Source organism: Pleurodeles waltl, chromosome 6, assembly GCF_031143425.1.
Source record: "Pleurodeles waltl isolate 20211129_DDA chromosome 6, aPleWal1.hap1.20221129, whole genome shotgun sequence".
Taxonomy (NCBI): Eukaryota; Metazoa; Chordata; class Amphibia; order Caudata; family Salamandridae; genus Pleurodeles; species Pleurodeles waltl.
Window position 1 is genome coordinate 203,576,234 of NC_090445.1, and position 532,294 is coordinate 204,108,527.

General features: G+C 44.4%; 1 protein-coding gene and 2 long non-coding RNA genes across 3 annotated transcripts; 1 reads left to right on the plus strand and 2 right to left on the minus strand.

Moving 5' to 3' along the window:
• Positions 1-41,617: 41,617 nt before the first annotated feature.
• PPP1R9B (protein phosphatase 1 regulatory subunit 9B) lies at positions 41,618-270,269 on the minus strand. Its single transcript, XM_069237821.1, has 10 exons — positions 268,266-270,269; positions 155,765-155,897; positions 149,991-150,111; positions 129,006-129,110; positions 128,634-128,769; positions 97,824-97,976; positions 97,649-97,702; positions 96,541-96,770; positions 52,404-52,500; positions 41,618-51,252 (listed from the first exon to the last, which is right to left on the minus strand). The coding sequence occupies exons 1-10, from the start codon at positions 269,808-269,810 to the stop codon at positions 51,199-51,201; spliced, it is 2,628 nt and encodes an 875-aa protein (XP_069093922.1). The 5' UTR covers positions 269,811-270,269; the 3' UTR covers positions 41,618-51,198.
• LOC138299529 (uncharacterized) lies at positions 265,228-342,928 on the plus strand. The gene is made up of 4 exons (XR_011204767.1): positions 265,228-265,343; positions 290,178-290,351; positions 303,705-303,842; positions 342,611-342,928. It is a non-coding gene; the product is annotated as an uncharacterized lncRNA (long non-coding RNA).
• Positions 342,929-356,961: 14,033 nt separating this feature from the next.
• On the minus strand, positions 356,962-404,326 carry LOC138301901 (uncharacterized). The gene is made up of 4 exons (XR_011205149.1): positions 404,201-404,326; positions 374,658-374,906; positions 372,063-372,321; positions 356,962-357,954 (listed from the first exon to the last, which is right to left on the minus strand). It is a non-coding gene; the product is annotated as an uncharacterized lncRNA (long non-coding RNA).
• Positions 404,327-532,294: the final 127,968 nt, after the last annotated feature.

Below are 532,294 nucleotides of genomic sequence, written 5' to 3' on the forward strand. Positions count from 1 at the left end.
GTGTCCTTTTATGTTTCCCTTGAAATTAATGCAGCATCTCCCAGCTAGTGTAAGGTGCAGCCTATTAATCTGTCTCAGGTCTTTGCTGACTTTCCCTATTAGTGGATTGAGATTTATCTCAAATATAGACCATACCTTGGGCGAGACCTTAATCCCAAAGTAAGTACCATTCTCTACTCTGCAATTACCTACCAAGACGATATCCCCAGTGCACGTAATCTATTTTCTCTTTGTTGAGGCGATAGCCAGACACTGTCCTGAACTTTTCAGCTGTTTCCTCAGCTTCAACCGATGCACTACGGGGGTCTGATGGTAACAGGATAATGTCGCCAGCATATGCTAATACTTTAGTTTCATAGCCATTTACCCTCACCGGTTGGATAGTCTTGCTCCTTAATAACTGATAAACCAACAGGTCAGGATGGGGGAGCAAGGACACCCTGCCTTGTCCTCCTAGTTATCTCAATCCTACCTGTCTGTTGGCCCATCATTTGCAGATGAGCAAATGGGTTGTGATACAGTGCCCTTACAACCATGATCAAGCCTGCTCCAAACCCCTTACGCCTAAGTACTCCCCGCAGATAGCCTCATGACACTCTATCAAATGCTTTCTCCGCATCGAGGAAAATCATAGTCACAGGGTTCCAGACACCTCAGCAACATCGAATAATGTATTAGCACGTCTAACGTGTTTTGTAGTCACTCTCCCCAGTATGAGTCCGTGCTGCCAGGGCGAAACCACCCTGGCTATGACCCTCCCCAAACGCATCGCTAATACCTTTCAATAAAGTTTGTCCTCAGAGTTAATCAAAGATATAGGCCTATAAGACCCAAGATTGATTTGTAGCTTCCCCTTTTTGCTAAAGATCACTGTATTAGTGCCCCCAGGACGCTGGTGTTGTCCCCACCTACTGAATGAACCCTAACAAACACTTCTAGCAGATCCTTTGCCAGTTCCGCAAATAATACTTTATAGCACTCTATTAGCAATTTATCAGGACCTGCAGCTTTACTAGAAGCCAGTTTCAAAGCCCTTACAACTTACTCCATCATAATGTTAGAATCTATTGCCTTAACATCATCTGTATCAATCTGTATCATCTGTTTTTGACTTCCTCTAGGAGGCCCTCTGTCTGGACAGGTGAGGGAAAGCTATCTTCTTGATAAAGTTCCCGATAGTAGTCTTCAAACACCTTGACTATAATAGCCAATCTGTATTCAAGCTGCCTTCACTCTTTCTATACTGTTGATGCCCCCGTCAACCTCTCGTTGTCATGTAAGGAGGGCCAGTAATCTGCACAGTCTTCCCGGACTCATAGCCTTCTGTTTTATATGTCTGAAGCTTTTCAGCCAACTTCTTAACATCATAACAATTAATCCTAGCCTAGGATACTGCTATCTTTTGTTGCCCTTCTAAGCCATCCAACCCTGCCATAATGATACCCATGTGTTGTACTTCCAGCCCTGCCAACACCGCATATAACTTTCAAATCTCCTTATGAGGCAAAGCTGATAGTTTCCCCTCTTTTTGCACCTTTTCGTGCATCCCAAAACATCCCTTCCGAGTGCACTATTTCTGTCAATTTCAAGTAAGTCGGTTATCCTTTTTCTCATGCGGGTGATATAGTTAGCATTCAAGAGCAGTTTCCTGTCAAATTTCCACGTATCCCAGCTCCTACCAACCCCCTAGTTCCAATAACTCTAAGACTAGTGGGTTATGATCAGAGAAGATTTGAGGTGTAATAATTGCCTTCCCCACAAGCCCAGAGGAAATAAAAAAATAGTCCAACCTGACATGTTTTTGATGGGGACCCAAATAATACGTATAGTCAGGCTTCCGGAGCATTGTTTCTATCTCATTTGTCTGCCAACCCATGCCTACTCAAGAGGTGTGCTGCATTGCTCTGTAGACCTGCGGTTTCCTGCCCTGACAGTTAGAGCCTTGATTTTTCCCAATGTCCAGGTGCAAGTTAAAATCCTCACACAACATCAGCAGAGTAGGCCAAGTGGTCAATTCCACCATTAGCTCCTCCACAACAGCTGCTTTATCTAGATCGGACCCGTAAATGGAGCAGGTGGTGAACCCTACCCATGTAGCCCGATAGCCAACAGTCACCCATCTACCACAATTGTCCACCAATTTACACTTCCCTGGCTCTATGCTTCTTTTTGCCAAGCGTGCCATTACCCTGGATATGTCTCTCCTGTTGGCAGGACAAAATCTGACCCCCAGGTTCTGGGTATCTCAGCCACATGTAACCTCTTAGCTTTATTGTTGAGACTACAAACATTCACAGATGATATGCTAATTCTACCAGCCAGCGTCATATCTCATCCAATTTTGACTTTACCACGAGGAATAACCACCCCCAGAACATCTTGAACCAGCACATAATATGCTGTCTTTTCGCCCTTCTGAAAATAAAATAAACCGCCCATAATGACAGAACTCACCCAGGCCTCAAATTGGTTCCCCTTGCCTTTGCTCACTTTTTGTTTATTTATGCTAACCCACCCTCTCTGCTCCCTCCCACACCATGCTCCCCCACTTAACCTTCTTACCCCCTTATCCCCCCACCAGTGTGAAGCATGCAGACCTCACATAGGTCTGTTAAAGATGAGCATGCGCTGTCTGTCCCACCACCAAACCCGACTCCTCTTTAAAACATTCAGCCATAGTATAAAGAAACAGAAAGTAAAATACACAATCAAAATCAAGCACTAATATTAACCCCCTAATTATCCCATACACCTAACCCAGATTTTGACCAAGTTTATTCCACTCATCTCGCCACATATGCCTATATGCCCAGGGTCTCGGTCCTTAACCTTCTGGACTCTTGCCCTCCAATTACTCTCTGGCCTTAATTTCAGAAGTAAAAAACCCATGTTTTATTATTCCAGATGACCTTAAGCTTTTCTGGGTTCATTAACAATGCCTAGGCCTCCTTATCCTGATACGGTCGGACAATTTGTCCAAGTTTCCAGTGCCTTTTAACAGTTATATGGCAGAAGTACGGGTTCATAAAGAAGGAACAGTCATCCACGGTATGTGTGGCGTCTGGTCGTGTTTTCTCAAAGATAACTTGCCTTAAGAGGAAATTGACAATGTATACCAAAATTGTCCTGGGTTTCCTCCATCCTGATTTATCCACTGCATCATCAAAGGAATCCTATGTGATCGTTGAATTTCTTGACCCCAATTCCAGCCCTCTATCTCAGGAAAAGCCTTCTGAAACAAGTCAATCAAAAAAAGTTTCACAAGGTTACTCTTTGCCTTCCGCCACCCGTAAAACCTGGAAGTTATTTCATCGTTGTAGATGTTCATGTTCTTCCAGTTTCCACAGGATATCAATCAACTGAGTTTGTCCATTTCGATCAGCCCTCGGGTAGCGGCAGCATCCGTTTCAAGGTCCGCAGTCCTGGTTTCCAGATCTGACAATAGCTCTGCTATAGCAGTACATGTTTTGGCTACTTTGTGGACTGCCACTTGTATCTTGCGCATCGGGGCTTGCGCTCTCCGGCGATCAATACGGGTTTCCTTCCTGTGTGTCATAGTACGCTGGAAGATCATCTCTAAGGTGGGCGGATTCATGTTATTAGGATCCTGGAGACCCGCTGCTGCTCCTCCTACTAAGTGGGCTACTGCTGGGGAAAAGTCCCATTTCAGATCTTTCACAGCATCTACTTGTCTCCCACCCCACCTTGCAGCCTTACAGGCTGTTAGCAGAGCACCTCCATCCAAGGTGTCACTGAGCTCACTGGGTGCACTACCCCTGAATTCATCTGTTGAGCCTGAAACCTTTTCCAACCACTCTGCCATCAGATAATGAAAGGAAACATTCATTCACGTCAGGATCTGGGCAAGGTTTCTTAACTACGATAAGTGAACTTTCATCTTGCTCCTGAGACTTGTGTGGCTTATGAGGCTCACACGTTTTAGAGGGTTCTGCATTGTTAGATACCTGTCTGGCCCCTGACCCTCAAAGACCACTTTTTCATGAAGCCAGCTAGCTGTGGGCCCCTCACTTCCCCTGCTTACACCTCTCTCACGCTCCCTTCTGTGTCTCTGCAAGTCAAAGTATCTGCCCCAGGCTGATGACCAATGCCAGGCCCTGGTGCTCTCCCCACACATAACATACTCTACCCCACACAGTACAGACCCAGACCTCCAGTGCTCCTGCAGGATGTCCTAGAGGGTAATCCTCTGCCTTATCAAGTCCACTTTGGTCTTCACTGATGTCTGCTTGCTCTCCTTGCCGCATCAACACTGACCCCACCGTCAGGGCCACACTGATTTCCTCTGGCTTAGCTTCCAAGGGCTGGCTGGTCTCCCCCATTGGTTTTCGGAGCAAATCTTCTCTTGTAGTCCCAGGGGACTGAACAAGGGAGTCCACCAGGTCTCCTTTACTTTTCTTCTCCATCTAGTCCACTTTTCCACCTGGGGGGGCCTGTCGGCCAGCACTACTGCCAGCATTTTTGCCCATTCTTCCTCCGCCTGAACTGACCTGAATCGATGCTGCTTGCCCTTTGAGTTACCAGCACCACCTCCAAAGGCCTTCAGCACCACTACACTTGCGGCCATGCTCCACCCCCAACAGCAAATCACCCCCAAGCAAGCAGGAATCTTCTCAGAGCAGTAGCATGATCATATTTACCACTGCTGTGTGCACTGTGCACACCCAGTTGAACCAGAACTGGACACATGCCAAAGGGAGCCTCAGGGAGCATACCCTCTCTGCGGTGCGTGCCGCACATACCATGGCGCTGGCGGAAGCTAGACAGAGAGCAGCTTTCGGCCGTCTCGCACGCCCGCCATCTTTCTTCTACCAAGAATGTTTGGTAGGTTGTTATTGTTTTTGCAGGCACATATTGCTTTTTCAGTGTTACCCATCAGCTCACATGCATAAGAAATACCTTTCAGATGCTCCTGTTTCCATTTCACTTATAGGTCTCTTGATACTTTTTCATTTGATGCCTATGTTTCTTTTCAGAATTGGCCTGAGCACCCTGGCCTTGCTGTGCCAGGCAGACTGGGACCCTGTACCTGCTGTCTCCAACCTGGCAACACAGCTCGGGTTACAGAGAGCTCAGTGCGCATATGAGTTTGGCCGACCTGAAATGGCCAGCCAAACACACATGTGCACTCCCCCTCCCTGTCTGTCATCCCCTCATGGCCCGGCCCCTTTAAAAATATTACTATAATAAACATGGTTCTATTTTTTCAGTTTTGAAGCTGCAAGCAGTGGGGAGGGGCACTCCTTCGCCATAGTGGAGGAGCCGCCACGGATAATAAAATAATCCCTACACCCTGGAAGTTTATTTTTGTAAAACAAAAATCTATGACACTGACAACTTCCAGGGTGTCAGTGTCATTGTTTTTTGTTTTACAAAAATAAACTCCCTCTTTGGCAGTTTATTTTTCTGAAACAAAAGGTTTGCCTTTTGGCCTCATGAATCATGGTAGGGTAAGCAAACTTGCAGTGCCTTCTGGGGAGAAATAATAGCTGGCTCCTCTGAAGGCACAGAAATCTCCGACAGGCAGGTGGAGCTCTCCAAATATGGCAGGTGGTAGGCCACAAGGACACAAGGACAGCAAGGGTTATTATCTCCGCTCCCCTGGCAGACGGTGCCCCACCTGCCAAACTCTAAAGGAGCTCCTAAGTCCCTTGTCTGAGCTAACAACCAATCACTGTCCTCCATATCACACAGACACCCGTCTACCTTTAGATAATGGGCTTTATGGCTGTTCTGAAAGTCCCAAACCTTAGATGTACACAAGCGTAGCCAGCCCATTTTGTGGGAAATCACTGCAGTTAATCAAATATGGCAGTGCCCCTTGAATGTTTTGCCTGACTTATGTTTTCATTATCATTGCTGTCCCTGGCTGGTGTACTCGACTTCCAAGACAGATAAATGGCGTGCCATCCTTCCAGGCGAGACACACAGAAGAAATAGCCAACAACCCTGAAGCATTTCATTCCTTGTCTAGCTCTTTATATTTTAGCATCAGCCCTTGGGAGCTGTGCAGAAAACACATATTTTTGCAAGCGAGAGGCAGCATTTCTCAGCAAATTCAGTTTTCAAAGTGATGGACTCTTTCTATTGTCTGGGTATGCACTCATTCTGTTTTGTACATGCCCCGTTTTTTGGTCTGGTGATAGTCACAAGCACTGGCAAAGCCAGGAGGCCTGGCTTTAATATGATAACGAATTCAAATGTCATTCATGCCTTTGTTCGAGCATGTTCAAGCCAGACCTATTAGTTTTGCCAGTGCTAATTTGATTTTGATGACACAGATAATTCTCTTGACACACTTATCTATTGCACCAGGTTTTTTTCTCTCTCCAATGACGGAAAGTACCAGCCTTGTTGGGATTATATTTTCATTCATTTTCGTATCAAGTCCAATCACCGATCAACACACCCACAAGTCCAAATGTATTTGTGATTGTTGAAGATATTTGAGAGATATCCGTCTTTGACTGTGAAGCAACATGTAAGACGCTCTTCTTTCTATTACATCATGTTAAGGATTTACATGGAATTCGTCATCAGAATTACGTGACTGCATTCTGGTGAAGATGTATATACTCGTACCTTACACTTGCACCTTGTTCTAGATCGCTAAACCCACCTCTAAACAGCAGCCAATTTGTACTGGGTGGTTTGCAGCCATTAATGGGAAACGCACGTTTTCCACTGCACGTTGCCTTTAATGTTTTATTATCAAATAATTCAAGTTTAAAGTCAGTAACAAGGACACATTAAAGCGCTTTGAAAATGGACATATGGGCTCTGGTGTTTCACTTAGTAGGTGTGTATAGCACTACATTCATCCTTTAATAGCTTTACGTCCCTGGCGTGGCAATCGTTGGTGGGTCTGATTGGTGGAGGCTACAGTTCTTTTACACAAAGTGTGCAAGCAGAGACCTCCATTAGGAGATGGCCAGGTTGTGCACCTAAGTTGCTTTGTTAGTTGCTCGCCGAGGGTACCACCTGTTCCTGTCAGTGTTGAAATCAGGAAAAATCATGTAGAGGGAAGTTTGGCTGGTCTGGTGACTGACTGGTAACTACCATATCATAGACAAGAAAGAGGTCTTTCAGTCTGTTGAGACATAACAAACAAGGATGATCCTTAATGTAGTTACTAAAAGTTTTATGGTTCTTTATTTTTGTTTTTCAGTATGTTCATCACTTGGGAAATCAGTCTGGAGTGCATGCTTCAGGAGGGGCTACAGTGGCTTATAAGATTTCAAATGTACTTCAGGTCCCGGCAATAAATTATTTCAGTAAGGTGGATCTGGAACTGCAAGCAGTTTTTATCGTATGAGGTAAGATAGAGGAAATATATGTACATAATAAATAGCAGAGGTGACAAGGTAAACTTCACCATGACCCCATAGGAAAGCATACTTGAGGCCGTAAGAGAACAAATTCAGACATGACAGATGCCGTTTGGCGGGAACCAATTGATCCATTCCAATGAAATTTCACTTATATCTGCCCTTTCCCGAGTGATAAGAGGAATATGGTAAACCATATTGTATTACATGTATCACATTTTCCCACTGCTTCCAAAAGAGATCTACATTTTTTGACTGCTATGATATTTGGAGAGCATTCTACCAGGAGTTGAAAACTGCTACTGGATTATTTCATCGCAGAGTGACAGGCCTCATAGAAAGACAGTCATGAACAAGGAGGTGAAAGAGCAGTTTCAGGTAAGTACCGTAGTGTCCAATTCTGTCCTTCTCAGGCTATGGAAACAGTTGAGACATTTCAGCAAACATTGGAGGGAGGTAACTCCAGACGCCTCAGGAGTTCTTGAAAGATTGCAGTTCAGTAAGGTCACTCAAGAAAATATCTTTCTCATGCCAGGAAAGGGATTTGGTGTCAGAAGAAGTGGAAATAGAAAAGAAAGATCCAATAGAGCTAGTGGTTCTTTAGGAACCAGGGTTTTATGCAATATTTTTCGAGTGGGGGGTAGAACAAGTCGATCACCTAACATCATTTGAAGATTCACGGGATCAATTTGTTCAAAGACAAGTTAAATTGGATGGTCCATCTAGATTTGAAGGATGCATGCTTTACAAAGGTGATTCACCAGGAGCGTCATATGTTTCTTCAGTTTTGATGGGAGTGCAAGATTTGGCAGTTTGCAAACCATTCATTAGGATTGACATCCAGATTTAGGTGCTTTACTAATCCTTTAAGGGTAGTTGTAAGTTTTCTGAAGGAGATATGTGGTTGAAAATGTATTTGTGCAATCTATTGATAACACAAGGCCACAAAAGGTAAGGAAGGTGAAAAGAGAACTAAGGTTGATACTGAAGCAGAGCTTGCCTTTGAAGGAGGTGAGGTAAGCTGCATCAATGGCGGCATTAAGTCCTTATCTTCTGCACTATATGGCTTTGCAAAGATTGTAGGGAAGGTGTCTCAGGGAAGGTTTGTGATTTTGTATTTGGAGGAAAAGGAGGCAATTAAGTGGTGCTGACAGAATATGAGGCATGCAATTGCTGTGCCATAGTTCTTTCTTCAATACATTTTTGTTCTTGGAAGAGTACGAGGATGATACAGACAAAATATACACAGAATAGTCACAATACAATCAATTGGAGTAAAAGGACGGGGGTTAAAAAAATAATTATAGAAACATGCAGTTGTGTCCAACATCAAGTCAAAGTTTACCCCTAGCCTACGAATTTAAAGATCCATCCAATTAATGATTTCGAGCCAAAACTGTTTGAGTTGCTTCTGCTCTGGGTTACATTTGATAATAGCTAGTGCCACCAAGAAACAACCAAATGGGATTTAGGGTCTAACTATATATGTGCCATACATAGTCTGGGAGAGATTATTATGAAGAATAAAATTACAGCAAATTTAGGCCGAACTATCTCAGAACAAGCTAGTGTTAATATATTTAGAGTTGGGTGTATGTGCATCTGAGCCCCTCATCAAAGTCCTGTTCCCAGGATTGACATATAAAGTGAAAAATTAAAAAAGGCATGAGTCTTATCAGACCTCGATTCACCACACAGAAAACATACAGTTATGCTGGCGGCTCTATTTAAATAATATGTTGGAGATGTAATACATGTCCTGTATGACCTTATAGTGATGTAGTGTCAGTCTGTAAACATTTACACGCCAATTGGAAAGTCAAAAAGATTCAGTAATATGAGACATGTCAACCTGCATATCTGTTGTGCTGGACCAATTTTAAACTTTTGCAATTACATTACCATGCTAGCTTTGAGTCTCTATAATTTGCCAATCTTTGTCTTCTATTGATTATTGTACAATAGTTCAATGCATGGTACTTTAGTCAAAGACTTAGGACCTATAAATTTTGTAGAAAAAAGTTAAAATTCTATATATGTGAAATAGCCTATTTCAGGAACAGCGTAGAGAGATACCAGATCACAAAAGGAGAGGGACTACTCACCCTTGAATAGTTCATCTACATTATTAATGTTAGATTTTATCCAATCAGCAGTGAGAGAATCGTGAAAAGAAAGGGAAGTCTGGATTATTCCAAAGAGTTATGTATCTTGTAATATGAGATATAGTAGCCATTTTGTCCCTAATATTTTTCCAAATTGAAACATAAACAGAAAAAGTTTTGAAGAAGGTATTCTTAAAGTTAGAAGGATCCATGTAACCTACTTTGAAGCACGTCTCAAGATAAAGTGATGGCGAATTCTATGTATCATGGAGATTATAAATTTCAGTCTGCAAAATGACCCAAAAATATATTCTAGGATTTGGAAGAGACAAGATGGCCCTATCAGTCGGAAGTTGAAGTAGTCTTAGTGAACGTCAAGTGCGCTTATATTGCCAAGTAAAAGTACTCCCAGAACGCTTTAACTTTTGAAAAATTTTGTAGTTAAATATAGCAGTATAGCTCTAAAAATGTAAAGAAATTTGGGGTGGAGTAACATTTTTATGAGGTTGCACCTGCCGATAAGACTCAGGGTTAGTCTATTCCACTGCTTGAACATTTATTTAATCTTAGAGATTACCAGGTTGTAATACAATGGTATTATATAGGGGCTGGAAGGAGATATCTAAACACCCAAATAACTGGCAGAATCAACAAAATGGATGTTCACAGGAGGTCTAGGAAAGTTGTAAATAATTTGAGTCTTGGATGGATTAATCTTATTCCGTGATAAATTGGTAGCCACTTTTTCAAACTCAGGATTAGCCTTTCGCAGATTACATGTCAACATCAGGGCAGTGCACGCTCTACGGGCGACCAGAATGCAAAAACCTAATGATTTCCAGCCAACATAATTTATGCATTGTGCTGAGATAATGTTGTTTAACCTTTTGCATTTCAGAATTTCATCCTGAAGACTTATGTTCAGCATGCATATAAATATTGTCCACATGTAATGTACTGCTGCAGGCTTTCAGACTGTGTCAGGGTGTGGTCCCTTTCCAGGGCCTTCTAGAAGCTTCCCTGCAGCATGCCTAGGTGTGGTTGGTGGGCTGGGCTAAAACTCTATAAAAGGGAGCCAGCCCAGCTCCACGTGCTCACTATTCAGAGGTCCCGGCGCAGAGCAGCAGCAACGTCCTGAGCTCCTGTTCCAGAGGCCTACTTGGATCTTCCAGACCCCGCCCATTCACTGCGCTTGGTGATTCTTGATCAGGGCGGTAAGACGGAGGTCGGGCTGGGCCAGATCCCGTTCTCGAAGGAGTTCGAGTTCTTGAGCCTAATTATCATGATAAAATCTTTTGACTCTCGTGCGTGTGAAAGTGTGCTTGATGTTTATTGGGCATTTACATGCTGACATTCGAATCGGCAAGACGCGCGATTCCTTACTCGTGTTTTAATTCATGTTATTCAATGTACGTTACCATTTCCAGGCATTCATATGGTGACAGTCGAATCGGCAAGACGCGCGATTCTTTCCTTGTGCTTTAACCCTTGATATTCATTGTGCGCTACCATTTCCTGGCATTTACATGGTGGAATTTAAATCGGCGAAACGCGCGATTTAATTCTCGTGTGTAATTCATGTTATTCATTGTGCGCTACCTTTTTCTGGCATTTTCATGGTGACATCTGAATCGGCAGGAAGCGCGATTCTTTTATTGTGTTTAATATCACGGTGTTCATAATGTGCTACCTCTTCATGGCATTTACGAGGTGGTTTTCTAGCCAGCAAGACACGTGATTTATTTCTTGAGCCTAGTTTATGTTATTCATGGTACACAATCATTCTATGGTATTTACAACCTTTGTGAAAGTATAAAATGGGCACAATTCATTTTCATACAGTTTTTTGAGAAAACAAAATGCTAGAGTTCTAGATGTGATGTAGTGTGTATATAATAATGTTTTTTTTTCTTGATCCTCATGCAAAAGATAATGTTTGAATCTAAACATTGCATTTAACCATTTCTTGATTTCCTCTCAGGTGTTCAGTAATCTTGAAGCCTAGTTGTTTACGTCCATTCATAGGTTAGCTATGATTTCAGAACGACAATGCTTAGAGTTATAATCTAGTACTGATTCATATGATTATAATCCTGATATTGTGTGTTTTAACCTTTTGCTTCCTACAGGTCTCCTTCCAAGCTGTTCCCTTCCTAATCCCCTTTTCCCCACTTGGACTCTCTTAGACTCTGTGATCATTCTAATCAGAGTATTGGAGCCGTCTTGTGGTGGAAGTGCTGGGAGCGTGCACAGACCCCAAGGATCTGGTAACTCTGACAGAATAGTGAGCCCACAAATTATTATCCTCCTGGTTTGTGTATGTTCTCAGCACACATCCAGCCACACTGGACGAGCTAGTCAAGGCTATCACTCAGCTCCAAGCCGAGGTGGTATCATCAAAAGATTTGGCATCTAGCCTAGCTGAGAGAGTGAGTCAGTTACAGTATAAAGTAGAGAAGAAGGAACAACAACCCACAAGTGTGTCTTGGCCAGGTCCTTCTTCTCAAAGTTCTGGAGGTAATCCGACAAACATTTCCCTCAATGTCCCTTTAGCTATTCCTTTAGCTCCCCCCGAACGTTTCTCAGGCGACCCCTTGAAAGCGCAATCTTTCCTGGTTCAAGTGGAACTAAATTTTACCTGCAGACCACAGACTTTCCCTGATGCCCAGTCCAAAGTAGCTTTCTTGTTATCATATCTGACTGGAGATGCAGCTACCTGGGCTATTCCTCTTGTGCGTAAAGATAGTCCTCTGTTGTACAACTGTATATATTTTGTTCGAGAGTTTGAGCGAGTTTTTGATCGTAGAACTGTAACACTGTCAGCAGATCATGAATTATTAGACTTACGCCAAGGGAATCAGGACTTAGTGTCATATTTAGCCAACTTTAATCGGCTGGTCGCTGAGACATCCTGGCCTGAAGAAAAACAAGCGGCCTTGTTCTATAAGGGACTCAAAGAGGAGTTGAAAGATATCCTAGCTCAAATAGACCCACAACCTACAGACTGTCAAGAATTGATAAACCTTGTCTTGAGACTTGATCATAGTTTATCAGAATGAAAAGGAACATGCAAAAAGACTGAAAAATATTTCTGGCGTGTTCACGATAATAGAGACTGAAGAACTCCGAAAGAAAGAATGCCGGAACCAATGGAAATTGGAACCATCAGGAGACCGTTGACCAAAGATGAAAAAGACTTACGTAGGAAGAATGGACAATGTCTCTATTGTGGACACAAGGGTCATTTTGCCAAAGATTGTCCAATCAAACCAAAGAGCAAACGGGGCCCAGTTCAGAAGGTAGCAGCCAATGCACAAGTCGAGTCGGAAAAACTAAAGCAGAGAAGGGTTGATCTTGGGTGTCACTTTGGACCCTTCACAATCTAGACATCTGAAACTGGGAGTAAGAGTTCAGGTTAAGAAAAAGACCTATTTCAAGAAGGCTATAGTCGATTCTGGGGGTACCGGGAACTTTGTTGATGCCCAATTGGTTCGTGCATGGGGGATCCCATGTATTGAAAAGAAGGCCCCAGAAATCATCCAGGCAGTCGATGGAAGACTCTTGACTGGAGGTCTAGTAGCTCTTCAGACTGTACCCTTGTTGGTGATTTGTGAGGATAAGAATCAGAGAAAGAAACATAAAGAGAAACGTATCCTTGACTTTATCCATGCTCCTCAATATGGAATAATCCTTGGCTTACCATGGTTAACTCATCACATCACAATCCAGAAATTAATTGGGCAGAACGAAAGATCATGTTCTCATCTGCGCTATGTAAAAAACAATGCTTCCGAAAGATTCCAGTATCAAAAGTTTGCAACTCTTACATAGCTACTGCCGCGGAGAAAGAAATTAAACTGCCCAAACAGTATTCATCTTACGAGGATGTATTTGATGAAAAAGAAGCAGAGAACCTACCTGCTCATAGATCGTATGACTGTCAAATTGATCTAGTCCCAGGTGCGATACTTCCCAATTGTCGTGTATATGCCCTGTCAGAACATGAAAATCAACATTTAAGAAAAGATCTAGATCAATTCTTGGAGAATGGTTTCATTCACCCCTCTAAGTCTCCTGCAGCTTCTCGTTTGTTTTTTGTTCCGAAGGCGAATGGAGAACTTCGAGCTTGTATCGACTATAGAGGACTGAACAAAGTCACCATCAAGAATAAATATCCTTTGCCTCTGATCCCGGTCTTATTGGAGCAAGTAAAGAAAGCAAAAATCTACACGAAGCTTGATCTCCGAGGTGCTTATCATTTGGTCAGAATGAGAGAGGGTGACGAATGGAAGACAGCGTTCAAGACATGATATGGCCTTTTTGAATACACCGTCATGACTTTTGGCCTGTGTAATGCTCCAGCAGCATTTCAATTTTTCTTGAATGACGTTCTTAGAGAGTACCTTGACATATTTTCCATAGTCTACATCAGAGGTCTTCAAACTTTTGGATGCCGGGACCCCCTTGTCAAAGTTTTCAGGTGTGAGGACCCCTTCCTGTCAAAAGTTTTTCTAGAACTTGATTCTCCTCATCAGCGACAAGTATAAACGCCCCCAATATCCATGGCAAATCATTTTTATGGTAAGGGAATATTAGTAGACAGTATTTAGCAAATCAAAGGTTTGTGGGTGACTGTGGTTTGGAGTCAGAGACTTACTACACAGTTCAAACAAAAAATCTACCAAAAGAAGTGCCCAAAAATATGCAATGGTACTTTATTTTTCTCAATCAAAACATAATTTAACAAAACTTATTTGGATGATAACACATTTCTGAACTAGTGTGATGGGTGTGGCTGTTTTTCTCCAGAGAGACGGTCAATTTGTGGATGTATTCTTGCTACTGCCATCCTCAGGTTGTGCTCCACCTCTAGTCTTGAACGGTACTTCGTCTTTAATACTGCCAATGATGAGAACCCAATCTCACATAAATATGATGAGCTAAAAGGCAGAAGAACCTTGACTACAATTTGTGACAAACCTGAATGTTCTTCAGATATTGCCAGCCAAAATTCTCCCAATGAGATTTTGTTGAACTGCATCTGGAGAATACGGTCACTCTGGACCTCAATTAGGTCTTCCTGAAGGTGCACTGGAAGACGAGTACCTGCACCCACTAGGAAAGGTTGAACGACCCAGTCATTGACATGATCAGTTTCCTCAGGAAAGTACTTTTCTAAACTGTCCCTGAGAGAAGTCAAGTGATTTATTATGACCTCAGCAGCACTTTCAAGTTCATATCCTGTGTCCTCAAGAGCTTCTGCTAAACAGGGGAATGCCTCAAGCAGGCCATCTTGAATTAGTCTTCTCCACAACTCCAGTTTCTTCTTGAAGGCAGATGTTTTTTTGTACATGGTGAAAGACGTACTTTCAGCTCCTTGCAAAGACAAATTCAAGGAATTTAATTTATCAAAGATGTCTGCAAGGTATGCTAAAAGCACAAGCCAACGGGGATTACATAGCTGTTCTGCTTTGTAGGGGTCCACATCGAGAAGGAACTGACGTACTTCGTTTCTTAATTCAAAAATACGATTCAGAACCTTCCCTCTGGATAACCATCGGACTTCTGTATGGAAAAGCAAACCATCATTTCGGCACATACAATTGCAAACAGACGAGCTCTAGTTGGGTGTGCCTTTATGAAATTAACAATTTTCACAGCAGAATTCAACACTTCCCCAAGTTCTCTATCCATGTTTCGGACTGCAAGGGCTTCCCGGTGTATCATACAGTGGGTCCATAGAATATGAGGAGCCACTTTCAGCACTTTAGCTTTTAGGCCTGCCCTAGCCCCACACATGGAGGGAGCACCATCGGTACAGATCCCAACACAGCTCTCCCAATTTAAGTCACTGGAGCACAGGAAGTCATTGAGAATATCAAACAGGGCTGCTGATGTTGCATGTCCCTTGATTGGTTTACAGAATATAAAATCTTCCAATATTACAGTTTTGTGGCAGTATCGGACATAAGCAATTAAATGAGCTTCCTTGGATAAGTCAGTTGCTTCATCCAATTGCAAAGCAAACCAGCTGGATTTTAAGCGTGCTATGAGTTGTCTGTGGATGTCCTCTGACATGTCAGAGATGCGACGGCAAACTGTTTTGTCTGAGATGGGTACCATTTTAAACTTCTCCACTGCTTTATCACCAAGCATTGTCCTGGCCATGTCAAGAATTGCTGGAAGAATCACTTTTTCCCCATCTGTAAAAGGCTTTTTGTTTTTGGCAATGTGGTATGCCACTTGTTAAGATGCTTTCAAGGCATTTGTTGGCGTGGAAACCAGATTTTTCACAGTGTCTTTTTGGTGGATGATGTCTTCCAGCTTTCTGGCAAAAAAATCTGTATTTTTTCCTACCAGTAACCCATGTGCAGTTTCCAAGTGACGCTTTAATTTGTTTGATTTCAGACTTTCGTTAGCCAAGGTCATGCCACAAACCACACACTGTGGCCTGATTTCGCCATTTATGGTGATGCAGGTGAATCCAAAATTCAGGTAGGAGGTATCATAAGACCTAATTTTTCCAGGTCTTTTCTCACCGTCTGTTTCAGCCTTTCGTTTGAATGCCCTACCATCTTTTTGCAGCAGGAAACGATCCATGGCAAATGTATGTTTGACCTACGGTACAAAATTCCAAAGTTCAATATTACTGAATAGCTCAGACTTGCTACTACATGCGGAATAGCTGTCTTTTTTCAAAAAACTCTTTGCAGTTCTCAGAATGTCTCATAAAATCTTCTTATTTTCTTTAAAAACACAAATAACACAGTCAGTTCCTTCCAAGTGATTAAATCAGAAATTGCAGCAGCCGCATGTTGAAGAGGTGGGCTTTGGGCACCGACACGTTTTTATTTACAAATTAAGCACTGCATAAGCAGGTTATCTGGAGCAGAGGTGGATGGGTAGCTGCATGCAGGTGATGTCCAGGGGCAAGAGGTCTAGATTTTGAATGTAAAGAGCCAACCCAAAAGAAAACTACCAATCTATGCTGGTACTCTGTGTCCTCCATAGGCAGGGCACTGGAATTAGGCAATTTTCTTTTTCTACTTTTCCACATAATTAAGAATTTTACACATTTGCAAGACAAATAATTATCTGCTGCATAATCTGCAAATGTTAACAAAAAATGCTTCCTCTTGCCCCTGGACAAGCTGTTCAAAAGTTACTAAAAAATACAGCCAGAGTCTTGCCTTGCAGTGAACCCATTACTCCAGACGGTTTACTACATGTGCGTACGGATGTTTTCACATTATACATCATAATATGGCACCAAACAATGCAAGGGTCTGCACCTAGTGACCTGAAAAACCATCACCTATGAACTCTGCAAAAAATAATTAGCACATTCAATAAAGAAGAATGCGGTTGGCAGCATCAGTACACATAAAGCAGCAAATATCAATGCAACAACCAACACATATACAACAAAATATCAACCAGCACCTAACACCCTGGTATTCACAATCTGTAACCAAAACCCAACACCTGCACATAACAACCCAAAGTTTTGCTCCTATCTAAAGGCCAGCATCCTACAATCCTAAAAATAGCAAATATACCTTGCCACAAACATCCAAAGAACCAACAATCTGCTACTGTTTTTTTTTTCCTGATTGAAAATATACTGCCCACAAATTGAGAAGCAGCACATATCAGATCGAACCTAGGCCCACATTTATACTTTTTTAGCGCCGCATTTGCGTCATTTTTTGACGCAAAAACAGCGCAAACTTACAAAATACAATTGTATTTTGTAAGTTTGCGCCGATTTTGCATCAAAAAACTACGTAAATGTGGCGCTAAAAAAGTATAAATGTGGGCCCTAATCTTTTTATTAAAGGGAAATACATTACTAATATTTACATTGTTATGAAAGTGCCATCCATACAACTGAACTGATTAATACTGTTTTGTAAATACCGGTCTCTGTAAAGTTTTTAAAAGTGTGTCCATGCTGAAAGAATCGAAGGAGGGCTTTCACACCTCCTCTGCTTTGAATTATGAAATCTCATAGAAGAATGCCGATTTGGTTTTCAGCCGATCGTGAAGGAGAGATGTGCTACTTACCAGTTCTGCAGGGATGAAGTCCAGGAAAGGCAGCAGGACGGAGTGCGAGGCAGCGGGGAAAAAAAATGTCTCCTCTACAAAGCATTGCACAGCTTCGTATTTATGGCCCCAGTTCCTGGAATTTCCTTGTTTTCATTCTGCATTCTCTCTGATTGGAGGACAGTTGTCAATGACGTTTCATTATTTCCAACGTCCTCCAATCAGAGAGAATGCAGAATGAAATGCCACTCTCTGGAATCCAAAACGAAGAGCAAACGTTTTGGATTCCAGTTCAAGGCAGATCCAGGCAGCCGAAGTGCGGGATGCGCGACCCCCTTTTATTGACTTCACGACCCCCGTGGGGGTCGCGACCCACACTTTGAAGACCACTGGTCTACATCAATGACATTTTGATCTACTCAGACAATGAAAATGAACATGTCCAACATGTCAAGAAAATCCTTGCAGCCCTTCGAAAGCACCATTTATATTGCAAACTAACCAAGTGTGAGTTTCATGTTACCACAGTTGAGTTTTTGGGGGTTATCCTTACCCCTCAAGGTATGGTGATGGCAGAAAAGAAAGTAAAGGCTGTATCCGATTGGCCCACCCCTAAGACTGTTCGTGATGTACAATGTTTCCTGGGGTTTGCAAACTTTTACCAGAGGTTCATAAATCATTTCTCCCAGACAGTGGCTCCAATCTCTAAGTTATTAAGAAAGAAGGAGAAATTTGTGTGGTTCCCAGAAGCTGACCAAGCCTTTTCAACTATGAAAGAAGCTTTCTCCACTGCCCCAGTCTTGACTCATCCTGACGCGGATCAACCCTTCATAGTAGAAGCTGATGCTTCAGATGTGGTAATAGGGGCAGTCTTGTCGCAACGAAACAAGGACGTTGGTCAACTTCATCCTGTAGCTTACATGTCTCAGAAGTTGAATGATAGCCGAACAGAACTATGTCATTGCTGAAAAGGAGCTTCTGGCAATTCGTGACGCCTTTAAAGAATGGAGACATCATTTGTTGGGTGCCAAATACACAGTCACACTATATACTGATCATCGCAATCTTCAGTTCATGAGTTCCGCCAGACTTTTGACTCCTCGGCAATTATGCTGGATGCTGTTTTTTGCCTAATTTGATTTTGTGGTAACTTTCCGGCCTGGTAAAGACAATCGCAAAGCTGACACCTTGTCCCGCCAAGAATCTACCACGTTGCCTACCGTTCAAACCTCCAGAGCTATCATTGCTCCAGACAAAGTCCTATGTATCATAAGAACTGAAGATTTCTTTGAAGACATCTGCAATTCTTTCACTGTTGAGAAATGGCAAACATGGGCCCAAGCAAATCCCAAAAGGTCAATCAAGCAAGGATTACCTTTTCATGACGCTCGTTTGTTTGTGCCCACTTCCAAACTTCGCAAGATAGTGTTTCATTGGCTGCATGTTATACCTACGGCAGGTCATCCAGGTACTCCAAAAACTCTTGAATTAATCCAACGCTATTTTTGGTGGCCTACCTTAACAAAAGATGTAAAAACGATGGTAAACAACTGCAAAGTCTGCGCTCACACGAAAACAAGTCATTCAAAACCGAAAGGGTTGTTGCATCCACTCCGAACTCCAAGTCGTCCTTGGCAGCACATTTCCTTCGACTTTATTACAGGTCTACCTGTGGTTCAACAGCATTCAGTAATCCTGGTAGTAGTAGATAGTCTCACAAAATATGGACATTTTATTGCCTGTAAGAAATTGCCCACGTCCAGTGAACTGGCAACTATTTTATTGAATAGGATGGTTCGTTATCATGGACTGCCTAAAATGATCCTCTCCGATCGAGGTTCGCAATTTGCCTCCATTTTCTGGAAGACATGGTGTAAAACACTTCAAGTGACATCCACACCATCTACTAGCCACCATCCTGAAACAGATGGTCAAACCGAGAGATTAAATCAGACTTTGAAGCAGTACCTGCGTGCATACGCTGAAAAAGCACTTCATTCTTGGACATCAATGCTATGGTTAGCTGAACTAGCCTACAATAACTCTTTCCACACTTCTACTGGGTCACACCTTTTTTTGGTTTTTTTGGCTATCATCCTGACACCTTGCCCTTCACTATCCCTCAAGAAAGTTCCTTTACTCCAGCTGTGTCAGAAACCATTCAACATCTGCATCAAACCCAGAAATTGATTCAACAGCATTTAGAAAAAGCCAAACAAAAATACAAAAAGCATTATGACAAGAAACATTGTGAGGGACCGCAGTATCAACCAGGTGATAAAGTGTGGCTTTCCACAAAACATATAGGCCCTCATTATGACCTTGGCGGGCGGCTGAAGCCGCCCGCAAGATCGGACCACGGGCGGCTGCCTATGTGGGCGCACCCCTGCCGCCGCCATTTGGAGATCCCCGCCGGGCCAGCGGGGATCTCGGCCGCAACATGGGAGCCGGCTCCAAATGGAAGTTTCCAAAAGTTGCACCCGTCGCGCTTTTCACTGTCTGCATAGCAGACAGTGAAAAGCTGCACGGGTCCCATGCCAGTGGCATGGGCAGTGCAGGGGCCCCCAGGGGCCCCGCGACTCCCCATACCGCCAGCCTTTTCCTGGCGGTTCAAACCACCAGGAAAAGGCTGGCGGTAGGGGGACTCATAATCCCCTGGGCAGCGCTGCTAGCAGTGCTGCCCTGTCGGCTTACAGCCGCCGGGCCATTGTGGCGGGAAACTGCCGGCCCCGGCACTGCGACCGCGGCGCTTCCGCCGCAGTCGTAATGACCTGGGAAGCACCGCCCGCCTGTTGGCGGTGCTTCCGTCATAACAGCCCTGGCGGTCTTGGACTGCCAGGGTTGTAATGACCCCCATAGACTTCAAAAGGAAGCACATGTTCAACCCCAAATACATAGGTCCTTACACTGTTCTTCAACAAATTAATCCTGTGACCTATAAACTGCAATTGCCAAGGTCATTACGGATTCATCCAGTGTTCCACACTTCCCTCTTGAAAAAAGCAGTCCAGAAGGTCCGTCCTCATCCAGCTCCAGTTCTAGTACAAGGGGAAGCAGAATACGAAGTCAAGAAAGTGTTGGATTCTAAATTGAGAGGGCGTAACCTCTGGTACTTAATCTCATGGAAAGGTTATGGCCCTGACAGTAACTCATGGGTCTCTGCATCTGATATTCATGCTCCAGTACTTGTGAGGCGTTTCCATCGTCTCAATCCAGACAAACCAGGCCCTAGAGCGCGTCTGGGAGAGGGGAGTACTGTCAACATCAGGGCAGTGCGCGGTCTACGGGCGACCAGAATGCAAAAACCTAATGATTTCCATCTAACATAATTTATGCATTGTGCTGAGATAATGTTGTTTAACGTTTTGCATTGCAGAGTTTCATCCTGAAGTCTTATGTTCAGCATGCATATAAATATTGTCCACATGTAATGTACTGCTGCAGGCTTTCAGACTGTGTCAGGGTGTGGTCCCTTTCCAGGGCCTTCTAGAAGCTTCCCTGCAGCATGCCTAGTTGTGGTTGGTGGGATGGGCTAAAACTCTATAAAAGGGAGCCAGCCCACCTCCACGTGCTCACTATTCAGAGGTCCCGGTGCAGAGCAGCAGCAACGTCCTGAGCTCTTGTTCCGGAGGCCTACTTGGATCTTCCAGACCTCGCCCATTCACTGCACTTGGTGATTCTTGATCAGGGCGGTAAGACGAAGGTCGGCCCCCGATCCCGTTCTCGAAGGAGTTCGAGTTCTTGAGCCTAATTATCATGATAAAATCTTTTGACTCTCGTGCGTGTGAAAGTGTGCTTGATGTTTATTGGGCATTTACATGCTGACATTCGAATCAGCAAGACGCACGATTCCTTACTCATGTTGTAATTCATGTTATTCAATGTACGTTACCATTTCCAGGCATTCATATGGTGACATTCGAATCAGCAAGACGCGTGATTCTTTCCTCATGCTTTAACCCTTGATATTCAATGTGCGTTACCATTTCCAGGCATTCGTATGGTGATATTCGAATCGGCAAGACGCACAATTCTTTCCTCATGCTTTAACCCTTGATATTCAATGTGCGTTACCATTTCCAGGCATTCATATGGTGACATTCGAATCGGCAAGACGCACAATTCTTTCCTTGTGCTCTGACCCTTGATATTCATTGTGCGCTACCATTTCCTGGCATTTACATGGTGGCATTCGAATCGGCGAGACGCGCGATTCATTTTTCGTGTGTAACTCATGCAGTTCATTGTGCGCTACTATTTCCTGGCATTTACATGGTGGCATTCGAATCGGCGAGACGCGCAATTCATTTCTCGTGTGTAACTCATGCAGTTCATTGTGCGCTACCATTTCCTGGCATTTACATGGTGGAATTTAAATCGGCGAAACGCGCGATTTCATTCTCGTGTGTAATTCATGTTATTCATTGTGCGCTACCTTTTTCTGGCATTTTCATGGTGACATCTGAATCGGCAGGAAGCGCGATTCTTTTATTGTGTTTAATATCACGGTGTTCATAATGTGCTACCTCTTCATGGCATTTACGAGGTGGTTTTCTTGCCAGCAAGACACGTGATTTATTTCTTGAGCCTAGTTTATGTTATTCATGGTACACAATCATTCTATGGTATTTACAACCTTTGTGAAAGTATAAAATGGGCACAATTCATGTTTCATACAGTTTTTTGAGAAAACAAAATGCTAGAGTTCTAGATGTGATGTAGTGTGTATATAATAATGTTTTTTTTTCTTGATCCTCATGCAAAAGATAATGTTTGAATCTGAACATTGCATTTAACCATTTCTTGATTTCCTCTCAGGTGTTCAGTAATCTTGAAGCCTAGTTGTTTAAGTCCATTCATAGGTTATCTATGATTTCAGAATGACAATGCTTAGAGTTATAATCTAGTACTGATTCATATGATATAATCTTGATATTGTGTGTTTTAACCTTTTGCTTCCTACAGGTCTCCTTCCCAGCTGTTCCCTTCCTAATCCCCTTTTCCCCACTTGGACTCTCTTAGACTCTGTGATAATTCTAATCAGAGTATTGGAGCCGTCTTGTGGTGGAAGTGCTGGGAGCGTGCACAGACCCGAGGATCTGCTGACTCTGACATTACAGGAATAAATTGCTATTTCATCTGCTTAAGGAGCCAGGATAAAATCAGCTGAGCTAATGTTAAGCAGACGCAAATGACTAGAATGTCACAAGAATGGTTTCAGATAGAGTGCAAACATAAACAGGGAGAAGTGACATCCCTGATGGGTCCCTCTCCTTATCAACCAGATCAGATATTGATCCCATACTAATTATCCAGGCAGATAGATTTTAATAAAGTAAATATTTCTTCAACAACATTTGTATACCCAAGCCCATGGCTGATAGGTTCCCAGCAGAAGACCCTGTGAAAAGCCATTTCTGCATCCATCAAAAATATTCTCTGTGGGAATTTTAAGAGTGCTTGAGGCATCAAAAATAGAAATAGACAAATTTGCACAGCTGTGGTATTCAATGAGGAACAAACCCATGCTGCATACAATCCACCCAGCCTGCCGTTCTTGGTTCACTGCAATTTGCTAATACATTGGAGTAAATTTTGGCATTGCAGTTAATAAAAGATATCAGTTAATAAAAGGGGCATTACTTAGGGTCCTTTCCATTTGCAGGAACTAATGTAAGATATTTTGCTTACAAAATAAGCAGTGATATCTCCCCAACTTTTTCTCAATAGTCAAGTACCACCAGAAAGCAAGTGTGAAAAATATATTTAAACATTTTAGAAAATTCAGATGGGATTACTTTTGGCCCAGTGGCCTTCCCTGTTAGTACTTTTGGATGGCTTTAATAATTTAATGGGCTGAAAATGTGTAGTAAAAAATGTTATGTTCCATATCAGTGATCATATTTGGAGTCATAAAAATATATGATGCCAGCACTCTATTGAAGAAGCTGTAGTATCTTCCACATGTAATTTACCAAATTATTCTTGAAAAACCTGTGTAATTATTTTCTGTTCCTACTTGCAGTATGTCACTAAAATCCTTGATGGATTTAATAGAATTTCTATTAGCTTTTCTTGATCTATAGGGATAATAGGAAACCCATATCTTCACTTTTTTCAGAGAACTGTAATGTGACCCTTGCATCACCTTATCCAAGATGGATTGCTAGAGTTTACTTTTTTATTTAATTTAGATTTCCACACAGTGAAAAGTTCTCAGTTTTTGGCATCTATTGATGTAAGGAACTACTAGCATCTTTAATTTCTAATTTCATCAATTCCTGAGTAATTTATCATTCTGTTCATGCAAAACCTTATCTATTCATATTAAAAAGACTAATGATGCCCCTCATGGTTTTGCTTTAAAAGTATCCAAAACCATGAAGTGCAAAGTAGTCTCTTGATTCTCTGCAAAAAAAACTATCTAAAGTAGTGGCCATATCTTGACAGTACACTGTATCTAATAAAAAAAGGACCTGACTTCGACATGGTTCAATTGGATTGTTAAGGCCTTTATTGGAGATATGTATATGGCCCAGGGGTTATGTTCGGAAAGGAGGCATCGTGGGAATAGCTTAGTTGAGATATGGATAGTGCTAATCTTGTGAGATGAATATCATATCTAGTCCGGAGTATTGCTATGTTACAAAGTAAAATGTACAGCCAGGAGTATTAGGTCTTGAAGTGCGCAAAGCAATAATTAAACCGCATGAGTGTAAAAAATGCTACAATGCAGCCGAATTTTGATTTTAATGGGGACTACCAGCAGAATTAGTTGAATCAGTGTGGGTACAAAAGGTGACATTAAAGTCTCCTTGTACCATCAAATGATTACCCCAGAATGCTAGCTCAACAAGAAGCTGTTTTATTGGAGAGGCGTTCTCTTCATTGGCTCAATACAACGTACATAATGTAAGGGAGGATCTCCTAAATTGGCAATAGCCTTCCTCCGAGTCATAGCCTTCTTAAATTTCAAACACACCCAAGCATTTTTACATGTTAGAATGGCCACCCACCCCACTTGTTGAACTGTTGTAGCCAGAAGCTCAAACTACATCATATACTAGAGTTGGCAATTTTCTGGTCTCTGCTTCAGTCAGATGAGTTTCCTGAAGACAGATAATATCAGCAGTGTGAGACGACAAACACACAAAAGGTGATAAAAGAAAGGCTTGCAATAAGTCTAACCACTCGCAATCACTCAAGGCTGCATTCCAACCCATCAATCTGTTGCCCACTGTGCCACCTTAGTTTAGACACAGTCGTATGCAGATCAGTCTGGACTCTGCACCAACGAGAACAGTCCTGAACTGGAACAAAGTCAACTCAAGACTGGTTTTGTCCTGATAGGGGCTGGTCAGTCGTGTAGCTTGGATGGACTGGAATACAGCCCAATTAATTAACAGTGGCTCAGATTAATTCAAGCATCCCACCCATCACCTTATTCTTTACATCATATTTTAAGACAAGTTTGAGTTTGTGGTGAAGTTGGACAAGGGCTGAGTGGTCTGGGGAGCATGCAGTGATGGATGCAAAAATAGTCTCTTAGATGAATGGAAGTAGTCCAGACAACAGAAGGAGACACATATTACATGTATTGTGTTTCTATTGGGAACATTGAAAAAGTTGTTGCAGTCTTTGCCTGTAACATCAGGTTACAATGAGGGCAGAGTTTCTCCTGGGATACTGAATGCCATGGCAGTTTGAAACTCCTGGTTTCTTCAGGATCTAAGTAAGTGGACATTGAACAGTAGAATCTTTAAGGAGATCATTCACTTGCAGAGATCTGTGGATGTGTTTTGAATGCCACGTCTAGCAAGAGAGCTTTAGAGATTTTTCAGTTGAAAGCCAGATCTGGGTGCTACTATGTCTGAAGCTTTTCTTCTGTATTATTCCAGATTGACATATTATGCATTTCTGCCTTTAGCACTGATTCAGAGGGTGCTAATGCAGGTCAGGTTGGACAAAGTTGAATTGATCTTTATTACTCTGATATTACCAATGCAGTCTTGGTTCCCAACAGTCTTCAAGGGAGAGGAGGGGATGAGGAGAGTATGTGTGTGTTCTGTGTTATGGGATGCAAATATAGTTTTACAATTGTTTCGATTGAGTGGATAATATATCATTTACCAAGAACCAGAGTTCTGTGAAACTGGCAATGTTTTTGCCTGGTATCCTTTAGAAGGGTCTATGATGTAAGAGAGTGAGATATTTCATATAGGATGCTTTCTGATTTCTCCAGAGGGAACTTATCTTGAAATGGCCAGAATGGCAAAATTTTACTCTAAAATGCTATATTATCGGGATCTTAGGGATCATCAAAATTAATGTGTTGAAAGGAGCTCTAAATGTACACACACACACACAAATATGTGTGTGTGTGTGTATATATATATATATATATATATTATATTAACATTGTTGGACCTGGCTTTTTGACAGGGACATCCCCAAACTTTTTGCCTCCTTCCTCCTATTTTTTCTGACCTGTTGTTGTTGGCTTTTGACCTCTGAGCACTTTACCACTGCTAACCAGTGCTAAAGTGCATATGCTCTCTGTGTAAATTGTACTATTGATTGGTTTATCCATGATTGACTATTTAATTTACCTGTAAGTCCCTATTAGAGTGCACTACATATGCCTAGGGCATGTAGATTAAATGCTACTAGTGGGCCTGCAGCACTGGTTGTGCCACCCACCTCAGTAGCCCCTTAACCTTGTCTCAGGCCTGCCATTGCAAGGCCTGTGTGTGCAGTTTCACTGCCACTTCGACTTGGCATTTAAAAGTACTTGCCAAGCCTAGAACTCCCCTTTTTCTACATATAAGTCATCCCTAATGTGTGCCCTAGGTAACCCCTAGAGCAGGGTGCTGTGTAGGTAAAAGGCAGGACATGTACCTGTGTAGTTATATGTCCTGGTAGTGTAAAACTCCTAAATTCGTTTTTACACTACTGTGAGGCCTGCTCCCTTCATAGGCTAACATTGGGGCTGCCCTCATACACTGTTGAAGTGGCAGCTGCTGATCTGAAAGGAGCAGGAAGGTCATATTTAGTATGGCCAGAATGGTAATCTAAAATCCTGCTGACTGGTGAAGTCGGATTTAATATTACTATTCTAGAAATGCCACTTTTAGAAAGTGAGCATTTCTTTGCACTAAAAACTTGTTGTGCCCTTCAATCCACGTCTGGCTAGGTTTAGTTGACAGCTCCTTGTGCATTCACTCAGACACACCCCAAACACAGGGTACTCAGCCTCACTTGCATACATCTGCATTTTGAATGGGTCTTCCTGGGCTGGGAGGGTGGAGGGCCTGCCCTCACACAAAGGACTGCCACACCCCCTACTGGGACTCTGGCAGACAGGATTGAGCTGAAAGGGAACTTGGTGCATTTCTTAGAGACTCTTTGAAATCACCCCCACTTCAAAGGCACAACTTAGTATAAAACAGGGCCTCTGCCCTACCTCATCAGACACTTGCTGGAGAAGAAACCTGAACCAGAAACTACATCCTGCCAAGAAGAACTGCCTGGCTGCTCAAAGGACTCACCTGTCTGCTTTCTCCAAAGGACTGCTGTCTTGCTGTTGCCCTGCTGCCTTGCTGAACTCTTGTCTGGCTGTGAAAGTGCTCTCCAAGGGCTTGGATAGAGCTTGCCTCCTGTTCCTTGAAGTCTCAGGACCAAAAAGACTTCTTCCTTTCACGTGGACGCTCCGTGCGCCGAAAATTTCGACGCACAGCTTGTTTCGCGGCGAGAAAAACGCCGCACACCGACGCTGATCAACGCGACGCCCTCGGGACGATCGAGACTTCGACGCACAACCTCGCAAGGACAAAGCCGCCCGACTTCCAAGGAGAAATCGACGCGACGCCTACCGTGAGTGCGAAACTTTGACGCACGGCCTCGCAAGGACAACGCCGCCCGACTTCCAAGGAGAAATCGACGCGACGCCTGCCGTGAGACCAAAATTTCGACGCACGGCCTCGCAAGGTCAACGCCGCCCGACTTCCAAGGAGAAATCGACGCGACGCCTACCGTGAGATCGAAACTTCGACGCGCAGCCCCGCAGAACGACGCGCAGCCGGAAAATAAGCAGGAGAATCCACGCACAGACCCGGGACATCTGGTAATCCCCGCGATCCACAAAAAGAGACTGTCTGCGCGCCGGAAAACGACGCCCGACTTCCCCGCGTGGAAAAGAACGACGCAAGTCTGTGTGTGCTGAGCGGAAAACGACGCACACACCCCTTTTTCCACGCATCTCTTCTCCTGTGGCCCTCTGAGGAGATTTCCCACCAGAAACCAGGTACTCTGTGCTTGAAAGACACTTTATTGCTTTTTAAAGACTTAAAGACTCTTAATATCACTTTTCAGTGATATCTTTACAAATTCGTATTGCAACTTTGATCGTTTTGACCTACAATTATCCAGATAAATATTCTATATTTTTCTAAACACTGTGTGGTGTATTTTTGTGGTGTTATACTATGGTGTTGTATGATTTATTGCACAAATGCTTTACACATTGCCTTCTAAGTTAAGCCTGACTGCTCGTGCCAAGCTACCGGAGGGTGAGCACAGGCTGATTTTGGATTGTGTGTGACTTACCCTGACTAGAGTGAGGGTTCTTGCTTGGACAGAGGACAACCTATCTGCCAACCAAAAACCCCATTTCTAACATTGGTGATCAGCGGTGAGGATAGGACTTGTGTTTGTGCAGTGACATACAGTAGCTAAGTATTTCACTACCTACCCACAGTTGAAGGTCAACTTGATTTTTTATCTCTTTTTTGACTTTTGGTCTCTGATGTCCTCCTGGATATACTATTGATATTTTGGACTTTGGATTTTGGTTTTTGCTGGTAAGATCCTATCAGAATGGGATCGCTTACCTACTTATTCTTTTTGCCTACTGACCACCTCACTAAGGCTGACCTAAGGAAGCTTTGCAGAGAATGTGGCCTTCCTGTAGCAAAGAGATCTACTAAAGCAGAGATGCTACGTGCCTACATAGTCTGGGAGGAAGACAGATGGGCAGAGAGAGAGGCAGCAAGAAACCAAATGACTAAGTACCCCTCAGAGGAGGAGGAGGACGACTCAGATGAGGAAAGAGACCCAGTGAAAAAAGAATGGCTCATGGCTCAAGCACGGTGGATGGAAGAGCTAGATGAGTTTATTGAAAGGGCTGAGGCAGCAAGTCTCTTAGCCCTGGAAGAAGAAAAGATTGCAACTCAAGAGCTGAGCTGTAAAGAGCTGAAACTGGAGGCCGGAAGGGCTGAGTCCAGTTCAGATGGTGGCAGCAAAAATCTTGCATCTAGTACTGCTGAAGAAGGGCACAAGCCCAGAGATGTGGTACCCAACTTGAAGAAGAGAGTTGACACACCCCAGGCGGTTCAAGGGTATGAGGTAGTTCCCGTTATGCACAGGGTCCCTGAGAAGGATTGGGGAACTGGCACAGGGAGTCATATTCCTACTGGGGGGAGGGACACTTTACTGACTCTAGCAGAGAGTGACAGAGAAAAGGGTTCCCCCCTGGTGGACGTCCTGGATATAGAGTGTAGAGACATCCCAGAAGAGTTTGGGTTGAGTGTCAGGGACAGTCAGATACTGTCTCACCAGTCTCAGGAGGGTGAAGTAGAGTGCTTTTCCAAGGTTGAGTTACTAGGTGGTTGGGTGAAGGGTACTGTGGTTAATACATGTGAAGGGCAGAGTGATGTAATTGCTGGAGAGCATATGTCTGGTCCTTATTTTCCAGAGCTACGCCAACACCAGGTGGAGTGTGAGTTCTCTGACCCCAGGGAACTTACAGTGGAGGCAGACTTTTGGGTGAGTACCAGAGAGTCTGAAGAGGCATTTGGGGGTGCTCCTGAAGGGAGTGGTCTAGGTGGTTCCCGACCAAGGGAGGTGGGAAAGGATTGTAGTATCCCAGGTAGGTCTCAGAGCCTAACCTGTACCGTAGGGCCACCTTTTGAGGGAAGCCCCGCAGTGGCAGAAGAACTTGGGGGGATGACTGTAGACAGCATCCCAACAGTTCTGGTGTCTGGCAGTACCCCTCCTAGTGAGGGGGTGCAGAAGTCCAGACATAGGGTTGAGAGGGGGTGGCAGACCCCAGTGGAGGATCTTGAAAGTCAGGGGTCAGCTCTGAGAGCAGAGCCCCCCAAGAATGACCCAGGTGAGACCGTTTCTGGTTTGGGGGAAACCCAGACTCTGCCGGATGGGCAGAGGTCGGGAGACCTGTGCCAACCAGACTCTTGTGTGGCCCTTGGGGACGGCGTGTCCCTTGTGGGGGGTGAGAGTGCCCCCCAGGAAGTCCTGGCATGCCAGGCAAGGATTCAACCTCAGGGTGGTGACTCTGGGTTGGATAACCGGGTTCAGAGGTTAAACTTTGACCTGGTGGGGGGTAGATGTGCCCCCCAGAAAGTCCTGGAATGCCAGGCAATGGCTCAACCTCAGGGTGGTGACTCTGGGTTGGCTTACCAGGTGAAGAGGTCAAACTCTGACCTGGTGGGGGGTAGGTGTGCCCCCCAGAAAGTCCTGGCGTGCCAGGCAGTTGTCCAACCTCAGGGTGTCGACTCTGGGTTGGATGGCCAGGTTCAGAGGTTAAACTCTGACCTGGTGGGAGGTAGGTGTGCCTCCCAGAAAGTCCTGGGGTGCCAGGCAATTGCCCAACCTCAGGGTGGTGACTCTGGGTTGGCTAACCCGGTTCAGAGGTCAAACCCTGACCTGGTGGGGGGTAGGTGTGCCCCCCAGAAAGTCCTGGTATACCAGGCAATGGTTCAACCTCAGGGTGGTGACCCTGGGTTGGAGAACCAGGCTCAGAGGTTAAACTCTGACCTGGTGGGAGGTAGGTGTGCCTCCCTGAAAGTCCTGGCCTGCCAGGCAATGGTTCAACCTCAGGGTGGTGACTCTGGGTTGGATATCCAGGTTCAGAGGTTAACCTCTGACCTGGTGGGGGGTAGGTGTGCCCCCCAGAAAGCCCTGGTGTACCAGGCAGTTGTCCAACCTCAGGATGGTGACCCTAGGTTGGAGAACCAGGTTCAGAGGTTAAACTCTGACCTGGTGGAGGGTCAGTGTGCCCTCCAGGAAGTCCTGGCGTGCCAGGCGATTGTTCTACTTCAGGGTGGTAACTCTGAGTTGAATGGCCCAGTTCAGAGGTTAAACTCTGACCTGGTGGAGGGTCAGTGTGCCCTCCAGAAAGTCCTGGCGTGCCAGGCAATTGTTCAACCTCAGAGTGCTGACTCTGGGTTGGATACCCAGGTTCAGAGGTTAAACTCTGACCTGGTGGGAGGTAGGTGTGCCTCCCAAGAAGCCCTGCTGTGCCAGGCAATTGTCCAACCTCAGGGTGTTGACTCTGGGTTGGATGACCAGGTTCAGAGGTTAAACTCTGACCTGGTGGGGGGTAGGTGTGCCCCCCAGAAAGTCCTGGCGTGCCAGGCAATTGCCCAACCTCAGGGTGGTGACCCTGGGTTGGGGAACCAGGCTCAGAGGTTAAACTCTGACCTGGTGGGAGGTAGGTGTGCCTCCCAGAAAGTCCTGGTGCGCCAGGCAACGGTTCAACTTCAGGGTGGTGACTCTGAGTTGAATGGTCAGGTGCAGAGGTTAAACTCTGACCTGGTGGAGGGTCAGTGTTCCCTCCAGGAAGTCCTGGGGTGCCAGGCAATTGTTCAACTTCAGGGTGGTGACTCTGAGTTGAATGGTCAGGTGCAGAGGTTAAACTCTGACCTGGTGGAGGGTCAGTGTGCCCTCCAGGAAGTCCTGGCGTGCCAGGCAATTGTTCAACTTCAGGGTGGTGACTCTGAGTTGAATGGGCAGGTGCAGAGGTTAAACTCTGACCTGGTGGGGGTAGGCGTGCCCCCCAGGAAGTCCTGGTTTGCCAGGCGGTGATCCAGTCTGAGGGTACAGACCCTGGGCTGGAAGACCAGGTTCAGGGTGTCCCCCTGGACCTGGAGGGAGGGGCTACTGATAACAGTGCCCCTACCATGTTGTCTTCTGAGGAGGCCACTCCTAGTTGGAGGGTGCTGGACCCCAGAAGGGAGGGCAGGGGGAGGGAAGCCTCACCCCGGGCCCTAGTCCCACCTGAAGGTACAGACCCCAGGTTGGAGGGCCAGTGGCAGGTTAACAGCCCTGCACTGGTGGAGGAATGGTACAGGGCGACTTCTGTAAGCCCCCTGGCCATGTTGGACTCTGGGGGTACCGCTCCAGGAAGGAGGGTACAAAGCCCCAGAGGGGAGGACCAGGTTCAGGCTGTCATCCCTGACCTGGTGGAAGGGAGAGTGGTTAAAGGGTGCCCAGCACCTGGGGCTACCGCCCCCCACTCTCCACAGCCACAGTGGTTGGAGAGCTTTGAGAGGCCTGGGGCCTGGCTCTCATCCCTGGCAGCTGTCAGTAATCACTGTGGCTTGCTGTCCGGGTGGACAGAGTTATCCCTGGGGAGGGGACAAGTGTCACACCCCAGGGGTCGAGTGGGCAACACCACTATGTTGGTCATGGGGGTACTATCCTGCTCCTGGGATACATCTGTGAGCAAAGTAAGGTTAGGTGCTGCACAGATGGGATCCGCAGGAAAGGAGAAAGGCTCCCCATGGATGGGCTTAGTGGGCCCTGAGAGTATGGACAGAGGGATCCAATTGGAGTCAGGAAGGCGAAGAACTGGAGCATGCCCCTGCTGTTGTGGGCCTGGGTCCTTGTTCTGTCGCCTCAAACAGGGAAGTACATCAGGATAGTGATTGTTCTCCCCTGGCTTTAGGCTGGTGGGGGGTCATGTTGGACCTGGCTTTTTGACAGGGACATCCCCAAACTTTTTGCCTCCTTCCTCCTATTTTTTCTGACCTGTTGTTGTTGGCTTTTGACCTCTGAGCACTTTACCACTGCTAACCAGTGCTAAAGTGCATATGCTCTCTGTGTAAATTGTACTATTGATTGGTTTATCCATGATTGACTATTTAATTTACCTGTAAGTCCCTATTAGAGTGCACTACATATGCCTAGGGCATGTAGATTAAATGCTACTAGTGGGCCTGCAGCACTGGTTGTGCCACCCACCTCAGTAGCCCCTTAACCTTGTCTCAGGCCTGCCATTGCAAGGCCTGTGTGTGCAGTTTCACTGCCACTTCGACTTGGCATTTAAAAGTACTTGCCAAGCCTAGAACTCCCCTTTTTCTACATATAAGTCATCCCTAATGTGTGCCCTAGGTAACCCCTAGAGCAGGGTGCTGTGTAGGTAAAAGGCAGGACATGTACCTGTGTAGTTATATGTCCTGGTAGTGTAAAACTCCTAAATTCGTTTTTACACTACTGTGAGGCCTGCTCCCTTCATAGGCTAACATTGGGGCTGCCCTCATACACTGTTGAAGTGGCAGCTGCTGATCTGAAAGGAGCAGGAAGGTCATATTTAGTATGGCCAGAATGGTAATCTAAAATCCTGCTGACTGGTGAAGTCGGATTTAATATTACTATTCTAGAAATGCCACTTTTAGAAAGTGAGCATTTCTTTGCACTAAAAACTTGTTGTGCCCTTCAATCCACGTCTGGCTAGGTTTAGTTGACAGCTCCTTGTGCATTCACTCAGACACACCCCAAACACAGGGTACTCAGCCTCACTTGCATACATCTGCATTTTGAATGGGTCTTCCTGGGCTGGGAGGGTGGAGGGCCTGCCCTCACACAAAGGACTGCCACACCCCCTACTGGGACTCTGGCAGACAGGATTGAGCTGAAAGGGAACTTGGTGCATTTCTTAGAGACTCTTTGAAATCACCCCCACTTCAAAGGCACAACTTAGTATAAAACAGGGCCTCTGCCCTACCTCATCAGACACTTGCTGGAGAAGAAACCTGAACCAGAAACTACATCCTGCCAAGAAGAACTGCCTGGCTGCTCAAAGGACTCACCTGTCTGCTTTCTCCAAAGGACTGCTGTCTTGCTGTTGCCCTGCTGCCTTGCTGAACTCTTGTCTGGCTGTGAAAGTGCTCTCCAAGGGCTTGGATAGAGCTTGCCTCCTGTTCCTTGAAGTCTCAGGACCAAAAAGACTTCTTCCTTTCACGTGGACGCTCCGTGCGCCGAAAATTTCGACGCACAGCTTGTTTCGCGGCGAGAAAAACGCCGCACACCGACGCTGATCAACGCGACGCCCTCGGGACGATCGAGACTTCGACGCACAACCTCGCAAGGACAAAGCCGCCCGACTTCCAAGGAGAAATCGACGCGACGCCTACCGTGAGTGCGAAACTTTGACGCACGGCCTCGCAAGGACAACGCCGCCCGACTTCCAAGGAGAAATCGACGCGACGCCTGCCGTGAGACCAAAATTTCGACGCACGGCCTCGCAAGGTCAACGCCGCCCGACTTCCAAGGAGAAATCGATGCGACGCCTACCGTGAGATCGAAACTTCGACGCGCAGCCCCGCAGAACGACGCGCAGCCGGAAAATAAGCAGGAGAATCCACGCACAGACCCGGGACATCTGGTAATCCCCGCGATCCACAAAAAGAGACTGTCTGCGCGCCGGAAAACGACGCCCGACTTCCCCGCGTGGAAAAGAACGACGCAAGTCTGTGTGTGCTGAGCGGAAAACGACGCACACACCCCTTTTTCCACGCATCTCTTCTCCTGTGGCCCTCTGAGGAGATTTCCCACCAGAAACCAGGTACTCTGTGCTTGAAAGACACTTTATTGCTTTTTAAAGACTTAAAGACTCTTAATATCACTTTTCAGTGATATCTTTACAAATTCGTATTGCAACTTTGATCGTTTTGACCTACAATTATCCAGATAAATATTCTATATTTTTCTAAACACTGTGTGGTGTATTTTTGTGGTGTTATACTATGGTGTTGTATGATTTATTGCACAAATGCTTTACACATTGCCTTCTAAGTTAAGCCTGACTGCTCGTGCCAAGCTACCGGAGGGTGAGCACAGGCTGATTTTGGATTGTGTGTGACTTACCCTGACTAGAGTGAGGGTTCTTGCTTGGACAGAGGACAACCTATCTGCCAACCAAAAACCCCATTTCTAACAAACATATAAATATATATATATATATACACACACACACATATATATATTTTATCACCTGCTGATGGTCGGCAGTAGGTAGTTATAGCTAGTAGCATGTTTCCATAGAAAAAACGTTTTTTGACTTGCCTATATCTTTGGCACCATTTGACGAATCTTCATGAAATGTTTCCTAAAAAGTGTAACGGTGATTCTTGTTTCGCATGGAAAGTTTCAAGGTGATCAGTCATGCAGGTGCTAAGAAAAAGGGTAAGTTATAAAACATGAATTTCCCATGTTAATTCCGATAGGAGTTTTGAACACGACTACAGGCCGAACCACAGGACGGAATTACACTAAATTTGGCTGAAAGGTAGGTTTTGTACGCAGATTGTTTTTTGTTATTTGGTGTAAATCCATTCAGTAGTTTTTAAGATATTAAAAGGGAAATACATTTGTATATCTAGTACCTCGGATACATTTTCACGATTATCACGGCAAATTTGTGAATGCATGTGCCAACAGGAATGCTGTGATTGGCTGGCCGCAACCTGACCAGAAAGTTGTGGCCACCGTTTTAGGGAATGGGAAACGGACCCCAGCGCTGAAAAATAAAACAAAAAGTGGCATCAGGGGTCAGGGTGAAGGTACCCTGGCCCCAGGGCTGTGATATAGGGGTCTTTGAGGGTAAAAGTATGTCCTTAAAAGTATTTTTTTCGTGCTGTGCGATTTACGCGAATACATCGCCGCACTCAGCGCAGCCCCCGTGTAATGTCACGACAAATTCACGAATATCAGCAAAATATATTTTTTTAATTCACAGATTCATTCATACACTAAATCATTCACTCATAGAAACACTCAGAAACTCATGCACCCACTCACAGACCCACTCAGACACTTCCACACCCACTCACAGACCCACTCATGCACTCACAGACCCACTCAAACACTAATGCACCCACTCACATAGCCACTGAGACAGACAGACCCACTCAGAGACTCATGCATCCACTCACATACCCACTCAGAGCCTCATGCACCCACTCACAGACCCACTCAGACCCTGATGAACCCACTCACAGAATCACTCAGACCCTCACACCCCCAATCACAGACCCATTCAGAGACTTACGCAGCCACACACAGATCTACTCAAACACTGATGCACCCACTCAGACCCTCATATACCCAATCAGAGAACTACTCAGACCCTCATGTACCCACTCACAGACCCACTCAGACCCTCACTCACCCACTAACAGTCCCACTCAAACACTGATGCACTCACTCTCAGATCCACTCAGACCCTTATGCACCCACTCACAGAATCACTCTGACCCTCATGCACCCACTCACAGACCCACTCAGACCCTCATGCACCCACTCACAGACCCACTCAAACACTGACGCACCCACTCACAAAGCCACTGAGACACTGACACACTAACTCACAGACCCACTCAGAGTCTGAGTACAGTGGAGTGGGGCAGAGTGGAATGACATATAGTGGAGTGGCATACAGGCAAATTGCATACAGTGTAATAGCGTAGAGTCGAGTGGCATATAGTGAAGTGGTGCAGAGTGCCGTGGTAGTGCAGAGCGTAGAGGCGTACAGTGGGATGCCATAGAGTGCTGATGGAATGGCATGTACTGGAGTGGCATACAGTGGATTGGCATTCACTGGAGTGGGGTAGAGAGGAATCCCATACAGTCGAGGTGCATAGGGTGGAGGTGTATACAGTTGAATTGCAAACAGTGTAGAGGAGTGGAGTGGCATAGAGTGCAGTGGTGTATATTATAGAGTCATAGAGTGGTACAGCGTACAGTGTAGTGTGTACAGTGGGCTGGTGTAGAGTGTAGTGTTGTGGTTTGTTGTGCAGTGGACTGGTATACAGTAGAAAAGCATAGTGTGGAGTGGTATGGAATGGAGTCGTGTACGGCTATAGATGAAATTGGGAAGGAATGTAGAATATGGTGTGAAAAGTTATGCAAGACAGCAATTTGTGCTACCTTGAGTTTATCCAGGTTTGTCAACCAACACAGGGCCATGCACAGTGGCATTGCATTGTTTTGTAAAACTCTCTTAAGTATTGAGCTGGACATACAACACTATGCATGGTGCAAGGGTATTCAAATCCAGTAATAAATCTAAGTGTTAGCGATATACTGTGCCACAGTATACCGCAGAACTTTTGTGGTATACCATGATACATGGTGATGGGAAGGCATCAGATAATTATTCCCACTCCCTGGCTGCATTTTGGATTACGGCCTTATGCATAGGTAACTAGTAGGTTTTCTTCTTTTTTCCTACCTATTATCACTTCATTAACGTGTTAATGGGTTTAGATTTCTCTAGTTATTGTTAAAAAGTTTATGGTGTAGCACACTAGTAGTTAGTAAAATACCTGTTTTTCAACCAATTTACCTTTTTTCCTTAATTGTTTTAACTTGTGTGGTATTTTAGCTCAATTTGCGCAGTACACCACGATTTTGTAGACTTTTAAAAAAAAAATGAAAATACAATGCAATACTAGTAAAATTTAATGTACCCTACTGTCTTTTTGAAAACAAAATTAAACATATTTCTTTTTTTATAAGTACTGTGGTACATCCAAGGGCAGTATAACATTATAATTTTTTTCCCTACTCCACTTTACTTAAGGCAGCAGCGTATCTACAAATTGTCATCAAACAATTGTTTTTGTGCATGTATGTGTGTGTGTCGTATATATATATATATATATATATATATATATATATATATATATATATATATATACAGCAGCACCACTTCAATTACAAAGAGGCAACATGAATTTGTGAGCAGTAGTCCAGATATGGCACCAGTACAAAATTGGCGCACTAAAAGCAGAGGTTTCAGAAAGTGCATTAAATGTAAGGCCTGTCACCATGAGGTAGATACAACTGAGGTGACGATGCCAATCATACAAACTAAGTGGTGCCTATCACCACTGTAAACGTGATTTTGTGGTATATGTCTTGAAATGCTCTTGTCCTAAATTGTATGTGGGCAGCATAATGTTGCAGATCCACAAGAAGATTTCCAACATGTCAGAGCCATTAGAAATCGAGACATAGCTACCCAGCAGCACGCCATTTTGAAGAACACAATAGTGAGGAATCGAGTTAACATACTTTGTAATTGATTCAGTGCCCAAGAACATCAGAGGTGGCAAAAGAGAACAATAGTTAAGGAGACTTGAGTCTCGCTACATGCTCAGTTTGAAAGGCAAGTTACCAGCAGGGCTGAACACAGAAGTGGAGCTATATGTTTATCTTTAGGTCCTCTATCCCTTCCGTCTCTAGAGTAATTATGGTGACATATTTTATATTTTGGTGAAGTAGGGGAACCTGTCACAATAGGCGTTGTACCTCTCTTTTTATAATATGTAAATAATTGATGCATTGCATTTACTATTTTGATTTATTATTTGATTTGATGTTCTGAAATGTAAGCCCACTTGGGCTGAATCTCATTTGGCACTTACTTCAACAAGAAATTGTATAGGTGAAAGAAATTATGATACAACTGGATAGATTATGTGATAATATGGAGAATGATGCCTAAACAAGCATTTTTCCAAATGCACATTAAATTATGTCACAATTTTATTCAGTGTTCACATTAATTCCTTTTTTTAAATAACGCATGATTGCGGTAAGTTGAAAATCAAAGTTTAACAATTATGAGGTCGATTAGTGCTGATAGGACAAGCAATGCTATAAGCATAGTATTTTGAAGGCTGAAACACCATAAAAACAACATCCAGGATGGCATATGTGATCAAGACTGGGCAATCAACCGAAATGCATTATGAGGTGGTGAGAAACAATAAAGGATGTTATCGCACAAAGATCCCTGTTGTGTCGTAGCCTCTTTCAAATTGAAGTGGTGCTGCAGGATTTGTGGCGGGACCACTGGCGCCGCACGCCGACACACATCCTTACTTAGGAGCACCGTGCATGGCGACAAATCTGTTGATGTATATATTGTGTGTAGTATATGTGCATATATACAATATGTAATTTAGATGTTTACTTTTATATTTTGATATTTGTTAAAACTATCTCAAATATTTTGATTATATATTTTGACCAGGTCTTTAGTGTTCATGTTTTTCTTTTTCAGACCAGTAAAACTGTTTTTATATCTGGATTATGGAGTTCACACTCTGGGAATATTTGAGCAGGAATAATTCTGAGCGATGGAATCTGTTTTGCGCTCGGTTCCTATTGTTTTTAAAGGGATTTTTAAGATGTTTTTGTATTGTTGATGAGCTATCTGTTTTGATGAGTCAAATCAAAGTTCTGGATGCCTTTCTTACGATCATGTATTTAAAGTTCAATATTTATATCTATCCAATATATTCTTGTTTGGGGAGGTAGAAATAAGAGATTTGCTTCATAGGACCCTCCCTGTCTTTAATACAATTCAGATTTTCCGAATATTTAAGTTTTGAAAATCTACATTTCTTCTACATACAATGTTCCATTATATAATGGGACATTGTCACATCAGCTGTTTGTCAGATCTGAGCTGGACTCACAGGCGCCAAAGTGGAGGTGGGGTTGGGGAGTATGTTGGCACTGAAGGGAAAGTGGGAGTTTGTAGGTTGTGATTATATTTTTAGAGATTGTTTCATTTTCTGATGTGAAGGCCAAGAGGTCTTCACAGAGTTTCCAGTGAAGTGAAAGAATATAATAAATGCTTCGGCATTTTGTTTATTGCTACAGATTTCAACAGGTAGCTCGTTTGATTTAGCACCTCTAAGAATCTGTTGGTATAGTAGGCTTTCTTTGCATATTTGACCACATGATGGAAACCACAGCATGTCTCAGATTCAATTTTGTTTCTCTCTCTTTCCTTCAAGCTCGTTTTCTCAGCAGGGACTTTCTTTTGTCTCCATTCTAGGTCCTTCCTTATATGAGTTCAATCATTAAATAATACCGTCTCCAATATGTGGCTGTATCATTTAAGATAAAAAGGCCAGGAGATGCGTTATCATTGCATAATGTGCTGATTAGGATCAAACTTTGTGTAAGATGTTGTAATCTGTGTGAGTTGTTTCTTTGTGCCCCATACACCAACCAATGTAGCAGCACCCCTAATCTTTGGACAGACAGATTTAGTCCATCAAATTTGTGTTGTGGTAAGGTGAGGATTCAACCAGGAGAAGAAATTGGTTTTCAGGTTGTGTGTGTCAATGTTTTGGGAGAGAACCGGGTCCAACGTATTGTATACTGTTTGTGTGGACGTTTTCACATGTTGCTTGAATCATAATTGGTCCATATGCTTAACAAAGTAAGTTACTTGTTTGTTCTTGCCACCAACACAGAAGTTATTTTCTTCCATTATTTGAATTCCTTATTTCGGTATTTGCTTGAACTCTTTTAGCGAGCAATCACCATACTCCATCCTTTGATAGACTGTGGTTATAGAAAGTGAATTGTTCAAGCAACTAATTATTTTGTGGTTAAACTGTCCAAGGTGGTGCTGGAGTCTCCGCTGGCTTAGTGCTCTTAGGCAAGAGTTTTTGGGGGATAGTCACCGTCTGCCTCCTGGATTCTCCTTCCTGTTTTTTTGAGGGATTTCATGGTTCACCGTTAATAGCCCATTAAATATAATGAAGAACAAGTCTGAGAACCAATTGTATGTGAGGTCTATCACAGTATACATGATTAATTTATTAGAGTGTTTCGCTGCTAAGAAAATTAGCCATATTAAAGTGTTTGGCTGACTTTGCTCTGCCCTGAAGGAATGTGGTAGTTCGATATTTCTCTGCCACAGGACTGCAGATTGAGATGCCTGTCGTTTGGCCGTACAGTGGTCTCCTGGGGTGGCTTTGTTCCAATGTGAAGACAGGATATCCTTGTGCTGTCAAAGAAGACATGAGAAGGGATAGGACATAGCGCAGAGTGCTGGGATTCTTCCCACAGACCTTGGCAGACAATGGTAAATGACACAAAGACAGAAGAAAGAAGATCCATTAACAAGAATCCTATGATGTGCATGAAGGCAGAGGTGAACACATAAAAACAATCAGCAGAAGACACTGAGGAAAGGTGAGGAAGGACCATAAATCTGTAGAAAGAAAAGAATTAGATCAAAAGTGAAGAGTAAACAAAACTCTATAGAAGAACAAGAGATCAGAGATGAATGGAAGTGATGGAGGGGGAGTGAGGAATAAAAAGAATCCATGTTAGTGACTGATGTCAAAAGTGGAGAGTACCCAAAAACCCAAGAATCCATGGAATAATAAGAGGATAACAAGGTGATCAGTGACCAAGATTTAATGAAGAAAACAAAACAGGGACGCAGAGTTGAACGACAGCAAGGACCCATATTGGTACATGAGGACATAGAGACGAGAAATAACCACACATCCATATGAGAGTATGAGGACAGAAATGAGGAATTACCAACAATCAAGGAGTCAATGGAATAGGAGAACAGAGAGGTGAGGAGTGAACAAGAGTCAATGAAACACCACAGGGACAGAGAGGTGAAGGATGAACAAGGACTCATATAGGTACATGAGGACAGAGAGGTGAGGATTGAGCACAGATCTATGTAAGAGTATGATCACAGAGATAAAGGGTGACCCAAAACTCAACAAACCACAGAAGAACAGGAGGACAGAGAGGTGAGGAATGACCACAACAGAGATGATCTCTCGTCATTGAATAGCACGAGGTCCGAGATGAGAAGTGAATGATAATCTATGAAAGACCAACAGAAAAGAGAAATGGCAAAGTGCTGAATGAGACTAAAAATGTAGATGTGAGGAAGGACCAATGTGTACGGAAGAGCATGAGGGCAAAGTGGAGAAATGCAATTTCTATGACCATGAAGACTGCAAGAGGAATTAAAATGAAGCCATGGATGTGGAAAGATGTGGAAAAGAAAAAACATTGAGAAATTCTTAGAAATCTTTGGACGAGTACAACGACTGTGTTAAGACCATGGAAGAGATTTGGGGTGTGACCCTGGTTATGGGGAAGGCATGAAAATAAGCATGAAAGAATGTATGTGAAGTAAAATATCTGAAGAGAAGAAAACTGGGTAATGCAATAAATAATAACAGGAGGTCCATACACTGGTCACCATAAATGGACTTTTTATTAGGCCTTCTGTACAACAAACATGTTTCTTATTGACTGAAAATGACAATTTAATGAAGATTATCCCATTCACCCCATGGCTATACATCCTGCAGATGTGAACCTCATCTTTAGTTGTGAGGCAGCGGGGTAGTACTCCAAAAGGATTAAAGGTGGCATTACCAGTCTCTTCTACCACACACTCAAACCAGGGTCTGCATCACAAACACCACCCCACCCCACCCCACCCCCACACCCAATGTTTTTCTCTCCAACAAACATGTTCAGATGCCTTCACACCCAGCTCTTTCATACAAGAATAAATAACAAGACACAAAGGAAATTGAAATACTGAAGAAATCAACAACCAAGTTTGGCACAATGTGGGGAATCAAATCAGAACATGGCACAACTAATGCCAAGAGGGACTGGTGTCTGCAGTGGACTGTACTTTCATCAGTCAGGGAGAATCCTCAGAGAGGCAAGGTTTGTGCAACTATTTCTACCATTTGCACAGTCACTGCATAGAGAAGCTCGGCATATGCAACCATTTTGCCATCCAAATATGATGACTGCCCAGGGAGGCAAGGTGTATTCAACTGTTTCGACAATCTGGACAGCCTGTGCCCAAAGAAGATGGAAATGTGCAAGCTTTGCTTCACAGAGAGTCAAGATGTGTGCAACTATTTCTACCTTCTGCACCAGTTGATTGTACAGAGAAACTACATGTGTGCAACACTTTTAATGACTGAGTAGGATGACTATCCAGCGAGGCAAGGTAAGAACAACTGGTTCTAGCTTCTAAACATAAAAAGTACACTGAGGGCAAGATGCGTGTGCGCCTAGGTCTACTATCCGAACATCTCCACTACCCACACTGCGTGCAACCATTTCTGTCAAATTCCCAGACAGTCAAGGTCAAAGAAACCATTTCTACCCTCTGCTCAGACGAGCTACGTTTGTGCAACTGTTTCTACCATCTACAAGGGGCAACTTCCCTGCGAGGCTGGGTTTGAGGCCTTTTCCTTCACCTACAGAGGACGAACGTACAGATGTGTGCAAATGTTTCCATCCACTGTGAAGGCCAAAAACACAAATCAGTCTTGGTGAAATCATTTGTGCTACACGGTAAAATACCCAGAAAGGCAAGATGAGTACAACTGTTTGTACCATTTGTATTCACTGGGCAAAAGCTCAGAGAGTCAAGACATGTGCAGCCAGACAATATGTGCAGCCCGTCTTTTTGATTTCACAGGGGGTTGGTAAAGATACCAAACCAGGTCCTTAGCAACTCTGTATCCCAAGGAGTCTTCCCAAAATCAAGGAAGTCGGCAGTACCAAATCCACCTCTCAAGGTTTTCTTTCATTATGATGATCTTAATATTTTCTGTCTGATTGACTTTCTACCATTCCTGGGTAAACTACTGGAGAAACTGACCTTCGGCCAGCTGCAAAACTTTGCAGTAGAAAGCTGCATTTTTTTACATGTAGGCTTTCAGACCATGCATGTAGGCTTTTTGTTGACGGTGGTGTTGGGGTTTGGATTCTGTTAGGTCTGTCAGCAGCCTTCAACATAATGACATGACATCGTACTTGAAACCCTCACAAAACTGAGTTTTCCGATATTAACTTTATATGGATCAACTACTTTGTGTTTGCTTGAGCTCAGGATGTAGCATTATCTCCTTTCTCATCCAAAGACAAAATTATGAGCTGTGGTTACTGCAGGGATCTATTCTGCCCCCGTTCTTGTTCAATTGCTGTATGTGGTACCTCGCATCTCCACTCCATTAGGCAGGGGTTGCTTCTACATTGATACAGATACCACCCAGCTCATTTTAGGATTCTCCAATTTAGCTCCTACTAGATCTCTACACCAAATTAAATTCATCATGGCAAGCTGCTGATCTACATTTCACTTATTGATGTCAATAAACTTCTTAAACTTAGAGCAGCCATGACAGGCAACCTAATCACCTTCATCCGATAGGAAGTGGTTTGCAGCCTTATTAACTCCAAAATGACCTTAGAATCCCAGGTTGCAAGAGCAGCCACCACCTGCTTTGCTGAACTTCACACCCTGAAAAGAATTATACACATCTTGGCAGAATCGTACACACACTCCTACTGTGTACTCAGTTATTCAGTCAAGATTAGACTATGTAAATTCGATTTACCTGGCTGCTCTACAGAAACATCTCCACCAGCTCCAATTTTTCCTGAATGCAGTGGCCCTTGTGGTCTCAGCCACGCCTAGATGGGTTTACATAACTCCTTTCTTGAGGTCTGTTCTAGTGGCTGCCCATCAGTTTCAGAATCATAATCGAAGGACTGGCTATTGTCTACACTGTGATAAAAAGCTATTCGCTTGATGTACTAAGGAGTAAAGTTTCTCCTCAGTACACTCCTCATTCATAGCGCTCCTCTAGCTCACTTTTGCTGGCAGTTCCAAAGGCAAGAAAGTGTCTCTAATGTAAATTGGTCATTCTCGTTAGCTGCCGCCAAGCTGCGTTGCTACCTTATAATCAGGAACACTGGAATGATACGATTGTGCAGCACTGGCGTTTACTGACAAATTATCGATTTGCAGCATCTGCCACATAATCCATCATCTGCTACATGAGCTGCAGATTTAAACACAAAAGTTTGTTTCTAGCAGAAATAGGTCAAAAGTTACTAAAAATGAAGCTAAAGGCAATGGAAGGCCTTTCGCAAAGGTTGACTGGTCACCTTTCTGTTGGCTACAGCTGTATTTGGTTATCAGACTGGTACTACTGTGGTGAAACGTTTGCCCAGGTGGTGTGACCATGTGGAATGGCAAAGTAGTGTGGTAATGCTATCACAAAATGTGCCACGTCATGATGTATAAGTTGTCTTTTCCTGCTGTGTAACTTAGTAAACCTTCTGCATAATGTCGTCCTCTCCTGCTGCATGAATCCAGTGGCCGTGATTATAATCTACAAACTGTAACAAGTCATCCTAAAAACGTGGCTGTTTAATATTCAGTCCACCCACTGAAGATGTTGACATTGGTCTTAGTTTGGTCTGTGTTATTGCTTGGCTCAGATTCTCTGAGTGCAGGAGCTCAATAATTTATATAATCCAACAAAGACAGTAGGGGTGTGCCACCAATCATAGAGTCTGCACAGATCAATTTCCCAGATTCGTACAATACTCCATCTGTACAGGGCGTACTCAATAAGGCCACTGGCAGAGAACGCAGGACTGGAGAGTGAAGATGGCTGCCACCGTGTCTACAAGGTTGCTGTGTGCGGAAGGCCAGAGCAGACAAGCTGGTTTGTCCCATTCTGTCACCAGCAGAGTGAGGTGCATAAGTGCAAACATGTATATGCAAATGCCCATCATGCCAAGTTCCCAGGCCCACGTTATTGGATTGCACTTCAGTCCTGTTGCTCAACGTCCATTTCATTAGTGTGTGGTTGCAGACTGGCTTCACTGAAAGAATAAGAGGCGTTTGTACTCTCAAAGTTCCTCAGAGGGAACTGAAGGTGTGGCTGAGAGCGGTCAAACCCTTCACATCATCTGCCCTTTCCATTGTCTTTTCCAGTAGCACAGACACAAGCAACACGATGCCAGGCTTAACCCAGCTCTCTCACCAATGTTACACAGCTATGCATTTCCCAGGTCATTATAAGCCAGTGTTGTGTGGACGATGGTAGTCACAGGCTAGTTTAGGCAGTAAAAAAGTGCTACTCAAAGAAATGTCTTGAGGTTAAGATTAATTTCCATCCATAACTCATTGGCCCATATTTATACTTTTTGACGCTAAACTGCGCTAACGCAGTTTAGCGTCAAAAAATTTAGCGCCGTCTAACGCCATTCCGAAGCGCCATGCGGGCGCCATATTTATGGAATGGCGTTAGCCGGCGCAAGCAGACCGGCGCTGCCTGGTGTGCGTGGAAAAAAAACACGTAGACCAGGCAGCGCCGGCGTAGGGGGAAAATGGCGCTAGGGCGTCTTAAAATGGCGCAAGTCGGGTTGACGCTAAAAAATCGTCTTAACCCGATTTGCGCCATTTTTTCGACGCCCAGACGCCATTTAAATGACTCCTGTCTTAGTAAAGACAGGAGTCATGCCCCCTTGCCCAATGGCCATGCCCAGGGGACTTATGTCCCCTGGGCATGGTCATTGGGCATAGTGGCATGTAGGGGGGCACAAATAAGGCCCCCCTATGCCACCCAAAAAAAATTGAAAAATATAAAAAATTATACTTACGTGAACTTACCTGAATGTCCCTGGGGTGGGTCCCTCCATCCTTGGGTGTCCTCCTGGGGTGGGCAGGGGTGGTCCCTGGGGGCAGGGGAGGGCACCTGTGGGCTCATTTTGAGCCCACAGGCCCCTTAACGCCTACCCTGACCCAGGCGTTAAAAAGTGGCGCAAATGCGGGGTTTTTTGACCCGCCACCTCCCGGGCGTGATTTTTGCCCGGGAGTATAAATACGACGCATTTGCGTCGCCGTCATTTTTTTAGACGGGAACGCCTTCCTTGCATCTCATTAACGCAAGGAAGGCGTTCACGCTAAAAAATTACGCTCTTTGCCCATACTTTGGCGCTAGACGCGTCTAACGCCAAAGTATAAATATGGCGTTAGTTTTGCGCCGAATTTGCGTCGAAAAAAACGACGCTAATTCGGCGCAAACGGAGTATAAATACGGGCCATTGTGCGTTCACATGGGCCTTGATTAAGTGGCCAGGATAGGCTCAGTCGAGGGTTCTTTGCTGAGACACAAGCAACAAGCGTCACCTCACCGCTGAGGCCGGGCATGCGTAAAAAATAAGCGAATGGAATGCCACCCAGAGAAATTTTCTGTTGTTACTGGAAATTTATTCAAGCATTTCGTCCCATCTATCTTTTGCTGTCTAAACTGGTTTGTACTGAATTGTACGCATGTCGCCTGCATGTGTATAACACTGCATTCTGGGAGTAGTAGTTTCAGTTCACTCGCTGGACAAACTGGGAAGCAGAAGATTCCTAACCCCAGTTCATAAGTGGGACTAGAGTGGAGGGCGCCCAGCTCTCTTCCCGGCCCACATTACATTCCAGCTTAGATTCCTCTAGCCCAGACTTGGGTCTGGCCTGCAGTGATGCAAAAAGCATTGTGGTGAACGAGGCCGGCTGATCTGACTGTACATAGAGTTCACAGAAGAAAGCCACATCATATCAAAAGATTGAGACTCCTGCAGCTAAGAGAGCATGCCATCCGCATCACCACCAACACGGGTTTACCATTCTACAGAGCCCGTTGGCAGGGAAACGGGTGCACTCTTACTGCAGAGAAATGGAACCCGTAAATTTAAAACTCAAAGTACAGCAGGTGAGACTCAATCCTCAATCTTCCAAGGTTGGGCAATAAATGGACTTGCTCTTTTGTCACGTGCTTTATCAAGGCCTGATATTTCCAACTTCATGTGAATAAAGGATAGGGGTGAAGACTGCAGAGGCATTTCAGACTCTGATCTCTTAGCCAATGCCAAGAACAGGAGAACTGACTAGAGAGTATGAGAGATGGAGGACCATTCAGTACGGGTGCCTGAGGCTGACAGATGGAAACAGTTTCTGATCGGGGGATATTCTGTGTGCCTCTTGTGCATGTGTCTGGTGCACTTACAGCCAACAAACTACTCGCCAGGTCACCCGGAACTGAACATGCACTGGTAAGAAAAGAGCTACCCTTGGATCTTTCGCCGGCATCAGCATCGTCAGCGCAGAGATCATCAAAACAGATCTTCCGCCTTTGAGACAACTCTCAGAGCAAAACATCAAGACGTGTGCGAGATGAAGCAAACAGATATGCAAATGAAAATACTTCTAATACTGTGAGGTGTACCAGGCAAAGCTGTCATCAACAAGATGGCCGCTTGCCCTTGGGCACGTGCAGGTTCATAGAATGCATTCCTATCATAGTCGTCTTCATGGTCATTTGTGAGGAACGCCTAGGGTATGTGGAAAGTTAAAACTTGGAGTAGTGAGCAACTGGCGTTGGTCCCTCCCCAGTGAAAAACAAAAAGGAATATGCTTATTGGCTCCCTCGGATACATATATCTGACCTGCCGTCCTGCATTCTGTCACAGAACTGACTTTAACCATTCTACATCCATTTATATTGAGGTCTACAGACATGAACACTTCCAAAAAACTCATAACCTAAGGAGTGCACTAAAACCCCATTTATAAAACTTAGACCTTTTAAACATACTACCAAGTCTGCTTCTCACAATACGGAGACTGATAGTGTAGTTTTTGCTAGGATGACTCTCTTCCTAAGCGCCCCTGATTTTGTCAGTTAAGCAAAAATAAGGGCAATGAGATAAAATGCTTTTGCCAAGATCATGCAACATGGTGAGGTAAAGAAAGGAAGTTTAGCTCTACTGTTTCCAGAGTAAATATCATGGAGGGTGGACCACGTTGCGTCATCCTTCACAAGTGAACAGCACAGGGGACAAATTATGGCTGGCAGTCTAAAAAATGTTCTCAAGGAAATCAGAGTATATGCTGTCCCTCAGCAGAAGGTGGCTACTTTTGAACCAGAGCTCAAGCCTACGAGTCTGAACGGACATGGGCACTTCAATGTGCTGAACTGTGTCCTCACTTCATCTAATGCATAATTATTTTATGGAGCAAATGCCGATGTAATACTGCCATACCTTTGAGAAACTGATGTAACACTGCCATACCTTTGAGAAACTGATGTAATACTGCCATACCTTTGAGAAACTGATGTAACAATGCCATACATTTGAGAAACTATAATACTGCTATACCTTCGAGAAACTGCCAAGGCAAAAACACTTCCTCAAAAGGGGCATTTTGTATGGAATATTCAGACATACTAGGAGGAGGGAGACAGACATATTCAAGGTTTTCTCATACTCCTGGATGTAATTTATAAATATCATCACTGATGATAAAACAGACTCTACAGCTGTCCTCAGTCAGGGAAGAGAGCAGGATGGGTGGAAGGGGCGAAGAAGGGCAGAAGGAAATGGAGGCTCACGAGAGTCCTTGATAAAGGAGGCAATGGGCCGATGGAGGAAGAGAAAGAAGTAAGGAGCTACCCGATGAAGGCAGATACAATAAAAAACAAAGAAGTTCTCATGGCTCAACTGAGGGAGGGCAGAAGGAGTGATGGAGAGATTTTTGTTGCCTTCAAATGTTTTTAATACAGTGCTTAATTTTCAGGATATTCGCTAGCCCTGAGAAAACCCTGCAGAATGCGAAACAAAACATATTGATCTGAGGTGAGCACCATACTGCGCTAGGGGGTGGCGCATACCTAGCCAAAAAAGTACATTTGTAAAACATAACATTCAGAAGTAAGACTTGGTAAAGTACTAGTTGGCCTGTTTCAAAACAGTCCAATATTTGTATACGATGAAATGGAGGCAAGTTAATTAACCCAGGATAACACCGTGGGAGCAAGCGAGGGGAGTCGCGATTAGAGCTTCGGCCACCTGACCCACACCGTGCAACTTGACCAATAGTCCATACGCAAGTACGCTGCTAGAAGCTAGAGGCAAATAAGACCACTGCGAAATGCAGAAAAGACAACACCACGCAGGAGATAAACCCCTAAAAACACCTAAGAGTTTGAAAATGGTTAAGAATATGAATATATTATGCCTTTATTCTAGACCTTTTGCACATATGTTTTGCTCTCATGTGATTTGTCCCTAAGTTGATGTATGTGGCAGAGCCGGGGGTGGTAAGGTACACGGAATTCAAAGAAAAAACGCGAAGCGCCACTTATGTTTTGAGATACTATCAATGGAGAAAGTGCACAATTCGGTTTCCCAAGAATAAAGGCTTTTAAATAAGTCCATAAGGGCAGATGTGCCAGCAAAGGCTCTAAAATGGCCACACTTACTTCAAGGAAGATATAGTCACAATACAAACGGGCTGTGTCGATTTACTCTAACACAGTTGTTTCCCTTTTTACCCTGTGCGATACTGCTGCTTCAAAAATACCTTGAATTTAAATAGACCAGTCTTCCCACCTCCTCTCCTTCAATACTCACTCCATCCATTCTCTGCCCGCAACAAGCGCTGGGTGCTGTGCCTTTCTCAGACATGCACCATCCAAAGACGGTTTTGCATCTTTTGCGAATATTGGTCCCAACACATGCATCACCTGGAAGCACACATCTAGAGCTCACAGGAAGCACACCTCCAGACTACACTGCATGAAGGGTGTGAGGCTGGAGTATCAATGGGTCACATTATTGTGACCAGAACATTGAGGACCAAAATACTGACAGGTACGTATGTACAGATTTTATACAACTAACTTCACATCTATGTACCTTCATGACATCTATCTTCCAAGGTGCGCAGATGAGGAGTTACGAGTAATACATCTATACCTTCCTCTATGCACCTACCGCCCTAGTATTTTGCTAATTATTATTTTGAACATGAGATTGTAGCCACTCGATATTCCTTCCGTGACATTCCAGACTCCAACCCACAAGAAGCACATCTGGAGGAAACCAGTGGCCCAGCTATGCTTGCCCCATTCACCAGAAAGTCACCTGAACAAAAACTCATACCACCACCTTCTTTTAAAGTGCATCCTTGCCCCTCTGACCACTCCTTACTGTCCATGTCCTCTCGCAGCAGTCCTTGTCTCCTCTTGGCACTCGTTTACTCTTCGCATCTGCCTTGTCACAACTCATTTGTCCTTGTCCCATCTCGGCTGCCACTGTCCCCCGTCAGCATTAAACCCCCAAACGTTCTTGATGCCACGAGTCAAACACAACCCTTCCCCACACAGGTCATTGTAAAGAGGCTGGTTCTGCAGTGCATGGAAGCTAGTCAGCACTCCCTCTCGCCGGGCGCTCTGGCACCCCAACGGAAAAACACAGCCTGGTTCTAAGAGGCGCTTCGTTCACAGCTGAGACTTAGAACCCTATCCAATACTGGTCCATCCTGGGCTAACAACGGACATTGTCCACCATCACGGACATCAAAAAAACACTGAAAGATACAATCGTATGGGCCAAAGAATATATAAAAAAGGAATACCCCCCTCCCAAGTCTATCGCGCACCTGCCTCTCCAGCCCTGCAAACTCAAAACAACATGTTTGTGATGCCAGCTGCAAGAAGGCATGGTTGAGGCTTCACCTGCCCGCCTCAAGAAGGTGCCTGCGCTCACAGTCCCAAGGAGGGAAAAGCCCACAACAATCCCCATCTCTGCACGGGCCTCACGAGGCCCTGGTCAAAGTCCATGTGGGAGTGAAGGAGGTTGATTACCAGAAGATCACTGCCTCATCCGACCCCCCCAAACTACTCAGGAAAAGTAAGAATTGTGTAAGACCCCCCCATCCCCACCCAAGTCCCGCATCAACGGAACAACTGTAGTCCATGGAGCTTCCACGTGACCACTGTCCGTCACCATTAATCCTTCAAAGATACGCGAAACCCTCCACTCCTGCCAGTCCTTGCTCCACCCGCAGTCTGGGAGGGAAGACTTGTCGAACAATGCAATTCTGTTATGAGTTGTTAGTTGTGTTTCTCGGGGGTGAAAGTGAAGTTCATTTCGCCTCCAGCATTCCCACCCCACTAGGTTGGCGTGGAAGTCTTCAAGGTGCACAGCTTGCCCTCAAGCTCAGCTATCTGAAAGAGAGGCAAAGAGGGGTGGGTGAAGAAAGATTTAGGTAGCATACGAGGAAATGACATCCCCAAGCACTTGTGTGCTGCCCCCTTGACTGGCTGGATCAATAAAATGTTCTCTAACGTGGTGCTTGGACATAGAAGACAATTTATAGCTTGACGGGGCAGAGCAAAGACATTATGAACTGACTAAATATCCAACAGAACATGAGTAGGAAATGAGAAAACGAACACACTGTAAGCTGGACTTTACCCAGTATCCATAAACAGAAAATATATTTACAGAAATTCTTTATTATTCACATGCAGGAAATGCGGATAGTCAATAAAGCTGAACTACATTCATAGGCGAACTATCAGTTGCATCTGTCAGGCTAAAGAATGGTACACCTTCAGGTTGAGTGGCAGCAGCAAGTCGCGTGGCTGGGGCTGGACGGCGCAGAATTTTAAAAAAGTAATAATAATAAATAAAAAAACACATCCGCTTTGCTGCTGCAGGCACAGTCTCCCAGCCTGCTCTGCGCCAATCCTGATGCTGCTCAAAGCAGCTGGGGCGCTCCCAGGCAGACTGGGAGCCAGCGCAGGCTCTCTCCAGCCCAGCAACCGTGTTGCTGGGCTGGAGAGAGCCCTGTGCGCATGTGTGTTTGGCCAGCCCGAGACGGCCGGCCAAACACACATGCGCTCTGAGGGGAGTGCACAGTGCACTCCCCTCAGCTCGTCACCCCCAATGCTCGCCCCTTTTACATGGAAAAGATAATAAACAGAGTTCATTATCCTTTCCATGTAAAAGGATTTGCAGCGGTTGCTGCTGGCTGGGGCGTCGCTCCTCCGTCCATACGGAGGAGCCGGACCTTATGAGTGGCCAGTCTCATTTCTCCTTTGTAGGGATAGCTGTGACTGAGTGTCAAGAAACGTCACATATATAAAGGCTTTCAGATTTGATTATTCACAGCCTTCCTTAGTATCGTTATTGTCAGTTATGGTTTATCTTCAACCAAAAACTGGTATTGGGGATTCTCAGACTGAAAAGGAGAACATGACCATGCATGTCACTACTGAGACCTGTCTGGAGAATACTCTGTTCCGACACACAAGTCATATCTCCTTCCACGCCCCCACAATCATTCAAAATGGAAGGAATTGCCATGGCTCACCTTCTCCTGGAGTTTATCAATTTCCTCCTTGTGGGCTGCTTCAGCTTCTTCTAGGACACGCCGCTGGGATGTTTCCTTCTTCAGGAACTCAATCTCCCTATAAAGTAAAGCAGCAATCAAGATGCAGCAAGTGGTCAGCAGCTTCCCCCTTCCCCCGGGAGCACAGTATAGGACACAGTTTCCACTCGTTGTCGCTAAAAAGTCCTCTGTTAGATTAGTCACATATGAGGATGCCAATATTAATTATCTTTTTTTTGTGGATGTGTTACACTCTTCTAAAACAAGACAGGTTCTGACAGGACAAGACGCGACACAATTCAGAATGCACCAATAAGATTAATATGGCATTCAGAGGGTCACTGGAGTCCACTCCTCTTTAAATAAAAGGTAGCGCTTGGTGGTCCACAGAGTTCAGTACTAAGTCCTAAATGCAACACATGCATGGTACTCCGAATATCTCCACAGCCGATTCCCCAGTCTACAGATGGGCGGAATGACTTCCATTACACTGGAGCAGTGGAATGGGTCAATGTTTCACCATCCCTGGAGCTCCAGAATGGGTTGATGTTTATCCATCAATCAGGATTCAGCCTCCATGGCCACTCCAGATTCCCTACACAAAGCACAATTCGCGCAAGCTCTTTTGTTACGGGCTATGTGGTTTGTCAACAGCGACTGACCAAAATATTTCAGGATTGTTTATGACTCACCCATAGAGATTGGTTGGAGGCCTGAAACAGTTAAATATTTTTACAAGTGATTGCCTTACATCAAGAAGGATAAAAGCAGAATGTATTGCATGCTGCTCAGAAGGAAGAATTGCATCCCTGCGGGGATTTTGCCTCTTCCACTTAACGGGGAAACATTTTGCCCACTCTAAACCAGCTTTATGCTTTCTTTTCTCTCTCTGCCCTTGACATACAAGCCCAGACCTTTGTAATTTTGACTTGATTAAGATTTCTTACTCTTATTGAAGGAAATATAAAAGTTAAAGCACCTTCTTGGCAGAATGTGAGCTTTTTTACATCTTTGCCAATTCATGCATATGATCAGAAAAGCCACCTTTGCGTCGAGGCTCCCTTTTTGGCCAAAGTTAAAATAACCTGATTGACTCATAGATAATAGATTTTGAATGGAAACTGTGTTTAAGCTCAGAAGAAAAATTGTTTCGCTGCAACAGTGCCACCAAAGGTGAAAGAGCAAGAACACCAGAGAGTAGGTATTATGGATGACTGGACTATGTAATTTTCCTAAACTAGTGATTATATTGTAAAATGATTTGACAGAAACACAAGAACACATACATATTACATCTTGAAATCCCTTAGCAACTTTTTTGATGGCTTGACTATTCCTCTTTCTCCACGTTGTTCCTGGGTAGCTCGATTATACATTGGAAAGAGCGCAGGTATGCTTCGGCAAAAGGAGGATGACTATCTCTGATAAAATTTGATCAACGCTATTTCTAATTAAATGTGCCAAGATGTGGTTCTTAAATGTACAGTGCCAAAGTACTCAAGCTGCACCTCACAGATGCAGATGGTACCAGACAAGGCTGAAATATGTTCGGGGTTTTCTGTATTCCTTGGCAGACTGGACCTGGCCTAGCAGTACTGCATTGTTTTGGAGCAGGCGGCAGAGCAATTCCCACCTGGTATGTCCTGTTCTGTAGTATCACAGATGAGAAAGGACACAAGGGAATACATTGTTATCCAGAAGACTTTCCAGTGGTGATGAAGCGTTGGGTCATGTATTTGTATCCAACAGCAAGACTTCAGGTGGAACACAACAATAACACCAGCAGTTTGGAAATAACAAAAAAGGAGGGAGGAAAAGATGAGGTGCTAAGGTTTCTCTGGCTATTCACTCAGGTTACAGAATACCATTCATTTGAAAAAGAAAGGCTACATTACCTACATTCCCCAAAGAGCAGAAAACTATTTTTTTTCAAGAAACACTTTGTCAGAGCATAACCTCCACTATTGAACTGTTGAGGGACTCCTCACTTCCCCCAGAATCTTCACACATGCTCCAAACCCCTGCTTTCCCTTGTTTGCCAACCCCATTTTATCCCCTGTGCCTCTCTTCCAGGTCTACTAGGCACTCCACTACTCTCAGCCTCTTTCATCTTGCTCCACTGTGACCTGCACCCCCTGCCCACCTGTATGGTATGCTTCTCCTCTGCTACTAGGTTTGTACAATGTAAGTCTCCTGCATACATACACCCATCTCTTTGTTGTATCACTAGTTCTTATAACAGCAGTATTCAATTGGCTGCATTTATTAACAAATTTGTTCAACGTTATAGGAAAGCCAAGATGGCTGCACCTTAATGGAGCTCCAGAGGCCACCAGTGGTCCCCGTCAAACACCAGAGCCTGGGGACCATCTACACTTCCTCAGAGGCAGGCCCAGTCCCAAGGAGATCGGTGGCCACGGCACAGAGGCGAATCATGCAGCAATACACATCACGGCCCACAGGCTCTCCTTCAGCCGCAGAGTGGCATTCATAATGGCAGCCAGTAGGCCTTGGCACTCTTAGTGGGCCCAGCTGCACCATACCCTCACCATCTCCCACAGCTCAGAACCACTCTGCACTTCCTCAACATCAGGCCAGATCCTGGCAGAGACGAGTGGCGGCAACTGAGCAACGGGTAGCGAAGTGAAGACCAGCACAATCTGACCAGTGGGCTATTCGGAAGGCAATGGAATGGCACTTGCAATGGAGCCGGAGATCGGATCGGATGTGCAGGGTGGACCCAGCTGCCTCTGCCAGCCCGGTCCCATGCCACCAGGTGGCACAGTCACTGTGGGGTTGCTGGGATCCAGTGGGTGCTGTAACAGATGGGGCCCATGAAGGGACAGCACCCTGACCTGGGAAGGCGAGCAGAGGTGCCGATGTGTGAGGCCTGCTCTATGCTGCAGGAATGGTGAGCGCACACACTCCCCTTGTTACGGGAACTATATCAACTGAAGGTGTGCCTAGGAGCCAGCTGGCATGTCGGTGAAAAAAAAAGGGGGCATTGCAAACCCAGATGGTGGTTATGCACCTGTTCCGCTGCACTGTGGGGTCCCAGAGCGGACCTGAAGAGGCACAGAACTGCGATCTGCCAACTGGGAAGGACCAATCAAGGGGTGAAGCTGCTGATTTTCAAGCACAGGTCCACATATTCACAAGGCAAGGGATATGAGCAGGCTCCGCCACCTCTTCCTCCCCTCCGTATCCCTCACCTTGTCACCATTCTTTGCACTGGAGAAGGTGCACAGGAGGCTGCCGCCACATGGGACACACACTCGTCTAGTGGTGGCACGTTTACTGAACAACAGAGATAGAGACTTGATACTAAAAAAAAAAAACAGAGAGGCTCGAAGTTTCACATTGAGAATACCATGATGGCCATTTTCCAAGACTATATACTATGACAGTCCAGCTACCTTGCTGTTAATAAAGAACAGAGAGCAGCTGGCATCCGGTATATGCTCTTGTTCCCTGCACACCTCAAGGTCATAGTCGATGAAAGTGCTATGCTCTTCAACAAACCACCTGCGGCTTCGAACTGGTTGGAGGCCTACAAAGTTGGCACACACAGACGACAGGGCCTCAAACCACCAATGCTGAATGCCACCACTGAGGGCGCCGAGAGGACACCAGCAGCATGTGATCAACAAAGGGGCAGACAGAGATAGAGCGAGCAACAGTGATCAACACAGCATTCTCCCCGAGGATATTGTCATGGTGTCCCCCTGAAGAACACCTCTCTGCATCTTCTTCTGAAAGCCTGGACTCTGACATTTTACTTGAGGACCACACCTCTTGGTCCCAGATAACTCCTAGAATGGCTGACGAGTTCTAACATTGGGTGGATACTCTTCCCCGTTTTTATTACCTCTTCTGCTTACAGAGGGGGAGGTCCTCTTTGTGGGGGGCCCCTCCATGGGCCAACGGCAGTCTGAAGATCATATGGGACTGCCCATGAATTGGGGCGGGTGGTCCAGACATGCTGCCTTTCTATGTCAGGGCAGACCGGATCCAGTAGGGTGTGATCCTCCAATACCGTACTACAGGGGGTACGGGAAGGGAGGCCTCCTCTGTGGATGTATGCTGCAGTCACCCATCGCGAGAAACACCTCATATGGCACTGTGGTATTGGGAGATGGGTTCCTACAGCTACCTTTTTGTTTTCTGTTTTGGGCAGAAGGCCATTGTTACTTAGACCTGGAGTGACAAAGTTGGGAACTGTTACAATGTTTATGTCCAGTTTTTGTGAGTAATTGCTCTAATGGATGCTTGATTGGGTGGCTGGGTTGGATGCGGCCAAGGGGGAGCGATGGGATAGTTTGGCCAATGGAATGGCTGTAACAGAGAGAATAAACAAATACTGATTCGTGATGACTGATGCACACTATCTGACCATTACCTTTTTCTGTTAGAACTCCACTGGGGGGGGAGAGGGGGTCGCACTGCACCCATCCCTAACTTGTGACTATCCCCCGGCTATCTACACAAAGCACCCTTCAGGGATCTTGTGAATGACTTGATTACAGACTATCTTACCACAAATGCACACATTGCTTCCTATACTAACATTGAATGGAATGGCTTTAAGGTTGTAATTCAGGGACATTGCCTCAGTCAATCAGTGGGTGTGGAACACTCGCTTAGGGCTGAATTGTCCACTTTGGAAAATGCCATTCGGGCACCTGGAAACCAAGGCGGTGGACCACCCTGAAACTCTACTGGCCCTCAGGGAGGAGCAGGAGAAGCTACCCTTGGTACTGTGAAAACTTCAGTCCCTAAACGTGCGTGACTACCTGACCAACGTGCATGCGAGGGTAGGGCAAGCGGGCAGGTTGTTGGCGTGGCCCATTTGGCCAGGAAACAGGGGGAACCCTATTACACAAATAGTCGGACCGAAGGAGAGATTCTCTATTCTCAAGCAGGTATTCATGACGTGTTCACAGATAGGGACTTATTTGGACCCCATATTGAGGAGCCTTTGGGTGCATTTCTGAAGATGGTGCCCATGCCGCAAGTACTTAGGGAGGACCAAGATGTACTTGGCTTACCCAGTTCAGAGCCTAAATTCAAAGAAGCCATTAATGGTCTGGATTGAGGTAAAACGCCCGGACAGATGGCCTGCGGGCGAATACTATAAGACCTATGCTGCCAATCTAGTCCTGAGTCTGGCGAAATGTACACCAATGCCTTAGACTGTGGGTACCTCTCAAGCACGACCAGAGGCTCTCATAGCTTCCATCGCTAAGCCTTTGAGTGACACCACAGACGCGACAGCTTACCGCCCCTTATCTCTGCTAAACCTAGACAATATAATAATTAGCAAAATCCTGGAAAATCAGCTCCAGCCATATATTCCCACACTGGTGCACGGAGACCAAAAAGATTTTATCCCCAAACGTAACACATCTCATAACATACATCGGATCTATGCATTCTAGATGGGGCACAGTTCCCACAGAGAGGGAGCATTTCTGGCCATGATGCTGGGGGGCAAGCTTACACAGATCAGCAAGCTGAGGTTTCTCTGCATTGTCCTCCGTAGATGGGGATGGGATTGCCATATGTGTGGTTTCGATCCTTCTCTATGCCTCCGTGACACCACTGGTTAGTTTTACAAATTGCCAGAAAAGTTTATTTCACAGGCCGGCGACTAATATATTTGACAGAAGGAGGCATGGAGACATCTGGGAACTGCTATTCTGAGGGCTGGCCCAGAACACTGGAGGAGTTGATGTCCAAAGACAATTTGCCTGGCACCCACTTCCGAACCTATGGGGCACTGATCCTGGCACTATGACATTTCCTTAGTACTCCGGACCAGAGCGCTTGTCCATTGTCTTTTACAAGCACTACTGATGATGAGCGGGGGTAGCCACCTGATCTCCTGGCTATATAAAGCCGGCCTGACCATGAGGGGGGATAGCGCACCAATTTTGAAGGCCAAGTAGGAGGCTGGTATTCACCGTTTTTTGTCCGGAAGGAATGAGACTAGACCCTAGAGCTCTACAACACTTTCACACACAACACAAGGTTTAGGTATACTTAATTAAATTACTTACATTGTGCATATTTCATGCCTCATAGATTGAACTTCATGTTACATACCACTGACTAAGGCTGCCCCAAATGTGACTTTCTCCACATGATGGGAGGCTGCCAGATCATAGCGTGTTTCGGGTTGTGGATCACAGTGGATTTGGAATGCACACTGGGTTGCTGCCACTTACACACAACATAGATATGTCTCCTTGGCCTATATAGCAGGCAGGCGGAGCGAAAAGCTGGTCATAGCTTCATGGACCTGGCCTAAGGGATAACCCATAGAGATATCACACACAACTGGAAGTTTTGCATTCCTCCCCCCCCCCCAGCAGATGGCGTACAGAGGTGGAGAACTTGGCCATGGCTGAGGGTGCAGCGCTGCATGCTGAAGAATATAGTGGGCTTTGTAGACAACCCCTTGCTGACTAGCGGATGGAGGTGGTTACTAGCTTCTTGGCGTATGAGTCCTAAACAATGACCATGCAGAGTGGAGGTCCCCTGTCCTCCCTGAACCGAAAGACTTGACGCCTGCGGACTGGGAACTGACTTGGCAACATGTGGGGGGGATGGGCACACGTGTTTCCTAGCTGGGACCCCACTGGAGATCCTCCGTCCCCACTTTTTCCTTGCTGCCTGAAAGAACCCTCCTCACTGGGGATAGGGGAATTCACCAACTACAATAGCAACTGACACTGGGTAGTTTTATGTTCAAGGTTATGCTCTTAGATCACTTTTACTTGGTAGGGATGGGACTGGATCTGCGCCTCTGATTATTGTGCAATATGTTGATAAGTTACAATGTTGAAAATTGTGTGCAGATGCCACATAACAGAACTGAAGATACATGCTATCACAGATGTATAAGCAGGGCATACCGTGAAAAATGTGCACTATTACTGAACACAACTGTAATTCGTGCACACCGTCAAATTTACTACATGTGACTGAGTGTATATCCTTCTCTTTGAAAACCAATAAAGCAAGTTTTAAAAAAATGTTCAACGTGATAGACAGAAGGTTGCCGAGAAAAGTTGTACCTAAACAAATATTTAAAATAATAGCTGAGCAGTATAACTAACTATAACATACTGACTGTGCTTTGTGGGTTATCTGCTCACTCCTGCCTGAGATTCAGCAAGCGCTTTTAACCTTTAAAAGCGCATAGGCCCAACCCAGCTGTACAGACCTTTGGCCTTATTCTGCACGTGCCAATTATGTAAAGTAAAGATAGGCATTGTGTGCTCCCTCTGTGACTGCATCGTCCTTGTGGAACTGGCAGCCATTTCAATCATAGCCGTCTGCCTTCTGAGTCCGAAGTACCTGTCTCACGCAGCACAGGCAGTGCAATAAACAAAAAGAGCCACCAGCATCGTATACCCCAATGGGGATGACAGACTCGCTACGACACACATTCTGGGTGGGAGGCTTGATTAGACCTCAAGTCTTTCTGCTTTTCTGGTGGGTAGACCAGGTGCCATTCTGAAGTGAAGAGAGGCATTATTGGCTCCCTCCCTGACTGCACTGTCCACGTGAAGCAGCTGATGGCATCACCGCCTAATGCCACTCACTCAGAGTCCCTATTCCTAATGGAGAAGGGACTAAAGTGCAGTAAACAAAAAGCACCCTCCATATGCACAGACACAAAGGGTGAAATACCATTCCACTGCACCACACCCCCATGTAGTGGGCTTGTTTACGCCACGAGCCTTTCTGCTTCTCTGGTGCTGAGATACACTGTTTGCTCCCTGGTTGGGTCCAGATCTAGGCTTGCCAAGGAAGGGGGTTTTCAATGGTCCGACCGCAGTCGCTGAGCGTGTGAATCAGCCTTGAACAGATAATAAATTCAGAGTTGTTCAGAACAGGGGGACCCCAAATTATGTTTGGCTGGGGGCCAACAAAGTCCTTAAGATGTCCCTGAGGCACAAGTGGCTTTGGACAAGGGATTGAAATGTTACTTTCTGTAACAATCACAGTGCAGCGTCTTGCTGTTGTAAATTTGCATACTGTGCATTATCCTGCCATCTAGTGTTCGAATTGGAATATTACACATTTTAGCCACAAAATTTGATACTCGTTGATGGAAGTGATGAGTTATCAAATGTAAAATAAAAATCACGGGATAGCATCATTCCTGAATTCAATACCAGTACTAATGGACACACATATGCGTCAAAAATCAACAAGGACCCTTCGATGGCGCAGTACTTACCTTGAAAAGAACTGTGCCTAGCAATAAATAAATAAAAGCGGAAACGGGGAAGCTAGCAATTGTAATACAAATCAAAGTAACGTTGGCAGCTCTCTGAGAAAGGCATCAGTAATTATTATACGACTATTCAGGGTTAGGGTTCAACAATAGTGAAAACAACAGTAATTATAATAAATATAAAGCACACGTATGGTGCTCAATCACCCAGCCTTGTCATACTAAGGGCTCCTGTAACCCACTCAATAGTTCTTATTTTATCAAACTGAAGAGATTAAGACCTGCCAGATTCAAACTGGTCTTCTTCGTGTAACTAAAAGTAATCTTTGAAGCGTATACATTAGACTACTAAGTTAACTAGTAAGTTATCTTCTTGCCATTTGGCTACTTTACACACAGGGATCTTATTTTCAAGATGCACATACTGCAGCTATGCCCTTTACAGTTTGCACACAGAGAACGTGCAAGGCCCAATTTTGAATCTGATCACAGCATTAAAGAAAAAAGAAGGCAGTGAATCCTAAAGGGATTCCTCCCAGGCGGCCATTGTTTGGTCCACAATGGCGAGCACCACTTTACGCCTGCCTTTAGGGGTCCATTCAACTAAGTTACACATTCCTAATTCAACGAAAGACTCAGTTATGGACAGATCCATATGTTAAACAGCATGAAGACGTTAACTCAATAGCACGTTTTTTTACAAAGTAATATTTTCAAAATCTTCACAAGATTGGCTGTAGTAAGGTGATCTGCTAACAGTATATCGGACCAAACAGAGCTACAAGTTGACCAATTTAGCACACATCACAAATTGTTTTGCCGCTGTGCTATTATTATCCTACTCAAGGGTATTCATTGCATCAGCCTTGCAAGAATGAACAGGTTGAGTCTATCCTGGTATGCCTCTGGCAGGATACAGTAGATCCCTGAAAAAGGAGGTAGGCCAGCTGAGCTAAGCAACTTTCTCTTCCATTCCTGTTACTTTGTTTATTTGGTACATTTAAAAAAAACACACCCGCACCCTGAAGCGGTGCATGGTGCGATCAAATTAATGAAAACACAAGATGGCATGACCGTCAGGCAAAAAAAAACAGAAACATCAGAGTCCTGAATTTAAAAAGACACAGGGAAAACAATTTTAACAAAAATGTTTTTTCTACATACTGTGTATCTATGAAATAAAGAGTTTAATATGTGATGAGCCAGTGCAGTGAGGTGAGACAGTATTACTCCACTGAGTGGAGTCAAAGCCTACTTTATGCCTATTTTGAAGAATTGATAGCAATGCGTCATGCGGACTGCTGTGCTGGTAAACCAGACTTAAAGAGAGGATAACCAAACAGTCAGACCAGGTGACAGGTACATGATGGGAAGGCAATTACCACACCAGTGTGTTACCAAAAGCGCGAGAGGCTTCGATGGCCACCACTGACAAACTCAATGAGGATAATATTTCACCTGAAACAAATTACATGGACATTTACTGCAAGCGTGAGACTAGATCAGAAATAACGCACAGCGGGTCCACTTGGAAAGGGGAAGTATCAAGTGAATAAAGTAAGCAGCGGAAGTCTGTAATACTTATAGAGATGGTAACAATGAGAAAGCATGAAAAGTAACCCTCCCTACTGCACAAACAAGCTGCACGCCACCACCTGATCTCAAGTTATTACAGCTCTCTGGAATTACCGGGGATGGATATGGTTACAAAATATAAATCTAATTTATCCGAAAGGATGAGCTCACTCACTTCAAGTGCATTTATAGCTCCTGCTCGCCAGTTAATGGGAGTACACTGGAAGGGAGCACCAGGAAGGAGAGCCCATCAGCTTCACTCTGTGATGAATCCATTAGAGCATCAGCCCTCCCTGTGGAGTTCAGTGACTGAGCGCTGCTGTTTGTTACAATAACAGAAATGAGGCAAGCTAAAAAGAACATGATGATCAACACATACAACGAACAGCTATATCTGCCACGATTTTATAGGTCACTAGGACCTACAGCTGGCTCATAGTAGGCAAATCCATATTGTCCTTAACGATGACCTTGAAATGGTTGCCTGGACGAAGACGCTCTGGGAAATATTCTTAAATAGAACGACCTTGCGCCACCTCCAGAAGGAATGTCTCAGGATGGAGAAATGCACAGACCTTTAGACGGAATGTGCAGTGCCGATCACCAGCATCAGCGAGGTGAGATGTTGAGCCCCCAGGTAAAGCTGACGTGAAATGAAATTGAGGTTTCAAGCCTAGGGCGGAAACACCAGTAGTTATGTGACTTCTCAAATAACAGGGCTGCAGTTAGTCATGCCTAAAAATGGATTATATTGAATTTACATTAATATATACACAAAAATGTCATTAACTCTGTTTTATTCATGTTTAGACTGACCATTTCGAATATAGGCCTACATTTTAAAATGGCTAACGCTGGTAGCCATCTGAACTTTTATTTCTATGCAAGCTGAAGTTTCATGCTGTCAAACACAGTGTTATGTTTCTTATTTTCTCATGAGAAGAAATAAGTATTGTGCAGTATTATAATAATTATAATTGAATCAGGGAAGACACGTGGAGGGTGCAGGCTGGTCCATGTATTCATTTTGTTGCAGATAATGTAAGCCTGAAGGATGCAGAGAGAAGATGCATTGTAGATCCTGAGGAGCTAATGAGTCGCAACTGTATAATTTCACTCTAACCTGATTTATTATTTCAGGAGAACTGTAAGTGTATAAAATGTGGGAATTGTGTGATTTAAGATATGCAGAGTGGATAACAGATTAGAAATGATTTGTCCACTTCCGAGACGGTTTAGAGTACAGCAGATTTTAGGTTACTCTCTTTATAGGACAACTGACTTTCTAAACCTTACTTTGAGGTGACTCCAAGCTAGTTCGCCCTACGCCTTTATAACTTTGATTTGAACTATATATTAATTGGTACATTCATAGATACATTATTGATTGATACTAACTTGATGATTTTGTCTTCTGTAAACTTTTAACCCTTAATAAACCCTGGTGGTTTGAAAACTTCAACATTATCTGTCTTCATTGTGTAGCCTAATGAGCATCACATTTTTTAAATGTATTGCTTTGTTGAACACCCTCAGTTTTTAACTTTGATTCATCATATAGTTCTTGATGGGCCTCTAAATTAGTACAAATAAAGCGCTAACAAATCTGGTAGCAGAGGATAGTTTCAAACTGAGGCTTGGAGAATTTAACACTTCCCCTTGATTACAAATTTTCCCGGATTCAATCTGTGTGCCGATCTTACATGGTCTCAGCAGGGTAGATTACTAACGGTGTTTGAGTACTCTTGAAAGCAGATGCAACATCCTAGGAGTGTAAGTATAAATAAGGTTATGCAGTTTTGATTGTGAGTTGTCGAGAGTTGTGGTGTTTTCTGTTTTGGATAATTTGTCATTCTTTGAGCTGTGGTGTCAAAGGGGGCCCAAGAGGGCTTTGTATTTAAGTTGAGAAGTGAAGTGATTTTTCATGTATATCGCTAATGCTTATGGAGATTAATGTGTGATATTGCTCAGAGTTGAAGTTTAGTCATCTGATATGTTGTAATTCAAGATCCCAGTTATTTAAGTTGTCTGTTAAGGCTGAGGTGTTGGATTGTGTGGTTTCACAGCTTCACCAAGACAGGAACCCATTAAACTTTGATTGTGAGATTGTACTAAGATTGGTGTTTGGTTGATCCTTCGCACACAATAGTAGACTACACTAGTCTAAGTGAGGTCCTGATGACGTCCTGCTGGTTGAGGACTCGCTTTGTGTGTTTGGTAGTGCCAGGAGGGTATTGTTTCCTATTCCCTTAGAGCAGTGATACTCAAAGTACGGCCTGGGGGCCGCATGCGGCCCTCGTGACCTTTACATGCGGCCCCTGGTCAGGAGCACTGGGCTGCTGCTTTCTTATCTCAGCACTAACACTGAGAAGGAAGTTAACTACAAAGACAAGCCTTTATTTAAAGGTTAATTGAAGTTAAAGAAAGGAAGCAACTAAGTCATCCCACACCAGCTAACTTTAAAAATAAATGTGTTCCTAATGGCATCCTGCAGCAAAAATGTAATAAGGTATTTAAAATTCCAAAGAGTATTTCATTAACATGCAGAACTGTGTCACCTTAGTACGTCAAATTATTATATTATATCAGTGCATCCTATGTACAGCCACCTAGCTGGCATCAATGTGGCCCTCGGTCACATCGCAGACAATATCTTTTGGCCCCTGGAGTAATGTTTGTGAGTACCCATGCCTTAGAGTGAATGGCAATTCTATATTTCTTTAGGTAAACAGACAAGAGTTGTTTTATTTTTGTTTATACAAAGCTCATTGGAGTGAAGCGAGAGCCACTGTGTAGTACTTCAACATACGTCATTAGGTCTCAGGCTGGGATTGGTTGTTCAGCTTGTGACCCACGCTGGGGTTGACCATTACGCCATTTGATGACACACTGCGATTGGTCAATACTCTAGTGTGGTGCTACAATTGGGTGTTTTTGGGTCACTAAGTAATGCATTGCAATTCGCAAGGAAACGCCAGTGATTTCTATTTGGGATTTACAATTTTAGTGTATTTTGCATATGAAGCAAAGATGAAATTCTTTAAGAAAAAAAGAGATATGTTGCGAAATATTGTGAACATATCTGTCTGTGAAGGTAAGGAGGCTCCTCCAGAGAGCACACCCGCATTTGATATGACTACTAAGGTCAGAATACACACTTATGTATGGATCAAACAATGGAATCGGATCACAGAAAAACGTGGGTGCTTGTAGTTTCCCCCTTAGAACACATTCAGTGTGAAAAAAGCGATTCTAAGATGAGTGATCTATTAGATGAACCCTCAACCAAGACCTGCACAATTCAAAGCATTGAATGTACGGGGACATGCTGTGAATAAAAATGAGAAATATAAAACTCAAATGAGAAATGAAGCCTGTAGTTGAATGGAGGCATGACGAACTGTGAAACAGCAAGGTTGGAGACAGAATGTAAATGAGGGCATCGGAATGTATCCTGTGATAGTAAAGAAAGGAAAGAAGTCACAAGAGGAAGGTGGGGATAACCAGTGGGAAAATGAGAATGGCAGTGAAACGGATATCAATTTTTATTTGGATGATTATATTAAATTGACAACTACCTCCATACAATTGTGTCTATTATCCTGCAGTGAACCACCAGCGCCAGTTGGGGGCCGTGGGAACAGTAACAAACCTGGGAGCAGGTGCACCCACTGACCAGGACCGACCAGAGGGAGGTTTACACCTTGCGGCTCCAGACCCATAATATGTGTCATCAGTACACCTAGTGTCATTACTGCCCCTGGTGTGTCTATTGTCACATCCTGTAGTTAATCTGCTGTTGCCACTACTTTAGGTTTGGAAGTACACCCCTGTACAGACAGAGATACTTCTGAGAAATACATCCGTTGTGGCCAGTGTTGTAGTTTCACAATCACAATCTCAGGTAGAAAAGACCCATTCTGAAGACTTGAATGTCTTACAATTGAAAGGAGAAGTTGAGGAGCTTGTATATGAACTGTTGAGTTTAATTACGTAAATACATACAACGAGGCTGAATTGGTGAAATATATTCAAGAGTGAGGGATATAACAGAAAAAGATTAATAGATTGGAAAAATGAGATGAAAGGAAAAAGAACAAAAAAAAAGTGGACACAGGAAGGGCGGTAGGCACAACTAGCTCTTGCTGCTTCCAGAGAGGGACTCTGATGATGATGGGTTAACAATGATTGTCTTGATGTTACTGAGCTGTGCACCAAGCCAAGAACTGACATTTGATATGTCCCTTTGGAAGATCCTGATCTTACTTTGTTTCTGGATGGCTTTTGCTTGAGTGATTGACAAGGAATTCTGAGAGAAGAATATGCAGTGGGCACCCTAGATTGTGTTGTAGGAGCCTCCAATTTGTGCAGTGTAACTGCCACACAGGAGGCTGAATTGAACACCCTAACTAGAGCATGTTGCATTTTCAACGTCTGACTGAGTGTTATCATTTATACTGACAGTCAATATGGTTTTGCCGTGGTCCATGATTTCAGACGGTTGTGGTCACAGGTTTCTTGACCACCTCTGGTTCTCCAATAAGAAACAAGAAATATGTCATCAATTTGCTAAAAGCATTGCAACTGCCTACAGGGATACCAGACATAAAATGCGCAGCACACAGGAGAGGGTGGGATTTTGATACTGCTTGAAAACCACTACCCGGATGAAATGGCAAGGTATTGCGCTCTTGAGTCCTGTACATTCAATCAAGTGGAACCTTGTGCCTCTGGCAATGACTCTATTTTAAGCATGTTGCTGAGTACAATAAACACTTAGGAAGAATGAAAAGACTTTTGTGAGGTCTGGATATGTAAAGAATCAAGAGTGATGGTTGGGTTTCGAGGGATGGGAGACCCGATGCTGATAGTATGTTTTCACCTATGACTAGACATCTCCATAGTTCCACAGATATATGAGGAAAGATTCAATGATCCACACCGTCAAAAATTACTTGCATAATCCCCATTCCCATGTCATTGCTGAGAATTTGTTTCCTAGGTGCATTACTTGCCAGCAGTTAAAAGCATGCTGGAGGACATTAGTGACCATAAGTCATATAGGGAGGTCCAACGGTCCCCTTTAACCATATGCAGTTGGACTTTGCTGAGATGCCCATCTGGAATAGACTCCGCTATACCCTGATGGCCTCTTTATTCTCTTGTTGAGTTGAAGCATACCCGACCAGGAGGTCTAACAGCCTTAAGGTGACCAAATTATTGTTGAGGGAATTGATTCCTCAGTTCAATAAACTTCAAAAAATATTGAGAGGGAAGAAGATGTTATTCAAGGGTCTCAAGTTCAAGTCATGACAATTGCACATTCTGTGGTGAATGAGTCAAGAGTAACCACAAGAGACTAAGAAGCTGAAAACCAAAGTGTACACCACAAACAGGAAGAAAGTGAACCACTCCAGCAGGTACAGTACAGAAGAAAGAAAAGTGGCCAAGAAGCAGTGTGAGACTGAGAGCCATTGAATCAGAAGTACACATCCCAGAAACAATCAGTGGGGAAGTTGAATCAATTGAACAGAGTGCTTGTGACAGTGAACAACCATACATCAGAACAAAAAGAGAATCAGTGCCAACTCGAAGGTATTCAGATTCTGAGTGAACCTAATTTGCTGAAAATGACTCTGCTCTGAGAGCTCATGAAACCGTGGATCATCAAAGTGTTTTTGGAAAAACCCAATGAACAGTGTGCCGCAATTAAAGACTGAATGATATTTTATTTTTGATTGATGAAACTCAAGTGACATACATCCAGATGCTGAAATTTCACATTTTTGTACCTTAGGTACCCAGTCGAAGATACGAGAAGCTCGTAGGCTCCAGTAGAAGATTAAATATATGTCCCTTTAGATATCAAGTGAGGATAATAAGTTCCTGATCCTAAAAGCTAGCTAATAGTTTGCTGTGAAAATAAAGGAACGTTTTGCTGATTTACACAGTAGACTCAAGGAATAGATTTTTTGATTTTTCTTTTTCTTTTGATCGGACTTGAGAGAAACCAAGGAGTCAAGTCCACCAAAAAGTTGTTGAATCCTAATAATAGTTGTGTTATTTGCCGTAGTCAAACTGATTGGCTTACAAGTGAGCCTTAACTCGTCTGTCGAGAATGCTTTAACCAAATCTAAACCTGAACTGAAATATTAAGAGGAGTCATATAGATGTAATATAAAGATATTACACAAAGTTGGTTATGAAGGGAATTTATCTCATAACGCTTACTTTAGATTGTTACATGAGTATTCCAAACAGGGAGGGCTTTATGGCGATATGATCGGTGCGGCCGCCATTGGCGCTGACCTGTATGGGGGGCACTGACCTGGGGTGGGGGGAGTGTGGGAGCTGTCTTTAGCAATAACTTAAAATTTAAAAACGCCTGCTGTAAAGTTCCATATGCGTCCAGCTGTCAGGCAGCAATATAAATGTCAAGGTAACTCGTGTGATTAATTTTCTTGCTAGGGAGAGATCTGAGTTTTGTCTAGTGGTAGTTTTGACTTACCACAAAGTATAGTAGTGGGTTAATATGCTGTGCAAACAATAGATCTCTATTTTATGTGGATAGCTGTGTGCATTAAAAAATCCAGCCTTTACCAGTGCTTTAAAAATAAATGAAATGCATGTGCATGAGAGATTATGGTGCGCTAAAGGGGCACTTTTGCAGGTGGTAGTGAGGGAATCTCAGTAGGAGGTCATGGGGGGGTGCCCAAAAAATGTCACAGCAGCCACCACCAGGGCTAAAGCAGTTCCTGAATCCAAAGCTATGAACGCAAAAAATGGTTACGTTTGTACATATTTACTCACTTCTGCTGCTGGAGTAACTTGTCACCCTTTACCCCTCACATACACTTAAACCTGCAGTGTAGTTATGAGTCTGCTATATCATCAAAATCACTTTGAGTATTATTTGTCTAATTTGATTTGCTTTTAGATGATGTACCTATATTTAAAACTCTAAATCTGAAAGCTGGAGCAAAGTCAGTGGCGATCGGTCATATTTAAGGCTTATTCCACTGATCACTGTAACTAACCTACTTAATTGTAAAGCTTCAGGTAAACTGAACAGGGCTGGAAATGACTGTATAGAAGAATATAATGAAGGAAAGGTAAAGACTGAGGAGGTGAAGGAAAGGCAGTGGTGGCTGCCTCTGTTAGAGGACGGTTCTGACCATCAGGACTGCCCTGATTTTTCGATTTTTGACCACCTGGTTTTTGACTGTTTACTGTGAGGAAGCCTCCTATGAGGTGACTCCTGCACAATAAACACATGGTAAAATGGACTACACATGTTTACCGCTGGTGTCGCCGTGCTAAGGAAAGGCTGCTGTGGCGCAGCAAGCAGGAGGCCCCAGGCAGGTTACATGTGATCATGTGTGCGCATGGATGTGCACCCATGTGAGGGCTGTGGGAGGAGGATTCCTGGTGTGCGCAGCCCTAGAACTGCGCCTAGATAGTCCTGGCGCAGGAGGAACTATGCAGAGTGGGTGGTGACCTGGAGTAGGTCTCATGAGAGGGGTGTATACATGTGAGGGAGAGTCAGTGTGCTTACGGTCTTTTCACTGTAGAGACACCCAGTTTAATGCCAATGCCAGGGTACTTAAGATCTTTGCATTGGAGGGATACTCCATTGAATGTCAATGGGAAAGGAGGGCCTGGGGTGCAACTCCAGTTCGCTGGGGTCCACCGAGACCAGAGTCACACCAAAGTACACTGTAACCTGTAAGAAAAGAATGATGCAGTAGGTTACAGGAGCATAGTTGTACCACTTATGGGTCATCCAGGGATGTCATATTTTTCTGCCTCAGCTCAGGATTATGGCCAATTACTGCTCTGTCCAGTTGCTGGAGCAGGGCCTAGCATCAATCAGCCAGCTGTCATTCAGTGCCAGGAGCAGGCTGGAGAAGCCCTGCGAGGAATGTCAGGAAGGAGGGGCTGAGACTTTCTGAGCACATGTGGCAACTAACTCCTGGAGGATGCCACCTTGAGCTATCCCAGAGGACTGTGCAAGAAGGAGGGGATGGGAGCAAGGAAGTGATGTGGCACATCTGGATAGGCCAGAGGTGCAGACCTGCTGGACACTTCCGCCCCCACTTAAAAGGTCCTGCACAGGGGAGAGCTCTCTCTCTTGGCTGTGTTTCACTGCTGGACACTGGGACTGCAGACGGGCGTCATGGACAACTGGAAGGAAGAACCTCCTGACTGCCCATGGGGCAGGGACTCTGCCTCTGAAGGATCCCAGGCCAGCGAGGCGAATGCCAGGGCCAGGCAAGCTGACCCCCTTATCCCCCCAGAGGACTAGTTGGGGGAAGGACTGGGCTAGCGCAAGGAGAGCGCGCAGCCCAGAAGGAAAAGAGGAAACTCAGAGGAAAGATTGGCGCAGGAGTCAGTGGAACTGGCTCCCTGAAGATCTGGGACCCTTCCAGGCCAGGAGGCCTAAGGAGAGTACTCCTGGTGGCAAGGGCTTGTCACCAGGAGCGGAAGGACGCAAGAATGAAGAAAATCGGCCCTTGGGGGCCCGAGATATCACAGGACAAAGAATGGCGACCTTTGACCTTTGTGAAAGCAGCTACGAAGCGCGTGGAGCTCCGCAGCTGCTTGAGACTGTGCCCCCAGGGTGGGCCAGGGCCTGGGGGCTGCCCAGGAAGAAGAGGAGCAAGGGGGGTGCCGTCGCACTCCCCCTCGCACAAGAGAAAGGGACCCCGGACCCCATCCCGTGGCCCCGTGAAGCCTGGTCCTTCGGAGGTTTAAGAAGGGGGGGCGCCGTCGGGCACCCCCCTGCCGCTGTGGAGAGGGGACCCCGGGGCCCCCGGCGGCGAAGACAAGCCGGGGAGCGCCGTCGCGCTCCCCGTGAAGAAAGGGTGAATGGGGGGGGGCGCCGTCGCGCACCCCCCAGCAGAAGGGAAGTCGGGGAGCGCCGTCGCGCTCCCCGTGAAAATGGTCCCCTGGGGCCCCGGACCCCATCCTGGGGCCCCGAGAAGAGGCTGGAGTGGGGGTGCGCCGTCGCGCACCCCCAGCCGAAGAAAAGTCGGGGAGCGCCATCGCGCTCCCCGTGAATATGGCCGGAGGGGGCCCCGGACCCCATCCCGGGGCCCCGTGCAGAAGAGGGCCTGGGGGAGCGCCGTCGCGCTCCCCCCTACGAAGGAGAGGGGCCCCGGACCCCATCCCGGGGCCCCGAGAACAAGAGGACTCCGGGGATCGCCGTCGCGCTCCCCGTCGTGAGGAGGAGGGGCCCTGGACCCCATCCCGGGGCCCCGAAGACGCCGGGAGGAAGGGGGAGTGCTGCTGCACTCCCCCGCGCGGCCCCAGCGGCCGCCGCCAGCATCCCGAGTCTGCCCGCTGGAGCGGGCAGACTCCAAGTCAGCTGGCCGGCTCCCGCGGCAGCACCCGGAGGTGCTGGCCGTGCGGGGAGCCGGCGGGGGCGGCCAGGGGTGGGCTCCCCCCGAGGGATCCTTGTTTTGGAGTGGGGGGTGTCCGGGTGGGACCGGCACCCCCAGAAAAGAAAGAATAAAACCTAAAGGACAAAGGAAAAGGAATCGCGGCTCTCCCCTCGCAGCGGGAGAGCCGCTCATCATTTATGCAGCCGCCCCAGCATGCTTTGCGGGGCAGGGGCTGCTTTTTGAGCCCTTAAAACGCCTGTGGTGGTCCCATTGAGATGGGGGCCACCACCAACGGAGAACTGGGAGACAGGGGGAGCTGCAGGAGCAGCGCAGCCTCCCCCCAACATCTGTTGGTGTCCCCACCCTAGGTAGGGTGGGACACCTGAGAGATAACCCCTCCAGGGTTGGATGGATATTTGAAGCACAAGCTTCAGTGAACTTTTGTTCCTGTTTGTGAAAGGGTGCCTACCATAGGTGTAGGTTGGTATGGCCCCATGTATTCTACAGTTATTTTATGTTTAAATAAGAGCAATCCAATAGTAATCTAAAAGTAATCCTGATGGTTAGAATGCTAGAATTTGGTTTCTTATGTTCCCTGATTATGCTAATTTGAATAATGATACTGACAGTCACATCTTGGCAGGATGAAAGTATTTATTCACAAACGTAGGTGTCATCATTGCACTGTACTGTTGAATACTGTCAGAATGTTCAAATGTCGCAAAGGGGGGCACTGGGACTGTTTTGCCATGTGGGTTGTTGGATTATATTCTCCCTTAAGGAGACCTGAACAGATTACATACTGTTGGTCCAGAGTGATTTCATCACTTTGTAGATATTTGTAGATTGTTGCATAGTATTGAGTAGTGTGTGTGAATAATAAATGTACTTTTACTTTATCAAAAGAAAAAGCACAGACTGGACATTCATTTATTAAGAGTCATGCTTGCGTGCTTGTGAATGGGGATTACTAGCCCACACCATCTCCCTTGAGTAAGCCTTGGACTGCTCTGCAACGCTACCCTATGAGAGTCAAGCGCTACAATGGGGTGTTTGGTTCCCAGTGGCGGTCGTGTGCGGACTCGTTACTTGTGCAGGCCACACAACTAATGACCCACCTTCCAACAGCCTCCAATACAAAGTGGTGGAGCAGGGGAACAGGATGATAATAATAATAATAAAAACATCTTTTTTAAACTTACCTATCACTCCTGGTCCCGCTGCCAGACGCCTTGGTGCTCCTCTCCTCCCGACAGTCACTCGGGCATAAAGCACAGGGTCCCAATCCAGATGCTGCTCTCATGCTGTACCAAGCATGAGAGAAGCACCGGGATTGGCCTGAGTCATCTGGTCTGACGCTCGCTCAGGCACAGGGAGCCTGGGCCATTTCTTCACCTGGCTGTGTAACTCAGCTGGTTTAGAGAAATGTAAGTGCGCATATCTGTCAGTTCAGCCGTCCTAAGACTACTGGCCCAACTGACAGGCACACTTACTGTGCCCAACACTCCTCCTCTCTGCCATGCATGGCCCAGACCAGCCCCACCCCAGATTCCATGGCTCTGTCAGACAGTGATACATAAAATGATAATAAAATCGTTTTATTATCATTTTATTTTTCACCGACTGACTCTGAGCAGGGGGGTAATGCTCCTTGGCTATTATGGAGGAGCCACCCCTGAGGAAAGGAGTAAAGATAGGTTGGGAAAAGGAGTTAAAAACAATGAAAGAGTCAGGAATACATCTGAAACTTAGTCTGGATTTACAGAAAAAAATGAAAATTGTGTTTTGCAAGGTAGAAAGAGCTGGTTTAAAGAACACACGTGGTTGGTTGGAGTATTTGTGCGCAAAGTTTCAAGGTTGCAGGTGATCAAATTCTTTCCCGGAAACAACCAGTTATTACAGTAGTTTATTATGCCTGTGCGAAAAATACTTTATTTCAGCTTCCAAAAAACTGGAATGGGAGTTGATACTTAGCTTTAGTTTTTCCTAAAGTGTATCACATAGATGGCATAGATGATAAGGGAATAGTGACTCATGAAAGGGCAAAGTGCAGTGCTTCACAAGTAGTAGGTGATATATTTGGCACTATAATACCTTCTGTAGGGATAGTTTCAAATAGTTTGAAGATCAGGAAACCATCTACCCTGTTAAATTGTTTGGCTATTAACACAACTGGTGCTTTAACTGCAATAAATGCAGAGTTTATGGCTATAAAGACACTGGGTGTATGGAACAGGCTAGGTTTAGATATCTTACTGGCGAAAGAGGGCAGAGTTTGCTGCATGGTTCATGTCCAGCAGTGCTGCACTTATATCCCTGATAGAAGAAATGAGATTAACATGTTTGTAAGTAACATGACTGACACTTGTCGTGACATGAAGGAGATGGAGGAGACAGGTTCCTAGGAAGCAACCGGGAAAGCATTTTCCAAGATTGGTGAGTAGTTTAGGGGTATTAGTGGTGAAATATTAAAGACAATACTAATCATTAATATTTGTGTGATATGCTCATTTCTGTTTATAAGAGGGATAGAAATGATTTCAGCAAAGAGTGGGTCAAATCACAAAGGAGAGAAGCAGACATCTGAATCAAGAGGAAGAAAAAGGAAGTGAAAAGAATTGGAGCTCGAGGACATTCAAAATAAGGTTTATTGTGAATTAAAAGAACTGGAAGAGTCTAGACCAGAGGTCTCCAAACTTTTTAATGCCGCGCCCCCCCAGTTGAAAAATACAAATCATTGGGCCCCCCCTCAGAATTTTTCAGAAACATTTTATAAAGATGGCAATGTTTAATTAAGTCTAGACGTATTTAAACATTGCAGTTAAGTACTGTTTCCTTTTTTTAAACGCAATAGCATGTTTCTACTTAAAGCAAAACACTGTCATCTGTGTAATGCTTCTTTTGGCCAGAGTCTGGCGCCCCCCCTGGGATCACTAGAGGCCCCCCTAGCAGGGCCCGCCCCACAGTTTGAAGACCACTGGTCTAGACGTAAGCTGGGAAAGTCAACAACTAGAATGTAATCGAAGATTTCAGTTACTGAATGTGTAATTTTTGGTGAATCCCAGAGTCACCAGAGTGAGGGTTTTGAAGGGGTTTTATATAAAATGTTTTTCCATTAAATTGACATTGACATGTACACGTGCAAATGTTATTAACTATATTTTGTTCACGTTTAGATTGACCATAGGTAAAACAGGCCTGCATTTTAAAATGGCTAACACTGGTTAATGACATGTGAACTTGTATTTATAGGCAAGCTGAAGTTTAGTGCTGTCGAACACAGTGTTCGGCTTCTTACATGAGATGAAATGTTTTATTTTCATTGCAAGCATTATAGAATGTTATAAGTGGTATTACATCTGAGCAGATACCTGCAGAATACAGCCTCGTCCATGTATCCCATTTTGTTGCAAGACGAGAAACATGGACCAGCCTGTAATTTAACTTTGAAAGACGCAAAGAGAAGATATATTGTGGAGGATCCTGAGAAGCTAATGGACCTGTGACTGTATAATTTCACTTTAACTTGATTGGTTTATTTCACAAGACCTATGTGTAGCTGTAGCAAATATTATAATTGTGTGATTTAGGCTAAAGCAGAGTAGATTACAGAACATAAATGCTTTGACCACTCCGGAGACAGTTTAGAGCAGACTGGATGATTTTAGGGCACTCTCCCTCGACTTGAGAACTGACTTTCTAAACCTTCCTTTGAACTAACCCCATGCTACTCCTCTTCTTTTATAACTTTCATTTGAACTACATATTAATCGACATATTCACATATTGATTATGTATTGAGACAAACTCGACGATTGTGTCTTGTATAAACATTGATCCTTTAATAAGCCATTATGGTTTGAAACTTTATTCTCTGTCTTCATTGTGGAGCCTAATGAACGTCTCACTATGTAAATGTATTTTTTGTTGAACAACCCCAGTTTTGAATTTCAGTTCACCAGATTGCACTTTAAGGTAACGTGCTAACCCTTTGGTTGTTGTCTAGTTTCATCTACACATATCTGGAAATTGATTCATGTGCTGTAGACCAGGTAAGATTTAAATTAGCCTTCTCGCCCTTAACAAAGTCTCATTAAACACTGGTTTCCTGAATGCTGTACTGTGTTGCTGGGTCACTGTGTTTAAAGCTGTCAACCATAATTGGAGACATTTTTCCCACTAAGTGGTTTCCAGAGGTATTATATTACAGCATATTCAGAAAGCCAGCATAATGACCCTACTCGAAATTATGTTATTTCTAAAATTAACATAAATTGTTATTGAGGGAGGCAAATTCCAGGATAACTGGTGTTCACCATGTGATGTTTTTGTGTTTGGAGACACCATGGTTTACTTGGTGGTCGTTAACAGGGAGGATGCCACTGGAAGTGAATATCAGATGCCAGGTCAGCCAAGAGGATGGTTTGTTATAGCAGAACAGGTGACAGCTCCGCCATTAGCAACACTGCGGGGGAAGGCAGGGGTGGATGGTTAGGCATCTGCGTTTTATTGCCACATGTTCATTCACCTCCTATTTCTAAGTGAGGCCAAAGGCCCTGAACATCTCATCCAGAATATGCAAGTTTCAGGCAGGTCTCAGAGCAGACTCACACTCAAGAGATGAGAGACTTAAATTACCTCAGTAGGAGAACACATTATTTTTTTACTGCTGCCATTTTTAAAATCTTATTTTACTATTTGTGTATGGCTTACCTTAAAGTGAAATTTTACCTACTGATGTGTTTCACACTTAGAAATATTTAAAACAAACAACTGCACGAGAATTCACAACACGTCTTCTGGAGATTTATGCGCTAAGGCCTGTTTCTGCAGGAACACGTATAGGACTGAGGTATGGAAACACAGGCCTAACTTTAACACTAGGCCCTACAGAATCTACCAGCAAGCATTGAAACAGCTCCATATTATATTGGTAAAGAAGTTGTGGCAAGGATTGTTTGTAAATGTTGAATAATAAACGGGACGGGGGGACATAAGCAGATAAGTTGGAAGTGAAATATTTAGTTGTTTTAATTCTGACTGATTACCCACTAGTCCTGCCCGGGAGAATTCTATGGTTGACAGGATTGGCAGAATTAGGGGGCTGTCTACTTTGCTTTGTCCATTGCGGGGTGGATTTCGACCCTGATGGCGGCATTGGCTGTCTCAGTGCCCTAGTGGGTCTGAACCCACACTGGTGTTTGTGGTTTACTTGTGAATGCTCATGGAGCTGGATTGTCCCCTCAATTTCAAGTATCTTTCTATGGAAAGGGAGGTGAGAAATGGGCCTGTAGTTAACTTAGATCTTAGCGTCTGCATGAGACTTTTTGAGAAGTTGGATAATATTGGCATGCTTTATAGTGCTGGGCGTGACTTGATCAGAGAGATGCATTTATCATGAATGTAATAATATGGGCAGGGGCAAGAAAGAAGTGTTTAATGCAGACGGATCCATGTGTGAGATGGAGGCTTATTTTGGCATCCAAGGAAAGCATATTGTCAGGCTTTAGTGGTATGATGGATCAGAATGTATGCAGAAAGAAAGGTGAAGAGGTTGGGAAGTGAATGGATGTATCTGGTCAGAGGAATTTCGGCTTGCCTTTATTTAGAGATGTTAGATTCCAAGAACTCAAGTAGGTGTTCTGAAGAACCTGGGATGGCTTTCAGAGCATCGGATTGGCCTGTTCTTGGGAACTACTGAAGCTCCCCTTCGATCTGTTCAGGGCCCCTGTAATTCAGTTTAAGAAGTGAGCCTTGTCTGGTTGCCTTTCAAGTGTAACCTGCAAGGACGGATGTCCTTTTCAGGCTTGGGTATGCACTATTGGTGTTTGAGAAAAAGTTCTACTACCCACTCAGAGTGATCACAGACATTAACTGATCAGATCACTTGCACTGTTGGAGCATAGCGGAATACTGACCCTTCGCTTACCAAAGCAACTAAAATGGAAACAAAACAAAGGCACTAGATGGTTTCTCAACTGGAAGAAACACACCTACCAGTGATCAAAGCACTCCACTAGTTGCCTCTCTCACTCCCCTGAGGGCCCGAAGGAGTGGAGAAGGAAACGGAACAGAGCATACAGGGAGTGCGTTGGGGTCTCCCCCACCACTGAACATCAGAGAGTAGAAAGTGGGGTAGGTGTGCAGAAAAGAGGGAAAACTGGAAGGCAGCACAAAAAACTTGTGATGTTCAGGTGAAAAATGGTAAGGGGACACATGAGGCGCCCTGATAAAAAACAATAACATTTTAAGACAGCTAAAACAATGGAAATTCACTATGTTGACAGCAAACAGAATGAAAAGCAAAGAATTCAATAAATAAAAGAACGATCAGAAACAAAAGTATTATAAACAATGTAATCGAGCCAAAAGTAATGTGAAAAGTACATAATAAAAGCTAAAACAACACATGGGTCTGTAGTAAGAGTCGTGGCTTCTTGGAAGGAAGCAGGCAATGCAAGAGCAAGAAAGCACATTGTTACAAGTCAGCAGGCTAAGCAGGGCCAATATTGATCCGGGGAGAAATCCGAACTTCACTTAGTGATGTCAGGATGCTATTTTATCCTCCGTGATATCACCACAGAATGGATCGTGGCTTGCTATTGAAGGAGACCAGCCATGGTGAATGTGCAGTCTCTCTTCCACACTGAAAACCTATGGAGGGGAAGAGGGTCCCTTCATCTGCATGGCGGAAGGATGGTGTAGCAGAGAGAAGCCCCATTTCTCCTGGCCACATCCATTTGCAAGTGATCACAGAGCCTTAGGCATGATTTTCCTACACTGGAGCCAGATTATTGTTCTGAATACCTTCTTCGCTGTGGGTTAAGAGACTGATGGTGTTTATTCAGTTTGTGCAAATTTCTTCTGATTCCATTAAAGCGCTGGTGTTCAATTAAATTGAGGAGGCTCGAATCAGGGAAAGACTCTTGAATGACAGACTGGCAGGCTGACTTAGGGTAACCTATGCAGTACTGACCGTGACAATACCAGCCTGCATCCTCCAGACTGTGCAGCAGGTCACTCTGTAGAGCAACTAAACTGTAAACGAGCTTGCTTCCTTTTTACTAAGCCTCCTTTAAACACTGGTTGCCTGGCTGCTGTATTGTTACTGGGCCACCATGTCAATCACTCCGCACAGCGGGTTCAACGAGCCATGCCAGCACAGCGAACCTAGTGCCACTCACCTAACTTCTAGAACTAAAACCCCAAAAGGGAGCAGATTCCAGAATAACAAAACTAAATTCTTCCATGTGCTGTGTTTTTGTGTCTGAAGCCATTATTGTTCACGGGGCCTGGGCAGCCTGGGCAGAGAGGACGCCATTGGAAGTGGCATTCCTGTTACCCGTGTCCCGATACCTCCTACTTCTAAATGGGGCCCAAAGTGCCCAAGCTCATCTTGTGCACAATCTGTTCATTTCTACGAGGTTTTGACAAAAAACAAATTACTCCACTTTAAGTGAGAGACTTAAATAAATCACCTCAATAGGAGACCTCCTTATTTGCTACTGCTGCCAATTTCTTTTGATCTTGCTTTACAGTTTTATTTTGCCGTTTGTGTGCGCCGTGCATTATAGTGAAATGTCACCTACTGACACGCTTCACACTTAAAAGCTTTCAAATAAATGATAACATTCTTCTTCGAATTAAACACTTGCTGGGAACTTTACTTCAGGTAAATTCACAGCAGCTCTTCTGGAAATGTGTGCGCTGAAGCCTGTTAAACAGGACGGAGGTATGAGAATGCAGACCTAACTCAAACACAAAAATATGTTTTGATAGTGATGAAGCTGAAATGAAGGTTTTACATTTATTAGTGCATAAACGTAGTGCTGCAATAATCAAGTGTGACTTTAATCGAACTAAATAAGATTGTATGGGGACAAATGTGCCCTCAGAGTAGTTTGCCAACATTTATAAGCGTGCTTCATATAACGTGATGTATTAGAATTGTACTAGTTTGATATAATCGTAAACGTGTGCCATGATTTGCTTGGTAGAAATGCTTTAGCTTAGCATAACTTTAGTGGAGGCTTTGGCCTAGCTGCCGTGTCTCACGGTTTAGATGCTCGTATTTTTCCAATGTGCTAATAAACGTGTATTCTTGCTTGAAGCTGTACTTTTCCAGTGAGACCGTTCACATGCTTATCTTTAAGGTTTCGTGCCAGCCTGGCATCTTCTTTTCCACTCCAAGGTCAATCGGCAGGTGCAGACAATGGACGCTCTGAAAGTGAGTTAATTGGTAAAATATGTTGCAACTTACGTTCCCGACTCCAAGGATAATCTATGCTTAGGTAAAAGCTTGAGAACTGTTGTTTTTGATTGGACAATTTGAAGCTAACCTATGAACCCTCCAATGGAAGACCCTACTGGATTTGAACTGTTGTCTATAAAAACCAGGTGCACGAGGAAGAAAGCGGCCATTTACCTATCGGACATTATTGCCTATCTTCTACGATGCCAATTGATGTTCGACGCCATTTTGAGAGACTTTGATGCTTTCTCTAATCGAGAGAAAGAGACTTTAAGTAATTCTCGCCCTAGAGACTTTAACTTTAATTTGTCCCTTTGCATGAAGTAGTAGTTTTATCTTGCCGCTGTGAGGCAATTGCCCTGTCCACCCTGCCCCTTTGCCCCCGTCCCATGCTGATCGGAACCGGTACCCATGCTGATCGAAATCGGTACCTGTGAGACGAAGACTTCCTTGAATGCTGATTGAATTTGGTAAATATGAAAGGAAAATTGTACAATTGCATTGTGTTTCTTTTTAGGTAACCAACTGCTGATTTTGATAAGAGCCTTAGTTAGGAGTTTTCCAAATTAATGTTGCTAAATTGTTTTTGCATGAAGTCCCAGATGCTGATGCTAATTTGAGGTTAGATGAGGATTCATTTGATGCACGATGCAATTTGAGACCTTGTTATGCTGACTAAATGTATGCAATTAGCTCATTACAGATTATAGTTTTAGTGGTTTGTGTTGCTATTATCGAAGGCATTATTATTCAAATACTGCATAGATTGCATCTGTTTCGTCGTTATGGACAGCTATTAATGTTCATTTACATATATCATTTGGTGTTGAGACACATCTACATTGTGCTAGCTTTGTAAATATAGGGAAATAAATTCATTAACTTTGCATAAACTGGTGTGATTATTCATGACCGAAAGGTCATGGTTTCGCCGAAATGTATTCTGGATTAATTGTGAAGTGTTATGTTGATCGGGGAATTGCTTATGTTCGTTATTGATTATTGATTGTTGATTTTGATTGATTACTCCCGAGTAAGGAGAGTCCCACTTGGTCAAAAGATTCATCGACCCAAGAGCGTCCAACTACAGGTAAATTGTTAGGCTGGAAACGCTCTATCAGTAGATGGTAGCAGAGGACGGTTACGCCCTTTGGGACCCCGTACTTTTAAAGTACATGGTGTTGAATTAACGGTTTCGCCCTTTGGGACCCCATTCGAGAAGTTGAATTAGATTTTTCTTGGGTAAAACAGATTGAGAAAATTATGATGGGCTAAGTCCCCCGCGACTTTCCCGGGATCTCGGAGCTTGCGAATGGAGAGAATGGAGGTGTGGAATCGGCGTTGGTGGTACTAGTGACGGTAAGAGTGAAGTTAGGGTTTTGCGCTTGCACAGCTTATTGCCGCAGATTGTGTGAAAAGGTTGCGAGGATCTTAGAGAATAGCGGAGGTGCGACTCCGAGTGTAGGAGTAGAGAAGTCGTCGAACTTCATAGAAATAGCGGAGGTGCGACTCCGAGTGTGAGAGTAGGGAAGTCGTCGAACTTCACGTGTATGTGGCGCTTTGTGCAGAAAAAGGTCCACGTGGTTGTTGTTGTTGAGACGGGCCCTGCGAGGTCAAGAGACTCCGGAGTATGTTGAAAAGTGTATGAGACACTTGTTTTATGTTGTGGTCTGGTCGGTTTAGTAGGTTGATCGGGCGTGGTCAACGAGTCGGTACGTGTGTTAAGGGAGTGAAAGAAACTTCGACTTCGGGCTTTGACAAAATTCTAAGTGCACTAGAATAGATCATTGACAAGTTGAGAGTAGGTCTGCGGGTCAGATTTGCTTGCGAAAGTGGGGACCGAGAAAGATGGAATAACTGCCGAGGCTAGTGAAAAATCCCTAAGGTCCTGAAGCGATTGTGTTACCTTTCCTGTAGTAAACCGACAGATCTGTTTTATATATATATATTTTTTTTTTTGGTTGCTCGCGATACATGCTAGAAGTTGTTACGAGAGGAGCTGAGTGAAGGAGGACGAGCCGCGAGGCTTTGTCAGCCGCAGTGTGTGTGAGTGTGACGTCACTAGGAGCCGCGCTGGGATAGGCTGGTTGCAGAGAAGGGTCGCGCACGGATTGGACGCAGTCCGTGGGACTCGATTGGAAGGGGAAAGGCAAGCGAAGAGTATTCCGGGAATTAAAGTCACCTATTGATTACAAACTTTGTGAAATAAAAGATGAGAAAATGAAATTTTTTAAAGCATTAAAGAGTGCGATGAAGGGAGAGTCTTACATTAAAGCGAGCGTAGGAGAGGAGACGCCACCCGAAGGTACACCAGCTTACATTGTAATGGAGGAAAAAGGGGTAGCTCCGTGCCTTTGGCTAAAGCAATGGCACAAGCTGACAGAGAAACATGGGAGCGTAGCGTTCCCAATCCATGGGACATTCAATATAAGGATCCTAGAGAATTTGAGATTCGCGATGTACGACATGAAGGTACCTCCAAGGCCAGCACAGTTTGAGGCTCTAGCGATTTGGGAACTAATGGCTAGACAGCAACAGCAAAAGAAGTTCGAGACCAGGATGAGAAAGGTAGAAAAGACACTAGCGGACGCTAGGTGGGACAATGCACAGAAGGTGTGGAGGACAGATGTATTGCAGGGGATAAAATTGTTCCCCGCAATTGCTAAGGAAGAAGAGGCGACAGGCAAGAAAGCTACCTGTAAGACAAACAGGAGGTGTTCCAAAGATAGAGAAGATGAGTCAGATGATGAGGAGTTCATCATGCAATTGCTGAACGACCGTCCACCGCCTTATGCAGAGAGTGGACAAGGTCCAAGTACCAGTTCTGCCACTCCGGCACCGGTACAGAATAATGAAAATCCGAATTCAGAAACGCCATCGGGATCTAAGGACCCGAGTTTACTGTTCACCCCGCAGATACCGCAGGTTAGGAGAATATATCCAGATGTGCCTATATTGAAACCAGCAGAAAATTATCAGCCGCAGGTCCCAAGGTACTACAGCAGTGATAACGGTACGGGAATGATTCTAGATCCAAACGTGATGGGAGTACAGAATGGTTGCAACCCAACATTGGCACAAGCTGAATCAACTCAGTTTTTGATGCCTCAAAAGCAGATGCAGGGGGGAACAACACATGCTCAGATGACGGGGAGTCAGATGGGCATGCCGGCAATGATGACCCATGGTGTGGGAATGAACATGCCTCAGAACCTGGGGAATGGACAGAACCCAGATGCGATAACCCTACCCATTACTGTAGGTCCTCCGGTACCTTTGTACGTTCAGCCTAACGCAGGTATGAGCAGTCAAGGATCAATGCTGAAGAATGGGACGGAAAGGAGGTGCATAGAAAACACTCCAGAGACAACTCCGATAGCGGCTCAGCCAACTGGATCTGGGTCCTTGATGGAGTTTAGTCCCATATGTGCTCAGTCGACAGTGGTGAGGTTGAGTCCCCCACTGATAATACCGCTATCATCGAGCACTGAGAAGTTGCCGCAACCATCAATGGCAGTCGATGTGAATGCTACACTAATGGGGTTGAATGCGCAACAGCTAACACAGTGGTTCAACAGTCTGAATTCCACACAAAGCTCAACAAGTGGGAAAGGGGAAGACTACCTGAATAGGGTAAGGTTGAGCATGGAAGCAGAAGAGTTGGTGGAAGGGACTATGGGTGTGAATAGGCTAGAGTCCTACTCGGAAGAAGAGCTGAGGTATCTATGTCCCAGGATTACGAGAGAAGTGAACAAGGTACACAGAAGGTTGCAAGAAATAGCTGACAAAAACGGGATTGAGATAGACAAGACAAAACACTTGAGCAGGAGCTATAGATTGGATTTCGGGATCACAGACTTTGAACACATGAGGTCAGCAGGCATGAAGACGCACCTTAGAGAATTGCTGCAGAGTGCACAAGTGTGGAGGTGCTTAGATAAATGGGAAAGCAGGTGGGCAAAGAAAAAGGAAAAGAAGAAAGACAGTGTCCCAGAGCACAAGGAGAAAAGACAACAGAGTAGTGATGCAGTAACCATGTTACCAATGAGGGAGACAGCAGTGGGAAAATTGATACATGTACCGTGGCACAGAAGCGACATTCAATCCTTTACGGATGATTTTCCCAAACTGAGAGAGAAACCGATTGAATGGTATCAACAGACTGATAGGTTTGTGAAGCTTGCAAAATGTCTTTGGGAAGACCTGAACACCCTCTTTGAGATTGTGGTTCCGGCAGATTTGTGGGAGGAATGCAAAAGAGCTGTAGGTTGGCCGACAAGTGAACCAGAGAGAGACAGGGATACGGGTGCACCATCACCTATGGTGATGAGCTTGTACTATAAGGTGATTGAGCATTTGAAGACGAAGGTTGCCGCGAAAAATGTGGATTGGCAGAAGATTGATCGAACTGCCCAAGAGGCTAAAGAGTCGATTCATGGTTACTATGAGAGGTTGTTGAAGGCGTTCAAGAACTACAGTGGCACGGAAACAATAGAGGCGAAGGACATGCTTCATTTTGTGTTTAGATTTGTGGAAGGGCTGAGACCAGAGATAAGTCAGATGATAAAGACGCATTTGATTTGTTGGCAGTCGAAACCTATTGATGAGGTGTTGAATTATGCGAAATACTGTAGTGACGAGATTGAGGTGAAACAGAAAAGGTTGAAAGAGAAAGTGATGATGATGCAGCTTAAAGCAGCTCAGACAGGTTTGCAAGGGTTGCAAGGGTTCCAACAGCAGATACCGCAGCCGCAGCCGCAGCTGCAGGGAAATATGGTGTTTCAGCCACAGGTGAGAGGCAGAGGCAGAGGAGGTTTTGCAAATAATGGTCCGGATTTGAACACTGTTGTGACTCCGAATGGTATGCAGGCAATGAAAAGGGTGATGCCGTGTCACGTGTGCGGAATCGTCGGACATTGGAAACGCGAGTGCCCAATGGTGGTGCAGGAAGGTGCAGGTGTTGGTCAGCAAAACAATGATGTCAATGCATTTCAGACAATGAGGGGACCGAAAATGAGAGGTCCAAACACAAATTTTCAGACCATAAATCAGCTGCAAGGATTACAGCCTATGCAGCCGCAGCAGATGCAGATGCCCCGTATGCAGATGACGCAAATGCAGCCAATGCAACAGCAGTTACCCATGGTACCTAATCAGCAAATGCAAATACCTTTGGCACCAATGGGTCAGCAGCAAGTGATGCTTCCTCCACAGGTCTCGAGTCAGGTGATGAGTACAAACGGCACAGTACAACAGTTCCCATTACACAGTGAGAGTGGAATAAACAATGTATGGGAGAGTGAAAGTTCAGATGAGGAGGGAAATTGTGTGCTTGCAGCCTCCTTGGAAGTTGATCAAAAGGGTCCATATGTGGAGGGAAAAGTTATGGGTCATCGTGTTTCATTCTTGGTGGACACAGGAGCCACACGTTCAACTGTTAGGAGCATTGAAGTACCAAATTTGCCCCTCTCAGGGAGAACAGTTCAAGTGGTGGGGGTAGCAAACAGGTACCTGACGAACCCAATCACAGATCCAGTACCAATCAGCATTGGTAACTACCAAGGGTTACATAATTTTGTGGTCTGTGACTCAAGCCCGATAGCACTGTTAGGGAGAGACCTATTGTGAAAATTGGGATGTTCGATTATGTGTTCGTACGATGGAATCAGAATTCAGACGAGCAGTGATGGGGAAGAGGAGGACAGTGTAGAAGGGGACGAGATGGAAGTTGTCGATGAAAAATATCCTCTGATTAACCTTCTTCCGATGTTAACTGAAGAAGATATTCCAGCTGAATTACGGGAAACAGTCGGAAAAGAAGTATGGGATATGACAGGAAAGGAGGTGGGATTGGTGAAAGGAGTGGAACCAGTGAAAGTGACAGTAAAACCCAATGCAACCTTTCCCCAGACCCCACAATACCACATGGCACAAGATACCCTCATAAAAGTCGCCCAACTAATTGACGAGTTCGTAAAACAGGGAGTACTGAAAGAAGTGTTGAGCAGTCCATGTAATTCACCAATCATGGGACTAATAAAGCCGAGTGGAAAGGTCCGAATAGTGCAGGACTTGAGGAAAATAAATGACATCATAGTCAAATGCTGCCCTGTAGTACCGAATCCAGCTGTGATAATGTTCCAAGTCCCTTGCGATGCCGAGTGGTTCTCAGTCATCGACTTGTCACAAGCATTCTTTTCAGTGCCTCTTCATGAGGACAGCCAATTTCTCTTTTGTTTCAAATTCTTAGACAGAGTTTACAGTTGGTGTCGAATTCCTCAAGGGTTTTCTGAGTCACCGTCAATTTTCAATCAGATACTAAAGAAAGACTTGGAAGCGTTAGAATTGCCATTCGAGTCAGTCCTAGTACAGTACATTGATGACTTACTGATTGCAGCTAAGACAGAAAATGGCTGCACGGCCGATACCATTGCTCTACTGAACCACTTGGGAAGGAATGGACACAAGGTGTCTCCTTCAAAGTTGCAGTTCTGTCAGAAGAAAGTGAAATACTTGGGTCACCAAATAGAGAAAGGGTCACGGAGAATAATGAAGGAAAGAATAACAAGTGTACTTCAAATGAGTCCACCAAAGACAAGGAGGGAGGTGAGGAAGTTTTGGGGGATGGTGAGCTACTGTCGCCAGTGGATTCCCAACTTCTCGACTCTAGCAAAGCCTTTACTGAAATTGACCCAGAAGGATGCCTTGGATGAAATTGAGCTGAAAGGAGATGAGATGGATGCTTTTGTTGAATTGAAAGAATGCATGTGCAGGGCTCCAGCTTTAGGTATGCCTGATTACACAAAGCCTTTCACATTGTTTTGTCATGAACGTGATGCATGTTCTCTGTCTGTCTTGACTCAAGCCCATGGTGGCGTAAACAGACCAGTAGCGTATTTTTCAGCTACTTTGGATCCGGTCGCAGCAGCACTTCCAGGGTGTTTGCGCGCCGTAGCAGCAGTTGGTATCAGCCTCACTCAGAGTGAAGGAATAGTGATGGGACACCCATTAACAGTCATGGTCCCTCACTCAGTTGAGATACTTTTGACCCGCTCCCGAACTCAACACATGACTGGAGCAAGACTCACAAGGTATGAAACAATAATTCTGGGCTCACCGAATGTGCAGCTGAAAAGGTGCACTACGTTGAATCCAGCAACCTTGCTTCCCGGTGAAAATGCTGAAGTTGAGAACGCTGAGGACGTCGAGCATGACTGCCTTCAGGTGACTGAATTTTGCACAAAACCCCGACCTGACATCAAAGATACTAAGCTTGATGAAAATGACCAAATTATTTTTGTTGATGGGTCATGTTTAAGAGATGCAATGGGAATCTTGAAAGCAGGATATGCTGTATGTACTGTAACAGGTGTCTTGGAAGCGTCCTGGCTTCAAGGAGTCTATTCCACACAAGTAGCAGAGCTTGTAGCCCTTACAAGAGCATGTCAACTGTCTGCATTGATGAAGGTTACCATTTACACTGATAGTCAGTATGGGTTTGGAATTGTGCACGACTTTGGGCAACTATGGTCACAGAGAGGTTTTCTGACTTCTTCAGGGTCCCCAGTGAAAAACGGGGAAAGAACAAGGGAATTGTTACATGCCATTCAAATGCCAGCCGAAATTGCAGTGGTAAAGTGCAGTGCTCATACAAAAGGACAGGACTATGTTTCCTTGGGAAACGCATATGCGGATCAAGTCGCAAGATTTTGTGCCTTGAACTGTATATTGCTCAGGGATGAATGGAATTCAATAAGCGAGCCAGAGCTTGAACCAGCTGAAGCATTTGCTTTAAAGGTCGTGGATACAATGGAAGAACTAAAAGCATTACAGAATAGTGTCAGGGAGGATGAAAAGGCTTCCTGGATTAAATCACAATGTACACAGAGACCAGATGAGTTATGGGTTTCCAATGAGGGAAAATATGTTTTACCAAATTGTCTCTTATCGCAGCTAGCGCGGTTCTATCATGGGCAAGCTCACCTAGGGAGAGATGCCATGATAAGATTGTTCAAAACTGATTGGTTTAACCCCAGATTTCGTCAAGCTGCAGAAGCAGTTTGCCATCGTTGTGTCATTTGTCAGCAGATGAACCCAGGAAAAGGAACAGTTGTGAACGCGAGCCACATTGGCAGGGCAAGTGGCCCGTTCAGTAGAATGCAGATGGACTTTATTGAGATGCCTGTGCATGGAGGTCTGAAGTATGTGTTGGTGATTGTGTGCATTTTTAGTCACTGGATTGAAGCATACCCCACACGTAGAAATGACAGCCTTACACTTGCAAAACTATTGTTGAGGGAGTTGATACCACGTTTCGGATTCCCGATCTCTTTAGAATCAGATAGGGGAAGTCACTTCAATAACGAGGTGATAAAGTTACTTTGCGCAGCGCTGAACATTGAGCAAAAACTGCATTGTAGTTATCGCCCAGAAGCCTCAGGACTGGTGGAGCAAATGAATGGTACACTGAAATCAAGAATGGCGAAAATATGTGCATCAACAAATTTGAAATGGCCTGACGCATTGCCTTTGGTGTTAATGTCAATGAGAAACACCCCTGACAGAAAGACTGGACTGTCCCCGCACGAAATTCTCATGGGCAGGGCCATGAGACTTCCTGCAGTTCCCGCAAACGCGCTTTTGAATATTACAGATGATATGGTGTTAGACTACTGCAAAGGTCTGGCTGACGTGGTTCGCTCTTTCTCTCACCAGGTGGAAGCAACCACCTTGCCACCGATCCAAGGTCCAGGACACACACTGAAAGCAGGTGACTGGGTCGTGATAAAGAAACACGTGAGGAAGTCGTGTCTGGAACCCCTTTGGAAAGGCCCTTTCCAAGTGATCCTGACAACCACTACCGCTGTGAAGTGTGCGGGGGTTCCCAACTGGATTCACGCCAGTCACACAAAGAAAGTGTTGTGCCCCACAGATGAGGAAGTTGAAGCGCTGAAACTGCCAGTACCTGATAACAAAGTGCAAAGCGCTGAGACAGAGCAAAACAGAACTAGAAGCGAACAGGCAGAAATAGTCGAGAGAGAAATATTCTCTGAAGACGAAGAAACAGATTCACTTGGGGAAGACCAAGGAGAAACCTCAGACAGCGACGAAGCAGCTGAGGGTGACAAAGAGCCTGAAGCAGCTGAGGGTGACAAAGAGCCTGAAGCAGCTGAAGGTAACAAAGAACCTGAAGCAGCTGAAGGTAACAAAGAGCCTGAAGCAGCTGAAAGTGACACAGAGCCTGAAGAAAGTAACGGTGGCAAAGGGCTCGAAAGAAGTGAAAAAGCAGGAGAGCCTGATCAGAGGAGGGCTTTCCCAGAAGCAGACGGTACAGAAAAAGAAAAGGAAAACGTGATTGTCTCCCCAGAACAAGGGGACAAGGCAGAACAGAACCAAACTATTCAAACTTCTTCAGAAGAGATCGCAGGTCCATCAAATGGACACGGTGCAAAGAAAAGACCGAGTATATCACCAGTAAAAGTAAAGACTGGAGAAAAGTTGAAAGACAGTGAAGGGCCAAAAGTGAAAGAGAAAAGAAAGGAAGTGTCTGTCGTGTTACCGACAACAAGTGAAGAAAAAGACTTTGCCAAAGAGGAAAGTACCAGTGAGGCAGAGTCAAAGAGACATGCAAAATTGAAGAGGAAAAGGATACCGAACAGGAGATATTCCGGTCCAGAATGGGCATACGTAGTCCATGACGATTGGACTGACGAATTTGTATCTCTCAGCCTCGAGAACGAAGAAGAAGAGATACCAATAGAAAAGAAAAGTTTTATGGACACTGTTGATTGAAAAGCTGGTAAATGACATTGCTTGCTATAATAATAACGTGATACAACCAGCTGAGACATTGCTAAACCGGATGAGACATTTGCTAACTCGATAAGACTTTGAAAACCTGATTGACTCTTAAACACGATTTGAGACAACGTGCCAACTGAGAAAAAAAAAAAAAAGAGAGAGTGAGTTATTGAACTTTGAAGAAAAAAAAAAAGAAAAAAAAAGACTGAGTTATTGCCGAATTGAGACCGAATTGAGACAAATGCTGCTAACCGATAAGTGACTTGGCTCCTGAAGAAGACTGTGTGAACATTGCGCTCGTTCAGCTTTGTAACTGAATTGCTAAATCGTTTCTTTTATAGGTGCTTCTAGCTCTCTGATTCTATACAGATCATGACGCAAAACAGTAGAAAGAAATATTGTAAATATGCGTGTATAGGCTTGGTAATTGCATGTGTACTAATAATAATGGCAATAGTGCTTGGAATGCATGGTAAGGGTGAGAATGAGAAAATTGATGCTTCTACTTTTGCTCCTGTTACTGTCACTGAACTAACCGCACTAAAAAGACTAGAATTAGATGAGAGACACTTGCATGATAAAAAGGAGCTTTCGTATAATGTTTTCTATCGCTTGCTAACAGAATATGTTGAGACTATGGATGCAAAAGATTGTTATGTGTGTACACAGATACCGACATCGGTAACGGAAGGGGTGACTTATCATCACATGCCTCTTACATATGGGATTACATGTAGTATAGTAACTTCTAGATTTTATGGTCAAACAAACATACAGTATTTTTACTCAAATTATGATGTTACCTTTGCATATGTTCCTATAATCACGCAGCTTAGCCAGATTGCTAAAGATTGGGATGCTAAAATAATGAGGGAATTTTTCGAGCCAATGCAACCTTTTGAAACAGCTCACGCTCATAGGGAGAATCTTACCTGCTCGCTATCTGCAGTAGAAATAAGCTTTTTAGATCGCACAGATGATAGAAGGGCACACATGAATGCGAAATTAGAAAAGGAACTACATAAGAGGACTTCAGTAGATAATTATGCTTTTGCTGCAATAAAGACACAAGGGAGAATAGCTTTAGATGCTTGGCATGTAGGGAAATTTTGTATATATCGAGGTGAATCTTATTATGACAAAAATTTTGTAGGAGCGAGTGAGTGTAAACATACGTTTATCTTTAAAGCCAAATGGACATTCATGTTGAACGGACTTGACCCTGTCATACCAGGTGTGTATTACATTTGTGGGCATAATGCCTATTATCGTCTTCCAAAAGGATGGTGGGGGAGATGTTATTTGGGTATAGTGTTCCCAAAGGTTTATCAACTGGATGACCTATCGATGATTCCAAAGACATCTGGATCCCATCGTATCCAGAAAAGAGAGACCGCAGCTGCTGTGGTAGGAGATATATTTGGAGCCATGATTCCTTCATTGGGAGTTGTGTTGAATTCCATCAAAATAAGAAAGTTGTCTACTATAGTGGATAACATGTTGACAAAGTTTTCAGGTGCTATAATCCTGATGGACGCTGAACTTGCAGCGGAAAGAGCTATGACTCTTCAGCAAAGGATGGCGGCGTTTGCAAAATGCTTGGTTCACGACACTGTTGCACGTATATTCCAGATAACAGTGCAAAGATTAAAACAATGCTTGCTAACCTAACAAAAGAGAGTGCAGATTTGAAGGAATTGAAAGAACCAGGAGTGTGGGAGAAAGTTGGAAAGGGACTTGCTTCAGTGGGAAATTGGCTTGGTGGCATTTGGAATGGAATCTTGCTAAAAATAATACAGGGAATTCTAATAGTTCTAATTTGCATCTTTGGAATTTGGGGAATAAAAAGGGGAATAATAGTGATCATGGCAAGAATTAAAAGAAGGAAGGAAGAGAAAATGATGAAAAGAATGGCAGAAGAATACAAAGCAAGAACAAGGGGAACTAAAAGGCAGAGAGAACTGACAGAATTTTAATGGAATAAAATTTGTGGGAATGGTTTTGTGTGATGACAAGTAGTCATCAGAGGAGGGATTGATGAAGCTGAAATGAAGGTTTTACATTTATTAGTGCATAAACGTAGTGCTGCAATAATCAAGTGTGACTTTAATCGAACTAAATAAGATTGTACGGGGACAAATGTGCCCTCAGAGTAGTTTGCCAACATTTATAAGCGTGCTTCATATAACGTGATGTATTAGAATTGTACTAGTTTGATATAATCGTAAACGTGGGCCATGATTTGCTTGGTAGAAATGCTTTAGCTTAGCATAACTTTAGTGGAGGCTTTGGCCTAGCTGCCGTGTCTCACGGTTTAGATGCTCGTATTTTTCCAATGTGCTAATAAACGTGTATTCTTGCTTGAAGCTGTACTTTTCCAGTGAGACCGTTCACATGCTTATCTTTAAGGTTTCGTGCCAGCCTGGCATCTTCTTTTCCACTCCAAGGTCAATCTGCAGGTGCAGACAATGGACGCTCTGAAAGTGAGTTAATTGGTAAAATATGTTGCAACTTACGTTCCCGACTCCAAGGATAATGTATGCTTAGGTAAAAGCTTGAGAACTGTTGTTTTTGATTGGACAATTTGAAGCTAACCTATGAACCCTCCAATGGAAGACCCTACTGGATTTGAACTGTTGTCTATAAAAACCAGGTGCACGAGGAAGAAAGCGGCCATTTACCTATCGGACATTATTGCCTATCTTCTACGATGCCAATTGATGTTCGACGCCATTTTGAGAGACTTTGATGCTTTCTCTAATCGAGAGAAAGAGACTTTAAGTAATTCTCGCCCTAGAGACTTTAACTTTAATTTGTCCCTTTGCATGAAGTAGTAGTTTTATCTTGCCGCTGTGAGGCAATTGCCCTGTCCACCCTGCCCCTTTGCCCCCGTCCCATGCTGATCGGAACCGGTACCCATGCTGATCGAAATCGGTACCTGTGAGACGAAGACTTCCTTGAATGCTGATTGAATTTGGTAAATATGAAAGGAAAATTGTACAATTGCATTGTGTTTCTTTTTAGGTAACCAACTGCTGATTTTGATAAGAGCCTTAGTTAGGAGTTTTCCAAATTAATGTTGCTAAATTGTTTTTGCATGAAGTCCCACATGCTGATGCTAATTTGAGGTTAGATGAGGATTCATTTGATGCACGATGCAATTTGAGACCTTGTTATGCTGACTAAATGTATGCAATTAGCTCATTACAGATTATAGTTTTAGTGGTTTGTGTTGCTATTATCGAAGGCATTATTATTCAAATGCTGCATAGATTGCATCTGTTTCGTCGTTATGGACAGCTATTAATGTTCATTTACATATATCATTTGGTGTTGAGACACATCTACATTGTGCTAGCTTTGTTAATATAGGGAAATAAATTCATTAACTTTGCATAAACTGGTGTGATTATTCATGACCGAAAGGTCATGGTTTCGCCGAAATGTATTCTGGATTAATTGTGAAGTGTTATGTTGATCGGGGAATTGCTTATGTTCGTTATTGATTATTGATTGTTGATTTTGATTGATTACTCCCGAGTAAGGAGAGTCCCACTTGGTCAAAAGATTCATCGACCCAAGAGCGTCCAACTACAGGTAAATTGTTAGGCTGGAAACGCTCTATCAATAGTCACTGAAATTGAATTGTTTCTTATTTTTGCAAGTTTTAGAAACTGCTCGGGGCACACATTTTGTTGCACCGTAGCAAGGACACGCTCCTCAAACGTTAGTAGTTACAAAGTGGCATCTTGTCAACAGGGCTGTCTGGGCAGTGCCCTGCAAATCTGACCTGCCACATAATTCTCCCTTTTCTAAAACGCTTGTGTTTTCATAAGCTCTGTCCGTGCGCTGGCCCATGGATGAAGGGGAATGAGGAAGAGGGCTTTGGGGGCTAAGCCATGATCCACTTGAATAGTGGTGTTTTAAAAGCCAGCGTTCAGTATGTGGAGGCCTAGATGGGACATGTGTGACCTCACGCAGGCACAGCCACATTATTCAGCAGGCCCACTGTGCTGCGCTTCAGACAATGCGGCATAAATGCGGATACTAGTCGGTGCATCACTGATCCCAACAAAAATTCACAAAGCGCAGCAGGGATGAGATTGCAGGCACTGTCCCAGCTCTGATAGGGCTGTACTTCATTCCTCATCAGGATTAGGTCAGGATTTCCTGCTGATCGCCCTGCCTCTGCTGTGGTTTCTGGCTCCTCAGGAATCCCTCCTGCCTTGCTGGTTCCTATGTTCAGCATGGAATTCTGCCCTGCCGTTGCCATGGAGGAGCCGCCAGCACAGCAAAGTACGTAAAGGAAACAAGCGTTTTCAACGCAACGGGTCTCGCATTAGCTCGAATTAGAGCTATGGGCGTTGTAAAGAAAAAAAAACGCAGCGTGATCGCACTATGTAAAATGCAACGGGATGGTGCTGAAATTGAAAACGGAAAAACCGAGCACGATCGCGCTTTGTAAACACCAGCGCGATCGCGCGGCGTGGAAAATAAACAGATAAAGTAGTCCAGACACCATGCTGAAAACATCGAGCCTCGTATGTTTTTAGTAGTTTACCGGTGCTGTGTAGGTGGGCTAAACATCGGAAAAGGCATGACATATGTACGCCTTTCACAAATGAAAGCAAGCGGATTTTAAAAAGCAAGCCCACGAACCAATGTAAGTGACTGATGTGACATGGGAGTGGTTTGAAGCACAAAGAGAGATTACAGACTGGGACGGAGCGCTTTGTGCTCGCCCATAAAAAACACTGTACCTGCTCTGTGTATATGTGAATGACAAGGATTATTTATGTGTGACAGTGAGTGAGAATCAGTGAGAAAGTGAGCAAGTGAATAGGAGTGAGAGCAAGTTAATGAGCGGGAATGAGAGAATGAGGGAGGTGAGTGTGAGTAAGAGAGGTGGAGTGAGTGTGAAAGAGAGAGTGTGATTGTGTTTCTGAGTGACTGTGTATCAATGAGAGTTTGTGAGTATGGTTGTGTGACTGAGTATAAAAGAAAATGAGTGCATGAAAGTGAGGGAGTGTGAATGTTAGAATGAGTGATGGGTGAGTGAAGGAGCGTGAGGAGTGTCGCACCATGGAAAACTGAGTGGTATATCAGTTAGGTCATTCTTGTCTTAAGGGGGCACCATTATCAACATGCTGGAATCGGATACTGGAGGTGATTCCTGGCACAAGGGGCAACCATGGCAAAATGCTGGTGCTGCAAACTAGATATAATTCTTGGCATATAGGATACTGTGTCAAAATGCTGGTACTGGCCTGGCGGTAATAAGGGACAACCGCTGCAAACTACTGGCAATGGCATATGAGACAACATTATGGGAATAAGGAGAAGGGGAAAAATTGTGTAGGAAAAAACTGGTTATCTTTTGGTAAATTGATAATTGCTTACATTTTGGCTACATTTATGCAATGTATTTAGAAGACTCAATAACTTATGTGTTTGGTACAGTAGAAGGGTGGTCTCAGGTTTTGTTGCATGCGAGCTTAATGTATTATTAGTCTCATGGCACGTAAACCCGGCAAATGACAGGACCACAATATGTATAAATGTGTCAACTCTCAACGATTGTGTTGGTTATGCCTACTGATAAACATATGTCACTTTCTTCCTTGTTTGAAAACTAATAAAGAACAATTAAAAAACATGTTTTTGTCTGTAGGTGTGTGGCTTCTACTTCCAGCAAGATTCTGTGTTTCGTGAGCCAGTCTGAAAGCCCATCGCCCGAGGATGTCCTAGCACACATCGACTTTAGACACTGGTAATGTAAGCAAGGGTCTTAGTTCCAGGAGAACAGAGACTATGTAGCATGAGAGCCATGTTCCTAGCAGGTAGCTGCATACCCTTCATTCGATAAAGATGGACACTAAAGATGATGAAATTAACAAACCAACCCTAATGGGCAATTGCATGTTGGACAAACTCAGGGGTGAATTAGAAGTGCCCAAAAGTGGTAGTCAGAATTGATCTCACCTGATAAAATGTGATAACCCTGTGTTTGGAATTTATTAGGTGTGATAAATTCCACCTATTCCGAGTTTGGAGTTTGGAGCTTACCAAAGCAAAATCTGCATGTTCTGGTAAATCGTGGGCCTTGTTCCCCAGATACATTCACGCAGGCTTCATCACCTGCGATTTAATGGGGAATATGGACTTTATTGCACATGGTAAATGCCAGGAGCAAGAAACTCAGCACAACTCAGAGCTTGGCGCAGAGTTAAAAAAAAAATCAGCAGAGTCGTAACGAGGCCCTTTGTCACATAACTGTTATATGTCCAACCAAATTAGTAATGGTTGCTGCATGGAAAGCACCTATATTCAATCTCTTCTGTTGTGCTTAGGTAAAATTGGACGGATTTCTTGATTTCTTCAAAGCAGGGAATGACAGACTCCAGAGGTTAAGCAGTTGATACAACTGAGTGGGGTGAGGGAATAAATAAAGGGAAAACAGACAATGGATGAGAGCCAATATGTTTCCTAAATAGGGAACGTTGAGAAGTCTTCAATGGGAAGGGATTATATACATTGGTTGTGGAAAGGTTTTAGAAGTTGCAATAAAAATGCACAATTTCCTCACATCAGGAAACGACTGGAGAGAGAGAGTCCTTAGGGTATGGAACAGACATCTTGAAGGAGAAAGAGACAGGATCACTGGAGGAGAAACATGACATTGTCCGGTCATCTACGACTCTGTACTATAAATACAACTCAAGCATCTCCCTTCTGGAACAAGAGAGTGAAAATCATTTATATATCTTCTTGAACACACAGCAGGGTTATGTACATGTGCTCCCCCTGTTTGGGAATCAAGAGTCCTCTCCCTACCCACCCAGGCCTTTCCCCCAATCCTACTTTTGCTGATATTCCTTGATGAGCCGCTTGGCCTTGCTGTACTTCCGCTCCAGAGTCTGGTACTGGGACTGGGTCTCCTTCAGGTGTTCATCCACTGCCTGGCACAGGTTCTGCGCTTCCATCCAGTAGCCCTCCAGCTTCTCCATTCGCTCCTTGTTGTCTTCCACGCTTTGCTCCAGCTGAGCCTTCTCCATCCGCCATCGAGCCTTCTCCTGCTCGATAGAGTGCAGCTGCAGGAGGAGACACAAAGGAAAGAGATAGAGACCAAGAAGCAAAAGAGTTAGTAGAAAACAGTTAAAGCGAACAAAATGAACAATAATAAGGGTAGTCCTATACAGAGATGTAGATAGGAGAGGGAATAGTTCTCAGTTACCAGAAGACGAGAGAGCGAGAGAGAGAGTGGGAGAGAGAGAGAAGCGAGAATGAAAAAGAGTGAGCTAGTGTGCATGTATGAGTGGGTACTGTTCACATGTGTATGTGTAAGAAAAAAGACAGAAAAGAGAAATATTGTGAAAAAGATAAGGAAGGAGCAAGAATGAACCTTATGCACCTCACACTCATAATGCACCTCATGCACATGGTCCACCTCTCCACCTCCATAAGCCTCATGCAATCAGTGCACCTCACACACCCAGGGCACCACGTGTGCCCAGTGCACTTCATGTACTCAATACAACTCACGCAAACAATGCACATCATACACTCACTATCCTTCATGCACTCAGTATATCCCACACATGGACAATACACTTCACACTGAAAATGTGCCTCATACATATCACATTTGTAATGCACCTCACTTACCCAATGCACCTCACATACTAGATTCAATGCACTTCATACACCCAAAGCACTTCATGCCCTCAATACACTTTGCACACACAATGTATATCATGCACTCAATTCACCTCACCCAGTGAACAGACCTCACACGCACCCAATGCACCTCCCACTCGTAATACACCTCAGCATCTAACGCCTCTCATACATCCAGTGCACCTCATGCACTGGATCCACCTTTCTACCTCATGCATCTCACAAACAATGCACCTCATACATTCAATACAACATTACACCAATTTCACCTGTGTTCATTGTTCCCACTTACCTTCCTCTTCAGCTGCTGGATCTCAGCCTCAGTCACGGCGTGCTTGATCTGGAGCTGGTACAAAATGGCAGAGTGTTATGATGTGATAAAGAGCAGCACAAGGGAAGCACTGCATGTCACAGCTCACTCTGATCAGGCAGACGCTCTCTGCTGCCAGGCCACAAATGGTTCTTACCTCTTTGAACTTGTGCACCAGCTTCTCGGGGTCCATCTCCACTGGAGACAGCGTGTCTTCATTCTCGGCTAACTCAAAGACCTCGATGGCCATATCTCCTCCAGGAAACATGGGGCTCATCTCCTCATCCTCGTCTGTGGCATACTCTCCAGTCTGTGGAGAAAAGAAGGGAAGGAGTCATGCTTTGCAAGCACATGAGGCGCATGGATGGTGCACTGATCTATGTCAGCGCATAAGCTTCAAAATACCTCTTTAGTCTTTGTTTTGTAAACAGTAGACAGTGAATACTATTGGAGCAGGTTCCAGGCCCAGCTCTCCCCATGCTGCTGCATCACTCTTGCTCCTGCCTTCTCCTTGCTTTTTTACCCCCCATTTTTTGAGTGCCTTCTTCTTGCTTTTCCCTTTTTCTTACTGCTTTCTCCATTTCCCCCCTGTTTTTTCTGTGCCCTCTCCTTGCTTTTCCCTGGTTTTCATTGTTTTCTCCTTGCTTTCTTCTGCCATTTTTTCTGTGCCTTCTCCTTGCTTTTCTGTCATTTTCACTGCTTTTCCCTTGCTTTCCCCCCATTTTTGTGTCTTCTCCTTGCTTTTCCCTAGATTTCACTGCTTTCTCCTTGCTTTTTCCCTCATTGCCACTCCTACCTGCTGCCCATTATTTTCCACCTCCCACCTCGCCTCACCCACTGCCTTGTAGAGCCCCCCACTCCTCCCAGGACCTACTTAATGGAGGCTGCAGAGCGGCCCCATTGAGCGGCCAGTTCTCTCCATGCTGCTACATCGCTCTTGCTCCTGTCTTCTTGCTTTTTCCCCCATTTTGTGTATGTCATCTCCTTGTTTTTCCTAATTTTCACTGCTTTCTCCTTGCTTTTTCCCCTGTTTTTTGTGTGCCGGCTCCTTGCCTTTCCCTCATGTTCACTGTTTTCTACTTGCTTTTCCCCCCGTTTTTTGTGTACCTCTCCTTCCTCCCTGATTCTCACTGCTCTTTTCTTGCTTTTCTCACTTTTTTAGTACCTTCTCCTTGCTTTCCCCTCATTTTCACTGCTCTCTCCTTGCTTTTTTCTATGCTTTTGTGTGCCGTCTCCTTGATTTTCCCTCGTTCACACTGCTTTCCCCGGGACCTAAAAGTGCCTGGATACCCTGTCAGGTGATTAGCCATGCTTTACAAATCCTGATTGACTGACTGACATACAGATGTTGTCCAGCCGTATAAGTATGTTAACATAGTGTTGCAATTCAGGTATGCTGTCTTCTACAGTGGCGGCAAATGGATTAACAGCAAGCTGAACTAAGCACTGGGCAGTGTCGGTTCCAAATAATACATCATTATTGATAGTTGTGGTAATATCAAAGCTCCTCATGTTATATCTGGAGCAGCACGCAGTACCAAGTAGGCGGGAAACAGATACAGTGTTGTGGCAAGAATAGCACCCAAGATCCCAGTAAGTAATAAGATGGAGAAAGCTAATTCGGCTGAGTAGTGTAACAGTTAGGCATTCAGGGGAATCTGTCATCATCTTTACTGTGTTCCTGAAAGACAAGTGTCAGTTCGTCCCAATGTGATGCAATGGGCTGTTTTTGGAGTCTCCTGGCCTCCTCTCGGTGCAAGGCGCCATCCAACCTCTGTGTCACTCTGTGCCAGTTGAGCACCAATGCACTCTAACAAGAGATGTGCACTGGGGAAGGAGATTAACACTTCATGGCAACAGAACCCCTGGCTAATAAGAAGAAAATGGGGGTTATTACAACTTTGGAGGAGGTGTTAATCCGTCCCAAAAGTGACAGTAAAGTGACGGATATACCACCAGCCGTATTATGAGTCCATTATATCCTATGGAACTCGTAATACGGCTGGTGTTATATCCGTCACTTTACCGTCACTTTTGGGACGGATTAACACCTCCTCCAAAGTTGTAATAACCCCCAATGTCTATAAAACTGCTAGTTACTCTTCCCACCTTTGGGTGCCAATATAGGCCTAACAGGCAGCTCTCTATGGGAAAAAGTGTGGCTAAGATGGTGCATATCTCACTCCAGCAGGAGGATATCACAGGGCAGAAGCGGAACATATGTGCCATGTCTGCAATAGGGGCGAAATAGCGAGGGTAGTCTGCATTAGCTGTATCATATATTTCATGGAAGCAAGCTGGAGTTAAGTATACTCTATGGAGTATGTTGAGCTGAATGTAATGGAATATAGCATCCTGTGAAACTTAATGTAGGAGCAAGATGATTGTGTCCCATTCTTTCTGTGTGAGAGGGTGCCCAATATACTAGTCCCATCTGAAACAGAGATGAGGTAAAGGGATTGCTCTGCAATGCTGAATCGCCCTGACTAGCCAGGTGATTAGCTTACTACCAGTTCCTGTTGTGTACAGTGTTTGGGAGAGATGATGAGGGGGTGGTTCAGTGTCAGTGATGCTCTAATTGGAGGTCAGTGCCACCAGGATACGTTGCTGTGTCAAGAATTAGTCTACAGGCAGATCGTGTTTGGTCAATGTGTCAAAGGGAATCAGGGCTATGTCTTGAACGAAGTCTTCCAGGCATCTTATCCCAGCAGTTTCTCACTGCATCACTGGTCCAGGTTGCCCCCTCCCCAAAGCAGATGAGACCCTGCAAGGTTATCACCAGTGCAAATGGCACCACTTCAGCTATGATTGCAAGTGCTCTACATTAACGGATGAGCGCCCTGTGAACCAGCCTATTAATGGGTGAAGATTCAACCGTTCCAGGTACTAGAGATCTCTGTATGATATCTAGGACTAGTCAGTTATTACAGACCTCAATTTCTTGCAGATTACTGCCCGCTAGCCAGCGGGCCAGCCACTGTACTTGTTCTGCAAAACAATAAGATTCAAAGTCTGGGATCCCTAAGCCTTCCTCATCTGAGGAAAGTTTGAGTTTAGATAATGCCACTCTGTGCCAGCCATTTTTCATATCAAGTTGCTTATCATGTTGTATAAGGTATGGAAGAGGGATTTGTGTGTGCTCAGAATGGTAGGTTGGAGAAGTAATAGACTAACGGCCTTATTATGTCTTCGGCGGACGGAAAAGCCCGTACGCCGAAGTCCCGACAGGTAGGTTGCCGCTGGTGTAGCAGGATCACCGCCGGGCCCATTATGAGTTTCCAGCTGGCCCAGCGGGAAACGGCCTACAGCATTGTCTTCATCTCATAATAGAGCAGGCGGGAATGTTGTAGTGTGTAGGGTGCACCAGCACCAGTCGCAATGTTCACTGTCTGCTTTGCCGACAGTCAGCACAGTGATGGGTCTGGTCAGGGGGGCCGCTGCACCCCTTCTCCGCCAACCTTTTCATGACGGTGTCACCACCATGAAACTGCTTGCAGAGAAGGAGGTCGTAATCCCCAAGGCAGCACTGCTTGCAGCGCTGCCCTGGCGGATTAGGACCACCAGCACCGCCAGGCCGACGCAAAGTCGTAATCTGGCAGTGCTGGCTCTGTCGTCCGCATTGGCGGCGGTCCGACTGCCACTGCGACCATGGCGGCTCGTAATGAGGCCCTAAATGTGGCAGCAGCATAATTTTTATAAGGACAACTCTTCCAAGTACTGCTATGGGCAATGACTTCCAGAAGGTGGTCTGGGCCTTCAAGGAGGAAACTGCCCTCATTAGGCTTCCATCTAGTAGGTATGCACTGGAGTGGTATATGTTAATTCCGAGTCAGTGGAATATCATAGGTTCCCAGCATACTTGGTGTGCATTGGCCTCAATGGTTTGGGTAGGACATGTGGGGCAGAGAGGGAAAAGGAAGGATTTGGATCAATTAACCCTGAGGTCAGGATGTCTTCAAGAAAGAGAGAGTCTCCGCCACTTCTGCCACTCCCTTCCGTATGTGCTCTAGGTAAATGAGAATGTCATTTGCATATAGAGAGACCACATGCATCTCAAGTCCCAACAGGATCACCCAGTTCTGTCCCACATGGAAGAGCCATAAGGCCAGGGGTTCCACTGCTAACCAAGGAAGAGGGACGATAGAAGGCAGCAGTGTTTGGTGCCCCGTTCAACAGGCATGGAGTCTGAGATCAGCTGCCCGTTTCAAGCCTGATCGTTGGCTTTGTGTAAAATAACTGGATCAACCTGACTAGGACCCATTCCCAATTTTTGCAACATCGCAAACATGTAGTGCCAACTAAGCGTATCAAACCCTTTTTCAAAAGTCTTCTCCTGGGGCCATGTTATAAATTTCAGAGAGTTTTGGGATCAGGAAGGATGTGTATGTGCTGTAGAATTTCATGGGTAGGCCATCCAGGGCAGGGGATTTAGGGTTAGCAAAGTTTCTGATGGCGCCCCTTATTTGTTGTTATGTGATCAGACAATCTATAGACTGAACACGCTCGGCTGGGACCTGTACAAAGGCCAGGTTCTCAAGGAGCCCGCTAATGTGAGTCTCTGTCAGAGTTGGGTCCGAACTGTACAGTGTGTAATATTGAGAGCAGAAGGAAAGCGTATTGCAGATTGTGAATATACTGTATCGTCTGGGGAGAGCCCAGAGTGCTGCGATAGGAGCTCTATTAATGTCTTGTTTGATTAGCCAGGCTATCAGCCTTCCTGATTTGTTGTCTTTGAGTGTGTTTTGGTTCTGTGAGTTTTGTAATCTATGCACCTCAGTGACTCAATCAGTTGGGCGTGGCGTTCTCTAATGGTAAGCAGTCCATCTTTGGCAATGACATCAAACTGTGCCGCTCTTTCCAAAGCCATAAGAGAGGCTTTCATCTTCTCTAGGTCTGCTAGTATGGTATTACGGGCCCCTAGCATCTTACGTATGCAGTGACCACCAAGTACTATTTTGAAAGCTTCCCTTTCAGCGAGATGGGATGAAGTGGAATCATGTTTCTAAGTAAAGTAATAACATGTCATTTGAAATCTGTTCCCTAAAGGCATGGTCTTCCAATGCAACAGGCTGGAGTCAGCAGGCAGGAACCAGTGAAGTGTAGCCACTCTACTGGATCTGCAGGGGTACACAGTTGTGGTCCAAAAGGGTTTTTTTCCCCAGATATTCTATGTTCTATATTGTGGGACAGGAAAAAACTCCTAATCCCGAGAACATACCCATTAATGGTATGTAACACAGCAAAAGGCAATGATTACAAGTATCTTCTAAAGGGAATAGGGATGAATCTTTCCCAAGGGGAAAACAAAGAAATGTATCTTCCAAAAGGAACAGGGATGAATGATCTAAGAGTGTAAGAAAATGTACAAAAGTGTAGGATTTATTAAAGCCTGTGACCTCTCCCATATTAAGCAGAGCCAGAGAAGCTGAGAGTCAGGAAAAAAATCATATTCGCTAAGAACATACACAGTTAATTGTGCCTGAGCCTCCAAAGTGGAGAGAGAGGATGAGCTTCTGGGGATGTCGGTCACTATGCTGGGCCGCAGGAGTAGGATGCGACATTCACACATCCAGATTTTTCAAACTGGAAAAACAATCATGCTGTACAAAAGTGCTTCCGTACTCCCTGTACGACAAGTGTCTTTCGCGAGAAAGGCTGGTGACAGGGGATGTAGCGTGGGCGTAAATGTGTTACCAGTTCCAAAAATAGGAGACTACTAATTAAGATCTGCTTCATCATCTGCTTATGCCTTCATGGTGTGCTTCGTAGCTGGGAAACTATTCCGAGCATGCATCCTGTTAACACGCCTGCGCATTTAGAACAGGTAGAGGCACTGTCTTCTCTTTCGCTCAGCCAAAACCTCTCGATAGATCATGTGTGATTTGTATGCACCAGGATCAAAAGACCTGCTCTTGTTGAGTCAATAAGAGCAACAATAATATTACCAATAAAATGATGATGAAGAGAATATAAATAACAACAACAACGATAATAATAATAACAAGCATTTCCAATGCAACGGGTCTCGCGTTTGCTCATGTTAGAGCTGATCGCGTTGTAAACTCCTAACCCGACTTTTCATCTATCGGCAAAAGTGCTTTAATGTACGTAACCGAGAAAGGGAAATTAACTGTGTAGAGCGCTCGACTTCTGCCAAGCGAAATCGCGCTAGGAAAATAGAGAAAAAGTAGTCCACGATCAGACAGAAAACAGCGAGCCTCGCATGTTTTCTGTACTTGGTCGCTGCGCTCGAGGAGGGCTAACCACCGGAAAAGGCATGACGTGGGCATGCCTTCGACTAATGAAAGCAAGCAGATTTTACTAGGCAAGCCCACCAACCAATCAAACACACTGACGTGAGGTCGGCAGGGCTCCGAGCCCTTTTCTAATAACTAAAGCGTCTTGCTGCGATACGCATGCGCGAGCGCATGCAACGCAGGCTCGACCCTAATAATAACAACAACCCAGGGGTAGTGAAAGACTCTTCTTGGACTTGGGTGTCACCCAGTGGGCTGAGCTGTAGGGGTGTGGGTCTCCAGAGAAGGCTCTTCCCCTCGAGTTCCAAGCAGACCTCAGCTCAGCTGCACCTTGCTCTTAGCCTCAAGGTAATAACCGCTCTGTTCCGCTCCAAGGCAGGTCAACTTGCCTTTATCCAAGCAGGGCAAAGCAGTCAGTCACCTCGAGATCTTAGGCTATCTCCCTGTACTCATGGGGAACAGCAACACACAGCCCTGCAGAGATGTCACCTCTCAGCTGATGCTGGAGGGGGTTCTTCGGAGATCAAGACAAATACACAATTGCCTCTGGAGGACACGCATATGGGCAAACTGATGAATGACTGGACAAGCAAAGCCAGTCACTATGTGTAATATACTGAAAATCTATAGTTACAGCCACTCAGTGCATGATGCATCTCCCTCACTGAAGGGGGGAGGGAGGCACTGAATGGTTAAACAATAACAAAGATTGATGAGATGCAGGGTAGACTTTCTCAGAGGGACTCTCCGGTATCCAGACAGCTCCACGCAGAGCACAAAAAGTGATCGAGGAGGGAAAGATGGCCATGCGGATGATTATAAAAAGGGTATGCAGCTTATAGATGTACTTATGTATTTATTTATGTATTTATTTATTGTTGACTTGTAAGGTGATTTATGCCTTTAAAAGCTGCTCCGCCAGATATGGAATGGAAGGGGAGGGGGAGGGAAGAGCAGGGCCAGGAACATTTACAATGCTCAAAGTTTGCTTTCCAGTTCCTGGAAAGAGAAAGACAGAGGGTTGGTATGTTAGACAGAAAGAGATTGAAACAATTCCACAGAGTCCATAGTGAGCAGGAGGATGAGTCCGGCCAGGGTGGAGTAGACACGTTGAGGTGGCTGAGAATCACATCATTGTTGACTGTAATGCCTGGCGATAGGGAAGGCCTGGCGGAACAGGGCCATTTTCAGGTCTACTCTGAACATGAGGTGGTCCTGTTGTTACTTAAATGCCGGCATCAGACTGTTCCAGGATTCTAGTCCCCAATTAATTCAGCTCTTAACACCGGCACCCTTTTTGTTAGAATATGCTGGGGTGATCCTGTTGTCACACATTGATCTCACATGATGGGGTAGTTTACAGATGTTGAATACTTTGGATAGTTATTTTTCACTGCAGCACTAGAAACCTCTGTTGTAATACATAGCATCTTGAAAGTGTGAGCAGAAACCAGTGTAAGCTTCACAGAGTACCGGGGTGATGTGATCCAGCTTCGTTAGGCCTAGTCTTGGTGCCCAGATTTGCACTAGCTGAAGTTGCTGCAAGTATTTCATCCAGAGAGTGGTGTGCAGGCTGTTACAATAATGTAGGAGGGAAATAAGCAACGAGCAAGCGAGGTCTGCTGAGTGGTCGAAGCACAGCACAAGTGTAACTTTACTAGTCATTTTAAGGTGGTATGTGTGCTTTGTGTCGCTGCGTTGAGATGTGAACAATAGTACAGGATCAAAGAAGTCTCTGAGGCTTCTAGCTTTGAGACGCTCCCGCCTTCAAAGGTGTGGGGCGGGCATTGGAGATGACGAGCATCTCGGGTTGGCCAAACACACATGTGCACTGTGCTCCCTCCAGCTCAGCACTGTGTTTCTGGGCTGGAGAGAGCAGGCACAGGCTCCCAATCTGCCTGGGAGTGCTCTGAGCAGCATCAGGATTGGCTGGGAGCCTGTGCCTGCAGCAGAGGAGCGGCACGGTGCTGGCGGCAGTGGTGGTGGCGGCGACGTTGCAGGTAAGCGTATTCTTTTTAATTAATCTCCCCACCCCTACAAAGCACCGTGAGCCACTCCTGATTACACTAAATTAAATGGTCGTTGTAGGCACGAATATAGTGATTTTATCCGACATGATCAGACAATTTGAGTTACTCATATTACTTAGTTAGGCCCAGATACTGAGCAGCAGTTGGTACTGTCTTTCAACACTCACTGGGCAGGGTACTTTTTGTTGTATGGCCTGAGTATCCCTACATTGGTGTGGCTCTTCCATTAATGTTGCAAGTGCTACATGTGCAACACTGCAGCGCTAACCGCGTCCATTTGCGTGCTGACAGGGCAAGTCAAAGGGTACAATGTTACAAAAGTTGGATTTTTCCATTAATGGTGCTCGACTTGCATTGTCCTCTCATATTTAACTAGTCTTGCAAGACTAGCTGAAAAAGTGGAATAAAATGCAAATTGGGTCAGTGTATATAAGCTACTAGAACGTGCACATCACTCTTGTAGATGGATACCCAGCGGATTCTCAGTTTTCTGATATTTCTCTCAGATGTGTTGGGGGCTGGCAGTATGGGCTGCGACTGTTCTTGGTGCTTTGATGCGCTAGACCTCTACAGGCCAGTGACCGTCAAAGCTGGGTTACTAGAAGTGCAGAGCTGAGTCAGCATAGTGAGTAACTGGGTTTTCTGTGGGGGTACCAATGTGATCTACCCCAACCCTGCGGGCCTTTCAAGAGATTCTGCTAGAAAGTGAAATGCCCAGGGTTTGGTAGAAATTTGTAGACAATATCTCCTACATCTACTTGATAATTAGGTCCACAATGAAATAAGCTGAATAGTATGTTGATCAGTATGTCACTGCCACTCATGCAAAGGACTATGGGAGGAAGTCAAAGATGGAAGTCTGCACCATCTGCTAGCGAGATCCCAATGCAGATTTTGCGGCTCCCTTGGAGAAAGTATATTAGGTGACAAGTATATTGTTCTAGACTCTTTCAGCCTCAACACGTATATATGGTCAGACTACATTTAAATATTTGTCAAACTAACAAAGCGTTGTCACCCGGCAGTGTATAACATCCAAATAATACATGGCCAGAAAGGTATTATATTCAGGTACATTCCTGACATTCACCTTTTGTCCCTAGCCCTGTGTGTGTGTGTGACATCACTGTATTTTGCATTTTACTTCTTGCTCTGCACTCATCACTCATGGAGCACCGCAGTGTTCTCAGCCCTTTTGCTGGAGCCCTCATGGACGGCAGTTTGCGGTTGTGGCTGCTACCTCTGGCTTGCCTCTGGTGCACATGGGCCTTGCACTTCCCTTGGTACCTCTGGTCTTAGTGGCCAGGCAGGCAGTATCAGGGAGCTGAAACAAACAAAGCAATACGAGCCTAGTTAACTATCATTTCTACCTCTTAGCTCCCCCATAGCTTCACAGTAACAAATAGGACGCTCCTTAGAGGAAAAAAGGTGGGACAAGGGTTTAACACCCGATGAGGTAATCGGTAGGGGTTAAAGGTGAGTGATCCATACATGCCAACAAACCCGATTCAGGCGAAAGACTCCTGATTTTTTAAAGCTAAAAAATGATTTATTTAAGCTGCCGCGCTAGTCGATGGGGGAAAAAGAAATCCCTCGATTTGTGTTCACTGTCTCCAAAATGTTGCCATGTTTGGTGATCTCATTTCCGCTACACTTTACAATCTGGTGAACTGGGAGTGCAAAAATGTGTTCCACTTTGATCAATGGGCGATGGGAGCAGGGGTGCACGGCGCCCCCAAATTAAACATCCGAGGTCCAGAAGGTGAATGAGCAATAAAGATGAGTTTTTAACCTTGTCTCATTTTCACTGCATTCAAAGCCAGTGGCCAAACGTCAGGATATGTCTTCTGACATAATTATTCTTTTAACATGGAAAATGCCATTCACTTGTCTTCCTCTGATTGCGAATTAAGAGGTTTTTTACTAAACAGAACTATGTGACAATCTTGTTGGGGCACAGGGTGTTTAAAATGATAGGGTATATGATGTAATTTTTTAACACAACACAAATTAAAATATCTGTAAATTAACTGTACAAATATGTCAGAAAATAGCAGTTAGGAAAGTAAACATAAACAACTTTTTTTGTGATTCTGAAGTATGAGAGAAGCAAAGGTTTTATTAGGCACTTAACTTGTTGATGTGACATTATCTTTTTTGTGCACTATACAATTTTATCGGTACAACTGCATGTCGGTGCAAATTTGGTGGCCATTTCAATGGAAAATGTGTTGCAATATATTTGTGTCAGTGTGGTCCAAAATGTGCAAACAGCTCAATACTACACTCTTACCACTCTCCGGCTGAATCGGTGTGCCTCATTTGATACATCTGTTCTTTGTATGACGTTTGGATTTTCCACAACTCCTGTGCTGCAGTATTGTAACAATTAATAGCAGTACCCAAGTCTGATGTGTTGCAGCACCACTGCCCAATCTAAATTTTTCACCGAACTTTAACGTTTTTCCCGATTAATGCAGTGTCCCGAAAAAATGAAAAATATTGATAACGGAGTAAGGTGTCACTAGTCTTCTTTATTTACCGCACTGGACAGCTGCTCTCGAGGACGGAAACGTTGGGGTCTGGTTTGGAGATGTTGACTTCCAAATCTGTCCACTAGGTGACAGCAACGAGCTAGAAGTGGATTCTGCTGAGACAAAAGACCTTGTTCCATCTAAGCTGCCAGTGGTCTCGGTTGCTGGTTACAGCTCACCGGCCGCACACGTAAATATTTCCTAATATTTATTTTGTGTTATATGACATAACCTGTGCCACCCTGAATAACCGGACTGGTTCCCTTGTACCACAATTATATTACTCACATATGCTCCATGTTGTGAAACCACCAATGCATTGCCCTCGAAGGGCAGTCAACGTCGAGGGTTCGGCGCCGTAACATCCATGACTTGCCGACCCATCAGGTCGATTGTGGGTTACCGGCTAGCGGCTTGTGGGAAACGAGTCCGTAGGCGGGGGAGGGGAGGAGGGGGCTTGTAATGCTTGGTTTTGTTGGGAGCGGCCTACCTGATAGGAGTTGTTTTTGCTCGTCTGGAAGGCCCACATGGCTGAAAAGAGCCCTTCAACACGGGTGAGATGCGACCACAAGAACAGGTGGTATGTAGGCCACTCCTTGAAAAAGTTCCCGTAGAATGTCCCGGTTGGACGGTAGCAGGTTGACTGGTTAAGCTAATGAACAACTGAGTTGCAGTTCACATTCTCGGGGTGTCTTAATGGCCACAGAATGTCTGTACTATATGATTTCTGTATGTAGATGAAACCACTGAGTGCCAGATGTCTCTGAAAATGATAAACAACTATCATGCAGATTGAACTGAAAGCCTTGAGACTTCCGGGATGAAAGACTGAGATCCGCGTTCCAGTAAAGCCACGATTGTTAAAGCTTTGGTGGTTCCATCATAGCCCACCCAGCAGAAGAAAGAGAGCGCATTGGCTGGAGCGAGACGTGCTAGAGGGACAGTCTGAATCCAGCCCCCTCAGTAATCTATACATCCAGGATGGACTCCAAATCCACCAGACGAGACTGATTTTTCTAATTCTAAAAGAGACTGCAGGTGGTAAACTATCAACCGCCCCCTTGTATGGCCCGTTGGTGAAAGTACTACTTAAAGAGAACATCCTGGAAGTTTGTTTGCACCACTGAAGGAACTGACAGCGTAGAAATTGGCCATAAAAGAAAGTAACCTCACAAGGGATTGCTTGTCTTTGGTAGCATTGAGCGTTGGGTGAAGACTGCTGACTTCCAACAGGGAATAGCTCACCTTCACCTCAACTGCACAAGGGTTGGGGCTTATGACACAAGAAGAGTTTCTTACAACTCAAGAGAAGGAAATCGAGGGTCTGTCTATTCAGAAGAGAATGTAACCGCAGGCCAACTGATTACAGATACCGCTAACTAGAATTCGTGAAAATTAGACTGATAAAAAGTTTACTTATTCCAATGTCAAGAGGATAGGGGCAATGGCAAAAGGTCTTATTCCTTATCACAAGTTCTCATGTGGCATATCACAATGTCTGCTGTTATTCTGCAGCTGGCATAGAATGCTGCATGCCGACTTCTCTGTGGTACCATGGTAAACGCAGAAGTGCCCAACATGGGCCCACGAGGGCCAGATTCATGTCAGAATTTAATGTAAACACATGGATTCTGTTTACAAACTGTGGGCCTGATTCATAAAGGGAATAACTGTCTGCAGTACATAAAAAACTACTAATAACTAAATGAGTAAATAAATCAAATCAACAAATAAATCTGATGTCAGCTTTGTGATTGATGCCTAAAACTCCAGTATAGTCAGTACAAAAATCTTCCCTGATATTTCTATGTAGTGCATTCAGTCCACCTCTCACTTGTTCGGGCCCATCATAGTGCGCTCCATAACTTCCATTCAGTTATTGATGGTTCAAACATGATCTGTTTGTATTAGTGTGTACACCATGATGTCTTTTGGGGCATCGAACTATAGCTCTTTAACATGGTCATGACATTGAAAAGATCTGAGTCAAAAGAAGGCATTTTGCGAACATCAAGTAAATCCTCTCAGATTTCTGAGCAAGATCCCCTAGGTCAGTCGTTCCCAACCTTTTGACTTCTGTGCAACCCCACTTTATCATTACTGGAACCCGGGGACCCCCACTAAATTACTTTTGGAATCTGGAGACCCCCCCCCCCCCACTGAGTCATTACTGAAAGATGGGGACCTAACCTGTTAATATTATTTAATTTTCTAAGCAGTCGTGGACCCCGAGGGGTCCCCAGACCACAAGTTGGGAACCACTGTCCTAGGTGACAGCACCGGAGGACATAGACGCTTAGAAGCAGCAGTAGCATGTGGTACCAGTCAATCGTCAGAATCTGAGATTTTTTTTCTCTGGCATAAAGGGGGGTATGAAAATCCAAGCTAAAAAGTAACTTAGGGCCTCATTTAGAGTTTGACCATTAACCACGGAGACGGTAACAGAACCCCTGCTACAGAGTGAAAAAGATCGCCCGTCCGAACACTGATCAAAATATATTGATCAAGTGATGCTTCCCAGCATAAGACGTAGCACAAATTGTGAACACACACACAATACTATTTTGTCAAAAAGTGCCTCGAGGTTTAGAGGAGGTGAGTTCAGGAGTTAAATAGTACTAGGTCTGTGTTACAGAAGTGGCCTAGGGCACGAGGAGAATTTGCGCCCATTGTTTCCACCCTCCATCCTGATTAAAATAAATATCATCAAACATACAGGTTAGGTGTGTGCTTATCAGACACTAGAAAAAAAAACAAGAAGAAAAAAGGAGGTCATCTTTTCTTTAGTAAATCTGCTGAAAGGACGTATAAGTATTCATACTTATCTCCCAAATATACAAGTGTCACAAAATGAATTGATAAGAACGTTTATGTTTTGCATACATCCCAACGTTTTACAACAGAAAAGTGGAGGTTTTCGAAAAAGAAATTGGGGGAATATATTTTTCCCATTGATTTCTGTTGAAGGAGATGCAATTTCAGGTGTGAGACCGATAAAATGAAGCCATTTTTGGCTTCCAACATCGTAAGTCTCCTGTCTGAATTGGACCTGTCGGTATGTGTACACAGGCAGCCCTCACCGCTTTGTAAAGGTGCAGCACCAGGCCAAATGACACTTAAAAAAAATAGTTTCTACCAGCGATAACTAAAGTTGAATTTAGAGATACTGCATCTAAACGGGAATGCAGGCTGAGCTAAGAGTTGTTCCCCTGAAGCTCTGTGGCAATGCTTTTCCAGACAGGATGTAACAGAGGCTGGACTGCGGAGGATTATGGGACGCAGCCGTCACTGCATCACTACCTGTTGGTGCTGGTAGCAAGGCAGGAGATGCTTGGGTGTCGGTCCTAAGACCTATGCTCTTCCACTGTATTGGAACAGTCAACTGTGACTGTTGTGTGGCAGCATCGGATTGGCATGTTTCATAGTGCAGAGTAGGATTACAGGGACTTGCCCTGTAAAACCTGCCACACACACTGACAGCCTCAACAATAATGCACTGCAGGGTCCTTCTAGGAGTTTTGCTTGTGGAAATTTGCTTCACCTGCCCTCTTTGTGACACTGCTGAATATGCCCGATAAAACAGGAACTGTCACTCAGTATTTCATGTGAGGCACCTGTAGTGCTGAGGAAGACACCTGACCCCATAGGGGCGATATTTGAGAGCTAAATATGTCAATGCAAAAAAAGAAGCAGGTTCTGTTGCCTGACCCTCCTGGTTTTCATTTTGTTGTGGGGTTTAGCTCACCGACATTCCATATTAATATTAACAAAGGGAGAACATAAATGTCAATATAAGGGACCCAAGCCAGGGAGTCCATAACTATGAGACTGTAAATCGAGTGAATATCAGTACTCTGAAATGCTTCCCAGCGCTAGATTTAGAAGGCGCTGATGAAGCACACCACACTAGGAACCTGAATGTTAATCATCCTACATGAGTACACAAATCTATGGTTCCATGGAGGTTTGGCTGTTTCTACCTGGAGTGTTACACTTTTGAATGTTTATGTGCGTTTATGAAGAGCGTACAACAGTCCTTTAAGTTCTCCCACTCGCTCTTTGGTGTGTTGTGAAGCTCAGTATACGCTTTCTACTACACAAAATGTACACGTGAATCAAACAGTTTTTAAATGGACTAGACCATTTTATACCATTTCAAAACATAGCTGGCAATCAGTGCCATATAATGTATTACACCTTCAGCTAATTCTGGCACTTTAGCCAATAGCACTTTGCATACTTGGAGTTTGAGCTCATAAAGTGTTTAAAACATTTCTAAAGGCCCTACATTGCAATGTGCTGCTCGTTGAAAAGCCAGGAGTGGCTGATGGTATCATAGTTCATACTGACACTTGGCACACTTGTGAAATGCGAAATAAGATTTCGTTCTTGACTTTCTGCTTTTTTCTTCTATGCAGTCACAGGTTAAACAGCCTAGTGGATGAGAAGGTGCAGATAGCCTTTCAAATGAAAATATGAGCAGATTGCTGCTATTGGAGTTGAAAAGTCGCAGCACAGTCGCAGTCAGTGATACATCATAGAGATTAAAGAGTTTCATGGACTTGCCATAGAAATGGAATGCTCTGACAGGCCCTCCATGGAGTTCATGTGGTTTGATGGATTTACTATAGTGATGCAAAGCTACAGTAGACCGATCAGAGAGAGGCGGGATATAAGGTTAGATTTACCAGAGATACACAACATTCTGACCGTTCCACTGGGTGTGTTCATGGATTTATTACATTGTATCAGCGCTCTAGTAGACCAACAATAGGTATGGGATTTTTGCAGGATATACTTACGAGACAGAATGTTGTGACAATTAAAGGATATTGTTGTTTTAATGGATTAACTGTACAGACAGAATGGTTTGATAGCTGCTCCCTAGTGCTGGCAATTTCCTGACAGATTTACCTCACTAATCCAGCAGAACAATAGATCGACCAGAGGGAGATGAAATGTGAAGACGGATTTGTCACAAAGATGCAGTCTTCTGTTGGCCCACCCCAAGGATGGGTTCAGCGGTTGCTCAGGTATAATTCCACTACAGTGCTTGGATGGTTTGGTGGATAAACCCTAGAGCAGGCTTCTCAAACGAGCAGCTTGTGCGGGACTAGTAGCTCCCCAGCTAGACTGAAAGTAGCTCTCCTGTGTGCAGGTCAGCCTACTAAATTAGAGCTTATACTTGGTTGAATTAATAAATGTATTCCAAAATTGAAGAGGGTGTGTTTGAGAATGCAAATGTGTTTATTTTCAGAACTCATGAGCTGATAGTTGGAGAAAAACATGTACATTTCCAAAGTATATTTACAGCTCATAGTTGAGAGATAAATCGTGTGACTTTGAGGAGACTTACTACTCATATAGTCACCTTAGTGCTAGTGGCATTGCAGCTATGGCTGTCATGTATTACCCATATAAAGGCATTCAACACTCATATGGCCTTTTTACATTACAGCTGGCAACCCTGCCTGATGAACGGAGGTGATCGCTGGTGCTGATCCTGTATGGGGTGGCCACTAATGCAATCTTGTTTGTATTGGCCACTATGGAACCATTAATAATATTAGTAGCTTGGGATGATTTTTTGTGAACATAAGTAGCTCTTTTTTAAACAAAAGGTTGGAGAATCCTGCCCTAGAGATCTAGAGATTCAGCTTGTGCAACCATAGGGCTAGGAGTGATTTGAAGGATTTACAATAACCATGCAGGACTATGATCGATCCACCAAATAGAACATGGTATAGTCCATATATTACAGAGCTGGAATGTTCAGATAAACTCACCTTAGAGTAGACATGGCTGGATAGAGTCATCATAGAGAAGCAGTGTTCGGAAAGGTCCACCATATATTACCCACAGAAAATGGATTAAAACCCTGGGTTGAGTCTTATTTTCTCATATAAGCTGTTGTGAGAGGGCTTCTGGCTGCCATGCAGCAGCCTTTGCAGTCACTTGCGGGGATGCTTGCGCTAGACTCGTTAGGTGTGCAGTGGGGGACGATGAATCGGTTCATTTTAACTTAAGCAAAAATAAACTATCATTGCTGAGAATGCTTGACATTAAAATAGACTGTGATTTTTATTATAATTAGCCACATTCCTCCCACTCTCATCCTGTGCATTAGCTGGAGCCCCGCTGGAATTCTCTCCAAAGCATAGCCAGCTGTGCAAGAGCGGTGAGTCCTGAAAATGAAAGCACAGAACAGCAGGAAATAATCTGGAAGTGCAATGGAAAACAAGGCCTCACTGAGGAGGCGTCCTATTCAAGCTAAAACAAAAGGGGCTTTGCCCTGTAAGCCATTTACTGTTAATGTATTTAAAGGCATGGGACATGAAACTCATTTGCAAATGGACTACAATATTGAAATGGCTGGCCCTTGTTGGGGTGCTGCCCCCTTGTGCTGTCTCAGTGTATCAGTTTCATGACTGGGGCTACTTCTGATTCTGATCTGCTTTTTAGCTCAGATACCCAAGTTTGGAGAACTTTATCTTAACTCTACAATATACATTTTACATCCAATACAGATGATAAGTCTTGCTGAAATATATGAAAAAGAATCTATTTGTATTGACTGCCTTCATCAAAAGCTATTTACATTCCTCAAGGTGTCCTGCCCACTGAAACACTCAACGATCACACCTCTTCTCAAAATATTTAATCTCAACCAAACTGACCACCAACAACTATGCCCAAGCATGGTTTGATCATCCTAGAAAAAGCTGTCATCACACAACTCCAAGCTCACATTGAATATTACGACATCTTAAGCATTTACCCATCTGGTTTCTGCTCTAAACATGCCATAGGAATGACCCCTGTCAATGTCTTACCAAGGGTATCTAATTATACTGATTCTCATTGACCCCCTCAGCCATATTCAACCACAGATTGCTACTCTATCATCTTCCGTCAATTGCAAACATTGTCAACCAATCTCAAAATGATTCAACTACCTCCTCAATGATTGGTCCCAAAATATCAGTGTGAATGACCAGTTATATGGGTCAGAACAGCCGGAAACTAAGTGGACCCCAGAAATACTGGTGCTGGAACCACCTACCACATGGAAAAATATACACATTACCCACCCATGAAATTTCTTGGGGGACAATAATCATATTAGCTCAGCAGTCAGCTGCATAGGCATTATTTGGCATTATCTGGGATGTTGGTCTCAACTCCCAGATTGAAGCAGTGGTCAAAGCTACAATTTTACAAAATAATCTACTTAAAAAAACACGAGCTCCTCATGCTAAAGGAACAACAATTCTTGGTGATAGTGTCATTATTAAACTCACACCTTGGCTAAAGAAATATCTTGTACATCACCCTAGCCTCTTGCCAGTTAAGAAACTACAGAACACTCCTAACATGGCTATTCACTTCATTCTGACCTAGAAAATCAAGAACCTTTCATATCTCAATGAAAAAGGGCCCACTAGCTCCGAATAACTACATCTATGGCCCAATAAAGTCAACATTTCATCCATTCCCAACAAATATAAAAGCAGATTTGACAACGGAGAAGCCAGAGAGTCATCACCCAAGATTGCCACTTGAACGAGCAACTTACACAGTGCAAATCCTGCTTTAAAAGTGGCCATTATCAACATTACAGGCCTTGGAACTCACAGATGGTAAACCGCAGGCTGCTGGCGGGTTGTGATTTGGCCAACAGGCACGGGAAATGGAAGCTTTTTGGGCTGTCATATGCAGCCTATACATGATTCAGACCTGTGGTTGCGGGCTGAAGAGGAGTTTTGACTGATGCAATGGCAACTGATGGAGTCTGACAGTAGCGGGAGAAGAGGAGAGTTGGCATAGGATTATAATGCTAGCCCAAATAACGCAACAGAGTGGCGCAACACATGGTGGGAGACTTGGCGTTGCCTGTTTTCTGAAGTCAAAGTTCAGAATGGCAAAGTATAGCCTGGTGATGGGTCCATCTCACCATACTCTTTTGGGACACTACTTGCACTCTTTAGCTTCCAAAAGCCACTTGATCTGTTTGGAGGTATGTGATGCGTGCAAGTGCATGATTAAACCTGCAAGCCGCATTATGGGGAGAAGGCCTCAGAGAGTGACTGAGTATTGCAGAAGGAGAAGTGTGTCTGCGTATGGTAGTAACATATCCCAGACACATAAAAGACAGACATTGTGGAAATGGGTAAATTACGGAGTAGCAAGCCAAGCTCTCATTTGAGGCGAGAAAGTCACTAAAGCCTACTTTGACAGCTAAAGGGAAGGGAATGGCAGAGCCTCTTATGGGCAACATTGATAATAGGGACACAGGCTTCAAAAGCTTATAAGATGAAACTGAGTCTACAAACTAAAGGCATGAAAATAGACACTCTCATTCATTACCTGGATAAAATGAATGAAAGGATGGCAGGAAGACATATTTCAGAACTAGAGGACAAACCCAAAGAAAATCGAAGAAAGATAAGTCAGCGGGAGAAGGACTTTGCCACTATTCATTCTGAGAATGAGAACGTAAGAGTTGTGCTCTAGCCACAGTAACTTGCATGTACAAGGAGTCCCAGAGACTGCCAACACTGGTCATTGACATGATTCATAGAAAATATACTGTAATCTCCGTTTGGAGAACTTGTTTTCCCCGCTGTTCATAGTTGAGATGGTGCATCCTTCACTGGCGACAAGACCAGCAACAGGGTCATCTCTGAGACCTATTATAGAAAGAATTTTTAATAACCGGGATCGTGATGTGGCCATGAGGCTAGCAAGGGAAAAAAAGAAAACATCTACATTATGTGGAAGCAGCTATTTCATGCATCCAGAATTTAGAGCTGTGGTGCAGGAGGAGTGGAAAGCCTTCATTCCAGTCAAAAGAAAAATGTAGCAGCGGGCCATGGAGTACGCAGTGCTATATCCCACAAAATTAAAGGTCAAGCATAAAGACAGATCTCTTTGTTTCACTGATCCTAAGTCAGTGATGGCCTTTCTTCAAACAGAGGTAAAGAAATCTCCAACCCAGCCAGACCCATTTCTGTCATCATCTCGAACCCTCAATGACCAAGATTAAGGAACATTATGGGGGTGATTCTAAGTTCCCCCACCAAAATGCCGCTCCGCGGTCGAAAGACCGCTGAGGGTATTTTGGGATTTGCCCTGGGCTGGCGGGCGGCCGCCAAAAGGCCGCCCGCCAGCCCAGGGCAAATCAACCTTCCCACTAAGATGCCGGCTCAGAATTGAGCCGGCGGAGTGGGAAGGTGCGACGGGTGCAGTTGCACCCGTCGCGTATTTCAGTGTCTGCTAGGCAGACACTGAAATACTTTGTGGGGCCCTCTTACGGGGGCCCCTGCCGTGCCCATGCCACTGGCATGGGCACGGCAGGGGCCCCCAGGGGCCCCGCGGCACCCCCTACCGCCATCCTGTTCCTGGCGGGCGAACCGCCAGGAACAGGATGGCGGTAGGGGGTGTCAGAATCCCCCATGGCGGCGCAGCAAGCTGCGCCGCCATGGGGGATTCTAAGGGCAGCGGTAAACCGGCGGGAGACCGCCGGTTTACCCTTTCTGACCGCGGCTAAACCGCCGCGGTCAGAATGCCCTGCGGGGCACCGCCGGTCTGTCGGCGGTGCTCCCGCCGACCCTGGCCCCGGCGGTCTGAGACCGCCGGGGTTAGAATGAGGGCCTATGTGTTTAAAAGTATGTATTTCAATTGAAAGATATAGGTTGGGAAATGGAGGCTCTGCAAAATTCACTTGAGTTTTTTCCTGAGATCTGGGCAAATGTTCATGAAGTGTTCATGATATGCACAGTAGATGCTGTACAGTTTTATTAGGCCTGATTAAAGTATAAAGTGGGCATGAGATTTGACAAGTTACAAACTGCTGCACATGACAGTAAGGAATTAACTATTAACCAAGCTGCTGTGGAGGAGCGGTGGGAACTAATATCCCATCTTAGTGGAGGACTGGTAAGCTCCCGACATAATGCATAATTTGGTTATTGTGCATGACAGTTATTGTTAGGGATTTAAGGGCGGGCGGGACATAATCGAACAAGGCATTGACAATTGGGGTTTTCGTTGTGGGAGCGTATGGGATACAATGAGTGTTGTCTTTTTTTGACAATGGAAGTATCCTACAGCACAGGGGACCAGAGGCAGAATTGGGAGGCCAGAATAGAGTCGGTTTTCCAAAATCATCTTGATTATGAAATATTAACTATGCCATTGGGCTGCTCAGTGGTAGCACAAGCATTCATGTTCATGAATAGATTAATGGATAATGATCAGAGATGTGTGTACAAGGTCCCTGAAATTACTATATATCCACGTTCACTGTTAAGCCACTCCCCAGTGGCTATGTCCTTGGACTTGTCATCGCTTGCCCATGTAAGCAGACCATGGATATTCCCATCCAAACCAGTACTAGACTCAGGCCATTATTACGAGTGTGGTGGTCGGACCACCGCCAAAGTGGCAGTCCCACCTCCACATTACGACCGTGGCAAAAACGCCACGGTCGGACCATCGGCACTGCCACTGTTAGGCCGGCCAACGACCTGGCAGTGCCAGCGGTCTTAATCCGCCAAGGGAAGCGCTGCAAGCAGCGCTGCCGTCTGGATTACAACTCCTGTGTCCGCCAGCTTTTGCATGGCAGTTCCACTGCCAAACTCATAATGAGGCCCTCAGTGTTCAAGATTGAGATTAGGTGAGGTACTGAACAGAACTTTGAAAGAAATTTGGGTTCAATTTCAAGGTATTAGGTTGGTTGGGAGGCATTCGAGCTACATTAGGGGATTATGCACGTCTAAACAGTATGTGATACTGAGATTGATATGACGCACACTGAAACAAATAGAAAATGACCTTAAGCAGCTGGAAGAAGAATATGCTGCAGCACCTAACCTACTGACTGGGAAAACATTGTGTGGCAAGCGTTTTCAATTTCGAGAGCAGGCAGGTACGGAAATTAAACATTAAGGAGAGCATGCAATGGCCTGTCAGTACCATAAAGAAGACCTATCTCAATGCTAAGGGTATTGACTATTCCGAGCTACTTTTAAGGGGATACTTTTCAGAAGCTATATTGGCATGGCTTGAGGCACATAAAAGGGAACCTCTGAATGAGCCATTGACACCTAAGGAGAATAGGACGATCATTAAGAACCTGCCAAATGGTAAGACTCTGGAGTTGGACAGATTGACATCTGAATTTGGTAAACAGTATTCCAAACTATTAGGCTCACAAGAGGCATGGGAGAGTGTAATGTTGCCTCCAACTTTGGGAGAGGCAGTCATCATGGTACTGCTGAAGCCAGAACAGCCACCATTTGACCGTGCCTCTTGAAGCCCACTGTCTCTCCTAAATCTGGATACTAAAATACTGCCTAAAATCGTATCCAAATGCTTGGAGCCTTATATTGGGGGATGAGTATCACCTGAGCAGTCTAGTTTCATTCTGGTGGACAATCTTAGAACTTAGAAGGCAGGGATGTCCATTGTCTCCATTACTTTTGTATCAACTGCAACAGAGTCTCTGATCAGTTTGAATAAGGAAAAACACCACCCAGAGGGGAGTGAGAATTATACGGAAGCAATATGCTATCTCGCTATATGCAGATGATATTGTGCTAAATATTAAATACCCTTCCCAAAAGGCTTCTCCAATAACTCATGAATATACATGATTTGTGCATTTCTCTGGATTACAGATACATGCTATTACAATAACAATGCCCAAAATCCCCTTTGAGTATCCTCTACCGTGGTGTGATGAATTAATGAGATACTTAAGGATCAAAATTCATAGAGATATTAAGAAGGCAGTGAGGAAGAATTATGGCCCAGTGATACAGAAAATGTTAGTACACGTTATGCCACTTCATGTTGGTAAAATCGTATCGAACCACCTGGAGCATAACAGCCTCCTAAGTGAGGACCAATTTGGCTTTCGGCCAGGTCACAGTGCTGAGTCAGCTCTCTTTAAGGCCATGAATGAGCTCCATATGTTGATCGATAGCAGCAAATCAGTTATCCTGTTCTTATTAGATCTTTCTGCCACTTTCAACATGGTTGACTACAGTATTCTTTCAGAAAGCCTCTCTAGAGCAGGAACCAAGGGTGGTGGCTACTGTCTTACCTGTCGGAATGCAGCCAAGCTGTTGTTCTTCCACCTTACCAGGCTGCCCACAGGGAGGTGAAGCAGGGGGACTTGTTTCTCACTGTTAGGGGGCATCTGTTAAATCGTTGGTCATACATAGTGTGATTTTAAGTAGGCTAGACTACTGCAGTGCGCTTCTTTTCGGAGTGCCTGACTACTTGCTGTATAGATTACATCGCGTTCAGGCAGTAGCTGCCAAACTGGCCTTAGATAGGCCTAGAAGATCTTCTACCTCAGAGGCCTTAAGTGAGCTTCACTGGTTCCAGATTAGGCAGAGGATTGCATTTAAAGCCCTTTGCATAGCGTTTAAGGCCCTCCAGGGCTATGGCCCCAGATTTTTCCAGAATAGCTCCCAGAAGTATATACACGGGAGATGTCTCTGCTCTTGATCAGCTCATTTTGCTAGTGTCACCAAGTTCAAGAAGCGTCATCAGGGAGGACGTACTTTCCCTGAAAAGACTGCCCAACTCTTGAATCAGCTGCCTGCCTCTATTAGACATATGTCTGACTTGCTATGCTTCAGAAGGGCAGTGAAAACTTGGATCTTCCCCTAATAATCTTCGGCAGGTTCTTAAGCTGCTATAGGGTGTCTGGTTTAGGGTTTCAGCAACCAGGATACCTTTCAGGTGACAGAGTCCCTGTATAAATGTTTAAATAAATAAAATCCACGACAGGGTAACAACGTATCACTCTTATCATCATCGATATCAATGGTTTCCTTGCCTCAACTACTTTACCTGTTCACTAACATACCAATACCATTGATTAGGGTATTTTTAAACAACTCTGAAATTCTGATGGGCAAACAAAGACAGAGGCTGTCCTGGGATACACTCACTTTTCATTGGTAGAGGGGATTTGCAGTCCAAGACACAGTGCAATAATATTGGGTTGCTCAGTTAAACATACTTTCAGTTGGTACCATCAGCAACATAGATTTTCGACTTCGACATGCGGCAAAGGCTTGCTTCCCCCTATTTTCTTTAGAACCGCCTACATTAAAACCACTGGACACATTGATCACAACTATCTCTCCCAGGGACCTAATAACACGACAGCAGGAGCAGTAAGTAAAGCAAGACTGTCTCTAGAGAGTGTGACTCAGAGGAAATGGGGGACAGACATAGCAGAAGAGCAGAACGACAAGGTGAGCCACTATTCTTGCACATAAATGAGTAAGACATTAAATTTATACATAGGATACAAAATATTCCAGCAGGCCTTCCTTCAATGGGGATTTTAGGTAGAACTGATCTGTATTCAATGCAGGGATGCATGTGCTGATTTCTTACATCTGCCTTGGAGATGCCCATTAATAGAATTATATTAGTCTCCTATTTTTAGTGATCGCTCCAAGATGGCGGACAGCGACATTCGTCTCTCACCGTTGATGACTCTGTTGGGATATGTTAAGGGCATGTCGAAGATGGTGAGGAAGTTTGTGACCTTCGCTTGTCTACTAGAGAAAAGAAGAGTGGCACTCCATTGTGGAAGAGGGCTAGTTCCACTAACAAAACACTGGATAAAGGACATGATATTCTGTAATGAGAATAGTGAAACATATGCTGAGCCTCCACTCTCAACATCCCGACTGACAGATATATGAGCCCCCCTGCGTGAACATTTGGTAAGTGGGACGGTATTCAGATGATCAGATGGTGGGAGGCACATAGAGACTAACAATGGATCTGAGGAGGCATGTTAGGGGTGGACATGTTACACCTAAGCTTGTGCTCGGGGGCGGGGGAGAGTTGATGTTCAACTCGGGTACAAAATGCTTGGTAAAATGATGCTAAATGTATAGATAGATCGATCAGTATGGACTGAATAAAGTGGTGATATGCTCTGAAGAACTACAAGACTATATAAATTACATTGCATGGTGTTTGAAGCTTTAATACTCTGGCACAATGAACTATTATGAGAACTCGAATTATGGAACAAATGTATCATTGATTTCCAGCTCTTGGTTCTGTGCAGTATGTTTCATTGCTATTATGTTTGTTAAATAAAAAAGGCAGATTTGACAGTCACTGTCTCTGGCCTCTGGAATAATCTGCTCTCACACCTCCGTAATGCCCCTAAATCAGTGACCTTGTGGGCTCAACCTCAAATTCAGATCAGTGCCTGCCTGTACAACATAGCATTATATCAGACAACAATACGGTAATACAGCAATTACTTAGGCATCCATAAGAAAAACAAGTAATAACACCTGGCCGACATGATGTTTGACCTTCCCAGGAGCACACATAATCAAATAAGGTATGCAGTGAACATAATAATAAACAAACTAAAATAAACATTCACGTTCCTTCTTGGTGTAATTAAGATTTTAAAAACATGTAGATAAAATTTAGCCTTTACAAACAATTATGTTAAAACCTTTTATCTGAAGAAGATAACAGCAACTGAAATCGTCAGCTGATACCTATAAAAAGCATGAAAGCAACTGATGACAGTTATATCCAGCAACAGACGAACGTGGCTACTAATAGAATGAAAAGGATGTAAATCCTGAAGGGATTTATTTTCACTGAAATAGCTCAAACTTTTGCATGCAATTTCATAGAAAAATGATTTAATGGAATACCTTTACTGAGAAACCATCTCACCTGAACGGTTTAATGGACATTTTCAGGATGAATGGCAGCTACCATTTCATAGAAACTAATTCATGGAATGTCTTTTTTTCTAAATTAGCATCTGTATACTTATTTCATAAGGTGTAAATGAAATGGTTACAGGTCTTACTTTTAGAAACATTTTTGTTGAAGGTATTTATTTCAATCCGTTACATAAATGGGCATTACTTCAGATTTATATTTTTTACATTGTCAAACAAACACTTTTGATGCTTTTAATTTGCTTATTCATCACCACTGGTAAACACCATCCACCTCTGTTGCCTAAAAATACCTCCACACCCTTAACTCACATTCATCCCTGACCCCTAAGCTCCACCGACCCCTGAACCCTAAAAGCTCCTCGCCACATGTAAACTCCACCCATCTCTGACCCTTAAACTGGACCCACCCCTAAACCCTTAAAACATTTCTACTCCTATACACTCTACCCATCTTTTAACCTAAAACCCCCTCACTAATCCTAAACTAAACCCAATCCTGATCCCTTAAAATCTAGCACCAATCCTAAACTCGACTTATCCTCACCAACCTGTAAACTACCCATTCATGACCCCTAAAGCCCTTCACCACCCCTATCCTATCCATCCCTGAACCTTAAAAACCCATCCCTATATTTAAAACCCACCTATCCCTTAATCTTTAAAAACCCAAATCACCCTAAACTCTACTCGTTCCAGAACACTAAAAACCCTTCACCACCGCAAACCTCTACCCATCACTGAACCCTGAAAACTTTTACCAGTCCTACACTCCACCTGTCTGTAAAACCTATAAAACCTCAACACCCCTATATACAACCCTTCCCTGAATCCTAAAAACCCGTCACCACTCCTAAACTCCACTCATTCGTGACCCTAAAACCCCCCACCACCCTAAACTCCACCCATGCCTGATCCCTAAAAAGCCCTTACCATCCCTAAACCCTAAAAACCTTTAAAAAAACTCATTGCCCTTAATCATCACCCATACCCTAAAGCAAAATACCCTCACTACCCCTGATTTTCACTTAAGTGTGTGATTTTGGATGATTCTGTAAAAATAGCTTTCCTTTAAAGTGTTTCCTTTAATTTTCGATTTACTTGTTTTGCTTTAAAATTGTCCTTCCTCAAAACTGACATTTCATGATTTGTTTTCCTCCAATGTGGCTTCTTAGGATTTGTCTTATTTATTTGATTGATTCACATTTTTAATATCACAATCCACTTTTACCCAGCTAAGAAGTTCTCCTCAATTGGCGTAGCACTATGCTTTATGGCTGACTTATTTGCTGCATCTAGGGTGAAGGTCTACTTTATAGGTTTGCAACTGACAATGTTTTAAGTCCAATATATATTTGTGTTTCTCCTGAAGGGAGAACAGATAAGTATTTCCATAGACACAATATGACAACAAGATATAGATCAACCATGGGTCTTCACTTGTTGGAGAAAGTGGCTGAAGGGTACAAAAACATACAGCAATAATATGTGTGTGTGCCAATAAATATATATACGTTAGACCTGGCATCCTCGGTGTGGTCTCCCCTGTCTTTTTGCCTCTACTTCCCATGTTTTGACTGTGTGCTGGACTTTGTATTTGCCGTTTTTGGTAATCTGGGCTCTTTATCACTGCTGACCAGTGTTAAAGTGCAAGTGCTGGCTGTGTAAATGGTATGTGTAATTGGCTTTTCCATGATTGGCATATTTGATTTACTAGTATGTCCCTAGTAAAGTGCACTCGAGGTGCCCAGGGCCTGTAAATCAAATTCTACTAGTGGGCCTGCAGCACTGGTTGTGCAACCTACATGGGTAGCCCTGTAAACATGACTCAGACCTGCCAATGCAGTGTCTGTGTGTGCAGTTTTAACCTGCAAATTCGACCTGGCAAGTGTACCTACTTGCCAGGCCCAACCCTTCCCTTTTTATACATGTAAGGTGCTCCTAAGGTAGGCCCTAGGTAGCCACATGGGCAGGATGCAGTGTATGTTAAAGGTGGGACATGTACTGATGTGTTTCACATGTCCTAACAGTGAAATACTGTCACATTCGGTTTTCACTGTTGCAAGGCCTATCTCTCTCATAGGCTAACATGGGGACTGCCTTTTAATATTCTTAAAGTGCAGTTTTGCTTTGAGAGCAGATAGCGATATGGTGTTTGGGGGTCTCTGAACTCACACTTTAAAAAAATACATCTTTTGGTAAAGTTGGTTTTTAAATTGTTTGTTTGAAAATGCTACTTTTAGAAAGTGGGAATTTTCTTGCTTAAACTATTCTGTGACTCTGTCTGCTTGTGTATTCCTTGTCTCGGTCAGACTGACAGTTGGGCTGTTTGTCATTCCCCTCTAGACAGTGACACAAAGGGAGCTGGGGTGTAGCCGGCGTATCCTGATGGGCCATCTGAGCTAGAGTGGAAGGAGGAGTGGTCACATACACCTGAATGAGCTGTGCCTGCCCTCACACAATGGAGTCTCCAATCCCCTGGTGTGAGTCTGGAGCCAGGCTTGGGCACCGCAGGATCTTGTGATCAACAGAGACTTTTCTTTGAAGTTTGCCTAATTCAAAGGCAGAAAGGGGTATAAGTAGTGTACCCAAAACCCCAGTCCTTAGGTTACTTCTGGAACCAAGAGGAACCAAGGAGAACAGGCGAAGAGCTGGATGAGGAGTACTGTCCCTTTGCCTGTGACTGTCCTTTGCTGGGTTGGCCTGCAGTTGCTGCTTCTTCCTGAAAGAGGACAAATATTGGACTGTGTGGTACATTCCTGCTTGTGAAGAATCTCCAAGGGCTTTGATTGACCTTGCCTCCTGTTTTGAAGTCTCAGGGCCATCAAAGACTTCCTCTGCCAGTACTTGGAATCTCTGCTGAGACTCCTGCCCTGCCAAGTGGTGCCCTATCCAGTCCCTGGTGAAGCTGGTAGAACAAGGACTGAAATCCACGCACAGGGAGCCGCGCGGGGAAAATTTAAACGTACCACCTGCAACACGGCTGAAAAACGCTTGCCACCTGCCTCGCGGCTGATTTCAACGCATCACCTGCATCGCGGCTGGAGAAATGAAGCAACACCCACTTGCAGCTGCTTAAAACGACGCAAACCCCACTCCGTATGGTTTTCCAACACCATGCGACTGGATTTCTCAAGCATGGTCGCTGGGCGTCAGAATCATGCTGAAACTGCGTGGATCCGAGGTGCCCTGTCTGAAAATCGACACATCACTCTCTTGCGGGGTAGAAGAAACGACACATGGTATCACTTGCGAGTAAGAAATTGACGCATCGCTGACTTTTCCGATGCACACTCGCCCGTGCAGGTTTATTTTTGACGCAAACCAGGTACTTTGTGTAAAAACAACATTTCCATTGTTTTCTATGAAGTAAGACTCATTTTATTTTTAAAACAAATCATATCTTTACTTGTGTAGGTTGGAGTTTTGTCATTTTGGTCTTGTTTGATTTAGATAAATATTGCCTCTTTTTCTAAACTGGTATGGTGTTCATTTTGTAGTGTTTTCACTGTATTACGGGTGGTGTTAGTACAAATACTTTACACATTGCCTTTGAGATAAGCTTGACTGCTTGTGCCAAGCTACCAACGGGGTGAGCAGGGGTTATCTTCAATGCCCTGACTAGAAGGTCCCTGCTTGGACAGATTGCAAACTGACTGCCAACCAGAGACCCCATTTCTAGCAATATAAGTATATGTGTATATATATATATATTTTTTATTTTTTATTTTTATTTATTTATTTATTTTTTCACAAAAAAACCTCAGGTTACAGGGACATTATAGCTTGGTGCACTTTTTACACACACAAAAACATAGACATTCTGCAGTTATAGTTACAGATATCTCAAGTAACTGTAACTAGGGCTCTATATTAACTATAACTTGCACCCCCCCATGCACAGTTTTCTCATCAATAATTTCACAGCAAATGATATCAAGATATTATCAGTGGTGTCATATAAGATGTTATGAGTGTTGAAATTTGTGGGGTAATTAGCAGTGCATGGCGAGGGCGTGAGTTATAGTTACCTTAGGGCACAAGGTATGGTTCCGTGAGATAACTGTAACTATAACTGCTGAATTTCTATGGTTTTGTGCATGTAAAATGTGAACCTAACTATTTTGTCTCCGTAACCTATGGTTTTTTAGTGAATTTCTAGGGCCTTTTACATTGGTTTTTCTAATTATAATGGTCCTGTAACCTTTGTTTTTTGTGTGAATTTCAATAGTTTTTTTAAAGTAAAGTAATATTTAATTAACATACGTTAATTCAACGTCTGCTGCGCACAGCCTTTGGCAGTGTGCGGTTGGGAATTGGCTGCAGGGCCTGGCCTGCTGCCAGGCCCAGCAAGCAACATCCCTAGATATAGAAATCAATTTTTCCTTTAATATCTCCAAAACTATTGAACAGACTCACCCCAAATCACAAAAAGAGATCTTTCTGGACCAAGATCTAGCTTTCTGACAAATGTTGGTGTCATACCGTTTAGGAATTCAGGCTTTAGTTGTGTCTAAAATCCGTAAGGGAAATTACATGGGAAAAATGTGTTTTGGCCCCCTCCCCCTTTTTCCTCAGCCCAGCTTTTCGGATCAACCCAAAACGTCCGAGCCTGCAGCTGAATTGACAAGGGCACTAGTTTTGAAAATGTTGTGAAGATTTATCAAATGGTGCCAAAGTTATTAGCAAACAAAAAAAGCTTTCCCTAGAGAAACTAGGTACTAACTACAACTACCTACTGTAGACTGCCAGTAGGTAATATATTATATATATATATATATATACATATATATATACATATATATATATATATATATTGAAGCAGAAAATCCATGGTAATTTCTAGTCAGGTTTCATACTATACAAAGGTGGACAATCTTTTTGATGTTGCTAGTCTGTTCAGCATTACCAGTCGAAGAGGTATGGAGCTGAACGTTCTTCTTGATCATGGGTATTGGGCACAGTAAGCCATAAGACCCTTATTAAGATTGTTCAACTGTATACAGGGGTTGCTAAGTCTGTTGAGACTTATTTAAGTAATGCACAACAGACCAGATCCATTTTACATGTCTTGCTTCAGGCAGGTACCACCCTTCCCCCATGCCCCCTATCTGTGGAGTGCCCACGACTCTGCCGTGGTACCCTTGTCATGATACCTAAACAGTAAATTAGTGCAAGCATTTCAGAACTAAATAACGTCTGGTGTGTGCACCTACTTCACAGCAAGACTCAACAGCTATCTTGAAAACAAATTCAGTCCAAAAAAACGTGCTGATATGTAAACGGATTGAGGCTTTATGTAACTGTACCCAAGCATTACGTGTGTTCAAGTGGGGGTGGGTCATGGCATGTAAATGGTAGCGTGGATCATGTGACATGTACGTTCTAACCTCTTCATCCTCTTCAGTGTACTGGGCGTAGCGTTGCTCCATCATCTCCCTCTGCCATCGCTCTTGGTCCAATGTCTGCTGGATAAGCTGAGCCACCTCGCTTTGCTCCCCAGGCTTCTCCCGCCCAATCAAGAACCTACAACAAAGAGCAACATTGACAAGCATCTCAAAAGCCTGTGCACAGGTGGAGCTGGAAGAATAAAAGGAAAGAGAAAGACAGTAGACAGAGAAAAAGTGCAAGGATCGAAGAGAGCTGGAAGAGCAAGGAGCAACCTTAAAAGAGAGTACAGGAAGTGGACAAGGGGAGATCTCACATCAAGAGCTATTGTCATTCTATCACCAGCTGGCAAACACTACTTTATGCGCACTTACCGGACACAACCCTTGGTGTTCCTGAGCACGGAAGCGGCAAAGCTCTGTGTCACCCCCACCAGACTGGTGCCATCCACCTCCACTATGAGGTCGTTCACTTGGATCCTGGAAGGAAGACAGAAGGCAATGTCTCACTTGGGTGTAAGATCTTCTCCAAAATGATTGCAGTGAGAAGTGCCTCGCTCAGTCACATAAGAGTTTCAGAGGCAGTGCTGTGCGCAGCCACAATCGGTTGCTTCCGCCATCTTCAATGTTGATGCATTTAAGATGGATGATGTATGTAAGAGCCTTACTTTGAAATAATAATAAAAGATGAGGCCATTTCTGGCAATTTTTCCTAGTCCCTTATTTTTAAAGGATGTTCATTGTGTAGACAGTCTCCTAGTGAACATAAATAACACAGCAGCTGTGGTGTTGGCTGTGAACTGTACCATATGTGCCTCAATATACTGCCAAACTCCACGAGTGCATGCACATGTTGATGCTCTGTTCAGTTGTGAAAAGTAGTTTGAACTCAAGGCTTGCACTAAGCCCACACATTTAAGTAATTTGATTTAATCTTCAAGTATAAAGAAACAATATTCTTGTAATGCACTGAATCAGTCTTCAAGTAAAGAAATGATAGTGTGTTCTATTAAATCAATCTACAAGAACATAAATTATTCCTGTGTTCTGTTCCATGAATCTACAAGTATAGAAATGAGTCTTGTGTTCTGGTGGCTCAATCTTTAAGTATATAAATTATTCTTGTATTCTATTGAATCAACATTCAAGTACAGAAATTATGTTTGTGGTCTATTGCATGAATCTACAAGTATAGAAATTATAAATGTGTTCTATTAAATCCGTCTTGAAGTATATACATTATTTTTTAGTTCTATTGCATCAACATACAAGTACAGAAATTATTCTTGTATTCTGCTGCATGAGTCTTCGAGTATAGAAATTATTCTAGTATTCTGTCTTCTACAGAATCATCCCAGCTAAAAAGGCAATCCTAAGTCATTTTGAAAAATTCAGTTAAAATATGGAACACGTGTTGGTTGATGATGTTTTAAGACAGTGTGTGAAGTAAAGGAATAATCAGTATAAACAGTGCTTAATTTGTCATATTGTGTATGCCGGAGCCCAAAGCTCTTCCCAGAAACCTGTGGCCTGTGCTTTTAAACATCCTCTACGGAATACCAAGGCTACATAGTCCTCAGCCTACCTTCCATCAACTATCAGGCACTCCCTATCCCTTTATCTCACTCCTTCAGGTGCCAGCTTTTTCCCTTTGCAACAGTTTTCTGTCTTTCTCTTCCTACTTTTTTTTCCTTTGTATGTTTATCCCTCTCTTGTTTCTACATGCACTCATGGAGTTTGACAGTTTATTAAGTGCGAAGCACCACTTTGTCAGGATAGATGGTAAGGTAGGGCAGCTTAGATGACAATGCCTGCAGCCCACCCTACGGGCAGAGGTAATGGCCACAAGAAAGGTTGTTTTCAAAGTGAGAAGTCATAGAGGACAATTGTGGAGAGGCTTGAAAGGAGTGCCCATCAGAAATGTCAAAAACAAATTCAAATCCTATTTACAATTGAAGACCTAAACAAAGAAAGTTGATCAGGCAACCTCCAAAAAGCAGACATTGCAGACAAATAACCTTTGGGAGTCCCTTAGCAGAGCCCTGCTGGCACAAATACAGTATAAACAGAACCTCAGAGAGAGGGGCAGAAAAGGTGTCAACAGACTTCTCTGTGCACCATGCCACAAATTTCTTCCAAAGACAGGTGTATACCATTTTGCGACACAAAGAATACACAATTCCACTGAGGGATAGAGAAATAAATCCCTGAATAGAAAGCGAGAGTGGAGGGGAGGTTCCCTGAGAGTCCAAATAAGACAGAACAAGAGCCCTCACTCACCAGATGGTGACATGCTTCATCATCGGGCTTTGCTACTCGTCAGGCCGGCACTGCAATGCCTGACGAGCCCCACGAGGGGGCTCTTTGCCGGAGATCTTTTAATATAGATAGTTGCCGGTTCATGTATGATGAAATGTGGGATTGGTATGAAAGGGGTGCTGTTAAAAATGACTAGAGGAAAAAACAAAAATGTATTAGAGGTTAAACCTCTGTCATGATAAAAATAACAATAGGGGAGAAAATAAGATAAGGTCTAGTCTCCCCTAATCAAGTAAGATGTCTGATAAACACTATCCCTATAGTCTGGGAGTGTAGTGAGTGCAAGTACGGGAATCCCTATACTGCTTCTAAATAAAGGTCAACATGTTTCTCGCTTCTTTAGTCAACAAGGATCTAATGCGATTCGTCAGGACCAATAAACCAGCACCAATAAACCTACCTAATCCTTATTCTTCACAAAACCTACAATAGGTTGTTTCACAGGAACCCTCCTCATATTAAGGGATGGGCCCCATCGGGTTAGCAAAAAGCTTCAGTGGTCCAAATTGGTTTGTTTTGCTGCCACTAAGTCCAGCGTCACCTACCCTAGCTTGGTGCTCCCGGAAGTGAGGATACCATTTTGGTCAGTGCTAAATTTGTAAATAAAAACGTGCCGGTGCCCAAAGCCCTCATCTTAAACATGCAGCTGCTGCAATTAAATGTGCGAACACGGAATAATGAGGCAACATAAACCTGAAGCCATCTCGGGCCTCTTCAATCCATTTAAAGTCACTCCCTGCCCCTTCAGCTAAGTCTTTAAGCTTTCTACTTTCTCCCATTGTGACGCTTTTTCATTTTTCTCTTCCTCCATCTTTCCCATATGTGTCTTTTACTCGCAGTAAGTGATTGAGGCAGAAATATAAGTGCTGGTGCTCCGCACCGGAAACAGCAAGCACAAATTAAGCACTGAATTTGGTGGAGGGACGTCTGGCTGCCAAGATTACATTACAGACTTTGGGAGGAAGATCGAAGGCTGTAAACTGTTATCGCTCAAACGCCACGTAAGAAGGCAGAGATTAAACAGATTTGGGCTTAGAGCTCTCTACTGCTGCTGCAACAGTAGATCCACCCAAAGGGACAGTCTGATCGGAGGATTGATGGCCATGCTAAGTAGGTTGGGGTATCAGAATCTCTGTGCCGGGTCCAGAGCCAAAGGAATGACTTGAGCCCGGTCATTCTTGACCTTCTTGAAAACTCTGTGCAGAAGTGGTATGGGTAGAAAGGCATACAGGAGGCCTGAGTTCCATTCGAGACCCAAAGTGACGCTGAGCGATTGCCGCCTTGGAAACTTTAATGCGCAATGCTGTTGACATTGCACGTTCTCTGTGGAGGCAAACAGATCTAACCAAGGCTCTCACCACTACTAAAACAGACTTTGCGCAACCTCCGGATGGAGACTTAATTTGTGATCGACTAAGCATTGTCGACTGAGTTTGTCTGCTCTGGCGTTCAGAGAGCCTGCCAGATGTTGAACCATCAGGGAAATGCCCTGTTGTTCCAGCCAGGTCCAGAGGCACCAAGCCTCTCCAGAAAGGGTCCATGATCCCACCCCACCTTGCTTGTTGCAATACCACGTGGTGGTGGTGTTTTCCGGGAACGCCTGCACTACCTGTCCCTTAATAGAGGGAAGAAATGCTTTCAATGCTAGTCTGATCGCACGGAGCTCCAACAGGTTGATGTGGAGTCTGGACTCCGACGGTGACCAGATGCCTCTAATCCCAGCATCTCCCAGATGGCCACCCTTGCCCAGGAGTGATGCATCTGTCACTACAGTCAGGTCTGGTTGGGGAAGGGAGAGGGATCTGCGTCTGACCCAACTGTAGTTCGTTAACCACCACAGTTCCCTCCTAGATCTGGACCGTGTGGAGAGATTCCCCTGATGCTGCGACCACTGGAAATTCAGGTCCCACTGCAGAGCCCACATATACCATCTGGCAGGATGCAGGAGACCATGAGACCCAGCAGCCTCAGAGTCATTCTCATCAAAATCCAGGATAGAGGCTGAAACTTCAGTATCATAGCCTGTATATCCTGGACTCGCCGCTCAGGAGGATAAGCCTGAAACTGCACTGTGTCCGGAACAGCTCCAATGAAAGGAAGCATCTGAGAGGGAGTCAGGTGTGACTTTGGCATGTATATAGTGAACCCCAGTGAATGAGGAGGTCCGCCGTATTCTGGAGGTGGGAGACGACCGCCGAGGGCAAGCCCATCTTCAGTATCCAGTCGTCGAGATAGGGGAAGACTGAAACTCCTGATCTGCACAGATGAGCTGCGACCACCGCCATCACCTTAGTAAACACCAGAGGGGCACTGGTAAGGCCAAATGGGAGCACAATGAACTGAAAGTGCTTGTGACCTACTGCGAACCACAAATAACATCTGTGGGCAGGCAGGACGGGAATATGGAAATAAGCATTCTGCAAGTCCAACGCTACCATCCAGTCTCCTGGGTCGAGGGCAGAAAGAACCTGAGCGAGAGTGAGCATTTTGAACTTCTCCTTCTTGAAGAACAGATTGAGGGACCGAAGGTCTAGAATAGGGCAGAGGCTCTTCTCCTTTTCAGGTACAAGTAAGTAGCGGGAATAGCAACCACAACCTAATTCTAGCACAAGAACCATCTCTATGGCTTCCTTGGGAAAGAGAGGCGTAACTTCCTCTTGGAGAAGTGCCAAGTGATCCTCCAGCACCTGATCGTAGGATGGTGGCATGGATGGAGGGGTAATCTCGAAGTGGGGTGAGTAGCCTCTATGGACTCTCTGAAAAACCCACCTGTCTGAAGTGATGGATTGCCAATAAAGCAGGTGATGGCAGATCCTGACTCCAACTAGTGCCTCGTGGGGAACAGTCAGACTAGGAAGGTTTAGAGGCTGCTGCAAGGGGTGGGGCGTTGGACTGGCCAGACTGGTGGCTTCTTGATCCACAAGGTTGGTGGATACCACATCCCGGCCACACAGAGGTTGGGCAGCATGCATGGCATGATGGCTGGACGGGAACAGATGCATTTGGGCACCCCTTCCATGGCCACACAAGGGGTGAAAAGCAGACTAAGGGGGGCAAGGGTCCCCTGCGAGGTCCAAGGACCTGGTCTTAGCATGAGAATCCTTGAAGCGCTTGAGCGCTGAGTCTGTTTTTTCCCCAGAGACACAGGTGCCATCAGAGGGCATGTCCATACGATTGGCTTGGACATCACCAGAAAAGCCAGATGTCCTCAACCAGACATGGCTCCTCAGGGCCACTGTCAATGAAACCACTGAATTGGTTGTGTACAGTCCATATCGGATCATGAACTTTGCTGCATCTCTCCCATCAACAACTGCTTGAGAAATTCCAGCCCGGACCTCCTCTGGGACCTGTAGCAGCACTTGTGCAACCGTATCCCACAACGTGTGAGAGTTACGGCCCAAAAGGCATGCGGTGTTCATGGACCACAATACCAGGCTACCGAAGGAAAAAATCTTCTTCCCAAGCGTGTCCAGCCTCTTGAATTCCCTATCTGGGGGTGCAGAAGGGAATGCACCATGGGAGGTAGAGGTTGGATAACCAAGCTCTTGGGGTGGGGTGTTGCGTAAGGAAATTTGGGTCACCTGGAGCAGGGCGATGGTGGCGGGCAACTGTCTTGTTCACAGGAGATCCTGTGCTGGGTTTGGCCAGGTACCCAACAGGACATCTGTAATGGTTTTGTAAAAGGGGAACAGGTGTTCAGGGGATAAAGCTCCAGGAAGAAGCACCTCTATCAGGAGGTTAGTCCTGATTGCCACCGAAGGCATCTCAAGGTCCAGGACATCAGCTGCTCTTCGAATCACCATAGAATATGAACCTCCCTCCTCTGTAGCCATGGTAGGGGGCGAAAGCATACCAGTGTCTGGGGAGGTATCCAGTCAACTGGCTTCACCGAAGTGCGCAAGCCAGTCCATCGGGCCTTGGAGCTGGTATTCTAAAGGGTCCAGCGACCCCTCCCATTCCTCAAAATGACCAAGCCCATAAAAAAAGGGACTCAGGTTTTCACACAGAAGGCAAGGCTCCTGCCAGCATCAGAATCAGTGTTGTATGTTGCCCATCCGGCTCTGTGTCAGAGTCAGCAATGAGAATGGGGATGGTGCCACCCGGGGGAACAGGTGGTGCTGGGGCATCAGCATCAGAACTGGCGTCAGGGAAGTTCAAGATGGTATGACCGACGCAGTCCTGGACCGAAGTATGGATCCATGTGTGCTCCTCAGAACCCACTGGCGCTGAACCCAAAGGGGCCCCTTCTGACTCCAAGGGGCCCAAATGTGTGCCAGCGGTGTCAGACTACCCAAAAATTAGGCACATGGCCTCATAGAACTTTTTCAATTGGTCAGGGGTTGCTCCAGCTCCCGGAAACTCAGGGAGGTGCAGAGTCGGCCCAGGTGCAGGCTACGCAGAGGGAGGCCTAGAACGATGATGTCCCGCTTCCTCGTCTCATTGGTCGATGGACGACGGAAAGTCAGAGAAAATTTTGACTTCTCCTTATGTCTCATTGTCCTGAGGAGTTGGGAAGATGACGAGAGGGTACTCCGCCACCGATCCCGAGACCTTCCTCTCGACCAAGACCGTGACTTGCACGGAGTAGCTTCGGGCTGCCAAAAGCTTTAGGGACCACTCCCTCATAGCCTTCGGATGCATGGCCAAACACTCGGAGCATGACTTTGCTTCATGGTCGCTTTCCAGGCACCAAAGACACATGAGGTGCAGATCCGTCATGGACTTTGCCCAGTGACAGGACTAGCAGGGCTTGAACCCAGTCTTCCTTGATGAAATCCTTCAGCGCATGAGGAGTTAACAACTCAATAAAACTTCCACAAAAAATCTCAAAAAGGCCGCAACGTCAAAGGAACCGCAATGTCATATCAGGCGCAGATGACACCAATGATGGACGTGGATCCGATCGAACCCACCTTACGGTGCACAGGGGTACTGCTCGAGAAAAATCTCTGGGTCCAGACTGATGCTATGTCAATCACGGTCATCTTTTGAAGGGCTTAGCATCCTCCAAAATATATTATATCTCCATGTTTAAGTTAAAAGTGACCCTAACGAACCTATGCTACACAGAAGCCGCTGGCTATTGTGTTCAATAAGGGACTGTGTGATCTTGGATTCTTGCACTTGTCTCGATTAAACTATTCTAAACAATGCTGCAACTAGGCTAGTAACTCTGAATAAACGCTATTTTTACATTCACCCACTTCTTCTTACAGTTAAATGAAGCTCTACTGAAAGAAGAGGAGAATATTACATTGAGGGGTACTGAATACTAAGCCATTCCCTTTAACACCCTGAGCTAACTTGCTGAAAAATGACTATCTCGAGAGGCCTACATTCTTTTTGTTGTTCTGAAACTCTACTTCTGCATCTGCCAGCCTTGAAAATGTAAATAAATTTAGCCAGTCATACCCAGAGCTCAAAAGATTTGGAATTTGATTTATTCCCTCACCCTTCTGCTCCATATTTAAAAAAATCTCACGTGTCCTTTTCCAGCATAACTTCCAAATATGGTTGTTTACTTGGCCCCAGCCTTCCACTCTGGTTTACTTTTAAAAGTACCTGCTCCTATATAGTGTCTTTCCTAATAAACTTAACATAATGCACCACGTGTCCTTGTAGAGCGCACGTTCACCCACGTTTTGAGCATGTGACACTTATTATTAGTGCTGGAAGTCCTAAACTGATATTCTGCATTTTTATGACGAATTAAAGTATCTTATATTGTTGTTCGTGTGTTGGGATCTCTGTGTTTATACTAATACATTATTTTTTTCTCTCCACAATTTGATTAATATCTTTCATGCATTCTGGGTAAAATGTTTACATTTTTTTCTCATTTGTGCTGTGTTTTCCTTGTAGAGCGATGCGAAGCACCTTGGGCACTATGGCCTGATTTGTGCTGTATAAAATCACACATTTAAAAATAATAATAAAAAATAACATCCACCACTCCATGCTGCATCACGTTACCACATCATACAGCACCATTCCATAAGTTCTACACTATACCACGTCACACTGCCTCCAGATGACACATTACGCTACATACCCCGTCACATCACACAATCCCAAAACCAGCCATAACATACCAAAACGATTCATACCATACCACGTTGTAGGACACATCATTCCACAGAACTTCACCACATCAAACCTATGTCACATCAAATGAACCAACACCATAACATACAGTAACCCTACCTTACCAAATAACATACATCAACGCTCCTCATCTCCAGTACGAGGCTCTGCAGTAAGAACTACGCCAAGAAGGACTTGGACTTGAAATAATAAAAGCTATCAGCAACAATTCATTCAATTCAACATCCATCTACCACCTCGTGCTCAGAAGATAGAAGGGATGCCACAGTCCGTTTGTTAAATTTTGTTTTTTTAGGGCAGAAAATCTGCATAGTTCATGAATATTCATCATGGAAATGTGTTTCTATAGCGCTTAGTACTGTGGGTGAGACCTTTTGCTACTAGCTCACATTTTTGTAGAAAACTTCGGCAGACTAGCCAACTTTGGAAAAAAAAATCTCAGCATGTGAGAAGAGGAGAGAGGGGCTTCTGAGAGGGTGTAGCCATGGAAAGGTGGCTTGAATTTGTGCCAGGCAGTGCTGGAAAATGGCTCTGCCTTCCTCACTTCCACCAAAAACAAACAAGAGCCTCCAGGATAGCCCCTGATGTCCCGAGAGGTTGTAAACCCCCAATGAACATCAGTTGTGCACAGCCTCCTCACAGGAGTGGGAAACCCACTCTTAGTAGGGGTTTCAAGCTCACATTGTTTACCACCATGTGATATCAGCTCTTCACCAGGCGATCATGTGAACAGAGCAGCCACTGTGTGACACATGGTGGCACCATGTGAGGTGATAGGCCTGATGCACTGCAGCACGTGATTTGCCAGTGGTTGTGCTATTTCGTCATGCGGGATGCCATAGTTGGAATCCTCTTCTTGTGGTTGCACCATCACAATGTAGCCTCCAATGCGTATTTTGTACCTGCCGTTCAAAGGGGAGAGCAATTCCAGGGCTTCAAGTGGGCCGGGTCCTGCCGGTGCTCAGCACCAGCAGTTTTAAAAAGCAGTTGCTAAGGCGGGTCCCTATCTGGCTTTCCATTATTGCCCCCACCCTCAGGATGAAAAAAAATCTTAACTCGGCACCGGTACCACCCTTTGCTGCCTTTGATGTAACTTCAAAGAGATTCATAGTTATTTCACATTTTCGTTTTGGAACTGAAGCATTTTCAATATTGAATACAACAAAGCCATTGTTGCACTTGTTATCTTATGCAACTAACAACCACTGAGAAAGCCGATAGTCCTGGCTTGTTTTCGGTGTAATGTCTATTGTTGTGTAATCTATCTGGATGCAATGATAGAATGAAGCAGCAAAACACCAGCTGGGAGGCACATTATGCCAAGCATTGATTTTTAGCTTTCGTGTTTTTAAGGTACGCCCCTAATTATACAAGCCACCTCTCTTTGAGAGACCCCTAGTTTTTTAATCCCACTAAAAGCCCTGAGCAGATCATGAAGTGATATACTTCATTGGACTTGCCCCACACCGACGGCTCCTCGGTAACACTGTCCACTTATCCACGGATTTTATGGAGAATATGGTTGTGAAGGACTATTCACTAACGTGCAGAACGCATACCTCACAGCACACGTATACCTCTTTCTTCTTTGTAGTAATCGGGTAATTTCTTGGCAGCATTATACAACGCTATAAATCTGCTTCCGGTGAGTCCCAATGTTAAACTCTTTATTTAAATAACATATTTATTACGCTTTCCTCTGTATTAATTCCGAAGAGTTTTAGTGGACGTTAATCATCTGTTAACAATCACTTAATTCGCAGCCCAGACACTGCCCCCATCCCTAAAGGCTATTCAATTCAGTGTCTGCTCTACTTGATGACTCCTACAGACTGGCAGACATGTGACAAGTGCGCATGCGCACACAACTTGGGCACAATAAACGCGTCGCAATGGTTCAGGCCTGCGTGACAACAGGAAATAGGCAGTCACGTGGTAACAAAGCACGCTGCAGCTGTCAGGGCACTGGTGATTGCGGTAGGAGGGAGAAAGGAAGGATGCGAGGGCCGAGGGATGCCAGACAGGAAACAGTCACATGCAGCAGCTGCAAACACGCGCCACTATATACTGGCCCGAAGGCTGGGCGTGAGTACTGCAAACGGTCTCATGACAAACACGCACAAACAAACTCACTGTATTGTCCTCGAGCAACATAAAATATACTGCGACAATCCCGTTTCATTTACTCCTACACACACAAAGCTCAAAAATATTAGTAGGCAAACAAATAATTACTCTCACACAAACCCCAAACATATTTTTGTACACAAAAAATAGATACTGGAGCCTGAACGCTGACACTTGAAAATAAGGATGCAGGATCAACAGTATATTCAAGCAGTCCATTGGAACAGTTCATGCTGTCTCCTTAACGTTAGTGACAAAGTTCATGGAAAAAGACCACGGAAACACAAATAACAATTGAACATTATACCAAAAGAGGCAATTTCCATAAAGAGAAAACGCTTCTAAAGAATGGGAATCGTATTGGACGGCTTCATAACTAAAATATATTTGTTGATAAAGCATATTTTTGACCAAAAGGTTTTAACTTCTTACCAACACAAAAATGTTTTTAAAGAAACAACATGAAAAGAGCATGCTTGTAATTGCTTGTTTGAATGTCCTGTGGATATTTTATCCTTAATCTCAAGTGGCGATGTTCATTCTCCAACTTTTTGATATATATTTTTCTGGGGTTCAAGGGTACAACCGGTTTGAGGTTACTGGCACACCTGACCTACGAACATGTAAGGGCAAGCAACACGGGGCACCCAAGCCTGCCATTAAAATCAAGTTCACAAACACAGGGGAAGTATATTTCTACAAACCTATGATGTATTCCTACACGAAGAGGGGCGAACTAGAAATACTGTACACAGACACATGCATAAACATATAAACACAAATGTAGGCCAACTATATCCCTCACAGCTGATTGTTTGTACACTGTTACAGGCTGTAGACAGGCATTTTGGTACATGTAATCTCACGCATTACCACAGTAGGCAAAGGTTTCAGTGTTGGCACCCACTCTGACAAACCCAGGGAGTAGAATATTTTAATTGTGATGATTAGTGTTAGGTCATTGTCATGGGTTGTGTACTGTTTTGCCAACTCAACTGTTACTTTCTACATATTTGTAATTGTATATCCGTATGCATGGTAGTTGTCAGTTTATGCACACTTTGTTGGGCTTGTGTTGGGTATAGTGCCAGTGGTAAAATCTGTAGACCTTATTGGTTACCTACGAACAATTATGTCAGATTCTTTAGGTGTGATTTGTTTATCATGAAAACTTATGGCAAAGCAAGTATGCCTGACTTACTTACTGTGAAAAGCCTGCCCAAAAGGCGATAGACATTTAAGAGCACATTGTTATTATACTGTGTTAAAGCATGTAGGTAGGTATTCAGTTGTTACATGGAATCTCTCAGATTGCCTTAGCAGGCAAGGGTTTTAGAGTTGTTGACCCACCTGAACAAACCATGGGGATAGAAGATTTGCTTGGCTATGTTAGAACAGACTTTATATTGTTCTGACAACTGTATTTCTTCTAGATATTTGTATTTTTATAATAATATACCTAATTCTCTCTCAAAGCCTATAGATCGGTACTTTGTTACATAGAATCTTACAGATTTTTGTATTAGGCCAGGGTTTTGGTGTATGGTACTGCCTCTAACAAGCCATGGGTATAAAAGATTTGCACTAAGAATCTTTGTTAAGATCTCTCAGCGGTGATAGTATTTTGTTTAGCCAGCTGTAATTTTTTACTCATTTTAATGTTATGACTGTACGCCTGAAGGTTGCTTTTTGGGCAAGTTTACTCTTAGTACAGAAGGCCTGAGATGCCTATGGTCAAAAGCCAGAGATTACAACTATATACCTGATTGGTGCACTAGGAAGGGTATTTCAATTGCCATAGGTGTGATCTGTTTATTATGAAAAGTTATGGAAAAGGCAGCAGGACTGATTTATTTACAGTGTTCCACATATGCTAAAGCCAATAGGTCTTTAGGGTGAATTGTTTCAGCACCATGTTAAAGCCTGCAGTTGGGTACCTTGTTACATGTAACCTCACAGATTACCTTTGTTGGGAAGGTTTTTGGTGTTGGTTACCACCTTTGACAGACATCCATGTATATATAAATATACATCCATAAATGTCTATATATATATCTATATATATATATTTGTATATATACAACGTTTGTTTGAATATATATATATATATATATATATATATATTCAAACAAACGTTGTCAGGACCTCCCAGAGACAAATGTCCCACGAAGACAAACAACGAGCTGTGATCCCAAGCAAAAAACGCGTAATTTATTGAAAGAAAACAATCCTGACGCGTTTCGGAGCACCTGTGAACAAGGAGCCTGTGCTCCGAAACGTGTCAGGATTGTTTTCTTTCAATAAATTACAAGTTTTTTGCTTGGGATCACAGCTCGTTATTTGTCTTCGTGGGACATTTGTCTCTGGGAGGTCCTGACAATGTTTGTTTGAATATATGAGGGGACGCCACCCTGCTGAGATCCACCGTAATGTAAGTGGCTGAGGTGAAGGCGAAGCGTTTTGTTCGTTTGGATTTATATATATATATATATATATATGTATAGAGGGCCTTTGGGTTAGGCCTCTTCTGCCACTAGTCTGTCTTGGTGTCATACTACAGCTCCCTCAGCAATGCTGATGGGCTGCTTGCTTGGCACACATTTCATCTCCAGTGCCCGCTTCCCACATGACCACTTCTTCTAAACCAGGTGACTACTATATAATGCACTTGTTCATAAATTATCATTAATTTACCATTCCAAGTTGGTCAACACTTTGGTTCTACACATGATGGCAATGCTGGTACTTAAAAACAAGGATAGATTATGCTCAATACCACTGCAAAAGGGAAGCCAGCTACTATGTTTAGGTTTGTTTATCGCAAGCACATGCCCATCAAGTTGCATGTTTTCTTTTTTCATGTGCATTCTTTTAATTCTTTTAATTTATCTTGCATATGCTCTTGAATTCGTCTGCATTTTCTTGTGGTTGTTTCAAAGGGTAAATAAGAGAGTCTCAGAATGGATGAATGGGTGCATGTGTGTAAACCTGAGGGACAGAGTGCATGTAAGGCGACTTACTGAGCGCCTAAACTCATCAATGACAAAAAGGGCACTTCCACTCACTGGTCATACCTATTGGAACTGCCAATGATGGCTATATAAAGTTGTTCTTATAAAGGCTTTAATTAACATTTTAACAGTGTAACTACTACCTGAGATTTGTGTGCTTGGTTAGGCGGGGATTTATTCTGATCGCCTTCAGAAACAGTCACAATAAAATGCATGCTACAACTGAAAGACGTTTTATTTAACAATACCACTAATAAAACAGCAACACAGGTAAAATGTATTTTGAAAGAATACAGTGGGAATTTTAAGTGTGCTGCATGTTTTCTTTTTGTATAGCACATGTTTGCAATTAAAAAAATACAAATAATGTCACCGTAATACCACCTTGTCAAGGCCAGGCTTACTGGCTTTGCAAATGGTAGTTGTCTTGCTCTCCATGGGGGATTGATGTTTTGCTTGCGATCAATGTTGGCTTCATTTTTCTCCTTGTATTTCCTATTTTTCATTTCATATTCTCTTTACAGTCTGGCTTAGAAGCACCGATGTGTGGAGGACAAATATTGTGCACAAGACTAGAAAGCAAGAGGACATGACATGTATGTGCACCGGTTCTAAATGTTTATATTTGCACCATTGATACTCAGAAGAGGAAGTCCAAATGAGGAAGTGGCTACTTTTTCAGTCTGTTGTGTGACTACTGGGCTGGAGCTCAACAGGAGGGGGGGGGGGGGGGGGGGGGGGGGACACCAGAAATGCTTGCACGCACCTCGGAGCACTTAGAGGCACTACACACGGAAACTCACCCACATATTCTGTAACTGATTGTCAAGCCTCATAGAGGAAGAGAGATTTATAAAGGCCAGGACCTCTGAAAAACCGGAAGAGATTCATAAGGCACAGGCATCTGTTCAGCGACTGCCCTTGTGCACCGGATTGTGCACCCGCCGTAGTGACAACACCCCGACGAGAAATGTTCCTATTATCATGTGGGCAACTGCACTCTGGTGTGCATTTGAGTCCAGCCTTTATCACGATTTTTGAACACAGCGCCAAAAAATTACAAAAAGTTGGTATAAACTGTTTTCCAATTGTTTATTAGACGCAGGTGTGAAATATATTGAATTGGTGTGGCCTCCCAGGCGTTGTGTCACCAAATTAAGGCTTTTTTCTTGTAAGGTCCACTCACAGCTCCCACAGAACAGTGGTAGGCCTCACTTTATAAGAGACACGTCCATGGAAGCGGTTTGATATTGAATTAACAAAACTTGCTGGGCACATGGCACAGCCTGGGTATGATGGTCCCTGATGCACGCAAGTTGAATTAGCCCGAGTCCCATCCTGTGTTGGTATTACACCGCAGAGCTAATTCAGATGCAGTGGTCCCTCACACTCCTGGATCTCGGTGTCACTACACCTGCTGCCTGAAAAATAGTTGTGCCCTTGCTTCGATAACTCCAGATTTTACCTTTCTTTCTCCAGATTTTACCTTTCTTTCTCCAGATTTTACCTTCCTTTTCTCTCTATTGCCAGCCTTCTCATCCCTTTGATTCTCTACGCCCTATCTCCTATCTTTCCTTCTCTTCTATCCTGGGCATTTCTATTTCTGGTCCTTTTGTCTTCCTCTGCCGTATTGCTATTTCTTACCTTCTTTCTCATTATTTTCTTCACCTGTTGGGTAAATCTAACTCTCCTTTCCATTGTTCACCCTTCTCCGTTTCCTCCATCCTTTCTCTTTGTATTTTCCCCTTTGCGTTAAAAAAAAACATATCCGAGCGAGTGCCCTCTAAATTAGAGGTGAGCAAGCTACTAAAAACTTGAGCCAGGCTTGAGTCAGATGCCTAGCTGAGCCCCAGGTCCTTTTGGTACCTTGAGCCCGAAATGAGCCAAGCTTTCACAGAGGTGATGTGGCCTTGTGGCTACAGCTGGCGACCAGGAAACAAGTGGAACCAGGTTTGAATCCTGGCCTCAGCTTAGCATTCTGTGAATTCCAGCAAGTTTATCTGTACTGAAAAGAAAAACGTGTAAAATATTCTGTGTCTGTTATGAAGCACTTTTATGTCCATGCCCACGGTTTGCACTATGTAAAATTGGATTATGCCTGACACGTGTGGTCCAATGTCATCTGCCAAGAATAAAGGGCAAGCATCTTCGATGTCTGAAATAGGTAAATCCATCTAGAGGCTGAATTTCACAGCGTGAATCTGGGATCAATCCTGGCTTTCCTTCTTGACCAAATTGTGTGACTCCAGGCAAACACTTTATTTCATCAATCCTCCTTTTTCTTTATGATCACATATGATAGCACCTTCAAATATATGAGCTCAGGATGTGTGCTGTACACGAGTTAATAGACTATGTAATGTTCCTCTATTTATAATAATAAGAACCTAGGGCGCACATGACAAATTACTTCTTCTTAGTTTACCAACAGCATTGTTTTCAGGGCAGGGATGGTATCACCCTTTCAGTGACTCTAGGTCCCAGAGGTGAAAGGGGGCTGTCTGCCCTGTTCCAACTAGTTATTTAAAGTAGAGGCGGATGAACCAACAGATTAATAGGGAGGATTCAGCCACGGGCCACTCGTTGTCTAAGAGCCGGTGCGCAAGCCAAACCTTAAAGATATTTGGCATGAAAAAAAAACATGCAACAAACATCATGTTAGAATATGATAATGTGTCTTCAAAAAGTGTATTTCTTTAAAGCATGGACGGTTTTCACCATCGTACATTAGATTATATCACTGCATTGCGAGTATTCGTTAAAAGTGAGAGTTTTAAAACAAACTGAGAATCACAGCTAACCGTGTCCTTGGCTGGACAACAAGATGCAGTGACGTGTATGTCTTGCATCCAGTGTGTGGCCTTCCTTTCACATGACTCATCCCAAGTCTATTGCTGAATGCTCCTTTGTCTGACTCCTTCAGAATGCCCACTGTCTGACCCCGTCCTTGAGAGCTCTGACACTCTTTCCCTGTTCTTCCACAGCCCCTCGATATACTCTGCAGCCAGCAACTCCTCCAGCACTGCCAAGTGTCCCAGTTCCATGCGTGATGTGCTGCTCCAGTCCTGGTTTTTCCTTTGAATTCTAAGACTTGTAGTTTTCATTATTCCATTATAAAGCAGGCCACAAGTCCCAGAATTCAAAGGAGAAAAAAAACAGGGCTTGGAGCAGAACATAACGCATTTATCGGCAGAACTTGCCACCTATGCTCCTCTTCTATCTACCCCACCAAGGCCCGCCCCCGTTTTCTGTCAGTTTGTAGTCTTCCAACAGTGGCCTTCTCATTTATGGTAAAATAGGGCGAACTCGACCCGAAGATATTGGAGCACCAGTTACATTGCACAAGACACATTCATTTTTTTTTCTTTTGGGTACGGGAACATTAAGTGATTTGTCTAGAATCACAAGATGTTGTTGAGGCGCCGCCGATACTCGAACACCTGGTCCTCCTAGTCCAATGTAGGCAGCTCGTGCCTTTACGCTACATCATCTCGCTCGCGTTCTTTGAAACTACAAGCTCCAGAATGCCCTGCTACGATAAATGAACGCACAGGATTCAAAAAGCGTGACGTGGCACCCTACTTCCAACCTCCTTTTCTAGGAGGGTGTGCGTCAGCCCTCTGCTTCTGCACCCCCTGCGGCCTCCTCTACATCACCCTCAGCTTTCTTTCTCCCATGCTTAGTCGGGGACATTCCCCGCAGCCTCTTCCCTGCCCTCCCCTCAGAGCTCTTGATGCCAGGCCAGCAGTTCACAGATTCTCTCCCGCAGCCACTTTGTCCCCGTGTGCATAATTGATGAATCGCCGGCCTCAGCTTTCAGCCGCCAGCAGAGGTGGCTGCCAGGGCAGCAACCACTCTAGGAGGCCAGGGGAAGGTCACACTCACGCCAAACCTCTCACAAAACACCACTCATCATAGCAAGCGATTATTAACCCCGAGGGCGTGGCATGAGTCAATCCTAAATGTGTACATGCTCTGATTGACGAGCAGCTGCCATGTGACCAACATGCCTCCGAGCTGATGCATGGCTATTGGATCAGGGCCCCCCACCCTCCGTTAGGGTTCTGCGAAGTTGCAAAGTGTGAGTTTTTCGCAGCCTCTGAAGGTCTATGGAAAGCATATGAGCATAGCAAAGTTTTTCACTTTGCCACATCCCCAAAAAATGGTGCCTCCTGTGACAATTTATGCTACACGCAACCTTATCTAACACAAAAAACTGCTTCTCGAGGTAGAAATACTTTACTAGGTGATGAGATTTTGAAAACCAAAAACCATAACATTACACAAACATAGAAGTAGGACTACCGTTTTGCATCCACAAGGGCCAAAGACTGACTTTATTGACAGCGCCTACCAGGCTCAATTCTAGAGGAGGGCATGAGGGGTAGGCACCCCAAGCCTACTCACCGCTCATTCCGAATTGGAAAACCAACATGTGTTCTTTTTCCCTTAATGTTTCTCAAGAGCCTGCCACAGCCCTACTGCTCTGCTTAATTATTTGCTTTTCGTGATTGACACATGGGCTCATTTAAGGGCTTAGGACAGATGGGTATGGAGGCAGCAGGGATGGAGACTGCTGCTATCATACACAAAAGAACAGCATGGGTATCCCGTGACTCTCCCACTATAACAAAGAAGACTGCAGGCTCCCATCACAAGGTACTTAGGGGTCAAACAGCCATATAAAAATGCCTCTGAAAAGGATTTTGCTTTCCCCAGAAAAATGAGCATACAGTTAATATTGTAAGTTAGTCCTAGTTTATTGTATTTTCATGCTGGTGTTGGGCCATTCCTAGCTGGTAGTTCTATTTAAAAATAAATTAAACGAAAACTCCACAAAAGAAAGATTGCTTCGTACCATTGGTTAAAATAAATAATTCTGTTTATTCATGTGACATTCATGCGTGTGTAGATGGTTGCATGTGCTAGAGTACCGTGATGTAGCAGAAACTAAAGCACTGTCCCTAATGTCACAGTGATAATTTATACATGATAATCTATGCATTTTATTAATCAAAATACTAATTGTTCAGTTGTAAAGTGATGCACTGAAAAGCCATACTAATGTGCATTCACTATAGGTCAGTAGTGAAGTGGTATAGTCTTTAAACTTCATGTTTAATCAATTAATTTGCTTTTATGTTATATCATGATGTAAATTAACAGTCTGTACTAAAATTATAGTTTTTATGAGAGAAGTATTTTAAAAGTAACACGCAAGGATGTAGTTCTGCATTATACCTACATGTATGTGTTAGCAATTTATTAATGTTGAAATGATAATTTTGAATATTATATGTTTATAAATAGCTTAAATGAATGTGTTATTATAATTCACCTTACTTAGCCTAAGTGAGTCCTGCAAGGCCCTGTTTCCTGACTGTGCAGAAAGTGATTAGTCATTCTTGCTAAAATGAAGTTTCCTTTCAGACTTCACTCTCAAGCGAATGCTAGCATGGAAATAGATACTCTATTGTTTTACACATAGTGAGTCTGGGAAATCAACCTTGAGCACAGTACATTTAGGAGCTGTGGAATGAAGTATGTACACAAAGGTTTCAACTCGCACAGATGAGCTAAAACGGAAGTCGTTTCACATGATGAGCCTGGAAAATTTCAGTGATGTTGCAGTCTAGGTTATATGACTGCTTTCCATTGGACAATTATACCTTTTGTGTCATGGGAAGCGATGGATGGATGGATTATCTTGCCCTATGAACTGTAATTTACTGTTCCTCCAATGGATTTGCAGCTTTCTCCTCTATGTCTCTTTGAGGGACTTTTCCTTCCCATTCCACTTGCTGAACCCCTGGTACTCTGAGAAGTATATTCCCCTCTACCCTTGCTCCTTTGAAATGCATTGCTGAGACTTAAAGATTTTTCCCCTGACCTGGAAAAAAAGACTCCTGATCGAGCTTCTGAAATGCTGACGCCTTCCCTTTTTACCTACTTTTAGCAAACGTTCGTTAGTCTCCTGTTTCTCCAGATTTCCTTTTTCCAAATTCTTTTTGTCCTTTTTGTGCTTTTTGCCCACATGTGCTTGTCCCAGCACATGCTAATATAGACTTGCTAATCTGTAGGGTTACTGCATCTTTAGTAATTCTGGGTTGCAGTAATTATGCGCTATTCAGACATGGAGTCTTATGGATTCCTTATAAATGGGGATTTATAATGGGAACAGGAACTCAGGGAATCCAGTTCCCAATTTTTCATCTGTTTCCCACCTGAAAATGTTAAATGACAAATTGATTTATTCATTTTAAAGTGCTCGCCTACCAGTAGGTTTAAGGGGGTTGAGAGCACTACTGGTTGTCATTTTAAGTTATTGTTTTTTCTCCCATCTTAAAAGAAATGTACAAGTAAAAAAATATCCCCAAGGGTACCTAGAAATACATTTGTCTATTCTAGGGTAATGTATTTCTAGGTACTCTTGGTGTGCCTTGGTGCAAACACGGAGATCAGTGAAAGTACAAAATAAATCTAAAACAAAGCAATATGCACCAACTTATTTACAATGCTACTACATATAGGATGACCGCTGCACTCCAGGTCATTGCTAACTCAGTTGCCAAACCTGAATATTTCACCTGTAAATCATTGGTATCAGGTGTGTTAGTCTTATTAGTTCACTTGAAGTAAGACAAGGCTACAACACCCAGAATGCATCAGACTATCACATATAGGACTGGATTGGTAACAGTGTCCATAATGACTTGGAGGGAGGCGATCACCCTAATCATATGACACTTTCAGAATACTGGAACTTAAACAAATGGGCCATATTTTTCATTTAAAAATGGCCTTGCAAAAGGAAATGCAAATTCTCAGGCCTGTGAGGAGTCCTGAATATTCAGTGCCTCTTAACGCTGAGTAATGTATTACGGGTGCATGTTAGCTGCTAGTTCATCTAGAAGGTCCAACCAAGAGGCCCTTTTGAGGATGCATGTTTGCGCTTTAAGATAGATATATAGATTTGAGCCGGTGTGAGCCACCAGCACTCGTTGGAGACTGGCACTTATTTTTCCTAGATAGATAGATAGATAGACAGTTTAGAGGAGTCTGATATTCAAAAGAATAGTCAACAATGTAAGGATTTTGTTTTCTAGTGTAGATAAAGGCTTTCCCTTCAGACTTTTATTTGGCCATATTAGCACTGTCTAGGCAGAATTCTTACCTGCTTAATGCCTGGGTACACTGTAAGTGGTGTACATTTTGAAGCTGAATAGAGACTGGGAAAGGGGGGCCTGGGTGCCTTCCTTATTCCAAAATAGGACAACAGTATGGGCCTTCAAAAGTGTGGTGTCTCTACCTTCTAAAAGAGACCACAGGAAGACATCAATGCCTGTCATGGCTCGGTTTATATGTCTCTTGGACGTACACTAATTTCTTGTTCTAGACATACCATCATGAGCAGCAGAGCCCCATTTTCCACCATAATAATAATAATAATCATAATAATAATAACTGTTTATATAGCACTAAATGCTACACATCTCCGGTTTAAGAACATTACATGTCAGTGTAGTAACAGTCCACAAACCAGCTATCTCTCCAATCCCTTGATGACTGTATCTTTGCCTTTGACCCTGTATAGCACACTCTGCATTTTAGCTAGGTTCATTCTATACAAATACCACATACATACACACATATAAAGAAATACATACATGTGTTTGCCATACTTCAAGTGCTTGTGGTGCCCTGATATCACTCTAACCTCGTGTCAATGAGAAATCCCTCTTCCTCCCCTTGGCCTCTGCTCCAGCTTCTCAAGGCGCTCCACTACCCCCCTTACCTCCCGTCTCGATGTGCAGCACCACCTTCAGTGACTGTCTTGACGAAGATGCCCAGTTTCTCCAGGCCCATGTCAGCTCCGGCTCCCATCCCGATAATGCTGATACCAAGGCCTTCAGAGTCTGGAAGGAGGGAACAACAGAGAGTTTCAGGAGGCCAAAGAAAACTGCTCTGGATTGAGGAGGTTTGCAATGCATTATCACTTCTATATGCCAACTATTCAGAGCCCTCCCCAACCACCTTCATTTTAATAAAACGAGCTTGAGTACTTTTGCTCTTGCTCGTCATTGATGTTGATATAGAAAGCTGTTGTCAGTATTCTACATTTTATCATTTTAGTCATCTTTCTTTTTTATAAATTGCTCATCCTCTAGATTTCAGGCTTCTCATACTGTTTATTTTGTCTTCTTTGATGGAATAAAACACAAACTGGGTGAGTGCATACTGAGTATGCACAATATCGCTGGTAGACTGAAAATGAGTTAGCAGAAAAAAATGGAAAGGTACCTAGTTACCTGTACCTACAATAGTGTTTGCTGTTTGTGTCTTGGCCCATCACACGAGCACTCAAACGGTACGCAAGAGCCAAGGCAAGACTACTCATAACCTATGATGGTGAGCTTTAGAACCCCTTTTTCAGGATTCAGAAGCAATAGCAAGAAACTCAGAAGCGCAGAGAAGAAGAAGAAGAAGCACTACCTGTGAGAGACAGAACTGAACCCAATGAAAGCAAACAGAAAATAAAAAGCAGAGTAAAAAAACCTGACTGCTGATAAACAAATCACAAGGAACAGCGCGCAAATTGAGTTCAAAAGTCACCAATGAATGACAGTTTATTACTGAAAGAGAAAACAACATAACACAAGAAAGAGAGACCACATACAAGAAGGCAATAATGTACAAAATAGGCAGAAATCGTAAGAGAGCATTTTTAATCCAGGGGATCAAAAAGATAAAGAAGAGCCATGGATGCAAGACAAGAGTAGATGGAAACTATGCTAGACCAGAACCTAAAAGAAAAATATACAGAAGTCTCAAAACATGGTACCCAGACTTCAAAGGTTAACAGAAGAAAGAATGGGTTCTTACCTAGAGCCAACATCAGAATTTACAACTTGATGGAACTTTGGTGAGTTGACTGAATAAACAAGTTACTTACCTTCGGTAATGATTTATCTGGTAGGGACATATTCTAGTTGCAGATTCCTTTCCTTGAAATTTGCCCCAGGCATCAGACTGGATCCGGAGAGTTTTCTTCGAGCAGCACCCTTGCGTGCCGTCAGGTGACATTGGTCGACTCTGCGTTCGTCGTAGGCATTGTGATCGCGGTGATTACATTGCGGTCATACTTAAGCACCACCCTGGCATGCTGATGTCAGTTCTTTTCCGAGAAGAGCAACCCTGATCAATTTTTGACTGACTTTGAACTTTATGTCAGATTTTTTGACTTTTTGGTGCGTCAAGGGATGTCTCGGAAGACCGACTTCAAGCCTTGCAACACCTATCATAGCATTATGTCGGTGACGGACCCACACCTGGTCTGTTTGTGGTGTCTGGAGCACAACCACGACCCAAAGTCAAGCTCAAAGTGTCGGGCCATGAACCTGAAGGCTTTGAGGGAATGTAATTATTCATATTGAAAATGCAAGGAAGCAGGCATTCTTGTACGGAATTAAAGGAGGACTATACAATTTAATGGAGCATTTATAAGTGGAATAATACATGTAACCATTCATTCATTCCTTTTTGTTAAGGTAGCACAAGAGCAATCAAATATATTTAAGTCAGATGCATATGCAAGTATGCATGAATGTGCATTCTGGACATCTACGAAAGAGTTGAGTTAATAAATGGAAGTGGTAAGTTGATTCACCACTTTGCTGAGACTCGCTGGAGATATTCTTGAGAATTGTGGCTGTTAGTGGTAATTGCAAAGGCAATTTTCGTGAAGTCAAAACCTGCTCTACAAAAAGTGAATAACACCACTTGTTCACATGAGACATACCACCAAAGTAACAGCTAGTTGCAGACGACTTCTGAACCCTAACTACTTGGATAGGATTTGAAGAGGCAACCAAGCCTTAGGTTGATCATGGGGCTGGTCAGTTCCATGGGCCACAGCATCCAAACATGGCCCACTCAGTCAAAGGAGAAGGGCTATGGCGTCATGGAGAACGCATTATACATATCCACAGCAAAGGGTTAGCTGACATGACAACTGCCAAGACTGGCCACCTAACTCAAAGTGAAAAAACATCAGCAGCCTCTATGATTATACAGTACAGACTTCTAACCAAAAATGACGAAACAAACAGAACAAGCATTGGCAAAGCTAAAAGGTCTGGGGTTGGTCACCAGCCTTTTAGCAACTCTGTTTTTCTTTTGTCATGGTTTTTGCAGAACTTTCTTGTTCGGGAGCTGCCAGGCCCTCATTAAATCTAAGAGACACATTGGTTAAAGGTAAAAGTGTGCTTCTTGTGAAAGGGCAGCATGCTATAATGCATAGTAAAGTCAATCAATGGCTGAAGTGGACTAACACTGCCCCTTGGTGCATGCTTGAGTGGGTGGGAGATAAATGTGAATGTCACAGTCACAGACTAATGGTAAAATCTGGTTTAAAACTCCTATAAGGAACTATCTTATACTCACTTTTAGTACAGTCAAAAGATCTTGACTAACAGAGACCTGAAAAAAGCCATCAGTCTGGCATTGGCTACTAGCCTCACCTTTAAAAAAGAAGGAAGGAAAGAAAGTAAGGAGAGGTGAAAGAACGAGAAGGAAGGCAAAAGAAAGAAGAAAAGAATAAGGAAAGAAGGAAAAAAGACATAAGGAAAAAGAAATTAAGAAGGAAAGAATGGAAGAAACAAAGCAAACAGAAAGAAGGAAGAATAAAGGAAACATGGCAAAAAGGGAAGAACAAAGGAAACAAGGCAAAACTGAGAGAAAAAAGGGAAAAGACAAAAAAGAAAGAATGAACAAAAGAAAAGCCAAGAAAGAAAGAAGGCAAGAAAGAAAGAATGAAAGAAACAAGGTAAAAATAAAAATGGCTAGAAATAAAGACTGGAAAAAGGAAAAAAAAACAAAAGAAGGAAAGAAAAGGAAAGAAGGAAAAAGAGGAAAGAAGACAATAAAGCAAGACAGAATGAAAGTAGGCAAAAAGAAAGAAAGAATGAAGAAGCAAGATGAAGAAGGAATGAAAGAAGGAAAGAAGAATAAATGGAGGAAAGAAAAATGGAAAGAAGGAAAGAAAAAGGGAAGAAGGCAAAAAGTACAACAAAAGGAATGAAAGAGAGAAAGAATGAAAGAGGGAAAGAAGGCAACACAAGGAAAAAAACAAGGTAAGAAAAAGAAGGCGGCGAAAAAGAAAGCGAGAAAATAAAAAAGGAAGGGCAAAAAAGAAAGAAGGAGATAACGAAATGCAAAAAAGAAAAAGGAAAAAAGATGGCAGGAAAGATAGCAAGAAGGGATGAGGGTTCACAATATAAAATAATGGTTACTAAAACCCAAATTACGCTCCACCTATGTTTAAATAAAACTGTGTGCAGCAAATTAAACACAATAAAGTGTGTTTTACTTCCTGGGCAAAGTTTATTAAAGAGTCATGTTTGAAACTAAATCCAGGAAAACAATATGGTACGCTGTAAAATAGCAGCACTCCACTGCAAAAGGAACTTAGAACAGCATTAGAAGGAGAGCGGAACAAATAAGGCTGGAATGTGCCCTATGCTCACTTCAAATGCATCCTTCTATCACATCAGGAAACACTGGGACTAAAGGGAACTCCTTATGTGTGGATGTGCACCTTGGGAAACAGCAAAATGTAGTCACTCAAAGTGACCTTAACCAGAGGCTTAAGTAGGCTGCCCCATTGCCCCATAGTGTATGCTGTAGTGGGCGGAAGCAAAATTGGAATCACAAAACAACAGACGAATGGGTGAAGAGAGGTGGCTGAAAAGCCATTTTAAGTAAGTATGTTATGCATACTATTATATGAAAAATCAAAAGGTCTTGGCTAACACTAGACCTAAAAAGTATATGGGCCCTTGCCCATTCAGCATTTCAAAGGATAACAACACAAAGGGTAAAACACATAGTAACCCATTTGATTATACTGCACACACCACCAACCAAAGGTAACAACACAAATGGAAAAAAATACAAAGCAAAAAACATACTGTACAGTCAGATGTTTGCCCTTTTAACTTCTGATGGTACTTTCTGCATCTACTATGGTGACCAAGGGTAACAGGGAATCAGGGTTCAATTCTGGATAGGAAGCCTGGCTACCACAATCAAGGAAGGCAGCAAGTGTGTCCAACTCAGAGAGGTAGTGACAAAAAAGTAACAACTTTCGAGGCACTTTGAAGGTAATTACAGCTAACAAGCAAAACCCATCTCAGTTTGTGAGGAATGCGTTTTTATAGAACTGAAGAAGCATATATGGAGGGTTCTAAGCACATATATAAATAATACAGAACAAAAATAATTTGGATTTCCCACTCAGCCTATAGCAAAGTAAACAATTAGAAGGAGGTTTTGCTTGTTTTCCATCAGAGAGTTCCACTCTGGGCATCTAGACGGCAAAACAGATTTTATATTCATACTCTTCCCACTGGATGTGGAGTCTTTAATTCGAATATTATGTATTTGTAGGAAAGTGACAACTCTGAAGCGCCAACATTTAAGGCCCGTGTGCCTACGTTTAAATATTAGATAATGCAGTGAGGTAGTGATAACTTGCTTAAGCAGAGGTGACACAATTAACTGGTCGCTTTTTAAAATTCATCAATGTAGTTTTTAACAAGTTAACTGTACTTGTCCCTTAGGTGGGCAACCAAGTCTCAATTTTTGTTATTTTTTTAAAACTCCCCGTCTCATATTTTAAAAAAATTGAATGTTTATCTTTTCAATTACAATGATTTTAATTAATTGAGTAATAGAAACTGCAGAGTAATGTAACACAAGGAGAAACATATACGGCAACCTCTATGATTATACTGTACACACCTGCAACAAACCCGTAAAATAACAAATGGAGAAGATACACCGCAGCCTCTATGATTACACTGTAGAGATCGCCAACCAAAGGTTACCAACAAAAGAGAAAAATAACGCATCATACACCAGAATAGGCCACATTCAACCAAAGAAGCAAATGGTACCTGGAACCATCAAATGGAAAATCAGTACCTCTAGGGTGGATCCTGGAGTCAGAGCAGCAAGTGAGACAATCAACTCTACAGTCAGTGCAGCGCCTACAATTTATGGTCTATGTCCAGCAATTACAAGGGCCCATAATTTCAAATCTGTTCATCCGAAACTCGGGTGTACCAGACACCGCTGCAACAGTGGTAGGCAGCTCTTTAAGCCGGGCAACATATGGTGCTAGCTACAGAAGAAACCAATTCAACTACTGCAAGTTCTCTCTGAACCACAGACAAAACTTTGTTCACCACAGCTGGCACCTGCCCACCCAAGGAAGGCACAACATCAACCACAACAAGCGAGCAGTACCTTACCCTCAGCAATAACCCTCCTCAGTCACAGCAGCCATACTCTCCATTATGATAGGCAAACCTCTACTTAGGCAAAATAAAACCTCAGTTACAGCAGGCTCTTCCTCAACCCCTGCAATCATCCCTTGTAACACATCATCTTCACTGTGACATGACCCTCATCAACCAGGGAAGACACCCTAATAATGGGACGTTTAATTTTAGCCACTACAGTCACATTCCTAACCACATAATCCATGACACTTAATATCATTATTACCTTTCTCCAGTTCCACAGGGAAGAGATCAAGACGCTCCACTCGCTTCTCCAACTCATATTCTGCTGATGCTGCCATAGGGTCCACATCCTCATTCCGTCGGTCATAATCCTCATTGGAGTAAGTGCTAAATACCTGCGTGGGGAGAAGAAGGAGGTGGAAATGTTAAAACCAACAGACATGAAGAACATGCACCTCATTCCTGTACAAAGAGAACTTCAAAGACAGTAAAATGTATTTAAGAAACAAAAGAAACTAGGCTGAGAAGACCACTTCCACTATAGATGTTAAAGTTGTAACATGTCACATTTAACATGAGACCTTGTCTATGGGTCTTTTGTCAGTCAGTAGTTACTGGGCAGTATCCGTGGAGTGTCAGGAAAAAAGCGACTGACCTCTGTCAAAGACCTATTGCATAATGTGAAGAAGTCATACAGGACTGGAAATGGAGTGCTGTAGCCTCCCGCAAAGGCAAGGCTGTAAAATGCCAGCATCATAGGGTGGCTTACTACTTGTTGGACATATCTTCAAGCTAGTTCTAAGAAGCATCTTTCAAAGTCCAGATGAACACAACCTACTAGCTCACAAGGGTCAGTACTTATATAAAACCATGGTCAATGGTGGGAATCTAGGGTTAAGCAGTTTGGTGTTCTGGATTTCAAAATCATACCATCAACCTACAAATTTGGAGACTTTGGCCCTCATTACATCTTCGGCGGTCTTTTCGTAAGACCGCTGAAACCACAAGTGCCGAAAGACCGCCAGTTCTGGCGGTCTTAAGACTGCCCTATTACGACTGATTTCGGAATTCTGCCTGAAATTGGGTGGAATTCCAACACCAGTCGTGCTGGCGGTCGGTGGTGAAGAGGCAGATCTACTGCTGGCACCACCATGCCAAAAGGACCCCGCAGGCCATATTACAACTCGTAATGGTGGTGTCCTTCTGACGGGGAACTGCTGGCAGTGGAAGTGCCGGGACCTGTCCCCTCCTGGGCGACCTCCTCAACAGACGAGGTAAGTGGATCGTCTGACAGTGAATGGGCGGCGTATAAGTGTGCGTGTATGTGTGTGAGTGCGTTTGTGAATGTCATGAGTGCAGGGGGTGGGTGTTTGTGGGGGCGTGTGTGAGTGATTGTGGACAGAGTGAGGGGAGTGTGTGAGTGATTGTGGATGGGGGTGACAGCTTGTGTGCAGGTGTGAGCGATTGAGTGCATTAGTGAGATTGAGCTGATGGAAGGGGTGATTGCGTGTATGCGTGTGCATGTGTATGTAAGTGGATGCGGAGGGGGTGAGTGTGTGAGTGGACAGGGGGAGGGGGTGCGTGTTTGTGTGAGTGAACGGGGCGAGAGGGTGCATGTGTGTCAGTGGATAAGGAGAGCGGGTGATGTGAGGGGGGTTGTGTGTTTGTGTCAGTGGACAGGGAGAGTGGGTGAGTGCATGTATGCAGTGCAGAGGGAGTGAATGTATATATGTGCTGGAGGGGGGTGTGAAGGTATGTATGCGCTGGAGGGTGAGGGGGAGTGAATGCATCCGTGAGTGTGGTGTTTGTGTATGTATGTTAGTGTGAATGGGGGTGTCTGACGCGAGTGCATGGGTGAGTGGGGGTGTGTTTGTGTGTGGGAGTATGTGGGTGCATGTGTGTGGGTATGTGGACGTGTGTGCGGGAGTATCCAGGTGACAGGAATGCAGATTCCTGTTGCCGTGATACAAGACCGCCAGCTTTTTACTGGTGGTGCAGCAAATGCTGGCGGTCTCCTGTGTCGTAATACCGCTAGCGGTATTAAGGCATCTGCTGGGTCAGAGGTGCTCACCTCCAGCCTGGCGAACAGTGGAAAAACAGCGGGACAAGTGGAGTATCAGCGGTTCGGCTGAACTCGTAATTTAGCGGTCTTCACCGCCGGCGGTGAGACTGACACCACATGTCTGGCAGTCTTAAGAACGCAAGACTCGTAATGACGGCCTTTCTTCTCTCTCAGGTGTTCCACAAATGAGGGGGAAACATAGCCATAAACTGGTCAGGAGACTGTTTATTCTTTGGGAAAAGAAGCAGGTCACAAGCCCTGAGTGTGGGCCCTTCAACTTCTAGTCAGTCCTTGTCAGAGAACAAAGGATGCACTATGTAGATTGTCTTAGGATATGGACTGGTCTACGTGTATTGAGATGCCTTCGAAGCAGGGGTAGTGCATTGCTATGCATCTCTGTGACAGAGTGGCTCATTTCACCAAAATAGTTCAGTTAGTTCTTTGTCCCAGAATCAGCGCTCAATCTAGTAGCCAACTATGGATTCTTCACACCTTTCTGGATAGCAATGTCACACACCAGAGGGAAGCCATGCGTGGAATGCTATGTCCACGAGGCAAGGTGGAGAGGAACACTAATCTTGAGCTCATTCATTGTATCAATGAAGCGTAGACCAGACTGCACAAGTGTGTATGTGATGTACAAGTAGGTCCAGGCTGGGGCACATGTGCATCCCATATGTGCCACCTGTCCCAACTCAGTACACCACGTACACAGGGGAAGAATGCACCATTTTAAAAGACAAACAGGTTTTATGTCTACATTGGATAAAGGTACAAGGCATGTGCCCATCACCAACCACCTTTCTCTACAAAATCTGATGAAGGGTAGGATTCACTGATCTTTATCGGTAGAGGTACCACTTTGGTGCACCCACATCTTTTGTGCAATATAAAATCAACAGAGCACCTTCAATGGCCTCCTACAGATCGAGCTTAATGTGGGAAAATTCATGGTTAGTCAGAGAGTCAAAAGAAAATGCAGCGACACAGGACTTTCATCTGTACAATATTGATGCTATGAGGTCCGCACTTTGTAGCAATCAACTAATTATACTTTGAACGAAAGTAGAAATGCCTTGAGCCTAAATACACAATAATCTATAGAAAAGGACAGGGCTAACCTTTTGCTTCTATGCCGTAAACACTAACACCAATATCAATACATTTCCTAGTTTTATCTCATCCCAGCAAGACTGATTGATAAGTTACGAATCCTGAAGGACTGCAGTTGGCCTCCCGTTGCCACATTTTCTGACAGCCATCTTGGAACTGCTGTAAAGCATATTCACAGTCATGTGTGTATAACAAACAAAGCAATGCTTTTAGTCATTTGCAAAATTTGATTATGAAAGAATTTAGTAATAAATTAAACAAGATTGAAAACTAAATACGCTTAAAAGGCACTTACAATGATACATTTCTCAGTACTTTGTTAAAATATTGATGGATACCTCTTTACACGATTGTATAAAAATACAAATCCAAGAAGCAGCTGTTAATATGAGTTTGGAAGGTTCTATTTCATTATTGTCATCAAGCTTATTAAAAGGTTACATATTTCTAGGCTTCCTTCTAAGGTTCTTTTGCAGCCATGAGCACGAAAGCCACAATACCTCTAGATACTAAATGGCCTAACAAGATGTTTCCAAACAGGCACATTAATCTGAAAACAGATTTATGTAAGTAGCTACACTAATGCACAGTATACCACTACGAAGAATGCCCTGGGCAGTTTGCAAATGCAGCATCATTTGAAAGTGCATTACAAATATTAGGTCTCATCCATGTCTGGCGGTCACTTGACCGCCTGGCCTGCAGTGGCGGCCGGTCTGCCGCCAATGTGGCTTTCTGAGCGTTATATTATGACCACGGCGGTTGTGCTGCAGTCGGACTGCCAGCACCACCAGGATCAGAGATCCCGGCGGTCCGGTGGTTGCGGCGGTTCTAATCCGCCAGGGCAGCGCTGCAAGCAGTGTTGCCCTGGGGATTATGACCTTGTTCTGCGCCAATGATTTCATTGCCCAGGGGGGCCCAGGGCAATCTTTGCAGACAGTGAACATTGCAAGGGTGCTGGTGCACCCTGCATCCTACAGCATTGCCGCTAACTCGATTACGAGCTGAAGACAATACTGTAGGGTGTTTCCCGTTAGGCCAGCGGGCGGAAACTCAGATTTCCACCCACTGACCTAGTGGGAAACTCAATGAGCCCGGCAGGGAGGTAGCCACTATGGCGGCAACCTCCCCTTCGGAAGTTTGGCAGACGGCCTAAACCATCTCACGAGCTCATAATAAGGCCTGTGGTGTCCGGAATAATCACCAAAGTCAAAGATATTGTAGAGTAACTTCAAAAAATGTAAAGCCCATGCACAAAGTGCCAGAGACACACTGTACTAAAGGACAACATTATTCCGAACTACCATTCGACTCAAAAGCTGTGTGTTTCCAAGAGTAACACAAAGTATCTCACTAAACTCACAAGTCTACAGTATCTGTAGACCTCCTGCATGTCTATGTTATGCATGGCTCTAATAGAGAGCCGTTAGAATGAAAGACTGGATTCTACATCTAGTGATTCTCTTCTGTGACATAGCAACGGTGGGTAGCAGAACTTGTTGACCACTGTTGCTACATCATAAAGGAATTCCAAGCTGCTCTGGCTGGGCTATCTCAGAGCCTGTCAGAGCAGCACTGGAAAGCAGGGACCACAGCTTCTGGATTTTTAATTTGAGAGAGGGAGGAGAGGCGATGTTATGTATGGCGACCCCATTACTCCTCTGTTTAGCAGTTGAAAGCAGTGGCAGATTATTTTGGGGGCCATACATAACATAAAATTATAGGTGGGTAAAACGGGAATTACAGGTATGCAGTTTGCCTCAGGGTTCTGAGTGACATCATAAACAACTCAAGCTTCACTCTCATTGTCTATTTGATGCCCCTTGCTGAGAAACATCCCTATAATTGACTGATACCCATCTGTAACTCTATATAATAAGTGCATTTAATAACTGTTCTTGTTCTGTTGAGTTACTCCTTTGAAATAAGTCCATTTTACACACCTTCTCAGTCTGACTGAAATATTTTGGCGACACCATTGTACTTTTACATTTCATGAATGTTCAAAGTTCATTCATGCAATTTAAATGACCACATCCGTGCTTTTATTCCACTTTTCAAGGTGAAGTGTACAGTTCCTATCATGCTCACGCTCAGCGTTCTCTACTTGGTCCTAGATGCTGTCATTGTCATAACATTTTCTATTAATCAGAGATATTAACACAGCACCTAAATAAAATATTTTCCCTAAGAAAAAGCTGTGATTTGTATTTAGCACAATTAAAACTACTATGCCAGAATTTTGCATTTACCTGAACAAAATGCTTATCTGAATTTGGTATGAGCTAGGCTGAAAGACTTATATAAAGCGAAGTTGGTAAGTTTATTAAACTCTGGATGAATTTGTCAGTGACTTGAATGAATTTTAAAGGGGAAACTATTATGACATATTTATTTATTTAGTCCGAGATTTACAAACTGCTTACATGCTGTGGAGTCTCATAGTTCCACTTCAAAGCATTATGAGAGTAAGGGGGAAAAAGGTAACAAATAGGAAGGCTGAAGAGAGAGGATTTAGGCTGGGTACATAAATATGGTGCCTGATTCACAAACTGCATTTTATAGTAAGAAAAGTAGTACCACACTAGCACTGTTTACTTACTGCAAAATACAATTCACAAACCTGCGGCTGGAAATCTCAACCTTCCCCTCTCCTATCTTTTCAATGGGAGATCCTCACACATGTAGGTTTCCTGCTAAGTAGCAACTTTGGGAATGACTGTGGAAGTGGCTGGAAACTGTGAAACACTTGCTACAAAAATAGGAGGGGTTTTATGTGGGACATACTAATACAAATACCCATTCACAAAAGAGTAAGTCCATTGGTATTTACAAACTATACTTCTAAAATTATTACAACCCCAAAGGCCAAAAAAAGTCATAAACGTACTCCAGTCCAGGCTTGGAGTAGGTCTAGCAGAACAAATGGCCACTTGCAAATACAGCAAGTACTGCAAAACACTCCCATAGCAAATAATAATGCCTGGGAGTTAAATTACACTCTATAGGCAATAATGTTAAAATAAGTAAATTATTGTGAGTTTTGTAATAACTATACTGTTAGAATATATACATTTATTATTGTTTTTAGAAACTTATTTTACATTTAAGTATAAATATTTTATCATTGTAAAATGATAATTTACCTATTTAAAAAAAGTTAAATAGTAAACTTTTACAATTATTTTAATTCATTAAACATAACATTTATGTACTTTTACTGAATAATAATTATATATTAAAATGCTAGTGGGAGTGGGTTGTTTAAACATTTTGTTTAAACATTTTATGTATAAATTAATGTATTTTAATTATCAAGTTACTTAATGAACATTTACATTAGTGAGTTACTGTGCTGTATAATTATTTTATTTTAATTTACAATTTTTACATTAAAATATTTTGTTTTTTAAAGAATAATGTTCATTATGTTTCCCTATACATTACCATACACAGATCTCTTCCCCAGTAGTGGAGAACTCCCCTCTGATAGTAGAGATCACTGCACTGGTGGTGGAGCTCTCCACTTACATGTGAAAAGTTACTAGTGAATTCAGTCTTAGATGCGTCCACTTAATTGCTTTACACTAGAAAATGGTGTGTTGCAAAAAGGTATCAATTTACACCTAGGTGCAAGAAAATTTGTACAATCAAATATTCCTCTGTAAATATGGCCCATTGTCCTAACACTGAAATAAAGTTACTAGAAAGTCTGAACAGAAGGCAGTTGAGAGTTCTCTCACAGTGCCTAATACGTGAATGAGGTAGGAGGTGGTGGGCACAGTCATTCATTTTTGGGAACTGGTACTTATATCACACTTTGATCCAGAGGAAGAGAGAGAAAGGCAGAAAAGTGAGTAAGAAAGAGCAAGATTAAAATAGGAAAATAGCAACAACGGAAGAAAGAACTTTCAAGAGAGATGTTAAGGAGATAGGTAGTGTACGGTGGTGGGAGAAAGAGCCATGATGTAGAATTCAGAAGAGGCAGCTTTGGCATTCAACAACCTCGCATTCAGCAGCACCAGCGACAGGCTACTGAAAAACCTTTGGGCACCTGCGTTTAAATTTTTTTTATTATCGTTATGTTGTTGTTTTTTTTTACACACTGAGCACTAGATGCAACTGAACACTCTGCTCCAGCGGCAAATACATTTACATGAAATAGGCGGATAGGTATATGGAAATTGGGCCTGGAATGAACCAATAAATGAGGCTGAAGAATGTGTTTTGAATGAATACTGAAACCTCCTCCTTATAGTAGAAGGATAAAATAAACTTTAGATGGGAAAAACTGTGTTAAAAAGTGTTTGATCTCTGTTGTGGAATTCTGAAGCTTTCAGATTAATAACTCATACAATATATAAAAGACCATTAAAGATTTATAAATGGGTTGGAATTAGACATTGGTATTTATACAGCACAAACCTAGCTATGAAGTCACAGAGCCTATACATCAAGTGAGGGGTTAGAAGATGATCAACAAGATCATGTACATCGAGTGGGTGTTACACAAATGCATTATGCACACATTATATTTCACATTTTTAAGCACAGGAAGATTAAGGGGCCTGATTAGGAGTTCGGTGGATGGTTTAAACCACCACACTGGCTGTATTAAGAGTTTCCCACTGGTTTCTGCCCGCCAGCCCAGCGGGAAACAGGGGGCACCATTGTCGCAGACTCGTAATCGCAATGCTGCTGCCGCAGGGTGCAGCAGAACCTTCGCAATGTTCACTGTCTGCAGTGCAGTTTGCCATCATGAAAAGGCTGGCGGAGAACAGGTGCAGAGGGCCACAGGTGCGCCCCTGCAATGCCCATGCACTTGGCATGAGCAGTGCACGGGTCCCCGGCCCAACACGTTCGCAATGTTCATTGCAAAGTTGCTGCACCCTCTGGCTGCAGCACTGCAATTATGAGCCAGCGACAGTAATGGCTGGTGGAGAACGAGGTCGTAATCAGCAAGGTGGCACTGCATGTAGGGCAGTCCTTGCTGATTGCGATCTCCACCACTGCCAGCCCATCGGGATCATGGATCCTGGCGGTGATGGCGGTACTCTGGCGGCCTAACCGCCAGGCACTTAATGTGGCGGTCAGACCGTCACAGCAGTGGTGGTCCTGACCGCTACCATGAGACTGGTGGTCTCAAGACCGCCAGCCTCGTAATGAGGCCCTAAGTGAGTTGCCCAGAATCACACAATGTTGTGTCTAGTTTTGAGGCCTGGAGTCGAACATGGATGTCCAGGCTATAAAGGTAGCAGCCATAGCTACTAGGCCACATCTCCTCATATGTTCTCCATGTAGACGAATGAAGATGAACTTTGCGCTTTAAAGTCACACAAGAGGTGACTAGCAATATTATTATTCACCTCCAATAATATCAGTTCTTTATGACTCATTAAAGTTTTGCAGCCAACCAAAGAAAATTGCTGTGCCAAGATGAGGCTCACATGCATTCTGCTTGCGGAGGAGAACTTGCTTCTGTTCCTGAGACAGCTGAAACCCCATCTGTTCTTCACCATTTCAGTTGTCAGTATATGTCGCTAGGCTACAGGCGCTTAGATAACCATGGCCTTAACTCTGATGTAAATTCACAAAAACATCAAAATACACCATCACACATTAAAATTTTCTGAATGCACGAATATCCTCTTAATAAGGTGGGCGGATTTAGGTGGAGTGATACCAAGGTACCGGAGTCTGTGGTTCCAGCCAGTAACCCTGCACCCAAATTCAACTATTATGAGTTTTATTTCCTGGAATGGGAAATAACTATGTTGACCTGGCAACACCAGTGAATATCTGTATGTTTTCCCTGATTCTTGGGACTGTTTTGCTGATATTTACTAAATGCTCTTAGTAGGTGGTAAATATCAGTGGGAGCGCCTGTGTGGATCAGGACATGCTAGGAAGAATCTAGGGCATCCAGGGCGAATGGAGGATGTGGCCTATCTGGGGTGTAGGAGATGGGGTCAGGCTGCACCAGTGGCTACCGCCAATGTCCCTCATCACCCACAGTTTTAACAGGTGTGACGCTGCACCTGGTAAACCCGGTTTGGGAATATTAGCCCACCTGTGGTATCTCCTTGGGGTTACCATTCCTCCATATTGGTAAAGTGGACCTGAGAAACGGGCAGAAGACCCCCATGTGCATTCTTGCTCCAATTGTAAAAGACAAAGCAGCCTGACATCACACAATCGACCTATGTAACTCTACAATGGAGTAGGCAGAGGCAGGTGCCCTCTGTGTATTCTGACACCACAGCATCTTTTGACATCACAAAATCACATATTCTAACTACACAGAGATGTTTGAATTATGAGAGGCAAACACAACTGCACAAAGATGTCAACAGAGAGGATAGGCCTGGAATAGACATCACCCATGATGATGCCGCGCAATAAATCATTGTTACTGCAAAGAGATGCCAATAGCACCTGCATTAGGAAATCACATACTCATACATTTTAACTACACAGAAATGCCAACAGAGAAGCTGCACATGAGGTAGCACATCACATAGTCAAATATTCTAGCTAGACTGGGATTTGAAGATCTTGATATCACACAATCAAACACTACAGGCTCGAGAACCGGAGACAAGTGGGCCAATTATTAAATTAGAGCAAACACCATTGTATTTTGATGCAGGTACACACTGATATGAGAAGCAGATAGAATGAGACAAGGAGCAGGGGGTCAACTGTGAAAGATGAAAGAGGGGGTGGAATCACAACCATTTTTTGTGTTATAAATTATAATTTACCCCTGAAATGAACATAAAAAGTATACAGTTCCTTTGGCACTTCAGACTTCACAGTAGTATTTTGTACTTAGGTCAGACTCATAAATCCCTAAGATGGGGAACCAGAATGTCACTATCATACTATCATCTGGCACGATTATTGTATCCTACATATTGTCCATATCAATAGAAGAAAATCTACATGCAATGGGACAACAATTTTGTTAACAATATTTGACATAAGTATTGTAAAAAAAATAGTACAAAATCTACACCCAATTAGATGACATTTTTGTAAGCGATTTTAAGACAATATTTATAGCAGACAGTATTTCAGTATACAATATTCTGACATAAAACTATCCCCAATGACATTTCACCCTTAACATCTTTAATTCCTGATTGACAGATGAGAGTTGGAACGCTGGAACATTTGGACCCTTGCCTTATTTCCAAACCAAACTAAAAGTGCTTGGGAACCCCACTAAAAACTAAGTTCTTCAATTCTGCCTAGGAAAGTGATCGGAGAAGTGGACTGTGATGACCATGTCACATACGGTTCTACCTTTCGATCAGACTCTCACGCCTCTTTACCTTATAGACCCATATCCGTAAGTATTGTCCTAAGCATCTGAAGGGACCGCAAGGAGACACAGAATGTGATGGAAAACTTCCAAATCAATAAACAAAATCCCACCCATTTGAGTGCTTCAACAGCACTGCAGTAACTTCATTGAAAAAGCTCTTTACAATAGACTTTTTGAGGCATCCAGGTGGAATAAATTTCCTATCTGCATAGTACTTCCATTCAGGATAACATCTAGAAAATCCTAGGACATTTTTGTTTTCCTTTTCTCCTGTAGGCCTAGCAAAATTGTTTACAGCATCTAAAGTCTGCATCAGGACGCATTGGTTAACTTGTTATCATAAGCAATGAGCATGCATTTAAAGGTCGAGCAGTTAGTGGTTTCGCCGCAACATAACAGGAAGTGTAATCTGCCCTCTTTCTTAGAAGAGGTCAAGGTCCAACCCCTTCTAGCAGTCTTATCACTCTGAAAGTCTTAGCTGCCAATGCATTTGTTAAGCAAATCTTAGTCATCTGTAAACATGGGTGGACTCCAGTTTAATTCCAGTATGTTCGTCTGGTTTTACAAAGTTGCCCTTTGCTCTTAATTACCGCGTGGTGCTGGCTACGCTTGCCTGTAGTTGCCACTTGTGGTGCTATTATGTTAATTTTCGAACAGCATGAGCGCAACTCTTCTCAGCTGTGTTCAGTCCAATTTCCTGAAACAATTGTAATTTCTGTTCACAGATGGAAGTACGGAGTTGATTGTAGGGTCAGCAATTCTCCATACTAAGCATATATCTAATTGTAATGCATTTATTCTGGGGCATATCCAAATCGTTTTATATTCATTGTTTATGTGTGAATAGGACCAAAAACCTTTCAGTGTGAAGGTCACTGCCACGAAGATTTTTGGTCTTAAGGGCAACAAACCTTCTGAAAACAATATACCATATACCATCATTCAAAAAACTGAAATTATACCACTTGAAAAATTACTAAGGATATCTATGTAGCTTTTGAATGGACTCTATGTAATCAGCGTCATGTCATGAACTTATTTGGGGATAATGTTCGACCACAGACTGACATATGGAGACTCCATAGATTTAGGTTGTGCAAACTTGACCGCTGCCAAGCACTTGCTACTAAAACTCTATAAAACATTGGGCAGCTTCTCTTTAATTCTATTCACATAACTGGCCCCTATGTAGCAATTCCAAAATATTTACCCACAGAAAGGATGAGCTGTAAGAAGGTCTTAGGGTTTCAGAGAAGCATCCCCACTGAAGCTGTTCAGAGTTAAATATAAAGGAAATTAAAAGGCACTAATCTCCGCACTCTCTTCCAGTGCAAAAATGTACAATTTAAATGTGTATGCCTTACATTTAAGTGTCTGCATAAACCTGCACTGGAGAATTTGGTTGAGGCAAAATTTACAACCCAAAGACAAGGAGATCGAGACTGTTTGACAATCACATTCTCACAAACTAAACTCAAGTTAAGACAGGGCTTTCTCCACCCAAGGTTTCCAATTCTCGTCCTACCTCCCTGTTGAAATCCACTCAAGTCCGTTGGTTCTACTTTAGAGTTCCTTTTGAAAAATGATTAATCTTTTGAGGGAGCTACCTGAGAAATAGCCATTCCCTGAGAATCCTCCTTTAAAAATCTTGTTAAAATGTGCTCAGGATGCTGGAGATTGTTAAAACAACTAATGTGACTAGACAAATGTTTTGATGAAAAAATGTAAATTGATGCTGCACAATCAGTCTGCTGGAAATATGGCAGCCTTCATTTTCGAGTTACCCTCATACATCTTACTGTTCTGTATTGTTCATGTTTTATCTACATTCAGTTTGGAATGTTGAAGCAGTCAGGAAGCCGATCCCATGTAACTGAGTGCATGGATGATTCTAGACTCCAGACTTATGATATCAATGTAAAATCTATGTAAATGTAATTAAATAGAAAGATATGCAATCATGTTTTATAGCAAGAGATTGTTTATTGTATGAGGCTCACAATATGTGATGCCTTTGCTACTGACCTTGGGCTTTATTGTACAAACTTCAGGTGCCAATAGAAAGGAAGATTTCTTTCAAGGGCCACTGGATGTAAACATAACGAATCTTGAAGATCTTGAGAGACATCACACGTGTCTCTGAACACCCTCTGTGCCCTTCCAAAGAAGCCACGGCCCATATGTTCTTCATCTCGCCATAGAGGGGTGGTGTAGACAGACTCAAGTGGGTGGGGTGGGGCAGGGAACATCAACAAGGACACACTGACCTGCCCACGTGAATACCACTTCTCAGGGTGGCAGCTCACCTGTACGCATGCTATGCTGCATTTTCTGGCCGCTTGGTCTCCTCTCAACCTGAATTTTGCTCCTGGTCAACGTCCAAGGTCTGTGATAGGCATGGCAGACTGAAGGAGCTGGTCTCTCCTGTTCCAAGCTGCTTCTCTGGTGGAGATCACCAGACTGTAGCAAAACTTCCAGATGGTACAATCAGATGCTTCTGGCCCCAAGAAAGATGCTTTTCGTTAGGGTAGCATCTTTTCCAGGCTTGGTAGCAGCATCAGATGAACGGGTAGCTCAAAGCAACATTCCAGAAGCACAAGAACATGTCATACATGTTCTGCTTCTATATAAGCACCTTCAAACTAAAGTTCAATAATTTACTTTTTGCTTGAGGCTGGGTAGGCTCTACGCAGTGCAGCACCAACGAGTACTGGAGGACTAGTTGAGCTTTGAGCGGATATGTTATCTTGGGAGACAGAAGTCCATAAACTCTCTTTTCATTCAAGCTGGTATATCAGATTTTGAGAGGACAGAGATGATTCTTAGCCTTCTGAGATCTGTATATAGGGTACTACATTTTAAGGTCTTTTTCAAACCCTATTTAAAACTTGATAATTTTGACAAATTGTGCAGTATTAAAGTACATTATGTTATAAAGTTTATCTCAAGTAAGCTATTTCTTAAAGTCAGACTTTTAAATGTTTGTAAATAACAATAACTCACCCCAATACAGTAATAAACCCACTAAAGAATGTAACAAATTCCTGCACTAATTCCAGTTAATCCAGATTGATCTTTTACTTTCAGCTCTACAAAGTAGCACACTTTGAGTACAAGGACTCAATGTGGTTAGATCACCTTCAAACTACTTTTTCAGTCAGCATTCTTCAACTCTGAAACAAAATAAACCAACTGCTGAACCTGAGGATGTAGTCAAATAGCAGAAACACTCAGTATTCTTCTATTTCATAATATCCACCTGACTCCTCGCAAAGACAGGCAACAACATTGAGCCGGTCATGTTAAAAAAGAAAGCAATTGTCACTTCCTGAGTTTCACTGTTCTCAAGGTTTAAAGAAAAACCTTTGTAGATCAGGAAAAGAATGGCACTTCCCTCAACAGTTCCGCCAAGGCAACCTACTCAAACTATGCCTCATGAGAAAAGGGCACATAAATAACATTAGACAAGTAAAAACCATGTAGGTTATAACTACAGAGGTGTGCCCTTGGCTAGGCCCACTTATGTTGGGCCTAGTCTGAGGCCCACTTATGTTGAGGGTCGCTCGTGGTGCAGACCAGTGGAACGCTAACAATGCCTTTCAATGACTTGTCTACCAAGTATTTGCCCAGACTGCGAAATCACCCTTGCTGCCTGCATATCACACTGTGTGATATAGGTCCGACTGCTGTTGCTATCATTCTTTTGTTGTCTATCTGATATACAAGTGGCTTCTTGTTAATATTGACTTCCCTGGTAAATTTGACATTGCTAGTATATTTCCAATGTATAGCAATATCTGCTCACTTAATTGGCCCCTATGTGGTGATTCCAAAATCTTTACCAAGAGAATGGGCTACAGTTAGGTTCTGCTGCACACAACATAAATCCTTAAAATAAATATTGGGGACGATTCACAAAGCATTTATGGGTATGTGAGGTAGTACACCATGAGCACTCGATCTCGTACTCTTACGTGCTTTTGTGAGTCGCTCCAAAACCTCTAACTCCCTATTAGTAAAATTGCAAAGAGAGCACAGTCATTTCTATTAATACTAACTATATATGAAACAATATTCCCATTTTAGATGTTTTGAGGCCAATTCAACAAGGCATGTAAGAGTACATAAAGGAGTACTACAGGAGTAATACTTAATACCTCATCTTCTTTTTATGAATCAATATTTGTTTGTCAAACAAGTAGCAAAGAGGCTCAACATTACACTGTTCAAATAAAAATAAACACAGCCGAGCAACACCACCTTTTCTTGACTCATCAAAAGAAACATCCAACAACTTTAAAGAAGCATTGGCAATTTCAATAGGCCAGTCTTTTGGCTACATTAAAGTTTGTTTTGTTTTGTCATGGGTTTTGTAAAACTTTACTCTTGAGGTAACTGCCGGGCCTGCATCAGTCTAAACAAAAACATTAGCTAAAAGCAAAAATATTGTGAAAGGGCAGAATGCAGTCACTCACAGAAAAGTTAGCCAGTGTCTGCAGTGGGCTGACTCACTGACTCATGCTGTATGAGGCAGCGGACGGAAGGAAAATATGAATGCTACAATAACAGACCAATAGATGAAAGTGGGTGGCTGAAATACCATAGAAGTATATTATACATATCATTTTAGTAAAATCAAAAGGTCTTGGCTAACATCACACCCAACAATAGACATTGACAAAAAATCCGCAGACATCTGCAGAAGGCACTTTAACCCACTTATCCATTTCACTACTAAGAAAGTACTTTTTATTACCTTTATATTATTTAATGTATTCATACTGCTTTTTATTTTCACTTTGCTGTCTACCAGCAAAGCACACAAGCACAATACTTACACCTCCACCCCTCTCTCTGTTTCTTTTTCTCTCGGTCTCGCTCCCACTTTATGTTCCACTCTACCTCTCTCTATTTCTCTCTCTTTGTATATTCTCTTCTTCCTGGTTTCTCTCTTCCCTCTGAGCCTATTCCCGGCCTAGTTTCTATAGTTTACCATCTTATGTTCCACTTGTGCAGCTTAAGTACTGACCAAACACATATTAATAATAAACAATATTGTATTAAACTGCTAAAGCATCACACTTAACTAGCATGTTAAATAAGAACAGTAAACGTCGACTGGGAGTGGAGTACCCTAGGAGCTGTTTCTAAGATACTAGAAATAATATTATCTATTAATCACTACAGTTGTAGAGTTCATGGCTACCCAAAAAGAGTTTCCCAGTGCTACAACTAGAGGAAGGATTGCAGAAGTTCTCAGAAAAGGCAAGTTTTTAGTAATGTGCGAAACTCCAAAAACGAGCTGCAAGTCCGATTTTTTTAAAGACTGTTCCATAACGTAGGACCAAGTACAAAAAAATACTTACCATCTTGCCTTGAAAGGTTATAACTAGGTATAGTGGAAAGGAACTTGTTCCAGGAGCAGCAATTACGTTTGGGGGAGCAGAGATGCACCAGAGCCTTGAGACAGGGAGGACCAATCGCATACAGGGCCTTGTGCAGAAAGAAAAGGGTTTTAAAAAAGTATACACTTCTAAATGGTCAACCAGTGAAGAAAGTGAAAGTGAGTAGCAACGGAGGAGTGGCTGGGAATATGGCAGAGCAGACAAGCTGCTAAATTTTGCACAACTTGAAGTGTCTAAGGATTTTTTCTGTGCACTTAAATACAGCATATGACCATAATCCAGCCTAGATCTTTTCAGTGCCTGAGCAACAGTTCTTTGTGCTTCAAGAGGAAAAAGTCAGAGAAGTTTATTGAGGCATTTTAGCAGCCAAAACAGTAGGCTGCAATTGTGGATGTTTGGGAGTTCATAGAAAGCTTTATGCCCAACCAGACACCTAAATTCTTGACTACCTTACACGGAGTAGGAAGCGTACCAACTCAGTGGACCACCACTGAGGACCCCAAAGGTGGGGTTGATTGCCCGACACCAGCACCATCAGTCTTATCACCATTTAACTTAAAAATGTTGAGTTTCATCCATCCTGCCACTTCCGTCAGGCAGAGGCAGAGATTGGTCGCCCCATCCCCGTCCTCTCTGATAAGTGTGATAGTGATCTGGGTGTTACCAGTGTACATGAAAAAAAGACAGATTACAGTCCTCAACTAGGTCAGCCAAAGGTTGAACATAGATGTTCAAACGTGTCAGGCTCAACGATGAGCCCTTTTCCACATCACATGGAAGATGAAGTGTTGTGGATTCGTAGGGCTTGAAAAAGACCTGGAAAGTGCATTCTAGAAGGAAGGAGGAGAGCCAGGGGAGGGCAGAGTCCTGGATACCAATATCAAATAGCCTCCTACAGGGAACCGAGTGTGATACTGTATCGAAGGCTGCAATGAGATAATCTGCACTGAGGTTTTTTTAAATTGAATCCTCAGATTTCTTGAAAAATCTGCTAAGGACCCAAAACTGAGGAAAATTGTAAATTGCACAGAATTATAACAAATGTAGACCAACTACAAAGCTAGAATAATGTACATCTTATGAAATTTAACTCAGATACAGCTAACACCAGACATCTACCAATCTACCTGCTTTGAACCCAGGCACTTGGTCACACATATTTCTCTAGTATTACTTGGAGAAATTTGCTGTGCCAAAATAGTGTGAAACAAGGAATCCAAATTTTATGTAATTTTAACAGCCACAAAGACTGTTCCCATACTTTATTCCCCATTCCAACGGTGAAAATGTAAAACTGGGAGGTAAAACCGGCTGGGGAATTCCTGTGACCATGCAAATGTGTTACATTACTAGGTGGTTTGACCTCCCAAAGCAACTGCTAGACTACTGTCGCCATTTATGTTTATCAAAATATAATGATGGCCCCAACAACCAATTGATATAATGTAGGCTGGCCAGCTTATGAATGGCATTTACAGCAACCAGTGACTGAAGGAAATAGACCCATTGTCCTTCTCTGTGTCTTCTATACGTATTGATGGTAAAAGATTTGCAGTCTCTTGCGAGACCTACACATACATATTGAGGAACTTGAGTAAATTCAGGGAAGTGCAACAAAACTAACCAAGAAGCTCGAAATGTAAAACGTACACCATAGAAGAGCTTATAATGCTTTACTTTCTAAAAGAGAAGCTGAAAATGAACATAACTTGGTGCACCTATTTCAGGACACACGCACGCGCGTTCGTTGTGTTTTTTGGGGATGCCGCGCCACACCAAAACGTCTTTCAGGTGCACTGAGGTGATAGGAAGGCGAGGGGTAGGGCTACCATGAATAAATGTAATTGGCTGGTGGACCGGAGCACAGGGTACATTACAGCTCGGCACATGTGCGGGACAGGTGACTTCCTCTATACGGTGCTCTTAGGTGACAGTGATGCACTGCAACATGAGTCTATCAAGGTATGTAGGCAACACAGAACAGGTTGGCCTTTAATTCTCCCTCAAAATTTAATTTAGTCCTCGTCTGTATGGAGATACAGGGGGAGAGGAAATGTGTAGGCAAGCTATACACAACAGTTAGGCACAAGGGTATCTTTTCTGTAAGATTCTTGGATGTCTGTAACCTTGTCTGAAAGAATGAGAGAATAAATACGTGTCTTTGGGCCGATTTAGAGTATGGTGGATGAATACTGTCAAAAACCTGACGTATATCCAGCTCACCTTATGACAAATTCATCACATCCCAGTGCACTTATGATTAGGGGATGGGACATCCTAAAGCACTTGTAATAAGGCGGACGGGTTAACCAGGATCTTGTTGATGGAGTATCATTCTGCCAAATTCCAATCCAGGCCCTAAAACCAGATGCAAAATGAGAACCACAGAACCAAACATCCACCTGAATCACTGCACACAGGACAACAAAATGTGAAGCCTGCTTCACAAAGCCCTGTACACAAAGGGTGTTCATCTGCTCCTGCAAATTTCCGTTTACAGAGGCGGTGAAATGGGTGCAGAATGTGCTGCAGAACCATCAGATGATCTCGAAAGAGCTAAAATGGGGTCTGAGCAACAAAGACGCCCGGGAGTGTTTTTCTTTCAGCAGCCCTGGATGTGTTTTTAAGGACAGATTATTCAATATCAGGCACCTCTTCTGACAAACTGCTGCTGATTAGTTTATCATGGAGGTCTGCATTTAAGTTTACTTCATTTTGTAACTATGCAATTATGTGAGTCTGATTGGTTGACACTATTATTGGGGTACAGAAGTGTCTTGAAGGAGAAGGCTACAGCAGTAGGGCACAGATATCACAACTTTATATAAATAACAAAACTGATTGCTTCACAAGCTGAACCTTACAGCCATTCCCAACTATTCCAGCCATGAGCTCAACACTGACTCCTACCTGCTGAGCCTGGGGGGATCCAATTAGGGCAGAACACGTTATGATTCCTTTCAATTAAGCACAGAAGATTAAAATTGGCCCAAATGATTATTTCTGTTCTAAATATGTTTTCCAGTTGCGACCCAAAATAACATTTTTGATTATCACGTGATCCCAGTGTTTTAATGACTTACACGCCTTTTATCTTCCATCATACATTTTTCCACTTGTCCACAGTACCCACGCGGGGATCAATATTCAAAGCTGTGAGTTTAACAGAAAACTTGCGTCAGGGCATGCAAAAAAATCCTGTATCACCACTTGGAAAATATTTGTGAAATGAAAGACTGGAAATACGGTGCACCACTGACAGAGCGCCTATGGCAACACACTGTGCTTGATGTAAACTTCCTGCGAAGCGATGCTGTGACCTAGCCTTGACTGAATATTCCAAGAAGCACAAATCCATCGTGCAGCATTGAGGGTTATTATTATCCTCTTGCCGAGCAGCACTATGAGCATTGTTTTTACTGATTGATGGCTGTTTTTCTCTGGTACAGAAGCATATTTTTTTACAAGATTATCAGTGGCTGCTACGTTTTCTGAGACAGTATTTCTACAGTGGCACGTTTCAGATGGATGTATGATTGATGGAACAGCGCATGCACTTACAACACACGCCTTTACAACGCAGTAAGTACAATGCATGGTCATTACCACGCATGCACTTAACCACGAAATGTTTTTACCACGCATATGCTTTGACCACGCACGTATTTACCACAAAAATTTCGTAGTAAAGGCATAGTTGGTAAAGGCACATGCATGGTCAAAAGTAAAAGTAGAGGTAAGTATAACATACATTTAAAAATAAATAATATATATCTCAGCAAAATTCATCATATGGTCAGATGATTTAACATAATACCTATAATATTTGACATTTTAGGATTTTCCAATTATATTTTGAGAAGCTGATAGTGACCTTTTACATTTTTTACATTAGTGACTCAACTGATGATGAATGTCTAATTTTGCTATTGATAATGATATTTTTAGGTAATATGTGAATAATCATTAACAATTTAATGTTTTTATTAGCCAATATTTATATTTGATAATATTTGTAAGTACTTAAAATAGTGCAATAATTATATTTAAGAATGATTTTTATGTATATTTAAAATCTATTAATTTAACATCGATTGTTACGATTTATTAAAAATATAAAAATATAAAAACATAAAAATATACAATAAGAATCTTTAAATATATCTAATATATAAGGGCATTAAGTTGATGAAGACATGTTGCTGTGCTGGGGGCTTCAGTTATTGAGTTGGATTGTAATTTAAATTAATTGAAGCTGAAGCCTTTAATGAGGTGATATTGATGTCCTCCAGTCCCACTCTGAAAATTGTTCCAGCAACATTGTGTTAGGAGTACTTTTCAATCTTTTAACATATTCACAAAAACTCTAGCCAGCAAACTAGGAAATATTTTACAGTGACAGACATGGGTGTATTCCTAGTCCTTCATGCATACTCAAGTGTTCACTCAAGTGAGGTTTCCCAAGTAGCAGAAAATCCACAAGAGTATGCATGGGGGAAATATGCAAAAGCAGATTATTTCCCCCATCCTAAGGTGGGAATAGAAGTCTCAGCATAAAGATGTATGAGCCCGTAACAACATGTAAATGCCAGTGCACTATAATAAGTGTTGAGGATAAGGCGATAGCCTCCTGACATAATCAAGTGCATGACCTATGTGAAAGCCAACATTTGGGCAAGTCAGTGCTGGGTGTCTGATGGTTTGTTATACAGGAAGGTTGAACTGAAATTAAGAGCTTTTCCTGCTCACATGTCCTGATCAAGAGTGGTAAATAGGGCCTTTATACCTGCAGCCGCAGTCTCATATATTGGGCCCACAGGAGTCTCATGAATTGGGCCCATCACATCATGTGAACCAAAGAGTCTAAACGCAGGACAGAGAGCCCAGGAAAGGTTTACAGAAATTCTGAAAGCCCAAAAACAATAATAGAGTGTATCACTCAGCTGAAACAAAATCCAGGCAGACAACATCAAAACCCAAGCACTTTGTATCCGAAGACTGGCAGAGCTCAAAGTGTCAGTGGAGAACCACAGTGTCTAAAAACAGCGGTTTCAATCACAAAAGTATACCTATCTGTATGGGCAACTTCTCCGCTATGGAGGAGGAGCAATGCCCCCACCTCCTCCCAATCCACTAGCAGCAGCTGCAGCTACAAACCTTTAAAAATAAAATGATAATCAACGGTGTTTAAAGGGGTGGGGCCATGGGGGATGACAGCCATGGAGGGGAGTGAACAGCACTCCCCTCAGTGCACATGTATGTTTGGCCAGCCAAACACACATGCGTACTGAGCTCTCTCCAATGTACTGTGTTGCTGGGCTGGAGAGAGCAGGCAGAGACTTAAACTCTGCCCCGGAGCGCCCAGCAAGGGCACTCAAGCCAATCCTAACGCTGCTCCGAGCAAGTTTTTTTTTTTTTTTTTAATATATTTATTTTATTTTTGTTTTGTTCCCCCCACCCCTGCCCCACCACTTTGCCAGCTGCAACCACCTATCTGGAGTAAATATATTTACAACTGGGTAATTGTGTGCTACAAATGTGTACACTAATGCAGTATTAAACACTGTACAAAGAGTGGAGAGTATGAGGATCAGGTAATGGCTTGCCTTGGAAATACATCAACAGCCACAACTTGTGAGTCTGTGACCATCAGAAATTCCTATTCAAGCCATTCCCAGCCTGGAAATCATCAGAAGTTTTGCTCCAGGAAGGGGCTGTAGCAAATATCCTTCACTTCCATGTTGGGAAGGGGAAAGTAAAAGAAGAGGCTTTTCCAAGAAGGAAATTAATGATAACTTTACTGCAAGGCAGCCTCTTACCACTGTGAAATACTACCTTATACAAAATTATGCACTGGAAAAAACAGCAACTAGTAAATGCCATGTGGCATTACCAGTAGCATACCTGAAAACTTGCAACTAGCACAGCTTTCTAGGGGTATTACTGGGGAAGTTTATGAGTTGCAGAAAGTAGTAAATCGGCAGCCTTCTATAGGAGTACATCTACAAGTTCAATTTTACACTACATATTCACAAACAGGCATAGTGTATACAGGAAATGACACTGCACAAACAACCTTTTTAATGCGGATGGCAAAACCAAACACATTTGACTCGATTGACAGTGCTAATCACACGTGCAAGTCTGAAGAGTGATGCCATCCAAAACACAACGCAACAGTGAACCACAGACCATAATTTCAGACCATGCAGGAAACAAAAAAGCCCAAGCACTTTGTATCCAGAAAATGAACAGCCCTGGCCAAATGTATACAGAGAGGCAAAACATATATGCTAATTGCATGTAAATAATCAGGGAGTTCAAACTCAGTGAAGCCACTGTGTGCCAGAGATCTCAAACAAAGTGCATACTTTTAAACACTCAGAGTCCAAGCACAGTGTATGCAGGAACACATCGTTTAGAGAAGATGACAGATCCAAAACACAGGTTTGGTTATTCACAACCATATCAATAAAAGTCTAATGTCCCTCAACAAAGGTCTCCTCCAAACTCCTCCTTTTCTGCCCATTGCCACATTGCCCTACACCTTAGTTCCACTTTCTCTCTCCAACAACGACATTTTATGTAACTCCTCTGCTTTCCTGTCCTTCCTCTCTACTGATGAAAATTGCCAGTTAAAGTATTAAGGGACTGATTACGAGGATGGAGATCCAAGGTCTGCCAGCCTCATGGTGACAGTCGGACAGCCGCAGCTGTGGCAGTCCAACCGCTACATTACAATCCTGGCGGGCGGATCTGCCAGAGACCTCCATTCCCACCAGGAACACTGTTCTCGATGGAGTGACGGCGGTGCGAATTGTACTCAACCAAGGCAGTGCTGAACTCAGTGCCACCTGACTGATTACAACTCACCTTAGCGCTAGCCTTTTCATGGCACTCACCTCGCCATGGAAGGGCTGGAGGTAGGAGTGGGCTGGGGGCCCCAGGCGGGGCCTGCACTGCCCATGGCATGGGTAATGCAGGGGCCTCCCTGCTCAGCACCCTCAGAATGTGCACTGTCTGCAAAACAGCCTATGTGCTACGGTATTGGCCTTGGCTCTCTTAAAGGAGCCGAGGCCAATATCGTAGCCCTGCTCCCGCCGGTGAGCCCGGCGGGAATGCGTATTATAATGTTCCCGCCGGTTAGCCTGGTGGGAACATTGTAATACACTAGGTGGGACGCCACCTCCCCACAGGTTTGGCGGTCCCGTGGTAGGACTGCCAAACACATAACGAGGCCCTAAATCTCTATGCATTTTGCTTGTTTCTTTAATTTCCCTACTCTTTTATGTGCATATATCAGTCACTTGTTTTCGTAGTACCTCTTTGTATTAATCTTTAATCACTGTTTATTATCTGAGACTCTTACCTTGTAATTGTTTTTTACTTTCAACAGGTTAGCACCCCTCATTTAACATCTTAGACCATCATTACTACCGTGACCTGATGGCTCTGATGGTCAAGGATTCTGTGAGTTAGCTGAGGCTCCACAGGTAGAAACCCAGAAAATTTCCCACCTCCAAATGTTGCAAGGGAAGGGTACGTTTGGTGGGGAAGGATAAATGCTACGTTACAGAACTTCTCCCACTCCGCTGAACTGTACAGGACCCTCTTGATATTATTAAAAACACAATAATACCATTACATCAAACAGGATTAAAATGATTGATACATTGGTACATCTTTTTTCGACTAAAATGGATGGGGGTAGAGTGTAGTCAGATGTGTACTGACTAGTCCTATCACTTTTAAAGCAACCGTTCACTACTCATTGAGTCATCCACAGCAATCTGCCACTCATACCTATTCATAAACTGCGTCCTAGATTGGGCCTATTTTTTTTTTCTAATTTTATTGATTTTTCAACCACGGTGTATCGTAACTCTTATTAAAAGCATAGCATTTAGCATTGAGCATAAGGATACTGCATATTACTATGGTAGCAGTATTCATCCATTAGGCAGAACTAAAGTAAATGTTGAATCTATGCCTGCATTGCCCCTCCTCAGTCCGGGCAAGGCTCTAAGTGTATACCTCTAACCTCTGCCCATCCCCTCCATATCTTGTAGTGTTTCTTAGGACAACATCTCACTTTGAAAATGGGGTGTTCCATGCCCATACCTCAACCAATGGAGCAGCCACATATTTCCAAGCCTTTGCAATATATCTCTTGGCAACTATCAGACAGAACCATAGGAGTACCTTCTGGTATCGTATGCCACTAGACTCGTCCGTGACATGAAGCAACACCAACCTAGGATCCCTCGGGATTCCCCAGCCCAACACCTTCTCCAATCTCTCTAGAACCCCTTCCGAAATATAAGAGAGAACAAGACAGTGCCAAAATGTATGGGATAGTTCCCAGGGGAGTTCCCGCACCGCAAGCACCCTCCATCTGGTACCAGTCCCATTCAATAAAGTTGGGCCCTGGTAAATTATACACAATGAAGCAGTTTTAACTGTATGTGCAGAAACTGTGAAGCTATTACTGGCTCTCTGTGAGCCTCCTGGGTCTCTCTCCAATCATCATCATCAGGTACTCCTAGCTCCTTTTCCCAAGCCCTGCGTGCCACCACCGTAAGATCGGGTGCATTCCTTGGCAGCATCTTATACGTCTGCAATAGCTTGTGCTCCTGATGTTCGTAAGGAGAAGCTTAGCTTCCAATGATGAGATCTCTGGTACCCCTGCTGTGGCCTGGAGCACTGGCATTAACGCATGGCGGAGTTGAAAGTATCACGTATGATGTAAAGCATACTCCGCCTGCAACCCTTGGAAGGATTCCAAATTCCTATTATGAAGAACATCCCTCAGAGTCGAGATTCCGATAGTGTCCCATGCCGCAAAGCCCCACAGAGCCACGACCTGCGGGAGGTATGCGCCCTGCCATAGCAGAGTCTCCAATGTTAGCCTATCAGTCCAGCTGGTGATTTTCTTAGTTGCTGCCCAAACCTCCAGCACCATTCAAGTAGTCAGAGGAAGAGACCTGAATCCGACGTCCCCATACAGCAAATGCGGAAGACCCAGTAGGCCCATAGCCGTCCTCTCAAGGGCTTAAGCTTGGTCCATGAACCCCCTTAAACACTAATCATTAATAATAAGAAGATGGACCGCCCAATAGTACAAGCGAAAGTCCAGCGTTGCCACACCCAGCTAAAAAACAGGCCTACATTACTTTTCTAGTGAGATGCGGAGCGGTCTTCCCCGAGAGTAAATTTCATAATTGTGTATTTTCCTCCACGAAGGAGGTTTGGTGGAAGGGGTGATTTTGCAATTGGTATAAGAGTCTTGGTGGTGCAACCATCTTAAAGATGGCAGAGCGTCCCATCAAGGACCATGGAAGAGTAGTCCAGAACTTTATATCCCTCGCTAGCCGCTCTATCTGTGGCAACAGATCTCTATCAAATGAACAGTTTGCATTCCCTGTAACAAATACTCCCAAATACCGAATCCCTGAAGGTCTAATCAGTATTCTCGACCCTGACGGCATGTCAACCCCGCATAGGGCTAAGGGGTACACCACCAATATCTAAGGATTAATTCAGAGACTTGAGTATGTACCGGATACATCCAACATCTGTTGCGTCCTAGGCCCCGATTAGGCAGATCTCCCAAGTGCAAAAGGACATCATCCGCATAAAGGGATATCCAATCACTCACCGTGTCATCCCACTGAAAGCCCCAAAACAATGCTTTGACCCTCACCCAGGCCACCAGTGGTTCAGTCACCAATGCGAACAGCAGGGTGGGAAAGGGGCACCTTTGATGGGTGCCCCTCATCACTTAGAACCACTCTGAGGTCACCCCACACACACAAGCACGCTGGCTTGGTGTTTGGTGTACCAAAGACGAACATAGCTGTTGAACTTGGGGCCACATCCAATTAGGGCCAGAACAGCAAACATGTACGCTCAGAGTCGAAGGCTTTCTGAAAACTGACTGACAACAAGGCTCTGTGTTCCCCCACTGATTCACTTAAGGTGATCGCGCTATGCACCTGCCTCAGATTGTGGCAGGTGGCCCGTTGCGGCATAAACCCTAACTGATCAGGATGGACCAGGTGCTCAATGACAATCTGCTACCCATGTGTACATGCAATGCATCCATGATGAACACCCAAAACAAGAAGGGAAAAGGAAATCAAACACCCACCTCCCCAACAAACCAGTACTTCATGAACTGGAATTATCTTTTGTGATGTATCTAGTGACCTAGCTAACAAGACTAACTTGTGATAAAATGTCACCCCCATCGTCTGAAACGCCCCCCCACACACAAAAGGAAAAATGGCAACAAGTCTTATTTGTCTACGAGCCCTGAACCCCCCAGCAGGTAAAAAAAGAAGAAGAAGGTCACCCGTAAGTTACTCAGTCTTCCAGTCAGGCGACATGCAACGGCTCCTGCTCTTGGGCCACAACTTCTTCTTGGGATCCAGGACCGGCCAGCGAGGTGGCCATGTCTTTCTTCGCACCTTTGGGCATAGGCGACTGTGCTCTTCTATCCCTGTGCCTTGACCTCCTGTGCAGAGGTGTGTGCCATTTCCTCTGTGCTCATCTCCCCTCCCCCACCACCCTTTTTTTATGTCCCCATGTGCAAAGGGCAAGAGAGGTTGCTGAGGTGGTCACTCCTCAATCCAGTTCCAGGCCGCCTCTGGTGAGTGAAAGAATAAGGGTTTACCCTAAAAAATAACCTTTAGGCAGGCCGGGAATAAAAGTATGTAGGTGAGGCACATGGCCCTGAGCTTGCTTTTGCCCTCTTGAAAGAAGCAATGTTGTTGTTGCACTTTCAAAGTGTAGTCCGGAAAAACCATCAAAGGGGTACATTGGTACAACAAATGTTCCACCTTCGTGCCTCATAGGATCGGGTCCCTGTCAGCATAATTGAGCACCCTCACAATGAAGGCTGGCTCTATTTTTGATCATCTCTTCCTTCAGAAAGCCTTGAAAGTGCATTTTCAGTCCAGACAGCCATTCCAACATAAAGAAGACTCATTGCCAACAACCCTCAGATTTCGCCTGGCTTTTTCCATTCACATAATTATATTGCATAGGCCATTCCTAAAAAAGAAATGGACACCTGCATGTGCAGCTGCATCTACTCTCATTTTCTACCATATTTCATGCTAATGGCGAGATACCAGTGGCAGTACCATGTTTGGAGCACGTCTACGATCAACACACAACACCTCTAACATAGGTCAAACTGCAACACGCTATGCAACACGCATTACAAAAGCAACAACATAAAGTTGTCAGGCAGATCAACTGTTTTTTCAATATAAAAAAAGGGAAATTTTCTCATCTTTGCCATGTGATGTAAGATTTAATATTTAACTACTATATTAGGTTTACTGAAGTAAAAAGAGGACAAGAGTGTCAGTATCTTGATGTCAAAATCTACCATGTGTAATTACTTTTCAGAATTTTACATACAGACATTGTCTATATCCCAGGAATGAAACAGCTCGAAATAAAGTAGGAAAATTTGGTCAAAATCCAAAATCATACCAGCCGATACCTTGAATCACATGTCATTTCCAGTTGTGAAGAAACAAGAATGGAGGCTGTACACACATATGGTAAACATTTACAGTTTAACCCTAAGGTAAGTAACTCATCTTGATCTGGGTCTATGTGGAATCAGAGTTAAATGTTTTGCTTCTATACTGTAGATCCCCAATTTCATACAGCACGTAGATCGAACTAATTTGCAGTGTCTCCTCTGTATGAAGACAGGTCAGACAAGAAACTGCAATGATATTCAGGACCAAATGACTGGGGAAGCACTAAATACAATCTAAACCTCAAATGAATATGTTGAACTGCATAAATATAAAGCAGATTTAGTTTAAATATTGCAATAAAAATGAAAGAATGTGTGCTTCATCCAAGACCGAACTTGTGGAAAAAAACTTGGAACCTCTAGCTGAAACTCAGTTGGAAAACAGACTGCAACACATTGTTCGCCTGTTGTTCTTTCCATCAACTACATACTGCCTCAGCTTTCCTGGAAACCATTAAGGTGACAAGATTTAAATATTCATGGAAAGACTAGATTTCTCAGCTGATTTTCACTGGAACTAAGGATTCAAACCATGTTATGCCTACTTTAGGTTTGGTATTAACATAAAAATCTCAATTTTCTGGAGGAAATACTGTTTTAGGTTAATTATCTGCAAGTGAAAGTTCCTCCACTATGGTATGGTGGATAAAATTGGATAAAATGCGTAATTGTGGATGAAAGTCCACTTTCGATTAGCCATTCATCGTGATATTGGAGGATTATGCATTACCACTAAACTCTATGGCCATCATTACAGGCTTGATATTAAAATGTGATCCCCAAGCAAAATGGGGTTCGCACATGGATGAGACTTATGAGGTGTGTGATCATTCTCACACCCTTGCGGTTTCACCCTGACAGATTTCAGCAGGTCAAACTGTGACGGAATTGATCAGCGAGAAAAGGCTTGGGAAATAATCAAAACGTGTAATTTTTAGTGTAAATCTGGCTGTTATGCTTCATTTCCAAGTTATAAACTCTGAATAGGAGGCATTTACCACACAGGATAAATATCCCTTCCCGCGGTAATGTCATTTACCAGGGCCCTCACTGTGAGTTAAGTTATTAATTCGGATCCCTGTGGAGGCACGTGTTTGCACAGTGGTCGGAATAGTAATGTGATAATTGTAGCACCCTGTTTCCTAAGGTAGATTTCAGGTGGTCAAACCTGCCAATATTTATCAGTGGGAAAGGCTCTATAAAAAGGCAAAATATGCAGATTTCATGTGCAAAAGAGATTCTGCACGTTATGCCCCATTTTCCTTTTAAAAACCAGGAATAACACCCCCAGCTAATTGTATTTACCACATGTGGTAAATACCCCTCTCTATTGATCACAAGTTGGGTAATATTATTTATATGCCTTGTGTAAGGGGAGGATTCAAGACATCACTTGTACAATAAGGAATAATAAATTATATTTTAGCACTGAACTAATCAAAATAACTATACAGCATGCGAGCAGATGCGTAAATCATTTTAATTGCTGTATACGTAAGAGAGGTCTTTTTATTTTTAGCAAACCTGTAAATTATGAGCACAATTTAATACATCTTTATCACTTATTTAAAAATGAATGAAATACTCTGACAAGTTGCAAATGTATAGCCCACTTCAGTTTATAAAAGATGTGTCAAACTACGATTCTGTAAGTAACTAAAATGTTCCATATTGATGCTGGCAACCTGAGAGGCACTCTTCAGATGTTTAATGCCAATATATGACAAGGCATAGGACCATTTATCTGGATATACCAGTCTGCAAGATTCAGGCTGATCTGGCCCCAAATACAGTTCATCCGTAGAAATAGAGTATACACTTCATTGAGAATAGCAGTACCAAACCACATTGTACCCAGAAAACCACTGAGCCCCAAAGAGCCAACTTACTATAAATATTATAGCGAGCCAAATAATCCAAACATGGTGTATCCAGAAATCTATCCAAAACCCAACGTATAACACAGTGATGATAGACAAAAAGCCTACACAGTGTATCCAGAAAACTACAGTGTCTAAACAGAATCCATCTAAAAAACAAACAAGTCCAAACTCAGGATATGTTTATAACTGCAGAGTGCTCACAGGCCGAATATAGAGTACCACACAGCATACACAGTGTATGTAAAGGGAAGAGAGCCCACCCTTGGTGTATGCAGAGTGCCACACAGCCAACACACACAAAGGGGAGAGAGGACAGAGAAATAGAGAGATAGTTTGTAATCATAGCCTACAAGGTCTGTTCCGAGTATCTCCCTCCAGCACATGCATCTAAGTGCAGAATATTAAGAAAACCCCAGTTTTCATGCACAGCGTATCCAGAAAACAACAAAATACGAACAACACCCACACTGCCAAAGGTCTGATTTGTAATCTCCAGGGAGGGTTCTCCGGGACCAGTTATTGAGGGTGGGGAAGGGATCTCAGCCTCCCCTCAGGACCTTGGACTTCATTGTATGACCAATGAGCAGTGACCTTCTATCCCTCACAAAGTGGACAATATTAATTAACAAATGCACCTCATTTTTTTCATTGTACCTCTTTTGAGACAAGACATACTTTCTTTCTAAGCAGGAGCTCTCACATCATATGCAGCTTTACCTCAATACTAGTTCGAGTTATTCTAAGCATGAAATAAAATTATATTTCACCAAACAACAAAAAGGAATGGTTGCTTGCACATTGAGAAAAACAGCTCTGTGACCACCATTCACCCAAATACATTTTACGAATTTCAGTTAGATGGACTTAATGAAGCTAATTATGTGACCTCCGTCCACCAGAACATAAACTACCAGACAACATGTGAGCTGTATATTCCACACTCTCCTGATAGTGTTTTCTTATGGAATTACCTTGATTCGTGGGGTCAGCCATCTTTGATGATGTCATATCCGGTGGCATGAGGGTGTATAGGCAAGGAACTGATCAGGGAGATAAAGGTTCTATTGTGTCCCTTGTGCTTCTGATAGTACACTCTAACTTTGAGGCAATTTTGAAAGCTTTATTAATTACTATGGGGGTCATTACGACCATGGCGGAAGGCGGAGAACCGGCGTTAAGACCGCCAGCAGGCTGGCGGTCTTTTTTTTCCGTATTATGACCATGGCGGTTACCGCCATGGTCATCCGCCGGTTCTGCGTTCCGCCCACCAGGGCGGAGACGACCGCCGGGCTGGAGACCTGGGTCTCCAGCCCGGCGTCCGTCACTATACCACCGGCGGTATTTGGACCCGGCTTACCGCCGCGGTTTTCCAGCGGTCTGAACCGCCATGAAAACCATGGCGGTAAGCACTATCAGTGCCAGGGAATTCCTTCCCTGGCACTGATAGGGGTCTCCCCCACACCCCACCCCCACCCCGACTCCCTCCCCTACACCCCCCACCACCCCTGCCACCCCCAAAGGTGGCAGGGCCCCCCTCCCCACCCCGACCTCCAACATCACTGCACCCATACCCACACGACACGCACGCAGGCACCACCTACATACTTACATACTTACACACACACACGCCGACATACATGCCTACATCCACACACACAGTCATACACGCACACCCACATTCACACATACACACATACATCCATACAGACATACCCGCAGGCATACACGCACTCACACAACCCCTCTACATACACAGACGCACACCCCCATGCACCCACACAACACACAACACCCCCCACCCCCCTCCCCTCACGGACGATCGTCTTACCTGGTCTGACGATCCTCCGGGAGGGGACGGGAGCCATGGGGGCAGTTCCGCCGACACCACACCGCCAACAGAACACCGCCACGGTGAATCACAGGTCGTGATTCGCTGGGCGGTGTTCTGTTGGCGTGGCAGTGGAGGTGGAGCAACCTCCACTTCCCTGCCTCCCGCCAGTATGGCTGTTGGCGGCTCTCCGTCGGAACAAGGACAGAGAGCAGCCAACGGTCATAATACGCCGAGCGGAAGACCGCCACCACTGGCGGTCTTCAGCACGGCGGTACCTCGGCGGTCTTGCAAAAAGACCGCCGAGGTCGTAATGACCCCCTATGTGATTTAACAGTTCAAGAATGGTGGATGTTGCTGGTATCCACAGAAGAGATTCAGCTTTATAGGGAAAATGTACACTTTTCTAAAGAAAGCAAAGTATAGAACTGAAATTTCTGATCTATGGTAACAGAAGCTTGAAATGGATGCCAGGAAGTTGTTTTACATAAAATGTATAGTATAATGAGAGGCTCATTTGCATACATTTACTTGCCAAGCATTCATACAAATTTACACAAAATTTACACAATCTCAGTTTCAAAAATAATACATTTACCATCCTGGAAAGTTTATAATTTTCCTCCACTCAAGCGAAAATGCACTCATTTAATTCCTAAACTTCCTATTTTAATTTTGGTGAAGTTAGGCCTCAGCCCCTTACTGTCCCACAGTACCCTTCCCTCTCTTACCTCAGTCTCGCTTCCATTTGCTTCACCTTAGAATGTGAAATCATTACTGGATATGATTTAACTGCATAACGTAATTGTATGTACCCTTCGTGCTTGCTGCATTCTTAACAGCGAGGCCACTGTAATTATATGGCTGAGAAATACCAAATTATGCGGCAGGGTTTACTAAATTATGTGGAAAGAAATGCAAAATTGTATGGCTATTGCCGCATACTTTGAAGCAGCATTACTGCACTATTTCGCTATTTTCACACGTCAATACTGTGTGGCCAACGGTTTCACCTCATCAATATCAGTTAAGCACCAAAATACAGCAATAACCATGCGACAAAAGGCTTACCACTATGTGGAAACGTGAGGTAACATTGTTTGTAAGTTTGCCCGTTTGTGCTAGAAACAGTTTTTTTGTTACAATCTGCAAGTTATGCAGAAGATGATGGATTATCTGGCAAAGGACGTTATTCCATAATTATGCTTAAAATGACACCGAATTGCATAACTCTAGTGGCCCTAGTGAAAACCTAGTTCAGCTAAAGATGAAATTATTATAAACTTGAATAAAGAACTACAAAGAGGATTAGATTTTCATTAGCAGACTCACTGGCTAGGGAGAATTTAATTCCAATTTAGATGTATACACACAAAGAGCCACACGTCTCAAGCCTAGTTGGAAAAGTTTGTGAATAACTTTCAAGTCTGAGTCAAATTTATTACACACAGATATGATGGACTCACCTAACATCCTTCCCCATCAAACTAACAATATGATACTGATGGTCGCTTTCGGTACTTCACCTGCTTTCTTACATCCTTTCGTACTTTGATATTCCTCCCTATTTGTAAACTCTTAAAATTCATATTCCACAGTCGCTGGCCATTTATTGTGTTATTATCATACAGAAACAAAGGATAAAAAGTCACGCCTATTGGTGACACACTACCTCATTCGATTCCATCAAAAATAAATTGAACAGGATTGTGACAAAGTTCTGCATTGTCAACCTCCTCTTCTAATATCCATCAAGTGTGTCCATAGTATTCCCTAAAACAATTAAAAATCAAAGAGAACAATTGCTGCCTTCTTCTCTAATCAAGGGTTTGTCCTAATCTATACAAATGAGCCAGCCCGCCAAGTCTAAAAACACACTAAAATCACTTCCCCTTTTTTTTTTTACAGCTGCATCAATACCTATTATGATTTTTATAGATGGAATATGGTCTCCTGTAGTCTTTTCTCTCCAAAACCCTCAGTTATAATTTCTGTGTCCTTCAAACAGTCTTCCCTTCCAATCAAGGGATTTTAGCCACCATTTTGTGGTTCAAGCGAGGAAGCCAGGGATACCGTATACCACCTACCCTAATCCTCTTTACCATTCTCCCTTTTCTTTCCTTAAATGTTTCCACTTTCCTTTCAAGAACAAACCAGAAGCTCAGATTTATGAAAATTAAACACTAAACACAGAAGGTCCCAAAATTGAAAGTTCTGCTCAACGACATTACTGTAGGCTTATGGAAAGTGAAGATGAGTGGCGTGAGTTATGTTATTGTAGGTGGCATTTATTAAGTGAAATATTTGCTGTCCGCTCCATTGGAGCGGTATTAGGTTTATTGTCGGTAAAGAATGCCCGTAGGTTGGTGCGCTTGTCATAGGGATGGCATCAGTCTGTGTTTGTGGTGCTTAGTACACAGTTATGGAGTAGTATGCACCATCACTGCTGATGGAAATAGACATGTCTGTCACGTGGCTTGGATGTTAGTTCACCAGTGATCATGCTGATGTTGCTGGTCAGGGAGCTTCTTGAGAAGATGGATGATACTAAATCAAAATATCCTGGTACGTCTGGTTGACTGAGTAGACATTACACAAGTGGTGCTGTTCCTGATGATAACTGCTTGCACAAGGGTTAGTATCTGTTTAGCTGGTGAGAGGGGAGTTGTACACTGTGCTACGGAATGGCTTACACGCCTTGCGGAGGGCTTTCACTGTGATTTTGTGGGAAGCTGGGGACAAGAGGAGAAGACTCAGAGGCAGCAGACGTACTTACAGGGCATGAAATGGAACAGCCTTCTGGTGGCAGCTTCTGGACTCCCAGAGTTTGGCATACGAGGTATCCACATAGTCCCCAGCATAGGCCATTGGATGCCATTGGTAAAGCATGACCAGAGAGAGGACTGCGGTTCTTTTGTTGAGGGAGCGCATGAGAGGATTGGCATAGCACAACACCGGATCTGCTTCCGGCTGTGCAGAATGGTCCAGATTTTCTAAATAATACTTAATGCTTCTGATCAGCCTGTGTCTAAGTGCCCCATGTTTGGGCAGATAAGAAAAGTGCGGCACAAGGGGATTAAGTGATTTGTCTAGGGTTACACAACTTCTGTTCAGACTGGGACACTGGGATAAGAACTCGGGTCTTCTGAGTTCACAGTCAGCAACAACTGTTTAACGAAATAATATTCAACGTTTTATAGTTTGTGCAGCTCACAGATTTTCTTTAATAAAGCCAGTCAGCCATTTCTCAGAAATTGGCAGATATTTTAGTAGTGGTGCCTTTTACTGAAGCGTAGGCTTCTGTAAACTAAAGGTTTTTAGCAGATCTTGCATGCACAGAACAAACATGTTTCCCTATGTACCTTGAAACTGACTTCACCAATTTCTGCCATTCCACAAAATGGAACCAGTTAAAAGTAATCTCTGAAAGTTTCCTAAACTTGACCAGTTTGGACGACACAGTGACCAAAAACGTCCTAGTGCGTTTGCCATTTAAAATCACTCTTGTACTTAAAAAGACAAACTGAAGGCATTCCTTGCTGAACATGATGCAAATATCCAAAGTGCTCAGCATACAGGCAACATTTTCCAATTTTTTTTTTTTGCATTTAACATGTAAAAAGAATGTGAGAATTAGTTTTTTTTAATGAAGTGCTCTTTGAGACCTAAACTATGCTTCCGCTAACAGCTGCATAAAATCATACTCAATGGAAATTATTTAATTGTAGTTTTCTTAAGCATGGATCAGGCACCGGGTGGGATGCAGTGCAGGATAATAGGGATAAGGAAGGAAGGAGTTTTGAACATAATAACAACAACGCAATATGAAAACAGCATGAAATAACATGTCAGCTAAAAGTAAATGAATGCGAGGCAGCAATCCCAAACACAGAGATTAGAATTATAAACATTACTTGAACAGCTGTGCTTTCAACAATATTAAGTCATTTCACTCGGTTCTAATCTTCGTTGCAACAGAGCTCCAGAAAGGGAGAACGGTGCTGGGCATTACGTCTTTCGGCGGGTTTAATGTATTGCATGTGGCCACTTTCAGTCTTTCAAGCAATCTTTGGGGCTCAGGTATTAATTTTCAATACTGTCCACTGATGAAAAAGGAAAATACGTCTGTGAGACAGAAATGTAATATATTATGATATATCACGCATGTATCCGCATGGATATCAATTTGATACTAATATTTATACGCTGCATCTTCACCCCGATGAAAGCAGTGCTTACCCAGGCTTCCATCTTTTTCTTTTGAAGCTGTCACACCAAGGCACGTGCAACTGCTTATTTATTTACAGTTTTCTAAAGCACCACTGCCCCTGGTGGTGCTAGAGTGCTTTACAGAAATCAAGGAGTTGTAGCGAAGGAGGACATGAACCTAGGGAGAAGCATTTGCATAATGAAACTTGAGGTGGCCCCCCTGCAAAGTACTTAGAGGGTGGGAGTCAGGTGCCTGCAACCCTTTAACAATGGCTGATGGGGCCCCCTGGAGCTCAGAAACCTCCCTCCCCACACAATCACCCCCGTCCACTGTAGGGGCTGCGGGGTCAAATGTAACACCAATGGGGAAAAGGTAGAGATAGCTAGGAGGAAAGAGATGAGGAAGACGGGAAATAACCGGTGAGTCTGGGAAAACAGAGCTTGAACAATCTTGTGAACAATCTTTTGGACCTCAGATCTTGTCTGCTGTGACATCATTTGTAAATTCACTCTTGATCTTAAACATGTGATTTTTAAGGCTTTCCTGAAGGAGAGGATGGTCAGTGCTCATTGTACCGGGAAGGCGAAGAGTTACAAACAGTTGCTGCAGAGCCACCGAAAAAATGGTTTCAGGGCATGGACAATAGGCTAGAGTGGTACATCTGTAGAAGCTAGAATTTAGGGCGGTAACTCCCCAAAATCAGAGAGTTATCTCCCTAGAAGTTACCTCCCTAGCCAGCTTAGGAGACATTTCGGGAGTAGGGACTTTAATGTCACATCTGATGTATTTAGAGTGTGTCTGACATCAACACACTGTTAATACAGTGGACGAGATATCCGCTACATTTTGGTGGATGAAGCGCATCAGCCCAATTCTTCATTAGGCCCCAGGTTACACATGGGGACACCTGCAACCGCTACGGTGGAATAACATTCACAGTTTGTCCACTTTTTTTCATAGGTAAAGACATTTCAGAGTTTCCTTGGTTTCAGAGATACAGTGCTCTGATATTATGGGTGCAAACGTAAAACATACTGCCTTTAAAGTCAAGATCATAATGCAGTTGCATGTTTGTATATTAAATGAAAACCTGAAATAAAAAACGAAGAAAACCCCTGCTGCACAAACCCAATAGATGGGGCATGTTCACCTTACCACCTGATATTAGAGATGCATTAGATCCAAATGATGTTTGAATGATGTTTAATCTGGGTCCTCGGGGAGTACTAGAAGACGTAGTGAAAAGCTCAGGGTGCAGAGGCCTTGGATGAGACGTGCACCTCTCATTTTGGTCAGCAAACCCATCAACTTCACAGCTCAGCAGAGGATACAAAATCTACTAATGAAATGCTCATGGAGCGCCACCATGTGGTGGATTCCCTTCAATAGGTGCCGGTGTTTATAAATAAGTACTGGTGATGAGCACCAGCAAACACAGGCACAAATTAAGCATTGGTCTGGGCGCGTTCTGTAAGTCATCAGGTGCTGCTGCAGTGGTCCCTGTATTCTGGTAGTACCTGTACATTTAACTTGGGCAGATGATTATCTTTGGTCATTTCCCTGCCAAATGGCGAAATAAGTGCTTCGCAGTCTCCTAGCTCAGTGCCCGTCACCTCTACCTGCTTCTTAAATGACTGCGGCATCACAAGTCTTCCAGTGACCATGCACATCTTCTTACCATAGAAACTGGTCAAAGCTGGAGGCACTGCTCAGTTTATGGCAGCAATAAAAGTTGAGAGCTCCTCGACAATTTATTTTGGAAGTGAGAAAGCACAGTGAGAAGCGCAAATACTCAGAAATGCCCCACTTTGCCTCTCCCGCCTCTGAAGTGGGATAGAACCCAGTTCCTTATTCCACTGAGCTTCCTTCTATGGTACTGTTTGAACAATGATAAGTCCTGCTATAGCTACTGCTCTTCAAGCAAGAGTGCCACCCGCTGCCAAGCAATCCAGGTGAGTGGATCAACCCGATGTGGACCTCAACCTGAAGAGGGTGTTGACATTTGGGAGTGTGTTGTCCAAGGCAACGTGTTGCCCCCTATTAAACATAATTTGTCCTGCCCTGCTCCAGTACCAGACGAAGTGAACAATTCTTTTTTTTCAGCAATTTTAGAGGAAAGCACCTGGGCGTCTTCTGCTTTGTAACAGTGTTCAAAATGTGGTCTGGGGATGGAAGGAGATTGTGGGACCTACATTTTCTAGATTATCCTCCAAAATATGCACTTTGGATTCAGCCAGTGAGGACTTTCCATCAGTGGCTAGGGAGGAAAAGATCCTACTCAGTTTCCAGTTTTTCAATATGCGCCAATTTAGGGCCCTAAAACAACATAGGTATATCTACATTGTACAATGCATCCGCTCTAATAGGATATGGAAACTTTGAAGTGCTTAATATCTTTGTGATGAGACCCATGTTTTTTTTCCATAACACTGGCTTGACATTTTGTCAATGCACCGGAAGTAATTACCCACCAGAAGAACAACCCTCCCTCATAGCCTTTTCAAAATAAGTAAAAGGCTCACTGCAACAAAAGCCTGCCTAGCAGCAGACTTTCTTGGTCACCCATAAACAGTTGTTTAATTGTGTGTGCCTGACAAACAAGCAAACATGTCGCCTCAACCATTCCATGAAGAGGCTCATCTAGCCTTTTGTTTTTGTTTAACCATGTGGCCTCGGGGACCTGTCAAAAGTATTATGTGTCACACCCCGGCACAAATGTAATGGTTTTGTCCAGGGGTGTAGCTTGGTCAGTGATATTGGGGGGCTTCAGATTTCCAGACAATCGGGCTGGCATATAATGATTAAAGACAACATACTACAAGCTGGGCGCATGAGAGGGACCAAGGGGCAGTGGAAAGGGAGATGAATGTGGTTGGTAGGAGCAGTGAGAGAGAAACCACTATATTCTGTAAAATAACCAATATTTGACTCTCAACAGAGAGAATGTGTGTGCTTTTTTGTCTTTGTGTATGTAAAAATCCTGCAGAAATCCAACTGACAACTCACAATACGAGACTGCAAGCACTTGTACCCAACTATGTATAAAAAAAAATACATTAGGGGGGCGTAATACCACACACCCTCCCTGAAGCTACACCCCTGGTTTTGTGTTCATTCGGTGAAAAGAGATAGATCCAACATGGTTGAACATAGTGGGTGCCTTTTTAGATTAGAGGTAACAACATACTCGAGGGGGAAGGACCTGTGACGTAAAATCACTCGTTATGACATAAACATAGACCTCTCAGAATTGTACGTCATACACAGCACACACACAGTGGGACCAGATTGTTCCCACCATGGTGGGGTTCTAGCCACACAGAAGCAGACTCTATAATGAAGCTACGAGGTGCCACTGAGGGTTTGAAATCCTTTTGAATGACAATCCCCAACCAATAATCACACGCCGAGCTAAGGACGAAGCTTAGTTTTGTCTTTCTATTAGCATCTGTTGAGGCCTTTTAGTATGAGTAGGGAGAACTGTAATAACACAAGTAGTTTACTCACTCCCCATTAGAATATTAAGTTCAAATACCCCTAAGCATATATTTTCTGTGCATTGCTTGGTCATTTACACTCTGATTAAAACTAGCAAGGTGGAAAAAGGTTTGCAAGGTTTTTATTTGCAGGGTTCACCTTTCGCTGAGTTCTATCTACAATGGCAAACGTCTACAGGTCTACAGAGTTTTCTCTGCAAATTTCCCTTATGCATCATGAATTAAAAGGAGTCCTGATTTTCACACAGATGTGGGAAAGAGCCAAACTTTACTGCTTTGTGAAGTTTGCAAAGTTTTCCAGAGAATCCCATGGAGGTTGCCAAAAAGTAAACTTTGCCACGTTCCACACCTCTCTTCAGCTAACAGTAATGTTGTGTGAGACGTTTCTGGGTTCTGGAGCTCCTGCCAGAAACTAGAGGTCTGCAAGGGGCTCTGGATTCTGGTAAACAGCTTGCAATGAGGAGAGAAACATATGAGTGAGGCCCCTTTTTTGGTCTTTGGGTTGGTAGTAGGTTGCTCAGGAGATGCATGGTGGTCACACAATTGTTGTAGAGCTCAATGGTTAGCTGAGGAGGATCACATTTTAGGCGCAGTTAAGAAGCAAACACTGTCAATGCCAATAAGTCTGGTTTATGAATAAAAGTGCTTTTTATCTCTCTGATGGATTTAGGCACTCAGTAAGACATCATACATGCACTTTGCCATTCAACTTTGCACTCATGCATCCGTTCATCCATCCACTGACTCGTTTTAGCATTCACTCTTTGAAACAACTGTAAAAAAAAATACAAACTCAATAACATATGGAAGGTAAAGTCGAAGAATACAAGTAGAAAAAGAGACAACATGCTGCTGTCTAAACACGGCGGGCATATGCTTGCAATTAAAAAATTGAACATAGCAGTGGGTGTACGTCTGGAAAAAGTATTGCACATAGTCTATCATTGTTTCAAAGTTCCAGCATGAATACGTCAAATTAAACCAATGTGTTGGTCATCCTGGAATTTTAAACAATGATACACTATGGACAACAGCATTCTATTATGGTCTCCTGTATTAAAGGAGCACTGTGCACTGCAGATGAAATGAGCAGAAACCAACTGACCCATTAGCACTGAAAGGAGAACTATGGTATCCTTCTAAGAAAAAATAAAATAAAAGGAGAAACAAAGAAATATAAAGGAATCTACAAAAGGAAACATTTGAAAAGTAAAGAACTGGCCATCAAATCCTGACATTGAAGTGCACTTATTTTCAGGTGTTGGGCAAACACGTGTGAGTTTCTGTGTTGGCTCAAAATACTGTGATTCTGTGCGAAACACTTAACGCCCCATGCCTGAAAAATGAATCTAACCTTGTGTAATGTAGAAGGTACTCATGTAAAGTGCTCTTATGCTACTGGGCTGAGTTTGCACTACATAAATCTACAAAAAAACTTTACCCCATGCAGTACACTATCATGGCTGGAAACAGAGTGTAAATGAAACTCTGACATCTCTGCGACAGAAGAGCTAGAGCTCTCCCAAAGTCCCTTTATGTATCTATATGAACATATATTTATATGCATTATTTAATAATTTTAATTATAAATAATTATAAATAATACAAAATTGCATTTGTCAAAGCAAAACACTATCTATCCTAAGAGTGCCCAACAAGGATTCTGACAGTGCAAGCATCAAAACCCTTGCCTACCATGGTAACTTGTTATTTTCTATGTAACAAAATACCTATCTGTAGCCTTTAATGTAGAGTAATAGCAATCAGATCTTAAATGCCTGTTGACTTTAACATATGCTTTTCATAATCAATATTTCAGGCCTACTGCATTCATTTTAACTTCACATAATAAACAAGCAGGCTTACAACTTTTGTCATTGGCTGCAAAATTCTGTGCAACAAAATACCTGTCTACAGGCTTGAGTACAGTATACTAACAATCCACCCTTATAAGACTACTGCCTTTAACACATGCTTTTGCCATTAAGTAAGTAAAGTTTCCTTGCTTTGTCATAACGTTTCATTGTAAACAGATCACACCTAAGGAATCTGACAGGTTTTCCTAGTGAACTAATAAGGCCTCTAGCCTTTACTGTTGGGTTGAGACTACAACGACCCAGGTCTTCTGAAGTTCACATACTCTGGCAATCAACCTTAATACACTTATAAAATTACAAATATGTAGGCCATGGCCTGGCAAGGTGACCAGGAGGACGTAGTCTCAGCAAACTTCGTCTGCCTTACTTTGATCCTAGAGAATCCTGTGCAGGAAACAACTGTAACCCTACTTCACTGAAGAGCTTCCACTCTCTGGATATTGCGCTGTACAGATTGCTGCTCCATTGTCAAACTCAGGAGCATAGCACCATCAAGGAACGGCCTGTGGGTTGTGCCATCTTGTTTATGCAGACTTCATAGCCAGGCTCCCAGTGAGCAATTTCATCAGTGCTGCACTGCTCTAGACATGGACTTGATGCTTGAGGTGGCCCCCGGAGTTTGAGGAGGCACCGTCCAGCAGTAAAGAGGATTGGGCCAGCCCTGCAGAGCAACATGGTGGCAGGAAGGGAGCAAAACAGCAGAAGGTCCCGGTGGGGGTCGGACCCCGCCTCTTTTCTCCTTGTAGGCTGGTGAGGGCAACCTTGTGGACCGGAGGGGACGAGGCTAGTCCTCGAAAGGAGAAGGGGGCCTGGAGGCTTTGCATCCAAGTCCGCGCTCTATCGTCTCATGTGGGGAGGTGCGGCGGGGCTGTGAGTACCCATGCTAATAAGACCCTTAAGCGCACATGTGGGCAAGCTAGAGGACTAGGGATGTTGACTGCTGAAGTGGGATACTCCCTGGAGGGAAGTAAGTGCTGCATAGGGCTCCTCACGACCTGGGAACTGCAGAATTAATGCAAGGAGAAAGCCTCCGAGATTATGACGATAATAGGCCACCCCCTCCCTCGTCTGCCTTCCTGGTGCGTGTCTCCTTCCATGGATTGGGCAATAGTAGTTTCACTGGCCTTTGATGCAGGTGAGTTGGGGCTGGGTGGTGCTGCATTATAATGGAGTGGGTGTACCCTGTGTTTATATGGGCCCACTACAGAGCAGTGGTTAGTGTGGAGGTTGCTGAGGACAGCCTAGGAGCCCATTCACACAAGAATATACCAATGGGAGCAAGCACTAGGGTTAAGGATAGAGCACTCAAGGAGTCTCAAGGCAAAACCATCATGCAGTACACTACACTGCAACCCATCACACAGAGAACACTATGCCTGACAGAATTCATGAGGACAGAAGAGCAAGAAGTTCTCTTTGAGAAACCTTCTAGAGCAGTAGTATAGTCTCAGTGGATGTAAATCTATTTCATGCTGACATACCTAAGATTGTGGAAAGTGTCCATACTGTTGAGGCCACAGTGTCTTCAAACTGAAGTGAAAGTGCTGAAGGAGCAAATGGCAAAATTGACAATAGCAGCAACTGTTCTGGAAGACAGGACAGAGGATGCGGAAAACCACTCATGTCACAGCAATCTATGTTTTCATGGATTAGGGCTTTGGTGATGAGGGGTCCTCCTGGGGTCCTCCAAGGGCTTGATAGGTAGCATACAGAACCATTCTGAACCATAAAGACAGTGGCTGTATACTTAAGGTGGCTAGAGTGGTGACACAGTGCCTCCTCAAGAACCACACCACACCATCACTATGTATCCTGACTATACCAGGAAGGTGGAGGTGCAGAGAAAGTTTTACATAAAAGTGAAATACAAACGTAAGGACTAGATCTTCATTATATGCTGCTTTTTCCTGCACAATTCAAAGTAACAGTTCAAAGTAAAAGCCATTTCTTTAAGAGGCCAGATGATGGATCTGGCTTAGAAAGTGGGAATGATTGGATTTAAATTTGCGGGAGCCACCCGCTGTCAGTGAGATGGGTCCACCCGGAGTGTGGTGCAAACGAGGAATAGATTGGACTGACAAGCTGTGGCTGCTGAGATAGACCTCAGAGTAGCCAATGAAATACAATTTGTGACAATGGCACAATGGTTAGGGTAGATGAGTCCTATTGTGATGGACCTGGAACTCCTAACAACTGGTTAGCATCACCAGTTGGGGGGAGGTGGATGCGATAGAGATGGAGCCCACTACTCCATAGCTCTTTTGAATCTGCTGAAAGTACAGTTTTTAAGATTTGATTTTACAGCAAACAAATGGAATTGTGATATTTGGGATGGGTTTTGATGCTATGGCTGTTCTCCTGGGATGATGGAATGGGAAGGAATGTTATTAGTGTTATAGGACTGGTTACGCTGCAGGTCAAAATGAGGCTGGATGAACGATTGATCTTGACTCTCCCTCCTCTGCCTTTCGGTGGAGTGTGGGGGGGCTGCTCTGAGGTTCATCACGCCTCAGTTGGGACACTGGTGCCAGCAGACTTGACCGGCTCAGGGTTGTCCTATCTGGGATAGACTCTTGGTTGGTCATTCACTGCCCACAGTTTAATTTTTCTTTTCTCATTAGTTTTACACACTGTAAAGTTGAGGGAGGAGGGTTACTACTAAGGTATTGGGTAAGGGGGTTTAGGTCACAGTCCTTCTATAGTTTAGGCAATACACCTGGGCTGAGCGTACGTTGGGGAGAATTCCTACGGGAGGGACAACAGGAAGTATTTCCGGTACTGTGAAGGAGCGTATTTTGAGTTTTTATTATATTGTGCAACCAGGCTTTTTGTTATAGGTTAAACTAGGTTTTAACTAGGTTAAACTAGGTAGAAATCAATGTCTTACAAGGGGCGGACAGGTTACAAAATTGAGAGAAGAGATAGGCTGCCTCAGGTAAGGCTTTACTTGACCAACAACGGATGTAATAAAAGATCACAAATAATTTGGAATGTTCGGCGGCTTAACAACTGCCTTAAGAGATATTTGGTATACTGTTATCTTCACAGATACAATGTGCAGATTGCGCTCTTACAGGAGACCCATCAGCTTAAAGCAAAATTAAGAAAAATTGGAGGGATCACATGTTTGCTGCAACATACTCTTGTTGCATTATGCAAGGGGAGTGGTGACATCTATTGCGGCTTGGGCCCCGATTGTAGAACAAGTAGTGCTCTCTGATCCAGTAAGCAGGTATGTGATTGTGGTGGGGTTTTGAATGGCTAAACATCTATGCCCCGATGTGGATGATGAAGCATCCTTACCCGAAATTATGAGACTGCTACCCCCGTATACACATATGAGAATCATACGGGCTGGGGACTTCAGTTGTATACTAGAATGACAGCTAGATAAAGGCCCCCTGAGCTCTAGCCTTAAGTCTAATATTGAGGAAAACCTGAGAGGGGTGAGAGAAGATTTCCACTTATTGGAGATCTGGCGACACCAACACTCGATATATCACATATATTGATATTACTCACATATGCACAGGCACACAGATGATTAGACTACATCCTGGGCCGTTAAGAAGACAGAGATCTACAGACATTCTGCTTATCTGAATCCTTACCTCTCAGATCACTCTTCCCCGCTTATTATGGTTTCTCAGACAGTTTAGGCCCACAATTTCACTATGGGAGTAGTTGCAGGTGGAGGTGCTGGCATATTGCACGTTCCTCACCTATGTCCAAGAATACACCACACAGTTCTTCCAAGACAATCGCAACTCCACAGACAGTAGAGTAAGAAGCATATAAAGTGTCACTGAGGGGGGGATCCACAGCTCAGGTATTTGGGGTGCCTAATAACAGGAATGGATATTTACTGAACTGGAAGATACACAGGCACAGTTAAATGCACGCACCAATCACAGCCATGAAGACCGGCAGCAACTCACTTATGTAATCGGTAGGTGGAAGGTGTGAGGTCTAAACTAGAGAGATTTACTTGTACATAATATAGGCAAAAACTGTCTGGGTGAATACTGCCCTGGTTGTTGAAAAGAGAAAGGCCACACTCCCACATAATGACCATGAGGGGGAAGATTGCTCAGACATAATAGCACACAGTATCTAAAAAAAGGGGTTCGCCAAGACATGCGATTACTGAAGATATACTGAGTGGCAGCGAAATTGCCTAGATTGACAGCTGCAGTCTCTGGAGAGCCCGCTAGAGATAGGTGAGTTGAAAGAGCCACTGGAGGGACTGACTCATGGTAGGGTCCCCAGAGCCGACGGTCTCCTAGTGAAACTATATCAGGAGTTCCACCCTATTATAGTAGAATGGTTGTTGGACAGCTTCCTAAAGGCACTAGAGAGGGAGTTCTTCCACTATCCATGAGAAGCAGGTGATGGTGCTGATTCCCAAGGAGGGGAAGTACCTTACCAAACTTCCCTATAATAGGAAATTGTCAATGGTAAACATGAATGTAAAAATATTGGTTAAGTGCCTAGCTAATAGGCTATTGAGGGTGTTAGGATCATTGATCCACTCATATCAAACAGGATTTATTCCTGGGAGAAGCACAATGTACAATATTGGAAGACTGAACTACACTGTGCATGCGCTGACCACCTCTTTCTGTAGGCACAATATAACTTAAACGTGGGCAACCCAATAAAGGGCTTGAACCACTCAGTTGACTTTTGGAAAGCTCTGTTACCTTCTATAATGGGATGCATTTTTGTCACCGAGATGGTGTTCTTTCCGTGATGCCTGTATGTCCTGCAGAATGAAATGTGTCCAATTCCATTCTCAACATTTCTTAAAATAGATAAGATGCTAAACTAACTGGTTTGGAGGGGAAAACAACATTGGTGAAACTAGATATCCTGAAACTTTCTTGGTTGGAAGAAGAGTTGGCATTGCCAAACTTGTTTATGTATTACTTGATGATGAAATTGCAACATGCTGTCAGCTGGTTTGATGAGGGCTCCTATTAGGAGAAAAATCTCTGCTGGTGGGCACACAAGGTTCCTTCTCCTTGCCAGAGCTATTTATGATGGACAAGGGGTGCTTAAAGATTTCCTGACTTGATTTAACTTGTAACAGAGGTGTCACTTGGCAAGGTTTCTAAGATATTGCAAAGATCATCATTGTGGAGCACATGCCTCTTTGGGCCTTACACCTGTTTGCTACTATGTTAAAGGATATGTCGTTCACCAGCTGGCGTGAGGGTATATAACAGGTTTATATGATTTGCACAAGGTTAGCGTGGGATTGGGACAATTCTTGCAGTATGCTAGATTAGCATACAAGGCTCGGCTCGTATGATCTGGGATTCATTCCGAGAGAAGACACAGCAACACTACGTTATGCAACAACTGCTAAGTTTAGTGGGCTGCAAACACCCAATAACAAAAGTTCATACAGCTTTAGTGACTGATAATGGAGTTAACACTGACAGAGCAAAAGACCACTGGTGTGTGTATTGCTCAGACGAATCAGAGGAACTGACCATAGTGGAATGGAAAAAAACAGGCAAACACATCAAAGGTATCCCCAATGCATGGTTTAAGGTGATTCAATTTTTTTTTTTTACACAGAACATATCTAACACCTACAAAGTTGACGATCATCTTCCCTGCTCAGTCTGCCGCGTGTAGGAGATGATGGGTGTTTTCAGCCGATTTCCTGCACATGACATGGACCTGAGACTGAGAGTTTCTCAGAGGGGGTAATCCAGATCCTTTCACATCTTCTGGAAATTATATTAGCAGGGTTTATTAAGCTTTGCTTGCTCAGTACAATAACACAGCAGGTTTGTTATAAAATGAGGGCCGGTATGGTAGTGCTGGTAAAGTTCTGGATTGCTATATGTTGGGCAACCTCAAGCGATCCAGAGCTCACAACTTGAAAAAAGATCTATTAGAATGAGCACTTGCAGATGAGCAGCACATGGAACTGGCCCAGAGAGATGAGAAAGTGGATGAAGACGTGGGAGACTGGGGAGCGATGCTTATGCAAACCATGAATCCCCACCAACAATAGGTCTCCCTGGTTGCACACAGATGGTACTGTGATACTGACCCAAAGATGGGCGCTGATGATAAGGGCTGATAACAACTGTTAGAGAGTAAGCTGTGCAAGAAGCAAGGTAACAAATTGAAAATGTGGAATGTTCTCTCTGGGTTTGGTTACGCATATTGAGTTACTTGAAGTTTATAATTATGTTTTAAAATCTCAATAAAACAATTTAAACATATACAATTACGAATAGGCACAGAATTCTAGTTGGCTAAACAATATACAACCCATCTCAATAGGGCCTATCAAGGATCATCACAATTAAAATATTCTACTCACAGGGTTTGTCAGAGTAGGTGACCACTTACCAAACGCCCTTGCCTACTATTGTACTCTATCAGACAACATGTAACAAAATACCTCTCCATAGCCTGTAACATATTGCAATAAAAATTCACTGTCAAATGCCTAATGGCTTTCACAAATGCTTTTCACACAACAAGCCAGGCCTCCTGCCTCTGTCATAACTTTTCATTATAAACCTATGATTTCTGAAATAACTTTCCCCTGTGCACCAATCAGGTCTACAAGCGTTATCATTGGCTTGTCACCATAACCAACACAGATCTGCTGTAATGAGCATAAGCTTTCCCACAAAGGCAACCATCAAGTTTACAATCATAAACATACAAATGTATACACCATTACAGTTGGAAAAGCCAACAACTATCTCTCCTAAAATAGCCTCACAAGGATCAGAATATTGCATATCTTTTATCACCACAGTTTGTCCAAACTTCTTGCCTACTGGAGTAATCTGTGAGATTCCATGTTATTATAGTAATAGTATAATAACAAAGCATCCCTAGAAGCCTTCTACCTTTAACACATGCCTTTCATAACCAGGAGGTCAGGCCTCTTGGCTTTGTCAAAAAGTTTGATAATACCAGATCAAGCCCATGGGATCTAGCAATACTTTCCCAATGAACCAATATAACCTATATCCTTTGCCATTGTCTTTACACCTTAACCAACCTAGGCCTGTTAAAATGCACATAAAATGGCTCATACTATTACAAAGTTACAAACATGTAGAAAAATACAGTTTACAACACAATATACAACCCCTCTCAACAGATCTAATATTAATCATCTCAGTGAAAACCTCAGGGTTTGTCAGAGAGGGTGGCCAATACCACACAATGTGATAAAAATTAGCTGCTAAAGGAGTCCTGCCTTTAACAAATATTTTCCGTAATAAATAAGTTAGACCAACTGTCCACAAGACACAAACGACACCTATGGCATCGCACATAACATTTCTCAGTGTACCAATCAGGCCTATAGCTTGTCACCAAAACCAACTCAGGCCTACTGGCTTGAGCGCAAGGTTTTCCACAAGGTACCCACGATACACACAGTCTTAAAATAGAAAGGTATATAAAATTATCATTGGGTAAGTAAAATACTGTCTCTCTATGAAGGCCTACCAATTATTCTTAAAGAGCATATCTTGTAATTGTATTGCATTGTAATTATATTTATACATCGCTTTCTACCCCTGATTAGGCTATCAAGTGCTTTACACCAGGCAGCACACTGCTTCAGAACCTATGGTTAGTGTTTAATTTGCTGTCATTGATTATTGTTGGCTATCGGGATTCGGTTTATGTGTTCAAGAAACCAATTGCATGCATTCCCTATAGGTTTTTGTGGTAGATTAAAATAATATTAGTTAGGTGTGATGATTAGTGATGCTGGGCAGGGTGTGTGTTAGTTGATGCAGATAGTTGGTAGGCTCAATAGATGTGTTAGAGGAGATTATACATTATTAGGATGAAAATGCACGATTTTAAAGGAAGGAGAGGTTGTGACCATTGAAAAAAGTTGTGGCCAATTTGCGGGTATACATTAATAGAGATGAAGGCCAACATGCATATGACTCAGACAAAGTTGTGCACAGAGACAGGAGGCATGGAAAAGATGGAAGGGAAGGAGATGGACATTTGAAAGAAAAAAGGAAAAGTGACAGTCAGAAGTTCTGAGTCACAATAAGTCTTCATGCTGTATTTTATAAGTGAAGTTGATTTGTTTCAGTTAGGAGGCAATTCAAGGAGGCAAGACTGTAGAAGGAAATAACATTATCTGCATGTGAAAATAGTGATGTATTAGGTGCTTTTGAAAGGCACCCAGGCCATTATGTGCTCTTAAAAGCACTGCTCCACACCATCTCATGAAAGACGTAACCTTATTTAATGCTGTCTTTACTCATAAATGTTTTAGCAATGTAATGCTTCAGAAAGTAGTTTTCAACCATGCATTGCTCTGTCTCAAAGTGAACAGTCTGTCCACTGCTAGCCTGCTTTTAGACCACTGTTTCAGCAAGGAGAGCTTATCAGCTCAGTATATGGAAGTGCAAATGGCTGGAGGCACATATATAGGGAATTCTTGAAAGCTTTAGGCTGTGTTCGAAGGAAGGAGTAACATCAGGATCACGGCAATGTGAGAAAATAGATGGGGAACTAATGCAAACGTTGAAAATGAAATTGTGCAAATGCTGGAGTGGAAATCACCTGATATTCATCCTTAAGCATGGCTCACAGTATTAATTATAAGGTAAAGTGGAATCCATTTTGGAAGTCTCTATTTCAACACTGTACATGATGGGGTGAGGAGAGCTTCAGTCACAGGACTCCCTTTAAAAATTCAGTATGAGGGAGTGGGACTGCAGATTATGTTGTACAAGGTCAATGGGAGCCCTTTGTCTTCCATGATCACACTTTCATTTGGGACGATGAAAGATAAGTGCAGAAAGCTCACACTCTTTATGCCTTTGTTGTGAGTGCTCCAGTCCGGAAACTTCTCTGCTGTGAGGAGCATCATTATACAAAAGCTGTGTGTGGAGAGCAGACTGGAATATGCTAATCAACAAACATCCCCACATCCAGGAATCTGAAGAAAAGCCATTGCATGAGAGACAAGAAGTAGGAACTTCAGTGACACTACTTTCACAAACAAGTAAGTGGCGTCAGACAGTAAACTATGGTAAATAAGCTTAATTCCATTACAGGCAGTCCAGGCGGTAATGCCCTATCTGTTCTGAAAATAACACTGCGTAGTTTCAATGTTAAATCACACTTGGTAATTATCTCTTGGAATTACAACTTTGTGCTTCTATATTCAGGGTTTGTCACAATGGGTAACCAACACCAAAACCCATAACTATTATTGTTATCTGTTAGTTTCCATGTAAAAAAATACCTACATGTAGGCATTCCTATGGTATAATACATTTTCCAACCTTAAATGCCTGTTGTCTTAAACATGCTTTTCACAATAAATACATCAGGTCTTTTAACCTAATATTTCAAATCAAACAGGCCTATAACCATGATCCTTGCTTTGCCACTATAACCACCTCCGTTATGCTTTGCCATGAGCCAAAAAGTACATTAGAGGCACTCTTTGTAGTGGAAGCACACAAGTTGAGGCCAGTCAATTTCTGTACTCAGGGAAACCAACGCATAGGTAGAAACCTAGCCCCACAATGTTTAGTACTATGAAAGCTCTTTTTTGCCGATCACATAAAGTGCAGCGATAGCTGCATTATCAAGTGAGACCTAAAAATCCATGTAGATTAGCATAGCTCTGGACATAGCATACTGCTCTCAAACACACAACTGCACTCTCAAGTCTAAACGTAATGATGCAAAGTGAGGATACATTCCTTTTGGCTGTCTTGGTGACGTTTATTAGGTACCTGCTAGCTCAACACCAGTATTAACACACATGACCAAACACAAGTTTGACTTCTGTTTTACAGAAACCTACTAGAACATTGCCAGTAACTATGTATTTCCTGTTTCCGTTTTGCTCACTTAATATTATATGAAATTTTGCAATTTAACTGAAAACTAAAAAACAGTGTTTAAGGAAAGTTATCAGAAGGAAAAATAACTATAAATAAATAGCATAGAAATTCCCCTAAAACCTTACAGTTGAAAAGACATTATAGTTCAAGCAACAGACAATTTAGCGGGAAAACTAAAAAGTATAATGGAGTATATATACCATTGGCCCTGCTGATAGTCACACACCATGTTGTGTATTCTCCAAACAACCCCTATGTGGTCGAATATTTCCTCTATAACACCAAAGAAACGGTATTGCAATTGGTGTGGAGTCAAAAAATAGACAAAAATACAATACATACAATACACAATATAACATATCAAAAAGATAAAGACTACATGGTCAATACCAGTACAAAAGAATTAAGTGGCTAGAAATTTCCAGAAAGAATTAGCTGCAATCTAATAACAGACATAAGTGACCCTTTCTGACAGATATTATGGAAAGGATATTATGGTGATAATGCAAAATATTTACATTTGCCAGCTACTGTAAGGCATTTAATCATAACTTTCTTAAATGGCAATGCTTATAAACTCACACAAGACATCACAGAAAAAATTAAAGGTTACACTGAGAACATTTATTTAATTCATGCCTACTCAAAGTACTCAATATCCTTCCATCCTAATAACCACAAGTCTCAAACAAAATTGGCACTATCCAGCAGGCTCTGAGAGCCCCAACCTTCTTCAATGTTTTCCACAGGGATCCAGGTACGTAGACAGCCTTGTTCTCAACACCCAACCTATTACAGGTCACTGTTCATGGCATGTTGTTTAGTGCAGGACATGGACGTGGGTCGGGGGAAGTGTGTGTACCTAAGGAAAAGTTGATAGTTGAAAGCTGTAGTTTTGGAAAAAATCAGGCTTCTAAGTAGGATTGTCTGTATTTAAGGGTGGTATTTGAGAATTAAATGTATGACTCTTGGAAGACTGCCAATTAGATAGTTGGGAACACAGTTATTTATTTGTAATATTATGTTTATTACTGATATTTTGAGAATTAATTTACAACTGTAGGTCATGTCATTATTTATAGTAATTACGTTTTTTAATAACATTTCCATCACTATTGTCCTTTGAGGCCAGAGCATGTATGAATAGTTTAGCGTAATAGATAATGTCTGCCGTCATAAGTTGTAAGATCTCTGACATCTTACGGTTATCCATAGAAATTGATCCTCAAAAGGTGTCTAGTTTAACCAAAGAAACAGCTCAGCTGTCTAATTCCAGAGACTATGCGGACGTTAACATTTGATTTTCACACATTGTTCCTTCCAAATATATTTTCTGTCATTTCAAATGATTTGAAAACAACATAAAAGGAGTAGAGAAATGAATGGAGACTGACTGATGGAAGTAAGAAAAGATGAGAAACTATGACAAATGTTAGGAGGCAATGTCAAACAGTAAACTGAGATGATTTGTCTTGCCTGCAAACCCTAGCTTTTTAACCAATTTACAAGAAAATATACTGTTGTCATAATTCCTAGCATGGTTCCTTTAGTGACGAACCACCAACCAACTTTCAATCAGACGTGGACACCATGGAATGTTTCATGAGAGGCAATTCAGAACTTCCTATGAAACTTAAGACTCTAAAATTCAGTATGTGGAGGCATTGTTCATCATATTTGGAGGAGCAAAAATAGCCACTGAAAAACTCATGCTTAGGTGCTGAAAAGGAATTCTTGATCATAGAACACTGTTTGGTCAAAGCTCAGTCGTTAAGTAGTTTTATACCTAGGTACCCTTGTTCATTAACTACCAATGCCATCCTCTAGACGTGAAGTTACTCCTGCTTTTGCGTCAAGGAGTTTGAAGGAAGTGGAAAGTAGGTATTCCACTATTGAAAAAGAGATGCTGGCCGTGTTTGGGGTGATAAATAAGTTTGAGCAATTTATTTGGGGGTATTAAGTTTGTCATTCTTTCAGATCATAAACGTTTGAGAGAGGTGTTTGCTAAGAAAGGTTTAGATGGTATATATATTCTCACATTTGTAAATAGATAATTGTGTTGCAAGATTTCCATTTTGAAGTTCAGTGCATTCAAGGAATTTCCAATAAGGCTGCGGATTTTTCATTCAGAATGAACTGCGATTCTGAGAAGGATCAGGATGTTACTGATGTGTGGTGGAAGGATGAAGAATAAAATGTGTGTGCAGTAATGTCAAGTTGTATATGTCTTCAAGAGTGGTTAGCCAAATTTGACATGGAAGCTGAATTGCAAAGAGTTGTGGAGATGGTATTGGTTGGTGCTTATGATGCCGCTGTCGGTAGGGAGTGTGAGTGGAGTAAAAAGATTTTTAATGAAATCTCTACTGAAGGTGGCTTGTTGTTTAGGATTTCTTGGTTGCTGGTCCCACAAGGTGTTTGTGCTCATGAGGGATATAATAGTGTCAATAAGACCAAAGAATACTTAAGGTCATCACACTGGTGGGTTAGGATGGATCTTCATACAGAAAGATTAGTAAGAGAGTCTGTTGAGTGCAGATTGCGTGACAAATCTAAAAACATTGAGAATAGCTCCCATGGTGAACAGAAGACTGCCTAATAACCCATGAGATGAGATCGTGTTTAATATTGTGGGACCCTTGAATTCCAAATTAGGTGCAAAATATGTGTTTGTTGTGATGAATATGTATTCCAGATAACCTGAAATAAAATTTGTTCACAACATTTCTACAGTGTCTGTAATTAGAATTCTTGCTCAGATTTTTGCGAGGGAAAGCTTTCCTAAAGCTTTGCTGACGGATAGTGGGGTTCAATTAATGTTGACTGCTATGTCTAAGTTTTTGACTAACATGGGCATTGAACATGAAAAGTGTGCATTATACCATCTCCAAACCAAAGGAATGATAGAGAGGGTCAATAGAACGTTGAAGGAGGCCATTCAATTGGCAAAAATCAGTGGAAGATGTTTGAAAGATACTGTGACCATGTCCTCCAATATAGGTTCACCCCACACTCGATGATTGGGGCGACTCAGTTTGAGTAGCTCTGAAAAAAGAGATTGAAGGCAGGTTGAACTCATCTAGGGTTTCTGAAGAGGTGATAGCGGAGAGAGTGAAAGAAAATAAGTAAAGGATACAAAGCCAAATGGAAAGTGTATTATGATAAAAGCAAGAATGTAAAGCTTCTTGTCAATGTAGGTGACACTGTGCTGGTGGAGTTACCAATTGGGGTAAAGAGAAGCAGCAAATTTAGTAATCCCCTGAGAGCTATTAAAATCAATAATGGAACAGTTCATATGGAAGAATGTGGAATTTCAATAAAATTGTATTATTAAGAAGATGATTGTGATTAATGGTTACATTTGTCATGTTTCTTTATCATTATTTTGTTCAACCATTGTTATCTAAAGATCTGAAAGTTTTATTATTTTGCTTTTGTCAAAATAAATTTTTGTTTAGTCTCTTTGTATTTTGGATGTATTGTTATGTGTGAGTTGCATGGTGTTTGTTGTGCTTTAGGAGAGAAGTGTGTGATGTGTTATGTCTTGCTGTGTGTTTGTCCACATTAATGTGTCTGTCTATGTCAAGGTTTTGATTAGATTGGCTCCTTATGAAGTATAGAGCAGTTGCTGTTACAGATGGATCCTGATCTGACCTGCGGAAAGGGTTCCTTATCTTTACTTAAAATAAAGCATTGTTTGGACTTTACATACTTCAGATTATTTTTCCCTGGAGACTATACAGAAATTACTGAAGGTGCTTTGTTTATTTTTTTGCTCATTTTAATACTGCATAGGTCATTTTGTCACATACCATTAATAGTTACCTAGCCGAGCTACATAACTGGTGCTTAATATTCATTTGTCTGTAAACTTGAAGGGTGTTTTGCTCTGGGTGTTGTTCTTTCACTGTTTGTTTATCTTGATGCTACCTAACTTGTAAAGCTTTATTTCAATGACAGTTTTTATTTAGTTTTTTTCTCAGGTACAGATATATTTTTGCTGGACTCTCACATGAACTGTTGTATGTAAGCTTTTGGAGGATCCTCAAACTTGCTTAAATTAGTTTTGTTCAAATTTGCTTTTCTGGTTCTCTTAAAAGAAGAGATTCAGATTGGTCCCTTAATTACATCCAGAATCATGTAATCATTCTAAGATAAGCAACTACATTTACGTCCGTGCACCAGCAAAGTTTGAAGCCTTTAGCTATAAAACTTCGTCATATTAATGAGGAAGACCAGCCCACAGTTACATATATATTTATTTCACCTGCTTGAAAATTATCCATTGATCGTTTGATCACTAACAACACCAATGAGCAGCTTCCCTCACACATTTTACTGTGACTCCAGTAAAAGACTGCACACACATAAGGTTTGTCTGGCATAAAACCCTTAAAACTAAGTTCAAATATCTAATATCTGTTGTGAATTCCATGCAAATCAGATAGTGGACAGAACTATTTGCTTGCCGCTGCCAACAGGACTTGATAAAACTCAAAGGCTTGATTAAAATTCAGCAACTAATTAACATATTTTAATTAACAAAAATCGAAAAGCAACATTAACATCCATCATCTGTAAGCAAAAACACTATAATTTGTTTTTCAAAGACGTAAACAGGGGAGAACTGTTTCAAGAATGAAGTAATAAAACACATGTAATAACTAACTACACTGCACCTAAAATTAAAACAGATAACACCGTCCTCTAACAATTTCCTACAACATACATAATTAAGATCTCCTACACTATTTAATGTATACTGTGCGCTGGAGTATTTTTCGATTGAAAGTAAACCATACATGTTAACTCTGGGTTTTTGCTATAAATTATAAGATAACTTCTCATAAATGTTGAACAATGCACTGATACTCAAACCTCTAAAAATGCTGCATTCCCCCAGAGTACACAATTTTCAAAGGTGGAACTCTTACTTCAATGTATTATGTCCCTTGTGAAAACACAATTTAAGTTCACATTTTGTTTCCATATTTTACACAATGAATATCATTTTGCATAACTATACTATGTTGTACTGGGCTCCAGATCATTACTATAGATGTGAGTTTGGTTAATGGAATGAATTGGGTGATACCGAAAATGTACATTGAACAAACCATAAAACGCTGTTTTGTTTGTCATGTTCATTTTTTATTTTCACATCAGTATTACGAAGGATTCAGGGTCTAAAGCATAGTTGTTTGCTGAACATAATGGTCCCAATTAATGGAAAACAAAGTTGGAAGTCGACACACACAGTTTTTAACTTGGGTGAAAAATTCTGACTTTTAACACTTAAAAAGGTTTCCAAAGTTATCCCTGGCAGCCTGAAACAGTCACCGATTTACAGGATTACTTAAGGGCAGTCTGTTTCAGCATGTACACATTTTCCATAATGCATTATTGTGTATGGAAAAATTTCTTTCTATCATACATGGAAATTATTTCCAAACCGGGAAACCCGCCGCCCACTACACCTGCGCCAGTTTTGAGAGTGTTCCAGGACAAGTAGCACCCTGGTATGTGATTGAATCCTCTCCTTCAATGGAATAAATAGGTAACAGTTCCAAAGGTGGAAAGGTGAGAATGGGATGGAATAGGTTTATAGATAACAAACAACTAATGTGTTTATTGGTGTTCCCAAACTTTCCAGGCGTTCCCATCCATGGAACACTGGTTCTAACTGCCTGAAAAAAGGATTTGCACATGCATAATTGTAGTAAAAATTGCCTTTTTGCTTGGTCTCCCGAAAATGTATTGTTTAATGGCTGACATATTCTGACTCGGCAGTGGGAGAATGCTAAGCACCTCCCCCACCCCCGTCTGCTCCATACCCTAAACATATTGTACAGTTGACAAATACTGAATGGATTGTTTGACCTGTAGTTAAGAGCATGGTCAAAATGACCAAATGTGCCCAATGTGGGCACCATGTGGTCCTACAGCATTGCCATGTGGTATTTCAAAAACAGAGAAAATTGATTGAACTGTAGCGATGTCACATGAGGATTTGGGAGTTCAGATTAAAATGCCAATTGTAAACCCATGTTTTTATTCAGGTCTTAAAGGGCTATATGTACGAACACTTTATCCCATAGACACAGAATGGGGAAAAACCTTTGCTACATCTGGCCCAAACTGCCAAACCAGTAAGTTATCAGTGTCATGGAAGGCAAGTTCCCGGAGGTATACATTTATTTAAAACATACCAGTCATGCTTACTGCATGTTAGGAGAGGTGCTAGAAAGGTTTCTGGAACCTCGAACGAACATTGCAAACTTATGCAATTACAGTTTGCTCAGGGTTTTAGGAGCACATTTGAAAGAATGATAGGAATAAGCTAGAAATGTCATCACCGCAGCCTCTCATAGTGGAAATGTAATTCAGTGGTGAACTTAGATTTTTGGTACTAATGTAAATATGATTTCTAGAGAAGCTGCTCATATCAGCCACATGCACTGCAGATTAACTGGCCAGTTTGAGCAGCTTGTGGACCCTCACCATGAATTACAGCACTCTAAGGGGTAGATCCCTGCCTTCTAAGATTCCAGTGACGTTACCGAGAGGGCAGGTATAAAAAATATTAAGGTCATTTCGAAGCTCACGTCATCTTCCACAGCAGCATAAATGTGTACAACCTAATAAGGCTAGATTCGATTGAGCATCCCACCTCCAACTGATGACCTTTGGCTATCAAGATGTGACATGGAAAATGTCATTTCTAAGGCCCTGAAAAAACATGTAGCTGCACCACTGTGTTTTGTGCTTGAGGAAGCAAAAATAACTTTTCCCTTGACCAGTTTGATAACATCTTCCTATACTGAGGTTCTGCTTTACTGAAATGAGTTTCTCATACGAGTATCACAGAAGGCTTAGCCATTAAAATACACAATTCAACAGCATTATGTTTACTGCAGCGATTCAAAACACTTGGCATATGATATTTTTTCCTGATATTAAAAGTAATCCTGGGAGCTTTTGCCTATTCGACCTAGAGCTGATTACCATGAGAATTAAATACAGAAACTAAAAATGTCTAGATGCTTTACAGTCATTACTTATAAATATTGTAATTATCTGGTTGTAAAATTTACCATCTTCCCTAGTTTACCTTTTTGCATCCAGTGCTCCACACTTCTTCACCCTGGGTGCCCTACTCTACCTCATGCCCACACCTCTATCTTCTCCTATCCTACCTACCTTTAGCAGACTCCTCACCTCCCAGTTGAGGAGCCTTTATTGTTCTGAACTCCCCTGAGTCTCCCTAAGATGTACTTATACACCTGTGATCTGTGATTGTGTTTCAAGATGTCAGAATAATTTATTTACCATTGTTAATGACCAGCTACAATGCAGCCCTCTTCTTAACCCCTGTCTAAGCTGCCTCTTTAGATGTAGATGTTGTCCATTTGACTGCTTTGTTTGCTTAGCAGTGTATTAGCTCTAGCAAGTTCTGAGATGACTGAGTTTTTCCATGAGCCTCCAGCTTCAACTTTGAATGCTTGAAATGAATGCTTTAGCCCACACAGATCTAAAGTTCAGAATCAGATTTTTTAACATCCACCATTACTTTGAAATCTCAAAGGTCACATCTGTGAAAACCTGAAATGACAAATCGTTATTGACTTTGAGACACATTTAATTGATAACAAAAATCAGTGAAGATCACCAGAATAGTGTGAGAAGCAGATCCATGTTCTGGTGGGAGGGGTCTGAGGAGCTCCTATAATTGGTAAATTAACCAGGAAGTCTGGAGGATATTTCTTAATGAAGTCTTCCACAACATTTTTGGACTGATCTGACTTCTCTTCCTTCATGGATCCCTGAAATCTCAAATTCAATCTTTTTTGCCCTATTTTCCTGACCATTTTGTTTGTTTTTGAGCTTTGTTAACTCTTTAATTTGAGTAGTTAATGTTTTTCTGGATCTTTCTTGGTGATCTTTAGCACAAGAAATATGCTGCTCCAGTCGTGAAATTCTGCTTGTGACCTTCTCAAGCATAGCTATTAAGTCAAGTTTTGCATTTAAAATGAATGCAGTTTTGGCTTGACAAAACTTCAGGTCTTGACTTTTTTTTTAATGAGGACAATATCATCTTGAAATCTTTAGGGCGTTTTCAGTGTCCTCCTCGCTAACCTGGTGTGTGTTGCAGCCAGTTTTGTCCTTATTAATCACTCTGAAAAGGGGTTCAGGAGCACCTACAATCTGTTTTGGAAGACATGGTTCCATTCAAGCTTTTCTTCTTCCTAGGGGCCCAGTTTTGAGTTTAAAATTCTGAATAGTGTTTGTCTTATTCTGAGTAGTTAATCAAATATTTTAACTGTACTACTTACTGACAATTTTATTAAAGGGTTAAACAACTTAGCAGCAACTACTGGCACTTACGGTGTTCACAAATCCAGGCCTCTAGTAATCCTTAACTATTAAGGTGCTTGCTTACACTGTCATTCGGCAAAAAATCACTGCACCTACACTGAGATAGAATTCTATGTCTGCCTTAAGGACAAACCTTTCCTTGCACTGGAGCCTCCCTGCTTTCCACCCAAGCCGTTGCCATTGCTGAGGATGGCACTGTTGACCTCCAAACCATTGTCTTCACAGATCCCAAAGTTCCAGCTCATGGGCTAGGCAGCCTCTCTTATCTCCATGCTCCTTGTAATTTTGATTTTATTGAGTCAACCAATCTAGCCGGCTCCTATACAAACAGTAAACTGAATCAGCCTAGAGTCCTAAGAACGCTCAGCCGCTTAAAAGCTTATTTAGGGTAATTGACCACTTAAGGAGTGATAACCATACATCCAGAAATTATCCACGTATCTCCACAAGGTTTAAGATAGCAGTAAGAATTAATGTTTATACTATCAGCCTTTCTTGACTCATCTCCAGGTTTTCATACCATGCCTCCATAGAGATTGACCCGAGTATGTGTGGGGAAAGAAAGCACTCTAGGGGATGGAAAATGAACAAACTTCTAGTAGAAGATTTAAAGTGGGTCGAAGAAATAAAGCTATTTATTAAAGAGATTTTTAAATAAATGATAGAATGGTAGAGTCTCCTGTTATGTGGGACGGCTATAAGGAAAGACTTTGGTGGAGAATAAAGTCTAAAACAATATCTGAAACAAAAGTAAGGAAAGAAAATATTTGTTTAATGAAGTCTACATTAGACAAGCCCTACAGTTTTTAATAGGCAACAGCTACCAAGAGAATAAGGTAAAGTGGGAAAAGGTCAAAGGTACTCTAGGAGATTATTACTGTGCTCAAACAGTTGTCAACAAATTAACCTATCCTCCAAGATGATATGCAGAGGGAGCAGTTACAGGACTGCTAAGGAAAAAGAGCAATAAGAACAGAAAAGAGAGCAGCTATAACCGAACCACCAATTTTTTTACTTTCAAATCTAATCAAATTAAGTAGATAATCCAGAATCATTATCATAAAACATATAGGCCCTCATTACGTCCCTGGCGGCCAGCGGTATTTTGGAGAAAGGTACTGCCAACAGGGTGGCGGTACCTTTCCCCAAAATATGACATTGGCGGCTTGGCTCAAGCCAAACCGCCAATGTACCACTCCGTCCGCCAGGGCTTCAGTCTCTAGCCAGGCAGCTGTCACTGTCCTACCCGTGGGATTATGACCACACCTACCACCGTGGTTTTCTTGGCGATCTTACAGTCACGGAAACCATGGCGGTAGGCACTATCTGTGCCAGGAATTACTTCCCTGACACTGATAAGGGACTCCCCTGCCGCCCTCCTCAGAGATCTCCCCAACCCCCTCTCCCGACCCCACCAACATACACGCACATTCACGCACAACATACACACGCATACACACACTCATACCCACATTCACCCACGCATGCATACATTAATTCACACACACATCAACACACACATACATTCTAGCACACACGCATTCACACCACATAACATACATGCACACTCACACCCATTCATGCACACACGCATTCCACACGGCACACACCCACATTCATGCACACACAAACATACACACACACACACCCACGCACACAACACCCCCCTCCTCTGTCGGAGCACCCGACTTACCTGCTTGCAGGGGTCCTCCGGCAGGAGACGGGATGCAGCGCTAATGCCAGCAGCAGCGTCCGCCAGCAGAACACTGCCAGGCCGTACGGTCTGCGGCGGTCTACTGGTGTGGCGCTGCTGCTGGTAGCAGTACCACCTTACCGCCGTCTGCCACCATGACCATAGCCAGAATTCCGCCATCCTTCTGTAGGAATTCCAGCTACGGTCATAAAATGGCGGATGGTAGGTAGCCACGGCAACGGTGTTTTGGCAGCCGTCGTCGCGGCCATAGGTGGTCATTACCACCAATGTCCTAATGAGGGCCATAGTTTTGCCCAGGTTATATAAATAAAACTGACCTGGAGAAATTCCTTACCAATTACCAATTTCTCATCTAAATGAATCTTATGATAGCACATTTTTTCAGAAAAAGAAATAAACCAAAATTAGGATTGCAGTACCTGTTGTGGATGAGTTTTCTGTAGAATTTAAAAATAAATCGGGCGATGTTCCAGTAAAATATCTCTGCAAGTTTATGAATTGTATGTTTAGGTATTGCCAGATACCAATATCTTTTAATACTAGAATAGTGATGGATTTTTTGCAACCAGGGAAGAGGGCAGAACACCCAAATCTCTTCTGCCTAATACCTATCCTCAGTAAAGTCTATACATTCATCAAGAAAATAATGGTGACTACAATAACTATGACAGTGGATACATTGATACATATAGACCAGAATGGTTTTATACCGCCAAGCAATTAGTTGCCTACAACAACAATTCTTTTGAAAGCAAACTATCCTGGCATCCGTAATGATATTAGGTGCAGAGAACGCCTTTGATATCATGTGCTGGGAATGTTTGTTTGCCATTTTAGTGTCATTTGGCTTCCTTACTCAGCTCCTCAGATTATTGGCCAATCTCTACGTCGACACTCCAGCCTATATTATGGTCAATTCTGCATACACATAAAGATCAAACATGGCTGCCCTTTCCACCAATTTTTGTTGCAATATTTATTGAGCCTTTGACCATAGCAATTCGTAACGACCCTGGAATACTTCCTCAGATCTCCACATTTAAAATTATGCACAGCTTTAATTCTAAAAGCAGATAATAGAAATGAACAAAACTCTACGGAAAGTTATATCGAATGCAAAGATATAGGATTCAATGAAATCCAAGACCTCTATTTATTTCTCCTAAATTATTCAGACCAAGTTGTTGAAACTGTGTTAATTGGTTATAAAAAGCCAGAGCACTTTTTATTATATGAAAAGGCCTCTCCCTCTCAATGATCAGGAGGGTGGCTCTAATCAAAATGTCAACAGTACCCTTGTTTATTTTTTTGTAGTCTGCCGAACTTGGTGTTCGCTACTGTAGGTTTTTAGAAAAAATTGAGTGGTTAACTTTCTAAATTAAAGTCCAAGATTAGCAATGCATATTTTATTTATGTCAAAACAGGATGAGGGAGCATAGAGCTACCAAACCTAAAGTTATTCTTTGCATTGTACTGTACTAGATTCAATCTAGCAAAATGCTAATATTACTATGGTAACAGCTTGGTTATGAAAATGATCAATGGCTTGTCGGTACCAAGCATACTTAAGATGACTAAAAACCCCAAAAAGTAAGGTATAGTGTTCTTCAAATATTCTTAAAAGAAAAGATCCATTCTTTGTACATTTTCTATTGCTATTATCAACGTTGAAACTAAGTCAGAAGATTATATCACTGATCTAGCTCCCTTAACCGAGTCTGCAGTTTCAAGATGGTGCATAACAGGAATTGTATACCTGAAGGAAACCATGGAGTTATTTAGAAAATCGAATTATAGAGCATAAGGTCTGGTTCTGTTTATCATATAAGCAAATCATCTATCATTTTGACAAATTAGATCTGTATAGTATGGAAAACTATTTGTATTAATTAAAATACCAGCTAATGAACAATAGGAATCGAGCTTAGGGGTAGGGCACTCAAAATTCAATGCACAAACTCTATCGGACCAGCTTAGATAAATGGAGCAAGGTGGCTAGTATAAAAATAAAAAAACAATGTGGAAAACGGTAAACAAAGAAAATCCCCTATAGGAACTGACAATTATAAGCTAGTGCAGTTTTATCCTGACGTTTTTACACAATATCAAATTCAAAATGGACGTGCTATAGATGTTTTAAAGAGAATGTTGATGACTAGATTCACCTAGTGTGGACCTGTCCCTTTTTAACACAGTATTGGATGATTTCTTAGTTTTAATGGCAACTGATGAGGTACAAAAATTCATATGATTCCTAGGATTCGCTTTTGGACTATTTGGGTCATATCACTGGGGAACAAGCAGAGAGGGTGACCCCGTTTGTGTCTCTATGATTGCCGCCTGGTCACTAATTACTTATTATTGGAAATCTCAAAGCACCCCGTTTCAAGATTGGCTAAATAAAATAATCAGGGTTATTAATTTATGCTGCTCATGCCAGCACTGAGCAGACATTTCTTGAAATACAGCAAACTTCTCTGTAAAAAAAAAAAAAAACGTGTTTGCCTTTTTTGGGGTACCATTTAATGGTTTTAGTTTTAGTCAATACGTATGAATTAAACTGAATGACATTTGGCCATCTGCATTGCAGCGCTTAAGCAAACAGCGTTGACGTTGTAAGTGGAAAAATGCCTGTGGACACGCTAAGGATGGCAACGGGTGCGTGGGGCGCGACACCCCCGCCCCGTTAAAAAAAAAAAGGCATTCACCGCGGGGCAAACACCGGCGTCCAAAGTGTGTCGGGTGTTCGTCCCGCTGTGAAATATCCTCAAATCCCCCCTTTCTCTGAGAGACCGTTCAGGCGGCTAGTGACTCTTCTCGGTGTGTTCAGTGTGACTGGTCTCTGGTGGCTGCTGCGGATAAACATTTTTGAAAGTGGACATTTTCTTTAAAATTCATCTTGAATTTGTCATTTTAATCATTACATAGTATTATTTTCTACTTAAATTCCTAGGGAATTTTATGTTTTACTGCTCAACTTTAATTCTGTTTGGTACTGCTAAAGCACTTTACACGCTTGTTCTCTGAAGGAGGGCTATCATTTTACCACAGCCACAAGGAGTAAACCAAGGATCCCTCATTGAAAACTATGTTTGCTTCTAAGTGCCCGGACTTTGCTCACTCCTCAATAAGCCACCCAGTTACTTACTGTTAGAAATGGGGTTTTTGGTTGGCAGTCAGGTTACCCCTAGTCCAAGCAAAAGCCCTCACTCTAGTCAGGGTAAGTCACACACAATCCAAGATTATCCTGTGCCCACCCTCTGGTAGCTTGGCACAAGCAGTCAGGCTTAACTTAGAAGGCAATGTGTAAAGTATTTGTGCAATAAATCATACAATACCACCATATAACACCACAAAAATACACCACACAGTGTTTAGAAAAATATATAATATTTATCAGGCTAATTGTAGGTCAAAAAGAATAAAGTTGCAATGTGAAATTGTAGAGATATCACTGAAAAGTGATCTAAAGTGTCTTAAGTCTTTAGAATATAAACAAAGTCTCTTTCAAGCACAAGTACCTGGTTTGGAGTGGAAAAATCTCCTCAGAGGGCCACAAAAGAAGAGGTGCGTGGAAAAAGGGTGTGTGTGTCGACTTCTCCCCAGCACACACGGACTTGCGTCGTTATTTTCCACGCGGGGGAGTCGTGCGTCGTTTTCCGGCGCGCGTACAGCCTCTTTCTGTGGATCGCGGGGATTACCAGATGTCCCGGGTCTGTGCGTGGATTTTCCTGCTTGTTTTCCGGCTGCGCGTCGTTCTGCGGGGCTGCGCGTCGAAGTTTCGATTTCACGGCAGGTGTCGCGTCGATTTCTCCTTGGAAGTCGGGCGGCGTTGTCCTTGCGAGGCCGTGCGTCAAAGTTTCGATCTCACGGCAGGCGTCGCATCGATTTCTCCTTGGAAGTCAGGCGGCGTTGTCCTCGCGAGGCCGTGCGTCAAAGTTTCGATCGTCCCGAAGGCGTCGCGTCGGTGTGCGGCGTTTTTCTTGCCGCGGAACAATCTGTGCGTCGAAAATTTCGGCGCACGGAGCGTCCAAGTGAAAAAGAGAAGTCTTTTTGGTCCTGAGACTTCAGGGAACAGGAGGAAAGCTCTATCCAAGCCCTTGGAGAGCACTTTCACAGCCAGACAAGAGTTCAGCAAGGCAGCAGGCCAACCGCAAGGCAGCAGTCCTTTGTAGAAAGCAGACAGGTGAGTCCTTTGAGCAGCCAGGCAGTTCTTCTTGGCAGGATGTAGTTTCTGGTTCAGGTTTCTTCTCCAGCAAGTGTCTGATGAGGTAGGGCAGAGGCCCTGTTTTATACCCAAATGTGCCTTTGAAGTGGGGGAGACTTCGAAGAGTGGCTAAGAAGTGCACCAGGTCCCTTTTCAGTTCAATCCTGTCTGCCAGGGTCCCAGTAGGGGGTGTGGCAGTCCTTTGTGTGAGAGCAGGCCCTCCACCCTCCCAGCCCAGGAAGACCCATTCAAAATGCAGATGTATGCAAGTGAGGCTGAGTACCCTGTGTTTGGGGTGTGTCTGAGTGAATGCACAAGGAGCTGTCAACCAAGCCCAGCCAGACGTGGATTGTAAGGCACAGAAAGATTTAAGTGCAAAGAAATGCTCACTTTCTAAAAGTGGCATTTCTAGAATAGTAATATTAAATCCGACTTCACCAGTCAGCAGGATTTTGTATTACCATTCTGGCCATACTAAATATGATCTTCCTGCTCCTTTCAGATCAGCAGCTGCCACTTCAACAATGTATGAGGGCAGCCCCAATGTTAGCCTATGAAGGGAGCAGGCCTCACAGTAGTGTAAAAACGAATTTAGGAGTTTTACACTACCAGGACATATAACTACACAAGTACATGTCCTGCCTTTTACCTACACAGCACCCTGCTCTAGGGTTTACCTAGGGCACACATTAGGGGTGACTTATATGTAGAAAAACGGGAGTTCTAGGCTTGGCAAGTACTTTTAAATGCCAAGTCGAAGTGGCAGTGAAACTGCACACACAGGCCTTGCATTGGCAAGCCTGAGACAAGGTTAAGGGGGCTACTTAAGTGGGTGGCACAACCAGTGCTGCAGGTCCACTAGTAGCCTTTAATCTACAGGCCCTAGGCACATATAGTGCACATTACTAGGGACTTATAAGTAAATTAAATAGTCCAATCAGGTATGATCCAAAGTTACCATGTTTAAAAAGGGAGAGAGCATATGCACTTTAGCACTGGTTAGCAGTGGTAAAGTGTGCAGAGTCTAAAAGCCAGCAAAAACAGTGTCCAAAAAGTGGAGGGAGGCAGGCAAAAAGTTAGGGGTGACTACCCTAAGGCTGTCAGGTCTAACACTTACAATAATGTCTCATTGTGGGGTAACACCATGCATACGTAAATCTGCTTACAAGTGCAAATTTATGTTTGGTTTTGTGAAGTCCAAATCTTGATTTCCAGTTGTAACACAAGCCATCTGAATGTGCACGCAAAGCTTACACGGAAAATGGCTTTTGATTTCACCAGCAGTGTACAAATTTAAAAAATATATATTTATGTATGTACACAAAAAGCACTTAAATAGATTAGTTCAAATAGGTGTGCATTAGTACAATTTACATGTGATTATACATACTTCAATATAAAGGAGGTGGTATGTTGGCACCAGAGTGTCTGTTTTAACACACTGATGTCAGTAGATGGAGTTTATGCTTTTGCTTTCATTCTAGCCGCTGCACAGCACACATGGCTGTTAACCACCACTACTCCCAACTTAAGCTTCTGAAGAAGAGCCATCCAGGCTTAGCACCATACCCAAGCCGTGGGCTGGTGTCCATATTCCCTCTCCAAAACTCCCTTTAAAGTACTGGTTTTCTATGTTATGAATTAATGTAGCAGTTGAGCACATAATACGGGATGTGGGCCATGGTATTTGGAAGAATTTGAGTAAAGGATGTGCTCCTATCGTGTGGAGTGGTAGTGTTCTCTATTAAAGGCCACTGAGTGGACCCGAATAGAAGACTTGCCCTCTATTTTTTTCATTACTGCATTTCTATTTGTCCACTGTAAAGACATCTTGGCTTCTGGTGTGGCGCTTTCTGCTAATTTGTCAGCCAGTATGTTGATTGCTGTTACTGGTGGCCGTGTGTAAGGCATCTAGTCTTAAAGATGATGCATACTTTGGAAGGTGGTGGGGGAATGAAGTTCTTTCAGGGTTGGGATGATGTGGATGGGCTTCTTCAGGCCTTTGATGAGATGTGCTGCAGCATAAAGGACACCTCTGAGGTTGGGCCAGAGTGGTATTAGGGAGGTCGCAGAGGAAGGAACATTTTCTGTCGAGGTGAAATTTATATTCTGAAGCAGGGTTAGGGAAAGAAGGCTCTTGCTTTTTTGAGATGGACAGTATGTACCATGGTTGATTGTTTTTTTTCAGTTGATATGTTCTTTGCAGGAAAAGTCTGAGTAAATAATAAATGTGTTGTTTTTTGTCTCTCTCTCGCTCGCATGCACGCACACACGCACACACACCATACCTAAAATGAAGTATGTGTTTGCACCTAACCATGATTTTCTGGTGGAGTGTTATGCAAAACGTGTTCGCCAATTTCACTATTCTATCACTCTCAGCTACTGACCTATGCTGCAATGTGTTACTTTCTCTGTCAGCTGTCAATTGGAGTTTCTACGCTCAGACTTCATTGGCTAGCAAAGATTCTTTGTGCTCCAGACAAAAGTGGCGAGTGACTGTCAAAAATTGTAAGCCACCCTGGGCAAAGAACAATGCCAATTTCAGCAAGCACTCTTTGCTATTGCCTATGGCACACTTGGCAGATGGGCTTCTGGATCTTAAAGGAACAGCTGCTCTTTTCTTTGACATGTACTAAACAGTGTTGTTACTGCGTCTTAAAGGTTAATAACCGGGTGGCGAGAAAGGAAACCAATGCGTTCCTAGAAAGTTATGATTTATAGGAGTGAGGTTGATTTGAAGTGCTTCAGGACAGGGGTAAGAGTAGATCCCAACGCGTGAAACTGATACCCAATCAAAATGGGGAGCCGGGTTGTCTGAGAGTCAAATATCGGTCCAACTTGAACCTTTCAATGAGTTTCATTGGACAGCATGAGTACTTTGGAGGGGCACACCCTGTAAAGATTCATGATAAAAAATAAAGAGCCAACCCTTCCAGCTGTGGATCAATTGAAATTAAGAAGCTTCACTTGTGGGTTCTGTTGTAAGGGCAGGCGCTGCCTTTTTCTAATATCGCAATCTGACAAATCAACCCTAAAAGCGCTCTGTCTGGAAACTTTTAGCTTAGCTTAGTTTAGTGTTTCCCATTAAGGACACATGAAATGTAAAGAAGTGGAGGCGAAATAGAAACCAAGGCTGGAAGAGCTACACGCCTGTGACTTGAGATCTCTGCTAAAAGCTGTGTAATGAGTGCCTTAAGTGTGCCCACTTCCACCTGCTCAAGCCAGGCGTTCCCAGCACATCTTTGATGAGGATGGTCTGTACAGCTCTCCCCCAGTGTTTTTGCAGAACACTGTGCATTGTGCATTTATTGAAAACAAACATTCCACAAAAACATCCCTTGGAAACAACCCTGGCAAACTACACCACCAAGTATGCAGGTTGAACACAAAATGCAACCACGATAACATGGTCATATTTCAACTTTTGTTTTAGTTTACAAAACACCGTACACCTGATTTAACTATATCATAGTTACTATGCAGATGAAAGGAAAATCCATATGTGCATTAAAATCACGTGATAAAAATAATTGACAATGTGTAAAACATTTTTTTTTTTTAAAACAATGCCCGCCTCATTCAACATCTGGTGCGGAGCTGCCTTCACACGTAGGTTGGAATGTCACTACCACTCCTTCCTTTTTGTGAGTTTTTGTAACCAAGGAGTTTGAAATGGAACCAGATGAGTTGTAAAGTCAGCCTACTTTTAACCACCTGTGTACTGTGGCTTTCAGCCTTTGTAAAAGGCGTGGCCACCTTGTGATGGGCTATTCATACATTTTCAAACATGTACAAAAAAGAGGAGCAGGAGGGAGGTGCATAGTAGGGGGTGTGGTCTCCACCAGAGTTGTGGGTAACAAGCAGTAGTTGGCGCTGCCTAGCCTTCGGGTGCAGTTCCCCCAGTCCTCTACTCCTGCAGGGTGAGGCTCCTGACACTCTCACTGGCCATTGAGATGGTAGCCTTATCACTATGATCTTCCAAAGTGGTCCTCACAGCTTGCGCAATCAATAAATCAATCAATCAAAGCATTTGTAAAGCGCACTACTCACCCATGAGGGTCTCAAGGCACTGAGGGGGGGGCTGCTACTGCTCGAACAGCCAAGTCTTGAGGTGTCTCCTGAAGGTAAGTAGGTCCTGTGTCTGTCGGAGGTGGGTGGGAAGAGTGTTCCACGTCTTGACGGCAAGGTGGGAGAACGATCTGCCACCGGCGGTCGTTCTGTGTATGCGTGGGACGGTGGCGAGGGCAAGGTCAGCGGAGTGAAGCTGTCGGGTCGGAGTGTAGAAGGAGAGCCGTCTGTTGAGGTATTCTGGTCGAGTGATGTGCAGTGCCTTGTAAGCGTGGGTGAGGAGTTTGAACGTGATTCTCTTGTTGACGGGGAGCCAGTGCAGGTCTCTCAGGTGGGCTGTGATGTGGCTGTGGCGGGGGATGTCCAGGATGAGGCGTGCGGAGGCGATCTGTATGCGTTGCAGTCTTTTCTGGAGCTTGGCCATGGTTCCTGCGTAGAGGGCATTGCCATAGTCCAGTCTGCTGCTTACGAGGGTTTCGGTGACCGTCCTTCTGGTTCCAGTGGGGATCCATTTGTAGATCTTCCAAAGCATGCGGAGCGTGTTGGAGCAGAAGGAGGAGACGGCGTTGACTTGCTGGGTCATTGATAGCGATAAGTCAAGGATGAATTCCAGGTTGCGTGCGTGGTCAGTGGGTGTTGGTGCGGTTCCCAGTGTGGCAGGCCACCAGGAGTCGTCCCAGGTGGAGGGGGTGGAGCTGAGGATAAGGACCTCAGTTTTGTCAGAATTCAGTTTGAGGTAGCAGTTCTTCATCCATTCGGCGATGGCCTTCATTCCTTTGTGGAGGTTGGTTTTGGCAGTGGCTGGGTCCTTGGTGAGGGAGAGGATCAGCTGGGTGTCATCGGCGTATGAGACGATGTTGAGGTTGTGAGATCGGATGATGTCTGCGAGTGGAGACGTTAAAGAGGGTCAGGCTGAGCGACGATCCCTGGGGTACACCGCAGATGATTTTGGTGCCTTCAGAGCGGAATGGAGGGAGGCGGACTCTCTGGGTTCTGCCGGTGAGCAAGGAGGTGATCCAGTCCAGTGCTATGTCATGGATCCCTGCGTCATTGAGGCGTGTGCGTAGGGTGTGGTGGCAGACGGTGTCGAACGTGGCTGAGACGTCCAGGAGGATGAGGGCCGTCTTTTCACCGTTGTCAAGTATGGTCCTGATATCGTCTGTGGCGGCGATGAGGGCGGTTTCAGTGCTGTGGTTGCTGCAAAATCTGGATTGGGATGGGTCCAGAGTGTTTTTCTCCTCAAGGAAGCGGGTCAGTTGTTTTATGACAATTTTCTCGATTACTTTTGCCTCTGACCTCTCATTGCCATTTAAATTCATCCCAGAGAAGGAGGAGGAAATATAGAGCACCCTGAGTGCCTTAAACCACTACTCTACTCAAGAAAATCTACAAGTCACTCCAATGGGACAGCCAGCCAGCACTGCCTGCCTCCCTAAATTAAGAGGATACCAACTCAAACATGACTTGATCGTGCTGTAACTAAAGAAGCTTAGCACAGACCCAGAGATGTTTGACAATTATGTGCCAATCACCTTGCTGTGCAGTGAAGATCATAAAAGTTGTGGGAAATGCCCAACTTCAACAGAACCGTCAATGACTTCCAGTCAGTATTTCACCCTCGATAGAGAACATAGGCTGGTCTGATGAATGTCATAGAAAAACTGCTCTGCTCACTACATCATGGTCAGCTCTGCACCTTCATCTACCTTTACAGCTTGGTAGCTAATAACAGTACAGTTGACCATTCAATGTCACTCAATGGCCTGTAGTGTATGAGAACCTGCTCTTCAATGGTTTGCCTCCTTCCTGGCCAAGAGGTCTCATCAAGCCAGACTGTAATTCCACGTATGCGCCTGGCCACCATCTCTTGCAGAGTTCCACAGTGTGGTCCTCTGTCATAAACTCTCTTCAATTCCTCCTGCTGAGATTAGTCTAGGATACCCCAATGTCACTTCAAGTTACATCAAAGTTTCAAATGGGTGGGAGCGTCTTAAACTGCCTGGTGGATGTTTAATGGTGGCCCAGCTGAATTGTAATTGTCTGAATGCTGCTCTCACTGGTCCTGAAAGCACTGCTCCTGCCTGTTTCCTCTAAGCTTCAACAAAACCTTGACACAGAAAAAGCTTAGTTTGCAAAATGCAATCAGCTCCATTTGCCTAGGACTAGGTGGTTCCCGTTCCAAAATGGTGGAACACTTATTTGCATAAAACAGAATCACTGCACCATGCTTTCACTTGTGTGCACTGCACAACGGTGCACTAAAGAGGGCAAAGTATAGGCAGCCTATTCCGCAAGGTGTATTTTAGCGGAAGGCTACTCTCCTACCTAAAATACAAGAAATATTTTCCTTGGTTTTTTTTTTTAATCTACGAAGGACAGAAATACCAGTAACATGTTACTATTTTGGTGGAGTTCTATAATCGAACTCGAATTTCTCGAAAAGAAATAGAATATTTTACCATGTGGTGCTGTTCACCATTCAGGTGCATAAAACGTGCTGTGCCAGCAGTAGGCTGCCCCGTAGGGAAATATGGTAAAGTGTGAGGGACATACTGGAAAAGGCAAAATGATTATAGGAATAAGAGAGGACAGAGATTTAGATATATAGAAAGTGACAAAAAAAGCAGAGATAATGAAACTAGAACCTAGGGAGAAATACGGAATGGAAGACTGGAAGAGATTGAGAATGGCAGTCAGAGAGAAATGTTGAAGAATCCGAAACAGAAAATGAGTTTAAATGGCGTAAAGAATGTGAGAATAGGACACATGAATTAAAATATATTTAAGAATCCCAGTTTATGGTATTTATTTTTGGGACATTTCCATCTGTATTTGTCCATATTTATTTTTTGTTCATTTTATCTGCATTTACCCTTATTTATGTTGAGTTTAGTGTAAAAAAATAAAGCTGCGGTGGCTACATTTACACATGTATTTAACAAATAAACATTTACTCTTGTTTGAATGACCAATTGGCTTTGGCCAGTTACAGTATAATAGTCAGCTGAAACCATTTACATTGTAAAACAACTCCAACCACTGTATTGCTGCAGTTATGCGTCATTAAGAAATCTTTTTATGTTTTTTTAAACTCCTCTGCATGTTAATCTGTATAGCTTTTGGTTGAGCACGATCGAAAATAGTGAGAATCATCCCCAAAAAACTTTTTCTCTCTATTTATTCATATTTAAAATTAAATACAGAAAGAAAAATAGATAATTTTCTGTCTGTATTTATCTGTAAAAAAATCAGTATAAACTGAAAACTAGGAGCCTTAATTATATTACAGGAATCGTAGAAAATGAAACTAAGAAACAGAGAAAGGGAAAACAGTAGATAGAAAGGAGGAAATATGAAGCATGAGACTTATTTATCCAGTTAGTGGATGAAGAGCTGAGGGGGTGAGGGGAAGAGGAGGGAAGAAGAAAACCTAAAGGGAAACGAGTAGGTGGAAAGAACGTGAAAACAAGCAGATGGGGTTGAAAATGCCAGGAAAGGGGACGGAAAAAGTGCCGGGTAGAAAACGCAAGAGACGGGGGGAATAAGGCAGATAAAAAGCGTGAGACAAGGGCCCCTGAAGGAAGGAAGAGCCCTCGCACGGGGGGAGGGTGAGCAGGTAAGGAGAGGCGAGGGGACACTGTGCTACCAGCTCACAACACGCGAGAGAGGCAGCCGGGGAGATGCCGGGAGCACACTGGGGCTGCCATGCTGGCTCTATATTTAGTCTGGATGAAGGATGAAACTGTTGGGTCAGCGAAGTGTTGACGGCGAGGACGGAAACAACCGACCGTTTAAGCATCGGAATATGCTGGAAACAATGCGTGATTCATGCGTCCGCGGCCTTGTGAGGCCTGCTCGGGAGGACGCACGCAGGCGGCGCGCCGAGTGGGAGAAGAGGCGCTGCATCTGGGAGAAGGAGGGAGCGAGGGAAACGGAGAGCGGAGGAGGCAGCGGAAGTCTGCAGAGGAAAGAAAAGGGGGGAGTGAGAGACAGGGAAATGGGGCTGATAGAAACAGGAAGGCACGGAAATGAGGAGACAGTGAAAGCCAAACAGAGATAGCGAGACAATGTAGAAAAGACGAGACGAGGCAAGAAGGTGAGAAAAGAGAGAAACAGAGAGAGGGCAATAGGGAGAACAAACGAGAACGAATGAGCAGATAGTTGGGAGAAGGAGAGAGAAACAAATGAGAGTGAGCGACAGAGAAGAGGGAGTCTAAGAAAGAGAAAACAGAATGGAAAATAGGGATGAGAGAGTGAGAGAGGCAGAAATGGACGTAAGAGAAGAAAATAACAAAAAAGTGTATAACGCAAAAGTGGAAAAATAGTGAAACGAAAGAAAAACAGAGAAGCATGAGAGTAATGGTCTGCACATACTGACGGTCATTGGATCGCCAGGTAACATATGCAGTAGGTTAATGAGAAGGGTCATTTCATTAAAATTAGGGCAAGGGTTCATTAAATTAAAAAGTAAATAAATACATTGGGGTCTGTAGTGTACCTTCCTCGAGGACGACGTAATGTCAGGCTATATAGTGCAGGGGGCGTAGTGCCATGCAGACTACTACGTGTGTTTTTGGCTGTCATCTGTGCATCTGCCTAAGGTTTCTGTTTGTGCTTCTGTCAAAGTGTAAGGCTGTCTCCAAGTGCCACACTGAGTGTGTACCTCTCTTCATGAGCATCTGCCTCTCTGCGCCACTCTTCCTGCATTCTCCCTCCGTGCTTCTCTTTGTGTGACCCAGTCTCTCTGTGCCATTCTGTGGATGCCAGTCTTCGTGTGCATTTGTAGATGACATTCACCCTCAGTTTTTCGGTATACTTCCATCTCTCAGTAACAAGCTCCCAGAGTGCCTTTTTGTGTATCTGTCTATCAGACCACTCTTCCTATGTGTGGCTCTTTGTGTGCATCTGTCTGTCAGTGCCACGCTCCCTGTGTGTCTCTCTTAGTGTGGATCTGTCTCTCGGACCACTCTTCCTGTGTGTCTCCATTTGTGTGCATTTGTCTCTCAGTGCCATGCTCCCTGTGTGCATCTGTCTCTCAGTGCCATACTCTCTCTGTCTCTCTTTGTGTCCATCTGTCTCTCGGTGCCACGCGCCCTGTGTGTCTCTCTCTCTGTGCATCGGTCTCTCGGGCCACTCTCCCTGTGTCTGTTTGTATATGCATCTGTCTCTCTGTATGGCTGCTTTAGCGTGGCCCCTAGTCCGAGGACCGTCCTGTGGTTCTCTAGATCTACCTGGCAGTTCTGGGTTTGACATTCAATGACATATTTTAATGCACCCGGGAACCTTGAAGAGTCCCTTTTATCTGTGGAGCATATGAGACATGACTTTTTAAAGGCTGCACTTTATCACGTCTGGTGGTCCAGCCTCGGGACCATGCCTAGGTCCCGCCTCTGTGCATTCAGCCCACAGACAGGCCCCTGGGTATTTTTTCTAACTGGCCCTCGGTTAGTGCCTAAGAATGTCTACAAGAGAGAGTTGTTCTTCAGTTCTTTAGTTCTTAGGACTGCGACGGTTGGCATCTGTTGAAATCACTGGGGTAATACACACCTATTGTTCTGGGGACAGTGTGTTTGTCAAATTCTGCTTCTGTAGGATCACAAGGCCTTTCCCTCAAAGCTTTTTGGTAGAATATGTCTGCCTGCTCTAGTACTTATGTCCACTGAGCTAGGCATTTTGCAGGCTGGGTCCGCTAGGGGTAGCTGGACCCTGCCAGGAGCCAGTAGTTTGTCCTTTTTTGATGTCTGTAGTATAAGTATTTGTGATGTCACTTCTAGTGGGAGATCCTGGATAGGAATACCTTTGATGCTTAATATCACTTTACTTCAGCCTGAGCTATCCCTCCCTTCAAATGTTTTGTTTCTTAACGTACCACTTTCTCCCGATGGGGTATCATGCAGTGGCAGGATATATTCAAATGTGCGGCCTCGACAGAATAGAGTTTTGAGGAAGTAACAGTGGTGGCCACACAGCAAATCAAATCTGCAAGTCCTGAGATGAGGAAGGGATATTGGATGTGATGAAGATTCCCAATAAGTAACCCCTTCCCCTTTGTGAATGTTGCCAAAAAGGTTTTTTCAGACCAGGCAGTGGTCCAATGGACTACTGCCTACTCTGAAAAACCGAAACCAAATGGTTTCGTTATTTGTTTTATTTTGCAACTCGTTTTCCTTTAAGGAAAACAGGCTGCAAAATAAATAAAAAAACTGCTTTATTTAAAAAGCAGTCACAGACATGAAGGTCTGCTGTCTTCGGCAGGCCACCATCCCTGTGAGTGCAGGGACTCGCTATGGGGTCCCAAAATGCGACCCACCTCATTAATATTAATGAGGTGGGTCTTTGCGACCCCCATAGCGACTCGCAGACGGTGTCTGAGACACCGTTCTGCATCCGATTTTGCGGATCGGAAATTGCGAGTCGCATCGACTCGCAATTTCCGATTCGCAACATCGGACCTACCTACATCTGGCCCATGGTGTCTTACCCTCATCCTTCATTAAATTTCTCTCTGGTGACATTCTCTCACAGCTGCGGTATGAAATAATTTTCTCAGAGCCGATAAACAGTGTTCAGCATATTGGGCTAATGTGCATACAATCGAGATACAATTTATAAACAAGAAGTCTGGCAAAATGGGATTAGAATTTTGGCTGTTCATCTTTGCAGCCATTTTGCAGAGCTGCTTTAGTGATTAAAAAGAGTAAGTGTTGCAATTATTTTCCCACCTTCACACATCAGAGAGGAGAGTTTTCAAGCGACCCTGCAGTAAAAGCTTGGCAGGAGAGAGTAGCCTCTGTCTCCAGCCTCTCTGCTCTCTAATGGGCTCTAAACGTCCACATAGAGCAGGGCTGGACAGGAAACAAAAATCACCCTGGCAAAAAAAGTTCAAGCAAGCCCACGCAGCAGGAGGCCACGACTAAAGCTAGGCCACTGGATATTGTTGGCTCAAGGCAGCCTCCTAGCCGGCAGCCCACGTGGAAATGCCAGAGTGGCAGAATGGCCAGCCTGGCACTGACACAGAGGCATGTAGGAAGGCCCAAGCTGTTGTGGTTTTAGTGATGCAGTGCAATCTTTTTCTTCCTCTCTGCTTGCATTACAAGCTAGAACGTTGCTCAGTCTTTGAAAAATGAAAGCGAAGGCGGCAGTGGGCAGCGCCACTCCCTGCCTGTCATCTCACTTGTGTGAGAGGACAGAAAGCTGAGGGATCTGTGGGCCTGGGCACTTACATCGCAACAATAAACTGTTACAGGTGTCTAGTGACTTTTTTCTCATTACAGGCGAACGCTGACAACTTGTCTGTAATAGGAAAAACGTGACAAACCTTTAAAGGTAAGGCTCTATGTCATAAATTACACCATATCCCAGCTTTTTACCACCTATAATAATCTGTAATTCAAGCCTTAGGTCATTCGAGAAAATCAGGGCTGCAACTCCCAGAATGCAATGGATTTTAAATGAAAACCCATGACTAAAAAGCGGTATCCCTGACGAGATTACGCCTTGTGGTAACATAGAGAGATTGCAAATGCCTATTTATTACAGTAATTCTAATATAAAAGTCCCGGATCAGTCAGGAATGTGTTAAAACTACACTTTGTAGGAAACACTCATCTTTGTAAACTAAAACCCTCCACAGCCGGAAAACAAATATAATGTCCAGCTCACTGCTTGTGAGCACGAATACTGCGCCTCCAGTCCTGGATTCCCTGTGACATCCTAATGCATTCTGGGCGTTGTAGTCTTGGTTTGCTTCCACTGCACTAATTAGCATAACCTGATGCCAATGATTTGCAAGCAATTTGAATCACAGAGTTCTGTGGCTGTGTCGGGGGAGATAGCTGCCCTATGGGCATACTGCCCCACTAAAGGAGGGCAGATATTTCTAGCATAATGCTCTGCGGTGCATAGCTCCCTCCCTGTAAATTTTCAATCAGGCACAAGCACCTAACCTTCAGAAGCAAAACCTTTATACCAACATGCTCAAGAACCATAACCCAGTGAAAGCGCCTAGTCTACTCCCTCAAGCATTCACTTACGCGATCAATATATATATATCCATATATATATAAAAAAAATATATATTTACTGAAATAAACAATGGTTAAGGTGCATAGTTAGGTGCATTTGTCAGTGACAACATCAATGTTTTGAACAAAAATAATACAGAAATTCACAACCTATACTTAGCAGAGCTAAGTATAACTTACATCCCTGCTATGCAGCTCACATATGACATCACTCATGACATGTTCTATGACATCTTTTATGTCATCACTGATGACATCTCAAATAACATTGATGATGTCATTGATGACACCACTGGTGACATCATCCAATGAGTGTCCTGCTTTGTTTTATAGTTTATATAGTGGCGGGTAACTACCATATTACTTTTCTACTTAATTTTGTACAGCCTGTGTCCAGCTAATCAGTGTAAGTGTTTACAAAACACATGTACTCCTAATGCATCATAGATGTGTAGAGATATTGAACACATTATAAATGTTTGCATTAACAAGTAACCCTGTGTGCAGGTGACAGTTGACAACCTGTGTCCATTCTGTGTCCATTATGTTCCACAAAAGTTTTTAGGCTCTGCAGAAAAAGTTTACAACAGGGCAAAGATTCTACATACCACATACTAAGTGCTGTAAGAAGCCTTGAGTTCTTATACAGAATTGTCTCAGCATGGCAATTTCTTAATAACATAGAAGCTTGTTTTGCTTCAAAAGATAGGCTATCTGTAATGTTTTCACCACAATATGACGGCTGCAGGTGGTATAATCTTTAGCACCTTCAGACGTTGCTTATTTTAAGCAAATAGTGTCTTTTTTGCCAAGTATTGCATACAATGTACACTGTTATTAGTAGATACCTTTAAAAATACTCTACAGTGTATTTTAAATGAGAGTTTTACTGTCTGCAAACAGAGTGGTACAGGGCCACCTTCCTCCATAGAGTGAACTCTGTTAACAATACACACTTCTCTGCTCATATCAACTTCAATTCTCAATGTACATTCTGTGACTGCCAGCGGTTTGATACAAGAAAAAAAGCTGCACATAGTACACATTTGTTTTGGAACAGATGTTCAGTTTTTCTAGGAACTTGGTTTTCTCTAAAACAGTTGCTTACAGAGTGTACACCATATGCAATGAGGGTTTCCCTTATATTTGTAGTTGATTATTGATGTGAACTATGCTACCCATAAAGTATATGGTATGGGGTCAATGTGGCACATAGCTCATGCTTTCTACACATGAAGGAGTTGTTTCTGTGACAGTGTTAATGATGCCTCATATTCGTCTGAGCTATTTTGTACTTACTTTTAGAGCTCTAATGCTATACCCGTTTACAGAGCAATGTGTATAAAAGAAGCATGGATGATGTCCTCAGTGATGTCATCAATTATGTCATTTGAGATGTCATCAATGATGTCCTCAATGTTATCATAGAACATGTCATGAGTGATGTAAAATGTGAGGTGATAAGATGTGCATGGGATGTACAAGTTATAGTTAGCTCAGCTAACTATAACTGATGAATTTTGTGTTTTTTAATTCAAAATGTTGATGCTGTCACCAACAAATTCACCTAACTAGAGGTTACTTTAACCTTTGTTTTTTGTGTGAATTTCTACAGTCTTTTCTTGAACCAAAAGCAGATCTTTTTATCAAACATAACTATTCAGTATATTTATATATATATATATATATATATATATATATATATATATATATATATATATATATAAAAATCTACTGGTTGGTAGGATCATGTTTCCATAGAAAAATCATTTTTTGACTTGCCTATATCTTTGGCACAATATGACGAATCTTCAAAAAATTTCCCCCCAAAAAGTGTGCCAGTGATTCTTGTTGCGCATGAGAGGTTTTGAGGTGATCCGTCAAGCGGGGGCCGAGAAAAAGAAGGGGTGAAAAAACATGTGTTTCCCATGATAATTCTGATAGGAGTTTTGAACATGATTACAGTCTGAACCGTGGGACAGGATTACACGAAATTTGTAAGAAAGCTAGGTTTTGGTATGCAGATTATGCTTTTGGATTTTTGGTGTAAATCTGTTTCTGAGATATTAAAGGGGAAATAAATCTGTATATCTAGAGTTGTTGATCCTTTGTGGCGATTTCACAACGGGTGCGCATTTGCCATGCACATCTAATTACTCCACATATTATATCATTGATAACACCTATTATGGCATCACTGATATTACCTCTACAAGATTTGCAATAAAATTATTGATGAGAAAGCTGTAAATGCATGGGAAGGGCTTGAGTTATAGTTACCTTAGGGCGTGAGTTATAGTTACTTGGAATAGCTCTAACTATAACTGCTGAATTTCTATGATTTTGTATGAGTCAATTCAGAACCTAACCATAACAGCCCTGAAACCTTTATATATATGAGCAAAACAGTTCCGCAATTTTGCCGGCCTCGTCCATCAATCGAGGGCTGGTGCTGGTAAAACAGGTGCAGATCTCATTTCGTTACAATCCAAATCCTTCAGCATTATACTCCAAAAGGTAAAAGATGCACACAACGTGTCAGCGTCTTGCAATAATTCATTCGGCTACGAGGTTAAACTCACCAGGGGTCTCCCCCACAGGCTCATTTGAAAATTGTGCCCAAATTCCACACAAAAATATACACAAACTAACAAAAATGGAAAAAATACTTTTTCTTTTTAGGAAACCAATTAATTAATTCAACTCAAACCCTAATTGCTGGCATATGAAACATATTTCTTCAAATGTATTATTTTCCACAATAAATTCACTCATTTTCAGCAATAAAGTGAAGAAAAAAAAATATATATATATATTTTTTTTAATAGTTCTCCAAGAAATATCCATTAAAATACACATTTTCTCCCATTATTTTTTTTTTAACAAATGACAGATAATTGTAATTCGGAATCCTGATTAAACATAAATTAAGCCACATATTCCTATATCAAACATCTCCAAAAATGGTCCTAGTGGCCAAATAATCATAGCCCTATTATATTTTGAAAACACATATCAAATCATAAATACCTCCCAGTATAATGCTGAAGGACTTGGGTTGCAAATATATAAATACATATATATATATATATATATATATATATTATATATATATGGTCTTACACACACACACACAAAACCTTAGAAATTCAACAGTTATAGTTATTCTTATCTCAAGAAAGTTTAACGTGTGTCTTAAGGTAACTATAACTCGCATGTGTGTGAGTGGCTGTGTGGGTCTGTGAGTGAGTGTGTGAGTGGTTTGGTGGGTCTGTGAGCGGGTGTGTGAGTGGCTGCATGGGTGTGTGAGCTGTTGTGTGTGTGTGTAAAAGGGTGTGTGTGAGTCGCTGTATGGGTGTGTGAATGGGTGTTAGACACATTTGGGGCCCCCTCTTTTTCTCTGCCCACACTTGACGGATCACCCTGATACTTTCCAGAGAGCAGTTGAAGTGAGTGGGAAACTAGTTTTGAAAATTTCATGAAGATTTATAAAATGGCCCCAAACTAAAAATGCTTTTCCTATGAAAACTAGATCCTAACTATAACTACCTACTGCAATTTTGCTCTAAACCCAGCAGATATGTCTTAAAGGACCCGCAAATTTAAATTTTTACTCAATATGCTGACAATACAAGCATTCTCTGCATTTCTACCCAGATCCTTCTGCCCACTTGCGCTAACCTGCCAAAGCTGTGTGCCTTTCAATCAAGGTTGGTGTGAGCAGAGTTGCCTATGTTCGTATTTTCTTTAAAGATTTAACTTAACTAGCAATGGCAAAACCAATAGGGCGGTGCCTTTGTGACCACAGCTTTACCAGTGGTTTTTAGTCATGCGGCAGAGCATATCAGATGCCATGAAGCATGGCTTAAAAAAAGCCTGTGACACAGCAGCCCGCTTCATTTTGTAGGCATGAAATTATGAAGTGGCAGCTTTGGCGGCTGGACAAAGGACACAGTACTCTGACATTAAAGAGGGTCTGATCAGAAGGTCTCTAACAACCACTGTAAAATGCAAGAATACATTTATCTACAGTATTAAACAGCCTACCCAGACAGTAGAGCATGGCCGACCCTGCACCAAAACCAGGAGGTGGCTGGATTAAAAATGAGTAAATAACATATGAAGAAGTTAAAAAGAACAGTGAAGAGGTTGTCTTTCATGGGCTTCATTCTATGCAGGCTTAAACCATGGATCACAATACCTGAGTATTGTGGTTCACCACCCTCCACTGCACTGAGCTGCGGGCTTCGTTCTATGCATGCTTAATGTGTGTCTCATAATACCTGTGCATTGTGATTCACCACCATCTGCAGCACTGACCTATAGGCTTGATTACACAGACATAATTTGCGGATCACCAAGGTATTGTGCTCTGCTACTCGCCACACCACTGAGCCATGGGCTTGATTCTACGCAGGCGCACATTGCGGATCATAATACCAAGGTATTGTGCTGCACTGCTCTCGACTCCACCAAGCCGTGAGCCTGATTGCACGCAGGCTTAAAGTTCAGATCTCAATATCTGATTCTCTTCAGCTGCCTCAAGCCTTGGGCTTGTTCTAATGCAGGCTTAAAGAGTACGGCTTACAATACCAGCGTATTGTGATCCGCCACCCTGCCCAGCACCAAACAATGGGCTTAGCTGTACGAAGGCTCAAGGTGCAGCTTACATACCTGCGTATTGTGATCCACCAGCCTCTGGTGCACTGAGCATAGCACTGGGATCTACACATTAAGACTGTGTAGGATTAGACTCAGTAGAGGGTGTCTTCCTTACCGTTGTCCTTGGCAGCAGGTACAATACTGGCAGATGCTGTGACCATATACGCAGTGATGCTGAGCCCTGCTGCACCATATGGTGCGGTGTGAACACTAGGCCATGTGCAATCTACAGCAGTTATTACAGCTGTGCTTCTCACTTGAAGCCCAAGCATTGATGGTCCTGGGTCTCACCTCCTCCCATATTTACCTCACTGACGAGCTCACAGAATGGACTCCGGTCCATACACAGCCAAAAATCTCTGCTTCCCTATTACACATCACTGAAGCGCTCACAGAAGTGATCCTCCACCCCTTGCCTTCCTAAGCGCCGACCACATCCGTCGTGCCAATCTTTCTTTGGCAAATGCAGATTTCTTAGTTCCCCACAGATTTCCTAATTCCTGTAGGATTTCAGCTATTTGACGATTTTTTTCAGCAGAAAGTAAATTTAGAAATTACCCACAGATTTTCTGTCCATGCCTCAATATCCTTGCAGAGTGAAAACCCTAGAAACATCAAAAAGGAAGAATGAATGGCTGAAGCAAGGTTATGGACACTTACATAGATGAGCAAGACTGCTGATGGTGATTGAGGTCTTTCTTAAACTTAGCAGCAGCTCAGTTGAGTGAGCAGTGACACCTGCGTAGAAGTCTTTGTGGGGCAGCATCTCACACCAAGGCACTGAGCCTGCCAGTGACTTCTAGCCTCTGTACTGGGTGTGTGCTCTTAGGTGTAAAAGCATGCAAAGTAGGTCCTGAAGAAAGTTGTATGATGGTTCTCACACCATGGCCTCTGGGCACAAAGAGGCTTCTGGCTCAGGTTTTGGGAGGGACGAGGGAGACGGAGACCTAAATTAGAGCTCACAAACTGTAGCTGAAGAGGGATGTGTGCACAGAGTGGCAGAGACCGTATATTTTTCAATTATAATCTCTATAGATATTGGAAGAAATTAATAATTGGCAAGCTAAGATGAAATAATGGAAGAAACTAAAAGTTATCAAGGTATGCTTCATTGGAAAAAAAAACTGCAACGTTACAGAGATGGACCGCACTGACCAGAATTCATTGGGAGGACTACTGAATGGAATTTCACTTGAAATCCACAGCTGAAGGCTATTGAAAATATTCTGCAGATTATCACATATTTTTCTGAAGATGTGGACTACCACAATGAATAACACTCTCTCACGCAGAGGAGCTCACAAAATCGATGGTCTTCCACCTATACCTAACAACTCCCTTTCATCAATAGATGGCACACTTACAAGTGCACAGCATCAGTGATCCCTCACCTATCCCCAGTGCACTCATCTCACTTTACACAGCACAAACTAGCTCACAGAATCCATTCCCCTTCACCCATTCCCAACAAGCCCTACCCCCCCATTACACAGCATGGAGGAGAGTCCAACATCAGTGATCCACAGCCATCCCTAGCAACCTCCTCTCACATGACACATCATTAATGAGCTCACAGACAGACTAGCTCTCACTTATTCCCAACAACATAAACACCTATTACACAGCACCAAGGAGAGCACAGCATCAGTGATGCCCCACCGGCACCCAATAAGGCCCCACCTCATTACACAGCATGTAGGACAGGCACAGCACTAACCATCCTCTGGTATTGTACAGTCTCTCATCTCACACAGACGAGCTCACTGCAATGATTAGGAAAGCACCTGATCAATGTTTCCCTTTGGACAGGAGATGAAGACTCATCCCTTCAAACACCACCTCTTTGCATTAAACTAGTTTATTTTTATGCAAATCACCACTGTCTTGAAGGAAGAAGAAACACTACAGTTAATTATGCACGTATTTAGTTTAACTTTATATTTTTGTTCTGGGGTGGAAATTATAATGCATTTTCCTAACCAAGTCAATGCATGCCTAGCACTGAAACAATAGTATGTGGCCGCACTGTTCTCACTGCCTTCTCTCAGTACGGGAGGTACAAGCAAGGAGATCACCATTAATCTACCTAAAGCTCAATAATTCCTTTGTATCCTAATATACTTACAGCATTGACGGGCTTATTGCATTTCCCAGGGGTGAAGGACCTAATTAAAGGAATGCCAAGATCTATACCAGTTTTTCAAGATATCCAAATAAGATAAATGTACAAACTATGGATCTAAATGGAACTTACAGAGTCCGTGGTTATCCTGGCAATCTGGCATGGAGCCATGGAGGCATGGTTTTCCTATGCCGGACACCACTCTCATAGGTGGGCCTCGTCGTCTTCACATCATAAAGCAGCAGTGATGCCATCATGCCAGCAACTCCCATTCCTGTGGCTTTCAAACTAGACTCTTAGGAATAGTGGACGTGGGAGAAGGAGCAATTCTGGCACATAAGTATCCCCAGCATTCCTCCCTGTGGACCATCATTTACTCTCAGAAAGAATGCAGGAAAGTGTCGGACGTACAACTGTGGCACTAAAGGAAATTAGGGCCAGATGTAGCAAAGGGTTTTTTACCCACTTTGTGTCTATGGGAAAATGTATTCGTACATATGGCCCTTAATTCAGTTCTCTAGGATATTATGACATTAAACTACAGGGATAAATGTGTGGCGTTCCCCAAGGATCACTGCTGTCTACTATTTTCTTCAATAACTGTATGCTATATTTCCAACAGTACACCAAAAGATATGAACCTTTTCTGCATATTTGCAGAAATAACATATCAAAGCCTTGTTTCTACTAATACTAGAAAAGAGTGGCATTGGCAAGCAATAACAAACTCAAAGTTACAACAAAGAAAGGAATTACAAATAGATTCTGAAACAAATAAAATGAAAAAGCGGAGAAACCAGCCATTTCATGACACATGGTCGCATGCCATCTAGGCTAATAATAGTATATTGCCTTGGGTTATAAATACTTCGACGAAAAGGCAGGAAACAGAGCTTAAAATATCAGAAAATGTAAGCTACATAAGTAACAATCTAGAAACATTCCCTATAGCTTCGCATAAATACTTTGACGAAATGGCTGGAAACAGAGCTTAAAATATCAGAAAATGTAGGCTACATAAGTAACAAACTAGAAACATTCCCTGTAGCTAGGCATTGTAGAACAGAGCCTTGCCGGATAAGCCATCTGTGAACACTGAAAACCCACAAGCAAACTGCAGAGGATTTAAAAGCAGAGGTATTAGAAAGTACTCGAAGGTGGTAGAATAAGAGCTCCCTGCCTGCCAGACGACAAAAGGAAGATTTCAAGGTGTTGTGCATTATCTATCGAGTGGTATATGCTGGGCCTTTGTAGTTAAACAAAACACAATAAATCATTCACGAATAAGAAAGACACTGAAATGGAGCAGCGTTACTCTGAACCAAATTCAAAAATCTAACGAAGAACCCAGATGTGAGAGATCCCGATTTGTCAAAGACAAGGGTTTGTTTAAGAACGATGAGCAAGGGCATGATTCACCCAATGGTCTATCTTGTTTTTTAAGGACTCTTCAAGCAATCGCCTTCAAAAAAGCTTGAAATGTAACCAGATTTACAGCAAATAGGATATATACATTAACAATCCATGCCTCAATCGCATGAAACAACCACTCTGAACTTGTTTAACCATAGACATGCAACCCTAGAATCCTCCTTGCTGTAAGCTCCACACCACTGAAGGCCTTTCACATTTTACAACATCAGTGAGCTGGAGGTCTAGAGCCTACCTGGAGCTCAACCAACCACAACAACATTCCTGTTATTTGTGTGGAAGAACAAGCAATGAATAGTACAAACCTAGCTCACATGAACCTTGACATGTTTGAACTCCAACATTTACTGAATGCCAAGTGACTTGAATTCACCCTGGACTCCTACATCAGTTTCAAGGACCACAATGCTAAAAACTCAAAGAGAGCCTGGTACCATTCCGCTTCTCAAGAAAGTGAAGCAGTTTCTTTGAGAAAGAGACTTCAGAACAGCTGTCAAAGCCCTCCTACTACTGCATCTGGATGGTGGTAACACCTTGCTTCATGGCTTCCCAGACTCTATGCTGGCACCACTTTTGGGCATCCTACACACCTCAGCATGTGTTATCCAGGGCTTGAAGAAATATGATCACATCACACCCATCCCTATAGAACTCCATTGGCTCTACTTGACATCCCGCACCATCTTCAAACCCAGCTGCATTTTTTTCAAAGCCATTATGAGCAGAACCCTGGCACAACCTTAGTCAGGCTACCATCAGCCTGGAGACTAAGAAGTTTAAACAAGCATTTGCAATGCAGTGGGTCTCACGTTTGCTCGAGTTAGAGCTATTAGCATTTTAAATTCCTAACTGGACTTTTCTTGCCCCATAAATTGAAAATGAAAAGCAAAACAGTTGACATAAGCAAGCCGATTCAAAGTGCCACAGCTGCCATGAGCATGAGCACGAAGCAGAGACACTAAAGGAAAAAGAAGTTTGCTCGCAGTTAAACGTATCGGCAAAAGTGCAATTATCCATGTAACAGGGTCGATGACCAAGGCGGTAACAAAACTGCCCCAAGGAGGGACAAACGTAAAGCATTTACCACTGTTAACAAAGGATTTTGGAAAGGCAAGCCCACAAATGAGTGATTGTGATGGGCGTGGTTAAAAGCTCACAGATAGATCACAACATGTTAGTTCAACCTAAAAAGCAAAAATAAGGCAGCAGTCCTTTTCCATATATGCACCCAGGATTAGCCATAAGGACCACACTAATGCTACTCAAATGTAGGGATTCGTTAAAGTGATGTGTCTTGAAAGAACACTACATCCCAATGCAATAACCAGCTAATCAGCTACCTTGTTACGTGATATGTTAAACAGATTTCTAGCGTACACTATCACCCGGGAGGGGATCCTGGCACTCAGTAGTTGTGAATCTAGCCACACCCAGGGCCTAGAGGGATTACTCAAAAAGCCACGTCTTCAGTTTCTTGCGAAAATCAAGAAGTGAGGAGAAGGCAGTGAGCTTATGTGTAGCGCAGGGTTCTTCAAACTGGGGGTCGGCCCTTCCCCAGGGGGATCTCAAGTGATCTCAAGGGGGGCGCCAGACTCTGGCCAAAAGGAGCATTGTGCTAATAGCAGAGCAAACAATGAGCAACAGTAAACCTCTCTGTAATAGGCCATCACTAACATCTTTTCGCAATTTATATCTCAGTTGGGTGTTTGTGTCAAAAGAGAAGAGACTCCAAATATTTTTCAAAATCCCCACCCCCATTTCTAATAATCATGCTGTGGATACTGTTATATGTTAGTAAGCCGTGCCTGACCAGAATAGTATGCTTGGCAAACATGTATTTAGTTGCATTTTTAAAATGATAAAAGAACTTAACTGCAATGTTTAAATCCGCCTAGACATATTTAAACATTGCCAACTTAACAGAATAATTGTGATTAATTTTAGGGGGGGGGGGGCGATGATTTTTTTCCCCACTGGGGGGGAGGGTGCGGCATTAAGAAGTTTGAAGAGCACTAGTGTAGCTGGAGATCCTTCCACACTTTTCGAGCAACGTAGGAGAAGGCTTGACTGTCGGATCAGGTTTTCTGTATGCGTGGGATTAGTGAATGTAGGAGTCCAGACGAGCAGAGGTGTCCAGAGAGTTTATAAAAAGCAGAAGCGATTGTTGCAGTATACTCGGCCAGTGTTATGTAGTGCCTTGAAAGTATGGGTGAGGAGTTTGAAATGTGTTTGTCTGTGAATAGGGAGCCAGTGGAGCATCTTCAGGTGTGGTGTGATATGAGTGCAGCGTGGGAGGTTGAGAGTGATTCTGGCTGTCAAGTTCTAAATGGTCAGGAGCCTCCTGATGAGTTTTCTGTTGATCCGAGCATAGAGGGTGCTCCCACAGTCCAGTTTGCTTGTCACCAGAGTGTATGTGACGGTGTTGTGGGTGCTCACTGGGAGCCATTTGAAAATCTTCCGAAGCATCTTCAGGGGCATGAAAGCATGAGGAGGTGACGGCATTGACTTGGGAGGTCACGTTGAGTTTGCTGTTGATGATGATCCCAAGGTTTTTGACCTTGAATGAGGATGGGTGTCAGTTCTAGATCTGTTGGCCACCAGGTGAAGTCCCACTGTGATGTGCTCTTAACAAAGATCAGAATTTGGTCTTGTTGGTGTTAAATTTTAGAGAGTTGGTCTTCATTCACTGGGCAATTTCAGTCATGTAGGCACTGAACTTGTTCTTCATGCTGGGCGTCTTGTCCGTGAGGGAGAGAATGAGTTGCATTCTGTCGATATAGGAGGGGACGTTGATTTTGTGGGAAGGGTTGATGGTGGCTAGAGGGATAATATATGTGTTAAAATGGGTAGAGTGCAGGGAGAATCATTGTGAAACTCTGCACACAGCACGTGAGGGAGACTGTTTCGGATACTGCAGAGGGATCCAGAAGGATGAGGGCCACTGTATCTCCTCTGTTCAGAGTCATGTCAGTGTCATCTGGGGTGGCATTGAGGGCAGTTTCCGTCCTGTGGGTGGGTCTGAAACCAGACTGAGTGGTGTTGAGGAGTTGGTGGTCATTGAGGTATTCGCTGGGGTGTCTGTTAATGATTTTCTCTGACCCATTACATTGGAATGGTAGCAGAGAGATTGGTCTGTAGTTGGTGAGCATTTCCCAACACTCATTGACTGTATGCTCATCTTTGTCTGTGTACATCATTCTTCTGCCTTTTTCAAGAGATTAGTGCTATAAAATACCACATGCATAGATACATACAGGCGCACACAGCTCATGCAATGTTCTCCCCATCTCCGCTTGATGCAGCAGCATGAAAGAGTGCATATGCTTTAATAATCAGAATTGCATTCTCAAAAATTCATCCTCTTGCTAACAGTGATGCCTCAAGTGTCATGGCCTCTGGTCCTCTCTATAAGCAGACCCCAGTACTTTCTACTTCCAAGATGACAACTGAGTTTAGCTCACTGGAGCAGTCTGGTTAAACACACCTCTCCTCTAAGCGATGGATCATCAACGCTAATGGATCTAAAAGAACAGTTATCTTTTCCTTGAAGACTGAAAGTTTAGATTCAAACACAGCCACACAGAACCAACCTTCTCCTGCAACTCAGAGTGTTCTGCCAGCTATAATGGCTTTTAGACAACAGTGTCTTCTTGGGGTAAAATGATGCTAAGCTACAACTTTGGGTTTATGTTAATACAGACTCAGCAAGTAAGGCTGCCAGACCTATCCATTCATCTCACTCTATTGCCTGTTTCAACACACAGCCTTCTTACTTCCATTCTTCTATCTGATCTTACAGTGCAGCTCCCTGGCGTTTTTTATTAAGAATATTCATCTCAGCCACCTCTAACCCATTTTAACCTCTGACCTCTGGTTCTAAATCCAGATTTCCCCTGGATTATGCCCACTTTATCTGCTGTATTGATGCCTCAGAATATTTACATTTTGTTAATATGTCTCATTATCCTCTTTCTAAGACAATCGAGGCTGAATTTAGGTTCTTGAATCACTCTCTGTATTCTAAGAGACCAAACAAGTATCTATGAAGGGATTTTCCTAAAACAGATAAGGGTCTGGAAGGGTAGGTATGGCGGTTTCTACTGAGAGGTGTGTATTCTTCTATTCTTGCAGGTCGCAGAATGTGGATGTGGCAAACAGGTGGTGGATAATGGTCTGAAGCTATCTTGTGTGCATGCAAAGGTGGTTTAGCTGTAGAGGTATGATGGTTGTCCTGTATAGACATCGCAGGAGCAATCTGGAACAACAGGGAGCTAGAGTACTTTTGTAGAAGAGGGGATATACCACAGTTGCTCTCACCTACCCAAGAGATCTGTGCAGAGAACTCTTATCCAGCTCACATATCGCAGGCTGAAGCCCAAAAGGAAAGACTAATTGATCATGTGTCAAGTGCCCAATAGGTAGACCTTTATTCCATCCTTATTTAATCTGAGACCCTTTCTTTCCCTCTCCATGCATTTCCAGATTTTTGAAGATGTGGGTGGGCAAGGCTTGTTTGACACAGATACTGAGGTATATCTACGTTGGGTTGAAGAAAAAGAAGAGAAATCTGCTCACGTTGATGAGACTGGAGACAGCTTGTCACCATTCTAAATGTGACAGACTCAGAGAAGAGAATTCCCTTTTTGATATGCTTATTCAAGTCGCTAAGAAATTACCTGATCTTTCCTGTAATGTTCGTCTATGAATTAGAGGAAAGATGTATGAAGACAAGCATAATTATGGAGTTAGTGTTAGGCTAGTGTACACATCATCCCCAATTCTGACAAAGCTGTTGCCAAGCCATTGCTGGATCAGAAGACCTATTAACAGGGATGCAGAATTGAGTGAGATTACAAGTACTGCTCTATTTTTGCTACTGCAACCTTTCCAAGGAACCTGGAGATCCTCTTTTGCAATAGGACCATGTCAAAAGTAGACTGGGGTGTGTAGACTTTTGCTGTTGAATACCCTCAAGTGAATAGTCTTCACTGAAAATGTACATGAACACATCTGCTTGTGCTCTGATTCTAGGGTGTGAACTTCTTATAAAGGGCTATGAGTAGCAGTGAATAAGAGGGGCCACTGTTTATCTTTCACCCCATGTTACAACTATTTTAGCACTTAACACTTAATTGTAACAACTAAATTGTTCAAAAAGACAGGAAGGTTCTGAGCCAAAATACAGCCACAACACAACTTTATTTTTATCAGTAAGTCTTACACTCTTGTACTTTCTAAACGAAAAGATAAAGCCTCAAAGTGCAGGTGAGAAAATGCCTAGCCTCCTGCAGCACACTTCACCTACCCACACATATCCTTCATAGGTGTTGTAGATCAGATGCGAGGAATGGCTAACACCTTAGCCCCACTCAAGAAACCCACCGCCAACCAAGAAAAGAAAAAAACAGCCTGGTTCACAGACGAACTGACCACCTCCAAACGCACCTGCCAGAAACTCAAGAAGAAATGGATCCTCGAGCGCACACCCGACAACCTTGCTACCCTCAAGGACGCCAACCGTGAACACCACCAACGGATCCGACTCGCCAAGCGCGCCCACTTCACAGAACGCCTCAACAACAACGCCCACGACTGCAAAGAACTCTTCTGCATCGTGAAGGAACTCTCCAACCCTAACGCCAACGTCAACGACGTCCCTCCCTCTCAGAAACTCTGCGACGATCTCTCCACCTTCTTCCACCAGAAAATCGCAGCCATCCACGACAGCTTCAACACCGCACCTCCGCCAGACCCCACCCCCGATGACTCCTCCCACGCCTGCTGCCTCACCACCTGAACCCAAGTGGACGACGCCGAAACCCTAACAACCATGAATTCCATCCACTCAGGCTCTCCCACGGACCCGTGCCCACATCACGTATTCAACAAAGCCGACGCCACCATCGCCCCCAAACTCTGCAAGATCATCAACCTCTCCTTCAACACCGCCACCTTCCCGGACAGCTGGAAGCACGCAGAAATCCAACCCCTCCTCAAGAAACCCAAGGCTGACCCCAACGATCTCAAAAACTTCCGACCGATCTCTCTCCTCCCTTTTCCAGCGAAGGTCATCGAGAAGATCGTCAACGCACAGCTCGCCCACTTCCTAGAAGACAACTCCATCCTAGACCCCTCACAATCTGGATTCAGACGAAACCACAGCACTGAGACCGCACTCCTCGCCGCCACAGATGACATCAGACAACAAATGGACAACGGCGAAACCTCAGCCCTCATCCTCCTCGACCTATCAGCCGCTTTCGACACAGTCTGCCACCGCACCCTGCTAACCCGTCTCCACGAAGCCGGCATCCAAGACAAAGCTCTCAACTGGATCTCATCCTTCCTCTCCGACAGAACCCAGAGAGTCCGACTCTCACCCTTCCGCTCCAAAGCCACCAACCTCATCTGCGGCGTCCCCCAAGGCTCCTCTCTTAGCCCAACGTTGTTCAACGTCTACATGGCCCCCCTCGCACAACTGGCCCGTCATCACAACCTCAGCATCATCTCCTACACCGACGACACCCAGCTCGTCCTCTCCCTGACCAAAGATTCGCTCACCGCCAAAACCAACCTCCACGAGGGACTAAAATCCATTGCCGAGTGGATGAGCAACAGCCGCCTGAAGCTCAACTCCGACAAGACGGAAGTCCTCATCCTCGGACGCACCCCATCGGCCTGGAACGACTCCTGGTGGCCCACCGCCCTCGGACCCCCACCCACCCCAGCCAGCCACGCACGAAACCTCGGCTTCGTCCTCGACTCTGCTCTCACCATGTCCAAACAGATCAACGCCGTCTCCTCTTCTTGTTTCAACACCCTCCGCATGCTCCGCAGGATCTTCAAGTGGATTCCAACAGGAACCAGGAAGACGGTGACACAAGCCCTCGTCAGTAGCAGACTTGACTACGGCAACGCACTCTACACAGGCATCCCAACGAAAGACATCAAACGACTCCAACGCATCCAGAACGCATCCGGCCGCCTGATCCTCGACATACCCCGCCGATGTCACATCTCCCCCCACCTGAAGGACCTCCACTGGCTCCCTGTGGATAAAAGGATCACCTTCAAACTCCTCACCCACGCACACAAGGCACTACACAACACCGGACCCACCTACCTGAACACCAGACTCAACTTCTACGTCCCCACACGTCAACTCCGCTCTGCCAACTTCGCCCTCGCCCCCCGAATCCAGCGCAAGACCTCTGGCGGCAGATCCTTCTCGTTCCTCGCCGCCAAGACCTGGAACTCTCTCCCCACCTCACTACGCCAGACCCAGGACCTCCTCACCTTCAGGAGACTCCTCAAGACATGGCTCTTCGAACGCTAGCAGCACCCCCCCCCCCCCAAGCGCCTCGAAACCCTGTCGGGTACATAGCGCGCTTTATAAATTCACTGATTGATTGATTGATTGAATGGCTCATTGTTCAGAAGCAGTGATGTATCCCTGCTATATTTGCTGGTTCACAGTACAGACCCAGCTCATCCTTAAGACCGCAAATCTCACTTTTAAATGTCTGATCACGCTGGTTCCTATATCTCTACGAAGAAAAGATCACTCTCCTGCAAACCACTATCCCCACCTTCTGTTGTCCCCATTATTGAGTCTGATAGCCGAGGAATGTAGACTTTCTGTCCTTTCTGCCTTAATATCTGGACTGGCTGCCACTCTGCCTCCTACGTACTTTTTATTCTCTGGCACTCGGGAAAATCTAAAAAACATACTCTTCAGAATCCAGTTAGGAACAAAGTTCTAGCAGTTGATGCACTCGTGTTGCTATTGGACATCATGGTGCTCTCTGACATGCTTCTTGCTCACTGACATAACACCACATTACCAATGATGCTACCCTCACCCACAAGTATCATTCCTCTCGTATTGGATCATACTTCTCCACCAAGGAATTTGGCAGCAACAGTATGGATCCTATTCTCATTAATCACACTCCTATTACATCACATAAGAAATTCTGAGCATCTTAAAGCTCAAAGATCATTAGCTTTTTTGTATTAATACCCTAACATCTTCCCTGAAGGCGACTCAGCATTGACTGTATTCAAATTTTCCCAATACTGCTTCTTCCTCATATACTAGACTTTCGCTGGAGGCCTCAGCATCAATGATCATCGTCCTACCTTCTCTCTTACATAGTATAGTCAAACTGAAGAACAATGTATTGATGACATTTAAACATCTCCAAAGTTTGATCTTCTTCTCTCGCATTCTACAGTTTTACTGAGCACTGATGATGTTAAGAGTTGCACAATAAGCAATCATCCTCTCACTTTAATCAGATACACTGACAATTTTAGAACTGGTGATACTCATTCACAAAAATTCTTCCTTCTTTACTCAAATCATACAGCATCTCTCAGCAGTTTAATTCACAGATGATCCAAGATTCAATAACAATAATCCCCCCTCCACTTCAAGTCCCACCGAAGGATTCAGCACGGATATTGCAACTTCCCAAATAATCCATTCTCTCTCACTGTGTTTGCTATTACAATGGCAGGTGTGATATCTGTTTAGCACAAACCTAGCCAAAATGCCAGGGAAGCAATGTACAGAGTCAAAGACAAGCATAGAGTGAAAGAGAGATAGAAAAGATAGCAGATTAATGCAGTGTTAATACATAGTGATGTATTTTTCTTTAAAGAGGTGCAACATCAACTTTGCCCTAAATTGCAGTAGTGTTGGGAAGAATCTGATGGATACAGGGATGTTGTTCAAGGACCAGGATTCACAGATAGAAAGGGCCTGCTGCAGGTTTCACAGTCTTAATTCACCCCAATTCTCTTCTCAGACATACAGCAATACTGATCTGCTAAAAGCATGGGTGATCATCGTATTCCTAACAATTGCTTCTCAATAATCGATTACATCATAAAGTTCCTCTGAGAAACTCATCGGCGATGATGTTCAAACTTCCTCATTAAGTTCATCTCTTCTCTCACATAGTATTATGCCTGAGGAAATTAGTAAGAACGATGTTCAGACTCACTCAATATGCCTTTATCCTTTCTCACATCAACATATAGACTTCAACCATATTCATCACTGCTTCCTCCTTCAATTTAATATAGAAACGATATTTATGGGAAAAATTGACAATCCTTGTCCTATTCTAAAAAATCTCTTCTCGTTCCTCATATTGCACAGTTGCAATGTGTAACTACATTCTGTACTTTCACGGATGAACTCAAGGTTGACTATGTCCAAATGTCCAGAGTTAGCCTTCCTCCTCTCATCATAGATCTTCACAGAATCACTGTGCCACTTACAATAAGTACCCTCTCGTCCTCTCACATCATACAGCCACACTGGGTATCTACAAATATATGTTTCTCACTCTATTTATAATACTACAGCCTCTCTCACTCTATAGAATTCCAGTGAGGAACTCAACATCAGCCATGCTCACATTTCACACAAATTCATCCTTTCTCACTTCATACAGCATCACGGATATGCTCACAGCACTGATGATACTCAACTGTCACACACCAGTCTCACTCATGTTATCTCAATGCAAGTCTTTTGCCTTTTTCTACTTCACTGGTTTTCATACTCAGTCTCAGTCTCTGTTATAGATACAGAGGGTTCTAGGACAGTGAGCCATAACTTCCTCATCATCTTACCTGTTCATTTTCACATACCCAAGTGAAGCCTTGGAGGAATCGCTGCAATGAGAACTGCAGAGTGGAGATTGTGCCACAACTGCGGAGCCTCTGTCGCGACTGTGGAGGCTCTTGTGAATCAGCCCCTGAGATTCCCTCATCTTCCTGTTAAGGAGTCCTAAACACAGGGACTTCCAAATGTTCCTCCTGCTTAGCCTCTTCATATTACCAATTATCTTCAATGAACCATTCACGTAGGGGGATTCTTCTTCTTCCTCACATGTAGCCTTACCCTACTTCCAAAGCTCTGAGTAAAAACCTCAGGTATAGGTATTATTCCTTTCCTCATGTGTACCCCTGTCTTGTTCTCAAGATCTTGAGTGAACCCAACAGATGTAGGAATTCCTCCTCTTTACAGGGTAATTGAGGTGACACATGAGGTTCCTTAGTTGCCAGATCTTGTACTGATCATTGTCTTTATAGGGGACATTACATGAGAGCTAGTGGATAATGAAAACCCTGCTACCAATGGTATGAATAGCTATTGCGGGTGTATGGATTGCAGGGGAGGGTATGGATTGACAATAAGCTTGCTTTGGATGCTAGCTAGCTGCTTTTGTCTGCTGGGGATACTTAATTTTTTTTTTAAATGTCTACCTTTGTCTGCACGGAGAAGGGTGGTATAGGGCGTTAAGTCTTATCACTATTGGACTATGGTCTCTCTCTACCTTGGAGGCCCTCTGTATGTTGTAAGAAGACTTTAAGTGGTACAAAATGCTGCATCTCGTGTTTTGTTGAAATTACCTAAACATAACTTCTGCAGCCTTGGCCTCTCTGCACTGGTTTCCTGTTCCCAAGAAGATACAGCTCAAGGCCCTATGCATAGCTCGTCAGGTTTTGCATAATAAGGGCCCTTAGCTACTACAACACTTGGTCCATCCCTATCGTCCCAAAAGAACTTTGCGTGTCTCTGCTCTGTGTCTATTAACAATTCCTAGGATTAACAAGTCAAGAAGTGGAGGAGGATCTTTTGCCTACCTGGTTACTATGTTATGAATCCCACTGCCTACAGAGTTGTGAACGACTAAAGATGAATTAAGATTTACGAAGTAGTTGAAGACTCTGCTTTTTATTTAACTTGGTTATGATATAGGTACTGGTATGATCTGTAAGCGCCGGGAGGCCCTTTGAGTAGCCAATCACTTCAGAAATGCCAAGAGTTTAATAGAATAGAAAAGAATAGGGTGGCACCCAGAAGAAGTGGAATACAAGAGGCATGGATTGTTTATGTTTCAATTTAAGGGTGATGCTGAATTCTACAATTTTGTATTTCGACCACTTCAGAGTGCTAACTGAACATCCAGGGGTGGTGGCAGTGCCTGACTACACAGTGAAGGCACTGGCTCAGTACACCTTATGCACAAACGAGGAGGGCTTAGGAGCAGGTTGCACTGCTTACGTGAATCATGATTTATGATATGCTCATGTTACTACAAGCAGTAGGCAGTGCCAGATCTCTCATACCCAAACCCCATTCCCTTTGAAGACATCTGGTCAGAAGTTCACTCAAGCTTCTCATGAACCCCATAATTCCTTTAACTACCAAAAGGGAGCCTGTCTGAGAGGTTGGTTGTAACCAGAAGTGCACAACACCAATGCGCTCTGACCAGCTTCTGTAGAGAGGTTTGCCCGGTAGGTCTAAGAAGACGCTCAAATGTCTCAGTTTGCCAGTACCGTAATCACACCCTGCACATGAGGTTGCATAGCTGGTCTTAATCCTCTAGGGGATGTATTTGCACAGGTAGTCGTATCTTTCATGAAAATCTAGGAGCTCTGATAGTGAGTGAGTGAGTGCCATGTATCTGTGGGGGGATGTGTTTGGAAAACTATCCCACTGGCCCTGCTCCATTCCCCAAATGGAAGAGTGGTCTGCAAAGTGGAATGACTGAATGGTCAAATTTAACACCAGACCTTAAGGGCACAAAACTACAGACGAGTGATGGACGACAAGAAGGGAGGATGGAGGACTGAAAAAACTAAAACAATATATAAAGATTAGTGGTTACCATATCAGAAAGGTGGGTAGACAAGATAAGACAGTGAAGTGAGTAAGGGAAGAGCTGGGCTTCAAAAGGAGAGGTGCATTTAACAGCTCGGGGGACGGTGTGTGTTACAGCCACACCTATTGCTGGTGAGGCCTCATCTAGAACATGGCGTCCACTTCTGGAGGCCACATCTTGAGTACTTGAGTAGATTGCACACACACATATATATGAGGAAGACTGAGTAGTCGAAACGCGTTGTTTTTTTTTGTTGCACCTAAACTAATAAACGAATTGAGGAATTCCACCTTAACGGAGTGCGCTGCTACTTTGCTTTGGTTTTTGACTATATATATATATATATATATATATATATATATATATATATATATATATACATATATATATATGTATTTGGTAGATTCTTGGTAGATTGTTACACTTCACACAGTGTGTGGCTCTCCTAAAGGTGTGTTCAAGACAGCCCATGATAGACAACTAAATTGATGACTACTTTGAACTATTAGTCTACAGAGAAGTTCAGGAATTTAAACCACGCACCCACTGTTGAAAAGGAGGGAAAGCTTAATACAATGGATATCATTATTACTAATTGTAATAACTGGAATACACTATTATAGAGTTTAGAATAATGCTGAGAAGAATACGAGTGCAAAGATGGTTGAGTGGAGGAGTTCAAGGTCAATGTTAAAAAATAGGTTTTCACATAAAGGGTAATGAATAAGTACTTTCCTGCAGTGGTAGCATGGCACTAGCAGTAAAAGAAACTAAGAACACGACAGAAACAGAAGGGAACAAGAATTGAGTAATTAAGTAAAAAACGAGACACTGAGGCCATCATTCCAAGCCCTACATGAATACTAAATGGTAAAGTGACGCATAGAGGTGCAAATACCACACCTCGTATTGGTCCATCCGATTCCATGTTCTGCAGATTGGAATGGGGATAACATGAGAAAACAGATTGACCACATTGAAAAACTTTCATACCACAAAGCTTGCATAGAAAAGGCATGCCTTGCCTTGGTCTATACCTCAGAAATTCCTCTGTAAAGTACTTGGAGGCATTTGCTAGGGGTGGCATGCAATGAACATCAACGTAGAATGAGTGAACAACATGGAATCAAGATTTGGGTGCATCTGCTAAGCGTCGGCATGGGATGGTTGGATGGACTTAGCAGTCCTTATATGCAGTCTAACTAGGCCACTTCATTCTAGTGCCATAACGCAAAACGATGGGCCCTCCTGCAGAATGTTTCAAGGGGCCCGTGAGTCTCCCACATCTCACAGATACTCATTGGCCTTGGGCTGAAAGGACCCCCCCGTGAAAGGATGTGTGTCCCCTTGAAGGATTTGGGGCCCCCTGTATCGCAGGGGCTGCTGAATCCTGCGCCAATCCCCTGGCCTGGGTTGTGAGAGTGTCAAGTTCCAGTCCATGAGGCATGGGCAGTGTGGTGTCTCCTTCAGCCCCTGCACTAATCATGGTGCCAGGAGTGCTTACAAAATCATTTTGCTTCATGCGGTGTTGGAAATAAGTTGTGCCTTGTTCCACCCCAAATACGTCTGGAGATGGAGCACCTGGTGAGAGATCTGCATGTAACTCAGCCTGGACAGAGTTCACGGAGTTCTGCTACGCGGAACTCCGCGAAGTGCTGAACAAACTCTGCCAAACTCTGCAGAGTTCCGCGAGCAGCGGAGTGCGGTAAGTTGCGCTGCTCACACTGATTTTTAGCACCGGGAGTTTGTCCTGTGCTGTAAAATCAGCGTGAACGGCACAACATGCACTGCAAGAAGGCCCTGCTTCTTTCTGCCACTCGAGAAGACTTAGTACTCAAGCTGCAGCTTCCTCAACGCAAGCGGCAGGTTTCTCAACGCGAGCAGTAGCGACCTGCTGTGACTGCCCGCGTTAAGCAATCTTGCTGGGAGGTGGTCTAGAGTGTGATTTTTTTTCTCGCTCGCCAACCTAACATTGGCGAGCCGCACAAGAGAAAAAACTTTGCTTCATGCCGCTCTGCTGAGTTTTTCAGAACTCCACAGAGTGGGCAAAACTCCACAAACCCCTCTGACTGAGCGGAATTCATCACCCACCCCTGCCTGTAACCCAAAGGACATAGGTTTCAATTCTGGCAGGACTGGCTCAGCCGTTCATCCTTTCAAGATCGATAATACCTGTGCTCTGTGACAATCCCTGATTTTGACTCTGATACAACATATAGAAAGAATACAGTGATACTCCTGCATTTAAACAGTACCACAAGTATAGAGCTAAAAGTGCATTAAACGTGGTAATACAACATGCATATTACCACATGTTTTTCCACAGATTATATCACTGCCCACAGTGAAATGGACCAACAGCACGTAATATTAACAGCAGGAAAATATTTGCTTCTTCCCGTCCCTCTATGCCTCTAATGAATTTTCGTCTCTGCTCACGACATAGACACAGTGGTCGGGATGCCTCTCAGTTTACAATTATTTGGCAATATTGTTGCCTATACTTTGCGCTCACTCTTCAGGCACTACCCAGGGCTGGAAGCAGGCTGTATGCAGACTACCAGGCTGAGACTGTTCTCGATTAATGTGCATGTTTTTTCACACAAGCCCAGCATGGGCCGCCCTCCATGCTGGGGACTACCGACACTGTGGGGGGTTGCGGGGGCTTGTGTGAAGCCCTGCTTCATGCAACCCAAAATATTCCTTTTTGAGCCTGATATACCTATCCTCACTTGGGTCCAGAAAATCACATAGGCAATGTCTTAAGAAGCACCAATCAAGTTTGTCGATAGATATCTCAGCATTTGTCTCTCTCTCTGTCTCCATGTTAGTCTGGACACCATGGAAGACCTACATATCACTGCGTATTTGATTCGCTCTCCTGTACCTTTGTGTATTTCTCTCTCCCATTTTCCTCATCCTCTTGAAAGTACTGCATGAGCCCCTGAAGAGTTCACATTCCCTCCCTCATCCTCCGTCTGGGAGGCCAAGATAAAAAGGCTTCCTTCTTTCATCAAGTATTGTGCATCAGAGATTAATATTTCATTGACTGAGGCAGCAGGCCAGCTGTAAAGAACTTACATGCTTGGCCTCGTGCCCTTTGGGCACTAGAAATCATCTCAAGATTCGTTTCATAGTGCATCTACCCTCTGGAAGCTGAGGTAAAAGTGCCAAGACCCAGCTCCAAGGCCTCATTCCCGGAAAACCACCAGTAGCCACAGAAATAATCACACTAAGGGGCCGATGAGACGCAACACCATCATTCTTTGGCAGGAAACTTTAGGAACAATTCATCGCACAGAAGCAAGACATTGCCACAACCAACAGACCAGCAATCTCAGCTAGGAAGCTTAGAGTAGATGGATGGAGCAAAAGATCAATGAAAAATGGCTACTTTTTTGTGGTAGCCAACCATAAAGGGAAATTAATCATACTGAGGTGCCCACTTCATATCTAAATTTCTTGTGTAATCTAGTGATGATCATTTATGGTCATGCTGAGCATCCAATCAAATACTCCTTGATCTTTCAACCATGCCTCAAAGATCAGACATGTGATATCCAGTACAGAATCCTGAACTCACAGACCTTGCCTTCAAGAAAGGTTATGCAGCCTCTGGTAGAGACTCCTTGATCTCACAGGCCATGCTTCAAAGAGCTTTTGCGAAATATCCAATAAAGTACCCTTGATCTCAAACACCATACTTCGACAACTTATGCAATCTCCAGTAAAGAATCCTTGACCTTACAGACCATGCCTCAAAGATCTGTTGTGCAATCTCTAGTAAAGAACCCTTGATTTCACTGACCATGCCACATAAATCTGTAGTGCAATCTCCGTAAAAGAATCCTTGATGTCACAGACTATACCTCAGCAAACTCCATTTCCGAAACCTTGATCTCACAGACCATACCTCGAAGATCTGTTGTGCAGTCTCCAGTAAAGAATTCTTCATCTCACTGACTTTGCCTTTAAGATCTGTTGTGCAATGTCCAGTAAAGAATCCCTGATCTCACAGACTATGTCTCGGCAATCCCGGGTACAAACTTCTTGATTGTACAGATCATATCTCAAGAGACCTTTCAGACGATCTAAGCTCAAAGGATAACTACAATCGCCCTAGTTGAACAGGCTATTATTGATCATTCTGATTCTTGTGCAGTACCTTCAACCCCTTGGCATGCTTGAGAACATCAATGGAGGATCAACAACCTGGATTAAGACCAGCTTGGGGCACAGAGGCAGCCCCGTACCTATATAAGTGACCTAAAACCCACAGTTACAAGAACGTAGTTACTGCTTTAGTCCTTCTGGGCTTGTTATCATCATATGACACTGTTCGCTACCAGACTCTACTACACAAACTCCATGGTTTCTGAATATGTGAAAATGCCCTAAAATGGACTGCCTCATAAATCAAAAAAGATAAAGCTTGATTTTCAGATTAACTTTAAAATCCATCTCTCACACCCAACACTGTGGTATTCTTCAGAGGCCAATGATCTCTCCTCTCCTATTCAACATCTTTCTACCCCCCTTATCAGATTTGATCAGATCATTCAAGCATACATGTTACAACTATGCAGCTGATACACAAGTCATTATAAAAATATGAATGCACTGAAATACATCTTCAAATCAAGACTTGGCTGTTGCCTCTATGGCTTAGATACAGGAATAATGATTAACCAACTAAAGCTCAGCACCGCAAAGACAGAAATCATGTCCTGTGGCAGGCGGAGGAAACACCAACCTACAGACATGTGGCCCAAAGAACTTGATACCTCACCAGCTACAATCAAGCAAAGTCAGAAACCAATGCGTAGTTTGGTCTTAGTTTATTATTTACATTTCTTAAAAATCGTATAAAATAAAATGCAAAGTACAGTTCATTATAAAAATCATTTTTTTAAAGGTGGGACTAATAAATGCAAATCAAGTTATATGTTTAAAACGTTATTTCATAATACATATACATTTCATTACACAACCAATTGATTTTCCAGATGTTCCCATAAAAGAAACCAATGAGTAGATATGTACTCAGCTCTAATGCAGACACCACGTCCCATTGAGCTCACATGGAGCACCTTCTACACTATGAAAATGCTGCAATTCATCTTCCCAAACGCCAGATTTCAACAAAAACCACAAGGTATCCTCACCCTTGTGATATTCAAGCTTATGCCGTTACCGTAAACCTTGCTGCCCCTGCCTCATAATACACAAAATTAATGTAATCCATATTGCTGAAGCAAGACTACTCCTTGTCCTTCACTTGAGAGAATACATGACTCTACTTCTGCAAAGATGTCACTCGCTATCTGTAACTAGTTCAATATTCAAGGCACTTTGCATTGTCCACAGAGCTTCCCAAGAAAAAGACCACTACTCACACAAATTAAATTTAAACCATACAAACTGCTTTCTAATACAAAATCCACAGGAAGCTCCACTTTTTTGTAACAAGACGCTAAGCTCTTGGAAGTTGCTGCCTGCCAAGATTCAACACATCCAGGAGCACTTGAAGTTCAGAAAAGTGGTTAAAAGCATGGTTTCCAAGATAATTACATCAACCGCTGACCTTGGTATAGAACCCAGAATCATAATCCTTCTACTAATATAATTATGCCCAAGAGTTCTGGAACAGTAAGAACCAGCACACCATGCCAAGAGAACAGACACAGGCAATTAAACCAAATTGGGAACCTCCACCCAACATAACCTCACAACGGCCTTGAAAGACTTATGTGATATAATAAGCACACCTCTTCAATCAACACTAGAAGCACCCAGTATAATTCTGCACCTGTCCACCCGCAACTTGCTTAGTGACATAAAGGTCTCTAACCATAGACCCTCTTCCCCAGTCTTCACAGACATACTAAACTATGTCTCCCCTACCTCTACCTCTCAGCACAAGGGGACAATTAATGTAGTATTTATTATGGTTCTCCCAGTATATTTGTTTTATATAATACATCACCACATCATATCATATACCAATTCATTATCTGATCCTTTGTCAATGGGACACGCGTATAATGTATCAATGGACCTGTGGAACCTTGCTGTCAACTCAACGGCACAGATACAGGCAATACTAGCATGCTTAAAAAACCACTCAGTAAGAACCAGACAGACAAGCTGAGACCAAACAGATCTGCCACAAAATCTCCAGTCAGTGATGGATTCTAATATAGTCCAGCCTGCAGGTCTCAAACAGTCATATGCTCTGAGTATTGACATCCTGTAAGGACAATAAGGGTGACAACAAGGAAGTCCATTTCTTCAATTGACATCTCCTAATGACAATCACATAAAGTCGGACTGTAACACAGTCTATCTTGGCAGATATCTGAAACCTCCGTCACAATTTGGAGACACTTGTTACCTTTTGCAGATCTATAAGATCCCAGCGTGGTTGACCTCCAGACACAGTCAGCATAGGAAATGGGATAGAGAACATAAAAGATAAAATACCATCACAATAAAGGGAGCAGCAGAGCTAATCAGAGCTGGAAGACATATTATAAAAATGCGGATCTGCTTCTCACATTTCTTCATCCATCACACTGCTAAGTACTGCATTGCATAAAATGTTAATCACATCTCGATGGTCATCACACGCTACATGGAAACACTTCCCACATAAAGGAAAGACAACACTTTCCTAACCGTATACCCACAAGGTACACCGGGCTACCTGTGTGGATAAGGGTTTCAGTACCTCACACAGGGGTAGTAAGCAGTATACAAAGATTATACAACAATACAATACATACTGATAATTCCAGCCCTCACTGATGATGGGATTGTGCCTCCCTTAACTTCATGCATTTAGATTAGGCATTAGGCAATTTATAAGCGATCGGAGCACAATAAAGGGCAAAGACAAGAATGTGTTACCATCTTAAGCCTCGCATTCTCGTCTTGACTTATTAAACAGCTCAGTCATTTTAGCTCCTTCTGCAAAGCTCTGTGCAAGACCTTGAACTCAGAGTACCGAGTTTGGGTGAAGCCGGCTCTGATCTCCCAGACCATCCCTAGAAAACATCCCGGATGCCACAGCCCATGTTGGGTAGATCTTTGCTGAATCCCAGACATCATGCCTGGCATTCACTTTCCTCACCTCAGAAACCATTAAAATTCAGAATTGGCCCACTTTCTTACCTCAGAACTCAATGCCTACTAGATGCTTTCTGTTCTGACAATGATATAAAACCCTCACTATCTATCGTTGGCCAATTACCCAGGACTGAAGACCATTATCGGGAGTGTCAATGTGTGAATAAGGGGGTCCGTGAGTGAGGAAGGGACTCAGTTCATGTAGGGGTTCATGTCTCAACTCAGTCCTCTGGTAATTTTTGATGCTGGCCCGCAAAGCATTTTCGATTTGTCTAAGAGTACTCTGTCTGTATGTCACACAGGCTGGTTGTCTCTGTTCCTTTTATATGTGCTACAGAAGGTAGAATGTTTTAATATTTGAAGCATGGCTTAGCCTTTCTTTATGTTTATCGCTAAAATGTGTATCTGTGTATATGCAGAAAATAGGACAGTACCCTCGTTCATGTGTAAAGCTCACCTTTCTGCATTTCCTTCATCTCTGCTGGAAGCTGTGGGCTGGAAGGGGGCGCCAGAAGCCTGTCTGCAGATCCTACACTAAGGCCTGTCAACAGAATCTAGATCCCATCAGACGGCACTGACAGCGCCCCCCAGTTCCTCCCCAAGGCCTTAATTCTCACACAGAAGTTGAGGGATGGTACTATGATAACCCAATAGCCTATTTGTGATTTAACTGCATAGCTCCAAATATTGCCCGTGATTGTCGATGGATAGAGGATAGAAGGGAGATGATGTGGTGGAACAGGGCCTCATCACTAGAGGAACTTACCTGTCTGCTTGAAGTCAATGGTCGTCATACTCCACATAAGATTAAAAACGACAGGGTAATGCTGCTACCTGGCACTCCACCAAGCTTTATGTAATGTCTGCACTGTTCCCTGCTGCAGGCATTCCTTTGAGCCAAGGCCGAAAAAGTTAAGATTTGTAATACTCATAGAGTTCCCCCCTCTCCTACAGATGGACGTTACTTTACAAAGGTAGATGGAAAGATTGGCTGCGCCCAACTGGCATCATTTGCACGTTTTCCTCCAGTGTGATGCCTCTTAAGTCCTCCGGCCAGGATGAAGGCCTTTAAAAGTTCAGAAGCACTCTTTCTTCTCCACCCTTGTTCCACGGAATTTGAGTTGAAGATCTGAGTTCAAGACTGCACATATTGTTGATTTGCTGGGCATGCATGGGAATGTACCCTAGCTATTTTCCAAAACCGACTGCCCTTGCCTTTGGATATGTAGAATGTGCTGTGATGTGAAATGTTATTAACTGTCATCATTTACATTGCAGCAAGTGCCCCACAGTGAGCAAAGACTCCACCCCTAGACCAAGGAATCTGCTGGGAGGCTGTGTCTACAGTGACGGGAGGCCTATCAGCTCCTGCATGATTGAATCCTGACACGGATACTGGGTGGCCTATAAGTATCCGCCTAAACTGTTTCTGTTCTCAGTGGTAAATCCCTTTGTAGTTCACAGATCACCCTAACAAATCCACGATTGGATGCCCTCCTCTGTGTTATCTCCCTGGCAACACAGACTGTCAGGGGTCATTTTTAATGTCATAGATTACAGCCTCTGCAGCTCTCTTGGCATGTTGGGCACCACCCCATGCTGATATTTCTCCATTGAACAACATTTCAGGACTAATGACTGTTTGACTTCGGAACCGTAGATTCATAGTCCGTTCAGGTGGTGTTGTTTATTTATCTTCACATAAACATTCCGGTCCTGAAGATGGCCTAGTAGATACTTCCTGTCTAAGACCAAAACGTCGAAGTACAGCCCATCTCTCTTTTGGATCATTTATGTCACCACAACGAGTCTTGTCTTAACACTAACATGAACAGTGTTTGTTGTAATAGGAGAGTGGGTTTTTTAGTACACTGTCTTATGTCACAAAGTATCTAGATTCACGTTGGGCTGTAGACAGCACAATGTCAATGTACTATGTCTTATCATTTATGTTGGTGCCCTGTAATACTGAGTTGAGTCTCAATACAATTTTCAAAAAACATATACACCTGCCTATGAGATTTATTAATCATTCCCCTAATATTTTATGTTATCTCATATAAAGTACAATCAATTAAGTTGAGATTTCACTTTGGACATCACAAAATATCCAGTCCAGGCCACATTACATGGGTTGACTGATAGGGTCAAGCCCTGTGCATGTGTCCTCCCTGATGCTAGTCTTCTATAGATGTTCAGAATTCTGGGGTACGGGTACCCCATGCTCTACTCTTGTGTCTCCCTTTACAGCTGCGGGCCCAACGAAAATGAGGTTACCTGGGAAAAGCTGAGGTCACAGACTGTCTACCCCCAGATGGCACAAGCCATAGTTTTGGAGACAGGGATAGGGTGAGGATAATTTTGGGGGATGGGACTTAATAACTGTATATAGGTAAGGTGCGTGTGGGTTTTAGAGCCTCCTTATGGACTCCATTTTGTGGAGTAAAGTAAAAGCCTTATTTGGGTCCTCCTCATTTTTTCTAGATGTTTTGTAAATAAATGTTTAGAAGAGATTATACCTATATTAACATATTGATTCTGGAGGCTATGCCATGGTAGGACATGTTGTGGATATCTCTGGAAAGAGTTTTTTTGGAGTAGGGGTTGGAGAGTCAGGTGCAGGCGTTTCGACCACTAGGGGGAGAGTAGAAACAGAGGGGGAGGAAGGGGGTTTCAGAAGGGGATTTCATCTGGAGATGATTGACTGGGTGTGTGAGAGAGAATTGGGTAATGCGAGTAAAGGACTGTGAAGGAAGGTTGAAAAATGATGTTGCGGGGCCAAGAGGAGTTTAAATGGTCCGGGGAATTGCTACAAAGTTTGGGAGCTGTTAAGGGAAGGAGGAGGTATTACAGAGGCTTTTATCTGATGTACTTTTTTATAATAATGAATTCGACAACTAAAAGCCTTTCCTAATAAAATGGCCTTATGTTCTGTACAGGCTTGTTTCTGGGCATTACTGCATGAAGGCATCTACCAAGGGAAGCAGGAGCAAGGCGGATGACCACGGACATTGTGGAATGGGAGGAGCATGTTCCCTCCTGGATGCTTCGGGTCACTCACACAGGGTACCACGCTCTGTACTGTCGGGTCGAATTTTTCTCACTGCCACTACTTACTCCTTCATCCCGCATTCTCCCTCCTTTCCTCCCAGACTCCTTTAAACCCTCCCATTCTGTTGCCCCCGCAAGCTGCCAGCCCCAGACGCCAAGGCCAGCTGCCCACAAGGCACTATTGTTCTCTCAAGTGAGATATTATAGTCCTGGTGATGAGCACTTCATCCACAGGACTCCTCTTTCGTTCCCTTCATCTGTGTCTCTCTTCTCTCCCCTTCCTAGTCACGCTTTCCCATCTGTCTAGTTCCTCAAAGCTCTCTCAGCGAGCTTATAACGGCCTAAAGCGCTATACAAAAATAACAATCATAGACTGCAGTGGTACTCAGTCACCCGAGTACAGAGGTACTGACACTGAGGTGCAAGTACGTCAGTCCCAATCTGCAGTGAGCTGCCTCTGGGCCACGGTGACACCGGCCCTGCATTGGTGTCCAACTGAGCCGGACCCTCTCAAGTCTGGTCTGGGTCTTAACCTGAGCTGTCTTAAGCTGAGCTGCCGAGGCCCCGGTGCTGAGCCCAGTGGCACAAATTCTAAGCTGCTTTAAGACAATTTGTGTGCGGTACACCGGCTTTATTCTTCAGCTGCACTCACACCAAAATCATAGGCTCCACCCACAAGAGAACTGAGCTGCAATTGCTACAATGTACTGACAGCACAGATAACAGCCTTGAACCACACGGGCGCTGGCGCAGAAACAGGAAGCCGATGACAGGAAGTCACATCTCCCATTTCCTGTAGAAAATAGCTTTTATAAGCAAAGGCCCCAAACGGACGAGAGGGTGTGTAAAGGCTGGTAGAGCGATGCAATGCTATTCAAACAAAAACAACTTGCAGAATGCAAATCCCCTGACACAAAAATACAACAGAAGCGGTAAACGACATTGTCGACAGCTTCCCCAAAGCCCAGGAAACTACCCCACCCCCGCCCTGACGCCGTGGGCCCTCTTCACACAATAGTGCTCTCTGCACATTACGAAGAAAGCTCCAGCGGTCAGGACTCCTCACCTTACATACTCCCCGAAAACCTAGAGCCCACTTGGCATACTCCACATCCCACTGACTCAAACGCCTTCCCCACCGCACACAAAGTTCTCAGTCCAGTTCTCCCCACAGTTCAAAGAGCTCCCTACAGAACTCCTTACAGCCCAGAGCCAGGCTGACAGGCTTCTTCACAGCCCATAGCGCACAGACCCCCAAAATGCTGCTGGAAGCACTAGACCCCCACCCCGTCCCTCCGGCCTACGACTGACAGTGACTTGTCACTCTAATGGTGTGCAGTGTGGCGGGTAAAATGACCTCTGGAACATAAGCATATGGAGACGTGGGGGAGTTTAAGACCTCAGGGTCGTAGAGCAGTGGTGCAGCAGAAAATTATGCGTTGGCCTAACGCCCCAAATTCTTTGGAGGATAGGGCCCCTCTTATGGGCTGGAACGCAGTGGCTTTAGGGGGGCCTGTGTGACGCCCCTGTCTTAGAGACATGTGAAGGTGCCCCCGAAAGTGAGGTGTCACCTTTCACCTCAGGGAAGAATGGGGAAGGCCACCAGGGCGTCTCATTTGGCGACAGGAGTATGAGTCATTGGGCCTACCCATACAGACCATTTTATTAGAGAAAAGTGGGAGATATTTACAAAATACATAGAGAGAATGTATTTCTCCCATTCACTTCTATAGAAAGAGAGGGAGACAGCCAAAATAGAGACACTTTTTGAGTCAAAAATCGGGAGTATCCCGCCTGAATCGGGTCTATAGGCATGTATGCCTACCTGTCAACCTCATAAGATTATTCTAGGGCCGGGGACTCCCTACCCCCAAAATACGGACCAAAGCTCGGAGCCCATGTAGCAATCTCGAGTCCTCCCAACAGCGCAAAGCCCACCAAAGCACACAATGAACATGCCAGGCACGTGGGCAGGAGGCAGGTGACCGCCTTGTAGTGTTCAGTTGCTCCTACTATAGAGCAGTGCAGATTACTAGCACCTAGGTAGCCTGTCACCAAAGAGAGATGTGCGTGAATAAAAGTAGGCGCTAGCATGGACCAGCCACCAGTGTCGGTGGCGCGAGAAGGGCCGCCAGACACCGCTTTACCTTTCAGAGGCTCAGCTTGATATTGTTAAAGGGGAGGGGGGGCTTGGCATGAGTGTAACAAGAAACAAAGTCATCCTGTCACCCCAAGGATAGGCCTTCAACTCAAGCAGGAGCTCTCAGAGCCGCGTATAAGGAACACGTTGCACTATAACGAAGTCACTCAAATAACGAGTGTTCGCTAATGCCAATGAAAATAAACTGGGGGCGGCGTTGAGAAGGGTGGGGAAAGGGCAAATGATGGCAAGCGGGATGCACCGGACAGGCTTTGGATAATCAGAAAGAAGTATGCGCGCGAGAGGTTCGCGCGGTGTGGGGGTAGGGGTACAAGGGTCGAGGCAGGAACACACCAGTGGCTATTGGCCGGTTTGCGTGCACCCAAAATTGATGCCAAAAGGTTGACTTCAGCATCGAGGTATCTAGAATTGCGCACACTGACAAGGGGGAGGGGAGTGAGAACCAAGCTGAGACGCACGAGTACGGGTACATACCGGGGACAAGAAGCGGAGCTCGGGAGGAGCGCCTCAATGAACAGAAAATGGGCGCCTGAATCGAGGCGTACGGGGAGCGCGGGGTAAATACAGGTGAGTTGTTAAGGGTGGGGAGCAGGGACACACAACACAAGCCCCTGCAGCCCCTGTGGTGCAGAGCCCCCTTGACCACTTAAAGGCCTCCTCAACACTTCATGGGAGGGGGCATTCAGGCCAAGGTCAATCAATGAGTATCTATGAGATTTGGGAGACTCAGGGGCCTCTCCTTAAATTCTGAAGGGGCCCTCGTCTTTTTGTGTTACGCCACTGTGGGGGAGGTGGGAGAATGAAAGATGCCACTAGACGCGATGCTGGGGGCCGGCCGCACGCATCACGCGAGGAAATGACAGTGGGTGAAATGCAGTTCTGATTTGACAGTGAGCTAGATGCGGAACTGGGGTGAGAGTGACACGGCTGCAGGGCCGGCCTGAGGTGACAGTGGGTGTCGAGGTCACAGAAAACAGAAGTATTGACAGGGGATGTATGCAGGAATGGGAAGTATTGTGAGATGGGTGTAGGCCTGGAGTGATAGGATGCAGGCCTGACGTGGGAGTGAAGTGGATGCAGGCATGGGTGTCAGTAGGTAAATTCGGGCCTGGATTGGTAGTGAGCTGTGTGCGGCCTGAGGTGGCAGAGAAATGGATGCAGGGCTGAGGTGTCAGAGACATGGATGCAGGGCTGGGTGACAGTGGGCGAATGCAGGCCCGCAGTGACAGAGAACGGATGCAGACGTGGGATGACACAGAACTGGATGCAGGCCTGGGATGACGGGGAACTGGATGCAGGCCTGGGATGACGGGGAACTGACTGGATACAAGCCTGGGGTGGCTGAGAGCTAGGTGCAGGCAAGGGTGACAGTGGGTGAATGCAGGCCTGAGGTGATAGTGACCTGCATACAGGCTGGAGGTGATAGAGAAATGAATGCAGACCTCGGGTGACAGAGAACTAGATTCACACCTGAGGTGGATGTAGGACTGAGGTGTCAGGGAACTGGATGCATCAAGGCATGACGTGACAGCGAACAAGATGCTGGGTCAAGGATGATAGTGAGCTTAAAGCCACTCTAAGGTGACAAAGAACTGGATGCAGACCTGAGGTGACACAGAACTAGATGTATGTCTGGGTGACAGTGGGTGAATGCAGGCCTGAGGTGAGAGTGAACTGGATTCAGGCCTAAGGTGACACTGAACGGGATGTTGAGTCCGGGATGATACTGAGCTCTAAAAGTGTCCGAGGTGACTGAGTGGATACTGTGGGTAGAAGCCTGAGTTGACAGCTGTGGATGGTGGTTCTGATGAGAGGTAGACAGGCCTGATCAAACCAGGGGCTGATGCTAAGTTCAGATCTTACTGAGCTGAAAGTCGATGCTGGGTTCAGGTGATAGTGAACGTGGTGCTAACCTGAATGAGTTGGGAGCAAGCTTTAGGTGACAGTGAGAGAACACTACTACGGGTGACCGTGGGCAGGTGTTGGCTTCAGATGATAGAGAGCTCAATGCATGTCTGAGCCGACAGCAGGTGGATGCTGTGTTCAAGTGGCCCTAGAAGAGCCTGAGCTGACAGCTGGGTGGATGTTGAGTTCAGGTGAATGTAGACAGACCTGATATGACAGCGGGTGGATGGTGGGTTCACACTAAAATGAAAGGTAGACAGGCCTGAGCTAACAGCCAGTGTAGGCTGGGTTCAGGTGGATATACACAGGCCTGAGCCAACAGCAGGTGGATACTAGGTTCAGGTGTTTGTAGAGAGGCCTGAGCTGACAGCGGTTGGATGCTGGGTTCAGATGGAAGTGGGAGGTAGGCAGACCTGAGCTGACAGAGGGCTAATGATGGGTTCAGATGCATGTACACAGGCCTGAGATGACAACGGGTGGATGCTGGGTATAGTGAGGTGTAGGCAGGCCTGAGTGGATACACACTAATGGTAACACATTGTTTGCAATTCGAGGGTGGACCTGGGCCATAAGCTGATGATGACTGGACTTAGATCCTGTGCATCTGAACTGAACACAAGTAAGGCGATGGTGACCTGAATTCAGGTCTGGGCTGAGTTTTCTTGATGTTGGCCTGGGTTGCCAGAGAGTCTCAGTCGTCCTTGGTTCAGATAACAGTGGGTGGTTAAAGGCCTGAGGTGACGGTGTGTTAGCTATAGGCCTGAAGGTGACTGTGATCCGCATACCTGCCCACTCATGACAGTCTGATTGGTACCCGCCTGGAGAGTGCAGAGGTGGTCAGGGGGATAGAGGTGGGCTGCTTGAAGTTTTTGAAGTGACAGTGGATGCGCGCAGGCCTGAAGTATAAGGTCCTAATGGCGAGTGGGTGGCGGTGGGGGAGGTAGTGGGAGCTGGCCTTTGGTTAAAGACGGCTGGCATGGGTGACAGTGGGAGGAAGTGGCGTGGCGGGCGTCCAATGCAGGTCTGAAGGCGGGCTCTAGGCGGTGGTGTCAAAGGGACTTTGAGCTGGTTAAAAGTGTGTAGGTAAATGCGTCACAGGGAACGATTTCACAGCCAATTATGTTGCTTACTCAGTATTTACGCCAAGGCAAGGCTGCCTTAAAGCGGTACTGGAGAAGATGTGAAGAGAGGAGAGTTATTGAGGGCTGAATGAAGGTTTGGCTTTGACATTAGGCCAGATATAGGCTTGAAGGTGAAAGTGAGATGAATGCAGGTTCAAAGTGACATTGAGCTGGGTGGCTGCCTGGAGGGGCCAGCGGGGGCTGGGATATAGCTTAGTGATGCAGTCAATTGAATGAAGGCTCATGTTAACCATGGACTTTGATGAATTGCTGGAGGGGTCAGTGGGTGCTGGAATCAGGCCTACGGTGACACTAGGCTGGATGCCTACCAGGAAAGGTGAGTTGGGACTGTAGTCAGAGTTAGAGGTCAAAATGGTATTGATGCACCCTCATCATGACAACAGCCTGGATGCATGCTGATAGGTATCAGGGGGCTGGTTGAAGACCATGTCATATCACTTACCTTGATGGGCGCTGTGCTGAACTGGATCTTCCGGCTGGGGGCTGGTTCTTCTTCATCTGACAGGCCTTCAATCTCCATACAGCTAGATTCAGGCTCATAGGCACCATCAGCATCCTCATCCTCATCCAGCCCGCTTCCTCCAGAGTCCTCGCCAAGGCCACTGTAGGCGCTTATGTCCACCAAATCTGCCTCAGAAAAGTCCTCCTTCTTGGACTCTTCAGCATGGTCTGCCTCAACATCCTCGTCACCCTCCTCTGACCCCTCCCCACCTTCCTGCTTCCCCACATCCCCAGGGGCACCTTCCTCCTGTAGGCTGGGTGCCTCCTCAGGTCTGTCTGTAGTTAGGCCGCCATTTTCCAAACTGGCATGCACTGTGACTTCTGCTTGGATCACCTCGGCCCCTAGGAGTGGCTCTGGTGTTACCTTGCACCTGGGGGATCCTTGGCCTTCTTCATGACCAGCATCCTTCTGCTCTGTGGCCGGGGTGCCTGCTCCAGCCTCATGCTCAGAGTCCTCACTCTCCTCCACTTCCACTGGTTTGATCTTCCTCACCTCCTGGACCTTCTGGTGTCGGGCTGCCTGCAACGGACTCGACACTCGCTCACTCACCCGGCTAACCCGATCTGCCTTTGCCTGGACACCAGCCTGTGGTCGCTGGCCCGCCTCCGGTGTCTGCTCATCTTGATTTCTAGCCCTTGAGTGAACTGTAGGCCCTTCACTTTTGTTTGAGCTTTGGTCTGGCAAGAACGCCCTGGACCGCTTGGAGACCAGCTTGGAGTTCAAGGCCACTACTTTGGTGGTGGTCCTGTGCACCAGGTTGTTCCTGAGGTCGGCCTTCTCGAAGACAGCACTGAGCTGGCTAACTGTTGGCGAGACTGCCTCGATGTCCAGCTTGTCCAGTGACTCTGTGCTGCCATTGAACTTCACTACCACATCCAGCTTGCGGTCTTGGAAGCCACCCCGCTCCTTCCGCAGGAAGAGCTTATTGGTGTTCTCACGCTCTTGCAGACTCTTCTCAAAGATCATCCTGGTCTCCTGGAGCTTGGACAATGGCTTCTCCATCTTGGTGTCAAATCGGCTAACCCGCTCGGACACGCTGGTGCCAAGCTTCAGCAGGGCACTGTGGTCCACATTCTCATTGAGGCTGCTGGCTCTGGGTAGGGAGAGCCGGACGGGCTTTTCCTTGGCCATCTCCACAGTGGTGGTGGTAGTGGCGGTAGAAGCCCCCTCACCAGGCACGGCTGTCCCCATCTGCAAGAACATGTTCTTGATGCGGTGGACATTAGAGCCATACTTCTTGTTCCGATACTTCCTGGCAGCCTCTTCCGAGTCTGGACAGAGAGCCTCCTTGGTGGCTTTTAGGGCCTGGATGCTTGCTTCGTAGGCGTTCCTGTGCGGAGAAACACTCCGGAGCCCTCCTCCACCACCACCACCACCACCTTCACTGCCGGTGCCACCACCACTACCACCATCACCACCACTCCCACTACCACTGCTGCTGCCGCTGCTGCTGCTGCTGGAAGAATGGGGTTCTGTCTTCATCATGGTTCAGCACACTGATGGCCAAAATGTCATAGTCTCTGTTACCGTCTGGTGCGGGCTCACAGCATCATGTCAGCCTCCGCAGCCTCCGCTTCTGGTGCCCGCCTGCCATCAATGGATGCGGAATGTCTGCAGCTGCGGCGGCGGCAGCACCACCCGCGCCGGCAACAGCAGCAGCAGCAGCAGAAGAGGCAAAGATGGGGGAGGAAAGCAAGGGGCTTCCCTCGCTATCCGCGAGGCTGCATCAGGCCATCTTCGGGGCGATGAATGGTGGGTACCAGGAGCCGGGGGTCTCTTCCTCTCCTTCCTCTTGTGCGCCCAGCTCGCCCTTTCTTCCTGCCCCCCTCCTCCCTGCCTTGCCCAGGGTTTTCCTGTATCCTGGCTGCTAGGGGATGGTGACTGAACGCTCAGGTCCCCTTTCTGCAATCATGCACACAGCCTGCCAGGCAGGCGGGGAGCTCCGCGGGTCCTAGAGAGAGCCTGTTTCCAGCCGCAGGCACACAAAACACATACGGAGAAACCTCAATGCTGCTCGACAGCTTCTTCGTTGCATTCGCAGCACAAAAAAACTGCGGAAGCAGAAATCGTCCCCGGACTTATCGTAGCAGCATCGGTCGGGTATATAGTGTCGCAAGTGGAAGCTGGATAATGTTTGCATGTTTTTCTTTTCAAATTCAGAAGTATTTTCAGCCTCCTCCTTAATAAAACACACACACACATTTACCAATTCGTGGCGTGTAAAAAAAAAAAAAAAAACTCCTCTGCTGTGCCACCTAAATACCCCCTTTTTCAGTCCTCGTGTATATGTACTATTTAGCCGGAACAATACATCGGCTATCTCAACTTTTTCATCAAAATGTACATGGCTCCAGAGTATGTATGTGCTGTGCTCGCCATTTAGAGCTCTACAGTTGCTCCATTGTGACATATAGGCACTAAACATGATGATGTAACATGTTCCTTCTTACTTCCCCCGCCCCTCTCCCCTTATGTTCCCTCATTTGCCCCCTTTCTCACATCTGTTACTGCTCAGCGCTTCGAAGCAGCACAGCTCCATTGCAGCATGAGTACAGTAATAAAACCTCCAGGACACGCAATGAGCACAGGTGCCACATGAACCATACAAGATGGTGATGACCAACAGCAAAAAACTAGTTACTGGGAGGTACAAAGGCTTGTTTACATGATGTAACCTGTTTATATTGTGGCCATTTGGCTGAGGGAAAATCGTGTACAAAATGGAAAAGATCACTAACAATAAAAAAGTACTGAGAAAAATAATAACAACAATGTAACCCATTTATTACCAGCGATAAATGTACTTGCTGCACATTAGTAGTGAATATGACACAGGCACATTGCATCTAGTATAAATACTTGCTCACCGCCCTCTCTGTCCCCGTGGTTGAGTGAGGTTAGTGGCAAACGTTCACAATCAGTGACATCCATTCCCTGGTGTTGGCCCACGGTGACTGTTGAGGGTCACACAGGAGCAGCCAGAGATCCAATTCTAGAGATAGAGAAAATCCCTAAGTCTTGAAAATGTCTAATGGGCATGGGAAGGTTTACATTTCTAATGTCCTGCTGCCTATTGTGCATAGAATTATACTTACATGCCCTGGCTTAGAAGTAAGTGAAAAAATGAATGAACAGAATTTATAAAACACCACAGCATCCTCCACAGTTTCTTTCTTGTCATTGTATGTAAGATAAATTCTATTCTATTCCTGGCTGTATAGAGTGCGTATCACCTTTATGGTATATTGGGGCTAGGGAATGTGGAAAGAGCTATTCCCGGCAGCAGATTAAAATAGTAAGGTTTTGAGGGATTTCCGGAAAGGGAGATGATCATCTGTAAGTCTGAGTGGAGGTGGGAGTGAGGTCCAAGCCTTTTGCAGCAAGGTGGGAAAAGGAAAGTCTCTCGATTCTGGAGTGACGGCATTTTGGAACAAGGGGGAGATGCTGCAGGGAGCTCTCAGCACCAAGAGAGCTTGTAAGGAGTACAGAATGAAGATCCATTGGAGAAAGATAGGGCCCTGTTGGTGAAAGGCACAATAGGCAGGACGTAGTGGCTTGTATAAGATATATTTAGGAATAGAAAGCCAGTGAAGAGGAGGGTGAAAGGAAGAGAGGTGTGAGTGATGCGTGAGTTGAACATCAGACGAACTGCAACGTTTTGGGTTCTAGTAATGTGCCACGGAAGAGTAAGGTAAGCCAGGGTAAATGAAGTTGCAGTAACCAAATAGAAAATGAACAGTTGCTTGGAAAACCACCTTACAAGCATGGCATGTTTAGGCACAAAAGGGATGATCTTGCCAAGTTCAAGAAGTTAAAGAAGGCAAGACAAAGATATCTTAATGATTTAAGATGATAGTGAATGCTTTATCAAACAGAAAGTCCAAATTATGGACAGAGGCCATTGGAACTGGGGAGGGCCTACATCGGCGGGCCACCAGACAGTAGTCTGGTCTGTGGGTTTGGATCCAAAAACGAAAATCTCTCGTATCATGATTTCTTCTGAGAAAGTTACAACCCATCCCGAGTCAACTGCTGTCGAGCAGTTCTGAACATTGGTGTGGTTAGTGACTGTATTAGGGTTGCGAGTGGTGTTCAGTTCAGCCATGATTGGAGTATTATCCACATTCGACACTAATGAGAAGGCACAGGAACGGACAATCGTGGCAACATAAATAACAAAGAGTAGGACTAAGGGAGAATTATTGAGGGATTCCCTGTGGGACACTAAGGAAAGTAGAGTGAAAACGAGAGAGGTGGATGGCCTCAGAGCCATCACTGTGTAGTCAGCAATTCAGCTCCTGAATTTCACATTAGCTCCTTGGTTGTGCAGTTGGGTGACAAGCTGCCGTGAGCTACAGTATCAAATGCCCTGGAAAGATCTAGTGGAATCAGGACAATTGAAAATCATCCAGAATGGACAGTAGAGCTGATTCTGCTTTGAAACAGTTGGAATCAAGATTGAGATGGCTGTAGGAGCTGATCGGCCTCTATGAAAAAGGACAGATGAGATGTAACCTCAAAACGGTTTCCACCAAGGCGTTTTTCTAGGTGTGGGGCACTGAGTGGGAAGTCAGAGATCTGTTGCATTGATCTGTGAGAACAGGAGTAACCGTGAAGGCTGGGCAGGGATCAAGGTCAGAGAAGGGATGGTAAAAGTAATATGACTGGTGTGTTGACAAGTAAGAGGAACTAATTCTGACAATGAGGTGATGGAAAATACTGGAGGTCAAAGGTAGGAGAGAGAGGCAGATAAGCAAGAGGAAAGAGGTCAACAAATAATTTAAAAGCTATCATGATGGAAAGAGAGAGCATCATAAGGAGACTGTGTGGGCTGAGGAGTAAGATTGCCGCAAGAAGGATGAGTGAACGATATGACTATGTTGAAAACATCCTTAATAGAGTTGGATAGGTTGATGATTTTGTCAGCCAAGAAATTAGCATGAGCTAACCTGAGATCTTTATTGTAGGCTTTCAGCATGATTTGATATCTGAGGCAGGCTTCAGCACAATAATCTGATCACCAAAGTCCTCCAGTCTTCTTCCAAAGTTGCTTTTTATTTCGTGCATGGGGCTGTGGAGGTGCCACAAAAACATTTTGCAAGCTTGGGTGGCATGACTCTAACAAGCTGGAGATCCAGGAGGTGCCTGAATTTGCCGCTTTGCCCTGAGAAAGGGTTGAAATGGGTGGATGTTCACCAAGGTGAAGGGAGGGATCATAAGCGAAGAGTTTGTGCCACGGACATCCAGAGCGAGTGGTAGAAGTCAGAGACGGTGGAGAGGACAAGGAAAAGAAGAGTGAGCCAATAGAAAGGAAATGCATGGTGCAAAGTTATAGAGGGCTGTCTATGGTGAGCAGGTTGGCAGAAGAAAAAAGAGTATGTAGAGTATGACCCAGTATTTTGGTAGGGCCGGTGATTCGCTGTGAGAGGCCAAGATCCATGCTGGAGTCCATAAGGAAGGAAGTTTCATGGCGGAAGAGTTGCTTTAAGCTGCTGAGTAGAATAACTTAGAAGAATATGAGATATACATTCTCCAAGGCATAGCCAGAGGGCAAATTGGTGTGTGATGAACAAGAGAAGGAAGGATGCTAGAAAGGGGCAAAAGGGTCAAGCAGAAAATGTCCCATATTGGGGACATTAATCTCAGAAACAACATATATGTATAGTACATAATGGAACGTGGAAAGAATCAAAAGGATTTCAGCGGCGCTATCGTCCTCAAATTAACCTTCCCTTGCTCAGCCAAGTGAATTATATATCTGAGTCGTAATAGCATGACAGTAGTGCTTTGGGGTGTAATCATCTAGAATAATATCCAAGTTCCAAGGGGGAGTAAGAAGGTGGATAAATGGTGCACATACGAGACTGGGAAGGATGGGACAGAATTAAGGACGTTTCTACAAAGAATAGCGGCTGTGAGGCCTCTGTCATCCAGAGGATTATCAGAGGTTAGGACTTAAACATTACTTCAACGAAACAAGAAGGTAAAAGTTAAAGGCATTATCAAACCATCTTTAGGAGACCTGGAAAGAAAAAAAAACATTCACTGACTTGTAATTAGAAGGCAATCCTAGACGGATTTAGGCATCTGGCAATTTAGCACTCCATAGAGATGAAAAAATAAGGAAAAGTTAGGAATTTATACACGTACACTGGAGTCACCCTCCTCACAAGCTCATGCTGATGTGGGTAGGAAGCCTTACTCATTGCACATCCAATGGACTGTTGGGCGAACATTCATCCGTCCAGATATGTCATAGAATGATACCTACTTGCTACTATTCTGTCACCAAAAGAGGGCTGTATATTTTTTCGTATCAAACTTACTAACCTGTGTAATGATGCCGTCATAGGAAATGACATCACAGAACAGTTGATCTTATGATGCCACCACAGGAACTGACATCACATTAGAACACGTTACATTGGGCACTGTAAGTCCTGCAGCCCGGCCTTGCAGACTGCCATTTGTTGGAAGCACACCACTGTGGGATGTAGTTCTGTCTCAGCCCCATCTCACCCCAACCAAACAATCCTAATGACTGAGCCAGTCCCTCTCTGGATTCTGGAATTGTGGTTGCCGGTGCCTTCTCTTGAGAGCCTTGCATAAAAAGTAGGGCTCATCCATGCAGTTCACTGCACAGCTATTCAAAGAGATTGGTTAAAAGGCCTTAGGATCCACAGGCAGTTATAAAAAGGAGTCAAGTAAATATCCCATTACGCCAGGTTCTGCCCAACATTATCCATGGGCAGTATTTATCAGTAGCGGCAGCAGCAGCACGATTATGCAATTATACTATTAAGTATGTGCCCCATACAAAACTGGATGTCCAATCTGCCTAAATTTGTGCCACGGGAAAAAACTGTTATGCTAGACTCAGTCTTCCCCACTGGAGGAAATGCCATTTAAAATTCTGTGCCAGTTGCTTTAAATTCCGTAACAGCGCATCACATTCATCGCTATTCCCGTACCAGATATTAATTTATCAAACCTTCTCTTCCACAAAAGGTTATCTGAATTGACGCTTTTATGTCTGGATGCTGCCACTAAACAGTCAGGGTCTGTCTTGCATATACTTGGGAATTGCTGAAACATCCCTCGACGCTGCTAATTATACTAAGGTCCTGTTTCAACCATTCATGGTTCTACTAATAATAAGATGCTCAGAATTGTGAACGTGAAGTTGACAGAATTGTGTTAATGGTGTCAGCCTGTCAGCAGTGCTCACAGATGCTCAAATAGGTCAGGGCTGCTGACTGTGGCAGGGGCAGGCTCACTGCACCAAGGAGCTGCTAAGTGTGCCGGGGCTGCTGCTCAGTGTGCCAGGAGCAGTGCAGGTTACATACTCTTCCGACAAAAGGCGTAGACAGGGAATTCAGTGGGGTTAGAGACACCACCAAGAGGAAAGTGTCAACACTGCCGCATGTACTGCACATTTTTCTGTACTGGTAGCCATACTGCCTGTCTAAGTAAGTAAACCCCATATTACAATGAATGTTTGTCATATTACCCTTGAATATAAAACACACATTGCACCCGAGTACGTAAAACACATTCACATTGCCAAGCTAGTATAGTGGTATGTAAAATTATTGAGGTCACTAATATCAACCAGCACTTAAATCAACAGCAGAACATTGACTACCCGCACCTCATCAATGTACTCATACACAGGGAAGTCAACATTTACTGTTGTTGCTTCAGCTGACTTTGACATTATGTAGGTCGTCGATTAGTTGATAATATGGAATGAATTTAATTGCGGCTTGATTTTAAAAACAATAGTACTGAGAGTTACCCTATGCACGCAAGCAGAGAGGTACACATTTCCTTCACCCTTGTTAGCCACCGATCACCAGGCAGGAGCCAACTAGTGAAATATAAGTCCAATTAAGACAGTAAAACTATTAGTTGGCGCCCTCTCAAAAACATGTCCAATTAAGCCTCAAAGGCTGTGGTTGCCCTTGAAAGGTAAAAAGCCTACTTATTAATTTCTTAGTTTTAGGTTCAGGTAAAGCTCTACATACCACAGAATCCATCTGAATGCACTTTGGGTGAGAGGGGTAATGAAGTAATTGAGGAGACAGTGTAGAAAGTTGTTGAAGTTTTTATTTTCATTAAATGGTCCCCAACAGCCAGGCGAGGCAACCGCTACAGGTAAGTAGCAGCAACTGATTGTAAAACATTGAAAACAAATAACAACTGAAAAACTTTGAATGGTGCATGAGTAACGCAAGGAGAACAAAGCAGGGAAACACGTTGCACTACCGCACGGCAATACTAAACAGCAAGGGTTACAAGTAATTCTAAAAATAACAACTAAACAGGTAAATAATATCAAACACTATAAAACACCACAAACCTCCCCCCTTTATATATAAAGAAAGAAATAAAGCTAGAGTGAAAAAGGAAGAAAGAGTAAAAAAAAAATGATACAAAATACATCGCAAATAAACCAGATAAACAGAGTAACATATGTAATAACCAGTCAAAACCTATTGAAACATAAGGAAATCATCAAATTTCTAAGGTAAACAAACATCCCTCTTTGGTCATTCTGAACTACAGCCAACTCCTTCCAAAGAAAGCTTACTTATAGATTCATGAATGAGGTCACTGGCAACCTCACTTGACTCTTCCAAACCCAGATATCCAAAATTATAAAAAAAAAGCGTCATTGGAATCAAAAGAAACTTGACTTCCAGTGGTGGAATTTTGTTTAGAGGTTTCCCCATTGGTGGATGACTGAGATTTCGTTGTCAGTAGAAAAAGAAGAATAAGAGAAGGTACAAAGATAAAAATCAAAGCGCTTTCTATCTCCAGTATCCCGCATAGAACCTTTGTCCAGAAATTTTTTATGAACTTACTAGTCTATTTAAACTCCAACAAGAATTGTCATTGAGTTTAGGATAAATTTTCCCTGTTTTGGCAATCGTAAACATTTCAGAGGAAAACTTGGATTCCCGCTTTTAGGCATAAAATGGCAATTTTATTCTAACAAAATCCCCTACCGATACTTTTACAACTTTACCAGCTTGGTGTAAAAAGATTTCAGATTTTTCTAACTTGAAAGCAGTTTTACCCCTTTGAGAATATTGCAGAAGCTTGATGAGCAAGAACATTGTCACAAGCCTTAGTACACGTGACTTCAAGATTGAGCACAGGTAACTTCTCTTTATCCCAAGATGGTGTAAAACTCATGCGTGGTATTCTACCCTTCAATAACACAAAAGGAGAAAAGCCTGTGGTCGAATGAGGAGATGTATGATAAGCCCAAATTTCCTAAGAAACAAGACTTTTAACTTCAACTCTGTTGGCCTGTGCAGAATAAATGAATTCTACCAAAACTCTATTTAACCTCTCGACGAGACCATTCATACGTGGAGAGTACAATGCAGATTTAATGTATTTGATACCTCAAGCCCTTAAAAAACATTCTACGTTTTGCGAGGTGAATTGTACACCATTTTCAGAAACAGTGCATTCAGGTAAGCCCTCTTTTAAAAAAAAAAAAAAACACTTTTTTTGAGGAAATCAGTAACAACTTTGGTAGTGGTCGAGAAATCCACTTGACCTCTACCCATTTGAAAAAGTAATCAATGACTGTGATAAAATATAACTTACAAGATGAAATTTTTTCATAAGGGCCAAGCAGATCCACAGCCAACTTCTGCCAAGATCTAACTGGAAATTCAGACATATTATGATCAGCCCTGGAAGTAACTAAGTAATTGTCTGAATTTGCACATAATACACATTGTTTGACAAATGAGGAAATTTGATAATCCATGTACAGCCACCAAAAGATTTCTCTAACTATTTTTTCGTACGTGTTTCACCCAGACGCCCTTCATGACACAGTTCTAAAATGGCATATCTTATTTTTTTGGGGGAGCTACACAATTATCTTCAAAAACAATGTCAGAATCTCCAGATATGGTGTCTTTAACCTTCCAGAACACATGCATCTCTGAGTTTAAATATCTCTTCCAAGGTCAACCTTTATTGGTAAATTCCATAACTTGTAACAACCCCTTGTCGTCTTGAGTAGCTTCTAACCAACTTTCCTTTGACAACTTTCCAGATAACCTATCCACTACATCCTCTACAGTTACAACCACACACTCTTCCATCAACTCAGGAATATACACTGGGCAGGCCTCAGGTAATCTGGATAAAAAATCAGTAACCACATTGCACGACCCAGGAATGTAATTAGCCATGAAGTAATATTCATACATTTTGGAAAGAACTCCAACCAGACAAGCTGAAGTTTTTCCAGTGCCATTAGCATTTAACAATGCCTGAAGGGGTTTATGATCAGTTTTCACAATAAATTTTTTCCCCCACAAATAAGTTTTAAAATGTTCAATACACCATGCATATGCCAACGCTATATGGTGGAGTACTTACTTTCTGCTACAGAGAGTGTCCTTGAAGCAAACACAGTTGTTTTATCAGTATTATTGTGCTTCTGGCTCAATATAACACCCAGCACATCCAAACTGGCATCAACATTTAATGCTCACTGTTCTTTATAGTTAAAAGGAGACAATGACATAGCATGAATAATGGATGACTAGATTTTTTCCGAAGGCATCCTGTTGCTATTGTGCCCACCTGAAACATTCACCCTTCTTGAGTAAAGATCTGAATGGTGCAGCAATCTGAGAAAATTTGTCAACAAATCTGGAATAAAATTCAGATTGTAATTGATCCTTGTCCTTGGGAGCAGGCATGGCCTCAATGGAATCAATCAGCTTACGCTTATTACAGATACCCTTACTAGAAATCACATGGCCTAGATCAGTGATACTCAAAGTACGACCCAGGGCCCCCATGCAGCCCTCCTGACCTTTACATGTGGCCCCAGGGCAGCATCAGCACTGGGATGCTGTTTACTCGACGCAGCACATTAAAAAATGTTAAATAAACAATCAGTCCTTCATTTAAACATTTTTCTAAGATAAAGAAAGGAAGTAACTAGGTTGTTCTGCACTGCTTAGCTGTAGGAACACCTTCATTCTTCAAGATATCTCACAGCAAAAATATAAAAATATGATAAGGTCTCTTAAAACTTCAAAAAGTGCATTTCATTAACACGCAGAATCATTTCATCTTAGTACATCAGATCGTATCAGGGCATTGAGAAGTATTTTTTTGAAAGTGATAGTTTTCAAGCATAAATTCAGAAACATTTATTTTTCCCTCCACCCTAATAACAAAGGCAAGTCAGTTGTCATGTGCACTTTTTAGGCGACCTGGTTTCCTATGATACATGAACAGCATTATAGTTAAATCAAACACAGGAGAAGGGTTGTACAGCCACATCCTGACATCATGCATTGTGAGTTCCTCATACATATGATAATGAAGAAAATGGGGACAAAGTGAAATAGAACAATTGCCTAGGAGCACAACGTTTGGTAAAGTGGGGAAGCTGGGATTAATCACAGGTTATCTGGTTTCACATTTTGTAATTCAGTCTCTAGTTGTGTATGCTTTGCTGCCTTCTACACCCACCATCCTTTCATAACCCCTCTCTGAAACCTCCCCCACCTTTGACTGCTACCCTCCTCACATCAATGCAGCTCTCAGTCACACCACAAACTAACCTTGTTGTCCCTGGGAAAATGTTTGCGAGTAACAAGGGCCTAGATAATCAACTTCCTGGGTTGTAATTCACATTTCTCCATTTGAAGAATCATGCCTTTGTCCTCTAAGATTTGTAGAAACGAGGATAACCTCAAATTATGTGTTTCCACATCATCAGCAAAAGTTAAGATGTCATCCTGGAATGTGATGAAACAATCCATATCTCCAAAAAGGGAAAACATGAGCTTCTGAAACACAGAAGTAGCTGACACTAACCCGAAAGGCATTCTTATGTATCTAAAAACCCCATCAGGGTTAATAGAAGCAGTAAGATGTCTACAATCCTCTTCCAATTTTATCTGGTGATAGGCTGACTTAAGATCAAGGGTTGTAAAAACCGTAGCTCCACTAATCTGAGCAAGTCACTCTTGGATCTTTGGGAAGGGGTGACAATCCAGCACAATGTGTTTGTTAAGGGATCTTAAGTCTATACATAGTCCCAATGTGCCAGTGTTTTTTTAATGCATGGACAATTGAAACACCCAATCAGAAGCATCAACTCTCTCAATAACCCCAGCATCCTGCAATTGTTTGAGTTAACTACCAAGTTCCTTTCTGGCACTGAACTGAACATTTCTAAGTTTGTTTCTGACAGGAAAAGCTTCAGGTTTGAGAATAATGCTGTGTGTGAACCATTTCACCACCCCTAAATCCTTGTAAAAACAACTTGAAACTGATTAATAATTCGTTCTATACCTTGAGGAAGTGTTATGCAGTAAACAGGCAATTCTGCTGACAGGTCCAAAATTAAGCTCAGATTGCCTTGGTGCCTCCACCCAAGAATATGTTGGCCATTTTCCACTGCATAGATATTTCCCAATATGGTGTGAGTTTCAAAGGAAATTGTAGCTATAAAATAGCCAAAAATGTTAATGCTGGAATTACCATAACCATAAGCCTTAATGCCACAATCTTGCAATTTCCTATTTGACCACCATTTGTTAAAGAATTTGTGAGACACAAAAGGAAAAGGAGAACCAGAGTCAACCAGGATAATAGACTTAACGCCATCAATGACTATCTCACACGATGGGGATTTACATGGTTCTCTATAAATCCAGTTGTAGTTTTCTGTGTTTCCAACCATCAGAACCAAGTTTTCATTCACAGCTTCCTTGGTATGAGATTCAGCGATCTCCTCCTGAATGGCATAAATGACACATTGTGATCTACACACATTTGAGAAGTGGCCAACTTTATCAAATTTGAAACAGCTTTTACTGTTAGTCGGACATGAAAACTTGTTCACATGAAGACTGGAGCCACACTGGGAACATTTCCCTTTACCCACTGTGGAATAAGATTTAGTTTTTGAGAACTTGTTGTTCTTGAAATTATGAATCACGGCCACATCAACTTGCCCTTTTTCATCATTCAACAATTTGAATGATCTAACAGATCTCTCAATCTTCTTTGAATCCTCAACAACTTCACTGAGAGAAGGGTTCTTGTGTCTGAGAAATTGCTCTTGGATTTTTTTAAATTAAAACAGTGCATGATAATTTGGTCACATATCTACTGCTCAGTGATACTTCCAAATTTACAGTTGGCAGCTAGCACCCTTAAAGCTGCCACATAATTCTCAGTGGGTTCAGATGCCATTTGAAGCCTTGAATAAAAATTTTATTGTTCCATATCGATATGTGATTCCACAGTAAAGTGTCATTTAAGCCTGTCTAGTGCCTCCATGTATTCATCATAGTCTTCAACACCTTGAAGTGTGGAAGACTGGGGTAAATGATCAAACATCTGTTATGTCTTTGTGCCAATAGAATTTAGTAAAAGGCCTTTTGTCCTTGTCACACTAAAAGAATTACCATCAATAGCCAACAAGTGGACATATAAGGCCAATTAGGGATGGCGGGAGCCCAGGTGAAATATTCAATGGGACCACCCACCAACGTTAGCAAGAAACCAATTAAGCCTTGATGATGGACTATTAAATTACAGACCTCCCGTTAGAAGGCCATACGAGATGGATTTAGACATCTAGCAATTCAGCACTGCCTAGCGATGAAAGGTTTAGCTGCATTATTATTTGAAATGAAGGGATGAACAGCAGCAATGAAGAACCTTATCACTAATCTGAAGAGGGGGGTCATCAGTCCTTGGTGGACTTTGAGGCAACCTTCAAGCCTAAGTGGCCAGTCCAGCTCTGATTCAAGTCTAACCAAGTCACAACAAGTTTCTCAGGTGATGAGCGCTACCTATTCTCAAGAAAGTGTTTAGATATTTGAATGTTTCCCAGAGACTCCAGGCTATGGAGGGTGTAGTTCTGGTTAGGCTGGATCATGCAAAGATTGCCTACTTTTTCATCTAGAACCAGCAGCGATTACAGTGGTTCTATTGAACATGTAATGGTGAGACCAATCAATACTGGCTCAGAGGTTTCTATTGACTAAATGCATCATCCTTGAGGCCATTCTCCATCAAAGCTCATAATTTTGTAGGCAAATATTTACTATATATATGCCCACTAGGTTTCTTTATTCAGCTAGTAAAGTCACCACAGTGGTTCGGAAGGGATAAATGGCAGGCATAATCGGTCCTGGCTGCTCAAATTTTGAACTCTATCCCTCAGGATATAAGAACTATAAGAACATTTATTTCATAACAAGGTAAACACTTGTGAATTCTAACTCTTAATTTGCTCCTTAGTATTTGTTGTGTACCAACAAAAGGTGTCATGCACACCTAGCACCGACCACATAGGTTGTGAACATTGCGCAGAAATCCCCCACGACATAAAACTTTGTCCCGGTACATGAAGCGCACCTTGCTGTGCTAGTTTCCACATGGCCCCAGTATTGAAAACACATTTCTGTGCCGCAAAGACAGGCACCGTGCAATATTGTAGCAATACCTAGGCCTCCCCCTTATGAGTGGCCTGGTTAATTGTGATATGAGCAGCAACTCCTATTACCACACATATCAAAATTAGGAGCTCGGAGGCTAACACTGCACTCCCACAATTTTCCTGCCAATAATTACCGGGAAATGCAAATTTTGGTGAACTAAAACCCCAATTTAGTCCCCATTATCCAATAACAACGGCCACTCATAACTAAGGGCCTAGCGCCTGTGATTCAAAAGAGCGACATGAAGCACAGGTATTATAACAACAGTGCATATCAGTGTATAATGTCACTCCAGCCTAATGTAACAAGATGAGCGATTCTGCATTTATTGCTTGGTAATATACTTATATTGGTAATCAATATAATCTACTATCAAGCGAGACACGCTGACAGTTTTTCTACATCATGTGTCACTGCTTGTTTATGGGCCATGATTTTTAATTAGAATCTGCTGCAACTCTTTACTGTGTAACACTACAATTTGACATCATGTGCAGGGATGTAGTTATCATAAGTGGAACAGGTGCAGAGGCGCCATGGGTGTGAGGTACCATATGCACCTCAATTATGGCTGACTTTTATTATTCAACCAGGAAGCATGTGGTCCATTTTCATTGCTTGCATTAGGGACCCTGGCAACCTTGCAACACCACTGACCTTAAGTAGAAATGTTTCCATTTACCTTGTAAGCCCAAACATGATTGGTTGTCAACATTTGCCCCCTCCTTATCTTACCAGTGGGCAGCTGTGATTTTGCCAGTCCTTATTACTTGCACCAGTGCCTGGCGAAACTGTGGCACCATATGCCAGGCCAGAACTGCACAGTTGTAGGCCATGCGCTGAAATTGCAATCAGGCTTTGCTCACTTATTTAGCAGAAAGCTGTGCAGAGAGATTCATGCAACTACAGTCATGCAAAAGAAGCATAGTTGCATCTCACCTCTGCTCCTCACTTAAAGGAGCAGTGTCTGAGTCTCAGGGCCTGCTGGGGTGTCCTTCAGCAAAGTCTAAACAAAGGGAGATGGGTGCATACCTGTGGCCAGGAAGACCTAAAAGAGTGCACTGCAAAGGGGCCTGCGCTAGAATTAGGTACACCCATACTTGATGAGCCCTTTTATGATGTGAGTCGACCCCTCTCCTTTGGGGATGTGTGACTGCTGCAGTGCTAAATTTGAATCTTTTCTTTTGCAACATTCCTGTGTGAGCTCTGATGTGGTGAATGTGAATCTGTTCCTCTTGAAGGGGGCACGCTCTGATTGGCTGAGGCAAGGCCCTAGCCAGGCAGAACCTACCACTCCCATCAGGGCTGGGTGATTGCACTCACTGTATAACCTGAGCTGACCCTTAGGTAGCCTGGAACTGAGCAGTCAGGCTTATCACTGGCGGAATTTGTAAAGCATTGGCAAAGCACTTTCACACAACAAATGCACTGAGCATCACAAAAGAGACTGCACACCAGGTGTATGTAAATGAAGTTTGTATTCAACACGCATTAGTTAACTCAACATGAACATCATGTATCTCTGGGCTAAATTACATTTGGAAATATCACTAGCAGTACTAGGCCCAACTGAGTTAAAATTACATCAGTAATATGTACACTTTGAGAAAGATCCTACTTTGCCCCCAGCAACCTCATGCAGTGCAAAACATTGTCAGCACAAGACCCACCCATACAATTATTCGAATTCAATCTCACACAGTTATAGAGTGCACTCTGTTTCACAACGATAGTGGTAATGTGTACAGATAGGTAATTATAACACTTTTAAAAAGCCTTGTGCGCCGGAGGCTCCATGGGTAAAACCAAGGTCAAACGTAATATACTTTTGTCAAGAATCAATGTGTAGGGCAACACTGCTGTGCAGTCTTGTTAATCACAGGCAGTCACTCCCATGCAGTCACTCAGCACTGATACCCGGTGCTATGGTTATCAGGCAGGTTCGTATTGCACACACTTGCACACACACACACACAAACACACACACAAACACAGCACCTCAATGCAGTCCACTGATATCTGCAGGTCAATAAATATTGTACTCGCAGACCCATGGCCCAAACACTCCTCCACCCTTCAGCCAACCTTGACTACCCTGCCACCCATGGACTGGAGTTGGAGGAAACCTTTCCCCTCCAGGGGTGGCTCCTTCGTAATGGCAGAGGAGCGCCACCCTACTGCTCAGAGCCAGCAGATGATAAATAAAATGATAATAAAACAATGTCATTATCATTTTATTTATTACTGTCTGACACAAAGCCGATTGAGTCTAGGGCGGGGCCAGGCCATGGCAGGGAGAAGGAGTGGTGGGCACTGTAAATGCGCATGTTGGTTTGGTTGACCGTCTTTGGACAGTCAAACTGGCATGCACACTTATATTTCTCCAACCCAGCTGTGTTGCATAGCCGGGTTGAGAAAAGGCACAGGCTCCCTGTGCCTGAGCGATCATCAGAGCAGCCCGCTCAGGCTAATCCCAGTGCCTCTCTCATGCTGGGTATAGCATAACAGCAGTGTATGGATTGGGTGGGGAGCATGTGCTTTGTGTCCCATGGACTGCCGGGCTGAGCGAAGCACTGAGGCAGCCGGCAGCATCAGCGGGAGCAGCAGATAAGTCTTCTTATTTTATTTTTATTCTCCAAAACCCCACCACGTGCCACCATTCCACTTTAGATCATCGGCAGCCACCACTGTTCTCTGCCTCAGACACTAGGCCGATGCCGGCTGGAGTTGATGAGGTAGCTATGCACTGTAGAAATATATTAATTATTATTATTCACACTTATTCAGGGTCCTGGGGAAAAATGGGGGAGGATAGATAACAGGCGGTTTTAGTTGGCAGTCGACAAATGGAGGTTTGGCCACCCTTCGGGAAGTTCAATCAAAGGTTTCCCTACTGTGCTGCCAGTTCTGCGATGCACAAGGGGTGGGAGGGCACCACTTCTTGGGACCTGCTTCCGATTGGTCTCAGATGTGTTCTGTAGCCCACCCACTTACTTTCTCTACCCAGGCCCGTTCCATCAATACAACATGGTAACAAGGAGTTGTTGAGGCCGGGTGAGGAGAGGCCTGTTGGTCCACGACACTGAAGGCAGACATTTCTGATCACATCAATGAAGGGTTACCAATGCCATGCCTCCCTGGAAATGAGGCACAAGTCTAGTGCACGATGACTTGAGTCGCACCAGACAACTCTGATCACACAAATGAAGAGTTACCAATTCCGTACCTCCCTGGAAATGAGGCACAAGTCTGGTGCATGATGACTTGAGTCGCACAAGACAACTCTGGTCACACAAACAAAGAGTTACCAATTCCGTACCTCCCTGGAAATGAGGCATAACATCAGTTGCACGATCACTTGAGTTGCACCAGACAATTCCGGTAACACAAACAAAGAATTACCACTTCCCTACCTCCCTAGAAATGCGGCACACCATCTGGTGGGCGAGGACTTGAGTCACATCAGACAATTCCGGTTACACACACAGGTGCAATTTCAGTGGTGCCACACGAAGTAGAATGCCGCACTGCTATGAGTACGCCCCACCTCCAAAGGTCGCAACCTGTGAATCGGCCACCGCATGCAATGAACATGCAGTCGGCGTGGCGCATGAGAGTAATGCAGCACGATTGACGAAGTGGACCACGCAGGATTCCGCCACCGGAGAATCCGCTCACCACCAACAATATGCTTAAGTGTGCAGAGGCCCTAAGATGTAGGGCCACACTCCTAAAATGAGGGCAGTCCCTTTAGGGCTCAGCACCAGGCAATCCGGTCCCCAGGCACAATACTTGGTTCCACGCTCACACCTCCGCTATCAGGTGGGGTCCAGCAGATGATGTGGGCACTTAAGAGGGCACCGCTCTCCAGATGTCACAGGTAGATTGTGTAGGCCTCTCGCAGGATGTCTTTGATGTACCTGAGATCTCCACCAGACAACAGGGGGCAAACCAACAAGCCCTTGGAGAGCACTTTTGGGGATGTCACACAACAGCAGGCAGTCAGCCTGGGCCAGACATTATTCAGGAAGGGTGTGCGGTCCCTTCCAAGGGCAGTAATTACTCCTCATGCACAAGAGATTCCTCTGGCAGTGTGCACCACACAGTCCAGTATCTCATGTCCTGCGTTCCCACAATCGTACCTCTAGTTTGCTGCAGTGTGGCACCAGCAGTTATACTGTAGTGTGCTTTTGAAGTTGGGGGAGGCTCACAGGGTTCCTTTTTGAACCACTGATCTCTCCCCTAAATTTCCATCCTGTCTGCCATGGGCCCGTAGAATGTACATGTTAATCTTTAGTGGGGCTATGATCTGGTTCCGAGAGGCCAAGTGTCAAAACATCTTCCTCCAATCTATCCATCCAGGTCCTCAAATGGCAGAGATCTGTTGTTCCATTTGTGTGCCTAAGGTTTATAGCTGTTGCTGGGGAATGCACAGTTGTGGTCCCCCATCCTCCAGTGTGGATTAGAGTCAAATTTAAAAGGCACCCAAAAGTGTTTTAGAGCATAGAAATGCCCACTTTTGAAAAGTGGCATTTCTTAGTTATTATTGACAACACCACCTTTATCAAAGAAAGGAGTTTGTCAGGACGAATCCGATGATAGTAAACATTATGAGGCTGCTCTGCTGCAATCCACTATTGCAGCTAGGAGCAATTGTAACATTTCCCAATGTTAACCTATGTGCAGAGCAGCTCTCATACATACACAATCCAAAAAGGGGAGCACCCTGTCTTACATTTCAGCTCGAATAGCCCCAAAGCATCATGATAAATGCAGTCATAGATAGTGAAAGCACACATAAGTATTCTTCACCCCTGGGCAAAAATGCCCTTGCGCACACACAGGCCTGCATTGGCAGGCTAGAGACATGTTTAAGAACACCCTAGGTGCCAGTGCGCACACACAAATAAGCGCCACTTCCTAATATATGTAAGAAAGCCATGCACACTGTACTTACAGTGGGAAAGTGCCCAGAGCCCTAAGGTAACTAGAAGAGAATCAGCAAAATGTACAGGAAAAAGCAAGAAGGTTTGGGGAAACATAACCTCAGCATGTCAGGTCTAACAGTTCCTTTTCCATTTATCGGTATAAACTGTGATGTGATGAACGTAAAGCTGTCCACCTGTTCCAGAGAAATACAGGAAATATGGTGTGTTGAATGTGCGCCTCTCTTCTGCAATCCAGTTCTTTTGGAGGGACTACTCACCAAATCATCACTTCTGGACCATGGTTTCCTGTAACTAGGCAAGGTCTGGGGGTATTCACATACATGCAGGTAAGAAGGTCGCCAATATTTTTTCTCACACTTACAACGTCCGTTAGAATGCCCAACTCCCACTTCTCCCAACTGTAAGCAACCCCAACATTCTAAACAGCATGCAAGACCTCTCGCGCACACAGATACGGGAGGGAGGGAAAGACCACAAGGATGACGACATATAATAGGGCACATTGAACTTATAAAACATTATGCACTATGAAACAAACGCAGAAGGCTAATACAGGCTTGTGGATTGGTTCTGTATATAACCTAAATGGCACCGCTACATATGTGCATACTTGTGGAATACTCTCTGTTGCTCTTGGATGGACTCTTAAGATAAGTTGTTCTTAACCTTTTGGCATCTGTGGACCCCCTCTGAATCATAACTGGAATCCGGGGAACCCAGCCTAAACATTTTCTACGATGTGAACATCAAAACAGTACACAAAAGTACAGAAACAGTTGTTCTTCAATAAAATAAATAAATTATGAAATAATGTACTTAATTCCAAGAAAAAATAGAACAAAATGAAGTTTTTTTCTTAAACGTTTAATGCTAGTCTCCTGCATATTTGTTTGCGCATACCAGTGCTTCAATAGAGGGTACACATCCTCAATACTACATTCTGTTTGTTGTACATGCCTTGCGCCCACAAATCAAGCTATGGATATGAACTTAATTTCTAGTCTCCAATTTCAAATTAATAACACATTTACAGAGTGTTTGAAGATTTTCAATTTTAGTTTTTTTATGTATACACACTTTATTGAACTGCTAATAGTATTTCAATTTCTAAACTGTTGCGGACGTCCTTTGTAGGTTTTACGAATCCCCAGGGGTTCGCAGACCCAGGTTAAGAACTGCTGTTGTAGGAGATTCACCATAGGTACCTGTATCCCTTAAATGCCTACGGGTGGCTCAACCCTCACTCATGAGAGGATTATAAAGATAATCTTTCCTGGCTGCTTGCATACATTGCATACTTGTTGATTGCTTCCTGATGCACCCAGTTCACTCTTCAGATCTTTATTACTGCTGTCTGTATGCAATGGATGCCTGTATCTCCACTGCAGATAGCTCTAGACCAGTGGTTTCCAACCTTTTGACACCTGTGGATCCCCACTTTATCATTACAGGAACCTGGGGACCCCCGCTGAATCATTACTGGAATCCGCAGAACCCGACTGAGTCGTTACTGGAAGCCGGTGACCCCGGTCGATGATCTGAACACCAAAACAATACACAAAAATACAGAAACAAGCATTCATCAAACAAATACACAAATGATAACACATTTTATAAAATTTTCAAACAAATAAAATAAAAAACATTGAAATTGACTAGGAAGGTTGGGTCTTTTCTAAATGTAATTGAAGCCGCACATCATCCATATTATATTCTGTTTGATGCACCTGCACTGCTCCCACGAATCAATTTGAAAATACTAATTTACTTTTTTGCCTCCAATTACAAATTCCTTGACATTTAGAGTACATTTTACATTTTTTGCTTGTACATTTAGCATCTAAATGTATATACACTTTATTAATCTGTTAATATTACTTAATTTTCTAAGCAGTTGCGGACCCCCTGAGGAGTCGTCGCGGACCCCCAGGGGTCCCTGGACCACAGGTTGGGAAGCAATGTTCTAGACTATACAATTGTTGATTGTTGTAATTATAACAAAATTAATCTTGCTTATTCCTCAGAATCATTTGTTCTCATTAAATATTGTTTTATGTTGGCAGTCTTTGTTTTTTGTTCAACTTTGTGGATTCTTTTAATAGTGAATGACCAACAATAATCAGACATCACTGTTCTCCTGAGCCATTCTAGAACACGCATGGGTTAACACATCGCTTTATCACAAAAAACAAATATAATTCACCATAAAGTCGAATCAAGTTTGTAACTGGTCACAAAAGATCTTGTCGTTACGTGTAACGACGACAACAAGGATGCACTGTAGAAAACTTGACAATGTGCAGTCTAGTAGGACTGACAACCTGTGTTGAATCCAGCATGAGTTCAGTGGAAAGTAAAGCGGCTTCAGCTAACTTGGATTTTGATTACAGGCCTTTCCCAAGATGACTATTTCGACTACAGCCATCCTGCAAGATTTAGAAATCCTCTATTGAGAAAAGTGAGTGACTGGACAAGATTCACAGGATGGGAAGGTCAATGAAGGACTTCTTCCTTGTCAGATATGCCCACAGTGATGGCGCTTCCTGGTCTTTCTGTCTTATGTGGTAAGTAATTATTCCCCGTGGCTTAAAAGAGGCTAATAATGCAGATTTAGGAACTTTGGATCATATGTACTAATAATTTTCCATAGGCGCTGAATGAACCCTTTTAATACATCAGGCCCTTTCTTCTAACACAAATGAAGCAGTTTTGTAAACGTTTTCCTCCACTTTCATGAGTTCTTCTGACAGGAGTCTCCTCTGGTGTCAGGTTCCCTGTGAGTAGACTGTAGAAGGCTGGCCTGGCTTGTAGTGGGTACCAATAGTACTTACACCTTATACCAGTTATCCCTTATTAGTAGAGTGTAATAGTGTTCTAGCAGCTTAGACTGATAGTGGTAGCTATAGCAGAGCAGCCAAGGCTGAACTAGGAGACATGCAAAGCTCATGCAATACCATTTGTATCATATAGGTACTGTAGGAAGTTGGCTCTGTATATACTATTTCAAAGTAAGAAATAGTGTGCACAGAGTCCAAGGGTTCCCCTTAGAGGTAAGATAGTGGCAAAAACAGATCAGTTTTCAGTGTAGCCATTATGGTGCTGTGGAGTTCAGGGTTGACAGACTCCCAGACCATATACTCTTATGGCTACCCTGCACTTACAATGTCTAAGGTTTTGCTTAGACACTGTAGGGGCATAGTGCTCATATGCCCTCACCTGTGGTATAGTACACCCTGCCTTAGGGCTGTAAGGCCTGCTAGAGGGGTGACTTACCTATGCCACAGGCAGTGTGGGGTTGGCATGGCATTCTGAGGGGAGTGCCATGTCGACTTGGTCATTTTCTCCCCACCAGCACACACAAGCTGTGAAGCAGTGTGCATGTGCTGAGTGAGGGGTCCCTAGGGTGGCATAAGACATGCTGCAGCCTTAGAGACCTTCCCTGGCATCAGGGCCCTTGGTACCAGGAGTACCAGTTACAAGGGACTTACCTGAGTGCCAGGGTTGTGCCAATTGTGGAGACAAAGGTACAGTTTAGGGAAAGAAGACTGGTGCTGGGGCCTGGTTAGCAGGGTCCCAGCACACTTTCAAATCATAACTTAGCATCAGCAAAGGCAAAAAGTCAGGGGGTAACTATGCCAAGGAGGCATTTCCTTACACAACCCCCACCCCAAACGAAAGAGGATGAGAATAACCTTTCCCAAGAGAGTCTTTATTTTCTAAGTGGAAGAACCTGGAAAGGCCATCTGCATTGGCACGGGCAGTCCCAGGTCTGTGTTCCACTATAAAGTCCATTCCCTGTAGGGATATGGACCACCTCAACAGTTTAGGATTTTCACCTTTCATTTGCATTAGCCATCTGAGAGGTCTGTGGTCAGTCTGAACTACAAAGTGAGTACCAAAGAGGTATGGTCTCAGCTTCTTCAGGGACCAGACCACAGCAAAGGCCTCGCTCTCAATGGCACTCCAACGCTGCTCCCTGGGGAGTAAACTCCTGCTAATGAAAGCAACAGGCTGGTCAAGGCCACCATCATTTGTTTGGGACAGAACTGCCCCTATCCCATGTTCAGAGGCATCAATCTGCACAATGAACTGCTTGGAGTAATCCGGAGCTTTGAGAACTGGTGTTGTGCACATAGCTTGCTTCAGGGTGTCAGAGGCCTGTTGGCATTCTACAGTCCAGTTTACCTTCTTGGGCATTTTCTTAGAGGTGAGGTCTGTGAGGGGTATCACTATGGATCCATATCCCTTCACAAACCTCCTATAGTAACCAGTCAAGCCAAGGAATGCCCTGGCTTGAGTCTGGGTTTTTGGAGCTACCCAGTCCAGAATAGTCTGGATCTTGGGTTGGAGTGGCTGAACTTGGCCTCCACCTACAAGGTGTCCCAAGTAAACCACAGTACCCTGCCCTATCTGACATTTAGATGCCTTGATAGAGAGGCCTGCTGCTTGCAGGGCCTGCAAAACCTTCTTCAGGTGGACCAGGTGATCCTTCCAGCTGGAGCTAAAGACAGCAATATCATGAAGATAAGCTGCACTAAAGGACTCCAAGCCAGCAAGGACTTGATTTACCAACCTTTGGAAGGTGGCAGGGGCATTCTTTAAGCCAAAGGGCATCACAGTAAACTGATAGTGCCCATCAGGTGTAGAGAATGCTGTTTTCTCTTTTGCTCCTGGAGCCATTTTAATTTGCCAGTGCCCTGCTGTTAAGTCAAAGGTACTTAAGTATCTGGCAGCACCCAATTTGTAAATTAACTCATCTGCTCTTGGAATGGGATGAGCATCTGTCTTGGAGACAGAATTAAGCCCTCTGTAGTCCACATAGAACCTCATCTCTCTCTTGCCATCTTTTGTGTAAGGTTTAGGGACTAAGACCGCTGGGCTAGTCCAGGGGCTGTCAGAGTGCTCAATGACTCTCAATTCCAGCATCTTGTGGACTTCCACTTTGATGCTTTCCTTAACTTGATCAGACTGTCTAAAAATTTTGTTTTTGACAGGCATGCTGTCTCCTGTGTCCACATCATGGGCACACAGGTGTGTCTGACCAGAGGTTAGGGACAAGAGCTCAGCAAACTGTTGTAGGACTTTCCTACAGTCAGCTTGCTGTTGGCCAGAGAGGGTGTCTGAGTAGACCACTCCATCTACTGAGCCATCTTTAGGGTCAGAGGAGAGGAGATCAGGGAGAGGTTCACTCTCAGCTTCCTGGTCCTCATCTGTAACCGTTAACATGTTTACATCTGCCCTGTCATGAAAGAGTTTGAGGCGGTTCACATGGATCACCCTTTTGGGGGTCCTGCTAGTGCCTAGGTCGACCAGGTAGGTGACCTGACCCTTTCTCTCTAGCACTGGGTAAGGGCCACTCCATCTGTCCTGAAGTGCCCTGGGAGCCACAGGCTCCAGAACCCAGACTTGCTGCCCTGGCTGAAACTCAACCATAGCAGCCTTTTGGTCATAGCACATCTTCTGGAGTTGTTGGCTGGCCTCAAGGTTTTTACTTGCCTTTTCCATGTACTCTGCCATCCTGGAACGTAGGCCTAGTACATTGTCCACTAAATCTTGCTTAGGCTCATGAAGAGGTCTCTCCCAGCTGTCTTTCACAAGAGCTAGTGGTCCCCTAACAGGATGGACAAACAGAAGTTCAAAGGGGGAAAACCCTACTCCCCTCTGAGGCACCTCTCTGTGGGTGAAAAGCAGATATGGCAAGAGGACATCCCATCTTTTGAGCTTTTCAGGGAGCCCCATGATCATGCCCTTCAATGTTTTGTTAAACCTTTCAACAAGACCATTGGTTTGTGGATGGTATGGTGTAGTGAATTTGTAAGTCACCCCACACTCATTCCACATATGTTTAAGGTATGCTGGCATGAAGTTGGTACCTCTGTCAGAAACCACCTCCTTAGGAAATCCCACTCTGGTAAAGATACCAATGAGTGCTTTGGCTACTGCAGGGGCAGTAGTGGACCTAAGAGGAATTGCTTCAGGGTACCTAGTAGTATGACTAGGATATATTGATTCCCTGAGGCTGTGGGAGGTTCAAGTGGACCCACTATGTCCACTCCCACTCTTTCAAAGGGGACCCCCACCACTGGAAGTGGAATGAGGGGGGCCTTTGGATGGCCACCTGTCTTACTACTGGCTTGACAGGTGGCACAGGAGGCACAAAACTCCTTGACTTTCTGGGACATGTTGGGCCAATAGAAATGGTTGACTAACCTCTCCCATGTCTTGATTTGTCCCAAATGCCCAGCAAGTGGAATGTCATGGGCTGAGGTCAGAATGAACTCCCTAAACTCCTGAGGCATTACCAATCTCCTAGTGGCACCAGGTTTGGGATCTCTTGCCTCAGTGTAAAGGAGTCCATCTTCCCAATAGAACCTGTGGGTTCCACTGACTTTTCCTTTTGTTTCCTCAGCAGCTTGCTGCCTAAGGCCTTCCAGAGAGGGACAGGTTTCTTGCCCCTTACACAGCTGTTCCCTTGTGGGGCCTAAGACCCAGAGGGTAGAACTTCTTCCTGAGAAGAGAGGTTATTTTTCTTTTGCTGTGTTGAAACTGGTTCCCCAGTCTTCTTTCCCTTTCTCTTGGAGGGTTGGGCCATTATTCCAGACTCCAACACCTCTTTTTCACCCTGAGCCTTGCACTGTGCCCTTGTCTTGACACACACCAGTTCAGGGATACCTAGCATGGCTGCATGGGTTTTGCGTTCTACCTCAGCCCATGCTGAGGACTCCAGGTCATTTCCAAGCAGTCTACTGGGATAGCAGAGGAGACTACCACCTGTTTCAGGCCAGTGACCCCTCCCCATTCTAAAGTTACCATAGCCATGGGATGTACTTTAGTCTGATTGTCAGCGTTGGTGACTGGATAGGTTTGTCCAGACAGGTATTGTCCTGGGGAAACCAGTTTGTCTGTCACCATTGTGACACTGGCACTTGTATCCCTCAGGGCTTCTACACTAGTCCCATTAATAAAGAGTTGCTGCCTGTATTTTTGCATATTAGGGGGCCAGGCAGCTAGTGTGGCTAAGTCCACCCCATCCTCAGAGACTAATGTAGCTTCAGTGTGGACCCTGATTTGCTCTGGGCGCACAGTTGATCCCACCTGGAGACTGGCTATTCCAGTGCTAACTGGAGTAGTAGTAGAAGTGGAACCTTTCTTGGGACAGGCCTTGTCTCCAGTTTGGTGTCCCTTCTGATTACAGCTACGACACCAGGCCTTTTTGGGATCAAAGCTTTTACCCTTGTACCCAAATGAGGATTGTGAAGAGGCTTTGGACCCTCCCTCCTGAGCAGGTTTTTGGGGCCCTGTAGAAGACTCTTTACTGTTTCCCTTGGATGTCTCAACACTCTTCCCCTAAGGGGTCTTTGTGACCTCTTTCTTTTGGTCACCCCCTGTGGAAGTCTTGGTCACCCTAGTCTTGACCCAATAGTCTGCCTTCTTTCCCAATTCTTGGGGAGAAATTGGACCTTGGTCTACCATTGAAACAATTACTTAAAAGGTGTTCTTTCATAAACAGATTGTACAGCCCTTCATAATCATTTACACCACTGCCATTAATCCAACCATCTAGTGGTTTGACTGAGAAGTCAACAAAATCAACCCAGGTCTGGCTTGAGGATTTTTGAGCCCCCTGAACCTAATCCTGTACTCCTCAGTTGAGAACCCAAAGCCCTCAATCAGGGTAGCCTTCATGAGGTCATAGGATTCTGCATCTTTTCCAGAGAGTGTAAGGAGTCTATTCCTACGGTTTCCAGTGAACATTTCCCAAAGGAGAGCTCCCCAGTGAGATCTGTTTACTTTTCTGGCTGCACAAGCCCTCTCAAAAGCTGTAAACCATTTGGTGATGTCATCACCCTCTTCATATTTTGTTACAATCCCTTTGGGGATTTTTAGCATGTCAGTAGTATCTCTGACCATATTTAAGTTGCTTCCACCATTGATGGGAGCTAAGCCCATCTCTTGTCTTTCCTTTTCTATGGCTAGGAGCTGTTTCTCCAAAGCCAATCTTTTGGCCATCCTGGCTAACAGGCGGTCATCTTAATTGAGGCTGCCCTCAATGCTTCCAGAACTGTTGGACTCACCTATGAGAGAAGCAGCACCTCTGACTATCACTTGTGGAGTCAGGGTTGGAGGAACCCTGGTCTCCCTAACTAGGACTAGAGGGGTGAAATTGTCCTCCATGTCACTAGCTTCCTCCTCTGTAAGGTTACCTTCAGAGTGGTTGTCTCTAGCAAACTCTGCCAAGAGCTCCTGGAGCAGTACCTTGGTAGGGTTTGATCCAGTTTTTATCTTTTTGATTTTACAGAGAGTCCTTAACTCTAAAATCCTAAGATGCAGGTAAGGGGTGAGGTTGAGCTCCACCACCATCTCTTCTGTAGTAGACATTATGGGGGTCATTCTGACCCCGGCAGTCTCAGACCGCCGGGGCCAGGGTCAGCGGGAGCACCGCCGACAGACCGGCGGTGCCCCGCAGGGCATTCTGACCGCGGCGGTTCGGCCGCGGTCAGGCTAGGAAAACCGGCGGTCTCCCGCCGGTTTTCCGCTGCCCTACAGAATCCTCCATGGCGGCGGAGCGCGCTCCGCCGCCATGGGGATTCTGACACCCCCTACCGCCATCCTGTTCCTGGCGGGTCTCCCGCCAGGAACAGGATGGCGGTAGGGGGTGCCGCGGGGCCCCTGCAGTGCCCATGCCAATGGCATGGGCACTGCAGGGGCCCCCGTAAGAGGGCCCCACTTTGTATTTCAGTGTCTGCATTGCAGACACTGAAATACGCGACGGGTGCCACTGCACCCGTCGCACCTTCCCACTACGCCGGCTCAATTCTGAGCCGGCGTCCTCGTGGGAAGGTTGATTTGCCCTGGGCTGGCGGGCGGCCTTTTGGCGGTTGCCCGCCAGCCCAGGGCAAATCCCAAAATACCCTCAGCGGTCTTACGACCGCAGAGCGGTATTTTGGTGGGGGAAGTCTGGCGGATTAGAATGACCCCCTATTTCTCTAAAAGTTGGGATACTTTTTAAGAATCCAAAACTATCTCTAGAACTTAATCCAAACTTTTACAAAACTTTAAAACTCTAAAAGAAATGCTAACAGGGACTAACACAAGGCCCTAGTAGGACTTTTAATTTTTTTTTAAAATAGCTAAAATTTCAAAAATCAGTTTCTAATGACAATTTTTGGAATTTAGTCGTGTGATCAGGTATTGGCTGAGTAGTCCAGCAAATGCAAAGTCTTGTACCCCACCGCTGATCCACCAACATAGGAAGTTGGCTCTGTATATACTATTTCAAAGTAAGAAATAGTGTGCACAGAGTCCAAGGGTTCCCCTTAGAGGTAAGATAGTGGCAAAAAGAGATAATTCTAATGCTCTATTTTGTGGTAGTGTGGTCGAGCAGTAGGCTTATCAAAGGGTAGTGTTAAGCATTTGTTGTACACACACAGGCAATAAATGCGGAACACACACTCAAAGGCTTACTCCAGGCCAATAGGTTTTTATATAGAAACATATATTTTCTTAGTTTATTTTAAGAACCACAGGCTCAAGATGTACAAGTAATACTTTAAATGAAAGGTATTTCACTCAGGTATTCTAGGAACTTTGAATTATCACAATAGCATGTACAGTTTTGACAACAATGGCAATAAGCTATTTTAAAAGTGGACACTGCAAAAATCAACAGTGTGTGGGGGAGGTAAGTAATTGTTAAGTTCACAGGTAAGTAAAACACTTACAGGGTTCAAAGTTGGGTCCAAGGTAGCCCACCGTTGGGGGTTCAAGTCAACCCCAAAGTTACCACACCAGCAGCTCAGGGCCGGTCAGGTGCAGAGGTACAAGAGGTGCCCAAAACACAAAGGCTTCAATGGAAACAGGGGTGCCCTGGTTCCAGTCTGCCAGCATGTAAGTACCCGCGTCCTCAGAGGGCAGACTAGGGGGGTTTTGTAGGGCACCGGGGGGGACACAAGCAGGCAAAGAGAGTACACCCTCAGCGGCACAGGGGCGGCCAGGTGCAGAGTGCAAACAGGTGTTGGGTTTTGTATTAAAAGCAATGGGGAGACCCGGGGGTCTCTTCAACGATGCAGGCAGGCACAGGGGGGGATCCTCACGGTAGCCACCATCTGGGCTAGGCAGAGGGTCGCCTGGGGGTCGCTCCTGCACTGGAGTTCGGTTCCTTCAGGTCCTGGGGGCTGCGGGTGCAGTGTTGGTTGCAGGCGTCGGGTCCCTTGTTACAGGCAGTCGCGGGCAGGGGGAGCCACTGGATTTCCTCTGCAGGCATCGCTGTGGGAGCTCAGGGGGGTCAACTCTGGCTACTCATGGGCTCGCGGTCACCAGGGAGTCCTCCCTGTAGTGTTAGTTTTCCGCAGGTCGAGCCGGGGGCATCGGGTGCAGAGTGGAAAGTCTCACGCTTCCGGCGGCAAACGTGGGATCTTTAAAGTTGCCTTTTGTTGCAGAAAGTTGCAGTTTGTTGAACAGGGCCGCTGTTCTCGGGAGCTTCTTGGTCCTTTAGATGCAGGGCAGTCCTCTGAGGCTTCAGAGGTCGCTGGTCCCTGTTGGATGCGTCGCTGTTGCAGGTTTAGTCGAAGTAGGGAGACAGGCCGGGGGGGCTGGATCCAAATCAGTTGTCGTCTCCGTCTTCACTACAGGACTTCAGGTCAGCAGTCCTTCTTCTTCTTTAGGTTGCAGGAATCTATCTTCCTCGGTTCTGGGGGCCCCTAAATACTGAATTTAGCGGGGTGTTTAGGTCTGGGAAGGCAGTAGCCAATGGCTACTGTCCTTGAGGGTGGCGACACCCTCTTTGTGCCTCCTCCCTGTGGGGAGAGGGACACATCCCTAGTCCTATGGAGGATTTCTAAAAGTAAGAGTTACCTCAGCTCAGGACACCTGAGGGGCTGTCCTGACTGGTGGGTGACTCCTCCTTGTTTTTCTAATTATCTCCTCCAGCCTTGCCGCCAAAAGTGGGGGCAGTGGCCGGAGGGGCGGGCATCTCCACTAGCTGGGATGCCCTGTGGTGCTGTATCAAAGGGGGTGAGCCTTTGAGGCTCACTGCCAGGTGTTACAGTTCCTGCAGGGGGAGGTGAGAACCACCTCCACCCAGTACAGGCTTTGTTCCTGGCCAGAGAGTGACAAAGGCACTCTCCCCATGTGGCCAGCAACATGTCTGGTTTGTGGCAGGCTGGCAAAAACTAGTCAGCCCACACTGGAAGTCGGGTATGCTTTCAGGGGGCATCTCTAAGATGCCCTCTGGGTGTATTTTACAATAAAGTACACACTGGCATCAGTGTGCATTTATTGTGCTGAGAAGTTTGATACCAAACTTCCCAGTTTTCAGTGTAGCCATTATGGTGCTGTGGAGTTCGTGTTTGACAGACTCCCAGACCATATACTCTTATGGCTACCCTGCACTTACAATGTCTAAGGTTTTGCTTAGACACTGTAGGGGCATAGTGCTCATGCACATATGCCCTCACCTGTGGTATAGTGCACCCTGCCTTAGGGCTGTAAGGCCTGCTAGAGGGGTGACTTACCTATGCCACAGGCAGTGTGGGGTTGGCATGGCACTCTGAGGGGAGTGCCATGTCAACTTGGTCATTTTCTCCCCACCAGCACACACAAGCTGTGAAGCAGAGTGAGGGGTCTCTACGGTGGCATAAGACATGCTGCAGCCCTTAGAGACCTTCCCTGGCATCAGGGCCCTTGGTACCAGGGATACCAGTTACAAGGGACTTACCTGAGTGCCAGGGTTGTGCCAGTTGTGGAGACAAAGGTCCAGTTTAGGGAAAGAACACTGGTGCTGGGGCCTGGTTAGCAGGGTCCCAACACCCTTTCAAATCATAACTTAGCATCAGCAAAGGCAAAATGTCAGGGGGTAACTATGCCAAGGAGGCATTTCCTTACAGGTACTATATCATAAGAAAGACAATACTCATAGTTACTAAAAGTAAGGGTACTTTATTTTAGTGACAATGTGCCAAAAATATCTGAGAGGATATACTCCCTTAGGAGATAAGTAACATACAAAAAATATCCACAACTAACCAAATCAGGTAAGTAAAACAGTCAGAAAGTAGTTCAAACAGTGTAAAACACAATAGGATGCAATAGGCCTAGGGACAACAAACCATATACTAAGAAAGTGGAATGCTAACCACAAATGCACCCCTAGGCAAGTGTAGTGTGTAGAGGGTCGCTGGGAGTGTGAGAAAACACTAAGGGTGTAAAGGAGAACCCACCCCAGGACCCAGGAAAGCAGGAGAAAAGTACTACTATTCCCCCCAAAGCACACTAAAGTTGTGATAAAGGATTTTGCAAGGACCACAACAGACTACAAAGCACTGAAGACAGATTCCTGGACCTGAAGACCTATAAAGGAAGGGGACCAAGTCCAAGAGTCGCTAAAGTGGCTGGAGGGGGGCAGGAGCCCACTAAACCCCAGATGAAGGTGCAAAATGTCTGCCTCTGGTTGGAAGAAGATGCTGGTTTTGTACCAACCAAAGGAGGTAGGAGGTTCTGCTTTGTGCAGAAGATGTCCCATGGCATGCTGGAGGATGCAGCGTTGTTTCCTTGGCGAAATACCGGAAACAACCCTTGCTACCTGCAAGAGTCGCGATTGAAGAAAAAGGGTGCTGCCCGGGCCTAGGAAGGACCAGGATGTTGCCACTCAAGCGAGGGGACAGAGGAGGCCCTCAGCAACGTAGAGTGCCCACGGAAAGGAGTAAAGCACCCGCAGAAGTCCTTGAACACAGGTTCAATTAGAGTGAACACGGTGGTCATCTCAACACTGCAAAGAGAGGTCCCATGACACTGGAGGTCAACTCAGAGCTGAGCATCGCAGGACGGAGTGCTGGGGTCCTAGGCTCGGCAGTGCATGCAGGATTTCTTGGAAATGTGCACAGAAGCCCTTGTAGCTGCAGATCACACAGTGCACAGGATTACTGTCTGGGGAGGGGAGGCAAGAACTATCCTCATCCAAATTCGGACAGTTGGACCACTGGACCGTCTGGGTCACTTGGGTCCACCACCTGTGTTCCAGGGGCCACGCTCGTCAGGATGAGAGGAGTACCGGTGAAGCTGAAGTTTGGTGCCTGCTGGAGCAGGGGGAAGATTCCGTCGACCCACGGGAGATTTCTTCGTGGCTTCCAGTGCAGGGTGACGGCAGGCAGCCCCCAGAGCATGCACCACCAGGAAACAGTCGAGAAAGCCGGCAGGATTAGGCGCTACAATGTTGCTGGTAGTCTTCTGGCTACTTTGTTGCAGTTTTGCAGGTGTCCTGGAGCAGTCAGCGGTCGATCCTTGGCAGAAGTCGAAGAGAGAAGTGCAGAGGAGCCCTGATGGATTCTTGCAAGTCGTAATCTGAAGAGAAGCCCACAGGAGAGACCCTAAATAGCCCTCAGAGGAGGATTGACTACCTAGTCAGGTATGCACCTATCAGGAGGGGTCTCTGATGTCACCTGCTGGCACTGGCCACTCAGAAGCCTCCAGAGTGCCCTCACACCTCTGGAAACAAGATGGCAGAGGTCTGAGACACACTGGAGGAGCTCTGGGCACCACCCCTGGGGTAGTGATGGACAGGGGAGTGGTCACTCCTCTTTCCTTTGTCCAGTTTCGCGCCAGAGCAGGGACTGGGGTTCCCTAAATCGGTGTGGACTGGCTTATGCAAGGAAGGCACCATCTGTGCCCTTCAAAGCATTTCCAGAGGCTGGGGGAGGCTACCCCTCCCCAGCCTTTAACACCTATTTATAAAGGGAGAGGGTGTAACACCCTGCTCTCAGAGGAAATGCTTTGTTCTGTCTTCCTGGGACTGGGCTGCCCAGACCCCAGGAGGGCAGAACCCTGTCTGTGAGGTGGCAGCAGCTGCAGTGCCAGCCTCAGAGAGCTGGTTTGGCAGTAGTGGGGGTCCATAGTGGAGGCCCCACGATGCATGGAATTGGCTCCCCAATACCAGATTTGGAATTGGGGGGACAAGTCCATGAACTTAGACATGTTACATGGCCATATTCGGAGTTACCATTGTGAAGCTACATATAGGTATTGACCTATATGTAGTGCACGTGTGTAATGATGTCCCTGCACTCACAAAGTCCAGGGAAATCGCCCTGAACTATGTGGGGGCACCTTTGCTAGTGCAAGGGTGCCCTCGCACTTAGTAACTTTGCACCTAACCTTCAGCAAGTGAAGGTCAGACATATAGGTGACTTATAAGTTACTTAAGTGCAGTGAAAATGGCTGTGAAATAACATGTGAGTTATTTCACGCAGGCTGCAATGGCAGTCCTGTGTAAGGGTTTGTCTGAGCTCCCTATGGGTGGCAAAAGAAATGATGCAGCCCATATGGATCTCCTGGAACCCCAATGCCCTGGGTACCTAGGTATCATATACTAGGGACTTATAAGGGGGGTCCAGTATGCCAATTGAAATTGGTAAATGTAGTCACTAGCCTATAGTGACAAATTAAAAGGCAGAGAGAGCATGAGCACTGAGGTTCTGATTAGCGGAGCCTCAGTGACACAGTTAGGCACTACACAGGCATACACATTTAGGCCACAAACTAATAGCACTGGTGTCCTGGCTAGCAGGATTCCAGTGAGACAGGCAAACACATACTGACATACATGGAAAATTGGGGGTAACATGCCAAGAAAGATGGTACTTTCCTGCCTAGACCTACTGGAAGACTATGCGATCCCAGAACCCCCTACGTGAACAAGCAACATAAACTACTCATTCATGGTAACCATTTAGGGACAGGTGGGGAAGGGAGAGAATGAAGCATTGGACTGGAGTTCACTCTCGGAAGGGCTTCTGCATAGCCTGGGAGAAGTGTGGGAGACTTTAATGTTGGGAATGCCATATCTCATTTAAGTCTCTAAGGACTTGGGAAGCCACAAGCAAGAAATGCGTCTGGACAGTGGGAGTACAGAACATAGCACAACACAGACTTAGGCTAACCAATTTCAGTAGAGTATCTTGCTGTGATGAGCCCTCTACGTGGTGGGATCTCAGGAGAAGATCCCAGATTGCCACTGCAAACCAGGCCCGACATGAACTAAGAGAGCAAGTGAAACGGAGAGAATATCCAAAGGTGTCATGAACACAAGACATACAACAGTGGGAAGGAGTAAGGAATTCCTGAAGGTAAGGGAAATGAAAGTGCACAAAACGACAAACCTGTGGGATGCATAATTGAGTGTTAACTGGAACAAAACCTAGAGCTGCAATAACCACACTTTGCCAGGTGTCTGCCTCATATGTGGTGAACTTTTAAATACTGTCTGTATTCCTTGTGCCCCGGAAGTGTCTTATAACTAGCAAACAAGTACAGAGAAGAGATGTTCCGTGACATGATGAGTGGCTAGGGGCATGGATAGGTGTACACGATTACAACACCAGATCTACCAGGCTAGGTAAATTCTTCATAAACATAGTAGGACTCCTTTCACGTAACAACTGCTTATGAGACTCACCTTGACTTGGTTCTCCGTACTAAATGGACCAGTATTCAAGTGTCTGCAACAACGTATTTAAAGAACACATAAATGTATGCCATCTACTTCTGTCATTTGTTTGAAAATCAATAAATATAGTTTTTTTTTTTTAAGTGCTGTGTTAACAGTCTCAGTCTAGTGCTGAAGTACTTTCATTTTCCATCTCCTCCTCCAGAATCTCCAACCCCGAAAGGACCCACATATGTGGTATACATTTAGGATGTGACCTAGTGATTGTAAATGTTTGGATGGTAATCAACTCAATTGACGCTTTATTTTGATAATAATCTGCAAAAACTCTTTTATTGTGATTAGACTTGCAACAAATGTTGATGTGCTGACTTCTGAATCGTACAAATCTGTTGTAGCAGAACTTAGAGAGTTGTAGAAAACATGCTAAAAGGGAATGATATGTTGTTCATTCTGCACTTCTTTTGACATATTTCAGTACTGACAACTTCAGAAAAGACCATCCTTCTAGGGACCAAGAGAAGAGACCAACGAATTCTAGCATCTTCTGCCCTGAATGTCCAGTTATGGGAGTCATGGAAAGAAGTTATTAACACCTGTTGTATCTTTGTGCCTGGTAAGTGAAATGCTTCTCAGTATCACAAGTCTCTCTTTGAAGACCCATTAAGTAGTCCTTTTGAATCCCCTGTTGGACTTTGATTGATTATTTCTTCACAACATTTAAAAAATGCAAAAGGTATTTGATTTGGTTTGTTACCATTGCCAAAGTACAGGGTGGTGTTGAGGGAATCTAAGCTTCCTTCATCTGGTGTGAGAAAGCATCTTCCTTGTCTCTGTAGGTGAATAAGAAGTTACATTGTGAGATAAAAGGTGTCCATTGAGCATGTCTAACATTGACAAACGTCATAGAAGTGAGTTACAGTAAGTTCTATGCATACAGTTAGTTTATGATGTGATCCTTTCAGGTAATGTTTCCAATGAGAACATTCCTCTTTTATCATCAGTAATTTCTTATCATCAGTGGTGTGGTTATTTTGTTTTTCTGAAAGAGACCATGAGAAGTATACCACAGGATGTAAGACATTGATCTTAGAATCACATAGTATTGCTCCTATGGTAAATAATGATGCATCAGTTTCTATTGGAAAACGGAGAAGTGTTTCAGAATGTTTCAAAGTTGGTACCAAAATAAATGATGTCTCTAGTTTGTAATGCACTTGACCATGTTCCTCTCATACCAGAAGGCTATACTTCTCTAGGACAGCTGAATGATGGGGTCAATGATGGATTAAAAGTCTTGTACAGACTGCCTTAAAAAATTGAAAATCCAATGTATACATCTTTTAGTGTTGAAGGAATCGGCCATTCAAGCACTGCTTTGATGTTGGAAGAATCCATGCTGGGACCCTGTCTGGAGAGCTCAAAACCAAAAAGGACATCCTGGAAGTTTGAAACAGAGACTTCTTGATGTTTGCATAAAAGGAGGGTTTACTCTGTGCCCTTAGAGTATCTTGAATATGGCCTTGGCATTATTCCATGGTCTCAGATTAGATCAGGATGTTGTTGGCATCTCAAGATTGCTGAGCGACAGAGGACTGAGCGGTAATCTGTTCATACACTTGGAGCAGTTGATCTGGACCATGTTTGGGAGGGGCTTTGTTGCTGGATTTGGCAAGGTGGTTTCTGGTGTTATCAGTATGCATCCTGTTTGCAAGCAGTATTCTTCTCCTGAGTGTAGGTGTTGGATGTGGACTGTTTGTCTCTGAGTGAATTTGCTGACTACGGGCATGCAGCTAAAGAATGTTAACAGGATTGCAGCATCTCTGCCTCTTGTTGCTCTTTGGTGGTTGTGCATGGATGCTGATGATTTGGTTCCCGATCCTGAGAGTCTGACTATTGAATTTTGTTTTCACGTTTTAGCAACTGAGTTAGAGTCACTTCCAGGCCCGGCTTCTCCGTATAGGCGGAGGAGCGTTGCCCCCGCCAGCAGCAACTGCTGCAAAGCCTTTTACATGGAAAGGATAATATACTCTGTTTATTATGCTTCCCATGTGAAAGGGGCGGGGAATTAGGGGTGACGAGCTGAGGGGAGTGCTCAATGTGTGTTTGGCTGTCCGTCTCGGGCCGGCCAAACACGGTTGCTGGGCTGGAGAGAGCCTGCACAGGCTCCCAGTCTGCCTGGGAGTGCCATAGCTGGGCGCTCCCAGCCAATCCTGACACTGCTCTGAGCAGCGTCAGGATTGACACAGGGCAGGCTGGGAGCTTGTGCCTGCAGCAGCGACGGGAGAGGAGCGGCACGGGAGCAAAGCAGGTAAGTGGTTTTTTTTTAAATTAATTTTATCCCGCGCCCCTCCCTCTCCCCCAACACACCCTGCCCCACCAAAGCCACGCCAGCCCCTCGTGGTCACTTCAGCTTAGTACTTACATGAAACCTTTCCAGTTTAACATGGCTACCATTATGCCTTGTGATTTCTCCTCCCATCTTTCAACCTCCAATCCAATGGATCCTATCAGGATTTATAAAGCGTGGTTAATCACACGTGAGGGTATCAAGGAGCTGATGGTCTGCCGCTTCAGGTGGGTTCAGTTGAACACCCAGAAGGAGCATCCTCCACTGTTGCCTTGGTGAATGCGGGGTTTGTGAGCGAGGGAGTGCAGGTGTCTGGAGGGCTGGTGGAAGTTCAGGCGGTGGTTAATATAGGCTGGCACTTGGTTGTGCAGGGCCATGTAGGAATGGATCAGCAACTTGAATTGGCATCTCTTCTGTATGGAGGGTCAAGGATGAATTGGGGTGCGGAGTTCTGTATGGTTCGGAGTCTCTTCAGGAGGTGAGAGTAGAGTAGGGTCTGTTGCTGTAGTCCAGACATGGACTGTCATGTCAATGCAGGAGTCATTTGAAGATTTTCTGAAGCATGCAACGTGAGAGAAAGCAGGCAGAAGAAACTGCGTTGATCTGGGTTTTCATGTGCGTTTGCTGTCCAGGATTATGCTGAGGTTTCTGATATAGTCGGTGGGAGTGGGTAGGTGTCCTAGTTCCAAGGGCCACTAGGGGTCAATCCATAGGGAGGAATTGCTGAAGATCAGCACTTCTGTTTTGTCCACGTTGAGTTTCAGGCAATAGTTCTTTCATACAGTCAGCAATGCTTGTCATACATCTGCAGATGTTTGCCCTCGCAGTAAGAGGATGAGCTGGCGTGTTGTCTGCGTAGGATTTGATATTTAATCCATGGGATCTGAAGATGTTGACCAGAGGGGACATGCAGGAGTTGAACAGAGTGGGGCTGAGAGACAAGCCGTGGGGGATGTCCTTGGGCTTCTGGGTGAACGTGATAGATTGGCTCTCTGAATTCTCCCGATGAGGAAAGAGGTGAACCTACTCCTATTTAAGTGGCTCCTCAGTGTGATTCAGAGCGTCACAAAGACACTCCATGTGTGTTGCTTGCTTTGGAGCCTTCTGTCACTTCTCGGTTTTTCATCTGGACAGTGGAGTTTTATCCGGGCTGCAGTTTTCTCAATCTCCTGCTTCAACCCTAATGTATCTTTTTGAAGCAATGAATGAATGAGAACAGTAACATGCGATTTCCTGGGACCAAGAGAAGAAATTCAACTTTAAGAAATACAGCTTTAACTGGCAAAGAACAGCCACTGTTGTCATTGACAAAGCAGTGAAATGCTGCTAATGCACTGCAGAACGAAGTTGTACTTAGAATGATGAATAAATGCTGGAGCATCAACAAGATCTAAACTAACTATTTCCACATGGCCAGCCTGGGTGGTCACTAACTACTGTTGTGTTCCTCTACAAAGAGTTCCAGAAGACAATGGTGTTCCGTAAATATCCTGAACCTTCTCAGGAGTGCCTTTCATTATGACTGCAGTCTGCATTTCAGTCTGAAAGCTATGATCCAGGAAGCACCCTGAAGCCACAGAGTTTACTAAAGCCACAACAATAATCAGGCCTCCTGCAGTTCTTAGCAAGACCTGTAAATAGTATTAAGACTTGTCAGTAACAGAAAAATCAGTTAATACATTGCTTGTCACTAGTCCATTGCTGACGGACGAGCTACTCTTTCTCAACAGTGCATTAAAGACGGAGCCCTGTCTTTCTTACCTTTTTATTTTCTTCAGCCATCGAGTTCTTCTGCACTCATCTGATGTGCATAGGTTCCTCCTTATGTGGCTGTGGATTCAGATGGAACAGAAACTCAAGGGCAGTAAGAAGAACTACATCTCTGCTTTTCATGCCTTTTGTTGTGCATCAGTCTGTATTGTTAAGTCTAGTAAGGCGGTAGAAGTATTAGGCTGGTGTCACGAGCGATGGGGGTACAAGACCAGATAACAACACGATTCCCAGAGGTTTATGAAATATCAAAAAGAGAAAGCACAGAAAGAATCACAGAAGGAGAGTTTGGAGTGGTGGCTGGTACAAGAGGGACTAGGTGAATCAATCAGAGTAAAGTCCTGAAGGAAGATGGGCATTTCTAGAGACATTTAAAAAGAGGCAGTAATAGTGGCCATTTGCCTTTAAAGATTTTAGTTTCATGGTTCCTTGATTGTAATTTGACCACCATTGTTTCCCTTTATTGTACCTTTGTTTTCTCCATTTCCTCCTTGCTTCCTCCCTTCGCACAGTTCTATGGTGTGATGTGAACATTCTCCCAATTCATTTACGCTGTCATGGTAGCTTCATCAGTCCAGGCTGCTTTGCACAAGCTCCCAATTGTCTTGTTTAATAGTTAATTATCTGGCATGTGCTGCCTGAGGTATATGCTGTTTGCCAAAAAATTGCTTTAACCTGGGTGAGAAGTTGGTTACACTAAAAATGCCAAGGGCTTTGATTGAGTACAAAACGTGTCAGCCAGATAAGGGCATCTCTTGTCATGTACGAAATCACAAATGCATCTTGGCACAATGGCAAGAGAATTGCTGTGGAAAAGCTAAAAAACTGACTTTGTGCTAGGAGCAGATGAAAATGATGCAAGGCTCTCAAATTTTTCTGGAGGTGCAAGATTTAGAGCGTTATGTAGAATAAGATTTCTATCAAAACTCATGCCCGGGGGATTAGTATTTTTAGTGATATTACTATTCCTTGAGACACAAATTAAAAGAGAAGAGGTCAATATAGCTTTGTTGCGAGGTTGGTGCAGAAGAATCTTATGTTTCTTAGGGAATGCTAATGCTCACTAATAGCATAAAAGCATGAAGCTATGTTAATGCAGATCAGCCGTAAGTTAGGTGATTTAGGGCGTAAGAAACCAAATGAGGAAGCCAAAGGTCATTCAAGAAGGCATGGTGAAACCCTTAGGGGAAAAAGTGCCAAACTTACACAGCCCTAGTTAAGGGATGGTCTTCAATGCTCAGAGTGTTCAGAAAACGTTTATATGGCAGTGCCGGGAGAAGAAGACAACCTCTCAGCTATGGTTTTTACAAGTCCCAATATGCCCCAGGCAGAAATCTCAGAGATGTGGAGAGTTCAGAGTAGAGGAAAAGGAGTAGAGGATTATAGCGAAGTCAGCCACCGGGTGATTAGAGAAACTATTATTAGTCCTTCCAGGGGAAAGGTTGTAGCAAGGCTAATGAAATTTGCAAAGAAAATGAGAGAAATAATGACAGATTTGTAGGTTTTGAACATGTTTCAGGGATATGTGATAGAGTTCAGAGATTATACTTTACAAATAAAATAGACAAAGGAACAGAGTTAGAATCGGAAAAACAGATGAGTGCAGAAGTAGACTAAGTGATAGGAAAAAGAGCAATAAGGAAGGCAGAAGAGAACTGTGTCAGTTTCAAAAGCACGTTCCTTATAGCCAAGAAAAAAGACGAAGCGTGGAGACTGGTAATAAATATGAGGGAGTTGAACAAATATTTTGTGTACAAACATTTCAAAATAGCGGCGGCACATCTGTTCTGAGACTTGTTGCAGGAGAAAGATTGGTTAGTGAACTTAAAGTTAAAGGATGCTTATTTCTCAACTCCCATAGAGCAGGAAAGTCAAATCTTACAATTTCAGATGGAAGGGTCAACTTTATCAGTTGTTATGCCTTCCATTTGGTTTACGTTTGGCACCCTTGTGTTTCTCAGTGGCAATGAGGGCAGGACTTGGATTTTGAGGAAAAGAGGTTTAAAAGTGATTGTGCACTTAGACAACATTTTAATAATACATCAAGACAGATTAGAATTGATAATGAGAGTGGAATTAACAAAGAGAACTCAGGACATTTTAGGCTTTATAATAAACACAAACAATCAATCTTAAAACTGATTCAAGGTTTGATAATATTGGGCTTCAGGGTAGACTCATTGACAGTGTAGTTGGTATTAACAGAAAAGAAAAGTGAAGCCTGTGAAAAAATAATTTGTATGTATTGAAACTGAAGGAAGTGAAGTTGAATGATCTGATAAGGATAAGAAATTACTGTCCTCTTCATTTCAGGCAGTTTTTTCAGGGCTTCTTCACCACAGGGCTTTATTGTATTTAAAGACAGCAGATTTGATAAGGGGATAATGGTATGGAGCCAAAATTCTCTTGACGGGGAGGTAAAAATGATCTGTTGGCTACAGAATTTGTGGGTCTAGAAAGGAAGGTCAATATTTTAAATAAAGACAGATTTTGTTTTGGAGTCAGATCTAAATATTGGAGGATGCAGAGCATGATTGGGACATTAGGAGTTGGTCTCAAGAGAAGAAAGCACAACACATACCTTTGTTTGGAAATGAAAGTAGGTTTGTTTGCAATTAAAGGTTTTCAAGACAAGGCAAAGAATTGGTCAGTACTGTTGATGATGACCAATATAACAGCAGTTATGTATATTAACAAACTGTAACGAAGGATTTGTGACATTATTGTTTAGAGCAAAAGATAAAGTTAAGTGTGCAATATTTGCCAGGAGCAGAGAACTATTTAGTGGATTAGAACTCTCAAAATCTGAAAGATTAGTGCTATTGGAAAATACTCAGATGTTTTCAAGAAGTCAATAAGAGTTTGTGGGCCTCTGGAGGTGAATTCGTTTGCATCAAAAATAGCTTATCTATTATCGTCCAGATCGAGGCGCAGAAGCAAGAGATGCACTTAATCAGTACTGGAGAAAGCTGAAGGGTTATGCATTTCATCCTTTCTCAGTGATCTGGAGAGTATTGCTTCAGGGGAGGAGACAGTGTTGTAAGTTAATGGTAGTGAGTTAGTGTCTCCTTTTTAGACATCTCAGGCTTGGTCTTGTCTCTCATGGATTTAGCGGTAGATGAACCTTACATGATTCAGGCAACAGAAGTACTGTTAATAGGACAGGAAAGTCCTTTTATACTGTCAGGAATATTAAACCATCTTCTTTTGAAGATATCAGAAATTCTAATGAATTTTGGAAAAGGCTTCAAGTCTGCTCATTGATACCTGGGCTCCAGGAACAAACAAAAATTATAGAGGACCATAGAGAATATGGTCTGGTTTGTGCATAGAAAGGGATTTGGATCCTGTGGAGGCGGGTGAGATTATGTTGTCAATTTTTTCATTAGAACTGTTTAAAAAGGGTATGTGTTACAGAATAGATGTAACAGATTAGCAATTGCATCAGGGTATTCGATATGGGATGGTATGGGAAAACTATTGGTTTGTAGAGTGATGAAAGTAATATGTCTGAAAATATTGCCAACAGCACGGTATTGCAGCCTGTGGGATGTGAGCTTGTTTTTTCACAGTTTGTTTTTTTGGCCTTCTGATACGTTTTTAACACTTAAGAACTTAATCTGAAAATTTGCATATTTGTTATGTTTAATTTTTTTAGAGAGTCTTTAACGTTAAGTCCTTAGATATAAGAGATAGGTTATTTCAATCAAATAGAGTTTTGAGAATTGGAAAAGGACAAAGCCAATCTATTTTTTACCTCAGTTTTGAATCAAATTGAATCTTATCTGTGGTTCACTGCTTGAGAGGAGACAAAGGATACAAATCAGTTGCCGATCTCCTATGTTAAACTTTATAAGACATTTACAATAGTAAAAAATACAAGATGGATGGTCAAGGTGGTTATATGTGAGGCACGATTAAAATGGAAATATTTAACCTCATTCTGCTCATTCAGTATGAGGGGCAATGGCAAGTAACGTTTTTTCTTTTAGGTGGAAGATTAGAAGGGATTATAAAGGCAGCATATTGGTTTTATGCAGAAGGTTCCAGCATATTTTATTTCAAACTAGTGGAGAATGTAGCTAGTCTGGCGTTTAAGAGCTTTCAACATGCAAAATGCTGGCCTCTTGTCTTGGCATAAAATTGTGATTTTCCAAGTAGTTTGTAATAGAAGAATCAGGATTTCACTAACGACTAGGAGGCTAGCATTATCTCACCCACACACTCCCTGTGGAGAGCAAGAAATGTTTTTAGCTTTAAGAAAAGTAAGTGGGAGGGGCAATTAGTTTAAGCTATATTGTAATTTTTGAGTCATTGATTTTTTAGAAAACTGTATATTGAAAACATGTTTACATTTATTTTCGTTGCATTAATGTTAAATGAATTATTTTTATTAAATAGAGAATTAAATGTTAAAGTGGAGAACGTTTTAAGGTATGGAAAGAAGCAGAGCAGAAAATCAGAGGGAATAAACTGAAAATGGACACAATATCAAACAAAAGAGGAAGACAGAGGGAAAGAAGGAATTGTTATATGCTAACAGAATTCTGTGCCACATTATGTGGTCAAGTTGTTTTAAATGAAATGTTCTTTAATGCTGCAGCAGGGGAGTTAATAATAGGTTTATGCATAATGCTAGCCTCCTAGTCTTTAATAAAATCATAATTCCCCTATTACAGACTGTTTGGAGAATCACCATTCTCCTTTGCTTTCATGTTTACCTTTTCTTTTACTACTGTTATTCTCAGATTAAAATTCTACTCAATCCATGAAGATGACTTTGCGTAGGCTGACTTTAAATCGTGACCAGACACAACAATTTTGGTGACAGGTTTGTTGGTAATCCTTTTTAATATGTCTGCTTCCTGCAAGTCCAACTGAAATGAAAAGAATCATATTCAAGCAAAGATTGTAACTTCACATTGTTGGAAATTTACATTGTAAAGTGCTTGTGTTGTTCTACAGCAAACTAATCGACACGGCTGGTGTTTAAAGATTTGCTTATCAATTAAGTGATTTTAATGGCTCTGCAATTCAGAGCCGTTGTGACACATCATACACGCCCAGGCCCATAATTCTAGAACTGCACATGTGCACTAAGGCTGTGTGACAGGCACCAAGAATGAAGATGGACAAAGCTGCCTGAGGAGGGCACACAAGCACTCATGCTGTGCAACTCATGCCGATAGTGAAGATGAACTGCACTGCAGGAGGGCTGTCATGCTCCTAAATCAGCAACACTAGTGCATGTATCATACATTAGCTTACTCTGTGCAAGCTCTGATAAAATAGCAGCAGAACTAAGGAAGTTGTGGCATCATTGCGTATGCACGCATTAAACTTCATATCTGTTGTTTACTCAACTGAGACCTAATTATGTTTTTTTCCTACTTCTCTTCTTTAAACGTACAATTCCACTTCATGACTGGTTGAAATGTGTCCAAATCAGGTTTCTGGTAAGAGCTCTTGCTCTTTTTGAACTTCACCTTCAGTATTTGACTGTATAGATTTTCTTGTGATGTATTATACAGGCTGCACAAAGTATATTTTTTGACATTACCTGTATTATTATGGCTTCTTATGAGATGTTCAGTCAGCCCAGGGTCTTCCTACAAAATCCAAGCAACCTAATATTAAATGGCAACAACAGCTTTGAGCTTTTTGAGAATTATATTATTACCATACATGGCAAGGAATTTACACTAGAAATGTAAAAAAATCTTATATTATGTTGCATGATACTGGGCAACAACAGTGCCCATTCTAGCCAATGGTGGCAGTAGCTGAGATATAACCACAGAGGACACTGGTGTTAGAAATTGGGTCTCTGGTTGGCAGTCAGTTTGCACTCTGTCCAAGCGGGGACCCTCACACTAATGGGGTAATGGAGCTACACACTTACATAACCCCTGCTCACCCCCTTGGTAGCTTGGCACAAGCAGTCAGGCTTATCTCAAAGGCAATGTGTAAAGTATTTGCACCAACACACACAGTAATACAGTGAAAACACTACAAAATGGATACCACAACAGTTTAGAAAAATAGGCAATATTTATCTAAATCAAACAAGACCAAAATGACAAAAATCCAACATACACAAGTCAAGTTATGAATGTTTAAAGTAAAAAGAGTCTTACTGCATAGAAAACAATGGAAACGTTGTTGTTACACATAGTACCAAGTTTGCGTCAAAAATAAAGCTGCACGGGCGAGCATGTATCGGAAAAGTCAGTGATGCGTCGATTCCTTACTCGCAAGTGAGGCCATGCATCATATCTTCTCTGGTTGGTTAGGTGTTGTTTCGTTTTTCTCTCCCGCAAGAGAGCAATGTGGCGATTTCCATATGGGGCACCTCGTATCCTTGCAGGTTCACGATGATTGTGACGCCCAGCGATGATGCGTGTGAAATCCGACCGCACAGTGATGAAAAACCACCTTGCATGGGGATTGTGTCATTTTCAGCAGCTGCAATCAGGTGGTGCGTCGTTTTCAGCCAGGAGGCAGGTGGCGCATCATTTTTACAGCTGCGTTGCAGGTGGTGCATCACAATTTTCCCTGCATGGCCTCCTGTGCATGGAATTCAGTCCTTGTTCTACTAGGTTCACCTTTCAAGGGCACAGGGACTGGATAGGGCACCACTTGGCAGGGCAGGAGTCTCAGCAGAGAGTCGAAGTGCTGGCAGAGGAAGACTTGGATGGCCCTGAGACTTCAAAACAGGAGGCAAGCTCAGTCCAAGCCCTTGGAGATTCTTCATAAGCAGGAATATACCACAAAGTCCAGTCTTTGTCCCATTTCACAGGCAGAAGCAGCAACTGAAGAATAGCCCAACAAAGCACAGGTAGGGACAGCATTTTGCCTAGGCTCTTCAGCTCTTCTCCTTGGCAGAGGTTCCTCTGGGTTCCAGAAGTAAATCTGTAAATCTGGGCTTGTGGGTCCACTACTTACACCCTCCTTTCTGCCTTTGAAGTATGCAAACTTCAAAGGAAAGTCTCTGTTGTTCACAAGATCCTGCCTTGCCCAGGCCTGGCCCCAGACACACTCCACTGGGTTGGAGACTGCATTGTGTGAGGGCAGGCACACCCATTCAGGTGTAAGTGACCACTCCTCCCTCCACTCTAGCCCAGATGGTTCATCAGGATATGCAGGCTACACCCCAGCTCCCTTTGTATCACTGTCTAGTGGAGATTCACAAACAGCCCAACTGTCAGTCTGACCCAGACATAGAATACACAAGCAGGCAGAGTCACAGAATGGTTTAAGCAAGAAGATGCCCACATTATAAAAGTGGCATTTTCAGACAGACAATTTAAAAACTACCCTTACCGAAAGATGTATTTTTAAATTGTCAGTTCAGGGACCCTAACCCCCATATCTCATATAGCTCGCAAAGGGAAAGTTATTTAAAGGCATCCCCCATGTTAACCAATGAGAGGGATAGGCCTTGCAATATTGAAAACCGAATTTGGCAGTATTCACTGTTGGGACATGTAAAACAAATTAGTACATGTCCCACCTTTAACATACACTGCGCCCTGCCCATGGGGCTACCTAGGGCCTACCTTAGGGGTGCCTTACATGTATAAAAAGGGAAGGTTTGGGCCAGACAAGTGGGTAGACTTGCCAGTTCGAATTGGCAGTTTAGAACTACACACACAGTCACCGCAGTGGCAGGTCTGAGCCATGTTTACAGGGCTACTCAGGTGGGCGGCACAATCAGTGCTACAGGCCCACTAGTAGCATTTGATTTACAGGCCCTGGGCACCTCTAGTGCACTTACTAGTAAATCAAATCTGCCAAACATTGAAAAGCCAACTACACATACCATTTAAACAGGAGCACTTGCACTTTAGCACTGGTCAGCAGTGGTAAAGTGCCCAGAGTACCAGAAAAAGCAAAAACAGATTCCAGCACACAGTCAAAACATGAGAAGCAGAGGCAAAAAAGACAGGGGAGATGCATGCCAAGGATGCCAGGTCTAACAACTGGTCATATGGGATGATCATGGAGAGGCTGTATTACATTTGGAAAGGCATTGTACCAGAGAGCCAGGTATATTGCTGAGCATCATAATTATTGCAATTCAAGAAATATATATCAATGTGAATATGGCAAACCATTGGACATATATTTGAGGGACTATTGGAAATTTGCCCTTTCTGTAGCCTCACCCCTAATTTGTTTGCCTTTTTGCTGAACCTTATTTTCGCTGACTATAGACCTTAGTGCTCTTTACCCCTGCCAACCAGTGGCAAAGTGCTTGTGCTCCTTCATTCAGCATTCCACTCAACATGATATAAATAGGTATACACCTAACTGGTATATTTAACTTACTTAAAAGCCCTTATTATGTAGTAGAAAGGTATAGCCACGGCCTATAAGGTTAATGTTACAAGTGGGCTACAGCACCCATTGTGCCATCCACTGCAGTGGCAATGTAAACATGACTGCTGGTCTGCCACCAGTAGGCTGGATATGCAAGTATTAACTGCAAATTCCACCTCTCAAAATAATTTCCTTTGACAGGCCTGAATCCTCCTTTTAAATATTTATGTCACCCCTAAGTAGGACTTAATGCCCATAAGACAGGGTGTATGATACTGAAAAGAGGTACATGTAAAAGTTTAATGTTAAACATACCCTTACAGCTAAGTAGCCCTAAAAGCTATTCTAACTGTAGCAAGGTTGGCTGTTCCATAGGAATGCATTAGAACACAATATTATATTTCATAATTGTTATCTCTGCCTAGGAAACAGCTAAATAAAATACTTTGGAAGTTACCTTTACCCTGCCTAACGTTCCTGGACGCTAAACTGCATTTTGCTCACCAGCATCTGCTAGCCAGTAGTTAACATTTCAGTAGGTGGGCATGAGATGTGAACTTGCTACCATGACAGAGACAAAAGTTCCTGGGTGTGGGGAAATGTAGTTGTGGTCATTGACAGATTGGCCTGAGGGCGAGGCCCAAGGATGTGATTACGTTCAAAGAGGCCTACATGTCACAAGCAGATGTAGCTAACACCCAGATTTACACCCTTATTTTTCCACCCCAGCGAGACTGGCCTTTATCACAGCGGGCCTCTTGTTAACATCACTGTGTCAGGTCTTGCTGTGTTAAGCCCTGCTTGAGAGGTCGGCTGGAATATTTCATATGACACTTGGGGTGCACTTCAAAGGAGGGAAACAAGATGGTAAACAATATGTGTGTATCCATTGTCTGGTTGCTAAACTCAGCTTTTTTATACTAAATATCTGTCTCTGAGTTTATAGGGGGTACAGTGACTGCCTAAAACTCGATTTTTGTGTAAGATGAGGAAGGACACTACAATTACCACAGTACATGCCCTGCACATACACCCAGCACTCAGATCACAAATTTACTGTGGCTGAAAATGCCCAAAGTGGGTAGGTTGGTGACAGGAATGTTTGGTATGGGTGTCCCCAGGGGTAATTCCCACCCACTAGCCTGTGCCAGGCATAAATGTGTCATCTCCATCCACCCACTTCAGAACACTCTGGGACCTGTGGAACATCAGAAGAGGGTTGAACCTACTGTCTAAAAAGAGCCTAGATGACTGGACCTGGTCTCCCCCTTGTACCCAGCAAAAAGAAGCAGTCATAAGGCTGACCAGCTATTAAAGCTAAAAGAAGCCTTTTCATGCAACTTCTTAGCAGCCCAGTGGCATTTGAGTCTTGACTGGACCTTCCTTTTGGCCTCTGTCTGCCAACTTGTGAGTCTCTAAGTGCCTCCCCGAGATTTAGGAGGCTTTAGAAGTGTACTCCTAGGGTGAATTCAGAATTAAAAGACTGAAGTCAGAAATCACAATCTTTGATCAAAATTAATCTGGTTGGTTGATCCGACCTGTGTTCCATCACAGTCAGCCTCAAATTGTGCCTCGGTCCTGGTCTACCACAACCATTGACTACTGTCATTGTCACTGTATACGTTTTGGCACTATTCTTACTTTACAAATTTTAAAATCATACCTTTGGTTCCTTTTACTGGAGTTTTGTCATTTTGGTGTCATTTTGTTTATTACATTTTACTATATTTTTCAAATTTGTTTTGGGGATTTTTATTGTTTTGCATTTCAACTTCATTACTGTTTTAGTACTGCATATATAATTTACATACCACCTCTAAGTTAGGCCTGTCTTCTCTGTTCCATAGGTACCAGGGTTATTTTGGTGCCTTTCAAGGGTTAACCCTGACAAGGATTGTGGTAATTACCTAAGGTGGGTACCTAGAGCCCTCAACTACTACTACTAGCCATACTTCCTACATGAACCAATTTTTTAAAATTGCTTTTGTAAGAAAATTTGAATGTCTATCTCAATTATTGCATTTGATGAAAAAGATGTAGATGCCATTTTGGACAAGTACAAACAAGTTTTTGTATCTAAAGCAGGATGCATAAAGGGGCTCAAGCATGATGGCTGGTTGAATTTGAATGCTGTTTCCACTAAGCACACAATTAGGCCTGTTTCTCTTAGCATGGGATGAACTGAAAGAATTATTAAATTCAATGTGTAGGGATGCTTGAATGAACCAGCATATTCTCTGGAGTGGGTAGCAGCTGTGGCTTTGGCAAAAAATAAATCTGGTAGCGTTCGTTTGTGTGCTGATTTATGCTTGTTAAACAATAACTGTATATTTTCAACCCCTATCTCGCATATAGGAAATGTTGATGATTAGTGGAGCTTAAGTATATTGTTCTATTATAGATTTCAAATCGGCTTGCCATCACGTTTCTTTGCTGAATTAGTCTACAGATGTAATAACATTTGTGACTCCCTTTGGTGCTTTTAGATACTTAAGTATTTCTTTTGGACTGGCATCTGCAGTGAGTGTATTTCAGAAACGGATGGATGTGGTATAAAAAGGAATGAAAGGGGTCGAGGCTTTTCAGGATGATACTAAATACATGCCAACAGTGTTTAAGAGCATAATCAAATGATTGAACGTGTGCTGTGTATTCTGTATAAAAGAGACTGACTGTCTCTAGGGAAAAATTTACATTTTTGAAAAATTAGGTTGACTACCTGGGGCACGCAATTTCAGGATTTGGAATCAAACTTTCAGAGTTATTTGGTAGATGTAATTAAACATTCACCCAAACATTAAGATAAGAGTCACTCAGACTCTTTCTTGGTTTGAGTGAATATTATGCCAGGTTTGTGCAGGGCTATGCTCTTACCATTGAATCTTTAAGGAGACTTGTACATACTTGTAGCTAAAATTTAGTGGACTGTGGAACAAGATTATGTCTACCTCTTTGCAACCATTTGATAGTTTGGTAAGATGTTCTGTTATGGTAGATGTTAATTATATTTGATTAGGGACAGTGTTAGGACAGTGGCACAAGGATAAGAAGAAGACCATTTAATTTATGCCATTCACACTCAAGGAACCAGGACATCATTAGAGTAAGACTGAATGTGAGGCTCTCATGGGCGTTTACGCAGTAGAGAAATTTAAAACATATCTCTGGGGCAATAGTTTTGATTTGATCAGTGATCATAAACCCTTTCTGTACATAATGAAATGGAACTGGATAGGCATCTTCTACGTTAGTAAGGTTACATTTTGAGATAAACTATATTCCCGGTGGCAGAAACACTAGGGTGAATTGCTTGTCATGTTTGCTATTATCAAACTGTTCTGATCAATGTGACAGAAAGGATATGGAATGTGTTCTTGCTGCTCTTGGTGCATTATTACCAGTAGGAAATGCAGTGATGAGAAAGAACGGCTAGCAGCTTCTTAGTGTGATGACTGATTTTGTGAAGTTTAGTGATTTTCAGAAGGAGGCTGGCCACCAGTTAAAAAAACTTGATATAATTATTGTTTCATTTCAACAATTTACTTGAGAATTTCTATTGACAATGGAATGTTTACCAGGAAGGGTTTGTTTGTACTTTCTGCATTTGTGAAGGTTAAATTGATTGATAATGCACACAGTGGACATCCTGGCATGCCAGCCACCACAAGTTATTGAGGAAACATTATTAGTGGCTGGAAGTGGATGCTCAAGTTGAGTAGTATGTTACCAAGTGTCAAGAATGTCTATTTTCAGACAAGCACTGGTAGATAAAGAAGGAAAAAGTAGGCTTGAACCAATTACCTTGACAAAACCTAGCCATTGACTTTGCAAGTCCATACAATTTAGTAGCACACATTATGAAATTTGTAATAGTTTTAACTAATGACTATTCCAAGAAGGTTTATGATTTTGTTAATGCACCAAACAAACGTTTTCAAGAGAGAGTGGGCCAGATATTTTGGCAGCAAACAATGACGCTCACTTTGTGTCTAAAAAAAGTTAAATATTCTCAAGTTTTATGTTTTTTTTCTCTTTTTCAGCCGCTCATGTATTAGTTGAAACATCAAACTAATTCTTGAAAGAATTGCCATTGGTCAAGAATTAATGTGAATAAATATTTGAGAGACAAGATATAAAGTAATTTGAATACACATCACTGTGTAACTGGTTGTTGACCTCTTTCCTTCCAAGGGGAAAAGAAACAAAAACATGGCTTACTCACAGCTGGAGTGTTAGGAAACTGAGTGGTCAAGGTGTGGATAAGGACGCCAGAGAATGTGTAGAAAAGAACAGAATTTGAAAATGCAATACGTGGCTAGTGTAGAAATGTGTAAAAGCAAAGGTTTTGTTGCTAGGGATTGGGTTTTAATTAGAAAAATATTTCAAGCTTAAAAGGTTAAAAATCGTGGATGGTGGAATAAGGGTTCTGTGGGTATGTTAAAGCACTATCAAAACAGATTATTGAAACAGGAACGTCTTTTGGACGTTGTGACACATAGGTGGATTATGATACGGGTATGAAATGGATACATTCCATTATCTTCTTAATGAGAATGAGGGTGTATTAGGTTGGCCCAACACAGCACCTTTGTTCTTTCCAGTAAGAGGAAAATAGGAGAAAAAGATAACTATTACATTAACAACAGCATAACGTTGGTCTCCTCAATATGCACACTGCATGATCCAAAGGAAGAAAGGCAGGGTGTTACTGTCAGGAGTACGAAGCAGTGGAGTTTGTGTAAAATCGGAGGAGGGACCCCCTTGTGGAAGGTGGGGGAGAGGGGATCCAATGTCAAGGGGGGAGATTATGGGGGTTATTCTAACTTTGGAGGAGGTGTTAATCCGTCCCAAAAGTGACGGATTTACCACCAGCCGTATTACGAGTCCATTATATCCTATGGAACTCGTAATACGGCTGGTGGTATATCCGTCACTTTACCGTCACTTTTGGGACGGATTAACACTCCTCCAAAGTTAGAATAACCCCCTATGCATCATTGATGTGGGACGACCTGGCACATCTATCAACAGCTGCACTTGCTATTGGTTGGGGGCGAACGCATTGGTGCTGTGCAATTCAGATTTTATTAAGGCAATCCTCTGAATATGGGGATGTTACCAGATGTACAGAAGTGTATAAGATATTAGGTTGTTACCAATGGTTTTCTGCTTACATGTTTGGTTTTCAAGGAGGTCAGTTATCTGATTTGGCTTCTACCTTTTCTATGTAGTTTTGCCAGTTAGGGGGGTTCGCAGAGGGCCTGTTACCCAGAGTCTGGAACCTTAAGGTGTGCTGTTCTGCTAGAATACCAGATTTGTGGCCGAGGAATGGCAGCGGGGGCAGGTATCAGCTGTCCCCGAGCACATTCTCACCAGTTGTTCTGGTGTAAGGTAGTTATGGTGTAAGACATTAAAATGTGTGTACTTCAACCTGGTGTTTATAGAAAATCACCATTGGGATCTCTATGCATTGTGCCCCGTGTCTGTCAATGAGGTGGCTAAAGCCTCATCCCAATAGGCTCGTAGTGTAGTTAATGAAATCTCCCTGTCTCCACACAGAGCTCTGTACATGTGAGTAATCACCCTACGGCCCAACCCATGTGTCAACAATATTTGGAGGAGTTGCGATGCCTCTGGTTTGTCATGTGTTTTATGCCAGAGTGTGTGGAGAAAACGAGTGAGGATAGCATAAATTAGAAAAGAGACTTGTGGGATCCCATAATCATCCACTAGATTATCAAATGTGTTAAGGATTTTGTCCACAAACATACCTCTCCAGGCTGTGATGCCTGCTTCTGTCCAAGCTACCATATCCAGCTGCATCTGTAGTATTTGGTAGCTATGCAATAGCCAGTGAGAGAGAGTTCAGGAGCATATGGGGCACCTCCCTTGATTTTTGTAAATATTTTGACCAGCAAAAGTTGACCACTGTCATTAGGGCATTGCCACCTCTCTCTGATGTCACAGTCTCTGACCCCATCAACCAGTTTAATATTGCAGGTGACGTTTTTCCTGAACCCCTAGGTATTTGATAGTGGTATAGGCCCAAGGGAGTGTGGTGCCAAGGAGTGCCTTCCACTCGATCTCAGTCAAGTCTGTCAGCAGGAAGAGTTGTCCCAGTTCTCCTTGAGTCCTGTTGCCTCACCAAAGTCCTTTAAAAGGTCTATAAGTTGGGGAAGAACGGCAGCCTTGTTTCATAGATATATCAGGGCATCATCTGCATCCAGTGATATTATGTGCCAGCAACCTTTGACCTTGATATCCCAGTCAGGCGCGCATTGTCTCAATGCGCATTGAAGAGGCTCCATCACTAGCTCGAATATTATGGGAGATAGCAGGCAACCATGATGCTTGCCTCGTGCAACCAGGAAGGGGTTGGAGATAATGCTGCCTGTCTTTACTCCAGCCTAGAGTTGATTGTGAAGGAGAGCCACCCATTTTAGGAATTTGGGGCCTATACCATTTTCTTGAGGACAGTTTGGAGGTAGTCCCACTCGAGGGTGTCAAACACCTTCTCTATATCTAATGATGTGGCCCAAGGTTGGGTTTCAGAGGTCTTCTTCCAATACATCACCATGAACAGTCTCGCAAAATGAGAAAAGTATTTCTCCTGGGGATAAACCCATTTTGGTCTGGGTGTATGATGGCTTGGGCTATTGGATTCAATCTGTTGGCTAACACCTTTCCTAAAATTTGATAGTCTAAGGTCAGCAATGAGAGAGGGTGGAATGAGTCTCTCAATAGGATGTCCCTGCCTGGTATCAAAAGAATAGTCAGGATCGCTTCCCGAAGAGAGTGTGGTAGTATTTCCCTTGAGTAAGCTAAGGTATACATTTTCAGTAAGTGAGGGATGAGTGTGGAACTATAAGTGGAATAAAGTTCGATTGGTCAGCCATCCACCCCTGGGGTCTTGCCTTTGCCATCTGGTTAATCGTATCTGTCATGTCTGACAGTGACAACGGGGCCTCAAGTTCATCACTTTGGAAGGCCTAAAGCTGTGGTAAGTGTAAAGTTTCAAGGAACTGCGGTATCCGAGGAGAATCACCACCTGTCAGTGCTGCATACAAAGTTGGATAGTAGGTGCGGAATGCTTCCTTTATGTTAGTCTGAGTGTTAAGTATGTGGCCTGCTATGGCAGTAATGGGATTTCTTTGTGTTTCAGAGCAGAGAAGCCACACTAGCATTTTGCCTACTTTATCACCCTCTATGTATTTGAGGGGTCAAATATTCTCTATAGTTTAGCTTACACAGCTGGGCTGTTGTATTCATGTGTGCCAGCCTAGTCTTAGCCAGTACGGTGGCGACCGAGCGATCATGTATGGTCTTTAATTCATAATTGCGTAATTTGTGAAGTTCTTTACAAAGCATCGTCTTGGCACCATATGTTGTTTTGATAGCATGTAAGATAATTTTAAAAGCATCCCATGTTACACCAGGTTCAGATGCAGTGCACTTGTTTTCTCTAAAGTATGCTGTAATGTGTTCCCCTAACACAGCGCTAAAGCTCTCATTATGGAGGGTGTCTTTGGGGAGGCACCAAGTCGGTATATTGGAGGGTCTGCAGCCCCATGGTATTTGGAGTTGCAGGGGGCAATGATCAGATATTGTATGGCCTAAATATTCTGCTCCCTGAACCACCGTGAGTGCATCTGGGCTGCAGTAAATGAGATCAATTTGAGTATGGAGATCGTGCATTCCTGAATAAAAGGAATATTCCCATTATAATAAAGGATGTAAGCTGAGCCAGGGGTCTATTACTTGTCTTTGTGTGGCCCAATGCTTACGGTGTTGTGCTAAAACAATCGAATGTGCTCCAGGGATTGATGGGCATGAGTGGTCCTTGGTAAGATCCGGGACACAATTGAAGTCTCCTCCCCAATAACATGGTGCTTGTGCATTACGGAGGAGCGCCGGTGTGAGAGAGTGTGGAAAGGTGGTCTGGTTAGAGTTTGGGGCATATAGTGATATAACTGCCACTGGGAAACCATCTATAATCCCTTCCAATATCACATATCCTCCCTCCAGATCTGTTTTGGTGTGTGTAAATTCTATCAGGGTACCAGGTGCTGCTATCCAAAGAAGTGCACCCCTGGCATAACTAAAGGATGTAGCACTCACCGCATTCCCCCGCCAAGGCTTATGTGTGCTTTCAAGGTCAGAGTGTGTCTCTTGGAGGAGGGATATTTGTATTTTGCATCGCGTAAGTATTGATATATGCGATATGGTTTGGTGTACTTAGCCACCCCCCTAACGTTCCGTGTTAGTATGGTGTATTGACATTCCATGCTCGATTCTGGTTTGGCTATGTAGTATTCAAAAAAATCAAACAATATTCCCATGTACAGTCACCCTCTCATCTTCATTGCCCCGTCTCCTGCTAAACCCCACCCCATTGTCCTGCCATCCCATTATTGAGAGCTATCTTATAACAATGTGAAAACATGAAAGTGAAACTGGGTATTAACTCATTTCCAAATCCCTGTCAAAGGCTGGTACACCAATGTGTGTCTAGCCAATAGCACTATAATGCCACTATAGTTGAGATGAACAATAATTATGATATAATTTATTGTTAGGGGTACGACTTTTAGAGAGAAGTCTGCATTAACCGGGTGGGCGTCCGCAGCCCTCGGCCTGAACAGATGAATAGGACTTTTCACTTGTGTCTTTTGGTGTTGCTCTATATTCTATCTCTGCAACCACCTGTGCCCTTTCAAGAGCCGCTTATTTCTTTGAGGGGCCTACCCGGTAGCGATGTTTGCATGGTTTGTGGCTTTTCTGCACTGACCAGGTGGACGAGGAGTCCTTGGAGTTTTGCTGGGGAGTGGTTATACCTTTCTGCTCAGGCCAGTTCCACGCCTCTGCAGGTGTTGCACAGAAAGTAGTATAGTGTCTCCTTGTATTATTCTTAGTGTGGCTGGAAATTGTAGACCGTATTTGATATTGTTTTCGTGAAGACATCTTTTGACTGGTAAAAAGAAGAAGTGTTGTTGCTGGACGTCCATGATGTATTCCGGCAAGATGTTAACCGGTGCGTTGTCCACTGTCCATGGGCCCCGCTCCTGTGTAACCTTAACGAGGTGGTCTCTATCCCTATAATTGAATAATTGTGTAACTGCAGTGTGTGGCAGGGCTCCTAGGGATGACAGGTGCCCCAGGACTCTGTGAGCTCACTCAGCTGAGAAGAAAGCAGAGTGTTTGCTTTGCAAGATTGTTTTTGAGAATCACTCTTTAAGATAAAGCTCCATACTTAAGACTTCCACACTTTCCAGTAGACCTACAATCTGTACATTGGTACAGCGCAACCTGCTTTTGTGGTCATCTGCACACTTTTGTAATTGGTACACCTCTGCGTACAAGGCCTTGATGTGTGAATCTGCCTCTGTCACTGTGGGTGTGAGCAACGCAACTGTAGATTCCATTGTTTCAACACGTTCCTTTAGTTTTTTATGATCTTCTCATATATGGCCTATATCTGTTTGCAATGCATCTATCTTGGGTTCAGGCTTGGTTGTAATGTCAAGCAGTGCTGCTGGTATCTCGTCAAACCTGTGTGAATGTGTTGCCAGTGTTGACTCTAGTGTACTTCTAGAGTTATGTTGCGGGTCATTGCCCGTGTTGTTTCGGAAGGGCCTGACGTTTGGGGCTTCTCCTGTTTGTTGTGGACCATGAGGGCAATTTTATATATCTGCTGAAGGTTGTGGCAACGGAAGCAGACCACTATTGGTAAGGGCCACTCACTATGTCAGATGTTAAGGTAGGTGCCTACAGGTGAGCTTAGGATGTCATATTGTGCCTACCAAGTAGGAGAATTGGTGATGATGCTCCTTTTGAACATAATTTCAACTGTTTATATACAGTTCATGGGCATCAGTAACTGCCATCTATCGGGTTGTATGTCATTATTCTTGAAGAGTAGTTAGAGGGGGAAGGGCCTATATTTATTGTGTATCGTCTAGTAGCTGTGGTCTTACAGAAGAAGTCCACCAAGGCCCAGAGTGCCAAGCACACAGGGTGCACAAGTTTCGTTGCTTTACAGTCAGGTCTTCCCTCCTGTTGCAGAATGGCCCCTGCCACCACCCTCCCATGCCAGGCCTCAGCGGATCTCCCGGTGGAAAGGCAGCGTGCGGCAATGGAAGTCGTTGGGCAGGTGGAAGGGTTGAGAGCACCACCTCTCTCCGACCGAACATCACTGGTGGCAGGTTGGCACAGTACCTTTTATGCGGTAATACCACCAACAGGCTGGCGGTACTTAGCCAATCTGCCAATGTACCACTCCGACTGCCATGGCGGTAGCATCCTCTGGGCTGAAGATTAAAATCCCCAGCTCAGAGGCCACTTTTGTGCCACCAGCAGTATCATGACCATGCCTACCGCCATGGTTTCTGTGGCATTCATAACGCCACTAAAACCATGGCTGTAGGCCCTATCAGTGACAGGGAATTCCTTCTCTGTCACTGATACAAGGCCCTCTCCCCCCAACACTCCCCAGACACCCCCCCTTCATCCACGCTCCCCCTCCCTTTCAACCCCCATACACACACACACACACACACTCATCCACACAGACATACACACAAACATACACGCACACATCCACACACACATCCAAACTTACACTCAGACACGCATTGACATTTCCATTTATAAATGCACTCATACACATTCATAAACCTCACACACCTTCATACACACACTCACCCACATTCATACATGCATGCAAACAACACTAAACACACACTTGCATACACACACACACATACATGCACACACACCCTCACACACACAACGCCCCCCCCCACCGCCTCCCCTGTCGAAAACCCAACTTACCTGTATCCAGGGGGTCTTCCGGCAGGGGACGGGACGGGACGGGGCGCTGCTACTGCCAGCAGCTCCCTCCAGCAGAACACTGCCAGGCCATATTACTTGTCATAATCCGGCCTGCAGCGGTCTACTGGTGTGGCGCTGCTGGTGGTAGCAGCACCACCTTACCACCATCAACCAGTATGGCCACAACCAGATTTCCGCCCTTCTTGTGGCGGAAATCTGGCTGTGGTCATAATTTGGCGAACGGATGATAGCTGCAGTGACGATCTTTTGACGACCATCTTTGCAGTGGTAGGCGGTTTTTACCGCCATTGTCATAATAAGGGCCTGTGTGACTATATATTATAGTGATGTATTATTTTATTTTATTTGTGTGTGTGTGCCATTTGTAAGCTGCCCTTTATTTTTGTATTTTCATTAGTTGCATTTTTTTCCTTGTTTTCTTTGTGTTTATTTCTGTGGAAACAGAGATGTTGTATGATGACGTTACGATGTTATGCTCTAGATTATTAGTTTGTGTAAGCTCCCTGCCCTCCATCTTCTTCCTCTTTTGTTTGCTGCATCTTTTTTGCCTGTTAATTATGGTTTAGGATAATAACATGGTATAAGATTGTGCGTGAATGTAAGTTGTTAGGTAACCCAATGTATGGGTTTTTAGTGTTTATTTCAGGTTGTGGTTAAAATACTGAATCACAGAGAATGTAATTTTCTTTTAATAGAAGACCCGTTTAAACATATTGTTTTTGTGTGTGAATGTATCCAACTGTCTGAGCACGGTTAGAATAAATAAAAAAGATGAACCTCACTTCAGCAGATTTGTTATGGTGCCTGCTATAATTAACTACTGGAGCCAGTTTTTAAACTGCTAGGCCAGGCACAGGCTGAAATAAGTAAGGCACAGTCAAGCAAAGCGGCCATATTCCTTTTGAGAATTATGTGATGACCAGGGGCAGCTCCTCTATAAAGGGGGAGGAGTGCTGCCCGCGCCAACAGCGGCAGCTACAAACCTTTTCCCCAAAAACAATAAGAAACTGTGTTTTCGGGTGTGTCTCCAGGCGGCTGTGTTTATTATTGTTTTTGTGGAAAAGTGGCAGGGCCACAGGGGTGATAAGCAATGAGGGGGAGTGCTCAGCACTCCCCCTCAGTGAGTATGTATGTTTGGCCAGCCGTCTCGGGCCGGCCAAACACACATGCGCAGTGGGCTAGCTCCAGCCCAGCAACACAGTTGCCGGGCTGGATAGAGTCTGCACAAGCTCCCAGTCTGTCTGCTCCCAGCCAATCCTGATGCTGCTCTGTGTAGCGTCGGGATTGGCGCAGGGCAGGCTGGGAGCCTGTGCCTGCAGAGGAGTGAGAGGACGGATGAAGCGGCGTTGAAGGTAAGTGTTTTTTAAAATTATTTTATTATTTTTAATTTAACCCCCGTGCGCCGCCCCACCCCTTCTGCTTCGCGCAAGGCGTGACTGGTAGTGATGTAGCGTTTTCACACACTTGGGGGGTCATTATGACCCCTGCAGTAAAACCGCCTACCGCCGTGGTGAGGGGCTCCAAAAGACCGTAGCCGTGGCTATCAGCTGTCTGCCAGATTATGACCACAGCCGGATTTCCACCAGAAGGATGGCGAAAATGTGGCCATGCCGGAGGATGGCAGTAAGGTGGCGCTGCTGCTAGCAGCAGTGCCACGCCAGTAGAACGCCGCTGCTGTATTATGAGAATAATATGGCCTGGAGGTGTTCTGCTGGTGGACGCTGCTGCTGGCAGCAGTACCCCATCTCCCGCCGGAGGACCCCCTGACTACAGGTAAATCGGGTGCTCTGACAGGGGAGGGGGGTGGGGGTGTTGTGTGTGTGTGTGGGGGGGGTTTGTGTGTATGTCTGTGCGTGCATGTATGTGGGTGTGTATTGGTTTCGTATGTGTGTGCATGTTTAGGGGTGTGTGCGTGTATGTTGAGTAGTGTGAATGCATGTCTGTGTGTATGTATGTAAGTTTGTGTGGATGTGTGTGTGAATGGATGTATGCATGCGTGGATGAATGTTGGAATGGGTGTGTGTATGCATGTGTGAAGGGAGGGGCGTGTATGAAGGGGGTCTGGAGAGGAAGGGGAGGTGGGGGGAACCTATGGAGGCGGAAGGGGGTGGGGAAGACCCCTCTCAGTGAAAGGGAAGGAATTCCCTGTCACTGATAGTGCCTACCGCCATGGTTTTCGTGGTGGTAAGGAAGCCACGAAAACCATGGCGGTAGGTGGGGTCATAATCCCGCAGGTGGGCAAGTGACGGTCGCTGGGCTGGAGATTAATGTCTCCAGCCCAGCGGCCGTTACCGCCGCTGCAGTCGGTGTGGTACATTGGCGGTTTGGCTTGAACCAAACCGCCAATGTCATAATATGGAGGAAAGTACCGCCAGCCTGTTGGCAGTATTTTGCTCCATATTCCCGCCGACCGCCGTGGTCATAATGACCCCTTGGTTTTCAAAGCTGGTAGAGCTTCTATCAGAGCAATGAGGTGATTTTTTTAGAGCATCAGGGCACATCTCTTGTTGCTATGAGACATGTAAATTCTGTCTCTCTGCTGACTGAGTTCAGCTGTTTGGTACAGAGAAACAAAGACGTTGTTGATATATTTTGTAAATTCAGATTGTATAAATCTTTTAAAAAAGGAATTTAAGGACTTTAAAACACATGACCTTTTAAAAAAAGTGGTATGCTTATGGCAGTAAAATATATCAGTAACTGAATTTAAGGAAGGTATAGTTAGCAAGATAAATCCAGCCATTCATCTTAAGGCAAATGTCAGAATAAAATGATATTGTAGAGGAGGATGTAATTAGGAGACTGAATTTAAAGAACCTATCCATGAAACAGTTAAGTTCATGGTAAGGATAAAAAGAAAAGATTTAGGTGTGGATGAGGATGAGTATTGGTCTACATCTGAAGGAGAGAAAAGGGCTAACAGAAGTCCTGTCAGACCTCACAGGTAGGGAACTTCTGATCAAATACCTTGGAGGACGTGACAATCTTAGAGTCCAATTCTTAACTATGTTTGTCTGCCAGAGTTATGGGCAAACTCTTCCAGTAGCTACAATGACACCCACATGTTTAGTTCCTAAGCAGATAGTTCCTTCCAGAAGGAGCCCCTGAAGGGAAAAAAACCTCTGGAAAAGATCGTGTGGGTCCAGATAACAAGGCCTGAGACAAGGAATCCATCGGACAATTACTGGACACAGGAGTACCACCAGAGACTCAGGCTCAAAGGGAAGACTCCAACAGAAGAGAAAAGGACTAGGTCAAATGCAAGAAACCAGCAGGTGTGTAAGAACCAACAGGAGCAAGCGAACACACAAGACGGAATCAACAGGAGCAAGGAAACACACCAGCAGGAGCATAGAAGTGTTGCATGCAAGGAAAATGAGAAACCCACCCCTTATATACCTCCTAAACCGGAAGTTGCATCAGAAACTACTGCCGCCATCATGGATTGGGAAGAGACCGAAGGACATCAAATAGTGGTCACCGTTGTGTTTTGTGGAAGACAAATACCAAGATCTCCTTCCCAGGAATTCTGAGAAGGAGAAATAAGACTATGGTGCTCACTGACATGATCCCCAATGCGAGGACCACCAGAGGAAACACTGGTGGGCCAGCTGCCTTTAGACTTGTATGGTGGCCCGCCAGCATTTCTACTGCCCGACAGGTAAGAAGTACACATGTCTCTCTTAATACAGTGGGAAGCAGGAGAAGCAGTCTGGCAGGGTGCGGGCTACAAGGCAGCCCGCAATGCAACAGGCACAGGAGGAAAGTTGTAGTAAAGATAACTGCTCAACTTGTACGCTGGAAGTATCTTTAATAGTAATACAGCCTGACGAGAAAAATGGAGCAGCAGGGCAGCACACATCTTCCACCTTTTAGGTATTTTTCCTTGTTCTTTTGTTATTGTCTACGGACCCGTCCTTTCTTGCCACAACAGCTTCCTCAGACAACTCCCCAGGACAACTTCATGTGAGATACCATGTCTTAACCCCTGTATCAGATCCATTAGAAACATGCATTTGGCTTGTTACACGTGTAGACAATTCTGCAGGTGAAATCAATTCAGATGGTCAACCCACTTCATAAGATATATCTTCTAAAGCAACGGTTCTTAACCTGTGGTCTGAGGACCCCTGAGGTTCTGCAAGGCCTATTTAGGGGGTCTGTGAGTGTTGTTCAAAATTAAATACTGAAACTAAAAACTTAAAATTAATTAAGTATATACAAATAAAGAAGCACAATTGAAAATGTGAAAACTTTTTTCCATATTTGATTGTGAAATAAACAAAATATGTAAATATTTGAGCAACTGTATGGTGTATACTTGTTTTTGTATTTTTTTATATTGTTTTGAGGTTCAAATCATAAAACTTGCTTAGGCCGGGGATCGCCAGCTTCCAATAATAACTCATTGGTGTTCCCCGAGTAGGGTCCACAGAAATCAAAGGGTTAAGAACCTCTGTTCTAAAAGGTTTCATATCCCTTCGCAGGACTCCTTACAAGTGCCTTTCCACACAGCCGAAGGCTCCAAAGTCACGCAACTTAAATTCCACATCTTTCCTTTAGTCATTTTAACTGCATTTTTCAAAACTTCAATAACTTCTTCGGGTTCATAATACTGACTCGCACCGTGGCCACACACCCAGGTTTTTTAACAAGCACACAGTCACCAATTTTAACATTGACACTTTTCTTAGAATCATAATATGATTTACTTTTGTTTTGTCCCTCACAAATCCTGCACGGGCATCTTCCACAGACCACTTTTCTATCCCAGTGTGGAATAACCACCCAGGGTTATACTTAGTCCTAGGGTTCCTCTCTATCATCAATACTAATTGAGAAAAACCAGTAACTTCTGTAGGATTATACATGTTTGCCAAGTTAAATGATCCAGTCCTCATTACTTGCTATGGCTGATTGCATACTCCTTTGATCACTCAACTGGAATATATAATTGAAGTGGTTCTATGTTTCAATTCAATCCATTTAAAATAAAAATGTACCTTATTGGATACCAATTGTACACTATTATTGAGCACAGTGGTTCCTGCATTACCCTCGGAAGCATAAAACTTGAACAAGAAACTACAAAACTGAGTCTGTATTAGTTTTGTCCACAACCTTCACAACTAGCCACCTAAAAAATAAATCAATGAGAACCAAAACATAATTTTGTGGAAACCTATGGGCCCCATTACACCCACAGCTACTTTTCCAAGAGTTCTCAAGACTCCAACAACTACACATAGAGGGTCTCAAAGTTTTCCACTGCTTATGTCTCCTAGAACACTAAACACATATTCTCTAACAAATCTTTCCACAGCCATGTCCATGCCAGACCACCAGAATAACCTTTTCACAGCAGATTTGGTCCTAGCTATATCAAAATGTTCTTCATGTTCTAGGCTAATTATCACTTGTCATAGGCTGTGCGAGGGAACTGCTGCTCACCCCTCAAAAGTGTACCATTGTCAACAATCAATTCTGATCTAACCTCCCGGAAAGGTTTAAAAGTCTCATTCATAACTTTTTTCTTTGGCAAACTACCATTCAAACAATTCAGCCCTTTCTGTAGGGTCTAATCTTTTTTGCATTCCATGTTCCATTCATCCACCTTGACTGCAGGAAAACCACAATCATGCAGAAATGCCACTTCAAATACATTCCATTGTTCATCCTCACATTCTTCCACTTGTGAATGTGTTCTTGATAAAAAAAGGTCTGCTACAACATTATCCTTCCCTGGTTAATATGTCACCTTGTAATTGTAATCTTGCAAACACTTTAAGTTGAAGTTTTCATAGTGCCATCCATTGTTAAGATTTTAACAAGGGGTTGGTGATCTCAAAGTATAGTTCATGGTTTACTTCAAACAAAAGCCATAAATGATTTAAAGCCCATACACAAGCTAAGGTTTCCTGCTGTATGACTGGATACTTTTCTTCTCTCTGTGAAAGATCTTGAAGCATAAGCAACAACTCTTTCTTTGCCACCCTTGTTGACCTGAGCTAGTATTGCACCTAACCCTTTACTGCTGGCATGAGTAGTAATGATGCTAGCAGCAGTTGGGTAAAACCACATCAATGCAGATGCCTTCGCAATTTAATTTTTTTTGTGCGAAAACCATCCTCACATTCCTGTGTTCTCTGAAACTGTTTTTTGTATTTTAACATTTGATTCATGTGATAGTTTGTTTCAGCAAATTTAGGGATATATTTAGAGCAGTATTCGGCTAAACCCATAAATGAACAGGCATCATCCTTACAGGGTGGTGCAGATGCTTCCTCAATGACTCTAATAAGAAATGGTTTATGTTTAACCCCTAAGTTCAATATTAACATGACCCAAAAAAATAACACTATTTTCGACAAATTTGCATTTTGTAAACTCTACTTTTGGGGCCAGATATATCAAAGCTTTTTGCATTCACAAACGGTACGAATGCCCGTTTGCGAATGCAAAAAGCCATTTCAGAATGTATGAAAGGCATTCTGAAAGCAATTTTAAGGAATCGCTAAAATAGTGATTCCTTAAAATTGCGACCCTGTTTAGAGAGTCGCAAATTGCGACTCTCTAAATAGGAAATTGCAAATAAGGATTCCTTATTTGCGATTTCTAAGCACATGTAGGAAGCAATTCCTTAATGCGAATTGGGCATTAAGGAATCGCTATTTACCACTGAGTTGAACTTGGTGGTAACCATGTGCAAATTTTAAAAATGTATTTAAAATGTATTTTTAAATTGTACATGTAAAGCACAGGTGCCCTTTTGGCATGTGTGCACCTTACATGTCCTAAAAAACTTTTTGGGGTGCAGCAGAGGGGGCCTTAGGCCCCCAGCACCCTGGGGTTTTGCATTTCCAAAATTGCGATTTCCAGTTAAGAAATCGCAATTTTGGAAATGCAAAAAATTCGCAAATATGGGCCTACAGGCCCATAGGTGCGAATGGGGCTGGTATCGCAATTTGCGATTCGGTAATAGCATTTGCGATTTTTAGGAAATCGCTATTACCGAAACGCAAATGTGACACATTGCAGTTTGCGAATCAGAAATAACGATTTCTTAAAAATCGCTATTTCCGACTCGCAAAAGGCCTTCTCGGTAAATCTGGCCCTTAATCCCTTAGATTCCAGGATCCTCAACATTGTTTCTAATCTTTCAGCATGTTCTTGTCTGGTTTTTCCAAAATCAAAATGCCGTCCTGGAAAAATCACCACACCTAATTCCCTACTAAACAAAACAAAACAAATTAAACATCAAATGTTGGAATACTGATGCAGCCGATGCAAACCCAAACAGCATGAGCATAAACTTGAAACAGAATTCTAGTGTGACAAACATTGTATATTTTCTGAATAGAGGGAGATGTGATGGTATGCTGAAGATAGATCAAGAGTACAAAACCATTTAGCATCCCTATCACATGTCACCATCTCATTATTTTCGGTAAAGGAAAATGATCAACAATTATGTTATTATTAAGGTGGTGCAGATCAATGCCTAATCTGATTTTGCCTTTCTTACATCATGACACAACTAAAAGGGATACCGAATGAGATGCCTCTACCAGTTAACACACTCCTAAGTACACCAGTCTCCTTAGAAACCTCCTCTGGAAACATGAAAGGTATACTTCTCACCTCCTGGATTTTGGGATTAGCATTTTCTTTAAAAAAATAATCTTGTGCTTAAAACCTTTTAGATCTAATGGAGAGTTTCCATTGACACACAAGCACTCTTGAGTAGCAGGACTGCTTGCATACATCACAAATGGATCACATATAAAGTCATCCTGCAATTGACTAAACTTGCAATCTATAACACACTTTTTAAAATCAGCAACAAATTCATTAACCGATTCATCTTTCCCTTGTTTACACTGAAAAAAATATAAATCAGGTTATACCAATGCAAACCTTAGGTCTAAAATATGTTTCCAAATCTTGAATTGCTCAATTACAAACATTAACATTCCACCGCCCGGTTATAACTTTATATGTTTGAGAATAAACTCAATCCTTGAGGGCCAAGAGAATGCAGTAGTATTTTTTTGTTTTGTTCTGGAGACATTGAGCTAGATTCATCCACTGCAGCTGAATAGTTTAAAAAGTACTCTTTCAATGCCCCCTCATTCTAAAGTAGGTTCAGCACTAGACGGCTAAAAAGGTTGAGGAGGACTGATCGTGAAATTATGTGCGCTCAAGTGCGCTAATGTTTCAATTAGTGGAATTGTTTAATGTCCTATCCTCACTCAATACTGGACCAGTCCACTGTCCCCTCTTCACCACACTCTAAAAAATATGAGCAAAGCAACAACGTAGATTCTCTAGTGAAATTAAGCAATGTCAAGTGGCACTATTATTTATAAGGTGCTACACAATACACAGCAATTATTAATTAAAGATATTTTGGTAAAATTACTAAAATCATGGTGGATCCACAAGTGATAAGAACACAACAACGCTTAATCTTACCTCAAGTTGCAACCTGCAAGAATGGTAAATGAATGGGTCACAGGAATGTGTAATGGGTGTGAAGCACACCATGGACACAAGCACATGACAAGAGTAGTAAATATTCCTCACAGAATTAAAGAAAATGGTGGGCAAAGCACTCTGTGGACACACAACATTAACAGGAATACTGACAGTCTTCCGACACAAATATGAAAGTAAATTTGTTTTAAGATGGCGGCACGCAAGGTCATGCATCTGCTAAAGCTTTTTTGAAAATATGCAAATTCCATGTGAAAATTATTTCTTTTAATTAGTGTTTTTAATGATGCATGAAGTTGTAACTGATGAACTAATGATGTTGCACTTGAAGCAAGTTAACTCGGTAATTTAGAAGAGTGGATAATGAGATAAATAGTTATGCCACATTTTCTGCAAAATACCATTATTTTTAATATTGCTGTAGTTTCTGATATTCTGTTCATTTTTCTCCTGCTCATTCCCCCTTCCAATCAGTGTTCCACTGCAGTCATCTCTCCCTTCGTCTTCGTGGAGCACTAAGTGCATGGCATAAATATTGTGATGTACAAAGTTGTTAGAAAGTCTGTATTGTGAATTAAACTTTCACCCGTGTACCCAAAGTATAATTTTCAAGCCATTGTTAAAGTGATGTTTCATTTTGTGTTAATCATCTTCAGAGGCCAGTTGCTGAGGGAGAAGACTAAATATTTCTCTTATGTAAAGAAATGGGCTAGTGGTATTGGAAAACTACGTAGGAGTTTTTGATTTGCCAATGGGACACTAACCATGATCATACTGTGCTGAATTTGCAGTATTAATAGAAAGTGTGATTTGTGTATAAAAAACTATTGGACTATAGCTCTTCAATTTTTTCTTTTAACTTCATTAGGTTGTTTTGCATTAGTTACAATTCTGTAATGTGAGCCTTGTCACATTTTACCTATTCTGTATTAAAATTCACTTTTTGCTGTATTTTTGGCCTAGAACGCAGTCTTTTATGACTCCCATTTCTATTCCCGTTTAACGCTGCTAAATTGTATTATTCCAATGAGGAGTGTAGATTCTTTTTATGTACTTATAATTTTATTTTAACATTTTATTGAAGTTTTGTGGTACAGAAAAACAGCAGTGAACAGCAAGAAGAAAATACATTACAAATTACAAGACAAAGAAATAATAGAATAAATGAGAAGCAGAAGTGTTACATAAAGTTTGATCATCATGGTCAGGTACAATAAAGAAAATGTTTATGAGTTTGGTATCAAAATATGAGGTACCAGCTAACAAAGAAGGTTTAAGATTCATGAATATGAAAGTATATCACTGTACCCGGCTTTTGGAGTTGCATCATTGTCTGACGTGTAACGAACGGGCGGCTTGTCCCCGGGGGTTGGGGAAGGAAGAAGAGAAGGTAGGAAGAAAGATAAAGGTGAGGGGAAGGGCCCACCCAAGTGTTCAGCTGTGTAAAAGTGGCATGGTTAGGCACTACATCAACTGGAGAAGCTGGAGACGAATTTCTTACATCAATGTTGGAATATCCAAATATTGGGGTTCAGAGGATTATCGGGGTTTGGCTTCCACACAACCTTGCATGATGATATTGAAAAGAAGTCCAGTGAAGAAGCCAAATCCGTGAACCAGCATCAGTTGCATTCTAATGTCATGAGCAGGAGTGCAGCGTTGTTTAAATCCATGTGCTGCGAGTGGAAGCAACGGAAGAATGCGGCCTCTGCTTCATAGTTGGACGATGGTGAAACTTAGCTAAGAATAGTAAACTATTTAAGTAATCTGTGAAATATACTTAAGGTAGGATTGTGCCAGTAGTTACAGAGCAATCCTACATCTGAACTGGGAGGTATATGCAGGAATCTTTCCGTGTGGGTTCCTCTTCAGGCCTGTTGCTCGTCACCAGCTTGTAGGTTGGAGGTATTTTAAATAGTCATTCAGCCTGAAGAGAAAAATGCAGCAGCAGAACAGTACATGTCTTCCTCCTTCATGTGCTCCCTTCAGATGCTCAGCTTACATTAAATAGAATCCCCATACGACAAAGCATTTTTCCAACGTTGCAGGGGTGTCTGATCACAGAAAGACAGGACACCTTAGTGGCTCATAAGAGATAAATGTGTCCCACATGGCACTCTTAGATGGCAGGATAACCCCACAGATGAGAGGATATTCTTACATACCACAGACCACTCAGACATAAGGACATTGATGAATATGTTCTAGACCTAAGTGATAATGAATATTTAGGTGATGAGTTTGGAAAGAGCGAAAATGTTAAAGATATTTTTTTTAAATCAGTAAAAAATCTAATGAGACTAAAGCTTTTTTGCTCCCAAGGATATTAGATATTCAAAAAGATCTACGTGGTGACCTTGGAACACTTAGCAGCATATATCAAATTTTGCATTTGGTGACCTCTGGAGAAAGAGGAAAGGAGCATAATGAAGGCAGAGTGCCAACATCTGGTGGTTGATTATAAAGAGGCAATGATTCCTAATTTAAACCCAAAATTAATGACTTCAAGTTAGGGAAAGATCAAAGAAAAGGGTTTGAAGGGCCATTAAAACAAATTGAGGCAAATTATTAGATATTCTTGATCCTCTGGCAAGGATTTTGGACCAGTTCTAAGAGATATCTTTGAAAGAAAGTGACCTTGGTTTAAATCTTATAAGAAGATGGAGCCAGAGAACTATTTGGTGTCTGGGGAAAGCAAATGCAAGCCTCATTCCAGAGAAGCACAAGGCAGTATTGATGAGCTTAGGCCCGAAACTGGGTGACCTAGCAAGGAAGGAATCTAGCAAAGATGCTAGAGGTTATTTGGTGAAGGCATGGAAAAGTCATCAGGAACACACATTCAGATATTTACGACCTAGATTAGGCCCAAACATCCATACAGAAAGTGTTTGGAGTTACTAATTTATAGAAAAAGTGGGAGGAACACATTTTGGAGGAATGGAAGAAAATAACAAAGAATTCTTGAGTTATTGTGACAGTAAGAGGTTATGCAATAGATCAAATCCGTTTATACAAAATTATCCAAGACAACTGTCTTTCAGAAAGGAACAAGGAGAGACTGTTGCAGGGCAAATGGATCAAATGTTGGCTAAAGGCGCAATTGTGAATGTAGAAGAACATCAGCTCAGTTTTGTAAGCGCTCTTGGAAAAACCCGACCGCCAAACTCCCAATAAAGAGACCGCCACAGTGCTGGCGGTCTCCCCACAGGCCCCATTAAGAGTATTCCACTGGGCCGACTGGCGGAAAGCAAGGTTTCCACTGGTCAGTCCAGTGAAAACGTGCGCCGGCCTTGGACTCGGCTCCACATAAAGTCGAGTCCTATGTTGTCGCACAGGGGGCCCCCCTAGCACCCTTGGAATTCACACTGTGTGCACAGCTGACAGTGTGCATTCCGACAGGGCTGTGGCCCCCAGCACTTGTTCTCCGCCAGCCTTTTCAGGGCGGTTGTACCTCCCTGAAAAGGGTGGCGGAGAACATTGTTGTAATCAGCATGGCAGCTCTGACTTCAGTGCCGCCGTGGCTAATTACAACCACAACGCCGTCATCCCGTCAGGATCAAAGATCCTGGTGGAGATGGTGGTCTTTTGAGGGTCTGACCACCAGGGTCATAATGTGGAGGTCCGAACTCTGCCGCGAGTCTGGCGGTCTTCTGACCACCAGAATCATAATAAGGCCCTCTGTTTTTAGTAGAAAACAAAGGCAATGTTTGGGGACCATTGAAAAATGTAAGGTAGCTAAATCATTTTAATGACACCCAGCCATTTAATAAAGTAATGGGTTAATCTGCTAAGGGATATGTGACAGGAATTGGATTGGATGGTAAAGACCGAGCTGAAGGATGCTTATTTTACTGTTCCAGTTGCTTTAGATAGTGAGGATACCTTCTACTCACTGGAAGGGTCAGTTAAACCACTGTCAGTGCTTTCCTTTTGGGCTTTCATCAGCCCCTTGGTGTTTTACGAAGGTGTGGAGGCCTGTTGTGGGTTTTCTGAGCGAGAGAAAGAGGAATAAGTGTGATTATATATTTAGAACACATTTTGATAATGCTGTCAGGGCAGATCTGCTGTCTGCGCCAGAGCGTCCTCTGCGGTCCCTGCCGAAGGGGCCGCATTCACTGCGTCCTGGCTGCTAGCAGCTCAGCCTAGGGCGCTACTAAATAGCAAGATCACAGATCAAGGAAGCAGTAGGGATGACTGCAAGTCTAGCAGTGTTCTCAGCTGGGAGAAAGTCACCTGTTTGAATGACTTCCTTGCAGAGATGATAACCGTCCATGGGAGGTACCCCACTTATCCCACTTTGGCTAGAGTTGGGACATAGATCTCTTACTCACAAAGCAGGCCTCGGACCTTTGCTGTATTGGGGAGGATCTGGGTATCTGCTGAACTGCTGCCTTATTGGATGGACTTGGAGGAAATTTAGAAATTATCTGGGGCTGCTAGGATTCAATGGTTTCAGTTTATAAAACGCCTCCTTACTGAAATTGGTAGCGAGAATCTCTGGGCTGTTCCTGAGAATGATCTCATGATCCCCAAATCTATGTTCAAGAGGATATATTACCAGTGGGTAGATATTGGTATGTGTAGTATTGGGAGAGTGGGCTCTCTTACTGCAGCCTTCCTTAAGTTTAAAGATGTATTTTCTCTAGAAGGCTAACTGGATGAGATTGAGCCATTGTTGGCTAAGACACTATACATGAAATTTCAAATTGGGATCCTTCCACTACGTACACTTACAGCTAAATGGCAGTATTCCTGTTCAGTCCCTGACTTGCTGTGACCCTTTTGTCCTGAGGTGGTAGAATCCATTCAGCATGTTATCATCTTTTGCCCCACATACCATGTATCCATGAGAAAGTGGATATTGCTGCTTTGTCGCTATATGGGGATCAGGGATCATAAGACAGCGATCAGGATGCTTAGAACTAACACAACTCAACTTTTACTGTCTCCTGCTTTTTTAATAAATATGTGGACTATCAGGCAAAAAATAAATATGTCCCTGACTGATGCAATGGTCTGACCTGTGTCTCGAAGTTATGTATAAAGTGTAGGCTATTGTGATTTTATAATAGATTATATGTGTCTGGGTTTTTATTATGGGCCACAACTGTATTTATGTAATTATGCTGCTATCATAATGTCTTTTTGAAATTCTTTTTATGATACTAATTTGATCGATCTGTTGATTTCGAATGGTTTTATTGAATATGTCTATATCCTTTGTGCTTTAATGGCAAGTTTTGCCAAATAAAGAAGAATTCTAATTTGAATTCGTTAATGAATCTGAATATGGAGGTGTTAAAATCACAGTTGGTTTTGGTGAATGAATTGCTAGAATTGTTAGGGTTCGTTGTAAAGCAGGAGACGTCAGTTTTAGTACCTTCTAAAAATATGAAGTTTCTAGGCTTTATGAAAGATAAATGTGAAGGAAGAACTTCAGTTTCTAGAAAAGAAGACAAAAAAGTCCAGAGGTGAAACATTTGTCAAAGAACCAGGAGGTGAGTTTGAGAGAGTTTGCTTGTGTGATTCGTCTTTTGTCATCATCATTTCAGACAGTGTGTCAGTGCTCCTTACATTACAGGGCTTTACAGCGTCTAAAGAGCTTGGGCTATTAGAGGGTCTCTGGTATGAAGACTAGGTAGTAATGTCGTGGGATGTAAAGGAAGAGTTAGTTTGCTGGTTCAGGAACTTGGAACCGTTCTGGATTATGTGATAGAATCGGATGTAAGCAACCTAAGAGGGGGAGCAAAGTTATTTAATCAGGAGACAGGACAGAGTTGGAATAGGATAAAGAAAAGGGATCATAAACATTGTTTGGAGTTGAAAGAGTTTTGCACTACACAGATTTAGGTCTCCCATCCAAAGAGGATCAGTTTTGTTAAGGATAAACAATATTACAGCTTTGTTGTATAAAACATGTTAGAGGGAAGTAGTACTGGGAACCTTGAGAGTTAGCGGAGAAGATGTGGGAGTTTTGTTTAGAACAATATTTGTCAGGAAAGGAGACTATACTAGTGGATTGGAATTCAAAGAACATTGTGGAATACAGCAACAGGAAATTAAAGGAAGAATTTTTGCAGGAGATTCAGAAATGTATGGACCCATTGAAAGTGGATCTTTTTGCTTCCTGATTGGCTTGTCAATTAAAGGATTACAACAATAGGAAACCAGGCCCGGGGCTTGAGTAGTGGATGCCTTCAGTCGGGATTGAAAGAAAAAGAAGGGTTATGGATTTCCTCCTTTCGCAATGATTCAGAGAGTGTTAGTACAAGTGAGAAGGCAGAAGTGTCAGACAGTGTTGATGACCCAAGTTTGGATGACTCAAGTTTGGTTTCTATCTGTAATGGAGATAATAGTCGAGATTCTGTATCTAATCTAGGTTTACTGGTGGGAATTGAAAGGGAGGAACATCCCTTAGTAGAGTCAGAAGGGCTCAGCGTTTTAGTTTGGAAGATTATTGGAATTTGAGAAGATTTGCACACCTTTCTGGAGACACTTCAGAAGTCCTCAATAAATCATGTGCACCAGGAGCTAGGAAAAGGTACAGATATGCTTGGAATGTCTGGGTATGTTGTTGAATGTCAAGGGATTTGGAGTCAGTGGAGGGTGATGAACTGGTGGTTGCTAATATCCTATAGGAGGTTTTTGAGAAAAGATTGAGCTATATCTTTACAGGACTATTATTGCAGCAGGGCATTCACTCATAGAAGGGTTGCCAATAGGCATAATCCTTTGAATTGTAGAGTTGTAAGAGACTGCTTACCTCCAGCTATGAGAGTCTTTGGGTTGTGGATTTGATATTGAAATTGTTTGATTGCTGGCCAAGTAATATTTATTTGAATGTGAAGGTGTTATTTTGGAAGTTAGGGACGTTGTTATGCTTAAAATAATTTAGGAGATTTTTCCATGTGAACCTGCCGGAGATTAGTAGTAGATTTTGATAACCAAATGAAGATTTATTTGAGATTTGGAAGAGAATGGAAGCAATGTCAGATTAGATTTCTTTACCCTAGATCTGATGAAGTCCCAAAATGATGTGTGGTAAAATAAACTAAGGAATATGAGTTGAGAGTTCAGAAGCAGATGAGTGCAGGTGTAGATCAGTTGCTGATCTCATATGTAAATGCTTTTAAAGCTGTATCTTCTGCTTCTCTCTCTTTAAGGTGCATTCAGTAAGAAGTGCTATGGTGACTAATGTTTTTAAAAGGAGGACAATTAGAAAAGATTATGAAGGATGCAGATTGGTCAAATGCAGATATGTTCAGGAAGTTCTATTTTAAAACAAGCAAGCATGTTTCAGGCTATGTGTTGAAATGCTTGAAATGCATAATGCTAGCTTCATGTCTTGCTGTAAAATACCAATTCTCATATATTTAATGATTAGATAATCATGATTTTATTAAAGACAAGCAGGCTAGCATTATCGCTCCCTCCCTCCCTGGTTTAGGAGGTAATAATAGGGTATTTATAAGAAAATAAGAGGGAGAAGTTAAAACGTTTATGTATTTTTTGTAATAAAATGTAACAATTAAGCAATTGTTTTAGGGGACAGTTTATATCAAGTGGTATGCAAAATATTTTTGTTTTTGCTACAGAAAATCAGTAAAGAGCACTGGAGGATTGGGAGAAAATAATGTTCAGGCTAAGAAGATAACAACAACAAAAGGGGAAGAAGATGGAGGACAGGGAGCTTATATTGGACTGCAGTGTTCTAATTTCATTGTGTCTTCATTTACTGTTCTATTGAGTGTAACTCTGAAGTGATTGCTGCACAGAAGGAGTGAATACAAGTTATATCTAAACCATGATACTAGCCTCCTTGTCTTCAATAAAATCACACATCTCTCATCACTTAACCTATGAGAATTGGCATTTTCCTTCTCTTTTTTGTGTGTATTTAACTATTGACATTCCCAGATTAAAATGTCTACTGAGGTAATAAAGATACCTTCATCTACTTATTTCATGTCATGCTGAGTCAGTCTGTTTTTTCTCTTTAATGGTTTTCAGGGTGTGGACCAGGTGAGAGATTCCAAAAATGCTCCACTTGGCTTGTAGTTGCTCCCACCAAGGACGCCCCTTTGACACAAAAGCCATTCGATTATTTGTGGGTTATATGCAGCTACAGGGAGTGCAGAATTATTAGGCAAATGAGTATTTTGACCACATCATCCTCTTTATGCATGTTGTCTTACTCCAAGCTGTATAGGCTCGAAAGCCTACTACCAATTAAGCATATTAGGTGATGTGCATCTCTGTAATTAGAAGGGGTGTGGTCTAATGACATCAACACCCTATATCAGGTGTGCATAATTATTAGGCAACTTCCTTTCCTTTGGCAAAATGGGTCAAAAGAAGGACTTGACAGGCTCCGAAAAGTCAAAAATAGTGAGATATCTTGCAGAGGGATGCAGCACTCTTAAAATTGCAAAGCTTCTGAAGCGTGATCATCGAACAATCAAGCGTTTCATTCAAAATAGTCAACAGGGTCGCAAGAAGCGTGTGGAAAAACCAAGGCGCAAAATAACTGCCCATGAATTGAGAAAAGTCAAGCGTGCAGCTGCCACGATGCCACTTGCCACCAGTTTGGCCATATTTCAGAGCTGCAACATCACTGGAGTGCCCAAAAGCACAAGGTGTGCAATACTCAGAGACATGGCCAAGGTAAGAAAGGCTGAAAGACGACCACCACTGAACAAGACACACAAGCTGAAACATCAAGACTGGGCCAAGAAATATCTCAAGACTGATTTTTCTAAGGTTTTATGGACTGATGAAATGAGAGTGAGTCTTGATGGGCCAGATGGATGGGCCCGTGGCTGGATTGGTAAAGGGCAGAGAGCTCCAGTCCGACTCAGACGCCAGCAAGGTGGAGGTGGAGTACTGGTTTGGGCTGGTATCATCAAAGATGAGCTTGTGGGGCCTTTTCGGGTTGAGGATGGAGTCAAGCTCAACTCCCAGTCCTACTGCCAGTTCCTGGAAGACACCTTCTTCAAGCAGTGGTACAGGAAGAAGTCTGCATCCTTCAAGAAAAACATGATTTTCATGCAGGACAATGCTCCATCACACGCGTCCAAGTACTCCACAGCGTGGCTGGCAAGAAAGGGTATAAAAGAAGGAAATCTAATGACATGGCCTCCTTGTTCACCTGATCTGAACCCCATTGAGAACCTGTGGTCCATCATCAAATGTGAGATTTACAAGGAGGGAAAACAGTACACCTCTCTGAACAGTGTCTGGGAGGCTGTGGTTGCTGCTGCACGCAATGTTGATGGTGAACAGATCAAAACACTGACAGAATCCATGGATGGCAGGCTTTTGAGTGTCCTTGCAAAGAAAGGTGGCTATATTGGTCACTGATTTGTTTTTGTTTTGTTTTTGAATGTCAGAAATGTATATTTGTGAATGTTGAGATGTTATATTGGTTTCACTGGTAATGATAAATAATTGAAATGGGTATATATTTCTTTTTGTTAAGTTGCCTAATAATTATGCACAGTGATAGTCACCTGCACACACAGATATCCCCCTAACATAGCTAAAACTAAAAACTACTTCCAAAAATATTCAGTTTTGATATTAATGAGTTTTTTGGGTTCATTGAGAACATGGTTGTTGTTCAATAATAAAATTAATCCTCAAAAATACAACTTGCCTAATAATTCTGCACTCCCTGTAGTTGTGCTGGAAAGGGAAAGCACATTGATAGTGTGTGAGTGCTGCAAATGCGCACCAATGCTCAATACCTAGAATTAATCGTTGTGCCCAGCTCTGAGCTTAATTCTTCCTCAAAGATAGCTCCCAGAACCTGATTTCATCTGATTTCCACTCTATTTCAGCCCTGATTAGACTAGACTGCGACAGTGGTGGCTCATCCGCTAAGGTGGAGGATCGTCACCTCACTGGATTATAGCAAAAGGAAAAATAAAATGATAATAACTCTACGTTATTAGCATTTTATTTTTCCTTGTAGTAAGCGGCGGGGCTGGGCTGGAGGGAGGGGGCCGGAGGAGGGCTATGCACATGTTCTCTACCCGACTGTATTGCACAGCCGAGTGTAGAACATGCACATGCTCCCACTCCCAATCTGAGTGCCGAAGAAGGATGCTCAGACCAATCACGACACTGCTGTAATGCTGGTGACAGCAGCGTCGTGATTGGCTGGGAGCCTGTGTGCTGTCGGGAAGAGGACGAGGATGGAGGGGAGACGAACTGCATCTCCCAAAGGAGAAATTTAGGGGGTGATTCTGATTCTGGCAGGCGGCGGAGGCCGCCCGCCAGAATTCCGCCCCCATTATACCGCTCCGCGGTCAGAAGACCGCGGAGGGTATTATGAGTTTTTCCCTGGGCTGGCGGGCGGTCTCCAAAAGACCGCCCGCCAGCCCAGGGAAAAACTCCCTTCCCACGAGGATGCCGGCTCGTAATCGAGCCGGCGGAGTGGGAAGGTGCGACGGGTGCAGTGGCACCCGTCGCGTATTTCAGTGTCTGCAAGGCAGACACTGAAATACTTTGCGGGGCCCTCTTACGGGGGCCCCTGCCGTGCCCATGCCATTGGCATGGGCACGGCAGGGGCCCCCAGGGGCCCCGCGACCCCCCCTACCGCCATCCTGTTCATGGCGGCTTTCCCGCCATGAACATGATGGCGGTAGGGGGGGTCAGAATCCTCATGGCTGCGGAACGCGCTCCGCAGCCATGGAGGATTCAAACGAGCAGCGGAAAGTCAGCGGGAGACCGCTGACTTTCCGCTTCTGACCGCGGCTGAACCGCCGCGGTCAGAATGCTCATTGGAGCACCGCCAGCCTGTTGGCGGTGCTCCCGTGGTCGGTGGCCCTGGCGGCCACCAGCCGCCAGGGTCAGAATGACCCCCTTAGTGTTTTTCTTTTTAATGTTTTATGGTTTTTCAACTCTCCACTGCAGCCCCGTCCGTCCTGCCACGCCACCCCCGTTCAGTGGCAGTAGCCACTTTACCGCGATGCAGTTTTTACTGATTATGAAAGGGCAAGGGTTAGAGCAGACGTTCTAACTCACAAAGTGCATATGTTGTTGTGTCCAAAGACATCCAAAACACAGTGTAGCTTCCAATATTGCTTTCGTTTATAATTTTGGACACTGTGGGGAAAATCAGGTGACTGCACACTACGGATCATTTGTCCTAGTTCAATTCTCCATGTCCTTGACTTCTATACCTCCAGTACAGTGGACCCTGTAAAACGTCATTGAACTGACCCCCAGCAGAGTGCATCCACAGATCCGTTTCCCCAGCAATGTTCCCTGTTGCACTGCTTCAACAGAACTCTGCTGAGCAGTGGCATCCAGGTACTCCATCTCCTGGTAACTTGCACCTCCATTTAGGCATGGTCCACTGTGTCACATCTGGATTGACATACATACATACTTGTCACAACAAGTTATTGCACTTTACAGTATTTATTAATCATGTGTTTTCATTGTACATGTATCAAGATATCCGATTCAACAGAATCACAATTTTCGTTTACAACGTTTTTCAAATTAAGCCAGCATAATAGGCATTATTAATCTATTACTAATTTCAGCTGTGTATGTTTCAAGGCTTTAGGATGATGAAACACGTGGAATTGTGAAATTATTATCAAGATTAAGAAACAGAAGTGTTTATGAATATTTCCTTCTAGTGTATCAGAGTGAATGTCTGGAGCAATGAGGAATGAAATTGCCATGAGAAAGAGGCATAAAAGTCGTGAAACGTGCTTTGAAAAAATTGCTAGAAGTTGAAGAAATGCTTTGCGATGACTATTTTATTTCTAATTAATTGGATGTATTGAGAGTGGCACATCAAAATTGTATGATTCACAAACAACGTAATTTCTTGCCCTGTCTTGATAGTAAAGCATAATCCAGCGGCAGAGACATTGCTAGACACGAGAGCATGTAGTGGTGGTCACCATAAAAAAACTCCATGACTTACATGCATACTAACGTGCCTACAAACACGCAAACCTTATGCTTACAGTGCAGGGAGTGCGTCCCCTTCTTACTCATATCTTGTGCCCACCATAGCATGCTGTAGGTGTCAGACACAGCTTTATTTTTCCTGATGTGTGTAAGATTCACACAATGTACTGCGAGGAAATGTAAGAAAGAAATTCCTTAGGTACTCTTTACCAGGTGATTCTGCCTGGATGTCTGGGCACCAGATTGTTGCTGCAGTTGGTACTTTGTGGTAGAGCAGCAAGGCTCTCGAGCTCATGGGCACTCCCTTCAGGCCAAGGCCACCTGGGTAGTCATTAAAGCAGGGTCACGGTTAAAGTAACATTCCTGATGATGTCATTTGAGTGCCGATTCCCTCACTACTTCCATGATCAGACACCCTTCCCTTCCAGGCATCATCTTCGCTGTGAAGCATATGGATCTCTTCCTTTAATGTCAGTTGCATTGTTCTCACTCCCAATCCTTGGTGTCTTTGGGGCTTGCAGTGAGGAACGGATGGTTAGCTAACCTAATGTCTGGACTCCTTCTTCTAGACAGAATATCCTATGAGCTTCCCAGTGATCACCTCTAGTGATTCCTTCTGAGCCTGGTGTTAGCTGGCGAGAGCTCCATACAAAGCTCCAGATCAGACCCGGCCCCTTGGATGGCCTTGGGAGTGTGAGATGGTAGTGGTTTTGGGTCACTGTGGTGGTGATGCCGGGACCTCCTCTTAATCCAGGTGTAAAGATGCTGGAGTCTCTGTTCACTGGTCAGCTTTGGAGCAGGTGTAAATTTGCTCCAAAGGGCTTGTAAAACTGGGATAGGTGATACTTTTGCATCTCTAAAGCCATTTGCTCAACAGTCCTGTACCAACAACAGGGGACTTACAGCTGGCAGGCATCATTTTAGTCCAGAAATGTTTGGCTCTGCCAGGTAAAACTCAGCACACTCAAACAGCAAGATGCTGGGAAATGGTGTTTCCTTCAGGAATGTGCCAATTATCAAGGGTGATACAGAGATTTAACTTTATTTGGTTCTCCTTTTTTAACAACAGCAATGACTAAGTAGTCTGTGCTTTGTACTGCTCTGTCTACGAAGAATCCCTGCTGTCGGCACATTCAAGCATTCAAGGGAAACAATATAAGTATTATTAAGTAAATGTATAATAAATAAATAAATAAATAAATAAATAAAAGGCAGGAATAGACGGGGCACTCGGTCTCAGGTGGATGTCAATTTGGATTAATCCCTTTGTGAAAATTCTATTCTATTGAGCATCCCATCACTGTAATGGCATACAGCTATCCTTCCCGTCCAGCGATTTAGTTAAATGGGCAGTTTTTAGTAGCTTGCGAAATTGAAGTTCTGACTCTGTTTTCTTTATTTGTAAAGGAAGGGAATTCCAAAGTTTTGGGGCCAGATACACAAACGAGCATCGTCCACTCCTAGAACTCTTTATTTTGAGTACTGTGAAAAGTTGCTGGTCAGTAGAGCACAGTGTTCTCATAGGATTATAGATGGTAAGTAGTCTATGGATTAGCTTCGGGCCTTTCTTGTACATAATGCGGTGTGCAACATACAGGGTCTTAAATTGATTTCTCTTGACTATTGGGAGCCAGTACAAGTTTATCAGAGCCTTGGTTACGGACTGATATCTGTTTTTTTTCAGTAATGTATGCGTAGCGCCATGTTGGATGGCTTGGAGTCTGTGTACGACAGTCTTGGGCCTGCCCAAGTAGAGGGAATTCTCATAGTCTGGACATGTGAGGACTAAACCTTTCACTACTGCTCTATGAGATGGTTCAGGTAACCATCTCAGAAGCTTTCTAAATGACCTTAATAGGCTAAAACAGGTTGCGGCTAGACTTTTTTGTCTGTGTCACCATTGAGAGCTAACTAAAAGCCTAGGCTCTTGACCTCCTCTCTGGGTATGAATTGCTGAACCATTGAAACTGACCAGGTTAGCTCCATCCACCTGGCAGGAGTATTTCCTACCACCATGATCTCTGTTTTCTCCCCATTGAGTTTAAGACTGCTAGATGTCATAGAGTATACAACTTTTGTAAGCCATTATTGAGCTGATTGGAGGCTCCACTCATTTGTTGAGAAAGGGGGAAGATAATCTGGGTGTCATCCGCAAAGGATACTGAGGAAATACTATGGGGCTTTATCATTTCTGGCAGTGGACGGACATACATATTGAACAATGTGGGAATCAAGGAGAACCCTTGTGGTACCCTGCATCCCAATGAGTAACTCTCCGAGAATGAAGCTGCCTCACATACTTGGAAGGTTCTATTCTGGAAGAACGAGGTAATCCATTTTAAAACTCTTCCTCCTATCCTCACCCCTCCTAACCTACTTACCAGCATTGGGTGGGACACAGTGTAAAATGCAGCACTCAAATCCAACAGCATTAGGACAGCTGTCTCACCATCATCCAGAATGGCTTGAATTCTTCAGTAACACCCAGCAATGCTGTTTCTGTGCTGCTGCCTGGTCTAAAGCCAATTTGTGAGGGATTTAAAATATCATTGGTTTCAAGGTAATGGGAGAGGTTTCTATTAACAAATTGTTCTAGAATGTTGCTAGCCTCCGGGAGGAGGGACATTTGGCAATCATTTTCACATTTTGTGGGCTCTGCAGAGGGTCGACAATGGCATGTTTCCAAGTTGGCGGGGGCAATTCCAGTTTTAAGTGAGACATTGAACAAATCTGTTAGCTTAGTTATCGCTGGCTTTCCACCTTTGAGCATAACCTCAAGGGGGCTGAGTCCAAAGGAGGGCCTGACTTTAAAGATTTAAGAATCTCAAAGGTATCTTCATGTGTGATATCTAGAAACTTGCTTCATTGATCATGTCTCCAATGTGGGGAGCTGCCTAAATCTTCCAAATCTCAAAATGTGAGGAGGATGCCATTAACTTTGTCCAAAAAGAACCTGGCTTTCATATTACATCTGGAGTCGGAAGGACGGGGGTAGATGTAGTTTTTACTGGATTCAGTACATTACGCACCAGAATAAACAGCACTTTAGGTGAGTTTGCAGCAAAATAGCTTACTCTTGCCACTCTAATGACGTAATAAAAAATATTTACATTCTTTTCTAGGTTCTACAAGCTTTGATGAAAACCATGGCACCCTTCCCCTGAGACATTTGGGTTTCTGTTGCCTCAACAGAGCAAGGATATTTGTGGCATTTACTATCTATGACTCAAAGTTCCTGTATCTGTTGGCCATATCTCCCGCCAATACAGGTGTAGAAATCATAGGTTTATTTTATCACTCCCCACTGTCAATGTTTGACCAGTTCTGTCTAAATATGGGTTAGTGAGGTACCACGCTTGTGTTTTCAAACCGTACCTGGAAAGGAATTAATTTATGATCTTACCATAAGATGGCTATAGAATGACTTGCCGTTAGCTCAGTTGTGTTAGAAAATATTGGGTCTAGTAGGCGGCCATGCTTATGGGTAGGAGCGGAGTTTCAAAGTGTTAGTTGAACTGCCTCAAGGTCCATTATGAAGTTTTTTGAAGCTTCAAGGTTTACATTTTCTAAGTCACCTTAGACAGTAAAATTGGGTGACCTTAAACTGTGATGTGCCACAATACCAGGAAGGAGTATTACAAACTGATTAATGAGGCCCAGGTAAGATTTATGAGTAGTCCCGGAAAGGTAAAGGTCGCGGATAATTCTAGTGCAAAAGCTAAGCTTTCACACCCATGTTGAAGTACAGGGTCAGCTTTGATTAATAGTTCCTCTTCTCAAATATTCTCTACTCCCCCTCCTCTTTTGTGTCCTTCCATGTCGCCCCTGACAATTGCATAGCCTTGTTGCAATATCTGCCGATGAGTCCTCTGGGAGCCATGTCTCTGCAAGGAACATGGCTCTCAGTTTATTGTCCTCTAAAAAAAGAGAATAATTCCACATAACACTTGGGCAATGACCAGCAGCTGACCAAGTAAAACTGGCCATATTGCCTTTCCCTCCTTCTCTCTCTAGACTAAGATTGCTACCATTGCAGTTGGCTATATTCTTGTTGCATGTCCCACAAGTCATGTTCCCCAAACAAACAATAATACATGTCTCATTCTCCATGTGGTTAAGTGAGTGTAGTTGTTCAGCTAAAAAGTTGATCCTTCCTGTGTTTTCACAGAAAGGTTTCCTGGCCCCTGGTCCCGCCGAGCACAGATGGGCACAGATGGGCTTGCCTTTGGGTCACTTTTGGTGAGTCAGCGGCACACCCACTGCATGCATATGCTGCGTGTCCGTGCCCCAGTGCACAGCTGGGCAAGGATTGGGAGCTAGAGCACTGACCATGATGATGCCTGCTCTGCGGGATAACTGCTGTGGCACTGAACATGGCCAACAACAGTGTATCTTCAATCTACGGAGTCCTACTGTAATAACTTGCAATCAGATGAAGTAGTTGACAAGTTTATTGAACAGACTCCTTGCACAACACCTCCTCTACTTACAGCTTCTTTTCTCCCACTCCACTCTCCTCATCAACATCCTAAGGTGCACTCCAGGTCGTACCATTAGCCAACATTCTAAAGGAGAGAATAGGAGCGCACCACTTTACTAGTAAGAGTAAAATATATACATAATTGTAAGGATTTAGTCATGTGACATTTGAGTTATGTAACTAAGTAAAATAGTGCTTATATAATAGGCTAACATACTATAGTACATAGGTTTATATCATCAATACGACAATATTACAACACCTACCCTCCCGATTCATTCGGTGAAGACAGAGTCCAGTTCACCCCTGCAAGCACCAGAATACCAAAGCTGTAAGGTAATATAAGATAAAACAGCAACTACAATAATAAAATCTTCCCTGTGAATAACACTGGATTAAAAAACAGCATCAATGTTTTCCATAAAGGTGCTTGATAACTAATAAAACACTGCCCTAATATACAGCCAAAATGCAAGGATTACCTGCAGCTATGGAGAAAATGGAGGAGCTTGATGTACAATAATGATTATATCTATCAAAGCTGTAGCAAAATCTATGCAGGTAGCTCTAACCAGATCCTGGCTGTGAGAGTGCTGTGAGACTGCTAACCAGGGAACCCCATCTGACTTTCCTGAATCTAGGGGTGACAATTAAGCGAACATGTTTAATTCTCTCAACGGGGTGTATAAGGAAAACATGGAATTCATATATATATATATATATATATATATATATATATATATATATATATATATATATATATATATATATATTTGTTGACTACTGCCAACACTGTCTTGCAGCATAGGCCTAACACTTTGAAAACACATCTATTTCTTCGGGTATCCAGGGAAGATTATGCGTATGTTTGGAAATTGGAGTATCTCTTTTTAACCCGAAGATCATCCTTGCAACAGCATTCTGTAGAAGCTAAAGGCGGAAAACAAGATGTTTTGGCGTGCCTAACAAAAGAGCATAACAGCAGTCCATGCGCAAGATGATGAGAGCTTGAATCACGTCTCTTCAAGCACACTTTGGTGTAAAAAGAAAAAGGATTGCAACAAATCCTAGGATTTCCAGTACCCATGCCTGACAAGTGGATCCTACTGCACATCACCGGGGAGGAACCGGTGCCTAAATACTCTGAGATTTAGGCAATGATGTTGGCATTTGGAGTGGCCAAACTAAATGTAGCAAGAAATTGGGGTAAGCCAACCCCACCAACGGGGGAACAATGGGAGGCAGATCTTGAATTATGTTATCGAAATGAGAGAATGGTGCATCAAAGTCCGGGATGCCCCAAAAAATGGGAGAAAGTTTGGGGATCATGGTGTATTGCAAGGAGAGAATGAGGGGCTGGTTTGTGACCAATAATACACATTCTGGTGGAGGGAAGCGGACCAACTTTTAATGCTGTTAGACACATGTACCAAGGCCGTACAAGCGCCTCAATTACAGAACAATGATGTGCCACAACCGCCGGCAATTCATGGAATACTACTACCGACATGTTGAACTACAGTGGTTAAAGCATGTACTTAACGCCCTGAGCTTTGTTTTAGTAAAAAATAGGTTTTTTTCTTTAAAAAGGATTGCATAAAGCTTATTAGCTGCCTAATGTACTAAGGTTTCAGTGAGTTTGGCATCAGTAGGAAACGTGATATTAGCCTATAACTGCATATCCCCTTAGGATCTAGCAAGCGTTTTTTTTTAATAGTGTGCCCACAGCTGCCTTCCAATGTACCGGGTTAATTCTCGACATTAAAGAGGAATCGCATAGCACAGTTAGTGCTGGAACCAGTGAGGCAGAGACTTTTTTCAGTTGCTGAATGGGAGCAATATACGTTTGCAACATAGAGGAAATGGCCAGAAAAACATGTTCCAAGATAATCATTGACATTCTAGCTGGAATTGTAGCATATGCAAATTGAATATATTTTGCCATGCACAGCTCTTAGGAGCCTACCTAAGTTGTGTAGTTGCTTGGTTGCTCATTAAGGTCTCAGGCTATGTAAGTGTTCATTCATTTGTAATAGTTGATACAGTTACGTTCATTATTGTGCAACAATATCTTATCATATACTAGGTCCTGGCTTGTGGGGGGGAGAAGGGGTGTGGTGGCGTGTGGCGGGGGAGGTGTGAAAGAACAAATAATAATAATAATTTTCAAAAAAAGTACCTTCCTTCTTTCGCCGTGCCACTTCTCTCTGCTGTTCTCACTGCAGGCACAGGATCCCATCCTGTCCTGGGGCCAATCTTAATGCTGCTTTCATGGAGCTGGCAGTATGAAAGCTGCGCTAGGATCAGACAGAGCGCCCAGACAGGGCGCTCCGAGGCAGTGTGGGAGCCTCTGCCTGCTGTCTCCAACCCAGCAACAGTGTGGGGTTGGAGAGAGCACAGTCCCCTTGTGTGTTTGGCTGGCCCGTGACGGCCGGCCAAACATACATGCGCACTGAGGGGGAGTGCCATCCACCCTGGCCCCACCCCTTTTACAATAATACTATAATACACATGGTTTATTTTGGTTTCATTGTAAAAGGTTTGCAGCTGCTGCTGCTGGCGGGGGCAACACCCATCTGGCATAGCAGAGCCGCTGCTGCATATGTTCTGAAAGCATGCGTCTGTTTCATATACTCATTTGAATAGGTAGTGCTTGGGAAAAGGCAGAACGGTTTGGAGTATTAATATGAATGTACAAGTAAATTATGGGTTGCAAGGTTTCTTTATCACAAAATACATGATTTGGATGGTATAGAATAGTTGTTCACAGCCCTCTGAATAAGGAAAACTTCAGTACTTCAAGGACCACAACAGAGTGCGACAAGGATGTTCACAGAGCTGTATTATGACCATCGTCTCATAATAAACTTTCATCAGACATGTATGTTGGCCTCGTCTTGGAGATGGGCAGGCTGTGGACTGAAAAAATAGATGATGTTGAAATATGCATGTGTGTTGGTAACACTGAAATACAGAATGCTCTTGACAGCAAAACTTTAATTCTAAAGATCAGGCATGTAGGGATCATTGAAAAATGCATCATGTAATGCATCTATTTTTTTTAGTACTTACATTGTGAGCTTTCACACTCATTACATTTATTTTGATATCTGCATTTATGCTCTTGCATTTATTCTCTTGCATTTAATCTCCTCAAAATAAAGCCTTAAAAATAAATGTAGATTCCTTGTGCGTGTGTGCACCTGTGATGAAATTTTGACAGAACTCATTACAACAAATCAAAATGCCTGACCGTTTTAGGAAGATTTCTTACATGCGCAGGTAAGGTGAGTCCAGACACGTTTCAGAGGGATTCTTCATCACAAATTGTGTTTTCCTTTTTCTCCAGCTGGTAAATGTGGTTCACACCTGTGCTTGCTGAGGGCCAAGAAGAATCTACAGTCATGTTCACAAAACACTGTGAAAACGGAACAATAAAACGTATATTTTGTTTCTCTCTCAATATGAAACTTGACCGAGAACCTATTCAACCAATGAAACTTTCTATTAAAGCATTTCTCAGACTGAAACACTGATTAAAGGTAGGATCATATGTGCATAGGGCTCTTAACTCATCTAACCAGAACCTTATGACCCGTGCAAGGGCTGTACTGTTGTCTGAAATGTTAAGTTTCCCTAAAATGTGGCCTCTGGAAATTCATGCTTTCTTCTGTCCCAATGTGTCATCACTTTTTCTTACCTAGAAAAATATTTTTTAAACCAGCATTAATTTATTCAGTTACAGCTAACGTAAATCGGCTTTCTCTTACTCATGTTAAGCTACTTCAAGATCTGTTTTGCCATTACTCAATTTGTATGTGCCATTATTGCCTAATGGGAGGCGATCACGAATTGAGAGTTTTGTATGTTGAGGTTGTTGCTCTTCCACTTTTTAGTTCCGCCCTCAGTCTTTGATGAAACATGCATTGCATGTTCACAGCCTCTGTGATTATGTTTTATGTTGATATTACATGCTGTACGCTATCCTGCAATCTAGTGTTAGATGTGGAAGATTACAAGTTATTTACTTCAAAAAATAAACTTTCAGTTTTGAGAATGATTTGCGAGGATGTAGCTGAAACCCACAATGTATCAGTATGAAGATTCAATCTTAGATTATTGTATTTTTTCACTGTTGGAATAGGTGTGTTTGTTTGGTCTGAGGTTGGTGGGTGTGCGGTGTAGTACCTCAACCCCGTTCCTGGTGAGATCATTACAAGGAAGTAAAGGTTGTCAGTGGTCACTGAATGCTGGTGTCAACTGATGAAAGGCTTTGGGTCTGTGGAGAACATACTATTACCTGGCACTTGACTTGAAAACTAGAATTCCCACGAATCCTTGAAGTTGCATGTTGTTTGGAGATGGCGGTGGTGGTGGCCATCTTGCATCATTGGTATAATAACTTCCCTCATGTTCCACAACATCCCCACTAGGCAATCATGCTACAGCGTTGCTGCACCTTGACCTTAAGATTGAATTTGTGTTTTTCTGTTTGGCAAACTATTGTCCATTATATAGAAAACACTGGAGGACATTTTTGTATTTCAAGAATTATTCAGCTGTCTTGTCACTGTGTGAGAAATATGAGCGTTCAATTATTTTCAACATGTGATTATTAGTTCAGAATTTGTGAGAAATGTTGTTGCACATGAACTCTGGCATTCTTCTCATAAGGGATCAGCAGTGGTGGCCCCTCCGCTATGGCGGAGGAGAGTCGCCCCACTGACGAAAAGTAGAAAAATAAAGGGATAATAAAAGAATTTGATTATCCCTTTATTTTTCCACCTCTGTAGGGTGGGGCAAAGCCAGTCTCCTCTACATCAAGTGGAGGAGGAGTGGTATGTGCACTTCTAAGTGCTCATGTCAGTTCAGCCAGCAGTCTGAGGCTGGCCAAACTGACATGGGCACTTAGAAACTCTCCACCTGGCAATATTTTACAGCTGGGTGGCGACCAAGTGCACTACCCTACTCTCCTCCTAAGAGGCATTTCTGCACACTCAGGCCAATCGCGGCACTTCTTTCATGGTGTATAACAGCATGAAAGAAGCGTTGTGATTGGTTGGGGAGAACAACGAGGCGGCTGGAGTGGAGTGGCACATCACAGAGGGGCAGGTAAGTTTATCTTTTTTTTTATTTATCTGTCCCCCCACGCACCTCATGCACTCACCCGTTCTGCTTCACAGCCCTCCCACCCCTTCCTGGTAGAAGCCGCGACTGGGGATCAGGAAGAATTATCATACTAGAACTTTAATTTTCCATGCTATGTACATATGATTGTGTGCAAGGAACAATAGGCATTTATCATATAGAACATATATATGTTAGTGATACTACGAGCTAATGAATATTGATGATTGTTAATTGACCTACAGACTCACACTGAACAGTTAGTGACTTGTTCTACCATCTCCAGAGAGTGCATATTCGCACACTGGAAGGTAGTTACCTTAAAATACAGAAGACAATGCAACATTCAAGTTGTATTGAATAATGTTATATTTCAGTTTCAGCAGTATCAGCTTTACTCCAAGAATACAAAAACTAGATTGCACAGAAATATTCTTAAGGCGAATCGCCTTTGCTATCAGATTAGATTAAATATTTTAAAGAACAGATTTAGATTTGATTTAGGCATACATCCTGGCCTGCGGATGTCAGTTGCCACGAGGTGATGAGTCAGAGAGTGATATCCAGTGTCTGTTTTCTCCCATATCATTCCCCATTCCCTGTTTTCAGTACAGGGCCACATATCCCTACTTTGTGGCGTTCACAATAAAAGGCTTAATAAAGCGAAATATAAATACCCCCCGATATTTTCTATACACAGGGAGGTGGAGGACATAGTTGTATATTTATCCAATTAAAAATCACCCTGAACCAACAAGTTCTAATGAGACTTATTCGTTGAACCTTTTATGACAATGTATTTCTTTAACAATGGATTTGACCAGCTTGATGCAATCAACCTGGTAAAAGCCCATCTTACAAAATAAACTATTTTCAACAGGTAGATGTTTTTTTGGAGGGTTATTAGTTAATCCCTTACCTGCATCCCATCTCCACCATCTCTTATTGCTTAGCATATTTTTAAAGGTTTTTTTTTGCTTCCAGTTAACCTCCTTCAACCCTTTCACCCTTCCTCCTGCTAATAAGCTCTCCTGTACTCCTTCACCTCCCCCTTCACTCTAGCATCTATGCTTCTTGAGTATAAGATTTACCATTGTTCCACACTGTACAGATGCAATTGATCTCCAAGACCTTTTTACCTGTACCAATGCGAGTAAAGCAGAAACAGGAAAAGGATGCTGAGACCTCTTGGTAACCCCTACATCTAGAATGGATCCAACCAAAATATTAACATAATATTTCAAACAATATGAGCTTGTAGAGACAGAAGAGTCTGATGCGCCATGGTAACTGTCGATGTTCTCCCGTACTGTATTTGTTTTCGCTGACACATATAAAATTCAGTTTTTCCGTCACTAGGCGAAAGTGAAGATTGAGCACCAAATCTTAGCTCTGAACCTAGTGGCAGAAAAAAACATAATCCAAGAGTGAGTCTACTTGCTGATGCATTGTGGGTTTCAACAAAGTTAAATTCTCAAAGTAAACAACTTGTAATATTCTGAATCCAACACCAGATGGCAGGAAAGAGAACAGCATCATATCTACAACAACACATAGAGCAAATTGTCTTTTTTTCACCTAGTTCTACTTTTATCAGTGGTTATATTACACTTTTCCTTCATCTGAGGGACAGTGCTTTATATTTTACAAAGATATGTATGACCTTCTTTGAAGGACTTCTAAGTAGTAAGTGAATTTATTAGTTTGCTTTCAGTTAATAAACAGCATCACAAATTACAAAATCAATCAGCATGACACTAAATACAATTAAAAACAGTTATGAGTCAAATCATCTGCACCTAACAAAACAACCAATAAAACATGATCATAAATACATAGCAAACAATTACTCCAAATATAAAATAATGTGGAGTATATGCAAGTTTGTCTGTAAAATATATGCTGTGCTAGGTTGTGCAGATAACTATTTTGATTGACTGTCAATACAATTCAATGCAATGGCAAACTCATGGCCACATATTCCATACTTTTAGCAGAATTATGCGGAAATTGCAGCTGCTTCCCACTTGGACATTGAACCGAGGTGGCCCTACATGATCTTACTTGTAAATTATTAAAGTGCTTATGCAAAAGAGTTGACGTGCATCATTTAAAGTTGGGGACATTTACAGTGGATATATATATAAAGTGTCGACAAGCATCAATCCAATATATGCAAATTTAGGCACACCAAATTGTCTGCATGAATAATTCAATTAACTGTCAATACAAATCAATGACGTAGCATCCCAGCGCACTCATATTCCATGATATTACACAAAAGTTGTGGGTGGATCCTACTTAGGCATTGCATCAGAGCTACCCTCCATGATCTTGTTTGTAAAGTGTGTAAAAAGTGTTTATGTGCAGCCATGAAATATAGGCAAACAAACAAAATGTGAGTTACTGATTCTTTTATATATCTACATAGGCAACAAGAATGTGTTGGCCATGTGCACGTCCAAAGTGGGGTAATTTATTTTGTGGGAAGCTCACCCACCGTTAACCTCATGAACTTTTACTTAATGTAATAACAACCGTGGTTCTAAAGTAAGATTATGGTTGTATGCAGCTCATAAGCATCGAAACATAAGCTTTCTTGGCAAATTGATTTTTATCCTGAGGGTGAGAAACAAATCTAAGTGATCTGTTTACCACTTGTTTAAAAAGAAGGACCTGACAAGGCAGAGTCCCATAGCGAAGTAAGTCCTAAAGTGCTCAATGCAGAGGCTATGGAGGCTCCCCACAAGCTATGTTTTACCAATTTAGACTTCTGCCCAGATTTGAGAGGCCAAGGAACGTTCAGATGCTTGTTTAATTTTTTGCAGAATTTAATAAATGCCCTGACACGACAAAGCTTGACTTACTACGCCAAATTCCAAGCAAATCTGTGACTGAGAGGTATTAGGTTGCTGTCTAAAAAGACATCTGTAGATATTTGCTTGAAGTGTCTTTAGAAGCTTGGAGTCTCGCCCACGCATTATATGTAGTGCATACCTAGGTGATGGTATACATCTTGCCTCAATTGTCTTGAGAATAGGTATCAATGTTAGACCTCTCAGGTTAGTCTACAATGATTAAATATGGCTAGGAATGAATTGAGGGAAGGAGTGAAGGAGTTGTAATGTTTGAAAGTGGGGGGTAAATTAAAGTTGACGATCGATAATAACTCCTAGGTATGTGTACTTATTAGTTATATCCAATTTGTGTCCAGGTACCAAGTGAAGTTGTTTTTCCTCTGTATGTTACCAAAAACTATGAACCCGATTCAAAAAGGTAAACTTAGACCAAAAGTCTAAGTTTAGACCAAAAGTGTAACCTTAGAGCAAAAGTCTAACTTTACTCGTAGGAAAGTTAGACTATCAGTCTAACTTTACACTTTTCGTCTAAACTTGATCCAGAAGTGTAAATTTAGACTTTTGGTCCAAGTGTAGACTTTTAGTCTAAACTCAGATCAAAAGTGTAACTTAGAACAAAAGTCTAACTTCACTATGGGAAAAGTTAGACTTTAGGTCTAAACTTACACTTTTGGTCTAAACCTAGACTTTTGGTCTGAGTTTATCTTTGTGAATCGGGCCCCATGACTTTTGTTTCCTTGATGTTTATTTCCAACCCATTCCTTCTGGTGTATGCAGAAAAGGTATTTACCAGGTGTTGCAGATCTATCAGAGTCTTACTGAGTAAGACTTTATCATCAGCGTACTGAAGACTAGTCAAGGGAGTACGGCTACCTGCTGTGCATCTGAGTTTACTACATTCAAACTACAATTGAGATCTGAAATAAACAGAGTGAATAAAATTGTCAGGAGCATTTGGATGGTATGAAATAAAATTGACAGGAGTATGTTTTAGACCATCACTTGTAGAAATATTTTTTGTGGTCACTAAGCCATATCCTAATTTTACTCTTACCCAGGTTTTATGATATAAAAGCAGGATTGCGCAAAGTAATGCTGGTGTATTCCCTATTGGCTTATTTTGCCTCAAAAAGGCTGCCAGGAGACCTTATTGAGCACAGACGTTAGGTCCACAAAACAGGCATAAACTGAGGACTTACTATGGAGAGAGGCCTCAATGACCACGGTCAGGGCCACTAAGTTTGTTGTGGTACAGGTACTAATTTGAAAGTCAGTTTGAGTAATTGGTACCAGAGACTTTACTGACACCCAGTGCTCAAGGTCTTTCAATAAGAGGCTAGAAAAAAACAGCTTCAATATTGATAATTGGTCGGATCGTCTCTTTTGCCGCTTTTAAAAATAAAGTGAAATATAGTACCTCTCCAAGAGTCTGGAATTGAGTTGGCAGTGCGACAATTATTAAATAAAATACACAAGTTGGTTGACCAAAACTCAGACTGAACTTTGTATAATGCAGCTAGGAGGCCATTTGGGTGGGTGCCCCATTTGTCTTAGCCCCCTTAATAACTTGCTGAGGTTGTATTGAAGTATAGCTAAGGTGGTCTAGGTTTGAGCAATTATTTTAATTGTGTCACATAAAATCTGATTCTGAGATGTTTGCAGTGTACACCCTGTGGTCACCCTAAGTCAGCCCATTGATAAACTTTCAAAAAGCTTTTGCATTCCCCTTTTTACATATGTGTTGATTTGTTATCCATTTATGTTTTATGTAGTCTGCCTTAGCTTTTATAATGCCTTCTTGAACTTTGACCTGATTATCCTTAATTTTTGGAGCTGCAATTGTCTAGAGGCAATAGGGGGTTTGATAAAGACTCTTATGTCCTTATTTAATTTATGGTTTTCTCCCCCTAATATTTTAGAAAAACATTAATTTATTTTATGTTTAGGGGAGAGGCTATTTGCCTTTAGCAATATTGGATCTATAATTTTTTCAAACAAATTTGCAGTACAGAAAGTCCAAACTTTTACCATTACCCATGGAGGATCCTCCCATGTTGACCATGTTTGTAAAGAATGCTTAGGCTCCTAACAAATATAATTAATGTATTTCCATGTTTCATGATATAGCATCTAAAAATAAATGTCCAATTCTTTGGATAAAGACTATAGTGCAAACCAAAGAATAGAATTTCTATCTGAAGAAAAAAGGAAATAATCGGAAGTCATAATCTTATTGATTCAACATTTGTTGAATAACGTTCATTCTCCTCCACTCATCTCAATATGTGAAATTGAAAATATTGACAGTAAAGGTCAATAATATTTTTTTCAAACTTTTCACAACTACAGTAAGTAGGAAGTGATCATTGGTAATACAAAAGGAGGATCTTCGGAGTGCTGAACAATGCAAACACTCACCCCCAGTCACAGACCTGGGTTTGATCCATCGTTCTTTTGCTCACCATGCCACCCCAGGTTGGACCCAGCCATATGCAAATCAGTCTTGACCCTGTTACTCATGAGAACAGTCCAGCCTGAACTGCCAAGCCAGGTCCTACCTGGACCAGAAACAAGAATCCTGGGACCAGTTTCAGGATATCACCCTTCATCAGCCAGGCTAGCTTGAATCCAGTGGCACAGTGAGCAAGGGACCCACGTCTGGGCATCCCTTTCTCACTTAGGGCAACTTTAGAAACACAAAAGGATGATGGACGGAGTGCTGAATAATGCAAACACTCACCCCCAGTCACAGAGATGGGTTTAATCCAACGTTCTTTTGCTCACCATGCCACCCCAGGTTGGACCCAACCATATGCAAACCATATGCAAATCAGTCTTGACCCTGTTCCTCATGGGAACAGTCCAGCCCAAACTGCGAAGCCAGATCCTCCCTGGGCTGGAAACAAGCATCCTGGGACCAGCATCAGGATATCACCCTTCATCAGCCAGGTTAGCTTGAATCCAGTGGCACAGTGAGCAAGGGACCCACGTCTGGGCATACCCTTCCCACTTTAGGGCAACTTTAGAAACACAAAAGGATGATGGACAGAGTGCTGAATAATGCAAACACTCACCCCCAGTCAGAGAGGTGGGTTTAATCCAACGTTCTTTTGCTCACCATGCCACCCCGGGTTGGACCCAACCATATGCAAATCAGTCTTGACCCTCTTCCTCATGGGAACAGTCCAGCCCAAACTGCCAGGCCAGGTCCTCCCTGGATCAGAAACAAGCATCCTGGGACCCGTTTCAGGGTATCACCCTTTATCAGCCAGGCTAGCTTGAATCCAGTGGCACAGTGAGCAAGGAACCCACGTCTGGGCATACCCTTCCCACTTAGGGCAACTTTAGCAAAACAAAGGAATGATGGACGGAGTGCTGAACAATGCAAACACCCACCCCCAGTCACAGATCTGGGTTTAATCCATTGTTCTCTTGCTCACCGTGCCACCCCAAGTTGGACACAGCCATATGCAAATCAGTCTTGACCCTGTTCCTCATGGGAACAGTCCAGCCTGAACTGCCAAGCCAGGTCCTCCCTGGACTGGAAACAAGCATCCTGGGACCGGTTTCAGGGCATCACCCTTCATCAGCCAGGCTTGCTTGAATCCAGTGGCACAGTGAGCAAGGGACCCAGGCCTTCAGTCTGCTATCACTCTCTCCCACTCCTGGTCTAACCCAGGCCGCCAATACTCAACTCTCACTCTGCGCTGCACATGGTCACACTCATCCCGATGTACTCTTCATGCGTCAACTTAAAAATATGGCTCCTCAACACTGCTTGCACCTGTAATAACTCTCCTCTTAACATTACGTCACTGACAGTTCTGCAGTTACATTTCAAAGAGACTCACCACTATCCAATGCCATTTCCTTAGCAGGCCATTTATCTGACATATTTCTTACCCTCCTGCAATGTTGCATCTTCTCTTACTGCCTGAACCCACTTATCATGCGATACTTACCCTTCAATAATCATGCTTACATTTGCCACAAGGCACTCCCCTTCACCATCACACCTTCATCATGCATATCCTCTAGTAACCTCAACAGGCAATCAGCAACACAATTTACCTTGCCTGGAACATATTCTTTCCCATGGCAGAATTCCAACATTTTTAGAACGCATCACAAAATTCTAGAAGAAGCTTGGAAAAGGCCTGTGTTAGCAAAAACATCCACCAGAGCACCAAGGTCAGTGAGAATCACAAAGTCAGTTCCCCATCCAAACTTCCTAAAGTAATTCACACCCTACCAGCATGCCAAAACCTCTCTCTCTATTGTGTAATGTGTCAGGTGTGCACCTCTCAAAGTGTAGGTAATGGTGACCAATGTTCCTGTATTGCAGTAACACTGCACCCAAACTCACAACACATGCATCATATACCACATGCAAATAATACCTTATCCCGTGTGTTAAAAGGTTTCAATGCTGGAGCAGTTACTATGTTCCTCTTAAATTGTAAAAACTCTCACACTGCACACCATTCAAATTTAGCATTAATTTATTCATATTTGGTCTTATCTGCAAACATTTGAATTAACCTAAACTAATATTTCACCAATCCTAAAAATTATTGCAGTTGATCCTTGTGCTGCTGTGATGGAGCGTCTTCAATGGCCTTCACCAACTTTAGCTTGGGTGGCATTTCACTTTCATCCAACCAGGGCTTTAGATACCCAGCACCAATATTATACTTGCCCAAGCTGATAGTCAGCCCACACTCCTGCAATGTTTTCAGCACAGAATACAAAACACTATTATGTTTTTCTTCACTTTCATCAAGCACCAGAATATCATCCTGGAAGTATGTTACATTCTTTTCGCCCCTGAAAAGTTGGTGCATGGCCCATTTAAAAACAGCTGAAGCTGATGCCAAACCAAATGGCATGCTTTGAACTGGTAGGCCCCTTCCAAAATATATAAGGGGCCTAGAGCCAGGATGCAAAGAAATTTGATGATAGGCTGATGACAAATCTATGGTACAGAAAAACTTAGCCCCCTTGATTGTCGTAGCATATCACCAACGTTGGGAAGAGGATGTCTGTCCACTCAAGCCTCATTAAGATCACAAAGAACTATAGACAATTGTTCATCACCAATGGCTTTTTTTGCTAAAACAACTGGGACTGAGCACTCAGAAGCCACAGTTTCTTCAATGATGTCCTCGTCACACAACCTCTGCAATTTCCTCTCCAAATGCTCTCTCATAACTAGAGGCACACTGTGTGGTTTATGTGCCTTGGGACAAACTCCTCCCACGATCTTGTACACAAACCGTATGAGCAAATCCAACTCATTTTTTAAAATGCTTGGAAATTTCTCCAGCCAAACCGTACTACCTAACAACACATTTACATTAGCTTATTCTCCTAGAAGCTGATCTGGGTGATTGTGATCCAACCTTAATAATAAGTCCCTCTGCTATGGTATCCCAGCAAACACAATCCATCATTGGCAATGTATTCTTTGTAATTTGTTTTTAACACCTTGAAACTTTAAAGGACCCCCAAAATGTCCCACCAAATTAATTTGCTTAGTGCCGTAGGCAATCAATTTAAGTCAGGGGCACTCAACGCCGGGTCAGGAAACTATCAAGGTACTCTTCCTCAATCAATGTATAACGTGCACCCGAATCTGCCATTGCTTGTACTTCCACTCCATCAGTCAGAACGGGTGAAACAGGTGTTAAGTTCCTGTGCACAGATACTTTACAAATAACCCCTTTTTTCTAGCCTTCCTAAGTTACTAGATGCCATTTTCTTCAAAGCCATCCTCAGTATTTTCTTCCCCTTTTGCAATGTCTATTGTTTTCTGCATTGTCAAGTTCTCCGTATTCAAACGTTTTTCCTATATTCTCTTGTCGCACACTTTTTGCACCCGTTGATCTCGTAACATTTCATCTAAGAAACCATTGTAGTTGCAAGTGGATATCAACTAATGAAGTGCTGCTATGACATTATCCACTGATTTACTAGGAAATTGTCATTTACAAAAATTTGAATCTTTGCACTACCCATTCCTCCTCTTTCCACAGATCCAGTTTTTGCGATGCTAGGCCATAGCCATCACAGTCTGTGTCTTTGTAATCCTCCTCAGGCAAAGACTGAAGATGTTTGAATATCTATCATTCCTCTGACCCTAAACAATGCTCAAGCACTACCGGTTTACAAGAAGCAGCAAATATGTCTCCGCCTACTTCCTACACATAAACCTTGGAACCTTCTTTCCAGTTGTGTCACCCTGTGGTGGGCTTTCCTAGTGAGTTCAAAAACGGTATTGGTGCAATCATGCCTTTCATGGCCAGTAACACAGATTAATAACAACAGCTGATAGGCCACAATCATGTGTAAAGTGTTTTAATGTAGGCTTAAGTGTAGAATGTGTTTTCCCCTTTTTCCTTCCTGTACAGTATGCAATTCATGCACGGTAAAGAAATACACTGAGACAGTACTGTAAAATACATGCATCTGGGATTAACAGTTTTTAAGACCACAAAACAGTGTGACAAGTCACGCAGCTCTCACGTGTTGTTTCGGGCATGCGTTGATGAGATTTGTTAGGCCGTGGTCTCTAGGCAAAGTATCACCACACAACAGCACGTCACTCAGTACAGCATGTGACGCATCGTGTGGATCACAATCCATCACAAGCTCATGGTGGTTGTGAGTTGATGTTCAAAAAAAGGCTTCATCCAGCATGCGCACTAGTAATTTACTATTGAAAATGTCTCCTTGCAGCTCAAAATATTGGTGGCCTCTTGTTGTCTCTTGCTGTCTCGCAGCCACAGAAGTTGTCACAAATGCCGTGGCATTGCTCTGTACACTGTGGACTACTGAGTACTCTCACACAAGGCTCCAGCTCCTGGGTTCCATTCTCGGGTGGGGTGCCTTCCTCTTTTTTGGGAAAGGCATGTCAGTCCTCCTCACCAGCTAAAAGAATCCACTACCTGTGTGCATGAGTGAGTGAAATAAAGATTTATTGTATTTAGCTACAGGAAACAATGAGGGAGCTGACAGCTAGCAAGCACACTGCCTCCCACTCTTCGTAAACATTCCAAGCCCGAGAATGCTGGCTTGACATTCCTTAAAGGATGTCGAACATCATTCTTTGACACCCGAGATCCCATTTTCATTTGATAAACGTAGCTGCATATATTGCAACCTTTATGTAAAATTTAGAGTTGGAGAACTTCCCCCTGCTGAGCCCTCTGCTATGTATGTAATCTATATGGTATCTCTGGGGATCAAGATAAAATAACTGAATACTTCCTCTTTGTCTCCTATATTGAGACATACAAACTACATAAACAAAGCGTCACCCAGACCAGAACAATATTAATCATAAGTCATTGAAACAGCGACCAGTAAGTCTAGTCCAAACTGTGAATCAGTAGATGAATACGATCTTTAATCCAAATTGAACAGGCAGACAACATGTGTTTTTTATCTTTGACAACTTTTGCAAGGCTGTATGACAAGTGTAAACAAAAAAGTCCCAATACAAACTGGTAGAAGAAGACCCAGAACCTAAGTCCGAAAAATGTCACTCCTGTGCAATCCAAAAGCAAACATCCACAGTACAGAAGATTCCATTAACAATTAAAGTTCAAAGAAACCAGAGCTTAGCGCCATGCACAGCACACCCTTGTAAACACCATGTCTGAGTCATAGAGAGAGGGCAGGGCAACACCAACACCACTTGTGGTAACACACTGTGAAGACAGCAAAATAATTGTCGTCAAAATTTACCTAAAGTAGTAGATGTTGAAAAACACTCAGCATTGTAATCAAACGGACTGTAAGAATTTGCATGGTGGTTGCAAAAAAATCCGTCAAGAGGTACACGCCCCAGGCTGCTGGCTACTGCTCGTACATCAAGTCTATCAGGGACAGTTAAGAGCAAGGGAAGATAATGAAACGCGAGCGAGCAGAGCAAAAAACACTAAGTCCAAATTAATGGCTAGAAAAAATACTGTCACATAGTGTACCTGGCAAACAAGTTAGGGTGTGTCAGGATGAGGTTCAAAAGTTGGCGCGAAGCGGAGGAACCGTGATAAGTTCTCCCAATACTCTGTTAAAGGAGTAAAGGAATAAAGCCCAAAGATGTGAAAAATGCTGCAAAGAGCTAAGGCGCTGTCATGCCAGGAAATCATATTATTCTACGGCATAGAGGACAGTGTTACGCAGCTTGCCTAGTTGCACAGTACGCGAGAAAATGTCAACGGTGACGCTAACCAGCATGCCGCCTCCCCTGGTTATTAAACGCCTGTGTAATGGAGATAGAAAGATGACTGGTCGGCAATAGTAGAGGGGCTTGGTAAAAACGTGCGCCATCTGGGTTTATTGCCTCACATGTAGATATGTTTAAACTTTTAACCGTATGGTTCTGAATATATAAGTCATACAATTTTAGTATCGCAAAACGAAAAATGCAACAGGCAAAACGTAATTTGTAGGCCTCAGCCTACTTATGCATAGTGTCAAAGCATGTGAAAACTAAGGGCAAGTATAAAAAAAAACAAAAAAAAACAATCATGGCTGTGACCGGCATACAGTTTGTAGCTAGACTGTCAAAAACGTGGTGAAGGAAAGGCAAATAGCGCGGGGTCCAAACTCAAAAGTGTCACAAGAAGAAGGCAGGGAACTGAGCATCCCATGGATAAACCATTACTGACTAATAAACCCCCGCTGTAACCGGTACAGTGTTCAAAAGGCCATAGAAGTCCAAAAGACTTGGGACACAGGATATAGTGGGACCAGACGAAACAGATAGAAGCAACGTGGACAAATAAATTCCATTGTTGTGAATATAGCCAAGAGCCAAAGAAAGCATTGCAATAGAAACTACAACCCGGAACCTACTTGCATGAGAATCCAGAATAAAAGGGCAAACAGTGCTGTGGTGTTTTTATAAATATTAATACAAGAAATTATTGGTAACTGCAATATCTAAATGTATCATTAAACTGTGGTTTGGGTGATAGAAGTAGAAGAGGTTTTCAAGTTGAAAGGCTTTCTCGTATTGTAACATCATTTAGGCCCTGATTCTGACCTTGGCGGACGGCGGAGGCCGTCCGCCAAGGTACCGCCGCCAAATGACCGCACCGCGGTCAGAAGACCGCGGCGGCCATTCAGACATTTCCTCTGGGCCGGCGGGCGCTCTCCAAAAGAGCGCCCGCCGGCCCAGAGGAAATGCCCCTGCAACGAGGACGCCGGCTCAGAATTGAGCCGGCGTAGTTGCAGGGGTGCGACGGGTGCAGTTGCACCCGTCGCGTATTTCAGTGTCTGCAAAGCAGACACTGAAATACTTTGCGGGGCCCTCTTACGGGGGCCCCGCGGCACCCCCTACCGCCATCCTGTTCATGGCGGGTTTCCCGCCATGAACAGGATGGCGGTAGGGGGTGTCAGAATCCCCATGGCGGCGGAGTGCGCTCCGCCGCCATGGAGGATTCCCCCGAGCAGCGGAAAGTCGGCGGGGGACCGCCGACTTTCTGCTTTTGACCGCGGCTGAACCGCCGCGGTCAGAATGCTCGTGGGAGCACTGCCAGCCTGTTGGCGGTGCTCCCGTGGTCTGTGGCCCTGGCGGCCACCGGCCGCCAGGGTCAGAATGACCCCCTTAGTATTTTAAAAAGGTAGGGTTTATGGTATTAATTCAAATATGAACTGAGTTTTAATAATTTTTAATGTGTGATGTGTCCGCTACAGAATGTATATTTTGCATTATTTTATACATGTTTCCAGCCTGGTTTCTGTTGCTGAATTTTGCTTTCAACCAACCTATATTTTGCATTTTATTAATATTTTACCCAGCCACATTCCTATTCAAGGAATTTACTTTCAAAGATCCACGTAGTGGACCAAATAAACACAGTTTGACTTGCATAAAACTAGAAAAGTAGATTAAGGTGGTCTCAGTTGTTGTTATAGAAGGTTGTGCCTTTCAGATCACATTATATTACTAGGTTATCTATCAGCAGGACAGGAAGGGGTCTACCTATCCTTGGCTCAGCCTCAACATTATACCCAAGAAGAAGAACAATAATTTTATGATCATCATTTGGCAGATTTTCACTCTTATTGCAGTGCACTTGTTATATAATTGCAATCAAGATCACTGATGTTTTGTAGGAGCACTTAGGGGGTCATTCTGACCCTGGCGGCCGGTGGCCGCCAGGGCCACCGACCACGGGAGCACCGCCAACAGGCTGGCGGTGCTCCCACGAGCATTCTGACCGCGGCGGTTCAGCTGCGGTCAGAAGCGGAAAGTCGGCGGTCTCCCGCCGACTTTCCGCTGCTCGGGGGAATCCTCCATGGTGGCGGAGCGCGCTCCGCCGCCATGAGGATTCAGACACCCCCTACCGCCATCCTGTTCATGGCGGGAAACCCGCCATGAACAGGATGGCGGTAGGGGGTGCCGCGGGGCCCCTGGGGGCCCCTGCAGTGCCCATGCCAATGGCATGGGCACTGCAGGGGCCCCCGTAAGAGGGCCCCAAAAAGTATTTCAGTGTCTGCTTTGCAGACACTGAAATACGCGACGGGTGCAACTGCACCCGTCGCACCCCTGCAACTACGCCGGCTCAATTCTGAGCCGGCGTCCTCGTTGCAGGGGCATTTCCTCTGGGCCGGCGGGCGCTCTTTTGGAGAGCGCCCGCCGGCCCAGAGGAAATGTGTGAATGGCCGCCGCGGTCTTTTGACTGCGGTGCGGTCATTTGGCGGCGGGACTATGGTGGACGGCCTCCGCCGTCCGCCATAGTCAGAATCAGGCCCTTAGTCTCTCTTTGTGAACAAATGGTGTGAATTTGTGGGGAGTTTTACATCTTCCATGAAGCCTACATCAATCTCCTGACTGATCAGAAATGGAACTTCATACTCAGCCATCAGCAACACCAGATCTGGGCTATACAATGACCATTTTGTATCTAGAGGTGAAAGCTGGGCTTTAAATATGTGTGCAAATCACTGCTTACGCGCTAATCATGATTCTGGGGTTAGTGAAGCTTTCCCTTTACACGGTTTACCAGGAAAACATGTCCAAATTGTTTGGATTAAATTGGTAAAAATGGCAAAATATCAGGTGTTCTATGCAATATGTCAATCACAAGTGTTATGCCTCATTGTGACATGCAGAACTTAGAATGGATAAACACTGACTTTGCTGTGTCTAATTTGCTGTGTCTGGTAAGTACTATCTATTTATCCTGCAGCTTGAAATCATGTGTCTTACTGTTCAGCTTAAACTGCATACTCTGTGATTACAATGTGGTCCATTGTGTTCTTCTGATGCATCTTTCCTGTGAGGGCATTTCATTTGAATTTGAGAACCACAGTACTTTGCGGACTTGGTGGTCAGGAGCCATCTACCATTTAGTGGATGATATGTGCAGTTGCTGAGGCTATAAAGTTTTGGACCAGACCACATTTGATTCAAATGTTTTGCAATAACTCATCATATAGTGGGTATAGCAATGAATATGTTGCACAATATTATCTGTACAAGCAATGACAATGGTCCACACAGAGCTCATTTAGCAAGAAATTATTGGATAAAAACAGCAAAATTATTATAACTATTATAGTATAGAATCATGGCAATCCAATAGGTTTCCAGTGCAACCGTGCACATTTATTTACATCATAAATCGCATCATGAGATGAATGTTTAAACACGATAAGTGCAAAGTGGCCCACACGTGAGCAACAACCACAACAAAACGTATAAGTGAAACCAGCGGTGAGAATCCCAAGTATGTTGGTATGCAAACAATCACACAGTTAATTCCTATTAGACCAGATACATACTTGCCTATCTACACAACTGTTGTGACATATAAGGAGGATTGTTTGTAAACAGTGTTGACTGCATTTCGACTCATGAAGAGATAGGAGGGTCTCATCAGGATTAATAGGTAGCCTTTGGGAACAGGAGACTTGAAGTGAATTCAAAACCCAAGCAGTCTGTGAACTACTGCGTATAAAGTGCTAAAAAAACCATCAAGAGAGTACAACAAGTTAGTAGGAAAATATACTCACGACTGCTATACGCGTCAGAGGAAATAACAGGTAGATGGGTGTCCATGATGCAAGGGGCTAAATAAAGCAGCCCAGAGTAACGCCACAATCGGAGAAGGGTTTGGAAGTGGTCTCAATAGACCATCACTGTCAGGACAGAGCCCTCTTTCCTAACAGTGACGATCTATTGCCCCACATATCCTGATTATTCATCTGCCTGTTATTTCCTCTCACGGGTAAAGCACCCGTGAGTACATTTTCCTGCTAACATGTACTCAATTGGTGTTTTTTTTTAGCTAAATAAGCTCTGTGTGAACCATTGTCATTGTTTTACATGTATTTCCCAGGTTAGCATGGACATTTGGGCTGCTTTTGTGTATTTCGCATATTTATTCCTAATATTATCTGGGCATATTTGACAAAGTGGCGTGGGTGCAACGTGTAAGTGCACCCGCTTGTTGTGCTCGAGGCACTTTGGTATTACCGGAGGGGATGCAGACACTTGCACGGCCCCTTCTGAAATGAGGATCCCACTGTTGGGATCTCAAGAGTGCATTCCCTCGTTTACATAATTCGGGTTACTAGTGTTTATTGGACTAAATTTGATGTTTAGGTTATTTTGCTGTTTGGTTGACATACCTTGTGCCACTGTGTCTCACACAACCACAGTCTGCGTGTATGCCAAAAATAGCAATGTGCGGAATTAGAGGCCTCCTCCCATCTTCTTGTCAGTGCCGAGACAACCGCTCATTAAGGGAAGGCCTGATTTTGCAATTTCAGTAATCACTTAATTGCCATAGATGGTCGGTCCTTTGTTTCTGGGCTTGCGTTGCTGTGTTGTTTCTTGCCTTGGAGACGAAAGGCCGGAATATTTTCAGTCACATACCTTGATGTGAGCCTGTAAAACAGGAAGAAGCTTATGATGTGAAGAAGTATTGTGGCTCTGTACCCAGTGTGGTAATGGAAAGCCAGAGTGAGACCTGCACATGCCAAGGACCGTGCTGATGGAATTTTTTATGCGTGGAGGGGGGTGGCAGCGATATTAGTTTGCCAGTTTTACAAATAAGCTCATAGCGGATCTAATTATTATACCTTAAAGTAGCGAAATGTTCAGGGGCTTTGTTAAGCTGCACGAAGCTTTCATGGCATCAAAATTGGTCTAGTACTCAAAACATTGAATGATCATGGATTCGGCCATGGTTCTGGGCAAAGAAGATTCTACGTGTAGGTGTCCATAGGACATAAAACGCTACGATTGGGTAGAAAAGCTTCATGCTGAAGACAAATGCACAGCCAATGCCATATCCAAAGAACTTTAATAGCAAACCCACCACCATGCTTATGTTTATAAAATCATCTTCATCGTTCTGTTCCACTGAAGTAAACAGGCTGTATCTAATGGCTTCCTTCATCATCACCATTTTATATGCAACACATTACTTCACTAGGGCACGCTCCACCCAACACCTTCAGGTATCAATATGATCTTATACACGCACCATCCACTACCATCATCGTCCTATACCCAGCATCGTCCTTTATCGGAACCACCCTCCATCATGCTTCTACCCAGCACCTTCTGTTACCAGCACCACTCCGTACCCAGCAGCTTCTTTGCCAGGAAGATCCTATTTCCTGAAAGGTTTATAAATAGTACCATCCTATACCAAGGACCTTCCCTTATCAAAACCAATCAAAACCCAGCACCTTAAATTACCAGCACCATCCTGTACCCAGCATCTTCCTTTAAAAGCAGCATCATAAACCCAGAGCATTGTATCAACACCTTCCTATACCCAAGACCTTTTTTTCACATTACATTCCTATTTCATACACTTTCATTAACAAGCATCATCCTCAACAGTGCCTTCCGAAAAACTGTGACCCACGCCCTCGTCACAAGCCGCCTGGACTACGGAAACACCCTATATGCAGGAACCACCGCTAAACTCCAGAAACGTCTTCAGCGAATACAAAACGCCCCCGCCCGCCTCATCCTCAACATACCCCGCAACAGCCACATCTCCACTCACCTGAGACACCTGCACTGGCTACCCGTCAACAAAAGGATCACCTTCCAGCTCCTCACCCACACACACAAAGCCCTCCACAACAAGGGACCCGAATACCTCAACCGTCGCCTCAGTTTCTACACACCCACTCGTCAACTTCGCTCCGCCAACCTCGCACTCACCGCCGTCCCTCGCATTTGTCGCACTACAGCAGGTGGGAAATCCTTCTCCTACCTGGCGGCCAAGACACGGAACTCCCTCCCTGCCAACCTCAGGACCACCCAGGACCACCCTGCATTCCAGAGGCAGCTCAAAACCTGGCTCTTTGAGCAGCAGTAACCCCCCTCCCCTAGCGCCTTGAGACCCTCACGGGTGAGTAGCGCGCTTTATACATGTTTTTTTATTAGATTTGATTTGATTCCTTCACAACACTCTTTTTTGTCAACACCTTCTATAGCCTGCACCCTAGCACCAGCCTTAGCAAGATTGTTCCGCACCCAGCATTTCATGTTACCAGCATGATCCTATAGACACTATATGCTAGTAGCACATTCCTTTGCCTGCACCAACCAATATCCAGTGGCTTCATTCATCATCGCCATTTTATCCCCAGCAGCTTCCTCTACTGGCACACCCTCTACCCAGCACCTTCTTTTACCAGCATGATCCTGTATCCAGCGTTATCCCTTATTGGCACCTTCCTATAGCCAGTATCTCCTTTTACAAAAAACACTTTATATACCCAGGACCTTCTGTTACCAGCACCATCCTATACCCAACAGCTTCGTTGCCAGCACCAGCACTAGAAGGTTTCAACCTATACCCAGGGCCTTTCTTTCACAATACCTTCCTATTTTCTACACTTTCATTTACCAACACTGTCCTTAACATTTCCTTTCTTAGCTGGCACTCTCCTTTTCTCAGCACCTTCCTATATCCAGCACCCCAGCACAAGCCTTTATCAGCACCATCCTACACCCAGGACCTCATGTCACCAACACAATCTTACACACAGCACATTTTATCAGCAAAAGCCTATAGACTACACCTTCCTCTACCAGCCCCATCCAGGATCAGACTGGGACAGGAAAATAGACCCAGGCACCAAAATAAAAGTGTCCCCCATTAGTGAATTAGAAAGCTAAAAAAGTGACTTTGTGTATTAGAGAACTTTTCAAAATGTTATGTTAAGTTATGTGCATTTGTATAATGCAAAACTCACCCCAGGGTGTATCCTGGCCCTGAAGCAGGAGGTGTATGGGCTGAGGAATTCAAGAACAGAAGAGGAGGCTCTACTGTGCAGGGGCAGGTCATTCCAGGCCTTAGGAGCGAGGTAGGGAGAAAGGCCAGTAGTTGGCTAACGTCTTTCGGCTGCTGAGGCTTTCTCGTCGAAGGGCACTACTGTGGCATATTTCCAGGTGTCCAGGTGGGGGTTGTGATGACTGAGTCATTCAGGAGGGCCTGGGTCGAACTGGAAAAAATAGGCCTGGGCATGAACATAAAAGAACTTGTAAAGACACCCTGTACAAGTGTTTTGCATGGTATAGGGACCTGCTTGCATTTGAGCTTGCTTCATTCAATGTTTGCATAATATCAGGGAACTCAACAACAAAAAACGACCAAACATACCATAACCCAGGCTCCCAAACAGCCAAAACACCAGCCCAAACACTGACATGTCAGACCACCCATCAGGCACTGCCTGATTGCCTTATAGGACAGTCCGACCCCAGCCCCATCCTATACCCAACATCATTTTTTTCAGCCTTCCTTTAAACCCAGCCCCATCCTTTACTGGCACCATCTGATACCGAGTACCTTCATTTACCAGCATCATCTAACAACCAGAACCTTCCTTTACAAGCCTTATCCTACAGCCTGCGTTTTTCATTACCACTATCATTCTCTATCCAGCACCATCCTTAACCAGTAGTGTCCTAATCCCAGCACCTTCACTTACCAGCACCATCTTATGGGCTGCATCTTCCTTACACCACCACCACCGCCCTGTGGACTGCAGCATTCTTCAACAGCACCAACCCATACGTAACACTGCATATCAACCCAGGTATTTCCCAACCTACACACCGAGGGATAGCTCTAAATCCTCACAGCACAGAGTGCCTCGCAACCTTGCAGCTATATTGTAACCATACAATCAACTATCATAAAGGTAAGGGTGTATTTACTATTGTTAAGTCTTCTATGATAATATTTTGAAGTCGATAATATGGTCACAGTATATCTGTTGGTCAATATTTCGAGTGCAATATTGTGCTACAACACTATGGGGGTCATTCTGAGCTTGGCGGGCGCAAGCGGGAACCGCCAGAATACCGCTGCGCGGTCAAAAGACCGCCGCGGTTATTCTGAGTTTCCCGCTGGGCTGGCGGGCGACCGCCAGAAGGCCGCCCGCCAGCCCAGCGGGAAACCCCCTTCCATGAGGATGCCGGCTCCGAATGGAGCCGGCGGAGTGGAAGGGGTGCGATGGGTGCAGTTGCACCCGTCGCGATTTTCAATGTCTGCTTGGCAGACACTGAAAATCTTGGTGGGGCCCTGTTAGGGGGCCCCGCGACACCCGTTACCGCCAGCCAGGTTCTGGCGGTCGAAACCGCCAGAGCCAGGCTGGCGGTAAGGGGGTCGGAATCCCCATGGCGGTGCTGCTTGCAGAATGACCCCCTATGTAGGGTAACCGAACCTACACAGGAGGGTGTATCTTTCAACACCCACTCTAGAACATTTAGGCCCTCATTACGATTCTGGCGGTCGGTGGTAAAGCGGCGGTAAGACCGCAAACAGGCCGGAGGAAAAAAAAATGGAATTATGACCGCCGCGGTCATCCGCCACTTCACCATTCCGACCGCCATGGCTGTGAAGACCGCTGGGCTGGAGATTGCGGTTTCCAGCCCGGCAGTCATCACTAGACCGCTGACAGTATCAGGACCCAGCATACCGCCATAGATCTCGGGTGTTTGGGAACCGCCATGAGATCCATGGTGGTAGGCACTATCAGTGCCAGGGAATTCCTTCCCTGGCACTGATAGGGGTCTCCCCCACCCCGCTACCCCCAACGAATCCTCCCCCCACACCACCCACCCCCGTGCAACCCCCCAAAGGTGGCACAACCCCCCTCCCCACCCTGACCCCGAACATGCACATATACACAACCCTACACGCACACACCCCCAACATGCACAAATACACACCCCTACTCGCACACATACACCCCGACAACACATACCCGCACACATACACACAGACATGCACACCGTCCGACCCGCACACATTTCCCATACACACAACACCCCCGCACGCATACACTTACTCACTCACCCCCTCTACACTCCCACACACACACCCCCATGCACGCACACAACACACAACGCCCCCCCACCCCCTTCCCTAACAGACGATCAACTTACCTTGTCCGTTGATCCTCTGGGAGGGACGGGATCCATGGGGGCAGCTCCGCCACCAGAACACCGTCACCAGAACACCGCCACACCGAATCATGGGACGTGATTCAGTGGGCGGTGTTCTGTTGACGTGGCGGTGGAGGTTGAGCAACCTCCACTTTCCCGCCGTCCACCAGTATGGCTGCTGGCGGCTTTCCGTCCGAAAAAGGATGGCGGGCTGCCAGCAGTCATAATACGCGGCGCGGAAGACCGCCACCACTGGCGGTCTTCAGCACAGCGGTACCTCGGCGGTCTGGCGAAAAGACCGCCGCGGTCGTAATGACCCCCTTAATGCCATTCGGCATATGCCACCCCTCAAGGCTAACTCCACTGGAGACGCATCACTTGACCCTCATCCAGGACAGATGACCTCTCACACTATACAGAACAGGGTAATTCCCATCCCCTATAATAAAGGGAATGTCCTAATGCTGCACTCTGTAAACGTTGCTTAGATTAGTTGCCAGTATAGCAAAGTGACAGTGAAGTCGAAAAGACAGTAATTGCAGTCCTGACAGCAAGCTATAAGGCTCACCTTTCAGTACACTCCAAATGACGGTAGCAACAGAAGACTCCCACAAAAATGCACTCCACACCACCAGCATTTCACGAGACTATTACACACACTGACACTTGCAGCATCCAGCCAAGACATATCATTAATATTAGAGATATTGCCTGGATACTCCTTTGAAAACCTTTGAAAGGTGTCCCATCCTGGCCATGAAGTATAAGAATTTGGTCAGCCAGGGCAAATCAATGCTCTCTTTAAAAACGATGCTGATGTAAATCTGTAGAACTGGTGGTTGATAGACATGGCAACAAACTAATGTGTGAAGTGGTTAAACAAATTAAGAAGGTATTGTGTTTGGTTTTCATGCTCCCCTACTAGCACAATTTCTAAGGCTAGTCTCAGAAATGAATGTAGTGATGTTGGGCTTACTCTTTGGTGTACACTCTGGAGCACACCAGTATAACACAATCATCATGGATACTGTCCTTGGGAAAAATGCAGTGTAATGTGAGTCTTATGAAAAAAAGGTTTACATTACAGATAAAGATAACTTGGGGTCAAGACACCAGAATGCACATAAAATGAATCCATGCTTCCATCTTCCGGCAATGTCCATAGTGTGACATGAAAGAATTCAAGGCGTTTTACGTTGGTATGAATTATTACTTAAGCCTGTCTTCCTTCACCAACCATAGAAAATATGACACATCACCCATTTACACTTGAGTATGTACTATCTTCCACTACCAGGCTGCATCAAATTCTAAACTTGTTGATTAATTTAAAAAGCCATCAGATCATCCACTAAAGATTATGTTGCAAAAAGGTTTGGCCCGACTCACCTCGAACTTCCAAGAGCTCGCATGAAAACGTTTTTTTACTGGTATGAACCCAAACTTTGGATTGATCTAACCCTCCACCTGGGATTCCCCTCATCCCTCCTCCAATTCTGAAAGAATCTAAGGACTTTCCTGTTACTGAAATTCCTACCAACCCTTGTCAAGTGTCCTGTCTCACTCTTTCTAGCAGTAGATTTCACTTGCCTTCACGATTGTCTTTTCATTTGATCAGAGTCATCTTCTGATCACATTCGCACTAAACAAACGTCTTAACTTTTTCCAGTTATAGGTGGTCATTATGAAACCGGCAACAGAGGAGCGGTCCAGACCGCCAAATAATAAACCAATTGAAACACAGGCATCCAGAAAACCACCCACCGCCAGTAGAGGAGTGCCAACGACGACGGCAGAGTCCGCCCACAGGCCGACAGAAAGGCCCAACCCCCTCTTCGAATAATGAACCACTAGGCCACTGCCAGTTCCGGGGCGGGAACCACCGCCACGCAAGGGCAGACGGAAATGAACCAAATATAAGGAAACACTCACCGGAGGCCCACACAACGCACCAAAGCAGACATGGATAGAGAGCTGCCAGCCCTGCTCCTTGCCATATACCTCCACGACCGAGACCGCCGACGAAGATGACAACGGTAAGTACCGCAGCCTACGAAACAAGGGAGGAAAGGGCACAGTTACATACCCACCCACTCCACCCACCCTGCAACGCTCCCCCAACCCTTCACAGCAGCACAACCCATACACCTCACAACAAGAGGTACTTACCCGACACAAGGCAAATCCAACCTGACCATAGTACATACAAATTCCCCACACCCACAAACAATTAAACAAAAGACCAGGGTTCAGGAGTGTGCCGTCAAAACACAGGACACACATAAATATTTATTCCAGCTCACAGAGCCAACTATTTCCAACAAGGCCAATGGCCAGTCCGTATTGCAAGAAGTCCCATGGGCCACAATGGCCCCAACCTGACTCCCAAAAGTGCACGGTACTCCACCTAATGGGGCAACAATGGGGCATTCAGGCACCTCACGGAACGGGTCAAGGGGGAGGTGTGGCTGGGGATTTGCGACAGGGGTGGGACTTGGACGTGCGCTTTGAAGGTGGGGGTGTGTGTTTCGAGCGGGTGGAGCCAGATGGACTTGGCTCTGTGCAGGGCTTCTTCTTCTCTAAGGAAGGGGCACGGGAATGTGAAGGGCGGACAGGGGCGGGCTGTGAAGTGGAAGGAGTGGAAAGGGCAAGGAGCTGTGCACGCTTAGGGACAAGACGGAGTGAGCCAGTGGGTTGGAAGAGATCAGCATGGGAGAGGAAAAGTTTTTTCAGAGCAATTGGGTTGGGCCTGGATGAGGGTGTGGGAGTGGAGGCAGAGGGTGTGGACGTAAGTGGTGTAGGGGTGCGTGTTGTGGGTGCAGGTGACTGGACAGTATGCTGAGGTGTGGTGGATGTGTGATGGGTGGTTGTCTTGGTGTGTTTGTGTGTTTTTGGAGGGGGGGTGGACACAGCGGGAGAAGACAGGCTGCCAATGTGGACGTATATTGTGTGGGTGTCTGCAAGTCTGGTGAGTGTTCTGCATGTGTCAACTACAGTAGTTGTGGTGAGTGCAGGTGTGGTGTCTGGGGTGCATATATGGATGTCTGCTATTGCGGTGACTGCAGAAAGAGGAGCAGCAACAGTGTCTGAAGGTGCAGTGCATAAGGGCGTGCATGTAGAGGGGACAGACAGGGAGTCGGAAGAGGTGGGCACACTAGGTGAAGTGAATGTTGCTGTGTGTGCATGTGTATGTTGGCTGTGTGAATGCTTGTGGTGGGAGGTGTGGTGCTTGTGTTTAGAAGTGTGTTGATGTGCTTGACTGCGTGTCAGATTGTGTGCTTTGGACGGGCGAAGGGAGTGGGGTGCTGGAAGGGGTAGAGGAGGTTGGAGGGGGAACGGAATGACCAGGGAAACTGGCTGCCGTCAAAGAGGAGGCCAGAGCCTGAAAAGATCTCTGTAGACCAAACACGGCACCGTGAATGCCATCCACATAGGCAATTGTCTGCTGCATCTCTGATGCTAGCCCCTGGATGGTATTGACGATGGTTGTCTGCCCTACAGAGATGGTTCTCAGGAGGTCAATAGCCTCCTCTGTGAGGGAAGCAGGGATGACTGGGGAGGGGAAGAGGTGCATGGGGCGAAGGAGACACCCACCTTTCTGGGTGAGCGGGCACGGCCAACTCGGTGGGGAGCAAAAGGGAGGGCGGTGATGGTATGGGGGTGGCGGAAGATGTCACTGTAATGGTGTGGCCACCAGGGTCCGCCTCCACCGGGGAGCCCTCATCGGAGGAGGTATCGGAGTCACTACCTCCAGTGGTAGTTGCCTCCCCCATGGTACTCGCCTCATTCCCCAACCCACCAGTCCCCTTGGCGTCGGATGACTCTGCCTCTGAGGATCCATGGGCCGCTGCCTCCCCACTTGCCGGTGCCTCAGCTCCCTCGTCAGATGTTGCTGATGTACAAAAACAACACAAGAGAACAGGGATGGGGAAACAAAACAGGAGAGACACTTATAAATAGCTGAAAGGAGTGAACATAGTGGCCAGACCTACACCCACCCAGAAGACACCCCCAACAGGCAGCCCCGTTCACCATGCCCATGCCCCGACTACTCACCAGAACCCTTCTTTACACCCATCCCCTGAACTACCTAAGGACCCGACGTCTAGGAGACCTGACCAAGACACCCCTACACTCTATGGGGGTCATCATGTAGCTGAACCACAGTCAGAGTCCCTGCAACTAAGCAGCATGAACCCTAATGCACACACAGACATCCATCAAGGGTTAAGATTGTGACATGGGTACTCACCCCCTTGTGACTGCTGTGCAGCCTTCAAGTGCCCATCCAGGTCTGGGTAGGCACCCCCAGGATGCGTAGCATGAGGGGGGTCAGTGCCTGACGGGCACCCCTTCCACGTTGGTAGGACTTCCTCAGCTGGGCCTCACAGATCTTTCGCACCTAGCGCCGCAGGTCCTCCCACCTCTTCCCGCCGGTTGTAGACCCTCAGGGTCCGTACGTCCTTTGCGATGGCATGCCAAAGTGCCCTCTTATGGTGGGCGCTGACCTAAAAGGGTGACACCGAAATGGAACACAGAGGTCAGGCACTTGCAAAATAGGTACAGCTGGCTATACGTCCACTATGGGACGGACAGTACTGTCAGACCTATGCGCGCAGCATGCTATTAACCATAGCCCATGCAGGCTGAGAGGTGCACACATATGTCCTTACAACACCATCCATTCCACCCAAACAGTGCCCCCCAAACTCCGACTCACCTGTACCTCTGGCCGTCCATAAAGCTTGGCGTACAGGGGAAGGACCCCATCCACTAGTCTCTCCAGTTCCTCCTGGGTGAAGGCCGGGGCCCTTTTCCCTGCAACATGAGCCACTTCCATGACCAGAGGCAGGACACAGCAGTACACACAGTGGAGTACCTGTTCGCACGAGATTAGGGAGTCAAGTGAAGTTGGGATGACGAATTTGCGTATGTACCGTGGCGGTGTGCACTGTCACCGCCAGCGGCGATCATGATACGCCAGGATTCCCCATTTGCATCCATGTTATCCAGTGATGGTGGGAACGGCAGTAGACACCGCCTTACGCTGTTACATCAACCACTAGTGGTATGAGGTCACTTCCACAACAACAGTTCTGGATTACAGGGTCAGACATTTGGGCTTTAACTACGCATCTATAAAAAAGAAATGTGCACAATGCAGGCCCTATTTTTCACATAAAGCACCTATGCATGTGACCATTACAAAAACCACACATGACAAACACTTTTCCCCCATTAAGGTGTAGATGAAGATCTGTCAAGCCTATCTAACTTATGAGTCCCTACAATCAAGTACGCAGTGCACATTTAGGGCCATATGTACGAACACTTTTTCCCATAGACACAGAATGGGTAAAAACCTTTGCTACATATGGCACCATCGGTATACAGACAACTTGTGGCTATGCAGACCATGGTGGAGCGTCAGATCATAATCAGTTACAGACTCACCGTGCAACTATTCTTGAACTTTGTGCATTACTGGATCCTGCACTAACTCTGGGAAATCGTAATCAGCATGCCATCCCTACTGAAGTGCAGGTGCTCTCTGCACTCCATTTCCTGGCCATGGGCTCATTTCAAGTGACAGTGGGCATGGGTGCTGGATTTTCACAGCCAATGTTCAGCATGGTACTGACAAGATTTCTAAATGCATTTGTATGACACCTGCAGTCCTATGTGAGGTTTCCCCCAAGTACTGACCTCCCTGCCATCAAGTTGTACTTCTATGCGTTTGCAAACATTCCCCATGCAATCGGTACCATAGATGGCACACACATACTGATCATACCCCCAAGAGTCAGTGAACAGGTGTACAGAAACAGAAAGAACTTTCATTCCATGAACATCCAATTGGTATGTACTGCAGACCAGTATATATCACATGTAAATGGTTTGTTCCCAGGTTCAGTCCATGATTCCTTTGTGCTGAGGAACAGTAGTGTGCCACAGAACATGGAACAGCTCCAAGAGGACAGTGGGTGAATCATAGGTAAGTGTTCCTGTCACTATCTGCCACCTAGCAGACAGTCAGGCTGTCTGACTCAGAGGCTTGACAAAGACTACTCTGTATTGCACCTTTTTTTAGGTGATTCTGGCTATCCCAACTTGCGTTGGCTCCTGACACCAGTGAGGAATCCTGGGATGGATGCAGAGAGGAATTACAATGAGGCCCATTGATGTACTAGGAGGGTGATAGAGCGCACAATAGGTCTCCTGAAGGCTAGATTTCGTTGTCTACATATCTCTGGGGGTTTCCTGGCCAGTGGGCCTGAAAAGGTGTGTAGAATAGTGGTGGCCTGCTGCATGCTGCACAACGTGGCAGTGAGAAATTCTATCCCCCTCTTGGAGGTGGAGGGTGCTGTATGTCCTGACCAGTTTCCTCAGAGAGGGGAGGAGAGTGATGGTGATGATGGAGAAGGGGGAGATGTCAATTCCAGGACCCAACTGATACAACTCTACTTCCAGTAACTATATGGGACTAAAGGCTGACATTGGGGTTTGTGACACATACTGTCAGTGTGGTTTGTCATCTAGGGGTGGGTTTGGATCTTTTATTTGCAACTGGGTCCAGGTCTGCATGGTAGCGAATACTATTTAGTGCATTTTATTTGGTGCCACATTTAGGCACACAGGAGTCCTTTCATGCAACGCATTGCCAATAAAGTGGTTATCAGGCAGTTGAATCCATACTTCACTTTGTTCACATATTATGACAGGGGACAGTGTTACAGGTGTGATATGTGTTTTATTGGTGGCAGGGAGTGAATAATGCAATTTACAGTGATGACAGTTGGTCATGGGTGATTGTCCTCAATGCCATGGTGGCAGCCTTGTTGGTAGTATTGATGGATCTATCAATGCTTACATTAGTTCATATTGCTTCTTAGCACTGTGTGGTGGTTGCTTTTGTGGGATGGTTGCTGTGCAGATTGTTGCAGAGTTACTTCTTTAAGGGGGCCTTGTTTTTGGCAGGGGTTCCAGTCCCATATCTTGGCCTGAGGGTCCGTTTGGATGCCTGCTGTTGACCTTGAGGGGATGACATGGTTGGCCCTTGTGTTTCCTCTGATGGTAGTTCCTGGGATGTTGCTGCTGATGGTGTTATTGTCCGGTCTGTGTCCTGTGCTGTAGTGGGGGCCTCCTGTCCTGTGTGGGTCTCAGACGGGGTTTGTACCAACCGCAGCAGTGCTCCTGCTGTGCTGGCCATTGTGGCATTGTGCTGTTTCCACTGCTCCATGGCCTCTTGGTGGTGTTCCTGCTGCATCCTCTGGCTTTGCTCCAGGGTGGATACTAACTGTACCAACCCGTCATGGGTATGCTGGTAGGCCCCCAATACCTCAGATATCAAGTCATTTGCTGCTGCATCCATCCTGTGGCCTCCCCCATGGCCCACTGAGACCCTAGCACTTGCCCTAGCCCCCTGTGCCTGTGTCCCCTGCACAGGTCTGGTGGTACCACTTGTCCTGGGGCCCTCGTCTTCTTGCCTGTTGGTAGGGGGAGACTGTGGCCTCTGTACCTGTATCCCACCAGTCTGCTGCCTTGATACACTGGTGTGTGGATGCTTGCCCTGAGCTGCTGTTCTTGCCTGGGTGGTAGGGGTGTCAGTGGTATCCTGGGTGGGGCTGCTGCATGGTGACAGTCCAGGGCTGTGTGAGGGGCCTGCCTGCTCATCAGTGTCCAGGGATCCTTCCCCAGTGTCCTGTGAGGTGCCTCTGTCTCCATGGGGGGCACTGGCACTCCTTGTCCCGTCCGTGAGGGTGGCATGGGTGGTGGTGCCTGTTGGGGGACATAGACATGTCTGTTACAAATGCATGAACGTATGGGGTGCACAGGGCTGGGCTGTTTTGTGCTGGTGTTACATTTTGGGCTCATCCATGGTGCCTTTGTGAGATTTTCACTGCATTTTGCTTTGGGTGTGGAGTTGCATTGTGGGTGGTGTAGTGACATTGTGAATCCTTGCAGGGGTAGGTGGCTGTGCACAGGGGGAGGGATGTGGGCCTGTTAGTGGATTTGTGGTCATGCGGGGTGGAATCAGTGGCTGTGGCCTGGGTGTGGTATTGGTCCTGGTGGGTGTGGGTGGGGTGGTGCATGCATTACAGGTATGATGTATATGGGGTAAATGTAGACAACGTACCCAAATTCATTCCTCCAGTGAGTGCAGTGAGTCCCTCAGGGTGCAGGATGGCTAGTACCTTTTCCTCCCAGTCGGTGTATTCGGGTGGTGTTGGTGGCGGTCCTCCCCCAGTCTTCTGGACTGCAATGTGGTGCCTGGATGCCATGGCCCTAACCTTCACCCGCAGGTCTTTCCATCTGTTGCGGATGTCATCCCTGGTGCGTGGATGGTGTCCCACTGCATTGACCCTGTTGACAATGGTCTGCCATAGCTCCATCTTCCTTGAGAGGGGTGTGTGCTGCACCTTAGCCCCGAATATTTGTGGCTCCACCTTCAGGATCTCGTCCACCATGGTCCATAGCTCCCTTTCTGTGAAGCGTGGATGTTTGGGGGGGCGACATGGTGAGTGTGGTGAATGGTGTCGGGGATGGAAATGCGGTGAGGGTGCTCTTCTGTGGTCGGTGTGCGACTCGTGTATAGTGGCATTCGGTGTCTGCTTCTGGTGGTCTCCGTCCTCTTTGTCCTAGTTTGGTTGCAAAGGATTGTGGGGTGTGTCTGTGAGTGTTTTATGGGGTTATGGATGTGTGTCAGGTGTGTGGGTTTCAAGCTTATCCAATGTGTGCACTTCTTGCTGTTGAGTCCACTTGACGCCCATGGCGGTAGGCACCGCCAATGGTCGTTCAGCTTCCACTGACCACCAAGGTGATTTGTGCATCATTATTTGGAGGATGGAATGTGGGTGTGCTCGGTGGTGGCGGGGTGAAAGGTCCAGCATTTCCGCCGAAAAGGTCCTGGCGGTGACTGGTGGTCTTGTGATATTTGGCAGGGTAGGGATTTTAGTTCATTATATGGCGGGTTTGTATTCACCACCAACGGCGGCCTTCTGTTCACCGATGCCACGGCGGTCGGCGGAGTCTACTACTGTGTTCATAATGAGGGCCATAGTCATGTGCCAATTACACTACGGTACTAAATATAATGTCCATTACTGTAAAATGTAATACACATTTTCACCCTCTCTTTGAACATGTCTCCATTATCTTCTTACACTGCCACACGCTTCACATTAAGGCCCTCATTACAGCCCTGGTGGTAAATCCCGCTTTCCGCCGTGCTGAAGACCGCCAACATACCGTTGCGGCGGCGTAATTCCGCTACAGGTATTACGACCCACATCTCGGAATCCGCCACAATACAGACACCCAAACAAGTCCGCCACACCAAAGGTCAGTGATAAACTGGCGATACCAAAACCCACACCGTCACGCCAACAAGAATATGCCCACACTATCACGACCCATGAATCAACGCAGCGGTCTTTCAACCGTGGTAATCCATTGGCGGTACACACCGCCGCGCTCAAAATACACACACACTTACAAAACACAAACACATTGGACAATTCAAAATACACACACCTGATACACATACACACACTCACAGCACTATAAAACACACACCCACATTACCCACAAACCCTTACAACCTAAAATTTTGAAGAAGGCCAGAGAGAGAGATTAGCAAACACAACACCAGCATCCACAGACACACAACACCATCACTTATACAACATCCACGCACCTCAAACAGCACACACCAACACATCCCCCCACACATCACAACAGACAGCACCTCACACATCACCCACACCACATCATGGCACCTCAAAGACACCCCAGGTTTTCAGAGGAGGAGCTCTGGGTCATGGTGGAGGAAATCATCCAGGTAGAGCCACAGCTATTCGGATCACAGGTGCAGCACACCTCCATTGTGAGGAAGATGGAGATATGGCGGAGAATCGTCGACAGGGTCAACCCAGTGGGACAGCATCCAAGAACACGGGATGACATCAGGAAGAGGTGGAATGACCTACGGGGGAAGGTGCGTTCCGTGGTATCCCGACACCAGATTGCTGTACAGTGGACTGGCGGTGGACCACCACCTCCTCCCCCACAACTAACAACATGGGAGGAGTAAGTCTTGGCAATACTGCATCCTGAGGGCCTCGCAGGAGTAGCACGAGGACTGGACTCTGGTAAGTCATATCTTAACTGCTTTATCCCTCCCACCCCACCTGCATGCCATCACATACCCCAACCCTTTCCCTCACTCCCATCACATCAGCATCTCACATATGTCCCACTATCACAACCCACACATCTCAATACCAAGGCCCTGCATGCAACACCTATGCATGGACCACCGTCACCAAAGCATGTCCAGTACAGATACCCACACAGACCCCAAACTAACTATCACAAAAGGGCAAACACAATGGTGCAAGCACAGGAGTAGAGGGTACCTCACTCAATGCACAAGATGGCACACACAGATACTAAAACTATGCATTTACACCCCAACAGGACCCATACTTAACATCACCGGACAGGAGGTGCCAGACATATCCATTCCCTTCACAGAAGAGGCCCACAGTGATGAAAGCAGCTCTGCACGCCTGGATCAAAATGACCAGCCCGGCCCATCAGGGACCTCGGGACAGTCGGTTCCCCTGACCCAGTCCCAAACATCCACTGAACCTCCCCCCTCAGGAAACACCACCACAGCACCCACCCAGCGGGACCATCCCTCTGTCCCCAGGACACGTCAATCAGCAGTGTGTCCACCACTACAGGGAACTCAGGCAAACCCACCAACCCAAGAAAATCAGGGGCCTGGGGCCAGTGGCAGAGGGGAAAAGGTTCAGGGGACAGAGGCACAGGATAACAGGGAAGCTGGGAGGACTGCTGTGCGACAGGGGGAGGACAGACCCAGGGAACTGACACTCCACGAGGCACTCTCCAACATCATGGGAGCTTACCACCATTCCCAGGAGACCATGGGCACGGTACTGGCCAAGTTTCAGGAGACCCAGCGGCTGAAGGAGGAACACTACCTGGGGATCAGGGAGGACTTGAAGTCCATTAACACCACCCTGGTTACCATTGCAGGGGTGCTGGCAGACCTTGTCAACACCATGAGGGACACAGTGGGACACAAACGGGCCCCTGACACTAGCCTGGATGATGCACAGCCCTCCACCTCCGCCGGCGCTAGTGGACTGGAGGCACTGCCACAGGACCAACAGGCTACCACCACCCCACCCCCTGCAGAAGGAGAACCACCCCGCAAACGGTCCCTGAGATTCAGGAACAAGACAGAGAACATTGCCAAGATCCCCGCCAGGAAATAAGACCTTCCTGAATGTCACCCTTCCGTCCCACTTTGTCACCCTGTCCAACTTAAACTGCCATCGCTCCACTTCCTATGCCCCATTGGACAATGCGCCTGTGAGACCAAGAGACTGGACTCTGCCATGGACATTCCTCCACCATCACCCCAGCCCATTTCACACACCCCTCCACTTATTTGCACAGAAATAAACACCCTTGAATCACCAAAAAATCTTGAGTCAGTCTGTGCTTTCACAAATGTGTAATTGCAAAATCTCTGGAATATAGCAATGTCAATGTACTTGTTCACATACCAATGTTACACAGCTATAGGCCGTGAGTAAACATAGCAGAAGGCACAATTTGGGACCCAGATCTGTGAAATGGAAAGCCAAATGACAAGTCAGGGTCCATACACAGAGGTAAAAAGGCAGACTTATGCTAGGTCCTACAATAGTATGAGATGTGGGAAACAGTTCCATCTTCTTACCTGTGTCTCACTGGAAGTATTGCATGATGATGTTGTTTCAGTTGTCTACATCTTCTTCTTCTGCCTCCTCTTCTTCAGTGTCCACAGACTCCACAGCTGCCACAAGACCAGCATCAGGCCCATCCTCATGCAGAAAAGGCACCTGGCGTCGCAATGCCAGGTTGTGCAACATACAGCAGGCCACGATGATCTGGCACACCTTCTTTGGTGAGTAGTATAGGGATCCACCTGTCAGATGGAGGCACCGGAATCTGGCCTTCAAAAGGCCTAACGTGCGCTCGATTATCCTTCTAGTTCTCCCATGTGCCTCATTGTAGTGTTCCTCTGCCCTTGTCCTGGGATTCCTCACTGGGGTCAGTAGCCATGACAGGTTGGGGTAACCAGAGTCACCTGCAAATATCGAGGGACAACTGTTAGACATCCTCCAAACATTAGGGAATCTCGGATACCCAGAAAGCAAATGAAACTGTGTGGGGACTTTAGACTCACCTATTAGCCACACACGGTGCCTCTGGAGTTGCCCCATCACATAAGGGATGTTTGCTATTCCTCAAAATGTACGCGTCATGCACTGAGCCAGAATACTTGGCATTCACATGGCAGATGTACTGGTCTGCCAAACATACCATCTGCACATTCATTGAATGGTAGCTTTTCCGGTTTCTGTACACCTGTTCATTCCTGCCGGGGGGGACAAATGCCACATGTGTACCATCAATGGCACCAATGATGTTGGGGATATGTCCCAGGGCATAGAAGTCACCTTTCACTGTGGGCAAATCCTCCACTTGAGGGAAAACGATGTAGCTGCGCATGTGTTTCAGCAGGGCAGACAACACTCTGGACAACACGTTAGAGAACATTGGCTAGGACATCCCTGATGCCATGGCTACTGTTGTTTGAAAAGACCCACTGGCCAGGAAATGGAGTACAGACAGGACCTGCACTAGAGGGGGGATTCCTGTGGGATTGCGGATAGCTGACATCAGGTCAGGCTCCAACTGGGCACACAGTTCCTGGATTGTTGCATGATCAAGTCTGTAAGTGATAATGATGTGTCTGTCTTCCATTGTCGACAGGTCCACCAGGGGTCTGTACACTGGAGGATGCTGCCATCTCATCACCTGCCCCAGCGGACGTGCCCTATGGAGGAGAACGGTGAGGAGAGGGTCATACAACACTTAGGTATCACAAGGCTGTTTTGCAAAAACATTAAATTTTCTCTATATGCCTTTGTCTGTCCATATTCCTGGCCTAAATAGGTGTGACGCAGTTATTTGGCCTGCCATATGGCCCCCTGAAATGGCAGCTGCCTGACCTTTAAGGTGGGACAAGGGGAAATGAGGTAACTGCTGGCGTTGTACAGCGTCGCGGTAGGCGGTCAAAGACCGTGGCTCAATTCAGCATTGATTAACATTGGGTTCCAGGAGCCAATGACGATGTGCACCGGCGGTGACGGTACACACCACCGCGCACGTGGCCGCCATTTTCTATCTGTTCCCTCACTTGATACCTGACCTTCAACAGGAGAGGACCTACACTGCAAGTGCTGCTGTGACCTGTGTCTGGAAGCAACAATGGCTACAGTGTCTGGTGAAAGGGCCCCTGCCTTCACTGCGGAGGAGTTGGAGAAACTAGTGGATGGGGTCCTCCCCCAGTACACACAACTGTACGGTCCTCCAGACAAACAGGTGAGTACACTGTGAGCATGGTGGATGGCACACGATTGTATGGAGTGCCGTGGATGGAAGGGGGGGGGGCAGGCCAGCATGTGAGGATAGTGTGTGTGTATGTAGGTCTGGGCCAGGGTGGGAGGTTTTAAGGCAATGTGTGAGAAGAACTGTACGGGAGAGTAACATCCATTATAACTTAACTTTTCCTCTAGGTCAGCGCCCACCAGAAAAAGGGTGTTTGGCATGCCATCGCCAAGGGAGTGCAGACCCTGAGGGTCTACCATAGACGGAGCACCAACTGCCGGAAAATATGGGAAGACCTGGGCCGCTGAAACATGAAGATGGCGGAGGCCCAGCTGGGGATGGCCTCCCAACGTGGAAGGGATGCCTGACGCACCATGACCCCCCCTGATGTACCGGATCTTGGCGGCGGCATACCCGGAGTTGGATGGGTGCTTGAGGGCATCACAGCAGCCACAAGGGGTGAGTACACTGTCATTCTGCTGACTCTGCACGCTTGACGAGGTGTGTGGGTAGGGGTGGTGGCCTGTGGGTTCCCCTAGGCCAGGGCAGAAGTGCAAAGGTAGATCCATTGTTTTGCAGCCTCATTCCCACTCCAACCCAAAAGGTGGTATTTGTCCTCTACACCTAGTCAGGCTCCCATGGGTTCCAGCTGTGCATGCAATGGGTCTAGACAGAGTCCCCCTTGGGCATGTGCTTTTCCCCTGCACTGTTAGTGCATGGCTTAGAGCATAGGGCTGCTCCCTGTGTGTTGTGTCCGCCAACTGTAGTGGTGTTGCATTCACTGACCATGTGTCTCTTCTGTCTTTCCCCCTCTTTTTGTTTTGTCACCCTGTTCTTGCGTGCATTAGCATCATCTGGTGGAGGAGCAGTGGCACCGGAGCAGGAGGGAGCTGCATCCCACATGGCCCTGGAGGATGAAGTAACAGAGACTGAAGGCACCAGTGGGACGGAGGGCGAGGGGAGCTCCACGACAGGGACAGGAGCATACACCAGCGACAGCGACTCCTCCTCGGATGAGAGCTCCCTTGCGGTGGCGGGCACCTCTGTGCCCACCACATCATCAGGTACTTCCGCCACCCCCACCCGACCAGCACTGCCCTCCCAGCAGCCCCTCAGCGTGTTTCCCATGCCCGCTCACCCAGGAGTGTGGGCCTCTCCTTCGCCCCAGGCACCTCAGGCCCTGCCCCAGTCAGCCCTGCTGCCCTCAGTGAGGAGGCTATTGACCTCCTGAGATTCCTCACTGTTGGGCAATCTACCATTTTGATTGCCATCCAGGGTGTTGAGAAGCATTTGCAGCAAACAAATGCATACCTGGAGGACATTCATTCTGGCCAGGCGGCCCAACAGAGAGCATTTCAGGCTCTGGCCTCAGCACTGATGGCAGCCATTTTTCCTGTGTCCAGCCTCCCCCCTCCAACTTCTCCACCCAGATCCAATCCCCTGTACGTCAGCCTATCCCAAGCACACCATCAGACCAGCATGCACACTCATCAACACACAAGAGTGGACATGGCAAACATAAGCACCACACATCCCACAGGCACTCACACAAGCACCATCCCCATGCAGACACACCAACATCCACTGCCTCCACTGTTTCCCCCTCCTTCACGTCCTCCTCCTTCCTCCCTGTCTCGTCTCCACTCACACCTGCATGCAATACATCCTCAGCCACTACCTCCATCACCAGCACGCCCATCACCACACACCGCTCACGTGCACTCACCACCCTCACTACCATTCACACATCCCCTGTGTCCTCTCCCAGTGTGTCTGTGAGCCCTCCTCCCAACCTACACAAACGCAGGCACACACCCACCCAACAGCCATCCACCTCACAACAGCCTCCGGCCCATGCACCTTCACCCAAATTCAGCAAACGTACACCTCCTACAACCACTACCTCTTCCTCCACTCCCAAACCCCCTCCATCTTCCCATCCCAGTGTGTCAAAAAAACTTTTCCTGGCTAACATTGACCTCTTCCCTACGCCTCCCCCCCCGTCGTTCCCCTAAGGCCAGGCTGTCCAGGTCCCAGCCCAGCACCTCAGCTACCAAATCCTCAAGCACAGTGGTCCCAGCAACTCCGGTCTCATTGCGAGCGCCACCCATCAGGGCTGCCAGTGTGCCACCTAGTGAGGCCAAGGAGCAGGCCATTCCGCCACCTGCCAAGGTGAGGAAGGTGCCCACATGCCGAAGGGAGAAGCCGCACCTACCTGCAAGCAAGGGCTCCTCCAAACCAAAAGGGGACAGCGGCAAGACACCAGCAGCAACATCAAAGGTGGGGAAGGGACACAAGCCAAAAAGCAGGACAGGGCACGGTGGCTCCGGCTGAGGGACCAGAGTCACCCCTTCTGTCAGCCGCAACATCAACCTGTACGACGGTGGACACCGCCACCTGCAGCGCCACCAGCACCGCCACCTACACGTCCGCTGCCTCAGCAACAGTCCCCAGCATCATCCCCAGTGGGCAGCCGCCCGAGGCTGCAGGAGACGTCCTGCTGTGTCCCTCAACAGGTGCAGACACATGCACCACCGCCAGCACCTCCGCCACAGACACTGCCGCAATCACTGCCACCAGCCCCGTGACGTGCTCAGACAGTGCCACCACAGCTGACATGGCAATCATCCCCAGTGGGCAGCCGTCCGAGGCTGCAGGAGACGTCCTGGACCCTGCTCAGTGTCCATGAGGCATGACTCTCAGCACTGTTTGTACCTGCAGGTGGCAGGCGAAGTCGTAGCAGGGTGGAGAGTGTCTCTGCCTCCATGGCATATTATGCTACCTGTTCCCAGGCAATCTCGTGGCACACATACCCAGGTGAGGGGATGGGAACTGCCACACTGCATGTGAAGCACTCTGGGCACAAAACCCCCTCCAGAACCAGTGGAGATTCACATCCACTACCTCAGTCCTTGCAGGATGAAGCACTCTGGGCACAAAGCCCCCCCCAGAACCAGTGGAGAGATACATCCACTACCTCAGTCCTTGGCAGGATGAAGCACTCTGGGCACAAAGCCCCCTCCAGAACCAGTGAAGACTGTTATCCACTTGAGAGACTGTCGCTTTGCACTCCCAGGATACAGCAGTGGGCAAACCACCCACTAGAAAGACTTGAGAGACTGTGGATTTGCACTCCCCAGGATACAGCAGTGGGCAAACCACCCACTGGAAAGACTTGAGAGACTGTGGCTTTGCACTCCCCAGGAAACAGCAGTGGGCAAACCACCCACTGGAAAGACTTGAGAGACTGTGGCTTTGCACTCCCCAGGACCAATCAGTGGGCATGGAGCCCCCTCGTGGAGCAGTGGCGTCATTCGTTCATCCGGCTGAGGTGCGCCCCCTCCTCCTGAGGTGCCTGTTCATTTTCCATCTGATGCCCCTGCAGTGTTCTCTCCGTTTCGAGTCAGGTATCTTGTGTGGGCTTCGCCTATGCATTTTGGGACACTGATCTACGGACAATGATTTGATTAATATCCGGACTTGTGTAGTTGGTGTACATATTTGTATATACTGATTTTTTTAATTGCCCTATCTGATTTTTATTGATTACACTTGTTACAATCATTTCCTTTTGTCCTTGCGTTCTTCCAGGGGGGGAGGGGGTGTATATGTAATGTTGCTGCATGTATTTGTGTGTATGGTGTTGTGGGTGGGGGTGGGGTGTTACGTGTGTGTGTGTCACTCTCTTTTCCCTCCCCCCCTACCCTGTGTTGTAGGTGCAGTACTCACCGTGGTCGTCAACAGCGTCTTTCCTGCTCCTGATACAAGAGGAGGAAGACCAGCATGGGCAGGACCTGTAGTTCGGGCTCCATGGCATCCTGGTTCCTCGTTGGGTGTCGAGAGGTGAGTGGTTACCCTTCCAAATCCTGTTTCCGCCATGCTGTTGATAGCGTTGGTACCACCCCGGAAAAGGTGGCGGATAGGCCTCTTGTAATACAGTGGGCGGAACCCTGTCTTCTGCCTGTCTGTTGGCGGTTACTGCCGTGGTGTTTGTTTCTACCGCCGTGGTGGTCAGAGTTTTAAAGTGGCTGTCTATGTTGACGGTTTCCGCCATGGTCGTGATTCCATTTTTTTATCTGCCGGCCTGTTGGCGGTATTACCGCTGCTTTAACACCGACTGCCAGGGTTGTAATGAGGGCCTAAATGTTGTATTGATTGTCTAATTGACAATGATGTATGTCCTCTTGTCATGCGGATTGTGCCTAATAGATACCTTGACAAACAAGGTGAATAAGCACAAATGTTTACTGTACAATTTAGGTTGATATATGGACCTCATCTTGTTGGCCACTGAGGCTGGTAATCTTACCCAGTGTTTACCAGGGAGGCATAATTGAACCTATCACATTTGCCTGGAGGTTCTCTCTAGTAGTTACATCATGGACACTTAATGGACCAATGTGCTCTTGCACTGATTTACGAAGCATCGATTTCAATATTTGTGTGTATTGTCAACACTGATGTTTGTGTTTCTACGTTGAAGGGGACAAGTGTTGCCTGTTGATTATTTCTTTGCACTGTACCCATTCAGATCTTCCTTGTGAGGGATTCCAATCCCTCATAACATCTGTTATCCTATAAGAGTCTTATCATCCCTTCCTGCAAATGCCATTTGGGATTGTGTTCTCTTCAGTGGCATTCCAGACGGTTGCAAACACTTAATCCTAGAGAGTAAAGCAAATGTTGGATTTTTGGAATAATATCCTGAATTATGGCAGGAATGTTGAGAAACATTATGATGCTTTTCAATAGGTGCTTGAATTTATATGCATCTTTTAATAATCCAAGATGCCTTTTGTCCCAAACCCAGTTTGTTTTCTGCTACAAAAGATGCTCTGTGCTCAGAACAAATGGATCATAAAGTTGTATTTTATAAAAATGTAAATGATAGTACAAGCTTTTTCTTGACTTTACTACAAAGACAATGTTACCAATCCAGGAGCTGTTAAAATGCCTCACACATGAGTAGAATGAACACAGGCAACAATGAGTTGATATCAATATTGAAGATGTAGTATCTGCAATGCTGCTTTAGTGTGTCTGATGAACCTTGGAGGACAGCACATATGGTTCAGATGCTAGTATTATCTAAAGATAGGCTTAAGCATGAGTCCACTGTGGCCCTCATATTATACACACTAAAAACTGGTGTAAGACACTTGTTTTGTGGCTAAGTGAAGAACACACATGGACAGTCACATTTTCAGGGATTTGTGGGGTATGCCTTTTGTGTCTGCATTGGCCATGAAGCCTTACCGCAAGTGTTGCCATGTGCTGGTGCCAACAAGATGTGAGTACTGTAGGCATGACTGACTGTTTACATCAAAGGCCATACAAAGATGCCTGTTGCTGGTGAAAAGGTTATCAAAGAAGATTATAGTTTTCTGGTGGCTGACATGACGAGGATGTGTCTCCCTGCCTAATGTTACATGACAGAACAATCTGGCAAAGAAACACTTTAGATATTGAGTGAAGGGTGTAGAAAGTGGCTGGTTACACAGTTGCGGGTTGACTAATTGAATGTTGTTTATTTAGTGAAACTGATGTCGATTTTACGATAGTTGACCAAAGGGCTGACATGTAAAAAATGTACCGATTTAGAGATGAGGGGACATTTGTACATGTAAACTAAAATGTGCATTAATATTAGTCACTTTGCACCTTGATTCACATGTGTATACTGACATGAAGCTAATACAAATTAAATGACATAATTATATGTGCTGAAGTGTGTTTTTCTGTCTTACGCTCACTAGGCCTCAGTGAGGCATTGTTGGCATTTTGTTAATAATGGATGCCGTATCATGATGTTTATTTTGTGTTTATGTTTCTCACCTGACACTACATGCAGCAAGATGCAGATTGTTTGTTTCTGAATATCACTGTGCTCGAAGAGCCCGCTAGAGAAAGCCCTTTTGCTACAATATCGGAGATCTTTCCAGCCAGCCAGTTTGTTCTAACACCTCTGGACAATATTAGGTCAAAAGGGACGAATCAATATTAATGTAGTTGGTTAGTGCTAAGGTGATGGGGTTATGCAATGTTTTAAAATGTGAAAATGTGATTTGTTGCAATAATGATCAGACCATGCTGACCTTGCAGTTCCTGTAATTTCTGTGCAAGAAAACTTTATTTAAACACTTGAATTTAGGGGTGAGACACATTCTTTTGGCCTCAACTAGGGATACTATCTGATTTCTTATTGATTTTGCTGCACACTTGTGATGAGAATTTTCTTTGATTTTTGATCTGTGTTTGATAGCCTTCATGGGAAATGACTTTTATGTAATTCAACAAGTTTTCTGCTGCATCTCCAATTTATTACTGTAATGTGCTTTACATTTTGTAATAACGCATCATGGTTTTGCCAAAATGTCTCATCTTGAACTCCCTTTTTGAGTCAGTCCCTTCTTATTGTTTGCATTTGAAAATGTTGTTATAAATCTTGTCTCTAGGGAAACATTGCCTTATAGACTTTGAGTTTAACACCGTCCCCGATCCACCCAGTGTTTGGGCTCGCTACTGTCACGCACCTACAGAGGCCATGCTATTTGTAGGCAACGTCTCATGGACCAAACTTCAGCTGAGAGAATGTTTGTAATGGTTTGAAATCAAATAATGATCTAGTGGCACAATATCTGTGGGCTGGCAAATAAGGCAATACACATGCATAACATGCCACTTTGGCTGGTTCAGGAACCCAAAGGCCCTTGAAAGACATTGGCTAGGGCTTTTTGGTGACTTCTTAATACACTGCCTACCTCATTATATATATATATATATATATATATATATATATATATATATATATATGTATATATATATATATATATTTTTTATTCTTTTTATTGAACAGAGAAGGGTCATACAGCAGGCGATCAACAATTCATTGTCATTATAGTTGAACAAGCCAATGATACATTACATTGCAACCTCAGTTTGACCAGTAAAGCACAAGTGGAGCTTTTACGGCCCACATACAAGTGGAGTGGTCTTACATGGATCTTCGGTGCTCCGACCCTTACAGTTACCCCCATCAAATCCCCTCATGTCTAGAACCCCGATATTCCTCCCATGCTCCCCACACTTTCTTTCATTTGTTGGGGCAGCCCCTACCCCCTTAAACCAGCCCCTTTCCCATAAACCACTAGCTTAGCCCTATGGCACCAGTCCAGTTATGATTTCCAGTCCACTGCTGCCAGAGTGGTTGGCTTCCCCAGGCTCTCGCTATGTTATCTTTGACTGTCCCTGTTGCCAACCTTACCCAAATCTCTTGATATTTAGGCCTTGTCGTTTCACCTGAAATTCCCAAGAGCAGCCACTTGGCATCCAGTGGAATCTCCAGCACTGATACATGGTACATTACTTGGGTAATTTTGGACCAGTATTCTTTTATGCGTGGACACTCCCAGAGTATGTGGAAGAATGAGCCCTCCCCGGTACAGCCCCTCATGCACAATGGTGTGGCCACTTTAACCATCCTATGTAGCTGCATCCGGGAGTAGTATGACCTATGCAATATTTTGAGTTGAACCAATCAAAAATGGGTGCATATAGCTATCTCCCAGGGACCATGAACGGCCTCCTCCCACTCCTCGTTTTCAAAGACTCCGACATCGTCCTCCCACGTGGCCCTCACCCGACCCATCAGATCAGGTGAGCTGTTAACCAATTTTCTATATAGCACTGAGACCCCCTTTTCAGGAATAGGTTCAGTAAATATACCAGGGGCCTATATCCCCACACCAGGGAATCCTGACGAGTCCACGCCCCAATGGCCATCAGCTCTAGTGCCAGGGCAAAGATCATGGGGGACGGAGGGCAGCACTGACAAGTACCTTTCCGCAATCCAAACCCGAGGAGACCACTCCATTGACCTTAACCCTTGCCATGGGAGAGCTATAGAGCGGTCTAACCAAGGTGCAAAATCGTGGTCTAAAACCAAATTTCTCCAAGGTAGCGAATATATAATTATATTCAATGGAATCAAACGCCATCTTGGCATCTAAGGCCATTAGGACTGCCTGTTGTGCTGGTGAGCCGGCCGTTAAGTGAAGCACTCGGTAGAGGCGTCTAAGGTTTAGCCTAGTGCTCCTATTGGGCATGAACCCTGAATGGTCCGGATGTATGAGTGTGGTAATGACCCCTCAGAGCCTGGTCGCCAGAGTTTTTGCTAGTGCCTTCACCTCCACGTTTAATAAGGGGATTGGTCTATAGGAACTGCAGGCCATCAGAGGTTTGCCCTTCTTATCAAGGGCCACTATTGTCGCAGTTCTTTGGTCTTCCGGCAAGCAGTCCCTCACACAGGCCTCCTGGAACATGTCCAGCATTGGTTTAGTCACTATGCTTACCATTCCTTTGCAGACCATTGGGGCTTGGGGACATGCCCGATCGTAGGCCTCGTAGGGCCTGTGCTAACTCCTCTTCTGTTAAATCCACTTCCAATACTTTCCGATCTTCCATAGTACGTCCTTGCAGAGGGATGTCTCTCAGGATGCTGGAGCAATCCGCAGCAGTCATCGTCATGGAGGAGGCATAGAGGCCCTTGTAATGTTTGGCAAAGGCCTCCGCTATGGCCTCACCAGTCAACTGTGGTGTGCCCCCCTTCATCCTCCACTTGGAGCACCCAAGAACGTTCTTTATCCCTTTTTCCTAACCAGGCCAACAGCTTGCTGGCCTTTTCACCCACATCATACAACTGGCACTGCATTGCTAAACCATATTCTCGGGCACGTTTTTTGGCCAGAACTCTCAGATCTTGCTGGTGCAGTTGTAATTTGTGTCAGCCTTCTGCTGCATTGGTGGCTTGGGAGGTCGCCGCCAACTGGGCTATGTCACTCTCTAAGTTAGTACACTCCAGTCTTGTTGCTTTCTTTTTTTACCCTACCAGGGCCTGGGCCTGACCCCGAATCATGCATTTAAATGCCTCCCATAGGGTACATGGCATCGATTTGACACCGACCCCAGGTTTTCTTTGAAGTAGAGATCAGCTCTGTCGCTTAACATGCCCTGTAGCTTCCTGTCTCATAGGTGCCAGGAATCCAGCCTGGGTGGCAGTGGGAAATCCCGAGTTGGGCCCTCCAGGGGGACCTCAACCAGAGAGTGGTCAGATATCCCCCTCTCATGATGGATAGCAGCCCCGAATCTGGATGAATGAGTGCTTAGCATAAAAATGTAATCTATACGAGAAAAGCTCTTGTAGGCTGCTGAATAGTATGTGTAATGTTGTTTCTGGGGATTGCTTTCTCTCCATAGATCGACCAAACCCAGGGCCCTTGTAAATTTGGACAATGTTCCACTTCCCCCCACCATCGGTAGCCTCCCTTCCTGTTCACCTCAGCATTCATGGTTGTGTTCATGTTGCCTCCTAATATCAGAGTCCTGGAAGGCAGTCCCAGTAGCAGGTCGTCCACCTCTGGGAGAGTCGCCTCGTGGAGCCGTGGTAGGACATACAGTGAGCAGAGGGTTAGTGTTGTGCACTCCCATGTGCTGGTCAGTGCCACGTAGCGCCCACTGGGCTCAAGCCACCCGATGGGGAGTGAGGGCCACTGATTTTTCAAAAAGGATTCCCACGCCTCTAGAGTTGGTAGTGTAGCCAGCAGACGCCCAAAGTACATAGGCAAACCTATCCAGAGCTTTGTAATAATTACCCCTGAGATGCATCTCCTACAACATTATGAACCATTGACATTCCATGACCAAGTGGTCAAATTCCGAGTTGTTTAATTTTTCATGTATATAATAATGATCCAGAAGCACTATGCTGCCCTCACCATCTCTTATTGCATTCTGTCCTGTGTATGGACTCCTCAGTGACAACCCTGCCTGTCAAAAGGAAAATCCTGTATGAAAGCAAAAGTGTTACAAACAAAACCAGTAAAACATTACCCGCAAACTTCCCCCACCAAGCAACCCTGCATTGTGAGTTCTGAACTACTCACCACCCCAACTTGCAGAGCGCCTGTCACCCTAGTGATGAGGGTAGGCCACAGTCGCTTGTATGGTAAAGTGTGGCTATTCATGAAGTATGTATTGAAGATAAAAGCTCCTATGCTCGCTGTGTAGTGAGTCATTCCCTGAGTACACAAGCCCCATCTGCCCTCTTACCTATAGCTATTCCCCCAGAATTATGTGCAGTATGGAACCTCCCTGCCTCCCGCCAGTGACAGTGTCTTTTGGAGCAAGTGGCTCTTAGGAGGAGATCCCAGGGGAACTCTGCTCACGTGTCTCACGAGGAGTGCCTTGGCTGCTTTTTTCAACTTGGTGTGTCAGTTCTCATGTCCACATTTGCGGTAGGCCGATGCACCCTTCAATTATCATGATACTTCTTCCCTACCACCTTCTAGCCCTCCAGCCAGTCCCATGTTTCTTCTGGTGAAATAAAAAATGCCATGTTTTGCCATCCGCCATTACCCATAGCTTGGCGGAGAATATCATCATATATTTGACCTCCTTGGCCCTTAGCACTTTTTTGACTTCCTCAAAGGTTTTTCATTGACGCTGCACCTGTAGAGTGGAATCGGGGAAGAAGTGAATCACTGCATTGTCCAGGTACAAATCGCCATGGGACCGTGCTGCTTGCAATATAGCATTCCAATCTCTGTAGTTCAAGTTCCTGGCAATTATTGTGCTTGGTGGGCCCCTGGCTTCGGGGGGGCCCAGCGCCTTATGTGCCCTCTCAACAGAGAAAAAGTTGGCCAGTCTATTAGGCTTGAGTTTGTTAAGGATGAGATCCTTCATGAAGAGATCCATGCTAGGGTCATCCATGCCTTCCAGCACTCCCCCCACTCTTATATTGTTTCTACTGGCCCTACCTTCCTGATCCTCCAGCCTGGCTGCCATTGCTGTACTTTGTTTAGTAAGGGACCGTACTTGCTCTGCAAGATGTTTTGTTGTGGACAACAGTCTGTCAATATGTGCCTCCGCCAGGGCCACTTTCTCAGAGATTTTACTAAAGTCTGCCCTCAGGAGATTAATGTCTATCGTTACTGTGACAAATTTAGGCTCTGTAGGTGTTATTGAGCCCTGGAGATCTTGAATGGCCACATAATGAAGCACATGGACGGCTCGTTGGTCTGCAGATGATCCTCACTGGTACCCCCACTCTCTGTTCCTCCCGATGGCAACCCATGGCCCGACATTCTCACTGTATATTTATCAAGGCTGTTCACTTGCGCCAGTTTCTGAGTGCGGCCCTTTATCGTGACTCGGTTTTACATGTGTCTCTCCTTCTCACCACAACCTGTCTCACTCTCAAGGGAGCCAATGTTGCTGAAACGCCTAGCACTGAGCACAGCTACCTGCCTCTGCCTTTCTAGATGGGTGGTGCTGCAACATGAGTAATAATGGATTTATTCTGGGGATGACCCCTGCACACATTTTCCAGATGGGGGCCGGCAACCCCTTAATGCAGTACCTATGTGAGTGAGGGGGTGGCTCAGCCCTCAATCCATGTAAAAGGCCTCCAAGTGGCCATTGGCCACAGTCTCAGGGTCCTCCTCTCTGGGAGCAGCTCACTGGCATCTCTCCCCTCAGCCTTGGGCACGGCGCACGCAGAAGCGAGCAACAACAGAGGGAGAGGTAAGCTCTGCCCATTTGGGAACAACGACCTGGGAGGGAACTTGATTTTTCTGCCCCCCTAGCCAGCAAACCCCTTCCTGGGCTTCTCCTGCTTGCTTCCTCGCTAGGCCACACTGTGGATTTGCGTGTTCTAGGCGCAGTGGGCTGGCCCAGCGCCACCCACTGCTCCCTTCACCTGGGGACATCCATGCAGGCTACCCCTGCTACTCCGCTGAGGCGCAAAAAGGCAGGCGGCCGGGTCCATACCTGTGTCTCATACTCAGTCCTTATGTAAGTGGAGGGAGGATCCAGCCCTCAGACCATGTAAAAGGCCGCAAAGTGACCCTCTGCCGCTATCCCAGAATCCTCCCTCTCTGTGGGCCATTTACTGTCAGTCGTTCCTGCTGGATCCTGCGCTCCCTCAGCCTTGGGCCCCCTGATCATGGGAGGAAGCGCCAGCTAAGGGGGAAGGTGAGCTCTGTCTACCAACCTACTCAGCCATGACCAAAGTATGACAACCGGCACTTTCTTGTGCCAGCATCATCCTCTACCACAATGTTACAGAAGCACCATCCTGTACAATCACCAACACAGCATACCAGCAACACATCATAAAGAGCACTATGATATGCCAGCACCATCATTTAGCCAGCAGCATATTACTGTAGTTTCAACCAAAACTGAGTATCATCCTATACAACCACCACCATCATCTTCTACCCAAAAAAGCCCTGAGCCAGCATCATCTACTAGCACCAATCTCCACCCAGAACCATCTAATAAAGCAACTTCCTATACTCTACACCATCCTATACATCTACCACCTCTTGATATCACCACTAACCAAAATATATTTCACAGGTTCCTCTATCTAGTGCCACCCTATACTGGAAGCCGTATTACCTCAGAGCCATCCTATCCAACTACAATCATCACTCTAGATCAACCTATGGTCCACGGGTGTGCCTGTTCAGATTGTCTGTGGAACCTTATGACTTCTAACCATTATTTTCTGTCAATAATCATAAGAATTGAGCTAAATAACTGTGTAAAGAGTGTTCCTCCTATGAGGATAACAGTTTCACCAAGTAACAATTATATTTACTAGAAGGCCATTGCATTGCACCGCCAGTGTATCTGATAGATGTATTAATCCGTTAAAGAAAGATATGTTTAAAAAAAAATCAAAAACATAAAAAAAAATATTCAGAAGCAGTTTACTATTTCAGGATGGAGCATGGGTTAATGTACTGTCACCGTTCACATGAAAACATGCTCTGACCTAAACTAGCAATCACCTTTTGATTAAAAACCATTTTTAATTGCTTATGATTTTCTAGAAAATCATGCATTTCTGCACACTTGCACTTTGAGTTGAGATCTATGCATATATAAATATGTAGACTGCCCAAAAAGGCCCTTCCAGACTAAATGATCTCCCATTAAGTGCTTTACATGTTCAGACACTTACAGACTCAAAGCATCCACCGTTCTTGTCTAGAAAGGGGGCATGTCTGCATCTTTCAGCACAGCTGAAATACTTCCGGAAGCAGACCACTACTACCCAGTAGGCAGCATGTGCTCTGGCATAATGAACACCTTGTCTTAATTCTTTTATGCATCACTGTTTTTGTCAACTTTTGACACAAAGGCCATGTATGATCTCCAACTTTGTCTCCACCAAGCTCAATTGCTGCCCTGTTACTCTCCGAGACCAGTGTCAATCCACTCAGTTCCTCTGTTCCACCACTTATTTTAACAGCTCTGATTTCACATGATTGATTATTGATTTGTGAATACGACCTAAGTATTATACCAGTGTATAGGTGTTCATATATTTAAACATGAAGTTAAAGAGGAAATACATTTTCTGAGTTTATACAGTGCATGCTTGTTGGTGTATTGTTTGTGCATTATTGTTGCTGTAGAAATCATCGGAATGGCTAAGGGTCCCTGGCTTCAAGTTGTGATTCAGTGATGTTCACAGAAATGAAAAGGTTACGAACCATTGCTGTGAGAACCACTGCTCTAGACCAAATCCTAGGAAAGTAACAAATTATATGCTATACCTTCTTTTACCAGTACCTTTCACACTATAATCAGCAACTCCCTGTAACCAAACCCACCTTACATCAGCAGCACAGTATACACAGACTCAGAGTATACCTACACCATCTTATATGAGCATCATTGCACTCGTGGGCCATCACAATAGCCTACAATTGGCACTAAGCCATGTTTTAAAGATTTACAAAGATTTCTAGTCCACTTCACAAGCTGCATGTTTCACACGTAAACCCAAGTGGCTTACCCAGGTTCACACCTTCATTCACATCCTGTATTAAAACCAGCAGTGGCAAAGCAAATCATTTTGTGTAGTAAAAAGTTTATGTTGTTCTTTACAAGAAAGGTACAACGTGGACAGCAGAAACACAGCCTTCCCTAAAACAAAAGAATAAATAAAGAACAGATGTCAGTAGCAGAAGGAATAACACACAATCCTCTCACAAATACAGATTTAGTGAAACACAAAAGCTAACATACTAATAAGGGAGTAAGTGTAAATAGAACTAAACATATAAGAAGTACAAAACTGGGAGAAACAGACAAACCTTTTATAAAATTACCATATATTCATGAACTCTTATACGATGCTGAACATTTATGTACAGAGCGTGGTTTGCTTCATCAGAGGTTTCCACATCAGGCACTGATGCATTCAATATATTCAATATATCCTTTCTTTTTTCATGAACTTGGGCAATAACAGTGGAAAAAACCTTTCTTCTTAGAGCATGTACCAGTGCAGGCTTTGCTCCTTCAGGGGTCAGATACAGCTAAGGAAACAGCAGCATAAGCTTTACGCATCACAAGACAGGCACAAATTGTCTAGCAGCAGTGTAAGCTTTGCTTCCTCACAGAACAGGTACAGTATTACAGTAGCAAAGGAAGCTTCCCATTCTCACAGAAGACAGAAAGTGCACTCTTCCATTTGTTGCAGAACAGATCCCGCAGAGCTAACTAGTACAAGCCTACATCACTACCACTTAAGGCGCTAGTGACATGTAGGTTACAGACAGATCCTTAGAGAACTCATTGAGAGGAATGAGGTGGATGAGAGAGTGAATATGCAGATTCTGACACCATTCTCACTTTGCTGATATTCCATGTCAGCATTCCGAAAATTATGTTGGTGTCAGTGACAAACCTGCTGTTTGTGTGGATTCTCTGATTTTTTACATGTTGAGAAGTAGCTGTTACCTAGTACGTTGTTTTTTGCGCTATTTGGAGCAGCGCAGAAAAAACCTAAGGGCCTGAATTAGAACTTGGCGGACAGGTTACTCCATCACAACAGTGACAGATATCTCGTCCGCCGAAATCTAAATCCCATTATATCCAATGGGATTAGATTTCTGCAGACTGGATATCCGTCACCACTGTTATAGAGTAACCCATCCACCAATTTCTATATCAGGCCCTAAGTAACTATGCTGTAGACAGGCACACAGGTTCAAGCCTCTTTGAATATGTTTGGAATATGTGTGCAATTCTAGCCCTGTGCTGTACCTGTTCAAAATTTTAAGCGCGCCAGTGGCTTTGTTATGTTATGTGTGTTTGAATAGCACACAATTTACTCTGGAGAATATCCTGGTGCTGAAGCAGGTGGTATATGAGTTGAGCCAGGGTCAGAGCTAGATGAACAGCCAGATCTTCTATTTATTGTGGAATTCAAAAACTGAAAAGGAGGCTCTGATGTACAGGGGCTGCTCATTCCAGGCTTTAGGAGTGAGTAGGGGTGAGGTAGGGAGCTAGGCCAGTAGTTGGCTAGCGTCCTCAGGACTGCTGAGTGTTTTTTTTAGGAGAGGGAGTACTGTGGCATATTTCCAGTTATCTGGGTAGGTGGCTGTGATGACTGAGTTATTCAGCATCGGGGGAGGACTGCGCTGATGGGATCCAGTTCTTTGATGAAGACGTAGTGAGGGCAGTAGTCTGAGGAAGCTCTAGCGTACATGGACTGAATGGTCATTGCGGTTTCTTGAGTGGTGCTGGTGGGCCAGGTGGTCAGGATGGGCCTCTGGGTGTTGGGAGAGAAGGGCGGGAGGGCTGGAGGTTGAAAGGCCTGGTTGAAGTTTTAAGTTTTAATATATGCCAGTGACCTTATTGCTGAAGAACAAGGACAGCCGGATACAGAGGTACTTAGAAAGGGTACACTGGTGGATCCTACTGCTGAATAGGTGAGGTTTTTCACTATAGCAAAAATTTCCTTGCCACTGTTGGTACGCTTTTGATGTGGTCAGTGTTCGTGGAGCATATGGTGGCTCTGATTTGTTGATGGTAGCGTCTGAGGGCACATTTGTAGGTACTCTTGTTGATGTCATTCTACCTATCTCCATCTGCAAACAAGTTACTTTCAGTGGCATTTGGTGAGCCTGAGCTCTTCTGTGTACCAGCTTGCTTATGGTTTGGTTGTTGTGGCTTTGTTTGCATTGAGAGGAGGCAGGGTATCTGTGCAGGCAGTGATCCAGGTGCTCAAGTTGGAGATGTATTCAAGGAGATTATTGTTATGTTGACGCCGGTGGTGTAAGAGATCAAAAGACCAGGATGCTTCTGAGCTCTTGTTCCAGCCCTGCCGTTGAAATTTGTTGATGACATTTCTACAGTGGTGTGGGATGGGTATGCTGAAGTTGATGAAGGTATGGTCTGACCAGGTGATCGATGTGGGCTTGTCTACTGTGATGTTGCTGAAGCTGGTGAAGATGCTGTCCAGTAAGTGCTCATTGGCATGTGAGGGGTCTTCCGCTCGCTCGGTGAATCAGTGGTTGGACAAGGTCTCTCACATGTTGGTCATACTGGAAATTGTGAGGTCCTCCAGGTGGTAGTTGAGTAAGCAGAGAAGGGTGAAGGTGCTAGATTTGAGGATCAGTGGGTCGATGACGTCATCAAAGGAGCTGCTAAAATTGGTGCATGGTCCGGAAGGGCAGCAGATGAGGCTGCTGCTCAGAGTGTCCTTAGGGATGATTAGGATTTTGATGGTCAAGTGTTCTATGCTGCTGAAAGTTCTTTCAAAGGAGGTGGAACACTGGATGGATTGCTTGAAGATGATAGTGATTCCACCTTCTTGTCTATTGTCCTATTCTGTCTTGTGATATTTTCCTGGGGAGGAGGAATTGCTGTGGCAATGATGGAGTCCAACCAGGGAATCTACCAGGTTTTGGTCAGGTCCAGTGAGCGGTTGTGTAGCAGATCCCAAATTTCTGTGGTGTGTTTGGTGAGGGAGCGAGGTTTAAGGAGTATGGAGGACAGGAAGGGGTGGCGTGTGGTGGGGGCTGAGTGTGTGTGGTTGTGTCTGTTAATTGTGTTGGGCATATGAGGTGCGTGAGGGAGTGAGGTAGGTGTAGGAAGGTGCATGTGTAATGGCACGTGGCACAGGAGAACACACTAAGACCCATAGTTATACTTTTTTAGCGCTGCATTTGTGCCGCTTTTTGATGCAAAAACGGCACAAACTTACAAAATACAATTGTATTTTGCAAGTTTGCGCCGCTTTAGCGTCAGAAAATGACACAAATGCGGCGCTAAAAAAGTATAAATATGGCCCTAAATGTCATATACCTCTCTCCCCCTCTGCTGCTCAACATCCGTGTGAATGTAGTATTCGTGCCTGCTTGCTTACCCAACATGTTTGTGCACAGGCTTTAACTTTCGATTAACCCGTTTTTGCTAATATTTCATAAACAGTAACTCTGGAGTAAGACACTATGAGAATCTTCCAGTCTTATACAGCCAATGCTTCTAATTGTGAAATTTACTTACTAGACGCTCGGAGTTAGGAACGTAAAATGTCAAAATATTATACAACAAGCAGGACACATGAGAGGGAGTGAAATGGTAGTGGAAAGGGAGGTGTATGTGAACTAGCAGGGCTACTAAGTGAAGAAAACACAATATTTTGTAACATAACTAACATTTTTGTATACTTTAAAAGCTGAGAGGGAGAAAGTGTGTCTGCGTTTTGGTCAGTTTCGTTCTGCGTTTATGTAAAACTTTCTTGTGAAATCTGATAGACACTTCACTATAACCGACTGAAAGCATCTGTACCAAACTATTTTCCACAAAATACATTTATTAAGGGGGTGTAACACCTTAAACACACAAACCCCTTCCCGAAGCTACGCCACTGCCAATTTGCTAGCCACACACTACATCCCCCACATCATCATTAATCAATGTAAATTGACGTCTTAATCTGGGAGCGCTAGGACCCAGCGTACGCATCGGGACAAAGGCTGGTTCCTGGCTCTCGCGCAGCTTCCTGCATCTGCTGCCTCCCACCACTGGGTCTGTCAGCGCTTCCTCCCGCGCGCCCCCTCCGCGCGCCTTTTCTTCCTCTCTCCTGCTTTACGTCCTACCTCCTCTCTCTCCTCTATTTTATTCCCTTCCTCCGTCATTTCCCTTTCTTTCTTCTCAAACCCATCATTCGTCTCCACCTTTTCTTTTATAGCCCCTGTTCCACCCCACCTCCTCTTCTGCTATTACTCCTACCTTCTCTTTCTCTCTGGTTATCGAATTTCTCTCTCATTATCCGCATTCATTTCCCTTTTGTTTTATCTCCTCCCCTGCCTTCTCGTCTTTATCTCTTTCTTCGTATCTCCTAATGCCATCAGAGCGTTCTCTGGTCTTTATCTCTCACCAGCTCCCTCCTCCGCTTTTCTTTTATTCTCCTTCACTGATCAAACCCCACGCAGCCATTGACGTTCCGCCAGTCTCCTATTTCGCTTTCGTTTTGCTCCTTCTGTTCCTCTCCTTTCCCTCAATTCCAGTACTGGATCTGTATGAAGGAATATCCGCCCTGTTTATGAAAAGCGATTATAGGAAAAAAGAATGAGGAACATAACAAAAAACAGAAGGAAACAAAGATAGCGAGAGTGAACAATAAAAAATAAGGACAAGAATGAAGACAGAAGGGACGTGTGGGAGGAAAAAAGGAGTATGGAAGGAACACAGAACAGGATGGACTGCTAGAAGAGCCATAGGGAAAACGGTTAGGAGAGAGGGATTATTAGCTAGAGGCAAAGGATGACCAGAGGTAGCAAAAAGTGAAAGGAGTGTAGGTGAAAAAAAAACAGGACTTGAAGAAAAGTAGGAGGGACCCATAAAAAACAGTGTATGAATGAAATAGAAAGAAATAGCAGTAGGAAAGGAGGAAGAAGAAACCATAATGGAAAAGAAACAAAACGTGTTTTATACCACCTTGCGCTACATTTCTGCCATTTCTCAGTATCGTAAATAACGGTGAAATTATTAAATAATGTAATAATACTCACTGAAAGAAAACAACAATTACAAAATAAATATAATTGAGGGAACAAAAGAAAGAGAAAGAATAACAAAGAAACAAAAAATAGGTGAAAGAAACAGCTTACGAAGCATAAAAATGTATCAGGAAAGAGGAGCGGAATATGAAGATAGGGGAGGGCGTGAGTATCAAATGTAAAAGAGGGAGAAGAAAAAAGAATGAATGATAAGACCACACAAGGAAAATAAAAGAGTGACAGGTAAACAAAAATGGATAGATTGAGATAAGAAACGAGGCAATTGGGGATCAAAGATAGAGCAAGTTGGACTGGGAGAGAGTGAGATGAAAGAAGGTAAAAATAGGTATGAAGGGAAGAGACCAGCAGGAGAACGTGGTACTCAGAGGCAAGGTGAGAGAAGATAGAATGTGAAAAAACTGGAATAAGAGAGTGAGGGTATGATGCAAGGGTGACGAGGCAAAAAGTGAACAAGAAGAGAGTTGAATGGAATGTGAGAAAGGCATGGCATGTAAATGTGATGGACCTGCAGCTCTCGACTGGTGCTTTGGGGCAGAAGGATGGCGACGCTAGCAGTGCTTAATTTGTAAATAAAAACGTTCTGGTGCCCAAAGACCTCCTCTTAAACACGCGGCTACTACAATTAAATGTGCGAACACGAAATACCGAGTCAGCGTAATCCGGAAGCCATCTCTGGCCTCTTCAATCCATTTAATGCCAATCCCTGCCCCTTCAGATCACTCCTACAGCATTTTGCTTTTACCATTTGTGACGCTTTTTCGTTTTTCTCCTTCCTCCGTCTTTCCCATATGTCTTTAGCTCCCAGTAAATGCTTGAGCAGAAAAATAAGTGCCGTCCCTTAAAAATAAATGCCGTCCCCTCAAAAATATGTGCCGGTGCTACGCACCGGAAACAAGCATAACTTAAGCACTGAAGCCTAGTGATCTGAATATCCTATCCAGGTACTAGTTCAGCAAAGGTACGTAGCCCATATCGTCAACTCCCCCTCAATCGCCCTCATTTCCATCACCACCAAGCATTGGCCCACCCTCATTGACTCCACCTTTTTGGGCACGTGTGAATTCTTGCTTGCCAATCACCTTCATTACCTAGAAGACTAGTTGAGCTAATTGCACAGGGGGTCTTTTGGTCCTGTCATGTGCATTCCCACCAGTAGATGTAGGTAACTGAAGGTGAAAGACTAATAAAATACCTATGGAATATTTTGTTCTTTTTAGTCACACCTTTGACCCCGCCCCATCACACTCACTGTCTCAGTTCTCATACATTATTAATGGACTTCGACCATTGTATTTAGTATTTTTGTTCATTCTGTGGTGTAATTTTAAGACCTATTCTTTATTTCCTCATAAACTGTATTAACTTTTCGAACCTCCTCTCACAATACATTCAACATAATGTTACCCATTTCTATAGCAGTTACCTTATGCAAAGCACAAAACAACCTCAGTAAACTATTTGTGCTACAATAGCGAACCATTACTGCCCTCAGTCAATAGCTTTCAAAAGTTGGAAAGTTTTTTCCTTTGATGGCGATAACTACTGTTAATTGATCCCCTTGAAATTACAGGCTGAAACAAAGGCGAGGGGAGTATCACGAAGGTAAAGGTCAATTCCTAAACATATAACATGCACAAAACAGCTATACAAAGCACTCTATACCTTTTATAATGTTTGGGCTACACAGGGGTTGGCCAACATATATTCTTGAGGTCTGCAAACTCACCAAGTGTTCAGGGCCAGCATGACTATGTAAATGAGCCCCATTTATTTATATTTATTTTATGTAAAATTATATAGTTTAAAAAATTCAAAAATCTAGAACAGATCCATTTCTCAAAGGTCAGCACTTAACTCCATCATTCTGTTATTGCATAGTGTGAAATAATATTAAATTAGAACATCGTCAGTCCTATCCAATAATTGGGATGGGATCCAGCATCCATAGAGAAATGTAGCACGCCATTTAAAAAAAAAAAAACATATTAAGCTAAGTGATTAAAACTGTTTTCCAAGGAAAAAATGGTTATCGTTGCAAACACATTTAAATGATGCAGGGTATACATACTCCTTCCAATGCTTCTACATTGATTACAAATGAATGTGACAATATTATGGATTATTGTTGTACCTAAGATTCCTCGTGGGATTTAGCGTTATGTAAAAATCACTATTTCAATAAATGTTCTTACAATGTGCTATCTTTTCATGTAATAATATTAGTAATAAGGCATTTTCAGAAAAGTTTCTAAATGTTTGATAATTCTCTCAAAGGAATTCTTTAAAACATTGGAATGGCATATTTAAATACACTTCAGACCAGTCCTATTTTTTAACATTTGACAGGATGTAAATGTCACTTTATAGCAGTGCTTGGATGTTTCCCCACTGCCATTGTGTTCACCCCAAATGCGTTTTAGTACAATTTGTGGTAATTTATACCTTATCAAACTTAATGACTGGAGAGCAACATCTTTTATTAATTTCCTGCACATGATTGTATGGTTGTTTGTCAGAATATTGTGGCTATAATATCACCCTTCAATACTATCAACTGCAATAAATCAATTACCACAATATTATTAATGTAAGTATATATAGGGCAGTGTAGATTTGCAATTCTTAATTGCACATCTCCTTACTTTTAGGATATTGTGGTACTCAATATTATAGACTCAGTATTTTTGGAGGTAAACATTTCAACCAAAATATCGTGGTATTACATTGAGGGAAATTGTAAAACCCTGAAACAAAAACACAATATGTGATATATTCTCATTAACAGTATGTGCTACATAGTAGCACTTGCTACTAGGGTTGGATGTACATTGGCAAAAAGTACTGGAGCCCAAGAGTTGGTGGACTGTAAATTGATGGCCTGTACATGTTAGCATTGTGATGCTGCTGAACTGAAATGTATATAGAAAGCAAGATTAAATAATCAAAGAATGTGCACTGAGCAAACAATATAATTTTGACAGATTAACACCTGGCAAGCCTCAGTGTTCAGATGGATTTGCATAATGCAATATGTGAATTACGTTTGATACAAATATGTCTAAAATTAGAAATATTTTTTATCAATTTGTTTATCGCTGTTACACCGTAACTTTCTGCAGTAGAAAAGTTCTCTGTCTGATTTGATGTGAATTGATAAATAGGAATTTTTATGTGAAATGATCTCTATGAATACCCACTTGGAAGCCTAATCTGAACACATCTGAAAGCGAGGAAATGTTTTAAGTTTCTGAAAAATTCCATAGTGTAAGAAAAGGTCAAAGCAGGATGAAAAAGTGAAAATGGTACATTTTGACTTCAGGGTGAAGCTGATTACATGCCTCCTGTGAATTACGATCCTGCAGTGGAGGAGAACCTTATATCACTGTCTTTATTGTGAGGAGGCACATTTGATGATGATGGAGCTGATATTGTCGTCAGAGTCATGCTTGTATGTTCCTCCCTGGAACCCGTAGGTATAAATAGGGTCAAAGAGGGTTCCTACACCATCATCTAAGATCATTGCCAGATGACATCTTAGCTTTTGCATGGGCGTGACGTGGCAGAATTTAGTATACTGTAAATGGTCGGTTTGTTTTATGTGATACCCATCGCATGAGGCAAGCAAAGAGAAAATGAGTTCAGGTCAGTGATCAGCTTCTTGTGGAGGAACCCACTGTGATGCTAAGAGAAGTGTGGTAACTTATTCAGATAGCCTTAAACCATGCAGGCACTTAATTTAATTAAGCAGTGCACAAAATCGTTGCATCTCATTCTAGCAGTAATTAAATTAGGTCCTTGAATTGCCCTGTTTTTGGGATTAAATTAGCACAAACTGTCCTGGGTTCAAAGTATAAACATAAGTTCAGACCTCTTGCCTGGACTCTCTACCCACACAAAGGAAAATGCCCAGCTTAATTTAAGATGGCACTGCTGTGATGCCACATTTGATATCACGCACTGTGATGTTCCGCGCTGTGATGTCACTCGCCATAATGCCACTTGCACACTGCCTAATTTAGTTAGTCCCCTCACTTCTTTTTTTTAGGACTTGTGTCCTGCAGTTCATGCTGCTTCTCTACGTTTGATATATAAACAACCAACTTATATACAAGAGAAAAAGAGGCTTTGACTATTGATTGAATGAATCGTATGAATATCAATGCATTGACATTAGTAATTTCTCAACTGCTTCTATTAGTTGTGATACGCTACCTATGGTAATGTCAGAAATTAATTCAAAGGGATCCGCATTATATCTGGGCTGTATTTATTTTAGGCATGTGATCTAGCATGAACCCAGCCCCAAGTTGCAGCCGAGAAACATTTGTATTGCAACATGAGCATCTCAAACCCCAGACAATGTACACAGAGAAGCGTTGATGTGTATTGTCTGGATTAAATGTGTGTGAAGAAAACAAGGTCTGAGGGAGAGATGTGGTGAAACATGCAACTGTGACCATTTAGACAGAACATTCTATTCTCATCACCTTTTTTAACAGTTGTGCGTATTTGTATTTCTTTACTCGTGTTTATAAGTAGTGGCATATGGAAATAATATAGTTTGCCAGAATCACATGACTTTTTTAGTGCTGAAGTTGTTATTGGAACCCAGGTATGTAGACTGAAAGATATGCAACCTATTCTCTAGACCAAATCCCCTCCATGAGGTGCACACGCCTCGCAGATGTACAGCGTCAGTAATTCCGGTGTTTGTTTAGACACCGCAGGGTGAAATATACACAAGTACCACTTGTCTAAACACTAGATCTGTGCTGGGTACAAACTGGGCTTCTTGCGGCCAGATAGTAAAATTCTTAAAATCATAAAGGTGTCGTTGTACACACGAGTTCTCATAACTACACATTCTACACCCACAAAATGTACAACGTATTCCAATAAACTGCAGCAGTGTTATACGGTCTAGCCATGTTTAATACTAATATACATAATTACCACAAAAAAACGAAAGACTAAAGAGACAAATTAAATTATCTACATTCCTTCCGTTTTGGAACTCACTGGAGCGTTTTCAAGCATCCGCTGAGAGCTGCAGCTCAATGCAGCCCCCAGATGGCAGAAATGGGAACTGCAGGGTTCTGTGCGCTGTGACCGGCGCTCGAGTCCCACTGTATTCTTGACTTCCACTTGTCCGGGAGTGAAATAGTAGTTGCCGAGGCATGAGGAGTGAAGAGCTGCACTGCCGGCTCCTAACAAGTTGTTATTATCAGGGTAATACAAAAACGTAGGACACAAACATGTCAAATGTCCTCTCTGCTTCATGCCTCATGCTCTATCTTTGGTTAAGTTAAAGTAAGACTTTGCCCTCAGCAACAATTAACACTGTGATACTTTACAGAACGATAGCAAAAAATGGCAAAAAAGCATTTCCAATGGAATGGGTCTTGCGTTTGCTCGAGTTAGAGTTAGAGCGTTGTACATTCCTAACCGGGCTTTTCTTGCCACATAAATTGAAAATGAAAAGTAAAACAGTTCACATAATCAAGTCAATTCAAAGCACCGCAGCCCAGCGTGAGCGCGAAAGAGAGACACAAAAGGAAAAAGAAGTTAGCGCACAGTCAAACGTACTGGCAAACGTGCAATTATCCATGTAACAGGGTTGGTCCCCAAAGCGGTAACATAACCGCCCCAAGGTGGGAGAAACTTAAACAGGCCTGGTTCCAGGAATTATATCTGGATGTGTCAAGGATGCGTTCAGGTGGGCCAATGTGTCCCCAATTTTAGACAAATCTGGAGGTTGCCTACAACCTGGGCTCTGGTGCCACTGCACCTGCTGCATCATTGGAAGGTAAACCCATCTCCTCTTCTCCCACACACACCTCCCCACTGCAGCTTGCCTCAGACATGAGCTAAGCTCGCCACCGGGCTGTTTTCTTTTTTCGGGCATGCTCAGAGTTTTGTCTCAGACAGTAGAAAAATAGGGAAAATCATCCAGAGGCAGTATTTTTCTCCCTATCAGTACACAAGTTAAACAGCTATTATTAAAACAATGCACTATAAGATTTATTCTAGAGATTTCTCGTTGACCTCTGACGGATAATTGAAGTAAACAAAAGTGAAACAAAAAATCACATTTGCCGACATGGAGGAAGCACTTAACAGGTGCTTTCTCTGCAGCCATTTTTTTCTATTACAAGGAGGGCCAAAGGTTATGTTTGGGTGGGCCTGGCCCACCCACTAGAACCGGGCCTGAACATAAAGCATTTACTAATGTCATCAAAGGATTTTTGAAAGGCAAGCCTACGAACGAGTGAAAGTGATGGGGGTGAGGTGGGCGTGGTTAAAAGCCCACATAGATTCCAACATGTTGGTAAAGCAGTGCTTGCGTGCTGCTATGCTCGATCTAAAAACGCTCAAAGGGGGTCATTGAGAGTTTAGTGAACACTGCAAGCACCATCCCGTCAAACTAGCAGTTACCCCACCTCACTTAGAGATGGGGGAGAACCGCAGGGCTTCCAACAGCAGACCCTCGGCTCGTTCCGCTATTGAAAACATTTGATCTGACGGAGCGTCCAACACAGGGCCGTCAGGTTACAGTCACCTTTTCACAGCCTTGTTCGGGGCAGGACGAACATCACTTGTTTATCCTACACGGAGCAGCATGTAAAACACAGCAGTCCCAGGTAGGGAAATCACTTATTGGAATCAGTGCACAAGAAGAAGGCTCCCTGCATATCACACTGTTCTTATGTTGCTACACAAAATTAAGTTCTTACTCTGGGGGTTTGTTCTTGCAGAACAATACACTCTGCAGAGTGGACACATTAAATATGGTGCCCATTAGGCTAAGGATCAGTGTATGGAGCACCCACAACAGTGGCTTCCTTTAGGGCACAGAGTTTCCCTCCTTGGAGGCGGGAAACTCTTTGTCTGGTGGACAGCCCTCCAGCTGATTACCAGGAGTGCCGACATGGAATCCACCAGTTTGTAAATGAGGACCTGAAACAGTTAATCAGAAAATTAGAGGTGGCAAATATCAAACCATATTTAAAATTTTGTTAATGCAAGTTGGATTCTTCCTGATAACAAATTCCATTTTCAATTGTACTCCACTCATTATCCACTCTTCCACGTTTCCAAGGGTACTAACATTGACACAGAAACACATTGCGGGTCATTCCGACCCTGGCGGTCGGTGGCCGCCAGGGCCACCGACCACGGGAGCACCGCCAACAGGCTGGCGGTGCTCCTACGAGCATTCTGACCGCGGCGGTTTAGCCGCGGTCAGACGCGGAAAGCCAGCGGTCTCCCGCTGACTTTCCGCCGCTCGTAGGAATCCTCCATGGCTGCGGAGCGCGCTCCGCAGCCATGGAGGATTCCGACTCCCCCTCCCGCCATCCAGTTCCTGGCGGTTCTCCCGCCGGGAACCGGATGGCGGGAGGGGGAGTCACGGGGCCCCTGGGGGCCCCTGCCGTGCCCATGCCTATGGCATGGGCACGGCAGGGGCCCCCGTAAGAGGGCCCCTAAAAGTATTTCAGTGTCTGCAAAGCAGACACTGAAATACGCGACGGGTGCAACTGCACCCGTCGCACCTTCCCACTCCGCCGGCTCTATTACGAGCCGGCGTCATCGTGGGAAGGGAGTTTTCCCCTGGGCTGGCGGGCGGTCTTGCGAAGACCGCCCGCCAGCCCAGGGGAAAACTCGGAATACCCTCCGCGGTCTTTCAACCGCGGAGCGGTATTTCGGAGGGGGGAAGTCTGGCGGGCGGCCTCCGCCGCCCGTCAGACTCAGAATTAGGGCCATTGTGTTTCTCTTCTGCCCATTTTTCTAAATAGATATGACCATCAGAAGAATAACTAAGAACTGTTTATGGGACTTATCCTCTGTAACTAATGAAATGTCCTACGTTGTGTGGCCTTCTGATCCTGGTGATCCTAGCTCTGGTTCTCAACCTCCTTTTGATCCTGGTCTTGCTACTCCCTGCCCTCCTGATGGACATGGTCCTGGTCCTCCTTTTTATCCTGGCAATCCTCCTTTTGGTCCTCACCCTCTCCTTCTCCTTTTTCTGATCCTTACCCTTCTCCTCCTGGTGCCCTGTCTTGAACCTCCTGTTCATCATGGTCCAAGTCACCTAACCCTTGGTTCTCCTTGTTCTGGTTCTCCTTGACCTTGGTTCTTCAGATGGTTGTGGTCTTGGTGGCCCTTGTTCTCCTGTTTTTTTTAATTTTTATCTGCCTCCTTTCCATCCCTTCTTCCACCAGGTTCAAGTGCTGATGATCCACTTGATGGTCTAGTTCCAGCCCTCTTGGTGGTACTAGCCAGGTAGGGTTCTGGTTCTCCTCCTCATCTTCCAGGTCTTCCTTGTAGCGTTCCTCCACTTTCTCCTAGTTCTGTTCATCCTCCTGGTACTGGTAATTTTGGCCCTGATCCTTATATTCCTGGTTCCCTGGGACTTCCTATGTTCAGTCCTCCGGTCCTTATCCATTAAATGATCCGCTCTTGGTCAATTATGTCCTTGTTCTCCTGGTCCTCAGCGTTTCTTATTCTTTTTGTTTTTAGTTTCTATGCTCCTGCCAGTGTCCTTCATCCACCTTCCAGGTCCACTTTCTGGCTGTCATGCCCCTGAGGCTCTTCTACCTCCTTCTGGTCTTTCTTCTAACCCTCATCTTCCTGGTCATCCAACTTCTCCTAATACACCTGGTCCCCCTGATACTAATTTTCCTGCCATTGCTTCTCATGAGTGCCCTTGCCTCCTATTCCTCTTAGTCATTCTCCTCCAACTCTTGCTTGTCCTCCTGCACCTGGTCCTCTTGGTCTAGCTCCTCTAGAGCCTGGTCCTCAGATGGTCCTGGTCCTCCTCCTGAATGCTAAAATGAAATCTTTTCATTCTCATTCCATCTTTGCATGCACAGCTCGCAGCAGGCGGGGGGAGGAGGTGACGCTCCCCTGCCCTCGAGAAGAAACCGCTGCTGTCAGGAGCACACTCCAGCAGAGGCCAGCATGGCTCAGTTAGGTCCAGGTGCAGGTCCAAGCAGAGCCAGTTGCAGAAGGTCTGCTGGACAGTTGCAGGGAGGCCTCTGGATCTTGCTGTGCCCCTGTAGCTCAGAACAAGAGGACAAGTACCTGACTGTTGGAGTCTGTCTGATATTCCTGGGTTCCAGGGGATGATCCTCTCTTCTTCAAGCAAGAAGGCAGGCCTCAAACAGAAGGGCAGTCATCTGAAGAACAAGGCAGGCCTCAAGCAACAGGGCAGTCCTCTGGTAGCTGCAGGGCAGTCCTCTGTAAAACAAGACAGACCTCAAGCAGAAGGTCAGTTCTGTGAAGTACAAGACAGTCCTTCTGAGTCTTCCACGGACCAGGAGTGTACTGAAGAGGGTTCACACAGTTCAGTATTTATACCTGCTGCCAGTTTTGAGGTGGAAGAATTTTCTCATGTTCCCCCCCACACAAAACAAATGTTTCTGGAATTTCCTTCCTTAATGCCCAGGTCTCAATATGTATGGGGTGAGAAAAGCCTAGTGTGAAGTTCTTTGTGAGTGTGCAGGAGCAGGGCCTTTGAAATGAAAGCGGGGCACCTAGTGTGCATTGTTATGTCATTGGAAGGCCTGTTTTAGGTTCCCAAGAGTCTTTTCTTGTATGTGGTTTTCCATAGTGAGAAGGTGGTAGGAGCTTTCCTGTGAGAAACTCACACTGGATAAAAGGATTATGGTAAATATTTGGTAGAATTGTTTATTTGGTTCCATGGTGCCTGCTTGTTTGGTGCACTTGTGTCAGTGTCAATGTGGATCTAACATTTAACAATGCATTTTGCTATGATGAATTACGCTAATAAGACATGTTAGGGAGTCATTTTTAATTATCTTAGTGTTCTGGTGATTCCGACAGTTCCACTCTGTGGGTTTTTACAAAATATTGGCATTTCCTATCTAGAAAAAATATCAACAGATAGGCAGCACTTTTAGATTTCATTTCCTAGTACACTGTATAGGAGATTAGAAAGAGGCCTGGTTTAATTATAGGTGGACAGCCCATTTTTCCCCTAGGGTGATTGGGTAAATTACTCCATCGCCTGACGGAGATGCCATCTGTCTAATTTATTTCTGACCGCTAAGGTAGCGGTAATTTATAAAGCATTGACACAAATTACCCATCTCCCATGGTGAGGGGGACATTTTTGTTTTTTACTGTCCCTTACCACCAGGTACTCTACCACGTGTAGCAGGCTTGTTCAGGCTGCTAGCTTTTCTGTTTCTCTCCTGCTGGCCAGCCATGGAGAGACTATTTTCTCCATGGTTGGGCCCAGATGTCGAGTGGCCAAAGAAGAGCATTGCCAGTGATTCAACCAAAGTCTCCAAGAAAATACATAAAAGATTCATAGTTGTTGTGAGCAAGGGGCCCCAAATTATGTCTCGCCTTCAGCTCCTAAAATCCTTTAGATGTCCCTGAATAGAGTGCGTATATGTTGCTTTGGGGTGGGACCAAGAAACATGATTAGGGTTATATCTCCTGGATCTTGTTGCGAAACCATATTGATTAGTAATGCCATGTGTATCGTAACAGATTGCAGTTTAAAGTGAAATGTCGTTAGTCACAAAAATGATTGCAAAGGAATCCTTATTAGAGTACTGCAATGTTATTGCTACTGCAAAATGTCACATCTCCTTTCTTATTACTCTATTCAGTACACCATTCATGCTCACCTCACATGACTTATATCTCTTCCCACAATCACCCAGTGCTCAATTTGTGCTTGTTGTTTCCGGTGCTGGGCACCAGCACTTATTTTTAAGGGCTGGCACTTATTTTTCTGCCTTAGGCATTTACTGCGAGCAAAAGACACATATGGGATAAGACACATATGGGAAAGACAGACAAAGAGAACAACGAAAAAGCACCAGAAAGAGGAAAAGCAGGAAGCTGCTAGAGTGAGCTGAAGGGGCAGGGAGTGGCTTTATATGGAGTGAAGAGGCCCGAAATGGCTTCAGGATTACGCTGACTCAGTATTCCATGCTCGCACATTTAATTGCAGCAGCCGCATGTTTAAGAGGAGGGCTTTGAGCACCAGCACGTTTTTATTTATAAATTAAGCACTGCCATCACTGTCCTCAAAACCAGTACAAACTTGAAGGTGCTCCCAGACTGCTTACACTGTGGGAGCGCCTCCTTCCCTGCCAGAAAGGTGAAATAAATACAGTAAAAAACTCAGTCGAACTATCTCACACCCAACTCTAACAGGGAATAATTGGCTATGACATATGCATAGAAATTTCTCACCCACCTGCCTTTGTCTTAAATTGCACTTAGGCAATTGTGCTTTCTCTTTATACGGCCTAGAGTTACAGAATTGTCAGTGCTTTCTGAGAAGCTATAACTAGGTCCCTCACAGACATATTACCCTCACACCCAGAATGCACTCAAATATCCTAGAAGATCTGGGGCTCTACAGGTATGAATAAGAATTTCTTGGGCTGGGACTTATTGCGGTAACATTGGACGTTGCACATAACAGGCAAAAACAGGAGACCTTGCGTAGAAGGCAGGCCTGGACAACCTGGACACTTGCAGCCTACTGTAACTACCAATCTAGGAAGTTAGAGGATGTCCCCAGAAGCATAAAAAATATGGAGATGTGTTTACCCTATGGGGCCTCACAAAAGGGAAATGGCCCTAAACATAATTCCTAGAATATAAGAGACTAAGGGGTAGTCACCGCTGTAGCCAAACATCAGAGAATTATCTAAATGTCTGTCTGCCCAGTTAGGATGGGTGAACATAGACCCTGGTGGTAAGGGACAGTAAAAAACAAAAATGTCCCCCTCACCATGGGAAATGGGTAATTTGTGTCAATGCTTTATAAATTACCGCCACCTTAGCGGTCAGAAATAAATTAGACAGACGGCATCTCCGTCAGGCGATGGAGTAATTTACCCAATCACCCTGGGGGAAAAATGGGCTGTTCTATAAGAGGTCTACATAATAAAAAATCCCCATAGTTTACCCCTCATTTACGGCAGTTAAAAAAGGAGTATAAACGGTTGGAAAGAAGATGGAGATAAACTTATGATAATATCTCAAAATCTGAGTATCAGAAAGCAATCAGAAATTTCCATGAGGAAATAAGATCCACTCAGGCCTCTTATTATGGATCAAAAATAGAACAGTCCTCTAAGTATCCTAAAGAAATCTTTCACATTTTTAAAGAGATTGTTCAGCCAGTTTCACACATTGATCTCACAGATGCCTCCATGGAACATAGTAATAATCTAGACATTAATTCAGTCTTCCCCAACAAGCCTGCTCAGGCAGTCGATCCTGCAAGTCAGGCGATGGCTCAACATTCGACTGTTTCGCTCTCTCGGCCTTCCCTCTCCTCATGGAAGATTCAGTCACTCCATAAAATCTGGATCCCCATTGGACCTGACTTCCCATTATATTTTGGTCCTGGGTTCAACTGGCATTACCCCTGTCCTGACCAACCTTCTCAGCTCATCTCGCATGATGGGTCAGATCCCGCCTAACTGGAAGAATGATACAGTCAAGCCACTGTTAAAGAAGCCTCATTTTGACGCCGCTCTTTTCAATAACTATAGGCCAATCTCTTTGCTGCCTGCTGTGTCCGAATTGATTGAAAAACGTTTCAAAAGACCTCTCTCAGGCTTTCTCAAGGACCATGAGATCCTCCGTCCCACTCAAATGGGTTTCACGCCCCAACATAGTACAGAGACTGCCCTGCTTGCAGTTGTGGAAGGTGTAAGACAACGTCTCGACCTAGGGGGTTCTGCTGCCATAATTCTGTTAGATCTCAACATGGCATTTGATACCGTAGACCACACCGTTTTGAATAAAAAAATCCTGAAGCAGGTATCAACAGCTGTGCTTTGAAATGTCTTTTCTCCTTTTGGGCCTTCCAATTTCTCCATCCATCCTACCTTTCCATAAATTTCTCTCGTAATTGTGGGGTGCCTCAGGGATCCTCCCTGAGCACCACACTGTTTAATCGTTACATGTATCCTTTAGCTGAGATCGTAGAACCCTATGGTCTGTCGCTGGTTTCTTACCTCGACGACACTCAGCTGGTTTTCTCATTCTCCTCAAATACTAATTTGGATCATTCCCCACTAACCCCCTGTCTTCAGGCGGTAACCAGATGAATGGCTGACTGCAAACTTAAACTAAATGAAGACAAGCCAGAGGTGATGTTATTAGAGAACTATCTCCTTCATAGGTCCCTATCTTCAGTCCCTGAAGGGATGAAAGTCTGCCTCCTCCAAAAGAAAATATAAAGAGTCTGGGAGTTTAGTTGGACTCCCATCTCACCGTGGATTACCAATCGAAAAAGCTGTCTGCTACATGTTTCAGACTACTAAGGCTTCTAAGGAAAACTTTTAATGTTCTTTTGTTTTTAGCCAAAAAGCTCATTGTTTAAGTTCTCATAATTTCGCGCCTGGACTATGGCAATGCTCTTTACTTTAGCTCTCCCCAGTATGTGGTAAAGAGACTTCAGGTTGTACAGAATGCCTCTGCACGTCTCCTCCTGGAACTTCCAAGACACCAATCTGCCAGACCTTCTATAGCCTCCCTCCATCGGTTTCCGGTTGAACAACGGATACATTTTAAAGCCCTCTGTGTTATGCATCGAGTGCTACACAACAGGGGCCCTGCCCTGCTGTGGCCTGTTGCTTCACACAACACTCCTCACAGGTCTCTTAGACACCAGATCCCTCTGGTTAGGAGAGCACAGTGGGGTGGCAGATCCATGTCCTATAAAGGAGCCAAACTTTGGAACTCCCTCCTTTTGGAGCTTCATCAGACCAGCCATGAACTAGCCTTTCTCAGAAATCTGAAAACTTTGTTGTTCAGAGCCTAACTTTCTTTCTCTCGCTCTGTTTTGTTTCCACTTCAGCTCTGGGAGGCCTTCAAGTAGCCATGCGCTTTATAAATCCACTAAACTAAACTAAACTAAACTAAATTTGAAGTTGGTCTTACCTTGCTCTTTAAGATCAAAGAAGTCAAATGAGGGCAGAAAATGTTTTAATGAAAAGAAAAAAAATACCCATGACTCACAAACTGAAAAGTAAAATGGCAAAGGGAAAGTCTTATGTTTTGCTTGTTAGTTATTTGGTTAATCTCTAATCACTATGGGGGTCATTCCGACCCCGGCGGTCAAGGACCGCTGGGGCCGGGGTTGCGGGAGCACCGCCAACAGGCTGGCGGTGCCCCGCAGGGCATTCTGACCGCGGCGGTTTGGCCGCGGTCAGACCAGGAAAACCAGCGGTCTCCCGCCGGTTTTCCGCTGCCCTGGGAATCCCCCATGGCGGCGCAGCTTGCTGCGCCGCCATGGGGGATTCTGACCCCCTCACCGCCATCCTGTTCCTGGCGGTTCCGACCGCCAGGAACAGGATGGCGGTGAGGGGTGTCGTGGGGCCAATGGCATGGGCACTGCAGGGGCCCCCGTAAGAGGGCCCCACTTTGAATTCCAGTGTCTGCTCAGCAGACACTGGAATTCGCGACGGGTGCAACTGCACCCGTCGCACCTTCCCACTCCGCCGGCTCCATTCGGAGCCGGCTTCCTCGTGGGAAGGGGTTTCCCGCTGGGCTGGCGGGCGGCCTTCTGGCGGTCGCCCGCCAGCCCAGCGGGAAAGCCAGAATGGCCTCCGCGGTCTTTCGACCGCGGAGCGGCCATATGGCGGTTCCCTCCAGGCGGGCGGCTCCCGCCGCCCGCCGGGGTCTGAATGACCCCCTATGTGTGTATAATGAGATGTTTCTTTGTGAAATAGGCACTCCTTTTATATTATATTTCTTTTGTGAAATAAGTATTAATTTCATATTATATTTCTTACATACAAAGTATTTAAATATTTGTGGAATAATTGGGGCCCTTGTTGTTGGTATTTAATGGGCCTCTTGATCCTTGTGGGGAACCTAAGCACAAAGCAAAGACACCTGTCTCCTTCCTCCAGGGGAAAGAGGTTGACGGATTTGAAGAGGAGCCATTCAAAAAGAAGATCCTCTGATATGGCTCATAATGTGTCAGACAAGCTGTTATAAATGATCATTAAATCCATTTCTGGAGCATTTCAGAAGCAGCAGGAAGATCTGGGAGGTTGCTCATCCTGCCTTCCCAGATATCTCGTACATCTTCTTCTTCATTGTCTTCTACTGTCCGGCTTCAAGTTACAATACAGACGAATGTGCAGCGAGAGCTTCTAGAAAAACATATATTCAGAAGGTAGATTTGAGGTCCTATATCTATTCTAATCTACAACTGCCTCTGGATGATGATCAGCCAACACTCAGTAGAGATTGTTCAAGACAATTAAGTAAGCCAGTCTTTCCAACGTTTCCTATTAATGTAGAGGCCAGGGACCTTTTGAAGAGGGAGTCGAGGGATCCAGAAATTACTCTGTCTCTAGGTTCATGGAGAGACTGTGGAGTTTCAAGCCAAGTACATAACTCATATTACTTTTTACAATGTAAAGGCATTTGCAGTGACAAAAAGTGGAATGGTGACAGGAAAGAGGCAGTTGTATCTCAGAAAGCAGATATGCCAAAGAAAGACTGTCCATTGAAGATGCCGTTTTCAGGAGACAAACTATTTGGAGAGGAGATGTGCACTTTCATCTAAGAAGTCCTGTTTCCAGCCGAAGAGTTCCCATCGTTTGAAAGAAAATCAGCTTGCATGATTATTCAGACAGGAATGGTATGTTGGAAGCACCTGCAGGAAGATTGAAGCTATTTAACAAAACCTGTCAAGAAGTAATCAAAGACATTTTGGAGGTTCAGGCTGTGTCTCTGGACTATTGTTTGGAGTTTTATGGTTGTTTTCCTGCTAACTCCGCTTCCAAAGAAATTAGAGAAGAGACACACTCTTCAAGAGAGCATTTGGATGTTGGTGCAAAATAATGCTGTGGTTCCTTTTCCAACTCTGCAGAAACGTCAGAATTCATATTCAGTCTACTTCATGGCGAAGAAGGCTTCATGGGACTATCGATTGATCATAGGCATGTAGGATTTAAATGTTTTTCTAAATACATTTCACTTCAAAATTAATTAATTGCAACAGGTGATTCAGTTTGTCCAGAGGGATAATTAGTATTATCTTAAGATGTCCATAATGCCTTAATGCATGTTTGCATGAGGGAAGATCATCAAAGGTTTTTGAAGTTTACGGTAGGGGATTCCCACTGCCAGTTCCAAGTGTTACCTTGCAGACTAAAGGCTTCTCCCAGGATGTTTGTCAATATTTTCGCCCCTGTTATGCCCATCTTTCACAAAGAAAGTGGTCAGTCCACTTTACTTGGATGATCTTCTGATTGTCTCTAAGAGTGTCTGAACAGGGAAATAACAGGCTGTGGACATTAAAAAAAACTATGTGATCCTTCTCAACCTCAAGAGATCAACTTTGGTTCCATCTCAAAGCCTCATCCACATTGGAGTTTGGTTCTGTATGGATGTAAGTCTCATTTTTCTTCCTCTGGAAAAAAGATTCAGGCTTGTTCACAAATTGTTGAATCTTTTGCATACAAACCAAGCTTCAGCGAGTGCAGGCGGACATTGCAAATATCTCTGCATCATAAGTTTAGAAGGCTGTAACTCTCTTTTTCCAATTTATTGGATGTTGATTTTTTTTTTTTTTTACGTTTTTCAGACGCTATGCCTATCTGTGGTTCTATAGGGCCAACGACATCCTGGTCCACTGGTAGTCTATGTTCCCCATCTTTGGAATCAGAAGTCTTTGACTTCCTTAGTCAAGGTTGTCACAGCCTGATACATCTACTCCTGTTGTGGCTGGTTACTGGCAGTTTGGAAAAGGGGCCTTTCTAATAACAGCAAGAGGGGAATGAGGAGCGGTTTTGGAGTCAAGAACTGCTCTGGGGCATTGGTTACGCCATGAGAGGAATCAGTTCTCAAATTGGAAGGAACTCAAGTTTGTAAAGCCGTCCAGGTGTTCTGCAGCAACATTAAGGGCTCAAATGTGATAGTACTGGCAGTTGGAACAGGGTCCTCTTCCCTAAATCAGTTAGCCCGAAACAATCTAATGTATTAGCAGGCACCATAAGCAAAGTGTTTCCCTCGTCTCGGAATCTAAGTATATCAGGCAAGGTCTTTCAGTAAATTTATGTAAGGTTTGGCAGGTCAGTAGTTCTCTTGCAGGACTGTTACAATATATGTAATTTCTTCTTGCGGTACCAAGACACTTTAGTGGTAGGTGAGGGCGCACTAACATGTCAGTAGCCAAGAACACTCCTGCATGCATTTCCTCTGATTCCTATGAATCCACTGGCCAGGCATATGTTGATCATTAGGCTTCATTTTTTAGATGGTGTGAAGACAGAAATTTTTCTCCACATTGATGGACTCCAGAAAACATATTGCAATTCTTACAGGATGGCTTTGATAATTTCAGATTTGTGTCCACCCTAAAAGAGCATTGGGCAGCTCTTAAGGCTTACAAGTCTGTTCAGGATTCTCTTTTAGAAGCTGAAAACTGGATTTTAAAGCTCGCTAGAGGTTTCCATCTTCTGAGACCTAGAATAAGAAACAATATCCTGGGTGGGACTTTCTCTTTGTTTTGGAATTGCTTCCGAAAGCCCCTTTTAAACCTTTACAAGTGGGGTTTGTTATATTCTTGATGCTTAAGGCGGTATTTTTGATGAACATAGTTTCTGTTAGAAGGTTGGGAGAACTAACTCCATGGGTATGTAACCCTCATCTCAGGATTTTTGAGGACTGGTTACTTTTTTAAACTGGGCGCTTAGTCTCTGCCTAATGTTAACTCTTTGTTTCACAGGCCCTAAGAAATAGTTCTTCCAGCTTTTTCGAATTCTGATGTGTAAAGAAATGGCTCCCTGTTGCAGTTACCCCCCACTTTTTGCCTGATACTGATGCTGACTTGACTGAGAAGTGTGCTGGGACCCTGCTAACCAGGCCCCAGCACCAGTGTTCTTTCACCTAAAATGTACCATTGTTTCCACAATTGGCACACCCTGGCATCCAGATAAGTCCCTTGTAACTGGTACCTCTGGTACCAAGGGCCCTGATGCCAGGGAAGGTCTCTAAGGGCTGTAGCATGTATTATGCCACCCTAGAGACCCCTCACTCAGCACAGACACACTGCTTACAAGCCTGTGTGTGCTGGTGAGAACAAAATGAGTAAGTCGACATGGCACTCCCCTCAGGGTGCCATGCCAGCCTCTCACTGCCTATGCAGTATAGGTAAGACACCCCTCTAGCAGGCCTTACAGCCCTAAGGCAGGGTGCACTATACCATAGGTGAGGGTACCAGTGCATGAGCACTGTGCCCCTACAGTGTCTAAGCAAAACCTTAGACATTGTAAGTGCAGGGTAGCCATAAGAGTATATGGTCTGGGAGTTTGTCAAACACGAACTCCACAGCACCATAATGGCTACACTGAAAACTGGGAAGTTTGGTATCAAACTTCTCAGCACAATAAATGCACACTGATGCCAGTGTACATTTTATTGTAAAATACACCACAGAGGGCACCTTAGAGGTGCCCCCTGAAACTTAACCGACTATCTGTGTAGGCTGACTAGTTTTAGCAGCCTGCCACAAACCGAGACATGTTGCTGGCCCCATGGGGAGAGTGCCTTTGTCACTCTGAGGCCAGTAACAAAGCCTGCACTGGGTGGAGATGCTAACACCTCCCCCAGGCAGGAATTGTCACACCTGGCGGTGAGCCTCAAAGGCTCACCTCCTTTGTGCCAACCCAGCAGGACACTCCAGCTAGTGGAGTTGCCCGCCCCCTCCGGCCAGGCCCCACTTTTGGCGGCAAGGCCGGAGAAAATAATGAGAAAAACAAGGAGGAGTCACTGGCCAGTCAGGACAGCCCCTAAGGTGTCCTGAGCTGAAGTGACTCTAACTTTTAGAAATCCTCCATCTTGCAGATGGAGGATTCCCCCAATAGGGTTAGGATTGTGACCCCCTCCCCTTGGGAGGAGGCACAAAGAGGGTGTACCCACCCTCAGGGCTAGTAGCCATTGGCTACTAACCCCCCAGACCTAAACACGCCCTTAAATTTAGTATTTAAGGGCTACCCTGAACCCTAGAAAATTAGATTCCTGCAACTACAAGAAGAAGGACTGCCTAGCTGAAAACCCCTGCAGAGGAAGACCAGAAGACGACAACTGCCTTGGCTCCAGAAACTCACCGGCCTGTCTCCTGCCTTCCAAAGATCCTGCTCCAGCGACGCCTTCCAAAGGGACCAGCGACCTCGACATCCTCTGAGGACTGCCCCTGCTTCGAAAAGACAAGAAACTCCCGAGGACAGCGGACCTGCTCCAAGAAAGGCTGCAACTTTGTTTCCAGCAGCCTTGAAAGAACCCTGCAAGCTCCCCGCAAGAAGCGTGAGACTTGCAACACTGCACCCGGCGACCCCGACTCGGCTGGTGGAGAACCAACACCTCAGGGAGGACCCCCGGACTACTCTCCGACTGTGAGTACCAAAACCTGTCCCCCCTGAGCCCCCACAGCGCCGCCTGCAGAGGGAATCCCGAGGCTTCCCCTGACCGCGACTCTCTGAAACCTAAGTCCCGACGCCTGGGAGAGACCCTGCACCCGCAGCCCCCAGGACCTGAAGGACCGGACTTTCACTGGAGAAGTGACCCCCAGGAGTCCCTCTCCCTTGCCCAAGTGGAGGTTTCCCCGAGGAACCCCCCCCCTTGCCTGCCTGCAGCGCTGAAGAGATCCCGAGATCTCTCATAGACTAACATTGCGAACCCGACGCCTGTTTCGACACTGCACCCGGCCGCCCCCGCGCTGCTGAGGGTGAAATTTCTGTGTGGACTTGTGTCCCCCCCGGTGCCCTACAAAACCCCCCTGGTCTGCCCTCCGAAGACGCGGGTACTTACCTGCAAGCAGACCGGAACCGGGGCACCCCCTTCTCTCCATTCTAGCCTATGTGTTTTGGGCACCACTTTGAACTCTGCACCTGACCGGCCCTGAGCTGCTGGTGTGGTGACTTTGGGGTTGCTCTGAACCCCCAACGGTGGGCTACCTTGGACCAAGAACTGAACCCTGTAAGTGTCTTACTTACCTGGTTAACCTAACAAATACTTACCTCCCCTAGGAACTGTGAAAATTGCACTAAGTGTCCACTTTTAAAACAGCTATTTGTCAATAACTTGAAAAGTATACATGCAATTTTGATGATTTGAAGTTCCTAAAGTACTTACCACTATTTTACCTCTAAGGGGAACCCTTGGACTCTGTGCATGCTATTCCTTACTTTGAAATAGCACATACAGAGCCAACTTCCTACATTGGTGGATCAGCGGTGGGGTACAAGACTTTGCATTTGCTGGACTACTCAGCCAATACCTGATCACACGACAAATTCCAAAATTGTCATTAGAAATTGATTTTTGCAATTTGAAAAGTTTTCTAAATTCTTAAAAGACCTGCTAGGGCCTTGTGTTAGATCCTGTTTAGCATTTCTTTTAGAGTTTAAAAGTTTGTAAAAGTTTGAATTAGATTCTAGAACCAGTTGTAGATTCTTAAAAAGTATTCCAACTTTTAGAAGCAAAATGTCTAGCACAGATGTGACTGTGGTGGAACTCGACACCACACCTTACCTCCATCTTAAGATGAGGGAGCTAAGGTCACTCTGTAAAATAAAGAAAATAACAATGGGCCCCAAACCTACCAAAATACAGCTCCAGGAGCTTTTGGCAGAGTTTGAAAAGGCCAACCCCTCTGAGGGTGGCAACTCAGAGGAAGAGGATAGTGACTTGGAGGAAAATTCCCCCCTACCAGTCCTATCTAGGGAGAACAGGGTCCCTCAAACCCTGACTCCAAAAATAATAGTCAGAGATGCTGGTTCCCTCACAGGAGAGACCAACACCTCTGAAATCACTGAGGATAACTCCAGTGAAGATGACCCCCTGTTAGCCAGGATGGTCAAAAGATTGGCTTTGGAAAAGCAGCTCCTAGCCATAGAAAGGGAAAGAAAAGAGATGGGCCTAGGTCCCATCGATGGTGGCAGCAACTTAAATAGGGTCAGAGATTCTCCTGACATCCTAAAAATCCCCAAAGGGATTGTAACAAAATATGAAGATGGTGATGACATCACCAAATGGTTCACAGCTTTTGAGAGGGCTTGTGTAACCAGAAAAGTAAACAGATCTCACTGGGGTGCTCTCCTTTGGGAAATGTTCACTGGAAAGTGTAGGGATAGACTCCTCACACTCTCTGGAAAAGATGCAGAATCTTATGACCTCATGAAGGGTACCCTGATTGAGGGCTTTGGATTCTCCACTGAGGAGTATAGAATTAGATTCAGGGGGGCTCAAAAATCCTCGAGCCAGACCTGGGTTGACTTTGTAGACTACTCAGTAAAAACACTAGATGGTTGGTTAACTGGAAATGAAGTGTGTGACTATGTTGGGCTTTATAATTTGTTTATGAAAGAACACATTTTAAGTAACTGCTTCAATGAAAAGTTGCATCAGTATCTGGTAGACCTAGGTCCAATTTCTCCCCAAGAATTGGGAAAGAAGGCAGACCACTGGGTCAAGACTAGGGTAACCAAAACTTCCACTGGGGGTGACCAAAAGAAAGGGGTTACAAAAACTCCCCAGGAGAAAGTGGGTGACACTAGAAACAAAGAAAAAGAGTCCTCTGTAGGCCCCCAAAAACCAGAACAGGTGGGTGGGCCCCAAGACACAACCCAAAACAAAGGTGGGTACCAGGGTAAGAACTGGGATGCCACTAAGGCATGGTGCCACAACTGTAAACAGTCTGGGCACCACACCAAGGACACTTCTTGTCCCAAAAACAAACCCCAGAACAAGATTCCAGGGGTAACCAGTGTAGCCATGGGAGATGACTCCTCAGATGAGGAGGTCTTCATAGCCTTCAACTGGAAACAGGGCCCAACAGGTGAGTTGGAGATTTCAGAGGGAAGTAGACACTTCCACCACCTACTGGTGAATGGAATCCCAACCACTGCCCTGAGAGACACTTGTGCCAGTCACACTATTGTGCATGACAGGCTGGTGCTCTCAAACCAGTACATCCCAGGTGAGACTGCCAGGGTAAGAGTTAGCCTAGACAGGGTCACTAAGAGGCCTGTGGCTTTAGTACCCATAGAAGTGGGTGGCACTCTTAGCTGGAGAAGGGTAGTAGTCAGTACAGACCTCCCCCTTGATTGTCTCCTTGGAAATGACTACCCAGAGGTTAGTCAGAGCCCAAGAGAGGAACTGGTCCAGTGCCAGTCCTCTCCCAAGGATTCTGGAAGTCCTGCATCTGCAGTAAATGCAAGTAGGCCCCAGAAGAAAAAGAAAAGGAAACAGAGTAGGAAAGGTGGACAACCTTTAGCCAAGGTTCCAGCAAGCCAAGGAGATTCTGCTCCAGTAGGGGAGAACTCCAAAAATGGCTCTGATAAAGTCCAACCTGACCCACAAGAAGTCCTGGCTAGTCAGGCAACTGTTAAGCCTGAGTGGGTGGCTCCTCAGCTAACAGAAGAAAGAGTGGAAGAAGGGTGTTTACTACAAGATGTGGTGACCCCCCACTCTAATACAGCAGACAGGCACCCTGAACCCAAAGAAGCCTGTAACTTAGCCCCTTCCCTTGTAGGTGAAGAGCTAAAGGTGTGGTTCTGGGCACTGACAGCTGTCAGTGGCCTCTGCTGGGTGTTAGCCTTTATGGCTGCACTATCCTTGGCCTGGTGGTCTGACCCCATGCCAAATAACAAGTTAGGCCCCCTGACCCTGTTGGTCATGGTGGGGTTACTCCAGCTCTGGGTAACCTCTTTGGGTAAGCTAGGGGTGACCCTGGCTAAGATAAGATTAGCAGAGGTGGATACCTCTGACCCCAAAATAGAGAGAATGGGTGAAGACATAAAAAGCACAGACAAGAGGCAGTTCAGACTAGGTCCTATCACTGTGGAAGTGGGTCAGTTCCCCAGAGGGAATGACCTGAACAGGAGGATGTAAGGCAGAGTAGGCCCTGCAACAAACCAGCCATTTCCTCTACTCTTCCTCGCCTGACAGACTAGGAAGACTCTTCCAGCGTTGGCTGAGTCTCCTGGCCTGTGGGCTGGGGGGGGGCTTGTGTAAAGAAATGGCTCCCTGTTGCAGTTACCCCCCACTTTTTGCCTGATACTGATGCTGACTTGACTGAGAAGTGTGCTGGGACCCTGCTAACCAGGCCCCAGCACCAGTGTTCTTTCACCTAAAATGTACCATTGTTTCCACAATTGGCACACCCTGGCATCCAGATAAGTCCCTTGTAACTGGTACCTCTGGTACCAAGGGCCCTGATGCCAGGGAAGGTCTCTAAGGGCTGTAGCATGTATTATGCCACCCTAGAGACCCCTCACTCAGCACAGACACACTGCTTACAAGCCTGTGTGTGCTGGTGAGAACAAAATGAGTAAGTCGACATGGCACTCCCCTCAGGGTGCCATGCCAGCCTCTCACTGCCTATGCAGTATAGGTAAGACACCCCTCTAGCAGGCCTTACAGCCCTAAGGCAGGGTGCACTATACCATAGGTGAGGGTACCAGTGCATGAGCACTGTGCCCCTACAGTGTCTAAGCAAAACCTTAGACATTGTAAGTGCAGGGTAGCCATAAGAGTATATGGTCTGGGAGTTTGTCAAACACGAACTCCACAGCACCATAATGGCTACACTGAAAACTGGGAAGTTTGGTATCAAACTTCTCAGCACAATAAATGCACACTGATGCCAGTGTACATTTTATTGTAAAATACACCACAGAGGGCACCTTAGAGGTGCCCCCTGAAACTTAACCGACTATCTGTGTAGGCTGACTAGTTTTAGCAGCCTGCCACAAACCGAGACATGTTGCTGGCCCCATGGGGAGAGTGCCTTTGTCACTCTGAGGCCAGTAACAAAGCCTGCACTGGGTGGAGATGCTAACACCTCCCCCAGGCAGGAATTGTCACACCTGGCGGTGAGCCTCAAAGGCTCACCTCCTTTGTGCCAACCCAGCAGGACACTCCAGCTAGTGGAGTTGCCCGCCCCCTCCGGCCAGGCCCCACTTTTGGCGGCAAGGCCGGAGAAAATAATGAGAAAAACAAGGAGGAGTCACTGGCCAGTCAGGACAGCCCCTAAGGTGTCCTGAGCTGAAGTGACTCTAACTTTTAGAAATCCTCCATCTTGCAGATGGAGGATTCCCCCAATAGGGTTAGGATTGTGACCCCCTCCCCTTGGGAGGAGGCACAAAGAGGGTGTACCCACCCTCAGGGCTAGTAGCCATTGGCTACTAACCCCCCAGACCTAAACACGCCCTTAAATTTAGTATTTAAGGGCTACCCTGAACCCTAGAAAATTAGATTCCTGCAACTACAAGAAGAAGGACTGCCTAGCTGAAAACCCCTGCAGAGGAAGACCAGAAGACGACAACTGCCTTGGCTCCAGAAACTCACCGGCCTGTCTCCTGCCTTCCAAAGATCCTGCTCCAGCGACGCCTTCCAAAGGGACCAGCGACCTCGACATCCTCTGAGGACTGCCCCTGCTTCGAAAAGACAAGAAACTCCCGAGGACAGCGGACCTGCTCCAAGAAAGGCTGCAACTTTGTTTCCAGCAGCCTTGAAAGAACCCTGCAAGCTCCCCGCAAGAAGCGTGAGACTTGCAACACTGCACCCGGCGACCCCGACTCGGCTGGTGGAGAACCAACACCTCAGGGAGGACCCCCGGACTACTCTCCGACTGTGAGTACCAAAACCTGTCCCCCCTGAGCCCCCACAGCGCCGCCTGCAGAGGGAATCCCGAGGCTTCCCCTGACCGCGACTCTCTGAAACCTAAGTCCCGACGCCTGGGAGAGACCCTGCACCCGCAGCCCCCAGGACCTGAAGGACCGGACTTTCACTGGAGAAGTGACCCCCAGGAGTCCCTCTCCCTTGCCCAAGTGGAGGTTTCCCCGAGGAACCCCCCCCCTTGCCTGCCTGCAGCGCTGAAGAGATCCCGAGATCTCTCATAGACTAACATTGCGAACCCGACGCCTGTTTCGACACTGCACCCGGCCGCCCCCGCGCTGCTGAGGGTGAAATTTCTGTGTGGACTTGTGTCCCCCCCGGTGCCCTACAAAACCCCCCTGGTCTGCCCTCCGAAGACGCGGGTACTTACCTGCAAGCAGACCGGAACCGGGGCACCCCCTTCTCTCCATTCTAGCCTATGTGTTTTGGGCACCACTTTGAACTCTGCACCTGACCGGCCCTGAGCTGCTGGTGTGGTGACTTTGGGGTTGCTCTGAACCCCCAACGGTGGGCTACCTTGGACCAAGAACTGAACCCTGTAAGTGTCTTACTTACCTGGTTAACCTAACAAATACTTACCTCCCCTAGGAACTGTGAAAATTGCACTAAGTGTCCACTTTTAAAACAGCTATTTGTCAATAACTTGAAAAGTATACATGCAATTTTGATGATTTGAAGTTCCTAAAGTACTTACCACTATTTTACCTCTAAGGGGAACCCTTGGACTCTGTGCATGCTATTCCTTACTTTGAAATAGCACATACAGAGCCAACTTCCTACATGATGCATCAGAGATAGAAACTCTTCTTGGGGAAAGTGGTCACAATTTACCTGACTAGGACAGCTGATTACAGAAAGTAAGATGCTCTTTTTGTGAGTTTTGGGCAGAGCAATGAGTGAGAAATATTTTCTGTGTATCCTTAGTCACTTTTCTTAAGTAAGTATTATCAATTTCTTATCCTAGTTCTGGGTGTGAGCTTCCAGGTTCCATACAGGCTCATTCAAGAAGAGCGGTGGCAGCCTCATTGGTAGAATGGGGGATATGTTCTATTACTGATATTTGTTCGGCAGCAACTTGAGCAAGGAAGTCAACATTCAGTGAACATTATAGGTTGAATTTAACCCTGGGTTCTGGGTTGAAATGTGTACAATTATTTTAGGCTTGAAAATGGTATGAACTGCACTATATTGTTTAACATTTTAATGCACTTTTTTATATTAATGCTGTGTTTTGCATGACATATGTCAAGGGTCTGTGATTTTGATGATTTTGCATGGCGTTGATATTTCTGCAGTTAGTAAGAGGAGGAGGAATGGAAATGCGAGGAGGTGATGTTTTGTTTATTTACCTGTAGTATTCATTACTCTGATTCCACATTTCTCACCCCAATATTTATATTATCACCTTCCCTCCCTTTTGTGCTTGTGTGGAGAATTTTGCAAGCTTACAGTAGGATGTAGGACCATGCCCCTTCAATACCATAAAGACGGTGGTACTCGTTTAAAAAAAAAGGAAATGCTTGTGAAAGGAGCGTAGAGTAAGACGGTCTCATACCTGCAAGTAGTAACAGAGTGGAATGGGCAATTGGAGTACTGAAGATTACCAGTAAGTGATCAAAACGTTTCTCCATTGAATATTTCATTAAAACATTCTAACTTCAGTAACAACTGCCTTATTTTAAATACATTTCTTATAGTCTGTTCAGGGCTTATTTTGTAAGGTGCTTAAATATTAATAAGATGCTAATCCATTAGCTCCTGACAAAAGATGTCCTTACATGAGGTTGCTATCCTAATTTCTGTCATTTTTCTCCAACACACCCCTAAATACTTCACCACTCTCTCTCTTTCTCATATGTAGGAACACCAAGTTCCCATCCTGAGGAAACCCATTAGCGATAGGTGTTGTAGTGCATCAACACCCTGTTTTAGGGTACAGGAACACAGAAAGTATTCCCCAAAAGAATCTCTATATTTGAAGACCCAATTGTGGTGAACCTGAGGATTCATCTTTAACCTAGCTTTGGAAACTATTGTAAAAGCATGAGAAAATCTCCACGTGACTTTTCAACAATAGTTCAATTTTTCCCTAATATCTAAGAAAATATTATGCATTGGATAGGTGAATTTGCAAGTCAGAAAGTCAGTTGGCTAAGGTGCAAAGCTGGCAAGGATCTCTCAAGGTATGGTGCCTATTTCAAATAATCCTTAACTCTCAGAAATATAACGAGAATCATGGATTGGATGAAAAGATTCCAATACCTATTCTATTCATTGGCAAGATACGATCTAAACAAGAAGATAAAAAAGGCAAAGATGTGTAATCAACCAAAATCGAACAGACCTTAAATAGATCACCCTGAGGAAAGATGTGGTCTCAGATAATAGCAGGACGTTCTGGTCCCTAATTGTGGAAGCCTGTGAAAGAAAAACTGCTGCAAAGTTGACCCCAGTTTGTAACACAGAATAGGTCAAATAGATCCAGGCCCTGTATTCATAAAATAGCAAAAGTCCAAGCTGAATACAGCCGATTTATATGTGGTCTGATACCTATAGTGTGCAGTGCGGGCCTCCCACGCATCCACGATCAAATGATACATCATGAAATCCAGATGTTTAAGTGCAATGGGACTGGATGAGAATCAAAGTTCAGTCCTAAAAAACAGGACCCGCTCTCTGTGCTAAACTCTTAGCTCCCATCTTAAAGTACTGCTATGAGCATTCAGAGGTTGTGCCTTCACGGAGAGGCAGTGTCATCGTTTCACACCTAAAAAAAGGAGCAGATCTCTCCCCTGTAATTACCACCAAATAGCACTGCTTGATGCTGTGGGTAAGATAGTCACAAAAAAACATTCTAGAGCACTTACAAAAGTGGGTCCACGACAAAACGATCCTTCCAAAGGAACAGGATGATTTCAGACCAAAATGTGCCACACTTAACAACATTGCTGTTATTCAAGCAATTATGAAAAACTACGTACGGGGAAGAAGGAAGTTTGTTTATGGAGCTTTCATTGACTTTTCCACCGCCACCGCCATCAACAGACATGATAGATCTACCCTGTGGAAGAAATTGGCATCTCTTAGCATACCCCAATGTTTGTTGCACTTAATACCATCATATTCCAGCTTCGTACCAAGTGCTGCTGGGAGGACATCAAGGCCTCTACACAAAAGTTGATACATAGAACATAATCAAATAGGGGTGTCTGTTAGCCCCCTTGTTGTTTTCTTAATATGTTTATGATCTTTCAGAAGTTCTTGTATCGTTTAAGGGGGACCCCGCAAAAGTACTTGGAAAATAAATATATTCCCTGTTATCCACAGATGCTATTGGGATCCTAGATCTGACCCCCAAAGTCTGCAAAAGAAGCTTGATTGTCTTCACAATTTTGTGACTAAACATATTCTACGTCCAAAAGTCAAATAGTGATTTATAAAGGTAGGCATCGTCGGAGGAAAATACATTTCAGCTGACATTTGGGGAATGAAAAAATGGAGGTGATCAAAAACTATACCTATTTGGGGAAGATTTTCAGTGCTCATCTATCAGAAAAGGATCATGTCTCCCACTTAATCTCTAAAGCAATAAGTCAAGCAAATGGGCTGAGAAGGTTTTATAATGCTCACAAGAGGAGACATTTTGCCTCACTTCTACTTCTAGGTCAGTTAAAACTCTTGCCAAGTTTGCTGTATGCAACAGAGATAGTGAGAATCGTTGGTTATTCATGAATTCCATTGAGGGCAAAATCCTGCATAAACTTTGTGGCCTGAACTGTTTAGTTTCTGTAAGTTCTGTCCACTTGGAAATGGATTTGCCAAGTTCATGTGTGCAGAATCACGCCACAGTCATCCAATGGGGATGTATTTACTACAATCTGAGGAGAACTCTTTGAGAAAGCTGCTCTACGGAGATATATTTATGGAGCAGCATATTTATGGAACAGCAATCTGATAGCACTTTTAGGAAAAACATTATTGTGTTCTTAGACCTATTTAAATTAAAGCAAGATGCACTGGAGGGAATGTCAGAATTGGAGTTAAATACTTTCCTCAAGAGGTCAAGTCCTGCACTTAGCGTGGAATTAGATATGGCCTCCTGCTCCTGGCAGGTTAGGTATGGATGGGTCTGATCCTCATCCTCTATAAAATGTATGCAGCCCTATTTGAGTTGGAGTATAGGGCCAGATGTAGCAAAGGGTTTTTCCCATTCTGTGTCAATGGGAAAATGTGTTCGTACATTTGGCCCATAGAGCATAAGGTTCGTCATCTGATTCTTCTCATCAGACTACAAATTCTGCTACAGAATATATTTCCTTTATTATGCGATTATGGAAAATCTGCATTTTAGAAGTAAATGTTTAATGAGTTTGTTTGTTAAATTTCACATTTTTACTCTGGAGCTTTGCCAGTCCCATCCGACTAGGACAGGAGCTTCTGACCTAAATATTAAACACTTCTCATTAGGTGCATTTACTTGCTTATTTATCTCACTACGACTGAAGATGTGACCTCCAAATTCCAACCACACCCCTGCCAAAGGTGTATTAACCAATCGATCTGTACCAGTAGGAATGTAGAAGTGGCTTGCAAATTACGTATAGATCTCTGCAAATAATATCTTACAATGTAACAGGTAACATATAGAAACTATGTTTCCTTATGCTGTGTTATTGTTTTTATTGATTTTCTCTCCCTGCCTTAAATATTCTGCTATTGTTTTCTTAGTGCTGTTCTCCCTTTCCCTTCTTACCTCCCTCTGATTTCTACATCAGTCCTTTTGCTGCACTTAATTGCCATCCCTTTTCTTACCTATTTGATTTGGCTGCCATTTCTTTATCTTTCCATTCTTTTACCTCTCTCGTTCTCGTGCTTGTTCTTCCACTGCACGTCAATATGTGACTTATTCAAACTGAACCTACAAAGCACAAAATGGCAAGTCATTTAAGCAATGGGAACTTATTATAAACGGGATGATGGGTTCCTGGGTAATAAATATAGTCTTAGTTGGTGTTTACTGCCTCCCACACAGTACTGGGCTCCACTACTATTTCAGCCGCTGCACTAACAAGCCCGGTTCTGATGTCGCTTCTCGGAGGAAGAGTTTCACTTTTTTAAATAGGGAGGACTGGTGCCAGGGTGTCTTGGCTTTCTTTTCAATGTAATTCTTGAAGGTGAGGGTGGTGTCCAGAGTGAATCTGAATGACTTGGTGTTTGATGAGAGTTGGGGTTTGAATCCGCCAATGTTTAGCGGAGGAGACTTTCAAGTACAGTTGTGTGTCATTGGTGTATTGGTGAACTTTGAGGCAGTTATCGGTGGGTATGATCTGAAGAAGTGCCATACATGGATGAAAATAATGAGGGGCAAGGTGGGATCCTGGGAGACCTCGCAGGTGAAAGATGTCTACTGGGGCCTAGGGATGCAACTTTATGGACCTATAAAATGTTAGACTGTACACTACCTTACCAGATGTTGCACCTTCCAGTTTGTCTGATCACCATTCCAGGGCAACATACCAAATAACATCATCCCAAGACTCTCCTGGGAGGTCTAGTTACAAAGACTCCCAGGGCTCACGAGAAAGGCAAAGACTGATACAGGGGATGGGGTCTCACCGCATTGATCTAATCCAGGTTTGCCTGAGACAGTGAGTGAAAAGGGATTCGAGGACAGGTCTGAATATTTAGTTATCGATGTTCAGCTTTGTTCCCGAGTAAACATGAAGTGACCATCTCATGTGTTGTTAGTACATGATGTGCAATCCCAAAACTCCTTTAGCAATTAATGTGAATAGTGCATCATATTTTTGTCATGAATTCCACTCTTTCTAGTGATAAGGGTTATATTGTGTTAGTTATTTTCTTCCGATGTTGCGTGTACACAAGCTAGAGAAAGAAGATAACATTCAGCACTTATGGCAATGTGCTTACTAAGTTAAGAAATAAAAGTATTCCTGTTAGGTACACCTTTGCTGCTGAAATAAATTACAGAGCTGGATAACGCACACTAGTAGGAACTACAATGCAAAAGTAAATTATTTTATTGCAAATCGAGACTTCTTTAGGGAAATATTGATAGTTTGCCATTTTAGCATGACACAACTTTGTAACAGTGAGGCACTTGCACCTACAGAATAAAGTAGTAGATTTAAACTTTGCAGATTTAATTCTGGAATTTTCTAAAGAACCCACTAGTAGAACATTGATGATTGAAGGCTGCTGTGGAGTTGCACAAGTGTGCTTTGAAATCACGCAACATGAATTCTTTTACTGACATTTTATTTTCGCGTGTTGTGCCCCTGTTATGTACAGCTTGTACTGCTCTGCCACTTCTAATGTAGTCAGTCTCACTCTTGACACCGTTAAGCAAGGATTTAGAGATTAAATACTCACTGATGTAGAGGGGACATGCAGTCACTTTGCATAGCAATACTGCACTCTGCTTATTTTGCCGAATAAATCTGTGCAGACTTCAGTAGGCTCAAGAGTATTTCATCTTATCCCCAGTTATCATTATTAAATCCTCTGGGAGAAGATGGGGACACGCGACTAAGTTACAGGCTTTAGAACTAAAAGCCTCGGCATGTCTGATTCTGGGCAAACCTTTAAGACTCTTTTACTCAGTTCACTTTGCCGAGCGCACTTTAAAATGCATTCACTAAGGGAACGCCAAGCTCCTGATCTGAAGTGGCACAGAGGGCATCTGCCTCACTCACAATAACTCATAAATTGCCAAATCTTCATCCTTGAACTTGGGTGAAACTGAGGATCATTGACGACTGACTGCACATCTTAACACACTGCTTGTGATCCAGCCTCCTGCGGGTACAACATCATAAACCATCTGACTAACTCTGTTCTGGCAATTAACTAGAGGTGAAACGACTCTCTTCGCCCAGAACATTAGGCTGTCTGAAAGAAGCTACTCCCAGGTTTCATTTTATTTCCCAGAATATGAAGATGAAGAGAGGATGGAGAGCGAGAAAGGAGGAATGAAGAGGAACGAAATGAGACAGGATAAACAGGGACAGGAGGGAGTGGAGGGGGCAATGAAATGATAGAGTAAACAATGTTGCTTTTCGATCCCTGTTGAAACACCACCCCTTGACAGTCAATCAAAAAGAGGTTGGGAGCACACTGCCTTACATCTAGGCACTCAGTTCGCCCCAGTGCATCATGGTAAATGCAGTGCATGACAGCACTTACTTCAGCAACAGTCTTTAGTTTTTCACCCTTGGTTCAACAAGTGCTGTGTATCTGTAGACATGTGTTTCAGGATAGTTGTCCTTCTTCAGTAGAGAGCACCACATGGTTTTGGGGCATGGGGGGGGAGGGGTGTAAATGCTCCCTAAGGACTCCTCAGGTCTCTGTACCACTCACTATGCCCAGGCGCATCAGACAGAGTTCATCAGCTCATAAGCTCAAGGGAGCCTTTTCAAACAAAGAGGGTGGGAGCAGGCTGCCTCACTTCCCAGCTCTCGGTTCACCAAAATACAACATGGTAAATGCAGTGCACGGTAACACTTACTTCAGTAGCAGTCTTTAGCTTTTCACCTTTGTTAGGGCTCTCCAGGTACGTATTTCAGGATAAGTGTCCTTCTTTAGCAGAAAGCACCACGTCCTTTTAGGGGTGCTGAAAATGCTGCCCAAAGTCTCCTCAGGTCTCTGTACCATGTACTAGACAGTCAGTACCTGCCTAGACTAAGTGAGCTCCCTCACTGATTTGTCATAATACATGTTTTTTATATAGTGCACATCCTCAAATTACTTAGCGTTGTAGTGCTGAGGTTTGAGGCTTGTCTACAGTAGGTATGTCCACAGGGCAGGGCCTGCCTAGTGGAAGGTACATATCCATTCCCTGGCCCATTGCGTAAGTCTAGTGTGAATGAGTTTATGGGTTTCCCCACAAATGGAGTCTGTATGGTGATGGGACTTGCTACCTACCCCCCTAACAAGGTGGAATTGTTATAAATTTAGGTTTTCTTTGTGGGCCTCTCTCAGTTTGGGTGCTTGTTTTCTGGCCCTGTTCTGGTTCTCCAGTCTCTGCTGCAGGAGAGCGAGGCTGTATGCAGGAGAATGCACAAGGAGAGTGTAAGCAAGTGCCAGGATGTATAAAAGCCAAACCCAAAATTAATTTCCAATGTCCAGCCTTCTCTTATGACACCTCTTGTCAAAGGCCAGGCCCACTGAACACCAATCGAATCAATTGTCCATTGGAGAACAGCCAGTGTCCCACTCCCTTTTCAGATGTAGGAGGCATATAATTTCCCCCTCTCCAAGAAGCCCTGCCAGAAATTATTAACACCCAGAATTGAGAGACACTGTTGCCCATATTTATACTTTTTTAGCGCTGCATTTGCGCCGCTTTTTAACGCAAAAGCGGCGCAAAACAAAATACAATTATTTTTGTAAGTTTGCGCCGCTTTTGCGCCAAAAAGCGGCGCAAATGCGGCGCTACAAAAGTATAAATATGGGCCTGTGTTTTACATTTCAGAGACCAGGCCATGACAAAGCCAACTGCTGGCACAGAAAATCACGATAATACAAAGCCTTTAAAAGTACTGCCATCCTCCATTCATATTTCTTCTGTGAAGATCAGAAAGCCATCTTAGTACAACAGTTGGAGTAACTAACACCATGTTGCCTTCAAAGTTTGGATAATGGTCAGCACAAACAAGGTGGGGCTGGTTGTAAATGGTTAAAAGAAGGATGGCAGCAAGATAAGGAGGATGGGTAGTAATGGATTAGTCATGGGGGACACAGAATGTCTTCTAGTTCCCTTACTATCCTCCATCCTGCAGGTTTAGCCAATGGCAACCCACTGGCACTATTCCCTCCTAGGCCCCACCTTATTAGTGTGTAGTCAAGGTGCCAAAAGTCCATCACACTCCAGAAGCACTACCCTCCTGTCCTCAACTGAGCACTGACTGTGGCTTACTCTGCTGATGCATACAAGTAGCTGCCACTGCACGCTCTCATCTAGGTACAACTGCAGGGGACAGGGTGGGAAAGATGGGAGACCAGATTGCTGAGATCACCAATGCACTACTGATAAAAGATGGTGACTTAAACTTGACACTAATTTGAAACACAGCTAGGCTACTACAATTCAGGAGACACCCATGGATGACTCACACTTGCAATCATTTATGGAAGCACTGGGTTTGGTGAATCTTTGTAAGGCTTCACACCCAGGGACTAAGCAATTCTTACACACATCCAATGCAGTGTAATCACTACCATTCCTTGATTACTTCCTAGTGCCAATGACCCAGCAGGCTAAATAAATAAACACAGAACATATCTTGTGATGGGTATCTTGGATCATTCCCCACAGAACATGGTGCTGTTGCTCCCGGGCACACTTTGGAGATAACGGACTGGGCTACCGGGAAACATACAGTAGATGACAACCATCTACTTCTAGATAAACAAAAGAATTGTATCCTCAGGTGTGGCCGCAATGGAGGCATACAAGGCAGTGGTGAGAGGTCCCCTGATCTCCCATGTGACAAGAAAGAGAAAAGAAAGGGCAGAGAGGGTCGTGAAGATGGAAAGCAGACTATTGGAAGGGGAGACGAGAAGTGTGGATTTATCGCTTGCGGATCTGGCACAGTGGTTGCCTCAACTTAGAGAAGGGTACAGATGCTTTTACACCAGGAAGACAGGATGCTGTATGGGGCGAGGCAGTGTAACGTGTATGAGATGCAGAACACGGAAGGAAAAATGCTGGCCTGGCTGACTAAAAAGAAAGAGGGTCAGAGATGGAACCTTGTGCATAGACCACGGTGACCTGACGGACTTGGTGAAGGGGATTACGAAAACCTTTGTGTGATTACTGGATAACATGTATGCCTCGAGTTTAGAAGGAGGGGTGAGGGGACACCTGCTAGAGTTCATAAAAGTGATTCCGGTCCAGCGAGTGGGTAGGAAAGAAAGGCATTCCCCGATGAGGAAATTACAGAAAGGGAAATCGCAGAGGCCCTGCCCCAAATTAATGGTAAATTCCCTGGCCCCAAATGCACACCTTCGGAATTCTTTAAATGTGTCAAGAGAAAGGTATTACAGCTATTCCAAAATATATTTTATGAATCAAGGGCGAGGGACGAGCTCACTAGGGACCTCCGACAGACGACTTTTGTGCTTATACATAATTCAGACAAGGCGTTGGAGGAATGTGCCTCCTGTAGGCTGATATTGCTCCTTAATATTGAAGAAAAACTACTGGCCAAGGTTCTGGCAAATCCCCTTACAAAGATCACGGATGGCATCATTGCCCTATACTAGTCCAGCTTTATGCCGTACAGGTCTAGAGGACATAACCTTCAGCCATTGTTTGGGTTCCTGTTGGGGAAACTCATGTTAAGGCAACCGGTAATATTCTTGGCCCTGAAAGCTGAGAAAGCATTTGATTCATTAAAATAGTGCTACCTCTTGGCGTTGCTTGAGAGTATTGGCGTTTGTCCATCCTTTCTCATCTAAGTGCGGCTCCTTTACTAAAAACCAATAGTGAAGGTGCAAGTGAATGGAACACTCTTGGATGAGTTTGAACTATGCAGGGGCATTCATCAGGGCTTTCGGCCCTGCTGTTTGCAGTAGTGATAGAACCGCTGGTGAAATGGATTCAGGAAGATGCATTGTTAAGGGGCTTGCAACAAGACGCCTGTTGGGAGGATGTAATTGCCTTATATGTGGATGATGTCCTTTTGTACCCTGCGAATCCAGATATTCTCTCCTGAGAATCTTTGAGGTCCTCCAGGTATTTGGACTGTATTTGGACATTAATATTAACTGAAGGATATGCATTGCGTATCCACTTGTGCTGAAGACCGAAAGAGGAGTCGACAGCCCATTGCTGTGGGAGAAAACCATGTTTAACTACCTGGGTATATATTTGTGACCCAGAACAGCAGATTATTCTATGATAGGAAATTGGGAAGTATCCTGGCAGACTTCCGGTGAGACGTAGACCATTGGCAGTGGCCCCCCCTTTTGCTGCTGGGGAGGGTCAACCTTTGCAAGATGATTTATCAACCTAAATCTCTCTTTGCTCTGCAGAACTTGCTGTTTTAAGTTCCTCATCACGTCTTTAGCACAGTGGAGGCTGAGGTATGCTCTGCAATGGGGTAGCAGCACAGATAACACTTTGCACTTTGACGTGAAAGCCAATGGATGGGATTATGGCAATACCTGACCTGGCATGTATTACTGGGTGATCCAACTGCTGATGGTCAATGATTGGGGCCAAGGGGAGCTATCTCTGATGACGGACCACAGAGCAATGGACCCTCTGGGTTATGTTAGGAGGTTCTATGGCACGGAGAGATTCCTGACCCTCTGTTGCCAACTGCTGCCATGGTCCGGACCTGGAGACAGGCAATATGTAAATTGGAGTGGGCAGATAAACTGATTCATTGTGAGATTCAAGGGTTCTGGTGGAGCTGCACAGGGTGGAGGTTACAGACAATGGTACTTACTGGGCATCTCAAAACTGAGGGACCTCCAGGATGAATTGGGGTGGCTGTCCTTCGAGGTCCTGAAAAAGCAATACCACCTGACTGGGGCTAATTCCCGCAATACCTGCAGGTGAGACTGTGCCTGGCCTGCACGATCGACAGATACACAGAAATAACTGAGGCAAACCTATTAGAATTCAGGGTGCTGGGGACCCCCTACTCAGGCACGTAGTATCCCAGATTTATTCTACACTCAATAGTCAATTCCTCTGCTGCCAGTGAGAAGGAAATGAGAGAGTGATGAGCAAAATCGAGGAAGATGAGTGAGTGGTGGTATGTAGGTACCCCAGGGAGGTCACTGTCCAGGCTGGGTTGAGGCTGGGCCAGCTGAAGCAGTTATACAGGGCGTACTTCATCCAGACACATTTACACGCAGTGGGCAAGATAGTCACTGATCAGTGCCAGAGTGGATGTGACCAACAGGGTACACATGCACACTATCTAGGAGTGTCCAAGAGAGAAGGGATTGTGGTTGAATATTAAGCTCATGCTCTTAATGATTATAGGGGCACTCATCCCCCAGTTGGTTTCACTGGGTATTTGGGGTAATGTGACCCTCGACAGGTACACAGTCCTCCTCTGTAACAAGGCCCCCCTGGCTGTGGCCAGAAGAGACATAGGCCCTAATTACATCTGCAGTGGTCTTTTCCGAAGACCGCTGCAGCCGCCGGAAGACCAGTCTTCTGACAGCCGTATTATGACTGCCACCGGATAGCCACATTGCCGGCGGTCCGATATCCGTCGGCATTCACGATGGTGGTCGGCAGCACTTAGGCGGTTCCACCGCTGGAACCGCCAGGCCAGAAAAAGACCACCCACCGAATTACGACCTGTAATTCTGTGTGGCAGTCTTCTGGTGGTGGGGTGCTGCCGGCAGTGGGAGCCCCAGGTCCCATCTCCTTATGAAGGAGCACCTTGACAGATGTGGTAAGTGTAGTCTGCAAGGGGTGGGGGTGTGTGAATGGGTGTGTGAGTGTGTGTATGCATGTCATGAATGTGGGGTGAGTGAGGGGGAGTGTTTGTGCCTGTGTGTCTGTGTGTAAATGTGGTGATGGTGATGTGTGTGTTTGGGTGAATGTGTATGGTGGGTCGGGGTGCGTGGGTTTATGCATGTGGACGGTGGGTGGGGGTGTGTGCATGGGTAAATGAGTAAGGAGCAAGGGGGAAGGGGCTGTGAGTGTGTGCATGCGTGCAGGTAGGTTTGTATGTCTACATGGTGTGTGTGTGTGTGTGCGGTGAGGTACGATTCGGGGTGTGGTTGTGTGAAGGTGAGTGAGGGAGGGAGTGGGGATGGAGAGTATGCGTGCATGTGTGATGTGTATGGGTATGTATGCGTGTCTATGGGGGTGAATGTTCTGCGTGTGTGTGGGAGTGTGATTGTGTGGGTGCATGCGTGCATGTGTCTGGAGGTGTTTGGGGGGTATCCTGGTGACAGGAATGCAAGTTCCTGTCATTGGGATACCTTTCCGCCAGCATTTTTGTGGCGGTGAGACCGCCAGGAAAATGCTGACGGTGTCCCGAGTCAAAATGACCTCGCCAGTTATTTGACTCCTGTCGGGTTGGAGGTGGAAACGTAATACGTAATATGGCGGTCTTCACCACCAGTCCCACAGTGGTGAGACCACCACCACGGCCCTGGTGGTCCATGGACCGCCACGGTCGTAATGAGGGCCATGGTCTGTTTCTGGGGAAAACTGGAGGCCCCATCAGCGAGGGACTGGGTAGCCAATATGCAGTGGTGTGGGCATGCAGAGAAACTGATCTGCCAGGCAAGGGGATTCCCCCAGAAGTATGCTTAGTTTTGGGGATCAATGGCAGAGTCATGATGGTGAGTGAGATGAGGTTTCCAGATCCACGAAATCTGGTCCAAATGGCCTGAATCAATGTCCTCTGGCCACATAATGGGATAAGAGGGAAAGAGTTTTGAAGAGGGTAACATCCCAGTGTAAAGGAAGGGAAATAGACACCCTGCTTGCAAGGAGACAATTCCATAATTGTGGACACTGTATGAGTATCTGTAATGCTGCTATGCCACAACAACAGGGGTTATGGTCGTCTTTAATAAAATGATTTGAAAAAAGAGAAAACGGGTGAAAGGAGAGATGATGATGGAGAGGGCAACATGAGAAGAGACGAGAAGCAACAGAATTAAGAAGTAGAACAAAGAGGCAGGAGAAAGCGGAAGACAGAAGGGGAAAGTGGCAGAATTATCTGCAAGGGAATAAAAGAACTCAGGCTGTATCATGGTGAGCTGCACCAACTCAGCACAGAGCCAGGAGCTAGATATTTGTGTTTAAGGTGTGTCTAAAGTTCAAACATATAACTCATAATTACTCTGAGTGAATGCCTCAAAATTAGGAACAACAAGTTGGCAACAGAGAAACAGCCACATTATCCAACATGGTCTGTTTAAAGTTCATGAATGAACTCAGAGAAATTCCAAATTATATTCTGAACTTTGGCACACACGTGGGGTCCTATCATGATTGACTTTTGTTTGAAATGGTGCTTTATATCAGATATTACAGCTTAGAAACAGTAAACAGAGTTGACACCTCTGTTTCTAAGCTGTCTGAAAATAAAGCACTAACTTAAAGAACAATTATTTGCAATGCAATGCAATGCAATAGGTCTCACATTTGCATGAGTTAAAGCTATTGGTACACAATGACAAAAGAAAAACCAATTAGGAAAAAGGATACTATTTACTCTGTAGGTCCTGTCCAACAAAATGCTTATTTCAAAGGTACAGTTGGTATTCACTGAAGCAATAAACCATCAATACATTTTTAAGTGGGGCACAATGGATTGAGAGCGATCTTATTCCAGATCTTAGCTGTGTATCTTTTGAAGGCTGGTTTTTCGGGATTTTCTTTTCCTCAGTCAATCAAGATAGAGGTTGCGTAAGATGCACTGGCCAACTGGAAGGAGCTTGTTCACAGCACGTGTTATGACAGTGCTTCCAGTCCAGACTTCAGGTGTTAATAGGGGTTATCAGGTGGCTAGTCGAAGCAGGACAGGCAGACCCATGGAAATCATGTACAGGGAGCCATCAGTTTGATATAGAGCCTTTGAGACAAGAACCGACATACGTAGACAGGGTACAATAGATAACGTTTCTCTGACACATGCACATGCACCTTCAAATCCCCTGTTCCAAAATTGTTTTTTTAAAACTTTTAATGTATTCTGTCTCTGTTGTGAAGTACGCTTATATTCTTGGGTGAGGTTTGCGCTATGTAAAACAGCCAAAAATGAAACATTGATTCTGCCAGTCACCCACACTGTAATATAATTATTCAAGAATTAAGTCCAAAATCTTAACCTTTGGTGTAAGAAATAATAACCATTGAGTGGCTGAACTGCAGAGAGTGAAAACTGAATATCTGGGATCAACCCTGGCTTCTCTGTTTAATCAAATAGTGCGATCCTAAGCAAATACATATTTGTTTACCAAGCCTCCTTTTTGTTAGGTTGCAGCCTACCAGACAGCCTAGCTGTCTGGTTTGCTAAAGACATCTTGAGGACTTTCAGAAGGTTGGCCTAGGAATGCATTCCACTAGTTGATTACCATTGATTTTGTGGTTTGTAACTCACACTTTCTAGCTTTCCATTTGCTGGCTTTATTTGCTTTGGGCTCTCTAGGTTCACTTTGTCCTTTCCAATGCCTAAACCATGTATTTTGTATCTGTACAGAAACTCGCTTTCTGCTAAGAGGCCTTTAAAACTTGTTCTTATCTCATCACATTTGATGTGCTTTTCAAAGGCTGAGTTCAAATGTCAGGCACTATCTTCCAAGCACACTTGTTTACTTTTCTTTCTCTGACTTCAAAGTGAGAGGATTTATGTGATAATCTTGCTGAATACTAGGGGTAAGAAAAAGTTATTTTCTAGCACATGACAATGTTCATAAGAACTGTGTAAGTATATATCGGAATTATGAATTCAGAAATGAAGCACATTTTTTGTTATTTCTGAAGTGTGTTTGAAAGAAATACTTTATTATGATCAAAACAAACCATTAAACTATGTGATGTGATTTCCACACATTTTCATCTGTGTGTCAATTGAAAATGTGTTATCTGTATTGACGGTGTGCTACCACAACATAAAGAATCCACTCTATGCCACTCCACTCCACTCCACTCTACTCTGCACCCCTCCACACCACTGCACACTACTTTGCACGATTCCATAACACCGCACTCTAAACCACTTCAATGTGAGCTACTGCACTCTACACCACTTCACACTATGCATCTCTACAATACCCTGTACCACTCTACTCTATCAATGCATTTTTGTACTCTTCATCACTCTACTCTACACCACAGCACTCTTTGCCACTGCACTCTAAATTACTCCAGTTTAGGTCACACCAGTCTACTCTGCACAACTCTACTCTGTACCATTGCACTCTATGTCACTCTGCAACACTGCACTCTATGCTACTGCACTCTATGATAATACACTCTATGCAATGCACTTTACTCTGTAACACTGAACTCTATGCCCCTGCACTCTACACCAATACACTGTACGCCACTCTAATCTACTCTGCACTATTGCACGCTACACCACTTTATGCTACATCATTACACTTAATGCCACTCTATGCAACTGCACTCTATCATGTACCAATCCACTCTGCGCCACTTCACTCTACTCTGAAACAATCAACTCTATACCACTGCACTCTATGCCACTCTCCTCCACTCTGCAACACTCCACTCTAAGCCACTGCACTCTACGCCACTCTGCTCTTAGCCTTTGCACTCTGCGTCAATGCATTCTACACGACTGCACTCTGTCACTGCACGCTACTCTGCATTACTGCACTCTATTCCACTGCTCCCCATGCCACTCTACTCCACTCTGGCACTCTACTGTGCAGCACCTCACTCACTGGCACTAAACTCTATGCCACTCTACTCTGCACTATTCCACTCTACACCACTGCACTCTATGGCACTATACTTTACTTTGCACTACTCTATGCCACTCCACTCAGCACCACTCCACCCCACTGCACTCTTTGCCACTCAACTCTTCTCTGCACTCTATGCCACTGCACTCTATGCAACTCAACTTTACTTTGCATGCCCTCTGTATCACTCAACTTCATGCCACTGCACTCTACACACCACACTAAATTGCACCACTCTACTCTGCACCCTCTAATATGCACTCCTCTAATCTATGCCACTACATTCTACACCATTGAATTCAATGTCACTGCACCCACTGCCACTATACTTTATTCTATGCCATTCCAGTGTATGCCACTCTATGCCATCCACCCTATGTCACTACAATGCACAACACTCTCTGCCACCCCACTTTAGAACACTCTAGTCCACTCTTAGCCATTCCACTCTGCAACACTCCATGCCACTCTCCTATATGCCACTTTTACCCATGCTGAACAGCAGCCACAATGGTGAACAACATGACTAAATGACATTGGCAAAGCCGATATCTCTTGCATAGGTTAGACCTATTGGCTTTGCCAATGCTAGTTAGAATCAAGACCACATGTATAATACACATGACACATGAGTTGCCTCTTGGTTCAGTAATATGATTGTCATCACGGTGGGATAAGAACGGTTCTCAGTTCATGTTCAAAAATATACCTTTTAAAATATGTTTCAAATAAACTGATGGACTGAGGTGAAAGAGGTTGCAGTAAAGGAAGACGAAGAGCCGGACAGGCAACAGGGAGGAGAAAAAAGGGGCAGAGAGGCCACTGAGCACAACACGAGATGAGGAGTCAGTGTAGTATTTGTTTTCCACATCTGAGTCAGACCTTCGGCCCTCTGCGTGTGTTCTTGTCCAGCTTTTGGCTCTTGACTCCCGCCCCCATCCATCGACCCCCATCTCGCCCGCCCCCACTCATCAACTCTCCTTCAGTCCTGCAGGCCTCATTATCCCCGGCTCCGGCCATTTCGTTAATCCCAGCAGCTCCTCGGGGAGCGGCCGCAGCAGCGCCGTGATTGGAACATCTGCTGCCTGCTGGCGTAATCACAGCGGACCCCTCCCCCACCGCACTCTCACCCCAGCTGTTCCACCGCCCCCCGCACGTGCAGCCCGCCACACTGCGTTCACTCACACCACCTCTGTCGCCTGCGCGTGACGTCACACCGCCTGTCTCCCTAGCGCAGTCTCACAGCCTCACACCGGCTGTCCCCGCATACCTGCTGTCACACCCACTCTCTGCTTATTCACTGTAACAATGTCTGTGCCCTCCATCCACCGTCACACTATCTGTCCCCTACATCTACTGTCCCTGCTGCGTTCACTAACACAACCTCTGTCACCTGCGTGTCCCGCACACCATCTCATCCCCGCATCTACTGCCACACCCCTACTTCCCTGCTGCTTTCACTTGCACATCCGTGTCCCATCTGTATGCTGTTACATTAACTCATCCTCTGTCCCCTACATCCGTCACACCCCTTGCTTTCCTGCTGCATTCACTGCCACATCCTGCGTCACCTGCTGCACTCACTGCCAGTTCCCATGTTTGTCCTATTACACCATCTCATCACCCCATCTACAGTCACACCCCTCACTTCCCTGCTGCACTCACGGTTACATCCTCTGTCCCTAATGTAATGTGGGGCCCTAGGCCCTCATGCTGGTTAATGAGGTGACGCAGACACGGTGGTAGGGTGGTATTAGACTGGCCTCAGGCACGTGCGCCCGGCCCCTTTTATTGGCAGGGTCACCTGACTGGTGACGCCTGTGTTGGGTGGGTGTGTGTTACATATGTAAGACCAGCCCTCAGCAGAGTGGCTGGCAGAAAGACTAGAATGAGTCCAGCTCGACTCTACATCTAATATCTACTATCACACCCGCCTCCTACCAGCTAGGTTCACTGTCACATGACAGCGTATTTTACAGTCAAGGGGTAAACTTCTGATCCCTACAGGAAAATGTACGTGGGAGCCGGGGTATTTCTGGGTGACGGGGCGTAACAAAGGCACCCGCAGCCCCTGCGCTGAGAGGGGGGGGAGTGGGGGAGGGAGTAACCTGTGCACGGACGGCAGACTCCTGACTGGGTCCAGGGGGAAGGGGTCCCCTACAGGTACTTTGCAGGGGGTCCTTTTGAGGTGACAGGAGGGCGGTGGATTCTACGGACGGGAAGTACCGGTCTTTGAACACTTGTATTACAGCGCTGCATCCCTGGAGCTATGGAAGTCCACAGGGAGCTGGGCAGGCCAGTGTCTAGTCAGCTGAGCATATCATCACTTTCACCTTCAGGTCGTAGAAGAACGAGAGGAAAGAAGTAAAAAAAAATGCCCGGATAAAGGGTCGTAGTGACCTTTGCCAGCCACCAAATTCTTGAAGCATGCCATTCTTTGTCACGTGCTCCCTAGCACCTCCACCCTTCAGTGGAACATCCTCCCCGTTCATACTTTACACTTGAGGTCGGTTTAATGTTACCTCTGCTGTGTTGCTGTTTGCCTGTTATATATACTGTTCCCTGCTACCCTGTCACATTATGTATCTATGTCCCACTGTTACACAGTTATATCCTCTGTGTTCCTGTTACACAGTTACATCCTCTGTGTTTCTGTTACACGTCTATGTGTTCCTGTTCCACTGTTACATTCTCTGTTGCTGTTTGCCTGTTGTGTGTTGTTTCCTGCTACGCTGTCTGTCACATTATGTATCCATATCCCACGTTCCATCTTCACTGTTTTTGTTTTACCTCCATTATCTGTGTCCCTGTTACACAATTACACTCTATGTGTCCCTGTTGCACAGCTACATTCTGTGTTCCTGTTATGCATGCCATCTTCGCTGACCCTGTTACAGTAACATCCTCTGTTCCTATTCCATTGTTACATTATCTGTCATTGTCCCCTTGTTACATCGCAACTGTTTTGTTGTTCGGTTACATCATCTCTGTCCCGTTACACATTTACATTCTCTCTGTCCCTGCTTTCCTATTACATATCGTGCCCGCCACCTGCTTGTCCCACGTAAGCTAAACAGGCATTTGCAATGCAATGTGTCTCACGTTTGCTTGAGTTAGAGCTATTAGCATTGTAAATTCCTAACTGGACTTTTCTTGCCACATAAATTGCAAATGAAAAGTAAGACAGATGCAATAAGCAAGCCGATTCTAAGCCCCATGGCCGCTATGAGCATAAGCACAGAGAGACATAAAAGGAAAAATAAGTTTGCTCGCAGTCAGTCAAAAGTGCAACTATCCAAGTAACAGGGTCAATGGCCAAGGCGGTAACAAAACTGCTTCATGGAGGGACAAATGTGAAGCATTTACCAATGATAGCAAAAGGATTTTTGAAAGGCAAGCCCATGAACGAGTGGTAGTGATGAGCATGTGGTGGGCGTGGTTAAAAGCCCACAGATAGATTACAACACATCAGAGCGCTTACATGCTCGCCCTAAGAAAAGGTGGGAATTGAGTAGTCTGTGTTTCCCAGCCTGATTTTGAGTGTGGCAAAGGTGGCCTTTGTGATGAAGGAGACACCATCACCTTCAACATGAAGTCATGGACATCATTTCACCAAAGTACGAGGGATAATGGAAGTGATATCACAAGTTCTTTAGACCTCATGTAACATATGATATCTCATGAACTTTAACCCTTGTGGCATTGATGAAAGTGACTCCATGTAACATCTGACCCCGATGGCGCTATAGAAAGTGACATTACAGAAGTAGACGCTTATTATTATTTTAAGTCTTATAATATGAATATACTGTTATGATACCAAACCAGAGCTGACTTAGCTGACAAAGGGCCCCATTTTACATCGGGCACCTCCACCCAGTCCTGGATTTTTAACCATTGACACAGTGAATTCAGTGATTTGAAGTTGATTAGTTTTATTTTATCATTATATTAATTTATTGGAATTGGAACTGCAATGATGCAAACTATGGTGGATTAAAAGCCAGTACTGGATAAATGTTTTTAGATATGGCATGAAGTCAATTGGCACATATTTTTATTTGCTTGCTTCTTTTCCATGTTCCCTATAGATTTACTTCTCTTTGTAGTTTCTTATCTCTCTCGCACTATTCAAATGATGTCATCCATACCTTCTTGTTTTACATCCTTTCTGTTGCTGTGCCTCACCCATTCCCTCTCCTAAGCTCAAGCCCCCTAGGCTCCTCATCTCTTAGTACCTGTGAAGCACAGTCCAAGCCATGCCATTGTAGCCATCCCAAGACTTTGCACTGTCAGATGTGGGCGGTCGGTACAAAGACATCTCAAGTGGCCAGCCTGTGATAGAGGACATGGGTGCAAGGGGTGTGAGGATAAAGGGGCGTATCCACCCCCAGGTTTGGGAGTGATGGGGCGCACAGGATAATATCCTCTCCCAGATTTTAGAAATGTAAGGCTAAAGAGTGACAGAACATGTCTCTCTCTCAAGCCATGCTGCGCCGGGCATAAGTCTCCTTGAAGTGCTGTAACTTGAGCAAACGCTGCGGGTCCTTCAAAATCTATCAGTTTGCTTTGTTTTGTTAATTATTCAATTGCAGTCATTGTGGTGTTGAGCCACTCCTAAAAACATCCTATTTATCAACAGGAGTCAGGTGAGCCAGCAATGACAATAAAATAAAAAACATTATCTCCTGGCTCTCCTTACACTTAACTCTTGCTATGTTTGATTTCAGTTTCTGCTCAAACAATCTGAACAGAAAAGCACACATTTAAAACCTATGAGTACTCCCATATATGTGTATGGGTACGGTGCTAGCCTGATTTAAGGTGTGATGTTTATTTATTGCACTCTGTGTACTAATACTGACTCATGAAATAAGTGAACACGAAATATTGACTTGTAGTAATAAAAATACGAGATAGTTCAGTGGCTAAATTGCACCGTGTACAACTCGGAAATTTGGCCTAAAATCTCAGCTTCCAAATTTGACCAAAGAGTATCACCCGCAGCACATCGTTTTACAATTCATCATTTTATTTAGCCAACAAATTTGAGAGCACATTGAAGTAATTCAGTTCAGGGTCTGCACAAAACAAAAGCCTCACTTGCATATGGTCCATGTATAATATTATTGCTTCATATTTTAAAACAGTATAAGGCATTTAACAGAGAACATGCCAAACTGGCACATCATGGGTAACTCATGGCAACATCTTCATGGCATGGCGTTATTATTGAATGTTTCATTGCAAATATTACCCAGTCCACATGTTGTCTTTTCCAAATGAATTGACTTTATTTCATATGTCTGCACCCGTAGGTTTAACCCCTTACAAGTCCCATGACTCTGCCTCTTCCCCTCACAAGGGAGTTATGTTGGTGCTAGAGTTTTCTTTGAGGTGTGCTGGTTATCCTGGCTTCTTTGTTGGATATCTGCTTTCCTTGCAGGTAAGAAATAATGCAATTTACAATCTCTTTATTTGCTGCCCCACAAGTTTCCCCCAGAATGTGCACTCAGTACCATCCTCTTCTTTACTTTGCCAAAACACCTTTGCCTGTTGCAGACTCCATTTGCAGCCACTTGTAGCCAACCGATTCACCACATTAGCCACTGCATTTTCTCTAGGTGCCTATTGTTGAGAGGGCTATGTTCGTTGGGTATTTACCCTTGTGCACCTCATAATATTTGTTGTCTGGTTTACATCGTTTAGTGGTTCGGCTCACGCTGTGGCTCTTAGAGCCAAGGCAAGCCCTTGACTTCGCTCTGGCTTAGATCTCTCCAAGGCTGGCCATGTCCCACTCAGAAATGTAATGTCTCCTAAGCTTTTGATTGAGGTCAGCTGTTTGAGAAGCAAAGAGCGAAGAAAAACCTGTGCAGTGCTGCCGGGTCATGGCCCTGGACACAAGCACCCACATTCAAACCTGAGTTTCTGTCCACCTTCCCCTCTACTTATCCTCCAGTGACAGTGGCAATATCATTAGAGCTCCTGGTTTTATGGTATTTGTTTTTTGACATTTTCATCTGTATTTATTTTTTGCTAATTTTATTTGTATGTATCCATATTTATTTTGGATTTTGTCAAAAAAGAAGCTGAATCTTGTATATTGCCACATTTATTTATTTCTGCTTTGATAAACACATTTTATTGGTTTTCAAGAAACACACACTCAACATTTCCCAAGCAGAATACATTGAATACCATGTAAAGACCCACATCTGAATATATTGCAGACCATAATATTTCCCCCACTTCCCCCACACCTTTGTATACTTCTGCGAGCATGCCATTTAATGGTATATTGTCACTTCAAACTTAGCACACCAGTCCATAGCGATCCTCCAGTTCGACAGAGGAGGGGCCATCAGGGAACTCTAGTGCTTTGTGAGTTTTCTTTTGGTGAGCACTGTTCCAATACCTAATAAAGTTTGGTCTCCTCGTGTTCCCCCAAAGTCATCATCTATTCCCCCATTGTTCTGGGGGATGAGTCCATGTGCTGCCCAATATGTAGGTGTTGGACCTGGCTTTTTGACAGGGTCATCCCCAAACTTTTTGCCTCCTTCCTCCTATTTTTTCTGACCTGTTGTTGTTGGCTTTTGACCTCTGGGCACTTCACCACTGCTAACCAGTGCTAAAGTGCACGTGCTCTCTGTGTAAATTGTACTATTGATTGGTTTATCCATGATTGGCTATTTAATTTACTTATAAGTCCCTAGTAGAGTGCACTATATGTGCCTAGGGCCTGTAGATTAAATGCTACTAGTGGGCCGCAGCACTGGTTGTGCCACCCACTTCAGTGGCCCATTAACCTTGTCTCAGGCCTGCCATTGCAAGGCCTGTGTGTGCAGTTTCACTGCCACTTCGACTTGGCATTTAAAAGTACTTGCCAAGCCTGTAACTCTTCTTTTTCTACATATAAGTCACCCCTAATGTGTGCCCTAGGTAACCCCTAGAGCAGGGTGCTGTGTGGGTAAAAGGCAGGACATGTACCTGTGTAGTTATATGTCCTGGTAGTGTAAAACTCCTAAATTCGTTTTTACACTACTGTGAGGCCTGCTCCCTTCATTGGCTAACATTGGGCCTGCCCTCATACAGTGTTGAAGTGGCAGCTGCTGATCTGAAAGGAGCATGAAGGTCATATTTAGTATGGCCAGAATGGTAATACAAAATCCTGCTGACTGGTGAAGTCGGATTTAATATTACTATTCTAGAAATGCCACTTTTAGAAAGTGAGCATTTCTTTGCACTTAAATCTTTCTGTGCCCTTCAATCCATGTCTGGCTAGGTTTAGTTGACAGCTCCTTGTGCATTCACTCAGACACACCCCAAACACAGGGTACTCAGCCTCACTTGCATACATCTGCATTTTGAATGGGTCTTCCTGGGCTGGGAGGGTGGAGGGCCTGCCCTCACACAAAGGACTGCCACACCCGCTACTGGGACCCTGGCAGACAGGATTGAACTGAAAGGGGACCTGGTGCATTTCTTAGACACTCTTTGGAGTCACCCCCACTTCAAAGGCACAATTTAGTATAAAACAGGGCCTCTGCCCTACCTCATCAGACACTTGCTGGAGAAGAAACCTGAACCAGAAACTACATCCTGCCAAGAAGAACTGCCTGGCTGCTCAAAGGACTCACCTGTCTGCTTTCTCCAAAGGACTGCTGCCTTGCTGTTGGCCTGCTGCCTTGCTGAACTCTTGTCTGTCTGTAAAAGTGCTCTCCAAGGGCTTGGATAGAGCTTGCCTCCTGTTCCCTGAAGACTCAGGACCAAAAAGACTTCTCTTTTTCATTTGGACTCTTCGTGTGGCGAAAATTTCGCCGCACAGCTTGTTCCGCGGCGAGAAAAACGCCGCACACCGACGCTGATCAACGCAACACCTTCGGGGCGACCGGAACTTTGACGCGCAGCCTCACAAGGACAACGCCGCCCGACTTCCAGAGGGGAAATCGACACGACACCTGCTGTGAGAGCGAAACTTCGACGCACAGCCCCGCGGAACGACGCGCAGCCGGAAAACAAGCAAGGGAATCCACGCACAGACCCCGGGATATCTGGTAATCCCCGTGACCCACAGAAAGAGACTGTCCGCGCGACGGAAAACGACGCATGACTTCCCTGCGTGAAAAATAACGATGCAAGTCTGTGTGTGTTGGGGAGAAATCGACGCACACACCATTTTTCCACGTTTCTCTTCTTCTACAGCCCTTTGCTGAGATTTTCCACTCCAAACCAGGTACTTTGTACTTGAAAGAGACTTTGTTTGCTTTTTAAAGACTTAAGACACTTTATATCACTTTTTAGTGATATCTTTACAAATTCATATTGCATCTTTGATCGTTTTGACCTGCAAATACCCAGATAAATATTATATATTTTTCTAAACACTGTGTGGTGTATTTTTTGTGGTGCTATATTATGGTATTGTATGATTTATTGCACAAATGCTTTACACATTGCCTTCTAAGTTAAGCCTGACTGCTCGTGCCAAGCTACCAGAGGGTGGGCACAGGCTAATTTTGGATTGTGTGTGACTTACCCTGACTAGAGTGAGGGTTCTTGCTTGGACAGAGGGTAACCTGACTGCCAACCAAAAACCCAATTTCTAACAGTAGGTAAGTATTGAACATATTTTTCCCCAGTATTGGTAGATCCTTGAGCATTCTCAGACTACATGAAATGAATAAATATCCTCTGCTTGATAACGTGGGCACGAGATGGTTGCCAGATTGTTTGCCTGCCACAGCATGACCGGTGTCAGATGAGTCATATTGAGGAAAATAAGCTGTATCGTTAGGAGGCTGGAGGGAATAACCAGCGTACAAGGAGACATGCAAACAACTCTCCAATCGAGATCAGTTTCCACATTTATTTAACTGATGAATGCTCACCTCATACTTGAATGTCTGATAGGTTTCAATGATGTGAACACTCACAGATGATAACTCGATGCACTTATATTGAAATATGCAAATGTAAGTATCAACCATGTGCTTATCTACTGCTATTTAAGCCTCATTAGTAAAATGTCTTTATTTACTTCTGTTACCTGTCAACCCACACAGCTATTGGCCTGGCAGTCATGACTGACACCATTTATAATCATTCAAAAACACTCTAATTTACGTTTTTATTCTACCTTTAAAAATAAATAAAGACAGGAAAAATAAATGTTTTTCTGTCTCTATTTATCTGTAAAAATCTTTAAAAATGGGAAACAGGGAGCCTTAAATATAATCCACGTTCTTTAGGATTTGTTGAGGCGCCCAACCATGTTGGCTTTTACCCTAAATCAGATGACACTAGCTGGGAATTGAGGTGGGGAGGGTTGTAGGAGGAAACTGCTGCAGTCCAGCAGAGGCCATTCTATGTGCTATCAAATAGGGAGGACATACAGGCCAGGGGAGAGGCCAGGGCGCAGCCTGGCTTGGTCTTAAGTGGTGTATGATGTGATCTAAGAAAGTAGGTTCACCAATAACTGTGCCCCAATACAGATATGCGTTCTACAAGAATACCAATGCTCATCTGTGCCTTGACATGTGCTGCTACATTTTATTTATAAATATATATGTTGTTTTTATATCAGCTTAAAGACTACTAAATCATAATGTTCATGCTCAGTTTCACATAGTTGGAATGTATGCAGTCATTTCATTTTATGTTGTAACACTGAAAAAATACTGTACTGTGTAGCAAAGTATAGCCTCGTTCTGCGGTTGGCACAACAAAGCAAGGATTTAACAAAAATTGGAGCCAGTTCCTGTTTTGGTTCTGGTATCAGGTTATCAAGCTCTTCTCATACTCCATTTCGTTCCCTTAAGACCCTAGCACCTGACCATTAGAACTTATGATTTAGTTTCATTTTCGGTCACTCATTCCTGCTTCCATTAGCTTATATTGAGAAATATTTTACATATAACAACAAGCATTTGCAGTGCAATAGGTCTTGTATTTGCTTGAGTTAGAGCTATTGGCATTGTAAATGCATTACTGGACTTTTCTTGACACATAAATCGGTCAACCCTGCCGCATATTTTGGTCCTCTCTGCTACATAATTCCTGTGGCCCTGCATATAACTAAAGCACTGCCATTGACCTTCTTGCTCTATCTGCAGCAAAAAATGAAAATGTTGTTATTATTTATTATATTTATTTATATTATTTTGGTGGGGATCGTGAGATGACTTAAACTGAAAGAGCACAGCATGCTGACAGTTTTGATGGTGGTCCCATTGTTCTAGGACCACAACAGGGTGAGTTATGGGCAAAATGTTTTGTAAAAGTAATGCCCTGCAAAGCATTATGGGGCGAGTATCCAAATGCAGCAAATATTGTAGTATCTTGACTGTAATGCTTAGAGGACACCGCAATAAAAATAGCATTTGAAAGAAACATGGTCATGTAACCATATAGTCAGCCCTAAGAGAGCACAACAACATGAAAAGAGAATGGCAGAAAGTAATGCAGTGTAACCATATTTAGCTCCTAGAGGACATAGTGCCTTACATATCTTTTGGCCTAGAAGCCCTACTGAAATAATTTTACAAACAAGACCCTTAAAAACACAAACTACTCCTAGCTGTAAAACAAAAGTTTCAGCCATGAGAGCTTAAAATGACACTGAATGGCGGGATAGGTTATTATTTTGGGTCTCCCCTGTCCAAGTATGGGGACCAAGAGATGACCTAGACAGAAACAGCTCATCATGCTGAATGTTTTGGTGGTGGCCCCATTGTAGTAGGCTGAGTTATGGTCAAAAATGTTTTGTAAAAAAAAAATCCCCAAATGCCTTATGGGGTGAGTTTCCCGGGAGCAGTAAACATTGCAGTATTGGCTCTCCCGCTGTGTTGGGAGAGCCGCGTTGAGGATTTCTGTATTTTTTCCTGTTAAAATGCACCAGTTTGTATATTTTTCAACTGCTAAACTTTCACGTAAGTGGTACTTATGTAAAGCGCTCCTCAGATCTAGTTTGTGCTATAGGGAACTTCAAAAAAATAAATAAATATAAAAGAATCCCCTTCCAGCTTACAATGAAAAACATGCACTCCCAAAGATCGTCCAAAACATAGTTCCCTGATGTGAGATGTGGAAGGATACAAGTCATCCAATCAATATGATGGTAAAGCTGCTATGCTCCAGGGTCCGGACAAACTCAAGAAGAGAAAGGAAAGCCACAGATTAAGAAGCAAGCACTTGGATTGACAAGAAAGCAAAAACTTAATAAGCACTGGGTTGACCCAAAATCTACTCTAAGAACTGGTATTATGCCTATTAGAGCTTCAAACTTTAGTTTTTGTATTTTTGTGGAGTTGCATATAAAACAGTGTTACTGTTATTCAGTTTATTGATGTAGGAACTAAGGTCATGATCTTAGACTTGGCACACCTATGTTTTAATCATGATATCTTCACTTAAATTTTGTAAGGCAAGTCACTTGATCTTCAGGGCTGAAACTGTTATGTATGTACACTGTAACCTAAATGTTTGCAATTAAACACAAGCATGGCAAAGCTAATAGAGCTTGCTAATACAATAGCTATTGGCTTTGTTTTTCCATGTTGTACACCAGTGTGGCTCCTGTTCAGCATGGCTCAAGGTTAGTGGTGTGGAGTGGGGGAGTAGAGTTTTGTAGAATGGATTTGCCTGAATGTTGTAGAGTGGAGTAGGACTATTAGAGTGTCATAGAGTTGAGTTGCAGAGAGTAGGATTCAGTGGCAGAGAGTGTTGTGGCAAAGAGTGTCGTAGAGTGGAGTGGGAAGGAATAGGGTGGAGTGGATTGAGGTAGTGGGGTGGATTGGATTGGAGTAGAATGGAGTGGATTGGATTGGGTTGTCGAGTGGAGTGGAGTGGAATGGTGTGGGGGTGGACTGGATTGAATTGGGGTGGATTGAAATGGGGTGAGGTGGATGGGACTGGGGTGGATTGGATTAGAGTGGGATAGGGTGGATTAGGTTGGGGTGGGGTAGATTGGATTAGGGTGGATTAGATTGGGGTGGGGTAGATTGGATTAGGGTGGGGTGGGGTCGGTTGGATTGGATTGTGGTGGATTTAATTGGGGTGGACTGCATGGAGGTAGGGTGGATTGGAGTGTGGTGGGTGGATGGATTTGATTGGAGTGGGGTGGACTGAACTGGGATAGGGTGGGTGGATTGGATTGGGCTGGGGTGTACTGTAGTGAGGTGGATTAGAGTGGAGTTGATTGTATTGAGTAAGGTGGACTGGAGTTGGGTAGGCTGAATGGATTGGAGTGTGGTGGATTAAACAGGGATGGGGTGGGATTGATTGGGGTAGAGTGTGGTGGAATGGAGTGCTGTGAGATGGATTGGAGTGGGGAGGAGTGGATTGAATTGGGGTAGGGTGTATTGTGGTGCGTGGGGTGGACTGGAGGAGGTGGAGTGGATAGGGGTGGGGTGACTGGGATGGATTGGACTGGGGTGGATAGCACTGAAGTGAGATAGATTGGATTGTCATGGGGTGAATTGTACTGCAGTTGGGTGGAGTGGGGTGGATTTGAGTGGGGTATATCGGATTGGGGTGGAGTGGAGTGAGGTGGATTGGACTGAGTGGGAAGGATTACAGTGGGATGGGGTGGATTGAGTGTAGTGGATTGGAGTGGACTGATAGGGGTGGATGGGCTGGACTAGATTTGGGTGGCGTGAATTTGATCGGGATGGGGTGGATTGTTTGGAGAGTGGTGTACTGGATTGAAGTGGGGTGGAAGGTGGTTTGGAGTGGGATGGATTCGACTGGAGCAGGGTGCATTAATGTGGATTGGACTGAGTGGGATGGATTAAAGTGGATTGTAATGGGGTGCAATTGATTGTATTGGAGTGAAGTGAATTGGGTTGCAGTGGACTTGATTTGAGTGATTGGATTGGATTCGAGCGGGGTGGGTTGGAGTGAGGTGGATTGGGCTGTAGTAGGTTAGATTGGATTGGATCGGATTGGATTGGGGAGGGACGATTGGAGTTGGTGGGATGATTAGAGTGAGGTGCCTTGGATTGGAGTGGGATGGGGTAGGATGGATTGGAGAAGGGTGGGTTGGATTGGAGTAGGGTGGATCGGACTGCAGTGGGGTGGATTAGACTAGAGTGGGGTGGACTGGAGTGGAGTGGACTGCGGTGTGGTGGATTGGGGTGAGGTGCACTGAATTGGACTGGGCTTGTCTGGGGTGGATTGGACTGGTGGGGGTGTAGTGGGGTAGATTGTGGTGGATTGGAGGGGGGTGATTTGGGATGGGGTGGATTGTATTGAGGTGAGGTGGATTCAGATTTATAGCAGGGCAGATTGTTTTGGATTGGAGTGGCTTGTTTGGGATTGAATGGGGCAGACTGGAGTGGGGCAGTGTGAAATGGACTAGAGTGTGGCAGGTTGTTCTGGACTGAAGTGGAGCAGATTGAAGTGGAGCAGATTGTTTTGGATTGGAGAAGGGCAGATTGGAGTGGGGCAGATTGTTTTTGGTTGGGGTGGGGCAGATTGTTTTCGATTGGAGTGTATGCAGGTTGGAGTGGGCAGATTGGAATGGGGCAGATTATTTTGAATTGGAATGGGGCAAATTGGAGTGGGCCGGATTGTTTTGAATTGGAGTGGGCAGATTGTTTTGGATTGGAGTGGGGTATATTGTATTCAGGTTTGATTGGAGTGGGGTGGATTGAGTTGGTGTGAGGTTGATTGGATGGGAGTGGGGTGGATCGGAGTGGGGTAGGCTGGAGTGGGTGATGTGGATTGGATCAGAGTGAGGCATATTGTTTTTGATTGGAGTTGGGCAGATTGGAGTATGGTGGATTTTTTTTTTATTGGAATGGGGCAGACTCGAGTGTGGAGCATTGGAGTGGAGCAGATTGTTTTGGATTGAAGTGGGGCAGAATGGAGTTGGACAGATTGTTTTGGATTGGAGTGGGGCAGAGTGAGTGGGGTGGATTGGAGTGGGGCAGATTGTTTTGGATTGCATGGGGCAGATTGGAGTGGGGCAAATTGTTTTGGATTGGAGTGCAGCAGATTGAGGTGAGGCAGATTGTTTTGGATTGGGGCAGATTGGAATGGAGCATATTGTTTTGGATTCGAGTGGGGCAATTGGAGTGGGGCAGATTGCTTTGGAGTGGTGCAGATTGTTTTTGATTAGAGGGGTGAATTGGAGTGTGGCAGATTAGACTGAGGTGGGTTGGGAGTATTGAAGTGAGGTGGGTTGGACTGGAGTAGATTGGGGAAGAGTGTATTGGTGTGGGCTAAAGTGGGTTGGATTGGAGTGGATACTATTGGGGTAGATTTGAGTAGGGCGGATTGGGTTGTACTGCATGATTATGTGTTAAAGCATAATTTCAGAGATTACACATAATAAAGAAACACTGTCGCTTTGCAATATCATCTCTTGAGGACAGCACCCATGAGCAAAACCAAAAGAAAACATGAGTGGAAACCGAGAAAAGACAACTTGGCAAAATAAAAGAAAGTCAGCTCTAAAAAAATAAATCTTTGCAATTTTGTTTGTCTTGCCAGCCACAAGCCTTCTGTTTGCGGGGCACTAGAAGTTAAAAAGAACAAATAGTACCTCGATAATGTAGGGAGAAGTGGGCGAGCACTAATTAAGTTGAATCAATTAGTGCTTGACCCCTGCTCCACATAGAGGAACGGAAATGATGCCAGTTGTCACTTAATGAATTACGGGGCTGTAAAGAAGAGTGCGATGCAAACCAACAAATGGTGAGTGACAGACGGGCTCCAAGCCCTTAACTGAAGACAACAGAGTCTCGCAAGCGAGACGCATGTGCTAGCGCATGCACTTGCAGGCTTGACCATAAAAACGGTATGGATTTTACCATTACATGCTTCAACCATGCTTCAACTGATTAAAGGTTAAGCTCTGGTCTAAAGAATTGGCAATCACCTTCCTTTATTTTTGCTTGCGTATTAGCTATTTTGCATTAAATGCATATTAGATGTCATAGACTGTCCTGAGTGTTGCATCCTCCTTTCACAGATCCATCCAACCTCAGGTGGCCTGTTGGCCATCTCTCCTGAAATAGGAAGGGTGAATCTGCAGACTCCACCTTCTCCCACCTTGTCACAGATGGGCAAAGCAGAGTCATAGGCAGAGTAGGGACCATGAACACACCTTCTGCTTCAGGCTGGGCTGTACAGCCCTACGCCCAATTAAAAGTAAAGCTTCCACCCACAGCCAGATATGTCTTTATCATCCATGTGTAAAATACCACCAAACACTTTTGTAATTGCAATCTCGTCATGTTTACTACTTTCTGCCACTGCGGGCCCCATAAGCTTCTCTAAATGTCCCAGAGCACCCTACAGATAAGAGGCAGCGCTTTTCAGCCAATGTACTCAGTGAAGGGAAGCAAGCTGCCTCAGAGTGGAACAGGAATGGGTGCCTGCTCCATCCCAATGAATGCACCCCACAGCCTGACAAGCTGCAGCTGACACATGGATACACATTGCCCTTTTCCCGTGCTGGCACATGGCCGCTTATGACGTGTTGTCTGCACAATAAAACGGTATGGAGCATGGAAAGAAAGTAATTAGTTCTACCGCAGGGTGGGAGGTGGCTGGGGTGCATGGCTCTAGGCTGCTTTCAGGGCTACGATTTACAGTCCACTCAGCTTAGAAAGCAACTGCTATTAAATCCCTCGCTTTTCTGGCATGACAGGTCAGGGGTGTTGGCTGAATTCACAGGGGTGAAAAGCTGCCTCACAGGGGAAGAAAGCCAAAGCAAAGAGCCACAAATGCGCCCTCTGGCAACCCCTACATGATGTAAATGTACATAGAAGGTGAATGTGACAACACATGAAATAATGTTGGCCTGGAAGTCAAATGTAAGGCGACTAGCCCGTCACCATTTCATGTTCTGTTCAGGAGCACCAAGGAAATCTATCAAAATGTTCATGTTAAGGCTGGATCAATGTACTCATGGCATGGACATTTGAAATATGAACAGCATGCAATTTACCTCAAGTTCATGAACGTATTTCCACCATGCCACCTTGATATGAGGATTCGCCACAAGATTGTCCCAACACGCTGCTCTTGCCATACAGGTGTAGGGGAACAAACTCCCAGCCTCCGAGACTGAGGGACTCAAAATCCAGCTCTTCGCTCTCTGCGAGTGTGGTGGAGTGGTTTCTAATGCCATTCCAGAAAACTGGCAGACCATCTGATAACACAAGCCAAACACACAAAACAGTCTTTTGTATCTGCCATGGATACCAAAAGGGGGCCACGCCTCGGATCTCTGAGATATTCCAAACAGCATCTTCTTGGAAGAAGTTATTTTTCAAATTATCAGTTTCATTATTGGCAAAGGAAACTTGCCAACTTAAACATGTTATCCATAACTTCTTGTTATTAGCACTTGTGTAGCTCACAATCAGAAGTGACGGGGACCACCATGCAGGAAGACATCTGAGAAGTTTCACAAGATTAGCTTCCATATTAGCAGCATTTGATAAACATCTCCGATATGTGACAGTTATGACTCTGGATCAGATATAAAGAAGAAAAGTGCATCGATTGGCGCACATTACAAAAATAGCTTTGGCAACTTATACTGAATGTTAGAGGAAAGATGGCGCAGCCAATAGGAAGTGCAAGTGGGTAAAACGAGGGAGACACCTAGTGGCCACAGAAGAGATCGCAAAGTTGAGCCTGTCGACTGTATTTAGGCACCAGCGATTTTGACACAAATGCCGTATTAAAACGAAATTTTCCTCAGCAAATAATTTTGATGGTAATTATAGCTATTTAAATCTGGTATGTTATTATTTCTATAGCTCTTCTATTATATTTGTTGTCACCACCTGCAATACCTGCACCTCCGTCATACTTTACTTTCAGCACTATTCAGTAACATTAATCCTAGGACCAGGGCCAGAACAATTTGCCCATCTATCTACTTACCCAAAAGTCAAATAGTATTGACAAATATGAATGCAATCAGCTAACGCGCCATGTTTTCGTACTGGGAATCTGCTGAACAGGTAACAGGTAACACATACTACTCCCTACATGGTCTATTCACTACAAAGACCTTTTGATATCTGGTCGCCGAGTGTCGACATCAACACTGCATCCGCAATTAACAAGCAGAATCTCCATTTCAGGAGATGTCCAGGTCTTGGTACAGTAGGGTCATTCGTGGCACGAGGTGGGGAGGCGTGTGCGGGAACAGAGATCGGGTGACAATCTTCATAATAGTGGTGGTCTAGGCAGTGAGTGCTGATGTCTACCAGACTGAAGCTGCTAGTTGTGTTTAAATTGAAAGACTAAACAAACCGTACGTGAGCTATTTTGTCGTAGCTGTAGTAGGCCTACTCCACCCAAGAGGCCAATGCAGGTTTAATCCATATATATGTATTCTCCAAGGGAAAGGGCTCCATCCATCTGTTAACGCAAAAGGACAACAGCCAACTGCCCCATCTGGAATTCTGTAGCGCCCTCAACCATAAAGACCCTCAGGACCCCACAGACACAGTGAAAACAACTAAAGCGCTACCCACATTACTAGGACCACCACTGTCGCCTTCCCACTCATGTGATGTAATTTCTGACGGATTATGAGAGGGGATCATCAAAGATCGGAACAGAAAGTAAGAAAAGTGTGTTGGTTCGAAAGGTCATCCATTTTATGTCAGATATCTTTCAGAAGATGTCCTTCATTTCTTAACTTGACCCAGGGCTCCTGACTGTGTAGCCCTTGGACTTATTTTGAAACTTTTATGACTCCCTCATTGGACCTGCCTCCTGCGTAGCTGCAGAGCCATTGGTACCAGCCTGCATGTTCTGGAGCATTATATGGCAGCCACGCTCCCTTCAGAAGGAGCTGGGTACTGAAGGAGGTGAAAAGAACTCATGTGTCTTCCTTTCTCTTTCTGCCAACCAATAAACCCACTGCCAGGCACGCTCCTGTCAGTTCAAACAGCCTGTGGAAGTGAAGGGAAATTTGGTAGGGAATTACGTAGCAAAGCAATTGATGCACAAACACTCTGAGCCAAGTAATACATAGGCGGGCATCCTGGGAAGAACAACTCACAGGGATGTGTCAAAGTCATGAGCACACAGAAGCTGAAAGTGCACTGGAGGAAATGTGTAGGATGTTCCATCAATGTGCTTTCAAAAAGGTACTGTACTGCTGGTTCCCAGGTCTTTTCAAAGACGTGAACTGCAAATCCTCTTCCACTCCACAACTTGTCTAACGTGACCTTGAGCTCAAAACACACAATAAAATCCATATTTAATGCCATTGAAAGAGAGAACGTATGGAGATTATCAGTGAGTTATCATAGTGTATTACATATTACTAATGGTAAATATTTTTGTGAATACCCAGCTAACAAAAGTGACAAAGGTTAGGTTCGGAAACTAAAAGCAAAATTAATGAAAAATAGAAAAAATGCTCTACACTTGGTATGTGGAAGGCGTAGCCTACTGTCAATGTTTTTTTAAAGCTCCAAACTCTGCACAATTCTGGAAAAGCTAGAATCGAATGGCAAAAAGGCTTGTGGGAAAAACAAGACCTACAGTATGCTGCAGAAAAGAGTTCAGACTGAACAATGAGAGGAGAAAACAATGGGAAAAAGGAAGAGGGAATGAACGTGTGGACAGGGAGCAGAGTTTACAGGAACAGTAGGTAAGAAGAAAGCTGATAATGTATCCAATAACTGGAGAAGTAGGCAGGAATTGTGGTAGGGGTGGGAAGTTAGAAGGGAGACCAAGGATTTAAATGAAGAGTAGATCCCGATGAATATGAAGAAATAGTGGTGAACGTTGAAAAGATAGGAATGGGTCCCTGGAGATATAGTGGGTCAGACTGAGGCAAGAATCATAGATGGGTTTTAATGTGATATTTACCCCAAAATAGAGGAGGGTTGAATGAGGACTGTGGAAAACCAGCAAGAAGTAATATCACTTGACCTAAGTAGCTTACACTGGATCCTTCTGAACAGCTACAGTTTTGTAATCAGCTTCATAGTTGCTATGGACAGATTGCAGATGGCATTATTCTGATGAGGCCCATTGATTGATTCCTTAAGGGGCCAAACCCGGGCCCAACTGCGAACCCCAAGCAGCCCTGGCAAATATTTTCAAACGCTGTGAGCGAGTGACTCTGGTTGTATAGTAGCAGGTCAAAGGGACCTCAAACGTGTCACTTTTGAGGTGCCTGAAGTAAATGATTCTTTGTACCCCAGCAAAATGCTCGCATCAGTTATATTCACCCTCTGGGAGCGTGTGCTGCTTTTAAATGTCGTTTAAGAGCAGTAAGGAATCTGAGTAACCAGAACAGGTTTCTCTGTAGACCCCTCTTGTTATGCTGCTTAATGCTCATTCACCATACCCATGAGGATTTGGCCTACATTTAAACCAGGAAAGTCTCTCCCCTTTGTAGTTTTACACTCTTGTGCATGATCCTGAATTGTAAATTTTACGATTTTCCAACATGTAACTCAAACATCTTCTGCATTCAATTTCAGATGAATACCTTTTGCTTGCACGTTGTAAGAGCACTCTTTCTCCAACTGCAGCCTTTTCAATAAGTTGTCTTAAAAAGCATTGAATGATGTGATTATATTATACTTATCTTTCCCCAAAGCCAGCTAGAAGTGCAAAGAAGCCATTTGCAATTCAAGAATTGGAAGCCTTAGCTTTTAAAATTGGTTCCTCCTTTGCATATTGTCACCAAAGAGGAGGGTTGGACATCCAGATAGTCCATTTAAGTAAATGCGGGGATGCGATCCGATCCTGGCTTTTGACTATCAGTGAACTGCAGTAATCCTCTCACGCCAGGACACGGGTATGGGCGAACAGAGGTAGACGCACAGGGCATACAAAGGGCCTGAATATGAATCAGTCACCTTCATTCTGAGCTGTGCATAAACACTTGTTTATGTACGGGTTGGAATTACTAGTTGAGTGTTATTTAATGCATCTGATAATTATAGGAGGCGTTAAATACCGTGACCTTCATTAAAATTTTGACAGGTCAAATCTGCCAAAATTTAACAGTGATCAACCACCAAATTCCTATATTATTCTGCAGAAACTCATAATAGGTGCTAATTATCGCAGTCGATAAATAATGAACCTTGGGGTATCATTACTTACTATGTGCGATAAATAGCACCTATGGTTGTAATCAGGTCCCAAATATGGTATAACTGCTGCCATAGGAATCTAAATTGGTGAGTGGCTACATCATCTTAGGTGCCAACGTCAGTTCAGTCTGTGACATGCAGGGCCAGATGGGGCTGGGGACAGTGCTCTCTGAATGACCTGCTCTGTTATCCGCCGATTCCTGCACAGGTCGTACCGCAGGCTGCCTATCTGAGAGCCAGAAAAGTCAATATACAATTCACCTTTTACAACTCAGTGTGATCTGGCCTACTTTAAGGGACAGAGGTGGGTGTGAAGCTCGGATGGTGTCTGCAATGATCCCTGAAAGGATGCAGAGGGATACAACCATAAGTGTGGCCTTGCTAACTGTTGTTGCCACTGTTGCTAAGTTTCGTTTCCGATAAAGGAATTAACCCCATTTTGAAGTGATGTTTTGCTGCAGAGGTCTAATCTCCTAGCTTTGCCTGCATTTCCCTGGAAGGGGAGGGGTGGCGCGGCGCTCGGGTATAAATTAAATACAAAAAAATATTTTAAAAAACACGTACCTAGCTCCGCGCCACTTCACTCTCCCTCGTCGCTCCAGGCAGGCACAGGCTTCCAGCCTGCCCTGCGCCAGTCCTGACACTGCTCAGAGCAGCATCAGGATTCGCTGGGAGCGCCCAGCCAGGGCGCTCCCAGGCAAACTAGGAGCCTGTGCAGGCTTTCTCCAGCCCAGCAACACAGTTGCTGAGCTGGAGAGAGGCCTGTGCACATGTCTGTTTGGCCGGCCCGAGACCGCCGGCCAAACACACATGTGCTCTGAGGGGGAGTGCTCAGTACACATCACCCCGTGGCCCCGCCCCTTTCAAAGAAAAGGATAATAAACATAGTTTATTATTCTTTTCTTTGAAAGGTTTTGCAGCTGCCGCTACTGGCGGGAGGCGGGGGCGGCAGGGGGGTAAATCCTCCGTCCAAATGGAGGAGCTGCCCCTGTTGAAATATTTGCTTAGAGTTGTGAGTCATGTAATTCCCCACTTACCAGTATGCCAATAGTCCTGCAATTTAAGTTGTGATTGTTAGTATTGCTCCCCAACAATCAGTGAGTCTGCATTTCCTACCCCTTTTAATGCACGCAGGCTTATGGAGCAAGAGACGGCAACTTATGTGCAAATCTCATATTTGTTACATAGACAGAAAACAATGCTTGTATTAGTTTTAGAAAGTATGTGGAAGCTCCTCTACTGTATATTTCAATTTGTTGGCACAGAACGCATAGAAGACTCCTGCTGCTTGTAGATTTCTAAGCCAATGTGCACAACAGAAAATTGATAAAGTACAACCTCTGTTAGCCTGTTGAAAGAAAGCCAAGAAAGATAAACCCTAGGCTCTAACACTTATGTTATGTTATGTTAAAATTGCTTATATAGCACCTAAACTGCCCAGAGGCCTTGTAGCGCTTAAGCTGCAGCACCAACTTATCACTGTTCCTACTAGTGTATGACTTAAGCTCTGAATAGCCAGGTTTTTAATGCCTTCCTAAAAGGAATCTCTTGTGCATTTAACCTAAGGTTGAGGGGAAGGCTATTCCAGAGTATAGCTCCTTGATATGACAATGACCTTCCTCCCCATCTTGCTTTCTTCACTGTAGGAACTGTGACCAGCATGGCTGAGGAGGATCTAAGAGATCTACCTGGAGTGTAAAAAGATGCCAATGTTTTCAGCATTTCCGGGCCTTGGTTGAACACAGCTCTGTGAATGTGGCATAAAGCCTTAAATTGAATCCTTTTGTCTACTGGGAGCCAATGTAAGGAGGAAATTCTGGCCCGTATGGATTGTTGCTTAGAAGTTTTTAAAAGTAATCGTGCAGCTGCATTTTTCACCCTCTGTAATCTTTGTATCACATATCTTGGTGATCCTATAAACAGGGCATTGCCATAGTCAAGACGGGATCCTATCAGTGCCTGAATAACCAATCTTCTGGCTAGAAAAGGCAGGATTGCTAAAACCTTCCTCAAGGTCCTAAGCAGGGCAAAGGAAGTACCAGCTACTCTGTTGGCGTGTTGTGACATTGAGAGTTGGGGGTCCAGCCATACCCCAAGACTTTTAATAAGATGTTTAGGGGGAGGGAGAGTGGCAACTCCTGTTGTTATACTAGGATAAGCTAAAAGATTGTTTGTTTGCCCAAAAAACATAACTTCAGTTTTTTCATCATTGAGCTTCAGTTTACTTCTTGACATCCATCATGCTGTCCCCATATCTGGTTGAGTATTGGAGAGGGAAACAATAAGTTGAGTATCATCTGCATAGGATACTAAGTTCAACCCAAATGGCTCAATAATCTCTGCTAATGGCCGCATATAGATATTAAAAAGCAGCGGGCTCAGGGCAGATCCCTGTGGGACTCCACAGCTGCTTATAATGCGCCTGGAAGTACACGATCTTTCCAGTACCTGGAATGATCTTCCATGAATAAATGAAAGGATCCATTATAAGGCTGATCCAGAGATTCAAGTCTCTCGTAATCTATCTTTAAGAATGTTGACATCAACGTATCGAATGCCGCACTCAGGTCTAGGAGGATGATAGCTGTTTCGATTCCTTTGTCCATCCTCTTTTTTGCTTCTTCCGTGATTGCAATCAGTGCGGTTTCTGTCCCATGTAATGGCCTAAAACCCATCTGAGTGGGGTGTAAAATCTTTTTCTCTTCCAGAAAAGTAGATAGCTGAGTATGTACATGCTTCTCTGCAAGTTTGGCCATTATGGGTAACAGTGAAATCGGACGGTAATTATTCAATAGCTTTGAATCTAAATTAGTTTTTTTTAGGAGAGGCTTAACAGTGGCCTGTTTCCACAGGTCTGGTACAGTTCCAGATAATAGTGAAGCATTAATAAGGTTTGTGATTACCGGCCCTAGTACAGGTATTCCCATAGAGAGAATCTGAGGAGGAGCCGGATCCAACGGTGAGCCTGATTTAGTGGAACCCAGGAATTCTATTACTCTATCCATACAAATAGGAGTAAAGTTAGTAAATGTTACCTCTTCACTACGCTCCTGATCCCTAACGGAATAATCTCTTGTTAGAGTGCTGGGGAAGGATATATAAATATCCTGAATTTTTTCATGAAAAAAAATTGCCAGATCCTCAACATGTTGCTGCGGGGAGTCCATAATTTCTGACTCCTCAATGGGATGAATAAGGTCTTTTAGGGCCTTAAAAATTATCAGCTGCTTCAATTCTTGAAGAATAGTATGGGGCCTGTGCATTTTTAATTTCTACATGGTAAGATCGAATCATGTTCTTAAATTCCCTTTTTATGGAATCGTCTTGTGTCTGCCTCCATTTTCTCTCTTGCTTCCTACTTAAGCCATGCACTTATATACATGCACTTATATCCACTTATATCCACCAATCCCCCACTCAGACATCAGAATCACAGAAGAGTAGATTGTTCTCTCTCACCTAGACAGAGGAAATTAAGATCTGGCAGGCCACCCCAAATCCTCTACTGCTCCTCTCAGAGGAATACTACATGCTGCCACGAAGCTCGTTCCAGGCACAAAACACTGGACCATATCACACCCATCCTAAAATACCTCCATTGGTTTTCACTTGAAGCAAGGATTGACTTCAAGGTCACATGCATAACCCATAAAATAATCCTCACTGGATCACCCTTCTACCTGAGGGAGATGGGTGGACAATACAATACAAGAAACAGACACAGCCTGATACTCGAAATCCCCTGTGCTTTATGTATTCTACTTTACTAAGTAACTACTACGTCCATTTTAAGAGACCATCTCTGGTCACTTCTGGCAAGTATTGAATTGCTAGTCTCTCAAACACTGGATTTGGTGATAAATAGCCATATAAACATCACTGGCAAAGCAAATAGGTCTCGCCTATGCAAGAGCCTATTGGCTTTGCCAATGTGTTTTAGCCATGTTGTACACCAGCGTGGCTGCTTAAAGTTACCAGGGTAAAGGAGAATGTCATGTCATACACTGTGTTGATTGGTGTGGTGTGGAGTAAATAGAGTATCATAGATTGGAGAGTCATAAAGAAGAGTAGAATGTCAAGAGTGGAGTAAAGTAATGTGGAATGACGTAGACAGAGTTGAATAGAGTGTTGTTGAGCGTAGCATATTGTCATACCGAGGAGTTGTGCTGAGTGGAGCAGAGTGGTGTGTAGTAGAGTGTCGTAGATTGAAGTTGCATAGAGTTTCATGGAGTGGCACAGAGTGGAGTAGCGAGTTGCAGAATACAGTGGAGTAAAGTGGCATGGGGTGGAATAGAGGGAGTAGAGTTTAATGGAGTAAAGTGTCAGAGTGGAGTATCATGGAGTGTAATGCCACAGAATGAAGTGTCATAGTGCATTGGCTTACAGTGCACTGGTTTAGAGTAGAGTGCAGTAGCGTAGAGTAGAGCAGTGAAGAGTAGAATGGCAAGTGGAGTGGCACAGCATAGATTGTAGTGGCACAGAGTGCACTGGTGCAGAGTGCTGTGTCAGAGTGATGTGGTGCAGGGCAGAGTGGAGTGGTGCAAGATAAAGTAGAGTGGCGTAGAGTGCAGTGGCAAAGAGTGCAGTGATGCATAGTAGAGTGGAGTGGCATAGAGTGGAGTTGTGCAAGGTAGAATGTAGTGTCATATACCAGAGTGGGGGTAGACTACAGTGGTTCAAAGTGCAGCGGTGCAGGATAGATTAGGGTGTGCACTAGCACAGAGTGGAGTGGCACAGAGTAGAGTGCATTAATGTAGAGTACAGTAGTAGAGTGGCCTAGAGTGGAGTGGCATAGACTGCATTGGTGTAAAGTGCAGTAGCATGGCGTAGAATTGAGAGGTGCAGAGTACAGAGGCATAGAGTTCACTGGCAAAGTCTGGAGTGGTGTAGAGTACAGTGGCATAGAGTGCATTGGCATAGAGTGTAGTGGTGCAAAGTAGAGTAGAGTGGCATAGACTACAGTGGTGCAGAGTAGAATAGAGTGGTGTAGAGTGCAGAGTAGAGGGCCATAGAGTGCAGTGGTGTAGAGTGATGCAGAGAGCAGTGGCACAGAGTGCAGCAGTGCACAGAAGAATAACGTGGCTTAGAGTGCAGTGGTACAGAGTACAGTGCTGTAGAGTAGAGTAGAGTGGTAAAGAGTATAGTGTTTCAGAGTAGAATATAGTGATGTAGAGGTTAGGGGCACAGGGTGATGCAGAGTATAGTTATGCAAGATAGACTGGAGTGGCACAGGGTGGATTGGAGTGGCGCAGGGTAGACTGGAGTGGCAAAGCATAGAGTGGAGTTTCATAAAGTGCAGTAGCATAGAGTACATGGTTTCAGAGTAGAGTGAAGTGCCGTGGAGTGGAGTGGAGTGGAGCGGTGTAGAGAAGATTAAAGTGGCACAGAGTGCAGTGGTGCAGAGTAGAGTGGCTTAGAGTTCAGTGGCGGGCAGTGCAGTGTTGGAGATTAGAGGGTTGTAGAGAACAGTGGTGTATAGTAGAGTGGCGTAGAATGCACTGGGCACTGATGTAGAGTGCAGTGGTGCAGAGTAGTGTGGTGTAGAAGATAGTGGTGTAGAATGTCATTGTGGAGAGTAGATTGGTATAGAGTGCAGTGGCGTAGAGTGCATTTGTTTTGAGTAAAGTGGTTAAGAGTGCATTGGTGTAGAGTACAGTGGTGTAGCGTGCATTGATTTGAGTAGAATAGTGTAGAGTGTAGTGTCATAGTGCAGAGTGTAGTGGTACAGCATAGAGTGCAGTGGCATAGAGTAGCACAGAGTGGAGAAGAGTGGCATAGAGTGCAACGGCATAGAGTACAGTGTTTCAAAGAAGAGTGAAGTGGCGTAGAGTGGAGTTGTGCAAGGTAGAATGTAGTGGCATAGACTAGAGTGGGGTAGACTACAGCGGTTCAAAGTGCAGCGGTGCAGGATAGATTAGGGTGTGTACAGTGGATTGGCAGAGTGCACTAGCACAGAGTGGAGTGGCACAGAGCAGAGTGCATTAATGTAGAGTACAGCAGCAGAGAGTACAGTCTTGTGGAGTGGAGTGGCATGGAGAGGGGTGGTGCAGAGCAGAGTGGAGTGGCCTAGACTGGTGTAGAGTGCATTAACACTGAGTAGAGTGGTACAAAGTAGAGAGGTGTAAAATGGAATGGTGCAAAGTAGAGTGCAGCAGCATAGAGTGGAGTGGTGCAGAGTGCAGTGGCATAGAGTGGTGCAGAGTGCAGGGGTGTGGAGTGGTGCAGAGTAGCGTGGAGTTGAGTGGCGTAAAGTGGAGTATGCATGGTTTGGTAGCGCACTGCCATTACAAGCACATCTTAAAGTGAAATGACCATTACATTTGCACAGACATACAGTTTTGCTGATAAAAGTATACAGCGTACAAATGATGTGTGGAAATGTTATCACCTAGTGTACTGATTTGTTTTGATCATATTAAAATATTTGTTTCCACCACACGTATATTCTTAAATAGCTGCACATTTAATTTACAGACATATAAAATATGTTGTATGTTAGAAACAAAAATAGCATGACACAGACTTCCTCTAGCACCCCCCCAGTAGCTCGCATGATTGTCATATAAATCCCCTCGCTTTGAAGCCACAGAAAGAAAGACAAACACCAAGCTCCATCGGAGGACGGGACCGGGCATTTGACCTTGGCCTTTGACTGCGCAGCAAGTGTGACAAGATAAGAGCAAGATTTCAAGCTTGTTTACAGAAACTGAACACTGGTAGTAAACAAGGGTGTTCTACCAGAGGGACAAACTTAAGCCGGACAGCCTAAAACAAATACAGCTAGTAAATAGAAACCAACCCAAGTAAATGTGAGTTACAAACCACAAAGCCAATGGTAAGAAATGGCCATAATGCATTCCCAGGAATGTTTCCAAATGTCCTGTAAATGTCTTTAGCAATCTTCGACCTAAAAAACTACTATTGGGAGGGCTGCATCTTGGCAGGGAAAGCCTTGTTGCTGCTGTTTGTACTGTTCACCAATAAAAAAATGGATTACGGTACCAGAAAAGTGCACATTCCAGAGGAAAAAAACTACTGCAGAATGAACTGCTCTACAAATACCTAGTTTTCATCTTGAGAAGGTGCAGAAAGAAGCATGGTCTCTGTGCGTGACTAAGCATTGGCTTAAGCCCAGGAATCAGCCCATAGGTGTTTGAAGGAAAAGAAACCCTCAATCTACAGGTAAAATGTAAATATATTCTTTGAGGTCTAACTCACTGAATCATGAGAAACAAACACGTGTTAATGCATCATACACTTGATATGTAGAGCCCCCTAATGTTCAGAAAATTCAAGTTAAGCAAATATAACATGAATGCCTGTGAAAAAGGCACTAATACATTACAAGAGCAACCCATACATTCACGTGAACATGGGTGTCACTATTAGAGCTACAAAGAGATATCCACATGAAACTCAGTTATAATATGAGGTCAAACAGGAAGTACTGCATTTGAATCCATCAAGACAAGCAAATGTTACGGACTGCGCTGGACTTCTCACCTCTGGATTTCGGATTGGCGAATACACCAAGTCTTCTACAGGTCCTGGATACTCCCAGATAAGGGCGACCCCTTCTAGTAGCCACGGTGCCGCTTGACAGGCTACGCCAAAGCAGACCGTACCCTCCAGAAGGAGTCCCAGAGGGAAAAAAAACCAACACTGGGGGAAAAAACCTCTAACAGGAACTCCTGAAGGAAAACAAGAAAAAACAGGACTTGACAACAGGAAACAAAAATAGGCAATATCCAGGGTAAAAGGCAGGAAAAAAGGAACAGGCAAAAATATCCCAAGGCAAAAGCAGGAACAAAGAACAGACAAAAATCTCCCAAGGCAAAAGCAGGAACAAAGAACAGGCAAAAATCACCCAAGGCAAAAAAGCAGGAACAAGGAACAGGAGCGAACAGCACAACTAGAAGGAAGTGTTTGCAACGCAAGGAGGAACAAGACTGACTGACTTATATACTGAGAAAAGGGAAGTGACATCACAGGAAAAGGAAGTAACACCATCTTGGATTGGGAAAAGCCCATAGATCAGTATAGGAAAAAGAAAGTAGTATAAACGAAAACCAGAGCAAGCTGGGACAAAAACATGAAGAAGACAAGATTGACACAACATGGATAGAGACAGGTAAAAGAACCAACAAAAACCCACCACCAACAACAAAAGAAGAAAAAAGGGCTACAAGTAAGTGTAGCGCGACCGGGAGCGAAATATATGCTTCCCAGAAAGCATAGTCAAAAAACGCGGGGAACGGCACTCCGAATATCGGTAGCGCGTTCCACCGTCGAGGACAGAAAGAGATGCCGCGTCAGAGCGCGGCGTTACAGCAAATAGTATAAATTTAAACATGAAGCCAGTTTAAATTCTGTCTATTAAATGCCCAACACAAGAAAATATATATATATTAAAGGCAGCCCGTACCTGGATTTCTCGTGTAGGTCTAAATAGTATCTTTATTATAAAAACAACAAAGAAAACAAAGTCACATTGGTGACAAAAAACAATATAGTGAGAAAGTGCACCCCAAGTGAAAAAAACACCAAACTTGACAATTAGGATCTCCGTTTTGTACACAATTCTTTGCGCATTGATACACAAAGAAAGTCAACCAACTCTGATAATTAAAGAGGTATATCCACAGAGCAATGGCCCTCGTGGAATAAGCACTAGAAGAGCCTGTCTTTTTTGTATGTCGACAGCGTTTCGACCCTACCCTGAATATAGTTGTCTCATCAAGACACACAATGACCTGGGGGATGGTTGCCCAAAGTGACAATGGAATTTTTCAAGGTAATTTCAGAAACACAGCCGCATTCAAGTGGGATCAAAATCCACAGTGTACTGGAGAGTCAGTATTTCATTCACTGAGGAAGTACTCACAGGGCAGGTAGGTAGGCGAACGGCAAGTGGCTTCACATTTCAGACTACTCAACCTCTTATAAGGTAAAACTCCCAGCACGCGAATAGATGCAGGTCCTTCACTGGGTGATTCACAGTCCTTTCCGACCATGAGTCAATCAGTGAAGACGCTGCATACTCTGAAATTTGAAGTCCATTGCCGTTAGCCTACCTACCTGCTCTGTGTTCCTCAGTGACTGAATTACTGACTCTCCTGTACACTGGGGATTTTGATCCCAGTTGAATGCGGCTGTGTTTCTGGGATTACCTTGAAAAATACCAGTCTCACTTTGGGCAACCATCCCCCAGGTCATCGTGTGTCCTGATGAGATGCCTGAATTCAGGGTGGGGTCGAAACACTGTTGACATATAAAAAAGCCAGACCCTTCTAGTGCTTATCCCACGAGGGCAATTGCCCTGACAATGTACCTCTTTAATTATCAGAGCAGCACCCACCCCTCCCCCCAGCGCCTTGAGACCCTTACGGGTGGGTAGTGCACTCTACAAATACACTGATTGATTGATTGATTGAGAGTTGGTTGTCTTTCCTTGTGTATCAATGCACTAAGGATTGTGTACAAATTGGAAATCCTATTTGTCAAATTTGTTTTTTTTCACTTGATATGTACTTTTTCACTATATTGTTTTTTGTCACCAATGTGACTTTGCTTTCTTTGTTGTTTTTATAATAAAGATACAACTTCTTGGACCTGCACGAGAAATACAGGTACCGGTTGCTTGTAATAAATAAATATATATATATATATATATATATATATATATATATATATATATATATATATATATTACTGTGTTGGGCACTTACTAGACAGAATTTAAACCGTCTTCATGTTGAAATGTATACTATTTGCTTGTCTTGGTTAATTCAAATGCAGTACTTTCTGCGTGATCTCATATTATAACTAAGTCAGTTTCATGTGGATGTTTGTTTGTAGCTCTAGTGAAAATGGCACAGCCTAAGTGAAGAAATTGAAATTAATTTCCAAATATACTACAGATAAACTGTTCGAGGGAAGCTACTAGTTAAGAACTGTGGAAAAAGAGAAAAAAATTAAGTAGAAATGGCCTCTTTGGCACACCTAAACCAATTAGCCATTCATGGAACATGGAATCTGGGAATGAGATGTTCTCTGGCTAAATCTCATTTATCAGGTCAGTTCTTCTCAGAGCAGGAAAGACTGACAGGGGCTAAAAGAAAACCTAGAACTTATGATTTCTATAGATGCATGCTGCTGCCCTTGCTTTGTGACAATTTACAGCTACTAGCTTCCAGGATTTGCCGCCTACCTTTAGAGGGCATGTTAAAATTTGTTTTGCATTTTTGCTCTATTGAAGTATATTAATAGAAAATACCAAGTCTATCGGCTGTGCAAGAAATAAGCAATAGTAATAATAATAAAATTAAAAAGCACTGGGAAAGCCAATAGGCTTCAGCTTTGGGTCCTTTTAGGTTTACCAATGAAGAAAATAAAATAAAATGTGCCATGATGCTACTGGTGTCTGCATTCAGTACACTTGTGCATGCGCAATAGCACAGAATGCATGACATATGCATGCGCCACTACTTAAGCATGCACCTACGGAATGTCAACCGTGGCACTTTATTTAGTTTATTATTTACCCATGTGAGAAGGCAAACAGCATTTAAAAAATTAATTGCATTTCAGCAAGCAATGCAGCCTGGCAGCCAATGGGAGGAGTCAGGCCCTTAAAATGCTTTAATTAAAATATTTTAAAGGACTGGTAGAGGTGGGAGACCAACAGCGGAGTGATTGAGGGAGGCAACAGGAGAGACTGGGAAGGGGGTAAATTAAACAAAAATAAAGTGGAGTGGAGGGAGAAGGGGAAAACAGGGTAAAAATAACACATGAGGGAGACAGCAAAATGAGCACAATGGATGTTTGTCAGGAGTAGAAGCATATGAAAGGAGAGCAACACTGAGTGTGTGGGGTGTTAGTATTTGGCGGGTGGAGAAGCCTGAGAGAGATGGAAAACAGATACGCTCGCTTAAAAAGAAAAAAGTGGTGCTTAACAAGAAAAAAATAGTTCCCTAAAAGGAAGCAGTGGAAGGATACAAGTCAGCCAATCAAAACGAGGGAAGCTATTGTCCTCTGAAGGGAAAACATAAGAGGGAGAAAGATCCTCTAATAATAAGCAGGCAAATGACAGTAACAATAAAGTGAACTAAAGGTCAACAATGGTCTGCCTGTAAGCCCACTGTTGAGTTTTGGTAAGGTACACAAGAGGCTCTTACCTACAGATAGCCAAAAGTTATCTGATGTGTGGGAACTAAAAATGTCAGAAAAGAGAAATAAAACTTTTACAAAATGTGTTGCATTACACCAGATAATTTGTATCGCTCCATGATTTAGTCAAAACTGTCACAGAATTTTATCTTCCCTTGCTGCATAATTTCGCCGGTTCTGTAGATACTGTATATTATGAGGATATTGCACGTCACCAAGGACTTCTGTCACCCAAGAGAACAATGGGTCAAAGATAAGCTCTTTTTTAAGGTTACAGAACTCGTAGGTGACTTGCAATATTCTTTTCTTGTATGACAAGGGATATTTTATTACTTATGATACACGGTAATGCATATTCTGCCAACACTCTTTGTTTACATTCTTGAATTCTTTCTCCTTGCTAAGAAAGGACCTTTTGGCATAGCTCAATAGAACAATGGCAGACTCAGTATTACAAAAATAACCATGACAATATGCAGTGTAGATATTGTTGCACAAACACAAACAGGGACATCTGATATAAAAATGTCACAATAAGTCTGAAACCCTAAGATAACATTATTGAACAAAGGAATATTTTGGAATGCCAATTCTGCGCAACAACCTGACTTTTACGCTGGCAGCAGGTGCCGTGGTGTCACAAGTGGACTCTAAGATGCTTTTCCAGGTGAGCAGAGGGCTGGGTAGGTTGTTAAAGTGCGATGCTCCATGAACCTCAATGAGCTGAACGCTAACCTCTGCCTATGACTTATGGGACCCTGTCACGACTTTCTGCAGGGCTGGACATTCACACATGTCAGAAGTTTCTAAATGGTATTATCAAACTTGTTTAATTTTCTAACACTGAACATTGATAGAGGTCACCTGTTACACTTGTAATGGTAACCATTAGCATACAACCACGCTGACATTTGTAGTTCCCAACTAGGGAACTTTTATACCCGATTCTCCTAGACCGCCAGGCGTTAAATATGTCGACCTTTACTCACTTTTGACTTTTATGGCTACGTAGGTCATTACTTTCTCAAAGTAGCCTTCAATGACTTTTTGGTGGCTTTTTTAATCCCGCCAGGAGTACCTTGTAATTAAATGACTTTTTGGTAACCCCTAAACAGTTTTAGTTATTCACTTCTCCTTTCACTCACATTTAGCTCTGCATATTTGACCTCATATTTTAGGGCACCCTTCCACTTATAGGCTTCACAATACGTATCTAATAAAAGGACCTCCGCTCAAGTGACCCTTCGTGGGGCCTGTAGGACATTGCAGCACCGGTCCAACGAGGAGCAGCCTGATGATGAAGCATGACATTCCTTTTGGGATGTGTGAGGGCACCACAAATTAAGAAAGCAATTTCCCTACTGTTTGAGCTGAGCGAGTGTATAGTCTTCTAGGACCTTCTCTGCTAGGAACAGTATCCCTTCATTTTTGATTAATTATTGTACGGGCCAGGGTACCGGACCTTTTCGGCTCCTGGTCCTCCTCACTCCCTATCTTGAGTTGTGTCTAATATGCTGCTAACAGAGAGAAACAATGCCATTTATTAAGTTAATCAGGCATGTCTATGATTCCCTTCCACACCTTTAAAGTTTCAAGAGAGAAGAGAGGTGTCAGTGTTCCACAAGCAAGGCATTTTCCATAGTGTGAGGAGAGTGCATATGATAAGCTCAGTAAAACAGAAGGCATTTCTAATTTACGAAATAAAGGTAATCTCTCTATTACAAGTCTGCTGAACGATGCCTTGCTCATCCAAAAAATAAACCCACATTTTTTTCTGAAAACTGAGGTAATAGCCGTCGAGGATAGTTTATGGGAAGAACCACCACCAAACAAGGTGCTGCTATATACAGGCTCACAGTTACTAGTGCTGACAATGACTTATACAGCAAATAATTTTGGTTATGAAATTAAACATTAACCTGCTTCCTTCTCTCTGTCACTGTTAAAAAGATTTGACAGCTGAACTAAGGAGGCTTCAACTAGCGGTACAGACACTGACGGGCAGATATTTTATTTTGTGCAAATTGCCAACTTTGTTTTTGTTGTTGTAACAGGCACACAGAGCAATAATGAGACAGAAACAATGTTTATAAAACATCCAGGGCTATGTTCAGCAAACTACACGGTGCAGGTACGAAGAATGGGACAATATTACACAAAAAACATATGGAAAGATCACACTGACAGAACATCCTTAACGTGCCCCTCAACAGAACCAAGTGGATGTTGGCCTTCCAAAAAAGGACCCAAAAGCAATGTGTGTGTTACACTTCAGCAGTATTGCTTGTACTATTGAGATAACACAGGGGAGGGTGCAGGGAAGTAACAAATTGGAGGCAATCAGGAGAAGCACATGGGTGAGTACAGCAGGGAGGGTTGGGCGACAGAGAGCAGCACAGGAGGACATATAAGTACAGAAGGGAGTTTGCTTGAAAAGATATGCATTTTTATGGAGTTCTCAACACAAAACGGGAGTGGAGAAAAAGTGAGAGGGAAGGAAACATGGCCTGGAAACACATGCATGCACACTTATGGAGTGTCAGGAGCAACAATCACCGCGAGGTGGGGAGGAGGGGAGACAGTCTGCAAAAACATGCACATACTCTAAAGCAGAAGTGCTACGGAGGTAGAAGTAGGCAGGGGGAGTGGGAAGGGGGAAAAATAGTACCTAAATTACATCAGGACCAGCGGACGAGCACAGATTAAGCTGAATCCATCTAAGCTTGGTCCCTGCTTCACAACAAGCATTGGAAGTGATGTTTCGGCTGCACTGACCAATTAGGACGGCTTTAAAGAAGAGTGGCATGAATCCAACTAATGGTAAAGCAATGGGTGGGCTCCAAGCCCATTTGGTATCCAACAGAGTCTCAAAAGCAGGATGCATGTGCTAGCACATGCATTCACAGGTTCAACCCTAAAATTGAAACATATAAACATACAAAACCCCTGCCTAATGAATTTCTTCTTCTCCACTTAATATATACTCACTCTCATAAAGCTTTCACATACAGGATAGTTCAAACCTTAGCAACATTAACACAAATGCATCTCCTAACAGCCTTAAGTAAATTATTCTATAATTCATACCTTTTGTTATTCTTAATTCTGCATGGCTCTTGGTAACAGACACCCCTCACATTCCTCCCACTACTTTAACTATTGTAAACTCTACTAACAATGTCACTTCTCAGCATTCTTCTATCCCTATTTTCTCTCTTGGATGAGCCTTGAAAAAACAGACTCAACTAAGGGGCAGCTCCTCCGTTAGTGCGGAGGAGCGTCGGCCCCTCCCCCGCTAGCAGCTGCAAAACCTTTACAAGAAAACGATAATAAACTTTGTTTATTATCATTTTCTTGTAAAGGGGCGGGGCCACTGGGTAACGAGCAGTGAGGGCGCACGTATGTTTGGCCAGCCGTCTCGGGCCCGACAAACACACATGTGCAGTGTGCTCCCTCCAGCCCAGCTCTGTGTTGCCGGGCTAGAGAGAGCAGGTACAGGCTCCCGGTCTGCCTGGGAGTGCCCTGGCTGGGCGCTCCCAGCCAATTCTAATGCTGCTCTGAGCAGCATCAGGCTTGGTCGCAGGGCAGGCTAGGAGCCTATGCATGCCCGCAGCAGAGGAGACGGAGGAGCGTAGCGGCGTAGCAGCATGCAGGTAAGTGGTTTTTAAAAATGCGTATATTATTTGAATATTTATTCGCACTGTGCACTGCCCCATCCCTTCCGCACACCGCGAGCCGTGACTGACTCAACTCCATACTTTCAAATACAGTCAAAATACCAACCAGAGCAAACACCAATGACCCAATGTAGGAGGCTGGACTGGCTTGTAGTGAGTACCTAGGGGTACTTGCACCTTGCACCAGGCCCAGTTATCCCTTATTAGTGTATAGGGTGTCTAGCAGCTTAGGCTGATAGATAATGGTAGCTTAGCAGAGCAGCTTAGGCTGAACTAGGAGACGTGTGAAGCTACTACAGTACCACTTAGTGTCATATGCACAATATCATAAGAAAACACAATACACAGTTATACTAAAAATAAAGGTACTTTATTTTTATGACAATATGCCAAAGTATCTCAGAGTGTACCCCCAGTGAGAGGATAGGAAATATACACAAGATATATATACACAATACCAGAAATATGCAGTATAGTCTTAGAAAACAGTGCAAACAATGTATAGTTACAATAGGATGCAATGGGGACACATAGGGATAGGGGCAACACAAACCATATACTCCAGAAGTGGAATGCGAACCACGAATGGACCCCAAACCTATGTGACCTTGTAGAGGGTCGCTGGGACTATTAGAAACTAGTGAGGGTTAGAAAAATAGCCCACCCCAAGACCCTGAAAAGTGAGTGCAAAGTGCACTAAAGTTCCCCAAAGGACAAAGAAGTCGTGATAGGGGAATAAGGCAGGAAAGACACAAACCAACAATGCAACAACGCTGGATTTCCAATCTGGGGTACCTGTGGAACAAGGGGACCAAGTCCAAAAGTCACAAGCAAGTCGGAGATGGGCAGATGCCCAGGAAATGCCAGCTGCGGGTGCAAAGAAGCTTCTACTGGACAGAAGAAGCTGCGGTTTCTGCAGGAACGCAAAGGGCTAGAGACTTTCCCTTTGGAGGACGGATCCCTCTTGCCTTGTAGAGTTGTGCAGAAGTGTTTTCCCGCCGAAAGAACGCCAACAAGCCTTGCTAGCTGCAAATCGTGCGGTTAGCGTTTTTGGACGCTGCTGCGGCCCAGGAGGGACCAGGAGGTCGCAAATTGGACCAGGAGGTAGAGGGGACGTCGAGCAAGACAAGGAGCCCTCTTAGCAGCAGGTAGCACCTAGAGAAGTGCCAGAAACAGGCACTACGAGGATGCGTAAAACGGTGCTCACCGAAGTTGCACAAAGGAGTCCCACGTCGCCGGAGACCAACTTAGAAAGTCGTGCAATGCAGGTTAGAGTGCCGTGGACCCAGGCTTGGCTGTGCACGAAGGATTTCCGCCGGAAGTGCACAGGGGCCGGAGTAGCTGCAAAAGTCGCGGTTCCCAGCAATGCAGTCTAGCGAGGTGAGGCAAGGACTTACCTCCACCAAACTTGGACTGAAGAGTCACTGGACTGTGGGAGTCACTTGGACAGAGTTGCTGGATTCGAGGGACCTCGCTCGTCGTGCTGAGAGGAGACCCAAGGGACTGGTAATGCAGCTTTTCGGTGCCTGCGGTTGCAGGGGGAAGATTCCGTCGACCCACGGGAGATTTCTTCGGAGCTTCTAGTGCAGAGAGGAGGCAGACTACCCCCACAGCATGCACCACCAGGAAAACAGTCGAGAAGGCGGCAGGATCAGCGTTACAGAGTTGCAGTAGTCGTCTTTGCTACTATGTTGCAGGTTTGCAGGCTTCCAGCGCGGTCAGCAGTCGATTCCTTGGCAGAAGGTGAAGAGAGAGATGCAGAGGAACTCGGATGAGCTCTTGCATTCGTTATCTAAGGAATCCCAAGAGACAGAGACCCTAAATAGCCAGAAAAGAGGGTTTGGCTACTCAGGAGAGAGGATAGGCTAGCAACACCTGAAGGAGCCTATCACAAGGAGTCTCTGACGTCACCTGGTGGCACTGGCCACTCAGAGCAGTCCAGTGTGCCAGCAGCACCTCTGTTTCCAAGATGGCAGAGGTCTGGAGCACACTGGAGGAGCTCTGGGCACCTCCCAGGGGAGGTACAGGTCAGGGGAGTGGTCACTCCCCTTTCCTTTGTCCAGTTTCGCGCCAAAGCAGGGCTAAGGGGTCCCCTGAACCGGTGTAGACTGGCTTATGCAGAATTGGGCACATCTGTGCCCAAGAAAGCATTTCCAGAGGCTGGGGGAGGCTAATCCTCCCCTGCCTTCACACCATTTTCCAAAGGGAGAGGGTGTCACACCCCCTCTCAGAGGAAGTCCTTTGTTCTGCCATCCTGGGCCAGGCCTGGCTGGACCCCAGGAGGGCAGCTGCCTGTCTGAGGGGTTGGCAGCAGCAGCAGCTGCAGTGAAACCCCGGGAAAAGCAGTTTGGCAGTACCAGGGTCTGTGCTACAGACCACTGGGATCATGGGATTGTGCCAACTATGCCAGGATGGTATAGAGGGGGCAATTCCATGATCATAGACATATTACATGGCCATATTCGGAGTTACCATTGTGAAGCTACATATAGGTAGTGACCTATATGTAGTGCACGCGTGTAATGGTGTCCCCGCACTCACAAAGTCCGGGGAATTGGCCCTGAACAATGTGGGGGCACCTTGGCTAGTGCCAGGGTGCCCTCACACTAAGTAACTTAGCACCCAACCTTTACCAGGTAAAGGTTAGACATATAGGTGACTTATAAGTTACTTAAGTGCTGTGTAAAACGGCTGTGAAATAACATGTGCGTTATTTCACTCAGGCTGCAGTGGCAGGCCTGTGTAAGAATTGTCAGAGCTCCCTATGGGTGGCAAAAGAAATGCTGCAGCCCATAGGGATCTCCTGGAACCCCAATACCCTGGGTACCTCAGTACCATATACTAGGGAATTATAAGGGTGTTCCAGTAAGCCAATGTAAATTGGTAAAATTGGTCACTAGCCTGTCAGTGACAATTTGAAAGAAATGAGAGAGCATAACCACTGAGGTTCTGATTAGCAGAGCCTCAGTGAGACAGTTAGTCACTACACAGGTAACACATTCAGGCACACTTATGAGCACTGGGGCCCTGGTGAACAGGGTCCCAGTGACACATACAACTAAAACAACATATATACAGTGAAAAATGGGGGTAACATGCCAGGCAAGATGGTACTTTCCTACACAACCCCCCCCCCAAACGAAGGACAATAAGACTAGCCATGACCTGATGAGTCTTCATTGTCTAAGTGGAAATATCTGGAGAGTCCATCTGCATTGGAGTGGCTACTCCCAGGTCTATGTTCCACTGTATAGTCCATTCCCTGTAGGGATATGGACCACCTCAACAATTTAGGATTTTCACCTTTCATTTGTTTTAGCCAAAGTAGAGGTTTGTGGTCTGTTTGAACAATGAAGTGAGTGCCAAACAGGTATGGCCTCAACTTCTTCAGAGCCCAGACCACAGCAAAGGCCTCCCTCTCAATGGCAGACCAACGCTTTTCTCTAGGGGTCAACCTCCTACTAATAAAAGCAACAGGTTGATCCTGGCCCTCAGAATTAAGTTGTGATAGGACTGCCCCTACTCCTAATTCAGATGCATCAGTTTGGACATAGAATTTTTTAGAGTAACAAGGGCTTTTCAGGACAGGTGCAGAGCACATGGCCTGCTTCAGCTCCTCAAAAGCTTTCTGACAGCTAGCTGTCCACAATACCTTTTTAGGCATCTTTTTGGATGTGAGGTCATTAAGAGGGGCTGCAATGGAGCCATAGTTCTTAATGAACCTCCTGTAATACCCAGTGAGGCCTAGGAAGGCTCTCACCTGAGTCTGAGTGGTAGGGGGAACCCAATCTATAATAGTTTGGATTTTCCCCTGTAGTGGTGCAATCTGTTCCCCACCAACAAGGTGTCCCAGATAAACCACCTTCCCCTGCCCTATCTGGCACTTTGAAGCCTTGATAGTGAGGCCTGCCTTTTGCAGGGCCTCCAAAACTTTCCATAGGTGGACCAGGTGATCATCCCAGCTGGAGCTAAAGACAGCTATATCGTCCAAATATGCTGCACTGAAAGCTTGCAGCCCTTGCAGGACTGTGTTCACCAACCTTTGAAAAGTGGCAGGTGCATTCTTCAATCCAAAAGGCATTACTGTGAACTGGTAATGTCCTCCAATGGTTGAAAATGCAGTTTTAGGTTTAGCATCTTCTGATAATTTGATCTGCCAATGCCCTGCAGTCAAATCAAAAGTGCTTAGATACTTGGCAGATGCCAGTGTATCTATGAGCTCATCTGCCCTGGGTATAGGGTGAGCATCAGTTTTGGTTACAAGGTTGAGACCTCTATAGTCTACACAAAACCGCATTTCCTTCTTTCCATCTTTGGAATGGGGTTTTGGTACAAGTACCACAGGAGAAGCCCATGGACTTTCAGAGTGCTCAACCACTCCTAGCTCTAACATTTTCTGCACCTCTTGCTTTATGCTGTCCCTGACATGGTCAGGCTGCCTATAGATCTTACTTTTGACAGGTAAACTGTCTCCAGTATCTATAGTGTGCTCACACCAAGAAGTGGTACCTGGCACAGTAGAGAAGAGTTCAGAGAATTGATCTAGGAGATTTATGCAATGGTCTTTCTGCTCAGCAGTAAGACAATCTGCCAAAACTACACCTTCCACAAGAGCATCTTGTTCTGTGGAAGAGAAGAGATCAGGTAGAGGATCACTGTCTTCTTCCTGTCCCTCATCAGTTGCCATGAGCAGGGTGAGATCAGCCCTGTCATAGTAGGGTTTTAGGCGGTTTACATGGAGTACCCTAAGGGGACTTCTTGCAGTGCCTAAGTCAACTAAGTAGGTGACTTCACCCTTCTTTTCAACAATTGTGTGGGGTCCACTCCATTTATCTTGGAGTGCTCTTGGGGCCACAGGCTCCAAGACCCACACTTTCTGCCCTGGTTTGTACTGAACCAAAACAGCCTTCTGATCATGCCATTGCTTCTGGAGCTCTTGGCTGCCCTGAAGGTTTTTACTGGCCTTTTTCATATACTCAGCCATCCTTGATCTGAGGCCAAGTACATAATCCACAATATCTTGCTTAGGAGCTTTTAAAGGTTGTTCCCAACCCTCCTTTACAAGTGTGAGTGGACCCCTAACAGGGTGTCCAAAAAGAAGTTCAAAGGGGCTGAAGCCCACTCCATTCTGGGGTACCTCCCTGTAGGCAAAAAGGAGGCATGGTAACAGAATATCCCATCTCCTGCGGAGCTTTTCAGGGAGACCCATAATCATGCCTTTGAGAGTTTTATTAAATCTCTCCACCAGTCCATTTGTTTGTGGATGATAGGGTGTAGTGAACTTGTAAGTTACACCACACTCCTTCCACATGGCCTTTAAGTATGCAGACATGAAATTGCTTCCCCTGTCTGATACTACTTCCTTTGGGAAGCCCACCCTAGAAAATATTCCCAGGAGGGCCTTTGCCACTGCAGGTGCTGTAGTGGTCCTTAAAGGAATTGCTTCAGGATATCTTGTGGCATGGTCCACTACCACCAAGATAAACCTATTGCCTGAAGCAGTAGGAGGGTCAAGGGGGCCAACTATGTCAACCCCTACCCTTTCAAAGGGTACCCCAACCACAGGCAGTGGAATAAGGGGTGCCTTTGGAGTGCCACCTGTCTTGCCACTGGCTTGACAGGTTTCACAGGACTTACAAAAATCTTTTGTGTCCTCAGACATCCTAGGCCAATGAAACAAGGGAACCAATCTGTCCCAAGTTTTCATTTGTCCTAGGTGCCCAGCTAGGGGAATGTCGTGTGCAAGAGTTAGGAGGAACTTTCTGTACTCCTGAGGGATCACTAATCTCCTGGCAGTTCCAGGTTTAGGATCCCTTGCCTCAGTATACAAGAGGTTGTCCTCCCAGTAAACTCTGTGAGAGTCACTGACATCCCCATTAGCCTGTTTGACAGCTTGCTGTCTTAGACCCTCTAATGTGGGACAGGTTTGCTGTGCCACACTCAGCTCCTCCCTGGCAGGCCCCCCTTCACCCAAAAGTTCAGCAGTGTCTGCTTGAAGCTCATCTGGTGTAGGTTCTGCACAGGGAGGGAATTCTTCTTCCTCAGAAGTTGAATCCACTGTAGAGGGAGGGATAGTAGGAAGTGGTTTGCTTCTACTAGCCCTAGCTTTAGGGAGCACTTGGTCCATTGTTTCAGGATCCAAGCTTCCCTGTCCTTTTTGCTTTTTGGCCTGAGCCCTTGTCAAAGCAAAAATATGCCCTGGGATGCCCAGCATTGCTGCATGGGCCTCCAACTCCACATCTGACCAAGCTGATGTCTCCAAATCATTCCCTAATAGACAGTCTACAGGTAAATCTGAAGCTACCACAACTTTCTTTGGACCAGTAACCCCCCCCAGTTGAGATTTACAACAGCCATGGGGTGGCTAAGTGTGTTGTTGTGAGCATTGTGTTGTTCAGGGTGGACCAGTTTCTCTATGACCATAGTTACACTGGCTCCAGTGTCCCTGTAGGCCTGAACCTCAACACCATTTATTAGGGGTAGCTGCTTGTACTTATCCATATTAAGGGGACAAGCAACTAAGGTGGCTAAATCAATAGCCCCCTCAGAGACTAGTATAGCCTCTGTGGTCTCCCTAACAAGACCAACCCCAACTAAGTTACCAATAGTGAGCCCAGCTACTCCCTTGGATTGGCTATTAGTAGGTTTGCTCCCACCACCACTGCTATTAGTAGGGACACTAGGTGTAGCAGTAGGGGTTGTAGTGGTAGGAGGCTTGGTGCTTTTCTTTGGACAACTGGGATCTGTTGTCCAATGGCCTTTTATTTTACATAAATAGCACCATGGTTTCTTTTCCTTGTTTTGATTAGAAGAGGATTTGGGCCCACCACCCCCACCAGAGTGTTTTTGTGGGCCTGATGAAGACTCATTTTTAGATTTGTCCCCACCCTTGTCAGAAGACTTACCATCCTTCTTCTTGTTGCCATCTTTGTCACCCCCTGTATGAACTTTTCTGTTCACCCTTGTTCTGACCCATTTGTCTGCCTTCTTTCCCAATTCTTGGGGAGAGGTCAGATCAGAGTCCACCAAGTACTGGTGCAACAAATCGGACACACAATTATTAAGAATATGCTCTCTCAGGATCAAGTTATACAGGCTGTCATAATCAGTAACTTTACTGCCATTTAACCACCCCTCCAAGGCCTTCACTGAATGGTCAATGAAATCAACCCAGTCTTGTGAAGACTCCTTTTTGGTTTCTCTGAACTTTATCCTGTATTGTTCAGTGGTTAAGCCATAACCATCCAGGAGTGCATTCTTAAGAACTTTGTAATCATTAGCTTCATTTTCTTTTACAGTAAGGAGCCTATCCCTACCTTTTCCACTAAATGATAGCCATAGGATAGCAGCCCACTGCCTTTGAGGGACATCCTGTACAGCACAGGCCCTCTCAAGTGCAGCAAACCACTTGTTAATGTCATCCCCCTCCTTATAAGGGGGAACTATCTTATGCAGATTCCTGGAATCATGCTCTTTTGCAGGATGACTATGGGGAATACTGCTGCTGCCACCATGGGTTTCTAAACCCAGTTTCTGTCTCTCCTTCTCTACTTCTAAAGTCTGTCTATCCAAATCCAGCTGTTGCTTCTTGAGCTTCAGTCTGGTTTGTTCCACTCTCAATCTATTGAGCTCCCTTTCTAACAATCTGTCATCAGGGTGGGTGGGAGGGACATGTCTTGAAACAGAAGTATGGTGAGAATGGACAGAAGGAGACCTGTCCCTTACAGAGGGCACCCTAACAGCTTGGCTAACAGAAACATCAGTACCACTGTGGTGAGAATAAATGCTTTTGCTATGATGTGAGACAACACTATTTGTATGGTGTGACTCAACATCATTACCAACTATGCTAGACTGTCTAGTAATGGGCAGGCTAGGAAGTTTCTTTCCTGAATCTTTTCCTGGGGGAGTCCCTGGATCAGATTGGGAACCATTAGCTACTTTTTCAACAGATGGGGCACTTCTTGCCTTATCTTGTTCTCTAAGCATGTTAAGTAACAATTCCAAGGAAGGATTCTTCCCTACACTCAAACCTCTCTCTATGCAGAGACTCCTTGCTCCTTTCCAGCTAAGGTGATCATATGCAAGTTTGGACAGATCAACATTTTGGCCTGTGCCAGACATTTTTAGAGAGAGTTAAAGTGATAGAAAAAGAGAAAAAAAGTTTGTCAGAGCTTTTAGAAAGACAGAGAAAAAAACTTATCCCACCGCTGCACAACCAATGTAGGAGGCTGGACTGGCTTGTAGTGAGTACCTAGGGGTACTTGCACCTTGCACCAGGCCCAGTTATCCCTTATTAGTGTATAGGGTGTCTAGCAGCTTAGGCTGATAGATAATGGTAGCTTAGCAGAGCAGCTTAGGCTGAACTAGGAGACGTGTGAAGCTACTACAGTACCACTTAGTGTCATATGCACAATATCATAAGAAAACACAATACACAGTTATACTAAAAATAAAGGTACTTTATTTTTATGACAATATGCCAAAGTATCTCAGAGTGTACCCTCAGTGAGAGGATAGGAAATATACACAAGATATATATACACAATACCAGAAATATGCAGTATAGTCTTAGAAAACAGTGCAAACAATGTATAGTTACAATAAGATGCAATGGGGACACATAGGGATAGGGGCAACACAAACCATATACTCCAGAAGTGGAATGCGAACCACGAATGGACCCCAAACCTATGTGACCTTGTAGAGGGTCGCTGGGACTATTAGAAAATAGTGAGGGTTAGAAAAATAGCCCACCCCAAGACCCTGAAAAGTGAGTGCAAAGTGCACTAAAGTTCCCCAAAGGACAAAGAAGTCGTGATAGGGGAATAAGGCAGGAAAGACACAAACCAACAATGCAACAACGCTGGATTTCCAATCTGGGGTACCTGTGGAACAAGGGGACCAAGTCCAAAAGTCACAAGCAAGTCGGAGATGGGCAGATGCCCAGGAAATGCCAGCTGCGGGTGCAAAGAAGCTTCTACTGGACAGAAGAAGCTGCGGTTTCTGCAGGAACGCAAAGGGCTAGAGACTTTCCCTTTGGAGGACGGATCCCTCTCGCCTTGTAGAGTCGTGCAGAAGTGTTTTCCGGCCGAAAGAACGCCAACAAGCCTTGCTAGCTGCAAATCGTGCGGTTAGCGTTTTTGGACGCTGCTGCGGCCCAGGAGGGACCAGGAGGTCGCAAATTGGACCAGGAGGTAGAGGGGACGTCGAGCAAGACAAGGAGCCCTCTTAGCAGCAGGTAGCACCTGGAGAAGTGCCAGAAACAGGCACTACAAGGATGCGTGAAACGGTGCTCACCCGAAGTCGCACAAAGGAGTCCCACGTCGCCGGAGACCAACTTAGAAAGTCGTGCAATGCAGGTTAGAGTGCCGTGGACCCAGGCTTGGCTGTGCACGAAGGATTTCCGCCGGACGTGCACAGGGGCCGGAGTAGCTGCAAAAGTCGCGGTTCCCAGCAATGCAGTCTAGCGAGGTGAGGCAAGGACTTACCTCCACCAAACTTGGACTGAAGAGTCACTGGACTGTGGGAGTCACTTGGACAGAGTTGCTGGATTCGAGGGACCTCGCTCGTCGTGCTGAGAGGAGACCCAAGGGACCGGTAATGCAGCTTTTTGGTGCCTGCGGTTGCAGGGGGAAGATTCCATCGACCCACGGGAGATTTCTTCGGAGCTTCTAGTGCAGAGAGGAGGCAGACTACCCCCACAGCATGCACCACCAGGAAAACAGTCGAGAATGCGGCAGGATCAGCGTTACAGAGTTGCAGTAGTCGTCTTTGCTACTATGTTGCAGGTTTGCAGGCTTCCAGCGCGGTCAGCAGTCGATTCCTTGGCAGAAGGTGAAGAGAGAGATGCAGAGGAACTCGGATGAGCTCTTGCATTTGTTATCTAAGGAATCCCAAGAGACAGAGACCCTAAATAGCCAGAAAAGAGGGTTTGGCTACTCAGGAGAGAGGATAGGCTAGCAACACCTGAAGGAGCCTATCACAAGGAGTCTCTGACGTCACCTGGTGGCACTGGCCACTCAGAGCAGTCCAGTGTGCCAGCAGCACCTCTGTTTCCAAGATGGCAGAGGTCTGGAGCACACTGGAGGAGCTCTGAGCACCTCCCAGGGGAGGTACAGGTCAGGGGAGTGGTCACTCCCCTTTCCTTTGTCCAGTTTCGCGCCAGAGCAGGGCTAAGGGGTCCCCTGAACCGGTGTAGACTGGCTTATGCAGAATTGGGCACATCTGTGCCCAAGAAAGCATTTCCAGAGGCTGGGGGAGGCTACTCCTCCCCTGCCTTCACACCATTTTCCAAAGGGAGAGGGTGTCACACCCGCTCTCAGAGGAAGTCCTTTGTTCTGCCATCCTGGGCCAGGCCTGGCTGGACCCCAGGAGGGCAGCTGCCTGTCTGAGGGGTTGGCAGCAGCAGCAGCTGCAGTGAAACCCCGGGAAAAGCAGTTTGGCAGTACCAGGGTCTGTGCTACAGACCACTGGGATCATGGGATTGTGCCAACTATGCCAGGATGGTATAGAGGGGGCAATTCCATGATCATAGACATATTACATGGCCATATTCGGAGTTACCATTGTGAAGCTACATATAGGTAGTGACCTATATGTAGTGCACGCGTGTAATGGTGTCCCCGCACTCACAAAGTCCGGGGAATTGGCCCTGAACAATGTGGGGGCACCTTGGCTAGTGCCAGGGTGCCCTCACACTAAGTAACTTAGCACCCAACCTTTACCAGGTAAAGGTTAGACATATAGGTGACTTATAAGTTACTTAAGTGCTGTGTAAAATGGCTGTGAAATAACGTGTGCGTTATTTCACTCAGGCTGCAGTGGCAGGCCTGTGTAAGAATTGTCAGAGCTCCCTATGGGTGGCAAAAAAATGCTGCAGCCCTTAGGGATCTCCTGGAACCCCAATACCCTGGGTACCTCAGTACCATATACTAGGGAATTATAAGGGTGTTCCAGTAAGCCAATGTAAATTGGTAAAATTGGTCACTAGCCTGTCAGTGACAATTTGAAAGAAATGAGAGAGCATAACCACTGAGGTTCTGATTAGCAGAGCCTCAGTGAGACAGTTAGTCACTACACAGGTAACACATTCAGGCACACTTATGAGCACTGGGGCCCTGGTGAACAGGGTCCCAGTGACACATACAACTAAAACAACATATATACAGTGAAAAATGGGGGTAACATGCCAGGCAAGATGGTACTTTCCTACACCCTGATGTACGGCGGATCATCTCCCTTCACAGGTGTGAGGAATTACTTCACCCAGACGTCTCCACTCCTGCAGCTCTCAGCTAGCCCACTCATAAGAGTAGCTTAATGATCCTTGGACACTCAACACAGGATTCTGTAACCCCCTAAATCAAGAGCAGTATCAACACAACCAAACTGAATGAATTTCAACAAATGACTATTGGATGCCATAAAAGCTGTATAAAATATGTTTTTGAAAGTTCTCCAAAAGGCTCAAAACATTTTCTCAAGCAAAAACAAAAAATATTATTTTCAGATTTTGGTTTGTCAACAAATGATATGCACTTGGAACAGTAGATCTTATAGCGTTGCCAAACAGATTAGTTTCGATTTTGACTCCTTTGTCTTTCTTTTCCTCTTGGTCTCGTGTCTGGAATTTCTTCCAACAATTCGCCTCGGTACAAGAGAGAACAAGGAAGGTAAGTAACCACTTTGTATCTTTCTTTAATCCTCTACCGTTTTATTGCACCAAGAATGTTTGTGTTATGGCGCATTAGTGTTTCAATTACACACATGCTCAAGTGTTTAAACCAGGAAGATAACCATACGTCGCCTGGTCTCTCAACAAGTGCCCGTGAGGATGTGGTGAACACAAGTCAATTACCCCATCTATCACCCTCACTGCTGCCCTGCTCTCTTCGCTTCCCTTCGGCCCCAGAATCTCGTATCCACCTGCTCTAGCCATACACCTCCTGGAGCGTGGCTGGGACCGGTAGCCTGTTGGAGGGTTGCTTCGTCTCCCAACTCCTCTGCTTGCTTCTCCAGTGGCAGCTCTTGGTTGCGTAGGCCAGGCGACATTTTCGGCAGTCTCCAGGAATAACGCTGGCGCTCCCTTCTCCAGCGGTCTTTTGGCATCTTCCGCTTCAACCCTTGAAGGCATGTCTCTTCGTTGTACTCCTTCAGCTGTCGCCGGCTCTTACGGGTTGCTGCGCATTTCTAAAACCAGTGTCTTCTTCCCGTTTAAAGGGGTGAGCCCTGCCCGTACCCACTCTGATGGATATGAATTAAAGGCACAGTATTCCTTCCTGGCCTATGAAAAAATGAGATGGACACCTTTTCAGGTCGGATCAGGAAGGAGCCAAGGCACGGAATCCTGTAAGTAGTCCTCCTCATCACAATTATTCTCTTACATCAGGACAAATCCCAAGAGAATACATTTTGTGAAGTTCAACGTGACTTCATCATGGCAAAGAATAAATTGTTTAAGGTTAAAATTAATAGATATAACTTCAATTTGAATCTATACTGAACTAAATTAGTAGCTATCATACCTTTAAGTTAAAGAGTGAAGGCAATTACTGAATTGATTATTATATTTGGTAGAACAGGTCAACCCTGACGGTTTACATCAAAAGAAAACAACTCTTGTCTTATAAAATGAAGTATGCCATTAGTATAGATAATCTAGCTGGCACCATATGACCTTTTGGTCACCACTGAAAGCATCCATCATGGCAAAACTACATTTTTAATGAAAAGTAGAATCCTCATATGCCACCTATTAAGTGATTACAGGCTGGAACCCATTTTTGTCACCGAAACATTGGAGACAGTGCGCCATCCATGTTACATGAAGCCATTCTCAATGGATACCTAATGCTCAACAGAACAGATGGACTAGCCACTGGCAAGGTAGGCAAGGTAGACAAGGTAGACTAGCCACTGAGTACAAAATATCTTTAATCACCACCATGACCAATCCTTACTTATTTGGCTATTCTCCACTCTTGACTTTCACTGCCTCATTTCTACTAATCTGCCAACAACCCCCACAAAACTGATTTTTGAGGATGCTCTCCTGGAGTCAATACTGCATATCACAATTGACCACCCAAATCTATGTATCCTAGGAAACCTCAACACCTCATTGGACAAACCTGATCTCCTTTCCATGAGGATGAGGCCTACTCAATAACCTGAACCACTCAGCCTATCACTGGAACCAGACATGATGTAGTCCACACCTCAACACCATATTCACCTCAAGTAATCTCATTTCAGCCAAAAGAACAGATCCAGTTACTTAGAGTGACCATTATATCTCTACTTCAATTTAAACCTGCCTACTGTGCCACCATTAACAACAACACTTAAAACCATCTCCATTAACAAACAATTAAGTATTTCATCATTGATAACAGCGCAGAGAGAATTTACAGCGTGCAACCACTGTACCTACTCACCAAACAATTCCACAGCTGGCTCCCTGGGAGTTTCAACAAAGTGGCCCATCTTGTAGATGTGTCTGGAGACTGTGTTGCAGAGGATTTGATGTCCCTGCCTGCATTGCCCACATCGCCCCAGGAGAGGAGGGGCCACTGTCAGTTTCCCACTTACCCCACTCGCTATATAAGCGCCCACGATCTCCTGTGGCACGGGACACATGCACGCCATGCCCAGGTGTAGTCCAGGGAAAGGGCTGGCCTGTTTATGTCTGTTGGAGGCCAGAGGAGGTGGGCTCAGCCACCCCTCTTTGGCCTTTGATCCTGAAGGTATTGTTTTGAACTATATTAGTGCACCTTGATTAGTCTTACACATGAAAATGGGCAAGAGAAAGTTGCAGGAGGGTTCTCTACCTCAATCCCACCTCCTAAAACTACCTTGATTATTATGATGTTACAGAGGGCTATGGGGGTAATATCTACTGAAACTAAAGGAGGACAGGAGACTGTCCGTTGGTTCTGGCATAATATCTGGCACAATATCTGATGCAGCCACTTCACTAACAAGCACAATGGGGTATTCGTATGATGCCTCTTCCCAAGTAAATAATGAGCCTGTCCAAGCTGCAAATCCGTTTTCTCCTGCAGACTGCCCACAGCCATCTGTGAATGCTAAATGGTCAATCCTGGCAGCACAAGATAAATCTGTGGAGGTTGCTAGCCAAACAAATCATCCTCCATGCCATCTTTTTCTCTCAAGAAGGTTACCAGAGGAGAGACCCCATCTAAACGGCTTTGGATTGTCCAATTGTTGGAGGATTGCATCGTTAAAATTAAGGATATCATACTAGCATAACTTTCTCCTGGTATAGACTACCTGACGGCCATTGAGCAAAGTCTGAATTATATAAAACAATCCCAGAATTTAGGTACTCAAGCCTTAAGTACTCCCTCCAGTGCTAGCCAGGGTCAGGTGTCTGGTCAACGCAATCACCCATCTGTCTTAGGGCTTGTGGTACCTTCCAGAACTATGTCAGATAGCCATGGCCCAGACACTATAATTCCTACTTTTAATCAGAGTTGCGATTTTCCAACCCCCCTCCTCCGCCCCCCATCCTCCTCAAGGTGAGGTGAGAACGCATGCCACTTGGCAGGGCCAAAAAGTTGCAAAGTTACTTCTTTAGGAAAGACTGTGGCTAGTCCACCCCCCAAAGCCATCCTGTGATCGATTTTCCACCTGCACCTTGCCCTTATCTGGCAATATTAGCTGTAGTCCCCTCTCAGCGTGAGGATCAGAGGGAATCGCATGAAGATCTCACCCACAAAACACTGAACTCTTGCACACGGTATAGGGACTTTCCCTTTTCTCTGGCAAATATTATCCTTCTAACTCATAGGGTGGGATGGATTGGCCCAGGGCCACTGGACCACCTAGATGACTGTGCCATCATTAATTTCCGATCCCCATTGGTAAAGCAAAGCCTGCTCTTTGGTCAACTGAGCAAACAGATTGCCTGGTTGAGCACTGATTTACTGCCATTAGGCTATTTTACAAACCAAGCTACTATTCCCGGCTGGACTCTACTTTCTAAAAAAACATTGAGTCTGTCTACCATTAGTACCTCCTCCCCACCAACCTACTCAAGACCCAGGACCTCCTAACCTTCAGAAAACACCTAAAAACATGGCTTTTCGAGCCGTAACCGCCTCGCCCCACCCCCTATCCCAGCGACTTGAGACCGTACCGGGTGAGTAGTGCGCTTAAGAAATTTATTTATTTGATTGATTGATTGATTGATTGAGTACCTGATTGTGTCCTCCCATGCCCCCATAAGCAATCATAACATATATATAGTCCCCATCGGCATACGTTTGGATGCTCTAGCAGGTGAGGACTGACTCCCCGTGATTGCCAGATTGTCCCGTTCATTGTCAGCATAACGGAGAGTCGTATTGGAGGTATTACTTATCAGGGAGCTGGGAGGGAAAGGCAGACTGATGCTAATCATTGTGATAGCAGTGTAAAGCATGCATAAAAAAGTGGGTCCTAGACTAGGCCTGAACATATCCCCACCCCAGGAAGAGCAGATATATGGCTACCCGCTACCAATCACTTTGTAGAGTTGTCTGGGTATGTGCTTAGAATACCGCCATAGGGTCAGAAAAGCAAAACCAATGAGAACATATTGGTCAAAAGTTAAAAGCCTTGATCTGGTCCTGTTAAAAGCATTGGGGACAGACACTTTAGGCATAGTGCTACTCCATCCACTCTGGCTAAATCAATAGAGAACTGGGGGGGTGCCACCCTGTCCAGGCAATGATGGGGTTCCTGTTGCAAGTCACACACCTCTCTTTACTAAGCTAGTTTCATGGAATGTAGCAGGGCTAGTTTCTAAACTACACTCCCCAGATTGGTGTCATTTTATAGACATGCATGACTTTTGTCTCTTTCAAGAGACTTGGGTGGTTCTTATGACATTGGTGGTCTATTCCGAAGACTGCCGTAGTGACGGCTGGCAACAGACCACTGCGGAGTCGGTAATCTGCCCGCCAGATTATGACACACAAACACAAAACTGACAGAAGCCAGCCACAACCACAAGTCCGCCAGACCCAACAAAGGCAAAAAACTGTCGGACCCACCACCCTCACCGCTACGCCAGCAATACACCAGCCTCCAAATAATGACCCACAAATTACCACAGTGGACATTCAGTGGCGGTCAGCCATTGGTGGTGCACATCGCCACAGCAGAATTGGGCACACAACAGCACCTCAAGCCAACATTGGCCAGGAAAAAAAAAACACACCTGACATATATACACACACCCACCAACAGCACTATAAAACACCCCCCCACATAATCCACAATCCTTTGCAAACACAAAAGACTGCTACACCTTGCCAGGCCAATCCCTTCGAGAACTGCTCACACACACAACATCTACCTATACATCTGTCACGCATCACACACCACACACCCTACCACAACACTGAACACCCTCTGCACAACACACACACCACACAATAGGGATGTCCCCACAAAACACCCCTGTTTCACAGATGAGGAGTTGCGGGTGATGGTGGAGGAAATCGTCAGGGTACAGCCACAGCTGTTTGGTGCACAGGTCCAGCAGATCTACATTGCCAGGAAGATGGAGCTATGGTGGAGGATCGTGGAGAGGGTGAACTCCGTGGGACATTATCCAAGCACAAGGGACGACATCCAAAAGAGGTGGAATGACCTACGGGGGAAGGTGCCTTCCATTGCATCAAGGCACCTGGTCGCCAACATGAGGACTGGCGGTGGACCCCCACCTCCTCCCCTACAGTTGACAGCATGGGAGGAACAAGTCATGACAATCCTGCATCCTGAGGGCCTCACTGGAGTCACTGGAGGGCTGGACACTGGTAAGTCACCATTACTAACCTACTTCCACCGATACCTGCATGACATGTCACCCCCTCACCACGACTCCCTACACCCCACTCCATCCCACACTGTGCACCACCCCAATGAGCACACTTAAATGTGTACCCCTCCATGCCCTACCCACTGCAAGCACATCCCTTTCAGCTCTGCATTCACACCCACCAGCAATGCATGGACAGCATGTAGAACTACCAATCCCACAATCCATCACCATTCACTACCAACGGTGGGAGGACAACACCAAACCCATAGAGAAAGGTAGAAATGCAGAATATGTGACAGCCAATGACCCTAACAAATCACTTACATCCCCATAGGATGCTCCAGCCAATGTCAGTGGCGAGCAGGTGCCACGGCAACCCAGTCCTCTACCAAAACATGCCCTCGGTGATGACAGCAACTCTGGATGTCCCGAGCTGGATGTACTCCCTGGCCCATTTGGGACTACAGGTCAGTCAGCTTCCACATCCCACAGTCATTCCACAACAGTCCCCCGACTTCAACACCACAGCAGCCATTCAATGTCCCCAGATCCCTGTCCCTAGGACACGTCGACCAATAGTGTGCCTACCTGTACAGGGACCCGAGTCGACACCATACAGGCAAGATGGTGAAGGTCCGTTCAGGGGACACAGGCACAGGGGGACAGGGATAGTGGGAGGTCAGCTGTGTGCCATAGGGAGGCAAGCCCCAGGGAACCAACTGCCCAGGAGGCACTCACATATATCCTGGGGGCATACCACAATTCCCAGGACAGGATGGGCCAGGTGATCACCATCAGGCAGGAGAACCAGCGGCTGCAGGGGGTACACCACCAGGAGGTCATGGAGCAGCTGCAGGGCCTAAATGCCAACAAGGCCTCCATTGTAGAGGTGCTGGGTGACATGGCCGACACCATGGGGGAGAACAGAGCACACCAGTGCCCCTGTTCCACTAGCCAGTACACTCGCCAGCCATCAACATCTGCTGCAGCTAGTGAACAGGAGGACCTGCCACAAGACCCACAGGCCACCAGCACCCCTCCCTCTACACCAGAAGAACCACCCCGCAAATATTCCCTGCGACCCAGAAAGACACCAGAGATTGTTGCCAAGACTAAGACCACTGCCAGGAAATGAGCCCCTCCACAATGTCCCCCTTGTGTGCCACTGAGTCACCTTGTTCACTTTGGACTGCCATTGCTCATCTTCCAATGGCCCCATGGACACTGGACCTGTGCTACAAACCAACTGGGCCACTACACTGAAGTTTTCCTCAATCATCACCCTACTCTGTTGCACTATCCCTTCATTATTGTCACTTCAATAAACACCCTTGAACACAACTGGCGTATTAGAACTTTATCAGACAGAAATGTGTAATGTAATGAACTGTATTATCCTGTGCAAATGTCATGTAATGTGTGAATCCATCCAACAAATGTGTTTAAGCAGTCTGAAGTCATTACACCAGTACACAGTTGTGACCACACCAACATCTGCAAAAAGGGAAGGCATAAGTGACAGTCAATTGAAATGTAAAGGCAGTAATTTGCACAACACAACTAGCACACAGCACTTAACTTAACTAGCGATATGAATAGATCTCCGTCTTACCTGAGTGTCACTGGAACTACTGCTGTATGATATGTGTCCTGTTGTCCATGTCCTCCTCCTCTTCCTCCTCCTCACCGTCTCCAGTGTCCACTGCTGCCACAGGTGCGTTGACTGCCCCCTCCTTCTGCAGGTAGGGCACATGGTGTCTGAGGACCAAATTGTGCAGCATGTAGCAGACCACCAGAATCTGGCAGACCTTTTTAAGGGCGTACCATAGGGACCCACCTGAGGCACCTGAACCTGGCACCTGAAGCTGGCTTTCAGTAAACCAAATATGCGTTCTACAACCCTCCTGATACAACCACGTCCCTCATTGTACCAATTTTCAGCCCCTGTTCTCAGATTCCTAACAGGGGTCAACAGTCAGGGCAGGTTTATGTAACTGGAGTCACCTGGAAGAAGTGAGGGACACACATTACCCATGTACAGTGGCATGAAGTACAACTCCAGTTGGCATACACTTACATACATTGTGTGAAGACTCAAGCTCACCTATGAGCTACACTCTGTGCCTCTGTAGTCGTGCCATCACCCGTAGGATGCTGCTATTCCTCAATACATAGGCATCATGCACAGATCCAGAAAACTTGGCAGTGACGTGGGAGATGTATTGATCAGCAAGGCACACCATCTGGACATTTAGAGAGTGGCAACTCTTCCTATTCCTGTAGACCTGCTCATTTGCCCTGGGAGGGACCAAGGCAATATGGGTCCGTCAATGGCCCCAATCACATGTGGTATGTGTGCCATGGCGTAGAATCCAGCCTTCACAGTAGGCAAATCTTCCACCTGGGGAATGAGATGTAGCTGCTCATGTGTTTGAGCAAGGCAGCCAAAACCCTTCCAAGCACTATTGAAACACTGGCTGTGACATTCCTGCAGCCAAGCCCACTTTCACTTGGAATGAACCACTTGCCAGGAAGTGAAGCACTGAGAGTATCTGTACTACAGGGGTAATTGCTGTAGTGCTACAGATATCAGGAATTAGATCAGGCATCAATTGTGCACACAGCTCAGTAATTGTGGCCCTGTCCAGACAATAGGTGAGTATGATGTGCCGGTCCTCCAGAGTAGCCAAGTCCACAAGGTGTCTGTACATGGATGCTTACCTCCTCCTCCTCATCCTGTGTAGCGGTTGGTATTTAAGTGAGCCAAAATTAAAATGAGCTTAACTACACGAAGTATCAGCACACAATATCACAGTACACACAGCATGCATGTATGCAGAAAACTGGAATTATCTAGGTGTGTACAGTCGTTACCAATGACCCACATACATTTGTCCAACATTAGTAATAGCATTAGGAAATGGCAACCACCTGTCCTGTATGCAGGGACAGGTGGAAGTGACTTCACTCTGCCGGAGTTTGGCATCATGGCAGAAGGGGTCTGCACTGCCGTGCTACTCCTCATTGGCTAACATGGAGCACTATGGAGTACAATCAATTGCCGGCGGTAACAGTGTGCACTGCCGCGGACCTGGCTGCCATTTCCTCTGTACCACTTCACTTGATTCCTGACTCTCTACGGTTGAACATCTCCACTGCGTGTGCTGCTGTGACCTGTGTCTGGGACCTGCGAAGGCCCGTGCTATAGGGGAAACGACCCCAGCCTTCACTTCCGAATAATTGGAGAAGCTTGTGGATGGGGTCCTACCCTGTATGGGCAGTGTATGGGCCTCCAGACCAACAGGTGAGTACATCATAGGTACATTGGATGCAACATGGCTGCATGAAGATGTATGTGTGTGCTGTCACTGTGTCATTTGGGGGGGTATTGGCTGCATGCAATGTGTATGCAGAGGTCGGGGTCACGTGTGTGCTTAATGTGGGTCATATGCAGAATGTAAGCCATTGGTGTAACAGAATGGATTGTTGAGTTCATGGTGTCCTTCTGTCTGTGTCTCTTCTGCAGGTCAGCACCCATCAAAGAAAGGGTTGTGGCGTGCCATTGGCAAGGACGACTGGTCCCTGGGGATCCACAGCCAGCGGAGCACCCACTGCAGGAAACGATGGGAGGACCTGAGACGCTGGGCTGGGAAGACTGCGGAGTCCCAGGTCGGGATGGCCTCCCAACGAGGGAGGGGTGCATCTCAGAGTCTGATCCACCTAATGGCCCGCAACTGGCAGTGGCCAATCCTGAGGTGGATGGGCGCTTGGGGGCAGCAGAGCACCCCAAGGGGTGAGTACAGTGTGTCGTATTTATTTTCTGTTGCCTGGCATGGGGTTTGTGTGCAAGGTTCTAGTCAGTGGGTGCCCCAATATGCCGGTTTATCTTTTCCAGTGTGGTCCTGCTTAGGGTGGTATGTATATTTGGTATTGGTAAGTAGCTAGCATACCATGGCAGACAGAGCTTAGTGAGTCCTGATAGGTGTGCAGATTGTAGTGTTTGGGTTCTTTACTGCAGTTGTACCCAGATAATGGTTTGTCATTCTGGTCCACTCTGCACTGTGTTAGTCCCAGTGAGTGATTGTGATGTGTATGCCATATGTGCTGTTTTTTCTGTGACTGACCCTGTGCTCCCTTTCTTTCTCCCCACCCTCTTTCCTTTTCTCATCCTTTCCTTGTGTGCATTAGCATCATCTGGTGAAGGAGCAGGTGGACCGGCGAGTGGGGGAGCTGCAGCCCACGGGACCCAGGAGGTGGGGAGCACAGACGCCGAGGGGACCAGTGGGTTGAAGGGTGAGGGCAGCACCACAGGGGAGACTGGAGCGACTACTACAGACTGTGATTCCTCCTCCGATGGAAGCTCCCTGGTGGTGGCACACCCCTCTGGGACCACCCAAGCTACTAGATCTTCCGCCCCGTACCAGGACCGCCCTCCCAGTAGCCCCCCACCCAGTTGCCTGTACCTGCTCACCCAGGAGGCTAGGTGTCTCCTGGCCCCTGGCACCTCAGGCCCTGCTCCCGTCAGCCCTGCTGCCCTCAGTGAGGAGGCTATTGACCTCCTGCGATCCATCTCTGTATGGCAGCCAACCATAGTAAATGGCATCCCAAGTGCAGCAATGCAGTGCATACCTGGAGGGCATTCCCGGTGGCTAAGCTGCCCTACAGAGATTGTTTCAGCCTCTGACCTCCTCTCTGACAGCAGCCTGTGTCCTTGGTTCTACCGTTCCCACTCCAACTACCTGTTCCTGGTCCCAAAGCTCTCTCCCCAACCCATCCCACACACACAATCTGACAAGCATGCACCCAAAACAACAGACAGGACTCGCACAGACAAACGCAGGCACCACACTTCACTCCACAAGCACACACACCCAACACACAGAAGCACATACTTCAACAGCCACTGTCTACGCCTCCTCCTCCCTCACAGTCACATCAACACTCACACCTACATGCACTGCATCACCAGTCCCAGATCCTGCCACTTGTGCAGTCTTGCCCGCAGTCAGCACAACAGCAGACAAGCAGACATTCACCCCACACACCACATGCAGAGTCACCACCACCACCATCACAACCACATGCAGCACACCCACCTCACTTGCAGACATAACAACAACATACATACACACGTCCTGTTTGTCCTCTCCCACCCTGTCTACCCCACCTCCAATTACAGATAAACGCTCCCACTCAGACACCCAACAGTCATCCACCTCACACACACACACTGTCCATGCACCCCCATCCAAGTCCAGCACACCTACTCCTCCTACAACCACTCCCTCTACCTCAGCTCCCAATCCTCCTCCCACAACCTGCCCCCTTGGTCCTAAGAAGCTTTTCCTTTCCCACCTTGACCTCTTCCCTCCAACCCGTCCTGCCCATAAGAGAAAGATCACCCCGCTAGCCCAGCACCGCCACCTGCCATTCGAGTCCTAATCCTCCTCCTAAAACTACACCTGCCACTAAGGGGCACAAGAGTGGCACTCCGGCCCCCTGCCCCAAGCCCACGCCTCCGCCCCCTAAGCAGAAGGGTAAAGACCCGCCTCCTCCCAAACCCAAGCCCAAGGACCCCCTCCCAAGAAAAAAAAACCTCACTCCCCCACCCACCCCCTGCCGCCTGAGGTGCCTGCGTAATATCATCATGATGCCCGTGCCCTGTGGAGTGACTGGGCTGTCAGGAGTTAAGGTGGGGCTTGGACATTGCCCTGTGGCCATTTGTTGACTGTGGACTAGCCAATGGCCCTTGCTGTATATACGTACATATGTAAATATTTATTTATTTTAAATTGAGGTCGTTGTTCCCACATTATTACAGTGGTTGGACCAGAGGTATGTGTCCTAGCTTTCTTTGTTCCTGGGTTATGTTGCTGTTGATTTACTCTGCAGATTGTTCTGGGTGTATGGTATGTGTGTTTGGTGTGTGTTGTGCGTGTGTCACTCTCCCCTCCCTCCCTCGTGTGCTAGGTGGCTGTACTCACCGTCGTCGTCTTCCTCAGCGTTGCTGCTCCTGGACTGCCATCGCCTGGTACAGCATCGGCAGGACTTCCAGTTCGGGTTCCATTGCGGCCGCGGACTCCTCTGTGTCCCTGGAGGTGAGTGTCTCCTTTTATATGATTCGTTTCTGCCAGGCTTTTGGTGGCAGTGGTCCCGCCCTGGAAATCCTGGCAGTCTGCTATGTCATACTATAGTGGTCGGGTCGTTGTCTTCCACCTGCCTGAAGATGGCTACCGCTGTGGTCAGTGGACGGACAGCACTGGTGGTTCTGGTGGGTACATTGGCTGTCTATGGGTGGGATTACTGCCCTGGTCATAATTTGGCGGTCTTCACCGCCAGCCTGGCGATGGTACTACCGCCATTGCCGGCGTGGCGGTCAGCTGATCGCCAATGTCATAATGAGGGCATTTGTCTTTGAAGCCTTGTATGGGCTTTGTTATTTTCAATCAGGAAGCTCTATCAGCAGGAAAGGTCAGGCGCTCAGGGGGACTTACGATATGGGTTAGTACCATGCTGACTTGTGTGGCCAAGGAGATTAAGATGGGTTCGCCTGACATTTTGTGTATTAATTTGACATTTCTGCAAAACGTAGTCAAGAACATTGACAATGTGTGTTGCAGACCAGGAGGGAATAAAGCTGAATCTCCAGTTATAGAATAAGTGAACTCCTACTTGGCAGCTCTTCCGGTTGGGTAATAAAAGTCGTGGGTGGGGAATTTATTTTCCAATTTGAACTGCTTGATGCCAATAGTGAAGCTCTCACCTATGAGGAGGATAGAGTGTGGCCAACACCAGAATTAGAAATCCTCCCCATTAAGAAATGGTCCCCCGGCATGCCAATTGTAGCCACTTATACTTAATCAGGGTCTACAAGCCTGAAATGGCAGAACTATTTCTGATAGGGCAGGAGAACTAGTCTTATTGACTACATACTGGTGGACGTAAGGACGTGGGTGTACTTAATTGACATGGCCAAAATACCCTGACAAGATAGTGATCACAATGTTTTAATTCTTTTTCTAGGGATTTCAGTCAAGCTATTCAGCAGAAGGCTGAGACTGACTAATAATCAGCACAGAGTTAAGTGGAGTGTCATAACACAGTCCAAAGACCTAGTTGGAGCGATATATATAAACAGGTAGATTAAAGCATTGGGGGCTTGCTTTTCTACATCTGGTATTGGACAAAGGGAGGTCTTAGATAGGATTAGCAACATACATAATCAGATGTTTCTGGGATTAAAGAAGCACTTCTATGTGAAGACAAAGCAGGTTGTAGGTAGGAAAGGTCCCCGCTCCTGGTATAATAAATAATGCAAAGGTGTAAGGGCTGCACTCATTGATGCAATGAAGCAGCAAGATAGAACGCTGATATAAGTCATAAAGGTGGTGTACAAAAGCACTGTCAAAGAAGCAAACAAAGCTTGGGAATGTGGGAAATGCGAAGGATTGTTGGCTGCTGCCAAAAGTGGGGACCATCGATCGTTTTGGAATATTGGTTCCACTGGGATTCAAGAAGGTTATCACTCCATTGAGAATTATGGAATGGGTTATACACTTTTCCAGCTTGCATTCCACGCCAGTGAAACTTAATGTACCCCAAAGTGGTTCACCAGGCCCAAAGGTAGCAAGATTGAGTGGTGTGAGTAAATGTGTGGGGATCCCCCTATTTTAACTCTGGAAATAAGTAAGGCTATTTCGAAGATAGTTCCTAATAAAGCACCAGGGCTAGGTATGATCCCACAAGACTTGTACCAGATGAAATTGATATCTGGAGGCCTTACTTTACTTTGTTTTTTAATGCCATCATGAATGGGGGACCAATCCCTACATCTTGGGCAGGGGCAGAAATAATGCCAATTTACAAATAAATTCCCTGTCAGTCAGTCAGTCATAATCTTTATTCAGATCTTTTAAGATACCCATAAAAGAAACATACAGAAGACACAAGAACAATTAAAACTCTTCCTATATCTGTTAAAAAAGTCACAATATCAGATTTGAGTAACATACATATCTTAGCACAGTGTGCACATAGCCAGTGGAAATACCAAAATTTACAAATTAGATCACCTCTTTTTCCTTTCTTTTATCATTGCAACAATAATACGGTAAACAACCATACACACCAAATCAGATTGCAGTAACTGCAGGTAAAAAATTGCTTCCTTACACATCCTGATGTTTAAAAGCCTAAGAATTGGAATTAAAAAAGCCCTTCTCTGCTCTTCATAAAATGTACAAAATAGGAACATATGCAGTGTGATTGCTCTGAACGTCCATCGCATGGGCAGAGTATTAAATCCTTTGGGCGATATACCTTAGGCGGATAAGCTGCCAAGAAGTGAGCCAGCCCCAAACAAAACCTCATCAAATAAAATGTATAATGGTGTGGAGCATAGATAGGGTTCAATCTCTGGCGTAGTGTATAGGGTAAGAAAGGCTGCCACCACGCCTTTCCCCCAGATCGCCCCTCCATCATTTTTTCATGAATTAAATTTTTAACCACTATAACGTCGTGTTGGTTATAGACCTAGGGTTAAGAAATAGAATTATTCTTTTAAAACTGCCCATTCTGTCTTTAACATACATAACCCACGTGCACCACTGTACTCTGTCCAGTCTCATGCATTTCGTGAGCAATCCTCAATTAAACAGAAGTCCCAATTCTTTGTGTGGAATGATGGCAGGTACATTTTAAGTGACAGTAAACTTATCAAGAATTTCTTTTCACTGATTTGCTATGTGGGTGCAACCAAATAACCCCACACCCTGGCATCATATCTCGCAATTGATGTCGGCCTTGCCTTATAGATGGTAATAATAGCGTTTAATGGAGCACAGCCAAGTTTTTACATAAATTTGCACAGAGCCACAACTGCCTGATTGTATTGCATGTTCTTAATCTGTCTGAGATGTTCCCATTTACCCTGATTATCATATGGGATCCCCAAATATGTGAATGTATTAACACAATTCAGACAGGAGCCTGAAATGTAAAACTGGGGCACTCTACTTTCCGGGCATCCGCAAACCATAGTGTACGATTTTGCTTTGTTAGTGGTTAAACCTAGCGCAGTCACAGAGTTTATTTCATGAGGATCAAAACTCTAACACTCTAGTTTCCGGGGCAGTAAGTTACCCTTTTTCTCTCCATAACCTATTCACTCCAAATCCTCACTCACATCTCCTGTGTGCGAAGGACTACTTTTAGGCTCCACCATCTCAGTGGAGGGCATTTATCTCAGGGTTGCCAAATGGGCCTTAGTGAAAAACCCATTTCTATCCTTTGGTCAATCTACTTCCTCCAAACCACGACCTAAGGGGCCATAGCGATTCTGAGTGGATATTAACAATTTAGAGTTTTCCCCTAGTTGACTACAGTCAGGTAATTTGTTATTTTTCGGCCACACTCTCCTTTGCTTTTAGGCAATTTGGGAGCTGGAAGTCAGTAGTCGAACACTGGCTGGCACCTACCTGGGCCTGGGGTGGCACAGAGGCATGTTGTTCCTGTCAAGTTACAAGACCTAATCCCATGTTAAAGGGGGGGCCCTTTGTAGTGTGTGCATGCCTTTGTATATTTAGGGATCACACTAGCAGAGAACCTCAACTGGCACACTGACATCTCAAAATGTAGGCTTAAACTTGAACAACCTACCTGGAGGATTGGTGAAAATGAATCAAGGTACTCAATTCAAACTGATTTCTCCTGCACTCCAAATTTACAACTAACACGCCCTAGGAGCAGCTCTATGAGGTATGGAGCTCTGGGGCTGTAGGGGTGTGACTGCCTTTGTGGCAGCTGAAAAACAATATCTGCGCTATTTGATGGATCTCCCTAGTCGTACCTTTTTACTCTCTCTCAGGTTAGATATGGGTCTCAGATCAATCTCCGATGAGATTGGAGTGAGATCTATCTTGTATTGAAGAACAATCTGGGCCACTCCTGAGATGTGCTCATATCGACAGGGCCTAGAAGAAGTTCTTTTCACTACGGGATCAGATAATATTCTGTGGATCAAGTACATAAAGGAGGCCCTCATCATGATAGGGAATGAGAGACTATAGGTCACTCTTAGGGAGGCATGTATTACCACCACATTATCCGTTAAGATTAATTACTGGCAGTACAAAAAGAGAATCATGCAGGGGCAGTGTTCTCTAACTGATGCCTTCATTATGGAGAAGGATGAATTTAAAGAAGTGCAATTCTTAGACAAGTTCGAACCTGTAGTTGCCAGGAAACTCTTTTTGCAATTTCAATATAGGAATCTCTCGCGTCTTTCATTTACTGCTAAGTGGGAACGTAACCTAAGGACAGTGGACTGGGTCTGCCCCTCCTGTGGAGTGTCCAAAGAAATAGTTGAGCATTCCTTATTTTTCTGTCCAGCCTATCTAAGTGGCAGGAAAACATGGATTATACCAGTGTGCCAAAACATAGGTATTAAGAAACACAAGGAGGTATTAAGAATCTTGAAATCTGATTCCAGACAATGTATAGTCTTTGCAGTCTCTCGGTATCTGCCGTTAATGTGGAGATAAAGTGGAAAGCCGAGTACCCAGCAAATAGAATCTGACACTAATGACGTAATGTGTGATCACTAAAGGCCAGATGTACGACCCTGTGTTTTGTGAGTCACAATTTGCATCTCATTTGCGAGTCACAAAACCAAATGTACAACAGTATGACTCACACTGTTTGCTATTCGCAGTGGGTTGCAAAGGACCTACCTCATCAATATTCATGAAATAGGTCGCAATTTGCGACCCCATTGGGAATGGCTGTGCTCACAAGGATGGTGACCTGCTGGTGACAGCAAACCAACATGTCTGTGGCTGCTTTTTAAATAAAGCTGTTTTTTTAAAATGCTGTCCGTTTTCCTCAAAGGAAAAAGGGATGCATTTCAAAAAAGAAAAATGAAACGTTTAATGGGACCACTGCCTGCTCTGAAAAAATATTTTTGTTTCCATTCACAAAGGAATTTGCGAATGGGCTACCACCAACTTGAAATTGTTTCGCAATTGCAATTACGGTCACAAAACAATGATACATCCCCCTGCGACTCGCCATTTGGAAGGGGCGCACTCTGCACCCTCCTCCCAAATAGCGACTCGCAAATCTATTTTGCGATTCAGTAAATAAATTACTGAATCACAAAATAGGGTTTGTACATAGCAAAATGCTTTTTTCTTGTTGTAAACATCCCAATTCTGTGAATTGGGCTGTTTGCAACAAGAAAAAAAACCACCCACATCGGGCCCTAAATGTTTAATTCTTCCAAAGACTATAGTATTTTATTAGAACTATAATATAAATTATGATTGTTAGAAATGGGGTTTTTGGTTGGCAGTCAGGTTGCCCTCTGTCCAAGCAAGAACCCTCACTCTAGTCAGGGTAAGTCACATACAACATCATAGCAAAACACCACAAAAATACACCACACAGTGTTTAGAAAAATATATAATATTTATCTGGGTATCTTCCGGTCAAAACGATCAAAGTTGCAATATGAATTTGTAAAGATATCACTGAAAAGTGATATAAAGGCCCTCATTCTGACCTTGGCGGTCGGCGGAGAGGCGGCGGTCGGACCGCGAACAGACCGGCGGTATTAAAAATGGCATTCTGACCGCGGCGGTCACCGCCGCGACCGACCGCCACTTCCCCACTCCGACAGCCACGGCGGTCATGACCGACGGGCTGGAGTCTGCGCACTCCGGTCCGGCGGTCGACCCAAGACCGCCAACGGTATCATGACCCTGCTTACCGCCGCGGTTTCTGGCGTTCGGGAACCGCCATGCGAACCATGGCGGTAGGCACTATCGGGGCCAGGGAATTCCTTCCCTGGCACTGATAGGGGTCTCCCCCACCCCCCACTGCCCCCCCGAGTCCTCCCCCCACACCCTCCACCCCCCTGCCACCCCCCAGAGGTGGTACGAACCCCCTCCCCACCCCCACCCCGACATGCACATACACGCACCCCGACATGCACACACCCCCAACATGCACATATACACACCCCCTACACACACACATACACAACGGGGACACATACCCGCACACATACATGCCGACATGCGCACCCGCCGAACTACACACATTGCCCATAGGCACAGCAGCACTCCCCGCCCGCATGCACGCACTCACACACCCCCTCTACACACTCACACGCACACCCCCATGCACGCACACATCACACAACACCCCCCCACCCCCTCCCCTCACGGACGATCAACTTACCTTGTGCGTTGGTCCTCCGGGAGGCGACGGGAGCCATAGGGACGTGACCGCCAACAGAAGACCGCCAACAGAAGACCGCCACACAGAAATGTGGGTCGTAATTCTGGGGGCGGTGTTCTGCTGGCGTGGCGGTGGAGGTTGACCAGTCTCCACTTTCCCGCCGACCGCCAGTGTGGCTGCTGGCGGTATTCCGGCGGAACGCTCCCAGCGGTCGGAATACGCGCAGCGGCATACCGCCGCGGTCGGCGGTCTTTACCGCGGCGGTGACTCGGCGGTCTTGCGAAAAGACCGCCAAGGTCAGAATGAGGGCCAAAGTGTCTTAAGTCTTTAGAAAGTAAACAAAGTCTCTTTCAAACACAAAGTACCTGGTTTCTGGTGGAAAATCTCCTCAGAGGGCCACAGGAGAAGAGGTACGTGGAAAACTGGTGTGTGCGTCGATTTCTCCTCAGCACACACGGACTTGCGTCGTTATTTTCCACGCGGGGAGTCGTGCGTCGTTTTCCGGCGCGCGGACAGTCTCTTTCTGTGGTTCGCGGGGAGTACCAGATGTCCCGGGTCTGTGTGTGGATTTTCCTGCTTGTTTTCCGTCTGCGCGTCGTTCTGCGGGGCTGCGCGTCGAAGTTTCGATCTCACGGCAGGCGTTGCGTCGATTTCTCCTGGGGAGTCGGGTGGCGTTGTCCTTGCGAGGCCGTGCGTCAAAGTTTCGATCTCACGGCAGGCGTTGCGTCGATTTCTCCGGCGGAGTCGGGCGGCGTTGTCCTTGCGAGGCCGTGCGTCAAAGTTTTGATCTCACGGCAGGCGTTGCGTCGATTTCTCCCGGGAAGTCGGGCGCCGTTGTCCTTGCGAGGCCGTACGTCAAAGTTTCGGTCGTCCCGAAGACGTCGCGTCGATCAGCGTCAGTGTGCGGCGTTTTTCTTGCGGCGGAACAAGCTGTGCGTCGAAAAGTTCGGCGCACGGAGCGTCCAAGAGGAAGAGAGAAGTCTTTTTGGTCCTGAGACTTCAGGGAACAGGAGGCAAGCTCTATCCAAGCCCTTGGAGAGCACTTTTACAGCCAGACAAGAGTTCAGCAAGGCAGCAGGCCAACAGCAAGGCAGCAGTCCTTTGTAGAAAAGCAGACAGGTGAGTCCTTTGAGCAGCCAGGCAGTGCTTCTTGGCAGGATGTAGTTTCTGGTTCAGGTTTCTTCTCCAGCAAGTGTCTGATGAGGTAGGGCAGAGGCCCTGTTTTATACTAAGTTGTGCCTTTGAAGTGGGGGTGACTTCAAAGAGTGTCTAAGAAATGCACCAAGCCCCCTTTCAGTTCAATCCTGTCTGCCAGAGTCCCAGTAGGGGGTGTGGCAGTCCTTTGTGTGAGGGTAGGCCCTCGACCCTCCCAGCCCAGGAAGACCCATTCAAAATGCAGATGTATGCAAGTGAGGCTGAGTACCCTGTGTTTGGGGTGTGTCTGAGTGAATGCACAAGGAGCTGTCAACTAAACCTAGCCAGACGTGGATTGAAGGGCACAACAAGGTTTTAGTGCAAAGAAATGCTCACTTTCTAAAAGTGGCATTTCTAGAATAGTAATATTAAATCCGACTTCACCAGTCAGCAGGATTTTATATTACCATTCTGGCCATACTAAATATGACCTTCCTGCTCCTTTCAGATCAGCAGCTGCCACTTCAACAATGTATGAGAGCAGCCCCAATGTTAGCCTATGAAGGGAGCAGGCCTCACAGTAGTGTAAAAATGAATTTAGGAGTTTTACACTACCAGGACATATAACCACACAAGTACATGTCCTGCCTTTTACCCACACAGCACCCTGCTCTAGGGGTTACCTAGGGCACACATTAGGGGTGACTTATGTATAGAAAAAGGGGAGTTCTAGGCTTGGCAAGTACCTTTAAATGCCAAGTCGAAGTGGCAGTGAAACTGCACACACAGGCCTTGCAATGGCAGGCCTGAGACAAGGTTAAGGGGCTACTGAGGTGGGTGGCACAACCAGTGCTGCAGGCCCACTAGTAGCATTTAATCTACCTGCCCTAGGCACATGTAGTGCACTCTACCAGGGACTTACAAGTAAATTAAATAGTCAATCATGGATAAACCAATCAGTAGTACAATTTACACAGAGAGCATATGCACTTTAGCACTGGTTAGCAGTGGTAAAGTGCCCAGAGGTCAAAAGCCAACAACAACAGGTCAGAAAAAATAGGAGGAAGGAGGCAAAAAGTTTGGGGATGTCCCCGTCAAAAAGCCAGGTCCAACATGACCCCCTACCAGCCTAAAGCCAGGGGAGAACAATCACTATCCTGATGTACTTCCCTGTTTGAGGCGACAGAACAAGGACCCAGGCCCACAACAAAAGGGGCATGCTCCAGTTTTTCGCCTTCCTGACTCCAATTGGATCCCTCTGTCCATACTCTCAGGGCCCACTAAGCCAACCCATGGGGAACCTTTCTCCTTACCTGTGGATCCCATCTGTGCAGCACCTAACCTTACTTTGCTCACAGATGTATCCCAGGAGCAGGATAGTACCACCATGACCAACACAGTGGTGTTGCCCACTCTACCTCCGGGGTGTGACACTTGTCTCCTCCCCAGGGATAACTCTGTCCAGCCGGACAGCAAGCCACAGTGATTACTGACAGCTGCCAGGGATGAGAGCCAGGCCCCAGGCCTCTCAAAGCTCTCCAACCACTGTGGCTGTGGAGAGTGGGGGGCGGTAGCCCCAGGTGCTGGGCACCCTTTAACCACTCTCCCTTCCACCAGGTCAGGGATGACAGACTGAACCTGCTCCTCCCCTCTGGGGCTCTGTACCCTCCCTCCTGGAGCAGTACCCCCAGAGTCCAACATGGTCAGGGTGCTTACAGAAGTCGCCCTGTACCATTCCTCCACCAGTGCAGGGCTGTTAACCTGCAACTGGCCCTCCAACCTGGGGTCTGTACCTTCAGGTTGGACTAGGGCCCGGGGTGAGGCTTCCCTCCCCCTGCCCTCCCTTCTGGGGTCCAGCACCCTCCAACTAGGAGTGGCTTCCTCAGAAGACAACATGGTAGGGGCACCGTTATCAGTAGCCCCTCCCTCCAGGTCCGGGGGGACACCCTGAACCTGGTCTTCCAGCCCCGGGTCTGTACCCTCAGACTGGATCACTGCCTGGCAAACCAGGACTTTCTGGGAGGCACACCTACCCCCCACCAGGTCAGAGTTTAACCTCTGCACCTGACCATTCAACTCAGAGTCACCACCCTGAAGTTGAACAATTGCCTGGCACTCCAGGACTTCTTGGAGGGCACACTGACCCTCCACCAGGTCAGAGTTTAACCTCTGAACTTGGCCATTCAACTCAGAGTCACCCCCCTGAAGTTGAAGAATTGCCTGGCACGCCAGGACTTTCTGGGGGGCACACCTACCCCCCACCAGGTCAGAGTTTAACCTCTGAACCTGGTCATCCAACCCAGAGTCAACACCCTGAGGTTGGACAACTGCCTGGCACACCAGGACTTTCTGGGAGGCACGCCTACCTCCCACCAGGTCAGAGGTTAACCTCTGAACCTGGTTCTCCAACCCAGGGTCACCACCCTGAGGTTGAACAATTGCCTGGCACGCCAGGACTTTCTGGGGGGCACACCTACCCCCCACCAGGTCAGAGTTTAACCTCTGAACCCGGTTATCCAACCCAGAGTCAGCACCCTGAGGTTGGACAACTGCCTGGTACACCAGGACTTTCTGGGGGGCACACCTACCCCCCAACAGGTCAGAGTTTATCCCCTGAACCTGGTTAGCCAACCCAGAGTCACCACCCTGAGGTTGAACCATTGCCTGGCAGGCCAGGACTTCCAGGGAGGCACACCTACCTCCCACCAGGTCAGAGTTTAACCTCTGAGCCTGGATCCCCAACCCAGGGTCACCACCCTGAGGTTTGGCAATTGCCTGGCACGCCAGGACTTTCTGGGGGGCACACCTACCCCCCACCAGGTCAGAGTTTAACCTCTGAACCTGGTCATCCAACCCAGAGTCAACACCCTGAGGTTGGACAATTGCCTGGCACAGCAGGACTTCTTGGGAGGCACATCTACCTCCCACCAGGTCAGAATTTAACCTCTGAACCTGGGTATCCAACCCAGAGTCACCACCCTGAGGTTGAATCTTTGCCTGGCATGCCAGGACTTCCTGGGGGGCACTCTCGCCCCCCACAAGGGACACACCGTCCCCAAGGGCCACACAAGAGTCTGGTTGGCGCCGGTCTCCCGACCTCTGCCTATCTGGCAGAGTCTGGGTTTCCCCCAAACCAGAAACGGTTTCACCTGGGTCATTCCTGGGGGGCTCTGCTCTCAGAGCTGTTCCCTGACTCTCAAGGTCCTCCACTGGGGTCTGCAACCCCCTCTCAACCCTATGTCTGGACTTCAGCACCCCCTCACCAGGAGGGGTACTGCCAGACACCAGAACTGTTGGGATGCTGGCTACAGTCACCCTCCCAAGTTCTTCTGACACTGCGGGGCTTCCCTCAAAAGGTGGCCCTACGGTACAGGCTAGGCTTCCCTCCTGGTGTTCCCTCATGGAACCCTCTAGGACCTGGGACCTACCTGGGACACTACAATCCTTTCCCACCTCACTCGGTTGGGAACCACCTAGACCACTCCCTTCAGGAGCACCCCCAAATGCCTCTTCAGACTCTCTGTTACTCACCCAGAAGTCTGCCTCCATTGTAAGTTCCCTGGGGTCAGAGAACTCACACTCCACCTGGTGTTGGCGTAGCTCTGGAAAATAAGGACCAGACATATGCTCTCCAGCAATTACATCACTCTGCCCTTCACATGTATTAACCACAGTACCCTTCACCCAACCACCCAGTAACTCAGCCTTGGAAAAGCACTCTACATCACCCTCCTGAGACTGGTGAGACAGTATCTGCCTGTCCCTGACACTCAACCCATACTCTTCTGGGATGTCTCTACACTCTATATCCAGGACGTCCACCAGGGGGGAACCCTTTTCTCTGTCACTCTCTGCTAGAGTCAGTAAAGTGTCCCTCCCCCCAGTAGGAATATGACTCCCTGTGCCAGTTCCCCAATCCTTCTCAGGGACCCTGTGCATAATGGGAACTACCTCATACTCTTGAACCACCTGGGGTGTGTCAACTCCCTTCTTCAAGTTGGGCACCACATCTCTGGGCTTGTGCCCTTCTTCAGCAGTACTGGATGCAAGATTTTTGCTGCCACCATCTGAACTGGACTCAGCCCTTCCGGCCTCTAGTTTCAGCTCTTTACAGCTCAGCTCTTGAGCTGCAATCTTTTCTTCTTCCAGGGCTAAGAGACTTGCCGCCTCAGCCCTTTCAAGAAACTCATCTAGCTCTTCCGCCCACCGTTTTTGAGCTATGAGCCATTCATCTCTCACTGGGTCTCTTTCCTCGTCTGAGTAGTCTTCCTCCTCATGTGAGCAGTCTTCCTCCTCATGTGAGTAGTCCTCCTCCTCATCTGAGGGGTACTTAGTCATTTGGTTTCTTGCTGCCTCTCTCTCTGCCCATCTTTCTTCCCCCCAGATTATGTAGGCATGTAGCATCTCCGCTTTAGTAGATCTCCTTGCTACAGGAAGGCCCCATTGTCTGCAAAGCTTCCTTAGGTCAGCCTTAGTGAGGTGGTCAGTACGAACAAAGAAGGAGTAGGTAAGCAATCCCATTCTGATAAGATCTTACTAGCAAAAACCAAAATCCAAAGTCCAAAATATCAATAGTATATCCAGGAGGACATCAGAGAACCAAAAGCAAAAAAAGATGAAAAATCAAGTTGACCTTCAACTGTGGGTAGGTAGTGAAATACTTAGCTACTGTATGTCACTGCACAAACACAAGTCCTATCCTCACCGCTGATCACCAATGTTAGAAATGGGGTTTTTGGTTGGCAGTCAGGTTGCCCTCTGTCCAAGCAAGAACCCTCACTCTAGTCAGGGTAAGTCACACACAATCCAAAATCAGCCTGTGCCCACCCTCTGGTAGCTTGGCACGAGCAGTCAGGCTTAACTTAGAAGGCAATGTGTAAAGCATTTGTGCAATAAATCATACAACACCATAGCATAACACCACAAAAATACACCACACAGTGATTAGAAAAATATACAATATTTATCTGGGTATCTTCCAGTCAAAATGATCAAAGTTGCAATATGAATTTGTAAAGATATCACTGAAAAGTGATATAAAGTGTCTTAAGTCTTTAGAAAGTAAACAAAGTCTCTTTCAAACACAAAGTACCTGGTTTCTGGTGGAAAATCTCCTCAGAGGGCCACAGGAGAAGAGGTATGTGGAAAACTGGTGTGTGCGTCGATTTCTCCTCAGCACACACGGACTTGCGTCGTTATTTTCCACGCGGGGAGTCATGCGTCGTTTTCCGGCGCGCGGACAGTCTCTTTCTGTGGTTCGCGGGGAGTACCAGATGTCCCGGGTCTGTGCGTGGATTTTCCTGCTTGTTTTCCGGCTGCGCGTCGTTCTGCGGGGCTGCGCATCGAAGTTTCGATCTCACGGCAGGCGTCGCGTCGATTTCTCCTGGGGAGTCGGGCGGCGTTGTCCTTGCGAGGCCGTGCGTCAAATTTTCGATCTCACGGCAGGCGTTGTGTCGATTTCTCCTGCGGAGTCGGGCGGCGTTGTCCTTGCGAGGCCGTGCGTCAAAGTTTTGATCTCACGGCAGGCGTTGCGTCGATTTCTCCCGGGAAGTCGGGCGGCGTTGTCCTTGCGAGGCCGTGCGTCAAAGTTTCGGTCGTCCCGAAGACGTCGCGTTGATCAGCGTCGGTGTGCGGCGTTTTTCTTGCCGCGGAACAAGCTGTGCGTCGAAAAGTTCGGCGCACGGAGCGTCCAAGAGGAAGAGAGAAGTGTTTTTGGTCCTGAGACTTTAGGTCTTGAGACTTCAGGGAACAGGAGGCAAGCTCTATCCAAGCCCTTGGAGAGCACTTTTACAGCCAGACAAGAGTTCAGCAAGGCAGCAGGCCAACAGCAAGGCAGCAGTCCTTTGTAGAAAAGCAGACAGGTGAGTCCTTTGAGCAGCCAGGCAGTTCTTCTTGGTAGGATGTAGTTTCTGGTTCAGGTTTCTTCTCCAGCAAGTGTCTGATGAGGTAGGGCAGAGGCCCTGTTTTATACTAAGTTGTGCCTTTGAAGTGGGGGTGACTTCAAAGAGTGTCTAAGAAATGCACCAAGCCCCCTTTCAGTTCAATCCTGTCTGCCAGAGTCCCAGTAGGGGGTGTGGCAGTCCTTTGTGTGAGGGTAGGCCCTCCACCCTCCCAGCCCAGGAATACCCATTCAAAATGCAGATGTATGCAAGTGAGGCTGAGTACCCTGTGTTTGGGGTGTGTCTGAGTGAATGCACAAGGAGCTGTCAACTAAACCTAGCCAGACGTGGATTGAAGGGCACAACAAGGTTTTAGTGCAAAGAAATGCTCACTTTCTTAAAGTGGCATTTCTAGAATAGTAATATTAAATCCGACTTCACCAGTCAGCAGGATTTTATATTACCATTCTGGCCATACTAAATATGACCTTCCTGCTCCTTTCAGATCAGCAGCTGCCACTTCAACAATGTATGAGAGCAGCCCCAATGTTAGCCTATGAAGGGAGCAGGCCTCACAGTAGTGTAAAAACGAATTTAGGAGTTTTACACTACCAGGACATATAACCACACAAGTACATGTCCTGCCTTTTACCCACACAGCACCCTGCTCTAGGGGTTACCTAGGGCACACATTAGGGGTGACTTATGTATAGAAAAAGGGGAGTTCTAGGCTTGGCAAGTACCTTTAAATGCCAAGTCGAAGTGGCAGTGAAACTGCACACACAGGCCTTGCAATGGCAGGCCTGAGACAAGGTTAAGGGGCTACTGAGGTGGGTGGCACAACCAGTGCTGCAGGCCCACTAGTAGCATTTAATCTACCTGCCCTAGGCACATGTAGTGCACTCTACCAGGGACGTACAAGTAAACTAAATAGTCAATCATGGATAAACCAATCAGTAGTACAATTTACACAGAGAGCATATGCACTTTAGCACTGGTTAGCAGTGGTAAAGTGCCCAGAGGTCAAAAGCCAACAACAACAGGTCAGAAAAAATAGGAGGAAGGAGGCAAAAAGTTTGGGGATGTCCCCGTCAAAAAGCCAGGTCCAACAATGATTTATTATGATATTTACAAAAACCTTATATTGGTTATAATGAAATTAAACTTTTAATGTATGTATTTTACCATATTCGATTGAAAATATTAATTGTATTTTTGTTTCATCTGTTGTATAAATTGTATTAATTTAGGCTGTGATTTCATCATGTACTTTTATGGCAATTGGCCGAAATAAAGATTTGATAAATGAAGTAGTCTCATCAAATAGATAAAGTCGAGCTAGCTCAATTCAAACCCAAGTTAAGTAAAAAGTAAAATCAGAAACCTAGAAAGACTGGGGAGATAATGTCACGACCTGAAAGAAAAATGTACTATAGGATCTAGAAGACAATGATTAAAAAACTGAAAAAGTCTCACTGCCCTTACTGTTCACCTATGCTCCCTGGTCCGCGCTAATCACTCTCAAGAGTTCTCCAACTCTGGATGACTGGGAAAAACAGCTGAAGATCTTGAGGCCAACTTCCTAACAATGAAAGAGTCACTAAGCATGCCCCTGTACCAATCAGGCAATACCTATGCTCCACTAACATGTTATCCTCAAAAAGAAACAAATTAACTATAACTAGCACCATTGCTGGATCACCCGCTGACCCGTATTCTCCAAATATATAAAAATACATTGTTGAAACTACTTATGGACCATGATGACATGAATGATCATTAATGAAATACTGTCATCCAGAGAATTCCCCAGCACATTATGTTATAAATAGGCTACATGAAGCCAAGTTTAAAAAAGGATGGACTGGGCCACAAAGATCTAAAAAAACTACAGATCTATATTGAATGGAATATTTCTATGTGGACTGACTGAAAAAGCAGCATTCAGTTGTATCTCAGATTTCCTCAGGAAAATCAACCTGTTTTCTCATCAACAGACAGTTCCTATCCTAGAAGAGGCACTGAATCCACATTAATTCTAATGTGGGATAACATTTAAAATGCAGTAGACATCTATGTGACCTCTCATCAGCCTACAATGTTGTAAACCAGCAGCTTCTACTTGAAAGACTAAATGACACATGAATGCAGGGCATATCCCAACCACAGATTCAGCCCAGTATCACAGACAGAACACAAATCAGGCCACTTCTAAAAAATGGTAGGTGCTTACCAAGGCTCAACAATGGCCTTGTTCCTCTTTAAAGTTTATGTAGCTCACTCCCAATGCTTATTAACCTCTTTAAACGTGCGTGATACAACTACACTGATGATTCTAGAAAATCTGATAAATGTCTGAATATCTGCACTTACCCAAATGCTTGCAGGCAGTAGACAACTTGATGTTAAAGAAAATCTGACGTGAAATCCCACAAAAACAGACATCGTACCTTGTGGCACTCTGAAAACCTATGACTCAACTTTAGCTTGGCTTTAAGAGACTGGATCCACCCAACCACCCCCTAGAACATAGACAGAAGTAAGCAACTTAGTTGTGGTGATGGACCGCAAATTCAACTGTGCGCCAAAAAAGCCCCTTTAACAATATGAGAGTATTAAAATGCAAATTTAATAGTACTTTGCAACAATACCTGTGTACTAATAGGTAAGGTAACTAAGGGCCAGATGTACAAATTCAGGGTTTGCGACTCGCAAATTGCGAGTCTGAGCGACTCGCAATTTGTGAGTCGCAAATCCGGATGCAGGCTGGTGTCCCTGACACCATCTGCGAGTCGCAAGGGGGTCGCAAAGGCCCACCTCATTAATATTAATGAGGTGGGTCGCAATTTGCGCCCCCTTGCAAATCGCAGCACTCACAGGGATGGTGGCCTGCTGGAGACAGCAGACCACCATGTCTGTGACCGCTTTTCAGTAAAGTAGTTATTTTTTTCGTAATGCAGCCCGTTTTCCTTAAAGGAAAACGAGTTGCAATACAAACGAAAAAATTAAACGTTTTTCAGGGCCATTCACACCTTTTGCGAATGGGTTACCACCAGTGTGACACTGGTGGTAACTGCGAATTGCTTTGCAACACCCCTTCCTATTTGCACGTCACATTCCCATTTTGCGAGTCGGTAACCAGGTTACCGACTCGCAAAATGGGAATGGGCATTGCGATGTGCTTTTTGCATGTCGCAAACAGCGAAATTCGCTGTTTGCGCCATGCAAAAGGTTTCCTACATCTGGCCCTAAATATCAAATCATAGGGGATCGCAGAACAACCTTCCCATTAATATTCATTGGGTAGGTAGCAATCTGGAACCCACTGTGATTGGCTGCAATCACAGGAACTGTGGCCTGCAAGGGACAGGAGACCGCCATCCCTAAAATTGCTTTCCAAAACCTTTTTAAGCAGCTCGTGGTCCTTAAAGTAAGCAGTGCTGTTTTATTTTTAAAAAGTTTATATTTTGGAAAACTCTAGGGGGATATTCCAAAGCACCGAGATGGTGGCTAGGAATCAGATGAAAATCGTAGTGCTGTATTACCTCATCAAGACTGTAAAGCACTATATAAATGATGCATGTGAAGTAACTGTTTACTCAATTATCGAAAAAGGTTCTTCAGCCTCACATGGGTATGGAAAATGCTTGGAATGATTGGCAGCCCTGACTGTGCAGTTAACGTCTACTTCATCCAAGTACACAATGGACCTGTCTATTCTGTACCTGTTTCTAAGGCATGAGCTTGAGCTAGGAGCACAGAAATAACATAAAATGTAATGTACTATAATTACTGCCAGCCCTATGCTGTCTGCTGCCATGTGTCACTGCAGGCCAGATCGTGAGGTAATGCTTGTATTTGCTTGCCATGGCAGAAGTCATGAGCTGACTATATGCAGTGAAAATGAACATTTCCTGCATTCTTTAAAATAAAATATATTTAACATTATACAAATGTTAAATACTGTTTCATAGTCGTCCCCAACACTGGAAACTTCCTGGCAATGATTTACATTAGCATCAGACCTGATGTAATACCAGACAAATCATATGCCAGGGTACACAGCAACATGTGATGTAGCCAATTGCCTGATTAAAATGTGGCATTATATAAAACTAGCATTTTTAAGAAAGTAGGTGCTGGCTGTCTCTCATGTTTAGCATGAATAGACCTCCATGTGGAGAGGAATGATTACATTTGAATACTATATAAATGATTTTTCAACAGTGAGCACCCACATTTTATAATAGTCACTTTTTATCTAATTGTCACCTAATGCCCACTAAATGAGCATGGTCCCCTCTGGGAACATCCCCGAAGTGTCAAGCGTTCCTTGTCTTTCTTTAATCATCGATGTGTCTCTACTGGAAGTACTGCTGACAAACTACTATGACCAGATAAGAACTGTTGACATTACAGCATTGCAGACTGCCATTAGTTCATGGCACTCCCCAGGATGCAACAACTGTTATTTTTAAGTCTCACATACCAGACCACACAGCTGTATGTGAAGTGACCCACTGTGGGCTTACAGTAGATTTAACCTCTGCCCATTGCTTACCATTGGTTGCCTTTATTGTTACTCTCATTTGCTTGCTTTTTATTTGTTAGCTTGAGTGGGCTTTCCTTTCCCTTCTTGTGTTTGTCCATCCCCTGGGGCATGAACTCATTATTTGTGTCCTTCCACTGCTACCTTTTCTAACACTACTTTTTTCTTTTTGAAACACTCCATGAGAGTGCATGTGATTTTCGGTTGTCTCCCTCGTGTACTTCCCTACTTCCTCTGCTTCGCTCCGTGTCTCACCCATTTCCTTCTCCCATACACCCATACGTGTGGAATTGACCCTTGTGTGCTTCTCGCCCCCATGTTGTTTCTCATTTACTTCTGCCCCCGGCTCCACGTCCTCTTTCTCACCCAGTGCTCCTCGTCCCCTCTGAGCTCCATGCTTACTTTTGCTCAAGTTGTGTACTTCTCATCTCGCTCTCTGTGTTTCTTCCTCCCCACTCCACCTTGTTTCTGCCCCTCACTGTTGCTTTCACCACCCCTGCTCTCTGTATTGCTACCCCCCAAACACAGCCTTTGTGTTGCCCCTGCTGCAGCCTCCTTGCTGCCCCCAACGTTCGTGCTTTTTTTCCCAATCCAACTCAGATTGGTGAATAAAAAGGGAAAAAAAGATGCAATGGCCACATCAAAGCACCTTGTGCTCTTTTGCTTTCTTTTGTATCCATGCTGCACAACATTGGGATGCTGTACATCACTAAATAACCATTGGCAAAGCCAAAAGGTCCTCAAGGTCAGCCCTACTGGCTTTGTTTGCTGTATCTTATTTGATGTTCAAGAAAGAACTTTATGAGGACTCAAAGCTTCAATGCAGTACATTAGTGTGCACCAGAGAGATTGCTGGTTGTCTTGCACATTTGTTGGTGTTTAGCATCATGTGATGTTTGCAAAATTGTAGCACATACCGCCAGGGTTTGTTCTCAATTAAATCCTATTGTTACCACTGTGTGCAAGGCACAGGCCTACAAAATAGAGTGGGGGAGGGATCTTTAGCATATGCAAAAATGTCACATGCAATGATGATACATGCACTGATGTAACAACCCTATAATATTCCTCCTGTAAAAGAAAACAGACTTGCTTACTCCATAGTCAAACATGACACATAGCCTTGGTCATACATAAGAATGTAACTACAAATTATGTATCAAATATGAACAAACTTCTTGTATGTCAACACAAAGCAGTGAATGTTCTAGACAAGTGAGTATATATTTAAAGCATAATCTGAGCATTTATAAACATTTAAAGATTTGCATTATATGAAATAGAAGACAAATGTGTATTATTTGATGTACAAATATAAAGTTGATGTATAGAAGTATTGAATAAGAAGCTAAGTGTTCTTTGCTGTCTTTTGAGGTATTGAAATTGCTAATGGGGATGACATATGAAGATAATGGCAATTATGTGGAATACCTTGAAAAATGTGAGTTGGTACATGACGTTTGTGATATTAAATCGCCTCCTAACTGCAAGTGTCCTTTTTAAAAAAACCCAATAATAATGCAGACACACATGAACGTAAATGTGGTGTACATTTATATGTCTTCGTAATAAGCTTAAGTTTAAAAGAAACCATAATTGACTTCAATAAAATGCATCATTAAAACGTACATTTTTAAAATCATCAATAAACATCACAGCAGATTACGCAGATGCTGATTTTTAGGATTCATATAAAATGCTGTTTGACTTCCTTTTTCATATTCTACAAAACCGGGTAGGCATAGTTTTAACTGTTGCTTTGTAGGAGCTCTATGCCATTGAAGAACCATATGTATACAAGTGTTGAGGTATACAACCAACATTATCTTCTAGTAAGCGGAATCTTAGACTATCTAGCTTTTATATTTTATTTCTACTGTGATAAAAAGACTAAGGGCTTTATTTAGAAACAAATTACTGCTGGTGAATTCTTTAAAGATCCAAATTGTAATGGTTTATCTCAGAGAATTAACTAAGGCAAAATACTGATTAAAGGACAATTATATAATTCAATCTTTTGTCGGTCTGCATTGCCTCTGTTGATATGTACTGACTTAACCCTAACAATATTCTCCAGGCCCATGCTTCAACTTTATCCATCAATTTGGCACAGGCCTAAAAATAGATTTGTGAACCACAAAAGGACTGCTTTTTCAACTGTGCTCTCTGATTAATAGAGTAAGTGATCCACTACCAATCTTTGCAATACACTTTAAAAGGCTGTTATTTTAATGTCCAAATCCTTCATCTTCCTTCTCGGAACAAAGAATCCCAGGATAAGTTCTGATCAATTACTATTCCAAGGAATCTTTATTCAGATTCTGTTTCTAACTTACTTTGTTGATAAATCAAGAACCTTTACAAATGGATGATCCAAATGTGAGCATTTAGCTGTTTTCAATGTGTTAATAACTTGCCCATTGATTTTTTTTTAAGGATGCCAATATTCTTTGAAGTCCCACTAAGGTGTGGTCCAGCAACAAAAAATGTATCTTATTTTAACCTAGCACTGGTGGATGAAAATCTGTGAGATTCAAATGAAAATAAAATCACTGATAAAGATATCACTTAAATCTGGGATCAATATACATGCCTGTTAAACCCCAGACTGACAATGTGTATCATTGTTCTTGCTCCTACTATAGATGTTTCGAAGGTTATGCTAGCCTTGATATGTAACTGTGAATGAATAAATAATATGGAGCTCCCATAACGAGTCATTTCATTCACGGTCTTGCTCACGAAATGCAAACACTTTAGTGAAACCTAAATATGAACAATATAGCAAAGTAGATCAATGGTCCCCTTCCCAATAGGCCATGAAAATCTAAACCATAACTTTATGTGTGAGAAAATAGCTCTCTTTAAAAACTGTCTGAAATGGGGAAATTATATTATTACTATTAGTCCAATTATATAGACCACTTAAAACAATCCATGCAAAAATGTTATCAGGTGGACAGCTGGGAATATATTCCCTAGGTCTAGTTGCTTATCTTTTTTTATACATTGCAAAAATCCTAGCACCTTGCCATACAATCAGTCTCTTTTTTTATTAATCACATGTATGATTTCCATTTTAAAGATGCAATTGAGCTTTGAAATGGCTGAAACTGACATTTTAAAAAAAGCGTGAATCTTAGTAATTATATTTTAAGCTGGTTTTACATAATAAATAAAATATGCTGTGTATTTTTTTTAAAAAGAGTGAATTTTCTTGTGTTGAATCCTTGTGTCTTCGGGGTCAGTTTGATACTCATAATGGACCCACCTTCAGGAAGGTTCAAAGCTTAATAATACGTTCACAGAGGATCAAAGAAGCCAGATAGGAGGAGAGGGTGCTAGGAAGGAAACTGCAGGGAGCAAGATGAGTGAATAAAAATAATAATGATTTAAAACCTCTATTTGCCTTTTGGCAAATATTAGGTACTCTAATGTACCTTTCAATAAAATGTGAAACTAAGACGTTTATTGGAGCCACTCCGAGAATCTTGCTGTGTTTACTTTGATGATTATTTCATATATAACAAAAGCTCTAAGAAATATACAAAAGCGTTGCCAAAAATTAGTCACCTGGATTATTTACTTATAATTGATCCATCAAATTAGATAGTACAGTCAATTTTCAGTACAAAACCCCTACAACTATATTAGTGATTAACACGTCTTCTTCTCTCGTGAGTGGCACAAAGAACATCTGCATGTTCTTCACCTTGTAAATAATACTGTTAATTTTCATAAACCCACTTACGTTTGAGTCTTAATTAGTCCACAGTTTTTCAATAACAATCTGTTCTTGTCAAAGATAAATGTCTTTCATTCAGTTATACACTTTCACCATAAACTGTAAGACCAACTTAACCTCAAAGTTCTCTTGTTGGGCTAGCGTTGTTAATTTTAATCGCTCAACAGTCTTTAAGATTTCAAAAAAGGCTTTTCCAAGATTAAGACTTATGTTACTCAAAACACTCTGCAGTACACTGCATCAGCTTTTATCTCCAATGTCCTTCTTTGAAAATCAAAGCGATCTTTAATTTGAGCAGGACACTAGTGGTGCTGACACTAGTGCTGCTAGAGAAACTGAATACCACGCAGTTTGAACTTGGGTGGTGTGCCTTATATAGCCAAGATGGCCGTCATGCTTGGAACTCTGGTACTGGTAGTTTAGAATGATCAGAAACAATTTAATCTGCAGCAATGCCACCATGCAAGAAAAAAATAGCATTTCAAGTAACTATTGCTAAATGTATTGTATTTTGTTGAGGTCTGTCATGTTTCCTTTACATATAGTATGCACTATAGACTTAACATCATTCCATGATTACTCTGTTTCTTAACTTCCTTTGGTAAGGGTGATTTTGTTTTCTGTGTCACTGAACATTCATTGCTGGTAGTGCACGTCTACTCTGAATCTACACCTTTGAGGGGCAGTTAAGACATCCAAAGATAACTTCCTGCTGGACCATTGTCACCAGCAAAGGATACTGCCAGTGGGATGGAAGGTTGAAAACACCCTCAGGCCACATTTCAGACCTATATGATGTCTTACACTTTTTGAAAATGTGAGCAGACAAGGTGATGCTACACAAAGTGACATCACAAACACATAACTCATAATGTTGATTCCCGGTTCTTGATTTTATATTATTATTGAATTGATTATACTCCTTATCACATAAATAATGCCTGAAGTAAATAATATCCCTTTGTGTTATGGTGAGTCTCAACATTTCTAAAGGCATTCATGCGCCAAATACATTATTCACAGGCAACATTTTGAATCTCTTATTAATTGTTGTCAAAAACAGACATAATTTGAGTTTGCCATGATTACAAACTTAAATCCACCAGGATATATCAATTACTCAGTGCACTTCGGACCACGTTTGGGACCAAAGTGCCATCTTCAGGGGAATACTTTTTAAGCCGAAAACACTACAAAAATAAATGAACATATATAATCTCTCAGAGACTCGGCTCGAAAGACATTCATTATTTTGAAATTAAATGCATATTATTTTAGCTTACCCACATGAATGCCACAGAAACATATCAGTCAAGTGCATTTCACCACAATCTGAATTGCCACAGATGAGACAAAATGGTCACTCCACATCTTAAATCTGTTAGGCACATTGCAGTGTCTAGACTCTATCATTCATTACAAATGCTAACTAACAGGTTATATTGTTTGACTGACTGTGCTTTCTTTGCTGTCTATTTAGTTGTTAACTAATATTTCTATAGGACCATTCACTGCAGCGTATCAATGGAATTCAGCATATATCTTATTTTCAGTATCATTTGTAATTCAAACACATTCAAAGTTCGTCCTGTAAAATAATATTATTAAAAATTTATAGTGATTTAAATTTAGAAACAACTCATGTAAGACTGTCATATGACATCATACATTGCCAAAGATAACCAACTAGTCATAAAGTTTAAGTTGTTATGCTTTCTTCACTTATGTTTCACTGAGGATATTGGGAGTGAGGTTCCACATTGAAACACGACGTACAGGGTTATAAGAAAACACAACAGGGAATTACACTTGACAATATATATTTGTGGTTTACAATTTAAGAGCTAATGGGAGAGATTGAAATAAGCAGGGAAAAATACCTGATGGAGATATAGGATTTATACAGTCAAGTGGGACATTTTTGACAAGAGGAAGAATTACACTTTCCCTCATACAAGCCATAGTTGAGAATTCATGTTGAGGCAATCAGCGTCATTTGTATGCCCTCAATGTTTTAAATGTTTATGGGAGACCATATCACTGTCCTGAGAAAGGTGGTGATACGGTTATGAAGGCCACCGAAACGCATCAACGCATTTGTGATACTGAATTTGCAGGGACATGCTTTGAAAAGACTGAGACAGAAGGAACGATCATTGAGCATGTTGATGAAATTTGCGGATCGGTAATATTGTTATAGACAGTTGTTGGGTGTCTCCTGAATGTTTATATTCTTTTTAAAAAATTAGGGGGCTTTATTAAAGGGAGGAATTATTTTGAGGTGGGGGTTTCTGGATTGGAACATTGTGGGGGATTTTAAAGGTGTGCTTTATTGTATCATTGGTATATTTATATTAAAGAGAAGCATACTTTTATATTCACTGTTTATCACTGGTCATTGAGAGTGCGAGAGGATTGTATAACAGGATTGCATGGTTGTATTGATGTGAAATTAGTGGTATATGTGATGTGTAGAGCCAAGAGGAATTTTGCAGTGTTTTAGAAACCATACAGTGCTCTGTACCCTTGTTGTGAGGGGCCTTCTCTCTGGTTTTTAGAGAACACAGATCTTACTGCATATGCCTCATAGATATATCCTTCTGTGT

Coding starts and splice junctions, on each gene's coding strand:
- PPP1R9B (XM_069237821.1), bottom strand. CDS start 269,810: ATGATGAAGACAGAACCCCATTCTTCCAGCAGCAGCAGCAGCGGCAGC. Junction 52,501..96,540: donor ATCAAGGAATATCAGCAAAA/GTAGGATTGGGG, acceptor TTTACTTTATAG/GGAGATTGAGTTCCTGAAGA. Junction 51,253..52,403: donor TTGATAAACTCCAGGAGAAG/GTGAGCCATGGC, acceptor CCTCTCTTTCAG/ATAGCTGAGCTTGAGGGCAA.